Here is a 495,515-nt window from a genome sequence, read left to right as displayed (position 1 = left end):
TCACCTCACCCGGGAAACACAAGGGGTCAGGGAACTGTCTCCCTAGCCAAAGGAAGCCATGAGGGACTGTGCCATGAGGAACACTGCATTCCAGCCCAGATACTATGTTTTTCCCATAGTCTTCGCAATCTGCAGACCAGGAGATTCCCTTGGGTGCCTACACCACCAGGGCCCTGAGTTTCAAGCACAAAACTGGGCAGCCATTTGGATAGACACCAACCTAGCTGCAGGAGTTTTTTTTTTTTCTTCATATCCCAGTGTTGCCTGCAACATCAGTGAGACATAATTGTTCACTCCCCTGGAAAGGGGGCTGAAGCCAGGGAGTCAAGTTGTCTAGCTCAGCAGATCCCACCCCCCTGGAGCCCAGTAAGCTAAGATCCACTGGGTTGAAATTCTCGCCGCCAGCACAGCAGTGTACAGTTGACCTGGGACACTTGAGCTTGGCGGGGGGAGAAACGTCCATCATTATTGAGGCTTGAGTAGGCAGTTTTCCCCTCACAATGTAAGCAAAGTCACCAGGAAGTTCAAACTAGGCAGAGCCCAACATGCCTCCGGAAAGTCACTATAGCCAGACTGCCTCTCTAGATTCCTTCTCTCTGGGCAGGGCATCTCTAAAAGAAAGGCAGCAGTCCCAGTCAGGGGTTTATAGAAAAAACTCCCATCTCCCTGGGACAGAGCACGTGGGGGAAGGGGCAGCTATAGGCACAGCTTGAGCAGACTTAAACATTCTTGCCTGCCAGCTCTGAAGAGAGCACTGGATTTCCCAGCACAGTGCTCAAGCTCTGTTAAGGACAGACTGCCTCCTCAAGTGGATCCCTGAACACTGTGCCTCCTGACTTGGAGACAACTCCCAGCAGGAGTCGACACATACCCCATACAGGAAAGCTCTGGCTGGCATCTGTCAGGTGCCCCTCTGAGACGAAGCTTCCAGAGGAAGGAAGAGGCAACAATCTTTGCTGTTCTGCAGCCTCCGCTGGTGATACCCAGGCAAACAGGGTCTGGAGTGGGCCTCAGCAAACTCCAACAGACCTGCAGCTGAGGGTCCTGACTGTTAGAAGGAAAACTAACAAACAGAAAGGACACCCACACCAAAACCCCATCTGTACGTCACCATCATCAAAGACCGAAGGTAGATAAAACCACACAGATGGGGAGAAACCAAAACAGAAAAGCAGAAAAGCTGAAAACTCTAAAAATCAGAGTGCCTCTTCTCCTCCAAAGGAACACAGCTCCTCACCAGCAATGGAACAAAGCTGGACGGAGAATGATTTTGACGAGCTGAGAGAAGAAGGCTTCAGACGATCGGTAATAACAAACTTCTCTGAGCTAAAGGAGGATGCTCAAACCCATTGCAAAGAAGCTAAAACCCTGAAAAAAGATTAGAAGACTGGTTCACTAGAATAAACAGTGTAGAGAAGTCCTTAAATGACCTGATAGAGCTGAAAACCATGGCACGAGAACTATATGACTCATGCACAAACTTCGGTAGTTTATTCGATAAAGTGGAAGAAAGGGTATCAGTGCTTGAAGATCAAATGAATGAAATGAAGTGAAAAGAGAAGTTTAGAGAAAAAAAGAGTAAAAAGAAATGAACAAAGCCTCCAAGAAATATGGGACTATGTGAAAAGACCAGATCTATGTCTGATTGGTGTAGCTGAAAGTGACAGGGAGAGTGGAACCAAGTTGGAAAACATTCTTCAGGATATTATCCAGGAGAACTTCCCCAACCTAGAAAAGTAGGCCAACATTCAAATTGAGGAAATACAGAGAATGCCACAAAGATACTCCTCAAGAAGAGCAACTCCAAGACACATAATTGTGAGATTCACCAAAGTTGAAATGAAGGAAAAAATGCTAAGGGCAGCCAGAGGGAAAGGTTGGGTTACCCACAAAGGGAAGCCCATCAGACTAACAGTGGATCTCTTGGCAGAAACTCTACAAGCCAGAAGAGAGTGGGGGCCAATATTCAACATTCCTAAAGAAAAGAATTTTCAACCCAGAATTTCATATCCAGCCAAACTAAGCTTCATAAGTGAAGGAGAAATAAAATACTTTATAGACAAGCAAATGCTGAGACATTTTGTCACCACCAGACCTGCCTTACAAGAGCTCCTGAAGGAAGCACTAAACATAGAAAGGAACAACCGGTACCAGCAACTGCAAAAACATGCCAAATTGTAAAGATCATCGATGCTATGAAGAAACTGCATTAACTAATGAGCAAAATAACCAGCTAACATCATAATGATAGGATCAAATTCACACATAACAATATTAACCTTAAATGTAAATGAGCTAAATGCTCCAATTAAAAGACACAGGCTGGCAAATTGGATAAAGAGTCAAGACCCATTAGTGTGCTATATTCGGGAGACCCATCTCGTGTGCAGACACACACATAGGTTCAAAATAAAGGGATGGAGGAAGATCTACCAAGCAAATGGAAAATTAAAAAAAAAAAAGCAAGGGTTATAATCCTAGTCTCTGATAAAACAGACTTTAAACCAACAAAGATCAAAAGTGACAAAGCCATTATATAATAGTAAAGGGGTCAATTCAACAAGAAGAACTAACTATCCTAAATATATATTCACCCAATACTGGAGCACCCAGATTCATAAAGCCAGTCCTTAAAAACCTACAGAGACTTAGACTCACACATAATAATAATGGGAGACTTTAACACTCCACTGTCAGTATTAGATCAATGAGACAGAAGGTGAACAAAGATATCCAGGACTTGAACTCAGCTCTGCACCAAGCGGACATAATAGACATCTAGAGAACTCTCCACCCCAAATTAACAGAATATACATTCTTCTCATCACCACATCGCACTTATTCCAAAATTGACCACATAGTTGGATGTAAAGCACTCCTCAGCAAATGTAAAAGAACAGAAATTATAACAAACTGTCTCTCTGACCACAGTGCAATCAAACTAGAAATCAGGATTAAAAAACTAAAAACCACTCAACTACATGGAAAGTGAACACCCTGCTGTTCCTGAATGACTACTGGGTACATAACAGAATGAAGGCAGAAATAAAGATGTTCTTTGAAACCAATGAGAACAAAGATACAACATACCAGTATCTCTGGGACACATTTAAAGTAGTGTGTGGAGGGAAATTTATAGCACTAAATGCCCACAAGAGAAAACAAGAAAGATATAAAATTGACACCCTAACATCACAATTAAAAGAACTAGAGAAGCAAGAGCAAACACATTCAAAAGCTAGCAGAAGGCAAGAAATAACCAAGATCAGAGCAGAACTGAAGGAGATAGAGACACAAAAAAAAACCTTCAAAAATTAAGGAATCCAGGAGATGGTTTTTTGAAAAGAACAACAAAATTCATAGACTGCTAGTAAGACTAATACAAAAGAAAAGAGAGAAGAATCAAATAGATGCAATAAAAAATGATAGAGGGGATATCACCACCGATCCCACGGAAATACAAACTACCATCAGAGAATACTATAAACACTTCTATGCAAATAAACTAGAAAATCTAGAATAAGTGGATAAATTCCTGGACACAAAACCTTCCCAAGACTAAACCAAGAAGAAGTTGAATCCCTGAGTAGACCAATAACAGGCTCTGAAGTTGAGACAATAATTAATAGCCTACCAACCAAAAAGGGCCCAGGACCAGAGAGATTCACAGCTGACTTCTACCAGAGGTACAAAGAGGAGTTGGTACCATTCCTTCTGAAAATATTCCAATCAATAGAAAAAGAAGAAATCCTCCCTAACTAATTTTATGAGGCCAGCATCATCCTGATACCAAAGCCTGGCAGAGACACAACAACAACAAAAAAGAATCTTAGGCCTGTATCCCTGATGAACATCAATGCAAAAATCCTCAATAAAATACTGGCAAACTGAATCCAGCAGCACATCAAAAAGCTTATCCACCATGATCAAGTTGGCTTCATCCCTGGGATGCAAGACTGGTTCAACATAAGCAAATCAATAAATGTAATCCATCATATAAACAGAAGCAAAGACAAAAACCACATGATTATTTCAATAGATGCAGAAAAGGCCTTTGACAAAATTCAACAGCCCTTCATGCTAAAAACTCTCAATAACCTAGGTATTGATGGGACATATCTCAAAATAAAAAGAGCTATTTATGACAAACCCACAGCCAGTATCATACTGAATGGGCGAAAACTGGAAGCATTCCCTTTGAAAACTGGCACAAGACGGGGATGCCCTCTCTCACCACTCCTATTCAACATAGTGTTGGAAGTTCTGGCCAAGGCAATCAGGCAGGAGAAAGAAATAAAGGGTAATCAATTAGGAAAAGAGGAAGTCAAATTGTCCCTGTTTGCAGATGACATGATTGTATATTTAGAAAACCCCATTGTCTCAGTCTCAAATCTCCCTAAGCTGATAAGCAACTTCAGCAAAGCCTCAGGATACAAAATCAGTGTGCAAAAATCACAAGCATCCCTATACAACAATAACAGACAAACAGAGAGCCAAATTTTGAGTGAATTCCCATTCACAATTGCTACAAAGAGAATAAAATACCTAGGAATACAACTTACAAGGGATGTGAAGGACCTCTTCAAGGAGAACTACAAACCACTGCTCAACAAAATAAAAGAGGACACAAAAAATGGAAGAACAGTCCATGCTCATGGAAAGGAAGAATCAATATTGTGAAAATGGCCATACTGCCCAAGGTAATTTACAGATTCAATGCCATCCCCATCAAGCTACCAATGACTTTCTTCACAGAATTGGAAAAAAAACTACTTTAAAGCTCATATGGAACCAAAAAAGAGCCCACATTGCCAAGACAATCCTAAACAAAAAGAACAAAGCTGGAGGCATCACGCTACCTGACTTCAAACTATACTACAAGACTACAGTAACCAAAACAGCATGGTACTGGTACCAAAACAGAGATATAGACCAATGGAACAGAACAGAGCCCTCAGAAATATTACCACACATCTACAACCATCTGATCTTTGAGAAGCCTGACAAAAACAAGAAATGGGGAAAGGGTTCCCTATTTAATAAATGGTGCTGGGAAAACTGGCTAGCCATAGGTAGAAAGCTGAAATTGGATCCCTTCCTTACACCTTACACAAAAATTAATTCAAGATGAATTAAAGACTTAAATGTTAGACCTTAAACCATAAAAACCCTAGAAGAAAACCTAGGCAATACCATTCAGGACATAGGCATGGGCAAGGACTTCATAACTAAAACACCAAAAGCAATGGCAACAAAAGCCAAAATTGACAAATGGTATCTAATTAAACTAAAGAGCTTCTGCACAGCCAAAACAAACAAACAAACAAACAAACAAACAAACAAACAAAAAAAACTACCATCAGATTGAACAGGCAATCTACAGAATGGGAGAAAATTTTTACAATCTACCCATCTGACAAAGGGCTAATATCCATAATCTGCAAATAACTTAAACAAATTTACAAGAAAAAATCAAACAATCCCATCAAAAATTGGGCAAAGGATATGATGAACAGACACTTCTCAAAAGAAGACATTTATGTAGCCAACAGACACATGAAAAAATGCTCATCATCACTCGCCATCAGAGAAATGCAAATTAAAACCACAATGAGATACCATCTCATGCCAATTAGAATGATGGTCATTAAAAAGTCAGGAAACAACAGGTGCTGGAGAGGATGTTGAGAAATAGGAACACATTTACACGGTTGGTGGGAATGTAAAGTAGTTCAACCATTGTAGAGGACAGTGTGGCGATTCCTCAAGGATCTAGATCATGTGACCCAGCCATCCCATTACTGGATATATACCCAAAGGATTATAAATCATGCTGCTATAAAGACACATGCACACATATGTTTATTGTGGCACTATTCACAATAGAAAAGAATTGGAACCAACCAAAATATCCATCAGTGATAGACTGGATTAAGAAAATGTGGCACATATACACCATGGAATACTATGCAGCCATAAAAAAGGATGAGTTCCTGTCCTTTGTAGGGACATGGAGGCAGCTGGAAACTATCATTCTCAGCAAACTATCACAAGGACAGAAAACCAGACACTGCATGTTCTCACTCATAGGTGGGAACTGAACAATGACAACACTTGCACACAGGATAGGGAACATCACACACTGGGGCCTGTCATGGGGTGGGGAGAGTGGGGAGAGAGAGCATTAGGAGATATACCTAATGTAAATGATGAGTTAATGGGTGCAGCACACCAACATGGTGCATGTATACATATGTAACAAACCTGCACGTCGTGCACATGTACCTTAGAACTTAAAAGTATAATAATAATTTTTAAAAATCTTGAAAAAGGTTAGAGGAATTGCTAACTAGAATAATCAGTTTAGAGAACAACATAAATGACTAGACAGAGCTGAAAAACACAGCACGAGAACTTGTGAACCAGTATCAATGGCCGAATTGATCAAGTGGAAGAAAGGATATCAGAGATTGAAGATTAGTTTAAAGAAATAGTGAAGACAAGATTAGAGAAAAAAGAATGAAAAGGAAAGAACAAAGCTTCCAAGAAATATGGGATTATGTGAAAAGATCAAACCTACGTTTGATTGGTGTACTTGAAAGTGACAAGGAAAATGGAATCAAGTTGGAAAACATTCTTCAGGATGTTATCCGGGAGAACTTCCCTAACCTAGAAAGACAGGCCAACATTCAAATTCAGGAAATGCAGAGAACACCACAAAGATACGCCTTGAGAAGAGCAACTCCAAGACATATAATCATCAAATTCACCAAGGTTGAAATGAAGGAAAAAATGTTAAGGGCAGCCAGAGAGAAAGGTTGGGTTACCCACAAAGGGAAGCCCATCAGACTAACAGCAGATCTCTCTGCAGGAACCCTACAAGCCAGAAGAGAAGGGGGGCCAATGTTCAACATTCTTAAAGAAAAGAATTTTCAACCCAGAATTTCATATCCAGCCAAACTAAGCTTCATAAGTGAAGGAGAAATAAAATCCTTTACAGAAAAGCAAATGCTGAGAGATTTTGTCACCACCAGGCCTGCCTTACAAGAGCTCCTGAAGGAAGCACTAAATATGGAAAAGAAAAACTGGTACCAGCCTCTGCAAAAAGATATCAAATTGTATAGACCATCAAGACTATGAAGAAACTGCATCAACTAACGGGCAAAATAGCCAGCTAGCATCATAATGAGAGGACAAAATTCACACATAACTATATTAACCTTAAATGTAAATGGACTAAATGCTCCAATTAATAGACACAGACTAGCAAATTGGATGAAGAGGAAAGACCCATCAGTGTATGCAGGAGACACATCTCACATGCAAAGACACACATAGGCTCAAAATAAAGGGATGGAGGAAGATTTACCAAGCAAATGGAAAGCAAAAAAAGGAGGCATTGCAATCCTAGTCTCTGGTAAAACAGACTTTAAACCAACAAAGATCAAAAAAGACAAAGAAGGGCATTACATAATGGTAAAGCGATCAATGCAACAAGAAGAGCTAACTATCCTAAATATATATGCACCCAATACAGGAGCATCCAGATCCATATAGCAAGTTCTTAGAGACCTACAAAGAGACTTAGACTCCAACACAATAATAGTGGGTGACATTAACACTTCACTGTCAATATTACACAGGTCAACGAGACAGAAAATTAACACAGATGTTCAGGACTTGAACTCAGCTTTGGACCGAGTGGTCCTAATAGACATCTACAGAACTCTCCAACCCAAATCAACAGAATATACATTTTTCTCAGCACATCACACTCATTGTAAAACTGACCACATAACTGGAAGTAAAACACTGCTTAGCAAATGTAAAAGAACAGAAATCATAACAGTCTGTCAGACCACAGTGCAATCAAATTTGATCTCAGTATTAAGAAACTCACTCAAAACCGCACAACTACATGGAAACTGAACAATCTACTCCTGAATGACTACTGGGTAAATAATGAAATTAAGGCAGAAATAAACAATTTCTTTGAAACCAATGAGAACAAAGACACAATGTACCAGAATCTCTGGGACACAGCTAAAGCAGTGTGTAGAGTGAATTGATAGCATTAAATGCCCACACCAGAAAGCTAGAAAGACGTAAAATCAACATGTCAACATCACAATTAAAAGAACTAGAGAAACAAGAGCAAATAAATTCAAAAGCTAGCAGAAGACAAGAAATAACTAAGATCAGAGCAGGACTAAAGGAGATGCAGACACGAAAATCCCTTAAAAATATCAATGAATCCAAGAGCTGTTTCTTTGAAAAGATTAACAAGATAGATAGACCACTAGCCAGACTAAAAAAAAGGAAAAGAGAGAAGAATCAAATAGACACGATAAAAAATGATAAAGGGGATATCACCACGGATCCCACAGAAATACAAACTACCATCAGAGAATACTATAAACACCTCTACACAAATAAACTAGAAAATCTAGAAGAAATGGATAAATTCCTAGACACATCCACCCTCCCAATACTAAATAAGGAAGAAGTTGACTCCCTGAATAGACCAATAACAAGGTCTGAAATTGAGGCAGTAATTAATAGGCTACCAATCAAAAGAAGCCCAGGACCAGATGGATTCATAGCCAAATTCTACCAGAGGTACAAAGAAGAGCTGGTATAATTTCTTCTGAAACTATTTCAAACAATAGAAAAAGAGGGACTCCTCCCTAACTCATTTTATGAGGCCAGCATCATGCTGACACCAAAGCCTGGCAGAGACACAGCAAAAAAGAGAATTTTAGGACAGTATCGCTGATGAACATCGATGCAAAAATCCTCAATAAAATACTGGCAAACTGAATCCAGCAGCACATCATAAAGCTTATACACCACAATCAAGTTGGCTTCATTCCTGGGATGCAAGGCTGGTTCAACATACACAAATCAATAAATGTAATCCATCACACAACAGAACCAGTGACAAAAACCATATGATTATTTCAATAGATGCAGAAAAGGCCTTCTATAAAATTCAACACTCCTTCATGCTAAAAACTCTCAATAAACTAGATATTGATGCAACATATCTCAAAATAATAACAGTTATTTATGACAAACCCACAATCAATATCATCCTGAGTGGGCAAATGCTGGAAGCATTCCCATTGAAAAGAGGCACAAGATAAAGATGCTCTCTCTCACCACTCCTATTCAACATAGTATTGGAAGTTCTGGCCAGGGCAATAGGGCAAGAGAAAGAAATAAAGCGTATTCAGTTAGGAAAAGAGGAAGTCAAATAGTTTCTATTTGCAGATGACATAATTGTGTATTTAGAAAACCCCACCGTCTTAGCCCCAAATATCCTTAAGCTGATAAGCAACTTCAGCAAAGTCTCAGGATACAAAATCAATGTGCAAAAATCACAAGCATTCCTATACAGCAATAATAGACAAACAGAAAGCCAAATCATGAGTGAACTCCCATTCACAATTGCTACAAAGAGAATAGAATACCTAGGAATACAACTTACGAGGGATGTGAAGGACCTTTTCAAGGAGAACTACAAATCAGTGCTCAAGGAAATAAGAGAGGACACAAACAAATTGAAAAACCTTCCATGCTCATGGACAGGAAGAATCAACATCATGAAAATGGCGTTACTGCCCAAAGTAATTGTGGATTCAACGCAACCCCCTCCAGCTACCACTGACTTTCTTCACAGAATTAGAAAAAGCTACTTCAAATTTCATGCAGAATCAAAAAAGAGCTCTTATAGCCAATACAATCCTAAGCAAAAAGAACAAAGCTGGAGACATCATGCTACCTGACTTCAAACTAGACTGTGAGGCTATAGTAACCAAAACAGCATGGTACTGGTACCAAAATGGATATATAGACAAATGGAATAGACAGAGGCCTCAGAAATAACCCACATATCTACAACCATCTGATCTTTGACAATCTTGACAAAAACAAGCAATGGAGAAAGGATTCCCTATTTAATAAATGATGTTGGGAAAACTGGCTAGCCATATGCAGAAAACTGAAATTGGATCTCTTCCTTACACCTTATACAAAAATTAATTCAAGATGGATTAAAGACTTACAAGTAAGACCTGAAACCATAAAAACCCTACAAGAAAACCTAGGCAATACCATTCAGGACGTAGGCATGGGCAAAGACTTCATGAATAAAACACCAAAAGCAATGAATAAAAGCCAAAATTGACAAATGAGATCTAATTAAAGAGCTTCTGCACAGCAAAAGAAACTATCATCAAAGTGAATAGGCAACCTACAGAATGGGAGACAATTTTTGCAATCTATCCATCTGACAAAGGGCTAATATCCAGAATCTAGAAGGAACTTAAACAAATTTACAAGAAAAAAACAACCCCATCAAAAAGTGGGCAAAGGATATGAACAGATACTTTTCAAAAGAAGACATTTATGTGGTCAAGAAACACATGGAAAAAAGCTCATCATCAGTGGTCATTAGAGAAATGCAAATCAAAACCACAATGAGATATCATCTCACACCAGTTAGAATGGTGATGTTTAAAAAGTTAGAAAACAACAGATGTTGGAGAGGATTTGGAGAAATAGGAACACTTTTACACTGTTGCTGTGAGTGTAAATTACTTCAATCATTGTGGAAGACAGTGTGGCGATTCCTCAAGGATCTAGAACTAGAAGTCCCATATGATCCATATACATTACTGGGTATATACCCAAAGGATTATAAATCATTCTACTATAAAGACACATGCACATGTATGTTTATTGCAGGACTGTTCACAATAGCAAAGGCTTGGAGCCACCCAAATGCCCATCAATGATAGGCTGGATAAAGAAAATGTGGCACATATACCCCCATGGAATACTATGCAGCCATAAAAAAGGATGAGTTTGTGTCCTTTGCAGGGTCATGGATGAAGCTGAAAACCATCCTTCTCAGAAAGCCAACACTTGAACAGAAAACCAAACATGACATGTTGTCACTCATAAATGGGAGTTGAACATAAGAACACATGGACACAGGGAGGGGAACGTCACACACCGGGGCCTTTCAGGGGGTGGAGAGCTAGGGGAGGGATAGCATTAGGAGAAATACCTAATGTAGATAATGGGTTGATGGGTGCAGCAAACCACCGTGGCATGTGTATACCTATGTATACCTATGTAACAAACCTACACGTTCTATGGGTTGATGGGTGCAGCAAACCACCGTGGCATGTGTATACCTATGTATACCTATGTAACAAACCTACACGTTCTGCACATGTATCCCAGATCTTAAGGTACAATAATAATAAAAAAAGTTTCACTATTTTTCAATTTTTGTTACAGATGTAAGCAAGCCGGCTAATGTTAAATAGTTGTGATGTAAAACATTTTACCCATTCTCATAATAATACAAAGATCAAAGACCTTAAATTGGTAGTATCTTTTGGATCAGCACCATATATAAGCTGCTATGTTATTTGTAAAATGCATTTCTGTCACCTTATAACTTTAATAATTCTGTCAAGGATCCACTTGTATTGTCACTGTGAGAAAAGGTCATTAGATGCAAAATGCATCATAACTATGCCTTACTTATGTTGGCACCATTATATGTTGTTTTGATTTTTATAATAGTTTAATAGTTTATTATACAGTAATCTTTTTATTTTTTTATTTTTTTTTTTATTTTTTAGATGGAGTCTCACTCTGTCACCCAGGCTAGAGTGCAGTGGTGTGATCTTGACTCACTGCAACCTTCGCCTCCTGGCTCACGTGATTCTCCTGCCTGCCTCAGCCTCCCGAGTAGCTGGAATTACAGGCATGTCCACCACACCCGGCTAATTTTTGTATTTTTAGTAGAGATGGGGTTTCACATGTTGGCCAGGCTGGTCTTGAACTCCTGACCTCAATTGATCCATCCGCCTCACCCTCTCAAGGTGCTGGGATTATAGGTGTGAGCCACCACACCAGGCTATATAGTAATAATTCTAATATTGCTTTATTTTATCCTGATATTACAGTCCTAATACTGCTTCTTTATTTTTTTGGATGAATGAAAACACTGGTTTGAGAGTTCTGGCAGTTAGTAGAGGGTAAATACATTGAGAGACATTAACTGGAGAGATTTTAGGTATTAAATTAATAAGGAAATGGAAAAATTAAAGTCTTACTTTGCACAATGGGTAGTAAGTTTATGGAACTCATTGCCCTAAGTTAGATTTAATAGGTTAAAGAACACTTAGATAAATAGAGACTTTTGTTGATGCATAGCTAATATTAGAATTTGAAATAAAAGGATATACTCTCAAATAACTAGTGCTTCACAAAAGCAGAACAGAAGCTGCAGCTGGGGTAGTGAAGACCTTATGGTTGAAAGTGCCCAAGCATAGACCAAGTTTCACTGCTGGGGATGTTGTAAAGAAGTTACCAGTACTGCGTGATTTTTCAACTGCCTCCAAGGGTTCAAGTCTATGATTAGTGACCATTTTGTATGTTCATGGTTTCCTTGCCAAAGAGATGTAAGTGAGCTGGAAAAATATAACTATAAAACTTTATTCACCATCATGATATTTCCCATGGCATTGCTTCTGACTGACGAACTCACTTCGCTGCAAAGTAAGTGTAGCAGTGGGCCCAGGCTCATGGACTTCACTAGTCTTATCATGTTCTCCCCCATTCTGAAGCAGCTGGGCTGGTGGAACAGTGGAATGTCCTTCTGAAGACTCAGCTATAGCACCAGCTAGGTGGCAGTACATCAGAGGTCATGGGCAAGATTCTCTACAAGGTTGAATATCCTCTGAATCACTGTCCAGTATATGGTGTTGTTTATCCAATAACTAGGATTCATGAGTCCAGCAATCGAAGGTGGAAATAGGAGTGACTCCACTCACTATTACCCACAGGGACCCACTAACAAAATTTTCGCTTTCTGTTCTCATGACCTTGTGCTCTGATGGCCTAGGGGTCTCAGTTCCTCAGGGAAGAATCCTCCCACCAGGAGACACAAAAATGATTCCATTGAACTGGAAATTAATACTGCCACCTGGCCCCTTTGAGTTTCTCATGCTTCTGAATCAATAAGCAAAGAAGTGAGTTATAATACTATACTGGGTGAGGTGGCTGATCCTCGCTACAGAGGAGAAATTCAACTGCTACTCCACAATAGAGATGAGAAAGAACATGCTTGAATTTGAAGAGATCCCTTAGTGTGTCACCGAGTATTACCTTACCTTGTGATTATAATCACTGGAAAGCTACAACATCCCAATCCAGGAAGGAATACTAATGGCTCAGACTCTTCAGTAACGAAGATTTGGGTCTTTCTACCAGGTGAAGAACCATGACCAAATAAGGAAATTGCTGAAGGGAAAAGGAATATAGAACGGCTAGTGGAATAAGGTAGCTGTAAGTATCAGCTACAAGTGACCAGTTACAGAAAAAAGAGGATTGTAATTGTTATGAATAGTCCTCCTTATTTTAGTTAGAATGTGAATATGTTTTAAATATATTTATATTTGTATGTATTAAGAAAATATCTTTGATTTTCACTCTCTCTGATTCTTCTGTCATGTAACAGCAGATGTATTGACTTTATATCATAGGTAAGCATTGTTAACTTTCAATCATATTATTTCAGTTATAAGACATCAAGAAGAGTGAATTTCAAACACTTTGCCTCCTTTTCTGGGGAAGGGGTTAGTGCATTTTTGGTGGTATGCGGGATAGTTGTATCATGTTTGGTGAAATTATGACCCTGCTATTGCCTTTATTTTGAGGTTAAGTATGGCTTAAGGAGATGTGTACGGGTGATAAGTTCACAGGGGTGGATTTGTGATGATTAATTTTATGTGTCAATGTGACTGGGACATAGGGTGCCCAGATATCTGGTTAAACATTATTCTGGGTAAGTTTGTGAGGGTGTTTCTGAGTGAGATTAGCGTTTGAATTGCTAGACTGAGGAAAGCCGATGTCCAGTGTTTTTAGTCCTCATCCAATCTGTTGGAGGCCTGAATGGAACAAAAGGCAGGGTAAGAGAGAATTTGCTCTCTCTGCCTGACAGTTTGAATTGGGATATCAGTCTTCTCCTATCCTTGGACTGGGACTTATACCATTGGCACTTCTGATTTTCAGGCCTTTGGACTTGGACTAGAACTACACCACCAACTTTCTTCCACCACTTACATCATTAGTTCTTCTGGTCTTGGGCCTTCAGACTTGGACTGGAACTATACCACCAGCTTTCCTGGGTCTCTAGTTTACAGACCGTAGACCATGGCACTTCTCAGCCTCCATAGTCATGTGAACCAGTTCCTTTATATTCTGTCTCCGTGTGTGTGTGTGTGTGTGTGTGTGTGTGTGTGTGTGTGTGTGTGTGTAAGATATAGACATCTCTCCTATATATACATATATATGTATATATCTCCTATTAGCTCTATGTCTCTGGAGATCTCTGACTAATATAGTTGATCAATTCTTGCATCCATTCAGCAATAAACAATAAACATATAACATAGTAACATTCAGCAATAAACATAGTAACATTCAGCACTTTACTGAATGTTACTATGTGCCAAGTACTACCAAGATAGATGTGTGTTCTCCTCTACCTCTCTGTTTTCATTTCTCTTCCAGTGACTTCCTCTCAAGTTCCTGTCTCTGGGGAAATAGCTTTGGACTCAGATAGATCTTGGTTTTTATTTCTATATCACTACTTACTGGCTTTATAGCCTTGAAGTAGCTCCTTAGGTCCTTTGGGTCTCAATTACATCATCTGTATAATAGGAATAATAATAATAATAATAATAATAATAATAATAATAATAATACCATTTAGTGTTGCTGATGGGATTAAAAGGCGTGATGCTGGAAAATTGCTTAGCTCAATGCCTGGCGTGTGGGAGGCAGACAACAAATGTTAGTCTCTTACCTTTCTTCCCCTCCCCATAGAAAATTGAGACACTTCACCAGTCACCATCAGTTTCATTCAAAACTACCTACTTTTCCTGTATTACTGCCTTACATGTCCTGCCACTTTCAGAATTCAAATGATTTCCCATCTAAACATACAATCTTCATTCATGTGTTTGCTCACATATGGGCACGGACATATTCACATAGAGATATATATCCTGCTTAATGGCAACTCAAGTGGACAATAGTGAACTCAAACTTCAAAAAAAAATTCTGACAAGATGTTGGCAACACAAGACTACATTCTGTACACCATTTATTCAGTGATTCATCTTAAAAGGTGGAAAACCTGATCAGCCGTCAAACAATACACTAATTGGAATCTTTGTAGAATTACCCGCCTTTTAACAATGAGGTATGCAGAATGGCCAGGAATAAAAGAAGGGTCTGAAAAGTGTGTGAAAAGGGATAACAGATGGTACTTGAGTGAAACAGAATAGAAAATCTGAGTAAAGGAAGGAAAAAAACAGAAAAGGAGAGATTGAGCATGCAAAGCTAAAGAGCCCTGGGCGTTTTATCAAGGATAGTTAGTCCTTGGACTGGCTAGCTTCCAGCTTCACTAATTACTGTCTGATGGCTGAATCTGGTTGCTATTTTTATTTACCAAGTTGAGACATTTCCACTTTTGCCTTTGGAATGCCATTCTGGGTTGTGGTATCTAAGTGAATTCATGCCACACATTCAGTTGAAAGATACTACAAAAACAAAAAAAATAGCTGAGTGAAGTGGAAGCTAAAGAAAAAATCCACAGATATTTCAATGCTGCTTTTATTAATTCAAGCCAGCACTTGCCAGTGAAGTACAAACTAGAGACCTGGCACATGACCAAACTGCATACATCTGTAAAGTGCTTGGAAGCCCAGATGCCTATGGACTATGATGCCTGCTCTATTATTCCTGTCATTGGGGTAGGAATTAGACCATGGTAACCAGAATCTGTGTAGGTTAGGGATCCCCCTACACGTGAACTTAAGACAAATTTCAAAGTGGGGTGACTCCATGGATTCTTCCTTAATCTGAGTTTTATTTTGGGTGCCAATGGTCCTTGAAAATCTACAGGACATCAAAGTCAATCCAAACAAAAATCTAGAATTTCTACATGCTTAGCAGATTTCCAAGTGTCTCTGTCTCCCTCACAAGATTACAAACTTCCTATGCCTGGAACTAGACACATCTTAAAGTTTATTTTGTCTGATATAATACAGCCACTTCAGCTCTGTTATGGTTACTATTTGCATTGTGTATTTTTATTCCATCACTTTTCTTTCAGTCCACTTGCACCTTTCAAGCTAAAGTATTACTCTTTTAGAGGGCATGTAGATCAACTTTATTCTTTTATCAGTCTGAAGATCTCTGCTTTTTGATTTGAGTGTTTAGCCATTTACCTTTAATGTAATTATTGATATGATCAGAGTTATATTTGCCATATTACTGTTTGTTTTCTATATGTCTCCTGTGTCATGTGTTCCTCTGTTCCTTATTTACTGTCCATTTTTTTTTTTTTTTTTTTTTGCTAATGCTTGTAATGATGCCAGGTCTTTTGTTTCTGGCAAAAATTCTTTCTTTCTCTGGGATTATTAATAAAATAATACATTTGGTTTACATAATAAACAAGGCCAAATATGCTATCATTCTTGGTGATATTACCTTATCCATCTTTCCCCCTTCACTCTTTGCCCTTTGCCCCACCCCACTTATGCTTGAAGAAGTAGGTAAAGAAGTAATTATTCTCCATGCAGACTATAGAGAATTCTAGTGTGGCATATGTATATGTGTATAGTGGTTATTGGCTCAGAAGGAGAAGGAGGCGAGTAGGTAATTTTCTTCTTTATTGTCAACTTCAAAGGAAGGGAAAGTATTTGGTGACCATCACCCTTTTTTAATAGAGAAAAATTAAGAATTATATTATTATATTTTTTAGAAGTACAGAGTACTATATTCTTTATGATTTTTAGCATGTAATTTCTGGTACTGGTATAATGGCTATTTTAAAATTATTTCTTGTGGTTTTCAAATTATCTACATGTTAGAATATATCCCCCTTTTACCATAAATGTTTTCCTCATTTAAAATTAATATTCACATATTTTTAAGCAATTAAAATCATATCGCTCTTATAAAGAATAAATAGACATAATCTTCAGTCTTCTTAATTCATGATCACTTCTGTTTGATGAATATTACGTTTGACATCTGCCTATGAGGATCACATTATTTTTATAATCAAAGTAAATGAAGGTAAGAAAGTAAATGTTGTGCTATTCTCTGGATGTACAAATAATAAATCTTGATGTATACCATTTGTTTTCCAGTGAATATATCCAGATCTCCATTAGTAACTCCACCGTATTCTCTTCCTGGATCAGGGGTGAAGAGAGAGAAGAAGTACTTACTTTACAGTAAGGGAGAAAAGATAGGGCAGTGAAAATGTGCTCGTTAAAACTTAGGTGGACGACCTGACATATAACCTCTTCATAATTCAGTCTGTGTCTTCTGTAACAATAGTTCCTCGCTCACCCCACAGCATAGTTTAGAAAGAAATTTTAAATAAGATGGCCATGCGTTATTTTTACTAAAACTTCTTCCTGTATTTTCTTCTGACCCTAGTATGTTAAATAATTTTATATAATAAACTATAAATTGAATAAAGAAAATAACTATTTTTAAATTTCTTGATTTTTTAAAATCTCACCTATGTAGTATAATCTATGATTATACTGAAGACTATTTATTATTAAAATATCTCATTAGAAGAAGATATATAGTATTATAGATCCTGTGGTTTTTGTCTCAAGTTTGCAAATAAAACTATTCACATTGCTAAATCTTGTACAGGAAACACCACAGACAGACTTAATTTACTTTTTGCTTTTTCCTTTTTGAGCATTAAAGTAAAAACCTGCCAAAGCGTCAAAAAAAAAAAAAAAAAAGAAAAGAAAAAAAAAAGGTTGTAGCTTCAGAAGAAGTCATATTAATTTTGGAAAAAAAGAAAAAATATATATATATATATACAAATCACAGCAATCACATTCTTCTTTGAAAAAGTCATCTTTTTATTTAACATATAAGACAGGATGCTCATTTACCTTGACGTAAAATACACAGCTGATGCACCAGATAAGATAGAATTATACAAAAATACCAAAGCTCTGACCTTCAATCAGTGTACAGGATATGCCATACACAGGACATTCAGAATGCTTTTTTACTCTCTCAGCTGTTTCTAATTATATCAGATTAAATGACTGTATTAATAAAATAATACATGTGGTTTGCATAATAAACAAGGCCAAATATGCTATCATTCTTGGTGATATTACCTTACCCATCTTTCCCCCTTCACTCTTTGCTCTTTGCGCCCTGATTTCTTTACAAAATGGGTTTAAATGAAGCATATAATAAATTACTACAGTCAACAAAGGTTATGCTTCTTTGTTCTTGAATGCAATCGAAACATTTTCTTCTAATGAGTTTATCCAATTAATGTCTTATAGAAATGCACATTCCCTTAAGTTATTCATTTTAGTGAGGCAAATAAAAAATGAGCAATGAAATATAACTTTATGTTGGATCAGGCAGAACAGTTTACTGGAGTGACGGATGTTTCAGGGCAGTAGTTCTTGTATGCAATATTTTCTTTTGCTAATAAAATGAATATAATTCTTTACACTGTTCATTAACAATTTTACAGTCTTACAGTAGTAATACACAGTATACCATTCTCCTTACAGGCCAATTTTTCCTAATAAGGAATGTTGCATCCTGAGTAATGTCAGTCAGTACCAGAAATAAAACAGTAAATGTTGAGTTCTCTTGTATAAAATGGTTCTTGAGTGAAGAGGGTCTGAGATGTTGCTGCATTAAGTGATTGTTTTTACTTGAATCCAAAGTGTTTTAAACTCCACGAAATTAGTCTTGGTTAATCTACACATCAGAATATACTTTTGCTCTTATTTAATCAACTATTTATGCAAAGTACATGTGTTAGTATTGTGGGCAGGGTACATGGGGTCTGAGTGGGCTTATTTTGAGGAGTAAGGATGTAGACATAAAAGAGAAATAGTCATCATCTCCCACTCCCTCATCCCCATTTTTTTTTCCTGTCTCTCAAGGTGCAAAATGCTGCAGCAGCATGACAGAAAGATTGTCACCTGGCACTGGTGCTGAGGAAGCCCCATATCATCTCCACTGTGCTGCTGAGAAGAAAAGTCAACTGGAAGGCAGAAGGAAGAGAGATCCTACAAATTGGCTCTGGCTCCTACTGCCCAGTCTCATAGCATTGAAATTCTCCAACCTGTGGGAGGAGGAAAATGCTAGGGAGTCTTGTATAAAGTTCTAAATTCATTAGCTACTGGGGAAAGCTTTTGGTATACGTAAAGTAGAGAGAGAAAAAAAATACTGATCTCAAAGCAAGGAGTCCAAAGTTAGGAGTGATGAGTCACCCTTACATAGTTTTTGGTATGGTAAAATATCAACGAGAAGCATTCCTGGGTGCCTGATGGAAGGTGCAGATCCTGGGGCATAAGAATGCTGGTGGGTTCAAGGGTTGAGCATAGGCCCTTTATAATGGGAAAAGGATCCATTCCCATTAGTTAGGAACTGGACTTCCTGGGTACCAGCTGCTACAGGGGACAACAGGGCTGGGGCTTAAGAGACTCCAGACGCTACTTCACATTTTCTTCTAGGTTAATGGTTAAAGGCTGTTACTTTGAATTTCTAAATTTAAGATTTAATTTTAACCTGAAGATCAAAGATGCTGACTTGTTCATCAGATTACAATGTTACAGTTTAACCCTATTTTTCTTATTCTCCCTAAGAGTGTTGTACAACAGTGCTTCCACTTAAAAACAGCAGCTTTTAGCCTTTTGTAATGTGTATTGGGTTTCCTTTCACTACAGTTAACAGAATTAACACCTGGTGATGGTTTCAGAAATTCTGTGTGAAAATGGTGTAGAATCAGCAGTCTGATTGGAAGGACTCACCTTGAAACTGTTTGCATTTAAAAGCCTGCTATTTAGAATTAAACTGCACATTTTAGTTATAAATACAGCATCCACTTGAGGATTTTAAGGCCCTTCTTCTCATTTTTTAGATGATTTCCATGGGTGAGGCTGGAGATTGTTAGGTGCATTTGGAGGGCCATTGAAGAGCTAAATCCTGCTAGCTTCCCCAGGCAGTTGCTGATAGCATCCCATAACAGTTTGTAAATGTCTTACAGATGTTCCAGCTTAGACGTATATTCTGCTTTGCCCCTCCTCCATTATACTGTGTGAACCCTTTAGAACACCACTGCAGAACAAAACACTGAAATCCTGTGTAAATGATTGAGTCACTGAAGCTGGAACTCAGAGCAAATGCTTTATTAACAGATTTTTCTCCAGTAGTCTTGAAAATCTCCCCTGGGGGAGAAAACTGGCAAAAGGGGGCCTGAGAGTTGTTGGAAGAAATGAAGAGTACATAGGATGCTATTTTGAAAACCTGATTTGTCAGAAACCACTTTATTTGAACAATAATGTGACTGCACCTGGCACATGAGACAGGCTCTGGGCCTGTTTCTCAATTTTGTGAAAAGCAAGACGGTCAGTTCCCATGGAGTAGATTGTAGCGTGTTGGACAAGGACATTCCCCTGTGTGAAGGCACACTCCATGGAGCCAGCGGGGCCACCACTCACAGTGTGCAAGCTGTGGCCTTGGAGAGAACATGGGCAGGGCTTCCCCAGCCTCTACTATACCCCAGCTTTACTCCGTTGATTACAACAATGGCACTTTTTTCTTTTGGTGTAAATATTTCCATTTTCCAATTGAACCTAGACTTTGATTTTATAAAAGGAAAAGAGAACATCCATATATGTAAATATCTACATGTGAGTGTATGTATATATATGTATATATGCATTTATAGATAAAATTATTATGGCTGCAGAAGCATCAAATTTTGTAAAAATATCTCTTTACTACAAGCCTCTTTTCAAGCACACTTATGACACAGAAAATATTCAGAGATTAAATTGCCCATGAATCTAGTGCTCAGAGGAAAATAGTTTGACACATTGGACCAATGAAGTTGAAATTTGATCACAGAAGTTAAAAATATTTACAAAGTATCATCTGTTGTAATGTGTCTCACTGGACTCTGGATTCCTTGTGAAAATGAGACAATTTTTTTGTGGCTGCTGTGTAGGTCTGATTTTCACTGTGGATCACCCTTTGTATTTTCCTTCTTTCAACTCCTTCCTTCTCCTGCAAGTTCATAACACTTTATTAATATCAAAAGAAGGTTATAATTTTAGAAATCAAAATTAAAGAATGGGTGTTGTGTAGCATTGTCTACTGGACTTTATATAATCAGTACTTTTGGCATGATTTAAAATATGATCATACTGTGTGTCATTGGATATTTATATAGACACAATATGTTCTCTATCAGTCTCTATCTATCTGTCTATCTGTCTGTCTATCTATCTATCGAATCTATCTATTGTGTAATCTGTCTCAGTGGTGTGCTGAAGTCAGCTCACACTGGTTGGTAAGAGCTGGCAGATACATTTCCAAGAATTTTGTAAGCTGATTAGGTTCACTTTGGTAGTTTGAAAATGAAGACAGAATATTTAGACCATGGAAATTGGCAAATGATACAAATCAGAGACTTCCTTTCCTTCCTGTGTTGTTAAATAATTTACCAATATACCATTGTAGTTTGGTCAGAAAAGAGAGTGCATACATGGTTCAGTTTGCAATGGGAGCAATAATCAACTATTTAGAATACCAAAGTTAGAGAAAAAGAAAGTTTTTGGCAATTTAGCCAATAAGTTTATAAATAGTCTTAAATATCATTTTCTAATTAAATGTTTTAAAAGTACATGATAGAGTCTAGTATATTTCTTAATCATTAAATATGTTTTATAACATTTGTACAAAGCTATTTTGAAACATCTGTTGACTTTTTTTAATCAAATGCTCTGAACTTGTTTTTTAAATAATTGTAGAACTATAAGTTAAACCTAAATATTAATAAAAATGAAACTATATGAAAAGCAGATGACTCAAACTTGTCTTGCAGGTATAGCTTTTGTGTTTATTTTCTGTAAACTCTGTTTTTTGGTGTTATCGAGCTATTTTTGTATTCAATTTATATGTGTGTCTGCACATGCACACACACACATACACACAAACCTTAACAAATTTTAATATTAGAGAAACAGGAATTCTGGTTCATGAAATAATTTACTTAATAACCAGGAATGACTTATGTTAAAAATTGTGCCAGACTTGTAAGTATCTCTGATCTGGCCAACAGCTCTTCCTCTCTTTTCTAAAAACTTCAAAATGCCCTCATTTATATTTTTTACCTTTCAGTTAACAATTTAGTTTAAAAGTGCACACTCATGGTTCAGTAAATGGCTTTGTCTAGTAGTCACAAATGCTGAGTATGAATTTCAATGGATCCGTTAGCTTTACTACTAAGAACTTGCTGAGATCAGAGCAGGGCTTCTGGGCAGGCTGAACACTGGGGGTGTGCAACATGGTAACTCCGAATAAGAGAAACCCTGAGTTCTACTGTGCAAATAAAGAACAAGTGGAAGGTATGATTTCTGAACCTGGTGATAGCGAAAATGAAGGAAATTCCAAAAGCACGTATTTCCGAATAATGACAGGCTAGCAAGAGGACAGCAAACCTCTAAAAAGAGGTTTTCTTTCTTCCAGCTACTGATGGCTTTGGCATCCCACAGGCACATCCCTTTGACCTTCAGGATCTTAGATGCAGATGTGGAGAGTCAAGAGGTAGGCTGACTCTGAATCTTCAGCTAAATTCTTTGAAAATTAGTTTGAAAAAAATAAATTTATAACATTTAATTTCTTTGTGGATTTGGTCCTTTTTGAACAAAACAGACCCCAGGAGTTTCTGGATAAATACATGTTCTGGTCTTGTTACAGGTTCTGGTAAATCAGGTGGAGAAATGGAGTTTTTGCAGAAATGTCAGCAAACTTTACAGCAGTAGTTCACACATGCAGCTACTATACATTCATTCATTGCTATTTTCCTAAGAAATGGAGCAACCTAGGAGCTTATGCTACAGTAGATTCCAATGAACCATAATGACTACTTCAAGAACAAAGAAGCACATACAAAGGTGTGATATCTTTCTGTTGGTTTGAGTTTTCAAACCTGAAATTCTTTAAAATATATTTCTGGAATTTTATTTAAATATTGATGCACTGCACTTAAAAAGCCGTGACTTCTTGGTAAAATGTAATACTGAAATGGAATACTGTCTTTTCACAAAAATAAGAAATGTGGTTGGAAATTAAATACCTTTTAAAAAATTAAAAATAAACACAATCTCACAGCTTGGGGGTTTGAATGAACCATGTACCAAGAAGTTGAGACAACTTCTTTGGGTCACATACTGGAACGCTTAGCATTCAAAAGCTGCTCAGTAAAGATAATTTCAGCATTTCAGTGGCATCTTTCTCTGCTGTCATGTTTCATTCAGAAGCCATTTTATCATGTCCCCCACATATGGCTTTTCATGACAAATCACTGTGATTCCACACAAAACTGCTTTAAGTGTTTTTTCAGTATAAAAGAGTTTTGCATTTAGAGCTCAATATCAAAATTAAGTATCTCCTGTAAAAGCTTAATTTAACCCATTTAGTATACTTGTTTTCAAATGAGTCTATCCTGATTTTCCATCCTAGATAAAATTTCAGCTCAATTTCAGTACTTTCCAATCACCTTGGGGCGGGGAGGAAACTTTTTAGGTATAGAATCCAACACAAAGATGCTAAATGTATTCTTTGTGACTTAATTTTCAGTCCATATTGTATATGGATTCTACCAAGGGAACGTGTTCTCATTTGGATCGGGAGAAATGATCTTTTTCAGGTAATTATTTTCTTGGCATTTACAAGTGCTGACTGTCATGCTGAACATGGATGTCCAACAGGAATCAAGGGGAAAAGCTTAATTTATATTGTTTTGAAAATAGATGTTTCTATGATCATAACAATCTTCTTATGTATTCCTTAAATATTTTGGATGGTGATTTAATACATAAACATATTTGTACAGGATTTTTTAAAAACACATTGTAATTTTGCTTACTCAACAAAAATGAGTAATTATGTAAAATATTTTTTATCATTTTATAAATTATGTCTTTTTGGTATTGTTTTAGGATAATGCATGACTTGTCATTTTCCAAATAATGAATCCCTGATGGATTACATAGTTATATGACTATGTCATGAATTATACATTTCTTGTCACATATTTGAGGCAAACCTGAGGATAGATTATTGAATAATTGTTATTATTTTCTTTTGTAAAATATTTCATTTCTCCATTTTCTTTTTCAGTGGTCTTTTGAAGAATCCAATCTGTTGAGAAAGCACAAAACATAACACAATTAACTATTTTAATTTAGGTAATAAATATTAATCCTTTTGGACAGAATTAAATTTAATAATGTACTGGCAATGCTGGACACACAACTAATATAATTAAGACATTTTCTCATTGACCTATTAATATTCAATGTCAAAAAATGACATTTATTAAATTGCTGTTTCTTTTTTATTTTTTTCTATTTTTTTCTTTTGAGAAAGAGTCTCACTCTGTCCCCAGGCTGGAGTGCAGTGGGGTGATCTCTGCCCACTGCAACCTCCGCCTCCCGGATTCAAGTGATTCTCCTGCCTCAGCCTTCTGAGTAGCTGGGACTACAGGCATGTGCCACCATGCCCAGCTAATTTTTGTATTTTCAGTAGAGACGGGGTTTCACCATGTTGGCCAGGATGCTCTCCGTCTCTTGACCTCGTGATCTGCCCGCCTCGGCCTCCCAAAGTGCTGGGATTACAGGCTTGAGCCACCTTGCCAGGCCGCTGTTTCACTTTTAACATTTTCATTGGTTAAATATATCATGACCCCTAGTAAAATATAGTATACATATTGAACTAATTAAAAGTTTCTGGGAAAATATTTTGGGCGACAAACAAACTGAAATTAGCTAGCATTGTCTCAACTTTACCATCATTTTTTTTTTTTTCTTCAGGAATGTGGCAGAGAAATTTCCATCAAATGATCGATGACCGTAAGTTGAGGTCATTAGAGATGGTAGCGAATCTGACAGGTATATTATGGCTAGGGCGTTAGGGAGATTTCTGAGTTGTCTGTATTAACTTTAAATGCATCAGGATGTCTGCTTATATAGATTTGATATAAAAAGCCTCTTGAAATTCACTGTGTCATTTGGAAATAAAAAATGAAGTCGTTGGCCATAAGAAAAATTTCACATTGTGGTGAATGGTGAGCCATATTTCAGTACGCTTTGCAATTTGGGGCATCATAAAATGTTATAAGTGCTGCAATTGTTTACCATTCTATAGAATAACAAAACTAAGTATGGGGGATAGAAGGGATCTTTGCAATTATCTAAACTAAAATGCTTATTTTTAAAAAAAGAAAATTAAGAGTCATAGATAAGTGTTTTTTCAAATTTGTACATATTTTTTAAATTTGAGAGAGGGCTATAATAGATCGAGCAAAGGCAAGGAGTTAATTCTTTGAAAGTGTGGTACCTCTATATCATTTTAATCACAAAATTATGGCAAATTATGCCAGGGAACGATGTATTTATAAAATAATTATTAAGCAACTGAGGGCTGAGAGGGGATAAACCCTCAAAAATATGCACTTTTAGGTTGGAAAATTTTTATTCAGGGCTTATGTCTTCTATTATGCCATCATCTAGGTGGTGGTAGATGAACAAAAGGTGGTAACAGAACAAATACACATGAAAACAATAAGTTTGTCTTCCCCAAATGCCAGCTCTCCTACATGTCTCAGGTTTTTTTATATGAGCCAACTGTTAAAGTTCCAGATTCACAAACCATTAGGCTTCTCAACTGGTGCCTGCATGTCCTGAGTCAAAAATAAACACACAAGGCTTCACAAAAGCAGGTGATGGATTCTAAGACTTTTTCTCCTTTTCGCTCTGCTTTGCTTCTGATCTCTCACAGATCTTTTTGCTTTTTTACAACACTCCTTGGCTTCTACACATTAAATGTTCTATTTTGAAATAACTTTTGTTATCTAAGCATTCCACCCAACCTATTAACATGGGTTTTTAAGAGAAGTTGAGTGACGAAGAGTGGAGATTAGGAGAATATAGTTTATAGCTTCAAGGTGGACTGGGCCAATCCTAGCCCAAATCTGAAACAAACAGTTTGCTTTCAGCCCCAACACTTTCTTTGTAGCGCTGGCTTTTCTTTTTTTCTTCGTGTGTTTGTTTCATGATCCCTTGTTCAAAACCCTATGGCAAAGGGTCTGATGAAATAATCTCTGTCAAAAAAGTAGGTGCTTAATGAATATAACATGGAATAATTGCTGAATAAACAAATTCACACTAATGTATAAAAGACTAAAAAGTGGTGAGATACCAGTCCCCATCCACACCCCCCAGAACATGTATATTGGATGAAGAATAAACCTTTAGGATTAATAAATAAATCATCATTTGAGGAACTTCAGGCATCATCATGACGTCAAGTTAGGAGAGAGGAACGTTCTGAATGTCTCATGGTTCCTCGTGGGCTGAAGTCATTCTACTTTATTGGATATGTTGGCCTGGCTGGGCATCTCCCCCAGCATGTAGTACCATATTTCAGGACAAGTTTCTCCACCTATTTAAACCTACTTCCCCTACAAGATTCCTCCCATCAATCATGAAGTGTACTAAGCAGCTACTAATACTTTGTCAAGCTTTAATTTTTGTCATGTGTACGACGAAGACAAAGATAGAAAGACTGTGTCTTTTGAAACTGAATCTCTGCTCTAAGAGAAATTTTTGGCCTGTCTCTCACACAGAGACTCAGACTTTGGAGTCCAATGAACCTCCAAAGTGGTGGGATTCAGGAGAGGAAGGAAGAAGGGACAGTCCTGAGGTGTCTGATCCAGATCTAGTTAGTATAAAAAAGATGTCTGGCATAAGAGTAGCTCTTCTGAGCCTACTACAACTGAATTCATGCTTCAGGGAGCTTCCAAATGAACTTTAAAATAAGGGGAAGTAGGATTAGCCTTCTTGATATAATGGAACTACTGAAAGTCTGAATCCAACTAGGGACCCTCATTCCAAAACCAAAGACAGTATTATGTGTTTCAGAGAGTTCATGACCCTCTTGAACAAAACCCAACTCCTGGAGCTCCAGAGTGAAGAGCTCTGTTCTATAGCCTGCAGCAGTAGGATATGTTGGAAAAAGAAAGAGCTCTGTAGATCATTCCTTGAATCCAGTCATTTACTAGCAAGTAATCGTGGGAGAGTCACTTTACTTCCCTTTGCTTTAATGTCCTCAGGTGTAAAACGTAGTTAAAATACTTGGTCAAAAAGATTGTTGCAAGGACACCAGAGGGAATGGAAGCAAGAGAGAACACGGAGTGATAATAGTCAGTGGTTTTGGCACAGAATTCAGATCCTTACTCTGAATCTCACTATGTGTCTTTGGGAAATATACTTAAATTTTATGTTCCTCATTTACAAGAGGAGGTTCGTAAGACCTCATAAGGTTGATATGAGTATTAAGTGGGAATGCTTAAAGCAGAAGTGTTTAAAACAGTTCCCTGCACATAGTAAGCATTCAGTAAGAGCTAGTTTCTTCCCTTCTGCTTTGGAATCACAGTTCTGATTGTTGGGCCTCTCAATGAAGTGGTTGAACTATTTCTACTGGGTAAGAGCACAAAGTTTGTCAAATGACCTTCTTTTGGGTCTACAATAATAATAATAATAATAATAATAATAATAATAATAATAACCTAAGAAGCTGTCAGAATGTATCAACACATCATTATCTGGATGAAATAATGCGCTTATTTTTACATTTATGCTTTTTCAGACTACTGACTGAAAAACAGGTAACTGAAATTTCCTATTTGTTTGTCTGAAACAGAGGTACAAGGCCAGAAATAACCTATTCAAATATCAGCTCTGGTTTTCCTCTTCTCCTGTCAGTGGTGTCCTAAAACTATACAGGTAAGTGAAGTGCTCAGAATAGAAGACTATGCCGAAAAAAATCAACAGTAACACTCTCTATTAGAGGTGCATATAAATGAAGAAACCACTTCCTATATTTCAAGTACAACTTTGACACAAATAAGCCAGGCCTTGGGTACCACACTGTGGCAAAGCTAGGTATTACACAGAGAACACTGATCCCTTATAAAGTAGAAGGAAGAGCTGGACATGGATATAGTGGAGAATTTTGTTTGGGGAACTTTGCTGGAGAAAAGCCGTGGATTCTATTTACTGAAATAAATGCCACTGACCTACATCTGGCTTTGTTTGCCGTCTCCTCTAAGACTAAGCCCCTCAAAAGAGGAAGTGAGTCATAGGAGAGTAAGAAAGGATAGGAACGGTTGGTATTTCAGTGGGAGAGAAACTTGCTGTTTAAACTATTTGATTAAATAATTATGTTGCTCAGGTAATAGAATAACTAATATGTAGCCACAATCTATATTTTTAACATAAGTTAACTATTTAACAAAATAATAGGTAAAATATAGGGGGATATTATGCCAGAATAAATACCTATTTGATATTTAATTGAAAAAACGTTCAACTTTGTATGGGATGTTATTCTCTATTCAACTTATCCCAAAAGCTGTCATTTCAGTTCTGCTTAATGCGAAAAGTATACAGCTTCTAAGAGTTTTAAAAATCATGTCTATTTCAGCCTAAGAAAAATATCTACATAAATATCCAGAGTTACTTGACACAAAATAGGTGGTTACTGACTTTTACCATAGAATTTGAAATAGGAGTCTGTGAAACTTAAAGACCTCCCCTCCATCAGCTGATCCCACACCCTCCACTCAGGCACACAATTTATTACATAAAATGTGCCATGTCTATTTAAACATTAAAGAATTATTTGATATTTAAGACACATAGAGATGTGTGACTAAAACAAGGCTTACGTTAACCGTGAATCTACTGCTTATATATCCTTCAATTGGCATAGGAATTCATTTTTCTTTTTCTATAAAAGACAGTTTTCATTGTTCTCTATTTATAAAATAAATACATACTTATTATAAAATTTTAATTGTTACAGACATATGAAAGTCCCTTATCGTCTTAACTCTAGAAAGATACTTTTGTGATTTTTGAATATTTATAACCCCAAATAAGTTTGTTTTCCTTTGCAAAAATTGGTTCAAGTTGTATGCAGTGTTTGAAATACACATTTTTCTTTTTTCTTTCTCTTAGTCATCATTTCAACATTTGTTTCATTGCTGTGATAATACTATATTACATAGTCTGAATAGATCATAGCTTATTTCTCCAGTTTGCTGTTGATGATTGAAATAGAGAGTCAAAGGAATTTTGGTGTTTACCTTCCACAGTGCTAAAATGAGCAGCATTAACAGCAATAATCCAGCAAAAGCACTCAGCAGGATGACCCATAATGGCACTCTGCCTGGTAGCCCATCTTTGGATATTTGAATAGCAAGCTGAAAATTATTAAACAAGATTGTTAACATGATAAACACCTATTAGAACTCCTGGAACACTGAGTTCTTGCAGGCTACAACTCTCTACCAGTGCATTAATCTCATTACTATATACAGAGAAAACAGTAAGTTTACATTAGAAAATGCCCTTCATCTAGTCTAAATCTCTAACCATGTCAAATTTATTATTACCAAAAGGTATTTATAATCTTATCCTTCAGAAATGCATACATAAAGAGTTAAATGTCAATGAATTGGAATGCTCAAGGGGAGGAGTGAATTTCTGTTTAACTCAGGGAGAACCAAAGTATTACGTGTGTTAAAAATTAATTAGTAGACTACTGTATTATCACAACAGCATTAATTTACGTTGGAATGTCACAGTTTGTTGTCATAAAAACCTGAGAAAGTCTCCTTATTTTATTTCTAGCGTGCTTCATTTTTTGTTTATAAATTGAAAGTATAATGCATAAATCTCAAGTGTATGGATAAGTGAATATTTGCATATATATTCACTCCCAGTGTGCTCTTCGTTATACCGCAATGTCTCTTTTACTTGACTTATCACTGAGTCCACATCTATAAAGCAGGTTTTAACTGAAGCAAACCTGTAAAATGGACCGCTTTTAGTGTTCCAGCTACTCAAGCTCTCTCAAGGTGGCACTCAAACCTCAATGAAACCTATCTGCTCTGTGTTCCATCCCTGGGATACTTGAAAAAAGTTAATTTAGGGTAGATATCAATGGCTAGTAATAGTTTGAGCCCTGTACTTGCCTTTAACAGTAACACCTCAATTTCTTTACCCAGAGGGAAGATTAGGGGGAAAAAGAAACCAACAGGGAGAGATTAAATCACTCCAGGTAGGTGACAGAGCTGGCAAGAATGTAGACATATACAGCATCAGACCATTATGACAGTTTCTGAAAACAAAACAATACAAAAACAAAACAAAACAAAACACAGACAGGGTTTCACTATTTTGCCCAGGCTGATCTCAAACTCCTGGGCTAAAGTGATCCTTCCATCTCAGTTCCCCGAATAGGCTGGGATGACAGACATGAGCCACTATGCCCAGCAAGGCAGACTTTAAACATATGCAAAACCATTCCCTGAACTTACAGACATGGAAACTGGAATCTAGATAAGATCAGTGACTTTCCTCAGATCACACAATTACAAAATGATCACTTTTAGTAATTTTATCAATATAGATACATTTTTCCTTTAGGATGAATGCAGAACAAATATTTCCAGGGGAATTTTTAACTAATCTATAGGGGAAATAAAACTAATTATAAAATTTTAACACATATATTCAGGAATCAAAATCACTTTCCAATATAAACCATACTGAAACTTTTTAGGTTTTAGTGAAATGTTGGCTATTCCATGTAAGGAAAAACTTTGCATTTTGCATTGCTTATGCTAAACGCTCTTTATGACATAAGTAAACATTATATGCATGTATTTTACTTTTTCTTGAAAAGTGTATATTTATCAGAAGTCATTGATACTGGAATAATTTGAAATAAGCAATTTGAAAAGAACATCTGAAAGTTAGGGAGCTTCCAAATTGAATTTCATGATTTACATGGTGCTGTTTATCCACATGGGACATTTAAAGTCTCCCATGAGAAGGAAGGAGATCATGCTGAAGTGCCTGCATGTGTAACAAGTATTTATTTTATTTTATTTTTTTAGAGATGGGGTCTTACTCTGTCACCTTGGCTTATTAATTTATAAAAAAGGACACGAGTGAAAAACTCAAACCTTTCTATTTTTACTAAGGACTCAAGTCCGAATTTGTATTAGGAAATACCATCTCATTTTTGTTTCAAATTTCTCAATGAAGTTTGAAAGAAAACTTTAAAAAATGTACATGTTTTCCTGTACAGTATAAAGGCACTTTTTATAAAGAAGTTGTTTTTTGAGGCTGCTCTTCAGATGTCAGCTGCATCTTATAATGTCAGCTTTTAAGGAGGAAAATTACAACTGCATCATTTGTTATCAAAGTGAAAGTAAAAACATCCATTCACCGTGATAGTTATAAGTGATAAAGTCAAACATGGCACGTGAATTGTAAATATCATGATTTTCCCAGTTTCTTACAAGGAAGAATAAGACTAAAATCACACTTGAAGCTAATGAAGTATAATTTGAAGCAAATAGTGTCTGTCACTTACTGAGAGCAATACCAGTCACTGCTTAAGGGACTATCAACAATTATAAAACATTATGTCGCAAAATTCAGAGTGAAATGCATAATGTTTTCAAAACTCATTGTTGCACTTACCTCTCTTTTTTGATTGCTGCTACTTAAAACCAGTGATGTATTTTCACTCCGAAGTTCTCCCCTTATAGTAAGATTTAAGCTGGAAAAATATGACTGAAAAGCAAATAGGATTTATTCTTAATATATTATGCTCATCAAAATGACAGCCAGTCATGTTTGAGTAGGACATTTACAAAAGCTAAGATTTTTCTGAGAGATTAAAAATTCCAATTTTGCTAACTTCCAAATGGAACTGGTAGTATCAAATAATAACTGTGCACTCATCCTCCCTCGTTTGCCACTGAAAATCCTTACTTAGATCCTGGTTATGGAATGAAAAAAATTTTAAAAAATATTTTCTATTGATTTATCATTAGAAAAAACAAACCTCAAACTGCCTACCTTTAATGTAGCAAGACATGTAACAGCTACATTCTGGTGATGAAGTTCATCTAGGCACTTATTTAGGATTAAAAATGAAATTGATGATCTGGGGGACAAGATGGCTAACTAGACACAGCCATCTCTCCCACTAAGAGATCCCAAATTAACAAGTAGACAGTATAATTTGGGCAGATCTGATCTCTAGGGAGAAAACACTGAGAGTGTGTGGAGAGGCAACACAGATGCTAAGGCTGAAGAGAGAGAAGCTGGGAACCCTGCATAGGATACCTGAATGCTTGGGCTACTTCCTGGCTCCAAATGGCTCCTGGAGAAGGGGTGAGGGAGGGGACTGAGGGACAGCTCACTCTCGCCACAGACATCTGGGATCTAAGCTACAGGGTACCCAACATCTCCAATGGATGTGTGAGCTGACAGGTGGATTTTCCCAGGGAGTAGGTAGAGACAGAGCTTCAGCTAGCGTGGAGCCCAGGAGCTTTCGTGAGCAGAGCAGAGACATAGGTGATCATCCCCTCGGACTCCCCATCTCCTTCAGGGAGGCTCTAGCCCCAGGTGACCACAAGCCAGGAGAGAGCAGGCTTTCCCCATGGGACTAGGGCATGTCTGTTCCTCAGCCTCTTGCGTCTGCCAGACCCTCCTAGAGTCCCTGCCTAACTGCCCCACAGGAGCATGTACACAGAGCAGTCTCTGCTGCCCAGCCTGGGTGCTGCGCCCCACCTGAGTACTTTCCCTGTGACCTGGGAGCACTTTGGATCCTCCACAGCAACCAGAGTTTGACTCTGAGCTGCGGGGTGTCCTGGAGACCCAGAGATGGTATGTCCAGCTCAGAAGTACCAGGCTGAGATCTATGGCTGGCACTCAAGGGGGGAGCAGCCCCCATCTCAGACCACTGAGACAGGTAACACACATGGATTTGTGGGCCAGTGTGGGCCAGCACTGGGGCATGACTCCCTCCACAGGGCTGGTTCGGAAAAGGTGTCACCTATCTCCCTGCCATGGCCTCTGCCCGAGGGAGCCTGTGGCCCAGAACACCTAACAAAAGAAGCATGTGTGCAGTGCCAGTGATCGGAGGAGGCCTCTCCCCACCCAATGCAGAGCACACCTGCAAAAATGAGCAAATATATGAGTGGCAAGACTGAGTAAGAGCCTATCTACTGCCCATTACCCTTTAGTGCCCTCTACTGGATCACTGCCCAAACAACAACATCAAAAATTAGTTTGTTAATAAACACTCCTGTGAGCATTCACCCACAAATAAAGATCCTGTGCAGAGCCTTGGTCCTCTGAAAGCATCCAAAAACAAACCCAAATGACCAAACTCAACTTACACCATAGTTAAAGAACATCAGTCCTCCAATGACAGCATCAAAATCTCATATATCAATACTAACCCTGAATGTAAAAGGGTTAAACACCCCCGTAAAATACATAGAGTAGAAAGATGGATAAAAAGACAAGGCCCAACTGCATGCTGTCTTCAACTCATCTCACAAGTAACAACACTCACAGGCTCAAAGTAAGCGATGGAGAACAATCTACCATGCAAATGGCAAACAAAAATAGGTAAATTCCTGGAAACATGCAACCTCCCAAGATTGAAGCAGAAAGAACATGAAAATCTGAACAGACCAATAACAATTTCTGAAATTGAGTCAGGAATTAAAAAACATATTAACCAAGAAAATCCCTGGACCAGATAAAGTCACAGCTGAATTCTAACAGATGTACAAAGAAAAGCTGGTACCAAATTGAAACTATTCCAAAAAATTGGAGAGGAGAGGCTCCTCCCAAACTCATTCTATGAAGCCAGCATCCTCTTGATACCAAAATCTAGCAGATACAAAAACATAAAAAGAAAACATCAGGCTAATATCCCTGAAGAACAGAGACACATTTTTAACAAAATACTGGCAAACTGAATCCAGCAGCACATCAAAAAGTTAACACATCATGATCAAGTAGATTTTTTTCCTGGGATGTAAGGCTAGTTCAACACATGAAAATCAATAAATGTGATTCACCCCATAAACAGGATTAAATGCACAAACCATATGATCATCTCAATAGATGCAGAAAAAGCTTCTGATAAAATCCAATACCACTTCATGATAAAAACTTTCAACAGAGCTGGCAGGTGGATTTTCCCAGGGAGTAGGTAGAGACAGGCATCAAAGGAACATACTTCCAAATAATAAGAGTCATCTGTAACTAATCCTAGACAACATCCCCAGTAAGACAAGGATGCCCACTCTTACCAGTCCTATTCAACCTAGTACTCTAAGTCCTAGCCAGAGCAGTAAGGCAAGATAAAGAAATAGAAACATCAGAATAGGAATAGAAGAAGTCAAGCTATCTTTTTTCACTTGTAATATGGTCCTATACCTAGAAAACCCTTAAGAGTCTGCCAAAAAACTCCTAGAATTCACAAATGACTTTAGTAAAGTTTCAGAATATAAAAGAAGTGTACAAAAATTAGTAGCATTTCTATACACCAATAATGTTCAAGCTGAGAGTCAAATAAAGAACAACTCCATTTACAGAAACTACAAAAAAGCACTGAAATATCCAGGAATACAGCTAACCAAGCAGGTGAAAGATCTCTAAAAGGCGACCTACAAAACACTGCTGAAAGAAATCAGAGATGAGACAAATAAAAGAAAGAACTTTTCATTTAATATCATTAAATGGCCATACTGCCCAAGACAATTTATAGATTTAACATTATTGCTCTCAAAGTATCACAGAATTAGAAAAAAATATTCTGTAATTCATATGAATCTAAAAAAAGAGCTCAAGTAGCCAAAGTAATCGTAAGTAAAAAGAACAAAGCCAGACCCATCACACTGCCTGACTTCGAACCCTACTATAAGGCTACGGTAATCCAAACAGTGTGATACTGGTACAGAAGAGCCACGTGAGCCAGTGGAACAGAATAGAGAATTCAGAAATAAAGCCACATACCTACAGCCATCTGATCTTTGATAAAGCCAACAAAAGCAAGCAATGAGGAAAGGATTACCTAGTCAATAAATGGTGTTGGGATAACTGGCTAGCCATATGCAGAAGAATGAAACTGGACCCCTAACTTTCCCCATATACAAAAACTAACCAAGATAAATTAAATATTTAAATATAAGACCTTAAACTATAAAAATATTATAAGAAAACCTAGGAAATACCCTCCCTGACATTGGTCTTGGCAAATAATTTTTGGCTAAGTCTCTAAAAGCAATTGCAACAAAAACAAAAATGGGTAAGTAGGATGTAATTAAACTAAAGAGCTTCTGCACAACAAAGTAAACTATCAATAGAGTAAACAGAAAACCTACAGAATGGGAGAAAATATTTGAAAACTATGCATCTGACAAAGGTCTAATATCCAGAATAAGAAACTTGAACAAATCAGCAAGCAAAGAACCACATTAAATAATGGGCAAAGGGCATGAATAGACTCCTCAAAAGATGACACACGGGTGGCCAACAAACATATGAAAAAACTCTCATTATCACTAATCATTAGAGAAATGCAAATCAAAGTCAAAATGAGGCACCATCTCATTCCAGTCAGAATGGCTATTATTAAGAAGTCAAAAAATAACAGAAAATGGTGAGGCAGTGGAGGAAAGGAAAAGCTTATACACTGTTGGTAGGGATGTAAAATAGTTCAGCCAGTGGAAAGCAGTTTGGAGATTTCTCAAACAACTTAAAACAGAACTACCATTCAACCCAGCAATCCCATTACTGGGTGTATATACCCAAAAGAAACTGTTTACCAAAAAGACACAGGCAGTCATATCTTCATTGCAGTGCTATTCACAACAGCAAAGACATGGAATCAACATAAGTGCCCATCAACAGTGGCCTGGATAAAGAAAATATGTACATATACACCATGGAACACTCCACAGCCATAAAAAAGAACAAAATCATGTCCTTTGAAGCACGATACATGCAGATGGAGGCCATAATCCTAAGCAAATTCCACAGGAACAGAAAACCAAATACCACATGTTCTTACATAAAGTGAGAGTTAGGCCTTGGGTACTCATGGATATAAAGATGGGAAGAGTAGACACTGTGGACTACTTGAGGGAGCTGACAAAACTACCTACTGGGTATTATATCCACTACTTGAGCGATGGAATTTGTACCCTAAACCTCAATATCCTATAAATATATCCATGTAACAAACCCATGCGTGTATACTCTCTGTATCTAAAATTAAAGTTGAAATTTAAAAAATGAAATTGCCAATATTAACAGTTAATGACATAAAAATAGCAACTTACTATGATCAAATTCAAAAATGGCAATGCCATATGTTCAACTAAATACTTCTTGAGAAACAAATAATACAAAATACAATAAAAAGTTTTAAAGTAGCTTATTGTTAGACAGATTTGGCTTTATAAGGGGTTAAAAATGTCTTCATATATACCTATATATTATAAAATTACATACATAATAAAAGTCTCATAAAACACAGTAAGTCTATGGTATGTGTTAGCTCTTTCCCTTGTTCCTGGGGTCAAAGGTTGCCACTTTATTATACTCTGCACATTAATTGAGTTCCAAATTATTAAGATAAGTGCAAGCTTTGGTACTGGAAAGGTATTTATGTCTTAAGGTACAAAGAAAAAGGATAGGAGAGATTGAAAAAAGTGTATCTCTCCAGAAGGGACCTTGGTGATATCTTAGTTCTTAATAGACAGGGAAGATGAGGCACACATAGCTGGTTAAGTAGAGCTGGGGCTTGCTCACATCCTCTTAGACTTCCAGTCTCACAGTCTTTCCAACAGCAGCATAGTGCCTTGCATATTCTAAGTGGTAAATGAATATGTATTGATAATATTCAATCAGTGCATAGAACAATGTAGTTACTTACTTTTATAAAAGTTGGTTTCCACAAGATAAGTGAAACATTCACTTGGCTCACGTCAGAAGGAGTGAGATTACATGTGATGGTAGCAAATTTACATGGATTGCAGTCCTGTTTAAATGTCCAGAGATACATATCAGTGTTCTTGCCATTTTATCAAATATACTATATTTAAATACTTCAGATGGTTTTTCTAGATTGATATCAATTTTATTCATTTGGAAAGCAAAAGGTAAAAATAGCACTTGTCTTAATTTACCAGAATTGTGCCTTGTTTGAGATGGTCAGTTGATGTAGTCATTTTCTTTCCAGAGTCTATACTGAAAGGATCCTCAAAGATATGGGGTCTGCAGTTTGCATTCTAGAAATGAAAATATTACATTTACTAGACAATGCCAGATATCAGAGGAAAAAATGACTTGCAGCAGTAGTGTGAAGAATCTGTGAATGACAGCTGTTGCCATATATTAAAGATCCATCTTTGTAAGTGTGCAGTATGGAAAAGGTTGCTGTGCACCAGTCATACATACATACATATCCACCCCAAGATAATATGTATTGTTACCATGCTACTCTTGAATTGTAATGGACACTAGTGAGGTTGTTATGGAAAAGAAAGAATGCTAATAGAAGTTACTATTACATGATTAATACACTCATTAATTTATTACTTTAATCAAAGATAAGCTTATGAATTCTATACTACAGAGAGAGAAAAACATTTAAAATTCTACTGATAAAATCAAAAACAACTGCCAGACACGGTGGCTCACATCTGTAATCCTAGCACTTTGGGAGGCTGAGGCGGGTGGACCACCTGAGGTCAGGAGTTCGAGACCAGCCTGGCCAACATTGTGAGACCCCCATCTCTGCTAAAACACAAAAATTAGTTGGGTGTGGTGGTGAGCACCTGTAATCCCAGCTACTTGGGAGGCTGAGGCAGGAGAATAATTTGGACATGGGAGGCGGAGGTTGCAGTGAGCTAAGATGGTGCCACTGCACTCCAGGCTGGGTGACAGAGAGAGACTCTGTCTCAAAAAAAAAAAAAAAAAAAAAAAAAGAAGGAAACAAAAACAACAAAAATACTTGTTCAATATTATGGCTCATGAAACAATTGAAAAGAGAGGGACCTTCATCTGTACTTACGTATTCATCCAATAATACTTTTTTTTTTTTTTTTTTTTGAGACGGAGTCTCGCTCTGTCGCCCAGGCTGGAGTGCAGTGCCCGGATCTCAGCTCACTGCAAGCTCCACCTCCCGGGTTTACGCCATTCTCCTGCCTCAGCCTCCTGAGTAGCTGGGACTACAGGCGCCCGCCACCTCGCCCGGCTAGTTTTTTGTATTTTTTAGTAGAGACGGGGTTTCACCGTGTTAGCCAGGATGGTCTCGATCTCCTGACCTCGTGATCCGCCCGTCTCGGCCTCCCAAAGTGCTGGGATTACAGGCTTGAGCCACCACGCCCGGCCCAATCATACTTTTGATTCCCTACACACCAAGGATAAGACACTCAGTCTACATGGAAGACGTAAGCAGACAACCCGATAGATGTTAACATATTATGTTTAAATGCTATGTTTATAAGACAGCTGGTTCTAGACTTCACCTAGTAAACCTTTTGCTTCCCCAGTACTCTCTATACCCTTGATAAAAGTTAATAAGATTAAAGTTTTCTAAGCAGCACGAAAAGTACAATTTTTTTTTCTCTTCTAGATTTTCACAAACCTGCCTTTTTGGATTATAGGGAAATTCCAGAGGCTTATTTTTTCTTTGCCCTTAGGAAAACATTTAAGTGGTCACAAGCCAATTAGCACTGTTGCTATTTCTTGATTTCTGAGAATACTTTTAAAAATGCATGAAAAGACAGATTTTCAAATTCTGAAATCATGCACACATTAATTCAATACTTATGGTGATTTTTTTGTTTTAGACACTAAACCATAATGAACTATCATATAGTCTCATTCAATGCTAAAAATATAAAGGGGGTGCAATATTTCTATTATTTGGGATATGAGTAAATACAATTATACTATTTTGTTTGCAGCTGTGCATGCTTAGGCACAATTAAGAAGTCACTTTATAGAGTTGTTTGATTACCACAAACCAAGGAAAAGAGTAACAAACATTTCATAACAATGAATTATCTAAAATCTGCTCTAGTGGATTGAACAGTGGTCCCCAAAGATATGCCTAAATCCTCCTAGAACTAGTAAATGTGACTTTACTTGGAAATAGGGTCTTTGCAGATATAATTATATTAAGGAACTCCAGACGAGATCACTGGATTTAGGGTGGACCCTAAATCTAATGATGAGTGTGCAGAAACCCAAAGCGAGAAGGAGAACACACAGAAACACAGAGAAGGCCATGTGAAGACAGAGGCAGAGATAGGAGTTATGCTGCTGCGAGCCAAGGCATGCCTAGGGTTGCCAGCTGTCACCAGAAGCTAAGAAAACAGCATGAAAAAGAGTCTCTCTTGAGCCTTCAGAGGGAATTAACACTGTCAACACCTTGATTTTGGACTTCTGGACTCCAGAACTGTAAAAGGATAAATTTGTGTTGTGTTAAGTCACTTGATTTGTGATAATTTGTTACAGCAGTCCTAGGGAATAATACATCTATTAGTATTTGCTTTTAATTATCTCAATACCTCTCCATGTTACTTCGGTAAAACTCTTTATTACAAGTATCATGCCGAACAAAAGGCTTAAACATAAAGTGTAAAAGATAACAGTAATGACATAATTCCAAGGCACACATGACTTACATCAGAAGATGACAATCCAGTTGGGTACAGCACAGGATAACCATTCGATGTCATATTGGGGAATGAAATTGACAGCTTAAGTTCTGGCATTGGAAAAGATCCACTTTTTCTAATCTACAAGAAAAAAATGGAAATGTAATCTTTCTTCCTCTTTTAACAGAATTCTTTCTGTCTTATGTAGGACTTTGTTTTCTAGCTGATGAAGTAACTTGTGTAATATTTTGAATCCCCAAACGAATGTAGATCCTTTATGGTGCTGTACAGAGAATTGGCATAATTCAGCTAGCAAGAAAATACAGACACTTAACGATCAGTAGCTGTATATATCAGCTATAATCATATTGTTCCTCCATCCCCCATTTTCTTAATAGACCTAGGATTAATAGAAAAACAGAATTGGAAGTTTTTATCTGTTATTATGTTCTTGCCATGCTCATTCTTCTTCTTCTTTTTTTTTTTTAACATACCAATCTTTTTGAAACTGGAAAGAAGGGAGGACCATGGAACAATTTAGATTTTTGGTTGCCTTTACCCAGTTTGACATAATTCCCTAAACCCATAAATCATCTCTAATCCTGGCTAGGTGGGATGTGCCACCGCTATACAGGCAAACCAGACTCCCATCTGCTTCCCTTCCCAATTCTACCCCCAGCTAGGGCTACTGTGCCACTGGCTATTGATAATCTGGTTTTATGAGAGTCAGATTAATTGTATCCATTCGTTTTAATCCACTAACCTAGAATTTCCACTTAGCATCATGTTCTGCTACCAGTAGTGAGTATAGCTCAGAGGGAAAGGTGGGCAGGATGAAGTTCAACAGGAAACTGAACTCACTATCCAGAGGTCTTTGCCTGCTTAGAAGGTGCAACTGAACTGGGACAACCAGGTGCAGTGGTCCCCTTCCCACTGCTGACGCATAATCTGCAAGCCCGAAGCCTACGGCATCCCTGTGCAGCATCTTTGCCTGGGTAGGGAACCCCTTGATCTACATAGATAGATGCAAGGAAAGCCAGTGATCTACCCAACTGAGCCTTCCAGACTGACAGCTCCTCAGATCTGAAGCAATTTCCTGGGTTGGTAAAGATTAAATACATCCTTTAGTCCTGGAATTCCGGGGGTTCCTGACCAGCTGTGCCTAGACCTTTAAACATGCTCCCTAACTCGTATCTTCCTGATTTCCAGTCAAATTCTGTTTCCTGATATTCAGTCAGAAATCCTGTGTTCTGTAATTACCATTTTTTAATTAAAATATATTCCTTGTAGAAACATTGGAAAATACTGAAAATAAACAGAAAATAAAAGTTTCCTATACTTCAACTACCTTGGTAACATTTTAGTGTATGTTACCTGTCTTTACTATTTACATATATGCATATTTATAAAATTTGTATCACAATAAAATACAAAGTTTCATACCCTGTCTGTAAAATGTATTATGCTATGGCATTTTCCTTTAAATGTATAAGTTTATTGAGAATATGACTGTTCATAACAATCACAATATCAATATTGTTGACTATGTGCCACACACTGTGCTCATCTTCTTATACGCATTATTGCCTTTAACCCTGTTAACAACTCCAGAAAGCAGATCCTCTTATTATCTTTGTTTTATCTATGAGGTAAGAAGGTTGGAATGAAAATTAAGAACTTCTAAGATCACAAAGCTAGTAAATAGCAGCATTATGGTTTCTTACACCAAAATGTGCCTTCTAAAATATCACATAAAGTAGTTGGTGGGACTGTAAACTAGTTCAACCATTGTGGAAAACAGTGTGGCAATTCCTCAAGGATCTAGAACTAGAAACACCATTTGACCCAGCCATCCCATCACTGGGGATATACCCAAAGGATTATAAGTCATGCTGCTATAAAGACACATGCACACGTATGTTTATTGCGGCACTATTCACAATAGCAAAGACTTGGAATCAACCCAAATGTCCATCAGTGACAGACTGGATTAAGAAAATGTGACACATATACACCATGGAATACTATGCAGTCATAAAAAAGGATGAGTTCATGTCCTTTGTAGGGACGTGGATGCAGTTGGAAACCATCACTCTCAGCAAACTATCGCAAGAACAGAAAACCAAACACCGCATATTCTCACTCATAGGTGGGAATTAAACAATGAGATCACTTGGACACAGGAAGGGGAACATCACACACCGGGGTCTATTGTGGGGAGGGGGGAAAGGGGAGGGATAGCATTAGGAGATATACCTAATGTAAATGACGAGTTAATGGGTGCAGCACACCAACATGGCGCATGTATACATATGTAACAAACCTGCACCTTGTGCACATGTACCCTACGACTTAAAGTATAAAAAAAAAAAAAGAAAAAAATTACATAAAGTCTCTCCATTGAATGTATGATAATCTCTTCACTAAATATATGATAATTTATTTAAGTAATTTCATTGTGTTAAGTGTTTAGATTGTGCCCATATAGTTTTTAAACTATTATAAATAATATTGTTAAGAATATCCCTGAAATCTTTGTTTCTATCACCAAAAATTTCCTAGGGAAAATTCCTAGCAGTAAACTTACTGGGTTTCACCTTAAAAAAAGTTCTTTTAAAAAACTCCATTATTCCAATTCTAGAATTTACTTCAGCAAAATAATCAGAGATATACACAAAGTTTTGTGATCAGGAATATTCCTAGCAATGTAATTCATATCAACACTTTTATAAGAGAGAGTACCTATTTCAAATCTGGACCCTAATAAGTTACAATATATAAAGATCTACAACAAAGTCTTTTTGTTTTCTTTCTTTTTTTGCTGAATTTTCTAGTTCAGGGAAAGTGAATGGGGCTGGAGAAATCTGATAGCCTGATTTCCAAAAATCTATCCTAGAATCCAGTAGAGTGATTGGCATTTATGCTAATTTCCAGGGTATATCTTGCCGTAGGAATTCTAGCAAAGAATACAAATTTTAAAAAATGAAATTAATCTTGGGAGTATGTGTTTATTTATATTTTGTGAGAGAACATTTTTTTGCGGTTGGCAATTCCCAAAGGGATTGAGGCTATTTTCATTTATAATTTTGTTGCATTATACATATTTAAATCCATTATTTGAATTGTGTTCTCTTTTTTCCTTGAGTAATTTTACCTTGAGTCTGTGTCAGTAACTAGCCATTACCTAAAATAAAATTCCATGATTGTTTGCTATAGTGGTTAGGAAGAGTTTGTTATGAAGGATTTAAAAGGAAAAATAAATATAATAGAAAGCATCACTTAAGGAGGTGGTAGTACCAACATAAGTGATTGATAGTACAATGCATGTGAAAGGCAACAATAAGGAGAACATGATACATATTTATTTGTTGAGTAAAAAAATTTGCCAAGACAATTGTGATAACAAATTTCTGATATAGTCATAATTAATGAAAAGGTACTTTTTTCAGTCAAACTGGAAAAATAATGCAAGTAAAGTCTACAGGTTTATCGGTAGCATCTATCTAGTTCCATAGTTTATATTTTTTCTAGAAAGCCATTCTAATGGTACCTCATTTTGAGGAAATTAGAGACTTAGATCTCTAAATTGATTTGAAAATATAATTATCACAAATTTAAATATTCAGTGGAATTACAAAGAAAAATATAAATGGAAAATTATAATTATATATAATATGCTTATATTTGTATTTATGGAATTATAAAGAAAATATGCTGGAATATAGAGACTAAACATTGAAGGAACATGTTTTTATGCATCTGTTAATACTTTAATTTATATATTTACAAATAATTCCATTAGAATACTATTTTAGAGGTTATTCCTTACCAGGTAGAAGATATTAATTTCATTTCCAATGTCCTCCGTAGAATTAATAACTTCAGGGACTGTCTCATTGGCAGCAATTGAAATGTGGTATTCACTTGCAGAGCTTAAAAGAATTAATTAGAAGAAGAAAAATAAAACACAACAAAGTTTAACTTTTATTTGGCCTCATTATTTTCTTTCTCCATATCATGTAATTCCACAAAAATATTTGTAGGGATTTCAAATCACAGGGGAATTCATTTACCTTGAAAGTTAAAATTAAATCTTTGAGGAGAGTGAGAAGGATTATATAATTTAGTTCAATAGTCACTGATGCTTATTTGTCCCCAAAATGCTAGAATATGAGTTTTAAAAGTTAAAATTTCATTGTTAACAAGTGAAAAATTTCCATAAATTCACTTATACCATTTATACCTACTGAAAAATGAAGTTAAAATGTAATGCTGAATTATAAATAGATTTAAAATTTTTACCATTTCATAATTTAAAGTCCTATATTTACTGCTAAACTGAAAAGTTCAATCTTCTCCACACAGCTTCACCATGTTCTTTGGATGAACTTGGTACAGTAAAATAGCATGTTTTTAAGCAGCACTTCGGTCAAGGGAAGACAAAACTATTCTAAGTGTTTGCCAAAATTTGATTTTAAGTAAATGGAAAACTCTTGGGGAAAAGTCAGTGCATCAATAGAAGTGCATACAGAAAAATAGAAAACAGCCAACAGAATTTAAAGGCTGAGAAATATTAGCACAATCTATATGTATATCCTATAATCATGCCATTTTTGTAGTCTCCAGTTAGTACAGAGTGCCATAGATAATAAATTAAGCCAGAAGGAAGATATTGAATGTTCCCAATGCAAAAAAAGATAAATGTTTGAGACGATGCATGTTCTAATTACCCTGTTTAATTGCTATATATTACTTGCATCACAACACCTCCAAGCACCTTATAAGTATGTACAATAATTATGTGTCAATTTAAAACAGTTTTCAAATTAAAAGAAAGAAAGAAAAAAAGCATGTGAAATGGTTTAAACTAACACTTCCTGAATATATAACCTTGGGTAAATTAGCCTCTCCAAACCTCAAATTCTTCAACTGGAAAATGGAGATAGTAGTTGTATTTGAACCATAGCATTATCATGAGGATCAGATAAGACAGAACAGAAAAGCTCAATAAATGCTAGCCACCATTATTTAAAAATTAATAAAATGATAAGACTTTTAGAATAAACCAACTTGCCAATGATTCTTATACTTTATATATATATTGCACATGTTTATTTAGCAAAAGCTTGGAGTTCTGCTTAAGCAGGGAAAATTATAGAGAGAAAGTTTGTCAACATGGTTTGTGTTTGGATAGATAAGAAGTTCTTAAGAGAAAGAATGGTTTATGAATGGTGGAAGAAATAAACAGTTCTTATCAATGAGAAATGCTTTAATCTTGTGTGTCCAGACTGAGAAGACTGATCAGCTTCCACAGGATGAGAACAATGACCAAGAAATATGCTGGTGGCCGCTAAGAAAATATTGTGTTTTGTGAAGGATTTTTGGGTCTGCAACTTGCATTCAGGAGTTAATACTGGACAGCGAATGCAATCTGGTATCACTAACACCTAACATTTTGGGTTATGCATCAGGATGCATGAGAATTACCTGGAAGGCTTGTAGTTTCTGATTTGGTAGGTTTCAGGTGGGGCCAGAGAATTTGCCTAACAAGTTTCCAGGTGATGCTGATGCCCTTGGCCAGCCAGGGACTACACTTTCAGAACCACTGGGTTAATAGAAAGGTATCAACATAAAAATGTAGTTTTCTCTTACCTGTAAAACTGTAGTCCAACTTCATATTTTACCGGGATAGAAATGTTTACTACATTATCAGAAAGGGTTTCAGGAGGTTCTTCGCTGTCGCTAGAAAATACACAGCACATTCAGACAAACCATTAAAATCTTGACTATTTAGAGATATTTCTAAGTGTTTGAAAGAGAAGCTTGTCCTGGCAACTAAATAAAAGCACCTAAGAGTATAATTTTTAATTATTTTTTAAATTGGGGTGAAGAAGGACATCAGAAATGATTGGTATGGTTGAAAGTTCCCAAGTTGATTCTGATGTGCAACTACAGTTGACAATCACAGTGACTTATGTTTTTCAAAATTTTATGACAATAATGATGAGAATCCCTGGGTTTAATTGTTAAAATACAGAGATTACTGGGCTTCCCTTAGAAATGTGGATGTAGTGGTTCCAACTTGGGCCCCAGGAATTTCTGTTTTTAACCACATATCTACCCCCAGGTGATTCTTATTTATCACAGATGCGGACTTAGCAAAGATAAGTGATTAGGGTCACACAGCTGAGAGTAAATCTAAAATCTTTCATTTTCTTCTTTAATAGTCTTTCTATACTAAGTACTTGAGGATCATATTATTTGTTAAGCACTGATTTATTCCTTTGATTTTGGTTATCACTTTAATTATATATTATGTAAACACATGTATATATGTGTACACACACATATACATACTTCCTCGTATTAGAAAGCACATACAAATGATACAATGAGTAATGAACACTGGCTCCGGGGCTAGAGAATGGGATTGTTCTTGGACACTGATACATGTTGGTCAAATTACTTATCTGTCTTTGCCTTGGTTTCTTCATCTATAAGATGGGATATTAAATGAGTAATAAATGATGATTAAATGAGTAATAAGTATAAAGTGCTTCAGACTGTGCCTAGGACATAGGAAATATTCAGTGTTAGCTTTCATTATTACTATCACACATAACCCTCCACCAACTGACCAAGCACCTAACATACTGTCTCACAGAATGAGCATAAGAGTACTTTTTAATGACTCTGGTTATTCCCAAATGTGTAAAGTGGCTCAGAAGCAGCAGGACAGAGAAAGCAAGCATGCTGCCTTGGATTATAGCTATTTGTGTGACTCAGCTCTTAGCGTGAATGGTCCCCTCTTCTCTCACCCATTCCACACTGCAGCCTTCCTAAATCAGTCTCCATAAGCAGCAGCTCTGTACAGATGACTTCACCTCTCAGAAACTTTACTGGCTTTTCACGGTCTGTTCAATTCAGAAATAATACCTTGACTGACATTCAGTGCCTAGCGTAATATGATAGAATGCACACTTCCTGCTTATTTTCATTGCTACTTTATGTATTCTTTATATTTCAGCTAAAATTGATAACCTTTTTAATTAACCTGTATATTTTGCCTGAAATGCTCCACCTAGTGCTATTCACTGACCTCTCTGTGAAAGGCTGTCTACCCTTCAAGGTCTTTCTCAATTATAATTTCCTTGATAAAGCTTTCTTGGGTTCCCATTGCCAAGTAGATATTATTTCAGCTTCCAGTAATTTTCTGACACAGCTTTATATCTCTATAATGGATTGTTTTTATTCTATCCCAGGTTACAATAATTTTATACTAGTCTCAACCCCCTACTGCAATACTGACCCTATGTAAGTTTTATATTCCTTACAGTGACTAATTCAATATCAGCGACTGATTCAATATCTTGTGCATAATAGTTGTCAAATAAATGTTTGTTGAGTTGACTTAATGTACAGAATTAATTAATCCATTAATTCATTTCTCTAATTTATTCATTTAGTCTACATCTATGTAGTGATTATAATATGGCAGGCACAATGCTAGTCACTGTGAATAAAACAGTAAAAGACACCATCTCACTGGAGACAGGTCAGTGGATAAATACAATTAGAAGAAAGACCACTATTTCACTTTCCTTATTGGGCCTTTGCTGTTGTTATTCTGTGTGTTCTATGATACCTTTCAGAAGTTCTGACTGATGTGAATAAAGTATATTAAATTACAAAAGGATATCACAAAACTTTTAAGTCCATCTAATGATTCATTTGACCTCGATGGGCAGTCAGCGAAAGTTTTTAAATTATCAGTAAATTTTTTATGAATTTAAATGCAATTTGGCAGATATAAATGATATGCGATTATGGTATCTTCTATAGCTCATTGATTTAATCTAGTTAGATGAATCATTTCTATTAAATGAAAATTTCTTTATTTTACTAATTATTCATAAGGGTGTTTTTGTGAAGCAAAGTGGTTAATTGCCTTCCACTTCTACTGATCTCCTACAACCTGGAAGAAACTATCAGTGAGTTTATAGAGCAAAATATTCAAAATACACAGAAGCAGCAATATACATTCATATACTTATATTTATACACATGTAAACCCACCTTGTTGCATTTAAATAAATGGTCACATTTTCCATGAGATAGGATGTGTTAAACTGAAACAATATTTTGAAAGTTACCTATAAAATAAAAATATGTCTTTAGCAACAGATAAGAAATTGTTTACTTTGACTAAAATATTCAATTTTGATAAATGACATTACCTAAACTCAAATTATGAAGTTATTTGAGAAACATTGTCTTACAAAATGAAACCTTATTGTATTTCAAAAATAGAATAATATATAATATACATGTTCTTTTCAATGTGAATGTGTACCATGTTTTACATATTGCTATGATATGAATGTTTCCCCTCAAAATTCATGTGTTGAAACCAAAACACCAATGTGATGATATTAGGTGATGGGGCCTTTGGGCAGCTGATGAGATCATAAGGGCAGAGCCTGCATGAGTGGGATGAGTACCCTTGTAACAGGGGACTCAGAACGCTGCCTCCCTGCTTCTGCTATCTGAGGATGCATTGAAAAGACGTCTTCTATGAAGCATGAAATGGGCCCTCACCAGACACTGGATCTATCAGTGCATTTACCTTGGATTTCCCAGCTTCCAGAACTGTGAGAAATAAACTTCTGGTTTATGAGCTACTCAGTTTATAGTATTTAGTTATAGCAGCCTGAATAGACTATGAAATATGTTAAATAAAATGTATAGGAGGTCACTGGTTTGGACTGAGCTCTTGCTCTAGGCCCAACAGACTAAATAATGCTTAAGTTCCACACCATAAAGCCGAAATTGAATCACTTGTCTGAATTTTTGAGAGATGAGGAAAGTGAGAGATAATCACCAAATCCCCAGTCAAGCCAGCTTCAGACAGCATGATAAGAAAATCCCCTCTGCTTTCACTTTTACAAGGAAAATAACTTTGAAATGACCAATCAACTTTTCGTTCTGTTTCTGCTTTCTTTAGACCTTTTCTGTCTATAAAGCCAATGTCCTCTCCTCAGCTCTTCCATCACTCATTTTATTTTACAGAATAAAGTGTTGCCTGATTCTAGAACTGCAAATAAAAGTCAATTAATATTTGGAAACTAAATTCGTTCCACAGAAAAAGAAAGTAGATTAGTGGTTGCCTGGGGTTGGGAGAAAGGCTGTTGAGGAAAACCAGAGTGACTGCCAATGCATATGTGGTTTCTTTGTGGTGTGTGAAAATGTTCTAAACTCAAGTGTCAAAATGACTGCACAATTTATAATTTGGTGAATGTACTAAAATTCAATGAAATACGCACTTTGAATGAGTGAACTCTGTGCTACATGAATTATATCTCAATAAAGCAATTGTTTTCTAAAAAGAGAGAGAGGGAAGGAGAATTTCTGAATTAAGTTCTAAACCAATCTATTTGAAGCATTCTTTTTCTTGAAGGCCAGAGACACCTACCACCTAGGAGACTCCAATAACAGAATTTCCCAGCTCCATTTTATGAGATATGTTATCTAATATAAATTAGATATGTTACATAGTATAAACTTTAAATCTTGTCTTGGTGTTCGAGTTTGCCTGTGTGAGAAATGTTACAAGGTTGTTACAATATGTTTCTGTTATTTATAAATTGCCTGGTATAACATATTGTGTACCTTATACCTTGTACAAAATACCTTATACCAGGCAATTTATAAATAACAGAAATATTTTGCTCACAGTTCTGAGGGTTGGGAAGTCCAAGATCAAGGCACCAACAGATTCAGTGTCTGGAAACACCCAGTTCTCATAGATGGTACCTGCTATGTGTTCTCGCATGGTAGAAGGGGTTAGCAGTCTCCCTCAAGCCTCTCTTATGAGGGCACTAATCCCTCATGGGAGCTCCACCCTCTGGACCTAATGACCTCCTAAAGGCCTCATCTTTTACTACTATCACATTGAGGATTAAGTATTAACATATGAATTTTGTTGGGGCACAAACATTCTGACCATAGCATATTCTAATCTGTCACAATTTTGAACTGAACATTTTTCATTTGTATTATCCTAAACTACCATTGGAAGGATTTATATGTTTGTCTTTGCACATACTACTTTTCACATTCAATTTCCACATGTGTTTTATATAATCTGCTCACCATCTCTCCTTTTCTCAGGAAGGGATATCCAACTTTACATGTGATATTATGATTGGATTCACAGCTGTCTTTTTGGATAGCCTAGGAAGAGAAAGTAAACAGAATCAGAACAGACAAGCAGCTGAAATACTGAAACGTGTTCTTTCAGAATTTTCCCAGATATGTCTTGGTGACTGCCTTGCCAATACTGTTGTCTTGATTTAGCTGGAAGAGGCACCGAATTCTGGGACCAGCTGTTCTACACTCATGGAAATCCTAAAACACCACTTGTGGGTGCCTGAAAGACAAAGAATATCTCACAATCCTGCCTAAATCTTCAGTTTTAAAATGGGAGTACTAATAGCACCTCTCTCACAGGGTGATTGCGGTGGCTGCATAAAATAATTCACACACCCAAGACTGGCACAGAGCAGCCTTCATTGAATGTTAGTCATTGGAGGAATTTAGTGCAGTGGACAAGAGCATAGGCTCTGACCCGTGACCACCAGAATTTAAACCCTGACTGCACCACTGTTAGCTTTATCCTTGTTAAGATTCCTCACCTCTCTGGGACTGATTTTCTTTCAAGTGGTTTAGTCATATACTATATTTTGTCCAATGTAAAATGCCATTGAACATGAGATACGCCATTATTTTTACATACCCATAAGAAGGAAAAATAACACTGCCAGGTAAATAAACATGTTATCAATTGTAAAATGCAATTACAAGAATGTTAAAACATGAAAAAAAGGTTTTAGCTTTGCATCTCTGCGGTACAGTCATACCTACTTACAAAATAATTAATGAAAATTAAATAAGTGGAAATCCTTAGAACAGGGCCTAAAACATGATATGACTCAATAAATGGTTGCCATCATTATTACTGTTCTTATTGTTAATATTCACAGAAGAGATGCACTGTCAGATTTTTAGCTATGCCTCTCTGCCAGGCCATTAAATCAGCTGAGGAGGATATAGGCAATAGTTTTTAATAGAGAATAATTTTGTGGTAATATTTTCCCCAAGATTACTTTGTACATTTATATTTATAATTTTAATAATAATTATTATTTTTTGAGACAGAGTCTTGTTCTCTCTCTGTCGCCCAGGCTGGAGTGCAGTGGAGCGATCTTGGCTCACTGCAACCTCCGCCTCCCAGGTTCAAGTAATTCTCCTGCCTCAGCCTTCTGAGTAGCTGGGACTACAGGTGCATGCCACCATGCCTTGCTAATTTTTTGTATTTTTAGTAGAGAGGGGGTTTCACTGTGTTAGCCTGGATGGTCTCGATCTCCTGACTTCATGATCTGCCCGCCTCAGTCTCCCAAAGTGCTGGGTTTACAGGCATGAGCCACCGTGCCCAGCCTATAATTAATATTCTTAATTGAATCCAAAATATAGTAATATAGGACATTATTTTTAGGTTTGTCTTAGTCATCATGTCTCTAAGTGACATCCTAACAGATAGAGAGAAATGTCCGTGAAATCTGAGTTTACAGAAAGTAGACAATATGTATAATATTAATAAGTGCATTGTTTTTAAAATAAATTGTATGTAGTATTAATTAATATAAATATACACAAAATTTTAACTCAGTGGGATTCATTTGGAGATCAGAATTAAAAGCAAAGTTCAAATTTGGAAATGCTGATTACCTCTGATATAGCATCTTACACAGATTAATATAGTTTTTTGCCAACATAATAAAAGAAACTTCTGTTACGAATCAGGAAGACACAGTTATTTAATACAAGTATCTTGCCAAAGTAAGGACTTTGCATAGAAAGGGAGATATGGCATCTTGATTTTCCTGCAGGTAAAATTGTTTTGCTCAACACAGAGGGACCTCTCTGTACCTCTGTGAAACTGTTTTGGCTTTGATTGTTGTTGTTTTCCTTGACTCCGTTTCAGTTTCAGTGGTTTAAGGATTTTGTAAAACATACAGTTTTTATACATGAGCTATCCTTTCCTCATACGGAATCTAAGAAAAGACATACATATTTGAATAAATAAAAGTTTTTAAAGAAGCTTAATACTTTCACCATTGGTGAGGACTAATGTAAAAAGTTCCTTCTATTCTTTCAAAATCAATCTAATAAAAGTAATTATCTCAGTAGCATGAAAAGTAGGCTCGGTAAATAACTGTTAAGAGAATAAATAAATGAAAAACTTAAAGTTTACCTCAATTCCTGAAAAAACTAGATTTGGAGAATAATGCACTATTGTCCTGGTGTTGTAGGCACTGTCCTTTGTATTTTTGACTGTGAGGCTAACATTGAACTTATCATTCTGGGACCGGACAATTAGCAGGTCCTTTTCTGTGGTGGCGACATGCAGGCTGAGGTCCGAGATACATTTTTCCTTGTTTCCACAATCTTTGGCAAAAGGAATCTGAAATGATGACAGGAAAGAATTTTTCAAGATTTAGCTATGCATTATTGAAAATTACCCATCAGTTTGTGTAACAAAAATGGCATACAGCCAAAGTAAGTTAAGCAACTCATAAAGAAAATTTCCCTGCAAAAATCTTGAGGGATTTTATACTTATCCCTATAATTTAAAGGGGAGAAGAATAAACATTTACTTACGAATGTAAATTGTGTTAATCCTTTTAAGAATGCACAATTTTCATGGGTGCTTTGTCCTGGCTTTTGTCTGCCAGGGAAGGGCAGTTTTGAAATACAAAGTCAAGTACTGCAAGATCTAAATCTATTCAACTCTAATTATGAGATTTTTTCTCTTAAAATCAATCAAATACTTAGGAATGTCATAAAGTTCAGTTGAGAGGGTGGAAAACGGTCAAGCCACAAATCTAGAAGTTTCGCTTGATTTTTCTTCATTGACAGCCTCTCCACCACCACCATATGTAACTCACCAAGCCCTGTCCATTCTACTCCTCTTCTAAATATCTCTCCAATCCTTTCTTGCTTTTGCAGTCCCACCACCATCTCTCGCCCAAGCATTCTCATTTCCTCCCCGAATTAAAGTAATAGCTTCCCATTGGACTCTCACATCCACCTGTTTCCCTCCAACCACTCTTCACTCTGCTGCATCCTGTCCCGTGACTGAACCAAATAAAAACCTTCAAAACACCGCGCTGCTCTTTCAAAAGTTTAAAATTTGTGTAGTGGCACCAAGTCCCGAATGACATGGCCCCTGCCTTTACCTCCAGCCTCACCTCACATCCCCTCCTTTCTTGCTCTTTAGTGTCAGTCACACTAGCGAGTGTCGTTGTTTCCTTCATGCTCAGGACTTTCACACTTAGCATCCCCTCTGCTCCCGAACTCCCCTAAATAGGGTGGAAAACGCCCTATCCTTCAGGGCTCCACTGAAATGGTGCAACTTCAGGAGGGCTCTCCTGACTTCCCAGCCCAGGTGGAAGTTCCTGTAGAGCTCTGAAATCCTCCTCCATAGCATACGCTCTAATTACTACTTAATACCTGTTTCCAGCATTAGACGGTAAGTTCCAATGCCTAGTGTGTATAAGACAATCAATATATCTGGTAGGAAGGAAGAGAGAGTGGAAGAGAGGTGTATGGGGAAAAAGAATTCCCCATCCCTAATGTCTCCTCCACTGGAGCCACGCTAGTGACACCCTCCCTCTTCTCTCCCCTCACTCACTATCAGGGGTGGCACATGGACTCTAACTTTGGGAACAGGAACTAAGTGAACACAACTCATTCCCTTTCTCTCGTTTCTATTCTCAGAGCAGCTGTGTACCCACAGGAAGCACACATTTGGCTCTACTCCATCTGACAAGTTTTACAAGGTGGGCTCCATGAAGAAGGACAGAGATGGATCAGCACTGCTGATGATGTACGTGGTTATCCGTGGTCTAAGTCAATGCTTCAGTGTGAGGACTCTCTTTATACCTAAACCATACACTGCAATCCAGTGCTAATTAGAATAACAGGGGAGATTTCTTTCCATTGGTCCTAAATTCAAGTGAGGTGAAAATGAGTGTCATTTATTAGTTTTCTTAAACTCCAACAATAGGAAATTCGAAGGATTGGGAAAAGTCTAGAAAAGCCTAATTCTTTTTTAAAACATTTCAAATTGATTTAGGGTTATGTGTGCATGGGTTTCAAGATTTTCTTAATGTTACCAGGGCAAACGTGGAGATACGGCTGAGAAAGTTCATTATTTTCTTAAACAGCAGATTTTGTTTGTTATTTTGTTACACAGTAGAAAGTTCATTATTTTATTCATTATTTTGAGAAAGTTCATTATTTTGTTATGTAGTAGATAGCTGAGAAAGTGGATTTTTTTAAAGCAGTTTTTTTTTTTTTTTTTTTTTTCTGTTCTATTTATCTGTAGGTAAGCTTTCTGAAAAACAACTCCAGATGGCCTGGGAGCTTCAGGACCCTTTGCCAATTACTAGAGGAAGATAAAGCCATTGAGAAAATGGAGCAAACAAGAACCAGCAACCCCTTATTACCTTTAGATCATTAACATGTCATTATAGGGCTGAAGTCCCTGCCATAGAAGAAAATGGCCACAATTTCTTGAACATATGTTGTATAAGGAAGCATGTTTATGATCTGTACTTGTACATCTGGAGTTCCTCTCTGGACATGCTTACGTATACCTCCCTGCCCCACATCTAACTCCTTAAAATTCCCCAGGTTTTCACAGCTTGAGGAGAAGGAGGTCTTTAGAGCAAGAGCTCACACTTTTCCCATTCCTGACCAGGAATAAAACCTGCTTACCTTTTTTTTCTTTCTTCCAGTTGGTTGTTCTTTCTTTGTGACCAATGCAGAGTAGTGAAAAAACACAGTTTACTAGTGACACTAAAATATTCACAAGTTGGTATTTTGTATTTTAAAGAAATCTGACTTACGTATTCATGTACTGAGTTCGGTAGAGAATCATCAAGAACAGGCCCATTTTCTGGATCGGTAAGATTAAAGTCCAACGTTATTCTCACAGAGTCCTGAAAGTCATGCTTGTCCTAGAGAGTGAAACATACAATATATCATTGGTATCATATTTACCAGGTGTTCTGATCTTGTTATGTCTCCTTCTTCTGTCCCCAAGGGTCAGGCTTACTGCAACATTTTTGTGCATCTAATCTGACATAAGATTTCACCAGGCTTTTGCTTTCCTGGAGAGGGATTGGCATTCTGACAAGGAGCATAGGGAAATGTGGAAGTTTCAGAGTATGACCTGTTGACTCACTTCCAGCTCCTCAGAGGGCCTTGTTGTGTCAACATATGAGCTATCTACATCACAGTATAGTTTTTCTTGAGACCTCAAGCCAAAGATCATTATGTAATGCTTCTGGGAACATTTCCCACCTTCAGAAGGTCAAACATTCTATAAAATGAGTTACATTTCATTAATATAATATGTACCTAGAGCTATAAGTTTTTTTTTTTTTTTGAGACAGAGTCTCTCTCTGTTACTCAGGCTGGAGTACAGTGGCACAATCTCAGCTCACTGCGACCTCCACTTTCCAGGTTCGAGTGATTCTCCTGCCTCAGCCTCCCGAGTAGCTGGGATTACAGGCATGTGCCACCACACCCAGCTAATTTTTGTGTTTTTAGTATAGATGGAGTTTCACCATGTTGGCCAGGCTGGTCTCGAACTCCTGACCTCAGGTGATCCACTCACCTTGGCCTCCCAAAGTGCTGGGATTACAGGCGTGAGCCACTGCACCCAGCCAAGACTTTTATAATGTAAAATTATTTGGAAAGGATGTGAATATGATTAATATTATTAACATGCCACCAATAACAATAATCATTTGTAGTATTCAAAATTATGAGCTTTATATACATTATTGCAAATTACTTCAACAGTCCTCTAAGATGAGTAACTATTATTGTCCTTATTTTATGGATGAAAGACTGAGCCTCTAAGAGAACAAACAACTTTGCCAAAGTCTCTCAGAATGTGGAACATTTGGGATACAAATTGTACACTGGTTGACTCCAGAACAAATTTCAAAGCGCTTATTCCAAACTCCAAAACAATTTTGGAAATGTTGAAAATATTTCAGTCCTTTAAACACCAGTGCCTAGACAGAGCTTAGACACTGAATTTGTGGACAAACATAGATTGAGATGATTTTTAGCAGGTTGGAGGTAATGCCATATCTGGTTTCATACCCATTCAAATTTTATCCACATTCGAATTCCTAAGTGTTCAGTTCTGGTGAACTAAATAGGAGGGGAAACTCCAGTGTTATTTTATCAAATAATAGATTGATCTTGGTGCTGATAGAATAAGCTTCATGATAAGTATCATGAAGCATATCAACATGAAAATCACTGAGGAAGAACAAATGTGGCACAAAAGGATGCACATTTTCTGTCACTTCCCTGCCCCTAACTACAATTTTCAAAATACAGACTATGAATATATCAGTAATACAGAAATAAGTCAGAAGTGGGAAAACTGGCCTGGTTCCTTTAAAGCTCCAAGTTCACCATCAAGTCTCTAAGTCTTAATGTCAGTTACTAAAATCAGTTTCCTCATTACCTTCATGCTGCTTCTTAATTTTATCACTCTCATGTACATTTTAAGAAAATGTTTAGGAAACTCCTGCCTTCTGTTGGGAACATTCCCCATACACACAATGTCCCAACAAAACACATTTTAAATGGTTCATACTGGCTTACCAGCCATCTCTCAAGATCAATAGTTTGCTTTCCAAACCTCCCTCATCCACTAAAATTAAAACAAACAAACAAACAAACAAACAAACAAACAAAAAACCCGAAGTAGCACAAAGCCTACAGATGATAGAAAATACCAGATAATTTTCCCCTTTGCTCTAAAGTCAAACAGCGAAATATATAGTTACATGAATCCCAGAAAGCGTACAGCCCAGCAGTCTGTCCCCCAGAGCAGTCATTCACTTATCACCCACAACTGACAGACAAGGCCCACAGAAATTCAATGTTTTCAAGTTGAAGGAATAAATGAATGAATGAAAGAAATGAAGACACGAGTAAGGTTTCTTGCAAAAGAACACTGTGTCTTTTTCTGCCGTTCCATACTATATGGATGTCATAACGCAGACAGGGAAGACTAGAGATAGTTTTACAAATATTAGGAAATGAGAAAATTAGACTTGCGATTTTATGATAAAAATGAACAAACAAGATAAAATTTCCTTTATGACATCATAAGTCCATTTTGAAATAAAACAGTAAGAATTCGATTGACTTGAAATAAGACATCTCTACTATATTCTTGATTTGGAATAAGGCAGCTACGATATATGATTTACTTGCCAACATGTAGAAGGAGTGCTTAGTGCATTCTGATTTTCGAACTGTGATGTTCCTTTGAACTTTTCTCTCTTGAGTTCCAGAGAAAAAACTTCGTGATATTTGCCTTAGTGAATCTAGGGTGACACGGTACTGCAAATCTACAAAAATTTTAAAAAATAATTGATGGAAATGTTTATTTGAAGTGATTCTCATATTGTACAGATTATTAAATTAGCATTATAGAAAAATCTCTTCGGCAATAAATCGAAAAAGATTCTATTGTTCAGCATATCCACACTATAATAACAATAGTATTAGCAGTCATAAAGATAACTTTGAGGAACTCTATAGAACTGCTCTCTGAGTTCACTGTGCTTTCAGTGTTTAACTACATTTATTGTTTATAATTCTTATACACACACATATACACACATGCACACCTGCCTATCATCTAATTTCCAGACCACCACAGTAATTATTATATTTTCACTTAAAATATTCCTTTTAACTTTAGAAATGTTGGAACCCTGTTAGAATATTGATTATGCTATATTTCAATAGAGGCAAAAATATACATTAGTTACTTGTTTACAAATATAGAGATTTTAATCTATTTATATATAAAAGGACTATCTCAGCTTATGTTCAAGGAACTATTAAGGTTCAATAAAATAAGCACACCACAATAAAGAAACTAAGTGAAATCTTACACTTTATATTGAAGGCTACAATAATCCTTATTTGATCACTTAGTTACTTTGCAAAAATTAAGTAAGACTGAAATAAAGTTACATATAAAACGCAAAAGTCATTACTTTATATTCCTACACCTCATTGATCTTTCTAGTCAGGAGGCTATTTCAGAGCATATACATGCACATATGGAACAAATCAAGGAAAACAGATTTTAAGGATTAATGGTTTTTCTCATTCTGCTTATATTTGGTTACAGAGTAAATTTTTCTTCTGCAGTCAATGGCCTTTATAGCTTTGATTCGAGCATATTTCAACATCATTAAAAACCTGCCTTAGAAAGTGGAGAACAAAGGGAGGAAGAGGAAGTACAGGCTGACCTGATGCACCTGAGACCACACACACACAGCAAGTCTGACTCTCAGAAACTAGGGTCACCTCAATGGAGCAAAGGAGCTCAGAAATGTGGGAATGGCGAAGTATTCAGGTTCTCTGCAATACCGGTCTTTCCCAGGAGGGGGCAAGAGAAGGGAGAGAAGATTCTTCGCAGAAACCCACCGGAAGGAAAACTGGGTCCATTTGGGACCCAATTTCTAAACTCTACCTCTGAATCGGTGTTTTTTTTATTAAGCCTCTGATTGTACATAGTAAGTAGGAGAGCCAGACAGAAACTATGCAGTGTTGAGGGCGCTGCATACAAACATGTAATTTCTGCTCCAGAATTGACTGGGTTCCATAACCTATTCCTTTTGCAGCAGCATTTTTTTTCAAGGTTCTACATGTTCACTGGGGCAAATATGATGTGCAGCTCACCATGGTGGGGAAAATACAATATCCTACTGGATTTCATCATGCTGGAGCAAATACATTGTCCTCTACCCAAAAGTACTTGCTATAATTATTTTGCTTACCAGCTTCATAAATCGTGTCTTCTTTAGATTTTAATTTCACATCAAAACACACTGTAGCATTTATGCATACTGTTTCCTTTCCCTCCATATGGCAGTTTTTCTTTTGAATATTCACTTTATTTGGCTCAAAATTCATGGTCACTTTAACTACGGCCACATCTCGGGACCTCCAAACAAAAACAATGGGATTACTCACATATTTTTACATGTAATGAATGTTATCAACTTGGGTGTGCAAAGTGAGTGCATGGAAGGGGGTCTACTTCGTGTATAATACAGCACTCAGGACTCCATTTATTTAATTAATCATTGTGACAGAAGAGATTATATCTGATGTTCTAAGACATGCAGGTTATATTTGGAAACCATTTGGAGCTTTTGGTTCAAACGCCAAAGATCTAGTTTTGCCTGTGATGGAAAAGAGATGGAACCGAGTACCCAGGTGAAACCCCAGAATCAACTAAATTTGGGGGATTTACGAGTTTGTTCCCGATTTGAAAGAAGTCTAAAGGTCCCTGAGCAGCTCGTAGGCCCCTGCTGTCTCTCATCTGGACTGTAATATTGTCAGTCCTTGTGAGTTCAGCTCTTCCTCTATTTCTAGGAAGGAAAAGCAAAATAACATTTGAGGCAGTGTGCTAGACATGGATGTTATTTCATTTAATTCTTAAGATTAATTATAAGAAACATCATTTCTGTTTTATGTTTGATAACTGGGGCTCTGAAAGGTTAAATATTTTATGCCAGGTCAAAAGCTATTAAGAGGAAAAACCTGGGATTTTAAACTCAGTCGTTTTAACTCTAAAGCCCAGTGATGTCTACTAATCCAAAATGAGATCAGAGTAAGATCTTAGACATGGGGAATATATGGATCCTGAGGCCATTGTCTTAGATCCAAGCCAGAACAATTATTGCACATTTTTACCTGGTTTCTGCCTTGTGGCCACAGCTAGCCCCTTGTAACTACGTATCTTGTGAATAATGAAGTCACTACTTATGCTTTTGCTTTAAAAAATGGTGGTTTTCTTTTTTCTGTTAAAACAATGTACTCATAGAAAATATAAACATCATAGAAATGCATAAAGAAAACACAAATAACTTGTAATACTACCACTCAGCAATAATCACCATTAACATTTAGTACATTCGGTGGTTTTCTCTTTACAGAAGAAAATGTGCATATACATACACACATGCATACATATATATGTACAAAAGCACATCTTCATATGTATGCATACATATTTTTAAAACATTATATTACAATGAACAGCTTTCCAATATTTACATTTTTCTGAGAATATGATTTTTAATGGAAGTTATTATTTTTAATGGGAATAGACTATACCAGCATATGCACATACCATAATCTATGCATTCAGTCCCTTCTCATTGGATATTTAGCTTAATTTAAAAAAATGGTTTCTGAGTATAGTGGTAAATTTAACATTATTAAAAGATTGTATTACATACAGTACTGTGATGACATCTTCAATTGTAATTCTAGATTGTATCCTTACATTTTTAGGAAATTAAATCCTTGGTAAAAAGTAGGAACATTGGAATGCTTTTAAATACTTATTGATAAAGACCTTCTAATGAGTTTCAACCAGTTTACCCTTTCATCAGCAATGAAAGAACATGCCTAGTTTCCTGCTTAGTAATAAGGATTCTCCAGGCATGAAGCTATCTTGACCATTATCTACCCCACACATCCTCTCTGCCCCAGCCAGATCTTTCTTGGGAGTCAGTCCAGGTCTCTTGACAAGACCCTCACTATTTGCTTCCAAATGTTCTTCCTATTGCCTGTCACTTGTATGCACGCTCACTTCTTTTTAGGCATTGTGAATCTTAGTCTTTGTGTCCCAGTTTATTGGTTTGGTCCATTCTGCTGTCAATGGAGCCTGGACTATGCTAGGGAAATGACCATCATTTTGGCCCATCAATGCCTTGATTTGGGGCAGGAGAGGCCATAAAAAAGTTTGCAAAGCTTTGCAAGAAGGTTTTGAAACAAAACTGGAGCATAAAAACCCTGAAAACATATTTTTAATATGAGAATTAATAAAATAAATATTTGTGAGCTAAAGGGAGCATGATAAACTAATTCAGGATTAACAGTTCAAACAAAATTGAAATATATACATTGTTCCTGACACTGCTGACTTCTGGTTTTGAGCCTTGGTTTCTGGCAAGTCCTCCCCAAAGTCCCAGCCACTCGGCTGCCTAATATTGCCTTTTCTTAGGTATCACCCCTCAGTCTTCTTTCCCCTCTAAAGTTTTTTTTAACATAGTGATTATTGTATGTGCACAATTTACTGTACCATTCTAATTTGACCATTAGTTCTTAAGCATTATGTTAAATTACAGCAAGGTCATTTATTTTCACCTCTCTATCTTCATCTTTCTTTCACTGTTTACTACTCTTCTAGGTAAATTTTTGGGAAAAAGAGAATTGAGGTATGTTTCCACCTGAATTACAGTAAACCAATGCATTCATTTAGGAGAATCAACATGCGGACTTCTCATAAGGTCACTTGGAATAGACATTTTATTTATGAAACTCTTCTTTTATATGTCTTAATAAAATTTATTATATTTTTAAAAATTATCATGTGAGTTTCTCATTAAGTTGATTCTTGACTTCCTAGTAATTTTTTTTTTCAAACAGAACAGTTTTTGAAATAGGATATTTTAGCTGGTTAAAGCTATGGTTATTAACGTTATTGCTTACTAAATTATTATTTTATTCTTAATAAATAAAGCATTATGAATGTTTGTATCTGAAAGAACTGGGCAAATTGGGGGATGTGGGCATTTTAACAGCTGAGCAAAGATATTACTTAAGATGCCTCTAGGCTTGACAACAATATATACAGAGTCAGAGAGTGCTGCTCGATTATCTGTTTCTATGTATCAGGCCAATGAATAAAAAGTCGATTATCTCTAAAACCTTGTAAGCAACCCAATATTAGGGATGGTTTATTGTTTACATACATCCTCTGTAAGATCTTCTCTTCCCCATACCTCTCCTAAAACAGAATACCTATTTTAGTGTAAACCACATAATAGACACACCAAATTCAGAGTTCATTCTACTTGTTTCTTTCATATAGCTTCTTTGTTCTTAAGATATATTGACTCTTTCAGCTCACTCAGCTGAATAACTTGTACCTGCATAGTGGAACACAAAAGGAAATAGATACTTGGTATGACACGAGCTCCAATCACACTGGGAGCTCTGCAAGTTATGGGTGACCTAGTCTCAGATTAACAGGATGTTATTAAAATACTTACCAGAAGAGGGCAGCACCACCAAGGCCCCCAATAGTCACATCTGTCAGACCGTCACCATTTAAATCCATTTCTCCGTGGATAGACTGGCCAAAAAATTTCAGTGTCTCACCATCCCCACCTGATGGAATACGCTGTGAGAATCCAAAAAAAGAGTTTCATATGAGAAGAGTCTGTTCAAAACAGTTTCAAATAAATCTGAGAATTTAAATTGTTTAACAAAATCAGAATTAAAGCTCTTTTGGGAATCCGCCCAAGAGGTCCCTCACGTGGAGATAAGAGGAAAAATTCAGATGTTCCCAGAGGATATTGCTCTTTTTATACTACAGATAAAATCATTTCAAGGTCACTGACACCAGAGACAGAGGGAAAAATTATATAATGTCATTTTGTCTAATCCTCAAAGGAAAGAGTATGAGTAAGTGGTTCTGTGCTTTCTGCTTCCTAGCCAATCCCATCACACAGACATATTTAAAGGTACTGGAAATCTTGAAAACATATCATATTAGGAAAGCGGGGAGGGGAGTAGAAGATTGTTCTGGGGTCAATTTGGAGTTCACTGAACTTTGTGGCTGGGTATAAATAACACATCCCATCAAATACATTTTCCAATATGTAATCTCTACTGTCTTTCAAAAATTGTCCTAAAAGTTGAGGGCACAAGAGACTCAATTCCACTCACATGTATTCATAACGTTGAGATGGCACAAATGAATATGTCTTGAAGACTGATCTGTGCACATTACCATACATAGTATGTTTGATATCTGTACTTTCTGACTTAGCATTGGTTCAAGCTGAAGCTAATGTTTTAACAGAAGTCCATGGCAAGCAGACAGGACTTACAAACCCTCCCTAAACTTCAAGTCTTCTCAGATTCTTGTTTTCCACATAAAGAACATAAAATAAGAAGCCCACTAAGGCAAACCAAATGGAAACAGTTTTCATGCTTAAACAGGTTAGGCTCATTTGAAAGTTGTTTGTTGTTGTTGTTGTTGTTGTTTTTTAGATGGAGGCTCGCTCTGTCGCCCAGGCTGGAGTGCAGTGGTGCTACCTCAGTTCACTGCAACCTCCGCCTCCCAGGTTCAAGCAATTCTGCTTCAGCCTCCCAAGTAGCTGGGATTACAGGTGAGCACCACCACTCGCAGCTAATTTTTTGTCTTTTTGGTCTCTACCAAAAACGGGGTTTCACCATGTTGGCCAGGCTGGTCTCGAACTCCTGACCTTGTGATCTGCCCACCTCGGCCTCCCAAAGTGCTGGGATTACAGGCATGAGCCACTGCACCCAGCCATCCTCATTTTTTTTAAGCGAAGAATTCAGGAGATATCTGCCTCATTGGTTCTATGAGCTTGACTGTTTGATTCTGGATTATCCCATACATAAGCAGCATGTCTGGTTCTCATGGAAATGAGTAAGCACATCTTCACCTATTCCTTCAAAAAGCATTTTGCCAGTAATTAAACAAATCCAACTCTAATATTCTTTTTGTTGTTTTTGTTTAAAGTTGCATCTTGATTTATCACCATTTAGAAAACAAGTTGTTTATGACAATCTATTTCATCTGACAATGATTTAACTTTCCTTTTCTACTTCAAATGCTACCCCATTAAATTTACAGGATTGACACTGAAGGAATAAAGTGGAAGAATATAAGAAAGAACCTCTTCCTGTGTTTCCTAATTCCATCATGTCCCAGTCACTAATATTGCCTGTCTCTTGTTAAGTAAATAATGTCATAAAGATTTTCAACAGAAACAAATTATTTATCAAATGGCTACAAGTGCTCTTAGTGAAATAAGCCCTTTATTCTGTTCACTATTGTTGTTATGGTTTTATGAAAAATCACTCATGTTTGCATTACATGAATAGATTTTGAGAGCTCTGTTGACTACAGAACCAAAGAGAACACTCAAATAGAAAATGAAATAATTAATATGCTGATTTCTTTTCAAATTATGTAAGTTAGAAGGTAGTGAATTCTGTTTTATTTGTAAGTAGCTGTTCAATATCTAACTGACTATGATTACCTAAAAACAGACAATTACATTCAAACTCCTTTAAATTATTTTGTTTTTATAGTGCATTAAGCGCTTTTGTAACTTGTTATTTTTCTAGTGCAGGAAAAAAATACGCTTATGGATTAGAGCTGTTAACTGACAACAAAGTACAAACAAGAATAACAGAAGTTCCCTGCAGCTTAAACTTAATATTCAGATTTATTTTTTCTAAGGATTACTTGTGAGAAAATTATAAACCTTTAGAAATCCTAATTCACTTGAGGAAAACATATCAACTTAATGGATAAATATGAACTGAATGCAATTTTATTATAACAGCATAAACATTAAATATAAAATCAAGAATCTAATTTCCTTTATTGGTTAAGTCATATAATTATTTTTGCCTTATTCACAAAGCAGTGCCCTCTATTTAGAATGGGACACACTGAAGATGTTAAACAGCATTGTTACAAAGTATTCTTTTGTTTTTTACTGTTTCAAAAAGTCAAATCCTGGAGACATGGAAAATAACAACAGAAAGGAAATTAGATACATGTATAAAATATAAAGTAATTAATCTATAAGGAGCACTTAAACAGAATTAAATCTGGTTTCCCAATGAGGTCAGGAGGAAGAAATTAAATAACTCATGAAGTTAGACAGGTAATGCCTGGCATCGAACTGACTTATCACTGAAGGGTGGGAATCTGTAGGTTTCAACTCTTACTTGTGCATACTCTTTCCTTATAGTCTTGCCACTTCCATGATAAATGTACACAGCTCCCCCGTGATCATCTTCCAGCGGAGCTCCTATCACGATGTCATTAAATCCATCAAGATTGAGGTCTTTTACAGCAGCAATAGCAGTTCCAAAACGAGCCCCGCAAGGCTCATTTTTGTTTTCTTTTGTGCATGAATTGTGCTGCCGAGATGAACAGCACGTCTGCTTAGTAGGTTCCAGGCTCATTTGATATTCAAACCTTGTCTGGAAGAAAGATAAACAGGATATTTACAGATTTCCATCATTACAACAGCAGAGTAAAATTTTTAAAGTATACTAAATCAGTGCTATTAACAGCCATTTGTACATTAGTGGTAAGGGTGGTAAAATTTCTTTAAAATTGTGCCTATCTGAGAGCAAAGTTAGGGATTCCAAAGAGCAGATTGTAGAAGTGTGGGAGACATACTTTAATGGAATCTCTCTTTAATGCAACTGAGTGAGTATATAATTCAGAGCATCTTTTTCAGGCCAAATAATATTTAAATCCCCAGTTTGTACCACTATCCCTCCTTCACCCAATATTGTGCAAAGTGAAAATTTATTCTGCTTTGAAAGGAAACTTTCTCTAAAGCTGCCTAGAGTGGAAAAAAAAAAAAAAAAAAAATCCTAGACAGAAAGTACTAGCAAAGGTGATCAAGAATACACTTTCTTGGAAAAAGAACAAAACAGCCTGGGACAAAAAAAGTTGACAGGAGGAAGCCAAAAAATGATAGGAAGAAAGATATGTGATTTATTATTTAAAATAATCAATTTAGGAGAGAATGTACATATTTGGAAAAGCTAAATAAACCTAGCTTTGCTGTAAAGAGCAAAACACTCTTCTAATTAAGAAATCAAAAATTATTTAACTTAAAAAATGATGTCTAAAGTCAGGCATGGAAGACAAAATCTCACTCCAGCGCAGTGAAGTATTTCCTGGAAGTCTGCAGTGTCGCTGCCTTGAAACTCATGACTTCTCCCCCGCAACCCTATCCGATTTAACTGCTGAGGTTATTATCCACCTCCAAGCCAGAACTGATAAGCCTCCTAGCCTAAATAAGCCTTGTGGGTTTATTTAACAGTTTAGTGAGATTTACATTTACCTCCTTTATCCTATACAGTGTTAAACGTAATTCACATTTTCAAGCAGAAAATATCTAAGGGTTGGAGCTACTTTATTAGAATTATAAATGGTCATTTCAAAACTGAGGGGTTGGTTGAGTGAATAAATCCTGATAGCTTCTTTGCTCTGTTTTTTCAAAGTGAGTGAAAAATTAGAACCTATTATTCAAAAATGAAGAGAAGGAGGAGATTTTACTGGATTTCTACCAAATTCAGACACCATTACCTGATTGAGAGCATACACATACACTTTTCCTTGCTCCTCTTTCTCTGTTCCCATGTACATAGGGGCTCCGACTAGAAGAATGTCAGTATTAGAATCCTTGTCAATGTCAATTGTTGTTAAAATACTGCCAAAGTAGGAACCAATCTAGGACACAAAATGAAACAAAACTGCCCAATGAACATCAGAAATTCTCAAGGAAGCTGAAATCTACATTTGTTTTACTTCTAGCAATCTAGAGAGGAGCTAGTTGGCAAAGGAAATGAAAGATAGAAATTGATGCTCCCTGAAAGTTATTTATTGGCTCTTCCATGAGGATAAAGAATATTAGTCGGTTCCATCTTTGAGGATGAACAGCTGTTACAGATTTCATTGCTTGACAGTAACAAAATGAATTTCTTTAGATTTCACTCTAACCTCTCTTTTTTCTCCACAAATCAGAAAAGGTCAGTAATATTATAGTGATTTTTTAAGGAAATAAAATTAGATAAGCAGTAGAATGCATTCCGTAATGGTTGCATATATGTTTAAATACATTATAAGGAACTGAGTTGTCCTGGAATACTGGTGTGGCATATTTCACCTCATAGTCTTGGAAGATTGTCTTCTCAATTAAATGATTAAGTGTTATCCCAGCAGCTATGGGAAATAGAAAAATATGGAAGGATTGCAGGGGGATCATCCCTTGTAGCAATATGTTTTCTCATTTAAAGATAGTAATCTGTTTAGAGAAAAGCAGAACACTTACACTTCATTACCTAAATGCTTAAATAAGTTTTTCAAATATTATTCTATGTTTAATATTTGATGCTCTTAATAATTATCTTATTGTACATCTCCCTGTAGTGGCTTCTGTGATTTTACTCTTACACTCTTGCTTCTGCCCCCGTGGCATAGACCACTCTTTTCATATTTACTGGCTTCTTCCCCCACTCCCATTTTCTCAATTTTGGCCTCTTCTAAAGCTCAGATCTGTAGCTTTTTTCCATTCTCTTACCCTAGAGAATGGAAAAATGCTTAACCAATCCTTCTTAAGCATTTCTACTAAGGTGATTGCAAATATCATTCTGTCTTCCTTCTCAAGGCTTCAGTTCTACATTTCTAGACATTGCTCCTAGGTATGTGGGCAAAAGACACTGCCTTTTGAGTGCACTTTTCTCACAGGTTTTTGAGGGGCTTAAGGGGTCTTTTTAAAAGTTGAATTAATTATACACATAAATAAAATAGAAGATCTTGTAACACTGGGTTTTCCTTTCCACATGGCAATGGTCAACTAGAGCTCAGTGGAATTTTACAAGCTGCCCAGGGCCATGATTCCCACCACTTCCTGTATTTTTTCACCCAGCAGCTTTACTCATTGACTTTACCTATTTTGATTTTACTTTACTGGCACACGCAAATATCTGAATTTGTGCTTACTGTTACAAGGAACATGTCTAGAAGCCAAACATAATTGTTAAAAATACCTAAATTGCTTGAGGTGTTGACATTCTAATCATGGAGCCACCTTTCTTTCAGATTCCCAGGCTTGAATCTGAAACCATTCATGATTTAAATCATTCATGATACTCTCCTCAACTTTCATATGTAAATTTTCATAAAATTTGACACTTCCTGTCTTGTAGACAATTAATGGAGTGATAATGGATCTAAGATGTCATCTAAAATGCTTCATTTTACTATTGTCAATTTCTTCTTATTGATATCTGTCATGCCCCTTCCTTTTCCATTTTTACTGCTGATGTCTTATTTTACGTTCTTCTTACCTCCAGTTTGAGCTATAACAATAGCCTTACTCTAAGGCTATATTTTCGGAGTATAAATGTGGGCAAAGAGTTAATAAAACCCTTTCACCTGATACATGAGGATCTGACCTTTAGTTATTCTAACTCTGTTGCCCTGGGAATCTGCTGAGGCTGGGATTTCAACTTTACCACTAAGGCTAAGCTGTTGCTTTTACCCCGATGGGGTAAAAATAACCTCTTATTGGGATATTGTATTCAGGCTGTGTAGAACTATAAATGATTTATAAGTACCTGATGAAGATGATATAGTTTTGACTTCCTTGTAGCTAGCCTGCCCTTTGTAGAGACCCTGGAAGCTATGCCTATGGTGCTGTCATAAAAGACACTGCTCCTGCGGGGCATGGGGCTAGAAAGCCAGTGCAGTCTGTGGACATGACTAATGTGAGTATCCCTGCACCTCAGCTTTACTGCTGCAACTCGGACTCCTGCAGAACAGGAGGGCTGATGTGGCCCTGCCCCTCTAGTCTAGAGAGTTGGAATATTTAGTGAAGGCTAAGAAGAACTCCTCTCCCACCCTCTGTAAAAGGACTGTGGAATAAAGTTAATAAATCCTCCTTGTAGAACTGTTGAAAAATACAGAAAACTTTATTTAGGATCAAAAGTTCCCCGAGCTATCACAATTCAAAAATAACAACAACAAAAAGCATGGTTAGATCTTTCTTTCAGGTAATATGTGTGTGTGTGTGCGCGCGTGTGTGTAAATGTTTGCATATTTATGATGTTTCTTTCAGTTTATATATATACATATAAAAATGTTATTTCATGTGTAATTTCCCAAACTTCTTTTAATATTCAATACCACCTAATAAGAATTTTCCAATTTTAAATATTACAGCCAATTTCCCATTACCTCCAGGATAAAATCCAAGCTCTTAATTTGCCATTCAAAACCTCACATAATATGAGTCCATGTTATCTTTTTAACGTTCTCTTTCACTGCTCTTCTTACCTATCTATATTCTATCATCCCTTGTAGATTCAGCCCAAATTTCCTCTTCTAAGAAGGTTTTCTGCACCAATCCTAGCTTAAAGTAATCTCATCATATTCTGACTGTATTGTCTGGGCCACTGGTAATTTCATGCCCCTTAATGTTTTGGATCTCTTTTCTTGTGTATGTATTTGTATGTCTGTATCTACATCTATTATACATCTTTTTTTTTTTTTTTTTTCTGAGATGGGGTTCCACTCTTGTTGCCCAGGCTGGAGTGCAGTGGCACAATCTCGGCTCACGGCAACCTCCACCTCCTAGGTTCAAGCGATTCTCCTGCCTCAGCCTCCCTAGTAACTGGGATTACAGGCATGTGCCACCACGACTGGCTAATTTTGTATTTTTAGTAGAGTTTTTTTCTCCGTGTTGGTCAGGCTGTTTAGTAGAGTTTGGTTTCTCCATGTTGATCAGGCTGGTCTCAAACTCCTGACCTCAGGTAATCTGCCCGCCTCAGCCTCCCAAAGTGCTGGGATTATAGGTGTGAGCCACTGCGCCCAGCCTATTATACATCTTACCTCCACCCCTATCCAACATGAAGACAAAGATACAGACACTATACATCCTTCCAAAGAACCTAACACGGGGCCCTGTTCCCAGTTGTTACTGAATATGTGGATAATGCATTTTTAAAAGTTTAGGACAATAGACAGTAAACATACATAGAGTATGAATACATTAATTTAAATAAAACAATATTTTTCAAGTTTACCTGTTCTCCACTGAGTGTCTGGAGAATTTTGATGTTTCCATCTTCCATCCTGTAGATAATGACCTGGCCTGTATGATTGTACCGAGGCTGTCCAGCAATATAGAGCACATCTCCAGAAGAAGCAGTAGCAGAGTTTACAGTGTAACCTAATAAAAGAAAGATTCCAGATATACCACCTGGACCCTTAAAGTCTTCATGTAATAAATTAAAACTTTAAATGACCAAGAGAATCATTTTTATATGGTTATATTTTGAAAATAATATTTTTTCTTCAGTGCATGTAAGAATTTGTTCTGGTGGAGGCTTTTAATATGCTCTCTATCTACCAAAATTGCTTTCTCCGGAGAATCTATTTTCCCCCAATCTGAGTTTTTCATTATTTAAAATCACAAATGATACAATAATGATGACACACACACAAAAATTGCACATCCCCACCCCATTTTATAATAAATCGATATATATGTCTGAAAATGGGCAAGATGGCTGAATAGGAACAGCTCCAGTCTCCAACTCCCAGCGCGAGGGACACAGAAGACCGGTGATTTCTGCATTTTCAACTGAGGTACTGGGGACATCTCACTAGGGAGTGCCGGACAATCGGTGCTGGTCAGCTGCTGCAGCCTGACCAGCGAGAGCTGAAGCAGGGCGAGGCATCGCCTCACCTGGGAAGCGCAAGGGGGAAGGCAATCCCTTTTCCTAGCCAGGGGAACTGAGACACACAACACCTGGAAAATCGGGTAACTCCCACCCCAATACCGTGCTTTAAGCAACGGGCACACCAGAAGAATATATCCCTCACCTGGCCGGGAGGGTTCCACGCCCACGGAGCCTCCCTCATTGTTAACACAGCAGTCTGCGGCGATCTAACCGCGAGGCAGCAGCGAGGCTGGGGGAGGGGCGCCCGCCATTGCTGAGGCTTAAGTAGGTAAACAAAGCCACTGGGAAGCTCGAACTGGGTGGAGCTCACAGCAGCTCAGGGAAGCCTGCCTGTCTCTATAGACTCCACCTCTGGGGGCAGGGCTCAGCTAAAAAACAACAGGGGAAACAGCAGAGGCCTGAGCAGACGCGAAGGACTCTGTCTGACAGCTTTGAAGAGAGCAGTGGATCTCCCAACACGGAGGTTGAGATCTGAGAAGGGACAGACTGCCTGCTCAAGTGGGTCACTGACCCCTGAGTAGCCTAACTGGGAGACATCCCCCACTAGGGGCAGTCTGACACCCCACACCTCACAGGGTGGAGTACACCCCTGAGAGGAAGCTACCAAAGGAAGAATCAGACAGGTACACTCGCTGTTCAGCAATATTCTATCTTCTGCAACCTCTGCTGCTGATACCCAGGCAAACAGGGTCTGGAGTGGACCTCAAGCAATCTCCAACAGACCTATAGCTGAGGGTCCTGACTGTCAGAAGGAAAACTATCAAACAGGAAGGACACCTATACCAAAACCCCATCAGTACGTCACCATCATCAAAGACCAGAGACAGATAAAACCACAAAGATGGGGAAAAAGCAGGGTAGAAAAGCTGGAAATTCAAAAAATAAGAGTGCATCTCCCCCTGCAAAGGAGCGCAGCCCATCACCAGCAACGGATCAAAGCTGGTCAGAGAATGACTTCGACGAGATGAGAGAAGAAGCCTTCAGTCCATCAAACTTCTCAGAGCTAAAGGAGGAATTACGTACCCAGCGCAAAGAAACTAAAAATCTTGAAAAAAGAGTGGAAGAATTGACAGCTAGACTAATTAATGCAGAGAAGGTCATAAACGAAATGACAGAGATGAAAACCATGACACGAAAAATACGTGAAAAATGCACAAGCTTCAGTAACCGACTCGATCAACTGGAAGAAAGAGTATCAGCGATTGAGGATCAAATGAATGAAATGAAGTGAGAAGAGAAACCAAAAGAAAAAAGAAGAAAAAGAAATGAAGAAAGCCTGCAAGAAGTATGGGATTATGTAAAAAGACCAAATCTACGTCTGATTGGGTGCCTGAAAGTGAGGGGGAAAATGGAACCAAGTTGGAAAACACTCTTCAGGATATCATCCAGGAGAACTTCCCCAACCTAGTAGGGCAGGCCAACATTCAAATTCAGGAAATACAGAGAATGCCACAAAGATACTCCTCGAGAAGAGCAACTCCAAGACACATAATTGCCAGATTCACCAAAGTTGAAATGAAGGAAAAAATCTTAAGGGCAGCCAGAGAGAAAGGTCGGGTTACCCACAAAGGGAAGCCCATCAGACTAACAGCAGATCTCTCGGCAGAAACTCTACAAGCCAGAAGAGAGTGGGGGCCAATATTCAACGTTCTTAAAGAAAAGAATTTTCAACCCAGAATTTTATATCCAGCCAAACTAAGTTTCATAAGTGAGGGAGAAATAAAATCCTTTACAGATAAGCAAATGCTTAGAGATTTTGTCACCACCAGGCCTGCCTTACAAGAGACCCTGAAGGAAGCGCTAAACATGGAAAGGAACAACCGGTACCAGCCATTGCAAAAACATGCCAAAATGTAAAGACCATCGAGGCTAGGAAGAAACTGCATCAACTAACGAGCAAAATAACCTGTTAGTATCATAATGGCAGGATCAAGTTCACACATAACAATATTAACCTTAAATGTAAATGGATTAAATGCTCCAATTAAAAGACACAGACTGGCAAACTGGATAAAGAGTCAAGACCCATCAGTCTGCTGTATTCGGGAGACCCATCTCACATGCAGAGACATACATAGGCTCCAAATAAAGGGATGGAGGAAGATCTACCAAGCAAATGGAGAACAAAAAAAAAGCAGGGGTTGCAATTCTAGTCTCTGATAAAACAGACTTTAAACCATCAAAGATCAAAAGAGACAAAGAAGGCCATTACATAATGGTAAAGGGATCAATTCAACAGGAAGAGCTAACTATCCTAAATATATATGCACCCAATACAGGAGCACCCAGATTCATAAAGCAAGTCCTTAGAGACTTACAAAGAGACTTAGACTCCCGTACAATAATAATGGGAGACTTCAACACTCCACTGTCAACATTAGACAGATCAACGAGACAGAAAGTTAACAAGTATGTCCAGGAATTGAACTCATCTCTGCACCAAGTGGACCTAATAGACATCTATAGAACTCTCCACCCCAAATCAACAGAATATACATTCTTCTCAGCACCACATTGCACTTATTCCAAAATTGACCACATAATTGGAAGTAAAGCACTCCTCAGCAAATGTACAAGAACAGAAATTATAGCAAACTGTCTCTCAGACCACAGTGCAATCAAACTAGAACTCAGGACAAAGAAACTCACTCAAAACCGCTCAACTACATGGAAACTGAACAACCTGCTCCTGAATGACTACTGGGTACATAACGAAATGAAAGCAGAAATAAAGATGTTCTTTGAAACCAATGAGAACAAAGATACAACATACCAGAATCTCTGGGACACATTTAAAGCAGTGTGTAGAGGGAAATTTATAGCACTAAATGCCCACAAGAGAAAGCAGGCAAGATCTAAAATTGACACTCTAACATCACAATTAAAAGAACTAGAGAGGCAAGAGCAAACACATTCAAAAGCTAGCAGAAGGCATGAAATAACTAAGATCAGAGCAGAACTGAAGGAGATAGAGACACAAAAAACCCTCCAAAAAATCAATGAATCCAGGAGTTGGTTTTTTGAAAAGATCAACAAAATTGACAGGCCGCTAGCAAGACTAATAAAGAAGAAAAGAGAGAGGAATCAAATAGATGCAATAAAAAATGATAAAGGGGATATCACCACTGACCCCACAGAAATACAAACTACCATCAGAGAATACTATAAACACCTCTACGCAAATCAACTAGAAAATCTAGAAGAAATGGATAATTTCCTGGACACTTACACTCTCCCAAGACTAAACCAGGAAGAAGTTGAATCCCTGAATAGACCAATAGGAGACTCTGAAATTGAGGCAACAATTAATAGCCTACCCACCAAAAAAAGTCTAGGACCAGATGGATTCACAGCTGAATTCTACCAGAGGTACAAGGAGGAGCTGGTACCATTCCTTCTGAAACTATTCCAATCAATAGAAAAAGAGGGAATCCTCCCTAACTCATTTTATGAGGCCAACATCATCCTGATACCAAAGCCTGGCAGAGACACAACAAAAAAAGAGAATTTTAGACCAATATCCCTGATGAACATCGATGCAAAAATCCTCAATAAAATACTGGCAAACCAGATTCAGCAGCATATCAAAAAGCTTATCCACCATGATCAAGTGGGCTTCATCCCTGGGATGCAAGGCTGGTTCAACATTCGCAAATCAATAAACATAATCCAGCATATAAACAGAACCAAAGTCAAGAACCACATGATTATCTCAATAGATGCAGAAAAGGCGTTTGACAAAATTCAACAGCCCTTCATGCTAAAAACGCTCAATAAATTCGGTATTGATGGAACGTACCTCAAAATAATAAGAGCTATTTATGACAAACCCACAGCTAATATCATACTGAATGGGCAAAAACTGGAAAAATTCCCTTTGAAAACTGGTACAAGACAGGGATGCCCTCTCTCACCACTCCTATTCAACATAGTGTTGGAAGTTCTGGCTAGGGCAATCAGGCAAGAGAAAGAAATCAAGGGTATTCAGTTAGGAAAAGAAGAAGTCAAATTGTCCCTGTTTGCAGATGACATGATTGTATATTTAGAAAACCCCATTGTCTCAGCCCAAAATCTCCTTAAGCTGGTAAACAACTTCAGCAAAGTCTCAGGATACAAAATTAATGTGCAAAAATCACAAGCATTCTTATACACCAGTAACAGACAAGCAGAGAGCCAATTCAGGAATGAACTTCCATTCACAATTGCTTCAAAGAGAATAAAATACCTAGGAATCCAACTTACAAGGGATGTAAAGGACCTCTTCAAGGAGAACTACAAACCACTGCTCAGTGAAATCAAAGAGGACACAAACAAAGGGAAGAACATACCATGCTCATGGATAGGAAGAATCAATATCGTGAAAATGGCCATACTGCCCAAGGTTATTTATAGATTCAATGCCATCCCCATCAGGCTACCAATGAGTTTCTTCACAGAATTGGAAAAAACTGCTTTAAAGTTCATATGGAACCAAAAAAGAGCCCGCATTGCCAAGACAATCCTAAGTCAAAAGGACAAAGCTGGAGGCGACACGCTACCTGACTTCAAACTATACTACAAGGCTACAGTAACCAAAACAGCATGGTACTGGTACCAAAACAGAGATATAGACCAATGGAACAGAACAGAGTCCTCAGAAATAATACCACACATCTACAGCCATCTGATCTTTGACAAACCTGAGAGAAACAAGAAATGGGGAAAGGATTCCCTATTTAATAAATGGTGCTGGGAAAATTGGCTAGCCATAAGTAGAAAGCTGAAACTGGATCCTTTCCTTACTCCTTATACGAAGATTAATTCAAGATGGATTAGAGACTTAAATGTTAGACCTAATACCATAAAAACCCTAGAAGAAAATCTAGGTAGTACCATTCAGGACATAGGCATGGGCAAGGACTTCATGTCTAAAACACCAAAAGCAACGGCAGCAAAAGCCAAAATTGACAAATGGGATCTCATTAAACTAAAGAGCTTCTGCACAGCAAAAGAAACTACCATCAGAGTGAACAGGCAACCTACAGAATGGGAGAAAATTTTTGCAATCTACTCATCTGACAAAGGGCTAATATCCAGAATCTACAAAGAACTCAAAGAAATATACAAGAAAAAAACAACCCCATCAAAAAGTGGGGAAAGGATATGAACAGACATTTCTCAAAAGAAGACATTCATACAGCCAACAGACACATGAAAAAATGCTCATCATCACTCGCCATCAGAGAAATGCAAATCAAAACCACAATGAGATACCATCTCACACCAGTTAGAATGGTAATCATTAAAAAATCAGGAAACAACAGTTGTTGGAGAGGATGTGGAGAAATAGGAACACTTTTACACTGTTGGTGGGATTGTAAACTAGTTCAACCATTATGGAAAACAGTATGGCAATTCCTCAAGGATCTAGAACTAGATGTACCATATGACTCAGCCATCCCACTACTGGGTATATACCCAAAGGATTATAAATTATTCTACTACAAAGACACATGCACACGTATGTTTATTGCAGCACTATTCACAATAGCAAAGACTTGGAATCAACCCAAATGTCCATCTGTGACAGACTGGATTAAGAAAATGTGGCACATATACACCATGGAATACTATGCAGCCATAAAAAAGGATGAGTTTGCATCCTTTGTAGGGACATGGATGCAGCTGGAAACCATCATTCTTAGCAAACTATCACAAGAAGAGAAAACCAAACACCGCATGTTCTCACTCACAGGTGGGAACTGAACAATGAGATCACTTGGACTTGGGAAGGGGAACATCACACACTGGGGCCTATCATGGGGAGGGGGGAGGGGGGACAGATTGCATTTGGGAGTTATACATGATATAAATGATGAATTGATGGGTGCTGACGAGTTGATGGGTGCAGCACACCAACATGGCATAAATATACATATGTAACAAACCTGCACGTTATGCACATGTACCCTAGAACTTAAAGTATAATAAAAAAATTAAAAAATAAAAAGTAAAATGATAACAAATGCTAAAAAAGTTGCAGAGAAAAGGGAACACTTATACACTATTGGTGGAGTTTAAATTAGTTCAACCATTGTGGAAAACAGTATGGCAATTCCTCAAGGAGCTAAAAGCAGGACTACCATTTGCCCTATCAATCCCATTGCTGGGTATATACCCAGAGGCATATAAATCAGTCTGCTATGAAGACACATGCATGTGAATGTTCATTGCAGCACTATTCACAATAACAAAGACATGGAATCAACCTAAATGCCCAACAGTGTCACACAGGTAAAAGAAAATGTGGTACATATACACCATAAAATACTACACAGTCATGAAAAAGGACAAGATCATGTTTGTGGGGGGGGGGGGGTGGGGAGGTGGGGGTCGGGGGAACATAGATAGAACTAGGGACTATTAGCCTTAGCAACTAATCCAAACAGAAAAACACATATTGCATGCTCTCACTTATAAGTCGGAGATAAATGATGAGAACTCACGAATTCAAAGAAGGTAACATCAAGGGGTCTACTTGAGGGTGGAGAGTAGGAGGATGGAGAGGAGCAGAAAAGATAACTATTAGGTACTCTACTTAATACCTGTGTGATGAAATAATCTGTATAACAAACCCTGTGACATGAGTTTGCCTATGTAACAAATCTTCACATGTACCCCTGAATATAAAATAAGTTTTTAAAAATAACATTTTTTAAAAATAAAGTATATATATATATGAAATGTAAAAAAAAATAAAAATAAAAAATAAAAAAAATAAATAAATCGATATATGTGTCTGCACTACAGAATTTAATAATTTTTATATAATTGGATCAGAGAAAACGTAAATTTTTTCTGTGCTGCTAGTAGCTTTTTAAATTGTAATTTTAAATAATTGAAGATGATTTCTCTTGGTTAAAGCATAATGACATTACATTTATATACATAAGCATTTCCCGATAAAACACTAGAATTCAGGTGGTTTTAATATTTTTGGTATTATACTTAAGATTTCAAAGACACCTTGGCGCATTTAAATTTGTCCCACTTCTGGACTTTTTGACAGTAAATTTTAAGGAATAGATCACTGGATCAAGTTTTTAATGGTTCTTATAGTGTCTAGAAAATTGTTTCCAGAAAATTTGTACTACTTTGTTCTATGAACAGCCATATGAAAGACAATTTCATGATACTGTCCCAGGCTTTGTGTATCATCACTATTATTTACATTTGTGTACGTTTTAATAGGTGTTAAACATTGTCTAACAACAGTACCTTGCTGTGATTTTAATGTGACTTTATTCAACAGAGAGCTTGAATCGTTTTTCACATATCTGATCTTTCCTCTTTTTAATTGAGCTTCTATGCTCTTTAAAATTTTGAATTGTCTTTTTTCTACTTTTGATTTTATTTACATATATTTTATATTGAAGTTATTCCTGGGTCATTAATTTTGTTTCTTCAGTTTCTTCTGGAATACCTTCTTCTTCTGCACAACCTCCTCCTCTGGTTTAGAAAAATCTGTTCTATTTCAGTAAGCATCATCTCAGTGCGGTGGGTGCGACAGTAGGGGTGGAGGTCACATGTGGGTTAATCTGACCATGAGCCCTGCAAATAGAGCCAGTGCATCTTGTGTGCTTCACCCACCTAGATGTACACAATGATCAAGAGAATCTACATACAAACCTTTACGATCAGCACTGCTTTTCATATTTTTAAGCATGTGCAACAAACTTTCAGCACTCTTTTGGGGCCATAAACACTCTGTCCAGCTCCACTGTTTGGCTTCGGACACATCTACCAACTCCACCATTGCAATGATGGAACAGCACACACTGCTTCTGGAAAGTCACATCTTTCAGATACTTGCTGGCTTTTCAGATATACACACCCCTGATTGCCTGGGTATTTTCATGGATGTTCTTAAAGTGAACATGAAGATTTGAATCTCTTGATTTGCATAATTTTTTGGGTTGTTCTGGGTCAAGTGAATAGTAAACCATTTTAAGAGATCATCTCAGGCTGCTTACAGGAAGAGCATAAATTGTGTCTTTAAGATTATTTTTTGAGTGAAAAATCAGATTTGTTCTTTGTGTTTTGAGAACACAGCGACATCAACGAATAAAATTACCACATGCAGATTTTGATTTTATAAAAGGAACAACTCTTCTTTTTCTTTTTTTTTTTTTTTTTGAGACGGAGTCTCGCTCTGTCACCCAGGCTGGAGTGCAGTGGCCAGATCTCAGCTCACTGCAAGCTCTGCCTCCCGGGTTTACGCCATTCTCCTGCCTCAGCCTCCCGAGTAGCTGGGACTACAGGCGCCCGCCACCTCGCCCGGCTAGTTTTTTGTATTTTTTAGTAGAGATGGGGTTTCACCGTGTTAGCCAGGATAGTCTTGATCTCCTGACCTCGTGATCCGCCCGTCTCGGCCTCCCAAAGTGCTGGGATTACAGGCTTGAGCCACCGCGCCTGGCCAAGGAACAACTCTTCTAATAACCAGATTTCTTCAGTGCAGCAGAAGTAAGATTATTTTTCAAAATGCCACAGAATAGCACTTCTCACTGAGAAAAATATCATTTTCTAACTCACTTACCAAGTATTTTACTATAAAGTAAGTTTGATTTTCTTTCAAAAGTGTTAAAAAGGAAAAAAAGTTTTTATACAATACGTTTATTCTTACAAGTGTTAAAGGAACTCAGTTACTCACACATATCATCCTTTATGAATATTCCTCACATTCTCATTCCTTCATCTTTCTTTGAGGGTTTTTTTTTTATTATTATACATAATAGAATCTAAAATATTTTTTCAAACGTGTAATGTGTTATGTGTTTATATTACTAACAATATTGTTTTAAAATGAATCTTTCAGGCCATGTTTATACATACATAAAATGGAAAAGAAGAATGTGCAAAATGAAGGCCATTTTATTTCATGCCACTCTACTAAGAACTATAAAGAAGGGAGTAGAATGAGAGTGTCAGTACGTGTGTGTGTGTGTGTGTGTAATTTGCAGAGCTGTGAATGTAACTTGATAAAAGGCCTCTTTTAAAAATAAGTTGAAAATTATGTTTGAGGCTAGGAGTTGTGAGATTATTTACTTAACTCTCTTTGATGACTTATACTTCATAAATAAAAATAGTAGTTGAGATAATCTCAGGGACAGTTAGCATAGCTTCTAATTGAGGCTTGGGTGTCTAAAGACAAGAAAGAAGAAAAGAAAAAGAGAGCCAGAGCCAAGTAAAGCCTAAATTTGCTAGAAGGAAAATAATTATAAACATTGAAGCTTAACAGTGTTTCCTGAAAAAGAAAAGAATAAGATGGACGAAAAGGGCTGGGCGCGGTGGCTCACGCCTGTAATCCCAGAACTTTTGGAGGCCGAGGGTGGTGGATCATCTGAGGTCAGGAGTTCGAGAGCAGTCTGGGCAACATGACGAAAACCGGTCTCTACCAAAAATACAAAAACTTAGCCAGGGGATGGTGGCGGGTGCCTGTAATCCCAGTTACTCGGGAGGCTGAGGCAGGAGAATCACTTGAACGCAGGAGGTGGAGGTTGCAATGAGCAGAGATCGTGCCACTGCACACACTCCAGCCTGGGCAATAAGAGAGAAACTCTGACTCAAATTAAGAGAAAAAAAAAGAGGAAGAAAAGGCCAAAATGGGTGGCATAGCCCTTTGCATGAATTTGTGAAGAATGAATTCTGTCAGCTCTCATAATTCACTTCTGGGGTAAAGGGCCAGGATCTAGTGAGGTAATGGGAAACAGGTGTGATCTGTCTTGATGCCATGACATTGCCTCACATCTTTCCTTCTCCTTTGGGAGCTGTTGGCAGGAATAGAATTCAACAAACTGTGGGTGGAGGAGGCAGGGGAACATAATCCCAGCTGTATTCTCACCACCAAATCCACTTGCAATGCCTGTATTGGCATAAGGCAGTTTGGGTAATAGAAAGATAGGGGTACGATTATGTCATGAGACAGACTTTGACAGCTAACTGATCATTATTGATAAGCATAGGATTTTTCTAAAAGAGCCTCTGCCTCTCTGCTTCCTTCATAAGATTTTTCATAGTCCTACAACTTGCAATCCACACAGATTTACGAAAAAATACATTCAGTCTCTTCTCAATTTGTGACCCCCACAAAGAAACATTTTGAAAACTTCATTTCAGATTTAGAATATTATTTTGGGTGAAAAAAAAAAAAAACAAGGTATTTGTCCTGCCTTTTGGATGCTTTTCTATTTTGAAAGAAATCCTACATGTATTAGACTTTATGTTGGCAAAATGTCATATACCCTCACTTGTGAGTAAGCTAATGAAATAATTTCTGAAACAGAAAAGAAAACCTCAGCACACTGTAGAAAACATATCCAAAAATTTTCTTTTTGGACAGAGAGAAGTCATATATTATAAATACTGTGGTCAGAAATGATTCTTTTAATATTTTCTCACTTACAGTGGCATCTTTAATTTGAATTATCCAAGTCTGCTTTAAGCAACGTTTAACCAAAGCTTTTTGGGAATGACAAACATAGGATTTTTAAAAGTTTATTTATTTTAAAGGAATTTAATCACATATAATTAAGAATACCAAAAACCACAGTGCTGTCAATTAAAATATGTGGGCTTCCTAAGAGTGGCAACAATATCACACACATCTTTGTGGACTTCACACAGTGTCTTTAATTTTGTAAATACTCAATACTTACTAGTAATAGTACTAATGTCAGCTACTATTATTATTTTGTATTATGTACGAGTTTTCTATTGCTGCTGTAACAAATTACTAAAAACTTGGTGGCTTAAAGCATCATAACTTATTATCTTACAATTCTGTATATTAGAAGTCTGGCATAGAGCTTCCTGAACTAAACATCAGGATATTGGCAGGTCAGTGTTCCTTTTGGGAGCTTATCAAAGGGAATCCATTTTCTTGCCCTTTGTAGCACTGGAGCCATCCACAGTTTTTGGCTTGTGGCCCCCCTCCATCTTAAAGCCAACAACATTGCATCTCTCTGACCATTTTCCCATAGTTCTGTCTCCCTCTGTCCACATCCAGGAGAGGTTCTCTGATTTTTAGAATGCTTGATTATATCAGGTCCAGCCAGATATCTGAGGATAATCTTCCCATCTCGGGATCCTTAATTTCATCATATCTGAAAAGTCCCTTTTGCCATGCAAAGTAACCTATTCATGGGTCCAGGGATTAGCACATGGACATCTTTGGGGATCATTATTCTGCCTACCACAATACTAATAAAAGGAATGTTTATTATATAACATTACATAATAAAAAATACAAAATAACATTTACATAATAAAATAATAGATAACACCCATTGATTGTTAACTGTGTGTCAGGCACACTACTAAATATAGTCATTACTTAATCTAACAATCCAAATGATATATATGGTGTAATTATTTCCAGTTTAGAAATAATAAGATTGAGGCTTTCAGTGGGAAAGTAATTTCCCTAAAGCCGTAGCCAGGGGCAGAATCAGAAAACAAACTCTAGTCTCTATGACCTCATGGCTATCGCTAATTGTACATCTTGTACCACAACTGCTTCAAGTCTTTAGTAACAGCAGCTTTATAATTTTTATTTTTATGAGTGTACAATATTCATTAAGTAGATTTACTATTTACTTAACTATCTGCATATTTTGGGGCATTTAGGATAATGGCATTTCCCTCAATACCATAAATAATAATACAATGGAAATAACTGTTCACTTGGCATTCTTAAATATTGGATTTTTTTCCTTAGGTTAGGTCCACAGAAGTAAAATTTCTGTATAAATGTGGTATGAACATTTTTATAGCTCTGTAAACACACTGTCAAATGCCTTGCATAAGGAGTTTTACTAATTTATATGTCATCCGTTATATAGGAAGATAAATGTTCTATATTTATTCTATATAGAATACAAAGAAGTCTCAGGTTAAGCTGCTTCTTGATTCCAAGGTATTTCACGTAAACAGTCTCATAGAACTTAGGATGTAGCGAACTTTTAGAAGATATCTAATCTAATCCCCAGCCCTCTTTTTTTAGATATTCTGTGTCACAGCACATATCATACTGATAGTGATTGCTTGTTCCATTATTGTCTCTCACCCAAAAAAGTAAGATTTATGAATGTAGGAATTGACCTGCCTCATCTATCTTCTTATTCTCTATAAACTCAGTGTTTGGCACATTGCTGGTACTCAGTATTTGTGCAGTGCTTTCTTAATCAACCCAGAATCAGTTATTTCAATATCGTGACATGAACACTGACATAAGAATCAGGAAGTCTCAATTGTGGTTTCACACCTGTCATAGGCAGCTGGGACACAATTGTTCTATTTCTCAGTTTCTCAATTGGAAATTAAGACTACGTGCTCCACAGGATCTCTTTTAATGCTGAAATTTGAAATGAATTTTAAGCCTAACCCCTATATTTTATATCACAATCCTCCAAATACTTAAAAGACATGCAATGCACACTTTGTTTTCTAACTTTCAATTTCTTTAAGTTTTGGAGAGAGTAAGACTTGTAGCAAGGAATTGTTTCTGGAGCTGACTTCTCTATGTAATCTTTTACTGGCACATCCTAGTTTGTCCTTTTCTCCCTCTAGTATGTGATACTTAGAACAACAAGATACTCTAGCTGTCGGCTGACCAGAGTGGAATGTAATAGGATTTCTATGAGAAACAGAGTAGACTTTCATTCATGCAGTTCTACATGTCTTAAGAGATTTTAGCAGTCACAGTGTAGCTGCTGTTAACTGCTATATTTTTAGTCATCTAAAACTATAGTCCTTTTATTCTTCTTAAGTCCTGCTGCCCCTACAGCTTTAATAGGTGTCCTTAAATAAGGAGATGTATAAACACCGCAGTAAAGACCTGCCACCTTCCTGGTAAAATAGAAAACAACTGGGACAGAGAGAAAAAGACTTGGCTTTGGGACAGAAAGATCCCAGAGAGGAATGCTAACATGTGAAACTGAATGCTTCCAGGCCAAGGGATTCTTTTTCTTTATCACTGCATCCCCAGCACTAAGATCAATGCCTGGGGCAAAAGAGGAGCCCCCAAATATTTGTTGAGTGAGTAAGAGCTGGGAATCCATATCCTGATGGTCCTTTCTATTCTAGGTCCTCCCAATTGTTCACAGAGATCTTTGTTCAGTGATGGGAGAGTTCCCTGGCATCCCCTAGGCATTGCTCAGCTTGGTATAGATCCCAAATAAAATGGCACCAGACACATGCCTTCTCATTTCTGGCAAGACACTGGGAAACAAGATCATGTTACATCACTGGGTTTAAGTTCAATATTTGTCTGATTGTGAATGGAGCTATTAAAGAAGAAGTTACATGACAAAATACATTTTTCTTTTCCAAAATTAGGACCCATAGAGAGAAATTAATGATAGGAGACATTTAAGACAATATGCAAGTTTGGTTTTCAGGATATAGGAGAAGTTGAGGTTTCTTTTTCTACTCTCATTTCTGGTCCACAGGTTCAAAGCTCTTCTTGAAGTTAAAATTGATACCAGATACAGAGAAACTGAACATATCAGAAAGGGCACATATCATCTGAAACCATTACCTGCATTAGACAGCCCTACTAACAAACAATGTCTTCCATGTGTGTCATTTTGACTAACTAAAGCTGCTCAGAGGCCTAAAACTTTGCATGGGTTCTGAAAAATACTCGACTCATTGAAATAATCTTGCTATATGGTTGCAAGCCTATAGAAACATAAGCAAATAATGCTAAAGGTAAAAAATTGAAAAGTAAGACAACTCTTTTATAATTATATCCAAACCTTACCTAAATAAGAAGCAAGCGGTTCATTCTTTTTGGTAGACTCAACATTAAAGGTTGTGTTTCGAGGGATGATGATTTGACTAGCCTTCTGCATGACAACTGTTCCATTCCAATCATAGGCTCCTACTGCTCCAAGCATGACCCAGTCCTTACATGCAAACAGATAAGATAATTATATTTAATAAAAATAATAAGGGGAAACACTTAAACAGCATTAACAATGTGTATAGGTATACCATTCAAAGTGCTTCACATTTATTAGCTCATGATAACTCTATGGGCTAGATGCTATTGTTACCATACCTGTTTTACAGAAAAGGAAATCGAGGCACAAATAACTTGCCCAAGTTATACAGTAAAATTGCACATAAAAATGTCCATATTCTTTTGCAAGGACCATTATGCCTTTTCTTTCATTACCTGCAAATGACATATTTTTAAATCTCGCCTTTCTACTTTATTCTGGGTGCCAAGAATCGTAGGTCTTGAACATGGAATTGTAATAAGACCCTTGAATTCCTTGACACTGTGGAAAAATTTCCACATCTGTAGCAAATACGTTAAATTATTTCATTTAGACAGATACATAATTACAAGGCACAGCTCACACGATCTGATTCACAACTATTAATACAACACAATGAGCTGTGTGAGAGAACATGTTTTTCTAATAAGAAGCTTGTGAAACGACATTTTCCTGTTTGAATTAGCAAACATCATCATAGCCTGCATAAATGTTTAAGCTATGAACTGCACATTGTACTTACAGTATTGATGGCTAGATGTTGGTTTTGGGAAAGGAAGTCTTGCAAACATATATTTCATTTTCCACAAACTGGTCAACATACCTGTGAATAATGAGCACTGAAGCCAGTCTGAGACATTTCCATTTCAAATGAAGCTGCTGACTGGTCAGCTGTAGCTATAACATAGGAAAATATCACTGTAAATAAGTAAAAATGCCTTTTCATGCACTACTGACTTGCAGAATACTGATACCTGGTAGGGCTTGTGGTCTTACCAACCAGAACTTCTAACATTTTAGGGCATTTTCAGCCATACATTTCTCAACTCAAAATTTCTAGGTAGGCCTGGGTAGAAGACAGAGAAAGATAGTCAAAGGGCTCATGTCTCAAATTCTTGCTCATTAGCGGCCCTGTCCTTGCTGGAGGGGTTGAGACACCTTCATTCTTATACTGTAGCATGTTGTGGATCCTATGGTGCTTTGGGTCCACATGGTTCAAGTTGGATGTACTACAGGAGGAAATTCCTATCCAAATCCATGCCTTGGGAACACTGCCAAGAAATTACCTTTATATGTTACGGGACTGAAAAAAATTTCATTCACATGTTTGAGGAGGTTTCTCAGCTCCAACCGTTCCACCCATATTCAGGCCATAGATCCTGTCAGAGTTTCATTGAGTGATAAAGGGTTTAGGTATTTTAGTATGCATTTATTTGCTCTAATTACTGCTGGTAAGTGTCACTCACAGATCAGGAGGGGTCTTTGGACAGGGCTGCCCACATGTCTTTCAATCCTACATATTTAGAGGATCCTGTAGCCATTTTGAAGCTCTTTACTGAAAGGCAGAGATAACTCAGAGCATTTTAGGGCCGTCTGCTTCTCTCAAGTTATTCTCAAAATATTCACAAACCCAAAGCCACAATTTCCTGAGGGAGTTGATGGAATGTTGATTTATTTGCTTGCACTAGGGGTTACTGATTTATTTGGTCTTGCAGATAAGTTAAAAATAGCACTTAAGAAAGTCAGTCTGCCCTTTCGTTGAGGCAAGAGAATAACCAAATTTGTGAAGGTAACTATATTTGTTCGTTATTTACATGGATAAAATTGTGAACAAATACATCAGTAATTACCTTTGTAGGACTAGATTAAATAGGGCAATCAATAATTCCAATATATCATTTTAATCTCCTGTATGAATTGCCCTGTAATTTAAATGACTGAGATGTACTTTAACTTTAATTTAAACATGTATTTTCAGTCCACAATGCTTTCAGGGGTTCTCTCACTTATCTGCAAGATCAGTAAGAATGCAGCAACAAAAGCCTGCGTTATTTTCAGCACCTGCCCTGCTGTTATTCTGTCTACAGCTGAGAATAGACAGAAGGAAGCTATGTGAAGTTCTTCCTGCTGCAGTGGCATCATGATAATAGGCCACTATATTCTCCTGGGCTTCTTGTTGCAAACTCCTCCCTGGACTCTTCATGGGTGTTTGGGCCAGCCCCTCTAACCACTGTGCAGCCTCTGGTTAGAAATGTTGGCATTTTCTCCCAATGCTCAATGGGAAATGGAGACAGTAGATCATTTTCTGATGTACTAGGCAAGTTCTTGGCATACTTGCCTCAATAGATGGCACTGTCCTTGACAAACAGAAATTTCTTAATCACAGCTATTTGTCATCTTAAGATATATGCTGACAGGAAATGGAGATTTCCCAAGCAACAAGGAAATAAAGTAAAAATCTCATGAAAAAAATAAGAAACAATCTAGCCAAAACACTGCTTTTGGTGTAGTGTAGCAACAAAGATGATACAGAAGACATTTTTAATCTGCAAAGTTCCTTATAAAATGATGTAATATTTAAATATAGAGACTTCTTGGAGTGTTTGGGCTCTTCAACATGTCACCTTTAACCCATGGTGTAGTCAGATTAGAAACAATCTGAAATGTCATTTCAGATCATTGATTTCCCCCTCCCCCAGCTGATGTGGGCTTCATTTCTGCCAGTCTTAGATTACTTGCTTTTTAAGAGGAGATTTAGAAATGACACTGTATTCTGTTGAACTATTAAATGTAACTATGTAACTTTTCTTTTAAAATATTTTTACAGATTGTTTCTATCATATCTTAGCCCATGTTATTAAAAATAAAAGTACACAATGAGTTGGAAGACCTTATGTATTTTCCTTAAGGCCAGCCAAGTTCATAATCTGGTTTATTGGTAAATGACACCGGGATAGCTGTTGAGAGACCAAAGCCATTTAAAAATGACTTGTACACAGAGCACAAGACAGCTGAGTTCTTCAGAAGCAGCTGTAACTCCAGACTCATAAACAATTAGAGTGTTCTGTTTCTAAAGGCACAGGGGAAAGAGGCCAGGGGAAAAGGGAGGCAGAGAAATTCAGTCTGGCTGGGCGGTAGATTCCTATCACCTCTAAATCAAATGTTCTAAGTACGGATTGTGACCCAGTCGTGAAATCAACAGACTGACTATAACCAGCATTTTTTTTTCATTGAAAGAGATTAGGGTAGAATGGAAGAGATGAGAAGCCATCACAGTGCATCACATATAATAAGAACTATCTTGTGAAACTTTGCCTTATTTTTATATGTATATATTTATGTGCACTGGGTCAAAAGGCAACGTGTAGTTATTATTGTGAGTCACACTCAAAAAAAGTTTGAAAGCCATAACTCTAAATAATCTTCTTTCCTTTCTATACATTTTCATAGTCTCATTTTTCTGCATTTTCCCAGTCCCTTGATGCTCAATCAAAATGGTCCACTTTCTTCAGTTATGTCTCATTCCTATTTTGTCTTTCTGTTTCCTATTATCAAGCATATCAGGGAGACCAAGAAGGTGCTTTTAAATTTCTGCTTTTAAGATGCAGAAATAACAGTCTTTTAGTGTGTCCTCACAAGGACAGGATCAACTGGATTTGGATGTAGCCTAAGGGGAAAAGAACTCTCTGGTGGTTTCTCTCCCTAGTTGGAGAAAAGGCGCATGTTCCCTGAGACTAGAGATCACTAAAGAATGTGAAGAAAGAAGCTTTGCCAGTTTGCCTGACATAACAATTCTGAAGCTTTTTTTAGGAAAGATCTAGTTCCAAAGTAATTAGCTACTTGACATCCTCTACCTAAGGCAGAATGAGGAATGCCATAACTTGTTATCCTTAACAGCCAGTCACCATTGAAAAATCAAGGGAAAATCTGCAGAGAAGTAACACGATTTAGACAAATACAGTGAACCAATGTTTCATTGCCATGGATTTTAAGGCAGAGTTCCATGAAGACCTTTAAAATGGGCAAGGAGCAAAATACAGAGAAAATAAATGAACAAAGAAGTTATTGCGTAAGAGCACTCTTGTATGTAGCAGCTCAATATGAAATGAAGAAACAATTTTTTAAAAAACCAAAACCTGAGAGAGTACCCTCATTTTCTAAATCTATGTTACAGAAAAGGAATAAAGCACATGGAAACATTTTGTCCTGGAACATATACATTGACCATTGTCTTCATCGGCTGTCCCATCAGCACTGCCCTACCGTGCCCTTACAAAGAGAGCCTCTAGCAGACACAGTGTTCTGAGAAACAGCTGTCTCAATGACAGATTTATATAAAAGAGCATTGTTCCATGCTAGCTATTGTACACAGTAAAAAAATGTATTACTGATGTGTTAGGAATAAATACAAAAATCCCGTCACATTGATTTTGAACTGCAGAGAGAACATGCAGCAATAAGATAAACAGACATACCTTCCAGGGCAAATATTCTTTCTCCCAGAGTTTTAACAATGGTGACTAGAGCCAATTCATCAGAGACATTGAAGAAATGTTTTTCAGTGGGTTCGCTTGCAATTGATTTTATTTCCTCCACAAATTTTTCAGTGCTTAAATTTCCTCGGTTATAGCTGCCAAGAATCTAAGACACAACAGGAACAGCAAGAATATATTTTAAATTATATGTGTTAAATAAAGGATCTCAAGCATTTTGTCAGTAAACAACAGGGTAGAGTACCTTAGCATAATGGAATTTTTATGTACTTTCATATTTATGGAAGAGTGATTTTCAAAATTTGTAGACTCTCTAATATTAACTGTTATATAAACACCACAATTGGTGTAGAAAAATATAAAGGGCAATTGTGTATGTGTGTGAAAATTTCTCCTCTTGTACTCTGTATCCCTGTTACTAACAGCTGTATTTTTAAAATCTGACAGTTCAAAAGTAATGTTATATTCATAGTTTCTGAATGTCTTTGATATTATTCCAGCTAGTGATGTCATTATCTGCTGGCAAAGGCAATCAGCAAGTGAGTTGCCTGCTCTTGAATGAGCAATTCTTCCTGAAACTCTTACCAAGGCACAGTCCAGCACATATATATTTTAAACACATACTGGACTAAGTGGTGATCTAAATTGGCAATCTAGAAAATAAACAACTGAGATATTCTTGTTTGAAACCAAATGCTGGAGACGGGGACATTCTTTTTTATAGAGAGGAGAGAGAAGCAGGAGTTATATATGATAGTTAACTATAATTATTTAGCTGTCCAAGCAGATTTTCTCAAATATTTAGTTTTTTTTAGGTAACGTTTATTGCAATAAATTATATACAGTAAAATTCACCCTTTTTAGATGTATAATTCTATGAGTGTGACAAACCCAATATAGTTGTGTTACTGCCATATCATGTAGAATATTTCCATCACCCCAAAAAGTTCCCTCCTGCCCCTACAGTCAATCCCTTCCTCCCCTCGTCCACCCCTGGCAACCACCGATCAATTTTCTGTCCTTACAGCTTTGATTTTTCCAGATTGTCAGATTTAAGGAATCATATAGTATGTAGGCATTTGTGTCTGGCTTCTGTGACTTTGCACAATGCTTTTCAGAGTCATCTGTGTTGCTGCATGTAGCAGTAGCTGGGTCCTTTCTGTTGCAGAGTAGCATTCCATTGTATGGATGCACTACAATTTATTTAATGAGAACATTTGAGTTGTTTGCAGCTTCAAGATATTATGAATAAAGCTGCTGTAAATATTCACAAATAGGTCTTTGTAATAGACATATATTTCATTTTCTCTTGAGTAAAGAACTAGGAGTGAAAGTATTGGGTCATGTAATAAGTGAATGATTAACTTTATAAGAAATTGCCAAGTTGCTTTCCATAGTAATTGTCCCATTTTGCCATGGTACTATTCCCATCAGAAATGCATAAGAGATCCAGCTGCTTTGCATGCTTGTCAATACTTGTTATTGTCATTTGTTGTTGTTGTTGTTGTTCACTTGTTAGTTTTAGCAATTGTGTTGGTGTGTAGTGGTGTCTTATTTAATTTGCATTTCTCTAATGACTAATGATGTTGAGGCTCTTTCATACACTTCTTTGCTATAGTATTTCTTCTTTGGTGTAGTTAGTGTCTGTTCAAATCTTTTTCCCATTAAAAGAAAATGAGATGTTTATTTTCCCTTAATTGTGTTGTAAGAGTTCTGTATATAGTCTGGATGCAAGTCCTTTATGCGTTTTGCAGATGTTTTCTTCCTGCCTGTGGGTTGTCTTTTCATATTCTCAGCAGTGTCATCTGAAGAGTAGAAGTTTTACATTTTGATGAAGTCCAGCTAATTAGCTTTGTTAAGGTTTTTACTTTTTCTGCCTAAAAAAATTAATTTTTAATGTAAAAATTTCTTACTATGTTAAAACTTAGTTTTTGATATAAAAATGTTCAAGATAATGAAAACATTTTTAAAACAATATGTAAAATTTAACATGCAAAAAAGTTTAAAAATCCCCAATATGTAGATATGACCTAATTCTATTTTTTAAATCACATAACTACATGGGCATTAAAAAATGTGAAAAAATGTGTATCATAATTTCTTATTTTTTATTTCTGTATATTAGGACACTAAGTGTTTCCTTCTATTTGTTTCAATATATTTTTTAAAACCTTATAATAGAAAATCACTTTTGTAATAAATAAAAAATTAGTTTTTATCCTAACATTTGTAGTTGCAAGCGTTATCTGCAGATTATCACTTTGGATTTTATTTTTTTATATAAAATTTTAAAATTCTATAAATTTTTAACACTAAAAAAATTATATTATTATATTACTGTTATTTACAACAGTAGCTCAAACTGGACACGAGCAAAATATCTGTAAACAGTGGAGTACCAACCGTGGCCTATAAAATAGATAACAATAACAGAAAATGAACCCCCGCACACAAAATATCCCAAACAATGATTATGTTGAGTGACAAGCTAAACACATAGTACATACTATGCAGTTTTATTTATTTGAAATTCAAGAACTGACAAGCTAAGTGAGCTATAAGTGGTAAGTCACATCAGTGGTTACTACAGGGGGTGTATATTTAAAATGAAAACAAACAAACAAACAAACAAAAAAATGGCTGGGTATATATCCCAAAGAAAGGAAATCAGTATATTGAAGAAATATCTGCACTCCCATGTTTATTGCAGCACTGTTTACAATAGACAAGATATAAAATTAACCTTAAGTATGGATCAACGGATGAATGGATTTAAAAAAACATGGTATATCTTCAGAACAGCATATGATTTGTCCATTAAAAAGAATGAAACTTTGTCATTTGCAGCAAACATGGATGGAACTGAAGAACATTATATTAAGTGAAATAAGTCAAGCACTGAAAGACAAATATCATTACATTCTCACTCAAATGTGGGAGCTGAAAATGTGGATCTCATGGAGGTGGTGAAGAGAGTGGTGGTTACTAAAGGCTGGAAAGAGTAGGGGGGAGGAGCAGGGATGAAGAGGGGTTAGTTAATGGGTATAAAACCACAATTAGATGGAAGGAATAAGAGCTAGTGTTCAGAAGCACTGTAGGGCAACTACAGTAAACAATATTGTATTTTTCAAAATAGCTAGAGGGGAAGATTTGGAATATTCCCAACACAAAGAAATGATAAATGTCTAAGGTGATGGATATTCCAATTGCCCAGATTTGATCATTACCCACTGTATGCCTGTATCAATATATCACAGGTACCAGGTAAATATGTACAGCTACCATGTATCCATAAAAATTAAAAACAAATTTTAAAAAAGAAAGCACAGTAAACTTTCTGGGAGTGATTAAATTGCCCTATATCTTGATTAAGGTCTTATGTGGTTGCACACAATTGTCAAAACTCACCAAATCATTCACTTCGTGCACACTTTTCACACTGAAATCTTGCATTTCACTGTATTGTAAATATCACCTCAATTTTTAAAAACAGAGTGAACTATATGGATATGCAATATGGATGAATCTTAATATAGTATTAAGTTTTAAAAGTTCCAAAATATTATATACAGCATTACACCCCTTTTATAATGTTAAAAGCAATGAAATATTCTTAAAGTTTATTTTTTTGGATATGTATGGGTGCCTAAATATTATTTTGAAAAGTAGAGCAAGGGTTGAGGAATGTAGAAAGTGGAGTGATGGTTACCCAAGTGGAGGAAGGCAGGTGGTAAATGCGCTCACATGTAGTTATCAAAAAAGAGAGCTCGCTCTCGATTTGGGTGGTAGGTTCATGGATGCTTATAATATTATTAAAATAAATAAACAGATACAGTTTTAAACAGAGAAACAAATAAAGTGGGTCACACTTCAACAAATGATTACAATGTGGCCTGAACAAAGCAAGGATCAGGATTAATTCAAGGCTATGCTCCTGGAATCCGAAAAACAAAGGAAAGGCACTGAGCCCTTTGGTATTGCTTGATTTTTTTTTTTTTTTTTTTTTTTTTTTAAAGAATATCCAAATCCTCTAAGAAGCAGGAGAGCCTTGGCCTCCAGTGATCATTAAGGTACAGGGATTTTCTGACTTCACATTTCTTTTTCCAATAATAGCCTTGTCTGGCATCATTAACAATGAAGAGTTCCATGGTGCTGCCTTCAAAGTCCTGTTACAAAACAGACCTCAAACACCCTTCCGACCACGGTTCTGTACTGTGGCCTGGAAGGATAGTGGGCACAAGGGCAATGGGCTTGAGGGCTGCCCCCACCCCTTTCCTTCAGGTCCGAGGCTACCCCTACCCACCCGAGTAGCTCACCCCCACTGTACATCTACATGTAGTTTTTAAAAGTCAGATTTAGAGTGGTAAATTAAAAAACTGATATTTTGATTAAGAAGGATACAGATTTTTCACTTATAGAAAGTTAGAAAAGAACTAAAATTACTGTTTAAAGTGTTGCTGTTTATGATCTACAAAATATTTGTTTATTTGTATCATTAAAGGGATAGTGGGCTGGGTGTGGTGGCTCCCACCTGTAATCCCAGCACTTTGGGAGGTCAAGGCAGGTGGATCCCCTGAGGTCAGGAGTTCAAGACCAGACTGACCAGCATAGTGAAACCCCATCTATACTAAAAATACAAAAATTAGCCAAATGTGGTCGTGTGCACCTGTAGTCCCAGCTACTTGGGAGGCTGAGGCAGCAAGAGTTGCTTGATCCCGAGAGGTGGAGGTTGCAGTGAGCTGGGATCGTACCACTTCACTCCATCCTGGGAGACAGAGCGAGACTCCTCCGTTTAAAAAAAAAAAAATGGATAGTGGTTTAGAGCAATGACTGAAATACTATAATGTACACTCAATGTTAATGTGAGAAAGTGAGTCTTGCAGGCAGTGCAGTGGCTTTTGAATGTTCCTTACTAGAGAGAAGGCAGTGGTGGATTTATTCTCGATTCTTTTCTTTTGCTTCAGTAAGGCTCTCATCCTTTTCCCTGGGGAGTATCAGTGACTATCCCAGAGGAAATACCACATGTCTCCTCAGAGAACTTTACAACTCTGCCCCCGTCGTCTGGGACCCCCCAAGTCACTGGGTGCCCTTGCCTCTTTCTCAGCTCCCTCACCTACTGTTCCATGAAGTTACGGGAATAATGAGGTTGCAGGAGTAATGCACTAATGTCTGGGAAGAACTTCAAGCTGCTTTGAAGAAGCACACTGTTAAAGAAAACTAGAGCTGGTTCTGAAGTAATTGGCATACCATTTGGGCAACTTTTTTATTTTAGAACTTGTTCCCCAATAGAATGTCTACATTTTAGGTAGAAAGATCTACACCAGAAGCTTACAAATTGCATCAGAAAACAAAAATTCAATTCCTGTCTACTTATCCGAAAAGCAAGTGTCAAACATCAGAATTTATTAATATTTAAACAGAAATAACTGGCACTTTCCCACACTTTAGCTAAGTGATGGGGGAAGATAAGTAATGAAAAAGATAGTTGAAAATTGCTCAGAATGGGAAGGGAAGCCCAGTGGCCACTGCTCTTGTTATAACGAGCAAATCCTCTCTCTTATTTAAAAAGGCAAAGGCATTTTTCCCACCTTCCCACCCTCTTCCCTTCCTTTCCTCCTCCTCGTTTTCTCTTCTTTTTTTCAGTCCTCTTTTTCTCACCCTTCCTTCCTTCTTATGTTTTTGCTTCCTTCTTCCTCTTTTCGTCTTTCCTTATTTTCTTCCTTCCTCAGTTTCAATGATTGTTTGTTGAGTGTCTGTTTGGCCTGGCATTGTGCTGGGTACTAAGGACCCAGAGGGAGCAAGATCCAAGTCTGTCCTCACAGGGCTTACCTTCAAATGGAGACCTTTCTCTTTTCCAACCTGGTTTGTGTGACTTTCATAAAATGACCCCAAAATGCACACAGCTCTTCTCTACACCCAAGAGTTTGAAAACGTCTCTAGCAACACACTTACAGCTATGGAAAACCGTTGAATGTTTTCATCTTCACAGTCTTGAATGACCTTCTTCAGTCGATGATTGTCATGGGACTCTCCATCCGTCACAATAACCATGACTTTTTTAACTCCTCTTCGGGCACCCCGGGCTTCCGTGAATGCCTCCTTTCTGAAGTAATCACAAACAACAAAGAGGTTGACCAGACACCACTTTACAGTAGACAAAGTAAAAAACTAGACAAAAACACTGACTACTCTAGGTAGCCTGGTGCTTCCCTCCAAAATTAGCATCAGTGACCATCATTCAAGCTGGGAGGCTTGATGAGTCTTGTTTGTAAGAGTTTTCAATTTATTTCAGATGATGGAGAGGTCTCCATTTTGCTAATCACCACACATCCTATATATAAAAAGGCGCCAGTATTTTATTCTTTGGAAATTTCAAAGGGAGGGTGTGACTGAGGCATACATCAGGGTCAGAGAAGGCCAGATCTGTAAACACCCCCCTAGCTGCTCCTTTCTCTGTAAACACCCCTTCTCTCATTTGACAGGTCTCTTTTCTTCTGCTTCTAGCAGAAACTTTCGCTTGAGACTTCGTTTCCCTGACAGCTACTCTGACATTTGTAGAATGGTTGGGAAATCCTCTAATCTGGGGAGGAGAGATGAGAGAACAGAGTATTAGTGGGGCTATGAGGGCTTGAGAGTGTCCTGGGTATAGGGACATCTGCAGTCTTTCACATGGGAGTAAAAGACTGCAGATGCTGATGGTCTGGGTCCATGGAGTAGTTAGTTGGGTTTTAGGGGTCAAAAAGTGGTTGGCGAAGTTACAAAACATTTGGCCTTAACTATGTGTTAGGATACAGGCTGCTGAGAGCAGGGTGGGAGAAGACGGCATGGAGAGGAGGGGAAAATGCTATAACCTAACTGCAAAAACACCCGAATTTCAGGGAGGCCGAGGCGGGCAGATTACGAGGTCAGGAGATGGAGACTATCCCGGCTAACACGGTGAAACTCCCTGTCTACCAAAAATACAAAAAATTAGGCAGGCGTGGTGACGGGTGCCTATAGTCCCAGCTACTCCGGAAGCTGAGGCAGGAGAATGGCGTGAACCCGGGAGGTGGATCTTGCAGTGAGCTGAGATCGCGCCACTGCAATCCAGCCTGGGTGACAGTGTGAGACTCCGTCTCAAAAAACAAAAACAAACAAACAAACAAACAAAAAACAGAAAAAAACCGAATTTCGATTTAATTAAACAGTGTGTATGGAAAGAAACAGAAGACAGGGAAATGGAAAATTTTTGTCTTTTATGTATTCTATATAAATATATACACACACTTTTCCCCTCCCCCTTTATTTCCTTTTACTCAAACCTTTTCTCGTTGGAGTCTTGGGAGAGATGAGTATATTTTATTTAGGACTAAAGTAATGAAAGGACTTCATATATTTCTAGGATTCTGGTACAAAGTACAGCGATCATTGTACTGAATGGTCCATTTAGATATTTGGTTGTACAGACAAACTGCTGTCATTAGGGATAGATTTGCCAAGGAAAGTCCTGTCTTAAGCTAACATTCCAAAGAGTTTGCACAACAGATACACAGTAAATATACCATAATTGATATCTTTAAGCAGGAAGAGAGGATTCTGGTGAAGTAGGCAAAAGGATTCTATATGATTACTTTTCCCTTCAAAGGACTTAAAGCAAATATGACAAGATGTTGACAACTGTCAGTTCTGAGTGTCGGATATACAGGATATACAGTTGTACTAATTTTTTACTTTCTTTGAGTAACTATGTCTCTCTGCCCTCTATACTTGACAAAGACTCTCTCCTTGACCAAAAGTGAGTCAGGCTCCTTTATGTCTTCTTCTAGACTGGGCTCTGACCCTGGGCTGTGTTCTTTACCTACTTAGTCCAGTTTTACCAAGAATCTGGCTTAATCAATTTAGTGGAAATCCCTCATCCTTGTTATCCGATCACATTCCTCATTCCCCACCCTCTAAATCTTATTACCCTGTTCTGTGATATTATCTTTTAAAAGAATTGAATTTATAGGCAATTAGACTGAGACAGCTCCTGTGACTTATGTTCCTATGTAAGCAAACCAAAATCCAATTCAATGTAAACAGTAAAACAAAACTTAAACATTACCAATTAGAAACTGCCAACTAACTTCTAACTAGAGACTTTACCAATCAGAACCTGGCAAGTAACCTCTAACTAGGGACTTTCTACCAGATCATACCCAAATAAGTTAAATGCCTAGCTGTAGCCAATCAAGTCATTTCTTTAATTTGATTTTGCATTCAGCCCATAAAAGCCTATTGCTCACACTAGTAACATGGATCTTTCCGAGCCTCTTAGGGTTCTGAGTGCTGCCTGATTCATGAATCATTCTTTGCTCAAATAAACTCTGTCAAATTTAATTTGTCTAAAATTTTCCTTTAACAAATAATAAATATGTATTTGGTCTCTGCCTCTGGTTTCTGGTGCAGAACTCCTAAAACTCTTATAATTTCCTGAGCAATACTGGTGTGAGGAGCATCTTTTGTTCTAATATATGGCCTTTAACCTGGGTTTCTGACATAGATATTCTAATCTGTTGAATTTCCTGGGTGATAGGAATATCTTTTGTTCTAACGAGGTAACTCTTTGTGGGCTCCTAAATGGGAGTTGGTCACCAAAAGGACCAGGCCATGATCAGAAGCTTGAAATGTTCAGCCCCAGCTCTCATTCTCCAGGAGGAAGTGAGGGGCTAGAAACTCAGTTAATAATCAATCACGCCTATGATCAAGCCTCTGTAAAAATTTCTGAACTACGGGTTTCAGAAGTTTTCCAGGTTGCTGAACATGTGGAAGGAGGTACACCATGAGAGGGAATGGCAGCTCTGACCCCTTTCCCTTATAGCTTGCGCTACATATCTCTTGCTGTTCCTGAATTATATCCTTTTATAATAAACTAATAATAGTAAGTAAGATGCTTTACTGCGTTCTGTGACCACTTTAGCATATAATCAAACCCAAGTAGGGGGTCTAATTTGTAGCCACGTTGGACAAATTGTGGGTAACCTGGAAACCTTCTGGCTCTAAATTGGAGGGAATTCTTGAAGGACTGAGTCCTTAATCTGTGGGAGGTCTGCACAAACTCTAGTTGGTGTCAGAATTGAAGTGAATTCTGGAACACTCAGCTGATGTCAGATAACTGGTCAATGTGGAAAAAATCCACATATCTGGCATCAGAAGTGATATGTCAAGTGTTGAGAGCATAGAAAGAGAAAAACAGTTGTACTTTTCCTGCTATTTACCTACCTTCAGCAAGAATCCTGTTGAGCCAGTCTAGCAAGAATCCCCCAGCCGTGATGTTTCCTCCAATCCCTGCCCTGCTCCTTGACTGCAAATGCCCACTTGCCCTCACTGTAGTCAAAGCTGAGCTCAATCTCTCTTCCCTACTGCAATACTTTCATTGTAAAGGTCCCTCTTGAGTGATGTCTTCCTTACAATCTTTAACAAATATCATGAATAATTTTTAACATACTATACAAGTAGATTTTCTGTTTTTTTTTCTTTTTTCTTTTTTCTTTTTTTTTTTTTAAGGCAGAGTTTCACTCTTGTTGCCCAGGCTGGAGTGCAGTGGCGTGATCTTGGCTCACTGCAGCCTCCGCCTCCCGGGTTCAGGTGCTTCTCCTGCCTCAACCTCCTGAGTAGCTGGGATTACAGGCGCCCACTACCACGCCTGGTTATTTATTTATTTTTTTTTGTATTTTTAGTAGAGTCAGGGTTTCACCATGTTGGCCAGGCTGGTCTCGAACCCCTGACCTTAGGTGATGCAGCCACTTCGGCCTCCCAAAGTGCTGGGATTACAGGCATGAGCTACCACACCCAGACGATTTTCTGAATTTTTAATGTATACAAACAAAGGTGAAAACAGATGTTACACATTAGTCTTTAACAGATCTTTGTATTTGAATATCATTTAAGATTCAATCATTTTTGAAATTCAAATTCCTGAGATCACTAAAGCTTCCTAATGCTCCTAAATATCAAGGTTACAACTGAACTGAATGAACATCAGCTGAAGGAGATGATTAAGAAGCCTTTCATAAATAAAATGTGGCTGTTCTAAAATCAGGGCTGGCTTTACGTAATGGAAGATTAGCCATTGGCAGAACTCCTGAGTACACCATTTCTGTTTCAACTACATTCCTTAACAAATTGTCCTTGTCCTCAAAGTACCAGTATCCAGTGTCCTTTCTTGGCACTAAGCACTGACTTTCCTGCATTCTTTAAAACATTAAAATATACCAATAGTGTCCCTTTCTTTGAGACAGGAGAATCCAGGCCTTATGATTAAATCCTGTAAGTTTACTGACAAAAGTAAAAATCTGAGATAGGGAGAAGGGAACACACACACACACGAAAATTTGAACTGGGAGTTACTGAAAATGAAGGCAAATAATTCTAAAAATATTAAAAATATTGTTTGCAACTGGCTCTGCCTGAAAGGGATAAAAAACATTAAAATGTGCTTAAACATGAAAAAGTAATTAATGTAGGAGAAAAATACTTGGTACTGTCACTACTGACTTTTAATATTCAATCAATTCTGTGTCCCACAGCTATACCTTTGTGAAACACAGAGGCAAAAATCATATAGGGACATGGTATTTAGAGCAGTATTTATGCAGAAGCAAAAGCAACCAGAATATTTCTTCAGTTAGTTTTCAAAGATGAGTATTTATTCTTTGGAAAATGTACAGCTCCCTACAGGCTCAGAGGTTTCAAAGAACACTTTGACTTACTTCGAATGCACAATCACATTTAATCAATTATTGAAGGGAGTGCATTCAGTACACCTAAACATGTGCACTCTTTGTGTGTGCAAATTGGTGATCCAATAGTTAGGTAAATGTCAAATTACCTCCATCTGTTTGTGGTTATTTTCTCTTGGGCCCCATATAACTAGAACCACATGACTTTCTAACATTCATGAGGCAAAAGCTGCACATGAAATTTTAAAATTTTGAATCCCATTCTTCACAGGATCATTATTAACTTTTTTAACCTCCTTAAAACACTCATCTTAGCAGGCAGATGAAATGAGAGCATGGAAAATTAGCTTTCCACCTGAGGTGAGAGTTCAGAAGTTGAAGACATTTAGCAGAAGGATTCTTAACATTAGTCAAATTACTTATTACATTTCCTGTGATTTTTGTATTGTTTTGAATTTGTTCAGAAGTTTGCTAGTTTAATAAATGAGATAAGAGAACATACAGGAAATAAAGTGTTCTACATTTGTAAGAGAGGACAATTCAGTTGGTTCTTTTAAAATGAAACTCAACCACAGACTGAGTTATGTGTTCACCATAAAGAAAACTGCAGATGGAAGACAGGAAGGATTGTAAATTTGAGGGAATCTAAAGAAAGAAAAAAAGGAGAAAGAGAGCATTACAAATGATAAGATCCTTTCCATTTCTTTCAATCTTTGCACTAAAAATGATTTCAAATAGACAATATTTAATTTGGCCCCTTAAAACCTCTTATCTGATAGCTTCAATAACGGTAAATCAAGTACCGAAAATACATGGACAATCTAGAATATAAATATATATTGAGTAGAGGTAGACATATTTTTAATCAATTCTTTTAGATTAAGACTCCTAGAGGCTGAAAACAAAAAATAAATGAAACAAATATAACCTAATATTGTCTTAGTATCCAAGAATATGAAGTTATAGATGCAGTGATATTTTAAAATGGATTCTCTATCAATTAAACCCTTGTAAGAAGAAAAAGATAAGAAGGATGGTGAGATTGTGTTATAGAAACATCTGATCTTGTAACCATTATCTAATCTTCTGAATCTCATTTTAAACAAAATGGCTTTAAATATTGTCACATTAAACTTTCAATTGATATGCCAAAGGGCTAAGTCATGAGCAGTTATTTTTGCAGTCTTTTACTTTAGTTTATTTTTTTATCCATATACCTTGCTGTGTCTATTCCAAGAGCTGTCATAGTCTGGCGGCCACCTCTCTGGACTATTTTCTTTGCTGCAACAAGTACCTCTTCGGTGGAAGAATACTTATTGAGGTTGAACTCATGGGTCACGTTTTCTCCATACTGTACAATTCCAACCTGAAATACCAAGCCACTGTGAGTTATACATCAATACAAATTTCCTGTTCAGATTTCTTCAGTTTAAGCATGTGAATGAGATATAATACATTTTTGTGTTTCAGATGAGTTTGCAAACCTATCAGTACACAAATCCTTCTATTTTGACAGTAATAAGCATAGCCATTCTGTGACTGTTCATAGTCCAAAGAACAAAAGTAAACATGCTGTGATGCTGTTACTAAACTTCTCAAATGATTGGTTTATCTAATTCAACAGATTTTACAGTGACTCTGATAGGCCTTGGTATGTAAAATATGAAACACACTGATATGGTCTCTGCCTTCATGAAGCTTCTCTTAAGCTAGAGGGAGAGAGAGATTAAAAACGTGATCATTCAAATACATGAACAATTGCAAACTGTTGAAAGGACTGTATTGGAAAATCCCTAATCAGCAAATATAATCTAGAGGCCAGATTGAAAATGGGGGCCCAGGGAAGGCCTCTCAGAAGCTGAGACTGCAAGAGTGGGTGCTAGAATGGCAGAACGTCCATGCAGAGAAAACTGTATGTGAAGCAGACCAGGATGGGAAAGAGATAGATCTACCCTAAGAACGGAAAAAAAGACAGTGAGCCATGGCCAGGGCTGTGAGGAAAGAAGAGAGCACCATGAGGCTGGAGGAATAAGCAGGTTATGTACCCTGCAGAGTTACACACTTGAGCAGTGTGCTTTGTCTAGCCTAGCAGAAGCCTCATTTCTCCCAAATCAGCCTTTCCCAACTCCACCTTCTTTCCTTGTTGTCTTCCTTTCCTACCGCCTTCCTCCTTTCATTCCCTTTAGTGCACAGACTATACAAGGCAGGCAGCTAACTGCAGAGCCTTCTTGAAGTGAAATACAGGAGGGAAAGTGCCCTCAGATTCGATTTCCCTTGCTCCAAATTCTTCCTCTTCCCACTTGCCTCCTGGCCCCAGAAATGGCTATTTCTCCTACCCTTTTTCCACATCCCCCTTTAAAGGTTGATGTGAACCAATAAACTAATCTGCATGAAAAATTGTGGCTGAAGATGACTTTTTGTTTAACCATCCTATCTCAAAAACCAGACTCAGACAATTCTTTGCCCAAAGGAGGGTCTCTTTAATTCAGGAATTCCAGGTGCTTCATTATTTGGGTAGGGGAGGTAATTTTCAATAAGCCTGTCTTCTTTCCAAGGCAATTGCCTACTTTGCCGTTGGTGAAGTTGCCTCTATTACTTGCTTTAGAGCAAATCCTATCTCTGCGTCTAACCTTATTCTGAAGTAGCAAGAAGGCTCAGTAACTGGTTTCCAGCCTCATCTGCTGATATCGCTGACGTCAGAAAGTCTTAGTATTAATTTCATGTCTGATTTATACATACATTTTCACACTGGGTCTTTCGGAAACTAAAAGCATATTCTGATGTTTTTAGAAACAAATAAGAGAAGCCAAAATTTAAAGCAATTTTTATCATCTTTGAGTTACCCTCTAGAGTACACTGGTTATCTTGGAGCAATTATGTCCTTATGCTTAAATAAGAATACTATGATATATATTTAATGGTCTTTTAAAAACTTTTTTCTCTAATTATTTAAATTATAATAACAGAAATATGATCATGTTTTATAAGTGAGGAAACTGAGTTGAAAACACCCCATCCCTATAGTAAAGTGGTGGAAGGGGGTCTAGTCTAAGATGTGTATCCTTTATCCCAGGGTTCTTTCAATCACCCTATTTCCTCTCAGTAAAAAGGCATCTATCTAAAATCCTCCATTCTTTAGTCATCTCTGTTGTGGAAAGTCAGGAAACCCAAATGGAGGGACCTGCTGAAGCTATGACAGAAGAACATAAATTATGAAGATTTCATGGACATTTATTAGTTCCCCAAATTAATACTTTTGTAATTTCTTATGTCTGTCTTTACTACAATCTCTGAACATAAATTGTGAAAACTTCATGGACATTTATCACTTCCCCAATCAATATTCTTGTGATTCCCTATGCCTGTCTTTACTTTAATCTCTTAATCCCTTCATCTTCGTAAGCTGAGGCGGATGTATGTCGCCTCAGGACCCTGTGATGATTGCATTAACTGCACAAATTGTTCATAGAGCATGTGTGTTTGAACAACATGAAATCTGGGCACCTTGAAAAAAGAACAGGATAACAGTGATGTTCAGGGAACAAGGGAGATAACCATTAGGTCTAACTGCCTGGGAGCTGGGTGGAACAGAGTCATATTTCTCTTCTTACAAAGCAAATAGGAGAAATATCACTGAATTCTTTTTCTCAGCAAGGAACAGCCCTGAGAAAGAGAATGCATTCCTAGGGGGAGGACTCTGAAATGGCCGCTCTGGGAATGTCTGTCTTATATGGTTGTAGATAAGAGATGAAATAAGCCCTGGTCTCCCGTAGCGCCCCCAGGCCTATTAGGATGAGGAAATTTCTGTCTAGTAAATTTTAGTCAGACTGGTTGTCTGCTCTCAAACCCTGTCACCTGATAATATGTTATCAATGACAACGCATGCCCAGTGGGACATGAAACTTCATTAGCAATTTTAATTTCGCCCTAGTCCTGTGATCTCGCTCTGCCTCCATTTACCTTGTGATATTTTATTGCCTTGTGAAGCATGTGATCTCTGTGACCCACACCCTATTCATACGCTCCCTCCCTTTTGAAATCCATAATAAAAACTTGCTAGTTTTGTGGCTTGGGGGACATCACGGAACCTGCTGACACGTGATGTCTCCCCTGTACACCCAGCTTTAAAATTTGTTTCTTTTGTTCTCTTTCCCTTTATTTCTCAGACCAGCCAACACTTAGGGAGAATAGAAAAGAACCTACGTTGAAATATTGGGGGCTGGTTCCCATGATACACCTCAACCTGCTAGCTTCTGCTGAGTGCCACTGCCATTTCATGGCTACTAAATGAATTTGACTAACTAGCTAGTTAACTGAGATATGTTAGAGTATATGATGCAACAAACACACAAATACATATATCATATTTTGTAAAAATAATGGAACATATACATTCTCTCCTAAAGCTGCTTAGTTAGGTATAAAATTAATAAGAAATAACTAGACAATATATGTAATTGTAAGAAGAGGTTACATTATCAGCTGAATGAACGTGCACTCTGCTCAATCCATGTCCAGGTTAGCCTTGTTCTGTGAATTTATCTTTCACCCAGTATCCTTTACCACCTATTCTAAGAGAGCTACTATATTCGGAATAAAGGTGACCAGACGACCCTTTGGGAACAAGATAGGATCCAGCCAATTAATTACACAAAAATAGCAAAGTAGATAAAGACACATCAATGACTCCAATTCAGGATATTTTCTTGATTTTATAATAACATGTGAAGAACATTTTTATTACCCTCTGCATAAATTTAAAATTATTTTTTTCAATGACCCTAAAGCTTTTGATTAGTAATCCTTGGGGACACTGAATAATTATTAAGGGACATATCCATGGATATACATGTCTTTGTGTATATAAATATTAAGTGTAAATAAAAGCAAAATGGTTTTGTTACTTGGATAATCATTATGGCTAATTCTAGGTATCAAAGTGAACAAACACTGTTGGGGAAGTTAATTGCTCATCAATTAAGGACATCTCACAGAGTCTGCTTTGTTTTTATTACCCGGTGTTTTTATCTGATTAAGTAAGAGGCTCTACTTTGAAAATTTTCCCTCCTACTCCTGTGGTTTTTCTTGAAAATTTTAGCATCTACTTAATAATCTATCCGTCTAATATCTACTGATAATCTATTGAATACACTAGTATCTATTTCTTTGACCTCCCCAGCATCAGTAATGTTTCCTCTGGCCATCTTCTCCCAAGGTCTTATCCTTGGCCTTGTCATTTGGAAGGCCTTGTCAGCAGCTGAATTTCAATTTTAAATGTCCTTCTTTTTGACCATTAACTTTGGCTTATTTCACTAATTCCTTGACTACATCGAGACCTCCAACTCCAACTAATTCATTAATACTGCCGTTTTTTTGTACTTAGACTAGATTCCATGGTCCAATCACTATAATCATTTATTTGCAAACATTTAACTCCTTTAACCTTTTTTTCCTCCATTGACTCACTTGGCTAACTTCCAACTCTGGTTAAATCCAATTATCTCCTTCTCTGTATATGCTTCTGTGGCTTTGAATGCTGCTTAACGCAAGTCACACAACTTGTAACCTGGTCTCCTTTTAAAGGAATGACCATGAATCTCAAAGGAGGTTGCATATTTGAATGCCGCCAAACACTACTACTACTTTTTTACTAATGAGTGCACGTTGTTCCCATTTATAGGTTTTAATCTAATTGTCATAAACTGCCAACTCCTTGAGAAAAAGGGTTATCTCACTTACATGTGGGGATGAGCTCACATGAGAGGAGTTGAAGGGATGCCAACTTAACAAGACTGCTTTGTGCCACATGTGTGTTAATACTTTACATTTACAACACACTTTACATATCTTAAATAACCTACTATGAACTACTGAATTATCTGGAAAAATTATCTTCACATTAGGAATAGTAAAAAACTCAAAATGTTGATAAGTCAGAAATCAGTGCTTCAAATTTTACATCTCTATCATCCACCTATCCACCTCCAATATGTGCCTGGCTTCTAAAAGCTTATTCTTTGTAAATCTTAAAATATAAGATGAGTTATAACTGCCTATTCCCTTATCTGCTCTAGATACTTTGCTTCTAACAACTCTACCTGAGACTCTCTTCAGATGACTGCACTTGGGCTACTAGACTGCTTTACCCCAAAGACTGAAAGAACCAGGAGTGTCTGGGAGTCCCCTGCCCTCCCCAGCTCCCCATCACCCTGATCCACAGGTAATGCTGAGTGCAGGAAATGAGAAATCAGCCCCGTGACTCAAGTAGAAACTCTCCTTCCAGATCAAGCTGAGGCCTGGATTCCACTTGAAATTGCACTTTCCTTTTTCCTCTGTTGGTACATTGTTTTGCTTCCCTGATTCTTCGACTGCTTTCTGTTGGAAATGCTTCCTCACAAATAAATCACAATCATGTGAACCGTCCTCTCAAGGTTTGCTTCTGGGAGCTGGACCTAAGGCAGCTGTCAACTGTGTCCCTTCATTCCTACTCATGCAGGACAGGTGAGCCCCAAAATGGGTCTTAGCCCATAAGGGTTCTTAGTTTTGCTCAGGAAAGAATTCAAAGGCAAGGCGGAGGTGGAAGAAAACACCTTTATCTTGAAGCTGCAGCGTTACAGCTCTGGTGGAATTACAGTTCTGTGACTGCTCCTGCCAGACAGGGCTACCTCACAGGCAGAGAGGAGCAGCTCAGGGCAGTTTTGCAGTTATATTTATACTTAATTTTAATCGCATGTACATTAAGAGGTGGTGTATGGGCCGGGCACGGTGGCTCAAGCCTGTAATCCCAGCACTTTTGGAGGCCGAGACGGGCGGATCACAAGGTCAGGAGATTGAGACCATCCTGGCTAACACGGTGAAACCCCGTCTCTACTAAAAAATACAAAAAACTAGCCGGGTGTGGTGGCGGACGCCTATAGTCCCAGCTGCTCAGAAGGCTGAGGCAGGAGAATGGCGTAAACCCGGGAGGCGGAGCTTGCAGTGAGCTGAGATCCGGCCACTGCACTCCAGCCTGGGCCACAGAGCGAGACAAAAAAAAAAAAAAAAAAAAAAAAAAAAAGGAGGTGGTGTATGCAGAACTTTCTAGGGAAGGAGTAATAACTTTTGAGTCCTTGGGTCATTGCCATGGAATGGGACAGTAACTCCTGGTTATTGCCATGGCAATGGTAAACTAACATGGCACCCTGGTGGGCTTGTTTATGGAAAGCATCTTCTGCCTCATCCCTGTTTTAGCTAGTCCTCAATTTGGTCTGGTGTCAGAGCCCAACTCCAGAGTCAAGTCTTGCCTCCTACCTCATTACCTTAGCTCAGGCCAGACATCATTGCTTTGAAGTTGGACCATGGCAATGGTCAATCTCTTTGCTGCTGATTTCCCTCTCTTCATTTCCACTCTCTTCAAATCCTTCTACATATTCCTGACAGACTAATTATCCTGAAACTCTGCTTTCATCCTATAACATACTTGTTCAAAAACCTCCAATAACTCTCCATTGCCTGTATCAATGACTTTGAAATCTACTTTAAAAGATAGATTTTTATTCTAATATTTTTTAAAATAGATAAAACTTCAAGCTACTACTTGAAATACTAGGTCCATATGTTAAAATCCAGTTTTCTCCCCTTGACCTTCAGTCCCTCAATATTCCAATGCTAAATTCTCCATTCACCCTCATCTTCAGGACTCTCCAGCAAGAATTCCACTCCTACCAAATGCTCTTCTTTGTCCCTCCTACTAAGCTAATCCTGTAAGATTTAATTCAATTCCATCCTCTCTGCAAAACTTTTCTTACCTTGTTGCCAAGGTAGCCCATATTGAGCTTCCCCTTCTTGGAACTCTGAAACAAACTTGTCTGTGAGTATTACATTCTTCTCAACTGTTCGAGTGCACCCTTTATCTTCCCAAATACATCCTAACTTTATAGGGACAGGCAGGGGTTAAGAGTATGGACTATGTCATGGCTTTTGATATTCCCTTATCCTTCACTGCTGTTTTGCTTTGCTCACAGTTGACCCTAAGACATTCTTACTAGATGACTGTAACATTTTGCATAAGCAAATGGAAAACTGAGATAGCAGGGAAATAATGATAAGCGGGAAAAGAGAGATACAACAAAGTCTGGGAAATGTGAAGAGAGAGCAGTGGAAAAACTCAAGTCTTAGGGAAATGACATTCAATGTAGGTCTCTGGCTGATACTGGGGTGCTTGTTTTCCTAGGAACCAGACAGAGTCAGGTCTGCTGTGAATCTTTCCCAGAAAATGGTACCATTTATTAAAAGTAATGGCAAAACCGCAATTACTTTGGCACTAACCTAATATTAATTTTCATTACAGACAAAGAGTCAAATCACAAAACAAACAAATGTAATGTTATGCTGAATATTGGTGAGATTCAATTCAACAGAGATAGTTTCCATCTCACCTTAGCTTATAATTTAAGGCTAATAAAACAAGCATAATGTATATGTATGTAGCAGAATCAAATAAGCATGAGAATTAAACAGCAAGTTAAAAAGTAAGGCAAGTAATGAACATTGTAGGAAGGAAGAGGAGAGAAAATCACAAGCATATTTATTCTCTCCCACTGAAAATCATCAAGGAGGAAGGAGGACTCAGCTTCCTGAATCTGAAAGCCAGCTCAAAAATAGCCAAGAGATCATGAAAGTACTATGGAAGGAAACAAAGTAGCCTCAGCCTGGAAAATACGTCAGAGATGATAATTAAAGGAGTTTAAGTCATCCTAGAAATTGAGAGGAGAAAGGAAAAAAAAAAAAAAAAACAGTAACTGTAATATTTGACTTGAAATAGCCAATTACATTGGAATTATACAAAAGTCAGAGTGGAAGTTGGATAGAGGGCTGGTGACAACAAATAATGGAGGTGGAAATATTTTAGGCATTTTGATGAATGGAAATGGGTATGCAGGGATGACAGCTAAAAGGTGCAAGTGGGTTGAATGTGGACATTCTTTCCCAGAGATTGTAAAGAGCAGTTTATGGTATCAGTAAAAGAGTAGATGAATATAGAAACAACAGTCTCTTATAATATCAAGGGGGATAAGGAGTCACATGCGGAAGGAAAATTCCTTTTCAGAGACAACTGGAAAGGACACATTTACCTCCTGAGGAGATGTGTTTTAAACTTCTTGATTAAGTAAAACAAAATAAATGGATGGGTAGATAATTACAGTCCAAGGCCGAAGAGACCTAAAGGCTGATTCAGGCTATGGCATAAATCAGGTACACAATTGGCTATGGATTTTGTTACATGAACAAGAGGTTTGTAATATTTATTAGAACATTCCACTTAAATATGAGATTTACAATCATGTTTTCAGGTAAGTCCCCAAGCAAATATCCACTCACTTTTTTTTTTTCCCAGGTAATACTAGCATCCCTTTGTATGTTACTAAGTTTGATTTAAAAAATAATTTTATGGTCAAATAATCTTGGAAAACAATGAGTAAAATAAAGTATATATCTTTATAGCAGACTCCTCCCCATCTCTACCTTTCTCCTATCACTATGAAAACTGTCACAAATTGCAAATGGTGCAAAAGAGTAAGGTTTTCTCTTAGTCCTATCCCCACTTCTTCTATTTAGACTTATAAGCAAATTCTTTCAAAAGTTTTATTGGAGTCTTTAAAAACAGGTATTGTGGATTACTTATTGGAAGACCTGGTATATTTTATTCTTATTTAAAGTAATATTTTTTCTGAGGATCATGTTCAACACCTCAGACTGGGAAACATTGTTCTACAACAGTAAGAGTTACTTAATTGTGAAGATCAACTAATTGTTCTGTGTTTTAAATTCACCTTCATTATATTTATGACCTACCATCATGCATTGTAGCTGTTCCAATATATGATTTTACCTCATTTCTAAGTTGGAAGGTTTTGAGATCAGGAACAAGATTTCAGTGATTTTTTTTATTGCTCTTCACAGCTAGCAAAATACCTGATCGACCAGACACTTTATATTCACTCAGTTCTATAAAATTAATTATCCAAAGACTTCATTTCTTTCGTGGGTAGAGAAGAAAGCGGGAGAAAAGTGAGTGTGAGAACATGAAAGGAAGGACACTATCAGAAAACACTGAAAGGAGGGCCTTTTGGATTAGTCTCTTACGAAACTGAAAGTCATGTTTAAGACTTTAAGAAAGATCTTAAATGAAAAGAGTGTTTAAGAAAAAGAAGTGTCTAAAGTAGGCTATGGCTTGAATATGGTTTGTCCCCACCAAAACACCAAAACTCAGGTTGAGGCTTGGTCTCCGATGGAGTGGTGTTGGGAGGTGGTGCGTTTAAGAGGCAAAAAAAGAGTCAAGAGGGACTTTATCATGGGAGTGAGTTCTCACTCTTGTGGGACTGGATTAGTTACTGCAAGAGAGAAGGTTGTTATAAAGCATGGCTGCCTCTTGTGTTTGGTCTTTTTGCACATGGCTGCTTCCTTTCCTGTTTCTCCACCATGTTATGACACAAGCACAAGACCCTCACGAGAAGCTGAACAGCTGCAGCCACCCTACCTTGGCCCTCCCAGCCTCCAGAATCATGAGCTAAATAATCCACTTTTTTTTTTTTTTCTTCAAATTATCTAGTCTTGGGCATTTTGTGCAAAGTCAACTAGGATAAGTATATTTAGTCAAAGAGTTATGAAGGAATGGAGTTATTTATTCATTAATAATCATATTATTATCTTCTATATCTATCTTGTTAAGTCAGGGTTACACCAGCACCTAAATTTTAATGCCCAGCATAAGCTAAGTTTCTGGGATTTAATTCAATAACAATATTACAAAGTCAATGGTTTCTTTAGGGAAGTAATGACAAAGTGAAACAATGAGGTTTTTTTGTGTGTTTCTGTAAGATACACAATTGCTTAATATGAAAAGAGCTCAGGCTTTATTTCCGGCCAATGTATATTTTCTTTTATCAGACTATGCTACAAAGCCCTACCCTACAACATGCTTCCACTGTGACTAAGTCAGGGTATGAATGTAGTAATTATACAGGCTACAATCCCAGTTAACTGTTAGCAAAAACCATTCTGAAGCTACATTGGCAGAGGCCAAGTTTAACATTTTGTCATTATAAAGAGGGATATAAATGGGACTGATTTACAGGTAGATGATCATTTCCTAAGGAAACAAGTTTTCAGAAACATTATAAAGTTGATAAATAATAGATACAGGCTCTAGAAAAAGCGTGTCTTTATCTGGCCTCTTGCTTCATGGAAGGTGCTACAATGAAAGTGACCTAGGCTCAAAAATGCAAAGATAGGAGAGGTTAAGACAAAGTTAATTCACTGTGTTTGTGGAGAAGGGAGAGGGCTATAGGACAAATTAGGGCTGAGGGGAATGGGGCTAGATGGGTAAACACCTGCAAAGAAAAGACTGAAATACAATGTAAAGGGTTGTCCAGGGAAATCCCTCACAAGCAAGTACCTTCCAGCTCAGTGAATCAATCAGACTTCATGAAGCAGAGTAAGGGAAAGACGTCACTAAAACAATGATTTTATACATGAGAAGGTAAAAATTCAAAAACTGCCATTTTTTTCCAACATAAAAAAGGCTCACGTCATGTGCTAGTGTATTTATGTATTCTAAAACCCTAGACTATCTTCCATAAATGAAAAGATTAAGGCACAATTCTGTCGTCATGGAATTCATAGTCTACTGGGAGAGACAGATACAAAAAACAAAGAGCAAAGCTACAGAGTGATAAGAGCAGTAAGGAAATATGCTCTCACGGTTGCAGATGCTATGGGAACATAGGAGGTGAAGGCATTTTTCTCAAGAGCAGTGGGTAGGATAATCATAGAAAATTACAGAGAAAGTGATATTTGAAGTTCTCCTAGCATACAGTGCTTGAGACGGAGCAGGGAATCTCAGGAAAAGCAAATAAAAAGAGCACAACACTTCATGACCAAGGAAGGCAAGGGCCCAGGAATGGCTGAAGGGTAAGCTACTCAGGAGGCTGAGGCAGAATAGCGTGAACCTGGGAGGCAGAGGTTGCAGTGAGCCGAGATCATGAGCAAAACTCCATCTCCAAAAAAAAAGAACTGAGGTGAGTATAAGGGGAAGCAGGATGCATGAAAAGTGGCTGGGCCAGGTGGTCAGATGTCAGTTAGTGCACTAGAGAGCTTGGATATTATTTAGCAGGCAACAAGAGGAGTTGTTTGTTTGTTTGTCATTAGGAAAATGTTCTGAACTTACTTTGGAATGATTATTCTAGTGCCTGATGGCTGGAGGGGTAGGAGAATGGAGACTAGAGGCTAGTGAGAGAGAAGATTCACCCCATTCCCTACAGCACATTTGGAAACTGTAGCCAGACTGACAAAGGTATGGCTGCCTGGCTCCCTCAGGCTTCTTTTCAGACCTGAAAACAATGAATCAGGCCCCAGATTTAAGGCTTCTAGGCAAATGGCCATAAAATCAGCAGTAAAAAGAAAGATAAATAATATTCCTAAAATTTAATTAATTTTTCTCTTTCATTTTGCCTGGTTTAATGCTATGCTACACTTTTGATGTGAACAATCTAAACATTGTTCCATTAGTATATTTCACTTTTATATCAAGCTTCACAATTTACTGGTTTTATTTAGGGTAATGCACTCGTATTTGACATATTTATATTATCTTCATTTATTATTAAAAGCAATGTTATGTTTAGATATTGAGGATCAATAAGGCTTCCATAATGTTTTACCATCATATCTTTTATGGCAAGCTCAGAGTGCTTCAGGTTTGTTTTTATAGGTGTTTTTTAAAAGGCAAGTTTATAGCCTTTACTCTGTCTTGGGTAAAAAAATTGGGTGACAAAAATTCCTTGACTATGCTTGCAAAAGTCTTAATTGGGCCACACAGAAACAGAGAATGGATTTTGAGTAACTATTTCGAGTGAATGTATTTCCCTAATGCATACTGAATTGTCACATGGAAAACTTAATATAAGTTTCCTTCCTTCCTTCTTTCCTTCCTTCCTTCCTTCCTTCCTTCCTTCCTTCCTTCCTTCCTTCCTTCCTTCCTTCCTTCCTGCCTTCCTGCCTTCCTGCCTTCCTGCCTTCCTGCCTTCCTGCCTTCCCGCCTTCCCGCCTTCCCGCCTTCCCGCCTTCCCGCCTTCCCGCCTTCCCCCCTCCCTCCCTCCCTCCCTTTCTTCCTTCCCCCTTTCCTTTTCTTTTTTTCTATTTTTGTTTTTTGGAGGTAACAGTTACTTTGAGAAATGTTCCATATCTTTGACTCTGCCTTTTATTGCTTGCAATTACTAAATGACAAATCTATTACTGCAGAGAATAGGAATCATATTCAATCTATATCTATTGTACCAAATGTGTAACTAATCAATACAGCAAACAAAAATACAGGAGGTGTAATTAGAATACAACCTTTATTTGTGGCCCACCAGCCCTTCAAAATTTATTCAAAGTGAAGTATTTTCCTATCCCTAGATGGAAAGATAAATATCTTAAGATTTTTTTTAATTCTTAGTTTTAAAATGTCTGTTAATTTACAAAGTTATATATTTTAATTTAGCCTGTACCAAAAGAAACTGCTGTATTTGTAGGTTGGAAAGAAAAGATCAAATAGCAATACTTTCATGTGGTTCTGTCTAAAAACCAGCAAGGCGAAACATCAAAGCACATTTGTAGTTAAATCTTCTCTCTTACTTCTACTAAGGGCTTACATGAGGTGAGAAGCCTGTAGTTGAGACAGATACATGACTGACTTTTATTTGTTTTCCTACTTGTTTTCACTTAGATTGCTAACTGTGATTTCTGACCTTCCAGGGACAGAGGTAGGGAAGATAAATAAGGATAGAGAAATTATTACTGCATTGGTATTATCCTAAGATAAATCAGGTCTTAATAGGTATGTATAACTTTTTCAAGGGTTCTTTGGAGAACTCCCTTCACTGAGATGTCTCACCTACACCCCTGCCCTGAGTGAATGCATCCCACTACTTCAGTCCCTAAGAATTACAGAGATCTTGTGCGTTCTCTGCAGAGGCAGCCACTCACTTCCAGTAATCCCTATGGACAGGCCCTAACATGACCTCACGCTGGCTCTTCCTTTTGAGTACCCATGCCAATCCTGGGAAAACACATGCATTCTAATAATCTCTGGGGATGCAGGTTGACTCCAGTGCAGTGACCTCTGCTCTGACTTCCCTGTCAGCAGCTAGACATAACAGCTGCTGTCATGCTCTGACAATTCAGGCAGGAGTTAGGCATTAGTCAATCAACTACGTGTCCAAACTCCAGTATACACATACCAAGATGTGTATGACCCCACTGAAGTCTTTCTGAGTAGGCTCTTTCTACAGAGAAATCTTCTCTACAAATCTTATCAACTACATTAATAGTCTTTTAGAAATTTGGTATGGATGAGGAGTCTAAAAGTTCTCTGTCTGGCTCTTAGCTTTCTATCTTTTGCACCTTCCTCTGGGTAATCTTTCTCACAATTCATTTTTATATCTGTTCCTTTCAGAAATGGAGATAGAGAGAATCCATAAAGGGGAGAATAAATTCCAGAAGCTAATTTTGCCAATCATAGGGTGGAACTGAATGCTTTCATTAAAAGAAACAAATACAACTAAAAACAAACAAAAAAAAAATCAAACAGATTTAAATTATATTAGCAACAAATCAAGAAAAAGAATTGGTTGTCAAGCAAACAAACTGTTTTTGGAAAGAATTACTGTAAGACTACATGAAAAGATAAGCATGTTTTTCAGCACATATTTTCTTTGAAGAGAAAATGTCTTTCCAAATTTTCTATGACTAGATTTCTTTTCTGAATCCACTGAACAATGATCAAACTTTAAAAAGAGTTTACATGCATTATACTTAAAACCCTATTAAATGTGGTTTAGCAAAAGCAATGGCTTGATAAATATGTCCTTTCCGATCTCTTTATTTTAGAGAATTATTTATGAAAGTAGTCACTGATATAACACAAGCCAAAATAGAAAAGAAGATTAGAAAAGACTGAACACTAGAGAATCAAGTATAAAGTAATATACTTAAAATAATTTTAAAAATACCAGTTATAGAAAAAAGACTTATTAAATGTCCAATAATCAGAGAAAAATCCAAAACTGGACTCATTATGATACAAACATTTATTCAACAAGTGCTCGTTGAGGGCACTATGCTACAGTAAACCACTGGGCTGGCCACTGATGAAGATAGGAAGATGATGCAGCCTTTGCTCTTGAGGTCCCTATTATCTACAGTATGCAGCAAACACGGATAGACAGACAGACACATACACACACCCACCAATATAATAATTATGCCTTAGTCCAGTGTTTCTCAAACTTTAATCTGTTTAATAATCATATGGGGCCAGGCATAGTGGCTCAAACCTGTAATCCCAGCACTTTGGGAGGCTGAGGCAGGCTGATCATGAGGTCAGGAGTTCAAGACCAGCTTGGCCAACATGGCGAAACCCTGTCTCTACTAAAAATACAAAAAATAGCTGGGCATGGTGGCATATGCCTGTAATCCCAGCTACTCGGAAGGTTGAGGCACGAGAATCGCTTGAACCCGGGAGGTGGAGACTGCAGTGAGCCAAGATTGCACCATTGCACTCCAGCCTGGGTGGCAAGAGAAACTCCGTGTCAAACAAACAAACAAACAAAAAAGAATCATATAGGTTGCTTATGTATAATGCAGGCTCTATAGCCACACCCTCAGAGATTCTGATTTTGAACATTTGGGGTATAGTTCAAGCATCCCAGTGATTTGGAAGCAGAAATTCCATGAGCCATAATTGGAGAAACATTGCATTAGACAGAAGCACCATTAAGGCAGCAGCCTTGTCTGTCTTATTCCCCACTATTACCCAAGCTATAGCATAGAGCTTGGAACATAGTAAGCCCTTAGTATATACATCTGAATAAATGAATGAATGTATATGGTTAAGCTCCACAATCAACGATGCAAGCAAGATGTGACATACAAAAAAAAAAAAAAAAAAAAAAAAAAACAGAAATATAATCAGCTTCTCTCTTTAAAAAGCGGGTTTCCTTGGATGAAGTCAGAAGATACTATAAATGACACTGTGCTGAGTGCTTCATTCAGAAATATTCTTCTCTGTGGAATGAGGTTCTGAATCTGAGTAAATGTAACTGAACTCTTCTGTCTCAGGGTAAGTTCATTTTCCTCCCATTCAGTGGTAGCATCTGGACCCCAAGGACGCTCCTGCATGTGTCTGAATAGAGCCATTGTTCCCTCCAGGAAAGACATATAACTTCATGTTGCCCACCCTGGCAGGCTAGAATTCCTCTGGTGGACAAGAAGAATAGCTCCTCTTTTAGGACTCTCAACACAGAAATGTAAATTAATTATAGTTCTAACTGAAAAACATCAAAATTGTAGAAGAATAGGTTGAGCATATAAGCAATTGACTGTTATTTATTTCTTTACAAGATGGAGTCACTGGCATAGATCTCCACAGAAGCTGTGATTATTAGTCTAAAAGAACCATATGGATTTTCTTTCTAAAGTTGTGGACCGACTTCAAACATGTCACAGCTGCACTGATTTTCACAAATAGCTACGAATAGATTAATTTTTATAGTAATATAAATAAGTGAATTTAAAGGTAAAATAAAATATTTAGATGGCTATATAATACATTTTAAAAAATATTTCAAGAATGTTATTAACTTTGGAAGGAAAAAACTGGATAAGAAGATCAAATGGGATGGACAAAACAAAAAGAAGGAAAGAAAGCACATCATGGGCAAAAGTGGAGAAAGCAGAAACACAAGCCATTTCATTTCAGGTATGTTAGTGCAGGGAGCGAAGCATTGCCAAGCTTAGCATTGTTTCAGCCAAGAGGCTGCCTGAGGAAGGGTGACGACAGTCATCCTCTTGAGATGGAAAGGGATTGGAATCTACTATTTAGGGGCATTAGATGGTACGGGCTCTGAAGCTTCTCTAGAAGGAGAGCTCTCAGAAAGAAAAACAACAACAACAACAACAACAACAACAACAAATTCAACGACAATTAGAGAACTGTGTTCTCTGATCTGCCATCAGCGAGCAGGAAGACCTTAAACAAGTCAGTTAGCCTCCATGTCACCTTCATAAATTGAGGTTTGGGGTCAAATGACCTTTAAGGTTCTTTCCAGCTTTAATTTTATGACTCTATGCTATCTTATTGGCCAAGGAGAGATGGGATAGAGGAAGGGAGGAAAGGAGGAAGGGAGAGTGGTCCTCAGAAGGGAAAAAAGGAGGTCCATGCAGAACAGGTGCCGGAAGGAAGAGCAAGTCACATCCTGGAGTGGGTCTGTTAAGATGCAGACTGCCCTGAACCCTGTACAAGGAGGGCTAAAAGGCCCCCTACTATCCACTAGTAATTTCACTTGAGAAGGTCAATTGCAAATAAGTCACTTCTATGGAAAATTACATTTTGTGGTGTATAAAAGCCCATTTCATTTTTAATGATTTTACCCTGATTTCAAGAAGTTTTCTATTGTCCAGTAGGATGTATATAACCGTACCCTTCCCCTTGCTCTCTACAGAGACCTATTCAGTCTTGGAATGCAGTAATACATTTCACTATGAGGTCTGAGTTCAACTTGGAAATTTTCAACCACCATCCTTTTAGAAAATTATACATACATATATATTAAAACATAAAGAGAGACATAAATATACACAGACACATGAAGACACATGTATGTATATATATATGTGCACGTATTATGTTCCAAATTTGATGTAGGTGTGGCAAACATTAACGCACTCAGACTGCTTTTTCAGTGCCTCAGAAACTTCTTCCAAAGTAAAGCCCTCAGGAAAAAAAAAAAAAAAAAAAGATGATCACTGTACTGATTGCAGTTCTACAATCTTAAAGTCTTCTATGGTCTCCACAGCTTTCAAACCACACAATAACCTTTTAGGCTCTGATTCTAGGGCTAATTCCTGACCTGAGGCATCGATTTAATTTTGACATTTTATTTGCCTGTTACCATTATGTCTGCTCTGTATTTTAATATATATGCCCATATAAGTTTAAAAAACATTAAATCAGTCAAATGTATTTAATTAAAGGCAATTAAACTCAGTATCTAAAGTGGAAAAGCTATGTGAGAAGTTCCACTTCATTTAGTGGCAATAAAGGAGATGTGTTTAGAAATAGATATTAATTGGGGGAATAAATGAACAACTATTTGATTTTATGGAGAGATAGCCAGGGGCATTTGCTTTTAACTTAGGGAAAAGAAATTATTAATAGGGAGGACAACATACTTTAAGTAGTATCCTCTGGTCAGTTACTAACTTATTTATGTAATATGAGAAGAGAGATTATAATGGGATGTCAGATTGGTTTCTACAAACTCTGACACCCTGCTCTGATATTACCAAAAGTAGCTATATCCATTTTAAGTAAGAATTAAATTATGAGTTTATAGAAATCTATAAGAGTTATTTTCCAAGTGCATTACAAATGGCAGCTTTCATAATATTTTTTGTTTAGAAAATAACACAGCCTAGGTTGGGCACAGTGGCTCACGCCTTTAATACCAACACTTTGAGAGGCAGACATAGGTTGATCAACCAGAGGCTAGGAGTTTGATACCAGCCTGGCCAACATGATGAAACCCCATCTCTATTACAAAAATAAAAAATTAGCCAGGTGTGGTGGCACATGCCTGTTAACTCCAGCCTCTTGAGAGGCTGAGGAATATGAATTGCTTGAGCGTGGGAGGTGAAGGTTGCAGTGAGCCGAGACTGCACCACTGCACTCAAGCCTGGACAACAGAGTGAGACTCTGTCTTAAAAGAAAAAAATAGAAAATAACACAGCTTAAAGTAATGTCCTTTTTATCAGAAATAAGAACAGGAAAATGGATGTAAAATTCATTCTCAACTTTAGTTGTATTGATTAATTTGCTTTCAGAATAATTAGTTTTGTTAAAAATTTTTGCATTTTTATCTTTAGAACAACAGAAATCAAAACACAAAGTCACATACCTGTGTCTGTTTAGGACCAATATCCATTCTTTCAAGAAGGTCATTTAAAAAAGCTGTAACACTGTCCCATGGGTAAATACTGTTGGAACCATCTAACACTATGACTATGTCCAGTTGAGTGCTGCATTCTGCAATAAAAGGAGTCAATTGTGCAAATTTGGAATCTACTTTTTTCAGAGGCATATGAAGTGCTTTCATGGATGAAGGAAATTCATTTTAAAAGATGAACTGATGTTCTACAAAGTAGATACACTGCGTTAGCAATAAAAAAATAGTTTTAGAAAAAGTAAAGGTGATAAAAATATTAATTGCTTTCAATAACAATTGGTGTGGGGTCTGTATCAAGTAAAATTCATACCTACTGAGTTTTAATTAATATTGCATGAGAGTTATCTTTGCAAATTTTCTCAATATGAATTTTATATAACAGTTTTTATAAAACAGTTTTTGTGCATATCTCAAGTTAAGTTACTTCTTTCCTCAAAGAGACTCACTCTTTAAATATAAGCAGCATGAGAGCTTCATCTATGAAGTTTAAAAATGACTTTGTAAAGTTATTTACACTAATATCACTTGCAAAAATAGCAGTCAGATTTTGTTATATACTAGTAAAGCAAACATTTACCTAAATTGGCAATGCTGGTAGCTAAGAAAATACTTTAAGCTTTTTGGTATGCTCCTTTGTATACATATGTGTCATTCATTGCTTAGGCTTTTCAAACGTGCAAGAACATTGCATAAAATCTGTACCTCTTACAGGGGCAATGGAATTCACGACTTGAAATGTGGGGCTGACGTCAGAACAGATTCCAGTTGTGTAATGCAAATGTCCACATCTATAGGCATATAAGGGCCCACATGCCTTTAAAAAATTATTTTAAAATTAGAAATCATTAGACTGAAAATTATATAACAGATCTTACAAAGACGTAAAATGATAGCATATCTGTTGTCAATAAATATCATTATTCTTTCAGTTCTTACCAAAAATCCTCCATTTGGGTTGGTGACTAAAGTTGATCCAAATGTCATGTTCTCTTTTACTTCTGTGACATTGGGAATTGATGTATTAACTAAAAATAGAACAAAATTTTATGAAGGAGAAAAAGTTTCACCAAGTGAAATTAAGCATCTCTCATTAAGACATTCTATTTGTTTTGCTCATATCATAGCACATTCTTCTTTTGGTTCAACTAACTAGGCTTCCAAGTATTCTTAAGGAATATAACAAACAAGCTAAGGCTGAAGAGTTGGTCCATGTCCCAGAAACTATTTCAGATAGTTTTGCTGAACTGTGAAAGAATGCAGAGCTAGCAGGGCAATGAGAATGTGGGATTGATTTTCGCACGTTCTTGCTAATTAAAACAAAGTTTTAAGTCTCATAACACTGTAGATATAATGTAATCTCATAACTTGGTTATAAAAGACCAGTGATGAAACATGATTTTTGGTAAGAAAAGGGGAAATAGGTAGAAGATCAGAAAAGAAAACTCAAACACCAGTTTTTTGACCATGACTTCCAAAATCATGAGGACATCCATTGGGTGACAAAGGAAACTAGAGGAATATTAGAGCAGTGTCCAGGAAGTTTCAATAAAGGAAACACAGTAAAGAGACTACATTTGACATTCTGAAGGGAATGCTGGGTTCTGAAGCCTGAAGCATGCCAGCCTGACAATATTGGTAAGAAGTTCCACTTTCTCACACTAAAAAGAAAAAAAAGACTGGACAGGAAAAAAAGAGAACTTCTGAATCTTCTTAGTAGAGTGGAATATTAGAAAGAGGCAAAATTCAGGTTGAGAAAGATTTGTCTCACCGTTTGTTCCAGAAGTTGTTTGCACGTTAAGACTGTATATGGTTTAAAGTGGGGAATGGAAGCAGAGATTCTGGAATGGTCAGTTGGACTTCCTGATCTGAGCAATGGTCTTTGTCCAAGAGTTTAGTCTGGTTTGCTTTGAAAGCACCTGGAGCTGGGTGGTTATATGCATTGATCTTGAGTAATCTGTATTAGAGTTTTATATACAAAGCTTGACCCAGGAAAAGCATTCCTGGGACAATTAGGGACTACAGTGGAAACTTCCCTACTGTTCTTGATGTGGCTAAAATCTCTAGGCTAATTTTAAAACTATTCTAATTTCCAGTAAAGAAGGAGTAACTCCTATCAAAACAGCCCCTCTGAAAATCACAACTATAAATTCTCGAAAGAATAAAAAAAAATTACATGAAACAATCACCTGAAGGCACTAGAAAGGCGGCAGAAACTGGAGGGGAATCCATACTTGGAAGAAGATACTGGCACTAAATGAGTTTCCTGTTTTTGTGTTTTGTTTTGTTTTTGTCCCCCACCCCTAACCCACCCCCCACCTAGGGAAGGTCCTAGTCAGTGGCTAAAACTCAAATAGAACTCCTAGTCTTACTGTACTGAATAAAAAGAGAACAGAGATTAGGAGCAATGGCAGCAACTGCAAAGTGAGGAGGAGAGTAGTATATCTTCTAAAAACAGTCACAAAACAGCAGTTCTATAATATGCATATGTATTTTATCCAAATAACTAGATGACTTGCATAGTAAATTTACAGAGTATATTTCCAATAGCCCAGCTGAAATAAAACCTGAATAGAGATTTTAACTACTTATCATTGCAAGAAAGTCAATGCTTGGAAATTGAGTTGAGCCAAGTAAATTTCCTGCTAATAAGAAAAGTTAAGACTATTCACAGGCATATAACAGAATCTAGAATCTCCACACCTGTAATTTAAAAAAATAATACAGGTTATGATCCAAAATTACTACCCACAAGACAAGACAGGAAAATGTGACGCAGCCTCAAGGAAAAGTAATAAATGGAACGTGATGTTGAGATATTCCAGATGTTGGAATTATCAGGCAAGGATATTAAAGCAGCTGTTGTAAGTATGCTTATGCATGTAAAGAAAAAAAAGTTCATAACAACAAACAAATAGAAAATTGAAAAAAGGAGAACCGAAAAATACAATATCTGAAATAAACTTGTGGGACTATAAATCATTTCCGTAGTATGCAATATTGTATATAACATTGCCAGGGTTCTAATTTCTAGATAATTATAGTAGGAATTTTCCAGTCACGTTCCAACTATTTCTGTCAAATACATCTATTTCAATATAAATTTATCTTGTGCAATTCCATTTTTAAAATTAAATTTATCTATTACAATTCCTTTGATTCTATTTCCTCTTGAAAACCAGGCACTAAGTTAAATTTTGTGGAGGGAATGTGGTGGGCAGGTTTATTTGGAGAAGTTCTTTCACATTACCCGTGAATTAGAAAGAATCCTGAAAAATGCAGAGAGTTAAAAGTTATAAAATTAGTAAGATATTCAAATTTGTTTATGCTCCTTGATGACTTTCTAAAGCAAATTAAGGACAGAGGGAATCGAAATGGCATTCTCTGTGAATCTGCAAGATAAATGATTATAGAAAAATGATTATACATTATAAATGATTATATGAAAAATGATTATAGATTACTTCTAATATTTTCTTGAATTGATTTAAATCTGTTTCCTTTTCTTTCTTTTTTTTTTTTTTTTTTTTTTTGAGGTGGAGTTTTGCTCTTGTTCCTCAGGCTGGAGTGCAATGGTGCAATGTTGTCTCACCGCAACCTCTGCCTCCCAGGTTCAAGCAGTTCTCCTGCCTCAGCCTCCTGAGTGGCTGGGATTATAGGCATGTGCCACCACGCCCAGCTAATTTTGTATTTATAGTAGAGACGGGGTTTCTCCATGTTGGTCAGGCTGGTCTCGAACTCCTGACCTCAGGTGATCCGTCTGCCACGGCCTCCCAAAGTGCTGGGATTACAGGTGTGAGCCACTGCGCCCGGCCCAAAATCTGTTTTCAGTGAGAATACTGGGCATAATTTAAGATCAGATTTTTTTTTTTTTTTTTTTTTTTTGAGACAGGGTCTCACTCTGTTACCCAGGCTGGAGTGCAGTGGCACACTTACCATTCACTGCAGTCTCAAACTCCTGGGCTCAAGCGGTCCTCACACCTCATCCTCTTGAGTAGCTGGGACTACAGTAGTGCACCACCCCACCCAGCTATTTTTCTGTGTATTTTGTAGAGATGAGGTTTTGTCAGGTTGCCCGGGCTGGTCTCAAACTCCTGGGCTCAAATGATATGCCTGTCTTAACCTCTTAAAGTGTTGGGATTACAGACATGACCCACTGCACCTGGCCTAAAACCAGATTTTTTTATTTTACATACCTGGTAGATCCAACTTTACACAAGGTAATGATTCACCTCTCCCAACTGGACACTTATAGACATCTCCAGTTCTGTTTTTGGGTTGGCCAACTAAAGGAGAACCAATAAGCACCCTGAAAGTCAAATAAATCAGTAAAAATTTTGAACATTGAGAAACAGTTTATATGAGTTGTTTCAAGACTGATTTTAAGATAATTGACAATAACACTCATAATCAGATAATAATCATGCTATTAGTAATTTAATGTTATCTGAACTAAGCAGAGAGGCTACCTCTTGCATATTGATGTGGATTAAAAAGTATATATAGACACACACATACAGATACACATATACACACACGTATATGTGTGCATATACATATATATGTGTGTATATACATGTATGTGTGTACATGTAGGAGAGATATTTCAGAGATTGTTTCATTATTTTGTTTATTACTTTATCATATTTTTTACTGGGGCATTGAAATAATCAATAGTTATTGGCTAAGTCTGTTACTGTATTATCTTATAAAACACACGTAGAAGTATAAGTGACTTTTTCCGATGATAAACTGTTAATTTTATAGAGAAGTCAGGAAATATAAACATTGGATCATCATAAGATTTAATATTAGCATGTGCTAGTTTATAATTGCTTAGAAAATAAGGATAGTTTATGAGATCCAGGTTAAAATCAATTACTTTCCTTTTAAACAGAATTATAAAACCATTCTAATAGTAATTAATGGAAAAAATATATAATCACAACTGATTTTAGTTCCAACAAGTCATTTAAGTCAACCATGATATCTTCAGGAATCGAATGAATTGAAGTAAATAGTAAGATACTTAGGTGAATCCACTGTTGCTGACTTACTGCTGGCCAAGTAGCCATATCCAAAAACTCTGACTGCTAGCAACCAAAGGACTGTAATTACGTAATATGAGATTTTGTACTTGGGATTGTGTTAGATTACAATTTTATTTATTTTTTAATTAATTAATTACTTTTTTTTTTGAGAGGGAGTCTCGCTCTGTTGCCAGGCTGGAGTTCAGTGGCATGATCTCTGCTCACTACAACCTCCGCCTCCTGGGTTCAAGCGATTCTCCTGCCTCAGCCTCCCAAGTAGCTGGGACTACAGGTGCACACCACCACACCTGGCTATTTTTTGTATTTTTAGTAGAGACAGGGTTTCACCATGTTGGCCAGGATGGTCTCGGTCTCTTGACCACGTGATCCGCCCACCTTGGCCTCCTAAAGTACTGGGATTACAGGCGTGAGCCACCAGGCCAGCCAGGTTACAACTTTATTAATGACTTTAGTGAAGATATAGAAAGTATAAATATACTTATCAATCAGCACCATAAGACAGAGCAAGAAAAAAATGCTTATCAAGTTTATCAATATACATACTTGGGAATTCAGATGAATTTCAACATTCTGGAACAATAAATACAAATAAACTAAAGTTTACTTAGAACCTACATAAATAACCTACATAAATAACAACTGCATACTATTATTTATATCAGTGCAGGATGTGGGAACCCTCACTTAATGGGAGTTCATGTGAAAAAGGCGTGGAGGATTTAGATGACAGCACATAAACATGAGCAACAGCGTATTTTAGTGCCAAAAATGCTAATGTGACTTTAGTCTGCAGTGCTGGAAATAGATGCCCTGGTCAATCAAGCAGTGATAGCCCCCCCCCCCCCCCCCCCGTGTTCTGTGCTGGTCAGGCCATGTCTGAAATATCTAAATTAAGAGGGACATAGGCACAATGGAATGTATTTAGGAGACTATGACTCAGATAGTTAGGAGTCTGGTAAATTTATCAGACAAAAGATGCTGGGAAAGTTAGGGATGTTTGGCATGGAGAAAGAATGTCTGCAGAAAAACTGAGAAGTTGCACTGAGGTACAAATGGATTAGGCATACATTTTGAAAATTTAAAGATTTGAAAGTCTGTCATATTGAAAAGAAATGGGATTTATTTTGTGTAGGCGCTGTAGGCATACTAGTATTAATGAAAATAAGTTTAATAAAACAATTGTAAACATTAAGCTACTGAGACTCTAAAACATAGTTTTAATATAATGCCTTTGGTGAGCAATTTCTGATGTGTATAAAGAACTACAAAAATGTTCAAACCCCTTAATACATAATTTTTACTTCTGGGAAACTATCCTAAATAAAATGACCTAAAATAAGAGGGAAAAAGGTTAATGCACAAAGATAATGCTCATGGTATTACATATAATTATGAAAGAGTAAAAGAAATATGGTAAATAAAAACTAATTATTACAGGATCATTCTATAGCATATTGTACATTCATTGTATGGTAGGATGAAAAATTATTTATGATCAAACTCAGAGTGAAAATTTATCTAACTAAGTAAAAATCTGTGCCCTAATTTAAGCTGAAAGATACCAAATTATTATGTTCATTATACTACCACTGATAATAACAGCTAGGCTTTATTGAATTTATACCGTGTGTTAGGCCCTGTTCTAAGTGCTTTCTGTGTATTAAATAATTCAATTTTCTCCATGAAATATGGCATGAACTTTGGTGCCAGTCTATATGAGTTCAAATTATGGCTTTACCATTTACTTAGCTGTATGGCTTAGGACAAGTCAATTACCCTGTCTGTGATTTAGTTTTTTAATCTATAAAATGGAGATCATTTCAGAGGATCATCAAAAAAATAAATAAGTTAATGTATATAAAATGCTTAGAACAGTATTTGGGTTATAGTATGTGCTGTCTAAATGTTAGTTCTTTTTATTATTATTATTACATATTTATTTCAGATGATTAAGCAACTAACATGTATGTTAAAAGATTAATCAGGAATACATCAAGAATATAACAAATTACATTAATGAGGCTATGATTATTTTTCCTAATATTTTCAGTTTTAAAATGTGTAATGGAATAAATTAGTTTTATAGTTAAAAACAGTTTAGAGAAAAAAATGATCCTACAATTATAGAAAGTATTTAATTTGAGGCTAGAGTAATTAATATTCATTAACAACATTTTACATGCTGGGCATTTATGCCAGGTCTTGAGGATATAAAACGACATAAAAGTGTATAAAACACAACTTTTAGTTTGCTTATAACTTAGAGAGAGAAGCACAACTATACATGTACTATTGCAATACTGAATAGGTCTGAACTTGATGCAACTTCAGCAAAGTATTTGAAGTAAGAAGAACACCACTCCTTTGATAAATGCCAAGTAGCTCAGTATAGCTGCAGTAGAAGTTGAGTCTAGAGAGGTAAAACGAGTCCAGATCATGAATGTTCTCATAGTCAGCTTTAAGATCTTCGGCTTTATTCTATGTAGGGGGAAGTTGGGAACCACTGAAGCTATTAAAAAGGGGTATAACATGATCACCTTTTTGATTTACAAAGCTTATTTGCTTGAAGTGTCATGAGTAAATTGAAGAGGAACAAAATCAGAGTCAAAGGACAAGATACGAATTCCTAAAGTAATCCAGATGAGGATTTGAATTCAGGAAGTACAGAGGATGGAAGGACTAACTCTATAAATATTCAGGATATAAGCTGTCTTAGTTCTGGTTTCTCCAAACGTAGATCCAAGGCAAAAAACTTTGTTACAGCTAAGTTTTTTGGGGACAATTCCAAATATGCGTAAGTGTGGAGATGGGGAAAAGAACAGGGGGAAGGAAGAAAGGCCAAGAAAGGATGCACTGATAATGAGTTACTCCTGTAGGCAAGTGGACTCAGTCTTGCTGGGGAACATCTCAGAAACCATGTGGAACATGTATGAGCATGATATGAGCATTGTTGAGGCCCTAAAAGTAAATATTACCACCTCGAAATATAGTGAGAAGAGCATAAAATGCTGACATCTGAAGGTGAAATAACACTTAAGGTTTCAATGAACAAAGGAAGAAAACTAGGTAACAGCAATCAGAGAGGGAGCAAAAATCAGAAAACAGTGGTGTCACAGAAACCAAAGAAGGAAATAATATAAAGAATAGGAGGCAAGAATGAGAGGTATATGTTTGTGGCAAATTTCATTTCAAGTAACTTGGCTAAAAATGAGGGAGATGGGCAGTGTTAATAAATGTGGCTTTTATTTGGGGGGGCAATGACAAACCATCTTGAGGTGTGTCTAAATTTATCATGGAGGCAACCTGCATATGGCTAAATGATGGCAAGAAAGAACCAGTAACAAGAGAAACCCTGATTTCAGAGGAGAGGGAGTAGAATCTCTGAGCAGGTAGACAGGGTGGATCCAGAAAGAGAGGTTTGTCTTAAAAATGAAGAAGAGCGACCATTCCCTAGGCAGCACTCTGTGCGACCCAGTATTGAGCAGTTTGCAAGGGTGGTTGATGGTTTGGAATTGTGTACATTTTTGCAACATGACTTTGACTTTTATTATTTCATGAGGTAGAATCTGTTTTTCCACCCATTGAATCGAGGATTTGTTTTGATAAATAGAATACAGCACAAATGATACTATGACTTCTAAGGCTAGGCCTTAAAAGGCCTTTATAGATTCCATTTTACCTGTTTTTGAAATCTGAGAACATCATGATACGAAGAAGCCCAGTGTTGCTTAATAGAGGATAAGAGGCCACATGGAACAGAATCGGTGCTTTAGCTGACAGCAGGAACTTCCAGACATGTGAGGAAAGCCAGCTTGGACACTCCAGCCGCAGTTGAGGGACCAGATGATGAGCCCAGGCAATAGGGGAATGCCCATTCAATCCTCAGAAATCTTGAGAAATTATAGACCATTGCTGATTCAAGTCACTAAGTATTGGAATGATTTATTATGCAGCAATAGTTAACTGAAACAGGAAGTGAGGATTAAATTTTGACCTAGTAGCTTCTCTCTCTCTGTCTCTCTCTCTCTTTTTCTTCTTTGGAAAATAGTAGCTGCAGTCACCTAGTAAGATTTAGGGAAGAGGTAGAGGGGTGCTGGGCTTGCGGAGAGCAATGTAGATTTAAAATGATAAGGCATATGTAGATCTGTCAGGCAGCTCCTCTGGTCAAGATGAGGTGGGTTGCAGCTGGCCACGGATGTTTCGGAAAATGGTTTTAATAGTGGATGGGAGGTAGGCCCTCAAAGTCCTTTCCAATTCTAAGATTCCATCATCTGACTAAAACAAATACAAGTTTGTAGAGAAGAATTGACTCACTAGTTGGAAAACATGTAATATCAAGTGGGGAAAAATCTAGGATAACTGATGAAAATCAGTTATAAAACTGATAGCTTGTAGAGCATGCTAATAGGAGAGCTATTGTGGATTGTAAGGCAGAAAGAAAGGGAGATATGGATAGCTCAGGGAAAAGTGTGGAGACAGGAGAATGAAGATTGAAAACGGAAGATAATGAGAAAGTATGGGTGGCTAGAACTCAGGATAAAGCTTGCTTATACACAGGAACAGGGAGCTTGAGATTTGGCAAGAATTTAGCTTTGAAGGAAAAGATCTGGAGTTTATGTTTGACCTCTAGGGCAAGAGAAAGCACTTAGAGTATGGTGATAATTGGAAACTGACCTGATACAGCAATCTCAACCACAGCCTATTGCATATTGTGAGATAAGTGAAGACTGTGGAGTGAGCACTCAGAAAGTGGTAGAGTATAGGAGCCCAGGATTGAGACAGGGAATTTGGGAGTTGGGACCAACAGTAAAGACTAGGGTAGCAGATCATAGGACTGCTAATTTTCTGTATTTTCCTAGTATCTGTTTTCTCTGAAAACAAACATGAAACTTTTAATAACAAGCTTGAAAGTACATGTATCTTACAACTTTAATCCTAAGTAAGCCTCACTTTTCTCAAACTGCATCAAAATAACAAGATCCTAGAAAAGTATCAGCATAGGGTTTATAGAATTTCAGGAATCTCCAGCATTCTCAATCTATTATCTTGCTCAATTTTTTCTCACAACACTGATCCTATTCTAGCATTTGATGTAAACTACCTGTTTATTAACTTCATTATTTATTTTCTGTTCTCTATTCCCTAAAAGAATATAAGCTCCACAACGGTAGGGATTTGTTTCTCTATTTTGTTCACTAACACATCCTTAGTGCCCATACTAGTACCAAGCAAAAAATAGGCATTCAATAAATATCTATTGAATGAATGAATTAACGACTGTGTCAAGTACTTAAGAATCTGAATAAGGCAGACGAGGAAATTTACACTTATGTGACCAGCCAAGAGATCTGGATTGCAAAATCTTTTTTTCCATTTTAGAGGATATATATTCTGCATAAGTGGGATGCTATTCATGCCTTTGAGTGACACCAAAGGCATTTCTCCAGGTCAAAGAGCTAGAGAATCCTTATTGCTAGAGGTAGACAATTGACTGAAAAGTCAGAAGGCTGGTGTTCCATATCCTGATCCCGTGACATACTTGCTATATTAAACCTTTGAACATTCATTCTCTGTCTCAGTTTCCTGTCTAGAAAATACAGATGATAACAATGATATCCACCCAAACCCACAGGGTCAATGTGAAGGCCCAGGCACATTGTTTTATAAACTATGAGTATCATTATTCTAAAATTTAATGCAAGTTAGTTTTAACTTATTATATTTTATTTCTATTAGATCTTGCTTTTTATATGGCATTTTTGCAATGACCTGTATGCAGATTAACAGGATCAAAACATGTTATGGATATCATTACTGATTTCTGGAGAAACATCTGATCAACTCAAGGATCATCGAAGTGAGAGAAACGTATTTCTCCATGAATAAGCTATAATTATAATAATATTTAGTAAGCAGAAATATTTGCTATTCACAATAGTCATCTTGTTATTATGCCCATTATTACATTTATTTGAAGAGTAGCTGGTGTCTGATGTCTCTGCTTCATATTTATGTTTTATTCCCTGTAAAAGATAGTTTCTTGGAGAAGAGTGTCTTATATTTACATTATTTCATTAACATCCTTTTCACCTAACTTTACCTTGATGTCTAATACATAGATCAAGCCAAAGTCACTCTCAGAATGCCAAGCAAATTCTGCTCGCCTGTTTCTTTTTAAATAAATGGAATAAGCATTTTTTCGTCTGAGAGAATGAAACTTACACGGTGACCCCATCAACTGCAGTGATTTGCTCATAAAAGGTGGAGGGGTGGAAAAGAAGGGAGCCAAAGAAATGACAAGTTTGGTAATGAGGAAATTTCAACCTCAAAAGGCATAGAAGCAATGTAAAATAAGCATATTAAAATCTGTAACAGAAAATTGTGTAAACCCTTAAAATGTCTCTCCTCCCCAGTCTGGAATAGCTCACTCCATATCAGCCAGGATTCTTCTTTTCTTTTACAGTACAGACATATTGGGAATAGGGCATCAATCACATGAGTCCATTGGTACCCTGACCTGGCATAAAGCAGTGTCCTCTAGGGAAAAGGCATGAGGTCAAGATAAACATTGGGTTGAAGGTTGGCAAGGATGGATCCTGAAAATCTACTTTGCGTTCAGACAGGTCCAGCGAAATCACTGAAGCCCCCAAGAAAGGTTGCTTGAAGGGCAATTAAAAGGGTAGGCATACATGCTGGAAGGAATGAAGCAAAGCAGCAACAGATTAGAGTGGAAAGCCCCAAACAGACCTCTCACATTTTCCCATTCAGCTGAGACTTGGCCATGCTGATGTTTACCACTAAATCTGGAAATCTGGAAGGCTTGTGCTGTGCTGAGCATGTTTGAATTTCTTTTCCTCAAAGCAAAATTATGAAGGCAATTATGTTCTTTCTGAATTCTTCTGAACCACATTACAATTACTTGGATGCTCCAGCTCATGCTAAACATAATGAACAACGACTGATCTTAAACAGATGTATGATGTGTTCTGCTACTGAGAAAGCATGTGGCTTCCGAGCCAAAGATATAAATTATACTTCACAGCAAACTTCTGAACAGCAAAGAGGACATAAGGCTACCTTTTCTGTTAACTTATATTTCTTTCGTAAGAATTAAAGCTATGTTTTCAAATACACAGACTGTACTTGTCATGGGCCAACAAGTGCTCCTTCTATAGGTATACTATAGCCACAATGTAAGATGGGTCTGGATGAATTTTTTTTTTAATCTGAGGTTATGAAATTCAAAAGCATGAGCAGTAAATATGACTTATGAAGGTGCCTACCTCTAGAGATAATTAAATAACAAAATCCATGTTCCTCCAAATATGTCAATTATTCTGTGGTGCATTTCTTGAAGTAAGTCTGCAATGTATCTGATTTTATAAGCACTTACAGAACATCCAAACATGTTTCTACATTTATTTTGCACTACTGGATCCCAGATCTCTTTAGAACAATATGAAGCTACCATGCCATCTTTAAAAGTTTGGAAATTTAGGTATTTGTAATTTGCTTACTTTTAAATTCAATTGCCCACATCTTATTGGTTGCTCTGATTTTTCACAACTTTTCCCTAAAATCATTGTAAATAATAAATGTCAGCGTGAGATTTAGGTTTCTGATATCATCGACATTCAAATGCTTACAAACTCACACATATTAATATGTAAAGTCTGGTACCTACCACAAAAATAGGTTTTAACAACATTTACTTTTAAATATAGTTCTAATGAAGAAAAAGGCACAAGGCTGAGTGTAGAGATGAAATGTATTACAGCTCTGGTCCTAAGTAGTTTCATTTCCCTAGGAGAGCCACATTCAATTTTATTTTTTAAGGAGCTTTTTTTTTTTTTTTAATTGATGATAACAAAGTGTCAAACTAGATTTAGTTGTTCAGCCAACAAATAGTGATTGAGAGCATATTATGTATAAGGCCTCATGCTAGATGTGGGGTAGTGCCCAGGGTTACAAGTGGGCTGCAAAATCAGTCTTTGTTTTCTAGGCATTTCCACTAACACATTAACTTCTCCCTCTTACCTATATTCCAGTTTGAGGTTTCCCACTACCTAGAAATCACCTTGAACTCAAGCTATTTAAAAACAGACTTATCCACTTCCTGATAAGTCGATTTCCCTTTCTCTCTCAATGACAACCCACTTCCCAGTGAGCGAGCACAGAAATTTTGGAATCTATCTGACCTCTCCTACACCTTCACTGACCATTTCCAAACTTCCACCAAGACTTACTGATTCATCTTGATTTGTCTTGAATACATCTTTCTTTTTTTTCTGTTTGCCCCAATACAGCCTGAAGGCTCATCCTTTAAGTAGCAGATTATAGTTCTTGAGTGTCTATATATTTCCCAGTTTTCAAGCACCCCATTCTCCAGTCCAATTTATATGTAACTTCCCAAATGAAGTTTCATAAAACGACAACTTACGATGGCTTCTCAATGTCCTCATATTAGGTCCAAGCTCCTGTGTTTGTCTTTCAAGATCTGCCATCATCCTTTCCTCTTCTTTCATCTCAATATGAGGCCTGTTTACTTACCAACACACTCACTTATTCTCAAGTCTGGGCCCTTGCTCTTGTGGCTTCCCAAGCTTGGAGTGACATTTTTCTTCTCATATTGAAAGTTAAGTCATCTTTCAAGATTTAAGTCAAGAACCAAGAATCATCTCCTCCTGTTTTGAATTCCTGTTGAATTTATAGTCTATTCTGCACTGGTTGTTGGCACTATTCTCTATTCCTAAGCATTTCATGTATGTCGTTGATTAGGTTACAGCTTTTATATTTGCTTTATATGTAAACATTTCCCATGGAATTTAGCATAATGCCAGACACATAAAATGTATTACATAAATACTTGTTGATTGACTGACCCACATTTATGCTATGGCTATATAAAAAAACCTTAACCCACCAACAAACATTTTCAGAGACAATTCAACTCAGTTTTATGGGTAAGTCAAGATATAAGGCATAGTCCCTCATCTCTTATTAACATTACTTCACAAATGCATGTAGAATTCTGATGGTCAGTCCAGTCTAGATTCATTCAGACAGACCATTAGCAACATCCTTCTTGCAACCTTACTCTTACTATCCAATCTATGCACTCTTTTGTTCCTTTCCCGGTGTTGGCTGTCTTCCTTTTTCCTTATCCATACCTTAACCTTCTACAAAGGTAGAATGACCTTAGCAAGGACATTCCTCATTACATCAAGGCTTCATTCAGGCCTGGTTTCTCAATTTTCCACTGCTTTGACTTCTGGTGCCTTGAAAAGAGGGACTGTAGAATTTAGAGGGTGGAAATCTCACAATAGGATAGGTTCTTATAATGAGAAACAGTGACTGAAGAGATCAAATGGGGGCACTAAGGCTTCTAAAAAGAAATATGAACCCCTTTTCACTCTACTAAGGTTCATTCATATAATTAAGGACTTCTGACATCAGGTTTTTCTAAAATCACAAAGATAGGACTGATGAAAAAGAAAACATATAGGTTTTTCTCATATCAGAAACTGAAAATGAGAATTTCGTAAAATATTTTAGCAATATTTAACCATCTCTAAAGGGACACTTCATTTTAAGTAGGTGGTTTAAGTCTTAAAATTTGCTATTTACTATATTCCTCTTTAAAATTTGTGTAACTATTAGTAATTAGTGAAAATTAACTTTTATGTGTTTTTGTAAAGTTAAGATTTTGAAGAATAACATGTACTGCATTTCTGTTTATTATAGCTTATGCACAAGGTCTGGCCAGTTGGTCTACTCATCATTACTCTCCCAGAGGTACCTGAATTGAAGGTATAATTCCTAAAAGAATAAAGTTAGTGTCTCGAGGGAGAGTGGTACTCATTTAACCTTAAAAACTGGGGGGTGGGATGGGTGGAGAGTATAGGAGGGAGGGAAAGAGAACTTAAAAACTTAGCGTCTAGCATTAGGTTTGTTATCTGAGATATATGTAAGGAGAATAAAAGAGTGAAGTATCTCAACAAATTCTATTTTATACTTAGCATAAAATAATGTACTTAAAAAATGTGAGAACTCATTACTTTTTATAGTCTTTAGGGCATTATTATCAAATTAAGCAAGTCTAAAAGATAAAACAAAATGCAGAAAATCCACGTATTTTTATTAATGAAATAATTATAGTGATTCATAGATCCTTGTTATCCAAGTAGATATAATCTCTTTTTGCTTATTATTATAGCTACTAAAAATATAGGCTTGTTTAGTTTAAGTTATTAAACTAAAGTTTAACTAGCTACTGCTCTTTTTTTCTATAATGTCCAATTAAACAAAAATTGCATTTACTGAAAATTCTATTAAATATTAAGCAAAAGAGCTCTAATATTCAGTTTACATAATTTTCAAAAAGTTAGTTATACTTTAAAAATCATATCTATGGCCAGGAGCTGTGCCTGTAATCCCAGCACTTTGGGAGGCCGAGGCAGGTGGATCACAAGGTCAAAAATTCAAGACCAGCCTGACCAACGTGGTGAAACCCCATCTTTACTAGAAATACAAAAATTAGCTGGGCATGGTGGCGCGTGCCTGTAATCCCAGCTACTAGGAGGCTGAGGCAGGAGAATCACCTGAACCCAGGAGGCACTGGTTGCAGTGAGCTGAGATCACACCACTGTACTCCAGCCTGGGTGACAGAGCAAGGCTCCATCTGAAAATAATAATAATAACAATAATATCTACAATGAACTTAACCAATATTAAAGGGTTTGAAGGTAGATACAAGAAACCCTATAAAGTTCATTGTAAACATTAGACCAAGCTCAATAAATCAGTAAAGCCCAAACTCACGGAAGTGATATTAACCCTTTCAGAGCACCATCTCATTTGCCTCCAAATCCTTCCTACTGGATTTCAAACAGGTGCATTTAAGCTACTCTGAAATGAGAACAATTAAAGAATTCTTGCCAAAAGAACATAATTATGGAACAATAGCTTTTTTGGATACAGAACTTCCTTGAGGTCAATCTAGGCATCAACAAAAATCACTAATCCCTTCCTCCAATATTGCCAAGGAATTTTTTTTTTTTTTTTTTACTTTAGGTTAGCTTCCATTGCCAAACGACTAGATTGCATTTTCCACCATAAATAATTCATTCTGTTAAAGTTTTGTTCATAAAAGAAACTGTAATCAAATAACATTTCCCATTACCTTGTAAAATAAGTAAACAACAACAAAACCCATGGGCTTACCATTTTCCTTCTTCATTTTCATATTGTTGAACAGTATATCCAAACATATCTTCCACTGGGCCACTGAAAGTCATTGAATTTTTCACATCAACATTGAATGATACGCAGCAGTGTAGAACAACTTTAGGGGAAAAACAAAATCCAGTTACATAAAGTTAACTAAGATTCCGTCATGTTTTGAGTTATGGAAGGCATTGTTGAGGTTACCATCAAAAGCTGTTTCTATTAAAAAAAAATGAAACTCAAAGAATGAAAACTCAAGGAAGGTCCCCATTCTTAACTGTATTACTAACTGTAAATCAACATAGTGACTTTAAAGAACACAAATACTAACATTCAAAAAAATTCCATACTAATTTAATATCTGTACCATTCCTAGAGCTGAGGATTTCAGAATGTGTGGAAAAGAGCAGGCAGAAACTCAGATTCTTATATGACTAATACAGTTGCAGATAGTTTGCCAGCAGTGAGCCCTGCAGAAAACCATGGCCATCAGTGAACTCTGAACAGCTCATTTTCCCATTTCAACTATAGAGAATGCACATATAATCATGTAAAGCTTTATAAAAATAGATGTTCTCCTTGCTGCTTCCAAAGGAAAAGGCAAGCTGATGCTCTCCACCCAGAGATGGCTTCCCATGCAGGCCTGAGATTTGCTGTGTTTCCCTTCCTTAATCAAGTGTTGGATGGGAACTTACACTAATTCTCTGAAGCCTCCTTATAATATTGGTGTTAATAAATTCACCAGTTGTTATCCAGATTAAATCACATGATATATCTAAAGGGTCTACCCAATGCCTGGCACATACTACATATTTGATGAGGGTTAATTCTTTTTAATTTTCTCACAGTACAGGTTGTGGAAACTCTTAGTAAGTGAGACTGTCTCTTAAAGAAGTTCTAGAATCACCACCTCAAATGGATGGTGCCAAATTCCTGCTTTGGTTTTGGATTTTAAAGTATACTTATGAAGTTCCAAAATATTCTTCTCCTAAGTGTAACTAAGGATTCTTTCCAGGGGGCCACGATGGCTCATGCCTGTAATCCCAGCACTTTGAGAGGTGGGTGGATCACCTAAGGTCAGGAGTTTGAAGCTAGCCTGGCCAACAAGATGAAATTCTGTCTCTACTAAAAATACACAAAAATTAGCCAGGTGTGGTGGCGTACACCTGTAGTCCCAGCTAATCGGGAGGCTGAGGCAGGGGCACCGCTTGAACCTGGGAGACGGAGGTTGCAGTGAGCCAAGATTGTCCCACTGCACTCCAACCTGGGCAACAGAGAAAGACTGTCTCAAACAAAACAAACAAACAAACAAACAAAATTATTTCCAAAGAGCACTGTCTTATAAAATTATAGAGCCTCATCAGATATATTCAGAGGTGACTAAATTCAGTCTCCTTTGTTAAAACCACCATATAGCCACATAGATTCTGAAAAATTATCTTTTCTAGTCTTATAAATTGTGAGTGGATTAAATCACTCTAATATTTTAACCCTTGCTCACTATGAACTTTTTTCATAAATGTACTTTAAGTCCACACTACTCTAATTTATAATCTTTAAATTTTGGCGACAATAGTAACTGCTTTTTCCTTGAAGAATAAATTCATCAAAGAAACAAAAAAAGATACACCTGTGTATCTATCTGTAAAGTCTTTCTTGACCTCCCTACCTAGAAGTAATCTTTAAACTTCTAAAACCTCCTTTCTTACTTTTGAAGAAACCTCTCATGGAGATAATTACTGAATACTATATAGTTATCTGTGTGAGATTTTTCTCCCCAGATTGGAAAATTCCTAAAAAGCAATGACTCTCTTACTTACTTTTTTAAGTCCTTTATCAAAATCTCGCACAACTCCTTGTACACAGATGGGCAGTAACTTATTTTCAGACTGACAGATAACACGTTGAAGGAAGAAGTATGCCACCTCTAATTAAAGATGAACTGGCAACTATTTCATCTTAGTTCAAGAAGATTTTATGGAAATAGAAATTTTCAACTAAGATTTTTAAAGAGAGAAAGAGATGAGATTTGGCAGTGTAAAGAAAATGTGTACCCAGGATTTGAGAGGGTCTCTGCAAGTGTTAAGTCACAGGTCAGGACAAATATGGTTGCAAGATCATGAAGAGATTTGTCTAGCTGGCATGAAGGAAGCAGAAAATGAACGGGTGAATTGTATGGGTCCTTTTATGTACATTTCCTGTTCATTCTTCAAGGGTGATAGAGAACAGCTGGTTACCATCTTCTGCATAATAGTCTTTCATATATTTGAAGACAGTTTTAAATGCTGCTTACTTTCTAAACTAAATAGTCATGCACTGCATAATGTTTCAGTTAATGACAAATTGCATATACAATGGTGGTGTCATAAGATTATAATACAATAGCTTTAGTGTACCTTTTCTATGTTCAGATATGTTTAGACACACTAATATTTTACTTTTTTTTTTTTTTTTCTTTTTTAAGGCTGAGTCTCACTCTGTTGCGCAGGCTGGAGTGCAGTGGTGCAATCTCTGTTCACTGCAACCTCGTCTCCCGGCTTCAAGCTATTCTCATGCTTCAGCCTCCCAAGTAGCTGGGATTACAGGTGCCTGCCACCATGCTTGGCTAATTTTTTAAATATTTTTAGAAGAGACTGAGTTTTGCCATGTTGGCCAGGCTGGTCTCAAACTGCTGGCCTCAAGTGATCTACCTGCCTTGGCCTCCCAAAGTGATGGGATTACAGGTGTGAGTCACTGCGCCCGGCCATCATTGTTTCCGTGGCCTACAGTATACAGTATAGTAACCACCTGTAGAGGTCTGTAGCCTAGAAAACTTAGGTGATACACCGCCTAGATGTGTAGCTCTAAAATCTAGATTTGTGTAAATATATTCTATGATATTCGCACAATGATGAAATCACCTAAGGACGCAGTTTGCAGAACACATCGCCATCACTAGGTGATGCATGACTGTAGTAGATGCTCCTATTCTTTGCTCATAGGTTTTGTGTATTTATTTTTTGAACAATTTCAACAAAGTATTTTTTGATACAAGAAATGCATAAAATAATACTTCTGTAGCAGGGTTTCTCAACTTTGGTACTATTCACATATGGGTCAGAAAATTCTTGTTATCAGGGGCTATCCTATTCTATAGAGTGTTTAGCAGCATCCTTGGCCCCTACCCACATGAAGCCAATAGCACTTCATGAATTGTCATAATCAAAAATCTCCAGACACAGCCAAATTCCCATGAGGCCAAAACCGTCCCCAGTTGAAAACCACTCTTGAACAGATGAAGACCAGAACATCACCACCAATTATTTTGTTGAAGAAGATGACTGAAAACCAACCATGGCTCATAAACCAGCAGAATCTGCATTACCTGAAAGCTTGTGAATAATGCAGAACCTCAGGCCCTATCCAGATTCCCTGAATCACTACCTACGCTTCCACGAGATCCCCAGGGCAATCATGCCTATTAAGGTTTGAGAAGCACAGCTCTGTAATGTGGTATCTCTTTTTCATAATGTTAATACAGGTAACCTAAATAAAAAATACTCACTATGCTGTAGAGAAAAGGGGAAAAGGATACTCTTTAATCAGGGTCAATTTCACCCCCTTGAAGGATTTTTCTAGCATGTCATCATCTTTAGTACATTTTCTCCAAAAGCCATTTGTTGTACCCCTCCTCAACGTAAGACCAAGCAGTTTTGGTTTCCTTTTTGGGCCTGTTTGTTTATTCTACATGTTGTGTGGAATGCCCGGGGGTGTGTGCTGTACTTCTTTTTTCATTTCCTGTCCTTAGAGTTCTACAGGCAATTTGCCCAAAATGATTGTAAATCAAACTCTTTTATGTTTTCTGAGGCTCCAAAGAGCCTGAAGAACAGGAGATGACATAAACAAAATAGTTTACATCTAGTTCTTTTGATTTAAAGGAGTGAGTAAACAGTAAAAGCAGCCTTTCATAACTTTTAGTTCAATGTGCATTTTGTTATACTATACTATTCAGAACTTTATGTACCAGAAGTAAAGAAAAATTGTACTTATTCACAACCGAGCCTCTGCTTCCACCCCCAAAAAAGCAAAACACAGAGGTGGCTTCAGAGACAACATAGAAAAAATACAAAAAATAATGGGAAATAAACATAGATAAGACAGATGTCAAAAGTAAATTATGATTTCACATGTACCAGCAATTGAAAACCAGTATTTTTTCCCCTTGCAAATAATAACTATATTGTGTACTGACCAGGTGTTACTCTCATTTAATTTGCCAGCAACTCTATAATTAAATACCATTATTATCATCATTCTGCAAACAAGGAGAAGAAAGCTTGGGAAGGCAGACAAATGTACCCACATTTCCACAGGCTTCCAAGTCCAAAGTAGTAACCAATATTCATATTAATTCAATTTTTACATCTTAGGCCTAAAACTAGAAAGGGCTAGTGCAAAGTGATATGAGGCTGAGCTTAGAAGACAGCCACATATTAGTCCGCATAACTGCATCTCCTGAGAGGCAAATTTGGGGAGGAGACTTTTCTACAATAGCAATGGGCTGGAAAGGATTTGAGGAATGAGTGGAAAGGCTGGGTAAGGAGAGAAGTCCTGGCCACAGAGCTCCAGATCTAACTTCTTGAAAGACTTCAGCTACAACTTATAGGTCTAGGTAGAAAAGAAATGAAAAGACTTGCTCCCATTCAAATATGGTTATATATGTGATATATGTAAGTGTTAAAAACAAAAGGGAAAGATGAAATTGCTGGTATTGAAGGGTATCTCTTATAAAAATAAATTATGAGCAATTCCTTTAGTAACCAGGATGGAATTTGATATGTAAGAAAACTAAATGAGAAAGAGGGAGAAGCAACCTACATCTCTACAGTACTTTCTGCTTACAAACATTTTAAAATATAATAGCATAATAATAATAATAACCGTAATGATATTGAGCTATTCAATCATTTGTGGAGGTGAGGCAGGACAGCAGACATTCCCCTCTTTTTGTATATTAGGAAACTGAAGCTCAGATAGGTTGAGTGATTTGCCAAAAGCCAGCCTGCATTAATGGCAGAGGCAAGATTTCAACATTGATCTTATGAGGCCAAATCATAGGATTTCTGTAACTAGGGTGCTATTGAGTTGGTCTGATTAATAAAACTAAAAGTAAAAATAACAACCCAGCTCACAACAATCCTCAAAAGGCTCATGATGGCTCTTAATCATCTTGTAGCTCTGGAGTATTTGACAATAGGACTGGCAGAAAAAGGGTAAATGGAGGTGACAGAGGCTGTTGACAGATGGAAGGAAGCCACCCTCTTGTACGCATCCTTGAGTTCCAAGAAGTGTTACCGTAGCCTGATTAGTTGTTGGCTTCTTAATAAAGAAAGTCTGTCTTTGGACCAGGTGGGTCAGACTGAATCTCAATCTAGTAATATCCAGATGGGAATATTCAACAATGAATGCAATTCTGAATATTGCAAATTTCAAGCCAAGGAAAGAGGGTATCAAATAAATGATGACAAGGTAATGTATTAAAATGCTATTGCTTTATTTCAAACTTCCTACATATGTTTATCCTATTTAGAAATAGAAGAAATCGGCCGGGCGCGGTGGCTCAAGCCTGTAATCCCAGCACTTTGGGAGGCCGAGACGGGTGGATCACGAGGTCAGGAGATGGAGACCATCCTGGCTAACACGGTGAAACCCCGTCTCTACTAAAAAAAAATACAAAAACTAGCCGGGCGAGGTGGCGGGCGCCTGTAGTCCCAGCTACTCGGGAGGCTGAGGCAGGAGAATGGCGTAAACCCGGGAGGCGGAGCTTGCAGTGAGCTGAGATCCGGCCACTGCGCTCCAGCCTGGGCCGCGACAGAGCGAGACTCCGTCTCAAAAAAAAAAAAAAAAAGAAATAGAAGAAATCATAGAATTAACATTATTTTTATTATTTTTAACATAAATAATGAAATAATGACATAAGATTAAGACAAGACATAATCATAATTATGTTTTTATAGTGAATTAATGGTTTAGGGCAAATTCCTTGGTGATAAAGAAAGATAGTCATCCTTGGAGACATATGAACTAATCTTTTCATCTATATTATTTATTAAATCATTCATATATTCCACTACTCCACAAATATAACCAGGTGTTTACTCTGAATTGAATATATGGTAGGCCCTGGAAATACAGTCATAAAAAGATGGTGCTAGGCCAGGCACAGTGGCTCACACCTGAAATTCCAGCACTTTGGGAGGTCAAGTCAGGTGGATTACCTCAACTCAGGAGTTCAAGACCTGCCTGGCCAATATGGTGAAACCCCATCTCTACTAAAAATACAAAAATATTAGCTGGGCTTAGGGGTGCACACTTGTAGTCCCAGCTACTCAGGAGACTGAGGCAGGAGAATTGCTTGAACCTGGGAGGCAGAAGTTGCAGTAAGCCGAGATTGTGCCAATGCACTCCAGCCTGGGTGACAGAGTGAGACTTCATCTCAAAAAAAAAAAAAAAAAAAGATGATGCTTCCCTCTCCCCCAAAAAAGGCAAGTGATTTCACCTCTATGAACCTCAGTTTATCATATTTGAAATAAGCTTACAAATAACTTTCAGGTATTAATTGCTGCAAGAAATACAAATTATGCATTTAGCAAAAGAGAATGATCAAGAAATGAGCTAACTGATTTCATAGGTAGAATCCAAACAATCAATATACCATCTGGCAGTTGATTTTTCTTTCAAAAGAGGACTTTTCCCTCATTTTGATGACTGTATCTTGAAACACAATACAGGTATGTTACATCAGTAGGGATGAGACAGCAGATTATTAGACTCATTCTCATAGCAAATTTCCTGTTTCTGAACTTGGCTGCAATGACATATATAAAGAAAATCTAAGATGAAGGTGTCAGGTCTTCCAAGTGGAAGAGCTAGCCAGGGAGGAGGAGTGCAGATGACACCAGTCCATTCAGTTAGAACCCTTGGATTCTAATCTCAGTTGCTCAAAACATGATGCATATTTGTGATACCACCTAGGATCTGAGCCAGTAACAAGTTGGACCTTCTTTCATTCTAATGAAAATTTACTCCCCTCTAACCTATTTTAAGGGTTGCAAGTCTATTACAAAGACAGGGTGACCCTGCAGTGATTCTTTCTAGTATATTAATGTCCTACTAATGAATTCACAGACCTGAACCACCTGAGAATCAGACAGCATATCTAGAAAGTATGAGCTCTATAACGAAGAGCTGGAGAGGCCCCTCCCTTCCACAAGCCTGAGCCCTAGTACATTCTTGGTAGCTCTTACCTCTTGTGCCAAAGCCTCCTGGTGGAAAGAGTTAATTCACCCCATTCACATGGTATAAACTGCTAACTTCATATATTCTCACTATAACTAAAAGGTGATATATTAAGTATTTTCTATAACTCCAAATTTACTTTCAATCTCCTAAATTCAGGTGAAATATATTCCATTTTGAGGCATTACAGGAGGTTGGAAGAAAAACATTTTAGTAATAAGAGTTTGTGAAAGTTGGAAGCCCTTTTCCTTAATGTATAACAACTTTATAATATTAGTCTTATGGGTCAGAAATTTTAATCAGTTTTATTACTCTTAATAGGTTAAGTGAGTTTGATCCCAGTTTTGATGTATATGGTTGCTGTAAAAGATAACATTTGACTCAAAGTGTAACTGAATCCAAAAACTCTATAGTACTACATTCATTCTAGTTGGTTTGAAATCTAAAATGAGTATTTTTATAGCACTATAACCTTGAGAAGGAGGAGCCACAGACCTCTAGTGGTAAAGATACAAGGAACAAAGATAATTAAAATATGACAAATAGTTATAGGGCCTTGTCTGATGAGTACAGAATCAATACAACCATTTGGAAATGACATCGTAATCTCAAATACAGAAAATTCATATTTGATGTAAAAAATAATATATCCAACTCAGTGTCTCTTTCAAACAATTGGAACTTCCCAATACAATTAATGCAAGAAGAAAATCTGGCTCAATAAATCTTACCAAAGTTCTTTCATCAGAAATGATGTAATATGTCAGCAAGACACCTACCTCCATCAACAAGTTTAGAAAAGCAAATCCAAATAAACACCTCAGTATTCAAGCATTTTCCAAGTTTCATCCTGGGAAGCTGCTTTTTAACTTCATCTTGCCGTAGCAATCTAATTGTTTTGACTTTTAGTGCTAAAGTCCTGTGGCTCTCCAGTTATTACAAATGGTATTTGAACTTCAAAGTGAGTGTGTGTATATGTGTATATCTCTGTCTGGTGGAAAGGAAGCAGGGAAGTATAGTTTTTGATGTAAAGTAGCTGTTTAATACAAGTTTGTTAAATGGGACAGGATGGAATAAATCGAAAAAAATAAAGACTTTTAGTATAAAGGTCATTCTGGCTGTAAGAATTTGTCCCATTTTATAAGTGCTACCCAGAATAACTCCTAGAGTGTTTCGCAAACATCCTTTGTTAAAAAATCTTCCTTTAAAATTTTTCTACATAAGTTTGTTCTTTCGTGGAGTTTATTTTCCTTTGTAGTATCTACAGACATCTGCTCTTTCCCCATATCCTCCCACCACAAATAATTGCCTGCTTTGCCAGCTCCTCTCAGACCTACTCTTGATCTCTAAAATTCTTAAACAGTTTCAGAAACCAACCCCCTTCACCACATCAGCATCATCTTTCAGATCTATGTTTTACCAAATAAAAAGGCTGCAGAACTTCAGGGGTCCCTGGATCCCACTGTGGGAAACACAACTCGTGTGTTTGTGTAAGCCACATGAGCACAGAACTCTGTTCTCCAGCTGCCCTGGCATCCTGAATGCTGAACTCATTAATTTCTGTGACTGCACAGCATGGAGCACTGCATACGAAAAGGCGTACTACACTTCAAAACAAAACAAGGTGGCATCCTATTCACGTATTTACCCAGAAATGTGGCATTGTAAGCCTCCACATGTATAAGAATCTGAATAAAAGTGGTACTTTTATTAGTGGAATATTTTCCATGAATTTTATTCATTTACTTATAATTTTTTCTCAGTAAGATATTGCCAGTTATAAAGGTATTTTTGTTAGTATATACAGCAGGTAGTTTTGAGAGTCAGTAAAGCAAAGAGGTAGTATACACTGTAAAACAAATTTTTTTAAATTTACCCACTAGCTTTAACCAGCAATTGCAAATTCCAGGCACTAAGAGATTCCATTGTTGATTCTCCTATACTATTTAACAGGCTAATTTTTCTGGATGACTTGGATGTGAGCTTTTGAAGGCATACACATGTCCAAGCATGAGGGTGAAACAGGAGACAGTTACTACTTCACCTACTTTCCTTGCTTCACCTGGGGACAGTGAGTTATCTTCTCTTTTGTTTATTTATAAGTTTAATAATTCCAGTGGAAATTAGAGAACTGAAAATCATTTCCTTAACCTTGTATACTATTTCTGCTTTCCTGGCCCATGAAACTACCTGTTGTGCATACTAACAAAAATAACCATAGGACTGGCAATGTGTTGCCAGCTCGCATATCTTATTGAGAAGAAATTATATGCAAATTAATAAAATTCATTTGAAAGAACCTGCTAATAAAGTTACAACTTTTTATTCAGGTTATTTCTTTTAAGGCATCAATGGACAGAGTACATAGGATAGTTGGGTAAGACTTGACCCTGAGATTGAACCAATGACATCCTAAAAGTGTGCAAAAGACAGTACCCAGTTACCTAATGTTCAAATACTACAAGAAGAGCCAAAAGCTATTCTCCCTTTCCCTAATAGTACAATTTGGAGTTTGGAGCTAAACTTGTTTAGCGAAAACACATTTAGATGTAAATAAAAATAAAATAGAAACGAATGAAGAAGAATAACATTTTCAAATATACCTCAAAGTACTTAGATTATTGAAATTTAGGAGTCAAAGTATAAAGTTTTTTAGAAATATGATCATTCATATATCTTATGGTATCACCTATAACATATAACAGGAATTCTTCACTTAGTGAAATTCCAACATATGAAAAAAAATCTACTAAATTATGTTGTGACTTTGTTGTTGTTTTGAGGCAGAGTCTCACTCAGTCACCCAGCTTAGGATGCAATGGTGCAATCATGGCTCACTGCAGCCTCAGCCTCTCCAGCTCAAGCCATTCTTCCACCTCAGCCTCCCAAGTAGCTAAGACCACAGGCACAAGCCACCATGCCTGGTTAATTTTTGTATTTTTTGTATAGAAAAATACAAAAGTGCTCGTCATGTTGCTCAGACTAGTTTTGAACTCCTGGGCTCAAGTGATCTGCCTGTCTTGGCCTCCCGAAGTGCTGGAGTTACAGGCGTGAGTCACCACACCCTGACTCAATGTTGTGATTATTTAGATTGGAAAATAATTACTGGCATTTTTAAATCATCTACCACTTTATTTAAAAATGGAGCATGCCTAGACTTTTACAGATTAACTTTTATACAAGGTTTTCAGGACATATTCAAAACATAAAATGAGATCTACCTATGTTTTCTTTTCCTGTGAGCCTTAAAGAGGTGTTAGATTTAGTTTGCCTTCACCTCTCTTTTTTTAGTTGCCATATTTCTCAGAAACAGGAGGCAAAATATGTAGATTTATAACATTTCTTTTCTGATGGTGTTCAATTATCTAAATACTTTCTGGTTTAACACACAGTCAATCATTAACATTAATAAATTAAGGTTTTCATGAAGCTAACTAACAAAATGAAATACTCTGCACACTCTGACAGTGTACCTCAACCAAAACCAAAAACCTATTAAAAAAATTGTCCATCCTAGAGTCACCTGGTAGCTTTAACTAGCAATTCCATATTCCGAGATGCCATTGTTGATTTTCCTATGGTATGTAATAGGCTATTTTTCTCAGTGTCTCAATACTGCTTCTAATCATCCACTGCCACTTAAACTAAAATGATTCTGTATAATTTCTCTCCCTTCTTAGCTACTTCCCAGCTACTTATTATAGCAATTTTCCATTATATCATTCACTACCAAACATTTCCTTCATTCAGAAGTTTTCTGGTTCCTCTGCTTAACTAAAAACTTACCCATTTTATGAAGAGAAAATAAGTCAAACGAATGTAACTTGTTATTCACCTGAAAACACTTAGAAAAGAAATCAGAAAGTATTTTAAAGGACATTAAAGTTTGTTTATAAGAAAATAAGAAAAGTCTCAGTAGCCTGGATGTTGAAATATTTCAGATGCCAAGGGTCACTAGAATGCTGGTTTTTGTTTCAGAGGAAAGAGATAACTTTTTGATGCTTTCTTTTCTGTTTTGAGATAACTCTAAACTTTGTTTTCTTAGTTATAATTGCTGTTGCTAAGACCAGGATGATCTTCCAGCACTTAGAACATTAGTTGGGCAGTAACATCCTTGGATCCAAACTCTATTCCTATCTAGTAGCATCATCTTTTACATTCTTTCCATTAGTCTACAAGAGTATCTTGAAACTGAAATAAATACAGATGTTATAGTCAGTATCCCCAAGAACAAGCAGCCAATATTTCCCTTAAATGGAAGCATTCTGATACTTAGAATCGCAACACTAGTGACTAAGTATTTGTTATATATAAGGATCTTAAAATTCAGGGTAGAGGTTACGTCTGCATGGGGGAAGGGGAGGAAAAAAATAGGATCTAAAAGGAAATAAAAACATAGCTTTATCTTTACATGTTTTTAGAGGGAAATGCTGACTTTCCACTTCTGACATTTCCTTCCATGGGGTGAATGCTTCACCGGTTGTAATACTTAACAACCGGTTAAGGGCTATTTCTCAACCTGCCCTTCCTTCACACTTAACTGATTGGTGAGTCTGGAAGGAGACACTGTATGGGCAGCCCCGTCCTCTCTTTCTCATTTGCTTTTAGAAGTGAGCCTGCCTACGTTAAGAAAATGCTTTGCTTTGTTCTTCCAGTATCAGGCTCTCAGCTGGTGCTGGAGTGTAGACAGCCTTGTCCAGGGTTCAGTAGTGGGAATTTAATTCATCAGCCATGCTGATTCATCAGTCTGATTCTTTGTCATTTCCCAGTTGGTTCTGACCTCAAGTAAGGAAGAGGTTTGGTCTTTACTGGACTTTCTCAAAAATCCTAATAAAGTGTTATTTCTTGTGAAAAATAAACAATTACAGAAAAATGTTTAGATTTGCAAAGCTGGGTAGAGGGCACACTGCTTTTTGACACATTATTCCTCATAATTTTCTTGTGTGCTTGAAGTATTTCATGATAAAAATGCTTTTAAATTTTCCCAGTATAATTATCATTAGACATTTGAAGATGTAGTAACAGGATATTTCTCTAAGACTTTCTAATCGTATTAAAATTGTCCCCTATTTTCTTAACTAATTCAACAATGAAATCACAGTTGCCATCCTTGCTTCTTAGAGAAGCAAAAAGGCACAAAATAGAAGAGCTTGATTGAATGACCTTTATTATCTTTATCCATTTCCTATTCGCTAAAATCTTAATACTTTCAGCCACATTGAGAACAAGGAATGGGCCGGCAGCAGCAGATCTGGGAAGGTACGAGTAGGAAAAGGCGGAGATGTGCTAACTTCAGAGGTAGGCAAAGTGAACCCCCAAATGGCGGAAATCTGGCCAAGGTGATTTGTTATGGGAGCTGTCATCTCGCATTCATATTCTGGTTTACATCACTGAGACTCAATTTCCAAGGGGGGACACAAGAAAAGACAAAGATTTTGGAAATCAAATTGGCATTCTGATTAAAGTTCAATTTGCTTACACAAATGTACTGGCCAGAAAAGATATTGACTTGCTAGAATTTTCACTAGTTTCTCTTTCCATAATTTTGTCAGTACTTGTCTACAGTCCACTTTCTTATTTTATGTGCTAGCTCTATGCTATTTTGTCTGGTTGGACCATTGCCTCTTCAGAGATGTGCAAATAATCCTCACCATGGAACTGAAATTTTCTTTAAGAAAGAGATACATGTGCTGCTCCAGGAACTCATAATTCGTTACTCTGGGAGAAATTCAATAAATAGGGAAGTAAATTAAGTAACACTTACTGACTTTCTACTGGCCGTTTCTAGTTCATGAATATTAAGCATTCAGGGAAGATGCAAAATAAACAGGTCATCATCCAATTTAGGATTGGTCAGCATACAAGAGGTGGACTGAACATCTATTTCTAATGATATCAAGAAAATATAAAGATGGAAGAAAGAAATGCCAAAGAGTTCCTACAATTATCAGCAAAGTTCAACAGGATATAGAAAGATAAACGCAGATAAATGAGAATGTGCATTGGACAATTTTCCTTATGTATTGCAATTTTTGAAAGCTTTCTAACATCAATCATTTCTCACCATTCCATATATTCTTGCAACTCCTTGCTTTTAAGTTATGATTTGAATCTTGAAAAGGACAGAAATTAGAACAACCGAACCAATAACAACAACAACAACAGCAACATCTTATGATATCAATATAATCTAATAACTTATTTCCTCAGAAGCGTTTCTTATATCAAAATACACACACACATCTATAAATTCATCACCTGATAAATGCTGCCCCACTTTTTAAGCACCATTTTAGACCCATTAAAATGAGGGCTCATTTGACCTTTCCAGTCTCATTACTACTGTGGCTCAGAATGTCAAGTTATGGCCCCCTTTAATATGTGCAGTTCCCTGAAACATTTTGTATTCTCAACTGAACTTCTGCTAAAATTTTCCCTACTTCTGGAAATTCCTTTATTCAATTCTTAGCCTGGTGAACTCTCAACCATCTGTCAAAGGCTAACACAAGGTCACTCTCCCCAGCTTCCCCCATTGATAATCATTCTTCCTTTGTTTCTGCAGAATTTTTACACATTTATCCCATAGGATGTATTGCTTTCTATTAAAGGTAACTGGTTTACATGTACTAGTCTCCTGTTAGACTTGGAAGTCCTTCAGGTACTTAAAGATAAGAACTTATATTCTTATCCTCAATGCCTAGCACAATTTTTGGATGTAATTAAGAAGGCTTGTTAGCTCCTAATGTCCACTTTTTTCATTAGTAATAAAATCTTTACTTGGGGCAGCAGTACACACAGCTAGAAGACAACTTGTAGATATGCATAGCTGTATGACTAAATACTGGCCCCAAAAAAGTAAGCGGAAGTATTGTGTGGGATATTCCAGAAATCCCCTGTGTAGAACTGATTCAACTCAGAATGCCCTTGATGTCCTTCCATTTTCTCTTTTATCCTTCTTATACCTTTCTTCTTTGTCCTTCTCTCAATTATGAACTCTTACTTAACAGTTAGCGTTCACTCAAGAGTGAATTGTGTCCCCTGAGATTCATATGTTGCAGCCCTAACCCCTAAAGTGACAGCATTTGGAATAGGGCCTTTAGGGAGGTAATTAAGGTTAAATGAAATCACAGCCAGTGGGGCCCTAATCTGATAGGACCGTTGTCCTTATAATAAAAGAAAGAGATACCATTTTTCTCTCTCTTTCTCTCCTTCCTTCCTTTTTTTCCTTTCTTTCCTTTCTTTTCTCTCTTCCTTCCTTCCTTCCTTCCTTCCTTTCTTCCTTCCTTTCTCTCTTTCTCCTTCCTTCTTTCCTTCCTTCCTTCCTTCCTTCCTTCCTTCCTTCCTTCCTTCCTTCCTTCCTTCCTTCCTTCCTTCCTTCCTTCTCTCTCTCTGTCTCTCCCTCTTTCCCTCTCTCTCTCTCCCCATCTCTCTCTCTGTTTCTCTCTGTCTCTCTCCACCACCTACACAGAGATAAGGCCATGTGAGGATACAACAAGAAGGTGGTCATCTACAAGACAGGAAGGGAAGCCTCATCAAACACCAAGCTGAAAGCAACTTATTTTGGCCTTCTAGCTTCCAGAGCAGAGGGAGAATACATTTCTGTTGTATAAGCCACACAGTCTGTGGTATTCTGCTATGGCAACTAAGCAGAGTAAGACAGGCTTCAACTGCCCTCTTGGACTATGAAGTGAACTTGAATGGAAGTGATGTGTGCTAGGTGCTGGAGCAGAAAGATGAAAGTAACACAGGGTTATGCTGACGATAGAGCCACCACACCAGCAATGAACTGCCTTCACATGGATTGTCTTATTTGTTATTGTACATTGTTCTATATTGCTAAAGTACCCGATCTTCATAGATTCATTGGCAGATGATGTGTTTAATAAAATTTGTTGAATGAATGAATATATCATATGAATGTTCTTTTTCCATTAGGTGTCTTACTGAGTCTAATTATCTCATGTAAGTTTGCGATTCTACACTACCTCATCCAGCCACTGTTTTTCTTTTTTTCTTGTTCTTTGTATTTAATGACACAATTCCACAAAGTTAATATATCTCCCCCCTTTAAATGGTCACATCATAGTTAATTAAGTTTTATTTTAACTTAGATAAACATTTATCAGGACAACTTCAGCTTACTTAAAAAATATTACTCCTAAATAGACTCTTGCAACAAAATAATCTTGTTCTAAGCTATAACTTTATGATCACATAAAGAAAAAACTCAATACCAACAAAAATGGTCCAGGAAAAGTAACATTAGTTAACACTGAATAAGTTTTCAGAAAACTCTTAACTCTAGCAAGAGCAAGGTAGTAAAATCAGATGGAATAAATTAAGAGAAAGGTAAAATGTCTGGGATATGCATGTTCACTAGGAAACATTTTTCCAGAAAATATATTGTAATAATGTTTTATGGAACCCATAATACAATCATATAATATTATGAGGATTTCTTTTAAGACCTGTAGAGTTATAGAAAAAGCACATCTTACAAAACTGTGTGAACAATTAAGTTGCATTAGGCTTGGTTGTGCTCTTTATGAGGTAATAGTCAGTATACTAAGGGTTCCAGATAGTAGCGTTTCATAGTAAAAGTCTATTCTACTGTCTTTTCAAAGATGGTCTTTTAAATTGTAGTACACACAGGTAAAGGCCAATTTTAAAGCATGTTTCTTTTTTTTTTTGAGACAGTCTCGGTACGTCACTCAGGTTGGAGTGCAGTGGCACTATCTTGGCTCACTGCAGCCTCCACCTCCTGGGTTCAAGTGATCCTCCCACATCACCCTCCTGGGATTACAAGCATGCACCACCACGCCCAGATAATTTTTGAATTTTTAGTAGAGATGGGGTCTCACCATGTTGGCCAGGCTGGCCTTGAGCTCTTGACCTCAAATGATCTTCATACCTTGGCTTCCCAAAGTGCTGGGATTACAGGCATGAGTCATCATGCCCAGCCCAAACTCAAAGCTTTTGATGGCTTAACAAAATGAAATAAAAAAGTAACCAAAGAAAACCTACCAAAAAAAAAAAAAAAAAAAAAAAAAAACATCTTTTGAGAAATAGCACCAGAAAACACACACACACACACACACACACACACACACACACACACACACACAGATTTATATATTTCTACCAGAATCAAAAGAGTGTTTTCAGTACCTAAATAGTTTTCAGTATTTAAATCTGCTTCCAAGTTTCTAGTGATAGTGTTCATTCTTTATTCTAACATAGTGTATGTAATATTTGGTTATATAATTCTTGCAAGAGAGACGTATTTGACCATAGGTATAAGAAAATATTGAGATTAGAAGAACTTGCATAGAATTATTTATGACCTCTTCCTAATATGTGATTGTTTTAGCAATACATCATAGAATCTTATGGGTGGAAGGAATGAGATACCTCAGCTATCATTTAATTTGACCCTTCCATTTCATCAGAAGCCAACAACTACCATTTTTGGTATCTATTCTACTTCAACCAAAGATTTCTGAAGGTGCCGCAATGTTTTTAAGTGACTCTGCCACCCAGGCCACAACTGACAAGTCCAGGAATGAGTATCAGATCTGAATGAGTCATTAAGTTTCCTATGCTCTTGGCCACAGTTGATTAATTCTATGGGGACCAATCAGAGTACTGAACTCTCTAATCTCAGGTTCGCAGCCTGGAGTAGGCTCTTGTCTTGGTGGAGAGATCCATGGAATAGGAGACTCAAGAGCTCACATGGGTCTGATTCTCTCCAGGAAGCAGGGTTGTAGTGTGACCTAGTGAAATCAAGATGAGGGAAGGAGAGAGTTCTAAAATACAGAAGGGAACTGAGATTGGGTAGTCCAGTAATGAGCCCGCAGACAACTTTATTTCTCTACCACGGCTGGGGGAAGAATGAGGAGGAAGAATGAGGCAACAGAGCTAAGAAATCTAGATGGCTACAAAGACATGACTCATTGTTTTCTTCTTACTTTATTTTCCCCAAAAACCTCTTAAAATTTTTAAAAGGACAGAGAGTAAAAGAGAAAGACTGGGCTTACTCTGTATGTAGATAACAAATATGTTAATCAATGTATAGACATGACTATATTATGAATATGTTATATTCGTTCAACAGACATTAATAAAAGTCCACCATGTGAAAGAAAAGGTAGAACGCCTCTAAGGAATTAAAAGGTAAAAAAATAAAATATTGTCCCTGACCTCAAAGAATTTGTAGTTGCTTGTGAGATATATTTAAGGTATAATTAAATTAGCTAATCTGAAAGGTTAAAAAAGAAAAAAGAAAAAATTCTTAGGTGCTATAAGTGATGACTGTTATTGTGATGCCAATTTTATGAATCCTAAAAATTCTAGAGATTTTTTTTTCTTTTTTCTTTCGTATTTAATCAATGAAAAGGTCTACGCTATCTAAAAGTCATTAGAAACAGGTATCTTGAGACTTAGTTTGGGTAACACTCTGTGTATCATTTTAAAAAGTGCGACTTTCTGGTTGGGCGCAGTGGCTCACACCTGTAATCCCAGCACTTTGGGGTGCTGAGGTGGGCGGATCACTTGAGGTCAGGAGTTCGAGACCAGCCTGGCCAACGTGGCGAAACCTCATCTCTACTAAAAATACAAAAATTAGCCGGGGTGTGGTGGTGCACATCTGTAATCCCAGCTACTTGGGAGACTGAGGCATGAGAATCGCTAGAACCCGGGAGGCGGAGGTTGCAGTGAGCCAAGATTTCATTATTGCCCTCCAGTCTGGGCAACAGAGGAGACTCTGTCTCAGAGAAAAAAAAAAAAAAAAAGTGTGACCTCTTGTAGTTGATTAGACAGGTGATTCCTATATAAAAAACTTCCTAAAAGTCTCTATATTTCAAGTTGGAAACTCTCTGTGTTAAAAGAGAGTACTGTGTTAAAAGAACTACCAGAAAGTAAAATTATAGCAAGATGAAAACATGACGCAGGACTCACACTGACTTTCATGGCTAGGTCAGATTTAAAGTTGAAATCTTCCATTATGCACATAAAAATACGGGCAAGATGATGGTGATGTCATCAAAGAATAATTGCTGCTTTGTATCGGGATGGTCTTATTAGGAGGGCAGAGCTGAGGGAGGCCCCAGTTTGCCTTTCCACAAACTGACAGCCCTGCCTGGCGTTTAGATGGAAAATATGTTAGGGTGAGTGCTTCTGCTGTATGTCAGTTATTTCAAAGCCAAACCCTGTAACATATTTTTCCTTCATATCTTGAGTGCAACTACTATTCCACATTATGATCAAAGATCAGTAACACAATTTCCATCAACACTTTAGGAAATATTTGGCCTTTGACTAATTTAAAAGTATAAAAAGAGCTTTGTGAAAATTTTCAAAAATTGGACTTTCTTAATTTTTAACCTTTACCAACATGGAATAACTTTCTGGATGAACTGCAATCAACTTAAAAATGACTAAGTTATTTTTTTAAAAAAACGTGTCAAATAAAGCAAAAACAAAAAATTGTTTTAAGATATACCGTCTGGTAAAATGATTAGGATTTATTTAAAACATTCTTACAGTCCTACCTATGAAAACTTTCAAAGTTTATCTCATCATCTGTTTCTTAACAGATAATACTACCCAAAAAAGAAAAAAATAAGAGAAAAAAGAAAACAGACATGCTTCCAAAATAGCACTACAATCTAAAGAGTAGGCTTGTAAGCTTTTAGTCTTCTGAATAAGGCCATTGTCCAAAGTTTTAAATTCATGTGTTCTGATACTGATTGCTTGTCACAGAGCTACTGGCTTTTTGATGTTTAGGGACTAAAATAATTTTTAATCTATTGAATCAAATATCACTCTTGGAAAGAAAATATTACTTCATCATATATTTATTTAACTGATATATGAAATGAGACCTAACAAGGTTGATCATCAGCCACGTGTCACATGAAAATACAAAGGTGCTGAGGCTCAATGTTAAGTATAATATTCCTTTTATGACTTGAATCTGCAGCCAGTTGTTAACAAGTCCAAAAGTAAAGATCACAAAGTTCAAAATGACCAAATACCAATATTATTGATCACTTAAGGACAGAAACAAAAACAAAAAACCAGGAATGTGCCATGGGTAACAGTGTGAACACAAAAAAATATGCCTTCTGGAAATTTTAATAGAATTCTCTGTATTTGCCATGCTAAGAAATATGCTTTTTAATGTCTTGAAAGATATTCTCTACACACATGAGTATTGAACTGTTTTAATTAGCTTCCTATCAAAAAAATGAAAAAAACCCACAACAGATAAATATCCTTTGAAAGTCTTCTATATAAAAGTTCCCTTTCCATCTAACTGTGCTTTTTAAATAGTGAGATCATTTTTCAAAAATTAAGAATTTCTAACTTTTATGGTGGTGAGCATCCTGTGAATTTTTTTCCACCCTAACGTAAAGATATTTTGACTCAGAAATCTGATTACCACATTTTTCTAGTTTTCCTTTTCCTTTTTTTAAAATTTTTATTATCATTATTTCTTTTTTTTTGGTAAAGACAGGTTTCACCATGTTGACCAAACTGATCTTGAACTCCCGGCCTGAAGTGATCTAGCTGCCTTGGCCTCCCAAACTGCTGGGATTACAGGCATGAGCCACCACACCTGACCAGTAAAATTGCTTTCCATTATGTTTTTTTTAAATTAATTAATTAATTAATTAATTTATTTATTTATTTTTATTATACTTCAAGTTCTAGGGTACATGTCCATAACGTGCAGGTTTGTTACATATGTATACTTGTGCCATGTTGGTGTGCTGCACCCATCAACTCGTCAGCACCCATCCATTCATCATTTATATCATGTATAACTCCCCAATGCAATCCCTCCCCCCTCCCCCCTCGCCATGATAGGCCCCAGTGTGTGATGTTCCCCTTCCCAACTCCAAGTGATCTCATTGTTTAGTTCCCACCTATGAGTGAGAACATGCGGTGTTTGGTTTTCTATTCTTGTGATAGTTTGCTAAGAATGATGGTTTCCAGCTGCATCCATGTCCCTACAAAGGACGCAAACTCATCCTTTTTTATGGCTGCAGAGTATTCCATGGTGTATATGTGCCACATTTTCTTAATCCAGTCTGTCACTGATGGACATTTGGGTTGATTCCAAGTCTTTGCTATTGTGAATAGTGCCGCAATAAACATACGTGTGCATGTGTCTTTGTAGTAGAATAATTTATAATCCTTAGGGTATATACCCAGTAGTGGGATGGCTGGGTCATATGGCACATCCAGTTCTAGATCCTTGAGGAATTGCCGTACTGTTTTCCATAATGGTTGAACTAGTTTACAATCCCACCAACAGTGTAAAAGTGTTCCTATTTCTCCACATCCTCTCCAACAACTGTTGTTTCCTGATTTTTTGATGATTGCCGTTCTAACTGGTGTGAGATGGTATCTCATTGTGGTTTTGATTTGCATTTCTCTGATGGTGAGTGATGATGAGCATTTTTTCATGTGTCTGTTGGCTGTATGAATGTCTTCTTTTGAGAAATGTCTGTTCATATCCTTTGCCCACTTTTGGATGGGGTTGTTTGTTTTTTTCTTTTATATTTGTTTGAGTTCTTTGTAGATTCTGGATATTAGCCCTTTGTCAGATGAGTAGATTGCAAAAATGTTCTCCCATTCTGTAGGTTGCCTGTTCACTCTGATGGTAGTTTCTTTTGCTGTGCAGAAGCTCTTTAGTTTAATTAGATCCCATTTGTCAATTTTGGCTTTTGCTGCCGTTGCTTTTGGTGTTTTAGACATGAAGTCCTTACCCATGCCTATGTCCTGAATGGTACTACCTAGATTTTCTTCTAGGGTTTTTATGGTATTAGGTCTAACATTTAAGTCTCTAATCCATCTTGAAATAATCTTCGTATAAGGAGTAAGGAAAGGATCCAGTTACAGCTTTCTACTTATGGCTAGCCAATTTTCCCAGCACCATTTATTAAATAGGGAATCCTTTCCCCATTTCTTGTTTCTCTCAGGTTTGTCAAAGATCAGATGGCTGTAGATGTGTGGTATTATTTCTGAGGACTCTGTTCTGTTCCATTGGTCTATATCTCTGTTTTGGTACCAGTACCATGCTGTTTTGGTTACTGTAGTCTTGTAGTATAGTTTGAAGTCAGGTAGCGTGACGCCTCCAGCTTTGTGCTTTTGACTTAGGATTGTCTTGGCAGTGCGGGCTCTTTTTTGGTTCCATATGAACTTTAAAGCAGTTTTTTCCAATTATGTGAAGAAACTCATTGGTAGCTTGATGGGGATGGCATTGAATCTATAAATAACCTTGGGCAGTATGGCCATTTTCACGATATTGATTCTTCCTATCCATGAGCATGGTATGTTCTTCCATTTGTTTGTGTCCTCTTTTATTTCACTGAGCAGTGGTTTGTAGTTCTCCTTGAAGAGGTCCTTTACATCCCTTGTAAGCTGGATTCCTAGGTATTTTATTCTCTTTGAAGCAATTGTGAATGGAAGTTCATTCATGATTTGGCTCTCTGCTTGTCTGTTACTGGTGTGTAAGAATGCTTGTGATTTTTGCACATTAATTTTGTATCCTGAGACTTTGCTGAAGTTGCTTATCAGCTTAAGGAGATTCTGGGCTGAGACGATGGGGTTTTCTAAATATACAATCATGTCATCTGCAAACAGGGACAATTTGACTTCTTCTTTTCCTAACTGAATACCCTTGATTTCTTTCTCTTGCCTGATTGCCCTAGCCAGAACTTCCACCACTATGTTGAATAGGAGTGGTGAGAGAGGGCATCCCTGTCTTGTGCCAGTTTTCAAAGGGAATGCTTCCAGTTTTTGCCCATTCAGTATGATATTAGCTGTGGGTTTGTCATAAATAGCTCTTATTATTTTGAGGTACGTTCCATCAATACCGAATTTATTGAGCGTTTTTAGCATGAAGGGCTGTTGAATTTTGTCAAAAGCCTTTTCTGCATCTATTGAGATAATCATGTGGTTCTTGTCTGTGGTTCTGTTTATATGCTGGATTACGTTTACTGATTTGCGAATGTTGAACCAGCCTTGCATCCCAGGGATGAAGCCCACTTGATCATGGTGGATAAGCTTTCTGATATGCTGCCGAATCCGGTTTGCCAGTATTTTATTGAGGATTTTTGCATCGATGTTCATCAGGGATATTGGTCTAAAATTCTCTTTTTTTGTTGTGTCTCTGCCAGGCTTTGGTATCAGGATGATGTTGGCCTCATAAAATGAGTTAGGGAGGATTCTATTGATTGGAATAGTTTCAGAAGGAATGGTACCAGCTCCTCTTTGTACCTCTGGTAGAATTCAGCTGTGAATCCATCTGGTCCTGGACTTTTTTTGGTGGGTAGGCTATTAATTATTGCCTCAATTTCAGAGCCTGCTATTGGTCTATTCAGGGGTTCAACTTCTTCCTGGTTTAGTCTTGGGAGAGTGTAAGTGGGCAGGAAATTATCCATTTCTTCTAGGTTTTCTAGTTGATTTGCATAGAGATGTTTATAGTATTCTCTGATGGTAGTTTGTATTTCTGTGGGGTTGGTGGTGATATCCCCTTTATCATTTTTTATTGCATCTATTTGATTCCTCTCTCTTTTCTTCTTTATTAGTCTTGCTAGCGGTCTGTCAATTTTGTTGATCTTTTCAAAAAACCAACTCCTGGATTCATTGATTTTTTGGAGGGTTTTTTGTGTCTCTATCTCCTTCAGTTCTGCTCTGTTCTTAGTCATTTCTTGCCTTCTGCTAGCTTTTGAATGTGTTTGCTCTTGCTTCTCTAGTTCTTTTAATTGTGATGGTAGAGTGTCAATTTTAGATCTTTCCTGCTTTCTCTTGTGGGCATTTAGTGCTATAAATTTCCCTCTACACACTGCTTTAAATGTGTCCCAGAGATTCTGGTATGTTGTATCTTTGTTCTCATTGATTTCAAAGAACATCTTTATTTCTGCTTTCATTTCGTTATGTACCCAGTAGTCATTCAGGAGCAGGTTGTTCAGTTTCCAAGTAGTTGAGCGGTTTTGATTGAGTTCCTTAGTCCTGAGTTCTAGTTTGATTGCACTGTGGTCTGAGAGACAGTTTGGTATAATTTCTGTTCTTTTACATTTGCTGAGGAGTGCTTTACTTCCAATTATGTGGTCAATTTTGGAATAAGTGCGATGTGGTGCTGAGAAGAATGTATATTCTGTTGATTTGGTGTGGAGAGTTCTATAGATGTCTATTAGGTCCGCTTGGTGCAGAGACGAGTTCAATTCCTGGATATCCTTGTTAACTCTCTGTCTCGTTGATCTGTCTAATGTTGACAGTGGAGTGTTGAAGTCTCCCATTATTATTGTATGGGAGTCTAAGTCTCTTTGTAAGTCTCTAAGGACTTGCTTTATTGCTGAATTGTGTTCCCCCACACAAAAGATGTCTAATCCTAATTCCCAGTATGTGTAAATGTGACCTTATTTGGAAACAGGTTCTTTGCAGAAGTATTTAACTTAAGGATCTCTAGATGAGATCATCCTGATTTTTAGGTTGGGCCCAAAATTCAATGACTGGTTATCTTAGAAAGGAGAGGAATATTTGAGATACCTAGACACACAAACAGAAACATGAAGGAGAGAGAAGACGATGTGAAGACAAAGTTAGAGATTAGTATCAACTGTCAAGAAGCCATGGAATGCTAAGGATTGCCAGGAACCACCAGAAACTGGAAAAGGCAGGGAGTGATTCTCCCATAGAGCCTTCAGAGGGAGAATGGCTCTGCCAACAGAGCCATTGGTTTTGGACTTCTGGTCTCCAGAATTGTGAGAGAATAAATTTATATTGTTTTAAGCCACTAATGTTTGTACCAATTTGGTATAGCAGCTCTAGGAAACTAATAGGTTCAGGAAAGGAAACACATGACATTTTTGACAAATATATAAGTGCACAAATTACCACAAGGTGAACATATCCATGAAACCATCACCCAGACATAGAATATTTCCCATGCAACTAAAGTCCTCTTGGGTCTGATTTCTTTTAAAATAAGAAGCAACGACAAAAACGCAAGCAACCCAATTAAAAAATGAGTAAATAATATTAATAGAGATTTCTCCAAATAAGTTACACAAATGACCAAAAGCACATAAAAAGATGCTCAACAGCATTAATTATTAGGGAAAGATAAATTAAAACCCCAATGGGATACCACTTTACACACAGTAGAATGGCCATAATAAAAAAAATACAAAACAGAAAGTAAGTATTGACCAGGATGTGTAATAATTGGAACTCTCATACATTGTTGGTGGGAATGTAAAGTGGTAATGTTGCTATGGAAAATAGTTTGGCAGTACTTCAAAAAGTTACACTTAGAGTTGCCCTGCAAGTCAACAATTCTACTCCTAGATATATTACTCCCAAAGAATTGAAAACATATATTCACAGAAAACTTATTCACAATTTTTCACAGCAGTACTATTCACAATAGCCAAAAAGGTGGAAATGACTCAAATGTCCATCAACTGCTAAATAGATAAATGAAAAGTGGTATATCCATACAATAGAATATTATTCAGCTATAAAAAAGGAATGAAGTACAGGCACACCACAGAGATACTGCGGGTTTGGTTCCAGACCACTGCAATAAAGCAAGTGATGCAAATTTTTTGGTCTTCCAGTCCATATAAAAGTTGTGTTTAAACTACAATGTAATCTATTAAGTGCACAACACATTATTTCTACAAAAACAATATGCATACCTTAGTCTTAAAATAATTTATTGATTAAAAATGTTAATCATCTGAGCCTTCAGTGAGTCATAATCTTTTTGCAGGTGGAGGGTTTGCTTCGATGGTGATGGTTGCTGACTGGTCAGTGTGGTGGTTGCTGAAGGCTGGAGCGGCTCTGGAAATTTCTTAGAATAAAATAACAACGAAGTTTGCCACATCAATTGACTCTTCATTTTACGAAAGATTTCTCTGTAGCATGCAATTTTGCCCATGGTTGAATACCTAATGATTAATGCTGTTGAGCATCTTTTTTTTATCACACTTTACCCACAGTAAAACTTCTTTCAAAATTTGAGTCAGTCTTCAAATCCTGCCATTGCTTTATCATCTAAGTTTATGGAATATTCTAAATTCTTTGTTGTCATTTTAACAATGTTGACAGCATCTTCACCGGGAGTTAATTTCAGGAATTGATTTCATCTCAAGAAACCACTTTCTCTGTTCACTCATGAGAAACAACTCATCCACTAAAGTTTTATCATGAGATCACAATTCAGTCACATTTTCAGGATCTATTTCTAATTCCAGTTCTCTTGCTATTCCCACTGTATCTGCAATTACTATCTCCACTGAAGTCTTGAACTCCTTAAAGTCATCTGTGAGGGTTGGAAATAAATTTCTACTAAATTCCTATTAATGCTGATATTTTAACCTCCTCCCATAAACCAAAAAAAAAAAAAAAAAAAATGTTCCTAATGGCATCTATAATAATAAATCCTTTCCAGGAGGTTTGCAATTTGCTTTTCCCAGATCCATCAGAGGAATCACTGTCTATGACAGCTATAGTCTTATGAAATGTTAATTCTTAAATAATAAGACATGAAAGTGAAAATTACTTTTTGATACATGGGATGCAGAATTAACGTTGTATCAGAAGTCATTGAAACAACATTTATCCCTGTACATCTCCATTGGAGCTCTTGGGTGACTGGGCATATCACCAATAAGCAGTAATATTTTGAAACAAATCTCTTTTTCTGAGCAGTAAATCTCAACAGTGGGCTTAAAATGTGCAGTTAACCATGCTGTAAACAGATATGCTGCATTCCAGGTTTTGTTGTTCCATTTATAGAGCATAGGTAGATTTAGCATAGAGCTTAAGGGCCCTAGGATTTTTGAAATAAGCATTGGCTTTATCTTAAGGTTACCAGCTACATTAGCCCCTAAGGAGAGTTAGCCTGTCCTTTGAAGCTTTGAATCCAGACTGACTTCTCCTCTCTAGCTATGAAAGTCCTAGATGGCATCTTCTTCCACTAGAAGGCTGTTTCACTTACACTGAAAATCTGTTGCTCAGTGTAGCTACTTGTACCAATTATCTTAGCTAGATCTTCTGAATAACTTGCTGCAGCTTCTACATCAGCACTTGCTGCTTCACCTTGCACTTTTATGTTATGCAGATAGTTTATTTCCTTAAACCTCATGAACCAACTTCTGCTAGCTTCCAACTTTTCCTCTGCAGCTTCCACTCCTCTCTCAGTCTTCACAGAATTGAAGAGAAGTAGGATCTTGCTTTGGATTAGGCTTTGGCTTAAGGGACTATTGTGACTAGTTTGATCTTCCCAGACCACTCAGCTTTCCACATATCAGCAATAAGGCTGCTTTGCTTTCTTATCATTCATGTGTTCACTGGAGTAGCACTTAATTTTCTTCCAGAACTTTTCCTTTACATTCATGACTCAGCTAACTGGACCAAGAGGCCTAGCTTTGGCCTATCTTGGCTTTCAATATGCTTTCCTCACTAAGCACAGTCATTTCTAGCTTTTCATTTAAAGTGAGAGATGTGTGACTTCCTTTTACTTGAACACTTAGAAGCCACTGTAAGGTTATTTTAGACTAACTTCTTTTTTTTTTTTTTCTTTGACAGAGTCTCGCTCTGTCACCCAGGCTGGAGTGCAGTAGCATGATCTCAGCTTACTGCAACCTCTGACTCCCTGGTTCAAGCGATTCTCCTGCCTCAGCCTCCTGAGTAGCTGGCACCACCATGACCAGCTAATTTTTGCATTTTTAGTAGAGATGGGATTTCACCATGTTGAACAGAATGGTCTCGATTTCCTGACCTCGTGATCGGCCTGCATTGGCCTCCCAAAGTGCTGGGATTACGAGCATGAGCCACCATGCCCAGCCGATTTTAGACTAATTTCAATACTTTTGTGCCTCAGGCAATAGAGAGGCCCAAGAAAAGAGAGAGAGAGAAGGAAATGGCTGGTCAGTGGAGCTGTCAGAATACACACACTTATCAAATTTTTCATCTTATATAGGCACAGTTCCTGGCACCACTGATCACAAGGCCCCATAACAGATATGATAGTAAGGAAAAATTTTGAAATTGCGAGAATTACCAAAGTGTGACATAAAGACACGAAATGAGCACTCGCTGTTGTAAAAAACAGCACCGAGAGACTCGTTCACATGAAGAGTGGCCACAAACCTGCAATTTGTGAAAAACGCAGTATCTATGAAGCACAATAAAGTGAAGTGCAATAAAACAAGATGGGCCTATACTGATACATACTGCAACATGAATGAACCTTGAAAACATCACACTAAGTGAAAGAAACCAGACACAAAACACCATTTTATTATCTGATTTCATTTATATGAGATATTATTTAAAGCAGCATATTAATAGGAACAGAAAACAGATCTGCGTTTCCCAGGAGCAGAGGGAAGGGAGGAATGAATAAGAGTGATTAATTAACAGATAGAGAATTTTCATTGGATGTAGTAACAAAAGTTCTGAAACAGACAGTGGTTCTCAGTATTGTACAACCTTGTAAATGTACTTAATGCCACTGAATTATAATTTTAAAGCAGTTAAAATGATATATTTTCTTTTGTGTGTATTTTACTATAATAAAAATAAGAAGCAACTCAATTATCCACCTTAATCATACAATAATAGGCTTTGTTTAAAAATTAAACTTTTCATTTTGAGGTAATTATAGGTTTACATGCAGTTGTAACAAATAATATATAGAATTCTCATGTACTATTTATCCAGTTTGCTGTTTAAAGGATCTTCTGTCTTTATTTTTTCTATTTAAATAATGTAATAAAATTTAAAAGTAGCTTCTCTTTGGTGGCTAATAGAGGAGTGTGTAACTGGGCATTCTGCAGCTTGGGCTTCCTGCCTCTAGCATGGGGTAAAAGTACAATATGTTTTACCTGGTTACTTATCAGCCCATTGAGAGGGAACAATCTGGCTGGGCACAGTGGCTCATGCCTGTAATCCCAGCACTTTGGAAGGCCAAGGTGGGCGGATTATTTTAGGTCAGAAGTTCAATACCATCCCGAGCAACATGTGAAACCCCATCTCTCCTAAAAATACAAAAATTAGTGGGGCGTGGTGGCACATGCTTTTAATCCTAGCTACTTGGGAGGCTGAGGCAGGAGAATTGCTTGAACTCGGGAGGCAGAGGTCACCATAGGCTGGGATCATGACACTCCACTCCAGCCTGGGCAACAGAGCAAGACTCCATCTCAAAAAAAAAAAAAGAAAAAAGAGAGAACAATCTTCTCAGCTATTTTATCATTAATGGGAGACAAAAGGAAACAGAAATATAGACATTAAAATGTGGATGATTCATGTACATATTCATATGTACTTTCCATATTTAATTCCTTCGATAAGTGACTTGTAATTATTTTATTTAATGATTACTATACATATATGTGTGTGTGTGTGTGTGTGTGTGTGTGTGTGTGTATTTAAAGCTCATGAAACAAAGCATGATCAGGATTGAAGAAAATTAGGTCCCAGATCATTAAGTATGAGAACATAAAACAAATACAGTACTCTTAAAGTGAGGCCCATTTTCTTCAAGCTAGAGCTCTTTAAATATCTGACATACTATCACCAGAATGTGCTAAGATATTCTGTATACTTGTAAAATAAATTGGCACGTGTTGATAATACATTTAATTTCTTTGAAAGTTACCACAGACATACAAAAGCCAATTCTGTTTTCTAAGCATTTGGAGAGAAGTTAAAAAGAAATGCTGAAAGCACTTTCCCCCTCTTTTTCCTTGTTTTCTCTTAGTTTCTAATTCTTTCTTTTCCTTTGTCTGTGTTTTAGCACTCTCTGTACTGCTTTCTCAGTCTCCATTGGGATATTTAAAAGCCAACCACAGGCTAAACATTGACCAAGTAAATAAACGTTTAACTGGTGTGGGTTCTGCCTACAGCAGGATCATGTGACAAGATCTTAGGAGTTAGAGGACCTCCATTTTCCTAAGACAGGAAAAGGTTGAGGTGCCCAAGAGAATGAGATGGACTTATTGGACATAATCATCACCATTTAAAATGATTTGACTAGGTGCCATGGCTCACACCTGCAATCCCAGCACTTTGGGAGACCAAGGCGGGTGGATCACTTAAGGCCAGGAGTTCGAGACCAGCCTGGCCCACAGAGAAAAACCCTATCTCTACTAAAAAATACAAAAATCAACCGGGCATGGTGGTGCAAGCCTATAATCCCAGCTACTCGGGAGGCTGAGGCAGGAGAATTGCTTAAACCCGGGACGCAGAGGTTGCAGTGAGCCGAGATCACACCACTGCACTCCAGCCTGGGCAACAGAGCAAGACTGTCTAAAAAATAAAATAAAATAATTAAATACCTCATACAGATCTGGTGCTACCACTTTGGTAATTCCGTGGGTATCTCTCTCTGAGGCTTGTCTAAGATTCAGAAGGATGTCAGGAAAGTTGGGTCACCATTGAGAGACCTCACTCACCTTGAAGCTTGTTAGACCTGGTTCCTTGGAGCCTCTTTTGACGATGCAATACAAACTCAATGTATCCTTGAGGAATCTCAGAAGGCTATAGCTGGAAAAGTCCCTATTAGACCATCTAATGAGACAGTATCCTCAAATGATGAGAACATTGATGCCCAAGCAGTTGAAATATTTTGCCTAATATAGTGTGGCTAGTTTAAGTGACCAAGCCCAGAGCAGAAAACAATTTTCTTGCTCCGATTCAAGTTCCCAGTCCACTATCTCACACTAAGAAGCACATGAAAAGCAGTGATGAACCATCTTCATTATGTGTCCCTGGAGTGTAATTACCGATCATACAAAGCAGAAAGATTCGAAGCAACAGGCCTTCCGCAGCGCTTGCAGCTGTGTTTCCGCTGGGTGAGACAGTGTCAAGGGTAGAGGCTACAATATGAACTGGTGAGGGAGGAGAGCCAAGTGACAGACTTCCAGTCAGCAACAGGTTTGGGCCACTTGGCCAGGAGCCACCTAAGTGTCCCATATCCCTTATGCAGAGCAGCCAGAATACTCAGCTTCCAGTTCTTCTAGCAAACTAGCAATGCAGATGTCTCTATGAGTTTGAGATTGTCTAGCTCTGCCCAGTCCAAGCTGAAGTGTCCCTGAATCAATGGGAGGAAGAGGAGAGGCAACTGGCTGGATGAGGACTGAGTTTCATTTAGTTATCTTTGTATCCCCAGTGCCCTAAGTAAAATTGATGCTCAAATATGTTTATTTGAATAGAGTAACTAATTATATCCAGAATTTTGTCACCAATCTACCTTAGGCAAAACATTTGTCTCCTCTGAGCCTGGATTTCCAAGTTTATCAAGTAGAAATGTTAATAATGATCCTTGTAGTATTGTTCAAGGATTGACATAAAATTCTACATATGAACACCATTTGGGAACTCTAAAGCACTCTAGCATATAAAGGATAAAAGGTCAGGAAACGGCCTCCACATGGCAAATTCTCAAATAGGCCCATTGCCAATTTTGTTGTTGACATTCTTCCATTCATAAAATATATGCAATTTAAGTTGCAAGAAAACAGGCACTTCTACTATAATGTGATATATTCATTCCTAAAAGCAATCTTGTGTTTTCTACAAAATCACACATAAAAATCATAGAGCTTATAATAAAAACAGAGTTGGGGCAGTCAACTCAAGGTCCATACACCTTTTTAGCCAAAACACAAAGTCAAAACTACTCAAATAAAAATACTAGCATAATTTTAAAGGAATTTAGATTCCTAATAAATTCTATACTAAATAAAGGATTGCAATGGAATGAAGTAAGAAAATGTTAAGGCTGAATAGTTGTGGGGACAAGGTCAAAATGAACTAAGTTTGGGGCCAATTATATAAGCCATTCCAAGAAATCACATACAGCAAAACTAAGCAAAGAGGAAGAATCCAAGGAGAATGGAATTCCTTACAATACTGTATCAGTATATGCTTACTGTGTCCAGCTCTTAGTGTATTTGGCATTCAAGTGGTAGTATTGGTAGTATAAACATTAAGGTGCTGCAGAAAACTGAATTATAGTGACTTATGTATTTCAGTGACATCATTTTTTCATTTACCAATTCTGTATGAGCAAATTTCCTTATAGTAACATTCATTGGGAGGGAATATTCTTTTATTTTTTTTTATGAGTATCAGTGGGGCCATCTTCACACAGAATGGTGTGAGGAGAGCTGTCTAAAAACATTATTTTTTGACTAATGTAGGTTCCTGGACTTCGGAACAGATTTAACAGTTCAGACCATTGGACATAACTTTGAGAAACACTGACTCAAATTAAGCAGTCTAAAAATGCAAACAAAAGTCAGTCACAGTCATCCTTAATCTTCATGCTATTGATTGGTATCAAACTTTATTGAATCCAAGTCCTCGTATTTGCTGTTACATATAAACGTGTCTTTATCTATTAATCAACCAACATTTATTAAATAGATAAATCTGTGCTAGTTGTTGTCAGAATACATAATTGTTTCTTGCAATGACTGTAATGGCAGAAACACACACACACACACACACACACACACACACACTTAGAAAGTAGGCTATCAATACTGAAGAGTACATGAAACCTATCCATTTAATGATAGAGATATTAAGGACTAAATAGACGACAGTTTCATCTTTCCACTGGGCTAAAGAGCAGATGGTTTTAATCAAAACAGACAACCTTAAATTGGGAAAACTAGTAGAATATAGCAAATATCCTCCCAGCATATACTCTTGTTAAAGTCAATTTAAAAAAACTGAGATAATACTATAAATTTCTTATTCATCTTTACCTGATTGATTTCTAGTCTCAGAACAGAACTAAATGCTTCAAAAGTTTTTCTGTGGCAGTTAGGGCTCGCCAAGTATCACCAAATAATTATGTGCTTGTCTGTATGTCCCAGAATACCTGGCAGTAGTTGGAAGCCATGTGGGCTGGTTCTTGTCAATGAACAAGGATCAGAACTGAAAATGTATTACCTCCACCTCCAGCCAACGGAGTCAAGAGCAAGCGTGCCGTTTTCTATCTACAACTCTCTCCTTTGACTGTAATCATAGAGGCGTGTGTTCCCAAGGGCATAGTACAGGAGGGAGTGGGGTCATCTAACTCACACAGGAAGGAGACACATGAGCAAAATAAACCATTGAGGTATGAAGTCACTGACATTTTAGGGTCTCTTAAGCTAGGTAATAGTGTTTACCTTGTTATTAGTCTTGCATAAAGGTTCTGATTCCTAGATACTGTCAAAATGGAATAGAATTAAAATTTATAAAAATAGAATCTCAAAAAGGTGAGGAATTAGATACCTTTCTAATGTAAGTGTTGGTGCTGGATGCTTTGTCAAGGCACTGAGGATTAAGTTGGCTTGCTCTGTTGCTATGACATAAAAAGAAATTAGCATTCTCTACTGATTTATATTCTCTAATGGTCTAGACATTTCATTATTTGTAATCTCTTCCTGGAGAAAAAGAATCACCAAAAACTATTTCTAAAAGGCATTGTTTAAGGTGAATGTGGGAAATAGTTATAAAACCACTGAGGGCCAAGCCTAACTAATTCAATCCCTGCAGGAAGTTCCTTATAACACAATGACTCAGATGCTGTCAGGTAAGTGATACTTGAATATACTTCCCAGGAAATTCATAGAATATTCTTGTGCAACATAAGGAAATCCTGCCTTGGCCATTTCTGAAATGGGTCTGAATCAAATTTCAGTATTTGTCTATCACAGAAAAACAGTAAACCCTAATGTGCAAATAAGCATGGTTGTATGTTAGAACTTCAAAAAGTAATAGTGAAATGTAGGTCATTTACAATGTGAGTTACACACCAGCAACTCAACAGAATATAGTTAGAGAACCATATTATTTTTTTTTTTCAACTCAGCAAGCCTTGATTCTAAAGGAATAGATGTATGTACTACATTTGTGTTTATTCAATTGCTGAGTTGATCTAAGCATATACATTATTTTTCTCTTCAATTAGTTATCTTAATTATTCCCAGTTTGTAAGCATACTCTATATCATGCTCTAGGCCAGGGTTCAACAAACTATATCCTACAGGCCAAATCCTGCCCACTACCTGTTTATGTAAATAAAGTTTTATGGGAACACAGTCATATCCTATTATTTACTATTGTCTGTGGCCCTGAGACCTGCTTTTGCCGTACAATGACAGAGTCAAGTAGTCACTACAGAGCTTGTGTGGCCTGCAAAGGCTAAAAACTTTACTGTCTCTGAGTCTTCACCAAAAATAGGTTGTCTGCTCATGCTCTAAATTTCACTGAAGCAAACTTTAAAAATATGTATATTATAATTTGCTTATGCAAAGATACATATTTATAAATATGTTAGATCTTTATAAGTCTATACTGTCTTAGTTTCAATTCTTAAACTAATCAAAGGCAAGAAATAGGGTAAGATTCTGGTAGATGAAATAAATGTTATTCTGACTGCATTATTTTTAATCTTTGGTGCACTAAAGTACAATTGTGTAATTTTGCAGATTTCTAGCCTTTCCTTGGAATGATATTTGTCTTCTCAATCCATTTTAGTTTCTTTGGAAGGAAGATAATCTCTATATGGCCTGGGCATAAAAGCTTTGATAGTATCAATTCATTTTTACATTTCCTTAAAGAAGGAGTTTTAACAAAGCTTGTAACCAGATCGCTCCTAGGCTACAGAGTTAATATTTATTGAACATACATTCTGTGTGCCAATTACTTACAGAAAGACTTCATAATTTAATCTTTATCCCTACTTTATAAATGAGGCTTACAATGGCTTAGTAATGCTCAAGGTCACAAAATCACTTAGTTGTAGAACCCAGGACCTAGTTGTCTTGAAACGAAACCCAGGACACTTTCTACTCTACCTCTTGTGTTCAGCCCTTTTGTTATATTATACTTGACTGACTTTTACAAAAAGAAAGAAAAACAAATGTTGAAGAGATTAGCATCTTACTAGATTTAAGCCAGACTAAATGTTTAATGGAAAAAAATCCTCAAATATGATTTCTTAGTGGATAGCATTGAAAGCTTTTGAATGTGTCACGTTTGAATGGTTTTAAACTGTTCTAAATTGATTCCAAACTGACACAGTTTATCACCCCCAGTGTTTCCATCTCTTTTGCTTTTAGGGTGCCAATTCTGTCAAGGCAAAGGAATCCAGCTGCTAGGTGATACCACTTGAAAACATTACTGAGAAGAAAACCCCCACCTGCTGTAGCCAGTCATAATACAGACAGACTTTTATTATTTTCCCTGTGTTTCTGAATAAAAGTGAAAAGGCCTGGTGGGGAATATACTCACTACTCTCCAGAAATGCGGAGTGTTAGAAAAGTGCTTTGCTATCTCCCTGAGAAGGGATTCTGGGAGGAGGTGTGCCAGGCAATGGACCCTGAGACCTGCTCCAACCCTCTGAATATGTCCACAGTGGTCCTTCATTGGTAACCAGAACCCCAATCTCTAAGAGAGGTATGGCCAGAGTAGTTAATGGTGGACCTATTCAACACTCCTTCAGCCTGTGAGTGAGCTCTTAACAAAATGTCCATTCACTAGCCCCCCGCCTCCCTATCGCTCCCTAAGAATGAAAGTTTCTAGTGTGTTTATGTGGGTTGGGGGCAACATGAAGACTTCATGCCATGGCTGGGAACAATTGTTTTTAGATTAATAAACACTAACTTCATGGCTTAAACCGGTGACTCTGAGTGGCTAACATTGAACTATCTCTAAAACATCTTTAATTTTCAACTTTCTCATAAAGAAAGTCTTTATTTGAAAACAAGAATATTTGCTGTGTTTTTGCTGGCATATTGGTTTCCTTTCTGAATTTAAAATATGCTCAATGTGCATGGATATATATTAAGTCCCAAAAAGATTAAGTTTAAATTTAGCGTATAAAATAGGTAAAATGTTTTGAGCATTTACTCTGGACCAGGCATTATAAAAAGTGTTAATAATCTCAATCAATTAAAAAAACATAATAGGTTGTAACTTAGTTTGTAGGTGAGGAAAGTTCAGCAAGTGTTAGATATTGGACCCAGGTAGTGTAATTCCACAGCCTTTACCCTTAGCCACTGCTTACTACTGTCTCCCTGTTATATGTTACTCCTGTCATCAAGGAATTTGAGCTTTTTTTTTTTTTTTTGAGACGGAGTCTGGCTCTGTTGCCCAGGCTGGAGTGCAGTGGCCGGATCTCTGCTCACTGCAAGCTCCGCCTCCCGGGTTTATGCCATTCTCCTGCCTCAGCCTCCCAAGGAGTTTTTGTGACTTAGTTTCTATTTAGTTATACATTTTAAATTAAGCTTCTTTAATTTATTAAGATTATAAACTCAGTTGTAGTTACTTATTACTAATTTTATTTTCTAAGAGAATCTCACATTATCAAATTTCATCATAACCCCAAATACTATTACTGTAAGGATGTCTTACAATTAGGCATCTTCTTGAAGTAACATTATTTTAAGATATAAGAATCATCTGGAAAAGATGATTGCTAAGTAGACATTCATTTATATTCAAGGCTATTGTTGAAAGGCTTAGACCAGTGTTTTCCAAACACAGGGAAGGGGATCCCTATTCCATTTGTTGGAAGAATAGTGCCCTTTCCATTCTTCCAACAAAGGCTCCAGACCAATCCTGGGAAGGAATACATTCACCAGGCTCCTCCCAACATCTATTCAGGCAAAGATCTCTCCCGCCCAAGCCAGTCATGGCCAGAGGAGTATGAAAGTTGAATATCAGGATGTAGGGTTGCTAGATAGTCAATTACATTTGAATTTCAGATAAACAATAAGTAAACTTTTAGAAGAAGTATTTCCCATTCACTGTTTTGAATGTTTTATAATAAGTATGGTTCCTTTACCATTTTCCCCCATCCCCGGCTCCCAAAACCTGGCAACCCTAGGAAAGCAGGAGAGAAACACTTGCTTTATTTTTATATTTTTAACTTTGGCTCACCTCCAAATTTAGATTTTACTTTAGGAGAGTAAAAACCCTGGTGAATCTTGTTTTCTTGATTAAATATTTTTGGCCTACTCTGCTTAGCATTTGGTGCCCAGCAGGAAATCTGGATATATTTGCTAGCTGATTTTTCTCTTCCTCTTCCATACTTGAAGACTGACAGCTGCACTGGAAAACAATGTTTAGGCTAAAGACAAGTGTGTGTTGTCAGTGGGAAAGTACAACATCATCTTCCTCTTTCCTGACTTCCATCTCATTCCAGAACCAACTGTCAGCTAAGGAAAAGCACAGATAAGAGATGTAAGTGGCCTGAGGTGACCCCAGGAAGACCTGAGTCTGTAGAAACAGTTTCCTGTACTTCCATGATGCATCAGGGCTAATATCAAATTCGTTGCTGAGATTTTCCCAGGCTGAAAATTTAGAGACTGATAAACTTTTAATATTTAAATGAGCCATTTAAAATCTTCCAATAGGACTGATTCTTTTTTTTTTCTTTTTAATTTATTTTTATTATTTTTTTTAAATACTTCTCAGAATGTGCAGAGGACTAATTCTTTTCTGTGGGGGAATCAGATATTTGTTCAAATATCAGGGGCTCATGAGCAAACTGAAGCCAGGATTAAAGTAGTTTATTCAGAAAAAAGTCAGATAAAAGGAAAAATAATTTTGTATTACTCAACTTATTTATATGATTAGGTAATTTACAGGATTATGCTTTTTTCTAAGCAGCTATGAAGCCTGAAAGGGATGTAGTCTGTTTTCCTAACAAACTGGCATCTCTGATGAGGATCACTAAGTGTTAAAAACTCATTGAGGGCTGGCACAATTCTCATGCCTATAATTCCAGCACTTTGGGAGCCTGAGGCAGGTGGATCACCTGAGGTTAGAAGTTTGAGACTAGCCTGGCCAACATGGCGAAAACCCGCCTCTACTAAAAATACAAAAATTAGCTGGGCAAGGTGTTGCACGCCTGTGGTCCCAGCCACTTGGGAGGCTAAGGCACAAGAATCGCTTGAACCCAGGATGCTGAGGTTGCAGGGAGCCAAGATTGCGCCACTGCACTCAAGCCTGGGCAACAGAATGAGACTCCATCTCAAAAACAAACAAACAAACCGAAAAACAACTCATTATGAATTAAAGCCTGAGACTAAAGATAAGTGAAATCAGTCCTACAGAGCTACATAAAATAGTGATATGTCAACAGGCTCTGGAGTCCTGCCAGTCCAGACTCAGCAAGACCATTCATTGTTTCTTCCAGCAAGTGGCTGAGCCGAGATTTGAACAATGCCAGTCTGACTACAGGTACTAATAACAGCATAGTGTATCAGTTCCCCTAATACCAATGCAATGTCTGGCTTTGGCAAGATATTTGGTAAACATTAGTTCCCTTACTTCAACTCCTTTAAAATGGTTAGTGAATATTTTCTTTTGTTTTGGCTAACCAGATCCACACTCTTCCTGGTTGGGGAAGGTACATACGAGATGGGGATGAGAGGAGAAGATGTAGGCATATAAAATAGTCTCTTATCCTGCTTCCTGGTCCATAGAATGTGGGCATGTGACCTTTCAATAGTCAATCTGATGTGAACACTCAGAGATTATTCTCAGAAGCTCTGGCTGAGTCTCTCAGAAGCCCCAGTGTACTGGTGATGGTTGTCTGGGGGTGGCTGTTCCATGAGCCGCATTGCCTGACATAGGTGATTTCTATAGCAGGGTTCTGACTGTGCCTTCCTCTCTTTGTTCCTATCTGAGTCTCTTTACCTTCTTCCAGAAAATTTCTTCACCTCTTGTATTATAAGACTTGGTTCCTCTTGCTTGCAAGTAACTTATAAATAGTAAGATAATTGTAGTTTATGACTTACATATGGCTGAAACACCCAGGTATAGAAGGCTGAGCCATTAAGGAAGGAGATTCAAATCATAATTAACAGGTACCATAGGAACTAAGATGATTAAATGGAGGGAAGGACAATACCTAACATCTAACCTAATAGCTAATATTAATTCTACTTGACTGGAAGTTTAATGAGGGTCATAGCTGCTATAGAATCAGCCTCAGGGATGAGTTTCTGTGGTTTCCATAAGCAGAATCAAGACCTCCTAGCATTCTGTGTGCACTCAGTGGTATCCTTGAAGAGGTTACTATTCTTGGCATGAACATTACAATTGAAATGTGCTCTTCTGTACTCCTCTTCATTTGCGTGCATAACTCACAAAAGTGGGTACTTCACCAAATATAAAGAAATAAAAATATTATAAAGACAAAGAACCATCTGGGTAGCCTGCCTCATGCTGAGGGTAACTCTGGACTGAGTGGGTTCACTTGTTCTGGTTTGAACACAATCTCTGACAGAGAGCTTTGGTAGAGAGAGATTTATGTTGGGAACAGGCATGAGGCAGATCTTCTGTATCATATTTCCATGGCTGATCTGTTGCCTAAGTGGTATATGTGTCAAAAAAAAAAAAAGCAATAAGAAGGAACAAAATGAACTTAAACTCTTAGGAATTTTCAGGTATTTTGCTTACATCATATCATTTATTCCTTGCAACTCTGTGAGGGAAGTTTTATCAAATTTTTCCATTTAACAAATTGAAGCTCACGAAGCTAAATTTGGGGATCATAAAGGTAGTATGACTTGCCCAAGGTCACAGAGCTCACCTGTGGGAGATCCAAGATTTTCTAGTCCAGAGCTAATATCTTTACATACCGGATAAGTGAAAAACATTCAAAGGGTGCCCAGAACCAAGTACCATCTCCTCAGGTGATTCTAGCCAATTGTAATGTCTTCCTGTTCTCAGTGATATTAGCTTTTAATCTCTGTAACATGTGTGATTTTTGTGTCTTGTCTTACACAATTCTTGCACCTCAAAATGATCATAAGCTTTAAGAAGTGGGTGGGATCTGGGTTCTCTACCTTTCTGTAGGCCCCCTTCCATTGTATTTAGCAACACATATGCATGAAAATGGCATCAATAAACATTCACAAATTGATCAGTGTCGGTATTGTGAATTTATGATAGTAATTTTAAAATACATAAATGTATAGACAAATCCCACAGTGAGGCATTAAAGCTAAAGAAATACATTCCCCTCAACTTTTTAAAATTGCCTTTTCAGAATGTCTATGTCCATCTCTTTTCTTAACCAGACGGCTGATTGGTATTGTTGTCACAGGACACATTAAAGCCAATAGGCCAATCAGTGATGACACTCCTGGTTTAACCTGGCTGCAGATAAGAAGCACCTGGGGAGCTTTTAAAATGTACAGATGCCTGGACTCCTTTCCCAAATATTCTGACTTAGTTGGAGTAGGGCTCAGGCAACATTATGATTTTAAAACTCCGTAGGTGATTGGTGCTGCCTGGTTTGAGAAACCTCTGGCCAAATGGAAAGAGCATTCCAGTAAAAATGAAGACCTTTTTTTTTCTCACTGCCGGTTTCTTTGGGAGAGTGAGCAAAGTTGATAGGGGAGGAAAATAACAAGAAGAAAAGTGGCAGGACCCTGAAACTTGGCATGCCATTGGAATGTGGCAAACTATTAAAAACTATTTGTAAACCTCAAGATTTTCATGCACGTATTGACAAAGTGGTTTCAACAATTGTCCTCCCACCCCATGTTCAAGTTTAAAGGCTCCCAACAACTTTAAAAATAGGGGAGTGTTTGGCAAAGCATTCCAAATAAATGACCCTCAGCTCTGGAATCTGCTCCTTCTAGCAGACTGCTCTCCTTAGTAGTCAGCCAAACCCCAAATCTGGCAGCTTTTAAAATAGGGTGCAAAAAAGATTATTTTTAAACCTGAGAGTCACTGAAGATTTATTTCACTGGAAAGACATGATCGCAAACATAACAAGCAATTATTGTTACTGCACCAAGTAGAATCAGATATGTGCAAGAGAGATTATGAAATCAAGAGCCACCCTTCTTTGTTCATTCTGCAGATGAAGAAACCAACTCTCAAAAAGATGAAATGATTTTCTAAAGTCACACAACATAGTGGCAGGGCCTGGTCTCACGAATCACAGTCCAGTTCTCACACAATGACTTCTGAGAATGACATGGATGATTTCTTACTTGTATCATACTTGTTATTCACAAATGCAATGTTCTTGCAAATGTTAATATTATAATCTTTGTAACTGTAGCAAATAATCGTTGAATTATTTTGTAATTTTTAGTGTGCAACATCCTTTCCAAAGTCCTAAATTTCATACAAATGTGAAAGCTGGTTACACTACTTACTTGATCCTCACAATTAAAATTTCTAATTCATCCAGAACATATGTGAATCTGTATGAAATACAAATCTAAGAATTTTAAATTTACAATGAATCATTATAAAAAGGCCTTGACCTTCTCCAGATGTCCCACCTACTTATCCATTTCCTATTATATTTTACTCTGACCTAGGGAAAGTACAGGATCATCAGAGATAAAGGTGAAAATTATTCCCAGAAAGACAGGGAAAATTTGAACACTTATTAAGCTCTATTAAGTTTTAGACAAGGAGGTAGGCTCAGAGTGAGAAATTTACTGTGGTGATAACAAGCTCATTCTCTTGAAAATCTACTAGTGCATTTAATGAGGCAGATAGTGAATTTTGCATCAGTTCTTCGCACTTTCCCACATTCCACATGCTATCCCATTTCCTTCCAGTTCAGGCTGAGAACACGCTGACACACAAAGGGTCAGAGAACTATTCCCAGAGTTCATTCTTATTCCTAAAATTGATTGTGGTTTTTTCTCCCTTCTGCAGAAAATGTTCTTTCCTTCTACCACACCCAATCCACGTTCACCATTTAGTAAATGAACAACTTAAAAGATAAGTTATTATTGTTTGTTATAGGTGTTTTCCTGAGTTTTACAACCAAAGATAAAATGTTGAATAAGAAAATAAAAAAGACCCCAGTGGGTCTTTCTAGTGTCCAGCCCCAGGGCCTTCCTCAGGCCCCAGCTAGCTCCCTGTCACTTCTTTATTCCTGACTTCAGTCCCCAGGGGTCAGTTTCCCTTTCCCCGAGGTGGCTCCCACCAACCAGTCAATCCTGGACATTCTTTCTTCCAGGAATGGCTATGGAAAGGGACAGAATGTCTCAAACTCCCCTTTCACCATCCCCGTCTTTGCTGTCCTAAAAATGAAAGAAGCTTCCTTTTTTCGTTTAACCAGTCAGTGCTTAGTCATGTCAGAAATGCAGAGACAACATAAACATGGATATTCTTATACAAAGGTTCCACAATCTTGCAGAGTCCTTTCGGTCATGGTCCCTGGTCGGTATCTGATTCCACTTACACCTTTTCACTTATGAGGGTAGGAGGTAAGGGAATCTCCTTCTCCGTGATGTCTTCTCTCAGGTTTGTTGACTCCACAGTAAATATTTAACATTTAGAGAGATCAGATAATACAGAGACCACTATGTAGAAGAAAAATATTACCAAAGTAAAGTTGAGGCCAGGTGCAGTGGCTCACACCTGTAATCCCACTTGGGAGGCCAAGATGGGCAGATCACTTGAGGTCAGGAGTTTGAGACCAACCTGGTCAACATGGTGAAACCCTGTCTCTACTAAAAATATGACAATCAGCTGGGTGTGGTGGCATGTATCTGTAATCCCAGCTACTGGGGAGGGTGAGGCATGAGAATTGCTTGAACCTGGGAGGCAGAGGTTGCAGTGAGCCAAGACTGAGCTACTGCACTGCAGCCTGGGGGATAGAGCAAGACTCCTGTCTCAAAAAAAAAAAAAAAAAAAAAAAAGTAAAGTTGAGAGGTCTTAAAAGAGGAATGCTCTCAGGTCCTTTGCCTGATAACTCTAGAAACTAATGGAAGATCATTGTGGGCTTCTGGAACTTGCCAGTTTAAACTCTGGGAATACCTCCTCGCTAAAGTCAGGCTGAGTTAGGAGCCCTCTGAGCTCCCATGTTCCTGTGCCACATTGCACTGCTATTACTTCTGCTTTACCATTTGTTACCCATTGTAGACTGTGTATTTTTGCAAGGAAGGGACTGTGATCTTTCTTTACCTCCGATCACTGGGGGCTATCAGAGTCCCTGTCACATAGTAGGTACTTAGTGCATGATTTTCAGAATAATGAAATGGTTCTCAGAAGAAAGGCAGGAACAGTTCCCTATAGGGAAATATAAATACTCCTTCAAGGAATGAACAAGACTTCAAAACTAAGTTTGAGTCTCAGCGATGCTGCTCAGAGAAAAACTGCTTTGCCACAAGGTGATAATTTGATAAATAAGGAGGGTTTAAGGCATTTTTTTTTTTTTTTTTGAGACGGAGTCTCGCTCTATCGCCCAGGCTGGAGTGCAGTGGCCGGGTCTCAGCTCACTGCAAGCTCTGCCTCCCGGGTTTACGCCATTCTCCTGCCTCAGCCTCCCGAGTAGCTGGGACTACAGACGCCCGCCACCACGCCCGGCTAGTTTTTTGTTTTTAGTAGAGACGGGGTTTCACGGTGTTAGCCAGGATGGTCTCAATCTGCTGACCTCGTGATCCACCCGTCTCGGCCTCCCAAAGTGCTGGGATTACAGGCTTGAGCCACCGCGCCCGGCCTGGTTTAAGGCATTTTTTGAATCTTGCATTGTTCCTTGCTCCTCTACCCCAAATTACTCAATATGAATAGGTGACAAAAAATAGGTAACATTGGAACCAGATGTATCAAACAGGAATGTGGACCCTGTGAAAAACTCCTCTTGTGTTTGAGCAAGTTACCAATACATCTGTAACATGAAGTAACTAGGTCCGAAGATATATAAAGTTCCTTACAGCTTTAACCGCTTATGATTCTAAGTGATTCAGAGTGATGTACTGAAATGTATTTTAGGCTTCCTCTTCAAACTCATAAAAAAAAAAGAAAGAAAGAGAAGAAAAGAAAAGAAAAGAAAGAAAAGAAAAGAAAAGAAAAGAAAAGAAAGAAAAGAAAGAAAGGAAGAAAGAAAGAAAGAAAAGAAGAAAGAAAGAAGAAAAAGAAAGAAAGAAAGAAAGAAAGAAAGAAGAAAGAAAGAAAGAAAGAAAGAAGAAGGAAGGAAGAAGGAAGGAAGGAAGGAAGGAAGGAAGGAAGGAAGGAAGGAAGGAAGGAAGGAAAAAGAAGAGAAGAAGAAAGAAAGAAGAAAGAAAGAAAGAAGAAAGAAGAAAAAGAAGCCCGATCCCTCCCTCCTCCCTCCTCCTCCCTCCTTCTCCTCCCCCCCCCTCCCCGCCTCCCTCCCTCCTAAAGAAGAAAAGAAGAAAGAAAGAAAGAAAAAATGAATTATAGTCAACAACACACTTGGGGAGGAAAAATAAATTATAAATTATGATCATCAGATCAAATGAACTGAAACACAAGATTAAAATGTTTTCTATCCACAGAGCAATTTTTCATAATGGTGTCAAACAAAAAGTTCTAGTCAATGTTTACACTAGGACTTGATGAAAAATTCCAGACATAAAACTTCTGGTACGTAGTCTTGAACTCAGAAGGACCTCCTATCTCTGAATAAATTGTACAACTAAAACCTACTGGGATTTTTTTTCCTTAACAAAAATTCATCCTTCAACAATTATTTGAGTTTATTACTGAGACTATAAAGGCATAGTAAAACTGGTTATCTGGAAGTCATTCTAGGTATGACAGCTAAAGACTTTTTTAAGTACAACTATTTTTGGATGAAAATCATTTTGAAAGACATTACATGTATTTAACTTCTTTAACAGAATACACTGAATGTAATTTGATCGTTTCCTCAATGTGAACACCAGATACTGGTATTGTACTCAGTAACATCCTCAAGCCCCAACGAAAACTCTATAATACCCTAGGCTTTTTTCCTTTTGACAGTGTTTCAGGATCCACTCCCACTATCAGCTGTCACTTTTGACTGCTATCAATTCTGTTAACTTGGTCACTTGTAGTCATCTCCTGCTGCTATCTAATTTCTAGATTAAAGGCAGGGAAAACTGTCTTAATTCATCCTTGCATACCCAGGGGTAGCATAGTTCCAGCTACTTAAGGTGCATCATTAAAAAAAAGTTTGTTGAAATAGTGCATGACTTAATTGTAGGTTTAAAATTAAACAAACAAAAAAATCTTGCTGAAACTAGGTGTGAAATAACAATAAATGGATGATGGGTAATGCTTGAGGGGATTGCTTTAATACACAGATTTCCACATTTTCTCTGCTTTTTCTAATTCTCCACTATGATCCAGATAGATTACAGGACCATAGAATTGAGTTCCTGATTTTTCATGAGAGATGACAAAATAATAAAAACATAAAAAATGCATAAACTTTGGCTGATTATATAAAATTTAGTGTCATCAAATAATTTATTTTTATTTTTAGATACGTGTTTGCCTACTCCAAACTGAAAGCTGAGAAGAACTGGCATTCTTAGTTTTTTTTAGGGTGAAAGCTGAGGGAGCACCTCATCACACCCACTAGCTATGTTACTTTGGATAAATTATTTAACTTTCTTTAATTTCAATTTTTTGCATCAGAAAATAGTAAAGACGAAACCCTTCTAACACGGATCTTGAAAGACTAATGCATTTTAAAGCACTTAACATAATACCTGACACTTAATAAGCACACAGTTACTTTTGTTATAACAGGTTGTCCATTCCTGGAGTGGGGACAGTAGTACCAACCCTGGGCAAAGTCAGGCAATATGACTGCCAAAACATTTTGCTCTTGTATTTGCTACTTGGCAAATACTGCTCTTGCCTCAGTATCGAGTGTTTTGAAAACACATGTGGCACCCAAATAGAAATAAGCTTTAAATTCCTTAAATCTCTGACATTATAGAAAAAAGGCATTTCCATTGAACTAACATTCTAAAGAATGGGGTTTTAATGTAGGCAATTTTAGGAAATAAAGAAAGGAAATTTAAAAGAAGACTGATATCCAAGTCTTCACAATTTATCATAAATGTTATCATCCTTAACAAACAAAATCTGAAAATTTAAGACCTTCCCATATCAATGCCAATTATTATAGAGTTAAAATATTCATTGTATAAAGCAAACACTGCAGCCTCAAATTTGTACGCAACTATACTACTACACACAAAGGTGTTTGTCCTTACAGAAATTCATTCATTTCTCAATTTAAATTAAAACATTCATAATATTCCAATTAATCAGTGTTACTTATCTCAACACAATATAAAAACATGTTACCAAAAATAGAGATCTTAAATACCGCAAAATGCTATTTTACAGATTATTCTTAGAAATTTAGAAATAATACTGTAACATGTAGATGAGAATACAGATGGTGATATATATCACACACTTTTAAAGGACTAATTCTTACTATATAAAGAAAAACAATGAATGAGACTTTATCATCTCCACTGAAAAGGTATTTCCATTAACAAATACCTTCTCGCAATGTTTCTGAATGGTATTTTTAACCTAAATAAATATCTCTTTACTGAACTTGGTCAATTTTTTTATTTCTAAGTAAAGTTTACTACTTGATGACCATATTTAGTAACTTCTGATTGTTCTCCTTGTTAAATCCCAAACTACTCTTATAGATTTTATTTTCTAATATCTTTATTAGCTGCATTTTTGAATTCTAAATCTTTTCCTAAAAAGGCATAATTGATTCACAAAAATATTATAATTGCATCCTAGCTCCTTTATACATCATGTTGTTGACTCTGTAGTAACACTTTTACACTAAATTTCTAAATCAATTCATGAGAGATACATATACTACATTAAGAAAATCTTGAAGAGCACTTTTCTAAAACACTAAATCTCTTAGAGTATATAAACTGAATCACACCACAAAGTTTAAATATGCTGACATCAACTGTAAGAAAATTATTTTACTGAGCGTTTTACCAACTTTACCGGAATTAATAGTTCTTTTTTAAGTTGCTCGTCAGCTCTTCCCTTTAGTTGCACTCACTGCTGGAGAATTCATTTACTTAAACATGATATACCAGCAAAATTGTGGGCTGGTCAAAATCAATTTTTGAAACAAATTAGTTTCAAATCATTAAGAAAGATGTAAATCAAACTGCAAAATTGATGCCACAGTTCAGACTCTTGTGGTTCTTCAGGGAATAAAAGGGGAAGTGAAGCAAATGTCTGGTGAGACAAATCAGATACCAAGTTCAGATGGGGAGCACAAGGCTATGGGGTCCACTAGCAGTAACTGGTTTGGCCTGAATGAGATACAGCTTGCTAATTCCTGCACTATGGGAATCCTGGAAAAATCTTTTAGTAAATTTAACCACCACCATATAAAACATTTTTTTTTAAATTACCATTTTTAAAGTTACATTTTGTGTCATCTCTCCCACCACTCAAGAAATCTGAGATTTACCTTTGGATTCTACTTTTTTCCATAACTCTAAACAACAATCTGCAGTCATGTCCTTTTGATCCCGTCTCTTAATATTGCCTATTGACTTCTGGTCATTCCTATTGCAAGGAACATTATCGCTGCCCTTGATAAGGCCATTATTATTTTTCTCTCCTATCTTCTTAATATGCATTTGTTTAACCAGTCTTCCTGCCTCCAGTCTTACCTCCTCCAATCCATCCTTGAGGCTGCCGAAGAGTGATATTTGTGAAATGCAGTTTAGCATGCTGCTTAAATTTTGTAATTGTTTCTCCTAATGGTCAGACCCAAACTCCTCCTTGTGGCACAGAGGTTCTTAGGTGATTAGCACACTTCCCCTCCCCATATTCCCACTTAATTTCTCCATATTTCTTCTTCCCATTTTAGGTAAACTTACTGGTCCTTGCTCTATAAAGTTCCTCCTAAAAGTGACCCCTTTCAGCACTGTGTCCTTTTACACACTTTGTACAAGTTACTTATAACAGTGATTTGCTTACATGTTTGTCTTCCCCACATCTAGCCCAGTGACTGTTTCAAAAAAGGCACTAAAAAATAGATAAAAGTAAATATATTACTCTTAATGATTAGTGTAATATAAATATAGACACCCCATATCTAAGCTCTTGCTCTAAGAAAAAGGGTTCATCTCTCCTCAAGCCCTTAGAATCACTTTAGAAACTCTTCAACTTCTAATTCAACATATTCTGACACTAAACACAAATAGCAGTCTTAACTTGCTTGGAAAACCATATAATTTAAATGTACTATAACCCTTTCCCAAATAAGAGCTGCTATTATGGGGGATTAATGTACAGACCATTTCATATGTATACTTGGTTGTTTAGGAACACAGATAATTTCAGTTCCAGAATATATGAATTCCAGAATTAGTAACTTCTGTTAAAGATAAACGGCAGTTAAGAGAATTAGGGAAACTGAAAAAGGAAACTAAAGTTAGAGACAGAAACTAAGTAAAGATAAAGAAAAATGAGCTTTACAAAGCTACTCTAGTGGCACCTGGGAAGAGAAAGATCCAATCTGTTTCTAGGAGGGTAATCAAAGTGAAATCCAGGATCAACAATCTTGTCATTTTAACAAGGCATTTAACATACAAATGGGGGACCAGGAGTAGATAAGTGTCATTTGATATGTATCGTATCTATAGCAAAATGAAATAATGTGCAAGCTTCTCATTTACTGAGTTTAGTGGGCATAGCAAATCTTTGTTTGTAAGCACATGATAGGAAATAGAAATTTACAGTACATTAGAGAAGGTACATTGGAGTTATAGAGTTTTTATCACATATCCAATACTTAATGAGTAGTAGTTGGAATTAGACTACCGTCTATGCTTTCCAGAGACCATTATATCTTCTAGAAAAGTCAAAAATAATTATTTGAATTTTTAATTTGCTATCATTTTGTCATTTTCACCTATGATCTAGTAAGAATTGTATTCTTGATAACAGAAATGTAATTTCTTAAAAATGAGTTAAATTTTACTTAATTAAATAATTCATAGACATAAAAACAGAAATTTATAGAGGTTTTATAGTTGAGTATGGCCAGTTAACTCTTTTGAAAGACCTTAATACTCAAATCTTTTTCCTGACTGGGGACCCCTGCCAGATATTTACCAGCATAGGAAAAATAACCTAGTGCCTTTATCAGATTTTATTATGTACAGGAATCATCCAGAGATGTTGGTACAGGTAGCGTCTGTCTCAGTAGGTCTACAAAAGATCCCTGAATTCTAGTTTCTAACAAACTCTCAGGGATGCTGCTGTCTATGGACCATACTTTTGAATAGCAAGGCCTGAATCAGTAGCTCTCAGCCTTGATGCCTATTGGAATCATCTGGGTGGCTTTAAAAAAAAAACATTTCTAGGAATAAAACATTACTTAATTAGTCTCGGCTGCAACCTGGACACTGAGGGTTTTAAGAGCTCTCAAGTTGAGGTGAACAGGTAGCTAAACTTGAGAACCTATGGCCTAACATGTATTGGTTATACTTTTTAGGCCTCATTTCAGTACTGCATAGGTTATGAGAGTAAAAATGTCCAAAAATCTCCAAATCCTTACTGAAAATATAATTATCAATCAGGTTCCAACTTTAAGAATCTCAGTGGTTTCATTTTTACATTCTTATTAAATTATTTAGTAACATATTTAAACAGTATTTTAAAGATACTCATGGAATTATAATGAAATGACAATCTCAATTATTTTTAAATTAGGAGGTAGATTTATAAAAATATAAATATGTGAGTTTTAAAGTATGGGGAAGTGTCAGTTCCCTACAAGAAATAAAAAGGTTCAGACTAGTTAAGAAGCTTACAAAAAATCCCCAAGTCTTTCACACCAGGAGGAAGGCCCACAGACACAAGAAAGACAGGCAAAAGTTTACTTAGTATCACTACTTGAAATAGGCGTTGCTGATCCAGCAGTTAAAAACTGAATCATCACTATTACATCATTACTATTTTGCTAAATTGAGGTTTGAAAAGGTCAAGAAGCAATTCCATTACCGAGGCTCCTTCCTTAACTTTTAGAAATGTGCACCAAAAATACTTAATAAAAATAATATCTTAAACTCGGAGGTATTTGCACAATTCTATAATTACAGTAAATTGTACTGGAGTTTAAGTCAATGATAGTAAAGAGTACTGGAGTTTAAGTAAACTGCCACGTACTGGTCATGTGACTTAAACTTTGGAACAGGCTTCTTCACAACTAAAATAGTCCAATAAAAACGTGCAAACCCAAATTAATGCCACATACAAATATAAAACAGAATAAAGTATAACTTTCACAAGCAAAAAATAAATAATAATATGGTACGTTTTGTTGCAAAGAGCTAAAGTCCTGACTGGGAATGACTTCCAGCTTTGCCACTAATTAGCCACATAACAAGCAAATCACATACTTCCATCTCATTTTAAAAATAAAGATGCCTCAAGGAGATTATTTTGACAATCCCTAGCAGATCAAAGCTCTAAAAATCTAAAAATAACTGATTAAGTTACCCTCTAAATCAAATATGACTAATGCTAACAACAACAAAACCAAACCAAGAATTTCCTTTTAACATGATTGGTTCAACAAGCCTTTGAAGAAAAATATTTAAAACTTGTCTTCAAGTCTACTAATTGTACGGCAATCATTTAAAATAGTAAAACTATTTAAATCTAAAAAATATGTAGTGTGTGGAGGTGGGGAGAAAAGGGATCATTAAATGCAATGCAAGAACACCATGCAGAATTAAAATTTAAAAAAATGTAAACTGAGGATAAGTTAGCAAAAGCTTTTTCTAAGGAAAACTGTTTCAAAGCATGCAGTGTGAAATTTTACAATTTACCCCAAACAATATACTGTATAGCCATCGTTATTAAATACACACATTTTCTGTTTCCAAGTACTACAGATAACTCATAATTCCTATAAAAATTACCCAATTTAATAAAGATGGTAGTACGTGGAGATTATTTCCTTTTATTGTTTAAATACATGTCCTAGCAATCACAAAGTATCTAGTGTAGCCAAATACATAAGAAATCCCTGTATGAATCAAAAAGTGCCACTCTTGCAGCTTTCTGTCACAAGGAAGCTGAGAAATGTACTGTTAACAGTTTAGGAGACACAAGATTGTCTCAGTTTTAAGTTTTAATCATTAATCCTCTTCAGAACTGGAATCATCCTCTTGGTCAGAGAGTTCGGGAACAGGGAAGCGGAGAATGGCAGCTACCCCAGTCAACTGGCTGAGCTGTTCCCCAGAAACGTGAAGACTAGAGAATATCCTAACGGTGCCTGCATTCTCTTTCACACTGTCCACCAGCCTCACATACCGGCTCCGTGTGGCTACATCCTGATGCCTGAAGAGCTCATCGCTGATGAGCAATGTGTCAATTGCCATGGCTTCATTGGCCTTCTCCACCTGCTTGAGTCCATAGAAAGCTCGATCCGGTTCATGTTGTAACATTTTATAGAAGTCATCCAAGGCTTTGACTTCCCCAGCAGCTTTAGTGTCTGAAAGGCGGCTAGCTACAGTAGGGTCACAAAGGGCCTCTTTCAGGGAGTACTTGTGTCCGGAGGAGGCATGTACCTAGAATCACAATTATAAAAGTTAGGCAAAAGAATCTCTCAGAACACCCATTAATCAGCCCACAAAGGCTTAAAGCCAAAAGCGCTAATAAGGTTTCATATGTTTCAGCAAAGTTGACTCCACAAATTTGCTAGACATTTAATATTCTCTTTTTTTTTATTTCATTATCTCATGAAAATCCCAGGTAAGTAAAGACTTTCTCCTCTTATTTTTCCCAGTTCTAAAACTTTAGGAGTAGTTTATACCAATCCCTCTGCCCATTCTTAACTATCCCTGGGTAAGATTGTTTTACCTGAAGAAATTTGGACCGGTTTTCCAGGAGCAGTTTGTTGTCGGTCTTCACTGCTTGTTGAAACATGTAGTCGCAGAACTGCTCCCTCACAAATCCTGGGCTGGCCACCAGGATGCACTTTACAACATCAAAGTGTATGTGGCGCTGGATAGCCTGGACCACCTGTTCATAGAACCGCTCCAAGGCACGGTCATGCTGAGAGCAATTGCCTTTCCTTTTCCTAGGGATGTTCACCTCCACCTTGGCCCGAGTGAGGGTCATGCTGGGAGTGACTAAGCAGATATGGGCGAGGCCTTCCTGCATGACCACAGCCGCCACATCAGCGCTCCAGGCTGGGTCACAGGCCTGCTCGATGCGCTCCAGAACCACACTATCCCACTGTTTCTTGGCCAGGGTGAACTGGCGGTTGGGCTCCAGCTCGATGGTGTGGTAAGCTCCCATCTTGACATATTCATTCTCTTGGATGTTGGTCCCCTTAACCCGCAGCTGGCAGGCTTGAGAGTCGAAGTCGATGGCCTCCACGCAGAGAGTGAGGGTAGTGCGGACCCGATTGCTGCCCACGCTGCCCGTGGAGGACTCGGTCTGTACCTTGCGGATGGTGGAGGCGCGCAGGCTGTCGCCCACCTGCACGAGGTTGTAAGTGTGCCACATGTCCTCAGGCTCCTCGGGGACCAGGGTCACTTGGCCTGCATTATCCTTCTCGATGTTCTTCCTCACGAGCTTCATGACCAAGGAAGGGGCTCACTGACAGAACCACAGGAACCAAAGAGGTCCTCACCTCCGCCCCGGAGAGTGGATGGGAATGCAGGCCGGGAAGGGGGCGGGGCCCGGTTTCTATGCGCACTTGCCTGGCGGGAAGGAAATACTCTTGCTTCGACTCTTGCAGCCTAGGGGAGCACTTCCTCTATCTTCTCCTCTTTCAGTATGCGGGCGCGCTGCCCCTAACAGGCATGGGAAACACAGCAGCGAAACTCGTCCACTCCGCGGTTCCCGCTGGCAGCCCGGAGCAGCGGGCTGCCGTAATGAAGGCGCATGCGCAGCCCGCGTCCCGCGACCCGACGCACGTCTCACGTCCCCAAAGGGGAGGAGGGGCCGCAGTCCGCGCACGCGCAGGCGCACTAAGTTGTGAGGCGTTCCGGTAGAATGAACTCCCTAAAGAAGGCGCAGAGTGGTGGCAAGTCCTTTAGTTTAATGCCAAACTTGAACTTCCTAAGTTTTCTCTTCCATCCCTGTCTGTGAAGAATCCGGGGAGTGTCTGAGTGCAAATATTAGTTTTAATTGGCTGCAGTTGCCACTCTGCAACGCTTCCCTCTGGGTAACTTGAATTTCAAAACTTAGCAGTAAAAGTAGCTCTCAGAAGTGCAGATTTGGCCCCAAAGGCCCAAGCTATTCTCGTTTTTGCTCTTGCCTTATCCGCACTCGGACGCTACAAGCCTGTTGGAGCTGGTATTTAGACGCGGTTTCTGAGAACTACTGATCACGTTCCGTCTGGGCGCCCAGCAACGTGTCCAGCTGTTTTCTGCGCCTAGTTACCGTGTCTGCACGATCTCATTAACCCAGATGTTAAAGCGCTGGTCCCAAGAGAGAAGAAACTATGTGAAGAATTTACCCCTGGGTGGACCTCTCAGTTGCTTGACCTGATGTCCTGAGAAACCTAGGCTCCAAAGTTGGCAGCCTCAGCTTTCCGCAGTCCAGTAGCCTGTGAAATGTTTAGGGTGGGGGTTGGGTCGCAATAGCTTAGGGCCAGATCTTCACTGCCGCAGCTAAGCTAAAAGTCGAGGCTATGGGAAGTGGGGGAAAACAATTAACTATGACTGACCCTGATTGAATAGCTACATAATTTAAATACAATCCTTAAGTTACTTAGCATTCTTTATTAGGAAGTGGAAATGGAGAAGTGGGATTGCCTCTTTAAAAGACCCATGAATAGAAAAAACAAAGAAATCCAAAAGTTTCTTGAGATGGAGTGGAGCGCCGAAGAGTCCTGCACACATAGCTTCTCACTGTCTTTTCTGTTTTACTCTGTGTGGATTGGAAAGGGGAACTAACCAGCCTGAACAGATGAAACAGGGATGAAAGGAAGGAATCTGAGTTTGGCATAGGCTTGTGAAAGGAAAATAAATCTCGGATCCCCAAACTCATTAAGCCAAAGGGAAAAGTTAAGCTGGGAACTGGGTCACACAAAATTGCCTTGCCTCTTGGTTTTTGAATGAGATGGCTACCAGATGAAAAGCTACACACGTCGCTCATATTTTGCCCACAAGGAAATTCTCAGTGAGCGCCAAGATCTTTACCCTAAAGTGTTTATATTAAAATTTACCATGGGAATGTAAATGGATAGCTTCTGTTTTCAGCCTCTGCCCACCTGACACAAATGCATATCTGACTGTTCTCCTGCCCCATTTATCTATGTTATCTTATGTAAAAATGCAGATTCAGACTCACTATGCCAGACAGAGGCATGCATGATTATTTTCCCCCTGCCAACCTCTCACATGAAAACTGTATTTCTCAGTATCCCACCCTTTCCCCTTTAAATTTGGAGCCCTCAAAATCATCTTCCCAGAAAGGCATAGCCGGCGCGCGTCCTTAATTTTGGCAAATAAACGTCCTAAAATGATTGAGACTTGTCTCAACATTTTTCTCAACTGACAGGCTTCACAATTTAAATGTCAATTATCTTCCTAAGAGATTATCAGGTGACGGAAAGGTCCCCTCCAAGGGGAAAGTCCAAGTAAGAACCACTACTTATTAATATTTGTGGCCTCTTTTCTCTTTGTTTCTCGTTCTCTATGTCTCCCCTTACTTCCTCCTTCCTTCCCACCTTCCAATCATACTGAGTACCCTCAAGAAGTTCCTAATTCACATTGCCTTCTTCCAATTCCAAGAGAACCCAGCAACTTTTCACTAAGCAAAGAACTGATCACACTGAAGTGTGAAGGTGATTTGCCTATCCAAAGGACACTGTATTTTTTTTTTTTTTAAAGTATCTTGTTAACTTAAAATTCCTACCTAATTGGTAGGGCGAAAGTGTGCTTGGGTGTGTATGTGTGAGAGTGAGAGAGAGACAGAAGAAATAATTTTGAACTGGGGCTTTGAAGTGCTCCTCGATCATCTTTCTAAGTACAACTCATCTTTCCCATAGTCTGCCAAAGATTAAAAGCCACAGAATCACAGTGGTAAGCACACAGTAGGATCTTAACAAAAGGTTTTTATTGAAGAGCTATCACTTATTGAATGTTTATCAAGTTCTTTCCTATGCTCTAATTCTCCCCTGTGAGGTAAATATTTGTTATCCTAATTTTATAGAAGAAAATCAACCATGGGGAAGTTAAGAAATGTTTTCAAGATCACTAGCATTGACTAGCATTGAAATTCAGGCCTGCTTAACTCTATACCCTCTCTTTCCATTACCACCATCCTATATTATGAATGTTTGTAATCATGTTTGTCACTGCAAATTATGTGCTATTATCCACTGTCACTTCCCCTCAACTGTCACCCTTACCAGTTAAACAAAAACTCACAGCTTGGGAACCAACCTAGAGGGTTTGAAAGGCACTAGTCCCTTTCCTGCTCTTTTATCACTTCTTAAAATTATTATACTTTTGTCTTCTACATAGTTTTTTTTTTCCTTCTGTCAAGCCTAGGTCATCATTACACTCTTAGAGAAAGATCTAATATTCTACTTTAGAAAAAAAAAAAAAATATATATATATATATAGCTACATTAGAAACCTGTGAAAAACCCTTATTGACTCTTAAATCCATGGTTAAAAAAGTTTTATTTTAAGTTATGAGACAAACCACTTCAGGCCATTTTAAAAAATATCAATGTGCTTCCATAATTGAGCATACTATAAAATCTTTCATAGAATTACTGTTTTATGTGAAACATCTGCAATAGTTGGGAACTTTTTTTCCTTTTTTTTTTTTTTTTTTTTTTTTGTAATTTAAACCTGTAGTTGACTATTAGACGTTTTCACCCAGATTTTGTGTTATGGATTAGTATTTCTAGACCAATCATTATATTTTTATTTTGATTCATTTTGGATTCTCATTCCCTATGAATTAACGTCTACAATCCCTCGCTACAATCCCAAATTGCACTGGCCTTACAAATTTACTTCCCACTCTTCCCCTCAGGGCATCCTATATTCCACCTTGAAAGTAACCTTTGTTTCCTACATATGCTAGGAACTTTCTCATTTGCTACCTTAACTCATACTAACTTCTCTATTTAAAATGTCACTTCTTTTCTTTTTTTTTTTTTTTTTTTTTTTTTTTTTTTTTATTTTGTTTTTGCTATTTTAATTATCTTTTCTTTTTTTTTTTTTTTTTTTATTATTTTTTATTATACTTTAAGTTCTAGGGTACATGTGCATAACGTGCAGGTTTGTTACATATGTATACTTATGCCATGTTGGTGTGCTGCACCCATCAACTCGTCAGCACCCATCAATTCATCATTTATATCATGTATAACTCCCCAATGCAATCCCTCCCTCCTCCCCCCTCCCCCCTCCCCATGATAGACCCCAGTGTGTGATGTTCCCCTTCCCGAGTCCAAGTGATCTCATTGTTCAGTTCCCACCTATGAGTGAGAACATGCGGTGTTTGGTTTTCTCTTCTTGTGATAGTTTGCTAAGAATGATGGTTTCCAGCTGCATCCATGTCCCTACAAAGGACGCAAACTCATCCTTTTTTATGGCTGCATAGTATTCCATGGTGTATATGTGCCACATTTTCTTAATCCAGTCTGTCACAGATGGACATTTGGGTTGATTCCAAGTCTTTGCTATTGTGAATAGTGCCGCAATAAACATACGTGTACATGTGTCTTTGTAGTAGACTAATTTATAATCCTTTGGGTATATACCCAGTAGTGGGATGGCTGGGTCATATGGTACATCTAGTTCTAGATCCTTGAGGAATTGCCATACTCTTTTCCATAATGGTTGAACTAGTTTACAATCCCACCAACAGTGTAAAAGTGTTCCTATTTCTCCACATCCTCTCCAACACCTGTTGTTTCCTGACTTCTTAATGATTGCCATTCTAACTGGTGTGAGATGGTATCTCATTGTGGTTTTGATTTGCATTTCTCTGATGGCCAGTGATGATGAGCATTTTTTCATGTGTCTGTTGGCTGTATGAATATCTTCTTTTGAGAAATGTCTGTTCATATCCTTTCCCCACTTTTTGATGGGGTTGTTTGTTTTTTTCTCGTATATTTGTTTGAGTTCTTTGTAGATTCTGGATATTAGCCCTTTGTCAGATGAGTAGGTTGCAAAAATTTTCTCCCATTCTGTAGGTTGCCTGTTCACTCTGATCGTAGTTTCTTTTGCTGTGCAAAAGCTCTTTAGTTTAATTAGATCCCATTTGTCAATTATGGCTTTTGCTGCCGTTGCTTTTGGTGTTTTAGACATGAAGTCCTTGCCCATGCCTATGTCCTGAATGGTACTACCTAGATTTTCTTCTAGGGTTTTTATGGTATTAGGTCTAACATTTAAGTCTCTAATCCATCTTGAATTAATCTTCGTATAAGGGGTAAGGAAAGGATCCAGTTTCAGCTTTCTACTTATGGCTAGCCAATTTTCCCAGCACCATTTATTAAATAGGGAATCCTTTCCCCATTTCTTGTTTCTCTCAGGTTTGTCAAAGATCAGATGGCTGTAGATGTGCGGTATTATTTCTGAGGACTCTGTTCTGTTCCATTGGTCTATATCTCTGTTTTGGTACCAGTACCATGCTGTTTTGGTTACTGTAGCCTTGTAGTATAGTTTGAAGTCAGGTAGCGTGGCGCCTCCAGCTTTGTCCTTTTGACTTAGGATTGTCTTGGCAATGCGGGCTCTTTTTTGGTTCCATATGAACTTTAAAGCAGTTTTTTCCAATTCTGTGAAGAAACTCATTGGTAGCTTGATGGGGATGGCATTGAATCTATAAATAACCTTGGGGAGTATGGCCATTTTCACGATATTGATTCTTCCTATCCATGAGCATGGTATGTTCTTCCATTTGTTTGTGTCCTCTTTGATTTCACTGAGCAGTGGTTTGTAGTTCTCCTTGAAGAGGTCCTTTACATCCCTTGTAAGCTGGATTCCTAAGTATTTTATTCTCTTTGAAGCAATTGTGAATGGAAGTTCATTCCTGATTTGGCTCTCTGCTTGTCTGTTGCTGGTGTATAAGAATGCTTGTGATTTTTGCACATTAATTTTGTATCCTGAGACTTTGCTGAAGTTGCTTATCAGCTTAAGGAGATTTTGGGCTGAGATGATGGGGTTTTCTAAATATACAATCATGTCATCTGCAAACAGGGACAATTTGACTTCTTCTTTTCCTAACTGGATACCCTTGATTTCTTTCTCTTGCCTGATTGCCCTAGCCAGAACTTCCAACACTATGTTGAATAGGAGTGGTGAGAGAGGGCATCCCTGTCTTGTGCCAGTTTTCAAAGGGAATTTTTCCAGTTTTTGCCCATTCAGTATGATATTAGCTGTGGGTTTGTCATAAATAGCTCTTATTATTTTGAGGTACGTTCCATCAATACCGAATTTATTGAGCGTTTTTAGCATGAAGGGCTGTTGAATTTTGTCAAAAGCCTTTTCTGCATCTATTGAGACAATCATGTGGTTCTTGTCTTTGGTTCTGTTTATATGCTGGATTACGTTTATTGATTTGCGAATGTTGAACCAGCCTTGCATCCCAGGGATGAAGCCCACTTGATCATGGTGGATAAGCTTTTTGATGTGCTGCTGAATCCGGTTTGCCAGTATTTTATTTAGGATTTTTGCATCAATGTTCATCAGGGATATTGGTCTAAAATTCTCTTTTTTTGTTGTGTCTCTGCCAGGCTTTGGTATCAGGATGATGTTGGCCTCATAAAATGAGTTAGGGAGGATTCCCTCTTTTTCTATTGATTGGAATAGTTTCAGAAGGAATGGTACCAGCTCCTCCTTGTACCTCTGGTAGAATTCAGCTGTGAATCCATCTGGTCCTGGACTTTTTTTGGTGGGTAGGCTATTAATTGTTGCCTCAATTTCAGAGCCTGCTATTGGTCTATTCAGGGATTCAACTTCTTCCTGGTTTAGCCTTGGGAGAGTGTAAGTGTCCAGGAAATTATCCATTTCTTCTAGATTTTCTAGTTGATTTGCGTAGAGGCGTTTATAGTATTCTCTGATGGTAGTTTGTATTTCTGTGGGGTCAGTGGTGATATCCCCTTTATCATTTTTTATTGCATCTATTTGATTCCTCTCTCTTTTTTTCTTTATTAGCCTTGCTAGCGGTCTGTCAATTTTGTTGATCTTTTCAAAAAACCAACTCCTGGATTCATTGATTTTTTGGAGGGTTTTTTGTGTCTCTATCTCCTTCAGTTCTGCTCTGATCTTAGTTATTTCTTGCCTTCTGCTAGCTTTTGAATGTGATTGCTCTTGCCTCTCTAGTTCTTTTAATTGTGATGTTAGAGTGTCAATTTTAGATCTTTCCTGCTTTCTCTTGTGGGCATTTAGTGCTATAAATTTCCCTCTACACACTGCTTTAAATGTGTCCCAGAGATTCTGGTATGTTGTATCTTTGTTCTCATTGGTTTCAAAGAACATCTTTATTTCCGCTTTCATTTCGTTATGTACCCAGTAGTCATTCAGGAGCAGGTTGTTCAGTTTCCATGTAGTTGAGCGGTTTTGATTGAGTTTCTTAGTCCTGAGTTCTAGTTTGATTGCACTGTGGTCTGAGAGACAGTTTGTTATAATTTCTGTTCTTTTACATTTGCTGAGGAGTGCTTTACTTCCAATTATGTGGTCAATTTTGGAATAAGTGCGATGTGGTGCTGAGAAGAATGTATATTCTGTTGATTTGGGGTGGAGAGTTCTATAGATGTCTATTAGGTCCGCTTGGTGCAGAGATGAGTTCAATTCCTGGATATCCTTGTTAACTTTCTGTCTCGTTGATCTGTCTAATGTTGACAGCGGAGTGTTGAAGTCCCCCATTATTATTGTATGGGAGTCTAAGTCTCTTTGTAAGTCTCTAAGGACTTGCTTTATGAATCTGGGTGCTCCTGTATTGGGTGCATATATATTTAGGAGAGTTAGCTCTTCCTGTTGAATTGATCCCTTTACCATTATGTAATGGCCTTCTTTGTCTCTTTTGATCTTTGATGGTTTAAAGTCTGTTTTATCAGAGACTAGGATTGCAACCCCTGCTTTTTTTTGTTCTCCATTTGCTTGGTAGATCTTCCTCCATCCCTTTATTTTGAGCCTATGTATGTCTCTGCATGTGAGATGGGTCTCCTGAATACAGCAGACTGATGGGTCTTGACTCTTTATCCAGTTTGCCAGTCTGTGTCTTTTAATTGGAGCATTTAGTCCATTAACATTTAAGGTTAATATTGTTATGTGTGAACTTGATCCTGCCATTATGATATTAACTGGTGATTTTGCTCGTTAGTTGATGCAGTTTCTTCCTAGCCTCGATGGTCTTTACATTTTGCCAAGTTTTTGCGATGGCTGGTACCGGTTGTTCCTTTCCATGTTTAGGGCTTCCTTCAGGGTCTCTTGTAAGGCAGGCCTGGTGGTGACAAAATCTCTAAGCATTTGCTTATCTGTAAAGGATTTTATTTCTCCTTCACTTATGAAACTTAGTTTGGCTGGATATGAAATTCTGGGTTGAAAATTCTTTTCTTTAAGAACGTTGAATATTGGCCCCCACTCTCTTCTGGCTTGTAGAGTTTCTGCCGAGAGATCTGCTGTTAGTCTGATGGGCTTCCCTTTGTGGGTGACCCGACCTTTCTCTCTGGCTGCCCTTAAGATTTTTTCCTTCATTTCAACTTTGGTGAATCTGGCAATTATGTGTCTTGGAGTTGCTCTTCTCGAGGAGTATCTTTGTGGCGTTCTCTGTATTTCCTGAATTTGAATGTTGGCCTGCCCTACTAGGTTGGGGAAGTTCTCCTGGATGATATCCTGAAGAGTGTTTTCCAACTTGGTTCCATTTTCCCCCTCACTTTCAGGCACCCCAATCAGACGTAGATTTGGTCTTTTTACGTAATCCCATACTTCTTGCAGGCTTTGCTCATTTCTTTTTCTTCTTTTTTCTTTTGGTTTCTCTTCTCGCTTCATTTCATTCATTTGATCTTCAATCGCTGATACTCTTTCTTCCAGTTGATCGAGTCGGTTACTGAAGCTTGTGCATTTGTCACGTATTTCTCGTGTCATGGTTTTCATCTCTGTCATTTCGTTTATGATCTTCTCTGCATTAATGAGTCTAGCTGTCAATTCTTCCACTCTTTTTTCAAGGTTTTTAGTTTCTTTGCGCTGGGTACGTAATTCCTCCTTTAGCTCTGATAAGTTTGATGGACTGAAGCCTTCTTCTCTCCTCTCGTCCAAGTCATTCTCTGACCAGCTTTGATCCGTTGCTGGTGATGGGCTGCGCTCCTTTGCAGGGGGAGATGCGCTCTTATTTTTTGAATTTCCAGCTTTTCTGCCCTGCTTCTTCCCCATCTTTGTGGTTTTATCTGTCTCTGGTCTTTGATGGTGGTGACGAACTGATGGGGTTTTGGTATAGGTGTCCTTCCTGTTTGATAGTTTTCCTTCTGACAGTCAGAAGGCCTCTCTGTTGGTCTGTTGGAGATTGCTTGAGGTCCACTCCAGACCCTGTTTGCCTGGGTATCAGCAGCAGAGGTTGCCGAAGATAGAATATTGCTGAACAGCGAGTGTACCTGTCTGATTCTTCCTTTGGAAGTGTCCTCTCAGGGGTGTACTCCACCCTGTGAGGTGTGGGGTGTCAGACTGCCCCTGGTGGGGGATTTCTCCCAGCTAGGCTACTCAGGGGTCAGGGACACACCTGAGCAGGCAGTCTGTCCGTTCTCAGATCTCAACCTCTGCGTTGGGAGATCCGCGGCTCTCCCCAAAGCTGTCAGACAGAGTCGTTCGCGTCTGCACCGGCTCCCGCTACTTCCCCTGTTGGTCTTCAGCTGTGCGCTGTCCCCAGAGGTGGAGACTACAGAGACAGGCAGGCTTCCTTGAGCTGCTGTGAGCTCCACCCAGTTCGAGCTTCCCAGCGGCTTTGTTTACCTACTTAAGCCTCAGCAATGGCGGGCGCCCCTCCCCCAGCCTCGCTGCTGCCTTGCGGATAGATCGCGGCAGACTGCTGTGTTAGCAGTGAGGGAGGCTTCGTGGGCGTGGGACCCTCCCGGCCAGGTGTGGGATATATTCTCCTGGAATGCCTGTATGCTTACAGCGCAGTATTGGGGTGGGAGTTACCCGATTTTCCAGGTGTTGTGTGTCTCAGTTCCCCTGGCTAGGAAAACGGATCCCCTTCCCCCTTGCGCTTCCAGGTGAGGCGATGCCTCGCCCTGCTTCAGCTCTCGCTGGTCAAGCTGCAGCAGCTGACCAGCACCGATTGTCCGGCACTCCCTAGTGAGATGACCCCAGTACCTCAGTTGAAAATGCAGAAATCACCGGTCTTCTGTGTCGCTCGCGCTGGGAGTTGGAGACTGGAGTTGTTCCTATTCGGCCATCTTGCTCCGCCCCTAAAATGTCACTTCTTTTCATCCCTGCTTCCATTAATGCTGCCTATCTTTAAAGTCCAGTTTAAATGTTGTCTCAAACGTGAAACTGTAATCTTGAAACTATGTTAATTTAAACACATATCTTTTTTGTTGAACTCTGGAAGGATTCCTCTTTATACTCTTTTGTCTTCTGCAAGGTCCTTTGCGCATAGTAGGCACTCATATATTAATGATAAGCTAGGTGAGTCAAATGTAAAGTATGGCAGCTATTTTAACATTATTGCAGACATTTCCAGACATTTCTTAAGGCACTTATATTCTTATTGACTGTATTTCAGTTAATAATGGTAGTTTAGAAACTGCTGTAGTTATATATTTATTTTCATTTTTTTCCAAATAAGCAAAATATTGAGAAAAATACCAGTGCTTTTAGCTCTGTTGCTTTCAATACTAATTTTATACTTATTTATTGGCTATTTAAAATAGAAATCTTTATATCAGTAACTTTATATCAGTATAAATCTTTATATCAGTAACTTTAATTATACCTATTTTTCCTACAATTTATATTAATCTCTTCAGAAGGGGAAAAAAAGTAATGTTACCTCCAAAAGTTTTTAATTTGTTGCTCTTGAGACACTTCCAGTGTTTCAAAAAGAGAACTGGGCTAGAAGTCAAGCATCCTGGATTGTAGTTCTTACTCTTCAGTTGTTTTTACTGTAACTTTTGGCAGTACTCAGTCTCTTTGGAACCCAATTTATTTTACTGAAGAATTGAGGGAATTGAATTCAATAAACTTGTAACTAAAAATTATGCTGCAGTAATATTTTTTAAATGTTTAAACAGCACCTATAATCTCATCCTAACATATTTGTTTTCAATTTTGCATGCTATCTTTCAAATCTGATTTTTCTAAGACCCATTTCGGTGGTGGGAGACTGATTCGAAGTTTCATACTTATGGATCAAGAATTGACAGACCTCAAATATGGTCTTTCCTGGATAGATTCTACCAACTTGAAATAAGTCCCAGACCGCAATAAAGCTAATTATTTTCATTCTAAATTATAAATAAGATTATTTGTCCTGCTCTCTCATTTGACCATCCTTATGAGGTTCTAGGGATATTATGATACTTGATATTAATAAATTATAGAGCTCTAAAAATGCCTGACTTGAAGCTAGAAAACTGGATCAGACAAAACAAGGGACAAGAGCTCATTTTAACACGATCATGATTATTCAGCCTTGGAAAAATAACTGGTTTGGTAGAGGTGACTGATGGATAATCTTTGGGGTACATTAATTTATGTTATCACCCCCCTTTCAGGGAAACCGTAGGTCAGCTCTACTGAATGAAATGGTTCATGGACCTCATTGGTGAGTTGAATTACTATCTTTTCTATTATAATAATATGAAAGAAATGTTTTATATGACATGAAAGGGAATTATGGGCTCCTGAAAGATGGAAATTTTGTTTTAATACCCTCTGCTTAGCGTGTGACCCTTAAACAGGGCTGTATAAATTGTCTTGTTTTCATCTTGCATTTTATTTTGGAAGGCTTACTTTCCTGAAACACAAACCTAATCCTTTTGTTACTCCATATAAAGCACCTTGGGAATCTCTCCCACCATTGCTTCTTTCCATGTCTACTACCTCTTCCACCAGTAAAGGCAGAGACTTACTACGTTTAATCTGTCTTTGTGCTCCTGGAACACAGCATGACAAGTGGCACATACTCATATTTTTAGTATGGCAAAAATTAATGGTTATTAATTTGTCTTTAATTCAGAATTTTTAACTTGCCTATAACTGACATTCTAAAATTAGGAAATCACATTCTATTTTGTAATGTTACTAAAAATTTTAAAAGAAGGTTACTCTTAAGGTAAGTTTATATATAAACCTATTTCAATATTTGAGATAGCCATGCTTAGGTAAGAAAATGGTAATTTAAAATACATCTTCCCCAGGAAAATTTCTTAACATGTTTTAAAATAACACATAATGGCAATTAGTTTTACTATACATGGTTTGGAAAGTAAACTTTACAAAATAAGAAGCCAGAGCTCCAATTATGAATATCTAGTGATAAATGCACTTGTTTATTTAGAGAGAATGTGCAAACCACAGATTGTGCAAAGGTTCCCATGTGACCTCCACCAACAAAGCTAAGTGGATGACTGGGAGGATTACTTAGCTAATATAGACAAAAAGGTAAAAAATAAAAGAGAAAGTGTTTTTTGTTTTTTTTTGTTTGTTAGTTTTAAGGAACTTGTTCTCACTTACTATGTAAATTTCTCATGATGGAAAATGCTTACTTGCAGTTGTCACAAAATAATACAAAACCTCCTACCAAATAAAGAAAATCCTATCAACAGAAGTGTGTGTGTGTGTGTGTGTGTGTGTGTGTGTGTGTATTTCTATTTGCATGTATTCTTACACAGCATAAGATCATTTCACCAAAAATATTATAAGTAAAATGTATAACACAGGTATTTTTAAGGACTGGCCAGTAGCCATGTATTTCTAGACTTCAGTATTTGGTAAAATAAAAGTCAAATTAATAAAATAATTTTGAAAGTACATTTAATTTGTAATAAGGATATATGATTTATAACAAAATATATAAACCATCTTAACTATTGATGTTTTAAAGTGATTTAGGTGCTATATTTAAATGTAAGAATTTGCATTTATTTTAGGAGATCTCATATAATTCATACAAAAAGAGTATATGTATATCCACTCCTTTGCATATTTGAATTACAATGATTTTTCAATTCAGATCTCTTACTTGTCTTGTTAATAGGGATCTCCTGTTTGGATAAAACTGAATTTTTTTAACACATAAAGTGAATTCTTAACATCAACCAGCATGTGCATTTTAATTTCCTTTTAATATTTAGTTGACTTTTTTATATTCCTTTTAAATCATAGGAAAGTTTTGATGAAAATTAGTCTCCTTCCTATATACACAGCCCTGGAGCTTACCACCAACATGACAAAAGGTTAAGAGTTTGCCAAAACTAGAGTCGTTAATCCTGTGCAACTGGAACATTATTTGATCACTTTATTGTCACCTTTCTCCTGAAGCTCTCTTCTAAAGATAGAGCATTTGGAGGAAGCTCTGTTTTGGGGATCTGGTGACGCTGTTGGTGCCAGAGGAGCAATTATCCCCTAAATCAGATACAAACTTGGCACTTGAAGAGAACTTAGAGGAACAATGTTATATCTTTGTATCTAGATGGGGTTTCACATATTAGCCTCTTCGAAATCTTATGACACAATTTTTAAGTGTCCAAAGAAGTAGAAAATTACCATGTAGCTACACTGTGTATTATTGATCGTAATTTTCAGATGCACTTTTTTCCCAATTTCAACATCTCTGAAACTAGGAAGTATCTAACAATCTAGCAATTATAATTGGATTGGGAGTGGCTTGCCTTTCTTAGTGGTACATAAAATATGGTGCATCTTTCAATTGGTGGTGTCTTCCATTCCATTATTTATAAATTTGGGTATACAGAAATATTTCAGGTGGAGGTATAATAAAATCAGATGGAGGTATATAATAGAGGGACAATCTGATCCCTTGAGTATTTTATGAGTTTGTCAATAGCCAATTCTTTTGTGATTCATTCAATTAAAAGGTGTCTATTATTTCTAGGTGCTGTGGTTAAAGATCCTACCCTCACAGAGCATACAGCAAGCTGGAAAGACAGACAATTAGATAGTTAATTATAATACCATGGTGCGTTATATAATGGAAGCAAAGGTGCTGGGATACACATGTCCTAAGGTAGGGTTCAGTCTGCTTCAGGGTCTCTGGAAATGGCGTTTATTCAGGGATTGAGATCAGTAGCAGTGGGAGTAACTACTTATGCAAAGTCCCCAAGGAGACTTTAGAGTAGCTGGAAGAATAAAGGAGCTGAAAGAAGCTCAATAATCTTGAAGATAGAAATATATGCAGTCATTTGCATCTCTTGATACTCTACTGTACTTGCTTTGAGGGCGAATACAATTCTCCAGTCACAGACTGCTCTGAATAGGCAATCTATTCTGACTTTAGCACTGTGGCAACAGTTTCAAAATATCTTTCATCTCAGTTTCTTAACATGAATTTGAGTACACTATTTTGTATTTCATGCAACAAAAGAGTAGTGTAGGTAAAGAATAGCATTTTAGCCCCCAACTTTTCTAAATGTATTTTAAACATGAGCTACTTTATTCTACTAAGATATGTTAAGAGATGGGGAAATTCAGCAAGTTCTAAATCTAGTGGGAAGTTTATTAGGTTGGAAGTGGAGGAACACTTTAGAGGAGCATCCATCTACTAAAGTCAGAACATCAGTGATAAGCTGTAGCCCAAGAGTTCGTGCTTCAAAATATGTGGATAAGTGTTATGACAGGAGGGAAGAGAAATAGGTAAATTAGTGTAGCATATATATTTGTCTCATGGTTGCTCTCATTGCCTATTTACTAAACAAACAAAAATCCCACGAATTCATTGCTGCCTTTACAAACATCACAATGAGTAAGACAATTTTCACCATCTTCAGCAATTCCTGACAGTACATTGTCTGCCACTGGGAGTCATTCTTTGTTTTGAATGGGTGGCTGACTTCCTCCCCATATTCAGCCATCTCACATCTCCTCACTGGATTTCATTTTGAATAGGAACTCTTGCCTGTGAAAAAAGTCACAAAAGAAGACCCTTGCTTCTAGGCCAACCAAAATGTTTCTAGGGAAGACAGACATATAACTTAATTAGAGGTAATTCTATATTTATATTCTTAATAACGAGAGATAGTAGTCTTATTTGAGTTACACTTAATGCTGTACACCTAAAAATCATGGAAATAAAAGATCGATGTATCATTAATTAGGTCTTTATCTAAGTCTTTTAGACAATTATGTTTGGATTTCACATTTAGAGGAGTGAGCAAGAGAGAATGAACTTATCTTTAGGCAGCCTATATAGCATATTATTTTAGAGCATTTAATTTGAGGTCGGAGATATGAATTGAGTAGATGTGTCATTAGTTCTTCAACTTTGGAAAGGTGAAATTAACTTCTTAGTACTGTATTTTGATTTCTTCATCTCTAAAATCTGGATAAGAGTTATAAAGTTTTACTTTTTTTCTTTTCCTTTTTTCAGGGCTAATCAACTGAAGCAGAGGGAGTGAAAAAAGAACAAAGAAATCTGTGACTGGTTGTGATCAATTAGTAAACTTATTTTTTTAGATGAAAATGAAATAATACATGCAAAGCCCTTGCACAGTGCCTTGCACATAACACATTTCAGGGTTAAGTTGTGCTAGTTATTCTGTTATTGATTGTCTTGCCCTTTGTCCTCTGGAAGGTTGGATCTTGCCATTTGGGTATGGCCAATGGGAAGGCTAAGCAAGACATCAGAGGGTGGGAGGAAAGGAGGTATATTTATTTTCCTTACTCCTTCTCTGCTAGGCTTCAGTTTTGTCACTAGCTGCATTCCTTTTTATGACCACAACTCCAATCGAATGGCCACCCTCCCATAGCTAGAGTTCATAACGGACTAACACTGCCACCTCCTCAGGCCTAGGAATGGTCATGGTTTTTCTTCTCACTGTTGCTTCAGGTTCTTTTTTCCCACCATTGCTTGCGCTAAATGTTCCACCCTCTTTTCTTGTTCCTTTAAGGCCTCTCTAAACTGTCACTTTATGAAACTGTCTTCAGTTAAATCCTTTATATGTGGCATTAGTTTATGCTGAGACTTTGATGTACATAAAACAACAATACTTTGGACATAAGGAAGGACATTCTTTTTGATGAATCATTTTAGTAAATGTTGTAAGGAGCTAATATGAGATATTCTAAATCAAATGGGAAGTTTATTGGGATGCTGGTGGTTTGTTGTTCTGATGTAAATCCAGCTTTGAAGGCTGTAGAGTTTGTTTAGATGGCAGATGGTTGTAGGAAGGAAAGGCGGAGTTCTTTTCTTGATGCATAAACAAGAGCATATCTTCAGTGGCAAACTGAATATGAGGATTATGGAGAAAGTAAAGAAAGGTGATTGGCTATAATGGACAGTTTATGCTTAAGGGTTGTGGTAGGCAGAATAATGGTCTCCCAAAGATATCCATGACCTAATGCCTGGAATCTGTGAATATGTTATCTTAGATGGTAAAAGGGACTTGGAAGATGTAATTAAATTAAAGATCTTAAGATGATGAGATTATTCTGTTAGGCACATTGTAATTACAAAGGATCCTTAGGAAGGTAGTAGGGTCAGAGTCAGAGAAGGAGATATGATGATAAAGCAGAATCACGGGAAGAGCTGAAGATTCTACCCTGCTGAGTTGAAGATGGAGAAAGGGGCCACAGGCCAAGAATGCAGGTGGTGGCCAGAGGCTGATGAAAACAGGGAAACTAACTTTCCCCTAGAACCTCCAGAAGAAATACAGCCCCAGTGATATCTTGATTCTAGCCCAGTGAGATTTCTGACCTACAGAACTGTACAATAGTAAATTTATGTTGTTTTAAGGTGGTGATCTGTGGCAAGTTGTTACAACAGCAATAAGAAACTGACATAGGAGATCGAGAGAGGGTGTTGGATTAGGGCAGTCAGTTGAGAATTTTGGATATTATCTTAAAGGCAACAAAGAACCACCAAAGATTTTTGACTAAAAACAGATATAATGAAAATGATGTATTAGGAGGGTAGACTGGAAGTTGGGTTCAGATTGAAGACAGAAAGATAAGCTCTACAGTGGTGTGCATGGATAAGTATGGTGATTAGTACCCAGGTTACAAATGGACTCTGTTAATTGATAAGAAGTTTCCAAATCTAAAGAGATTGCTAAAGAAGAGCCTACAGAATATAATGACTGATGGGGAATCAGCAAAGGAAAGCAGTCCAATTTCAGATGCCTCATGTGTTGTGAAATGGGCATAAAACACACAAGGGTTCTAAATATTTTCTTTTAAGTCTCTTCCTGGATTCACCAATGTATATTTCACCAACATATATATGAAATTGTAACTTGTTAAACTTCTCTGTTACTTCAAGTTTCACTCTTGTCTTTTTAGAAGATATGCAAACCTCATTTCATCATTTCTACTGTAGAGACTGCTTATTTGGTAGAATGAAATAGGTACAACTTGAATAGTTTTTTGCACAAAAACAACAAAATATAATCTAAAAACAATTCAGTTGGAGAAGACTGATAGGTCAAGTATGTGTAAAGAGTAGTGGCAGTAGCTGGTAAGTTAAACTACTCACTGGCTATAATGCTGTTCAGCAGCATTTTGGATTTTTGGATTTTTTTGGATTATTTTGGATTATTGGACATTTCCTGAGTAGTGGGAAATATTTGGATGAAAAGCCAGTAGCTCATTGTTAACTCTCTTTACATCACCTCCCTTCTGAAAAAAGCTTTGCTTGCTGATAATCAACTTCTAAATGATCTTCATAAAAGTTAACAATGCTTGGACATCTAAGGCAGGTCTAAACTGGCTGGCTCTACCTTGTTTTTAATGGTAAAAATGCTAAATTAACTAGTACTAATAACCATGCCAGCAGTAAAAACACTGAACAATTTAATATCAATGATATGTTAAAGCCAGCTGTTAATTATCCCATTAATAAGGTGATTTTCTTTCATACAGAGATTCTATCGATACACTTTCCCCCCACCTCCTTCCATTTTTCACCATTTCAACTTCCCACCACCCCAATCAGTAACTGGTAAAAAAGATCTGACCATGAGTTAATTATTGGGAAAATCTTAGAAAATGCTATATTTCAACCTTTTTCTAAATTGGATACAACTTTGCATTTCCACTATGTTTTTAAGTCCCCTCCTTAAAAATACACATTTATGTACAAATAACAATAGTATATTTTGCATCTTAAAAGTAGACTGCACTGTGATATTGACAGAGAAAATGTTCACCATTCCTTTCTACGTTTCAAAATATCCCTCCTCTTGGGTGCTGACATAGAAAACATCATTTTGGAACAAGTGGCAGTTTCGCCTTGCATCCCGTGCCTTTTCTTGTTCTGCATGGGAAAAAGCCTGAATAGTAGACAGCAAGAAAATTCAATAATGTCCACTCTGGAACAACCCGAGGGTAGGAATTTTGCGTATGTATCAGGCGCCCAGTAAGCATCACCCTCCCATCCCATGCCATAAAAAAGGGTGGAAGGTAGGAAATATTCAGCAAAGTCCTAAAATACAATGTGTATTGTAAAAACAACTTTAATTTTAAAAGTCAATTCTACTTTGTAAGGTTTTCAGTGTTGCCTCACTCCTACTCCTAGGGTGAAGAACTTTGGAGAGACACCAAGACTAATTCACATCAAAACCGGAACGCGAAACTCCTGCTTGCCCCGTAGCCTGATCTGAGTACCTGGAGTGCCCGAAAGTGGAAGGGCACTCTCTCCTCCTATCTGGCTCATGGCTCTGAGGACCTGCCTCCCCTCCAAGCCCCAAGCCCGCGAGCAGGAGATGCTCAGAGAAAAGCGAGTTGCTCACCAGTGAGGAGCCAGCAGCAGGCGACAGCGACCCCTGGGCGGGCGCGGGGCCGAGGGGCCATGGCCGGAGCGGCCTCAGCGCCAGGGGGCCGCGCTGGTTCGCAGGGCAGGACCTGGCAGGACCCGGCGCGGGAGCTGCGCGCTCTGGCTGGGCCACTCAGCCGGCTGCCGCGGTTCCCAGTCCTCTGCCCCAGTGGCAGCGGCGCCCAGGAGCGGGAGAGGAGTGATTTCCTGTGTTTTCGTCCAATGCCTCTAAGTGCGCTCCACGCTTTTCATATCCCAGACGGATTGCCACATCGCCCGCCCCTGCGCGCTCTTGGTCTCTGAAATCTCACTGGCAGCTTCCCAGGCTCTGTCCGAGACATGGACAAATAAAGCCAGCTTCGCGGGTCCGTGTTTAGGCTAAAGTCCACGGGCTGTAGAAGCAAACCTTAAAGGGACATCTGCCTTTCATTGAGAGGGTGAAATCCCCTAAGGTGGTAGGAAGGCGGGTAAGGGCTGGACTTCGAGAGGGTGTCGCCAGCCAAGTGGCTCCGCCTTCACACCCCTTACTTCTCCCGGTCCGGGCAGGGAAGGAGCTTTGACAGTACCTGGGCGCCCTTAACGGGAGGCAGCTTTCCGAGGTCCATTACGCAGATGGATTAGGCCGTCTGTGAAAATGAGAAGATCTGAAATCCCCCCTTCCATCTCCTGCGGACACTTGAACTTCACCGTGAAGTCGTTTTGCACGAAAGGGGGCGTCCCCACCACCCCGACAGGCTCCACTGAGGGCTTTGCTTTCGCTTATTGGGAGCGGGGGGTGGGGGAAGGCTTTGCTTAGTTTATGGTAATTCGTGGTTAAAGGGTGGTTGCAGATAAGCTTTTCTTTGAGATAACTATGATAAAGGGAGAAAAGGAGAAGCAAGACCGAGGAAAAACAGAAAGAGGGAGAGAGAGAAGGGAAGAGAGGAAGAAAAGCAGCCTCTTTGGAAATGGAATGTGTGTGGGCTATTTTGTTTAAGTGAATTAGGATGTTTGTACGCTGGTAATTGAATCTAATAAAGAACTCGGGGCACTGCTTTATTTTTTTCTTGCTTGAAACTTTTACGAGTAAAAATGCATTGAGTCCAGAAGTGCTTAGGAAGTTGCAATGCTTCCCTTTCCTGGTGAGTTGAACAACCTCGCTGAGTCAAAAGTCATATTCATGCTAGCTTCAACCAATGCTTGCTATTTTCAAAATAGCTGTGTCTTAGCGGTTTGGAGAGTTTCAAAGAACAGAAAAGATGAGTGGATTTGTGTTTAGAGGAATCTGAGGGGAACAGTTCAATTCAATTCACTTCAATTCAACAACTAATTGAACATCTCTATCTAGCAGAACTAGGGCTAGGCAGGACAAGAGTGCCACCCAAAGGAGGGTTCGTTGAGCAGAACACAACACAGCACAGAACAGGTAACACGAGGGACAGGAAGGAAGAAACCCACAGGGATCACTGGATACGCTGGATCGCAGCAACTAAAAGCTGGAGAAGACAAAAGCTGAAGAAGTTTAAGGAGGGTCAAAAATGGGGTGGGCAGACCCAAGGAAGTTGAAGGCCATCAGATCTCAGTATGTTGACCCATTAGTCAAGAAATTCCTTTTCTATTATGTATCTGAACTGATTCACTATTTAGTGAATACATTAAAAATCCTATTCTCAGATGTTTTTAGTTTTTATAATGTCATTTCTCAGTTCTTTCTTCAAATGTACACAAATGAGTCTCTAGAAAAATTGCATTGTGTTGGGTCACAGTCCAATCCCATTGGACTTTACTTAAGTTCCTTTGTTTGTGTTCAATGCTCTCATATCCTGCCAAGGAATTCATTTCCTGTGTACATCTCATTTCCCTCTCCGTAGTATCAGTTATGTCTTATACCTCTCAGTATGACTCTCTTTGCTTTGAACAGTAACCAATAGATATTGATTAATGCATAGACATTTAAAAATCATAAGTACTTTCCCAACGATACTTCTCTAAATTACTTAGTTTTCAAAAATATGTAATAGTGTGTCTATATATACACAAACATATATGTATGTATGTGTATATACATATGTACAGCATATACATACATATGCAAATACATATATGACATTTTAGCACCTTGCAATATATTTCATTAGAAAAAACAAAAAGAAATTGTAAAATATCTTACTGAAATAAAGTAGAGTTAATATATAATATGTTCAAGGTTACAATCACTGGGAAATTTACCTTTCTTCTGGGGGCTAATACATAATTCAATTTTGATATTTTTATTTCCTTTAGGACTTACAAATTATTGGTGATAACCGTCACTAACAGTGATATTGTTACAATTAATTTTCACATGTTACAGATTTTATGTGTACATATTTAGATATTTATGAGTCTTTTTTATGTCTAGTCAATACAAATGTGGAGACTGAGAGATAACTATTGTTGGATAATTAGTTTTAGAATCAATGCTTATTTTCTGAACTTCAGTAAACCCAAATACAAATAAATATCAAGCCAGTTATTTTCTTAACCAATTTTAGTCTGACTGACAGAAAGACATGTCATTGAGTAAAGATTTAGAGAAACAAAAACTTGCCCAGAGGCACAAACTAGTTATTGATATGAGATACTTGATGACAAATGTTTCAGCTCTAGACTTTATACTACATACTTTTCTATTTTAAGTGAGACTTGATCAGCTCTCTTTTAGGATTTAGAAGCATGAGTAGGAGCATGAACCTTATTGTGAACTACATACACTTCTTATGAGAATCTAATGCCTGACGATCTGTCACTGTCTCCCATCATCCCCAGATGAAACTGTCTAGTTGCAGGAAAACAGGCTCAGGGCTCCCACTGATTCTACATTATGGTGAGTTGCATAAGTACTTCATTATATCTTATAATGTAAGTATAATAGGAATAAAGTGCACAATGAATGTAATGTGTTTGAATCGTCTTGAAACCATTCCCCTCACCCCTGGTCTGTGGAAAAAATGCCTTCCATGAAACCGGTATCTGTGCCAAAAAGGTTGGGGATGGCTGCGCTGAAAGATTAGAGACTGAACAGATTAAGAATTTGGAAAGTGGGTGTCTATGAAATGAGGCAAGAGTAATTGAGATTATTAACTAATAATCTCAAAAAGAAAAACATATACTTAAAGCCAGGGTATTCTTCTTGGAGTTAATCTAATATACTAAGTAAAGTAACTAGAGTGAGTAAGGTTCTGGAGTTACACTGCTTGACCTCAAGTCCTGGAACCACAATATAGTAGCTGTGTGATTTGGGAAATGTCATCAAGTTTATCTAGGCCTCAGTTTTCTCAAATGTAAAGTGGGAATGAAAATACTGTACTACCTCTGGTCTGAGGATTGCTGTGGGGATTAAATGAACTGAGCCTCTAAGCATTTAGCACAATGCCTGGATTAAAGTAAGTGCTCGGTTAGTATGAATCATTCTTCTCCGTAAATAGAAGAATTGGTATTAGACAGACCGTGGAAACAGGGCAGGCTCTGTGTGTGGTAGACCCTGTAGGAAGTGGTGAAATTTGACGGCCATCACAAGAGGAAACTTTAATGTCTGCCTAAAAATATCTCCATCAATACCTATTATTGTTTCTGGAATCCTTACTTTAAAAATATTTACCTTGGATTAGGGAATTATCTTGAAGATACTTCTGTAAAATGGGCATGCATGAAGACATCAAAACCCTTATAACATTCACATGAATTTGCTTTTCAAATTGGCTGGCCGTCAGAGGTTTTTTTTTTTTTTTTTTACAAGAGAAGAACATTCCACTAAGGTTGGGAATAGAAGAGGGTCTAGAACTCCGTGACTAATGTATGCCAGGGTTCTCTAGCAGTAAGATTATGGGTTCTCAAAGCCACAGGATAAATAAGGTACTCCCACCTGGGTAGTGGGGGTGGTGCTGATTTTACTCAAAAGTAAATAATTTAAAAATTGTTGTTTGCTAAAATAACAGACTTTTATAAGAAACATTTTTAAATTATGTTTTCTTTTTAAAAGTCAAGTATGAGATTTTAAATGCATTTTAAGGTAGCATCAAAGTGTAGTTTTACTCCAACCCCATCCCCTCCCCTCTCAGGTGTTGGGGTAGGTGGAAGTATATAGAACTGTTTCCGTTTTTACAAAGATTTTATGAAGATTTGAATTTTTAAGTTTTACTGTGTAAGCACTTAGGGGAATATACAGTGGGGCTAACTCACAAAGCTAACTCATATGGACAAGCTTAGTCTAGTTAAATAATTTTTAATTTCTGGCATATATTGGGCTCCAGGGCTGTGTTCTGCAGAGGCAAAAATGGATAGAACAGTCATTATTCCACTGCAAACCTGCTGTTCATTAATTTCTTTCACTTGTAACTAGAAGCAGAAAATAAGTAGTTTTGTCCTCAATTGTAACATTGGCATATTTCATTTTAAGCCTATTAAATTAAGCAGTCTAGTGAAATTATCCTAATAGTTGTTGTTGATATACCTTGAGAACTTATAACTGCTTCCTCTCTGACCAAAATAAAGTCACAGTGTTATGGAACTTAAACTTCACCATGAGCCAACCATTTGTTTTTTGTTATTACGTAATATTCCTGTGTGTTTTTTCACTTAAAATATAAAATAGGTGTTTCTCCCTCCCTATTTCCTGAACAAGCCTGTGCCAGAAACCTTGTCCAAAGACATTTGGGCAACTGGTATTTAAGAAAAAAAAACAAAAACTTGACTTCAGAATCCTGGTGAGGAACAGTTCTCAGCACTATAGGAAACTTCCTTGGATTTACTGGCAGACTTCAACATGAGTGACACACCAGGGCTGCAGCAGGGAAGGGTGGACCAGGGTGGTGCCCTGGCAGGAATGTTCAATTCGTGGCATTCTATGACTCAGAATAACAACCACTGATGAGCAGTAACATTTTAGCTGCGTTGCTGGGCCCCTTAATTTGAAATACGACTTAATTATATTTTAAGCTGTTATGCAATTCTAGGATCGCTTGGACAAGTTGATTTAATTATTTTCTTTTAACTAATTTGTAAAAAGTTAAATAAAGTAAGTGGGCTCTAAAATCCCAGAATTACAAGAAAAAATGATTAATTCGTATTTCAAACCAGGAAGACTGGCGTTTCTTGTGGTAGGACTGGGTCACTAAACACATGTGTGGGGAAGTACCCTTTGTCTTTAATACAAAATAAATGCATCAAGGGAAGGAAGTCTGTTATTTGGCTCTGAAATAATAACACTTACATAGCTTATTTTACAATAATGTGCCCATTTTTTATCTTCTCTCCTAGATCATGATCTATACAATGATAGACAATTGTTAATGTTTGTTCTCTGCAGCATCTGTGCTCATGTAATGCACTGAAACACTTACAAAGTTACTTCTATTCAGGAGGAAGTCTCTTAGATACTGGGGAATCAGAGATGTTGAAGTACTAGGACCTAACCTCAAGAATATTCACAGGCTACGTAGAGACAACATACATAGAATGATCCAATTGCATCTGATCCCTGTAATAGAGAATAAATAAAGTCAAGGCTTTCAAATAGATTATAGCACTGACATTTAACCTTGCAGGGAGTGGGCAGGGGATATTTTAGGTGGAGAAAAAGGTAATGGACATTCTATGCAGAGGTAACATGAAAATAGATGAAGAGACTGGAATAGAAGTTAAGAAAAGTGAGTGAAGCTGAGACCAGATTGGAAAGGATCTTAGAAAGATACCAGGGAATTTGGGCTTCTTATAAGCATAGAATATTTTCACAGTTCTTATTGACATACACAAACAAGTTTTTTATTCTGTTCTTTTTTTCTCTTATTTGGTTTCTGAAGTGGCTTGATTTTTATCACATTTTTGTAGTAGAGGGGATGAAATATATCATATGCAAGAAGTACACTGTGAAACTTTTATACAATGAAATTTAATGTAATGCCTTCTGTAAAGAAATTTATTATTATTTATTATAAATAAATAAAATTGTATGCATTACCAGAATAAAGCTGTAAAAGTGGACATTTGTCTCTCATGAGAGAGCATAAGCTAGAAAAATAATCCTTGGTAATTCTTTTAAAATTGGAAGAAGATAAAAATGAAGCAACTTGTAATGGTACCCAAAAAAGCTTTAAACACTTTTGTTGAACAACATGTAATAGATATTTAAACATTAGTAAATGTATGCTACCAATATTGGCCATTTTAAGTTTTTTAGGGGGAGGCAAAGTAAATTACTGGGATGGAGGGGCTGTTAAATCATTATCATCCAAGTCTTTGTTTTGTGGGCTGGGGACTGCTTTTAAAGCCCTGCATGGTTAGAGGAGACCTTGGGGCTCTTCATGAAAAATAGCCATGACTAGTTGATTGCTCGCCAGAAAAGAAAAGTGCAGGCAGCCAAGAGGATAGGGGCAGATTGTGAGTTAAAAACCACTGAAGACACCAGGGTAAAGCAAGAATGAAGAATCAAGTGCGAGTCTCAGATGAAGCACTCTAGAGAAATGTTTGGACCAGAAGGTTTGGCAAGTTCAAAATTAAGGCTGTAAATATTAGAATCTGCTCAGGTTTTTGTTTTTGTTTTGTTTTTTTCCTCCAATATGGGCCCAGATATGCCACAGAGCAAAAAGGGCAAGAGTTTTAAGAATCTACTGTGAAATTAGGGCTAAATATATCTCAACTATAAAAAGTAATAGGGTAGGTAATTGTAACATTAGCAAGGCTAATAGTAAAATGAGAATAATGTTAATTAAACAATTACATGATTATACAGAAGGGAAATATCTCAAGGTCATAAAAAGAAGAGGTATAACAAAGGAAACTTTTTAAGACTACATTTTTCTCTCAAGCTCCCAATATTAAGAGATAATTTAGTGTCCCCCCTCCTCTTTTTTCTTTTTTTTTTTTTTCTGGAATTGATTAAAAACAAAATTAACTCCTGCTGAGAAGAAAAGAAAAATGGAGGATTACATGGCCAAAGAGTTCGTTTTCTTTTCTCCAGGAGCTACAGAATGTTACTGAACACTTTGGGATGAAAAAGAGTCTCATAAAGGATATGAAAATGAAGAGAAATTGGTGGATCCTGTAATGGGGGATCTGGACCTAGAGTGACTGCAGAGAAGGGTGGAAAGAGCATCCAAACATGGCCCAATCCATACTTAAAGCAGCAGCATCATTTGGTAGCACCTAGTAGCTGTTCCGGTGCCCATTCAGTGCCTTGTTGCTACTCATGGGCCTATCAGTTGCTATTTGAAAAAGCAAAGTATATCATTTATTTTAAGACCAAGTAACCACCATCAGCCATGGCCAGCTGTTGTGTTGACTTGGCTGTTGCCTGAGTCAATCCACATCTGACCATCCCTGAAGATAACATAACTCTCAACAGTGTACAGCACTTAAAACACCTTAAGAGTGGGCGCTATACACCTGGAAAAGTGGTGGTGATGAAGAGAGGAAAGTAACTACTCCCTCCCAACCTACTTATGTTTGAAGGAGACTGACTGGAACCAGACTCAGTCTTCATTTGACTTGGGACGGAATGAAAGCATCTGTCATACATTTATAAAAAATACATTGGATTTAATTAGTCTAGGAATGATTATTAGTGCTTAGCAAAATTGGGCATTAAAGGATTTAGAAAAAAGTCCTGAAAAGTTACAAACAATGTGTATCTGGCATTTGACTACATCATAACTGCATATTTATATTAATGTTTTAGAAGATCATATAATTTATTTTTACTATGACCCATACCTCTCATAGAAAAATAAACCCAGGTCCAGGTGTGGTGTCTCACCCTGTAATCTAAGCACTTTGGGAGGTTGGGACTGGAGGATTGCTTGAACCAGGAATTTGATACCAGCCTAGGTGACATAGAGAGATCTCTACAAAAAAAAATTTTTTTAAAAGCTAGCCAGATGTGGTGGCATACACCTGTAGTCTTAGCTACTCAGGAGGCTGAGACCAGAGGTTGCTTGAACCCGGGGGTTGGAAGTTACAGTAAGCTATGATTGCACCAATGCCCTCTAGCCTGGGTGAGAGGGTGAGTCCCCATCGCTAAAAAACAAAAAAGAAAAAGTGAAACAAAAAAATAGTGTAAAATGTTTAAATATAAATTCAGTCTAGCCAGAGTAGCAATATTTAGATTTTCCTTATTATAGCCACAATACTTAGTTTTGAGATTGTTTTGTAGTTTATATCACCAGGAGTTAGGGGAAATGAATTAGAATTTTCTACTTTGTGTTAATCACAGTCAAGTCTTAGGAATGAAAATGATACTTTAATTTCATTAAAATATTTAATGAAAAACTTATCTTGTATGGATTGTATTAATAGGCATATTTGTGCAATATTAAAACAAACAAGAGGCTAGAAATATTTCTGGAATTGTGGAGGAAGAACCTCTAAACATTTTTTCCTTGATAAAAGCAATGAGAATATTGGCAAAAATGGTCAAAATCAACTTTTTCAGAACTCTGTAATTAACCAAAGACTTGCAGAAATTAACAAAGAAATCCAGAAAAACAGCGGTATCTTGAAAAACAGAAAAAAACTCTGTGACATTTTAATTTGTTGTATTTCCATTTTCCCTCACTTCCTAGCTCTGTGGTAGCTCTGAAGGGGAATGGCCTTAGAACCATGAAAATCAGCAGTCTAGTAGTCACTGGAGGTGATAGAGAATCGTAGTCTATGTAACAGCCATTGGAGTTGACAAAGCAGTCACTTTTGGAGCTACTGTAAAACCCTATCCTGAGAAAATTATTGCTATTTGACCTGTATGGCAGGCAATTTCTTGAAAAGCTCCATTCTCAAGATTTGTCTTTATTTGGACTGTCTTAGGGCTATCTCTATAAAAGCAGCTATATTTCAAGTAAAAAAAAAAAAAAAAAATCTGTGGCAATTATTTAATCCCACAGCAATCTGAGGCAGCAATACCAGTCAAGGTATTGGTGATCCAGTAATCTGAAAGATGTCCATAGGGAACTTTAGAAAGGTTCTACATGTTCCAGAAATCTCGAAGGACATGTACATGTGTGGGTCCATGCATATGGCCTGGAAAGACCTGAGATCCCAATCTCTCACCTCTGACTGACCTTAAGGCTTTGTGCCATCAGGAAGCGATAGCTAAGGTAGAGTTGTGAAATGCCCACTGGTGCATTGAAGATGTACTTGCAACACAGAGAGAGACAGCCCTTCAGCAAAGGCTAGGAGATTTATTGTTTCTTGAAGATACTAAAGAACATCTCTTTTTAATTATTAATTAACCATTAAGCTAATGAAGGAGAGACTTCAGTAGCCACAGAAAGACTTTATAGAATTAGTCCAAGAAAGTCACTAAATAAACACAAATCATCATTATCATTATCATCATCATCAGCAGCAGCAGCAGCAACGACAACAACAGCAGACAACAATAAAAATAAACTCTAGGGTGAATAATCTGATTTAGAGTTTCCATATGATAATATTTACAATTTCCAGTTCAACCAAAAAAATACTACAAAGAAATAGGAAAGTATAACCTAAACACAGTGGGGGGAAAAAAGCAGCAATGGAAACCATTTATTAGGAATCCCAAATGTTGGATTTGTTAGAAAAAACTTTGTCAGCTGTTGCAAACATGTTTAAAATAACTAAAAAAGTCTAATTAAATGTAGGAGAATCATGTCTCATCAAATATAAAATATCAATAAAGATATAGATGTTGTAAAAACTAGGAATTATGAAGTAGAAAAAGCACAGTAACTGAAATAATAAGTTCACTACATAAGCTCAACAACAGATTTGAACTGGCAGAAGAAAGAATCAATTAACTTGAAGATAGGTCAATTGAGATTATTCAGTCTGAAGAACAGAACACCAAAAAAATAAAAAAGAAAGAAAGAAAAGAAAAAAACAGAAAAAATAAACAGAGCCTCAGAGATGTGTGGAATACCATCAAGTATACCAACATATGCATGATGAGAGTTCCAGAAAAAGAGATTTTCAGAAGAAGAGGAGAATAAGAGTGGAAAAAGAGTATCTGAAGAAATAACGGCTGAAAGCTTTCCAAATCTGGTGAAAAATAATAATTACTTTCTGAAAGCTTAATGAGTTCCAACTAGGATAGAGCCAAAGAGATTCACACCTTGATTCAATAGTCAAACTGCCAAAAGCCAAAGAAAAAGGGAAGATTATGAAAGCAACAAAAGTATTCATCCTATGCAAGGAGTTTTCAGCTGACTTCTCCTCAGATATCATGAAGGTCAGAACAGAGTAGGATGTTATAATCAAATTGCTAAAAGTAAAAAGACTATTAACCATATCTACGAACACTATCTTTCAAAAGAGAAATTGAGACATTCTCTGATACAGAAATACTTAGAGAAATCATTGCTAGCAGAATTGTTCTTCAAGAAATGCTAAAGTCGTCGTTCATTTGAAGTGAAAGGACACTAGACAATAATTCAAATTCACATGAAGGAATGAAAAACTCTAGTAAAGGTAACTACATGTGTTACTGTGAAAGGCAGTAAAAATATTTTTTTGTTTATAACTTTTCTCGTATCACACTTAAAAGATAACTACATGGAGTAATAATCATAAAACTGTGTTGATGGGCTTATAATTAATAAGATATAATTTGAATGACAATAGCCTCACAAAAGAGGGGGAAGGAATGAAGTGTCTTGGAGCAAAGATTTGGATGCTATTAAAATTAATCCCAACTGGACTATTTTAGGTTAATATGTTAACTATAATCCCCAGGGCAACTAAGGAGAAAATAAAAACTGGGTAAAAGAAATAAGGGAATTACTATGGTACACTAAGAAATATAAATTTAACAAAATCAAAACAATAATAGAAGAATAGAGGAGTTTTCCTTAGACTATACACAAATATTAACTCAAAATGGATCACAAACCTAAATATAAGAGCTAAATCTATAAAACCACTTAATAGAAGCAGAGTATTAAATCCTCATGATCTTGGGTTAAGCAGTGGTTTCTTAGACACAACACCAACAGCACAACCTACATGATTGCAGAAAATATTTTCTAATCATAAATCTGAGAAGCGTCTAGTACCTAGAATATATAAAGAACTCTTATACCTCAACAATTAAAAATACTCCAACAGATAACCCAATTTAAAAATAAATAAATGCTATATATACACCTTTCTACAAAGAAGGGAGGAAACTGACCAACAAGCACATGAAAAGATACTCAACATCATTAATTACTGGGAAATTCAAATCAAAATCACAATGAGATACCACTTCACATCTACTATGGTGGCTATGAGACAGTAACAAGTGTTGACAAGGATGTTAAGAAATTAATACTCTCCTAGATTGCTGGTGAAATTGTAAACAGTGCAACTAGTTTAGAAAACAGTCAGTTCCTCAAAGGATTAAACATCAAGTTATCTTGTGACCCAGAAATTTCACTTTTAGGTTTATACCTAAGAGAATTGAAAACCTATATCCACACAAAAACTTCTACACCAATGTCAAAGTAGCATTATTTATAGTATTGAAGCAGTGGAAACAATCTAAAGGTTTATCAGCTAATGAATGGACAAGTAAAATGTGGCATACCCATATAACAGAATACTGTTCAGCTATAAAATGGAGTAAGTACTAATATATGGGTGAACCTTGACAACATTAGGCTAAGTGAAAAAAGCCAGACACAAGGGGCTACATTCTGTGTGATTCCACTTATGAAGTGCCCAGAATAGGCTAATCTATAAAGAAAAAAAGTAGATTTGTGGCTTTCAGGAGCTAGAGGGAAGGTGAAATTAGTAATGACTGTTAATATGTAAGAGGTTTCTTTTTTTAGGGTGAGGAAAACGTTCTAAAATTAAATAGCTGTGATAGGGGCACAACTCTGAATATACTAAAAAACACTGAATTATATAATTTAAAAGGGTTAATTTTATATTATATAATAAATATTTTATTAAAAATACACCCTGCAAATAAACTGTAGGTGACTGTAGGTGGTGGGTGAGGATCAAGAGGCCTAGTCTACATGAGTAGTAGTAAAATTAATGAAGTAGTAAAATTATTCCTTTTTAAACTTTTGGTAAAACTGATTAGCTCATGTGTCTACACTGGCATATCAGAAATAATCAGTGATTCACAATCACTGCCTATCATGCTTTTCAGTAGTGTGTAGAAATTTTACAGTAGAAGAGAATGATTGTAAATTTTAGTCTAAAATATTCTACAGTAATTTGGCTGCTATGCATGTAAATGTAGACAAATTAAAAGATCTTCTTTTTCAATTTTCAACTTGGTACATATAAAAATTCTAGAGAACAACAGGAAGTACTATACCAACAATGAATACAAAACAGAAAAAAACTAACTACTAGAGTTCTTTAAGATAAATAGCCTTTGATTATTTAAATGATAATAGTTCATTTACTATTTGGTTGAGGCACTGGTTCAATAATACCTACTAATTAGAACAAAGTACTACAGAATATAAAACTTTCCCAGAATATCTCCATTGATCACAAAAATTTTAAGGCACTTGCCTAAAGTAGACAAGAAACCAGAAAGTATAGAGTGTATTCAATGGGAACGAGTTCTAGATATGAATGAGAACGTGGCAAAGTGGGCCACATAGAGAAGCACCTTCTCCATTTGCTTTCAGCTCTGTGGTTGAATCAATGATGATAATAAGTATCCTAATGAATGAGGTGCCCCCAAACTGAAAACAGAAAGAAATACTGGAAGTAAAATCCCAAGAAGTAGGCAACTCCTAGTGGTCTGTAATTGTGTTAGTCCCTTTTTACACTGCTATAAAGATACTACCTGAGACTGGGTAATTTACAAATAAAAGGGCTTTAATTGACCCAAGGTTCTGCATGGCTGGAAGGGGCTCAGGAAACTTGCAGTCATGGGAGAAGGTGAAGGACAAGCAAGCACCTTTTTCACAACATGGCAGGCGAGAGAGAGAGTGAAGGGCAAACTGCCACTTTTAAAATCATCAGCTCTCATAAGAACTTCCTTACTATCACAAGAATACCATGGGGGAAACTGCCCCCATCATCCAATCACCTTCCACCAGTTCCTTCCCTCAACATATGGGGATTACAATTTGAGATGAGATTTGGGTGGAGACACAGAGCCAAACCATATTAATAATTAACTCTAGTTTCTTATATTAAGAATTATTCCAACCCTTATTTATTAAGCAATTAAATGGAATTCAGAGTTGACAAAATGAAGTGGAGAGACTTGAAGTGACATCATATTCCAGGAGAGGTCTGAAGATTTTCTTATAAGTGCAAAAATATACTTGGCTGTTCTTTATTGGATTATGTCTCCTACTTCATCTTTCCAGACCATCCCAGAAGATCTATAAGATTCCATCTGGGAAATCACCAGGAGATCTTGGAAGGAGAAGAAGGAAGATTGTTGGTTGGAATAAAAACAAGGTTGAATGCATTCCAGAAAGCAGGGTTCTCAAACTTGTGGACAACAATCTGCAGAAGGCAGCTTTAAAAAAACAACTAGAAGCAACATGCAGAAAAGTAAGATATGATGTGAGGGAACTCCTCAAGAAAAAAGACAACTGATACACAGCAGAAAAATCTTGAACCAGCTCTCCTGGTAAGATAGGGGGGTCGCTCTGTAGAGAACATTCCTTCAGGATCTGTGAGGAAGACCAGAAGGAACAAGCAGAAGACTCCTGGAAACAAATATGGTGGCAGTACCAGTGAAGCACTTCAGCCCCCTCAGTAGAAAAGAGCCCTGGGAGATCTCACTGTTGAAAGAGAGGAAGTATTTAAGAAGAGAATGAAAGTTAAAGTGAAGATTCCTGAAGAATTAAAATCATGGCTTATTGAGGACTAGGACTTCCTTACCAGGCAGAAGCAGCCATTTCAACTTACTGCTAAGAAAAAGGTAGGTACAATTCTGGAAGACAATGCAAACTGCAAGAAATCTCAGGGAACCATGGATAATAGGGAAAATGTGGTTAATAACATGGCAGGATTTAAACAATATTTCACTGTGATGTTGGGCACTCAGCTGCTCTACAAATTTAAGAGGTCTAAGTATGCTGAAATCCTCTTGGCTCACCCTGATGCACCCATGTCCCAGGTTTACGGAGTACCACACCTACTGAGATTATTGTAAGAATTAGAGAAATGTTGGCCTATACAACCCCTGATGAGAAGAGCCTTGCATTATTGTTGGGCTATTTGCATGATTTCCTAAAATATCTGGTAAATAATTCTGTATCTCTGTTTACTGCCAGTAATTACAAAGTGGCTTTTGCTTAGTACCACTGCAAAGCCCTGTGCAGGTCTACAGACCACTCATTCTTACCTGTCTGGTATCTGGAAACATTTTTTGTTCTTAGCCTTTTTCTTGTAAGATTGATGTTCTTTAAAATTATTAATGTATAACAGGGCTAATTGTTAATGTATAACAGGGCACAGTTTGTTTTCTGTGCTGTTTTAAACAGAAAATAAAATAAGTGTAAGCTCCTTTTGTCATTTGAAAGTTGCTACACAGTGTATACAGTAATTAGAACAAAGAAGAAACATTCAGTAGAACATTTTATTGCCTAGTCGACAACAATGCTTGAATGCTGGTGGTTCTATTTCTTTGATATTACACAATTTTCTAATATGTGTTAATGCTATGTGACAAAATGCCCTGATTCCAAGTGCCAAAGGTTCAACTTAATGTATATACCCCAAAACCCATGCATTTTTGCTTTTTTTTTTAAATGGTTGTTGAAGTAAAACAGCCCATCCTCTGCAAGTCCACCTATGTTGTTCCTTAGGCACTCTATCTTTGCTCAAATTATTGAAAGATGGTGGTTTGTTTCATAGCTTTTGTATTTGAGACTAATGAACATTCTAACATGATAAAGGCAATTATTATTGTGTAGCCATGGTTTTCTGAAAAAAGATATTTTAGAAATTATATTTAATATCTTAAATAAAATTTGTTTCTACATTTCAAAGCTAAAAAAAACCCCAATCAAGTCAGCAAATTAAAAGTCAGTTTGGTTGTGTCCTAACATTTAAAATACACACATGACTGTTAGTGTATACACACACACACACACATACCCCTCAGTACATAATCCCCACAACATGGCAATGGTCTATGCAGAAACACAAGATGAGGTTATTTTAAAATGCTCACCTATTTAGTATGAATCTTTGCAATATTTCACTCTTTTTCTTCCTTTAGTGATTTTATACTACAGGTTCATAGGCTTCTAAGTAATATTATCTTTCACTGTTGTTTGAAAAGATTTAATCTCTTTCCAAATTTAAGAAGTTACTAAGTTCTTAAGAAGTTATGAAGTTCATAAAGTCACAGAAAAAATAATTATTATATGCATGGAATTTTATAATTAATTTAGAATTTATTCCATTTATAGTTATATTTGAATTCAATATTCCCATTAGGAAGGCTAGGTAGATAGCCTAGTTTTAAGAAATTCAGAGCAACATAATAAATACAATTGCTATGACTGAAACCCAAATCTGGAAATTTTTTGTATGTATATATTTTAAAATCTGTGTACACACAATCTAGGAACATTTTAAAGATCATTTTTTAGATAATTTACACTATGCTGATATTTTAATTCTTGTCTGTTTGTAGTAAATATACACAAAATATCAAAATAAATCTCTAGGACACATCTGTTTCCTGTTCATTGTGCACATCATGTTATAAGCTTTTGGAATGAAAATTGACATTTGAAAACCTCAAGAAATGACAATAGCAGCAGCGATGATGTTTTTCAGCTCTCACTGCTAATGTGGGAACTGATCATTTATTTCAAAAGCTTTTATAAAATAAAGCAAACCTTGAATACATTCAGCTAGGAAATAAACCTTGAAATTATATGGCTACCAGTAACAGTAGAGTTTCAATAAATAACACAATGATTTTCTTAAAAATGCTAAACATTTCTTATATTATTTCCCAGGTTGTTTTTGTCAATTTTAAGATGATGTCAAAAGTTTATACCCATGTGTGTGCAACATATATACATATATTATTCTTTCTTTTAGGTAACGCAGAGGTTAAAGGACCAGAATGCATTCCTAAATAGGTGTACATTTTAAAATAATCTTACGAGCAGGTTGCCAACTTTTGATTTGGAATAAAGTTTGTTGAAGTTTGCCTTTAGATCTTAACTAGCTAAATTAAGAGAGCTTAAATTAAGAAATTAGGAAATCTAAATTAATTTAGACTTTTTTTAACACTTTAAAAGATCTAATTTAAGGACCTGAAATTTAGAATTCCTTAAATAAGGAAACATGCCTAACATTACCTTATTTGAAATGGAATCTTTAATATTTAAACACATATCAGACATCGAGGACTAAAAAATTATACTAAGGCAAAGAAGAAATTATCTCTATTTCCTTTCCTCTCTCTGCCTTCCCTTTCTCATTTCCTTCAAGGGAAAGTTTCTGCAGCCTTTGACTCTTTTTTTGTAGAAATCAAAGTTCCTAGGAATGAGGTCTCTCTGGTCACACAGATAAACATATGCATATATATACACACACATATATTTATACATATATACATATATATACACACACATATATATGCATGCATGCATATATGTATTTACCTCCCACTCTGTCAGCCATGTCCCAGAAGGTATTAAAAGTTACAACAGCAGGAGTTTGGGTAACATGAAATAAAGGAGATGTTTACTGAGGTGTAGACAGATCAGAGGAAACCAGCAAACCATCTTGAGTCACCAACTCTTTGCACCCCCAGACTTCAAGGTGCAAAGGAAGGAGTTAGCATTACCAGTGAGAACTGACTCTTGAAAGGGAGTGGATATCCAACAGAAGCTGTCCTTGTGAAAGGGGGCAGTCAGTGGTTTGAGATGGGGGAGGATAAAGTTGTGTGCAGGGTTAGAGGGAGCTAGGCAGGGCATAAGAAATGTTTGACATCTTTCTTTATCTGACCTCCAGTATCCTGCCAGTGGCTCCCACTGGCCTAAGCTTCCAGGGGGCAAGGGGATCCTATCCACAGGGATCAGTCCTCCTGCATCACAGAGCTGGGTGGAAAAGGGTCCAGAATGGATCTAGGGGGGCAGTGGCAGCAAATGGAAAACAACCAACCCCCATCCCCAGTGCTTCATTTTCTCAGTTTGGCTGCCTACTGACCAGGCAAACTAACCTCTCCCAGCTCTGACTGCGTGCTTACATAAGTGACCATTTCTTTATCTGGGGCTACAACATGAAAGCAGGCAAAGTCACCCTCTGTCCTGGCTTTCAAGCCCTAGACCCCATATTATGGATTCTGGTGCTTGGGGGTGTTTTCCAATAGGTCTCTCTAAAGTTAGGCTCCCCGTTTCCCAGAGTTAATTGACCAGGATGAGTCAAAGTCAGGACAGTAACTATCTTGAAGGAGAGATCCTGGGGGTTCTTATACAGAACTATGTATTGATTCACTTTCATGGAGACCAGTTAGTCTCCCAGAATGACCCTTAACTCAGGTGGGCCACAGTCCTCTCTAGTAACTTCGATTAGATAAGGACTTTGGTTATCATATTGGTTCATACCTCGCAGCTGGGAGAAACTCCCCAGAGGTACTAAGGTACTCTGTGCTCAAAATATCAGTGTATGTATTCCAGTTAGACAAGAATTCACCAGGCTAGAAAGGTCTTTGTCCAAAACTCCAAAATGTTGTGTTTCTATAAAATGAAAAATTTTTTATATCAAACTCAATATTTGATCTTGGTTAACACTAGAGGTTCAGAGCATATACACTCTTCAATGTATATATATGAAATAAACTTTTCTGTATTACTTTTGTGTATTGCTCTGTTTCTCATTTTAAGAAAGAAACTGTTTTGCTTCAAGATGCTGGAATAGTCCTTAAAAATGTGATCTGTTTGGTGTCATGTAAACATGGGCTAACATGAAGATAATTTAATATTACTAAACATTGTTAAAGAATCTGATTTTGCCCATGCTTTGAAGGTTATTAGACACATCTCTCTAAGATATTAGGGAAAAACTGTAGCTAACACATGGAAATTAGCTGCTGCTTTCCACTGAATGACACCATTGATCAAATGTACTGCTGGTAAGCAGAATTAAATTCTTCCAAAATATGGAGAAAATTTTGACTAGAAAATTTGTGATTGCTATTACTACAGTATGTCCTTCTGTAGTTTTAATCTTAGTCAAATATATAGTGATTTTTGTTTTTGTTTGTTTTTGTTTTTGAGATGGAATCTTGCTCTATACACCAGGCTGGAGGGCAGTAGCGTGGTCTCGGCTCACTGCAACCTCTGCCTCCTGGGTTCAAGCAATTCTCTTGCCTCAGTCTCTTGTGTAGCTGGGACTACAATAGCCCACCACCATGTCTGGCTAAGTTTTGTATTTTTAGTAGAGACAGGGTTTCGCCATGTTGGCCAGGCTGGATGATAAAATTAAAGAATTCAGTAAGAGAATGCTTAAAACATTCAAAACTTACAAAATAGAGGAAATAAGGGCATTAGAATGTTCTGCTTTAGAATGAGTGAATGAGCAGCCCTTGAGATTTTACTGCTTGATGGCTCAGAGTACTCAAAATTATCTTGTTTGTTAAAATGTATATTGAGAAAGATCACGAAATATCAGCTAAAATCTTGTCTTTAAATTCAGATTTTGACTGGATTGTTTACCAACCCAGTGATAAACAGTGAGGCTCTCTTTTAATTGCTGTGGTAGAGATAGGGGTGGGGACATGGAGACGAGGGTGGGGAATGTTAAGGAAGGGTGGGTTGCCTAGCCAGACAAGTCAAAGGAGGTAGCTGGAGATCAGCACAACCTAAAGGCACCACAACCTGCTGTGAGGGCACAAAGGAAGGGACAATAAGTATTTTTTTCTGAGTAGCTGAACAAAAGGGTTATGAAATGTTACCATGCAGGAATAGGACTCTGAAACTTGGAATTTTGTTTCAGTTGTGAAAACTCTAGGGTCAAGGGGGACACAAATAAAAGAGTGCATTTGTGTCACTGGAGAGAGGCTGATAAAAAGCTGAACTACCGGGACAGGGACACAGAGCAGGGAAGAGGGGTGGCACAGAGGCAGTCTTGTGCAGAGAGAGTCTGAAGTGGAAGAAGTTTGTTTAAATGCAGTTTGAAATTGTAATTTAAAACTTCTAAACATATATTCATATAATCAATAAACTTTTAAATTTGCTTATCACTAGGATCTACAATTTGTTATTCAGGAACCTGCATGCAGTCTTTAGAACAGTGGAGAGAATCAGGGAAGCATGTGCTTTAATTTTTTAACTAATTCACTAAACTAATAAATACTTACAGAGTACCTACTGTATGCACAGCATTATAAGACTGCCATAAGTTATCACTTAATATCAATTTTTCCTTTAATTTACTAAGATTTTTTTCATGGTAGGATGTGTCTGTTTTAGGTATTTTGTTATATATGCAAAAAGGAAACAATTGTCAATGTGTTTTATGAAGATAACTTTCCTAGAAAAAAAGCCATGACCTGCTGAAAAAGTTTTGGACTGCCACACTATGACATAAAAACTCAGCCTTGTAAACAAAGATTTCTGGAAGTTTGATATACAAGGGCCTCCACCCATTTTCCTGTCACACAGGATATAATGGCTTCTGTTATAATGTAGTGCGACACTAAATAACTGGAGATCACTGAGTGTGTTACTAATTATTTGGATCACTCAAAACAGCTACATTTACAAGAAATCAAATGACCTTTAGTAGATAGAATGTACTGATGTCAAATTTTTAAAAACCAAGACTATGTCATGAAACTTTTCAGGCGTAGAGATTAAAGTTTCATATATGCCAAGAAAAGTTTTGTTCTGAAAAACCCAAATTTATAGTTTAGGTTCATATCTAATAATTTTCTTTTTTTATATTATACTTTATGTTCTAGGGTACATGTGCACAACGTGCAGGTTCGTTACATATGTATACATGTGCCAAGTTGGTGTGCTGTACCCATTAACTTGTTGTTTACATTAGGTATATCTCTAATGCTATCCCTCCCCCCTCTGCCAACCCCAAAACAGGCCCCACTGTGTGATGTTCCCCTTCCTGTGTCCAAGTGTTCTCATTGTTCAATTCCCACCTATGAGTGAGAACATGCAGTGTCTGGTTTTCTGTTCTTGCAATAGTTTACTCAGAATGATGGTTTCCAATCGCATCCACGTCCCTTCAAAGGACAGGAACTCATCCTTTTTTATGACTGCATAGTATTCCATGGTGTATATGTGCCACATTTTCTTAATCCAGTCTTTCATTAATGGACATTTGGGTTGGTTCCAAGTCTTTGCTATTGTGAATAGTGCCACAGTAAGCATACGTGTGCATGTCTTTATGGCAGCATGATTTATAATCCTTTGGGTATATACCCAGTAATGGGATGGCTGGGTCAAATGGTATTTCTAGTTCTAGATCCTTGAGGAATTGCCACACTGTCTTCCACAACAGTTGAACTAGTTTACAGTCCCACCAACAGTGTAAAAGTGTTCCTATATCTCCACATCCCCTCCAGCACCTGTTGTTTCCTGACTTTTTAATGATCATTATTCTAACTGGTGTGAGATGGTATCCTATTGTGGTTTTGATTTGCATTTCTCTGATGGGTAGCATCAGAGAATGATGAGCATTTTTTCATGTGTCTGTTGGCTGCATAAATGTCTTCTTTTGAGAAGTGTCTGTTCATATCCTTTGCCCACTTTTTGATGGGATTGTGTGTTTTTTTCTTATAAATTTGTTTGAGTTCTTTGTAGGTTCTGGATATTAGCCCTTTGTCAGATGAGTAGATTGCAAAAATTTTCTCCCACTCTGTGGGTTACCTGTTCACTCTGATGGTAGTTTCTTTTGCTGTGCAGAAGCTCTTTAGTTTAATTAGATCCCATTTGTCAATTTTGGCTTTTGTTGCCATTGCTTTTGGTGTTTTAGACATGAAGTCCTTGCCCATGCCTATGTCCTGGATGCTATTGCCTAGATTTTCTTCTAGCGTTTTTATGGTTTTAGGTGTAACATTCAAGTCTCTAATCCATCTTGAATTAATTTTTGTATAAGGAGTAAGGAAGGGATCTAGTTTCAGCTTTCTACTTATGACTAGCCAGTTTTCCCAGCACCATTTATTAAATAGGGAATCCTTTCCTCATTTAGTGTTTTTGTCAGGTTTGTTGAAGATCAGATGGTTGTAGATGTATGATATTATTTCTGAGGGCTCTGTTCGGCTCCATTGGTCTATATCTCTGTTTTGGTACCAGTACCATGCTGTTTTGGTTACTGTAGCCTTGTAGTATAGTTTGAAGTCAGGTAGAGTGATGTCTCCAGCTTTGTTCTTTTGGCTTAGGATTGTCTTGGCAATGTGGGCTCTTTTTTGGTTCCATATGAACTTTAAAGTAGTTTTTTTCCAATTCTGTGAAGAAAGTCATTGGTAGCTTAATGGGGATGGCATTGAATCTATAAATTACCTTGGGCAGTATGGCCATTTTCACGATATTGATTCTTCCTATCCATGAGGATGGAATGTTCTTCCATTTGTTTGTGTCCTCTTTTATTTCGTTGAGCAGTGGTTTGTAGTTCTCCTTGAAGAGTTCCTTTACCTCCCTTGTAAGTTGGATTCCTAGGTATTTTATTATCTTTGAAGCAATTGTGAATGGGAGTTCACTCATGATTTGGATCTCTGTTTGTCTGTTATTGGTGTATAAGAATGCTTGTGAGTTTTGCACATTGATTTTGTATCCTGAGACTTTGCTGAAGTTGCTTATCAGCTTATGGAGATTTTGGGCTGAGACAATGGGGTTTTCTAAATAGACGATCATGTCATCTGCAAACAGGGACAATTTGACTTCCTCTTTTCCTAATTGAATACCCTTTATTTCTTTCTCTTCCCTGATTGCCCTAGCCAGAACTTCCACCACTATGTTAAATAGGAGTGGTGAGAGAGGGCATCCCTATCTTGCGCCAGTTTTCAAGGAGAATGCTTGAGTTTTTGCCCATTCAGTATGATATTGGTTGTGGGTTTGTCATAAATAGCTCTTATTATTTTGAGATATGTTCCATCAATACCGAATTTATTGAGAGTTTTTAGCATGAAGGGCTGTTGAATGTTGTCAAAGGCCTTTTCTGCATCTATTGATATAATCATGTGGTTTTTTTCTTTGGTTCTGTTTATATGCTGGATTATGTTTATTGATTTGCGTATGTTGAACCAGCCTTGCATCCCAGAAGTGAAGCCCACTTGTTCATGGTGGAAAAGCTTTTTGATGTGTTGCTAGATTCAGTTTGCCAGTATTTTATTGAGGATTTTTGCATCAATGTTCATCAGGGATATTGGTCTAAAATTCTCTTTTTTTGTTGTGTCTCTGCCAGACTTTGGTATCAGGATGATGTTGGCCTCATAAAATGAGTTAAGGAGGATTCCCTCTTTTTCTATTGATTGGAATAGTTTCAGAAGGAATGGTACCAGCTCCTCCTTGTACCTCTGTTAGAATTCGGCTGTGAATCCATGTGGTCCTGGGCTTTTTTTGGTTGGTAGGCTATTAATTATTGCCTCAATTTCAGAACCTGTTATTGGTCTACTCAGGGATTCAACTTCTTCCTGGTTTAGTCTTGGGAGAGTGTAAGTGTCCAGGAATTTATCCATTTCTTCTAGGTTTTCGAATTTATTTGCATAGAGATGTTTATAGTATTCTCTGATGGTAGTTTTCTTTCTGTGGGATCAGTGATGATATCCCGTTTATCATTTTTTATTTCGTCTATTTGATTCTTCTCTCTTTTCTTCTTTATTAGTCTTGCTAGTGGGCTATCAATTCTGTTGACATTTTCAAAAAACAAGCTCCTGGATTCATTGATTTTTTGGAGGTTTTTTGTATCTCTATCTTTTTCAGTTTTGCTCTGATCTTAGCTATTTCTTGCTTTCTGCTAGGTTTTGAATGTGTTTGCTCTTGCTTCTCTAGTTCTTTTAATTGTGATGTTAGGGTGTCAATTTTAGATCTTTCCAGCTTTCCCTTGTGGACATTTAGTCCTATAAATTTCCCTCTACACACTGCTTTAAATGCGTCCCAGAGATTCTGGTATGTTGTATCTTTGTTCTCATTGGTTTCAAAGAACATCTTTATTTCTGCCTTCATTTCGTTATGTACCCAGGAGTCATTCAGGAGCAGGTTGTTCAGTTTCCATGTAGTTGAGCAGTTTTGATTGAGTTTCTTAATCCTGTGTGCTAGTTTGATTGCACTGTGGTCTGAGAGACAGTTTGTTATAATTTCTGATCTTTTACATTTGCTGAGGAGTGCTTTACTTCCAACTATGTGGTCAATTTTGGAATAAGTGTGATGTGACACTGAGAAGAATGTATATTCTGTTGATTTTGGGTGGAGAGTTCTATAGATGTCTATTAGGTCCGCTTGGTGTAGAGGTGAGTTCAATTCCTGGATATCCTTGTTACTTTCTGCCTCGTTGATCTGTCTAATGTTGACAGTGGGTTGTTAATGTCTTCTATTATTATTGTGTGGGAGTATAAGTCTCTTTGTAAGTCTCTAAGGACTTGTTTTATGAATCTGGGTACTCCTGTATTGGGTGTATATATATTTAGGATAGTTAGCTCTTCTTGTTGAATTGATCCCTTTACCATTATGCCATTATGTAATGGTCTTCTTTGTCTCTTTTGATCTTTGTAGGCTTAAAGTCTATTTTATCAGAGACTAGGATTGCAACCCCTGCCTTTTATTGTTTTCTGTTTGCTTGGTAGATCTTCCTCCATCCCTTTATTTTGAGCCTGTGTGTGCATCTGCACATGAGTTGGGTCTCCTGAATACAGCACACTGATGAATCTTGACTTTTTATCCAATTTGCCAGTCTGTGTCTGTTAATTGGAGCATTTAGCCCATTTACATTTAAAGTTAATATTTTTATGTGTGAACTTGATCCTGTCATTATGATGTTAGCTGGTTATTTTGCTCATTAGTTGTTGCAGTTTCTTCCTAGCCTCAATGGTCTTTACATTTTGGCATGTTTTTGCAGTGCCTGGTACCAGTTGTTCCCTTCCATGTTTAGTGCTTCCTTCAGGGTCTCTTGTAGGGCAGGCCTGGTGGTGACAAAATCTCTAAGCATTTGCTTGTCTGTAAAGGATTTTATTTCTCCTTCACTGATGAAACTTAGTTTGGCTGGATATGAAATTCTGGGTTGAAAATTCTTTTCTTTAAGAATGTTGAACATTGGCCCCCCTCTCTTCTGTCTTGTAAAGTTTCTGCAGAGAGATACACTGTTAGTCTGATCGGCTTCCCTTTGTGGGTAACCCGAACTTTCTTTCTGGCTGCCCTTAACATTTTTTCTTCATTTCAGCTTTGGTGAATCTGACAATTATGTGTCTTGGAGTTGCTCTTCTGGAGGAGTATCTCTGTGGCGTTCTCTGTATTTCCTGAATTTGAATGTTGGCCTGCCTTGCTAGGTTGGGGAAGTTCTCCTGGGTGATATCCTGCAGAGTGTTTTCCAACTTCGTTCCATTCTCCCTGTCACTTTCAGGTACACCAATCAGACGTAGATTTGGTCTTTTCACATAGTCCCATATTTCTTGGAGGCTTTGTTCATTTCTTTCTACTATTTTTTCTCTGAACTTCTCTTCTTGCTTCATTTCATTCATTTGATCTTCAATCACTGATACCGTTTCTTCCAGATGATTGAGTTGGTTATTGAAGCTTGTGCATTTGTCATGTAGTTCTCGGGTCATGGTTTTCAGCTCCATTAGGTCATTTAAGGACTTCTCTACATTGGTTATTCTAGTTAGCCATTCGTCAAATCTTTTTTCAAGGTTTTTAGCTTCTTTGCGATGGGTTCGAGCTTCCTCCTTTAGCTCGGAGAAGTTTGAACATCTGAAGCCTTCTCTCAACTCATCAAAGTCATTCTCTATCCAGCTTTGGTCTGGTTCTGGCAAGGAGCTGCGTTCCTTTGGAGGGGGAGAGGTGCTCTGATTTTTAGAATTTTCAGCTTTTCTGCACTGCTTTTTCCCCATCTTTGTGGTTTTGTCTACCTTTGGTCTTTGATGATGGTGACGTACAGATGGGATTTTGGTGTGGATGTCCTTTCTGTTTGTTAGTTTTCCTTCTAACAGTCAGGACCCTCAGCTGCAGGTCTGTTGGAGTTTGCTTGAGGTTGACTCCAGACCCTGTTTACCTGGGTATCAGCAGTGGAGGCTGCAGAAGAGTGAATATTGCTGAACAGTAAATGTTGCTTCCTGATTGTTCCTCTGGAAGCTTCGTCTCAGAGGGGTACCCAGCCATGTGAGGTGTGAGGTGTCAGTCTGCTCCTAGTGGGGAGTGTCTCCCAGTTAGGCTATTTGGGAATCAGGGACCCACTTGAGCAGGCAGTCTGTCTGTTCTCAGATCTCAGACTCCAGGCTGGGAGAACCACTACTCTCTTCAAAGCTGTCAGACAGGGACATTTTAATCTGCAGAAGTTTCTGCTGCCTTTTGTTTGGCTATGCCCTGTCCCCAGAGGTGGAATCTACAGAGGCAGGCAGGCCTTCTTGAGCTGCGGTGGGCTCCACCTATTTCGAGCTTCCTGGCTGCTTTGTTTACCTACTCAAGCCTCAGCATTGGCGAGAGCCCCTCCCCAGCCTTGCTACCACCTTGCTGTTAGATCTCAGACTGCTGTGCTAGCAATGAGGGAGGCTCCGTGGGTGTGGTACCCTCTGAGCCAGGCGCGGGATATAATCTCCTGGTGTGCCGTTTGCCAAGACCCTTGGTAAAGCATAGTATTACGGTGGGAGTGACCCGATGTTCCAGGTGTCGTGTGTCACGGTTTCCCTTGGCTAGGAAAGGGAATTCCCTTCCCCCTTGTGCTTCCCAGGTGAGGTGATGCCTTGCCCTGCTTCAGCTCTTGCTTGGTGTGCTGCACCCACTGTCCAACACATCCCAGTGAGATGAAACTGGTGCCTGAGTTGGAAATGCAGAAATCACCCGTCTTCTGTGTCACTCACTCTGGGAGCCGGAGGGTGGACCTGTTCCTATTTGGCCATCATGGAACCACCACTCTGATAATTTTCTATAAGTCAGAATTAAGAGCTAAGATCCTGCCTTGCTTAATCCATGCCTTCTAATGTAACTTCTGCTAGAATGAACTGTCATTTAACAGAACTTTTTTTTTTTGCTGTGGTGACTTAGTGGGAATATTTTAACCCAGTAGCTTACCCAAATCACATTATATTGTCATTTTACTGAGCTTTAGTTTTGGAACCAAGATTTTACATGCTGTTGATGAATATATCTACTGCAGTCTGTGTTGTAACTGAGTTCTGGTTTTTGGGCCATCAGTTAATAAGAGAGATTAATTAATCACGTTTGTTCTTCTGTTGGCATTGACTAAGTCCACAAGAGTATGGCAGGACTGGGTAGAAATGAAGATTGTTTACCTAATGTGCAATATTTATTTAACACTATTCTGTTAGTTAAGTGACTGCTGGTCTCAGAGAAGAGGATTTGTACACAAAGTTATTCATTTAGTCTTCAGAATTTATTGGGCATCTACTATACCTGAAGCCATTCTTGGGTATTAAATAAGATCAACAAGTCCCTGCCTTAATGAAGTTAATTTTTCTTCTTGTTGGGAGGAGATAAACAATAAATAAATACATAAATACATAAATGGTTAAACATGTCACATAGAAATAATATTACACAAATAATTACAATAGAATAGTGGCCAGTTTCATTTGAATTGTCAGAGAAGACATGTATAAAAACACTTAGTATGCTTTTTGAATGAAAAGAAGTCGGCTTTGTGAAGATCACATAAGGATCATCTAAGTTTATCTGAAAAATAAAAATAGAAGTAAACTTAAACAAAATTGTTTAATGTCACAAATTTCCCCTTACTCCTCCTTAATGAATGTGTACACCTTTGTTCAAGAAGACTGGTGAATGTGTATAGATTTTGAGCAAAAGTAATGTTAGAAAAATAACTCCAGGAGCAAGTTGCACAGAAGACGAGTTATTTGTAGTGTAGAGGCAAATGTAAAGTAAAAATGAATCATGGCATGAATATGTGGAGGTTGTAAGAAGAAGAAGAATGTGAAAAAAACAGTGATTCCCTTTTATTTCTCATCTCTCTCTCCTCCAGACCTGAAGATGGAAAGTATTAACAGATGCGTCTTGAACAAATAGCATGTGCTATTTTTGTAGGGAGAGGAGGAAACTGTTAGGAGATTCAGGTCACTTTCACCCATAGTTAGTGTTATCATTTTATTTAGAATCTGGAATTGGGTTCTATCTTGTGAAAAGTAACTTTAAAGAATTAAATTGAGTATGTATATCTTACAGTTAAACATTCCTTAATCAACAAGAATAAGTGAGTAACAATCCAATTATATGCTTCCTGACTCTCCTTTCATAATGACAATGGATTTCTCTTTTCTTTTCTTTTCTTTTTATGAGTGAACTAGTATGAAAGTATCAGTTCCTCTTTCACACTGTGGTTTCTCTATCTTTCTCAGAAGTCTGAATGTGAAGCCTCCATTGGGCCGTGGCTTCTTAGGGCGCATTCTCCATCTCAGAGTCACTTATCAATAGCTCTTTACAATTGGAGGAAAAAACGCACAGCAATAAATTTGGTTGCTAACTGGAATGCTTAAAAGTTAACTATGAAAATCTATGAACCAACTGTTTTCCAATTCTAGTTTGTGGTACATAAGCTGAAATTACACACACAAAAAACAAAACAAACAAACAAAAAAGCAAAACAAAAAAAAACAGGTGAATTTGGCTCATGTCCAGAGTCAGCACTTTATAATCCAGAACACTTATACCAAGTGTCCAAGCAGAAAAACCATGCCTGGCCTTGAGAAATGGAGTGGAGAATTCATTAGTATTTTGAAAACTTGTGGATTTAATTTTAAATGTCTGTTTATGAGGATTGCCTGGAATCTAGCTTTCCCCAGAAGAAAGGGGAAAAGAAAGGCATTTCCTTTTTTTAAGCAGAAAAAACTCAAATCTTGCAAAACTCCATTTTAAAACACTAGGCTCCATCTGGTGTGAGGGGTAGTAAAGCATCTTTGTGAAGATTGAATGCATCATATTGTATTGTTCAAATTACCAATATTTTGCTAAGAAAATGTTTAATAGACTTTATTGTTCCTTTTGAGACAAAATAAATCCATGCTTAATAAAAGTACAAAAATTAGACAGTAAATAAAAATGAAAATAATGCATAGTCTTGCCATTAAGTGATAACCTCTATTAGTAACATTTATAGCCTTTAGAACTTTTTATATGCGAAAGCCAGGTACTGTGGCTCATGCCTGTAATCCTAGCTATTTGGGAGGCTAAGGGAGGAGGACCGCTTGAGCACAACAGATCGAGGTTGCAGTGAGTTATAATCATGCCACTGCACTCCAGCGTGGATGACAAGAGTGAGATCCCATCTCTAAAATAAAAAAAAAAAGTTAATGTTCTATACATATATGTGCAGTTATAAAAATGCAACCATATTATGTGTATTATGTTCTTGTAGTCTGTTTTTTATTATGTAATTTCACTATTAATCTGTTTTTAATTATGAGCATATGTTCATGCCATTGAATATACATTGACACCACCATTTTTAATTACAACATTTCATTACATAGATTTGCCATGTTATTTTCTGTTGACCACTGAAGTCATTCCCAATTTTTCTTATCATAAACAATGTTTTAATTGACATACTCATGTACCTAATTGGGTAAACAGAGTGCAACAAAAGCACGTGTGATGGACCCTTAGTCCAGTACAAAGAAGTTGGCAAAAGGTTCTCAGAAGTGGAAACCTCCAAGATGAGACCTCAAAGCTGAGATCTGAGAAGCCCATCTGTAAATGATGAAGAAAAGTAAACCGAACACCCTTTCTAAACCTAAGCTGAACAATCTTTGTTTATTCTTATTCTTTCTTTAATCATTAATTTAGTACAATATTTAAATGGTTTCATCATGTTCTCACTGACCCTCAGAATCCAGAAATAAATCTTTTACTCTTTTCTCTCTTTTTCTCCCTCTGTATCATATTAATAACAATGTAGTTATTTGCATAGGAACAATAAAACTTGTTCTCCTAATTTTCTGGCTATCATTGAATTAACTGATTATGCAACCAAATTATTTGAATCTTTAGAAGTGCCGTATTTAGAAACAGCCAGTCTCCTTTAGTCAGATATAAAAAGTCCATCAGTAACAAATAAAGGTTGTGCTTAGGTAGACATACGGAATCAATGACTACAAAGCCATAACAAGAAACTGGTCAGATTGCTTACAAAGGTCGACGTTACAGTTAATAAATTAATTCATAGCCCAGAAACCCTGCCTATTCGGCGGGATCTTTTTTTTTTTTTTTTTTTTTTTTGAGAAAGAGTCTTGCTCTGTCGCCCAGGCTGGAGTGCAGTGGCGCCATCTCGGCTCACTGCAAGCTCCGCCTCCCGAGTTCACGCCATTTTCCTGCCTCAGTCTCCCGAGTAGTTGGGACTACAGGCGCCTGCCACCATGCCTGGCTAATTTTTTTGTATTTTCAGTAGAGACGGGGTTTCACCGTGTTAGCCAGGATGGTCTGCATCTCCTGACCTCATGATCCTCCCGCCTCAGTCTCCCAAATTGCTGGGATTACAGGCGTGAGCCACAGCGCCTGGCCCGGGATCTTAAAAAAAGAAAACTTGACCAACATTTTCCCCATCTATACTCATTAGAATCTTAATCATACCATCTTCCCTATAGAACCTCAAAAGGTGATCATGGATTGATCATGAATCATGGATTAATGTGCCTTGAGTTTGGCCCAGTAGTTAGGAAATCCCAGGAATTGGCAAAGACCGGAAGAGAGAATAGTAAAGAAACATGCAAGATGAGACTCAAACATCATGATTTATGTGACAGACAGAAAAAAAAGTAAAGACTAAATCAAGACCCATATGAAAGATAAATTTCCACATTATAACACAGCTGTGGAGGGATCATGACATGAGTCAGAGAAAATACAAAGTGAGGGATTAGGATTCCTAGGTCACAAATAGTGATGTACCAACTGTGCTGGCTTTAAAATAATATTTCTGGCTGATCGCCGTGGCTCATGCCTATAATTTCAGCACTTTGGGAGGCCGAGGTGGGTGGATCAACTGAGATTAGGAGTTCGAGACCAGCCTGGCCAACATGGTGAAATCCCCCTCTACAAATATTAGCCTGGCCTAATGGTGAATGACTGTAATCCCAGCTGCTTGGGAGGCTGAGGCAGGAGAATTGCTTGAATCTGGGAGGTGGAAGTTGCAGTGAGCCAAGGTCATGCCATTGCACTCCAGCCTGGGCAACAAAGTGAGACTCTGCCTCAAAAAAAATAAAAAATAAAATAATAATAATAAATAAAATAATGTTTCTGCCAACAGTTCAGTCATTAATCAAATTGTAATGTGGGCAAAATTGTATTAATATTTGCTTACTTTAGATTGTGTAGAATTTTATAAACAGGTTTGTTTAGATCATAGGAAATTATTGGCATATGAAGCAATACTTTTGTCTGTTGCCTCTATTTTGTGTGGGGTAGGTGGGTGACATTGTATTGTGGAAAACAAACACTGTAGCATACAGGATATGGGTGCACAAAAGCTCAGGGTAAATAAGAGGAGCTAGAGGTTGTAAAGAAATATTCTATAGCAGGTCAACTCTGCCCACCTGACTTCCAGTGCAGACAGTCTGTCATTTTTAGCAATATTTTAAAGATCAAAATAATGAAGTAAGTATTTGCCAGAAAGAAAGCTGAGAAGTTTGCTCAAACTTTGAAAAATTAATTTTGCTTTTTTCAGATAGAGTACTGTGATGAAAGAGACTAAAGAAGCTTTCAACAGTTTATTCATGTTCCAAGAGACTATTAGTGTGCCTAGTGTCCAAATTCACCAGACAAGTTTTGCTGTGAGTTTTCCAAGCTAGGTTCATTTCATTACATGACAAAGGAAATGATCAACATTGTAAAGAATTTTTCTGCTTGTGACCATATCTTACCAGTTTATGCAGGAATTTCAAACAAAGTATGAAACATTTACTAGTTTTTGTGCTATCAGGCAGATAAGAGGTGAAAGAATTTAACTACATATTGATACCAAGGAATTTTTGGAGTTCAGAAAATCTGCAAGAACCAACTTGTAGGACCAACCCCTCAGGACTCATAGTATGATTCTTGTTTCTTACTGATGTGAGAAGAGAATGTCACAGATTAAACTTAAAATTAAGGGACAGATAAGCTAGACAAAAATAGCTCTGCTTTCTTTAAGGAAGTGAAATATTCAGATTCAAACTGAACTTGTGGATTGACTCAGTGTACATTTGTTTCCTTTTTCTGATATTCCCTGAATTCAGTAGAGATATAGATTGCCTAGATATACAGATATGTTGGTGTAAACAAAGGCCCAGTTATAGAGGAAGTTCTCAAGTTACAAGAAATCTGAAACACACTTTAAGTTTTGGCAGAGGCTCTTGGAAAATAAACACCAAGATTTTTTTTTTTTAGGTAATTACAGAAATGTGGTATATCTATAAGCCACAATATCCAAAGAAACTGATGAAATTGTGCTATGGTTTGAATGTGTTCCCCAAATTTCTTGTGTTGGAAACTTAATTCTCCAAATCTTATGTTGATGGTATTTGGAGATGGGGTCTTCGGGAGATAATTAGGACTAGGTAGGGTCATAGGGTGTGGCCCTCTGATAAGACTGGTAGCTTTATAAGAAGAGGAAGAGAGACTTGAGTTGGCCCGCTGTTGCCCTCTCCTCATGCGATGCCCTTCACCATGTTATGAGGCAGCAAGAAGGTCCTCACAAGATGCCAGTACCATGCTCTTAGACTTCTCAGCTGCCAGAACTGTGGCGACTACATTCCTTTACTTTATAAATTACCTAATTTGTGGTATTCAGTTATAGCAAAAGAAAATGAACTATGACAAACTGTAAGTGAACTTTTCTTAACAATGTGACATACTAATGCCATTTGGGAGATGAGTATATCAGTTTTGAAACTAATGATATACTCAGCTTATGGCCAAACACCTAGAAATTACCAACATAAATCAGAAAGTCATCTTTGGTGATGTTAACCTAGATTTAGAATTGGAGTGAATCCTGAAAAATATTCTTTACCAATTTTAGGAATAAAAGACTCAACCCACACTAGTGGATTTCTGGTTACATCATGTGACAGTTAATATTGAGTGTCAACTTGACAGGATTGAAGGATGCAAAGTATTGTGTCTGTGAGTGTCTTGCTAAAGGAGATTAACATTTGAGTCGGTGGTCTGGAAGAGGCAGATCCACCCTCAATCTGGGAGAGCACCATCTAATCAACTGCCAGCATGGCTAGAATAAAAGCAGGCAGAAGAAGGTGAAAGGGTCTGATTTGCTTAGTGTTCTGGTCTTCATCTTTCTCCTGTGCTGATTGCTTCCTGCTCTAGAACATCAGACCCCAAGTTCTTCGGCTTTTGGACTCTTGGACTTACACCAGTGGTTTGCCAGGGCCTCTCAGGCCAAAGGGCCAGAGACTAAAGGCTGCACTGTCGGCTTCCCTACTTTTGAAGTTTTGAGACTGGGACTGATTCACTACTGGCTTCCTCACTCCTCAACTTGTAGACGGCCTATCGTGGAACTTTACCTCATGATTGTATGAGTCAATTCTCCTTAATAAACTCCCTTTCCTATATACGTATATCCTATTTGTTCTGTCCCTCTAGAGAACCCTGACTGATAGACATGATCATTGTTGAAAATTACCTAGAACAAGAGGCCAGCTCAGTTAGGAGTCCCTCAGTATGGGCAGTTCCTTGAGATGTAAAAAAAAAAAAAGAAGTAAACTTTTAAAAAGTATAATTATATAATCTAATTTAGGCTAATATTTATATTCTGAAAGGGAATAATCACTTGGTCACAGAGGAAGCTTTAAAAAAAACATGAATTTCTCAGTAGTTCTTGTTTTGTTTTGTTTTGTTTTAAGAGACAAGGTTTCACTCTGTTGCCCAGGTTGGAGTAAGTCGTGCAATCTTAGCTCACTGCATCCTTGAACTCCTGGGCTCAAGTGATCCTCCTGCCTCAGCCTCCCAAAGTGCTGGGATTGCAGGCATGAGCCACTATGCCCAGCTAGCTTTTTTATGTACCACATAGTCTCATCTTATTTTCTGTTTTTGTCCTGTCTGATTGTCTCCTCTATTCTCATTATTATGTGAACAATCTCATTCAATTAAAATTGAAATTTTAAACATATAAAAATTAAAATCTTATAACATCAAAAATTCAAAACAGAGCAAGTCTGGTTGCCATAATAAAAAGCTAGGTCTCTCCCTGGCTTAGTGGGTTCAAATTGTAGTGCCCTTGAGCCAAGTGCCTGGCACCATGAATTACCACTTCTCTGCAAGGAACAACTTACAACTGTTTCATTGAACGTGTAGTTGTTGGGTGTTATTGTGTGTTTGTGTGATGGGTTGGTAGTGAGCAAGGAAGCTGCAGAGACATTAGGCATGGCATGTGTCTGCTATGAGTTAGGAGTACTAGTAATATTCTTCAGAAGAGAAAGCTAACAGGAAGCCCACAACTTTCAATTACTATATAGGAAGTGAGTTAATAATCATGACTATAAAACAGGAATCACAAACTCAAGTAAAGCCATGGGCTAATATATGGAAAAAAAAAAAACAACTGATTTTAGTTGTTTCTACACAGAAACATATTGTATGCATATTAAAACATAATAATATAATTAATTTCCACAAAATAAATGTGATTCTTCTCACCATATTCTTTAAATTCATTACCACCTTAGTTTATTTTTTCCCCAATTTTGATGGTGACATGAAGACACAAAAATATTCTACTTAAGATAAAAATGCTGATCAAATTAGTATTGACTGGAAACTAACATTTTCTGGTGAAAAGGACAGAGAGAACTGGGGTGAACAGGAAACTCTAGGCCTGTATAAAGGCCTAGTGGTTGCTACTTGATCCAATTGATTGTTGCCATTTAACAAATGGGCTTGTATTGCAATATCTTCCAGTGTTCACCACTGGTTTTCAGATTGGAGCTGTATTATCAGCTCTCCTAGATCTCCAGCTTGTTCACTGCAGATCTTAGAACTTCTCATCCTTTGCAACTGCATGAGCCAATTTTTCATAATCTCTCTGTCTCCATACATATATATACACACATATATTTATAATATCTATCTCTATATATGTATATATATGCTATTATATTTATAAAGTTATATATATATATAAAGTTATTCATGCTGTATCTCTGAGAACTCTAATACACATAGTGATTAGAAAAGTGGGCTTGTTGGGAGACTGAAAAGGAGTTGGCTTCCAGGGAAACTCAATTTAATGCACTGATTTTTGAGCAGATATTCCTCATATAATAAAGTAAATGGTGAGATCTTAAAAACAAACAAACAAACAAACAAAAAATCAAATTAAATCGAGAGATTTGAAATCAGGAAGAAATAGGTAAGCAGAAAAGCCAGCCATCTCCCTTTGGTATAAGTTGCTGCATCTGTGAAATTAAGGCCTAGACTAGATCAGATGTTTTCAAACTTGTCTCAACTTAGAGAACCTACAGTTAGAATTCTGTTTTCCAGATACTATACAGTTTTAGTGGAATGTCATGTAATCATTATTTTTAATTTTTTTAGACAAAGTAGGGAAAATTGCACTAGTAGAAAATGTAATTAGATGTAGGCAAAATAGAATTACAACCATTTGATCATATCTGTGATAAATCCAGCTGTTGCAATAAACATTTCTAGGATTTTCTATTTCTATCTGCTTGCTTCTTGTTTATTAATTTTTGATATCTCAAAATGCTCGTTAGTTGTATTAGTCCATTTTCATGCTGCTGATAAAGACATACTTGAGACTGGGTAATTTATAAAGAAAAAGAGGTTTAATGGACTCACAGTTCCATGTGGCTGGAGAGGCCTCATAATCGTGGAGGAAGGTGAAAAGTATGTCTGACATGCTGGCAGGCATGAGAGAATGAAGAGCCAAGTGAAAGGGGAAACCCCTTATAAAACCATCAGATCTCATGAGACTTATTCACTACCATGAGAACAATATGAGGGAAACTGCCCCCCACGATTCAATTATCTCCCACCTCATCTCTCCCACAACAAGTGGGAATTATGGGAGCTACAATTCAAGATAACATTTGGGTGGGGACACAGCCAAACCATATCACTTAGTTAAGTGATTGCAGTGCCAATACCTTAAGAGAAATTTATGAGAAAAAAAAATGAGAAAACTTTTTCTATTGGCTTTATGTTTTCTGAAAACTGGATAAAATATTGCGTTACTTTATTTTATGGTGGGAAACCTTGGTCTAGCTATTGTGGGAACATAGTTTGAGGCCCACTGGAGTAGTGTTGTAGTGTTTCCTATGGCCTCTTCCAGTTGTAGCATTCAACGTGTCTACATTTTTTAACTGTGGCCAAGCAAGATTCATGTCCTCTTAGTTGGAGAGAAATTCTCTTACAAACAAAATATAGCTGTGGGCTAATGTCTGTTGTTGAAATTGAGGAAAAAAACATTGGAGGACAAGTGCAATGGTTGAAATGCATGCAAACTTTGTCCTAACAACAAACTTTAGTGGTTTATCAAACTTCTTTTTCATCAAATTTCCACTCAGAAAGCTTTATTCGTCATTTTATTTATTTGTTTTAGTGTCTACTACCTATTAAGAAATTCTCTACCTGTTGTGGATAAAGCAATGAACTAAACAAAACAAAACAAAATCCCATCTTAATGAAGCTTATATTTTGGTGGAGAGAAATAGATAATCAATAAAATATTAAAAATAGTATTTTAGATAGTTAATAGTTTAATGGAGAAAAATGAAGCTGAACTAGAGAAAAGAGTGTATGTGAGGGGTGTGAATGGCAAATTTAAGACAGAGTAATCAGGAAAGGTCTCATTGCAAATATGATGTTTGAGCAAAGGTGGGAGGAAGGTCTGTCTTAGTTGTAGCTGTTGCAACTAATTTCCATGGACTGGGTTACTCTACAACAAACATTTATTTCTCATAGTTCTAGAGGTTGAAAATTTCAAGATCAAGGTACCAGTAGATCTCATTTCTGCTGAGGGCCCTCCTCCTGGCTTGCAGATGACCATCTTTTGGTTGAAACCTTACATAATGGAGAGCATAGAGAAAGAGATCCTGTGTCTCTGCCTTTTTTTTTTTTTTTTTTTTTTTTTAATAAGGGCACTAATTGTGTTATGAGGACCCTGCCCTCATGACCTAATCTAACCTTGTTACGTCCCAAAGGCCCAATCTCCAGGTACCATCACATTGAAAGTTAAGATTTCAACATATGAATTTGAGGGAGACAGAAACATTCAGTCTATAAGGTCTATGCTAGAATGTAGGGTAAGAAACTTATAGCAGAAGGTCCCTAAGGCAAGAGCATCCTTGGGAAGTTCAGGAGACCACTCTCTTTGGAATGGAGTGATTAAGGCAGACAGCGGTAGAAAGATGAGGTCAGATTATGTAGGGACTTAAAGGCCATTTAGATGATTTGGCTTTTATTCAGAGATGGAAGCTAGTAGAGAATTTGGGGTGGAAAGGTAGCATTAGTTGATACATTTTTAAAGAAATTTTACCATTATTATTATTATATTTGTACAGACATGGCCTTGCTATGTTGCCAAGGCTGGTCTCAAACACCTGCACTCAAGTGATCCTCCTGCTTCAGTCTCTCCAAATGTTGGGATTACAGGTGTGAGACACGAGGCTCTACCAGACACATTTTTTTAAAGCATCATTCTGTGCTCTTTCCAGATATCATACAGTTTTAGTGGAATTTTATGTAATCACTATTTTTGACTTTTCAAAGTAGGGAAAATTGCACAAGTAGAAAATATAATTAGATATAGGTAAAATATAATTAAAACCATTTGATCATGTCTGTGATTGTATTAGTCCATTTTCATACTGCTATGAAGAAATACCCAAGACTGGGTAATTTATAAAGAAAAAGAGGTTTCATGAACTCACAGTTGCACATGGCTGGGAGGCCTCACAATCATGGTGGAAGGCAAAGAAGGAGCAAAGTCACATCTTACATGATGGCATGCAAGAGCGCATGTACAGGGGAACTCCCCTTTTTTAAACCATCAGATCTTGTGAGACTTATTCACTATCACTAGAACAGCAAGGGAAAAACCTGCCCCCATGATTCAGTTACCTCCCACTGGGTTCCTCTCTTGCTACATGGGGATTATGGGAGCTACAATTCAAGATGAGATTTGGGTGGGGGCACAGCCAAATCATATCAGTGATAAATCCAACTGTTGCAATAAACGTTGCTGGGGTTTTCTATTTCTGCCTGCTTGCTTGGTGGAAATATATACCATATGTCCAATACTGTGCTGTGGTAAGGACTGACACAAAAAGAAATGAGAAGACAATTTCAGTATCCTGGTATGGAATGATAGTGTTCAGAACATAGTGAATGTGATGAGAAGTTGCTAGGTTCTGAATGTATTTTAAAGATCAAGTCAATAGTATTTGCTTGAAGAGATCAGATGTGGGGTGTGAGAGAGAGTTTTTGAGTGTGACTCCAAAGTCACCAAAGGTAAACTTTCTTATTTGCAAACATTTCTATGTAAATCTCAACATCTTGTGAAAGTATGTGATTATATTACACTCCTTGGAGTTCATTGTCAGTAGGCCATTGTTCCCTCTTCATTTCAGAGAATACTAAGATCAGAGCCAGGACTGGGACCCACATAAAGATTACCTACAGCCTGTTGGGTTACAAGGGGACTATCTACCCCTATGAGTTCACCATTCTTCTATCTTATGTGGTTCCATAAATTTCTCTCTGATTTTTGCTACCCTTGCATGTGATTGTCCATCCGGTGCACTGAGCTGATTAACACCAGTCCTTATACCAACTTGCATGCTCTGTCTCCCTGGATCCAGGGCCATCATCATACTTATCACCTGAGTCTTCACTTCAGTTGTTAACGATAGGATTTTATCTAGAGTAAGTTTACAAATACCTGGGGCATGAATGATGGTTGAAATTTGCTCTGTGAGGAATAAGTAGATAAAGCCCCAAGTGTTAAACAAATGTTAATTATTTATTATTATGGATGTATTCAAGGAATAATGTTGATTTAATCAAGGGTTTATTCCTGCTCTGTAGAGCTATACTGCCCATTGGAGCAGCCATTAGCCACATGAAGCTATTTAATTTAAAGATAATTAAATCTAAATAAGATTTAAAAATTCCTTAGTCCTAGCCATAGTTCTATTATTTAAGAGCCACACATGGCTAGTGGCTATGTATTGGACACTGCAGAATGAGGAACATTGACATCATTGCAGATAGTTCTATTGGAGAGTGCAGCTACTGATTATCGGTGAGAGGAAGTCAGAATTAGGGGGGTCACCATGCCATTCATATGAACAAGTTTTCACCATAGGTAAGTTGTCCTTCCTTATTTATGTGGAAATCTTTGGGAATTTCTTATGCCAATGACCATATGCTATGTATCCAGCGCTTTTATCATTATTATTATTTTATCATTATTACTGTTATGTTTATACAAACATGGCCTTTATCTTTATTCCTTAAAATATCTCTTAAAGGCAATATTATGTGCATATATGGGCATGGGAAATCAAGAGCCTCTCACCACACTGCCATGAGGTATTCTTGGCTTTGGCTTGGTACAGCTCATAGAATTACTCAAATGACCCCTGCCTGAACTTAAAAAAAAAATGTACATTTTAAAGAAAACAAATCCCACATGTTTTAGTATATTTATACTTGTTCTTCCAGCTTTTGGTTTTAAGAGGACTTGTGGTATCTGAAAAATCTTTGGGAATTTTCACATGAAGGTTTACATTAAATTTATTCTCCAAAAGAGGAAGTTAGGTTTGATCATTGGTAAAGTATCACAGAATCCCAAATGTTCTGTTTTGCCTTCCAAGCTCAGATTTGTCCATTTAGAGTGGGTGTCAAACTTGGCAGGAAATTTTCTTTCATTCATGGAGCTTAGACCATTAACAAATTCTTCTAAAAAGAGAAAGGACAGTGTTGAATAGTTTACAGTAAAAATGTTCAATTACTAATTATCATTTGTATGTACATTGCAAACTAGGGACCATACACACTGTTGAGGCATAATTTGAGCTAGGGAAGCCCACCACCAATTGTGACCTTGGTGATTATGCAGTGAGCAAGCAAAGCTACAGTTGAGAGCCATCAGACTTTAGGATAACATCTGATATCATCCAGAGCTTTGTGAAGTAGCCCCGCCAGACAGATCCCATGACCCTACTGCTCTGGCTATCATTGGTGGGTCTACAGTGGACCCAAAGTTGGCAAATACACTGTAAGGTATCCAGGCTTGTAGAGCTCACTCCTTATACTGGGTGGTGTTTGACCAGTAATACCAGTTCAAAACTAAATTACAAAATTTCTACTATATGTTGTGAACTCACCTTACATCAATTATTATGCAATCACTTTTTTTTTTTTTTTTTTTTGAGATGGAGTTTTGCTCTTGTTGTCCAGGCTGGAGTGCAATGGCATAATCTTAGCTAACCGCAACCTCCGCCTCCTGGGTTCAATTGATTCTCCTGCCTCAGCCTCCCGAGTAGCTGGAATTACAGGCATGCGCCACCAGGCCAGGCTAATTTTGTATTTTTAGTAGAGATGGGGTTTCTTCATGTTGGTCAGGCTGGTCTTGAACTCCTGACCTCAGGTTGTCCGCCTGCCTCCGCCTCCCAAAGTGCTGGGATTACAGGCATGAGCCACCTCAATTCAGTATACTCAAAATCGAGTATACTGAAGCTCAGTTTATTGGAGTCATGCCTACAAGCAAGGTCACATGGAATTTTTTTACTCTCATGTTTGCTTTCTTTTAATAGATTACACTTTACTTTTCTTCTTATATTTTAATTTAAGACCTATAGAAAATATTATTTGAGCTATAGAAGGAGATGTAGAAACTGAGACAAGGTCTATCTGAGTCATCATAATACGGGAACAAATGGTGCCTGTGGGCAAAACTGTATATGCAAACAGGAGAACTGGTGGAGTTTTAGTCATCCCTGAGGCCGGATTTGCATGTGTAGCTGTATCCTAAATGATATTACAGTCCTTCAATTCCTTGAATGATGTCTGGCCATCAGGCTGTTGAAAGTATTTCCTGTTCTTTATCCCCACACACCCCTTTGACAAATCCATTCACTGGGAAACATTACTGGTATGTGTTTAAATCTGAAATCTCCCATCCTTTTAATGAACATGCTATATTGAGTCATTATGAATTCTAACTTAAGTGTTTCAAGTTAAATTGTCTAACACACACACTCTGATTTACAATAAGCTCTGAATAAATGTTGGTTCTCTTCTATTTCCTTCTTTGTATTTCTTTTTACTTAAAAATATTAGTAAGTAAAAGTTTTGTGATTTTTATTCTAGTCCAGCACATGGTATTAGCTTCTTCCTTTAATTATAAATTCCGTTTCATAACAATTGCAAATTCCAGGGAGTGCATTTCAGGGAAGTTATTATAGTTCATTTGAGGATAAAATCATCGGCATTTGACCTCATGTCACCATTTGTAGCATGCTACAATGTCTCAGAAATATATTGTCTTGTCAAGGCCTTCTTACTTAATTAAATCTTCCTGTAAATTTATTGAAAGGCAAAGTAAGTAAATAGCAGCTATTAAAATGGTAATAATGATTTTATATTCAACAAAATCTTAGACATGAATATTGAAATAATCAACATCCTGTGAAAATGCAAAATAAGAACAATGTGTTTGATGAAGTGTCCTATTTCTCTTTTCATAACCAACCCGCAGCCTTGTATATCATATCCCATCTTCTGGGACTCCAGGAGGAACAATTCTATTACTGCCCTCACCAACCTGAGTCCTAAGCCCTATGGCCATTCAACCCAGCCAGAATTGAGAAATGGGGTCAAATTCATTTCTAAGCATTTATGTAGCATTTTTCTCATTGCATAGTACTGGCCTTAGAGCTGAGCAAGCAGGGACCCTATGCCTCAGAGAGCCATGTACTTTAAAATGCTTTCCTCAAAGTGTTCTATGTCCCCCTGCAGTGCCCGGAACCAGCTGGGGTCAGCAGTGTCATCAGGGAGGGCTCAAAGTACGGCTTCAGCTTTTTCTCTCCTCTGTAGCATTCTATATGACCCTCAATCACAGCATAGACAGGGACAGAATGTTACCCTAGCACCATGGAGGGTAGACTCCAGTACGGGAAATAAATGGCAGTTACTGTGAGAGTCTCAGGGTGGGAGCTCTATAGAAAGACCCATTTTGGCCCAATTCTCTCCACTGAAAAAATGGTTTTCCAAGAGAATGGGAGGAAATAACAGAGGTCTGTCTTAGTGTGATGGGAGTTATTGATTCAGTCTGACCTAGTGTTCCAAGGACAGACCCACACCCTGATGCATGGCTTTGAGGAAAAACTCAAGACCTCACCTCAAGCTGTGAACTCTGGGCAGGGAGAGCTTGAAAGCCCTGTTCCTTTAGGAAAAGGAATTCCCTTTTCCTAAAGAAACTCTGTGAAAATTCCACACCAGCACCCTATGGTAGCAACCATTGCAAAAACATCCAGTGTCAATCACAGCGCTCTAAGGCCAACTTCGAAGGTATCTTCACTGATGAAGACAGAAATTCACTCCCTTGAAGCTTGCTATCTTTTAAAAGAAACATCTAATTGTCACCCTGCCTGATCAGTCCAGTATTTCTCTAAGATCAACCAACCACTACTTTGTCCTTGAGAAAATTTGTATCTACCTGGAGAAAACTTGCTGATCAGGGATAATGGTTTATCTCAGCAAAATCTCTTCTACTTCATGGTTGATTTTTTTTCTTTTACTATCTACACTTGGATATGCACAATAAAATATAAAACTATCTAAAAAATGTATTGCTGTCCAGTGCAGTAATTCTGTCCTCTCTCAACTATGATAAGAACTGTCAGGGTTTACTTACCTGGTGAATAACCTTCCACCCCTGTCACTTCATTACTGTTGTTTGAAATTTCAATTTTATGTTTTTATTGAAGTTTAAATATTTTTTTTTATTTTTGTTTTTTGAGACAGAGTCTAACTCTTGTTGCCCAGGCTGGAGTGCAATGGTGCGATCTTGGCTCACCGCAATCTCCGACTCCTGGGTTCAAGCTATTCTCCTGCCTCAGCCTCCTGAGAAGCTGGGATTACAGGCATTCACCACCATGCCCATTTAATTTTATATTTTTAGTAGAGATAGGCTTTCTCCATATTGGTCAGACTGGTCTCAAACGCCCGACCTCAGGTGATCCGCCCACTGGGCCTCCCAGAGTGCTGGGATTATAGGCATGAGCCACCACAGCCTGCTGAAGTTTAAACATTATTTTAAACTTTAGAAATTATTTTTCATAGTCAATAGCTAATTAACATATTTTAACATTGTTTTATATTTCTTCTTCCAGATTCATTTGTCCACCAACTAAAACACATCTTAAATAAGAACTATGTGTGTGTGTGTGTGTGTGTGTGTGTGTGTGTGAATGTGAGCATAAGTGTATCTGTATGTGTGAGTGTGAGTGTGACCATGAGTGAGTGGATTATGTATGCATGTGTGTGTATGTAGATATGTGAAAATATCTAAAGATATTTTAGTCTTGAATTATTTTTAGGCTGGGTATAAAATTATGGGTTGGCATTTATTTTCTCTTGCCTACTTCAATGTTTTACCTATTTTATTCTGGCCTCTATTTTGCTAATAAATAATATCCTGTTAAATTTATTGTCATTATCCATAAGTAATCACTCTTTTTCCTCTGCTAACTTTTGGGATCATATCTTCATGATTTTTATAACGTGTTCTTACAGAGATTTATTTTTTATTTAGTAGCCTTGTTTCTTTGCATCCCTCTAAAGCTGAAAATTTAGTCCTTCTGTAATTGTAAAAACTTCTCAATAATCATTTCCTTAAAGGTTACATCCTCACTATTACTTTTTTTCTTCAAGAACTCCTATTTTATAAATGTTGCAGACTCTCAATCTAGTTTCTTAACAATATTTTCCTATTTATCTCTTTGTCTTTTCATGCTAGAATTCTTCAGTTCTGTGTTCCAGCTCATTAATTTATTCTTGGGCTTTGCTTTGTCAAGAAAATTTCTCATCTATTGCATTTTCAAATTCATTGACAATTTTTCTTCATTTCCAAAATTTCTAATTAGCATATCTATCTATCGTCTATCATTTCTGATCTTGCTGTGTTCATGTTTACTTTTGTTCAATAATTTTGTATTCTACTTAAATAGTTATATTTTCTATTATCTCTTTGGCATCCTTAACATTTTTAAATCTTTGCCAAACTCTTCTTCAAAATAAATATCATATAGAAAACTTCATTAGTTTGATTGTTGATTTTGTTGACTGTATTTTCTACATATGTTTTAGAATTTTTGTATGCTGGTTTATTTTGAATATTCTCTCTCTCTTTCTCTCTTGCTCTACACACACACACACACCCCCCCACACACACACAAACACCCCTTCCTCTGCCAGGTTCCCATGCGGCTCACCCTTCCTGGTCTAGGCATTTTGTGGTTGCCTCTGTACACTTTTAGTCTCCAATACAGGACTAGGTTTTATCATCACAGTTTGAAGTTATGGCCCTATGGAGCGGTCAGGAATATGAGAAATCTAGGCTGCAGCTTGAAGGCAACTTGACTCAGTTTTAGAGAATGAAACTGTGGTTGTTTTCCTCAGTGCCTCCTTGAACCCACAATTTCTATGTGCCCTTAGCTCTATTCAACTACATTTAATAACGTTTAATAGACATTACATTCTTGCTACTTCCTTTTGCAAGGGGAGGAATCTCACCAGATTTCAGCAGAAAGTGAAGCTCAAGTCTCCCCAATTATGAGAGGATTACTATTATTGACCTTTGAGCTACCGTTGCTTAGTGCTTTGCGACAACTACAAAACTGAGAAAACTGTGACTTCAGCTTTGATTCACCACTCTGTTTCTGTTCTGTTTCTCACCATGTAGATATTTGTCTTATATTTGAGCCCAGCTGTGGTGTGTGTGCGTGTGTGTGTGTCTGTGCATGCCATTCATTGCTGTGTTAGGAAGAAGGTTTTTTGAAGCATACATTCTCAGTATCCTGTTGGTCCAGAGGCCTCCTTCTCTTTTTTCAAGCTTCTTGAAAAAGTAGTCTATTTTCAGTATCTCCATTTCTTTCCCACCAATTAAGACTTCTACTTATAATCGGGGGTCTGCTTCCATCAATGTAACTTCTCTTGCCAAGTCAAAGAAGACATCCAATTTTTCTCCACATTTTCTCTTTCATTGTTAATATTACCCCCCCAACTTTCATCTTATTCTTATAATAAACTTCCCTTTTTTATATAACTTGGGTGATCTTCTGTTACTTGCAAACAAAAAAACCTAATGACCAGAGCATTAAAAACACTAGTCCTTTTAACATTTCAAGAAAAAATCTAGTTACGCTTCTCACTTGCATATAATGCTATAGTGACTCCCCATCACATACCTGTGAGACAAAAGCTGAAATTCCTTAGTATGACAGTTCTCATATTCTGCACACTCCTTCTTTCGCTCCCTATCACATTGCCTTCAAATCCCATCTTACACCTAGCACCAAGCACACATGCCTCCACCTCTGCACATACTGCCTCTACCCCTTGCCTGCAATGTCCTCCTCTTTTTGCCTTGTTCTCTTGAGAAACTCCTAACTCTTCCAACTAAGTTGGAATGCCTGAGCTAAGTCAGGTATCCTGATGTATTCCTTTAAGGATATGTTTCCTACATATAGTTGACAATGTTTAAGACATACTAGTTGAAAGACTTTTGTACACATTATCCTGGGGGTTGAGCATTTAATAGTGAGGAACGACAAACATGCTTCATGCCCAAATGAAACTAATTTATTAATGGAGGAGGTAGACATTAATCGGATAATCCATGGGTAAATGGAGGGATGCCCCTATGACCAGCTCTGTCATGATAGTCATAGTGCTATGCAATCCTATAATTAGAAAATGTGACCTTGTGGGGATGTTGTTGACATTCTTCAGAATCAAGCAGCCCCTTCTCCAGTGTTATGTGCATGATTCTGTTGTTATGATTACCAAAATGAATTTAAATTTATTTGTTTATATGTCTTTCTCTACCCCTAAACTGTGAGGTCCTTATTCATTCTGAACCTCTGTCTTGAGCAGAGTATCTGGCACATAGTGGGCATATATTGAAAATGATTGAGTTAAAGTATAACTGTAATCATAGATTGTACAGAATTTTACAGAGAATTTTTTATTCTCGTATTTACTTTCTCTGGAACAAGAAGTTCCGTGTCTAGTTGCTTTGCAAAAGAGTACCATTCTGTAATAATTATAAGCTTTTTCACATTCTTTCTTATAGGTCAGAGACTATTCTAGCAGTTGCTTGCTAGCTTTGAGGTTGGAAAATAGGGAACAGCATTCACTAACTTAATTATAAATTATTTGAAAGGTCAGAGGCACAAGAGCCCAAACTACACTACTGCCTTTCAGAGAATGGAAAGTGACAAACAACTGCTTGATGAAATAAATACTGTAATGAGGAGAGCAAAAATAGCCCAACAACTAGATCAAACATTTCTGAAATAAAGAAGAAACTGATATGGCAATGTTAAATCAGTCTTTTATGATTTTTTGATTTTGTGTATTTTTAAAGGTTATAACATAAAAATGACCAGAGTATGGATGATGCATAGTTATTAGTTCATTCCTTTATATGAAATTAAGTACATTAAAAACAGTCTTTACGAAACCAAAATTATTTCCATATATTCCCACCCCACCCTCCTCCTTTACTAAACTTGGCCAAAGATATAAATTGTGCTTTGGGTTTTGATTCATTCTTCCTCCTAGTGATCTTCTGTTGAATGCTTCTCTAGGCAGCTGCCTCACAAGACTCATAGCCTAGAGCTGGAACCCATAGCAGCCACAAGCCGGCTAACAGCATGCACGGTCCATTTTTACATGTCTCACACAAAGTCCTGGTCCTGGGATGTCCTGAGAGGTCTCTGTAACATTTAGAGATGGCCCAGAGATCCTCTGACCCTTTCTTATCCTGTGTATTTATTTTTACCTGGTGCTATGGTTTGAATGTTTTTGTTCTCTTCAAATTGCATGTTGAAACTTAATACCCAATGAAATAGTATAAAGAGGTGCAGCCTTTACGAAGTGATTGAATGGGATTTAGGTGCCCTCATTAAAGGGCTTGACAGAGAGAATTTGCCTCCTTTGTCCTTCCACCTTTTGCCATATGAGGACCCAGCATTCATCCATTCTGGAGGATGCAGCAACAAGGCACCGTCTTGGAAGTAGAGAGAGCAGCTGTCACCAGGCACTAAACTTGCTGGGCCCTTGATCTTGGACTTTTCAGCCTTCAAAACTGTGAAAACAAATTTCCATTAATTTATAAATTACCTAGTCTGTGATATTTTGTTATAGCAACACAAATGACTAAGACACTTGGACAGCTTAAGATCTGAATAAACTCCCAAAAAGGTATCTTAGAATAGTTGAAAGACTTTTGAGTTAGACAGACTTGGTTTGAATTATAGGTCTGTCACTTATTAGCCATTTTGACAAAGAGAAAATTTTTTTATGTCTTCATTTTTCTTTCTGCATAGAAGGAATTCATAAGGACCACATTGGATGCAACAGATATGAATGACCAGACACATATCAAGTATACATCAGGTATGTACAAACCTAAAGCTGAACATACACACACACACACACATATGTAATCATGCTATTGGGGAATCCCTCATCCCCACTTGGCAGCAGAAAAATTAAATTTCTTCTAATATGCAAACAGGCCATTTCAGTAACTCCATTTCAGTCACTCCATTTATAATCATTTACTCATAGGTAAATATTAAGTCAGATTCTGCTATTACCATTTTATTAGTTCATATTAATAATTCCTGGATCCTTCCTCCCTTTTATTAGGTTTGCCATTTTAAAATGGCAAAAACCACAATTACTTTTGCACCAGCCTAATAAATTCTGACTTAAAACTCCCAGAGAGCCTCAGATACACCATTGCCTTGCAAAAGGTTTAGTAAGAGAGGAGAGGAGAAGAGTGTGCTTTCTTGAGGGGTCTGAGGAGCATGTCTGTGAGAATGGGGATGCATGTGGGTTTTCTTCATTTCCTTTCTTTATGGGTCTGATTGCTGCAGCCCTCAAACCTTAGGAATTCATACTGGTCTGTCCTGTTGCTTTTTTTGATGGTCTTTGGGCACCCAGATAGGCATCATTGTAGCCACCTGGCTCAGGCTCCTATAGGGAATGGACTCACCCCATTCCTTTGCTCTCCCACCAAGGGAGCTCTACCTTACAACTTTCTCTCAGCTTTTGGGAAGCCCAGGTCTCCCCACAACGCCAATGTTTGGTCCATAAGAAATGGAGAAAGGAGACTACAATAACATCCTATCAAATATAATTCGGTATTTTCTGTGTTCCACAGACACTGTTCTGTAACACAATTCAACTTGCGAATGAGATATCCGTTTTTTCTGGTCTATAGACACCTCTGTGGTGGATCCTGTAGCTCATTATCCAGGTTCCCCTCAGGATGACAGAACTGATTCTCCCAGCTGCTAAAAATTTAGGTGGCTTATGGCCCTTAGCCGAGTTGCTCTCCAAAAATTACCTTCAACCCAAAGTTGCTCACTCATGAGTTTGGTGTGGACATATAAAGCCCCAGTCCCTTTCCCCTCAGCCATCCAGCTCTCCTGGGACTGGCCAAAGCCTATCTTGCACTGCACTGCAGCTCACCTCATCCTTACCTGCCTCCTCCATCATCACAGAGGTTAATCCGTGGGTGTTTACCAGTAAAATTCCTGCAGCAAATTTTCATCTCAGAGTCTGTTTCTGAGGAATCTTCCCTAAGAGAGGCCCAAACCATTGCCAAATTTTATGAGAAAATAGGGTAAAAGGCAACAGAGAAAAATGGGAAGGGACAGCACTTTGCAATCTATGGCTCCCTAAATTCTGTTTTCAAAAGCCCTCCGTACCTCTTTCTCAGTTTTTCTATAACTGTGTTGGCAAAAGCCAGTAAAGTTGTTTTGTCTTATTTGTCTCTTGATGCTGTTTGGCAGAGAGACAGATTCCTAGAATTGCTGTCATGTTAATTTTGAAGTTTAAGAATGAAATATCTTTTGTTCTTTGCTTGAGTTGAATGAATTGAATTAGCTGCTGTTTAATATGCACATCTACCCAAACCACTGGGTGCAGGGAAAGGGAGAGCCAGTAGCCCAGGGAAACTCAAAAGAGCAACCCTTGGTCATATTTCAAAGCATGTATGGGTGACACACATAGTGCCTGAATTCCATATATATTCCTTATATTATTTATACTAAGTGTGATATCCTCTTTCCTCCACATCTGGTCTTTGGGCAACCTGATAGGCATCATTGTAGCCACCTGGCTCAGGCTCATATAGGGACTTTTTTCAGTAACTCTTATGGAGGTCCTATGGAAAACATGACTTCTATTTTATTGTTTAAAATGTAGACAAATAACTATGATGCAGGAGCACAAAATGAACTGTTACTTCTTTTTTAAAAAATTGAGATATAATTCACATCATAATAAGTTCATAATGTTAAAGTACACAATCTGGTAGTTATTAGTATGTTCACTATATTGTGCTGTTATCTTTCTATCCAGTTCCAAACACTAATTTCCATTGTACTCTGAAAAGACCACTTATCCTTCAGCAGCCAGTCCTAATTTTCACCTTCTGTCATCTCTTTTGGCAACCACTAACCTATTTTCTTTCTTTATGGATTTTTCTATTTTGGAATGTTCATGTAAGTGATATTATACAATATGTGGCTTTTTGTGTCTGACTTCATTTGTTTAGCATAATGCTTTTAAGATTCCTCCATGGTGTAGCATGAAACAGTACTTTACTCCTTTTTTATGGCTGAATAATATTACTTTGTTTGGTTATACCACATCTTGTTTATCCATTCATCAGTTGATGGACATTTGGGTTGTTTCTCCTTTTTGGCTGTAGTGAGTAATGCTGCAATGGACATTTATGCACATGTTTCTCTGTGAAAATATGTTTTTAATTTTCTTGAGTACATACGTAAGAGTGGGACCCTGGATTAAATGGCAAATATGTGTTTAACGTTTGGAAAAACTGCCAGACTGTTTTCCAAAGTGTTTGTACAATTTTACATTTCTACAAGCGATGCATAAAGGCTCCAGTTCCCACATCCTCAGCAATGCTTGTTATTTTCTGTGTTGATCCTATCCTAGTGGGTGTGAAAGACTATATCATTGTGGTTTTGATTTGCATTTTCCTGATGACTAATAAAGATGAGTATCTTTTCATGTACTTATTGGTCACTTCTATATCTTCTTTGGAGAAATGTCTGTTGAAATGCTTTGCCCATTTTTAATTGGGTTATTTGTCTTTTTATAGTTGAGTTATAATAATTCTTTACCTATTGGAGATGCCAGATCCTTATCAGATATATGCTTTGCAAATATTTTCTTCCATCCTGAGAACAGTCTTTTAACATTATTGATAGTGTTCATTGCAGCACACAAGTTTCCAATCTTGATGAAGACAAATTTATCTACTTATCTTTGGTTTGGGGGCTTTTAATGTCATATCTAAGAAACTGCTAATCCAAGTTCATGCAGTTTTACAACTATGTATTGTTCTAAGAATTTTATAGTTTTAGCTGTTACATTTAGGTTTGTGATTCATTTTGAGTTAGTTTTTGTGTAAGTGGAAGTCCAGCTTCATTCTTTTGTATTGTGGATATCTACTTCTCCTGGCACTATTTGTTAGAAAGACTATTATTCTCTCATTGAGCTGTCTTGGAACTCTTGTTGAAAATTAACCTATCACAAATGTATGGGTTTATTTCTGGACACTCTATTGTATTCCATTGGTGTATATAATGTCCTTATGCCATGACCACACTCACTGTCTTCATTGTTGTAGCTTTGTAGCAAGTTTAGAAATCAGGAAACTTCTCAAAATTTCTCCACTTGTGTTTTTCTTTTCCGAGACTGATTTTTCTATTTACAATTTCTTGCCTTTCCATATGAATTTTAGGATCAGCTTGTTCATTTCTGAACAAGAAAGTAGCTGGAATTTTGATAGGAATTGCATTGATTTTGTAGATCACTTTGGGGCATATTGCCATCTTAGTGATATAAAGTCTTCTAATCCATTAACAAAGAATTATTTCTATTTTTTAGATTGTCTTTAGTTACTTTCAACAATGTTTTGTAGTTTCTCTTTTGCTATTTTCTCTTTACCATGGTTCACATGTCCAACTTCAGAACCTGCTGATGCCTGTTCTGGGAATGGTTGCTATCACCAGACCTGAGATCTAGAAGTAGTATTAGGAGAGGGGCAGGCATTGAGGGGTTGAACGAAAAAAAAAAAAAAAATGGTGAAAGAAAAAGGAAGTTCCTGGTAAAAGTCAGGAGATAGGAAAATGAATTTTATTTATAATCAAAAAGATTAAAGTCATTCATAAGCAATTCATGACAACATCCAGTGCTTTAAAGCAACTTTTTCTTTAATCAACAACCATCTTTTTTACAAAATCACTCTTGAGACTTAAATTTAATGATGAATGACACCTCCATTGTTCAAGTCATTTCTTAAACTTCTTGTATCAGAATTGCATTCAGAAATCCTGGCATGAACTTAGGAATGTTCTCATGTTTGTGGTATCTTTTAAAGGTCATTACAATTTTGTTAAAAGAAGTAAAGTATAATTTATTGAGGTTACTTTCTTAATGGTAGTTGGAAATTGGTATAGTAAAAATGTACTGAAATGGTAATTTGTGCTTAGTTCTAAGGTTATCTTTTCCTTTCCAGTTTCTAAAGAGTATCCAGGCCCTTTTGATTCTTTTGTCTTAGAGGAGCTTTTAGTTTGTTCTCTGACAGCAGAAGGAGGGGTAGTTTCACAGCACATATGTGGTGAATGGGTTTTGAGTATTTATAATCCCAGTCTTTGCAAAGATTCCTGTGCATATTTTTCCTATACAACATTTCTAAGATCTACATGTGCTTGTGGTCGGTATTAGTATTAGAGAATACTGTGAGAGAGCCCTCCAGAAATAACTAATATTGGTTGTCACATAAGCCCATGTTGGTAAGTATTTTGTTAGATTTAATTAAATTTAAAGAAAGCAAAGTAATGTGACACTTCTGGCCTGTTTAAGTACTCTGTAGGATGAGATTCACTCCTCGATCACTGGTTCTGATATAAATTCCAGGCTAGGAGCACTGCAACTATGTTGAACTATTGTGAAATAAACCTAACTTCTTTGGGGGGTGACTTTGAAGTGCAACATCCATTTGGATATAAGTTTTCATGGCATGGACTTAGAAATGTTCTCATGTTTGTGGCATCTTTTAAAGGTCATTCAAGTCACGTAAGTTTGTAATAACTTGATGTTCATGTGGGGTCAGAATTACATGCCGTTTAGACTGTGGTACAATTCGAGGGACATTGGAGACAAGGATCATACCTCTGTTAGGTCTGGTTTCCTGCTACTTGTAGTCACACAGGGGTTTTCTGGGGCACAAGGCATACAAATTATGATTCTGTCTTAGTTGCTTTTATTACTCAAGGGAAAAATTAACTTCAGATGCAATTTGATATTAAGTTCTTCAAATATCATGTTGATATGAAAATCATGAGTCTTATGGTTGGAGAGAAAAATCATTATTATGCCTCTTGAGGTTCTGGACTTTTAAATATACCTAATCTGCTCACACTGCATGCCACAGACATGCAAAGGATGATAGCAGGTTATAGCTTGAAATAAGGTATTTCCCCATAGCTCTCTGACTTGTGTGCTCAATCTGCAGTAGTTCTGTTTTCATCTCACTAAGTCTTCAGTTCTTTAGCTTTTTCATTTTGTCTTGTGTCTCAGCTGTAGGCTCTCTTTGATTTTGTGATCTGCAGTTAGATCCTCTGCTGCTGGACCTTCTTCCTTTCCCAATTCATTTGATTCAAATATTTTGCAATTTTTTTCCCCTGGCTTTTAGTGCTTTTTCCAGATAAGAGACACTTACTCTACTCGTTTTTGTTCCCAAGAACACACATCATTATCATCTTCTAGGCTGGACTCAGCCTAACAATCAGAATCAGACACATTCATTTATCCAATCATGCACCCTTTTGTATAGTCTGTCTATCTCTAAGTTACTAAAGAGAGAAAAGAAAGATTATTGTTTTAGAAAACCTAGACTAAATGATTTCTTCATTATAATGGATATCCACTCAAATTTATAGGTTGAAGTTCTAACCCCAGTACCTCAGAATGTGAGCTTATTTGGATATAACATCACTGAAGATGTAATTCATTATGATGAGGTCATAGTAGACTAGGTGTGATGGTTAATACTGAGTGTCAACTTGATTGGATTGAAGTATGCGAAGTATTGATTCTGGGTGTGTCTATGATGGTGTTGCCAAGGAGATTAACATTTGAGTCAGTGGGTTGAGAAAGGCAGACCCACCCTTAACCTGGGTGGGCATAAGCTAATCAGCTACTAGCATGGCTAGAATATAAAGCAGGTAGAAAAGTGTGAAAAGACGAGACTGGCCTAGCCTCCCAGCCTAAATCTATCTCCCGTATTGGACGCTTCCTGAAGAAACTTGGACTCCAGGTTCTTCAGTTTTGGGACTCGGACTGGCTCTCCTTGCTCTTCAGCTTGCAGATGGTCTATTGTGGGACCCTGTGACCATGTAAGTTAATACTTAATAAACTCCCCTATATATATATATATATATACACACACACATATTTATGTATACATATATATATGTGTGTGTGTGTATATATATATTATATTAGTTTTGTCCCTCTAGAGAACCCTAATACACTAGGGTAGGCATCTAATCCAATATGACTAGTGTCTCTACAAAAAGGGAAATTTAGACACATAAATGCACACATGCAGAATACCATGTGCACATCAAGGCAGAGATGGGGTGATGCATCTATAAGTCAAGGAATGCCACAGATTTCTGGCAAACCACTAAACACTGAGGGAGAGGCATGGAACAGATTCTTTCTCAGAGACCTCAGGAGGAACCAAACCTTCCAACAACTTGATCTTGGACTTTGATGTGGTTTGACTGTGTCTGCACCCAAATCTCATCTTGAATTGTATCTCCCATAATCCCCATGTATTGTGGAAGGGACCCAGTGGGAGGTAATTGAATCATGGGAGTGGGTTTCTCCTGTGCTGTTCTTGTAATAGTGCCTTTGCTCTTCCTTTGCCTTCTGCCATGATTGTGAGGCCTCCCCAGCCACGTGGAACTGTGAGTCTATTAAACCTATTTTTCTTGATAAATTACCAGTCTCAGGTATTTCTTCATAGCAGTTTGAAATTGGACTAACACAGACTTCAGACTTTCAGGGCAATACATTTCTGTTGTTTAAGTCAACCAGTGTGTTGTACTTTTTAAGGCAGACCTAGTAAACAATGCATGCTGTTAAGCATAAAATTTCTATTCCTAGTTAGACAGAAGACCACTTCTCTTTTTCAAAATTGTATTCTGAACTTGATTGATTATCACAGTCTCTATATTTTCTTGACCATCCAAATAAGTTGAGTGATGAAAACTTTATCATTTTTCTTTATTTTGAAATATCAACTATAATAATGTATATGAGATATGGACTACATATGAGATGTGGAACACCCTCAGTTCACAAACTCCACCCACTTCATACATAACGTGCTTAGCAAGCAAATTAAATTCACAGATATACCAGTTTGAACTTATTTTGTTCTCATTTTCCTTTATTAGTGGTTTGACCCTGACTTAACCTTGGTTTTGATTCCTTAACAAGGAATAAAATTTGGCCTAGCTCCCAGTTATATTTGGCCTTTTGCAAGTGGAGTCTTCCTTAGAACTTCCTTCCTCCCAATCCATGCCAATTGATTCATCAATCTTTTCTTAACTAACATTTCTGTAATCTCTGTGCATTTTCGTCAACTACTTCTAAGGCACCCATGTGAGCCAGTCACTGTGCTAACACTGAAAATATAGCAGTAAGAAAGGAAGAAACAGCCCTCTGACACTGGGTTGAGGTTTATAGAAGAGTCACAGTGCAACCTTTTGTGGCTTGAATTTTTGTGCTATCTTCTCTTTGCTACAAACTTCTATGATTACTTTAGTGATGAACCAGTTCAGGCTTGAGTATCTATCACTTACTTACAGACACAGAAGATCCTGAAATTCTGGGTATATAAAGCTAATGAAAAAAAGGATCAAAAATTTCTTCCAGGCTAATATCCCCACTACTCCAGCAACCTAAGCCACCCACTTCTCTTTTCAATTATTAAAAAAGCTTTTGTTTTTATACATGTACAGAGTTTAAGAAATCAGATAGAGATAAAAGCGCCCTGTTAGGAAGCAGTGGTCCCTTCTCCTACCCACTGTACCCAATGCTCCAGCCTTATGCCCCAGAGCAACCATTTTCATCTCTTCAACTTTTTCACCCTATTTCCTATATATTTGTAGATAATATTCCTGATATGTCTTCATATATCACGATTATGTGTGATTTACTAGCTTCCTTTGGTAGTCATTGAAAAATATTGCCCTTCCCAGCATTCCCTTCCCATCACCGCACCCCTACTTGTCTTCTCTTCAGCCTCCCAGCATAGCTGTACCACACATTCTCTTTAGACAGGCATGTTAGCATGGTTATGGTTACATAAATAACATCCATCGCTTTTCCAAGTTTATTTCTCAGACAACTTTTGGCTTTTCCTACAGTTAATCATTGCCTTTTTGAAAAGACCTCAGTTTACAATGCAGACTTTGAATAATCACTCTATTTTTAGCTAAGTTCCTTCCCAGGGCCTTGCTTATCCTGATCCCTAGTGGCCCTAAACCCTGAGACCCTCAAGGCTTCTGCAGAGGGAAATGACTCACTGTCTTTGGTGCCTTTCCCCTGTGGTGACTTCAGCAGTCACTTCCTTTGCTCTATTCAGTCAGTAACCAGTCCTGTATCTACTTTGCAATATCAATATCACTTTTTCTACATTATAATTTTAAAGTAATTTAATAAAGAAAAAGAAGTTAACGTGCATGTTCAGAGGCCCAAAATTCCTCTTAATAATAATGAATCTCTCTCTTCTGGACTCAAGACTAATAGATCTCTCTCACCAAGCCACCATGGAGGTAGACTCATTAAATCTCATGTGAAACATGTAATATAATATTCTACTCTTTGGGGCTTTTTTTTTTTTTTTTTCACCTTCTCTCTGCCTGTCTCTTCCTCTCTCTCAACTTTTTCCATTTTCTCAGTGGCCCTTAGATTGAGGGAAAGACATAAAATTGTATAATCTTCTCACTGGGAGAATATATACAAATTGTTGTGCTAGAAAATTAGAGAGGCATCTAGGTGGCAATAACTTCCCTTATCTCAGTTCATCCATGACAAATGAAGGATTTTCTGAGATGATAAAGCAGCACAAATTATACTAAAAGGAGAAAAGCTTTTCAAAACCAAGAGTCCTAAGGGATTAGTTCATCACCTCACTTCATTTTTACTGATAGCCTGAATTTACATGCCAATATATTTGGATAGTTAAATGAAATGCCTCCTTTAGTTCAGGTGTTATTAGACCAGAGAGATGAGGTCTAAATTGTGGCTTTTCAGCCAAATGTAAACTTTTTGGGTGAAAATTGATTCCTTCTGCAGTTATATTCCTGAACTACCTTATTTCTAATCTCATTAATTGCTTGGCATGTATATCACATATCAGGATTTTTGTTAAATAAATTAGCAGGAAGTACATACAGGAAAGTAATCTTATAATGGGTTAGTACTATCAAACAGTGTCACCATAAAGACCACTAAGATTCGTGCTCAGAGTATTTTGAAACATGTTGGCTTCAGTTCAAGAACAATCTCTTGTTGCTAGCATAGGGTTTGGCACATAGTACTTCAAAAATCCACCAAAGTATTTTACCCTCGGCACTGCCTTATCTAGCCCAGGCAGAGGCAATTTCCAATGATTGCACCCTAATTCCACCTTCCAGGAGAGCATGATTCAATCCTCTAGAAATTGCCCTGCCTCATGTATCTGCATGGAACAAAGAGGTCCATGATATCCATAGACATGTCTTCTATCATAAATGCACCACATCTAGGAGGAAAAGCCCCATTTTAAGATGCAATGTTGGGCACACTTTATATTTAGTGTACCACAGTATCCCAAATGTCTAGCACAGAGTTGACATGAAAAGTATTTGCTAACTGGCAGCATGTCTTTGCCATTTTAGAACTTACAGTCTAACTGGCAAAAGAAACCATATAACAAGAAGTTATAGTGAACTATGGTGATTACAGAGGGAGGTAAGGGCCTCACAGGGAGGCCCTTAACCCAGACCTGGGGAGTCAGGGAAGAGCTTCTGCAAAAAGTGGTGTCCAAGTGTGAACTGGAGGATGAATGGGGCTTAGCAGCCAGGAGTGACTGTGTGAGTAATGGAAGGAATATGGAGGGCAGGAGAGTGGTGCAGCAGAGAATGTCCCAGCAAGAAGGCATATCGTAAGATAAGGCTTGAAGAAGAGACAGAAATTGGAGAGGAAAGAAACTGACTATGACTGGAGAGTAGAATAAGTGGTGTGGCTAAAAATAAGGAAGAAGAGACAATAAGGGAGAACCATAAATCCGTACATAAGAGTTTAGACTTTATTCTAAGAACCATGAGTAACTATTGAAGGGTTTTAAACCAAGGAGTGACAGAATCTAGCATGTCAGCTGGCATGATGTTCTCACAGGGATTTGGATTCTTGATCTTCAGTGGAAAGGTTGAGGGGCAAACATTATCTTTTTCCTTGGCCACATTCCGAGGTATATTTTACATATTGGCAAAATGAAATCCATAACTCCTACCAAATAATTCCTTGGATCTGATCCCACCTACTCTTCATTACTTTTTAGATTCCATGTGAAATTTACACCTGGTGTTTATTAAGGTGCAATCCATTTCTTAAGACTCCTGAAAGGACATGCCAAATAAGTTGCTCAAGCCCAAAATGTTTACTTTCCAGCTGTCCGCAACAATTTGTGGATAACATTTCCTAATATTTGGGAGTTTCAGAATTTATTACAAAAAAACCTCATGCTGGATTAGGTTTGATACTTAAATTCAGATATGTAAATAATTTCAGTTAGGCAATATCCCAAATTGGTATCTATTCTTTTTCAGAATTATTAGAATTTTGTAGCAGGATATTTTGTTACACCAGTCAATTTGATGAAAGAAGCCACTGAAATCTGCTCTGGTAAAACTGAACACAGTGATATCATGAGAGACTTTGTTGGAGTGTCTCCCCACTCCTTCCCATCGAGCATATATTTCTAAGTGCTGGAACAGCATTACCTACCATTCTCCTAAATAAGAGCTGGCCGGCCATGTAGCTGTGTCAGGCGAGCTTCTATAGTGTTTCTTCTGAGCACTCTACAGAGGTGATTCTGTTTAGGTGCCCTCTGTTGCTCCTCTTTTATCCCTAGACCCTGGTGATAGAATCCAGTGATGAAAGAAGCACAGAAAAGACTTAGTAATCAGATGGACTTGGGTTTAAATCTTGATTTTTATCACTTTCCTAATATACTGCCTGAGGCATAATCTCTATTTTTTCAGCTTCATTGTCCTTATTTATAAAATTACAATGCAATATCCAATATACCAGATTGTCTTAAGGATGAAATGAGACACGATGAATCAAGTGTCTAGCACAAGGCCTGGCCAATTTAATGCTCAATAAGTGGCAGCTACTGTTACACCCATGAGGAAAATGTAAACTGTTGGCATTTTTCCATTACAAAAACTAAGTGTGGACTTTAAAATTAGCCAACACTCCAGGGTACAGGAACATATATAAATCAGGTGTAGCTTTTGCCCTAGGGAAAATCTCAAAAGACCGCTGCTTCCTGTCATCAAGGGGAAATGTCACATGGATTGAGGAAGCAATGGTCTGTGTGAGATTTGAGATATCATTTCATCGTATTGATTGTTAGTTTTCTTATCTGTAAAATTAATATTTAGGTTAAATGACTTCTAGGTACCTTCAGCTCCATATTTCTGAAGTGCCAGGGATGCATTATAACCATATTACAATTTTACTAAGGGCTAAGACCATCAAACATCTACGTTCAGCTAAGAATGCAGTTGTAGAGCCTTTGTGTTTGTGTGTATGTGTGTGTGTTTGTGTTGTGTTTGTGTGTGTGTTTGGTATCCACAGAGCATATAAAAAGATTCATAATATTTAAGGCTGATTATTTTGGGCTCTTCTGTTACCCCAACATTTCAACCATGATTACCACAGGGATTTCAACAAATGCTTACCCTTCTCTATCCATATTTATTATGACTTGACTTTGCCTCTCTGCTTAACAGTCTTATATAAATGTGCCATATTTTTTATGTGTATAAGTAATTCAAATGATTGATGTAATGTGTGTGTGTATTTGTGCACACATGTACACGTGAATAAGTATGTGTGCACTTGTGTGTGTGCAAAGGCCTGTGCATAGAGACAGACATCTCAACTTCAAGAGTTGACCTCAGTTAGAATAAAGTAATGTGATTTTGGGAGACTACAAAAGATCCTACCTGTTGTAAATTTATCTCCTACCAACTAAACACTGATTTTTCTTTTAATGCCAAGCAATGAGTATCTCTTGGAAATATTATCTAACCCCGTGGCTTCAACTACCATATTAGTAACTCCTCAAAGCTCTAGCCTTCCAGAGAAAGCCCTAGCCCAAAAACATATATTTCAAATGAAACGAATGTATTCTTCAGACTACTAAAAACGCCAGGTGACTGATTCCTTTTCTTCATTAATTCTGAGTGCAATTTGCTTTCTTATTGATATGAATGGTTTATCTTATGGGAAATAGCATCTTTATTTATACAATCACCTTGTGTTTTGACAGACAGCTACTGAAAAACCATGTTGGTGTGTGAAATAAGGGGAGTTGGCATTAGTGTTTTTGGCATGAACTACAGGTCAGGCTAGAAATTGTTGGGGAATAAAAAAGTATAAAATAAACAATATGTGCACATAGGAAAGTACTCACAATTAGAAAAGTTGGAAATGACCTGGGTTATTTTTGATGGCTAATACGTTTATCTAACACTTAATAGTTTAAAAACATATGAGGCTCTTGGCTATGATATATATATATTTTTTGAGACTGGGCCATATGTTCAAACAAGCTTGCTATTCCGATCAAATTGCCTGCAAAATTTGGTTTTAGAAAAACTCTCAAGTCAGTTGAATAATTAACTTTACCAGCGTTTTTACTAACTTGATATTTCTTTTCACTAATCAATAAATTTAAACAAACTGGTTTATGTATGAAGAAAAGCTAAACCTATTAATGTGTAGTACCCATCTTTTGAAGCTGAACTCTCAAAGTTTAATATCAACATTTTTCTCAGGATTACATAAATTTATTTTTCAATGCTAATTTCTTAGTAGATCTCTGCTTCTGTTACTTGTAGCTTCAATGGTCAGAAATTCATCTGAGAAACATAGACGCAGTGGCAGAGAAGAGAAAATCAAAAACTGGAACAGAAGCTATAAGGAAGGAAATGGGTTTTGTGTAGTGAGAGAGAGCATGAGAAAGTCTGTGGGTGGGAGTTAGTATGGAGGAGAATCTGAAAGCAGGTGATGGGGTTGGGCCAAGTCACAAGTCAGGATGCTTTTGTTTTTATTATTATTATTATTATTATTATTATTATTATTATTATACTTTAAGTTCTTGGGTACATGTGCATAACGTGCAGGTTTGTTACATATGTATACTTGTGCCATGTTGGTGTGCTGCACCCATCAACTCGTCAGCACCCATCAACTCGTCATTTACATCAGGTATAACTCCCAATGCAATCCCTCCCCCCTCCCCCCTCCCCATGATAGGCCCCGGTGTGTGATGTTCCCCTTCCCGAGTCCAAGTGATCTCATTGTTCAGTTCCCACCTATGAGTGAGAACATGCGGTGTTTGGTTTTCTGTTCTTGTGATAGTTTGCAAAGAATGATGGTTTCCAGCTGCATCCATGTCCCTACAAAAGACACAAACTCATCCTTTTTTATGGCTGCATAGTAAGACTAAAAGCTTGAACCAGAAAGGCCAGAGTAAAGGAGATGGAAAAGTCCCTGATGATCTAAACCAGGAGATTGTGGCTGAGTAAGAGAAACAAGAGAATAGGTGAAAACCAGAGGTCAATTCCAGGTCACAGTTAGAAAAATTACCAGGAGAGCAGCAGCAGACACATGTCCAAGAGATAAGAGAGCCTTGAAACCAAGGCACAGTCTATTCAGCGGAAAATCTCCTCTTGCAGAAGCAGGAAACAGATGATGTTATTTACAGAGCAAGAGCTTCCCAAGGCCTTGAACATTAAGGTCAATGCCAACCTCTACAAGTCATCATCCTAACAGAGCCCAAGAATGGGAGAAGGAGTAAGAAGGTTGCCCCAGAAATACTCAAAATTGGTCAGTCATTTCTAAGGCATGTATTGACTTTGTAATTATATTTTCCAAAGAAAAATTTGCCATCGCTGTCTTGACACTGTAATAAAGAGTCTGAAAATAGGAGAAAAGTATTTAATATTAGGACTATCTCAGAAAATCTAGGATAAACACTTGCTGCAGCTACTATGGATGGGACATAAGAAAAATGAAGAGTGATGTTAAGTAACATGCAAAATTATCATATAAATATAAACCTCAAATTCTCCCAAAAGTGATGAATGTGATCCACTGTTTCAATGACAACATAAGAAATGCATTAACACATCTGATATTAAACCAAGACTGAAATGTCTGGCTAGGCCATCATGGCCACAGCAAAACAAATGCCTAATTAGTCTAGTAATATTTTGTATATTATTTTATAGAAAATATCTGTCATTGAGCATTCAATACAGCATGGAGAGCTAACACAAAAACTGTAAGATCCCATAATTGAAAAAACAGAGCAGAGTGTAAAGAAAGTCATTTTTGGTCTCTAAAAAGGTAGATTAACCTGAAGCTAAATAATATACCTTAACAGTGCTGAAGGGAATAAAGTAACACACAGAGGCCCCTATTGAAAAGGGATTTTTAATTACAAGTTCCTTTTAAGTCAGTAAAGCAAGACTGTTATCTGGGGGTTTTGATCTGCGGTTGATAATGTACTGATACTCTCACAAACACAAATCCCTATAAACAGCCCACAGTGCTTCAGAAGACCTTACTAGAAAGTCAGGGGCATAAAACTGTAAGAAAATCTACAAAGATGAGTGTCATCAGAAATAAGTAAAGTTGAAACAGATGTAGGACTGTCCATTTTTTCTTTGGGATTTTAATTATTTGAAGGTAATCTTCTAAGATCCTATTTCTAGAAATTTTCATTCAAATCAAGCCAGTATATGGTACTGAAAACCTCATATGGTGACTTGAACGAGTAGCATATATTTTGCCCTTAACACGATGTACTTAAATATATACTTACATAGATTGTTTTCATAGCATCTTAAAACATAATCTGAAAATGGCTTTCAAAGCACACTATTCCTTTGAACCTTGGACAATAGTAGTCTGGTAAATTTCACAAAATATCTGGTTTTAGCAGGGAGAAGGCCTGCTAGTAGTTGCACAGGTTCCTGGGAAATACCTTACATTTTTCCCTTTATGCAAATATGGGAGCAACTAAACTTGTACTCACTGTGTTTTAGAGGGAGCAGACTAACATTCCTTAGGTTCACTAACACAACCTTCTCAGGGCAGCATAAGAATCGAGAGATTACTATAGCAACTTCGAATGCAGTGCTTCGTAAGGTGAGATTCAGGAGCCTCCTGTTCTAGGATCACCTTAGATACCAGTTAAAAATGCAGATTCCTGGGCCTCCTTCTAGATATGAAATAGCATCCCTGGCAAGGAGGGATGATGTGAATCAGAATGCTTAACAAGCTCCTCAAGTCATTCTAATCTCTAAACTAGAGAGGTTAGTGACTCTTGTAGTTCACTCTCTTGATAAAAATCTCAAAGGCATTGTATCATCTTGACTGTCATGATCTGGGAAGAGAAACAAACTTTTCCTATGAATCTTTATGACAATCTGAACCTGGAATCATTGCAGGCAACCAGCACAGTGTAATCTGAGATGCTTTCTGCAATGGAGTTTTGCAGTTTCAAGTTGAAGATTATTTTGCCATTTCATTGTCTGAGACTCTGTTTTCCTCTTTATAGTTTTTGCCATCTAATAGTGAGGAAAAGACTTAATGATGCCTTTTGTTTTTATTTTGTTATTTCTGTTATTTTATTTACCCTTTTATTTAGTACCTCTTTATAATTTTACTATTCATTAGGTCAAATGAGGACCAAATATATTTAAGTTTTAGTATTTTGTCTATGATACTTCTGTTTTAGCATTCCTTAATCTCCCCCTTGCTGTCTTTGATCCTTTCGAGACATTTTAAAAAATGTAAACCACAGTGCACTGATCAGTAACATTTGTCTCTCAATGTAGTAGAAATCTTTTACATCTTCCTCCAGGGTAGTTGTATTTTTTCTCCTTTTTAGCTGATTTTCTGGCTAGTGATTATGGAGAGACCCTGGCCTTTTATTCTGCTTCTTTTCATATTGGGAGATAAGGTAATTAAGAAGGACATCACTGCTCCAGATGGGTTTCAGCTCCTGCTTCCAACTTGCAAATGTTAAATTTTCTCACAATTTTTCTTCCTTCTCTCACATGACATCATAAAAGCACATCTTCATGGTTTTTGTGGCTCTCTCTAATAAAGAGGGGAGTATGCAGAAATCTCCTATATTCTACTTTTCTACTTTTCCTCGTATCCTTTTAATATTTTTATGATTTTAATGTTCATATACTCCAAAAATAATTCACTTTATTGTATTTCTTTAGAATTTTCAATGACTTAAGTTGATCAGAGAGAAGTAGGAGGGTAGGTTAAAAAAGAATTCTAGACCACCGGTTTTCAAGATACTTGGTAACATATACACCATTAAAGTAGTTAATAATTTTACAATCTAAACTCTACTTTCTATTATGAAAAGACATTTCCACGGCTGCGAATGGTGGCTCATGCCTGTAATCCCAGTACTTTGGGAGGCTGAGGCAGGCAGATTACTTAAGGCCAAGAGTTCAAGACCAGCCTGGCCAACATGGAAAACCCCATCCAGCCTGGGTAACAGAGTGAGACTCTGTCTCAAAAAAAAAAAAAAAAAAAGGAAAGAAAGGAGGAAGAAAGAAAAAGGCATTTCCTTGAGGAAATACACAATTACATTCTAAACATAATGCTTACATTTACCTTTATTGGGTACAGAAAACTACATTATCAGTGATAGAAGGAGGTAAATATAGAACAAATAATTAAGATTGAGAAAGATTCTCAAACTTCTCTGTATTCAATAGTTTCAAGTTTCCTCATAATGTCTTTCTTTCAGGTAGATCTGATTTCCGTCTTTTTCTTTCCCCCAATCATCTCATTCCCTCTATGAGTTCCCAGAGTATGGGTACTTAAGACTGCATGGTGGTAATACTGTTTTTAGAAAGAGCTGCTTTGAAGAGTTACATGGTATTTTAATGAGATCTATTTTCTTAGAAAATAAATTCAGACTTACCTCTCTATGACTGAATGATAGGGGAGCATCTATAAAGAATTAAAAAAAGACTACTCAGTTTGGTAATTCTGGGTTAGATAATACAATTCCTTTGTTTTTCCTGTGCCTGTGCCTTTTTTATTCAGCATCTTTGGATAATTTTACTATTTACTAGATTATTTGAATAAACATATTTAATATTTGTCTTAGTACCCTCTCTCTGACACACACACACACACCCACACCCCATTCAGGAATGTAGACTGCTTTAGGGTTCAAATGTTCATTTCTTTTATCCAATTCTATCATATTTTGGACACCTCCAACTAGTAAGGACAAGCCAACTATTTCAAAACCGCAGCTACTAGAGCAAGACAACAAAACCTTTTATTTCTTTCTTCCCCACTTTGGACTTGATAATGAATATAGCAGACAGTAGGAATGGTTTTGGGGAATACATGCTAAAGGTTACACATTCATATCACATTTCCGTTTTTCTTTTATTTGGCAAGCATTGACATGCCCTGGACTTCTCTTAGCTTTCACTTTTTCTGCATAAAGTTTTTTTGGTTTATTATTTTAATCTTAATTCTACCTCAATCCATCTTAATGGAAACGCCCCCAAAACAATGTTTTAGAAGAAAAACATTTAGCTTGAGGCTGGTGGAATCCCACTGAAACACCATACATTAAATTTTTATGGTTAAGAAGGGGCAGGCGTAGTCTTAGCACATGTTAGAACTTTCATATACTGTGAATTTTTTTCTCACAAATCCAAATAAATTGCCATTGCCATAGGTAAATAATAAGTAAGACTTAATTAGCCAACATATTCCATAGCATATTTTAGAAATACTATCACAAGGGTTATAATACATCAAGTTAATTCAGAGTGTATACTCTTCACTTCAGTAATTTTAATTTAAAAAATTTTAAGTTTTAACACCAAGAGTCTTCTACAGTAGATATATTTTGAGGTCTTTAAAAATTTAGAAAGAGCTGGGCATGGTGGCATGTGCCTGTGGTTTCAGATACTCAAGAGGCTGAGGCAGGAGGGTCACTTGAGCCAAGGAGTTTGAGGCCAGCCTGGGCAACATAAAAAGACTCTGTTAAAAAAAAAATCATAATGTGCAATGCTTGAGTAGTGGACACTGGAGGTCACAGAATACCTGGAAAGAGAACTGAATAAATACTAAACCTGATGTCTTATGATCAAATACAGAAGTCACACAATGGAGTAGTTAGTCTACACTTTCGCCCAAAGTTTATGCTCAGCATGCATTTTAAAAAGCTTTGCTTCTGGTTGAGCACACTGTTTTCTCATGTTAACAATTATTTTGGAAGTCTGATTGTGTTAGTCTGTTCTTACACAGCTATGAAGAAATACTCGAGACTGGGTAATTTATAAAGGAAAGAGGTTTAATTGACTCAGAGTTCCACATTGCTGGCAAGGCCTCGGGAAACTTACAATCGTGGCAGAAGGGAAAGGGGAAGCAGGTACCTTCTTCGCAGGGCAGCAGGATGGAGTGAGTGCAAGCAGGAAAAATCCCAATGCTTATAAAACCATCAGATCTTGTGAGACTCACTCACTCACTATCACAAGAACAGCATAGGGTAAAATGCTGCCATGATCCAATTATCTCCACGTAGTCCCACTCTTGACATGTGGAGATTATGGGGGTTATAATTTGAGGTGAGATTTGGGTGGGGACACAGAGCCAAACCATATTATTCCACCCTTGGCCCCTCCTAAATCTCATGTCCTTTCACATTTCAAAACAAATCATGCCTTCCCAACAGTCTCCCAAAGTCTTAACTCATTTTTTCATTAACTCAAAAGTCCACAGTCCAAAGTCTCATCTCAGACAAGCCTGGTCCATTCTGTCTGTGAGCCTGTAAAATCAAAAGCGAGTTAGTTACTTTCTAGATAAAATGGGGGTACAGGCATTAGGTAAATGCTTCCATTCCAAAAGGGAGGAATTGGCCAAAACAAAGGGGTCACAGGCTCCATGTAAATCCAAAATCTAACAGAGCAGTCATTAAAACTTAAAAGTTCCAAAATGACCTCCTTTGAATCCGTGTCTCACATCCGGGTTATGCTGATGTCAGAGGTGGACTCCCATGACCTTGGGCTGCTCTGCCTCTGTGGATTTGCAGGGTACAGTCCCCTCTCAGCTGCTTTCATGGGCTGGTATTGAGTGTTTGCAGCTTTTCCACATGCACTGTGCAAGGTGTCAGTGGATCTACCATTCTGGGAGAATGGTGGCCCTCTTCTCACAACTCCACTAGGCAGTGCCCCAGTGGGGGCTCTGTGTGGCGACTCTGACCCCACATTTCCTTTCTGTACTGCCTTAGCGGAGGTTCTCTATGAAGGCTCCACCCCTGCAGCAAACTTGTGCCTGTGGGACATCTAGGTGTTTCTATACATCCTTTGAAATCTAGATGGAGGTTCCCAAACCTCAGTTCTTGACTTCTGTGCACCCACAGGCTCAACACCACATGTACGCTGCCAAGACTTGGGGCTTGCACCCTCTGAAGTCACAACCCCAGCTATACCTTGGTCCCTTTTAACCTTGGCTAGAACTGAGGCAGATGGGACTCAGGGTACCATGTCCTAAGGCTGCCCATAGCAGGAGAGCCCTGGGCCTGGCCCATGAAACCATTTTTCCCTTCTAGTCCTCTGGGCCTGTGATTGGAGGGGCTGCTGCCATGAAGGTCTCTAACATGCCCTTCCTGGGGAGATATTTTCCCCATTGTCTTGGTGATTAACATTTGGTTCCTTGTTACTTATGCAAATTTTTGCAGCTGGCTTCAATTTCTCCCCAGAAAAGGGGTTTTTCTTTTCTATCTCATTGTCAGGCTACAAATTTTCCAAACTTTTATGCTCTGCTTTCTCTTGAATGCTTTGCCACTTAGAAATTTCTTCCATCAGATACCCTAAATCATCCCTCTCAAGTTCAAAGTTCCAAAGATCTCTAGGGCAGGGACAAAATGCTGCCAATCTCTTTGCTAAAGCATAGCAAGAATCACCTTTTCTCCAGTTCTCAGCAAGTTCCTCACTGCATCTGAGAAAACCTCAGCCTGGACTTCATTGTCCATATCACTGTAAGCGTTTTGCTCAAAGCCATTTAACAAGTCACTAGGAAATTCCAAACCTTCCTACATCTTCCTGTCTTCCTCTGAGCCCTCTATACTATCCCAACCTCTGTTACTCAGTTCCAAAGTTGCTTCCACATCTTCAGGTATCTTTACAGTGGCACTTCACTCCCAGTACCGATTTACTGTATCAGTACGTTCTCACACTGCTATAAAGAAATACCTGAGGCTGGGTAATTTATAAAGGAAAGAGATCTAATTGACTCACAGTTCCATATATATATAGATAGATAGATATATTTTTTTGAGATGGAGTCTTGTTCTGTCGCCCAGGCTGGAGTGTAGTGGTGTGATCTCGGCTCACTGCAAGCTCCGCCTCCAGGGTTCATGCCATTCTCCTGCCTCAGCCTCCTGAGTAGCTGGAACTACAGGTGCCCGCCACCACACCCGGTTAATTTTTTGTATTTTTAGTAGAGACGGGGTTTCACTGTGTTAGCCAGGATGGTCTTGATCTCCTGACCTCGTGATCCACCGCCTCAGTCTCCCAAAGTGCTGGGATTACAGGCGTCAGCCACCGCGCCTGGCCCACAGTTCCATATTGCTGAGGAGGCCTCAGGAAACTTACAATCATGGTGGAAGGCAAAGGAGAAGCAGGCACCTTCTTCACAAGGCAGCAGGACAGAGTGAGTGCAAGTAAAGGAAATGCCAGACACTTATAAAACCAAAAGATCTCGTGAGACTCATTTACCATCAGGAGAACAGCATGGGGAAGACTGCCTTCATGATCTGGTTACCTCCACCTGGTCCTGCCCTTGACATGTGGGGATTAGGGGGATTACAATTCAAGGTGAGATTTGAGTGGAGACACAGAGCTGAACCATATCACTTACCTACTTATATTAAATTCAGTTGTAATCTGTTTAGTTGTAACTCATTAAGAAAGCATTTGGAATTATTTAAGTCATGATACATTTTAAATTATGTAATTTAAGAAGAAAATACAACTGAACTGTACCTTAAACAGTAAGGGACTTTGCATTCACAGCCAGTTTCCAAGAAGCAGGAAATACTACACATTTATCTGTTTGCCTGGGTTTTATCATGTGGTAAATGAAAGGTAAATAACAGCTGTCACAGATGAGCAGGATTAACGCTAAAAAATTAGTGTCATATATGATAGTGCATGTGTGCATGCTCACTGTTAGACAAGTTGGTAAAATTGCAAGTTAACATATTAGGTTGAAGCACATGTAATTACCAATATTACTAGTCAAAAAAAGTAGAGTGTTTGGCTATTTCATTTGGTCGAAGCTTGGATCTTTCAGAACCAAAAAGAATCTCATAAATAATTCAATCCATGGGTTTTTTAAATGGGTTGAGTATGGGTCAACTTCAAGTAGACCAGGAGCCCTGATCTATGTATTCATTCAATTGATAGTTTTACAGAGCCTATGATGTTCCAAGTAATGCTCTAGTAGCTGGGGATATAGACAGGAAAAACAGAGTCCTTTGCCCTCATTCATATTTCATTTCAGTCGGAAGGCCTGACAATAAATATATACTAGGATGTCATCACTGAATTGAATGCAGTTTTATATCTTGTGCTCATTTATACATTTTTCTGGAGGGAGAGTTCATTGAATTCATGTAAATGGTTTATGATCACCAAAAATTAGAACCACTAACCTATCACACCCTGCTAATTTCAATGGGAAACCAAAGTACAGATACTGAGTGATTTGCCCATCACTGTGTAGTTCATTCATGGCTAATTTAGGATTGAAACCCATGTGTCCTGGTGCTCAGTCATTATCGCACATTGTAGGGGAGAGGATCTGTGATTTTTCCTTTCTTTTCTATATTTATTTTCTTTTTCATAATACCAGCATACTTTTGACACTCAAATTCATGTTGAGAGTTGGGAATCTGGTCAGACAGATCATAGTCCTAACTTCGTTATTACAGAGTATAAGCTTTGTGATTCTAGAAAATTGTTGGAAACTCTGAGCTGCAGGTGCCATGTCTGTAGATTGATGAGAGTAAATCGTAACTGACAGATTACTGTGAGGATTAAATGAGATTTCTTATACACACACTGTATATGTACACATACACATACGTATTATTTGGTATAATGCCTTCCACCTGATAAGCATGTGAGTCATTATTATTATAACCCTGTTCTTTGGTGCCAGGTCTCCAGGTTCTAAAAAATTCACTCCCTGTCTTTCACCAAACTGTGATTCAAATAGCAGCTTGGAGCTCTTGTTTAATTCTGGGAAGACCCAAGAGGCAGTAGTAACTAACTACCACAACATACAGACCTTAAATTCTGGAGCTTGCCTGCCTGGGTTCAAATTTTGGCTCTACTCTTTGTTCTTTTTATGTGTTGTCTGAATTTTTCATAATAAGCATGTGGTAGTTCTTCTATTAAAAAAAAAAGCTATTTCACTGTAAAAACAACAATGACAACAACATATGGATCTATTTGCTGGTGACTTGCCATTTCTGTTCCTTTGAAATTCATCCTGTCTTTGGAAGACTAGGATATGTGGCTCTCCCTGCCTTAAAGGGATCCTGATTGATCTTCTCTGGTGGCAAGAAAACTCAGCCTCCTCCTTCCTGCAGGATAAAGGAGTGGCTTGGAAAAGTGGTCAGATTGGAAGGCCCTGGAGGCCAGCTCCCTTTCCCACAGCTCTTCAGTGTCTGACTCAGGGGAAAACTGGCTCTGTTCTCTGGTGTCCTCTCTCCTTTGTCTCCACATATAGTGTGCCAGCGTTTTTCTCCAAAGAACAGACCATGTGAAGTCTGTGACCGAAGCTTCATTGATATGAAGGAGAAACAGTTGCCAGACCTATTCTGGCATTCAAAACTTTTTTTTACAGAAAACTTGCATGCCATTTTTAGAGAAAGTTATTGTATGCCAGAAATTAGGCAATTAGGGAAAGGCCAAATTCCTGGTGATATTTATCTTCCTATTCTGTTCTCTTCAGGGACTCTCTCTCTATCTCAGGATACTTTTTTTTATTTGTTCTAAGAATTATACTGTGTATGAAACTCTGTGCATGCACAAAGATAAATAATTTTCTTTTTTATTATTACAGATAGAGAAAAATTTGAAATCTTGCCAGTTTCATTTTCACAAAATTAAACTGAAGTAAATCACACATTTTGTAAATACTGTTAATTGATCTCGCTGATAGTATATGGAAAAACTTGGGTTGCACTTTTCCTAAACTAACTATAATTGCTTTGACAAAGATGAAAAATACTGCATAAGAAACATTTAATCTCTTGCCAGGATCTGGATAGCCTTATAAGGCTCTGAGATGGTGCACTGGAGAAGATATCAAAGAGATGAACAGCACAAGTGAGCAGGCAGTAAAAAGCTCGATGGTAGAGAGAACTCCAAGGACTTAAAAATATGTACTCAGACATAAGCTTATAATGCAAGTTATCTATATTGTTGAGCAAAATGGATATGTATGTTTTGTATTATGTAAGTCCTTTTGCATTTCAAAGAAGAGACACTCTCAGATTTCCTTAGATCTATTCCCCTCAAACTTTCCCACTGAAGTATCCCTGAATGAGAGAAGAGTAAGAATGGATACTTTTCAATGTGTCAAAGAATGAATCAACTTAAGAATGGTGGGTTTGGGATTTAGAAGAGACCAATATCACCATAAGATCAGACTCTAAGACCAGGGAAATATAAACTAGAAAGTATCTTGTCACTTTATTACATTAAGCAGACATGAAAGAAGGAAGATGGATGAGGTATATCTAGAGAAACCCCTACCCTAGTTTAAGAGGCCAAGTTACGTGTGTCTATGTTTGATATTAAGACATATATTAAAAATACAATTCATACCAGAAAAGTCATGGCATTCTCAATTTGAGAGCTGGGATGGACTTTGAGCAACCCTGATGTTCCATACACATAATTTCAATATTATACTTGAACAGAGGAGCTGAAGAGAGTTTTCCAACTGCATGGAAACGATGAATGGTAAAATAGGAATCATCACCCAGGTTCCTAAATGCTGGTGCAAAATTCCTCCAGTTTCCACTCCACTGCCCTCCCATGAGTCAAATGGTTTTAGTGTGGTCAGTGTCTTCTCTGTGGAAATGCAAGCATTTCACTTTTAAAAACATACAACTTTAAGTAATGTAAGCAATTTAAGTAATGGAGATGGCATTACTACAACCAACATGCCTATCAACAATTATTTAACTATCTCAGCCTTCAATTTGGAGAGGTCAATTCTTTAAGTGAAGGAATTATCCAGGTTCTAATTTAATGAAAATATGATAGTCCCAGAGAATATTCTTATATGGAATTTCTTTCAGCGGTCTAATTTTAAACAGCTGTAACTCGCTTGTTAAGTTATAGCCTATTCCACTTTTTGAAAAGTGTGGTATGTAGGACTTTTTTTTCTACACAGAAGTGGAACTTTCTGGAAAGTCTGAACATATTGCCCTACTTGACCTTACAGGCTAGCAGCTGCTTGGAGACACTGCTGGGCAGCTTGGGCCTTTTGTGCTCCACCTGCGTTCAGCTATTAGCGTTATACTGTGGTAAGCACTGATTCAAGGCCGAGGGACTGGCTGCCTTCCAGGACTCCATTGTTTATTACCCTTTCTTTTACTTAATGTTCTGTTTCTGTAATTATTGATGTTGTTGAATGTGATCGAGAGCACAAGTGCAGCACTTCTTGCAGGTCCACGTTGTACTGAAGGTTTAAGAATTCACAGCCTAATAGGGGAGTAGAGGAAGAAGAAGGTTAAGGAGTATTCATCGCCTTGACTCCAAAATGTGGTGAGAGAACGCTGCAAAATGCAGAAGCTTAAAACAGTGCAGCAACTCCTTGACTGTTCCACCGTGGTTTGTTTTATATACCACAGCATCCTGTATGAAGATGGATTCCCATATATCAGAGATGAGAAACAGGACATGGCTCACCTTGGGCTTATCAGACCGCATCTGACACATGAAACAACAGGAAGTCGTTGATAGCTGAGGTGAAACAGCAAGCAGTGACTGGTTTAGAAATGTCATAATACCAGACATTGACCTCACCCCCAACCTCATGTACTAGGTTCCAGAGTAAAAATAGAACAAGTATGTATCAAAAGCAAACACTTAAGTTTGGGATTTTCTCCTGCTCTCTTCTCTGGAACACCTCCCTTGTCTGATAGCACACAGTGTGTTCCAGCTCATCCAGTCAATCTGTCTAGGTGCACAACTAAACTTTTCTGCAGAGAAAGGGAACAATGGAGTACACTGTGGCCATGGTTTAATATAAGGAATGTATTACATTAAAAAATTTCTTGGCATAGGTTAAAGTACAAGTGAATTTTTTTCAGGTGTACTCTGTTATCGTTTACTTTAGGACTCTGACTCTTATGGTTTGTTTGTCTAGATAGAATCATGAGTCCTGAATCATTATTTATTCTTTCAAGTCTTTTTTTTTTTTTTTTTTTTTTTTTCTGAGACTGAGTCCCACTCTGTTGTCCAGGCTGGAGTGCAGTGGCATGATCTTGGCTCACTGAAACCTCTGCCTCCCAAGTTCAAGTGATTCTTCATGCCTCAGCCTCCTGAGTAGCTGGGACCACCACCTGTAGCACATATTTGTATTTTTAGTAGAGACGGGATTTCACCATGTTGACCAGGCTGGTCTCGAACTCCTGACCTCAGGTGATCCACCCACCTTGGCCTCCCAATGTGCTGGGATTACAGACATGAGCCACCATGCCCGGCCTCAAGTCTTTATTAAATGCTGTTCACTGGGTCAAGCACTCAGGATTGTGAGAAACTTGGTAATCATAACTCCTAGATATGAATCTTGTAGAGTAGCTATTGTATACAGCCTTCATCTGCTCTCTAAAACAGGCTTTCTCAACTAGTTCCATAAGAGAATTAGTCTGTACAGAAATGGTTTGAGTGACGATTTTCTCAATTTTTCCAAAAATGATAGATCGTGGGTGCCACTTCACATGCATAGAAGACTGAGTTAATTCATTGCTTAGAATGGATGCCTTAGGCCATTAGGGCCAATTGATCCTAGGTGATAAGGTTTTTCCAAAAGGAATAAAAACTCCAGCTACAACCTTGGTCAAAACTAGTAGGAGGAGACAACATTAATGATCAGGAGATTCACAACACTGTTCCTCCACCTCAGACAATTGGCTAGAAGAGAGAAAGGACAAATAAGTGTGTGCAGGTTCTTTAAAAAAATTAACCTCTAAGTGTTAAGCAAATTAGGGGAGTATTTCATGGGGGAAGATGCTGTTTGAAGGTGGGAGGTAATCAGGTAGCAAGGCATGCTGAATTCATCTGGGAAGGAAGAATATAAAGCATCTGAGAGTTACTGGGGATGAAAGAAAGATGAGGATCAGATATTATTAAGACTGCTGTGAATGCGTAATATACTAGAATCTGTCTAGATGTTTTTGAGAGATGCAAACAAATATTGGAATTCCCATTTTGCCTATATTTAAAGACAATATGTCTCTGGGCCTGGACCACATGGATTTTGGTTTTGGTAGGGTTATAATCCTATGAGCTCAGGGGAACCTGCTCACCAGCTTGCTGGGTGCCTGTGATGTGACACCAGCGTACTGGCCTTTATCCTTATAGGTTCCCTACTGCTTGTCTTTCGGACCCTCCATTTTGGGTCATCTCTTTATCTCTTTTTCCTGTCCTCAGTCAATTATTTAAATGGCTCTGTTGTTCACATTTGTATTTTTTTCCTTTACCCTCTCTATTCTATTTCCTTCTGATAAACCACTCCTATACCCTAAACACACACGTATATAAGCAAGATACTTTGTTCATGCTTCCATCTGAAGGATCACTAAGAAAACTTCTGCCTAGTCTCGTATAATGTTACTTTCGGGCATTCATGTTATGTAGGTTGATAATGAGGTCTATTCACTTACATTAAAATTTAAAAACAGTTCAGGCTGCATGTTTATATTTTAACACAGAATCCACTCTCATTCTATCTCTTTTCCTCTCCCTCCTGCCTATTACCAGCATCTCTCCTCCTAGTTTAACCCCACAACTTACAGTGATTTGGGTTAGGAGCAAGAGACTTCTCACACAGGAGAATGAAAATATGCCTATATGGAGATGCTATATAGGATTGAAATGTTTGTTTTTTCACTCAGCTACATCTTGTCTCCATCAGTGTGTTGTGTCTGGGACCCCCAGTCCTGACTTGTTCTGTGAATCAAAGAGAAAAGTGTTTCAATTCTGCGTTTTACTTTTGACTCTTAAGTGAAAAAGGACTAAGAGCTTAATTTTTAAAAATATTCACCTCTGGATTTCACCCAAGGTCTTCTGCTTACATTTAGTGGATATTTTTGTAAGGGAAAATGTAGGAGAAGAAGAAATATTGGGCCGGACGCGGTGGCTCACACCTGTAATCCCAGCACTTTTGGAGGCCAAGATAGGCAGATTACTTGAGGTCAGGAGTTCAAGATCAGCCTGGTCAACATGGTGAAACCCCGTCTCTATTAAAAATACAAAAATTAGCCAGGCATGGTGGCGGGCACCTATAATTTCAGCTACTTAGGAGGCTGAGGTAGGAGAATTGCTTGAACCTGGGAGGCAGAGGTTGCAGTAAGCCGAGATCACACCACTGCACTCTAGCCTGGGTGACGGGGCGAGACTCCATCTGAAAAAAAAAAAAAGGAGGAAGTAATATTCATCATTTCTAAATAAGTTCTCAAATATTTGTTAATTGTACAGTGGACCCAAGGCCTTGATGGAGGAGGAGAGAGTTGCTGTTCAGTATCAAGAAGAATTATTTTACTTTTAATCAAAAAATAATTTCTAATAAATTATAAAGTTGATATTATATTAAAATTATATTTTAATAAATAAAATACATTTGGGATAAAAGTCATTTTTATCAAAAAATTCTACTTTGTATTTATAGCTCATTAAAATAAATAAAACAAGGTCAGCTATTTATTTGAAGTAATCACTTTATTGTTATTCAAACTCTTGCAGATCCTTGCTTAGCTAAGCATCAAATGTAACATGCTTAACATATTAGCTAGAAGAACTTTATGAAAGGAAATGTTTAATAAAGATGAATTTTTAACATCAAAGATATACTGATTTCTCTATTAGATTAAGACAAGTTTTTGTTGTCCAGAATAAGTGAAAATACTACTACCCAGGTATTCCTGAGACATTTTGTTATTTATGAATACATGTGTGTGTGTTTTAACTGAACATAAGAATAAATGCATCTGTTAGGAAAGTAAGCGCTTTATCAAAAGGTATTTAAATTTATTCAAAAGTAGATCCTTGAACTTTGGTAATTTCTTTTTTTAGTTTTGCTCTTGTCACCCAGGCTGGAGTGCAATGGTGCGATCTCAGCTCACTGCAACCTCTGCCTCCTGAGTTCAAGCCATTCTTCTTCCTTAACCTCCCAAGTAGCTGGGATTACAGGCATGCATCACCACCCCCAGGAAGTAGAGACGGGGTTTCACCATGTTGTCAGGCTGGTCTCAAACTCCTGACCTCAGGTGATCCACCTGCCTTGGCCTCCCAAAGTGCTGGGATTACAGGAATGAGCCACCATGCCCAGCCAACTTTAATAATTTCAATCAAATTTTTGTCATTTAAAAAGAGGTTGATTATTTAAGCTTGGTTAGATTCATTTGCTTCATCCAGATGTCCTAGTCTTTTTACTACTTCTTTCCTAATGGCACCCTCATCTGCAATGCACGGAATTCTAAACCATCCTTTTCTTTTTCATCAGGAGTGGTCAGCAGTGAGTTGAACATATGTCTGTCTGAGGTATTCAGATTACACAGACTTCTGATGAAATTATACTTTGAGAATGCTCCTGTTGTATGCATGGTCACCAAATTCCAGGTTTCAGATTCAATTTACAGAAATCATAAAATGGAAAGAGCCTTACCTTGGCTTGTCTGAACATAAAGAGACCAGTATGTAGTATACTTCTCACACCAAAAAGATGGGTGACTGTTGAAAGCCAGTTTCTCCAGCAAGGAGGTTTATTGGGTAATGTATTCAGGATAGAAATATAGATAAAGTGAGGTAGGATGGAGGAAGAAGTTGGACTACCATGAGGTCTCAACAAAAGCTTCAGCCAATCCCCCATGGGTGCTCTGGAGTTGAAATGGCCCTGCAAGTTAGTTCTGACTTGGGAAAGGGGGACCATGTCTTTATATTCCTGCATCAACCACTTGTTGTATGTGTGTTGCCGCTGAGAAAGAGAAGCACATTTGGCAGGGTATGTCTCTTCAGTCAAGGGAAATCTTTGGACAGCATCTCAGTTTGCGGTGTCAGGAACTGGAGACATGAGTGCTTCAGTACTAAAGAATAATCTGGGTGATTCATCTTGGTCTACCACTTAAGCTGCTCAGATTGACTTGGTTCATAAAAATTCTGTGAATAGCTCCTTTGGGATTCTCGTTCATGCCTCTGCTATTGCAACTGATCTTGAAGGTCCAACTGATACTCACCTATTCCTTCCTCTACTCATCATTCTAGATTCTTTTCATCTTTGGCTTGCAACTCTTAGTCCAGGTTAACTGGTAGGATGACCAAGACTCTTGTTCTCAAGAGGCCTAAGCCACAGGTTGCCATGTTCTTTTTAGGAAATTGCTGATGCATTTTTTTTTTCCATTTACCATCAGAATTGCATAATGGTGGTGGGTGGGTGGTAGGAAAACCTCAACTGTATTAATGAATTGCTGAAGGCTTCAGTGAAGACAACTGTGAGAGTTATAAAGTCCAGGGGGACTCATTTGTAATGTGGCTGTCATAATTTTGTGAGTTTTATAAGCAGGAGCTTGACTTGGATCTCACAATGAATATTGGAGAAAAAAAATCTCTTCATTGCTTCCATCAGGGGGAGGGAAAAAGAGATGAATTTGAAATAGACTAGATATTTCTGTTTTTCTTAACAAGGCCTGTTCTTAGGAGAAACTATTTAGCCAGAGCCCAATCTGCTGAGATTTATCAGAGCCTAACTGACCGGGGTAAAAGGAAATACTCCAGCTCACTGCAGCCATCCTTCCCAAAAAGGAGGGGAAAAAACTGGGATGGACTAGTGAAGATTACTGAAAGACGCAGACCTAATCATAGAATTATAGAACACTTCTTCTCCCATCATGTCTTACTATAATCCTAAAACCTATTTACAGCAATTTCTTTTACTCAATACATAATGTCTGGCTATCAGTAAAAATTACAAGGCACACTAAAAGGCAAAAGTCACAACTTAAAAGATATCAAGCATCAGAACCAGACTCAGATATGGCAGAGATATTAGAATTATCAGACTAAAGATTAAAAAGAAACTGTGATTAATATACCAAGGACTCCAATATATAAAGCAAAAAGCATGCAAGAACAGATGGGCAATGTGAGCACAGATATAGAAAGTCCAAGAAAGAACCAAAAGGAAATGCTAAAGATAAAAATGCTCTAATGGGCTGGGCAGCATGGTGGCTCAAACCTGTAATCCTAGCACTTTGGGAGGCTGAGGTGGGCCTATCACCTGAGGTTGGGGGTTCGAGACCAGCCTGACCAACATGGAGAAACCCCATCTCTATTAAAAATACAAACTTAGCCAGGCATGGTCGTGCATGCCTGTAATCCTAGCTACTCAGGAGGCTGAGGCAGGAGAATTGCTTGAACCCAGGAGGCAGAGGTTTTGGTGAGCCGAGATCTTGCCATTGCACTCCAGCCTGGGCAACAAAAGCAAAAAAAAAAAACCTCTTGCTCAAAAAAAAAAAAAAAAAAAAAAAAAAAAGTACTGAAAAAAAAATTAAAGAAAAAAAGATCTTTGATGAGCTCATTAGAAGACGGAATACAATTCATGAAAGAATATTTAAGCTTGAGGATATCTCAGTAGAAACCTCCAAAACTCAAGAGCAGAGAGAAAAAAGATTGAAAACAATACAATACAAAATGAAACAATAAAGAGTATCCAAGAACTGTAACTACAAAGAGTGTAACATACACTTAATAGAAATACCACAAGGAGAAGAAAGTGAGAAAGGAACAAAAGAATTGCAGAAGAAATGTTTGAAACAATAATGACTAAGAATTTTTTCAAAATTAATGTTGGATACCACAACACAGATTCAGGAATCTCAGAGAACTCCGAGAAGAATAAATGTCAAAAAAAAGAACCCACTTACACCCAAGCATATGTGAGGCAATATTCATCATATATGCAAGGAGAAATAAATGAATCCACCATTATAGTTTGAGATTTCAACACCCATCAATGAGAAATGGACAGATACATCAGGAAGAAAATCAACAAGAAGACAGTAGGACTCAACAACACCATCAAGTAACAGGATATAATAGACATCTATAGACTAGTTCGTTCAACAACAACAGAAAACATTCTTCTCAAGCTCACATAAAGGTTCAACATGATAGGACATATCTGTGCCATAGAATACACCTCAACAAATTTAAAAAAAGTTTATACAATGTTTAATCTCAGACCACAATGGAATTAAACTAAAATTCAATAACAGAAAGGTAGCTGGCAAATTCCTAAATATGTGAAGATTAAATAACACACTTCTAAATAGCCTATGAATCAGGTCGAATGTAGTGGCTCACACCTGTAATTCCAGCACTTTGGGAAGCCAAGGCGAGTGCTCATCTGAGGTCAGGAGTTTGAGACCAGCCTGGCCAAACTGGTGAAACCTTGTCTTTGCTAAAAATACAAAAATTAGTTGGGTGTGGTGGCAGGTGCCTGTAATCCCAGCTACTTGGGAGTCTGAGGCAGGAGAATTGTTTGAACCCAGGAGGCAGAGATCACATGGGGCCAAGATCGAGCCACTGCATTCCAGCCTGAACAGCAGAGCAAGACTCCATCTCAAAATAAATAAATAAATAAATAGCCTATGAATCAAATAAGGAATCTCAGGAGAAATTTTAAAAATATGTTTTGAACTAAATAAAAATGAAAATACAACTTATCAAAATAAGTATATTGGGTAGCTGAGGCAGGCAAATCACTTGAGCCCAGTAGTTTGAGATTGACCCTAACAACATGGTTAAACCCTGTCTCTACAAAAATACAAAAGAAATTAGACAAGCATGGTGGTATGTGCCTGTAGTTCCAGCTACTCTGGGGGTTGAGGTTGCAGTGAGCTGTGATAGCGCTACTGCACTCTAGTCTGGGTGACAGAGGAAGAAAGAGAGAGAGAGAGAGAAAAAGAAAAGAGAATAAGAAAGAGAAAAAAAAAAAGAAATAGAAAGAAAAGAAGGAAAGAAAGAAAGAAAAAGAAAGAAAAAAGAAAGAAAGAATCTAAGCTTTCAACTTAGAAATTAGAAAAAGAAGAAATTATCTCCAAAGTAAAAGAAAAATAAATAGTAAAAATTATAGCAGAAATCAATGAAATCAGAAACAATGTAACAGAATCAATAGAAATAAAAGCTGACTATTCGAGAAGATAATAAAATCAAAAAGCCTCTAGTCTGGCAGAGTAAAAAAATAGGGAGAGAAACAAACTACTAACATCAAAAATGAAAGAGGGGACATCACTACAGATCCCATGTACATTAAAAAAAAAAAAAAAAAAGGAATACGAGGAGCAACTCTATGCCCATGCATTTAATAACCTAGATAAAGTAGACTAATTCCTTGAAAGATAATCTGCCAAAACTCACACAAGAAGGAATAGACAATCTTAATAGTGCTACAATTGTGAAATAAATTGAATCAATAGTTAAAACCTTCCAAACCAGAAGCATTAGACTCAGATGAATTCACTAATGAATTCTAGCAAATATATATATATATATATATTTTTAAATTGTACCAATTCTCTATAATCTCTTCCAAATGTTAGCGGCATAGGGAATATTTCTCAATATATTCTATGGGGCCAGCATTACCTTAATACCAAATCCATACAAAGACATTATAATAAAAGAAAAATACAGATCAATACTTCTCACAAACATTGATACAGAAATCTTTGATGAAATATTGACTAATGGAATCCAACAATGTATAAAAATAATTATATATCATGACCAAGTGTAATATATCCTAGATATGAATGACTGGTTTGACGTTCAAAAATCAATTAATGCTATCCATCACATCAACAGACTCAAGAAAAAAAAATCACATGATATATCAACAGATATAGGAACAAATTCCAACATCCATTCATGGTAAAAACTTTCCATAAACTTGGGAAGGAAGTAAACTTCCTCGACTTGATAAAACATATCTACCAAAACCTATAGTTAACAGTGTACATAATGGTGAGAAAGTAGAAATTTTCCTACTAAGATCTGGAACAAGACAAAGATACCACCTCTCACCACTCCTTTTAAAAACTAATCTGGAAGTCCTAACTAATGCAATAAGACAAGAAAATAAAACAAAAGGCATACTGATTGGGAAGAAAGAAATAAACTCTCTTTGTTCTCAGATAACATGATTATCTATGTAGAAAATCTTAAAGAATCAATAAAAAGGCTCCTGGAATTACTAAGTGATTATGGCAAGGTTGCAGGATATAAGGTTAATATACAAAAGTCATTCACTTTCTTCAGCAAAGAACAATTGAAATTTAGAATTAAAAACACAATAACATTTACATTAGTACCCCTCAAAAGAAATACTTAGGTATAAATCTAATGAAATATAGACAAGATCTATATGAGGAAAACTACAAAGCTCTGATGCACGACGTCAAGGAAACCTAAATAAAAAAATGGAGAGATATTCCATATTCATGAGTAGAAGAATCTAATGTTGTTAAGATGTCAGTTCTTCCTAGCTTGATCTGTAGATTCAGTTTAATCCCAATAAAAATACCACCAAATTACTTTGTGGATATTACTAATCTTATTCTTTTTTTTTTTTTTTTTGTCTTTGAGACAGAGTCTCACTCTGTCACCCAGGCTGGAGTGCAGTGCCATGATCTTGGCTCACTGTAGCCTCTGCCACCTGGGTTCAAGTGATTATCCTGCTTCAGCCTCCTGAGTAACTGGGATTACAGGCACCTGTTACCACTCCAGGCTAATTTCTGTATTTTTGGTAGAGATGGGGTTTCACCATATTAGCCAGGCTGGTCCCAAAGTGCTGGGATTACAAGCATGAGTCACCTTGCCTGGCCATTGCCAATCTTATTAGAAAGTTTATACAGAGAGACAAAAGACCCAGATGGACAACACAAAAGAGAAGAACAAAGTTGGAGAACTGGCTCTACCTGATTTTAAGACTTATAATAAAGTTACAGTAATTAAGGCAGTAATGTAGAAAAAAAATGCTTTTTTTTCCAATTTTTTTTTCCAAAAAGTAATGTAGAAAAAATTAAGAAAATGCAGAAAAACTCTACAACTAATAGTACTAGAGCCCGCATTGCCAAGACAATCCTAAGTCAAAAGGACAAAGCTGGAGGCGTCACGCTACCTGACTTCAAACTATACTACAAGGCTACAGTAAACAAAACAGCATGGTACTGGTACCAAAACAGAGATATAGACCAATGGAACAGAACAGAGTCCTCAGAAATAATATCACACATCTGCAGCCATCTGATCTTTGACAAACCTGAGAGAAACAAGAAATGGGGAAAGGATTCCCTATTTAATAAATGGTGCTGGGAAAATTGGCTAGCCATAAGTAGAAAGCTGAAACTGGATCCTTTCCTTACCCCTTATACGAAGATTAATTCAAGATGGATTAGAGACTTAAATGTTAGACCTAATACCATAAAAACCCTAGAAGAAAATCTAGGTAGTACCATTCAGGACATAGGCATGGGCAAGGACTTCATGTCTAAAACACCAAAAGCAACGGCAGCAAAAGCCAAAATTGACAAATGGGATCTAATTAAACTGAAGAGCTTTTGCACAGCAAAGGAAACTACCATCAGAGTGAACAGGCAACCTACAGAATGGGAGAAAATTTTTGCAACCTACTCATCTGACAAAGGGCTAATATCCAGAATCTACAAAGAACTCAAACAAATATACGAGAAAAAAACAAACAACCCCATCAAAAAGTGGGGAAAGGACATGAACAGACATTTCTCAAAAGAAGATATTCATACAGCCAACAGACACATGAAAAAATGCTCATCATCACTCGCCATCAGAGAAATGCAAATCAAAACCACAATGAGATACCATCTCACACCAGTTAGAATGGCAATCATTAAGAAGTCAGGAAACAACAGGTGTTGGAGAGGATGTGGAGAAATAGGAACACTTTTACACTGTTGGTGGGATTGTAAACTAGTTCAACCATTATGGAGGACAGTGTGGCAATTCCTCAAGGATCTAGAACTAGATGTACCATATGACCCAGCCATCCCACTACTGGGTATATACCCAAAGGATTATAAATTATTCTACTACAAAGACACATGTACACGTATGTTTATTGCGGCACTATTCACAATAGCAAAGACTTGGAATCAACCCAAATGTCCATCTGTGACAGACTGGATTAAGAAAATGTGGCACATATACACCATGGAATACTATGCAGCCATAAAAAAGGATGAGTTTGCGTCCTTTGTAGGGACATGGATGCAGCTGGAAACCATCATTCTTAGCAAACTATCACAAGAAGAGAAAACCAAACACCGCATGTTCTCACTCATAGGTGGGAACTGAACAATGACATCACTTGGACTCGGGAAGGGGAACATCACGCACTGGGGCCTATCATGGGGAGGGGGGAGGGGGGAGGAGGGAGGGATTGCATTGGGGAGTTATACATGATATAAATGATGAATTGATGGGTGCTGACGAGTTGATGGGTGCAGCACACCAACATGGCATAAGTATACATATGTAACAAACCTGCACGTTATGCGCATGTACCCTAGAGCTTAAAGTATAATAAAAAAAAAAAAAAAAAAAAAAGGCTAATCACTGAGAAAAAAAAAAAAAAGAACAATTGCACATCTACATGCAAAAAAGTAAATCTAGGCACAGACCTTATACCCTTTATAAAACTTAGCTCAAAATTAATCACATAACTAAATGTAAAATGCAGAACTGTAAAACTTCTAGAAGATAGAAGAAAACATAGAAGAAAAATTGAGATGACTTTCTAGACATGATACCAAAGACACATCTATGAAAGAAAGAAAGAATTGATAAACAAAACTTCATTAAAATAAAGAATTTCTGCTCTGTCAAAGACACTATCAAGAGAATGAAAGAAAGGCTTCAGATTGGGAGAAAATATTTGCAGAAGACATGTCTTATGAAGTACTGTTTTCCAAAATTTACAAAGAACCCTTAAAACTCAACAATAAGAAAACAACCACCTGATTAAAAAATTAAAAGACATCTTACCAAAGAAGACATATGGATGGCAAATAAGTATATAAAAAATGCTCCACATCATATTTCATCAGGTAAATACAAATTAAAACAACAGTGAGATTACACTTTACACCCATCAGAAGGCCAAAATAAAGAACACTGACAATACTAAATGCTGACTAGGATATGGACAAACAGGGAGTCTTAGTCATTTTTGGTAAATTCAAAATGATACAACTACTTTGGAAGATAGTTTGGCATTTTCTTACAAAAGTAAACATACTCTTACCATTATGATCCAACAATTGGCCTCCTTAGTATTTTTCAAATTGAAGACTTATGTTCACACAAAGATCTACATACAAATATTTGTAGCAGCTTTATACATAATTGCCAAAGCTTGGAATCAAGGTTTGGTATGTCCTTCAGTAGGCAAATGGATAAACTGTGGTATACCTAGACAATGGTGTATTATTCAGTACTAACAAGAAATGAGTTACTAAGACATGAACAGTACTAGGGAAAACTGAAATGCCCATTGCTAAGTAAAAGAAGTTAATCTTAAAAGGCAACATACTATATGATTCTAGCCATACGGCAGTGTGGAAAAGTCAAAACCTATATATAGACAATGAAAACATTGCTAGAATGATTGCCAGGGTTATCAGGCAGGGCGGGATGAATCGACAGAGCACAGAGGATTTTTAGAGCATTGAAACTACACTGATTATACTATAATGATAGATATATGTCATTACATGCTTGTCTAAACCCATAAAATGGACAACAATATTGAACCCTAATGTGAACTATGGTTTTTGAGTATTAAAACCATATTCTCAATATGGTTTACATTGACATATGGTTGCATATGTTGACATAGTTTCATTATTTGCAACAAATATATCATTCTGATGAGTGATATTAATACTAGGGGATGCAATGTATATATTGGGGAAGAAAATATATGGAAAATCTCCATATTTCGCTCTCGATTTTGCTGTGAACATAAAACTGTTCTAAAAATAAAGTCTTGAAAAATTGCACATGTGAGTACTAAGAGATTGTCGGGTGGGTCAGTTCAGTGACAAACCTTTCCTGCATTCATTGTTTAAGAGCAGCCCTTGATGATCTAGTATCCAATACCCCTGAAAGAAGGGTTACCCCTTTCCTTGCCTGCTGGTCTCTCAAAACCTTGGATTCAAGGTGAGCAGCGGGAAGCTGTAGCTTAAGATTTGATGGAACTCTTCCTACAAAGTCCATATTTATGAGAACAAGACGCACACATTCCCCAAAAGAATTGCTGGGAGTGATAGTGAGCAGAACTACTTCTACTGTGACTTTGAGGAATTTACGCAACTCTGGCATTTCACGTGCCACATCTCTATAAATTGAAGTCTTTAGTGTGGCTGATCAATCTCCAGCATTTGTTTCATTGCTAATAACCCATTATCCTAAGATCATTCGTATTTCAAAAACTTTGAACACATATGTAGGTCAACATCTAGAGGATTGAAACTTTTACTGTTTAAGGTGCATATTCCTTTGGTAATTAAGACCATTTTGAGGACTTGTATAATTTCTGACCTCATCAAAATAATGAGACTAAGATAAAATAAGTGCCAATGACATTACTACTTTTATCTTTTCAAATATACCTTGACAGGCTAAACAGTTTACTGTCATTGGAATTACTATAATCTAGACTGAAATCTGACTTTCCACTTCATCATTGATATTAACATTTAGTGTGACTTTGCTAAAGTAGGTCACATTATCTCTTCAGGTATTAGTTTTCTCATTTATGAAACAAGATACCACAGCCAAACATCTTTCCCTTCCCTCCCAAATAAAAGATTGTAGACATGTATGATTCATGTCTGAACTATTCATTACTGTCAAAGATATTTTCTTTCTTTTTTTAAATATAGTTTAAGATCTAGGGTACATGTGCACAACATGTAGGTTTGATACATAGGTATACATGTGCCATGGTGGTTTGCTGCACCCATCAACTCGTCATTTACATTAGGTATTTATCCTAATGCTATCCCTCCCCCAGCCCCCACCCCCCAACAGGCTCCTCCGTATGATGTTCCCCGTCCTTTGTCTAAGTGATCTCATTGTTCAATTCCTACCTATGAGTGAGAACATGCAATGTTTGGTTTTCTGTTCCTGTGTTAGTTTGCTGAGAATGATGGTTTCCAGCTTCATCCATGTACCTGCAAAGGACATGAGCTCATTCTTTTTATGGCTGCATAGTGTTTCATGGTGTAATGTGCCACACTTCTTAATCCAGTCTATCATTGATGGACATTTGGGTTGGTTCCAAGTTTTTGCTATTGTGAATAGTGCTGCAATAAACATATGTGTGTGTGTGTCTTTACAGTAGGATTACTTATAATCCTTTGGGTATATACCCAGTAATGGGATGGCTGGGTCCAATGGTATTTCTAATTCTAGATCCTTGAGGAATTGCCACACTCTCTTCCACAATGGTTCAAGTAATTTACACTCCCACCAGTAGTGTAAAAGTGTTCCTATTTCTCCACATTGTCTCAAGCATCTGTTGTTTCCTGACTTTTTTTTTTTTTTTTTTTTTTTCGAGACGGAGTCTCGCTCTGTCGCCCGGGCTGGAGTGCAGTGGCCGGATCTCAGCTCACTGCAAGCTCCGTCCGCCTCCCGGGTTTAGGCCATTCTCCTGCCTCAGCCTCCGGAGTAGCTGGGACTAGAGGCGCCCACCACCTCGCCCGGCTAGATTTTTGTATTTTTTTTAGTAGAGACGGGGTTTCACCGTGTTAGCCAGGATGGTCTCGATCTCCTGACCTCGTGATCCTCCCGTCTCGGCCTCCCAAAGTGCTGGGATTACAGGCTTGAGCCACCGCGCCCGGCCTGTTTCCTGACTTTTAAATGATCACCATTCTAACTGGCATGAGATGATATCTCATTGTGGTTTTGATTTGCATTTCTCTGATGACCAGTGATGATGAGCATTTTTTCATGTGTTTGTTGGCTGCATAAATGTCTTCTTTTGAGAAGTGTCTGTTCGTATCCTTTGCCCACTTTTTGATGGGGTTGTTTGTATTTTTCTTGTAAATTTGTTTGAGTTCTTTGTAGATTCTGAATATTAGCCCTTTGTCAGATGGGTAGGTGGCAAAAATTTTCTCCCATTCTGTAGGTTATTTTCTTAAGTGAGTTTGTAGCTTAGAGTTTTAAAGTCCAATAAGTTACCATTAAGTACTATATCAGTATGCATGCTTTTCAAATTGGGTAACAGAAACATGAGGTTTACAATAAAACAATATATTATTTAAAAACTCAAACTAGCATGAGAATAAAACTAGAAAATATGAAATGTCCTATTTGTTAAATAGTACGTATTAAATTCATAAATTGCAAATACCACAGGACTATGATTTACTTTTCCCCAGTAGAAAGGTCACCCACCCTTTACTTAGAAGAATGTGGTGTGAATTCTTAATATTTCTAAGCATTATGTATCATATATAGAAATATAACAAAGCTGATTATATTTAAGTACTCTTTGGTGTTAATTCCTCTGAACTTTTGAAGTACAGCTTTCACTTTGAAGTTTACAATGTTCAAGTCATCAGTTACAAAGCACAAAGAAGGCTATTATACAACAACCATGAGAAGACATTATTTCCTATATTGTATCGCTAGCCTTGTTTTTAACTATGTCTGTCTTCCATTAGCAGTGCCTAATATCCTTTTCAATTAGCAATTTGAATACGCTAATCTAAAATTGACTAATGTAAGTTTTACAATGTTAGATATGTATATATCAATATATATATTCATATTCATTTACATACACACATATATTTTTCTTGTATTTGGTAATGCTTTCCTATCATTGCATGTGGCAGTGGAGGGAGCTTTGGCTGGGATTTAGAGGACCTTGTTTATAGTTCAGATTTTATTATCTATCAGCTATGTGACTGAGTACTTTTCTTAACACATAGAATGCCCAAATATGCCCTTTATAAAGTAAGAAAGTTGATAGTGGTTCTTAATTACTCTCTTGGTTATTGGCCCTTTTATGAGCCCGATGAAAGCTATAAATTCTCTCTCCAGAAAAAAAAAAATTAGGAATATATATTTACACAAATTTTGCATGCCTTTGAGGAGGGTTATAGACTTCCTGAAGTACATATGGATCAAAGAGTAAGAATAACTGGACAGAAAAATTTTTTGAACTTTGTATTTCTATATGATAGAATTTCCCAAATCATTTCAGAACCATGAATAGCTATTCAATTATTTGTGCTAACTCAGACCTTCCCTTTTAGTGTCTTTAGATAATTTTAGGTTTGTTTTCTCCTGACACCAAACCTCTGGCCTGGCTTCTTATACAACAATCTAGTTGCTGGAGCATAGTGCATAGTGTGCCAAAAGAAAATTGTGTGTGAATCCAGCACGTCTCTTGATCGTTTGAGAAAATAGAGCATTGGCCCAAGTTTACCAAGAAGCTAGAAAACCCAGCTTCATAGCACCTTCCACAAAATAGATTTGGGGATTTTATGTGTCTACACACTTGTTCTGATCCAACAGCATGACATTGTTTCTAGAAATATCTATCCAAGACCACATAGTCTTTAAAGAGGTTAAAATATCAAATCCTGCATAGAGGAATTCCAGGGCATAGACCAGGTCATGACATTCTTTGAGTTTGGGGTCATGTCCTGTGAATCATAATTCAAAAGATCACTCAGAGTAATAAATTTGGCAGAAATAGGCAAAATAAAAATGGATCTGGAAAGTTTGCTGTATGAGTAATGGTCATAGGAACCAGGAATGTTTCATCAGAGGAAGAGAACTGTAGGTTGTTTTCAAATATCCCATAAACATGATAAAGATGGTGCAGTCATATTACTCTGGGCCCTGAAAGTCAGAACTAAGCCAGTGGCTAGATTTAATTCAGTATGAGGAAGGATGTTCTAATAGTACATACTATGCATATATGAGACAGACTTCCTTGTAAAGGGGAGGAAGTCAACTGCAAGAGATGAAGCAGAGGTTGCATACATGACTGCTTTATACAGGGAAATTATAAAAGGGATCCAGTTTATACATGGGAGTGAGCAGAGCAGTGGTTGGAGTGAGCAGAGCAGTGGTTGGTGTGAGCGGCCTAGATAAAATCTAAAAGACATTTGTTTTGTCTATGAAAATCTATGACTCTAGATTTATTTTTTGAAAAAGGGGGCATGGTTCTTGGGAAAGGTAGTTGCTGGAAAGAATATGGTCTTTTCTGAAGCTGTTAAGGGCACCAGGAAAGAGGTGTTCTGCCTGGTCACTGATCCCAGATTTTGTCAATCTGGCAGTTGAGGTTAAAGATAAGGCTGTCACTCACTGTGACTATTAGTAGATCACATAGTAGAATACTTGCATTACAGAATAAAAGATGCTATTGTAAATATAGCTTGGTCAATTACTGACACTGTCTTGACTGGAAATAAACAGAAGTATGTCATACATAAAATGTATATTTCATTTAATCTTCACTACTAGGGAGTCAGTGATAACATCCTCATTTCCATTTCAAAGGTGAAAAAACAGAGGTGTTGACAAGGTAACATAATAACTAGTAGTGGAGCTGGAACTTAAATTCAACAGGCTGAGTTTCTAGGTCATGCAGTTAATAATCGATCCTACCATACCACTTCCTCAAACAAATTTGTTCATGAAAGAGGTTCACCGTGTTATATACACTTTCTCAGGTTAAGGAATCGTATGGAATACAGACAACAATTTTCAGTATAAGATTATTTATGAGTCATTAAACAGTGTTTACTGAGCACTATTGGAGATGAGGAACTAATCTAGATGCTGGGGATTCAACAATGAACAATACTGACACAGAAATCTGTGTCCTGCTTATATTCTAGCTGGGCGATACAATAGAGAAAAGGAAGGACGTTTTTGTGTAGTCTGTTAGAGAACAACAAATATTATGAAGAAAAAATGAAATGCAACGGGAAAAGGGGTAAGGAAATACTGGAGGAGCATCTTTAAATGGGGATGGTAGGAGGCGTCCCATGGAAAGGAGATCTTCGAGAGGTGGAGGTCCTTTGATCCCAGTGAATTAGAATTTTCCATCTGCTCCACATGGACATTCTTGGAGAATCTTGGAGAAACCCTTAAGAGCAGTACACATTGCTACCTTACCTTATAATACATATTTAATGGTTCCCAAAGTCATGGATTATATAAAACTTGAAAATAAAAATGAGAAGTGCAATGCTCAGTCCTAGAATTATGTGTGGGTACGTGAGGCCAAGGTTCCCGGCTGTTTTCCAGCTAAACAGTGCGTGGGAAGGACAAGTGATCTTCTTCTGGACAGTCCAGTAGGAGGAAATGAACATTTCAGCCCAGCTCGTTGGTGTCTTCCAGGAAAACACCAGTGATCTCTTGAACAAATAGCATGCCTTGTTCTGAAGTTTGTTGTGAAGTGTACCCACAAGGAAGATCTGACAGCATGTCTAGTGTTTTACTAACTACCTCCATTAGTCATTGTTGCTGCTAGGTCAAGCAATGTGGGTTTTGTGGGAAACCTCTAAAGCTTTGAAGGAGCCGGTGCTTCTTTGTTCTTTTTCTTTACGTGTATGTGACTTTGGACCAGAAAATTTATTTCTGTCTCTTAAATATCTTTTTATTCCTTATCTGTTGAACAAAAGATGCAGGACCCATTGGACAGTAAGATCTCTTACCTAAATTGGTAAACTCTGAACTTCTTGAGGGTAGGAATTATGGCTTATTCATATTTGTATCTAACTCAGAAGCTGTAACCATGACTTGCATCTTGTAGTTGTGCAATACATGTCTGTTACAAGTTGAATAAATGTGATTCTTCTGTGTGGCTACTTTAGGAATAATGGATCCACAAAAAGGATACCATGGAAAGTATTCTCATATGTGCACGGTATGCATCCTTAGCCCAAGAAAGTATAAGCCCATCAACTACAACTTTTATTTTAAAATAGGCAAGAAAATCTAATATACCAGATCATCTTTCACTTAATTTGAGAGTAGAATAAAAATAAGTAACCAAATAGCAAGCAATAAAGGTTACTTCTATTATTGTTTTGATTCTTAGTATTCATTTTTACTTCAGAGAAAAAATTGTCCTTTATGTAATAGGCATAAATATTAGCAGAAAATTATATTTAGGGAGGAAGTTAACAACTGCAAACCCAAACCACAAAATGTTTGATGGGCTTTATAAATAAATCATTTTTTTCACCTCCCTTAGTAAGCCATTTGCTCCCATATTTTGCAGTTTTTCTTTTCTTAATGTGCAAAAGTTAGTAAATGTTGGAAACAAAAACGTGAAGTCTCACTTACGTTTTGCTTTTTAAAAGGGGAAAATGAGAATGGAAATTAAATTAAAAAGCAGTGGATCACCGTTTTGTCTGCCCTAGTTCCTCTGAAACTTCCTGTAATTTTTTTTTTTTTTTTTTCCCCCAAGTACTAAGTGAAGAGTTATGTCAGACACTCTGGAGAAAAATGTTACTACGACACTGAAATACTCAGGCAACAATTATCTGGTTGTATTTGTCATTTTAAGTAGAATCTGGCAGTAATTCATCTATATCTGCAACAAAAATGTGCATGTTTTGGGAAGAAGTGAGCTTTAAAAAAAATCGTATTTCCTTTTATCTCTGAAAGACTGAATGTTTTCAGCACTACAGCTAATAAAATTAGTTTGTGGCATTTCTCCACTTACAGAAATAGCCACTCTTACCTACTCTGACCAATCCTAAATATCTTTTCTGTGTCTGTTTATCTCCAGCATTAGGGTTAAGGTAGGAATATAGTAGACAAAAGTAATTTTATTTGATTTACTGCAAAATGAAGTCTCAGATGGAAAAAGTCTAAAAACAACAACAACAAAGAAATCTATGCTCAATAGTTTCAATTGTCCTTGGGAAAAAGTCAATTATCTACATATATTACATAACCTTTTTATGATCTGGCCCTGCTGACCTGTCAGGCTTGCTCCTTGATCTTCAATGACATTGAAGTGTTGACAGTTCTCTGAAACTCTTCCACCTTGCCTGACTCCTCCCTCTTTTTTACCTGATCAATTCGCATGCATTTTTCAGGCCTTAATGAGATGTCACAATCTCTGAACAACCTCCCCTGATTCCCCAAGCCTGGGGTAAACTTCATGTACCACCAAAGCATCCTGTAACCTCTGTCGTATCATATTAGAGTTATTCATAAGTTCTATGGTGGCAGAGGGTGTATCGTCTGTACTTCACCTAGCCACATTTAGCCCAGTACTTAGGATTCAGTAAGGCCAAAGCAAACACACATTGAGTAAAGAACAAAAACTTGAAGTGCAAACAACTCTAGTCACTGAATTGATAAACAGTGTCTCTTGCTGTACTATAAGCTCCATCAGTGCAGGAACTGTGTCTGTTTTTTCTGTTTTTCTCACTATTTTATCCTCTGTGTTTATCATGGTGCTTTACACATGGGGGCTACTCAGTAAAGAGGGGTTTAATGAGTGAATTAACTGACCATAGTTATATCAGTGTTTTTAGGATAAGTACTAGGACATAATAGTTATTTAAAATTTAATCCAAGTCACCTTGAGTCCGTTTTGAGATGATTGCCCAGGTGTGACAGACTGGTTATTTTGCTACAAACTTTCTTTTACATTTGATTTGTTACATGACTTCAGTTAGATCAGATTTTCTCAAGCTTGGGACTGATGACATATGGACTGGATGATGTTTTGGGGTGCATGTGTATTTATGTATGTTTGGGGGGTATAGGCTGTTGAGCAGCATCCCTCGCTTCTACTAATTAGATACCAATAACACATCCTTCATACCCAGCTGTGACAAATGGAAGTATCTCCAGACTTTATATGTATTTGAGAACTACAGAGGATGAATGTTTGTGCAGAGGGATTTGTTGAGCAATTCATATTTTTGTCAAGAGATAGCTTATTAGGTTAAGGATAGCAATTTTTGTTTTTAAGAGAAAAAAATATCTGTACAGCCTTATATGGTCAATACACCTGACAGCAATAACTTAAGCAAACCATGAGAATGACCCTGTATGGCAGATGCACCTGAATGAGTGTTTAGTGTTCTGAGCTAAGGAATCTGTGAGTAGCCAAGTTGGAGATTAATTCTTTACCAATTAGAAACATCTGAGCCCCTCTCCCCAGCCCCAGCCCATCCAGTGGAATGAGAGCCATGCAGGGGATTGAGGCTGTTTTTTTTTTTTTTTTGAGTTTAATGAATGTTGCCAGGTGGAGGTTGTTGGGGGAGAGTGCTCAGTGAAGGTGCTGTATAAACTGCATGCTTTTTTCAAGTGGTTGCAGTTCTCCTGTCCAGCGCTCTGCCACTGGACTGCCGCTGTATGTAAGTTTCAGGCTAGTAAAACCCCTGTGTCTCCTTTGTTGTTTCTGAGTCTCTTTTTTGGCCTCTTGAACCTGGTGCCATCCCTACTGAAGTTAATAGGGATCTGCCATAATAAGGTCTGGGCTGCCTATAAAAAGTAGAGCGTGTGCTATGATTGTGTAGTTGAGCCCAAAAGCAGAGTCAGGGGATAGGTGGGGGTGGATTCTGCAGCCTGAGCCACCCGCAGGTCACGTGCCCACAAATGCCAATGCCTTTATCTGGAGGAAGGGCATCCTTTCTTCAATGTCTCTTTCCCAGTGGAGATATCTGTTCTATTTCATGCCTTGAACACTAGCAGTGGCCTTGGTTAGAATTATTGTACTTTCTTATCATTTTGCCAAGTTTTTGTTGTTGTACCTTTATGATTGCTAATGGTGAAACCTGGTTCCACTCTTCCCTGGCCTCATTTCAAAGGAAACTTTATGACGTGGTATTTTCGATAGAATTAAATACATCTCTGACTAGCCAAATAAGAATAGAGATAAGTATACTTGGCTATGTGCTCCGTATCAGCTTGGGTCCCTTGGTCATAGATATGTAAGTTACATGATTTATTTTGAATAAGACTCAGATTTTTTAAATCTAAGCTAACCTCTTTTTATTGAATTAAGTTTATAGGTCAGGAAACCTTGATTGGCTTTCTGCGATGCAATCTTCTTAGCTTCTGACAGGACTTAGAGAATACAACTATGAAAACCCCTACAATTTGCTTTTGAAAAAAAATTCAGGTTCATTTGCTTTTGAGAAAGACTTGAGAACTATTTAGACCTTTACAGCATGAACACAAAGCTGAAAATAACACAAGGGAGGAAATCCTCATGAGGTTTCTGGTACTTCCTGCCATGGTCAGGCCATAAATAACATGAAGGAATCATGCCTTTGGTATTTGAGCACTTCCATGTTCAGTGGTAAAGACAACTGGAAGTGCAGAGGTGTGAGAAAAATGTAGAATTTCCATAATGAGCATGAACTGGAATTATGGCTTGCGATTTGTGTAAACTCTGGACTTTGCCATTAAGACCCAAATTTTGGTTCCACTGAGAACTTCTCCAGTCTTTGCTAGTTGCTCTGTCATGTTAATCGATGGAAACATAAATCATTTAATTGAAGCTTGTAATGCATGTACACAGACTGAAAGTTTCTCTGAAGTCTGTCTATCTCAAAAATATATGGCAGTACTGACCCTTTATAAGAATATTTAAAAAGTACTATTGATGTAACAAAAGGATGGTATTGATCTAGCAAAAGGATGTTATCGGTAGTAATTCCAAAAAAATACTCAACTAGATGCACCTACATATACCTAACAAAGCAATACCAAATGCCAGTGCTATTGCAGGTCTAAGAAAAATAACAAGGAAATAATTGTTCAGATTTATTCATTGATTTGTCTAACATAAGTTTAAGTTGACTCATTTCTGGCTACGATAATATTTTAACATTAGTCCCAGTTCCTGAGCCTAGGAAAGAATAGCAGGTCTTTGTGCCTTAATGAATATCATGCCTAGAGCTGACTACTAATGCAAATCTATTATTAGAGGTTGAAGTGAGCCAATTGATATGATCTTAGTGATCAAAAAATAGTTGTGAATTAGTGTCAAAAAATGTGTGTGTGTGACTTTAATATTTATGTCTGAACTTGTATCCAAGGCATTAATAGAAAGCTGTGAAAGATAACTGATACAGTCAATCTCTTTCCCTTCAAGCCCCCATCGTTTTCCTTACCAGATACTCTTCTTTCTCCTGAGTTTCTATCCTGTGAAAAGTCCTATTTAAGGGTACCCATTATAATTCTGCCCAAAGGATCGGCAGATAAGGCCTTATGCCCCTAATATTAGAGACACTGGACTCTAGGAAGCCTTTTCATAGAAGGCAAAGTGGTGAGTTTGGTGTTGTGAACCAGCAAATGACGAGTCAGGAGGTCGGCCTAGACCCCTATAAATCATATGGCAGAGGCCATCTCATGAGATGGGCCTTGCCCCTTGGAACTCTTTTTAAGTCAAATAACTAAATATTTGCATGCCTTCCCAAGTTACTTTTGTTAATTTTTAGATTTTTACAAAAGGAAAATCAACCAAAACAATATTAAAAATAACCACCGGCCTACTGGCCTACAAAAGTGATAATTGGTGGTATTTATATGGGAAAAAGAGACTCTACCCTTTATTCCTAACAGAAAGAAATTAATTTGCAAGCTCTATTCAAAAGCAAATACCTATTAAGGAGAGAAAAGCAAGAAGGTATCATATCACATGGCACATATTTTGCTTAGTTATGATATGCTTTTTTCTTTCTGTATCTGTCTAATTTTAGTGAAGAAACAATTTGGTGGTAGCTTGCTTTGAAATATGTCCTATAGCTTTTTGTTGTCTTCCAACTCCCCTTTTCTTCACGTAGTTTCACTCAGCATTTTATTTTCACTTAAACTGTCTTCTGGTCAACTATTCATCATTATTAACCTTGCTTTTCCAGAGTGACATTGTCCAGTATGATGCAACAGGTACCTCTGTGAATGTGTTGAATGACAGTTTCCAAAGCCTTTCTACATAGAGTATTAACCTATAATTACATGAGATCAACCGATTAAGATGGAAACAGACTTCAGATGTTCAAAATTATCATTGGTGTAGTCTTTTGATGATCAGTAGTTGAAAAAAAAAAAAAAAAAAACCCGAACCTCAGCCAATTGCAAATGTCGAGTAATAATTGTGGCAGAATACAAGCACCTGAATTCCGAGCACAAAGGTGTGTTGCCGATAGCATTATAAATGGCCATTCACTTCCTTACCTGTCGACCGTGTAGCATATAATCACAGTGTATGCTCCAGTTCTGAAGCAATCGCGACTTACCTGAAAAGTGTAGCTTTCTGACATTTATCAAGATAAAGGAATAACAAGCAATAATGAACATGAAAATATAAATTACATTTACTTTTAAGAATACTGTACATTTTTGCGTGTGATTAAATTAACATACTCAGAAGTATTTTTTTAAAACTCCCTTCCCCAGTATGTATTCTTTAATGTGTTTGCAAAATATAACACATGGTAATAATGTTAGAAGTTTGGCCACTTTAGCCCCTTACTTCACAGTCTGTCTCAGGCAGTTTGTGGAATGCCTTCTTTCACAGTTCCTCCACGACTTTCTCCTTGAGGGACCCAGTCATACACAGGGCAAAGGTGGGGAAGGAGGTTCCTTCTACCTTTAATTATTTGCCACATTGATTAACTTTGATGCCACAAATCCCTGTCATTAGGTAATCAGGAACAAGATACAATGATATTTTTAGAATAAAATACATTAATTCCATTTGAGTCACTTCTTTGGGTTAAGGTTATAAGAAGGCATTGTTAAAACACACATGTCTTACCCAGGTTGGATAAGTTGTTGACACATTTTAATCCATTATAAACATGGTTTGGGTATTTTTCTGATTGTTATCATGAAAAGCAGAAAAAAGGAACTAGAGAGACTTGAATAAAATTCAGTACATTTTGTTACAAGATGAGAAGTAGTAGGAAGAAGGGAAAAGCTGCATTGTGAAGTGAGATCCTTTGTGGGTTGTCTGCTAGAAAACTGGGGGCCCTGAACATCGAAAGCGTTCACACTGAGTTGTTGGGAGAGGGCAGTGGCATACTGAAGTCACAGCTTACGACTATGGTGTTTTTTGTAGAGCTGGCAGAGAAAGACAGGAAACTATTTTTACTCAACTAGCCAGTTTTAGCTGTGTTAATGGAAGAACTCTGTTTTTACTGTAATAATTAACAACAAAAATGACTTATATTATCTAACCTCTTAAAATTCATAAGACAGACTCAAAGCACCCTGAAGTGAATGTAGCCGTGACTGTGGAAGGTATTATTACACCCCATATTGGAGAATAAAATGAGGAATAGAGCAAGTTTAACAGTCCAAGTTTTATTAGCTAGGGGAAAAACATTGGCTTCTTATTTTTAAGGGTTCTTATTTATTAAATTTTAAATTATTGTCAAGTAAAGCAAGTAGGAAAAAAGGAAAAGTACAGAATCCCACTATGGAGCAGAAACTACTATTAATACATTAGTTGCATCTTTCTAGTTATTTGAAAAATATTTTTAATATTAAGTTTGCATTTGGTATACATTTTTGGCCATGAATTTTGATCTATTATTATAACTTCTTTTTCCCATTTAACAACAATTTTTTTGTGTGTATAAGAAGTTTTTTGTTTGTTTGTTTGTTTTGTTTTGTTTTAAATCTCTTGCTAGTCACACCATTGGTGAGAAATGAATCCAGGTTATGGGATGGCTGAATACACAGCACCCAACCTGGACAGATGAGATTGGTGGCAGTTTACTGGTATCCTAAACTCAGAGCCCAGGGCAGGAGGACACTGTGCCATGCAGGGCCACAGGAAGGTTACAATCAAGAACAGTATAGGTAATAGGAACTGTGGGAGATGGACTTTGTAGTATTAAGAGGGTAGGTGTCCCCTGGTTCCCACAGGAAGATTTCATTGGCTTGCTTGTTTGAATAATTTTCTGTGACTGCAGGAAACTGAAAAGTTACTCAGGCCTGAGCAGAAATAACACCCAGCCTCCTCCCATCTTGATAAAGAGATTTGATAAAGATAAAGAGATAGATAAAGAGGCTTGGATCTGGAACCTTACCACTGGAGGCAGAGTAGGGAGGGTGACTTGTGGTTATGACATTTGAAGCCTTCCTGATTTCACCAGACATCAAGGTAGATATAATATTGAACCTTAATTTTAGACTTTACACCATAGTTTTATGAAGATGTAATCTGTCAATAAATTGAATTTTTGCAGGCATTGATAACATAATATTATAATTCTTATCTTTGTGTAAAAAAATTTATATTGTTTTAATATTAATTAATATCTTCATATTTAATATTAGGGCCTCAAGAGAAAAATATTGTTAAAAGAAATGAATTGTTTTATCTCTTGATACATATTTTCAAATGACATTGAAACAAAATTTCTGACTTTTAAGTTGAAACCTTGTTACTATCCTATATTGCTTCTGTCAATGATTGTGACAATGAAATAATCTTAAACTACTTTTTCATTAAATCACTGTCCAAAAAGTTTATGTGACAGCTTACTTTGTGATTATATTGGAATATAAGTGCTTTGACTCACCAGGTTGGGGTTGGCAGAGTAAAAATTAAGGCCAAATTTTACTCAACAAGAATGACATTTTAGTGAAGCACTAGTACAATTCTTGAGAGAAAATAAATCAGAATTTTCAGTCAAATCTCAACATAAATACATGCCAAACCTTTTTTAAAATAAATTATTGTTTATCTGAAACTGATCTCTTCTTAAATATTAATAAATAATAGTTTTAATTTTTATTTATGTTTCCTTGGAATTATACATATTGAATTTCAAAAGGGAAGGAAAATATGTTCTTAAACTCCAAAATATGAATAGCTATATTGTATATTTAATACACACTTGAATGTTACTTAAATTATTGAATACCATATATGCAAAATACAATTTAAGGCTTAGCTTTGCCTATGGTAATAAAAACATCAAAAAACTTTAAAATCATCAGCAAAGTCATGTTAGCTCAGTAGAAATAAAGATTGAAAAAATATACAATGACATTTCTGTAATGAAAAAGTTAAGTTAAATTCTTGTGATTATACACAAATATTTGCTTTTATTTAGGTTAAATTATTTAAATATATAGAGTCTATGAGAAAAGGAAGTACATACATTAAAAATAGTACTTAGTCTACTCCCAGTGGAACTGAGTTATTTACATGGTTATATTTCAATAATAATAATCGTGTTAACATAATGTTTCCCATTCATTTTACTAATGCTAAGTTAAACCCAACTGATACTGATGAACACAGTACATTTAGTAAAAAGATTGAATTTAAGAATATTTTAAATTTAAAGCAACTTGGTTACTTTTAAGTAAAATGACTCTTCAGATATGATTGGGCTTTTAGTAACTTTAATTCTTGAGACAAAACTTTTGAAAAATACAAATAAATAAGTTAAATGTAGCAACAAATTTAAAAGTTACAGACTTCATATTTTATTCCCAGGGATGAAACTTCAGGCTCGTAGACCACGTTCTACTGATTCAGAATTGAATGTTAAAGGAAAAATAACAACTTAATATAATGGGTTGTCCAATAAATTATAGTATAGAACAACACATTAAAAGTTCTGTTATCTTAAAGTATGGGAATTGTTTTTCTCTGGGATTGTTTATGTTTGACTGTGGAGATCTTAAATCTGGGGTCTCTATCAGTAGAGGGAAACAGTTTTACACCCTTTTGGCATTCTTTATGGTTAAAGTATAAAACTTGATCCTCCAAATTATGTACTTGCATTGTTAGAAAATACTTTTGAATTATTTTAAAAATATACTCTACAACTTGTAAATAAGACTTGTGAACATGCTGCAAATGATTTTATTAAATGTCTATCATATTAAAGATCCATCCACTTTTATAATGGTACTTTTTACTTATCCGAAAAATTCACATGTACTAAACAGTTTATTCCCTCATGATGTTTGAAAAATGGCTTTTGCCCCTGTATTATGCATATGACAAATATAGATATAATATGGGTTTCAATATAATTATGTAATACATAAAATAATTTATCATAAGTGTAATAAATATGAAAGGCTTGTTATAGCATTTATTCCAAGTTTTATATTCAGTGAGACACATTAATATGTCCCCTCAAACTTCTTATGTTGAAGCCCTAGCTGCCAGTGTGTCTATATTTTGATATAGAGCCTTTAAAAATGTAATTCTGGTTAAATGAAGTCATGAAGATGACAATTGATATCATAGGATTAGAAGAAGACACCAGAGAGCTCCTTCTCCCTCCCTGTCATGTGAGCACACACCAAGAAGGCAGACATCTGTAAGCCAGGAAGGGCCCTCCTCAGAACCCGACCCTTCTCGCACTTGGATCTTGGACTTGCAGCCTCCAAAACTATAAGAAAATACATTTTTATAGTTTGAACTGCTCAGTCTATGGTATTTTATGATGGAAGCACAAACTGACTAAGATAATGCACATTAATTAGAAGTATTATAGGGTTTTTTTTTTTTTTTTTTCTTTTCAGAGATGGAGTCTTGCTCTGTTGCCCAGGCTGGAGTGCAGTGGCGCCATCTTGGCTTACTGCAAACTCCACCTCCCGGGTTCAAGTGATTCTCCTGCCTCAGCCTCCCAAGTAGCTGGGATTACAGGCATGCACTACCATGCCCAGCTAATTTTTTGTATTCTTACTAAAGATGGGGTTTCACCATGTTGATCAGGCTGGTCTCAAACTCTTGACCTCGTGAGCCACCTGTCTTGGCCTCCCCAAGTGCTAGGATTACAGGCATGAGCCACCACGCCCCACCCAAATTGTAGGTTTTTAATTCAGTGGTGTTCAGATTAATTGGGTCATTCTTTTAATCATTATAAATGATACACATAAGTTTTCATAGTCTTTTTTTCAACATGATTTGTCCTGTTAATGTCTTTCTGAGGCTTTAGGATAAAGTGTCACTCTTAGGAAAGTTACAGTTTATAGAAATTTGCTTATTTGTTGAACTCATACCACTGGCTAGGTCATAGCTATCGGGCAGTGATTGTTATAGAATATATCTGAAAATATTCTTTCTCAGACTCTTTAAAGCTTGCCTAACTTAAACACAGCTGAATGGTCCCATAACAAGTTTTATAATTCCATCATTATTATTATAGCCACAGTAACAGGTTCCCATACATATAAAACCAGGGAGTTAGCTATAGGCTGCTGTCCAGCCCATTTGTTAATGATACAATTGAAGATAAAAATGCCAGAGTGCAAAAACCACAGGATGTATGCAGCCACAGTGATGGGCCTTGTCTACTTGCTTTCTTGGAGTGAACACTTCTCAATTTTGAGCAGAATCTTGAGATGTTCCTCTACTGCCTCTTTTGTAGTAAAATTGTGGTTTCCAAAATGGGTCTCTTTGATGAGGCAACATGACGTACTGAGAGCCCTGTGGGCCAGAAATGTTCTCTTTACACTGCTAACAAGGTTCGTGTCCTTGGGTGAGGTGTATAGACTGTTTCGGCCTTAGTACCCTTATTCATAAGTAAACATATTGAATTTGATCAGTTATTTTCAAGCGAGTCTCCATGGGGATGGAGAGGATAGGGGTGGGCTTACTCTGTGAGACTCTGTTGTCTCTCATTCATTCTTCAAGCTTGGAGACACTGTTTTTATCCCTTATTGTGTCTTTAGCATAAAGGACTCTCTTATTTTGTTTAAGTTTTTCTCTGACTGGACTTGATGATATTGAATGTATTTTTTTATTTGTAAGCAATTATATGGTTTTATATTATGATCACAGCTTAACTGATTAGATGCCAACCTTCTCATCAATATTTATTTTAGCTGAAATATCATTGTCCAAACTAAAACAAATTATTGCATACTCTTTAGAGATTCTATTGTGTATCCAGCTCTGTGCTTTATTACTTAGTATTTGGGACTAAAATAAAATAGGTGGCATTTTCACTACATTCAACTATGCTGATGTAATGATTTCCCAACTGAAATTTTTTCTTTGACATCTTGGAATTTCCTGTTCAGAGATCTTTTACTGCTCCTCTCTACTGTCCACAATTCTGGCACCACAAAGACATCGAGACTATATTTAGCATTATGTACGTTAGGAGCCATACATTTTATAAAACTTCTGGGGACAACAAGTAAGCCTGGGTAGATTAATTCATCTCTGGTTCTTAAAAGTTATATTTTATAACTATTATCCAAAATTTCCCAAGAACAACTTAAATTGAACACTAGTGAAGATATATAACCCTGAAGAATTTAGAGAACATTGCCAGAACTAGGACCTAACTATTTGAGTGGCTCTCAGCTATCCAAAGGTATTACCTTAAAGATAGTCTGCTTTTAGCCTGTGTATATAGCATACATGCTTCAGTTCTCTAAAGGAAGAGAAAAAGATCAAAACAAAAAGGGCACAATTCAAAAGGTATTTAAGTTATTAATAGAATAGTTTAAACAGATTATTTAAAAACAGTTACCTGAAAGGTTAACCTCTCACTAACTTTATGAGAAAGAGAATTGAAGATGTGACTTTACAAGCCATGGTGGAAACTGAATTTTGCAGAAACAACAGTGGATACAGATACAGATAATTGTGATCTGAGGAAGGTTGCAAACTACATTAAGAAGCTGAGAAAACAGGAAAAGATGGCTAAATTAGAAATAAGAAGATTAATGGACCAAAATAGCATTAGGCAGGCTGATGATGTTGCTTTCTTTAAAATGGTGAATATGAGCTCATTGCTATCTAAATGTCAGTCACTCTGGCACCTCACAAATTTGTACCTGGCATCTCCTTGGTGAATGGGTGGGTTGGCAAAAAGAGGAAGGCACCAGGATTAAGTTAAACTGCCCCCAGGAGACTCTACTGTATATATGAAAAAGAGGCCATGTGTTACCTGTTACCGGGATTTTCCAGCCGTCATCAGGCTAGAATTGTGGGAAAAACGAGAAATGAAAAGAAGCAGAGCTGCTGCATAAAATGCGGCCAGGGTTGTGATATTAGGAGACATCCAAGAGGGACACAGTGGATCATGGCTTCCAGCTTATTCCAAAATCAATAACAGAGAAAGCAAAGTGTTTAGAATAGGGACTTACAGATTTAAAAAGGAAAAAGGAAGCCAGTTGAGGTTAGAGGAGTAAAGGATGATGCGAACCAGCACTGAGAAAGGACATGAAGGAAGGTAAAATGAAAAAAGAACCTGCAAATCTTCTTCAAGAACATTTTGCCTCATCAAGCAGTCCTAGATTTGTGTCTTTTAATATGTTCTGTCTGGTTATCTTTATCAAGTTTACTTTATTGCAGCCTTTCTGCTAGTTATTACATCCACCTCAGTGAATTAGGGCTGAGAAGTGTTCCACACGAAATATTCATTGGGTTTATAGCTTTAATCTTTAAAGTAAAAGCAGAAGTAAAAAACTGGAATAAAAAGAGTTTTAGCATCCATTTTATGTCTGTGAGAGCCTGGTGAAGGAGAAAGGTAGAGAAAGCTAACAGGGAGGAACGGCATGGAAAGATCTTGAAGGAAAGACCACTTTTAAAGGGCAAGCCTGAGGAAAAGTGGGGGGGGGGGGGGGTCGGGGGAAGTGAAAGAGACAAAAGAATCTGAAGAATTGAAAACTGTTAGGATGAAGCCAAGCTGTGACTTCAGCAATCCAGTGTGGGAAATTGCTGTTAAAGGAAATGGAGAGTTTCAAAGACTTTTGTCTGAGTTGGGGAGAGTAGTCCCTTGACTTCATTCCCCAGGCAGCATGGCAGTTATGAGAACCTGGCAAAGAAGGCCTCAAGAAAGGCAGGATTCACTTGAATTAGCAGGATAATTATAGTAGAGAAGATGCCTCCACGGTGTATCTGCTCTGTACCATGCACTCCACATAAGTTACTTAGTTTACTTCTCACAAACAGGCATCACTGACCCCATTTTACAAATAGGGAAACCAAGACTCAAAAAGTGAAGGGACTTGTCCAGGGTAATAATGTCAAGCAGAAAAACTGAGATACATCTCTCTTTAGAGCCCAGGCTGCTGCTCCCCACCTAACCTCCCAGTGGAATCTTCCACTATTGGACATGTAAAGCAATTGGCAGTGACCTCACCTTCCCCTCACACCACTCCCCTGCTGCCAGTTTTGAATTAGAAGCAAGTAAGTGCTCCAGAAAAAGGCACTCTAAGTGGGTTACGTAAAATGCAATAAGGAAGCTACAGCCTAGTGTCTATCTGTTCAAGAAGAAAGAAAATGCCAAGGCAAAAGTGAACTTTTTTCTGAGGTCATTTAAGCTTTGCCACAATGGGTTACTCCAAACAGTAGTTCTCAGCATTTTCAAACTTGGCTTCACATTGGAAACCCTGGGGAGCTTTAAAAAAAATCCTCATGCCTGGGTTCTACCCTAGAGATTCTGAATTTACTGGTCTGGGAATGTTTTCCTTTGGAAGTTTTCATTGGAACTCCCCCAGGTGGTTATAATATGTGGCAAATTCAAGAACCATTGCTCTACAAGTTGAATCTAATAACGAGGCATGTTCACTCCGGACTCCAAACAAATGACATTCATGTTTGCATCCCCCTGTTAGTTAGTCTAGTGTCTTATGTACAATAGATGCTTAATTATGCTGTGAATAATAGATGCTTGATAAATGTTTGCAGAATTAACTTGATGAACAGCAGAAGACTCGTGTGTGTATAGCTCTGGTCTTTTGTTATGTGGGTATCCCCTTAGTACCTTCGAATCTTCAATATTCGCAGGTAAGTTTTATGTGTTTTTCTAGTACAAATAAGCCTCAGCAGAGCTGGGTAGCTGTAACTTTCTGAATCAAGGGACATTTGTGTTCTTTCATCTGTTGCTAGTGTACTCCTTTTGTGTACAACCCTGATGCTAAAAACACTATGGGATTCCCCGAGACTCTTCCCTTCTCCCCTGCAGAAAGCACCACACCTCAGTCAAATATTGATTCCTTCAGGGAAGCTGACCTCTGGTGGCCAGATAGGCAGCACAGTGTGGTGTTAAGAGCATGGACCTGAAATAGAGACATCTTGAATTCAAACTTAAGCTCTGTTGTTTATTGCATACCTGTGTGCCTCAGTTTCCTCATTTGTACCATAACTTGAGAGGGGAATCATACCTACTTCACAGCAATGTGGTGAAGTTCAAATGAATTTGTGTATGTGAAGAACCTGGTACCTGGTTAGTGTCATAAAATTGTTTACTACTATTACAGGGAGAATGCTTTTATTAACATGAATTTCTGCTGTTGTCTATAAGCATCAGTAATTTAGAAGAGAAAAATTTTTAGCAGATGTTAACTACCTGGTAGAATTTATAGGAATATACTAAAGAGGTTTTCAGGTGTTGCTCAGAAGGGGCATGGGATGCAGTATGTGCAAAGCATGTCAGGTGAGAAATCTATAATTTGGAAAAGCGTCTAAGTTTAACTTCACAAAGACTTACTTGAATAGGAGAAAAGGATAATAAAAGTCAGGATGCTGAAAGGTAATGTAAGGGGATAGAAATTATTTATAAGTGATATTGAACTTTAAAAGTTATGCAACAAACCTTAATCTAAACAGAAGTTACCTCTTATTGGGGTCCTATGTTAGAAATCAGAATGAAACCATGCAAAGCTAATGTCTCACTTTATTTGGACTCTCTAGGAGAAAATACATCAAATGATAGAATTTGAGGGTGGAGGATAGTTTATTTTGGGTTTCCAAGTGTGATTTTTCTGGATTTCAAAACAACTGCCTTGATATTTATTTTTTTTCTCCTGGGAAAGAAGGGAAAAAGCCCTCTACTGCATTCCCACTGTCTAGAATATTAGCTGTTACAATTCCTATTGGCTGACCTCATGAAAGAGGACATTGCCTTTGACCAGCTCAGCTTTTACTCCCCCTTTCTCACTTAGACGTTACTGTACAATACACTGACTATTGGATCAGTCTTTGAGAAGCATTGTAACGTGACCTGCACAAAGGGACAAGTAATTCTATACTATTTTCTTCCAAGCTCAAATTGGCACAGATAAAATTCCCTTGCATTAATTTATAATTATAGCTTGTGCCTTTCTGGAAAATGCCTCATCTGTGCTTGGCTAAAAAAAAAAAAAAAATCAATCTGCTCTTTTTCCAAAAAAGCAGAGATAATTTAACCTGTCATTTTTCATGCAATTAGTGTATTGGCTACTTTACAAGAACCAAACAAGTCTAAGAAAATCAGTCATTGTAGTTAGTGTTCGTGAGTGATAACTTTGTGCTTCGGAGAGCTTAGAGCATGATTGAGGGCTTAGGAAAGAAAACCAAAGGTTTTTCTTTGTTAAAGGAACAAATGGATAACTTCTCTCTGCACCCCTAACTGACTTAAAATCTCTAATTGTTTTCACCTGTGTGTTTTTGTAACCCACACTCACGATTCAGCTGTGTTCTTCTGAATGTGAAAAGGAAGACCTGACACAAAAGTATACAAAATATCACTACCTTAGATTCTCCCTGTGTCTCAGTCCCCTGAATCACTGAGGGATGATTAGATTTGAGATGGCTTGAAATATGTTGACTGAGACACTACTGTGGAATTAGCAGACGTGGAAAAAAAGAAATAGATCTGCAGAAAAACATACAATTCTGAATTAGCAAGCAGCTTAGAAATATTTATTCAGTGCTTACTAATCACAAACAGAAGCTATATGTAACTGGAGTGGAAACTTTGCACATTTCCAGCAAGTGGACAGGATTTAACTTAGTGACCCCAGTCTGCAGAGGGCACCTGACCTCAATATTTAATCATGGCTTACTAGACATGACAATGAAATTCTAAGTATTAAAAGAGGTACAACCACAAAATGAAAAGAGCTTACTCACCTGTGTGAAAGCTGAGAAAATTCTTCCAGCTCATAGCTCAGGGAAGAAAGGTGTTTTGTCACATGCATTTTGAAAAGGGTACTATATTTGGGAGACCCCCAAATTCTGAAGCTTCTGGCTTTACATGAATGTCTGTGGTCACACTTAGTTTCAGGAAAAGTTAACACAACTGAAATGTATGTTATAAAGTCTGTGTTTTACCAGAAGTTTTGAAAGACTTCTGCTAAAGGAGACTTCATACAGGAATACCTAAAAGATCTTCTTCAGTATTTTTTTTCTTTTCCATCGACAAGCAAGGATGGCCGATTATCTCCAATCCTGGGCCATGGCATTAGATATGACTCCTCAGAAGCTTAGGACCTCAGCACCTTTCTTTTTGTCTAAATCCCTGAAACCCTTTAATACTTTTCTCTTGTCCTAGCATTGCTCAGACAACAGACTCCAGCTGAGCAGAACAAGAAGGACATTTAAGCATAACCTCTATAAGAAAGTTTATAGCAGACCACCCAGAGCTCAGAGCAGCCTGCCCCTACATTTTTCCTGAGAAATATAGGAAGATTTATAGGACTAGACATTCAGCTTATAAATAGGAAACTCACTTTGGGAATTCCCTTGAGAGAAGCCAGGAATGTATTTGTCAGCCAACATAGAAGCACTTTAGTGATTGCCTTGGAATACCTCAAGAACAGTAAAAGTTAACCCTGAGGAAAAGAACTCTTGTTAGTCTCGTAAAATCCTTTCTCCCCTGTAGAAGTATCCCTAGCAGGACCTTGGGACTGATTGTGGGTGTGATCACTTCCCCAGATGTAACAGCTCCTTCACTGAAAGGAAATGTGAGACCTCAGGTCCTTGGGAATGCTAATTATCCTAAAATCAGGTTGCTGGGTGTGCCCCCTTCCCTGGGAGGCAGTTTTGAAATTGGCAAGGCATTTTGTTTGTCTTAGTGACAGGAGGTGTGGTACAGACACAAATTCTTTGCTACTTTTTCCACTGAAAGGTGAGGCCAACCTGGGGCAAAGGGTCATGCTTGTAATCCCAGCACTTTGGGAGGCCGGGAAGAGGGAGGATCACTAGAGCCCAGGAATTGGAGACCAGCCTGGGCAATGTAGTGAAACCTTATCTCTACTAAAAACACAAAAAATTAACCAGCATGTGTCTATTGTCCCAGCTACTCGGGAGGCTGAGGTGGGAAGTGCATCTGAACCCAGGAAATTGAGGCTGCAGTGAGCCATGATCATGCCATGCCATGGCACTCCACCTTGGGCAAAAAAAAAAAAAAAAAAAAGAAAAGAAAAGTGAGGCCTATTTCTCTCCCTTGAATCTGGGTAGGGCTTACAAGTGCTTGACAGAACTGGTGTTGTACTAGTTTCAGGGCCCAGGCCTTATGAGGCTAGTGGCTTTCCCTTCTTCTCTCTTGGAGCACTCACTTGGGGAGCCCTGATTCGACATACACGGAGTCTGATGAGACCAGTGGGAAGACTCTGAGAATGTACGGGAAGAGAGGTCCAAAGGAGCTCAATTTCTGGTTGTCCTTGCCAAGGTTATAGGTATGTGAAGGAATCACTAACATTTGGGGTTAGTTTGTTATCCAGCAAAGATAACGTACCCACATATTGGTACTCAACACCTGGTGATACTCTAAGGAAAACCTAAAATTCATGGATGATTGGTTTTAGGACAAGACAGTGAGTAGAGACTGGAAAGGCCTCAAGAAGGCTATTTGTTAAAATGGAAGGGACTTTAGGAGGCTGTTGATGAGGGATTCGAGGACAGCGGAGAAAATGTTATTGGAAGCTGAAGAAAGATGGCTGTTGTGATGGTAAGGGAGGAGACTACCCCCCATATCATCTTATGCCCAATTTCTGCCTCCAAAGACAGAAGAAGTAAAAACTAAAAGACAGAAATGAAATCCACAGGCAGGGAGCCCAGTGCCACACCCTGGGCCTGGTAGTTAAAGATCAACCCCTGACCTAATCCGTTATGTTATCTATAGATTACAGACATTGTACAGAAATGCATTGTGAAAATCCCTATCCTGTTTTGTTCTGATCTAATTACCAGTACATGCAGCCCCCAGTCACATACCCTCTGCTTGCTCAATCAATCACGACCCCCTCACATGCACTCCCTTAGAGTTGTGAGCCCTTAAAAGGGACAGAAATTGCTCATTTGGGGAGCGCAGCTCTTGAGACAGGAGTCTTGCCAATGCTCCCGGCTGAATAAACCCCTTCCTTCTTTAACTCAGTGTCTGAGGAGTTTTGTCTGCAGCTCGTCTTGCTACATGTCTTGGTTCCCTGACCAGGAAGCAAGGTGATTGGCCGATGGCCGAGGCAGCTCCTTAGGTGGCTTGTTGAGGCAGCTCCTTAGGTGGCTTAAGTCTGCAGTGTAGAATATCCCTTTGGGGGGACACTGACCAGCCCCAGTGACGTGGATCCTGAGAGTGCTCCCGGGTAGGCATTTGCCCCGGTGGGATGTCTCACCAGAGCAGTGTGTGGCAGGCCCCCATGGAGGATCAACTCAGTGGCTGAACACTGGGAAGGAACTGGTACTTGGAGTTCGCACATCTAAAACTTGGTAAGACTAGTCTTGAGAACTTGCCCACTCCATTTGAGTGGAAGCGTGGACTGATCACCCACAGTGTGCCTTTATTGGCATTTTGGTTTGGTTTTGGTTTTGGTTTTGACTTGGTTTGAATTGCTTGACAGGACCGGTCTTGGGAACTTGCCCACTCCATTTGAGTGGAAATGTGGCCTGATCACCCATGACTTGCCTTTATCGGCACTTTGGTTTTGGTTTTGATTTGGTTTGAACTGTTTGACAGGACTGATCTTGGGAACTTACCTACTCTATTTGAGTGGAAGCAAGGCCTGATCACCCATGGTGTGCCTATACTGACACTTTGGTTTTTGTTTTTGACTTGACTTGGATTTCTTGATACTTGGGTTTTGATTTTGACCTGGCTTAGATGTCTTGATACTCTGATTTTGGTTTTGATTCTGGTTTGGCATAAACTGTAAAAGTGTGTGTGTGTCCTTTTAACCCCTTCTTTGTTTTGTGGTGTGCTTGTGGTGTGAGTGTGGTGTTTTGTCTCGAGGAAACATGGGTCAGGCACAAAGTAAGCCCACCCCACTAGGAACTATGTTGAAAAATTTCACAAAGGGATTTAAAGAAGACTATGGAGTCACCATGACACCAGGAAAACTTAGAACTTTGTTTGAGATAGACTAGCCAGCATTAGAGGTGGGTTGGCCATCAGAAGGAAGCCTGGACAGGTCCCTTGTCTTGAAGACATAGGGTAGCCTGTAACCCAGGGTACCCAGATCAGTTCCCATATATAGATTATTGGTTACAATTGGTTTTGGAACCCCACAGTGGTTAAGAGGACAGGCAGCAGCAGTACTAGTAGCAAAGGGAGAGTTAGTGAAGGAAGGTCCTTGCTCCACCCGCCAAGGGAAGTCAGAAACAAAAGTCCTGTCTGACCCAACACCAGAAGAATCATGGAAGGAATTGGTACCAGCAATACCCCCTCCTTATCAGGAGGAAGGGCTCCCCACCCCTGAACCCACATCACCTCCACCTCCGCCAGATGACCACACCTCTAGACCACCCAGAGTAGACAAGAGAGGAAGTGAAGGCATGGGAAAAACTCCTCCCTTGGCAGTTCCCTTATGGCCCAAAGACTGGAATCCAAATGCCCCTGAGAGAGCAGCCATATACTGGGGTAGATGAGGATGGGACACATGGTGGAAAGGCGTACCTTTGTGTATCGACCTTTCACCTCTGCTGACCTCCTCAACTGGAAAAATAATACTCCATCTTACACTGAAAAGCCTCAAGCCTTAATTGGCTTGCTCCAAACTATTATACAGACTCATAATCCTACTGGGGCTGATTGCCACCAGCTGCTCATGTACCTCTTTAATACAGATGAAAGGAAAAGGGTGCTCCAGGCAGCAACTAAGTGGCTAGAGGAGCACGTCCCAGTTGATTACCAAAACCCTCAAGAATATATAAGAATTTAACTGCCAAGAACAGACCCCCCAATGGTACCCAAACAGGGACCAGACATGGACAGGCTAACACAGTACCTTGCGTCATTAATAGAAAGCCTAAAGAAAGGGTCTCAAAAGGCTACAAATGTAAATAAGGTCTCTGAGGTCATCCAAGGAAAAGAGGAGATTCTAGTGCAATTCTATGAAAGACTGTTTGAGGCTTACCGTATGTACACTCCTTTTGATTCAGATAGCCCTGAAAATCAGCACATGATTAACATGGCCTTAGTCAAAGCGCAGAAGATATCAGGAGAAAATTGCAGAAACAGGCTGGGTTTGTGGGTATGAATACCTCACAGTTACTGGAAATAGCCAATCAAGTGTTAGTGAATAGAGATGCAGCAAGCCACAGAGAAAGCCGTAAGGAAGGCGAACGCCAGGCTAGGTGAAACGCTAACTTACTGCCCACGGCCATTAAGGGAATTCCCCCAAAAGGAGAGGTAAAGGGGAGGTTCAGGGAAGAATGTCCAATCTAATCACCCACACTTGCAATGTAACCAATGTGCCTATTGTAAGGAAATAGGACGTTGGAAACATAAGTGTCCCCAACTGAAGGAAAAGCAAGGTGGTTCGAATAAAAGACCTCAGATAAAGACGAGGGGTCTTTGTTCAATCTGGCTGAAGGGCTATTGGACTGAAGGGACTGGGCTCAAGTGCCCCCAAGGAGCCCATGGTCAGGATTACAATTGGGGGCAAGGACTTTAAGTTTTTGGTTGATACTGGTGCTGAACATTCAGTAGTGACCACCCCGGTCGCCCCCTTATCCAAGAAAACCATTGATATAATCAGAACAACAGGAGTTTCCACTAAGCAGACTTTCTGTCTACCACGGACCTGCTTAGTGGGGGGACATGAGATAGTTCACCAGTTCTTGTACATGCCTAGCTGTCCCTTGCCCTTGCTGGGAGGAGACTTGCTTAGCAAGCTGAGAACCACCATCTCCTTTACAAAACAGGGCTCTTTACAGCTAAAGTTACCCAGAACAGGAGTTATCATGGCCCTTATGGTCCCTCGGGAAGAAGAATGGAGACTTTTTTAACCATGCGAGGCCAAGAGATAAAACCAACTCTAGCTAAGCAATGGTCCTGAGTATGGGCAGAGGATAATCCTCTGGGGCTGGCAGTCAACCAAGCCCCCATACTCATAGAAGTTAAACCTGGAGCCCAACCAATTAGAGAAAAGCAGTATCCAGTTCCCAGAGAAGCTCTCAAAGGAATCCAGGTTCATCTCAGGTGCTTGAAAGCCTATGGAATTATAGTTCCTTGCCAGTCTCCATGGAAACCCACCCTCCTGTCTGTCCCTAAGTCAGGGACCAAGGACTACTGACCAGTACAGGACTTGCACTTGGTCAACCAAGCTACAGTGACTCTACACCCAATAGTTCCTAACCCTGACACATTGTTAGGGCTGCTGCTGGCTGATGACAGCTGGTTTACCTGTCTGGACTTAAAAGATGCCTTCTTTAGCATCAGAATAACTCCTGAGAGCCAGAAGCTGTTTACCTTTCAGTGGGAAGATCCGGAGTCAGGTGTCACTACTCAGTACACTTGGACGCAGCTTCCCCAAGGGTTCAAGGACTCCCCTACTATCTTCGGGGAGGCCCTGGCTCAAGACCTGCAAAAGTTTCCTGCCAAAGACCTAGGCTGTGTCTTGCTTCTGTAGGTGGACGACCTTCTGCTGGGATACTCCACAGCAGTCAGATGCGTAAAATGGACTGATGCCCTGCTTCAGCACCTGGAGGACTGTGGTTATAAGGTGTCCAAGAAGAAAACTCAGATCTGCAGACAGCAGGTACCGTACCTGGGATTCACCATTCAGAAAGGGGAGCTCAGTCTGGGGTCAGAAAGAAAGCAGGTCATCTGCAGCCTACCAGAACCTAAAATCAGAAGGCAAGTAAGAGAATTCCTAGGAGCTATGGGGTTTTGCAGATTATGGATTCCAAACTTTGCAGTACTAGCCAAACCTTTGTACAGGGTTGCAAAGGGGGGTGACCGGGAGTCTTTTGAATGGGGGCATCTACAACAGCAAGCCTTTTGTAAGTTAAAGGAAAAACTTATGTTGGCCCCAGCCCCAGGACTACCAGATTTGACAAAGCTCTTTACACTCTATGTGTCGGAAAGAGAAAAAATGGCAGTTGGAGTTTTAACCCAGACTTTGGGGCCCTGGCCAAGGCCAGTGGCCTATCTCTCAAAACAAAGATGGGGTTTCCAAAGGCTGGCCACCATGTCTAAGGGACCTAGCAGCAACAGCCCTGTTAGCACAAGAAGCAGATAAACTAACCCTTGGGCAAAACCTGAATATAAAGGTCCCCCATGCCGTGGTAACTTTGATGAGTACCAAAGGACATCATTGGCTAACAAATGCTAGATTAACCAAGTACCAAAGCTTGCTATATGAAAATCCCCATATGATTATTGGAGTCTGTAACACCCTATATCCCACCACCCTGCTCCCAGTATCAGAGAGCCCGGTTGAGTATAACTGTGTAGAGGTGTTGGACTCAGTCTATTCTAGCAGACCTGACCTTCGGGACCAGTCATGGGCATCAGTAGACTGGGAGTTATATGTGGATGGCAGCAGCTTCATTAACCCACAAGGAGAAAGATGTGCAGGATATGCAGTGGTAACTTTGGATGCTGTCATGGAAGCCAAACCATTGCCACAGGGCACTTCAGCCCAGAAGGCTGAGCTCATTGCTTTAACTCAGGCTCTAGAAGTCAGTGAAGGTAAGACTGTAAAAGTCTACACTGACTCTTGATATGCCTTTCTAACCCTCCAAGTGCATGGAACATTATATAAGGAAAAGGGTCTGTTAACTCTGGGGAAAGGACATAAAATATCAACAAGAAATTCTACAATTATTAGAGGCAGTGTGGAAACCTCAGAAGGTGGCAGTCATGCACTGCAGGGGACACCAGCAAGCCTCCACCTCAGTGAACTTAGGAAACTCTCGAGCTGATTCAGAAGCTCGAAAAGCAGCATCTACCCCTTACTGGGCATCGATAGTAGCCCCGTTACTCCCTCAAACACCTGACCTGATACCTACCTATTCTAAGAAAGAAAAAGACTTCTTCCAAGCAGAAGGGGGGCAAGTAATAAAAGGAGGATGGATCAGACTGCCAGATGGGAGGGTAGCTGTGCCACAGTTGCTGGGAGCCACAATGGTATTGGTCGTGCGCGAAACCACTCATTTAAGTCCAGAGTCACTTGAAAAATTGTTAGGCTGGTACTTCTACGTCTCACACTTGACAGCACTTGCCAAAGCAGTAGCACAACGGTGCATTACTTGCCAACAGCACAATGTGAGGTAAGGCCCTACTGTTCCACCTGGCATACAAGCTTATGAGCGGCTCCTTTTGAGGATCTTCAGGTGGATTTCACAGAAATGTCAAAATGTGGAGGTAACAAGTATTTGCTGGTTCTTGTGTGTACTTACTCTGGGTGGGTGGAAGCTTATCCAACACAAACTGAAGAGGCCTATGAGGTAACCCATGTGCTTCTCCGAGATCTTATATTCCTAGGTTTTGACTGCCCTTATGAATCAGCTCAGATAATGGGCTGGCATTTGTGACTGACTTGGTACAGAAGACAGCAAAGGCATTAGAAATCACTTGGAAGCTACATGCCGCCTACCGACCTCAGAGTTCTGGAAAGGTGGAACAAATGAGTCAGACTGTCAAAAATAGTTTAGGAGAAGTATATCAGGAAACGGGATTAAAGTGGAGACAGGCCCTTCCTACAGTATTTTTTAAAATTAGATACACTCCTTCTAAGAAAACAGGATACTCCCCTCATGAAATACTGTATTATAGGCCTCCTCCTATACTACGGGAGCTTCCAGGCACTCCCCAAGAGTTAGGTGAAATTGAATTACAGCGACAGCTATGGGCTTTAGGAAAAATTACACAGACAGTCTCATTGGGTAAATGAGAGGTGTCCCATCAACTTATTCTCCCCAGTTCACCCTTTCTCTCCAGGTGATCGCATGTGGATCAAGGACTGGAACGTAACCCCTTTGTGGCCATGGTAGAAAGGACCTCAGACCGTCATCCTGACCACCTCCATGGCTGTAGAGGTAGGAGGAATCCCAGCCTGGATCCACCGCAGCAGTGTGAAACCTGCAGCCAATGAAACCTGGGAGGCAAAACCGAGCCCGGACAACTCCTGCAAAGTGACTCTGAGGAAGACGACAAGCCCTGCTCCAGTCACACCCGGAAGCTGACTGTTCTACACATGGCCAAAGCATGAGGAGAATCATCGTGGAACTCATTTTCCTTATAATTTGGACTTGTATAGTAAAAACTTTCACTGTTTTTCCCCACATGGAAGACTGCTCTCAGTGTGTACATCCGGTTACCGAGGTAGGGCAATGAGTTACAACAATCTTTCTGTTCTATAGTTACTATAAATGCCTAGGAACTTTGAAAGGCAACATGTTTATATAATGACACTCAGTACAAGGTATGTAGCCCAGGAAACGACCAAACAGATGTGTGTTATGACCCCTCTGAGCCTCCCATGTCCACAGTTTTTGAAATAAGATTAAGGACTGAAGACTGGTGAGGACTCATAAATGATACAAGTAAAGTATTAGCCAGAACAGAAGAAAAAGGGGTGCCCAAATGCATAATCTTGAAAGTTGATGCCTGTGCTGTCATTAATAGCAATAAGTTAGGGAGGGGGTGTGGCTCTTTTAGTTGGGAAAAAGGCTATATGACTGAAAATAAGTACAGTTGTCATGAATTAGGATTGTGTGGAAATGAATGTGGATACTAGTCTTGTGTCATTTGGGCCGCTTGGATAAAAAATGAAAAGGATCCAGTCCCCCTTCAACAAGGAAAAAATGGCCCTTCCTGTACTAAGGGGCAATGTATCCCCTTAGAGCTAGTAATAATCAGTCCCCTTGATCCTCACTGGAAAAAAGCAGAACATGTGACCTTAGGAATCGATAGGGCCAGACTGGATCCTCGAGTACATATCTTGGTTCAAGGAGAAGTTTACAAACAATCTCCTGAGCTAGTGTTTCAGACTTTCAATGATGAACTAAATGTACCAGTACCAGAAATTCCAGGAAAAACAAGAAATTTGTTTTTGCAATTAGCCAAGCATGTAGCCCAGTCTCTCAGTGTCATTTCATGTTATGTATGTGGAGGAACTGTAATGGGAGGTCAGTGGCAATGGGAAGCCTGATTATTAGTACCTACAGATGCAGTTCCTGATGAATTCCTGGCTCAAAAGAATCACCCTGATAATTTCTGGGTCCTAAAAGCCTCAATTATTGGACAATATTGCATAGGTAAAGAAGGAAAAGAATTCACTTGTAGGATGACTTAGTTGTCTGAGACAGAAACTGTATAATGGTACCACGAAAACAGTCACTTGGTGGAGTTCAAATCAAACAGAGATGAATCTATTTAGCAAATTCTCAAAGTTGCAAAGTGTGTGGCCCCAGCTGGAGTCCCACCAGGACTGGACAGCCCCCACTGGATTATACCGGATATGTGGGCATAGAGCTTACACCAAATTACCTGATCAGTGGGCAGATAGTTTTGTTATTGGCACTATTAAACCATCTTTCTTCTTACTGCCCATAAAAATAGGTGAACGCCTGGGTTTACCTGTCTATTCTTCCCATGAAAAGAGAAGTATAGCTATAGGAAATTGGAAAGATGATGAATGGTCCCCCAAGAGAATCATACAATATTATAGGCCTGCTACTTGGGCACAAGACGGCTTGTGGTGATACCAGACCCCTGTTTACATGATCAACTGAATCATACAGTTACAAGCTGTCTTAGAAATAATCACTAATAAAACTGGCAGAGCCTTGACTATTCTGGCCCGGCAAGAAACTCAGATGAGAAATGCTATCTATCAAAATAGATTGGCTCTCAACTACTTGCCAGCAGCTGAAGGAGGGGTCTGTGGGAAATTTAACTTTACTAATTGCTGTCTACAAATAGATGATCAAGGGCAAGTAGTTGAAGAAATAGTTAGAGATATAACAAAACTGGCACATGTGCCCGTGCCAGTGTGGCATGGATTTGATCCTGGGGCCATGTTTGGAAAATGGTTCCCAGTGCTAGGAAGATTTAAAACTTGATCTGTCTTGCAAGAAGACATGGGTAGTGAAAATGAAAGTGAGAACTCCCACTAATAAAATGAATGAGAGTCTGAGAAGGAAGGAATAAGGGAGGAGACCACCCCTCATATTGTCTTATGCCCAATTTCTGCCTCCAAAGAAAGAAGTAAAAACTAAAAGGCAGAAATGAAATCCATAGGCAGATAGCCCAGCACTGTATCCTGGACCTGGTAGTTAAAGATCGACCCCGACTTAATCAGTTGTATCATCTATAGATTACAGACATTGTATAGAAATGCACTGTGAAAATCCCTATTCTGTTTTGTGCCGATCTAATTACCGGTGCATGCAGCCCCCCAGTCACGTACCCCCTGCTTGCTCAATCAATCACAACCCCCTCACATCCACCCCCTTAGAGTTGTGAGCCTTTAAAAGGGACAAGAATTGCTCTTTCCAGGATCTCAGCTCTTGAGACAGGAGTCTTGCCAATGCCCCTGGCCAAATAAACCCCTTCCTTCTTTAACTCGGTGTCTGAGAAGTTTTGTCTGTGGCTCGTCCTGCTACAATGGTAGTGGCAGAAAATTTAGTGAAGCTGTTGTTTGCAGTCATGGCAAATAAAAATTGTGTCTAATAAACTGGTGGATCACATAAAGTGTTGATGTGGGAAGTCAAAAGTGCCTATTGTTTATTTTAGCTGCATATGAAAGATAAGGAAAAGAGCCATATGAGATACATAGAACTGTTAAAACTTTGAGGGGAATTTAAAGGATTATGTAGAGGATTCAGGACTTAGTCAGTTGTTTTTTAAGAAAGGTTATTTATCATCCTAGTCTCTTCCAACAAATATTATCAAAGTAAGAAATGGTTTTCAGGCACTGATTTAATCTACGGCCTCTGAGGCCTTAACGGGAAGTACTTACAGCTAAGTACTACTGGCAGGTTCAGCTGTGCACTTTTCCTGTCTTACACATGGCCCTCTTTTGGCTATGTCTTCACGTGGTGGAGGTGGAGGTGAGACAGAGAATGAGATCTCTCTCATGTCTCTTCTTATAAAGGTGCTAGTGGCATGATGAGGGATTCACTCTCATAACCTCATTGTCTACCAAAGGCCCATTTCCAAGGACATATCACTTTAGGGTTAGGGCTTCAACATCTTAATTTCATAGGGGACACAATTCAGTCCATAGTACACTGGCATCCATGTGTTCAATGGATTTCAGAATTGCTATGAACCAGTCACTTCAGGGTACCTTCTATTCTCTCCTTTCAGATTAGTAATATCTTGACGTTATCTTACCTCTGTCCCAACATCATATGATGGGTGTGGGTGATGGGCAGATTTCACATAGAGAGGAATAGTACTCAGAAAGCTGTACTTGAGAAACTTATCTAAGGAGCTTCCTCTGCACCTGGACATGATGGAGACAAGATTTTAGACTTGAGGAGTGGGGATTTTAGAAGGGGTAGTTAATTAATGTTGCATATGGGAAAAATGTGAATAATTTCTGGTGAGAGGGTAGATTGTGGTAGATTAAAGATGTGTGCAATTTTTTTCTGCTATTTCCATGAAGAGGTGGGATCTACTTCTTCTCCTCTTGAATCTTGCCAGCATCTTTGATGCAGGTTCTGGCTTAGGATGTAGGAGACTGATAGTTTCCATGTCCTCTCTCTTAGAACACTTGTGTTTGGTTAGAAAGCTAACCACCCTGGCATTTAGGGAGTGGTGCCAGGGATGGTAGACTTCCTACAACAATGGGGGAGTCCTGCAAAATTGAGAATGGTTTTCTCATCCTCCAAATGAACCATAAAGCATTCATGTATGTGAAAAACATTCATTAAAATTTTCTATGTGAGGGTTCTTAATTGTGGCCTTCAGACCATCAGCATAGCATCAACTGATAACTTATTTTACACGCAGATTTTTGGGCTCTGCTCCAGATGTACTGAATCAAAAACTCATGGGTGAGGCCAACCAAGCAATCGGTGTTTTATCAAGCTCCTTGTTGCACACTAACATTTGAGAACCACTGATTTATGCTAAGAAATAAAATTTTATAGTGTGCACCCAATTTCCCAAGAATCCTAATGCTGTACAAGTTCAGGGAAGATTGTACAATACCTTGTTGAGGTCTTTACCAGGAAAGGCTAATAATTTTAGATAATTATGCAGTTCATGGTAATAGACTGTATCGCCATGTTGCCCAGACTGGTCCCAAACTCCTGAGCTCAGGCAAAGTGCTAGGATTACAGGCATAAGGCACCACGCCTGACCAATAATGTATATTTTCTATAAAAATTAAGTTTGTAAGAGTTTTGTTCAAATATCTTTATCTTTATTATTTAAAAGAATGTATCCATTGGTTTCTCAGAGAGGCCTATTCAAATCTCCAATTATTGTAAGTTTGCTTATTTATTTGCACTCTTTTTTTTCATTCAGCATTTTAAGGCTAAATTGTAGAAGGCTTACAAACTAATGATTGCTTAATGTCCTTGGTGCGTTCTTCCTTTTAGCTTAATGAAATGTTCCTCTTTCTTTATTAATAATTTTAATCTTAAATTCCATTTTTTTCTATTAATATTTCCATACCAGCATTATTTTGGCAAATATCTATTTTGTCAATCTTTTTTGCATACATTTGTTTTCAACTTCCTTGTATAATGCTTCTTTTAGTGTGTCATTTCTCATCCAAGCTAGAACTCTTGAGAGTAAAAAGAAGAGTATTGATAATTATGCTAGGATAATAGATGAAATCTAGAAATCCAGGTCACTGGGAAATGTGACCATCATAAGTAGCATATCACTGGATTGTTTTTGTAATCAGATGTGATATTCTATCTTTTAAAGTAGATAATACATTAATATTCTTTGTAGTTACTGACATATTTAGATATTTGTTGCAGCTTAATTTGCATTTTTAATACATTTTGTTGAATAGCTTAATTGTATGATGCTTCTCCTTCTTCTCCATTTTTATTTTATTCCTCTTCTTGCTTCTTTTTCATTGACATCATTTTCTTTATTCTGTATTTTTTTTCCTGTTTTCTACTGGATTAGAGGTTATTAATTTCACAAAACATTTTAAATACTAGTTTATCTTAAATTTGAACTTGTGTGTTTGACTGAAGGGTGTTTGAAATTATTCAGCGTCTTTACTCCTCCCCTATATATTCAGGTAATATAAACATCTTACAACTATTTAAGTCTGATTTGTCTTATATTACTATTGTCTAATATTTTAATTCCAACTTATTTTAACATTACCTCCTTGTTTCATCATTAACATATTTTAAAGTCAATACTTATTTATATTTACCAACACGCTTGAAAATACATTTATTTCTTACATTCTTCTCTTTTAGTTTCATTTCTTGTTGAAACACTTCTTTTAGTATTTCTTTTAATAAAGGCCTACCAAACCATAACACTTTATCTATGTATATTTGAAAACGTCTGGATTCTATTTTATAAAGCTACAGCTATTACTTCCATTTTATAAGTGAGGAATCTGAGTTGCAGATTTGATAAATAAATTTCTCAGAGATGGAAACTGTTAAAAGTGACCAACAGTGAATGCCCAAGACAATGGAATAATATAATTTGAAGGGTAAAAATCTCCTTCTCTAAAATTCTATTCTTAGCTGACATTTATTGATGTAAAATATGATGTCTAATTATCTTGCCTCCTTTGATAATGAGTCTCTTCTTTCTGGTAAGCTTAAAGATTCTTCTATAACATTCTGCAGGAGTGTTTAGATGAGTCTAGGTATGAATTTGCTTCTCTTACTCTGCTGGTGACTTGGTGCTCTCCTTTACACTGAGATTCTTGTTCTTCACATCTCTCTGAACAATGAGAGTCTTTCTCTAATTCTGTCTGCTTTCTCTTTTCATAGCTCTTCCTTGTGGGCCACTGGACCTTTCCATCTCATCCTTCCTGTCTCTATATTTACCTTTGTCAATTTGTACTGAATTCTGGGAAGTGTACAGAATTCCTTCAATTTGTCCTTCAATTTATCCATTTATATTTTCTTTGTGTCTTGTGTTTTTTCCACTGATTTTTTTTCTTTAAATTTTATAAATCTGTGCAGGAAAGGGTTAACTTGCAGGTGTGAGTTGCTCAAACCTAACACCTTCAGAAAGGACCTGTCTTCAGAACCTGCTCTTGGACAGCTCCTTGGAGATGAACTCTGAATCTTTGCAATATTCTGCCTGATCGCTTTTGTGTGCTTGAGGCAAGGGACACAGTTTGATCATATAGTTTATGCTAACACTGTGGTTTATGTCAAGCACCCGTTTTTGCTCTGCAGGACTGGAGTCTGAGTAGCTAAGGTGCTTATGTGACTACATGCCTACATCACTGACCCCCAATAAACACCTTGGGCACAAGACTCAGGTGAGCTTTCATGACTGACAACACCTCACATATGTCATTACACATTATTGTTGGCATAATTAAACAGGTTTGTGTAACTCCACTGGGAAAAGATACATAGAAATGTGTGTCTGGTACCTCCTGGACTTCACCCCATGTGCCTTTTTCTCTTACTGCTTTTATTCTGTATTCTTTTGCTGTATTAAACTCTAACCAAAAGTATAGTGGATTTTCTGAGTCCTGTAAATACTTCAAGTAAATCACCAAGGCTGAGGATGCTCTTGGGGACCCATGACACACGTATGTATTTCTCTTTTCTAAACGTTCATTTTTAACCAATTTCTAGTCTATTTTCACCTTTTCTTATTACTATAGACATCTTATTGTTTCTCTATTTTATTCCTTTCTTTCTTACAATATTCTAAATTTATTTAGAGCTTCTCTCTGATTAACAAGAATACTTTTTGTCCTTTGTGTACAAAATTTTCCTCTTGTTGAGTCTACTGTTTCTCTCCCATGGTTACCCTGTATTCAGCCATTTGGTAGCAGCTACAACTTCAGCTCGTGTTGACCCATGAGTACTAGTACTCAGGGCTAAAGAATGGATTAAATTTGCTTACAGTAGACCTTCATGAGTTTCTCTGGTTCCAGGCTAGTTTTCATAATAAATTTTTGCTTGGTGTGAATTAGATTTTAAACTCACACAGAGAATAGGATTAGGCACCTGATATATTTTGTTAAATCCTTTTCCCTTTCTTACTGCTCTGAATTTTGGTAAGTATTCTTACTATTTTGCCAGGCTAGTGGGTAGCATTTTTTTTCTAAAAGTTTTTTAAAACTTTGTTTCGTGGGTTTAGTGAAAGATGGGAAAGAGTGTGTAAGAGCATGTCACCTCCTCCCATGCTTAAGTAGACTGTTCTGTTGTTAAAGGTACTAAAATAACTCTGTTATAAGCCATTTTTCTCCTAGGTCCAATTGTCCTGAACACCAGGGGACATTTAATTGTATTAGGAGTCCAGTATTTTTTAAAATCAATTTTTGTGATTTGCTTTACATTTTTCTATACTATCTGAGTGACATTTTATTTTAGTGTCAATTTTTCTCTCTTTAAATTATCTGTTTAAAAGTTAATGTGGGGGCGGAGCAAGATGGCCGAATAGGAACAGCTCCAGTCTCCAACTCCCAGCGCGAGCGACACAGAAGACCGGTGATTTCTGCATTTTCAACTGAGGTACTGGGGTCATCTCACTAGGGAGTGCCGGACAGTCGGTGCTGGTCAGTTGCTGCAGCCTGACCAGCGAGGGGTGAAGCAGGGCGAGGCATCGCCTCTCCTGGGAAGTGCAAGGGGGAAGGGAATCCCTTTTCCTAGCCAGGGGAACTGAGACACACAACACCTGGAAAATCGGGTAACTCCCACCCCAATACCGCGCTTTAAGCAAATGGCCACACCAGAAGAATATATCCCTCACCTGGCTGGGAGGGTCCCACGCCCATGGAGCCTCCCTCATTGTTAACACAGCAGTCTGTGGCGATCTATCCGCAAGGCAGCAGAGAGGCTGGGGGAGGGGTGCCCGCCATTGCTGAGGCTTAAGTAGGTAAACAAAGCTGCTGGGAAGCTCGAACTGGGTGGAGCTCACAGCAGCTCAAGGAAACCTGCCTGTCTCTGTAGACTCCACCTCTGGGGGCAGGGCTCAGCTAAAAAAACAACAGGGGAAACAGCAGAGGCCTGAGCAGACGCAAATGACTCTGTCTGACAGCTTTGAAGAGAGCAGTGGATCTCCCAACACGGAGGTTGAGATCTGAGAATGGACAGACTGCCTGCTCAAGTGGGTCACTGACCCCTGAGTAGCCTAACTGGGAGACATCCCCCACTAGGGGCAGTCTGACACCCCACACCTCACAGGGTGGAGTACACCCCTGAGAGGAAGCTTCCGAAGTAAGAATCAGACAGGTACACTCGCTGTTCAGCAATATTCTATCTTCTGCAACCTCTGCTGCTGATACCCAGGCAAACAGGGTCTGGAGTAGACCTCAAGCAACCTCCAACAGACCTACAGCTGAGGGTCCTGACTGTCAGAAGGAAAACTATCAAACAGGAAGGACACCTATACCAAAACCCCATCAGTACGTCACCATCATCAAAGACAAGAGACAGATAAAACCACAAAAATGGGGAAAAAGCAGGGTAGAAAAGCTGGAAATTCAAAAAATAAGAGTGCATCTCCCCCTGCAAAGGAGCGCAGCCCATCGCCAGCAATGGATCAAAGCTGGTCAGAGAATGACTTTGACGAGATGAGAGAAGAAGGCTTCAGTCCATCAAACTTCTCAGAGCTAAAGGAGGAATTATGTACCCAGCGCAAAGAAACTAAAAATCTTGAAAAAAGAGTGGAAGAATTGACAGCTAGACTAATTAATGCAGAGAAGGTCATAAACGAAATGACAGAGATGAAAACCATGACACGAGAAATACGTGACAAATGCACAAGCTTCAGTAACCGACTCGATCAACTGGAAGAAAGAGTATCAGCGATTGAGGATCAAATGAATGAAATGAAGCGAGAAGAGAAACCAAAAGAAAAAAGAAGAAAAGAAATGAACAAAGCCTACAAGAAGTATGGGATTATGTAAAAAGACCAAATCTACCTCTGATTGGGGTGCCTGAAAGTGAGGGGGAAAATGGAACCAAGTTGGAAAACACTCTTCAGGATATCATCCAGGAGAACTTCCCCAACCTAGTAGGGCAGGCCAACATTCAAATTCAGGAAATACAGAGAACACCACAAAGATACTCCTCCAGAAGAGCAACTCCAAGACACATAATTGCCAGATTCACCAAAGTTGAAATGAAGGAAAAAATCTTAAGGGCAGCCAGAGAGAAAGGTCGGGTTACCCACAAAGGGAAGCCCATCAGACTAACTGCAGATCTCTCGGCAGAAACTCTACAAGCCAGAAGAGAGTGGGGGCCAATATTCAACGTTCTTAAAGAAAAGAATTTTAAACCCAGAATTTCATATCCAGCCAAACTAAGTTTCATCAGTGAAGGAGAAATAAAATCCTTTACAGATAAGCAAATGCTTAGAGATTTTGTCACCACCTAGGCCTGCCTTATAAGAGACCCTGAAGGAAGTCCCTAAACATGGAAAGGAACAACCGGTACCAGCCATTGCAAAAACATGCCAAAATGTAAAGACCATCGAGGCTAGGAAGAAACTGCATCAACTAATGAGCAAAATAACCAGTTAATATCATAATGGCAGGATCAAGTTCACACATAACAATATTAACCTTAAATGTTAATGGACTAAATGCTCCAATTAAAAGACACAGACTGGCAAACTGGATAAAGAGTCAAGACCCATCAGTCTGCTGTATTCAGGAGACCCATCTCACATGCAGAGACATACATAGGCTCAAAATAAAGGGATGGAGGAAGATCTACCAAGCAAATGGAGAACAAAAAAAAAGCAGGGGTTGCAATCCTAGTCTCTGATAAAACAGACTTTAAACCATCAAAGATCAAAAGAGACAAAGAAGGCCATTACATAATGGTAAAGGGATCAATTCAACAGGAAGAGCTAAGTATCCTAAATATATATGCACCCAATACAGTAGCACCCAGATTCATAAAGCAAGTCCTTAGAGACTTACAAAGAGACTTAGATTCCCATACAATAATAATGGGAGACTTCAACACTCCACTGTCAACATTAGACAGATCAATGAGACAGAAAGTTAACAAGGATATCCAGGAATTGAACTCATCTCTGCACCAAGCGGACCTAATAGACATCCATAGAACTCTCCACCCCAAATCAACAGAATATACATTCTTCTCAGCACCACATCTCACTTATTCCAAAATTGACCACATAATTGGAAGTAAAGCACTCCTCAGCAAATGTAAAAGAACAGAAATTATACCAAACTGTCTCTCAGACCACAGTGCAATCAAACTAGAACTCAGGACTAAGAAACTCAATCAAAACCACTCAACTACATGGAAACTGAACAACCTGTTCCTGAATGACTACTGGGTACCTAATGAAATGAAGACAGAAATAAAGATGTTCTTTGAAACCAATGAGAACAAAGATACAACATACCAGAATCCCTGGGACACATTTAAAGCAATGTGTAGAGGGAAATTTATAGCACTAAATGCCCACAAGAGAAAGCAGGAAAGATCTAAAATTGACACTCTAACATCACAATTAAAAGAACTAGAGAGGCAAGAGCAAACACATTCAAAAGCTAGCAGAAGGCAAGAAATAACTAAGATCAGAGCCGAACTGAAGGAGATAGAGACACAAAATCCCTCCAAAAAATCAATGAATCCAGGAGTTGGTTTTTTGAAAAGATCAACAAAATTGACAGACCGCTAGCAAGACTAATAAAGAAGAAAAGGTAGAGGAATCAAATAGATGCAATAAAAAATGATAAAGGGGATATCACCACCGACCTCACAGAAATACAAACTACCATCAGAGAATACTATAAACACCTCTACGAAAATCAGCTAGAAAATCTAGAAGAAATGGATAATTTCCTGGACACTTACACTCTCCCAAGACTAAACCAGGAAGAAGTTGAATCCCTGAATAGACCAATAGCAGGCTCTGAAATTGAGGCAACAATTAATAGCCTACCCACCAAAAAAAGTCCAGGACCAGATGGATTCACAGCTGAATTCTACCAGAGGTACAAGGAGGAGCTGGTACCATTCCTTCTGAAACTATTCCAATCAATAGAAAAAGAGGGAATCCTCCCTAACTCATTTTATGAGGCCAACATCATCCTGATACCAAAGTCTGGCAGAGACACAACAAAAAAAGAGAATTTTAGACCAATATCCCTGATGAACATCGATGCAAAAATCCTCAATAAAATACTGGCAAACTGGATTCAGCAGCACATCAAAAAGCTTATCCACCATGATCAAGTGGGCTTCATCTCTGGGATGCAAGGCTGGTTCAACATTCGCAAATCAATAAACATAATCCAGCATATAAACAGAACCAAAGTCAAGAACCACATGATTATCTCGATAGATGCAGAGGAGGCTTTTGACAAAATTCAACAGCCTTTCATGCTAAAAACGCTCAATAAATTCGGTATTGATGGAACGTACCTCAAAATAATAAGAGCTATTTATGACAAACCCACAGCTAATATCATACTGAATGGGCAAAAACTGGAAAAATTCCCTTTGAAAACTGGCACAAGACAGGGATGCCCTCTCTCACCACTCCTATTCAACATAGTGTTGGAAGTTCTGGCTAGGGCAATCAGGCAAGAGAAAGAAATCAAGGGTATTCAGTTAGGAAAAGAAGAAGTCAAATTCTCCCTGTTTGCAGATGACATGATTGTATATTTAGAAAACCCCATCGTCTCAGCCCAAAATCTTAAGCTGATAAGCAACTTCAGCAAAGTCTCAGGATACAAAATTAATGTGCAAAAATCACAAGCATTCTTATACACCAGTAACAGACAAGCAGAGAGCCAAATCAGGAATGAACTTCCATTCACAATTGCTTCAAAGAGAATAAAATACCTAGGAATCCAACTTACAAGGGATGTAAAGGACCTCTTCAAGGAAAACTACAAACCACTGCTCAGTGAAATCAAAGAGGACACAAACAAATAGAAGAACATACCATGCTCATGGATAGGAAGAATCAATATCGTGAAAATGGCCATACTGCCCAAGGTTATTTATAGATTCAATGCCATCCCCATGAAGCTACCAATGGGTTTCTTCACAGAATTGTAAAAAACTGCTTTAAAGTTCATATGGAACCAAAAAAGAGCCCACATTGCCAAGACAATCCTAAGTCAAAAGGACAAAGCTGGAAGCGTCACGCTACCTGACTTCAAACTATACTACAAGGCTACAGTAACCAAAACAGCATGGTACTGGTACCAAAACAGAGATATAGACCAATGGAACAGAACAGAGTCCACAGAAATAATACCACACATCTACAGCCATCTGATCTTTGACAAACCTGAGAGAAACAAGAAAAGCGGAAAGCATTCCCTATTTAATAAATGGTGTTGGGAAAATTGGCTAGCCATAAGTAGAAAGCTGAAACTGGATCCTTTCCTTACTCTTATATGAAAATTAATTCAAGATGGATTAGAGACTTAAATGTTAGACCTAATACCATAAAAACCCTAGAAGAAAATCTAGGTAGTACCATTCAGGACATAGGCATGGGCAAGGACTTCATGTCTAAAACACCAAAAGCAATGGCAACAAAAGCAAAAATAGAGAAATGGGATCTAATTAAACTAAAGAGCTTCTGCACAGCAAAAGAAACTACCATCAGAATGAACAGGCAACCTACAGAATGGGAGAAAATTTTTGCAATCTACTCATCTGACAAAGGGCTAATATCCAGAATCTACAAAGAACTCAAACAAATATACAAGAACAAAACAAACAACCCCATCAAAACGTGGGCAAAGGATATGAACAGACATTTCTCAAAAGAAGACATTCATACAGCCAACAGACACATGAAAAAATGCTCATCATCACTCGCCATCAGAGAAATGCAAATCAAAACCACAATGAGTTACCAGCTCACAACAGTTAGAATGGCAATCATTAAAAAGTCAGGAAACAACAGGTGTTGGAGAGGATGTGGAGAAATAGGAACACTTTTACACTGTTGGTGGGATTGTAAACTATTTCAACCATTATGGAAAACAGTATGGCGATTCCTCAAGGATCTAGAACTAGATGTACCCTATGACCCAGCCATCCCACTACTGGGTATATACCCAAAGGATTATAAATTATTCTACTACAAAGACACATGAACACGTATGTTTATTGCGGCACTATTCACAATAGCAAAGACTTGGAATCAACCCAAATGTCCATCTGTGACAGACTGGATTAAGAAAATGTGGCACATATACACCATGGAATACTATGCAGCCATAAAAAAGGATGAGTTTGCGTCCTTTGTAGGGACATGGATGCAGCTGGAAACCATCATTCTTAGCAAACTATCACAAGAAGAGAAAACCAAACACCGCATGTTCTCACTCATAGGTGGGAACTGAACAATGAGATCACTTGGACTCGGGAAGGGGAACATCATACACTGGGGCCTATCATGCGGGGGGGGGAGGGATTGCATTGGGGAGTTATACATGATATAAATGATGAATTGATGGGTGCTGACGAGTTGATGGGTGCAGCATACCAACATGGCACAGATATACATATGTAACAAACCTGCACGTTATGCACATGTACCCTAGAACTTAAAGTATAATTAAAAAAAAAAAAATGTTATGTGTGTGTGTGTGTGTGTGTGTGTGCAGTTTGTAGAATTTGGAAAGCCAAAGTTTTCAAGATTACACTAATATATTATTTTTGGTGGTCCCACTCTGAATGTCATTTTGTTTATCTTAGTTTCTTCTAAACCCAGGGCCAAATCTTATTTTTATAAGAATTTTTTTTATTTGTAGTTCGGTTAGGTATATAAAAAGAGCACTGTGTACTGGCTTCCCAAGAATTTGTATGTCTAATCCCTCAAGAATGTGAATAGTTAATTACAAATGTGGTCAAAGATCAGAAGTATGGAAGTGATAGGCTATCATAAAAATGAAAGAATATTAGTTGAAAAAAGAATGCAGAAATTAACAAAATGTTTAATAATTTCTTTACATCAGTTACTGTGGGAGATGACTGAAGGGTGAACAGAGAGACAATAGATTGCCCAGGAAAAGCTATCAAACATTCTTATAGAGCAAGTAAGCAAGATTGATTACGGAGTCAGAATGTCTGAACATCGCAAAGACTCTAGGGAATGGCACAGCTTCAGATTTTTAACTTAAGTGATCAAACAACAGAAGCAAAACTTTAGAGATAAAACTGCAGTTTCATGAAGAAGAAAAATACAGATCAAAAGAATGGATGTTTATTTTTGCTAACATGTAGGAAGCAGAATACTATTTAGATTCGCATTTAGTATGGGAAATAGCTATATTTTAGAATATTTTTCTATAAACACACCATTTTTCCAGTTCTTTTAGCCTTTTTATGGGATATAGCAGTTGTCTTATTACCTCTCATTTTGACATGCAAAAATAAAGGAAGGAATACTAACAAGATACCAATAATCTTACGATGTTACCCTGATGTGTTTATTTTTCTACTTGAAAGGGTGGATGTCAGTTCCAAGTTTGTGCATGTGGCATGTGTGTGTATCTGGAGTGTGTGTGTGTGGAAGAATCTTTAAAAAAGACGTAACTGATATCTTGTCTAGTTTATGAAATGCTATGCCTTATTATCTCACTAAGCCCAATAGTTTTGTTGACTAGGTCTTTAAAAATAAACGTGGTATGAAATTAATAGGACTATAAGGGACAAGGGAGATGCTAACTTTAAAAAATGAAAAGTTAAAAAAAAAAAAAAAGAATAAGCATGTGAATCCTTCACCAGCAACCAAGGTATCCAGGTTCTCTCATCAAAATTGACTAGAAGGCTGTTGTGACTCATGGAGAGAAGGAAGGACAGTGTGGTGTGGCTGCCCACTTGAGAGCCACATGGGGAAGGGGAATCCCCTGCTCCCAGCCAAGGAAGGCAATGAGTGAGCCTGCTACCCAGCCAGGGAAGCTGTGCTTTTTCCACGGAACTGTGCAACCCATGGATCGGAAGATCCCACTCGCGAACCCACACCACCTGGGCCTAGCATCCCAACTCTGGAATGCACAGACTCTGAGAGCCTCTCAGCTGGAATCTGCTGAAGCCCACTGAATTCCCAAGGTGAGGGGCGGCCAGCACCCAGCTGTGGCTGCTTGCTGTCTAAGCCATTTGAGCTCCTTGGGGGAGAGGCAACAGCCAGCACTGGGACTGGCAACTGCCTAACATGCTAAGCCCCTGGGTGGGGGAAGGGTGGTGCCCATTTCTATAGCTCCAGGTTGTACTTTTTCCTTGCTGGAGCCAGGGAGGCTGGATAGCTTGGGTCCTAAGACTTGTCCCCACAGCCCAACACACTGGCTGTGGCAGTATTCAGCCAGAGTGCCCCTTCAGTTCTAAACCTGACCCATCCTTCCTCATTGGGCAGGGCTTCCTTGCAGGATCTCCAATAACTCCAGCCAGAGTCTCAGGGACAGAATTTGGATTTCTCTGGGCCTGAACCCCTAGAGGGAGTGGTGGCCACAGTCTCTGTGGACCAGCAGGCTTAGCCTCTCCTCCTAGTAGTTCTGAGGACTCTGGGAAGCCCAGATGAGTGGGTTTCCCCCCAGCGAAACACACTCGCTCCACCAAGGGACAAAGTACTTCGTTAAATGGGTTCTGCTCCCCGTGCGACCAAACTGGGTGAGACACTCCAATAGCGGTTGCCAGGCACCTTATACAGGAGCAATCCTACAGGCATCAGATTGGTGTCCCTCAAGGTTAGAGGTCCCAGAAGAAGGAGCAGGCACCCATCTTTGTTGTTTTCGAGACTCCTTGAGTGATATCTCTAGGCACTGGAGTGAATCAGATGAGTAAGTCCTGAAGGGAACCCCCAGCAAACTGCAGCAGCCCTACAGAAGAGGGACCTACTGCAGCAGCCCTACAGAAGAGGGACTTGACTATTGAAAGAAAAACAAACAAGCAGAAAGCAACAACAGTATCAACCACAACAGCAAAAAAGGCCCCCACAAAAACCCCATCCAAGGGTCAGCAGCCTCAAAGACCAAACTAGACAAACTCATGAAGATGAGAAAGAATCAACAAAAAAATGCTGAAAACCCAAAAGGCCAGAGTGCCTCTTCTCCTCCAAATGATCACAATATCTCTTCATCAAGGGCACAGAACCGGACGGAGGATCAGATGGATGAACTGACAGAAGTAGGCTTCAGAAGATGGGTAATAACAAACTAAAGTGAGCTAAAAGAGCATGTTCTAACTCAGTGCAAAGAAGCTAAGAAACTTGACAAAAAATTAGAGGAATTGCTAACTAGAATAACCAGTTTAGGGAGGAACATAAATGACCTGATGGAGTTGAAAAACACAACTTGAGAACTTTGTGAAGAATACACAAGTATCAACAGCTGAATCAACCAAGTGGAAGAAAAGATATCAGAGTTTGAAGACCATCTTACTGAAATAAGATATGCAGACAAGAATGGAGAAAAAGGAATGAAAAGGAGTGAACAAAGCCTCCAAGTAATATGGGACTTCATAAAAAGACTGAACCTGTGATTGACGGAAGTATCAGAAGGATACTGGAGTATCAGACTGAACCTGTGAAGGACTGTGATGGGGACAAAGGAAACAAGCTGGAAAACACACTTCAGAATATTATCCAGGAGAACCTCACCAACCTAGCAAGATAGGCCAACATGAAAATTCAGGAAATACAGAGAATAGCATTAAAATACTCCATGAGAAGATCAACCCCAGGACATATAATCATCAGATTCTCCAAGGTTAAAATTAAGGAAAAATTGTTACAGGCAACCAGAGAGAAAGGCCAGGTCACCTACAAAGGAAAGCCCATCAGACTAACAGCAGACCTCTCAGGAGAAACTCTACAAGCCAGAAGAGACTGGGGGCCAACATTCAACATTCTTAAAGAAAAGAATTTTCAACTCAGAATTTCCTATCCAGCCAAACTAAGCTTCATAAGTGAAGGTGAAATAAAACACTTTCCAGACAAGCAAGTTCTGAGGGATTTCATCACCACCAGGCCTGCCCTGCAAGAGCTCCTGAAAGAAGCACTACATACGAAAAGGAAAATCTGGTAACAGCCACTGCAAAAACACACCAAAATATAAAGACCAATGACACTATGAAGAAACTGCATCAACTAGTGTGCAAAATAACCAAATAGCATAATGATGACAGGATCAAATTCACACATAACAATACTAACCTTAAATGTAAATGGGCTAAATGCCCCAATTAAAAGACTGTCAAATTGGGTAAGAAGTCAAAACCCATTGGTTTGCTGTATTTAGGAGACCCATCTTACACAGGCCCAAAATAAAGGGATGGAGGAATATTTACCAAGCAAATTGAAAGGAAAAAAAAAAAAAAAAAAAAAAAAAAGCAGGGATTGCAATCCTAGTCTCCAACGAAACAGACTTTAAACCAACAAAGGTAAAAAAAGACAAAGAAAGGCATTACATAATGATAAAGGGAACAATTAAACAGGAAGAGCTAAGTATTCTAAATATATATGCACCCAATACAGGAGCACCCAGATTCATAATACAAGTTTTTGGACACCTACAAAGAAACTTAGATTCCCACACAATAATAGTGGGAGACTTTAACACCCCACTGTCAGTATTAGACAGATCAGTGAGACAGAAAATTAAGAAGGATATTCAGGACTTGAACTCAGCTACGGATCAAGTGGAACTAGTAGATGTCTACAGAGCTCTCCATCCCAAATCAACGGAATATACATTCTTCTCAATGCCACATGGCACTTATTGTAAAAGTCACCACATAATTGGAAGTAAAACACTCCTAAGCAAATGCAAAAGAACGGAAATCATAACAGTCTCTCAGAAAACAGTGCAATCGAATTAGAACTTGGGACTAAGAAATTCAGTCAAAACCACACAATTTCATGGAAATTGAATAATATGCTCCTGAATGACTCCTGGGTACATAATAAAATTAAGGCAGAAATCAAGAAGTTCTTTGAAACCAATGAGAACAAAGAGATAACATACCATAATCTCTGGGAAATGGCTAAAGTAGTGTTAAGAGGGAAATTTGTAGCACTAAATGCCCATATCAGAAAGCTACAAAGATCTCAAATCAACATGCTAACATCCCAATTAAAAGAAGTAGAGAAGCAAGAGCAAAATAATCCACAAGCTAGCAGAAGACAAGAAATAACTAAGATCAGAGAAGAATTGAAGGAGGCAAAGACACGAAAAACTCTCCAAAACATCAATGAATGCAGGAGGTTTTTTTTTTTTTTTTTTTTTTTAAGTTAACAAAATAGCTAGACTGCTCGCTAGACTAATAAAGAATAGAGAGACAAGAATCAAGTAGACAAAATAAAAAATGATGTCAGTGGATATCACCACCGACCCCACAGAAATACAAACTACTATCAGAGAATACTATAATCACCACTATGCAAATAAACTAGAAAATCTAGAAGAAATAGATAAATCCCTGGACCCATACACCCTCCCAAGACTAAACCAAGAAGAAGTCAAATCCCTTACTAGACCAATAACAAGCTCTGAAATTGAGGCAGTAATTAATAGCCTACTAACCAAAAAAAAAGCCCATGATCAGACAGATTCACAGGTGAATTCTACCAAAAATACAAAGAGGAGCTGGTACCATTCCTTCTGAAAGTATTCCAAACAATTGAAAAGGAGGGATTCTTCACTTACTCATTTTATGAAGCCAGCATCATCCAGATACCAAAACTGAGAAGAAACACAACAAAAAAGAAAACTTCAGGCCAGTACCCCTGATGAATATTGATGCAATAAATACTGCTCAATAAAATACTGGCAAACTGAATCCAGCAGCACATCAAAAAGCCTATCCACCAAGATCAAGTTGGCTTCATCCCTGAGATGCAAGGCTGGTTCAACATACAGAAATCAATAAATGTAATCCATCACATAAACAGAACCAAAGACAAAAACCACATGATTATCTCAATAGATGCAGAAAAGGCCTTTGATAAAATTCAACATCGCTTCATGTTAAAAACTCTCATTAAACTAGGTATTGATAGAACATATCCCAAAATAATAAGAGCTATTTATGACAAACCCACAGCCAATATCATACTGAACGGGCAAAAGCTGAAAGCATTCCCTTTGAAAACTGGTACAAGAAAAGGATGCCTTGTCTCACCACTCCTCTTTAACATAGTCTTGTAAATTCTGGCCAGGACAATCAGTCAAGAGAAAGAAATAAAGTGTATTCAAATAGGAAGAGAGGAAGTCAAGTTGTTTCTGTTTGCTGATGACATGATTTTATATTTAGAAAATGCCATCATCTCAGCCCCAAAACTTCTTGAACTGAAAAGCAACTTCAGTAAAGTCTCAGAATACAAAATCAATGTGCAAAAATTACCAGCATTCCTTTACACCAACAATCGGCAAACAGAGAGTCGAATCATCCCATTCACAATGCTACAAAGAGAATAAAATACCTAGGAAGACAGCTAACAAGGGATATGAAGGACCTCTTCAAGGAGAACTACAAATCACTGCTCAAGAACACAAGAAAGGACACAAATAAATGGAAAAAAATTCCATGTTCATGGATAGAAGAATCAATATCTCAAAAATGGCCATACTGCCCAAAGTAATTTATAGATTCGATGTCTTTACCATCAAACTACCATGGACTTTCTTAGGAGAATTAGAAAAAACTACTTTAAATTTCATATGGAATCAAAGAAGATCTTATATAGGCAAGACAATCCTAAGCAAAAAGAACAAAGCTGGATGCAGCATGCTACGTGATTTCAAACTATACTACAACGCTGCAGTAACCAAAACAGCATGGTACTGGTAACAAAACAAACATATAGACCGAGGGAGCAGAACAGAAACCTCGGACATAACACCACACACCTACAACCATCTGATCTTCAACAAACCTGACAAAAACAAGCAATGGGGAGAGGATCTGCTACTCAGTCAATGGTGCTGGGAAAACTGGCTAGCCATATGCAGAAAACAGAAACTGGACCCCTTCCTTATACCTTATACAAACAATTAATTCAAGATGGATTAAAGACTTAAACGTAAAGCCCAAAACCATAAGCAACCTAGAAGAAAATCTAGGACATTCAGGACATAGGCATGGGCAAAGACTTCATGACAAAAATGCCAAAAGTGATTGCAACAAAAGTCAAAATTGACAAATGGGATCTAATTAAACTAATGAGCTTCTGCACAGCCAAAGAAACTATCATCAGAGTGGACAGGCAACCTACTGAACAGGAGAAAATTTTGCAAGCTACCCATCTGACACAGGTTTAATATCCAGAATTTATAAGGAAGTTAAACAAATTTACAAGAAAAAAAAACCCATCAAAAATTGGGCAAAGGATATGAACAGGCATGTCTCAAAAGAAAACATTTACATGCCCAACAAACATACGGAAAAAAGTTCAACATCACTGATCATCAGAGAAGTGCAAATTAAAACCACAATGATATACCATCTCACGCCAGTCAGAATGGCGATTATTAAAAAGTCAGGAAATAATAGATGCTGGCAAGACTGTGGAGAAATAGCAACACTTTTACACTGTTGGTGGGAGTGTAAATTAGTTCAACTATTGTGGAAGACAGCATGGTGATTCCTCAAGAATCTAGAACCAGAAATACCATTTGACCTAGCAATCCCATTACTGGGTATATACTCAAAGAATTATAAATCATTCTACTATAAAGACACATGCACGTATATGTTTACTGCAGCACTATTTACAATAGCAAAGCAATGGAACCAACCCAAATGCCCATCAATGATAGACTGGATAAAGAAAATGTGGTACATATACACCATAGAATACTATGAAGCCATAAAAAGCAATGAGACTATGTCTTCTGCAGGAACATGGATGAAGCTGGAAATCATCATCCTTAGCAAACTAACACAGGAACACAAAACAGAAAACCAAACACCGCATGTTCTCACTCATAAGTGGGAGTTGAAGATTGAGAACACAAGGACACAGACAGGGGAACAACACATGCCAGGGCCTGTTAATGGGTGGGGGTTGAGGGGAGGGAACTTAGAGGATGGGTCAATAGGTGCAGCAAACCACCATGGCACACATACACCTATGTAACAAACCTGCACTTTCTGCGCATGTATCCCATTTTTTGTTTTTTTGAAGAAATGAAAAAGTCCCTATAATCAATCTCTCTTGCTGTGTTTCTCTATATATATCTGTCACCTTCTTTTATTACCCTAAATCTTTCCCTCAATATTTTCCCCACATTGACCAACATCTAGATTTTGTTTCTATCTGTCCTGCCGTTTTCATATTAACAGATTTCCAAGTTCCTATCCTCTCTCATATTCTGCAATTTACATGAGTCCTTCATAAGACTCTTACCGGCTCCTAATTTAACTGTGTAGCTCCAGGAGGTTTTATCTTATTCTGTTCATATCTCCCTCTGTTTATAGTATTGCAGACAATCTAACTGAACTTTGACTTTTGTGCTTACTCACATATGCACATCCAGTAGTAGAGTCTCTAATTTCTGTAATTTCCATAAGGGTCCCTTCACCCCTGGCAGAAATTTCTTTGATATAAAATTGTGTTAAAAATAATAGAAGATATCTAAGTGGATCACATGGATCTACACATGTGATAAAATTGCATTGAACTAAATACACATACACAAATGAGTGCATGTAAAACTAAGGTGTATTGATTGTATCAGTGTAAAACTGCTGGTTGGAAATTTTACAGTGTTGGGGAGACTGAGTAAATGTTCAGTGGAATTTCTGACTGATTTTTCTTATAATTGTATATGAGTCTACAATTATTTCAAAATATTTTTTTTAAAAAAAGACATGGTGGAAACACAATTGAGTGTTTTGAGCTTCACTTTGTATCTTTTACTGAGTTAGCAATCTCAGACAAGATCACAGATAATTATCTAGCACTTTCACCTGACCATCCCTTACCCCAACCAGTTTTCTAGGACAGAAAATTAAATGTTATAGGCATCAGGATCCTTCAATTAAGGCCATTTCTAAATCTAAATTATTTTTCTGTCAACAGTCATTCACTGTCAGTCAATAAATAGTTGTCGAGCACCTATTGTAAATTACGCACTCTTATAGGCACTGGAGTTACAAACAATGTATTTGCTCCTGGCTTTAATGAATGTATTTTCTGAATAAAAAGCATTTGTGGTATGCTAAGATCAACTGGATTTATAATTTCAATTTGTTAATATTTGCAGGCTGCTTTATCGATACTTTCTTATTTTATGCTATGATGCATTGAAGTGAACTCTGATCCCTTCAAACAGAATCATTGCTTTCAGATGAAGAAACCTCAAGATTAAATATAAACTTCAAAATCTACAAAGATTTTAGAAGGTGAAGAAACATGGAAAGATCTCTGGTGATGGAGCCAGCATTGCTGAACCATGAAAAGTCTTACACATGAAGAGGCCTGTGAAAACAAGGTGACTAACCTCATCAAATGGAGTGGAGATGTTGTGGCAAAGCTGCCTGGGTAAACCACAACTTACAAGAGATAGAATTTCACTAAGTTCTTAAGAGGTTACAGACTCTATTTCTATCCTTAAATATACTCATTATTTTATCCCTGGATATACTCAATTATAGTTAAAACTTAAATTGAATAAAAGATGATGCAAATGATTCTATTTTATTTCAGGAGTGTGCCCAGGGGAATAACAAGGAAGAAAAATGTCAGAAGAATTAGTTTCTCTCTAATTGAACAAATGTATTTATATTTCCTTGTTGATAGACATAGATCCTGAATGAGAAACTGAAACTTAAGAAGTTACAGTTAAGACTCCACTTGTGACAATGACTACCAATGCTCTTTGGTATATTAAGTTTTCCTATTCAACACAGGAAATTGAGTTGGAATTTGTTTTGCAGTTTTTTTTTTTTTCAGCCTCTGTTTTGTAGAGTATTTTTTCCTATGATCAAGAAGACTGATCTGTAGAAACACAATGATAACATTACTAACTTGGCCAGTCATTGGCTCATTAAAAATGTTTGTATGCTTGAATGGGCAAGAAATTACATTTGAAAGTTACAAAAAAAAAAAAAAAAAAAGACTAGGTGTGAGATTAGAGGTGACTTTTAACTTTCATGTTCTTCATCTTCCATTCTTGCCTCAAAAAGACTGCAGGTTCCTTCTTCACATTCAATGTGTCTCATGGGTCAGAGAATCTGTGTGGTCACAATCTAACTAGCACAGCCACTGCTCTTTGACTCCTTAAATGCTCTTATCCTTCCACTCAGTCATCTGTTTGGCCCCATTTCCTTCATATTCCATGCAGAATTACATGTGCAATTAGGGTTTTGTTTTCATTATTACTGTTATTATTATAATAGCTATTTGCCAATTCTATTGATTACTCTTTCCATTTGTTTTTCAATAAAACTCTCTCTATAGACCAACAACAATGCCTCAGTCTTTTAATCTACCAAAAAAAAAAAAAAAAAAAAAAAAAAAAAAAAAAAACAACCAAAAAACCTCAACTCCATCAGCAATTGGATCAATAATACTAGGAATTCACAATTTTCAGTCTCAGTGATTTCCCCCAACATTAAACTCCTTTTTATTTTGATTGTCCATTACTTCATAACTTTTGAAATACTCTTTCGATTAGTCTAATGTAATTTGGCCAAGATTGTGACTTTCAAGACTGAAATTTTTTGAAATACGGACATGGGGAGTCCCCACAGTTTGCTAGACTACATCTTGGAGGGTGCTTGGAAAGCAGAAATGGTGGGAAATAGTTTTATTTTCTGTTTGCAAAAGCCACTTTGCAACTTGTGGTTATCCTATTCTATCACCAAGCTCCTGCCCATATTTACAGTGGGCTTTGAAGAACCAGCTGCTGAAAGTGATAAATCAGCAGCTGAAAATGATGAATGCGAGACTGATTGGAACTCAAAGTGAAATATAGGTGCTTGTCAGCAATGTTAGATTGGTAACTAGAGGTGGCAAAGAGTGGTGACTATTGGCAAAATGTATGAATATATGTATTATAGTAGCAATTACACTTGCTTATTTGAATGTTTTTGAAGTCCTCTTATTTATAGAACATTCTGTTTTTTTATTTTGAGGAGCACTGCTAACAATAAATCAGAACCAACATTTATTGAGTGTTGATTATTATATCCCAAGTCCAGTACTAGACTGTGGAGCATTAAGCTATGAAATGCCTAGTTGTGATTTCCAAGCACCACTTATGGCAAATTATGATCTGCTTTTTATATTAGTGCACTATCTCTAGATGTAACAGGTATTCTGGATTTTAAAACCTATTTATAATGTTTGTTTCTAATGTGGTTTATGCTTACTCAAATGGAATATTTTTCAGCTTTCTGAATAGTACTTACACACCTGTTGTTCATGTATCTTTCCATTTTGATTTTGATATATTCAAGTTGCCAATGTTCCCTGGTTACTAGTCCATGTAATGGTCTGTTCATTTGTATGTAAACATTTATATGAGATGGAAAAGTTGAAGTAATTTAAATTTAGTCCATTATGTTATTCCAGTGTGAATTGTGTGTTACTACACAATTTCAACGCAAGATTATTCATTGGTTTACCTTCTGCCTTTTTATGGCTTCCAGGCATGTTTAATATCTGTGATTAACTGAATTTTTCAGGTTAACATCTGCATTTAATCACAAGTTATTACCCATTTCCTAGACTGGTCAGTGTAACATTTCAATCACTCCTTCCTTCTTTCTCCACCCATATAGTAAAAGATTCAAAATCAGTTATACTTTCTCTCTTTCACAGCCATCGAGCTGCACTTAAATAATATTCAAGAAAGTTATATTTCTTTTGAAGTGGTCATAGGAAGCATATGCTTAGTGTATATAAACAGAAAGAAAGTTGATGCACTGATTTGGTTGATTTACAGAGCTCTTATATCTATATATAAACATTTTGCCTCAGAGAGAAATGAAAGGCTCTATTGGACTCCAAAAGCCATGTAGCTCCTGTGTAACAGCACTGAGATTCAAAGAGCAAGGCTTTGAATTTCACAGTCCTCTGTTTTTTTTTTTTTTTTTTTTTTTTTCAGTCTAGCTCAACAAACTTCTGAGAGGTCCCTGTTTTAGCTTCAACACTCCTTGTCTCATTTTCCAAACTCTTTAATTTTTCAAAGTCATTTGATCATGGAGAATAAAACCTTAAGGATTAGCTATACTTCCATCTTTTTTCCTACTAAACAAAATCATTCAAACCAATTCTTCCATTTTCTCTGAGTTATCCATAAGCCTATCATAAATGACTCAATTTAAGAAGGAAAAATAATATGAAATCAGAAGAACTAAATGTGTGGTAATGTCTCGCCACTATATTTTTGGCAAACCTTGACCTAATTCAGGTCAAAGTTAGCATTTCTTCCCAAAATGAGTATTTTGTTGGTGTGGGTGGAAGGGGGGTAGGAATAAGCAGCTATGTTGGGCTTTTAATTCATTGAGAACTAAGATGTGAGCAATATTCTCTATGTTTTCTTCAAGTATGGGGCATACAGGACTATGACTAAAAATTATGAAGAGAATCTAATACATTAAAGTTAATTAGATATTCTAATCAAATATATCTTATGACTAAGTTGTTCTGATACATTTAGTGATCACTATGATTATTGTTCTAGGACGTTTTTAGGCACAATATATGTAAATGCTCACATAATTATTGCAATTAATTTCCCCTTATGTGTAGTCAAATAAAACTTTTATTATTTTCCTTAATTCATTTAAAAGCAACAGAAATCATTCTGTGGCCACTAGATGCAAGACCTTAATTGCCCTGAAGTCAGAAGTGGCATCTTGTTCATAATTTTGTCACCAATGTCAAATGCATTGATTGATGATTAGTAGGTATTTAAAGTTCATACAAAAATGAATAATATATGGAGACTGCAAGAAAGAATATTTAAAATTTCCCTTTCTAGGTTCTCAATTTGTAAAATCATATTTAATGAGGCATTTCTTTATATCAGTTCAATATTCATCATTTTCATTCCCACATGGAAATGTAAGAAAGCAAAAAAGGGTCTAGACTAAATTCTTTGTATCACTACTCTGTTTTTCACCCCAGCTTCCATCTTCCATGACTTAGATGTTCTAACTGGTTCAATGAACTATTCTCTGTCTTTCAAGGTTCAAGTGGCTACTAATGCTCTTTGGAAAGAATATCAGCATTCACTATGGGAGGGGGCAGGAGTGCCTCAGGGGATCTTGGAGTGCTAGTGGGGATTAATTTTGCATTGAGGCCATCTGAAGTCTTGAAGCACAGGAAGGATGGGGAATTGCAGCTGGGAATTACTATGATTTGGTGAAGGAATAGGATATGACCTGTGGGTTACATGGGTGTGAGACACCAAAGCATAGTTCTCCAGAGGCAGAATCTAAGTCCTTGAAGTCGAAGTCTGTGTGTCCCAGAAGCAAGAAACCTTCAGGGCAGAAAAAGCCAATGATGGTTCTTTCTGGCTGTGACCATTTGTCACTTGAAACCAGTTAAACCAGGTTCATATGCACTGTTGAACTTAGGGCAAGATTTCTGTGTCCATGAAATTGTTCTTTTTTCATTCACTACTTCCCAATGAGTCCAAATACAGCCTCAGAATGTTTGTTAACATAGGACTTCAGGAGGCGGCAAATACCAACAAAGTCAGGTTAAGGTTTTAGAAATCAAACCAATTCTTGTCCTAGTAATAAAGCTATTTCAGGGGGAATGGGGATCACTTCTTGGTCCTACTTTGACTTCCTCCTTGCCTTTCCCCAATAAAAATTCCCGTATCTAATGTCCCTACTGATGTGTGATATTATCTTTGTCAGACAACACAACCATCCCTTCAACAATCAGAAGACATAGATTGATGCTTACACAGCCTTTCCAGCTTTCTTTTTAGTTGTTCCCTCTTCACATACTTTCTCTGTTGTCCCCTCATGCCCATGCTTCCTCTAGGAAACTTACCAGAAAAGAACTCCTCTGCAAACTGTTACCCACACAATCTGCCTTCTGAGCTTTCTGGATCGATTAAAGTGTGGTCTAGGCCTGTAGCATCCACGTATTAACCTCCGACTTTCTTTTCAATTAATAGCAATAGGGCTTCTAACCCCTCAGTATTCCACTGCTGCAGCTGCTCTTTCCCTTTATTGAGGACTAACAGTGGTCCAGGAATAACAATGAAATACAGACATATTACCGTTTAATCACTTAAGAAACAACTCCAGGAGATAAATGCTAATAATTGGCTCTAAAGAGATTAAGTAATTTGTAGAAGGACACACTTAGGGTAAGTGAAAGAGTGAGGAATTAATTCTGATCTAATCCTAACTCATTAACTGCCTTGACAGACCACCTTCATGTTGAGTTTTATTTCAGGTCTTTATATTCCTCAATCCAATACTGTCTAAAGGAACTTTCTGCCAAAATAAATTTGTTCTATAGCTGCACTATTTTTATACACAACCCACTTGCCTCGTCTGGGTATTAAGCACTTACAATGTGGCTAACGCAACTGAGGAAATACATTTTAAATTTATTCTGATTTAAATTGAAACAGGCACACATAGCCATTGGCTACTGTATTGGACCACATATCTTCAATACCTCAGCATCCTTAGATCTTGTCAACAGCACCTTCATGCTGACACTTTGCCCTTGGTTGAATGTTCACGATCTCATGATTGTTTTCCTGTTTTCTCCTCCTTTTCTGGCATTCTTTTCTTCCTCCAGTTTCTTACATATAAGTTGTTCCCAGGTTTCTTTTGTACATTTCCTACATTTTATTCCTGGGCATTAACACTCATTCCGATGTCTTTAAATATCTTTGTATGAAAGGCCAAGATCTTTTCCTGACAAAAAAACAGAGGTAATGTTCTTTCCAAAGCTCTTCTTCATATTTTCCCTGTTTCTCTTAATGGCACGGCGATTCTTTCAGTTCCTCAGATTCACAACTCCTAATTCTTCTTGTGTGCATATGCCTTTTGTTTGGCTCTGTGAAATCTTTTGCCAAGTTTCAAGGATCCTGTCCTCCAAATGTCCCATGTGTGTTCCTATCTCTTTGCTTTCCCAGCTGCAACCCCATTTTTTTATGTTTTCCCCCGAGAGAAACCAATTTAATGCTTCTATTCTCAGCATTTCACAGCATGCAGGACTCAAATGTATACAACAGAAGAAAAAAACCCACAATTTTTTGAAGAGCCTTTAATATTTTGATGTCTATTGATCTTAGAACTTTAAATCTCAACAACAAAGAAGTATTGCGGATCTCCATAACTTATACAGAATTATCTGAATTCTATAAACTTTTCTGAACAGAACGATTACATGTCAAGAATCCGGGAAGCCTAGAAGATGTCTTAACAGTTTTGAGGTTTTATTAAAGCCACTTTTTAAAATTATATTAAACGAATGCTCTCTGAGAATCAAAGACTTTTGTTTATTTGTTTGTTTTTTGTTTTGAGATGGAGTCTTTCTCTGTCGCCCAGGCTGGCAGCCTCCACTTCCCTTTTGCAGATTCGGAAACAGAGCCTGGGGAAGGTCACATGACTTGCCCATCACTTGATCAGCTTGGGGCCAGCTGGGGCCACACGGGGTCTCCGGGCTGCAAGTCCTTTCCAATCCTGTCCCTGCTGCCCTCTGTGACAGTTTCTGCCGATTCAGCATCAACAGTTTGTCCCGCAGCTGCCGTGCACACAAACCTCAGCCATCAGATGTTCCCTGAAGCACAGAGTCCCGTTCTCAGAAGCCAACCAAGTTGCCCTTCTGGGCAGTGCTCTCTCACTTCGCGGCCAGGACATGGGCTGTGACTCTCCTCCTTCCTGTGGAGCATCTTCAGCTGATCCACGTTGTGCACGGTGCTGCTTGTGACATAAGAGTCTTGGCACATGTGAGGTAGGTAGGGTCAACACTCCCACCAGCCCTCCAAGCCTGGGAGGCACTCCTCCTCGACTAGGCAGACAAGTATTTGGGCTGTCTCTGCAGTCCTGCAGGAGCAATCCGCTTCCTTCAGAGGGTCTGTGGATTCTCTGGGCTTTCCTGGTATATTCCTGCAGCAGTTCTGGAGCAAAAGTTCATAATGCAAGTGAGTCTCCAATCTAGTCTTGCCTCCTATCCGCCATTTTTCCCTCGGGAGCTCTCCAACCCCATCCATTTCTAAGATTCAAATATCAAGTCCTTTGGAATAGTTTGAATAACTATAATAATTAAATAATTAAATATAGAATAACTATTAACAATTAATAATTATGATTAATTATAATAATTATTTAAATAGCCTCTCTGTTCCCAGCCTTCACTGATTCTGTTTATCCTAACTACTGCTCTCAAATTAACCATGTTGAAGCTTAGCTCTGAATATTTATTCTCATGCTGTGAAACTTTGAGGGCTCCTGATTAATTCCAGCTAAAGCCCATGTACTTCAGTCCAGATTTGGGCTTCATGACTCTCATTTCACATCTCTACCCGAATTCCTCTCTCTCCATGAAAACTTTCTAGACCTTTTGATTGAAAACAGGAAACAAAAACAAAAACAAAACAAAACAAACAAAAAAACACTCTCTCTGATTTCCCACAGCAGAGTCACTTTCTATCTTGCTATATATTCTTATTTATAAACGTGCTATTAGCTCATGAAGAGGGGAACACTGTTTTATTTGCATTTGTATTCCATACAATACTTAGAATAATGGCATATACCTTGTTAAACTCATATAATCTTATTCAGTTCTTGACTATTTTTTAATTTAAGTAGTTTTAGTGTTTCCTACATACCACCCATCTCTAAGTATTGGGAATACACAGGGGAAACAAACACATTTCTCTGTTATATGGATTTCAAGGCCTATCAGGAAAGACATTCTGGAAATTATTTTAAAATACAGTGTATGCTTGAATATTAAATTGTGTTCTGGGTACAGTCTGGCACAAAGGAAAGAGTAATGAAATCTGAGTGGATGACTTAAGGACAATTTTGTAGAGTAAGAAATCCTGGGAAATCTGGATCTTAAAGTACTCAAAGAAAGTTTATCCAGGAGTATAAAAATGATGAAATCCTAAAGAGTCTGAAGAATTTCAGCAGGGGCCTTGAGGTGTGAAACAGCATGACACATGGAAAGCTACATGTAATTCTGAGTGTCTAGAACACAACGTGAACAATACATAAAGAAGGAAGGGTAGTGGTAAGGTAATGGTTTAGACCTGAAGCCTTAACTGTAAGCATATGTGGAGGACTTTATATACTATCTTAAGTAATTTTGGTTTTCTCCTATAGGGAAGCCATTAAAAGTTTTAAGTAGGAAGAGTAACTTTTCTAGATGTGCTTTACTGAAAGTCCTCTTTGGTAGGAGAATGGAAAGATTCAAAATGGGAAGCAGCAGAGGTAACTTAAAATTTTGATGGAATACAATAGGCAGAGAGATATTGTCTTAATGCAGTGGCAAGGAAGAGGAGGAGAAAGAACCCAAGGAATGAATGACTGGTAAGTGGGTGGTAATGGAGTCAATGAAGAAAATATACAATGCAGATAAAATACTTTGGCAGGAAAAGATGTACTCATCCATTCCTTAAAGCTTTGAACTGGCTGAACTTGTGGAGCCTCTAGACCTTCCAGGTATCCATGAGGCAGCTAAACATAGAAATATGATTGCAGGAGGGCAGTCTGTGATGGAGCTATAATTTGGGGTTCATCAAATTTTAGATTAAAATACAAACATGGCTTTGGGAAAAGGATGCAAGGAGAAGCTGGCCTAAAGTCTTTCTGTGATGTGATTTGTCATTGTGTGTGTGTGTGTGTTGAAAAGAAAAATATCTGTGCTTAAAGGAAACTAATTTCATATTGTTTTCTCTACATAATATAGAAAAAGATTGTCTTCCTTCAAAACTCTTCCTTCCTTTTTTATATAGCTTAGAGCAAGAAAGATGAAATTAGTTTCCTTCAAGTATGAATATTTTTCTTGTCAACACACACACACATACACACACACACACATACACAGCATTTTAAAGAGACCATAATATCTGTTTTTCTTTTCTAATTACTAGTTGAAATGAAAGATAATTTGTGTTAGTGTCTGAGGAATAATGTATTTAAAATACAATGAGAGGAGACATTTTTGATAAAAGTAGAACACGATCTTTTGGTTCCTTACTTCCATTCATGATTATGTAAAAACAGGTAATAACCTCAAAATTTTTGTTATATATTGTTTAGGAGATCAAGTCTTTCTGGAGACAGGAATCAAAATAAAGATGCTCATAGTCTTTCCAGGACTTATTTACTGAGTTTTTGTTTCTAATGTAGAGAAAAAACATATTGACTCATCCTTGAAAATGTTTTCAAAAATCCTTAAACTGAGAAAATATTTTGCATAGTATCCCATCATATCATACACTTCATATACTTAAGCCCCCAATTGTGGTACTGACTTTTCATTCTTATAAAGTTTAGTACCTTCACTTTTGTTGATATCAATTCAAGGCTAATTTACTTCATTTTATTCTTATTTTACTTCACTTCATAATTGCAACATAATCTTATGAGCTATTTGGCTTCTCCTGAGAGTGACTCTATTACCTAAGGGGCATGTGCACTCTCCCAACTTCGTCTATCTTTTCCTTTTCTTCTTTTGTATGAAATCTGGGGGAACATTTAGCTCAAATATTCTTAGAGAACATTTTATTACTTCAGGAGTTAATTAAAAACAAACAAACAATGCAATATTCTCTTCCTTTTTAATGTCAGTTCTGTAATTCACCTACAAATTTTACAGCAACACTTATTGCCAATAATAAAGGCTAGAAATTATTAGCAAACACACGTTTACATACATTATTTTTATCTCTGATAACTTAAAAGGGATTTTTATATTAATGGCCATCATTATATTAGTAATACACTCACTTTGCTGTGTAATTTATAAATTTCTATATATTGATATTTCTTTATCATTGACTATTTGTTGAGACACAGGATAACCAACGATGCATAAATTTGAGTTTCACTTTGAGTTCTGGGAAAAAGGAAGCAGAATATTTTGTTCAGAAGGGTCATTGGCCCTGGAATTCTTCCTCTTGATTAGTTGCCAGAGGCTGGGCTGCTGATCTCAGAGTCACAGAGGAAGACCCATCTGTTTTCTCAGGCTTCTCTTCTTAGGGAGAGATGTGAAGGAAGCTCTGTGAAATCTCCAGGGACTGGCTGAAATTCTTGAGACAAGTTTATAGTTTAGCTCTGTGAAGAATCATCCATGACTATTAAGATGAAACATTTTATTCTGCTCAAATATTCTTAGAGAACATTTTATTACTTCAGGAGTTAATTAAAAACGAACAATGCAATATTCTCTTCCTTTTTAATGTCAGTTCTATAATTCACCTACAAATTTTACAGCAACACTTATTGCCAATAATAAAGGCTAGAAATTATTAACAAACACACGTTTACATACATTATTTTTATCTCTGATAACTTAAAAGGGATTTTTATATTAATGGCTATCATTATATTAGTAATATACTCACTTTGCTGTGTAATTTATAAATTTCTATATATTGATATTTCTTTATCATTGACTATTAATAAAATAATACATTCAGGCATTTTAAAAAATATTTTTTAAACAATGAAATTTATCTAATTGTATTTTATCCTGTACCACATCATAATCATGTTTCTATAATTTGCTCTTATCAGTTTTTTAATTTTTTTTTAAGATGGAGTTCGCTCTTGTTGCCCAGGCTGGAGTGCAATGTCACTATGTCAGCTCACTGTAACCTCCACCTCCCGGCTTCAAGCAATTCTCCTGCCTCAACCTCCCGAATAGTTGGGATTACATGCACCCGCCACCACGCCTGGCTAATTTTTGTATTTTTAGTAGAGACGGGGTTTTGCCATGTTGGTCAGGCTGGTCACAAATTCCTGAACTTAGGTGACCCATCTGCCATGGTCTCCCATCTTATCAGTTTTTAGAATCCATGACCTCACCAGTTGAAACTCAAATTAAGTTATCCTGCTATCTTGTGGTTGCAACTTTAAATAGCAAATGTTGTAACTTAGCTGTTGAGATAGAACAACAACAAAAAAAATCAGATCCCTGAGAGAGACCTAAAGTACCCTGAGAGAACACTTGCTCTTAATCAAGATTTCGATAGTGAGTGATCAAATCGCTTTCCCTCAGTGCCCATGTAGACACTGGGAAGAAGGTAGTCACACTGAAAGGCCACTAGAGATAGATTTGGAGCCAGAGAGTAGCTCAGCAGTAATGATTAAAATTATCCCTTAGTGGTCCCAAAGACTTAAAGCTCCTACTAATTTTTTTTCAAGAAAGTCAGACTCTGACAAATTGGGCCAAATGATTTTCTAATAGAAAATTAATTCACTGCAGATTTACTACATTTCCTTTTCTTTTTCTGACTCAATCCACGGTTAGAGTCAAACTCTCAAGGAACTAGCCTTACAAGGATGATGGAACTCCAGTCTGGTATCTATTTTCCAATGCAGCTTTTAAATTTTGGGTTGCAGCAGTGATTCCTGTTAGAAAGAGAGAAATGTACAAATTTCAGTGTTTCCAGAGGTCTGCACTTTTGCTAGTTCCCTTGTCCTCATTCCCAATCTCAGTGAGACCATTCTTGGGGTAGCTTCCATATTCAGTCTGAGAAGACAAGGAGGACTTATCTTCACACCTCTGCTCTTCTCCAGTGACAGTGCCTTGTAAGAGCCTATGGGGCCACATCATGTTGCTAATACAAATTCTTAAAGCAGTGAAATTCCCATTTTGTGGAGTAAGGATTGGCTCCTATTTATAGTCTTCATTTTCACCCTAAACCCCTAAATCCAAAAACTATGTATAGGAAATCTCATTTTATAGAAACTCTGAAGAAAGTCCCAGTAGTTAATAAATAACTTTTAATTACACAGTGTTAACTGCAGAGTGAGTACTAGAACAAAGTCTTTCTGAGTTAAACTGAACGTCTTTAATGTCTTAGATACCTTGTGTTTGTTCTATGTTGTTTATGCCTCATCTTTAATTATTAAACCTTTATTCACTAAATCCCACTGTAATGTAATCAGTGAATAGATGCACATCTGCTCAGTTCTACCACCACCGTTTAAAAATATTTTTTCCTTTACAAAGCCCTGTATTTCCTCTGACTGATGCTGAAAGTATTAATGGTGGCCAAGAGGCTTCTGTCACTTAACGAGTAGCAGGTGTGGTTAGAATAACTTATCATTTATCACTTCCTCACCCAGAATATTGTTCTAGGCTTGTAAGACATTCATGCACTTCTCCATCAATGGCCTCTTTATTTCTAAACGAGTGTTTTTGTGTCTGAAATGAACATTACACTTCACACTAAACCTTGACATTCGCTACCTCAGAGACTATCTTCACCTACTGGGGACAGTGATGGAGGTCAGCTAGAGCAAACTCTACTCTAATGTTTCCCAGATTCAGTGATTATTTGAGGTCATGGGGTAAGGTAGTTGGTGGAAAGGAGGGGGTAAGGAGGAAAGAGATGACTATATTTTGATATAGCTTTTATTTCTGGTCTTGATTGTGTGATTGGAAATCCTTCTCACAGTTTGACCACTCCAGATGAATTGGAGCTGATCCATTTGAATTGCTTTGGTTGATGTTCTGCTGTGAAATTAATGAGAAAAATACCTTTTTTGATGCATGATAGTTTTTCTTAAGGCTGAATCCAAATGACGGCCATCTTAAAGATTCATTACATTGGTGGAACATGAATTCTTTGAGAGTAAAGACATTTTAGATTTTGCTGCTTACCTTCCTGGAATTAATCTCACTCAATCCTCAGAGCTTCCTGGATTCACGTTTGATTGAGTTCCTTTCATTTCTTCAGACTTTCTCAGGCCTCTGTTCTTCTGTCAGGATTGGTAGAAATATTTGCAACTGCCACAGACATAAATTTCCTGATTTCAGTGTTAAAAGCATCTTGATATCATTCTGAATCAATGTAATCTTACTGTATGAAGGAAAGCTAAGTCTTGTGGCAAGCATTTTCCTTAGTCTTGGTGGGCTTATTGGTCCTTAACAGTGTCTAGATTCATTTGCTTTTCCTTTGCTATGCCACTTGTCCATGGATAAACAACCAGACCTACATAGACGGGTGTTGGATCTTGGGTTTTCTCTTCAGAAACTGCATAAAAGTTGCCAGATATTTTTAAAAATGAGTTAACTGAAGGATGGGAGATTAAAAGTTTAACATATTTTTAAAATAAAATTGTTATCAATCTTTATCAGGAACTATTATAATGCAATGCTATATGTATTTATAATTATAGTTTAAATATTTATATGAATCTGTACACTTTTTTAAAATTTATTTTTGTTATACTTCAAGTTCTAGGGTACATGTGCATAACGTGCAGGTTTGTTACATATATATACTTGTGCCATGTTGGTGTGCTGTACCCATCAACTCGTCAGCACCCACCAATTCATCATTTATATCATGTATAACTCCCTAATGCAATCCCTCCCCCCTCCCCCCTCCCCATGATAGGCCCCAGTGTGTGATGTTCCCCTTCTCGAGTCCAAGTGATGTCATTGTTCAGTTCCCACCTCTGAGTGAGAACATGCGGTGTTTGGTTTTCTCTTCTTGTGATAGTTTGCTAAGAATGATGGTTTCCAGCTGCATCCATGTCCCTACAAAGGACACAAACTCATCCTTTTTTATGGCTGCATAGTATTCCATGGTGTATATGTGCCACATTTTCTTAATCCAGTCTGTCACAGATGGACATTTGGGTTGATTCCAAGTCTTTGCTATTGTGAATAGTGCCGCAATAAACATACGTGTGCATGTGTCTTTGTAGTAGAATAATTTATAATCCTTTGGGTATATACCCAGTAGTGGGATGGCTGGGTCATATGGTACATCTAGTTCTAGATCCTTGAGGAATTGCCATACTGTTTTCCATAATGGTTGAACTAGTTTACAATCCCACCAACAGTGTAAAAGTGTTCCTATTTCTCCACATCCTCTCCAACACCTGTTGTTTCCTGATTTTTTAATGATTGCCATTCTAACTGGTGTGAGATGGTATCTCATTGTGGTTTTGATTTGCATTTCTCTGATGGCGAGTGATGATGAGCATCTTTTCATGTGTCTGTTGGCTGTATGAATGTCTTCTTTTGAGAAATGTCTGTTCATATCCTTTGCCCACGTTTTGATGGGGTTGTTTGTTTTGTTCTTGTATATTTGTTTGAGTTCTTTGTAGATTCTGGATATTAGCCCTTTGTCAGATGAGTAGATTGCAAAAATTTTCTCCCATTCTGTAGGTTGCCTGTTCACTCTGATGGTAGTTTCTTTTGCTGTGCAGATGCTCAGTGAAATAAAAGAGGACACAAACAAATGGAAGAACATACCATGCTCATGGATAGGAATAATCAATATTGTGAAAATGGCTATACTGCCCAAGGTTATTTATAGATTCAATGCCATCCCCATCAAGCTACTAATGAGTTTCTTCACAGAATTGGAAAAAACTGCTTTAAAGTTCATATGGAACCAAAAAAGAGCCCGCATTGCCAAGACAATCCTAAGTCAAAAGGACAAAGCTGGAGGCATCATGCTACCTGACTTCAAACTATACTACAAGGCTACAGTAACCAAAACAGCATGGTACTGGTACCAAAACAGAGCTATAGACCAATGGAACAGAACAGAGTCCTCAGAAATAATACCACACATCTACAGCCATCTGATCTTTGACAAACCTGAGAGAAACAAGAAAAGGGGAAAGGACTCCCTATTTAATAAATGGTGCTGGGAAAATTGGCTAGCCATAAGTAGAAAGCTGAAACTGGATCCTTTCCTTACTCCTTATACGAAGATTAATTCAAGATGGATTAGAGACTTAAATGTTAGACCTAATACCATAAAAACCCTAGAAGAAAATCTAGGTAGTACCATTCAGGACATAGGCATGGGCAAGGACTTCATGTCTAAAATACCAAAAGCAACAGCAGCAAAAGCCAAAATTGACAAATGGGATCTAATTAAACTAAAGAGCTTCTGTACACATTTTTTACAGCTAAAATCATTTTAGACTTTAGCATTTGTATGCTCTCTGGGTGGAAGAACCCTTGAGAATGAAGTTCAAAGTTTACTCACTATGTATTCTTGGGATTAGTCCAGTAAACATCGTTTTCTGGAAGTAAGCTAAGTTTTTATAGCCAAGGTGGTGTTATATGAAGGAAACGGGAATTCGGCTGCAGTTTTGATTTTGTGAACACCTCAGGAGAGCTTTCAAATATGTAAGAGTTGATTGGACTAGTATCTCCTGTATTTTGTTCTGACTATTTTAGTTCAACTTTCTAATTATTACATACATATCTAACTTATATTTAAGAAGGAAGATGTCTGTAGAAACTATTTGATATCTAGGTAGTTATAAGCCCACTTAAGCCTTCTTTTCCTGAAAGCAGGAAGACACCGTTTGCCAAATGTAAACAAAACTGAGCACCACAGACCGGTTGCTTCTGTAACTAGGAACCCACAACTTCAAACGTTGCAAATTTAGCATTACATAGCTAGGGTGAAAAGAATTTGGTAAACATTTTACATTATTTGAAGGAACATGTATTGATTAAATCTAATATTCAGTATTTGTTACCTTATCTTCTGGTTACCTTTCAGCAAGAATCTACAAAGCATTTTAAGCTTTGAGGTTTCTAGCATTTTTTCCTTAATTTGAACAGACAATAAATCTCCTATTTAAAAGTTTCAGAAATTTAACACATTATACACTAATATTGATGGTCTTCTTTCTTTACTTTAAGAATATAATCCAGGATTATCTGCAACCAAATGGGACAGCAATAAACTGATCCAGTCTATTAGAAATAGAGTAGAAATCATTTAATCCAAGTAGAAGAGAAAGAAGTCCCACCCATATTTTGGGGGTTCTGATATTTTTTTTTTTTACTTGGATCAGATGAAAAAAGTTGAAATGTCAAAATCTAATTAAGGAGTTTTATGAGGAGAGAAACTTATTCAATGACTCCCTTCTTCTCAAAGGGAACAGTAAGATAGCAAATGTAATGTGGTGTAGAGATGCTAATTCCTTAAGGAAGTTTATACTCCAAGCAGATGAGAACAATCTCTCTTCCTTTAAGTATTCATTTCACCAATGGCTGTTCTCAGGTTGGGGTCCTAAGAGAGAATGATGGACCCTAGATACGATGGCTAGATCACCTTCTTGAAATTGACTCAGTAAATATCATGTTTTTTCTAGGGGGTAAAATACGAAGAATAGTGGAACTGGTTTGTCCCGGAAGAGGGGACACACCTACATGAGTTTGAGCTTTGTAGAAAGGAAGTCTGCAGCAATGTCTCAGCATGTCCTTTTATAAGAATCTTTCCCAGTTGGCACCCTTTCTATTAATGATCTCTTCCCACCGTTAGAGAACACAGAGAAGTTAGTCAGAATCCAGCCAAGTAGGCCATGTCCTATTAACCCAGACAATGAAGGTTTACCAATGAATGAAACTACAAATATTAATAAATATTTCAGAATAAAATGGAGGTGAAAAGCTTTACAGTAGGAATGAAAAGACTCAGGTTTATCACTAACTTCTTGTTTGCTTTTGATGTGCTTCCCTTTTATAATGAATTATCTCAATGATGTGATGCTCCTGAAAACCAGACTAGTAGAAATCTCCATGGTAGATATCAGAATGCAGTTTATCCAAATGCAGAACATGTCCTGTTCCTGTCAATTAGGGAGAAAATAAATTATTTCCTAAAGTCTTTATATTTATTTTGAGAGGCACAAATCATAGTTTTGTAATCCCTGAGAAGCCACCGATAACAGATATTTTGAATAAAAGCAGAGTATCAGCCCCAGCAAAAACAAGATGCCAGACAAATTGAATTTTTATAAAATTTATGCTTTCTCCATTTGTTTTCACTTTGCTGCTAGGTAATTCAGACACTATCTTCTCCTTCAAATTATCTTTAGCAAAGGTCCAACTAATCTTCACTTATGTGTTAACTGTGGAGGGATTTTACCTTGCACAAAAATAATCTGCTTTTCAATAAGGACCTCCTGACAGTCAAAGCATTCCAGCTTTAAAGTGAAATGAATGAATGCTGGCAATTCAGGGTCTCCAAAGAGAAAGAGTGATAATTCTGAGGGCACTTTTGTGTTCTTTGAATGAAGATCCTGTGAATGGCCCCATATTCCATTGAGGCCATTCCGGTCCTATGTGTGCGGTGAAATAACTTCCTGCCTTGCCTCCGATCTGCCCCAAGCACTGTCAGCATTACAAGGCTGGGTGTGTAGAGTTTATATTTCTACTTGGAAGGGCCTTGAAAGATCCCTTAAGAGAGCTATTACAGTCTTTTGTACATCTCATTCTTCTTGCAGAGTCTAGAGGGAATTAGGAATTGGGGAGCATTCTGTCTCTCCCCTAAGGGTGATTAAGAATCAAGTTTCTTGAGGATGTAAAGCTATAACCTTCTTAATGGATAGAAACTTTATAAATCTAATCCTGACTGCTGTCGTATATTACTTCCAAAGCTTTTTTGTTTTGTTTTGTTTTGTTTTTGAGATAGAGTCTCACTCTGTTGCCCAGACTGGAGTGCAGTGGTGCCATCTCAGCTCACTGCAACCTCCGCCTCCCGGGTTCAAGCAATTCTCCTGCCTCAGCCTCCCAGGTAGCTGGGATTACAGGCATGTGCCACAATGCTTGACTTGTCTTTTTTTTTTTTTTTTTTTTTTTTGTATTTTTAGTGGAGTCGGGGTTTCCCTATGTTGGCCAGGCTGGTCTTGAACTCCTGACCTCAAGTGATCCGCCAGCCTCGGCCTCCCACACTGCTGGGATTACAGGCATAAACCTCTGTGCCAGGCCTGTTTCCAAAGTTTTCTATGGGTATCCTGTTATTTTAGAGAACTTGACTCTAGATGGAACTTTTGGATTTGATTCTGTTTGCTTTTGTATCTGTTTTATTCAATTGCTATTGTTAGTGGAAGGAGTTAATGACATAATTTGTGAGGAAGAAAGCCTGGTGGAATTTTAACAATAGCAAGAAACAGTGGTGTGCTAATTTGGTCATTCTACATATCCCAGCTTGGTATCTCAATTTTAACAGTAGCTCATGTGCTAAGTCATGCATACAGATGTTAAAGATACTACCTCAGGAGATTTTTCAGGCTGCGAAGACTATTATACCTAGTGTAGTTTGTTACTGAGATGCTCACACCCTCTAGGGAGCAGCTAATTTGTGCAGCACACATGATCTTTTGCTTGTTGTCCAAGACTAGTAGAATACACACGATTTCTAAGGCAAGCTTTTAACTCACAGTGCTAGTTTCTGGATATAACTTAAGATATTTAAGAAGTCATAAAATGACAATTTTTGCTATTACATGAAAAATTTTTATCTCATATATAGTATGAAGAGTTGGACATTCAGTTATGCATTTGAAATATGCAAGAATGAAGGCCACTTTAAAAAATTGGGTCTATTTTTAAAATACAAAAACAAACTAATAATCTTAGTATGGTATATAGTATTGCATATGTTTGAAAATGGAATCATATTTTGCTGAGCTGGAAATTGCCCTGATGTTCAAAGTGTTTTTGTATAAAAAGATTAAACAATATTGAGATTCATTTTTAAAAATAATTTTAAAACTCTCATTAGGGTATACTTTTCTAGCACTAGGTTGACTTAAAAACCAAATCTTAGCTTGTGAGAATTAGGGTGTGATCATATAATTCTTGCTCTTTTTCTTTCAGTAAGAACATAGAATCCTATTGATTCCTTTATTAACTTAAATATTTATTTTATGTTATTCAAACTAATAAAATGTGAGAAGTATGGATTCCTAATAATGATACAAAGATAGGTCAGAAAGCGCCATCCTTCCGGCTTGTATCAGCTTATAGAAGAATGTTCTCGTCAGTTTCTGCACATCCGTTGTATATTAAGGCGCGGGCAAAGGCTAAGGTAGCAGTTGCTTCCTACTCCTTGCACAAAATAGGATCTGCACATTATCAACAGGATGGAAATAACCAAACAGCAGTGATTATGAATGACTTTATCTGACCAATCTTATCTTTTCCAAGCTTAAGCAAGCTTTAAAAAATGGAAATCCTTATTAAGGCTTTGCTCCTTGCCATGATCTAAGGCAGAGCCCTCCAAAACAGTAACCTATAATTGGGGTCTATGAAATGGAGGACTTCCCACAATAAAGTAATTCTGCTTCCTGAATCTGTTGGGAAGTCTTTAGAGTAAATCTAACAAATGTTCACAAGGAACAGTTCCAGAAAATGTTACTTTCTCTTTAAAAGAGATGTGACTGTAATGAGTCTCTCTGTCTCTCTCTCTCTCTCTCTCTGTCTCTCTTTCTCTCTGTCTCTCTGTCTCTCTCTCTCTCTTTCTCTCATCTCTTACTGGTTTGCTAGAATTAGATGATACAGTAAAATGAGCTCCATGGCATGGAGGTTGGATTACTTATTTTTGTAAAATTAATTTGTTAATAATGTATACTTCTAGTCATGGAATTTCCTACTATGTTCTTTTTGGAACTTTTGTCGTTAGTCTGAAGACCTACTGTACCTGTTCTTTCTTCCGGATATTTTTCAGTGACCTTTGACTAATCAAAACTAGCATTTTGGCCTGATCTAGCATTACGTAATAAAAATGAAACCATTCTCCCCCCAGTAAGAGAGCAGTTGTAACTCTATATCCAATCGCCAAAAATAAATAATACCATTTATTTCTATAGAGAGAACTTGAAAATAGTAACACTTATAGTTTTAAATTAGAGGTCCACATAAAATAGTATAACACAAAATGACATGGAATATTTTAGCACAATGGTGGAAACCAAGAGATCTGAGCACTATTAGAGTAAATGACTAGTCAATGACTATAAGCCTTTCAACAATGAGGACTTCAGTTATTCTTACCTGTGAAGTTAAAAAATGGGATTATAGATGTACTGAATTATTTTTATATTATAAAATTGCATAATTTAATGTGAAATTTAAGTGGCACATCCCTTTTTGTGCTGTTCTGAGTACTAAATAAGATAGTATATGGAGAGTCCCAATGTGGCGTCTGGGACTCAGGAAGAATGGATAAATGGCAGTGATGTTCCCGATGATTTTGTGAATTACGTTTTCACTTAAAACATGTTACTTTAGCAATAACCACAAGATGGCAGTATACAACTTCATAGTTAAGTTTTCTCCTATATGCTGCGGAAAGAACTGGGTGTATTGTTGTTTCAGCGACTTCCAAGTGGAACAAATGAAATAGTTTTCTCACTTGAAAGGAGAGCAGTTTTAAGATTTTATGTATACATATACGCACACATCAGTTTCCAAGCTGCTGAAGATTACATACCTTGATATATTTTTCACCTAACCACATGTCTTCTGAAAAACTCTGAATACATTTTGGTCCTCTTCTATGTGGACTGATGCTTCTTGGATAGTGGATTCTCCTTCAGCCTTCATGTCTATCTATGAGGATAAAAGAGAGAAATAAATTATAGTTCAAATTTTGTACTTTGGCTGGTGAATCCTGGGCATAATTTGAGTACTATGTGACACAGCCTCAAAAATGAGGTGATTTTTTAAAATAACAATTTTATTTTTTAATGAAATGAAGGCTAGCTATCTAGAAAACATAATCTTAAAGAGTCATGAAAAAGGAAATCTGTTTAAAAGATTAAAGCCATTTGAAATCTATAAATGAGCATTGAGTAGGGGAAAATGTGTTTTCCTGTGGTGGTGCACATTGCACATACTTTATTCCAGTACGATTAGCAGTGGAAGTGTCAGTTCTTACTAAGAAGAGTTGGAACTCACACATTCATCATCACCGTGTTCTTTAAATTGATTTTTTTTTTCCTATGGTGGATTTCTTTGTGTTTGAAGGGTCCAGTTTGGTTCAGAAGGAAACATTTGACAGTGAAATATGTAGGAGCCACATGTATATATTATAATTATTTGGCCAACATATGACATCAGTTAAGTTATACAGAAACTCAAAATTAAAATTCTGATTCTTTCAAATGAAAAATGATCTCAATTTTTATTTCCTGTGAAAGGTTATTTGTATAAATTGACCTGTATAGCACCAAAATAGTAAGATGTCTTACAATTAAGTTTGCTCATAGAAAACATTAAAGAAAACGATTTTTATTAAAATAAAGATATACATTTATGCACATTTTTTAAAAGCACTGCAAAAAAATAAAGGTTTGTAAACGAAAGAACTCTGGACTGATGCTTGCCCATATTGAGAACATAGAAACACCATTGATACATTTCTTCACATTTATAAAATTACACAAAAGTTATATACAATGAATGGAGAATAAAACAATACCTCTGTTGGAGTATTCCAAGAGTATATAGGAATACAGTGTATATTTTATCTATAGCTCCTCATTGCCCTCTTTTAATGAAGGTAAATGATAGACATTAATTATTCTAAGTTGGAAGATGAATTAACTTAGAAAAATAAAAATTGTTTCAAAACTCTGTTAAATTGTTTTGATGCAACTAACTTACTTCTTCCTCCTTTCCCTCCCTCTTTCCCTCCCTCCCTCCCTCCCTCCCTCCCTCCCTCCCTCCCTCCCTCCCTCCTTCCTTCCTTCCTTCCTTCCTTCCTTCCTTCCTTCCTTCCTTCCTTCCTTCCTTCCTTCCTTCCTTCTTGCCTGCCTGCCTGCCTTTCTTCTTTCTAAATCAGCTAGCATCATAAGAATTCTGAGAGCTTTCAAAATCTTTAGCTTAGCTCTAATACTAGCTCAACTATAATTATTGTAATTAAAAAAAAAAAAAAAGAAAAAAAGAAAAAGGCAAAGCCACAGATTGAACTGTTGGTAAAAAGAGCAGCTTGGATGGGGACGTTTAGATGGGAAGAGAGTGGTAGTGGTCACCATCGAAGTGGGTCAAGAAATCTTATCTGATTCTCTGGTAGTATAAAAATGTAATTGGTGATACACTTCAGTAATGCCTTATTTGATATGATAAAGTATTTTGATTTAATTTGATTAAAGTCACTTTAACTCAGCATCCACTACGTAGAGGGCTATTCCCTCCAAAAATATATTTTTTCTTCTCGTACTTGGCTGAAGTATAGTGAATAGATTCCCGGATAAAGAGCCTGGCATTTTGAGTTACTGTTCTGGCATTTACAAAGCCACTTGCTCTTTGCTAAAGTCTTCAGTTTTTCATCTGTACAACAAACATCTTTTGCTAGATAATCTCTGATGTCATGGTCAGGGCTCATGTTCTAGATCACCTAGACCAGTTTATTTTCAAGACTTTGTTCTACATAATTTTAAGGTTTCCTCAGAAACATATAGGGGCTGCCTTTGCAGAAATGGGTAAATATACTCCTGGCCAAGTTTCAGCCAGAGCAACCTCACTCATGTGGATAAGAAATAAGCTTTTATTTGAAGAAGTTCTCTACCTTAAAATGGTTGAGGGCCACTGATCTGGTCTGGATTTTCCTCTCCCCTTATTTTATAGAGGAAAGACAAAGATCCAAACAGATTAAGTGGTGAGTTTAGGTCACATGGTGTAAGTAGAACTCCACTCACAACCCAGGTCCTGACCTCCAGGTTACAGCCCTGCACCTCCACTACCCTTCCCTGTGCTTTGTTTCTGGTAGAGTTAGGCTGCTACCTCTCTACATTTCAAGCATGAATCTCCCACTTCTTCAAGGGGTAGTTCAGCCTATTGAAGAATAATATCTTCTTTTCTCTCTTGGCACCAGTATGATGGAAAACAGAAACTTACTCATTCTTCTCCACTCTGTTTTAATGTACTTAGTAACAAATGGCTTCAACAAATTCTGCTAGCTAATTGTTGTTATAAAGAATGGTTCAAAATAATATGTTTCAAAACCAAATTGCTATTTTCAGCACATGTCACCCAATATGTAATAGCTTAAGACAATCCAACTCCATTCAGCAGATCCAATATTATACATAGAGTACATTTTTGCAAACTAGAAGAGAGCACAGTGGGAAGTTACATGACTCAAAGTAAGACTTGAATGGATGCTTTATTATGTCCATGTTCTAAAGCATAGAACTCCTAGGTCTTGATTGCATATTTGTCAGTGTGTTGGAGCAGACCCAGAGATGAGATCTGAGGAAATTCTTTGCTCTTTGCTCTGCCAATACGGGTTTATTGACCCACCTCTGTGTGCAGGTGTGCTGACCATTAATTCAGCAACAAGCCTTGATTAGGCAATTTAATTACTACAAGAAACTTACTCAGCTGATTGTCAAAGAATATGGATTTGCCCTTAATCAGTAGTTCAGAATATTTGCACTGCAAGTTCTAGCCAGAGGACACAATTTTGAATTCTTTGCCGTTCAATTCCTATCAAAATCTTGCTTTTGAGAAATTATAATCAAGGAGGATTGACTCAGACTACAAAAGTCATTGAATGCATTTTAAAATCTTTGTATTACACCATCAGAATGTTGCACACTTACACCATGTAGCCTCTTCTAAAATTGATTTAAATCAATTGTATTGCGCATGTGACATTAACTTGTATGGAATAAACAAAGGAACCCTACTTAAAGTTCTTAAAGGGGTATCACTAAGGAAGTGGGTTATTACATCTCGTAGTATGATTTTAATGAAAATTTATGGAAGAAGTTCTTTTCAGATATCTAGTATCAAGAAAGATATCTGTACCTAAGTTTAAAAAGAATTCTTATGAATACCATGAATGTTTTTACTGGTTTTATTTCATTCTTTGTTTTGATTGCTAGGAAGCACTGAGTTGAATCTGCAGCCCACCTCTATCATATATATCAGTAGGTGCATTTATAAAATGCATTTTTAAAAAAATTGCTAAATTTTTTGTTTCCCCTTCATATGTTTTACCTTATTATTTGTATTATGAGAAGAAGTCATAGATTTATTTCTTCTCCAGAATAATAAATACATATGAGCATAAATAATAAAATCTTGAGGGTTAGGATAATAAGTATAGGCACCTGAGTATTAATCTGGGTGTCTGTCTGTGCTATCTCTTGTCCTAGTCATTACCAAGACATACTACCTCTCAATCTCTATTTGTTTCTCTTTTTCCATACTTCTAGTTCTACTTCTACTGGCAGTATAGCTGCAATTAAAGAGAGAATTGATTGTGTTCTCTTGTGGTCGGTGAGAATAAATGTTAGCAGATCCCAAGAATCATGTCAAAGGTATATATGACAAAGGGAAAAAATGTTAAATCGATGCCTAGAAAGAAGGTAAACGAAGAGGAGAGGACCTGGGAAACTGTAAGACTGGATACTTCCTTGGGGAGGTGGTAGGAAGGAAACCTTGAAACTATTTCCCTTAAGAGGCAGATATGAAATTTAAAGGGCAAATTAGTTATCTGGGTGATGAGCATTGCACACCTCTGCTCTGTTTCCACTTGTAGTCACAAATAAATAATCTCAATGTTAATTATAGGAATGCATTGTTGTGTGTGTGGAATTTGAGGGGATGGGTTTCATTTCTGGGGCCATAGGGGCAGCAGAGAGGGAGAATTCAAAGTCATGGGAGCTCAGATGACCAGGTTAGTTTCTGATACTGAGAAACTATCATTCTCAGGTAGTGACTTAAGCTTCCCAAAGTCAAGAAATTGTGTAGGAAGGAAGAAGATTCTAGTCAAATTTTCTTAAATCTCTGAATGACAAACGACCATACTGATATTTGTTAGAATAGAGTAATCACACAATTTATTATCCATACCGGGATACTTTTGAGGGTGTAGAGGGTGTTATTAATAAATATGCTGTAACAGCAGGTGTATATCTGTATTGTCTCAGACAAAATGGGACAAATGTCTACTCCACCTATAACACTTAATCGTGTTTCGTTATATTGCACAATGACTTGAAATGCACTTTTAGGAAATACCTATTTGCAATGAGTATTTACAAATAATCTTGAATGTACACACTTAAATATTCAACCTGAGCTCAAGCTCACCCATGACGTATTTTCCAGTTTCCCCCACTCTTTGCTCTCCTTTTTGACCATAGACCAAGCCATCTAGATTGACTTCTCTTTCTCTTTGATCCCATGGACCCATTCCATGTCTGAATTCTCAGTACTGGCCTAAGCTATATCACATAGTAGTTTTATCAGTATTCTTCACTAAACCTTATTACTCATGGTTTATACTCCTATAACATATCATAATCCCTGACACATAAAGTATATCTAGTAATTGTTTATTAATTGAATGAATGAGTTGAAATATCCTTTATAGTCAATGCCACACATCTTTTTAATTCATCATCTCTTATGCCAACATGCTCTGAAGCAGCAGGCTGAGTTTTATACACTTGTACCATGAAACATACCGGCGCTTGGGTTAGACTACTAGTTTGAAGGCAGGAGAGGAGCTGAGAGTAATGGATAAGAATTGCTGTCAGTCAATTCCTGGGAGCATTTGAGCCTAAGTGTTGATCTTTGTGATGCCAACTTTTCTCTCAATACCTGCAGGGAATGCATTTCAACTTTCAGAGAATGACTGACTTTTGTTGGATTTTCTGATCTTATTAAACATGCTTTCTTCTAATGCACTGCCAACAAACCACAGATTTCTAAACATTTTGAGATCTATGATTTTTCATATTTTGAAAGGCTGTGCACTGACAAAGCTATGTTGTGGGAGGTGTGAGATCTGACATAATAGACTGCAAGAGCTCTCTGAAGGGAGCATTAAAATCTGCCTCCTACAATAAATTTGTATTCCATTTAGAATGGGTCTGATTTTTTTCCCCTGTGACACTAAAGATTGAGAAGATGTACATAATTTATTATTATCTGCTTTTTAGGAGGTGTAATGCTAAATTAATGTATGTTTGAAATGTGTTCTGTTTCTTCCAACTTTTGAAAGTTAATCATTGCTCTTTCAAAATTGATTAACTTCAGCAATAATGAGGAAAATGATATTACATATTTATCAGGTAGATGCAACTCAGAAAAGTGAAAAGATACTTTTCCCGAGGTTATGTTTGTTGACATGTAAGATAGTCTGACTTAATTCTTTCTTGGTCCTTTTCCATTTTACAGACCTTAAATGACTTCTGGATTTGATGTGCTGCCATGTTATCATTACCTTTCATCTCTTCAACATCTTTCTTCTTCAAAAACATTACGTACAGCAACTATAATAGGCATCTGTTGTTGCCCTTATTGCCTGGCATCTAATTCCCCTCTTATCCAAAACTGTTGTTCAATTTTGTTTTGGGACACCAAATCTCTCCTGATGTGTTCTGAATAGTCTCTACCCTACTTTTAGTTACAGACTTGAGTCATCATCAACTAAACCCAGCCAACAATCCCATTCTTCTAGCTATTCCAAACTTTAATCAGAGTCAATGAGACACAAGATGTTTACTGATGTTTCTAGAACATGGATGTTTTCTCTCTTCTCATGGTTGATATGGTGTGAGCATGCAATATTTGGAACTGTAGTAACCATTGGTTATTACCAGGTCTATTCCCAACCCAGAACTGTTGGTAGGCCCCTTTGGAGAGCTTGAGGACACAGCAAATACTATTGATAGAAAAGCAAAGGGACAGAGAAGAATGGAGTTTTTGTGACCACTTTCAAGCCACTGGATGAAGCCTCTCCTGGATTCAGATCTGCCTCTGGATTTGCAGAAAATCAGCCAAGTATATATTTCCTTTAGAAGTTTCAAGCTAATTTGAGTGGAGATTTCTATTCCTTACAACTGAAAACATTAACCAAAAAACACTTGATATGTACGGATTTCTGAATGAATCAGAAATGTTTTGATTTATCACAGTTTTCAGATTAGAAAAGTGATAGTTAGGGAAGAGTGGAAATTGGGGTAGGAAGTTAGAATTGACTTGTAGGGAGTGGGACATTTGATAACAGAAGGAGAATTGATTGCATCACCATTTTGGGGAATGGGTAGGAGTTACCACTTCTAAACAGACAGTCTTTCCTACCAAAGATCCTTGAACTGAGAAGAGGTATCTTTCATGACTATAGTGGGTAGTGGAAACATTGGTTATAGAATGTCTGTAAGATCTAATATTGATTATGACTTGTTGAAAAGATGTGATATACAGTTTATATTGAGTGTACTGCTTTATAATTTCCAACTCAAATGAAATTTTTTTTGGAATATTTTCTGAAAAAGCATAAGTAACATAATATTTGCTATGTTAAATGTTAACTGTTGTAATTTTTTTGGCATTATCTCAATCATGTACAGTATCTACTTCTTTAATCTACCTAATTATTCATTCTCTTTTTTCCATTTATTTTATATTCTTATACTATATTTTTCATTTTATTTTATTTATTTTAATTTATTAAACAATAGTGTCCTTGGATTGCAACCACAGGAGTTACCTAGTATTACTACTAGTACCAATCATTAAGAAATTTCACTCTCTATAGAGCCCATGATCTTTTCGCTTTCTGAGAAACATGTTTTCACTAGTTTCTATAGCTTATAGACCCTAAATATGAAAACATAAATCACCAAAAACATACATGGCCTTAGACTTATCTTTCATAAACAATCCAAAGAGATTTAGAAATTATAGAGATCTTTCACATGGGTATAAATTAGTTCTACTTTAAAAATTATACTGGTAATAAATTAGATAGGATCTCTAGAACACAGTTTTTCTAGGGAATCAACTCAAATGTAGTAAGGAATTGCCAAGGAAGTATAAAATGAGAATGGCCAATTTTCCAACCAGATAATACAGTTTTTTTTTTTTTAATCTAACAGACACAAAGTAGTCATTTTGTTATTTTTAAACAAATTCTTATGAAATAAAAATTAAGTGATAGTTCTGCTATATTTGACTCTTTTCCTAGCATAGAGTTTCACCTTAAATTTTGGTTTAATATCTGGACCACTTTTATTTATATGAAAACATTTTCTTTTGAAAATAATTTCAACATTTTGACTTTATCATCCTAATGCTTTTTCTAGGTAGTAAAGTAATTGAGGGGGAGAGGGTAATGTGTGAAACAAGTTACTGTTATTTCTTCTTTTTCTCTATTTCATATACTTCCTCTATTTAACAAGATACTTTGCCTTCCTGTGGCTCAGGGTCCCTATATATAAACTGTTCTTTATGATATTATCCACCTTATTGGTTTGTTGTGAGGATGAAATGAGTATGTATATTTGCAACACTTAAAAATCCTTAGAACAGTATTCATGGTTTATGGGTTTCTATACATTCTACAAGCGAGTCACCAACTGCCTTTTTTTTTTTTTTAGACTCTCTTTTCACGAATATTTGGGTAGAGAATAGCCTTAAAATATAGAGATAGTGTCTCCCTCTGGAAGAGATGGCAGGTTTACATATCATCCAGTATAATTAAAATAATATGTTATTCAGAGTGAAGATCAAACTGGTTCATTAACTTCCCATGATAAAATATCATTATAAAAAATCATTCCTATGCAAAAGGCTTTTGTTCTCCTGTAATACAACCCACTCTGTGTGCAGGCTGACTTGTCCCTCTTTGTGTCACCCTGTGAGAACTGATGTTCAGGGAACTGGTGAAAATGCTGATGTTCTGGGTACTCTCATTGCTGTGGGTGAGCAATACTTTTGTCTCTGATCCAGGAAACTTGTGTTTTCTTCAGTTCTTGATACTGTAACAGGGTAACTTTTTAGCTTGAAGTAGAGTAAAAGCTCAAACTCTTCACAGTTCCTAACAAAGTGTGTGGCACATAGCAAGTGCTGAATGCGTTATTTATTGTTGTCATTATTATCATCATCATTCTTTTCACAAAATTGAATTCTTTGACTAAGAGGGAACTATTAAAATATATTGCAAGTACTTCTGTTTATAATGGAGACTAGGCACCAATTCCTGGTGCAAATCCAACTGCACACAGAAATACAAAGCTTACAATAATGCACAATGCTAACCAATTAGCAAAATCTATTATTTACACATTCAAAATCAATGTAAAAAATAAAAGCAAAAATCAGATTCCTCAGAAACAAGAAACAGTAGCAAGACAGGACTATATGCATTATAGTTACAGGCATAAATTTTAACTAACTTATTAAAAGACAACCCAGATAGAGTTCAAAACAAAAATAATTCATAATGTGTATGGGAACATATCCAATAGAGAATAGCAAAATGTAAATAATGAGTATAAATTATAAAACAAAAAGAAAAATAATGTAGGGCAATCAGACACAATTTTAAACAATGTAGAAATCAATGTATAAACATTATATATTAAAATAGGCATATGTTTTATGAACACTGCTATAAAATGAATGTTTGTGTCTCCCCTAAATGTATATGCTGGAGCTTTGATTCACAGTGGGATAGCATTTGGAGGTGAGACCTTTGGGAGGTGATTAGATAATGGGGGTAGAGCATTCATGAAGTAATCAGTGCCTATATAAGAAAAGTGAGAGAAATGGCCTCTCCCTCTCTATCACTTAAAGGAATAGCAAGAAGGCGCCTATCAGTAAACCAGGAAGAAGGCCCTTACCAGACACCAAATATGCTAACATCTTGATTTTGAGTTTCACAGCATCCAGAACTGTGAGCAAAAAAAAAAAAAAAAAAAAAAAAAAAAAAAAAAAAAAATTGCTGTTTAAACCACCCAGGCTATAGTATTTTGTTATAATATCCTGAGCAGAGTAAGACAATCCCATTGTATAATAAAAAATATGTATTAATTTAGTCACTTATTCACTCAACAAATAAAGAATATGTGAAAATCAGTTGGGAGGCCATTGCTCTCAGTCAGTTGACAGATGTTGGCAAGTTAGTGATGCCAATGGAGAATGATGAATAGATTTGGCATATATTTATTTAACAAAGTGAAATCAACGTGTAAGTCGGTAGAAGGTTTATGGACAAGGGCCAAAAATGATTTCAAGGTTTTATAATCAATTAATTGATACTGATGTTGTTCTTTGAGTTAGGAAACACTTGGAGAATATGCTAGGTTAGAAAAATAACAAATTTTCTAATAACAAAATATGTAGTGCAAAAATAGGAAAATACAATCAGGAGAAAAAATAACAATTTTTTACCACTTTACAAAGTGATTTAAGAAAATGACTTAAGATTTGGTCAAAGATTTATTTACTATAATATTCATTTGTCCATTGTTTATAAGTGAAAATTTCAAAATGATGTAAGTGACCAAGATAGAGGAATGGATAAATAAATTTTGTTATGTAAGTGTGATACAGTATGTGACCTTTAAAAGTCATGTTTTTAATAAATAATGGATTAGATAATGTTATGATATAATGTTAAGTGTAATACAAAGCAGTATACACAATCAAAATATGGCATTTCAACAGATATATAAATGTAATATTTTATGTCCTTAGAAAAAGGATTAAAAATAACAAAAATTATTCAAAATAAGCAAATATTTCAAGATAGTACAGAAATTATATTTTTGAGGTGAGATTTCTGTCTTAGCCAGTTTGAACTGCTATAATAACAATATTGTAGACTGGGTAGCTTAAACAACAGAAATTTGTCTTTCCCAGTTTGGAGCCTGAAAAATCAGGATCAAGGTGTTTGTAGATTGGATTCCTGCTGAAGGCTCTATTATGGTATGCACATCTTCTTGATGTAACCTCACATAGTGGGGACAGAAAAATAGCTCTAGCCTGTTTTTTCTTATGGTGGCTCCAACCTCATGACCTCACTGAAACCGAATTATCTCCCAAAGACCTTACCTCTGAACATCATCCTATTGGAGAGTAGAGTTTCTACATATACATTTTTTCATGGAGGGCACAAACATACAGTCCATAACTGTTGCCTTTTTTTTCGTGTTTTTATACACATTTTACACCTTTCTTTTTTTTTTTTTTTCTGTAAGCTCCAGCTACCTTTTAAATATGGAAAATGTAGTGGTGTTTCTAATAGCAACAAAATTAGTAAGAGCCTAAATTTCCTTCATCCAATGGCAAATAGGTAACTAATAGTATGGAGCAGTCATACTAGAGAATATCACTCAGTTGTTAAGAAGCATAGAAAGATCCCAAGACATGCTTGTTTAAAAATCAACAGGTATCATGTTACCTCTGAGAGAGGCCCATCCAGAAGGCTTGCTCTTAATGCTCAAATTGTGGACTCGTTGACTTAAAATTACTCTTTTAAGTGTATGAATCCACAATTAGTATCCAAGCCACAACTAAGCAGCAGAGAGAATGCACCAGAGATTGAGCATATCAATAAATGAGTCAGTTTCCAATTTCTTAGTAAAGAAAAAGGTGATATTGATGAAGGATAAGAGCTAGGGTCCCAGAGATCCACCCAGTGACTCCATAAGCAACCCTTGCTGATGGAAGTGTTATATACTTCCATCCTCTTTCTTACGTTGTTGTGGGATGTGATCTACTTTCAGTGCACCAAGTCCAGCAACAATTTATACAATCTTATTTATCTGGGGACAAAGTCATATATAAATATGAAGCAAAAATACATACTCAACTATTCACAGTTATTGCCTCTAGAAGGAATGTATGGGGAATTTAATCTTTTTCTTTGCATACTTTTATATTGTAATTTTTTCAAAACTCATCCCTCAATTGGGTAATAAAGAAAAAAGTGTACTTGTTGCTATCTCTAGACAATGATTATGTAGGTCTTCTTTGCTTTAGTATGCAAGTGAATAAAATTACAGCTTGGTTAACAACTCAAATATAAAACAGAATAATAGTTAGTCAAGGAAACTGCCAAACGAGTTTGTCAGCTTGGCCTCCAACAGCTTGAAAAAGGCAACTATTCAGTACTACAGCCAATTTAGGATGTTTTATTGGCCACATGGCCAAGGTACATTGGCCAGCTCCTTAACAGTTCTTTACTAGCTCCTTAATCTGTTTTTTTTTTTTTTTTTAATTTTATTTTTATGAATGAGTCTTTGTTCATGACCTTCAAGAAAGGATGTTTTAGCCAGAAAGATCAGTGGAGTGTGTCAGGCATCAGGAATTCAGATATGTATAATAAGCAGCCTCTGCCCTCAGGGAGCTTGCTACCCAGCAGGGAAGGCAGGCCATTATAGGCACTATCAGTACAGGGTCCAGCGCTAGTCTCTGGGGTCAGACCTGGGTTAGTGCTACTGTGTGATCTAGGGATAAAGACCTAACCTCAGTTCTGCTCAGCTCCTCACCTATAATGGAGGGCAATCATGACATCTACTTCTTTAGGTTACTGTATGGAGAGAGAGAGAAAACATATGTAAGGTTACTATTTAAATACATTATTTTGATGCCTAGTGACAAAAGCTATAATAGAGGTCAGCAACAACGATGTTTGTAGTAGCCCCATTAGGTAGCCCATTGAGAATTCTTACATATAATAGATAACTTTTGTATCCTTGGTTCTTAGTATGGGCACATGAATCCATTAGCAGGATTTCTGCCTCTCAGGAGAGGTCTGACAAACTGTCCTGGGTATTCAAAATTGTCCCTTTACTATAAGTGTTAATCTCCTGTGTTCATAGAAAAACAGACTCACAAGCAATGAAGAGATCCCAGTCTGGGTTCTGATGTTGACTGGATGGGGTGGGATGGGGAGATACATATTCCTTTCTGCTGTAGGCTTTTTTTTTTTTTTTTTTTTTTTTTTTTTTTTGATCCACTGTAGACTTTTATGAAAGTGGCTTGGTGCCCAGCAAACAGAAAGCTAGATCTGGTTTGTAATGCGTCCAAAGTGCAGACCAGCCCACTACACAAAGCTGTCCCCTCTGGTTTTGCTCTTGCTCTGTGTTCAATGTTGCTTGTTTCAGAATGGCTGCCAGGTGTCTTCTCTTCCACTGAACTGAGAGTTCCCAGTGAGTCAGGCTACTCCACACTGCAGCTGGAGACTGTCACAAAGGAGACTGGAGGTGGCCCAGCAAACTCGATTTCCCTATCATATGAGCAGGGGAAAAATACACTGAGATGTCTCAAAGGGATTGGAACTTACAATAAAGGTGGTCCTCTTGACCCCTGCAAGCCCTTTAAGTGGTGGTAAAATTGTTTTCCTGATGTTAATTGTTATGACTCTTGCAGTTTTTAAAAACATCATTTGCTTTTAATGATGCAAGAAAGCACTAAATGATTTAAGGGTAGAGCTTATGCAAAACCACTTGTTCTGCTCAACTAACTCATGGGTTCTAAATGCCTCATGAGCGTCCTTTTAAATCCCTATTATGATAAATGAGACCAAATGGCATGTTTTGCTGTACTGTCTAAATTGGTCACATTTTTCTACATATTGCCTGACTCTTCTAATATTATAAAATCAGCTAGGAGATAAATTATATAAACCAGCACTCGTGCTCTAGATCTTAGCCTCCTGTGGTGGATAACATGCCTCACAGGAAATACAGGAAGCAAACAGTTAGATTTGGGACAAATCCTTCTGTCTTCACTGTGATGACTCATTTTCCTTCTCTGTATTGTTTGATTTTTATGCTCATCATAGACAAGGATCCTCTGGGTCCCAAAATACTTCAGAGCCACAAATAAAGTGAGCATCTGAGAGGTCTAGAGCAGGGAGGAAAAGAGATGTGAAAATCAAGTAGCACAAGTCCCAGGACTCTTCGTAAAGAGAGTTCCAAGTTCCTCAAGTCATATTTTAGGAAAGAAGTCATGTTTTATGCCAAAGATCAAGAGGCAGATGTAAGGGAATGGACAGCAGACCGGAATTCAGGAGATCAGATCTGAGTTCCAGCTTTCGCGAGCTGGCTGTAGAAATTTACCTGAGTCCCTTGATCTGTAGCATATTCAAATATTCTCAACTATAGAATATGAGACAGAGAGTTGCTTTTAGAGAACACTTCCAGCTCCAATGTTCTTTTTTTTTTTTCTTAAGTTTTCATCCCTACGATAACTCATTATGTATAGGTAAATATCCCTATATTTTAAAAGAATCCAAAATCTGAAATACTTCTGACTCCAAGCATTTCACATAAGGAATATTCAGCCTTTAGCTATTTATTTTTTTGCTTTGCATAACTTACCCCACCCTTTTATTCTTCTTTCTTAGGTAAGTTAATAGATTTACCTACCTAAGGTAAAATTAAAATTTTGCTACTTTCAAATTTTGCTGGCCTAAGACTCTGTCTATCTCAATGAGAATGAGCAAAGGCACCTGTCATAGGCCCATATTGCTAAACTCACATGATCTTGTACCACAAGTTTTTTTTTAATTTTTTTTATTTATTTTTTATTTTTTATTATACTTTAAGTTCTAGGGTACATGTGCATAACGTGCAGGTTTGTTACATATGTATACTTGTGCCATGTTGGTGTGCTGCACCCATCAACTCGTCAGCACCCATCAATTCATCATTTATATCATGTATAACTCCCCAACGCAATCCCTCCCCCTTCCCCCCTCCCCATGATAGGCCCCAGTGTGTGATGTTTCCCTTCCCGAGTCCAAGTGATCTCATTGTTCAGTTCCCACCTATGAGTGAGAACGTGCGGTGTTTGGTTTTCTGTTCTTGCAATAGTTTGCTGAGAATGATGGTTTCCAGCTGCATCCATGTCCCTACAAAGGACACAAACTCATCCTTTTTTATGGCTGCATAGTATTCCATGGTGTATATGTGCCACATTTTCTTAATCCAGCCTGTCACAGATGGACATTTGGGTTGATTCCAAGTCTTTGCTATTGTGAATAGTGCCGCAATAAACATACGTGTGCATGTGTCTTTGTAGTAGAATAATTTATAATCCTTTGGGTATATACCCAGTAGTGGGATGGCTGGGTCATAGGGTACATCTAGTTCTAGATCCTTGAGGAATTGCCATACTGTTTTCCATAATGGTTGAACTAGTTTACAATCCCACCAACAGTGTAAAAGTGTTCCTATTTCTCCACATCCTCTCCAACACCTGTTGTTTCCTGATTTTTTAATGATTGCCATTCTAACTGATGTGAGATGGTATCTCATTGTGGTTTTGATTTGCATTTCTCTGATGGTGAGTGATGATGAGTATTTTTTCATGTGTCTGTTGGCTGTATGAATGTCTTCTTTTGAGAAATGTCTGTTCATATCCTTTGCCAACTTTTTGATGGGGTTGTTTGTTTTTTTCTTGTATATTTGTTTGAGTTCTTTGTAGATTCTGGATATTAGCCCTTTGTCAGATGAGTAGATTGCAAAAATTTTCTCCCATTCTGTAGGTTGCCTGTTCACTCTGATGGTAGTTTATTTTGCTGTGCAGGAGCTCTTTAGTTTAATTAGATCCCATTTGCCAATTTTGGCTTTTGCTGCCGTTGCTTTTGGTGTTTTAGACATGAAGTCCTTGCCCATGCCTATGTCCTGAATGGTACTACCTAGATTTTCTTCTAGGATTTTTATGGTATTAGGTCTAACATTTAAGTCTCTAATCCATCTTGAATTAATCTTCGTATAAGGAGTAAGGAAAGGATCCAGTTTCAGCTTTCTACTTATGGCTAGCCAATTTTCCCAGCACCATTTATTAAATAGGGAATCCTTTCCCCATTTCTTGTTTCTCTCAGGTTTGTCAAAGATCAGATGGCTGTAGATGTGTGGTATTATTTCTGAGGACTCTGTTCTGTTCCATTGGTCTATAGCTCTGTTTTGGTACCAGTACCATGCTGTTTTGGTTACTGTAGCCTTGTAGTATAGTTTGAAGTCAGGTAGCGTGACGCCTCCAGCTTTGTCCTTTTGACTTAGGATTGTCTTGGCAATGCGGGCTCTTTTTTGATTCCATATGAACTTTAAAGCAGTTTTTTCCAATTCTGTGAAGAAAGTCATTGGTAGCTTGATGGGGATGGCATTGAATCTATAAATAACCTTGGGCAGTATGGCCATTTTCACGATATTGATTCTTCCTATCCATGAGCATGGTATGTTCTTCCATTTGTTTGTGTCCTCTTTTATTTCACTGGGCAGTGGTTTGTAGTTCTCCTTGAAGAGGTCCTTGACATCCCTTGTAAGTTGGATTCCTAGGTATTTTATTCTCTTTGAAGCAATTGTGAATGGAAGTTCATTCCTGATTTGGCTCTCTGTTTGTCTGTTACTGGTGTATAAGAATGCTTGTAATTTTTGCACATTAATTTTGTATCCTGAGACTTTGCTGAAGTTGCTTATCAGCTTAAGGAGATTTTGGGCTGAGACAATGGGGTTTTCTAAATATACAGTCATGTCATCTGCAAACAGGGAGAATTTGACTTCTTCTTTTCCTAACTGAATACCCTTGATTTCTTTCTCTTGCCTGATTGCCCTAGCCAGAACTTCCAACACTATGTGGAATAGGAGTGGTGAGAGAGGGCAGCCCTGTCTTGTGCCAGTTTTCAAAGGGAATTTTTCCAGTTTTTGCCGATTCAGTATGATATTGGATGTGGGTTTGTCATAAATAGCTCTTATTATTTTGAGGTACGTTCCATCAATACCGAATTTATTGAGCGTTTTTAGCATGAAGGGCTGTTGAATTTTGTCAAAAGCCTTTTCTGCATCTATTGAGATAATCATGTGGTTCTTGTCTTTGGTTCTGTTTACATGCTGCATTACATTTATTGATTTGCAGATGTTGAACCAGCCTTGCATCCCAGGGATGAAGCCCACTTGATCATGGTGGATAAGCTTTTTGATGTGCTGCTGAATCCGGTTTGCCAGTATTTTATTGAGAATTTTTGCATCGATGTTCATCAGGGATATTGGTCTAAAATTCTCTTTTTTTGTTGTGTCTCTGCCAGGCGTTGGTATCAGGATGATGTTGGCCTCATAAAATGAGTTAGGGAGGATTCCCTCTTTTTCTATTGATTGGAATAGTTTCAGAAGGAATGGTACCAGCTCCTCCTTGTACCTCTGGTAGAATTCAGCTGTGAATCCATCTGGTCCTGGACTTTTTTTGGTGGGTAGGCTATTAATTATTGCCTCAATTTCAGAACCTGCTATTGGTCTATTCAGGGATTCAACTTCTTCCTGGTTTAGTCTTGGGAGAATGTAAGTGTCCAGGAAATTATCAATTTCTTCTAGATTTTCTAGTTGATTTGTGTAGAGGTGTTTATAGTATTATCTGATGGTAGTTTGTATTTCTGTGGGGTCAGTGGTGGTATCCCCTTTATCATTTTTTATTGCGTCTATTTGATTCCTCTCTCTTTTCTTCTTTATTAGTCTTGCTAGCGGTCTGTCAATTTTGTTGATCTTTTCAAAAAACCAACTCCTGGATTCATTGATTTTTTGGAGGGTTTTTTGTGTCTCTATCTCCTTCAGTTCTGCTCTGATCTTAGTTATTTCTTGCCTTCTGCTAGCTTTTGAATGTGTTTGCTCTTGCTTCTCTAGTTCTTTTAATTGTGATGTTAGAGTGTCAATTTTAGATCTTTCCTGCTTTCTCTTGTGGGCATTTAGTGCTATAAATTTCCCTCTACACACTGCTTTAAATGTGTCCCAGAGATTCTGGTATGTTGTCTCTTTGTTCTCATTGGTTTCAAAGAACATCTTTATTTCTGCTTTCATTTCGTTATGTACCCAGTAGTCATTCAGGAGCAGGTTGTTCAGTTTCCATGTAGTTGAGCGGTTTTGATTGAGTTTCTTAGTCCTGAGTTCTAGTTTGATTGCACTGTGGTCTGAGAGACAGTTTGTTATAATTTCTGTTCTTGTACATTTGCTGAGGAGTGCTTTACTTCCAATTATGTGGTGAATTTTGGAATAAGTGTGATGTATTGCTGAGAAGAATGTATATTCTGTTGATTTGGGGTGGAGAGTTCTAGAGATGTCTATTAGGTCTGCTTGGTGCAGAGATGAGTTCAATTCCTGGATATCCTTGTTAACTTTCTGTCTCGTTGATCTGTCTAATGTTGACAGTGGAGTGTTGAAGTCTCCCATTATTATTGTATGGGAGTCTAAGTCTCTTTATAAGTCTCTAAGGACTTGCTTTATGAATCTGGGTGCTCCTGTATTGGGTGCATGTATGTTTAGGATAGTTAGCTCTTCCTGCTGAATTGATCCCTTTACCATTATGTAATGGCCTTCTTTGTCTCTTGTGTTCTTTGATGGTTTAAAGTCTGTTTTATCAGAGACTAGGATTGCAACCCCTGCTTTTTTTTTGTTCTCCATTTGCTTGGTAGATCTTCCTCCATCCCTTTATTTTGAGCCTATGTATGTCTCTGCATGTGAGCTGGATCTCCTGAATACAGCAGACTGATGGGTCTTGACTCTTTATCCAGTTTGCCAGTCTGTGTCTTTTAATTGGAGCATTTAGTCCATTAACATTTAAGGTTAATATTGTTATGTGTGAACTTGATCCTGCCATTATGATATTAACTGGTTATTTTGCTCGTTAGTTGATGCAGTTTCTTCCTAGCCTCGATGGTCTTTACATTTTGGCATGTTTTTGCAATGGCTGGTACCAGTTGTTCCTTTCCATGTTTAGGACTTCCTTCAGGGTCTCTTGTAAGGCAGGCCTAGTGGTGACAAAATCTCTAAGCATTTGCTTATCTGTAAAGGATTTTATTTCTCCTTCACTTATGAAACTTAGTTTGGCTGGATATGAAATTCTGGGTTTAAAATTCTTTTCTCTAAGAACGTTGAATATTGGCCCCCACTCTCTTCTGGCTTGTAGAGTTTCTGCCAAGACATCTGCTGTTAGTCTGATGGGATTCCCTTTGTGGGTAACCCGACCTTTCTCTCTGGGTGCCCTTAAGATTTTTTCCTTCATTTCAACGTTGGTGAATCTGGCAATTATATGTCTTGGAGTTACTCTTCTGGAGGAGTATCTTTGTGGCGTTCTCTGTATTTCCTGAATTTGAATGTTGGCCTGCCCTACTAGGTTGGGGAAGTTCTCCTGGATGATATCCTGAAGAGTGTTTTCCAACTTGGTTCCATTTTCCCCCTCACTTTCAGGCACCCCAATCAGACGTAGATTTGGTCTTTTTACATAATCCCATGCTTCTTGCAGGCTTTGTTCATTTCTTTTCCTTCTTTTTTCTTTTGGTTTCTCTTCTCACTTCATTTCATTCATTTGAGCCTCAATCGCTGATACTCTTTCTTCCAGTTGATCGAGTCGGTTACTCAAGCTTGTGCATTTGTCATGTATTTCTTGTGTCATGGTTTTCATCTCTGTCATTTCGTTTATGACCTTCTCTGCATTAATTAGTCTAGCTGTCAATTCTTCCACTCTTTTTTCAAGATTTTTAGTTTCTTTGCACTGGGTACGTAATTCCTCCTTTAGCTCTGAGAAGTTTGATGGACTGAAGCCTTCTTCTCTCATCTCGTCAAAGTCATTCTCTGACCAGCTTTGATCCGTTGCTGGTGATGGGCTGCGCTCCTTTGCAGGGGGAAATGCGTTCTAATTTTTTGAATTTCCAGTGTTTCTACTCTGCTTTTTCCCCATCTTTGTGGTTTTATCTGTCTCTGGTCTTTGATGATGGTGATGTACTGATGGGGTTTTGGTATAGGTGTCCTTCCTGTTTGATAGTTTTCCTTCTGACAGTCAGGACCCTCAGCTGTAGGTCTGTTCGAGATTGCCTGAGGTCCACTCCAGACCCTGTTTGCCTGGGTATCAGCAGCAGAGGTTGCAGAAGATAGAATATTGCTGAACAGCGAGTGTACCTGTCTGATTCTTCCTTTGGAAGCTTCCTCTCAGGGGTGTACTCCACCCTGTGAGGTGTGGGGTGTCAGACTGCCCCTAGTGGGGGATGTCTCCCAGTTAGGCTACTCAGGGGTCAGGGACCCACTTGAGCAGGCAGTCTGTCCATTCTCAGATCTCAACCTCCGTGTTGGGAGATCCACTGCTCTCTTCAAAGTTGTCAGACAGAGTCGTTCGCATCTGCACAGGCCTCTGCTGCTTCCCCTGTTGTTTTTTAGCTGTACCCTGTCCCCAGAGGTGGAGTCTACAGAGACAGGCAGGTTTCCTTGAGCTGCTGTGAGCTCCACCCAGTTCGAGCTTCCCAGTGGCTTTGTTTACCTACTTAAGCCGCAGCAATGGCGGGCGCCCCTCCCCCAGCCTCACTGCTGCCTTGCGGATAGATCGCCACAGACTGCTGTGTTAGCAATGAGGGAGGCTCCGTGGGCGTGGGACCCTCCCAGCAAGGTGTGGGATATATTCTCCTGGTGTGCCCGTTTGCTTAAAGCGCAGTATTGGGGTGGGAGTCACCCGATTTTCCAGGTGTTGTGTGTCTCAGTTCCCCTGGCTAGGAAAAGGGATTCCCTTCCCCCTTGCACTTCCCAGGTGAGGCGATGCCTCGCCCTGCTTCAGCTCTCGCTGGTCTGGCTGCAGCAGCTGACCAGCACCGATTGTCCGGCACTCCCTAGTGAGATGACCCCAGTACCTCAGTTGAAAATGCAGAAATCACTGGTCTTCTGTGTTGCTTGCGCTGGGAGTTGGAGACTGGAGGTGTTCCTATTCGGCCATCTTGCTCCGCCCTGTACCACAAGTTTTAAGAATAGATTATCCACAATATCATCAGAACTGAAAGGATAGCTCCACATACTAATAGAGAAAATGTGAAAAAAAAAAAATAGTCTGTATATTGTTTCTGTGATTCCTTACTGTACACTCTGGGTTTTCACAGGATGGAAGCAAGACATTTAAGTTCCGTAGCCTCATTTTCTTTTTCTGAACCGCAGATCAAAGCTCCTGAACCTCCTTGGTAATGCACATGAATGTGCCTTGCAGGTTAGAAACCCCCACACAGATGAAAGACTTTGATCAATGAATTTATTTCATAGCATTTCGCCTTTTGGGTTTCTCTTTTTAACTCTTTTTCCTTTTTTTTTTTTTTTTTTCAGACAGAGTCTCACTCTGTCGCCCAGGCTGAAGTGCAGTGGCGCGATCTCGGCTCACTGAAAGCTCCGCCTCCAGGATTCAGGCCATTCTCCTGTCTCAGCCTTTCCTAGTAGCTGGGACTACAGGTGCCTGCCACCGAGCCAGGCTAATTTTTTTGTATTTTTAGTAGAGACGGGGTTTCACCGTGTTAGCCCGGGTGGTCTCGATCTCCTGACTTTGTGATCCGTCCACCTCAGCCTCCCAGAGTGCTGAGATTACAGGCGTGAGCCACCACACCTGTCTTTTCCCTCATTTTTTATCTTCCATGTTAAAGGAATGGCAATTACAGCTTGGAGCTTTTACCTTCTTTCAAGAAAATTTTAGAGATAAAAAATAGAAAAGTGCCACAATGAACATACATGTACATGTGTCTTTATAGTAGAATGATTTATAATCCTCTGGGTATATACCCAGTAATGCGATTGCTAGATCAAATGGTATTTCTGGTTCTAGATCCTTGAGGAATTGCCACACTGTCTTCCACAATCATTGATCTAATTTGCACTCCCACCAATAGTGTAAGAGCGTTCCTATTTCTCCACATCTTCTCCAGCATCTGTGGTTTCCTGACTTTTTAATGATCACCATTCTAATTGACATGAGATGGTATCTCATTGTGGTTTTGATTTGCATTTCTCTAATGACCAGTGATGATGAGCTTTTTTTATTCATATGTTTGTTGGCTGCATAAAGGTCTTCTTTTGAAAAGTGTCTGTTCATATCCTTCACCTACTTTTTAATGGGGTTGTTTGTTTTATTCTTGTAAATTTGTTTAAGTTCTTTGTAGATTCTGGATATTAGCCCTTTGTCAGATGGATGGATTGCAAAAGTTTTCTCACCACTGTAGGTTGCCTGTTCATTCTTGTAACCAACCCAAATGCCCATCAATGATAGACTGGATAAAGAAAATGTGGCACATATACACCACGGAATACTATGCAGCCATAAAAAAGGATGAGTTCATGTCCTTTGTGGGGACATAGATGAAGCTGGAAACCATCATTCTCAACAAACCAACACAAGAACAGAAGACCAAACACCACATGTTCTCATTCATAAGTGGGAGGTGAACAATGAGGACGCATGGATATCACACACTGGGTGGGGGTTGGGGACTAGGAAAGGCATAGCATTAGGAGAAATACCTAATGTAGATGATGTAGATGACGGGTTGATGGGTGCAGCAAACCACCATGGCATTGTATACCTATGTAACAAACCGGCGTGTTCTGCACACATATCCCAGAACTTAAAGTATAATTTTAAAAAGAAAGAAAATTATCCTTTATAGGCATAAGCTACCTCAAAGTGCCTTTGCTCATTCTCATTGAGATAGACAGAGCCTTAGGCCAGCAAAATTTGAAAGTAGCAAATTTTTAATTTTACCTTAGGTAGGTAAATCTATTAACTAAGAAAGAAGAATAAAAGGGTGGGGTAAGTTATGCAAAGCAAGAAAATAAATAGCTAAAGGCTGAATATTCCTTATGTGAAACGCTTGGAGTCAGAAGTATTTCAGATTTTGGGATTCTTTTAAAATTTAGGGATATTTACCTATACATAATGAGTTATCATAGGGATGAGAACTTAAGAAAAAAAATAGAGAACATTGGAGCTGGAAGGGTTCTTTAAAAGCAACTCTCTAAGTCTCATATCCTATAGTTGAGAATATTTGAATATGCTACAGATCAAGGGACTCAGGTAAATTTCTACAGCCAGCTCGCAAAAACTGGAACTCAGATCTGGTTTCCTGAATTCCGGTCTGCTGTCCATTCCCTTACATCTGCCTCTTGATCTTTGGCATAAAACATGACTTCTTTCCTAAAATATGACTTGAGGAACTTGGAACTCTCTTTAGGAAGAGTCCTGGGACTTGTGCTACTTGATTTCCACATCTTTTTTCCTCCCTGCTCTAGTGGGTGCTTATACATACTTGTGGAATTGGTTAGGTCAGCAGCAGGAAAAAAACTTGTGAGTAGAGTAGGCGGGGGAAGTGTGTCTGAGGTTAGACTGGGCAGCAGAATCTCATGGACTCCAAGGTGCACTTGGGTTGCCAAAACTATTCATCCCAAAAGCCTAGTCAGAATGCAATTAGTTGCCTTCCCTTTCTCCTCAATTTTTGCTCTAAAAACTCCTTTGTTACTTATAATGTTGACATTGTTGAATGAAATCACTGCTACATTTACTGACCTCCTATTATGGGCCAGGTGCTCTTCTGGGTACTTCATGTGCACAATCTCATTTCTCTCTCACTGCTGCACTCCATGGTAAATATAATAATGCCCTGTTATGGGTTAAATTGTGTCCCTCGAAAATTCATATGCTGAGGTCCTAATCCCTAGTACCTCAGAATTTGACCCTATTTTGAAATAGGGTCATTGTAGATATTACTGGTTAAGATGAGGTCATTAGACATCCCTAATTCAATGCAATATGAATGATGTCCTTATAAAATGGGAAAATTTAGAGACAGAATCATGCACACAGGGAGAAATCCCTGTCTTCATGCCAGGGCTTCATGCCAAGGAATGAAGACAGGGATCTATGCCAAGGAATGCAAAGGTTCCCAGCAAGTCATCAGAAGCCAGGAGAAAAGCATGGAATCAACTTTCTTCTCATGGTTTTAGTTCTAAGGGAACCAAACTTATGATATCTTGATCTTGGGGTTCTGGCCTCCAGAACTTTGAGGCAATACATTTCTGTTGTTTAAGCCAGATAAATTTCTCTTTAAACTTGTAATACTCTGTTATGGAAGCCCTAGAAAACTGATACACCACTTTTTGCAGATAATAAAACTGAGTCTCAGATTAAATAATCAGTCATCCTAATGATAATTAATAAGAAATAGGTCTAGCTTTAAAACCTTGATTTGTTTAAATGTCACATTGTCTCCCAGTGCCCTCATAAAAGACCTTCTTGCTTCCTAACAGTGGTTAAGAGCATAAACTCAGCAGCCACAATGCCTAGTTTTGAATCCTAGCTCTCAGCATTCATTGGCAGGTTTGACTTAAACTGTCTGTGATTCAATTTACTTTGTAAAACGAGCATGTTAATGTTATCCATTTCATAGGTTTGTTGATAAGATTAAATGTGTTAACATTCATACCATGCTTAAAGCTCGTTCTGGTCAATAATGACTGCCCTTTAATGACTGGCAATTATTACCTCATCGCTTCACGTAGGTATAATAGAGATGCTATTTTTGCAAGTAAGCCTAAATTTTATCATTTTCTTTATATAACTCTTCTTCTGGAGTTTTCCATGTGAGTAGACTTATCTTGCAAGGCAGAAGAGTGTTGCAAACCAAGTTTATTGTTTTTACTTTAACACGTTTCTTGAGTTATAATTTATATACCACAAAATTCAGGCATTAAAAGTGTACAAATTAATTGGCTTTTAGTGTTTCCAAGAGTTGTGCAACCATCACCAAACTAAGACAAGTTTTGGTGAAGAGAGATTTTATAATTTTTTTTTTTTACTTCCATGTACTACATCAATAGTAGACTTAATGTACTAGATCAAAGTATTTTACCTAAGTGATGTCCATACAGGATGAGGAAAGTCATTAATACCTCTGTAGTAGGCAGAATGTCTCCTCCTTTCAAATGCAAATATGTTATAGACCTTAAAATAGAGAGGTTATCCTGGATTATGGAGGTGGGCCCCATTGCATCACAGGAGTCCTTAAAAGTAGAGAACTACTTTCAGCTAGAGGCAGAAGAGGAAGACAGAGAAATATGGCAGAAGGGGAAGGGATTCAAAGTGTAAGAGGGACTCACACTCTGTTCTTGCTGGAGGGAGGCCATATGGAAGGCATGAGAAGGATTGCATGCGGTTTACAGAAGCAAATACTCATCCCTGAAAGACAGCCAGCAAGGAAATGGGGATCTTGGCTCTACCATGTCAAGAAACTGCATTTGTCCAATGACCTGAAAGAACTTGCAGGTAATTTTTCCCTACAGCCTCTGGAAAGAATACAGCACAGTGACACCTTGATTCAGGCCTTGTAAGACTAAGCAGATGGTCCAGTTGCTTCAGACTTCTGACCTAGGGAATGGTGAGATGTGTGTTTTCTAAGCTGCTCTGTTTGTGGTAATTGTTATAGGAGCAATAGAAAACTCATATGCCCTGATTTATGGAAGAAAAAAAAATTGACAGAGGCTCCAATATTTGCTCCTCTCACCCTTCCAAATCCTCAGAGGTTGAAGATTGTAGAAAGGGCCATGTATTGGAAAAGTGAGGGAGCCACTGGGCAAAGGGAAGGTTTGTGGAAGGAGGTATCGCACAGATTATTCTCAAACTACCTGGGTGCCAGTGCATCACCTTCATGACAGAGCTGCTTGCTTAGGCAAGAAAAGTCCTTGAAGTTGAGATTTCCTGGCCAAATTTGGTTTCAGTGTGGCATAGGTGAGATCGGTAGTCACAGAAGGCCCTGCAGCTAGGTTGAAGGAACTGCTGAAAACTAAGGTGGGGCACACAGGCATAGGGAAACCTTTGGAACTCCGATCAAGTACAGCAGAGATTATGAACTATCACACTTGTGAATGATATGATTTGGATCTGTGTCCCTACCCAAATCTCATGTCAAATTGTAATCCTTGATGTTGGAGGTGCGCCCTGGTGGGAGGTGATTGGATCATGGGGGTTGATATGATTTAGCTGTGTCCCCACCCAAATCTTACCTTGAATTGTAATAATCCCCATGTGTCAAGGGCAGAGCCAGGTGGGGATAATTGAATCATGGGTGCAGGTTCCCCCATACTATTCTCATGGTAGTGAATAAGTCTCATGAGAATTGATGGTTTTATAAATGAGAGTTCCATTGCACAAGCTCTCTTGCCTGCCTCTATGTAAGACGTGACTTTGCTCCTCCTTTCTTTTCTGTCATGATTGTGAGGCCTCCCCAGCCAGGTAGAACTGTGAGTCAATTAAGCCTCTTTCCTTTGTAAATTACCCAGTCTGCGGAAAGTGTTTATTAGCAATGTGAGAACAGACTAATATAGGGGTGGTACTTCATGAATCGTTTAGTAGCATCCCCTCAGTGCTTTTCTCATGATAGTGAGTGAGTTATTGTGAAATCTGGTTGTTTAAAAGTGTGTAGCACCTCCCCTCTTGCATTCTTCCTCTTAAGCTGGCCATGTGAAGTGCCTCACTTCCCCTTTGCTTTCTGCCATGATTGTAAGTTTTCTGAGGTCTTCCCAGAAGCAGAAGCCTCTATGCTTCCTATAAAGCCTGCAGAACCATGAGCCGATTAAACCTCTTTTCTTTATAAATTACCCAGTCTCAGGTATTCTTGCATTCATGGAAGAATGCCTGAATACTGTGGAATTCAGATATAAATGTAAATAAGGTGGAGGAAGGGCATCATCTTGGCTATAAGAGGCTCAAAGGACAGCACCCTTAGATAGAGACTAGCTCATTCTCTGCACTGTGAGATTGTGGAAAACACACACCTCTTCCCCTGTGGCACAAATATTCAGATGACATTTTGGAGAGGAGCTAGGGAGATGGAGAGAAGTCTGAGAAGAAACATTATTTTTCTAAGAAAAAGCATGATCATCCTAAAGGAACCATTGAAATGATTAAAGCACAATGAAGTTTAAAACGTGATGAAGGATGAGGAGCCAAGGTGGCTGACTAGATGCATCCAGGAAGAGCTTCTCCCACTGAGAGAACAGACCATCAAGACCGGCACACTATGAACAGATCTTCAGAGGGAAGGTGTTGAGAATGGACAGAGAGAGGACACAAACCTTGGCTGATGGAGGAGGAAGCTGGGAACCCTGCATGGGGTTACCAAGCACAAAGACTCATTTCTGGCTCCAAGCAGCTCCTAGCAAAGGGGCAAGTTAAATAGGCATGAACTGGCTCACTCTTATAACAAACCTCTGGAATCCTAGGTGCAGGAGACCCTACAAACCCATGGACATTTGAGCTGGTAGAGAGTGCTGCTTGGAGAGTTTCCAGAGACAGGAATCCAGCTTGTGTGGAGCTCAGAGGGTTTCACACTGCATCGGCTGCAAAGGAGCACAAGCAGGGATGCCCAAGGCTCTCCATACTCCTGTAGGTGACTTTGGCTTTCGTTCATTCTCTAACCTGGACAGAACAGGGCTATCTTGCCCATGGAATGGTGACAGTCTGATCTGAGTGTCCCCTGTCTGCCAGCTTCTCCCAGGGTCCTTGTCTGGCTGCATCTGCTTACAGTACAGCTTTGCATGTGAAAACAGGGAGTATCCCAGTGGCCATGGCTATAGCTCTTTCACTGACAGACCACAGCTAACTGTCAGAGAGTTTTCGCAGATGTGTTCCTGCCAGCACCCACTCACCTACAGCCTCCCCCAACCACTGTTGTAGTGTGCACTTGCCCATCGCCTCACCCCACCACTTTGCCAGTGTGTGTACATGTATGGACCTCACCATGGCTCCACCCCCACCTGTGCACATTTGCCCAGAACCTTACCCCATCACTTTGCCAGTGTGTGTACATGCATGGACTTCACCATTGCCCCCTCCTCAACCATTGCATGCATACACATGTACCCTACTCCCAGTCATTGCTGACATGCAGGTATGGACTTAGCTGTACTATTGCTCCTCTTTCCCTGGTGAGCACACATGAGCATGAAACTCACTACCATTGCCCCCACACAAAACTTTTGCTTGCACCCTGCATCAGAGTGTTGTTGTCAGTGGACTGAGAATACCTTGGTCCCTACAGGACCAGAGAACAAAGCCATGGACCTGTTCCCAGTCTCCAGGGTAAGAGCACACAGCCTAGGAGTGATGAGCTGAGTCTTAGCCACCTGAGATCATCCAGAAATGAAGCCAGTCAACCAAACCCAACTTATATCATGGTCAAACCATCAAGGGCATCAGAGAATTTAAAAACAAACAGCTCCTTCCAAAGAACAGCAACTTAAAGATTAAAGAAACATCGGCCCACACAGATGAGAAAGAATCTGTGCAAGAACTGCAACTCTAAAAGACAGAGTGTGTTTTTTTACCTCCAAAAGACCATACTAAGCCTCCAAAAATGGTCCTTTACTGATAAAATGGCTGAAATGAGGAATATAGAATTAAGAATCAGGATGGCAGTGAAGATCACCAAGATTTAGGAGAACAGTGAAACCCAATCCGAGGAAATTTGCAATCCAGTAAAATGATTCATGACCTGAAAGATGAAATAGCAATTTTCAGAAACAGCTAAACTGTTCTGGTAGAGCCAAAAAGCTCACTACAAAATTTCATGTCATGTGCTGTGGCTCACAGCTGTAATCCTAGCACTTTGGGAAGCTGAGGTGGGAGGATGGAAAGATTATTTGAGCCCAGGAGTTCAAAACCAGCTTGGAAAACATGGTGAAAATGCATCTTTATAAAATGTACAAAAATTAGCCAAGCATGGTGGCATGAACCTGTAGTCCCAGCTACTCAGGAGGCTGAAGTGGGAAGATCACTTGAGCCTGGAAGGTCAAGGTTGCGGTGAGCACCATGGCACTCCAGCCTGGGTGACAGGGCAAGACCCTGTCTCAAGGAAAAAAAAGAACCTTATAATATAATCTGAAGTATTGACAGCAGAATAGATCAAGCTGAGGAAAGAATCTCAGAGCTCTAAGAGACAAGTTCTTTGAATTAACTCAGTCAGAAAAAAAAGAAAAAATATTTTAAAAAAACGAATGAAATCTCTGAACAATATGAGATTATGTAAAGAGATCAAACTTATAACTCATTGGATCCATTGGCATCCCTGAAGGAAAGTGGGAGAGAGAGAGCAAACAACTTGGAAAACATATTTGAGGGTATTCTTCACAAAAATGTCCCCAACCTTGCTAGATAGGTCAACATGCAAATTCAGGAAACTCAGAATCCCTGTGAGATATAACACAAGGCAATCATCCAGAAAGTACATAGTTATCAGATTCTCCATGGTCAACACAAAAGAAAAACTATTAAAGGCAGCTAGAGAGAAGGAGCAAGTAACCTACAAAGGGAACCCCATCATGCTAATAGTAGATATTTCAGCACAAACACTACACGCCAGGAGAGACTGAGGACCTATATACTGCACCCTGAAAAGAAAAAAAAAAAAAGAAATTCCAATCAAAAATTTCATATCTAGCCAAACTAAGCTTCATAAGCAAAGGAGAAATAATTTTTTTTTTCAGACAAGCAAATGCTAAGGGAATTTTTTTAACCGCCATATCTACCTTATACGTGGTCGTTAAGGTTGTACTAAACATGGGAACAAAAGACCAGTACCAGCCACCACAAAAACGCACTTAAGAACATAGACCATTGACACAATAAAGCAACTATACAATCAAATCTACATAACAACCAGCTAACAACACAATGACAGGATCAGAGTCACACATATAAATATTAATCTTGAATGTACATGGGCTAAATGCCCCACTTTAAAAGGCATAGTGTTGCAAATTGGATAAAGAAGCAAGACCAAAATGTATGGTATCTTTACGAGACCTAGCTCATGTGCAGTGACACCAACAGGCTCAAAGTAAAGTGATGTAGAAGACCTATTAAAAAAAATAAAAATAAAAAAAATAAAGCAGGTGGTGCTATCTTATTTCAGACAAAACAGACTTTAACCCTTTTCCTATCTGCACTGAGAACACATGCTGGTGGCACTTGTGGCTTCAGTGTTTACCCGGAGTAATTTTGTTATGAAATAACTTACTTGTATTATTATTTCACATCACTCTAGTATATCAACTTTGGAAACAAGAGACATCATTCTATTTATAGCATTCTGTTTGTAGCAGCGGTATTTCCCGTTTATAAAATATAGTAATTCTTGATCACTGAAAATGTCAAATCTTAGAAAATATAGCATTTCTACGTGTGATGTAAATATTGTTCTTGAACAGTGGTTGGCCCAAGATTTATTGGATGAATCTTATTTTTTTGGAAAAAGACAATTCTGTTGTAAGTTCTGTTTAGAAATAACTCCAAGAACAGTTTTATATTTTATTTTCACATTGAAAATCAATCAGATTTGCTTCAGCCTCAAAGAGCATGTTTACGTAAAATTAAATAAGTACTGACAGCCAGCTGCACCTTTTTTTTTTTTTTTTTTTTTTTTTTTTTTTTTCTCTAAACAACAGTCAAAAAGGACATGGGCATTATATCATGATGTTCAATTCAACAAGAAGACTTAACTATTCTAAACATATTTGCATCCAACACTGGAGCACCCAGATTCATAAAACAAGCTCTTAGAGACTTATAAAGAGATTTAGATAACCACACAATGATAGTGACAGACTTCAACATCCCAATGATAGTATTAGATAGATTATCCAAGCAGAAAAGTAACAAAGATATTTGGGATCTTAACTTGACACTTGACCAAATGGACCTAACAGACATGTATGAGACACTCCACCCAACAACAACAGAATATACATTCTTCTCATGTGCATATGACACATACTCTAAAATCAACCACATGCTTGGCCATAAAGCAATTCTCAATAAATTGAAAAAAAAAATAAAAACCAAAATTATATCAACCACAGTCTCAGGTTAACAGCACAATAAAAATAGAAATCAATACCAAGAAGATCTCTCAAAACCAACCATACAATTACATGGATATTAGACTATCTAGTCTTGAATGGCTTTGGATAAACAATGAAATTAAGGAAGAAATCAAGAAACTCTTTGAGGCTAATGAAAGATACAAAATACCAATGACTGACACACAACTAAAGCAATGTAATTAACACAAGGAAAGATTATAATGCTAAATGTACACATCAAAAAGTTAGAAAGATCTCAAAGTAACATCACACCTAGAGGAGCTAGAAAAACAAGAGCAAAGCAGCCCAAAGCTAGCAGAAGACAGCAAATAACCAAAATCAGAACGAATTAAATAGAGATGTCAAAAACCATACAAAACAGCGGCCAGGCAGTGGCTCATCCCTGTCATCCCAGCACTTTGGGAGGCCGAGGCGGGCAAATCAACTGAGATCGGGGGTTCAAGAACAGCCTGACTAACACGGAGAAACCGTGTCTGTACTAAAAATACAAAACTTACCCAGGCATGGTGGCACATGCCTGTAATCCCAGGTACTCGGGAAGCTGAGGTAGGAGAACTGTTTGAACTTGGGAGGCAGAGGTTATGTTGAGCTGAGATTGCGCCATTGCACTCTAACCCAGGCAACAAGAGTGAAACTCCGTTTCAAACAAACACACAAACAAACAAAAAAACCATGCAAAAGAGCAATGAAACTAAAGGTTAATTGTTTGAAAGGATAAATAAGATTCATAGACCACTACTAGACTAATAAAAAAGAGAGAAGATCCAAATAAACACAATAAGAAATGACACAGAGAACACTACCACTGATCCCAAAGAAATTAAAATAAAAGCAATCTTGTGAGACTATTACAGACACCTCTGTGCATGCAAACTAGAAAACCTAGGAGAAATGGACAAATCCCTGGAAATGTACACCCTCTCAAGATTGAATCAAGAAGAAATAGAAACCTTGGTTCTAAAATTAATGAGTTCTGAAATTTAATCAGTAATAAAAAGCTTAGCAACCAGAAAAAATCCTGGACCCTAGACCAGACAGATTCACAGCTGAATTCTACCAAATATATAAAGAGCTGGTACCAATCCTTCTGAAACTATTCCAAAATATTGAAGAAGGAGGACTCCTTCCTAATTTATTCTATGAGGCCAGCATCATTCTAATATCATAACTTGGCAGAGACAAACAAAAATCTCTAGGCCAATATACCTGATTAACATAGATGCAAAAATCCTCAAGAAAATACTAGCAAACCAAATCCAGCAGCACATCAAAATGCTAATCCATCATGATCACATAGGCTTTATTTCTGGGATGCAAGTTTCATTCAACATAGGCAAATCAATAAATGTGATTCATTACATAAACAGCTAAGAACAGAAGAACAGAAATTACATGATCATATAAACAGATGCAAAAAAGGCTTTCAATAAACTTCCACATTTTTCATGTTGAAAATCCTTAGCAAACTGGGTATCAAAGGAACATATCTCCAAATAATAAGATCTAACTATGACAAACCCACAGCCAGCATTATACTGAATGGACAAAAGCTGAAAGAACTCTCCTTGAGAACAAGGAAAAGATAAGGATGCCCACTCTCAACACTCCTATCCAACATAGTTCTGGAAGTCCTAACCAGAGAAATCATGCAGGAAAGAGAAATAAAATACCAGGCACTCAAATGGGAAGACAGGAAGAGAGGAAGTCAAACTATCTCTGTTTGCAGATAATATGATCCTATACCTAGGAAGCCGAATAGTCCCTGCCCCAATGCTCTTAGATCTGATAACTATCTTAAACAAAGTTTCAGGATACAAAATCACTGTACAAAAATCAGTAACGTTTTTATACCCCAACAACGTCTAAACTGAGAGGCAAATCAAGAACACAATCCTATTCTCAATAGCCACGAAAAATGAAATAAAATAAAATAAAATAAAATGAAATACCTACGAATACAGCTAACCTGGGAGGTGAAAGATATCTACAATGGAAATCACAAAACACTGTTGAAAGACATCAGAGACTACACAAACAAATGGAAAAACATTCCATGTTCATGGATAGGAAGTAGGAATGTTTTTAAAATGGCCATACTGCCCAAAATGATTTACAGATTCAATGCTATTTCTATCAAACTACCCATGACATTCTTCACAGAATTAGAAAAAACTATTCCACAATTCATATGGAACCAATAAAAAGCCTGAATAACTAAAGAAATCCTAAGCAAGAAGAACAAAGCTGGAGGCATTACACTACTCGACTTCAAAGTATACTACAAGGCTACAGGAACCAAAACAGTGTGGTACTGGTACAAAACCAGACACATAGACCAATGTAACAGTTCTGGAACCCAGACATGAAGCTGCACTTCTACAACTATCTGATCTGTGACAAAGTTGAAAATAACAAACAATGGGGAAATGTGTCTTTAGTCAATAAATTGTGCTGTGATAACTGATTAGCAATATGTAGAAGGTTAAAACTGGAGCCTTTCCTTTTACCATTTACAAAAATCAACTCAAGAGGGATTAAAGACTTAAATGTAAAGCCTGAAACTATAAAAAACTCTAGAAGAAAACCTAAGAGATACCATTCTGGAAATAGGCCCTGGCAAAGATTTCCTGATGAACACTCCAAAAGCAACTGTAACAAAAACAAAAATTTATAAGTGAGACCTAATTAAACCAAAGAGCCTCTGCACATCAAAAGAAACTATCAGCAGTATAAACAGACAACCTACAGAATGGGAGAAAATATTCACAAGGTATGCATCAAAGGTCTAATATCCAGAATCTGTAAGGAATTTAAACAAATGAACAAACAAAAAGCAAGCCACCCCATTAAAAACTGAGCAAAGGATGTGAACCAATACTTCTTAAAGATATACATTCAGCCAATAAGCATATGAAAAAGTGCTCAACTTCACTAATCATTAGAGAAATGCAAATCAAAATCACAATGAGATACCATCTCATACCAGTAAGAATGACTAAAAAAAAAAATAACAGATGCTGGCAGGGTTTCTAAGTAAAGAGAACACTTGTAAATTGGTTAGAATGTAAACTAGTTCATTAGTTCATTGTGGAAAGCCATTTGGAGATTTCTCAAAGAGCTAAAAACAGAACTCCATCTGCCCCAGAAATCTCATTATTGGGTATATACCCAAAGGAACATAAATCATTCTACCAGAAAGACACATGCATGCATACATTCCTCATGGCACTTCTCTCAATAGCAAAGACACGGAATCAACCTAGATGCCCACCAATAGTGGATTTGATAAAGAAAATATGGCACATACACACCATGGAATACTATGCAGTCATTAAAAAGAACAAAACCATGTCCTTTGCAGCAGCATGGATGGAGGTGGACACCATTATCCTAAGCAAATTAACACAAGATCAGAAAACCAAATGTCACAGGTTCTTATTTACAAGTGGGAGCTAAACAGTGAGTACACATGGACACAAAGAAGGGAACAATAGACACCAGAGTCTACTTGAGGGTGGAGGGTGGAAGAGGGTGAGGATTATAAAAAAACCTATATATTGAGTACTATGTTTAATACCTGGTTGATGAAATAATTTGTGAGCCAAAACCAGTGACGTGCAATTTACCCATGCAGCAAACCTGCACATGTACCCCCTGCACCTAACATAGAAGTTGGAAGAAAAAAAATTAAAAAGAAACAAGATGATGAAAAGTTAATTGTTTTACTTCTGCTGTGCATTTAATAAAGAAGTTAAGATAATTTTATTTTCTCAAGTTTTATGAATTACATTTTTATTGTGTTTCAGTATAAATCTTTATATTTCATAACAGAGGCAGCTTTTAGAGGTCAGTGCTCTAACCTCATAACTGTATTTCTTATGTCCTGAAAAGTTCCTAGATTTCAGAGTAAATAGCAAAGATATTTCAGTAGAGATAACTAGTCTATCTCTGCTAATTGTTTACTGAAAAGTTGAAAGAATTGTACAATGAAAATCCATTTACCCACAACCTGTATTCTGCAATTAAGGTATATATGCAAATATATACACACACATCATCCCTCTGGCCATACAACAATCCATCTTATTTTTTGATGTTTTTAAAAATTGCAGATTTCATCTCCAAGGAGTTCCACACACTAGAGTTTGATCTTTGTTTACTTAAAAAGAATACTAAGGCTGAATATATATTTTGTATTTGGAGTTTGACACATGAAGTAATTAAAATTAGCATAGTAATTACTTGACCAATGGATGGCTATTGGAAACAGCTGATACTTGATTCAGGAATTTGCAGACCAAGATGCAATTTTTGATTTCCATGACAAATAGTGGTCATCTTTATAATCTCTCTCATCAGCAAAGTTTGTTTAGAATTAATAGGAAAGAAAGTCAGATACTTTCCAGGAGAAGTCTCAAGGTGAAGGCTGACTCTAACGGAAACTCTCTAGATTGTGATGAACCATATAGCTTTACCAGCAAAGGTTAAAGGGATATTGATAAAGTCAGAGACTATTTCAATGGTTTAAAAACTCTCAATTTTTTGACCTAAGTTGCTATCAGGTTATAAAACTAATATTCTCTCCATCGGTTGAAGAACAGGCTACCCAATCAGTAAAGTAGTATATTTAGACATCATACAAGTTGTCTTACTTCATCATACAAGTTGTCTGTGCAAGCAAATTTTGTGATTCTAACTGTTGCTGCTGTCTGGAAAGCTATATAACATATACAATGTTTGTACCATATTACATATCTATTAATGTTCACATAAAAGGAGAGGAAATACATTGCTTTGATGATATCTTGGTAAGTTCTTAAAACACTGATTATAATAGCATCCAGTTATCCCAACGTGTTGCATATTTATTGTTTCTCCCTCCTTCCCCCGTTTTATTTTTCTCATGTGGGAGAGGGGAATGAGCTTCATTTTGAGTTATGATTTTAGGTTTGGTTTCATTTGTCTTCTGTCCTGAAATGGAAAAATCTCAAAAGCAGCTGAGGGATTTGAAGAAGTATGAAAAGCCTGCTAATAAGCAGTATTTAGCTAAGGAACAGATGAAAATTGATTTAATTTGCTTTTCTTCTGTGAGATTTTATCCTTGGTCAGCTTGAGGTATTGCATTACAAACAGATCAGTCGATCCCACCTGATCTTTCAAGTCTGCAAAAACCTAAATGGGCTCTTATATAGAAGATGCCCCAAAGACATGATCTTCATCTTCTACAAAATGGAAGAAGATAGCTAATCTCAAATTCATACAAAGGTAAGTATATATCGCAAAATGTATTTCCAAAGCAGTTTAGAGATCTTTCTACAGTTGTGACAGTCTTGCACAAAAAATGGGAAAAGCTCAGCTTAGAGAGGAAGCACTATAAGAAAGGAGTGAGATTGAGGGGAAAAAAAGGGCTTCTATGTTTATTTTGTGATTGTTTTATAAGTTTCTGTGTTATTAAAATGTGTTACAACTTGCAGGTATTATTTTTTAAGTATCTAAATCCAATAAAGGTTTATGAATGTAAAAAAAAAAAAAAAAAAAAGAAAAAGAAAGCAAGAAAAACTGAGTGCTTACTGTTCACCACACCTGCATTGTCCTTTCTGGAGCACTATTGAGGTCTTCGTTCTAGAATTCTAGAGTTACGCAGTTCCTGGCACCTAGTAAATCCACAATTCAATCTCTAGTGAATAGAGCAAAGGCTCACAATCAAGGTTTTTTCTGCCTCTAGAAGCCTACGTTTCAAAAGACCTATTTTTTTTCTCCACAGAAAATGCCTGCCAACCAATACAAACATACTTTTGTTTAGAGGAAGTCTAAGGATATGCTGCACCATAAGTTGCAAATTCCAATTCTTCTAGAGGACAGTTTTGTGTTGTAAGTGCCTGAAACAGGCCTGGTATAGGAAAAACAGCACAGGCATAAGCACTGATTTGTAACCCCAGCTCAGGGAAATAAGGGGGAATGGTGGGGCCTGTGGCAAAATGGAAACCCCATGCCCTACCTCAAGTGGGCCAGCAATTTAACACCAGTTGTTTAATGCCTTGTGGGCACAAATGATTAGTGCTGCAGAGTTTCTGATTTTTCAAGAGAAGCTGGACATTTAGATTTGGTATGAGATTATTAATTTTAGAAGTGTGACAGACTATCAGCATTTGTGATCTCTGTTTCACAGAGGCCCTTGCTTCAATTTGGTGACATAGTGTGTGTTACAGCATTAGGTGTCAACATACAATCACTAACGTCTACTACTTTCTAGAGGTAGCAGATTTCTATTGCAATAAATTTTCTTTTTGTAATATTAGGCTCTCTCTAATGATTATAACTGTACCTTTTTAGCAGATGAATTTAAGACCTGTGCTGGCTTATTTGGATGGTGGAAGCTAAATTCCCAATAGTTTGAGCTCACACAGCAGGTTAGTGTTTTTCTTGGGATGGAAAGCCAGGTCTTTCTCCGGTTCAATGTAATACCCGGAAAAACATGGTGCCTATAAAAAGAAAAACTATTTCTCACAAAACTCCAAGAACTGTATGTTAGAGCAACTTTTATTGTCCTAAAAGTTCTACAGGGTCGGCAATATTATATATTTTAAACTTGAATTAAAATAATGCTAACTGCATTTTGGGGAAAATGTGATATTATCCCACTGCAATGTTCACGGGGAAAAAGCAGTAAAATTACTAGTGAGAATTACTGGACAGAAGGCAGGACAGTTCTAGGAAAACATTAGAAAGATTCAGATCCAGCCAGGTGTAGTGACTCACGCCTGTAATTCCAGCACTTTGGGAGGCTGAAACGGGTGGATCATGAGGTCAGGAGTTCGAGACCAACCTGGCCAACATAGTGAAACCCTGTTTCTACTAAAAATACAAACATTAGCTGGGTGTATGGTGGGTGCCTGCAATCCCAGCTAGTCAGGAGGCTGAGGCAGGAGAATCATTTGAACCTAGGAGGTGGAGGCTGAAGTGAGCCTAGATTGCACCACTGCACTCCAGCCTGGGTGACAGAGCGAGATTCCATCTCATAAAACAAACAAACAAAAAGCAAAGCAAAGGAAAGAAAAGAAAAGAAAAAGGAAAGAAAGAAAAGAAAAGGTCAGATCCTTTTTTGGAGCCTCCTGGTTGGCTCCCAGGTTTATGGGGTCCGCAATTCCTCATGGCATTCCATAAGGGCTTCTTGGGTAGGATGTTGCTTTCTGGACAGTTGAATATACAAGACAGGGTGGTTTCCCCTGACAACACAGGGCAAACAGGATGTATATACTTGCTATGAAATATGTGGTCCATGGTGAGCCACAGGCTGAGGTGGTAGACGGAATAGAAAGTCATAGGTGAGTGAAGCTCAGTGTCCAGTCCTCTGCCATGATTTAGACAGGACAGTAAAGGAGGTGGTAGAACACCCAGAGTGAATAGGACCTGTTTAGCTTCAGGCAGAAAGCGACACTTGGGGGCTGAGAAGGCAGGTGGTCATTTTTCCAGATGACCACATAAGAGGAGTTCATAGGCAGGAATTCAGTAGAAAAGGAAGAGCCAAACCAGATCATTCTGGGATTGAAGTGCCTCTGAACCTATATGTAGAGGGGTCAGAGCACTCCATTCAGAGACCAATATGGGGAAATAAGGTGAACTTAAACTGAATGTGTAGTTCTGGAAAGTATTGGTATTGGCTTCCATTGGCCAATACCTGAAAGTTACTGTCATAGGTTGAACTGTGTTTCTCAAAGAGATATGTCCTATTCCTAAGCCTGGTTTCTGTGAATATGACCTTATTTGGAAATAGTCTTTGTAGGTGTAATTAAGTTAAGGATTTTGAGACAAGACCATTCTGGATTTAGGGTGGACACTAAATCTAACGACCGGTGTCTCTATAAGAGAGAGGGAAGAAGATTTGAGACACAGAGATGCAGAGGCACAGAGGCCACATGAAGAAAGAGGCAGAGATTGAAATCACACATGAGGCTCCAAGCCAGGTAACACCAAGAGCTGTAGACAGCCACCAGAAGCTAGGAGAGAAGCATGGAACAGATTCTCCCTCAAATTTCAAGAGGAACTACCCTGCTGACACCTTGATTTCGAATTTCCAGCCTCCAGAACTATTGCAGAATACATTTCTGTTGTTGTAGGCCATGTAGTTTGTGGTACTTTGTTATGGTGGCCTGAGGAAATAGATACGGTTACCCATGCCACCTGATCTCTGACATGAACATTCTCTAGCTTTTACTTTTCAGCTAATGTGAAATGAGTATTTGTTTTAATCGCTTTTAATTGTTTTTACTCTTTTATTTATAGTAAAATCTCTCTCTTTTTTGCTCTAGAAATGAATTATAAATGAAAAAGTGTTATGATTATAATACTTTAAAAAATCAGTGTCTGGAGTTGGTCATTAACTAAGAAGCATAAAAAGTTAAAAGAACCTTGTGGGTATTACGCTAAGCGATGTAAGCCAGGCACAGAAAGACAAACGGCCCATGAGCTCACTCATCTGTGGATTCTAGAAGAGTTGATTTCACAGGTTACCAGAGGCTGGGGAGGTAGAGAGTAGGAGGGATGGAGAAAGTTTGGCAGTGAGTACAAAGTTACTGTTAAACGGGAAGAATAAGTTCTGGTATTCTATTTCACGGTAGGGTAACTATAACTAATACCAGTGCTGTGTATATTTCAAAATAACTATAAGAGAAAATTTTGACTGTTATCACCTGTATTAGTTCATTCTCACACTGCTATAAAAACTACCTGAGACTGGGTAATTTATGAAGAAAAGAGGTTTAATTGACTCACAGTTCCACAGGCTGCACAACAAGCGTGGCTGGGAGGCCTCAAGAAACTTACGGTCATGGCTGAAGGGGAAGTAAGAACACCTTCACCTGTCGGAGCAGGACAAAGAGAGAGAAGGGGGAAATGCTATACACCTTCAAATCTCACAAGTGAGATCTTGTGAGAACTCACTCACTGTCACAACAGCAAAGGGGAAATCCACCATTATGATCCAGTCACCTCCCAAAAGTTCCCTCCCCCAACACTGGGGGTTACAATTCAACATGAGACCTGGGTGGAGACACAGATGCAAACCACATCATACCCTGATATGATCATTATACAATGTATAGATGCACTGAAACAGCACAATGCCCCATAAATATGTACAATTATGTGTCAATTATAAGTAAATTGAATTATTTATTAAGTATAAATTAAAGTTAATAAAAACCATATATCAATTATGCTTTAAAAATTAAATCTCCGTTCTAGAATTGATTCCAGTATTCATTCAAACATTTGTTTCTATTAATTTATTAATTAATCCTTCAATCTATTTTAATCCATCATATATTTACCAAATGTTTACCCTCTGCTAGACATTCTTCTTCTAACTACTTATAAATACATGATGAACAAGAAAGACAAGATGTCTGCTCTCTTCGCATATATATTTTGGTGATGCAGACAGGGAATAAAAATTAATCAAACAAATGCATAATTATGGAGCATAATAAATGTTATGGCTGACGTCTCAATTTATTTTCCTGTAGTTCCTGGTGTTAATACATTTAATTCTTAATTATAAAGGTCACTGCTTGCTATATAGAATGAAAGGAGAGTTCATGTTGAAAACTCAGCTGTTTAAATACTGTTATTGACAGGACCTCTTTTGGATTCCATCTTTATCATGGCTCTTTATATCCGTATTCGAGGTTTGAATTCACACTTAACAGAGAATCAAAGCTACTTAATTCACAGCACAGCATTGTTGTTGTCACTTGATACATAATTGAAAATAAATAACCTCAGTGGCAGCCCCAAAGTTTAGATGTCAGTAAGCTCAATATCTTTTAACCTCTAATGCTAGGGAACTAGCTGAAAAATTCTTGTTAAAGCTAGAGTATCAAAAAAGTTTGGGAGTGAAAATGTGTGTTTGTATCTACACACACACACACACACACACACACACACACAAAATCAGAGTTTATTATTTTCCTTGTTTGTTTATCTATTTATTTATTTTTGCTTGCCATGTATGGAGTAGCTAAATGATTACTGTAACTCACAATGGAGACAAACTTCACTTTCGTTAGAGGTTACAGTGTGACAGATACCATAATATCAAAGTGTTCTGAGACAAGACTGCCTTCTCACCCAGTGTTCGAATATGCAGTTCATAAAAGAGGATGGAGAGGAATTCTCTTCCATAACTCATGTACTCTTAGTGAAATCAAGGATTGTTTAAAAGGGGACTAGATGGAGGATTTTGTGAGAAAGGAAATTGGTAAATTATTTTCTAGAGATGCATTTTATTCGCAACTCCCCATCATTCTTATTTAACATACTTGCTATACTTCATTACTCAAATAATTCTTGTAGATAAAGTTCTTAGACTTAAATCATTGTTAATTAATTTTCATGAGTTTTTTTTTGTTGTTGTTGTTACCTTCAATTAGAGCAAAGTTCTTTGAGAAATATCATAATCTCAAATGTGGTAAACCCATCCCAAACATAACTTTCAATAAAGCATTTTAATATTCTGGCAATATAAATTTCTAATGAGTCACAAAATATATGCCAATGTGTAGAACATTTATAATAAATCTGTTTCTTTTTTCCCAAAATTTATTTATTTATTTTTTAAAATTTTACTTTAAGTTCTGGGATACACGTGCAGAACATACAGGGTTGTTACATAGGTATATGTGTGCCATGGCGGTTTGCTGTACCCATCAACCCATCATCTAGGTTTTAAGTTCTGCATGCATTAGTTATTTGTCCTAATGCTCTCCCTCTCCTCAACCCCGACCTCCCACAGGCCCTGGTGTGTGTTGTTCCCCTCCCTGTGTCCATGTGTTTTCACTGTTCAACTCCCATGTATGAGAGAGAACATGTGGTGTTTGGTTTTCTGTTCCTTTTAGTTTTCTGAGGATGATGGCATCCAGCTTCATCTATGTCTCTGCAAAGCATATCGTCTCATTCCTTTTTATGGCTGCATAGTATTCCATGGCGTATATGTACCACATTTTCTTTATCCAATCTGTTTCTTTAGTATTGCTATTTACAAGGACAGAAAAACCCCTGTGAAAAATAAATTGCCAGTTAATGAAGTAGTATCTGTTATTTTCCCTACCTGTGGGGCTCTATTCCTTTTGCACGCATCAGACACATCAGTTTAAGAGGTGGTTCTCTTATTTAGGGCATGCCAGTTATTTTCATTTGCTGACATATTTGTAAATCTTTAATTTTTACTCATGTGAGTTTTGTTCCTTGTGTGAGTCTACAGGAGTTGTCTTAACTTGTTCTGTAAAAAATTAGTTATTCTTAAAAACATTTTTCTTCTTTGTTTTAGTAAAGTAAATTCTTGACAAAATTCAGATCATGAAATGAGAATGGTATATTTGACTTCAAGTATTTTAACTGGTGGACTCCTCCATGTACATGAAACTGTAAATGTCCTCTCCCCATCTAAGCAGTGTTGGAGAACCCCCAACCACAGCCTCTCTCACTAGGATTATGATCATCATGATAAAGGAATTGTATGATTGCACTTTAAAGTTGGTGTAAAACATGGGCTTGATAATACTCCCTGGAATAATTTGTTTCTATTTCTAGATTTTCTAATGTATTGTTGGTAGAATTGGTTACAGGAGTGTGATATTAAATATGAGTCATCTAGAAATGAAACAAATATGTAGAAACAAAAGCATGCAATCCTCATTTATTTTAAAGAATATTTTATATTAATGACTTTAATTCATCATTAAACTTGAATGATGGGGAGTGGAGTGCTGCAATTTAGCTGCTTTCCTGTAGAAAAATGCCAATTCCTATAGGAAGTGCCACCTAAAGAAGCTTTTCAATTTAGGTCCAGAGAACACATTTATAAGTTATGTCATATTTACCTAATTAATATAACTTATTATGATAATTCAAAGAGAACCAGTTTAAAATGAACTATCTTAATAAACTGAGAGGCACATTTAATAAAAGCAGTTAAAAAGTTCATTAATCTTGATTTTATAAGGAATTATTTCTATGTTTTAGAGAAAATGATTCATCTGTAAAGGCTTCTTGAAGCTTTTGCACAATTGGTAAAGAGACACTGATAAGAATAACACAAAGCTATTTGTTTTTATTATAGTTGAAGGGAAAATTTGGGGCATGCTTACGGAATAATTTTGCAGATTTAGCTTGCTTCAAATTCAGGAGTTCAGCATATGCATTTTGAAAGCTAGAATTCATTATTGTGCTATCACTGATCTGGCAAGCTTTCAAAAATAAAATATGCTAAAAACACTTTAAAATTCTTCTCTCTGGCTCTAAGTAGATTATGATATCTGCCTGAAGATTCTTGGTGCCCTAAAATAAATACTGATTCTTGTCTTATATATGTGTATCTTACATTGTATCTTTAGATTTTTTAATTTAAAATATTTTCTTTTTGAATCTTTTTGTGATTTGAAAATTTGCTATTAAACAATTTTTTAGACAATTTCGGTTAACATGTTACATATACCTCATGTTGAAAATAGTGTAGTGAAAATGGCATGGTTTTATTTTTCTTGCTACATGATAATAACTGCATCAAATAGTGTTAAAACTGTAGATTTGTCTTAATTAAACCATGATTAATGGTTTACTTAATTAAACTTACTTAAATGTGAGCTATAAGCTGTAAATCATTTTTCTTTATTTACATTAGAGATCAATATTCACTGGCTTCGTTTCCTTTCTCCATTCTGTTATTAATACAGTATTCTCCAAGTTGTTCAAATTTACAATTACACTTTGTCTAACTGTACTCTCATTTTCATAGCAGCCATGTTGCTCTTAGCACTATCTTGAATTTGGTAGGGCTACATCTATAGCTATTTATCTTTGCTTCTTCTGCTGCATTTGGTGCCAAGTTTTATATGTAGTTGGCAATATAATTCAATGAGAGAAGATTAATGCTTGCTTAATTTCATGCCTTTGGGAACTGAACTATGAGTATTATTCAGATCTTCACCATTGGCTTGATTAGTAACTATTTTAACTGTGGCCTAGCATATAAAATTCTTTCTTTAATCTATTCAAAGGAAAAGATTTAGTGGACACTTCTTATGAGTCAGGAACTATATGAGGTGCTAAGGATAGAGTAGTAAGCAAAAATGTATGATAATTGCTCTGAAGAAGCTGGAAATCTTACAGTAAAACATAGGTACAGTGAGTTCCAATAGTAGGAGAAGATAATTTTTTTAAAAAACTTATGTGCCCGGCACTCTACTAAGCACTCTTCATAACATTATTTTATTTCACTCTTAAACTTCTTAGTTACATTCATGTATTTCAAAATAATTTGTAGTCCATTTTGGGCTAGAAACTATTTTCTATAGTGTTATCAAAAATGAAACATAAAAAAGCCTAGGGAGTGATTGTAAGGTAAGTTTGTCTTTATTCCTAATAGAAGGATTGAGGAAGGTGTTCCTGAGGAGGTCGTGTACCAGCAGAAGTGAGGGAGTGACCCTTGGGTAGATTTGGAGGTAGAGCATTGCCAAAAAAAAAAAAAAAAAAAAAAAAAAGAACAGCAAGTGCTACAAAACTAAAATGGAAGTGAGTTTAGCTTCCTCAAGAAATAGAGAGGACATGTGAAGATGTGAAGCTCCAGATGATCACTGGGGACAGGATTTGAGTTAAGGGAAGAAAGGGTGTGAGATTGTCGATCATAAACAAGAAGTTAGGATTATTTTATTAATCTGTTCTCATGTTGCTAATAAAGACACACCCGAGACTGGGTAATTTACAAAGAAAAGAAGTTTAATTGACTCACAGTTCCACGTGACTGAGGAGGCCCCACAATCATGGCAGAAGGCAAATGAAGAGCAAAGTTATGTCTTATATGGCGGCAGGCAAGAGAGCATGTGCAGGGGAACTCCCCTTTATAAAACCATCAGATCTGGTAAGACTTATTCACTATGAGGAGAACAGTATGGGGGAAACTTATCCCATGATTCAGTTATCTCCACCTGGCCCCGCCGTTGACATGTGGGAATTATTACAATTCAAGGTGAGATTTGAGTGGAGACACAGCCAGTTATGTCCTAAATAGGACATAGGATAGAAAGTCTTTGAAGAAGTTTGAGCTGGCTCGTGTTGAGATCTCATTTATGTTTTCAAATGCCTCCTGTGGCTCCTCTGAGGTGACGCCCCTTTTGAGGACACCACATATGCCTTAGCTTGTTCAGATCTATATTTTTTCACCTCATTATTTATTCTTTTCTTACCCTTATTTCCCTTAAAATGCAGAGATGTATGAATATAACCATAAACCAAAAATGATTCTTTGATTTTATGTGGTATCCATTTAACTATCTTAGAAGAAGGAATTCTGTTTTGTTTTGAAAGGTCTCTAGATAAGAAATAAAACAATTATCTGCCAGTCTCATGCCAAAGACAGATTTTTGTTTTTATATATCAAGACACTTTTATGTATCAAGGATCTCTGATTCCAAATGGTACTTATGTCATTATTCATGACAATCAATTGGAAACTGACTCTTTGCTTGTCTAGGGAAACCAGACTCTTCTTTTTTAGTCACCATGACTTTTCAGATTTACTCCTGCCTCATGGCAGAAATAATCAGCCAGAGCAGAATCTGAAAGCCCAACATTTGTCCAGAAATTTTCAGAGAAGAAGCTAGTGTATTCTCATTGAGAATAATTGAAGAGAACGTAGAAAAACAACAAGAACAACAAGAAACAATAACGATTTAAGAGGAAGTGAAATAAGGGGTCTCTATGAGTGCAGCCAGAAAGTGGAAGACAGCAGAGCCCAAGAGGAGGGCAAAATGTGAGAGGAAGCCAGATAAATGTGACCACAAGAACTTGAAAGAAATGTATAGTTTAAGGAGGACTTTTCTCCTAAAAAGATGAAAGTCAGAATCATGGAACATTTCATGCTTGATAATGGGTCACACTAAGGTCATGAACAGAAAGAAAAGATTTCTGACACAAGATATCCTTATAAATTGCAAGGAACTAGGTACTCAATAAATAAATGTGCAAGGAAATCATGATAAAACTGGTCAGAATATTTGCAAATGTAAAACTGAGATTTCAAGCAGGTTTTATTCATAAATGGAGATAGTTATCACTAATTACACTTCAATTTTTATACTTTATCTATTTTGAGCATTCATGTTTTACCCTGTATCCTTGAAAGGTGGATTTTATATCCTATTTTGCAATATAAAATATCTTCATTTGTTTAATGTGTTCTTATCTCTTTGAATCATATAAGCTCTGATTCAATTAGGTAGATGGTGACTCCTGGGTTTCCTTCAGATTTATGGAGACCTATTTATCATTTTTAAAACAAATCAGATAAGGAAAAGTCTGCTCAATGAAACATAGTAATTTATCATTTTCTGGAGAGGGAAATTTGTTTGCTATTTTATTACTCCTGTGAATCCAAATTATCTTACAGGTGTTTTAAAGATCTGTCTAGATCTGATAAGTCCTTTCTATTTGGAGTAAGTTGGTTCTATCCTCCCAGAGAGAATAACTGCACCATATGCTGTGACTCCTCAGAGAGATCAGTCAACCCTGGGCATATGAACATGAAATACAATGGGCTGTTGAATTGAGAGGAAGTAGGAGTGTCTTCAGAAGCAGACAGCTTTCAAATAAGCAGCTGATTATTAGTTATTATTTTCGACCTTTGGGCTAATCACAAAGGAGGCTATTAGCAGGTAATGGATTAAATAAGGTGACTCATATTCATATAATTTCTTTAATATGAAGGAGGAAAAATAGCCTGTGGTAGATCAACCGTTGTCAAATCTTTATATAGCACATGAAATGCTCTTGAAAGGGTCTCAGGGCCGTAAACTTTCTTTTGATTAACGGTGAGAGACTCACAATTGCTTTTCTCTTAATTGGAAGCATACTCTTAGATTTGCAAATGAAAATTCAGAGATGAAAAGAGGTGGCTGCTAAAGAAACTAACACTTTTGAAGGATAAATGATTTGTCTGAAGTCGTACAACTAGTTAGTATGACTCTGGCATGAAAATCTGGGTCTTCTGAAATGTATTCTGTGATTCTAATCTATTCTAATGATTCTAATGATGGATGGTTGATCTTTTTTTTTTTCCTTTCATTCTTGCCTTAGCATACGTATCATCATTTGTATCCTTGCTGTGCCACTAAGAAAGTTAGCTCTCAGCGTTATATGAAAAGAATAATAGCAAGTGCCAGAGGAAAGATGGATAAGGATATCAAAGAGGTCTTCAGATGCTATTACATACCTTAACAGAATGAAACAGTGTGGTAGATCCACATTAGTAAAAAAACACACAACAATTATGTTTATCCTTTTGCCTTTCAGACAGATGAGTATCTCCTCTTCCAATATTTAAAATGAACAGTACATAGAAACAATTGATAGGTAGTTGTTGGCAAGTGCTCAGGACACTTAAAAATCTTCTGTGTTCATTTTTTCAGGGTTCTAAATGGTCACGCATAGGAATTGATTCTTCTAAATTAATTCTGTCCCTTATTTATTTTAACATTTATTTCCAGATATTGGTATTACAGTTGCCTGCCTGTTTCCTGACTATAACTATGTTATTGGAGACCCCCTTCAGAAAGCTAAGCTAAGTCGTCATGGCACATCTGGGGAAGGTATGAATGAGGACAATACTAGAACACCCCAAAGTTACTTAAAGAAGCCAGGATAGTAGAAGCTTGAGGGATTTTGCCCAGAACATAGCATGTGCTCTGTGTTTAGCCCCAGAGCTAATTATTGGATGGACACCCCCGACTGTGAGCAATTTTTGTTCCTTGAGGCCTGCTGACTGGCTTTGGTTCTGTCATTGATTTGAACATAATCTGTGTGTTGCATCTTTATTGGATTGCCATGATTCATTTAAAAGGAAATGTTTTTGATCCTTGCTGACTGGCTTTCACGATGGGATGGGGTAGGTGAGGGGTTGGTGAGCAGCCTGAAAAAGAAAACACTTTCAATATTGCTCTCGCGTTTACGACTGGAAGGGAGAACAGCTAAAACACATTAGTCCTTTTGCTATTCAGAGGTTTGACTGCGTTAGCTAGGGGGCCTGGATACATGATCCATTTTCTGTTTCCTGTCCAGCATCTATTTGATGCGATATGCTCCATGTCTCTTTTCATTAACTGAGACCTATATGATGTCAATTGAGAAAAACAGTAGCTGATGTTACAAAATACTTGCAGTGGCATAACAAAGATCTGTTATAAAGGCCTTTTACTTTGTTCCATTGTATATTTTACTATTGTGTTTTATGCCTGCAGCTTGGCTATATTGAAAGAAAATATTTCAGCTGGGCCCTGCTGGTTTTTTTTTTAAACTTGGTTTTGAAATACTAGATAACAGTGAACTCAATCTATGGCAAACTCGTGACATTAACAAATGTGGGACAAATAACTTCACTGAGGCACATGACAGCGATGCAAACATTTTACTTGAAACCAAACCGATGAACAGAGACATAATCTGCTCTAAGAGTAAGTGAGGTTAGGTTTAACTTTAGTGTCACAGATAAAGCAACTTTAATGACTGGAAATTATATCCTGCAACATAATGCGAGCTGCCATCATATCAGAGGACCCCCCAGCAGGTTTGATTCCAAAATGGGAAAGGTGACACCATGTGCTTAAGCAAAGAGAAGAAATATGGTGATTTACTGTTACTCATGTTAAAATGTATATGGAGTTCAGAGTCAAAAAACTCATCCTCTTCCACCTTTCTAGTGTATCTCAAGACCAGATAATATGTCATTCCACAATCCCTCGAACAATTCGAGATGAAGTTTAGTGCTCTACTGCTACCTCATATTATTGTGAGAGAGAATATGAAAATCTAATAATGTAGCAGTAATCTCCACAATGTGAAACAATGCCAACAAAACAAAATTGGAAGCTGGAAAATGGTTTAAAGAAAGTTATAGTGATGAAAACAAAAAGATCCCAGCTCTAAGGAAATACGTTAATTGAAAGAACTCTGATTTGTGTTTTCTTTGTAATTATATTTTAATTATGAAATTAATTAGTAAGTATTATAAATGGAATGTGAATGCCTAATCCATGTACAACCATGGCATACATGAAGAAAATAGGTATTAAAGGAGTTCCACACACTAAATTTATGTTAGAAATACAGGGAGTTTTAAAACAACATAATAAGCAATTACTTATACAGTTGGCATCACCACTTGATAATAAGAATATATTTTAAATTAGCAATATTAATTTAGCCTTACTAGTGTTTCTATTTTCTCACTTTTTGGAGCAGTGCCAAAAGTCTTTCTAAAAGACAATTTTTTTTTCAAGAAAAATCTGAACTTTCCTTAACATTGGAAAGAAGAATAAACGCCTGATGAACTGTAGTCAGGATACTAAGAACACCGGTTTTGTGACTGCTCAACAGCTGCTTCCAAATGATACAATTCATTTGATATCCCTTCAGGGGAGGGTGGATTAATCCCCTCTTAGTGTCTGAACTACAGATCATAGTGTTTAAATATGTAGATCTATTATTAGCAAAAACTATGCATGAAACTTTAAACATCATTTGAAGGGGTTAAATTTATTGGCACCTGCTTCAAGGATTAGGTCATTGGTACAGTCATTCCAAAGTCTACATTACTTGTAAAACTGGCCCATGAATGAAGATTTTAGTTATCTTGTTTCTATGGAAACCAGCAGTAATTGACACTGATTACTGAACTCAGGGAAAGTGGAATCTGAAAGTACATTATAAAGAAGGCATCTCTATAAACTATAAAGGTAAATTAGCTGCCAGAAATAACCATTTTATGTTTGGTTTATTATCCGTGTAAAGTAACTTTCTATACATAAAACCCAGTTTATGTGCAACAAGGTACTAAAAGGCTACTTTCACTTTTCCCAGATAATGTATCTATTAAGGTGTGAGTCTGGGTGTCTGTTTTTATGAGTAAATATGGTGCCAAACTGATACTTTTAAAAAATGTCAGATACCAATAATGGTCTACAATTTCAGAGTCCAGGCATACAGCATCAGTCTGACTACTCTTCTGTGTACACATTTGAAACTTATTACTTGAGGCTAAATATTAAACAGGATACTCTCCTGAGTGCATCTACTGGCAGCAGTATGATCGAATGTAGACTGTCTTCACTAATGCATCTTGTCTGTGAGTATGGTGAGGCGAAAAAACTGAAATCACCAGAAAATGAGCTTTCAACCAGTGCATTTAAGGTTAAGCACATTTAAATTTAAACAATCTTAATAAATAATGTATTTTAGTTTTCTAAATAGGGAAGAAATGAAAGGGACAGGACTAGAGGTTTTTAACAATCATGTTTCTAAACCTTTCCTAAAAAATGATTTATTTATATTATTTACATGTTTTTCTTAATTATTTATGTCACTATGTATAGCATACATGATTTCTGAATAACAAATCTTATACTTGAAAATAGGCCCTGAAACTTTAAGGCTTCTCAGAGTTTTGTGGTAGGAAATTCTACATGGTTGCCTGTTAAAACTCAAGGCTTTAAAGCAGGGTTCATTAACTATGTTCTAGATGGACACAGTGGCCTCCTGGTTGTCCATGAAGCCCTAAAACTGTGTGCATATTTTGTGTGTGTGTAGTAAATTTGTCTAGAATTAGGGTTTAAACATTTCAGCAATTCCTCGAGACTTGTGTGACCAATATGTAAAACATACGGTTACAGCAATTTTTAAAGAATGGCCCATGAAACTCTGGGAGTCTTTAAGACCCTTCTTGGTAGTCCACATTTGAAAACTATTCATATAACAACACTAAGACATTGCTTGCCTTTCAATTAATGGTGGGTTAAACTAATGGGCCATTAGCACACAACAAAACAGTGGCATGAAATTATACTACAATCAGTGTATTTTCCATTGCCATGCACTAACAGCTTTAAAAACTTCAATTTCAACATACACATGATACAGTATAGCATTATTAATTTTATTGTACCTTGACCATTTAGTAGGTATGTTTTTAGTATTCTGAATGGTAAAGTGTGAAGTATGCATAAAATACTTGTGCTACATATTACGAAGTGGAAGAAGCCAAACTGAAAAGGCTACTACATATTGTATGATTTTAATTACATGACATTCTAGAAGAGGCAAACTATAGAAACAATAAAAAGATCACTTGTTGTCAGAGGTTAGGAAGGAGAGAGAGCTTATATGCACAGCTCAGAGGATTTTTAGGATACTGAAACTATTCTGTATGATATTATAATTTTATATACATGCCATTATACAATTGTTCAAATCCATAGAATACACAGCACCAAGATTATGCCAGAATGCAAACTATGGACTTGATGATAATGATATGTGAAAATAGATTCATCAGTCATAGCAAATATACCACGCTGACGTGAAATTTTGATAGCTGGGGAAACTGTGTGTGGGGACAGGGAGCACATGGAAACTATGTATTATACTTTCATCTCAATTTTGTTGTGAACCTAAAACTGCTCTGAAAAATAAAGTCTATTTAAAAAATCACCTATAGGTAAAATTATCACACAAAATTAAGATGGAACAAATAATCTTAATGTAACAGAGTAGAAAAAGTTCATTGATACAGCTGTAGATTTTGCATTGTGACTACTCTTTAGGAAACTACCACTTAGTTTTCTAAAACTAGGTAGTTTTGCTGAACTATTTAGTAGTTTTGCTGAACTTCTAAAATGTATATCCACATTTTCTGAAAAATACGTTAAAATACTCCTCTCTTTTCCAATTACAAATCTGTTTGAGGTCTGATTTTCTTCATTTATTTCCATCAAAACAACATATTGCAATGGACTAGATGTAGATGCAGGTATGAGAATATTAAGACATGTTAAGGGAATTTGAAAAATAAAAAATGAAAAAATAAACAACAGTGCCATTCTTCTCATTGTTTTAAAAAAGTGTTTATTTTTCTTAAAACTGTTATTTGGGTTACCTGTAAAGTGTTATTGTCATTTCAAAATGAAATAATGTGTAAATATTTTTAAATGTCACAGTTTTAATTTTGAATGTCTCAGTCTTAATTTTAAATAAAAATATATAAACCAAAGATCTTCAGAGTTCTCAAAAATTTTATTAAGAGTGTAAAAGTGTCTCCAGACTAAACACATTTGGGAACCCTGAAACTCCAGTAAAGTAATGCTTCATCTTGTTTAGTCAAAGTTTGTACCTTATTAATTCAACTTAAAACATTTATCTTCCTAATTGCTCATTCTCTTCAATGATTTGGCATTCTACAAATTTAATAATTAATATAAGTTAGCTCAGTTTAGTGAAACTAACCAATCTTTTACATACTTGTTTCCCAAGCTGCCTGGAACAAGATCTGCCCACTTGCACAGCTGTTTATTTGGCTAACTTGTTTTACCAAGAGGATATGTGTTACTCTTCAAATTATGAGATTCAAGGTTAGTGCTTTTGGAAAAGTAAACATCATTTTTATTTTTCCAGGTGAATACTGTACCTTCTCAATAGCGTACAGAGACTCTAAGCATATTATGAAAATAAATAAGTATTAATATAAATTCAATTGACTAGTTTATATTGTGGAACAAAATACATAAGGAGACAAAATTATTCAGTTTATACAAAACGAAAACAAAATGCAAACACGTGACTAAAATGCCAATCAATAGCCAGTGTTAATATGTATGCCTCAGTCAAACCTGAGACAAATTTTTAGACAAAAGACATCATACATGCTACAAAATCATAACGAAACATCTTATATATTTTTCTAGACACCTTGATTTAACTTAATCACTTCATACTTAAGGGGACATTAACACTAATGTGAAAATAATGTATTTAAGATATTTATTGTCTGAAATCTTCCATTGTTAATGAAACACAGAGGAACAAAAGGCCAAGCTGGAAGTCTGTGTTCACCTTTCTTCCTCAAAGATCCTAAGTGCTTTATAGCTTTCTCATTTTCCTGCCACCCTTCCTCCCTCTTTTCCCTTTCCCCCTTTCCTCCCTCTGTCCCTTCCTTCTTTTCTTCTTTTTTTCTTGCTTTGCTTTTTCTCCATAATTTTGACATTACATGAATTGTGCCTACCAAATTCTTAACAAAACCAAATTTCAGTTCAAAAGGGATTAAACGCTATTTAGTAATCAATCGAATCATTTTACATGGTCATTTAAAGTTGGTGTAGAGAATCTTTCCATTTTCATGACTTTTGTGATTTCATTTTAGCTTAGAGGACAAGCTACTCTGCATATTATTTTTATTTTTGTGAGATTCTCTATTCGCATATTCTGAAACAAATTATTTATAAATATTGAATCAAACTTGATACATTGTAAGTAATAAGATGGAACTAAAATGTATCCCAGGCCAACACCATTATTTTACAGATGAGGAAACTGATGGCATGTGACTTACCCAGGACCACAGAGCTAATAAATATGAGCAGAATGTTTAGAACACTCAGGCTGAAATCTGTTTATCATTTTTATTATAGATAGTAATTATCAGAGTGGTTGTAGAAAGTATTCAGCATATATTGAAAAATATTGTTAGTAAATGAAAATTTTAATTTAATTATTAAGCAAGTCATAGATATAAACCAAGCCTATCAAACTATGGGAGAGCTACAGTGCATGACTTTTCTTCAAACGTGGAGAGATAAGACTTTCTGGGCACTGCAAATGGTGGATCAAAGTGGTGCTGGGCAATTGTGAGAAGCATTTTTAAGTAAGACTCCAAGCAGAAATAGCTGCTTCCCATTGAAAGAGCTTGAACTTCCTTAGGCTCACCACTTACCACTATGGCAAGTATTGGGAGGTAGATTCTCCAGCCCTAAAACATCTTCTAGGAGCAGAGATGTAGAGAGAGTGCCTGCATTGTGGTACAGTGCTGCATGGGCAGAACCACCATCTTAACATTTTGGAAGGCAGCAGCATCTTCCTAAAAGGCAGTTTAAAACGTCTTAATACTTAGTTACTGTGCCTTTAGTCAATGCATAAGCAATAATTAGAACTTAAAAATCAGAGTCTGAAGAAAAAAGTGGGCATCCTTATTATGCAGCCAGAATTTGTGGGACAATAACAGTATTGGAATCACGGAAGATTCCAGAGGCATCACTCCAGACACCATTTCTGGGGCCAATCTTTAACGATTTCATCACCAATCCCTTAATGAAGAAGAAATGAAAAATCATAGTAAGAATTAACTGTGTATTTTTCATATTTGCTGCACAAAAATATATTAAAATGTAAAATATCTTTGTAAAAATGAGTTTAGAAATTATCAATAGATCTTTATACTGTTTTCAGAACAAATTCCTCCAGTCATTGAGGTACATATTCAGGTATTGGGATCAGTGGATTTTGCCTGAACATTTGAATCAGGATTCTGGTACTTACAATGGGTAAGGTTTGATAGCATCTGCTCCTTTCCCATTCTCAATCATTGGCCCAAGTTCTGTTTACATCTACCCTTCTGTAAAGAATGCCACTTGTTTCGTATTGCTTCTGTGAAGCTCTGCTCTTTCAGTGTTAATTATCCCAGGACTCATTGTTTTGATAATTTCACTCTTCATCAAAATATCATATATCACAAGCATGCAGAAAACAGCTTTTCAGATGGCAAAATAATGCCTCGATGAGATCTTAGCAGAAGCTATTTGCAACGGTTCCAGAACTTCCTTATACATAACAAAGCATTATTTTCAAGATTTAATTTTGTCATTGCTTTTTGTTTTCTGTAAAGACTGCTTGATACAAAAGGTCAAGGTATCAGCAAAACATAGACAGATTTTTGCTGAATGACATAAACCTGTCAAAATGCTGAGCTTTGATGTTCCATTAAGTGATCGATGTAGATTACTAACTTTTGGCTAAATGCTACTCAACCAAATAAGGTCAATACCTGTTAGTTCATTGATGGAATAATTAATCAATCAATACAGGATGCTTGAAGTCAGGGAGAATTATTGCCAGGCTTGTATCTCCGGCTTTGGTCACAGAAATTATTTAAAAACATCCTTGCAACATTAACCCGCTCTGTGCAAGGTTTATTTTAGCGTTACAAACACAGAAGAAGGAAAGAAAAAAATTCCAGTGAGTAGCACTTCTTGTAACCTTGAGCTCCCCAGAAGGAAAAGCTTCTAACAAGCTGAGTGCATCATCATTAGTTCTTCCTTTCACATCATCGCACTCTGCTTGTAAAATAATTACATACAATTTTTCTATTTTACAGTTGGACCACATGACTCCCTGTTCTTTTGCACAGCAATTCACCCCTCCCCCCAGATTGCCTAGTTGAAGGCTGGAACTGCTCACCTTTAAACATCTCAGCCAGAGGCTTTTATGGTAGCTGGTTACAATATTTCCTAAGAGTTGCAAAATAATCCATCTGGTTCACAGAAAAATTCTCTCTCCTCACTATTTCCTATTTCCAATGCAACCAAAATTTTTCTTCTTAGAAATGCAGAAGGCAAGGATTCTTTGTATTTTCAAAGCTGCATATATTGTCATTTATTTGAACTCGTGAGTTTAGGACAATTCATAACACTTTGCTAGAGGTTACCACTGGTTCTCATTACTTACTGGTTCTAATTCTGTGAGATAAAAGCATCTTTTCTATATAATTTTATAAATCACTGTTACTTTTTTGCAGAACTAACGACAATACTTTTATTCATTTTAACAAATAATTATCACAAGTGTAGAATGACCCAGGCATAGTAATGATATTTACTCTCAAGGAGTTTAGACATACAACCAACACTTTGGTGCATTCCTGCTTTCACACCACTTGTATATCTCTCACTCCATTTAATCTTTCCACATCCATGTGAAGTAGGGAGCAGAAGGATTATTATTGCAAGGTATCCATTAGGAGAAACTATATCTAATAAGATTTACTTCTTGCTAACGTCAATTATTTAGCAAATAGCCTGGGTCTTTAGGAAACTAGTGTGGAAGTATTGGCAATTACTACTTAGATGATATAAACAATACCCCCAATATGACATAGCATGAGGATCTCTACCAGTGATAAAATTCCTTTGTGTGAATGGGATTTCTTCATGTAAAAACACAAAAAATAGAGATAAAATTAGAAAAAAATTAAGTTAAAATATGACTGCACATCCTAAACAACCACACTCAGCTGAGCTTTGCCTAGACAAGCCTTGCACACATGTGCCTGAACTTGCATCCACTTCCACACATCCCAGATTGTCCTCATAAATATGTGAGTGAAAACAAATGCCCTCCCTGCAAATGAGATGACAGCGTCAACTTCAAAGTTGAGATAGGAGTGGGAATTGTGTTTCTTAGAGCCTCTAGTAGCCTAGTAGAAAAGTGACCTCAGGACATGCCTTGAACCTGGTTGGGACATGTAAGGACACAAGTGTGCATGTTTTTCTCAGGACAGTTGGTGTGATATATGGAAGTGGATCTTCTGCCCTCAGCATCACTTTTCTGGGAGGTCTGGAATTCCACCTCCATGCCTGCCCACATGCGTTCAAATGAGCTAGTGTGTCACTGTTTTGTGATTGGTGAACTCTGAGATGTGATGCTTCATTGCAATGCATAATCTGAACACTCATATTTTGGGTTGGGTTGCCTTCAAAGTCGATCTTGACTCTTTGTTACTTCTCTCTCTCTTAGGTAGGGTCTATCTTCCCTCCTCATGAATCAGGGTTTCTCTGTGTTGATGCTGCCACGTAAATCTGTGTAGTTTTCTGACCCAGACCTTAAAATAAGGGCAACTTCCCTGGCAGACCTTGAAGCAGTCCCTCTGGGAGCCCTAGAACAACAGGTAAAATGTCTGACTACTCTGAGACCATCATATTGGAAAGGCCAAAAGTAGACTTTTTAGTTGACATTGCCAGCCCTCAAGCCATCCCTGCCCAGTCATCAGGCATGCAAGTAAAACCATGTTGAAACCTATAGACCAGTCAATTCACCAGCCGACTACAGTACCAACTGGTCTCAGTCAACACAGAAGAGAAGAGTCAACCAGTGGGGTCCTGCTTGAATTTTGCATTTACAAAATTGTGAACAAAATAAAATGATTATTGTTTTAAGCCACTATGTTTTGGAGTAATTTGTTACAAAGTGATAGGTAACTTGAATAGGAGGTAAACACAGAAAGCACTAGTAGGGAAGTGGAGAAATGTGACAGAAAAGAGAAGGAAGTCAATATAAACCATTAATAGGCCAGGCATGGTGGCTCATGTCTGTAATTCCAGCACTTTGGGAGGCCGAGGCGAGTGGATCACACGAGGTCAGGAGTTCAAGACCAACCTGGCCAACATGGCGAAATCCTGTCTTTATTAAACATACAAAAATTAGGCATGGTAGTAGGTGCCTGTAACCCCAGCTACTTGGGAGACTGAGGCAGGAGAATTGCTTGACAGGAAGCAGAGGTTGCAGTCAGTCGAGATTATGCCACTGCACTCCAGCTTGGGGGCGACAGAACGAGATTCCGTCAAAAATAAAAATTCATTAACAAACAAGTTATCATCGTGGATAACTGAGCCTCAATCCCCCAGAGACCTCTGAGGCCATGTGGAATGGAGCTCAGGGTGGAAGGCTGTTTCTAGTACTAAGACTGGACACTTGCAGCTTGCTCTGCTTGCAGGCCTAATATGTCCTGAGGCTCCAGACAGAGTTCAATGTGTGCAATAAGAAGTTGAGAGTGTGCACATAAAGGTGAGTGCCATGTGAAGTGGGCTAGACTGACAAATGTCTAATACATGTATTCGCCCCATGTAGGGTTTACACAAGCAGTTTTAGGGAAGGTATACTATTGTCACTCCTTGGCCCAGACTTTTCTGCCAGACATATTAGTGACTGCAAACCTGTATTGATATAGTTTACATATTTATACCCACCCAAATATCAGGTTGAATTGTAATCTCTAGTAGAGGAGGTGGGGCCTGGTGGGAGGTGTTTGGATCACTAGGGCAGGTCCTTCATGAATGGCTTAGGTCATCCCTTTGGTGATAAGTGAGCTGTCACTCTGAGTTCACATGAGATCTGGTGGCTTAAACGTGTGTGGCACCTTCTCCACCACTCTCCCTCGCTTCTGCTTTCACCATGTGATGGGTCTGCTGCCCCTTCACCTTCTGCCGTGATTGTAAGTTTCCTGAGGCCTCCCTAGAAGCTGAGCAGATGCCAGCACCATGCTTCCTCTATAGCCTGAAGAACCATAAGCCAAATAAACTTCTTTTCTTTATAAATTACCCCGTATCAGGTGTTTTTCATAGTCATATAAGAACAGCCTGATACGTGTGTGTTCTGCTTTTATTTCCCACACCCAGTGACTTAATTACTCAAAGCCCAACTCAAACAGCATGTATCCCTAGGTGCCTTCATTGGTCCATTTGAAGCAAAAGTCATGCCTCCTGTGCGGATACATTCCATGACAGTTTAAGATCTGGATCTATAGCACTGAACGTCTTATCGTATTTTGGTAGAGTTTAGTGTGAGTCTTTTAATCTCCTGACCTCTTCCACTCTTTTGAACTCCAGGAGTGAAAGGGACTGATTGATCAAGTCTTGTAGCTCTTTCTTACTTGCCATACTTGCACCTAATCCACTGCTTGATAGATGACACACAGATGATGCTCAGCACTTGTTTATTGTATTATAGTGGATTGAAATAAATGTTTCAGTTACCACATGCCTTTTCAAAAGGACTTAGATCTTATTAAAAATAAGGCAGTAAATTTTCTACATAACCTAACTTAAACATGTTTCCAATAAAAATCCGCTGCATTGAGTGGGTCATATTTATTTGACAGATATATTCTAGTGAACTAGATGCACAGTTAACAACAACAATAAAAACAAATATTCTCTAAGGTTCTTGGTGTACTGCCAACTCTAATAAGGTCTTCAGTAAAATAATAATGATTGAAACATTGCCGGGGAACTTAGGGCCAGGAAAATGTGCTCAAGGTCTCTGGTTGGGGTGCTACTTTTAAGTATTTATTTTTTTGAGACGGAGTTTCACTCTTGCTGCCCAGGCTGGAGTGCAATGGGGCAATCTTGGCTCACTGCAACCTCCGCCTCCTGGGTTCAAGTGATTCTACTGCCTCAGCCTCCCCAGTAGCTGAGATTACAGGCATGCACCACCATACCTGGTTAATTTTGTATTTTTTTTGGTAGAGATGGATTTCTCCATGTTGATCAGGCTGGTCTCAAACTCCTGACCTCTGTGATCCACCTGCCTTGGCCTCCCAAAGTGCTGAGATTACAACCTTGAGTCATTGTGCCCAGACTTTGGGGTGTTATTTTTAGCTCATACCTAAATAATTTTCAATTATTACTCTAGGTAATATATGCAGCATGAAACTGCTATTTGAAAAACCATATATAAAAATATTTCATTGTACCCCATGAACAGACAAAATTATTGTCAATTAAGTATAAAGAAAACAGACTATTAGTGTACTCAAGAGTTTATGAATTCCTATGTAAAAGAAAAAAAATCCTACAATACAAACATACCTATAACAATTTCTCACCTTTTAATATGTTAATAAGGCCCTTGTTACTGGGTAATTCCTGAAACCTGGAACAAGTCAGCAAAGCCAAGAAGGAGCCTTGTGGCCATGCTGTTGAAAGTATCTTGGCCACAAACAGGCCTTCCGGTCCTCAGTCCTCCCAGTTGGACAGTTCAAAACTAACATGGGCCATCTGAAGGCAAATCCATTTATTAATTTTTGTTAATATATTTACTTTAAAATGGAATATAATTAAAAGATAAAATAAGTTTTCTTTATCCCCCTATTCACTTAACAGCCCGAGATGCAAAGTTCCAGGAGGCAGCAATGCATCTCAGGTCCTGCTGATTTGTCTCTTTTCATTCTGCAGCCTCCTTCTCCAAGCTTCTTACCTCATCATTTTTTTACCCTTATGCCATTGCTCGTACTGACTCCTTTTCCAGATTTCTTTTTTCATTTTACCCACTGATTCTTGTTCCTTTGTAAAGATTCTCGTCAGGCACCATCTTGTGCAGAAATCCTGACAATGTTAGATGATACGTCTCAATGCTTTCATAATATACTGTATATGACTTTGTGTTTACTACATTTTTACAGCTTTTTTTTATGGCATAATTTACATTCTGTGAAATTTACTCATTGTCAGTGTACAATTCAGTGATTTTTAGTAAACTGCAGAGTTGTACAAATATCACCAGAACCCAGTTTAGAACACTTCCATCACTCCAAAAAGTTCCTTTGCCCCATTTTCTAGCAGTTTTTGATCCCATATCTAGCCCCAGTATGATCTGTTTCTGTCTCTATAGATTTAACTTCTTGCTGCATTTCATGTATGAGGAATCATACCATATGAAGTCTTTCCATCTGTCTTCTTTCACTTAGCATTATTTGATGTTTATTTATATTGTAGGATGTATCAATACTTTGTTCCTTTTGTTGCTATATAGTATCCCCTTGTAGGAATCTACCACATTTTTTTGATCTCTTCACAAATTGATGAACATCTGTTTCCACTTTGGGGTTATTAAGAATAGTGCTATTGTGAACATTCACATCTGAATGTATGCTTTTATGTCTTGTGGATGGATATCTCAGAGTGGAATTTCCAGGTTGTATGGTAAGTTTGTGTTTAACTTTTTGAGAAACTCTTTTGCTAAGAGGCAGTAACATTTTACGTTCTCACCAGCAATGCATGAAGGTTCTAGTTTCTTTGCATCTTTGACAACATTTGTTATTGTCTGTCTTTTTAGTGTAACGATCCTAGTGGATATGAAGAGGTATCTCATTGTGGTTTAGGTATGCATTTCCCTAATTACTAATGTTGAACATTATTTTTGCATTCTTATTAGGCATTTTTCAGGGAAATGTCTGTCTGTATCTTTTGTGAATTTTTAAATTGAGCTTTTTTTTTTTTGTCTTCTTCTTATTGGACTGCAAGCATCCTTTACATATTCTGAATATAAGGTATTTGTCAGATATTTGATATAAAATAGTTCTCCCAGTATGTGGATTATCTTTTCATTTTCTTCATGGTGTCTGTTGAAGCACCAAAATTTTAATCACATTGTTTTACAACATTGTTTTTGTAAGTCAGTCTTTACTAAAATCTTTGAGGGCAGAGTTGCACGCATTTATTGATATGCTAGACTATTCACACAATTACTGAGAAACTGCTTGGGAGAAGCACCATTCTAAATTCTTTGAATAGATTAACTCTTTTAATCCTTACAAGAACTCTGTAATGTAGGTACTGTTAAGACCGGAGTTCAGCAAAGTAAGTTCCTTCCAAGCTCACACAGAAGACGTAGCAAGACTAGGATTCAGCATCATGTGGTATGACCCTGGAGCTCAGGCCCTTGATCTGAGTATGACTCTGCCCCTAATTAGTGTATTTCCATGGGAATCACTAGAATTGAAGCACGCAAATATGTACTTTCTTGCTAATTTACTAATTTTTAAATAGTGTCATACACTTATCAGACTCAAGGAAAAAACAACGCAGTTTAAGTCTTTTGAGAATGAGGACCAGAAATTAAGTTATCACTAAATTCAGTAAGAAGAACAATTACAGAGATCTATATGGTCACCAGAATTTAAGCTTTTTGATCATTTTCACTTTCACAGAAATTATGAAAATGTTGAAAATCACGTGAAATGTCTCAAAATCTTTCTTTTGGAGAGCAATAATTGCAGGGCATTGGACTTGCCTCAATGTCTCAGATTCCTCTTGAAGTGATAGTAACTTATTCCGTAGTATGATTATGAGGAATAAGTAACAGTTGTTATTAAATACATTATGTTTTATAAATATCAGCTGTAAAATTTGATTAACTGTACTTTATTATCAGTTAAGTATTAAATGAAGTATTTACATAGAGGGCTTTTTCTAGTGTCTGGGAGCTAGTTGAGTGCTCAAAAAAGTAGCCGTAATAATTTTTGCGCTTTTTATCAGCCACGTCTTGCTTCCTTTATGTTCTGCTTTTGAGTTTTCTGATTTAATAAGCATGATCTTGTTATGAATTTACTCAAATATGTTTACTTTTGGCAAATACCCTTACAAAACCTGAGGGAGGCAGTCCTCTCAGGTAGCCCGGTTTAAATAGATTGGAGCCTTAGGAAAGTTTATGAAATAAAAACGTTGACACTCTAAATCAGCTTCCTATTCCATAGTATTGCCAATGTGTTACCTAAATGAAATACTAACATTTAGTATAAGTAGGTTTTTAAGTAAAAGCAGCCATTCAGCTCTAAATATCTGAAGTGATAAAATTATGTGAAAGTAAATGCAAATATTTTACTCAGTTAATTCATAAAGGCATGTTATATTGAACATTTTAATGAAAATTCAAAATGAATAACTCAGAATTAAAAAAATTATAGCACATACAAGATTTCACAATATTTATTGGTTTGTTATTTTCCTATTCAGACCTTCATCATTCACCAATTTTTTAAAGCAGTGTTAAGACATTTCAGAAATGCAACTATATTCAATTTGCTTTGATTTAAAACACAAAGAAACATACAAAATAAGCCTATCATTGTGAAGAGGTAAGGAAAAGACATTTTTAAACACTGAAAATCAAATGTCAATGCTGGTAAGTGTGGGAACAGCTAATGTCAAGTTGCCACACTGGGAATCGTACCCCATAAGTCCCAGAAATTCATGAGAGTAGAGAGCAGTAAACAGCACAAGTGCTATTATAATATCATAGTGGAAAATTAACTATCTTTTTGCTGTCTGAGGCTGCTGTAAGTATGTAAACCTTTGAACATAGTGACAGTTTTAAGCCTTTTAAGGAAATCAGAATTGATAGTAAAATAGCTAATGGCCAGAAATCACTTCCCACACCCTTGGCCTCTGCCTTTCACCTTCCTATTAGGCTAACCCTTGGCGCATTCTCAGAAAGAGGTAGAGCATATTCCACACAGCCTGGGATGAAGTGGCAGGCATTTGGAAACCCTTGAAGAAAGTGATAGGCTTGTGTTCTGCTTTCACCCTGCCATTGACCACAAACAGACAAGCTCCTCATCCAAGTTTGGCACTTGCCCGGATAAGGGACCTGTAATGCGATTCGGTATGACAAATATCACTCCATCTGCATTCTCTTTTTCATAAAGAAAAGGCTTCCTCTAATGCTATTCAGTATGACAAATATCACTCTCCATTCTGCATTCTCTTTTTCATAAAGGAAAGGCTTCCTCTCTCTTATAAAAATGTGTTAGAACATTTAAAATCCTGATCATTTGTGTGACTGTTAAATGTTGGTATAAAAATGCATTAAATGATTTCATTGACATATTGCAGAGAATAAGCAGGTATCTTTGAAACTTTCTAAAATCTTGTTTTTGAATTAAAGATATGCTTTACACTTTATATAGATTCAATGGATTCATATTTTAATATTTGTGTAGCCTGGTCAAATAAATTGCACAGACAGCTGGAAATGACTTTGATAGACTTCACCCATTCCTGAGTGGAATGTATTCAATTAAAAGTTTGATTTGTAGACTGTTTTGTAAAACCGACTATTTTATCAGAAGAGACAAAATTGGGGTGCAAGCCCCCAATATAAATTGCTTAACATAGCAGTTTATTTCTTATTCGTACGAAGTCTGGTACCAGTCCATGGCTTTTCAGAGCAATTATGTACTCATGCTTAATATTCCTCCCACTCTGCCCAAGCGGCTAACCTGTCACAAGTGTCCTGGACCACACTGCCTCTATAGCTGATGCTTCACAAGAGTCACCTAGGTGGTCTTGCCTCTGCTCTTCTATGCTTTGGCCAGGAATTCATGTCACTTCTTCACACATCCCATTGCCCAGACCTAGTCTTGTGACTTTGCTTAACTGCAAGTGTTCGAAAATTGACTGCAAAGGGAGAACTGTGTTTTGATGAAAACATGTAATATTTACTACCACAAGTTTAAATCCTAGTCTTTCTTTAGCCATGGCAGAGAACTGGAACAAAATCTGTGCTGGAATGAAAGATAAGATGATTATTTAAAATCATTTATCTTTTGGTGGAAATACTATTTTTGAGAAGAAAGTTTTATTAACTGTAAATTACCACAGTGGGGTCATTTATTTCAAGTTGCAGGGCTGGTGGCTATAGTTGTGTTCAAAAGGGTTGATCCCAAGAGCACTGCAAATAAATCACCAGCATGTTTATCTCCACCACAGAGTGGGCTTCTCAAAGAAATCAAACACCAATGGTTCATTCTCAATGTGTCTCAATCTGTCTAAGTTCCTCTGGACTGAAAGGATGAGAAGTGATGCTTAAAAAGAGAATCAATGATGTATCACTTTTAAAATTTTTTGTATTTTTAGTTGCATTATATATTGTGGAAATGCATGGGATACTTTGATACATGTATACAGCATGTAATGATCAAGTCAGGGTAATTGGGACATCCATTAACTCAAACATTTACCTGTTCTTTGTGTTGAGAACATTACAATCTTCTCTTCTAGCTCTTTTGAAATATACCATAAATTACTGTTAATCATAATTTCCCTACTGTACTATTCAATACTAGAACTTACTCATAATTACTTTGTGATTTTCTTGTTAAAAATAGTAGGAGTCAGCAGGGTGCAGTGGCTCACGCCTGTAATCTGAGCACTTTGGGAGGCCAAGGCGGGCAGATCAGGAGGTCAGGAGATGGAGACCAGCCCGGCCAACATGGTGAAACCCCATCTCTACTAAAAATACAAAACATTAGCCTGGCGTGGTAGCGGGCGTCTCTAGTCGCAGCTACTCAGGAGACTGAGGCAGGAGAATCGCTTGAACCCGGGAGGCAGAGATTGCAGTGAACCGAGATCGCACCATTGCACTCCAGGCTGACAACAGAATAAGACGCTGTCTAAAAAATAAAAATAATATTAAAAAGAAGTAGGACTCATGAGATTCATCTAATTTTCTAAAATTACTTTTGAAAGCCATTTCATAACAGAGCATTTTATGAGCATACTGATTTGACCAGGGAAAGTTGGATAATCCAACCAATATCAGGAAAATAGATTTAAAATTTTAGTATTTGCCTATATGCATTATTTTCCGAGTAGCAACATAAATGTTAAAAAAACAGGATCTGGATGTCTTCTCCCACAAAATATTAGTTCATCATTGTCTAGAAAACATATTTGGTTTATGATAGCTTGGCATTTTTTTTTTTTATTTACCTGTTGCTGTCTCGTCTAAATTTATATATACCTAGATAGAAGTTTCTATTTTATGTGAAGTTATCATTTTTTTCTAATCTATTGTTTCTCTGCTCCTTTTAATTTTAAAGATATTTGGGTAAGATAATAATGTTATTCAGAAATAGGTCATGTCCACAAATAGATCATGTCTACAGACAATTTTATAATGAAATATTGTGTTAATATTGACATGAGAGAAAAAATGTCATACCTAAATGTTTTGTGGATTTAGCCATAAGTCTACAAGGTGCCTTGGTATATAAACTTCCTTGGGACTTACACAAAGTTTTGAAACCTATAAAAAACTATTATCTGTAAAAGGTAAGAAGTCAAATTAAAATGTAAAGAAATAAAAGTTCAATAACATGTCTATGAACGCTATGGTAATGACCTAACTTTAGTATTCAAAGACACTTCATTAACCTTGGAAATTTTATAGTTGGATTTAAAATTTTATTTTTGCAAGAATTTCTTACTCTGTAGGACAATGGCTAAAAATTATAGTTCAAGGAAAATTAAATGAGCTTTATGCTAAATAATTTCAAACTAAAGTTTCTGTCAAATACTTGTGCAATAAAAAATTATATGCATCACAGAGTGTGATATATTTTGATACATAGTGTGTAATCTGAACTTCCATCTTGAGAAAATAGGCAAAGAAGAGAAAAATTAAACTCAGAAAAGAAAGAAGGAAATATAAAAGCTCAGAGTGAAAATCAGTAAAATAGATGACAGATAAATGAAAGAAAAAACCTGATACCAGCAGCATAATAAAAAATTGTACACTATGGTCAAGAAGGATTTATCCCAGGAATTCAAAGTTGATTTAAAATACAAAAATCAATTTATGTAATGCATTGTATTAGTAGAATACAGAACATAACCTATGTGATTATCTCAATAACTGCAGGAAATATCCACATCCAACAAACTCCAAAACCCGTTAATGAAAATTGTCTCACACTAGTTTCTTATGGGAGCTTCCCAAACCTGATAAAAGGCAGCAAATTGGGAAGATAACAAAGATGTCCACTATCGCAATATGCATTTAAAATTGTATTGAATTCATTGGAAGTGCATTTCAAAACTACAATGGGATACCAACTTACATCCATTAGGATGGCTAATATTATTATTCTTTTATAATAATAAAAAAGAAGAAATAATAAGCATTAGTAAGGATGTGAATAAGTTGGAACACTTGTGCACTCTTGGTGAGACTGTAAAATAGTATAGCCGCTGTAGGAAACAGGATGATTTCTCAAAAATTAAAAAATATTATATTATTAATCAGTTCCACTCTTAAGCATATATCCAAAATAATTGAAAATAGGGCCTTGAAGAGATATGTATATACCTATATGCATGCCATTATTCATAATTGCTAAAAAGTGGAAGCAACTCAAGTGTCCATAGATACATGAATGGGTAAGCAAAATAAAGTATATACATGCAATGGAATATCATTCAGTCTTAAACAGGAAGAAAATTCTAACATATGCTAAAACATAGATCAATCTAGAGGACATTATGTTAAACAAGACAGCCATAAAAATACATATATTGTATAATTCTATTTATATGAGGTACTTAGGGTAGTCAAAATCATAGAGAAGGACAGTAGAATGGTGGTTGCAGGGGCTGAAGGGAGGGGGAACTGGAAAGTGAGTGTTTAATGGTGTAGTTTCAGTATTACAAGATGAAGAGTTATGGAGATGGATGGTACTGATGATTGTGCAACATTATGAATGTATTTAATGCCACTGGACTGCACATTTAAAATAGTTAAAATAATAAATTTTATGTTATATGTATTTTAACATAATAAAAAATACGGGGGAAACTGTATTGGATTTTATAGTCAATTCAGTCCAGCAAAAAAAATTACTTTCATAATCTAAATTTTCAGATTGTTCATTGCTTAGCACATGGATTTACAACTCATTTTTGTATATGAATCCTGTATCTTGAAAACTTGTTGAATTTGTTTGTTCTCATAGGTTTGTGTAGATTCCTTAGACTTTTTCTATACATAAGATCATGTCATCTGTAAATACAGATAGCTTTACTTTTTATTTTCTAATCTGGATGTTTTTTAAATTTTATCTTCTCGCCCCATTACTTTAGTAGTTTAGAATCTCCAGTACAATGCTGTAGAAGTGATTGAGAGCAGACATTCTTGTCTTATTCCTGAACTCAGGGGAAATACATTGTCTTTCTAGGAATCTTGCTAGGAATTTGTCTATTTCATCTAGGTTATCTAATTTGTTGCCATGTAGTTGTTCATAGCATTCCCTTATAATCCTGTTTATTTCTATAAGATGAGTAATGATGTCCATTATTTATTTCCTAATTTTATCAATGTGAGTCTTCTCCCATTTTTTTCTTGATTAGTCTGACTAAAGACCTGTCAAATTTATTGGTCTTTTTAAAGATTAATCTTTGGTTTCATTGATATTCTTTACTGTTTTTCTAGTCTCTATTTCATTACTTTCATTCCAACTTTTATTATTTTCTTATATCTACTTTGTTTTTAACTGGTTCTTCTTTTTGTAGTTTCTTAAGTTGAAAGTTTAGGTTTTATGTCTATTAATTTGAGATTTTTCTTGTTTTGTGATCTAGGTGTTTATAGCCTCAAGACCTCTCTACCCACTGATTTAAGCTGCAACCCAATAGTTTTGGTGTGTTGTGTTTATATTTTCATTTATCTCAAATTATTTTACTTCTTGTGTGATTTATTCTTTGACCCATTAGTTACTTATAAGTGTGTTTTAAAATTTTTACATTATTTGTGAATTTCTCCAGTTTTCTGCTATTGTTAATTTTTAATTTCATTCGTGGTGGTTGAAGAAGATACTTTGTATAATTTCAATTCTTTAAAATGTACTGAAACTTGTTTTAAGGCCCAGCAAATAAACTATCCTGGAGAATATTTCATGTGTATTTGAGAAGAATGTGCCTTCTGCTTTTTTCAGGTGAAATTTTTCTGTCAATATCTGTTATTAGTTAGTTTATGTTTTTCTTCAACTCTTCTATTTCCTTGTAGTCTTCTGCCTAGTGATTCTATATACTAGTTGAAAGCAGGGTATGAGAATCTTCCTATCATTGAATTTTATATGTCTCCCTTCAAATACGTTATTATTTGCTTTTTGTATTTTGGGGCTATTTGTTACATACATACACATTTATAATTATTGTGTTTTCCTGAAATATTGACCCTCTTATCACCGTAATGTATCATTCTTTGGGTTTAGCCATTTTTTTTTTTTTGGCTAAGTATATTTTGTATGATATTTTTAGAGCCATTCTGACTCTCTTGGCATTTTATAGTGAATCTCTTTCCACTTTTTATGTTCACACTATTTGTGTTTTTAAATTTAAAAGGAGGGTTGTTTGTGGCATATAGGTGGGTCACCTTTTAAAATCCATTTTGCCAATCTGCCTTTTTATTTGAGTGTGTAATCTATTTACATTTAATCTAATTACTGATAAAGTCAGATTTACATTTCTTTTTTTATTAAATAAGCATTTTCTATTGTATCATTTTAGTTCCTTTACTTTTTACTTTTAGTTCCTTTACTTTATCCTTTATTTTGCGATATTTTCTCTGTGGTTGCCTTGAAGATTACAATTACCATATTGGTTTAAAATAAGCTATTTTGTTTTAATAGAACATTCATGCCAATATTATACCAAAAGTTTGTGCCAATATAGCTTTGTTTTTCCCCTTTTTCTTTCTGCTATTGTTATACAAATTATATTTTTATATAATACATCATTTTATAATTATTTCTTTATATAGCTTGTTTTTAGTCAAACAGGAGAAGAAAAGAGTTACAAACAAAAACACATTTATGTGTCTTGTGTTTACTTACATGGTTGCTTTACTGTCGCTCTTCATTTCTTCATGTAAATATGAGTTCTACCTATTGACTTTTCATGTCAGTCTAAAGGATAGCTTATAATGCTTTTTATATTAGGATGAGTCTATTAGCAAATAATTCCTTTCTTTTTATTATTATCATTATTTTTAATCTGGGTATGTTTCAATTTATCCTTTATTTTTAAGGAATAGTTTTTCTGGATATTTAATTCTTGGTTGACACTCTTTTTCTTTCAGCACTTTGAATATGCCCCATTGCTGTCTGGCCTCCATGGTCCCTGATAAGTCAACTGTTAATCTTATTGGGGATCATTTACATATGATGAGTTGCTGATCTTTTGCTGATTTCAAGATTCTTTGTCTCTGACTTTCATCAGTTTGACTATAGTGCATTTTGACGTAGTCTTTTTTAGTTTATTCAAGTTGAAGCTTGTTGAGCTTCTCTGATGTGTTTATTAATGGTTTTCATCATATATAAAGTTTTAAAAGGATATTTTAAGCTAATATATAATATACAATATATTATATTATGCATAATATATTATATACATTTTTATAATGTATATATTACATATTATATACATATTATATACTATGTATATAATATATAATATATAATGACATAGTATAATATATTATATAATAACATGTTATTATATATTATATATTTTTTGTGTATTTTTATATATATATATAGTTTTTTTCTCTCCTTTCTTTTGGAACTCTTTTTATGTCTATACTGGTATGCTTAATTGTGTCCCACAGGCCTTATTTTTCTATTTTTTCCCCGTTTTTCAGACTCGGTAATATCATTTCACTCATCGTCAAGTTTGTTGATTTTTATTTTCTTCTGCCATCTCAAATCTACAAATGGGAACATTTAGTGAGTTCTTCATTTTCTTTCAAATCCAGTATTCCTATTTAAAAAACAAACCTTATTTGTCTCTATATTAATATCCTCTGCTTTAGCTTTCACTTTTTGCTTGAACAAATACTTACAATCACCAGAGGTAAGAGATTAGGGCTTGATCAGGTTTTTCTTGAGCAGCCTTGCACATGAGCATGGCCTTCCAGGTCCTCAGGGATTTGTTAGAGCTTATCAAAACTCCCTATGGATTTCTTATTCTCCAGATTATCTTTTTAGGGTTTTTGGCCAGTCTGCTGTTTAACTGGTATTACTGCCCTAGCAGAAGCGATATTAAATAATTGCCACTGATCATTTTGAACAAATTACCTGGCCATAAACTTTTTTATTAAATGCACTCTAAGTCAGGGAGAATAAAAACATTCCAAAAAAATGGAACTTTCCAAGTGGCTGCCAGACAGGTCAAATAAGGACAATTTTCTGGGTATGGAGTTTCTAGGGGACCTCTAAATTCATTCTCTCCTCTGCAGTGGCTGCTAGATGGCTCATTTTCAAGGCCACTATGAAGCTGGTGAGTAGAAAATGGTAATGCAGTAAGTTGAAATGCCACAGGCTTATAGTTTATACTGAAATACAGTTATTTTTCCTGAAAAACACTCCTAAGATTGCTACAAACTGTTGACAAATTTCCAATTTAGAAAAGGTTGATTTTGGCAAATTTTCATTGCTCTCATTGGATTTCTGAGGTCCTTACTTCACCATTTTGAAAGTGCTTATTTTATTTTTAAGTGCTCTGGATTCATAATTATTCCATTTATTAATGGATTTCATTTCATCTTGAATACATTCTTCATAGAACCCTCTGACTTAGCTTTCAAAGGTTGTTTTACAGCACCATTATTTCATACGGATATTACTTTTCATTGCATTCTCACTGTTGTTCTTTAATGCTTTCCTCTCCTAGATTACTTTTTGTGTGTCTTGGTGTTTCCTTTCTTCAAAATATACCTGGAGATCATTTTTCTGAGTTCTTACCTGCTCAAGCATGCCTTTATAGTTTTATTAAACTTGGTTAATAACTTATCTCTTAAAGTATAAGATTTTTGATTCAAAGTCCTTGGGTGAAAATTATCATTTGAGATAATACAATGAGTTTACTCTGAAAGTAAACATGCACACACCTTTCCAAACATAGAACTGATATGCATGTGTATGTGTGTCTATATATATATATATATAGTAGTGTATACAATAACAAAATCCAAACAAAGCTGTACATTTCAATAGATAGGGCAGAAACTCAGAAAAGGTGGCAATGGCCCAGAGGTGGTAAATTCAGCATTGGAAAATGAAGGACGTGTAAATACCCTAGAGAAGATATTGAACATTAGCTATATTCACTGCTCGAAGTCTTTGGCTGAATCAGAGCTCTCAGTCTTATGAGAAAAGACTTAAAGAATAAGCTTGAGCATTTATAGGGCTTCAGTTAATATGGCTGCTTAGTTGCTGCCTGGACTGCCAGGAGGAGATGGAGAGAGCCTCTCAACAAGAAGCTAGAGTAAGCCAACTGCAGTATGATTTGAAAAACTCAGTATTCCCCCAGGAATAGTAATCATGACCATTAATATAAGATGCTCTTCTGATGAAGACCCTTGGGAAGTGTGTGGAAACCATAAAACCCTGCTATTCTCTGGAGAGAGAAAAAATCATAATGTTGAAGAAAAGCTTTAAGACTAAACTATCACAGTAAATGAGAAAATGATATGCAAGCCAACAAACTCGGTCACTAAAATAATAGTTGCTTAGAAAAAGCAAGTCATGGGGCAAGCTAAAAAATTAATAAAAGATTTCAAGTAGTTGGAACTGGAGTTCTGCAGGACCAGACCGCCAGTTGCAGGGCCTAGAGGCAGTGGTGATAGTGGCAATGGTGGTTGTGGTCTCCTGATGGAGCAGCCAGGCCCAAATCATGCTGTGCTGGTTCACCACCGTGATCCTGTTGGCTGCCTTACCAGGGCTGGGAATGAATGTTGCTATACTGGGACCTACATTTCAATATTTTGCCACAAATTTGAACCAAAATATTAGTCATCTTCCTTCATTTTTTGTGGATCCTTTGAATATTTGAGTGGCTCTGTGATTGGTGGAGTTCTTTTTGACATCATGTATTTTTTTTTTTTTTAGTTTTGAGAGTGTCAGTGTTGGCTACCACAGTTGATCTTTTTCTTGTTTATTTTTTTCAAGACAGCTCTATTACTGATTGTCATGATGTCTATCTTTGGTACTTCAATTGGCATTCTGGATACAGGTGGTGATGTCTCTATCCTGGATCTTTGAAGAACATAGGATCTTCACATATGTAGGTATTACACTACTGTTTTGCCTTGGGTGCCTTTTTGGCACCACTGCTAGCTAAACTGGCATTGGGTATGAGAGTGTCTGAAAACCACGCAGTCTGACTTTCACCATCCTGCACTGACGCTGACTCAGAATCTCTGGAGGACCTGATGATACGAGTTTGCTGAGTTTGCTGTGGTCTTATGCTCTGAACAGTACTTATATTTTGTAGGTCCTATCTTTGTTTTTGCTCTGTTTTTAAAGACAAGCTCAAGGTGAGGAAAAGCAAAAGCATCTGCTCAGATATCTCAAAGAACTAAATATCACAATGCTGTTTTCTGTCTCCTTTTCCTGTTCTTCATTTCTTATGTTGGAGCTGAGGTGACATACAGCTCTTACGTTTTCTCATGTGCAGCCATTCATGCTGTTGTGAAATAAAGTGAGGTTACTGGGTTGAACACCATCTTCTGGGGGACCTTTATGTCCTTCAGGGGATTGGTAATGTTTTTGCTACATTTTTATAGCCTGGAACCATGATCGTGTCAAGCAAGATTGGCAGCCTGGCTTCATCTTTATATCTTGTGCTTTTTGGCAAGAGCCTAGTTTGTCTTTGCATAGCAACTCCAGTGTATGGGGCGCTGATGGAGACTACATTCTCCAGTGGTCCTTCTTGGGTTGCACAGTACATGACCATGCATGAGACATTTGCAACATTTTTTTTCTGTAATCAGTGCTGTCCTAGAAGAAATGACTACTTCTGTAGAAATTGGATTTTTTCAAAGAAAATACCTTGATTTGCTTGTAGTGCTGTATACATCTCTTTGGGGGTATTGATAGCCACCTGTGTTTTATTTCCTGGGATGCATGAATTAGCCACTTCACCTCTTAATCACCAGAGAAAAGTAAACAGAAAGAGTGAGGTCCAGATACTTTTGCTCTCCAGCTCTGGGCTAAATGACTATGAGGAAGAGAAATGAAGAGGAAGATGCAGAAAAATGGAATGAAATCCATTTTGAACTTACTGAAATGAATGATAAAATGAAACATTCTATATTAGATACATCGAGAGATATTTTGACAGAGTCCACAGCTGAAGTCTCTAACTAATCCCTCTGAAACGAGTTGGTGTTTGAGTCCTCTTCGGTTTAATACTGGCAACTCCCCTGTGAGGCACTTGTCAGAAACCAGGATAACAGGGACTAACACTTAGAGAAGACGGATTACTCATTGACATCTTTGAATAATCACCATTTCTAATGAGGCCATTCAGAGGAGAGCATTAGCAGATTTCCACTATGCTTTGGGGATCAAAATTTCTAGATCCAATGATAGCAAAAGCCAAAAAATTGTAAAATGTTCTGTAATTCCCAGAGTCTTCCATAAATAACCAAATGGTGTCATACATGCACAATAGGATCTTGTTATTAGGCTACTGTTTGGCATGTGGCTGATTAGGAAATATTTTATGGTCTTCATCTCAGAGCATGCAAAGAAGGCATTTGTTTTTGAGAAGCTGGGTATTATTCTCATAGAATGAGACCATGTAAGAGTTGAACTGATTTGTTGAACAAATTGCCAGGTGTCAATTTGTGCTACTTGTGCTATGTGATCTCTACACAATGTCTCCCCTTCTCCTTCCACCATTAGCAGAAGCAGCCTGAAGCTCTCCAGAGGCAGATACTGACACCATGCTTGCACAGCCTGCAGAACTAAGAGCCAAATAAACCTCTTTTCTTTATAAAGTACGAAGCCTCAGGTATTTCTTTACAGCAATGTAAAGACTAAGATGGCCCATAAATAATCTTAGATTTTTAACTCCATGCAGTTTAGACTGTCCCTACCTCAATCTTTTCTACTCTTCCTGCAACACAAACTTTGGAAGTTTACATTCCAGAGTCAAGCACAGGAACTCAGGAATTGTGGTTCAGGGGCACAAGGCATTGCTGAAGGCTCTGGTGCTTTACTGAAAACAAAATAATTAAGTGAAAGTCTATGTACTAAAACCATCTTCTTCCCTTAGCCCCAAAACAAAAGCATCCAGTTGCATATGTCTGCCAGTCAAATGCTGGTGTTGAGAAGGCAGCCTTCAGCATAAGGGATATTCAGTTCTATGCCATCTGCCTTTGCTCTCAGGAACTAAGATTTTGTCTATGTTTGAAATGTGAAATTTTACTGTATCCTTGAAATTGTGAAATTTTAGATTTGTATTCATTAGTCTTCATCCATATTGCAAATAACTAGATTTCTTCAGTCAAAAAACTCATTTCTATTTTCAGATCTGGAAAATTATAAGCCACTATTCTTTTTCTAATAATGTTTCTTTACTATTTTCTAAAATCTCTTCTGGAAATCCTGGTTATCTACTCAATTCTCCCTGTTGCTTTATTTTTTTTAATTTTCCATTTGATAAATTATAGATTTGCATGCTATTACAACAGAATAATACAGACAAGACCAATGGAACCTCTACCGAGTAATTCCAATGGTAACATCATGCAAAACTATAGTACAATAACACAACCAGGATATTGACATTGAAAGAGTCCAGATATAAAACTCTTCTATCATCAAAAAGACCCCTCCTGTTGCCTTTGTATAGCCATGATGACCTCCCTTCCCCCTACCTTAAACCACCCCTCTCCTTAACCCCTGGTAACCATTAATCTATTCTTCATTTCTATTATTCTGTCATTTCAAGAATGTTTAAAAACTGGATTTGCACAACATGTAACGTGTTGGGACAGTCTTTGTTCACTCAGCAGAATTCCCAAGTTGTTGTGTGTATAACAGTTAATTCCCTTTTATGCTGAGTAATATTGCATGGTATGGATGAATCACCATTTGTATAACTGTTTACCAATTCAAGGCAGCTTAACGTTTTCCAGTTTTTGACTGTGAATGAAGTTGTGTACAGGTTTCTGTGACAATAAAGTTTACATGTATCTGGGATAAACCCTGAAAAGTGCAGTTACTGAGCTATATGTATGTTGCATGTTCAGTTTTATAAGAAACTGAAAAATAGTTCTGCAGAATGGCTGCAACACTACTCACTTTCGTAACAAATGGAAATGATCCACTTTCTCTTCATCCACACAGTCATTTGATTATCACTATTTTCGGTTTTATTCAGTTTGATAGGTGTCAGTGATATCTCATGTGGTTTAAATTTTCATTTTTCTAGTATCTTTTGATGGTGACTAGATCTTTTCATGTGCTTATTTGCCATCCTTATATTCTCTTTTGTAAAGTGTCTATATATGTATTTTATTCATATTCTAATGGATTGTTTTACTGTTGAATTTTGAGAATTTTAAATGTATTTTCATGCTAATGATTTACAAATATTTTCTTCTTGTCATCCTCATTAGTCTTTTGTAAAGAAAAATCCTCTAATTTTAATGATATATAAACTATCAACTTTTTCTTTTACAGACTGTGCTTTTATCAAGCAGCCCCAAGCTCTAGATCCTGAACATTTTCCCCTTTTTTTCCTTAAAAAGTTTTGTAGCTTTTTGTTCCACATATAAGTCCATGCTCTATTGTGAGTTAATTTTTGTGTAAAATGGGAAATTTAGGGTAAGGTTCATTATTTTGGTCTATGGATATCCAAATGTTCCATCACTAATTGTAGAAAAAGCTTATTTTTCTCAATTTTTTTTTTCATTTTACCTTTGTTAAAAATCAGTTGGGCATATATGTATGAGTTTGGGTGCTCTCTTTTTTTTCCCCATTGATCTATGTGTCTAACCATCTGCCAAAGCTAACACCATGCTATATCATTTAATGTAGGATTATTTAATTATCTATAATAATTAATTATTATTTAATGCTAAGATTTAAAGTAGGGTAGAGTGATTCCTCCCAATTTTTTCTTTGTCCAGCTATTATGGGATCTGTGTCTTTCCACATAAATTGTGGAATAAACGTGTCTATGTCTACGCAAAATATTCCTAGAATTTTTATAGGAATTGCATTAACCCTATTGATCAACTTGGGGAGAATTGGCATCTTTATTGTTTTAAATCTTCCCATCCATAAAATAGTGTGTTTCCAGATTTCTTTAAATTTTCTTTGATTTCTTTCAGAATCAATTTGTAATTTTCAACACAGAGATTCTATACATGTTTTATTGAATATATACATAAGTATATTTATTTTTCTTTAAGTGATTGTAGATAATACTGCGTTTATTTTTGGTTCCAACATCTTCATTAAAGGGTATATTAATGTGATTGACTTTGTATATGTTGATCTTATTTTCTGTGGCCTTGCTGAATATATGCGATCTAGAAGTTTTGGATTTTAGCTTTCTTGGGATTTTTCTTGTAGAATATCAAGAAATATGCAAATACAATTTTATTTCTTCTGTTCCAATCTGTATGTTTTTCATTTTTCTTGCTTAATTACAATATCTAGAATTTTCATTCTTATGTTGCCTAAGACTGGTGAGAGTGGGTACCCTTGCCTGTTCCTGATCTTACAGGGAAATCATTCAGCCTATTAAGTACGATGTTAAGCTGAGTGTGGTGGCTTGTTCCTGTAATTCCACCTACTTGGGAGGTTGAGGTGGGAGGACTGCTTGAGCCCAGGAATTCAAGGCTGATGTGAGCTATTGTTTCACTGTGCTTTGGCCTGGATGACAGAATGATACCCTATCTCTGAAAAGAAAAGAAATTAAGGCATGATCTTAAATTTAGATATTTTTGTAGATGTTCTTTTATCAGGTTAGAGCAGTTCTTTCTATTGTGAACTTTCTAAGAGATTTTACAATGAGCAGGTGTTAGATTTTGTCATTACTTTCTCTCTGTCAATTGACATGATCATAAGTTTTTTTAGCGTGTTGATATGATAGAAAGTATTGGTTGATTTACAAATATTAAATTAGCTTACTTAGCTGGAATAAATCTCATTTGGTCATTGGGTATAATGTTATTTATACATTGTGAAATTCAATTTTCTAATAAAGTGTTGAGAATTTTTGCATTTGACACTGAAATATGTTGGAATAAGTATTAAAGGGTTTTTATTTTCAAGAAATTGGTCCATTTATTCTAAGTTGTTGAATTTGTGAGGATAAAGTTATTGGTAATATTCCCATTTTTCCTTCTGGAAAGGAATCTATAGTGATATATTTTGTCTCATTTCTAATATTGATGATTTGTATTTTATCTCTTTTTCTTTCAGCCTTGCTAGTAGTTTATCAATTTTAGTGGTTTTAGTGACTAACCAGCTTTTTATCGATTTTCTTTGTTATTTTCCTGTTTTAAAATTCATTGATTTATATTATTATCTTTATTCTTTTCAACTTATTTGGTTCCATTGGCTCTTATTTTTATCATCTCTAGGTAGAAACTTAGTAAGTTTTTTTCTTATTTTCTAATGTATTTTTATACATTTTTAATATTTCAAAAATGTATTTTTCTCCCTATGCTTTATGTGGTTAATTATGCATTAACTTTTCTAGTTATTCATTCTTTATTCACCTACATCCAATCTAGAGAGTCTCTTTCACTTGTTTATATTATTTAAAATGCTATGTTTTTCATCTTTAGGATTCCAAATTGATTACTTTCAAATGCATAAAACTTATTTAATATCTACTTGTTTGTTTTCATACTTTCTGTACATAATCCGCTCCATCTTCAAGGGGGAATTTGTTGTAGGATGTGCAGTGAGCTGACCCTCTCTGCCTGCAGGTATCTTTAGGATTTGGTGTTCTTCCTGGAAAGCTTGTAACCGATGGGTAGACAACATGGGGCGTCTATTGTTCAAACATTTCTGATCATAGCAGGACTCCTATACAGGCAATTTTACAATAGAGTTTCCTATTAGGTTTGCTGAGACATAATACCAGCTATACCTCAGTTTAAGACACTTTCTATCCAGTCCTTCCTCCTGCCCCCTCCTCTCTCATAGACTTGTATCTGAAGGTTTGCACTGATTACTATTGCTTACTCTCTCCGTTATCTTACACAAGAATTACCCCTCAATAAGTCACTTTAACTCCTAATGCATGATTTCCCCGGGTACCCAACTCACACACTAAACTGAATTATTTTACAACCTTTTTTTGGTAAAACATTATTTTATAGATGCATATGTAAAAAAAAAAAAAATGTCAATTAAACTTTGTCACAATGTTAAATGGTCACTGATTGCAAGACATGTCCTGATTTCAAAGACGTTAAAACAGTGGTGGGGGGGAAGTGTAACTTAGGATCAATAAAATGCAGTACTTAAAAAGTATGTATTCTTCAGATAGTTATTCAAATAAAGTATTAAATATTAAGTATAATCAATTCGCATGTATTCATAATCAGTAGCTCATTAGTACTTTTTTTTCTTTTTTTTTTTCTTTTTGAGACGGAGTCTCGCTCTGTTGCCCAGGCTAGAGTGCAGCGGCGCGATCTTGGCTCACTGAAAGCTCCACGACCCGGGTTCACGCCATTCTCCTGCTTCAGCCTCTGGATTAGCTGGAACTGCAGGCGCCCTCTACCATGCTCAGCTAATTTTTTGTATTTTTACTAGAGATGGGGTTTCACCGTGTTAGTTAGGATGGCATCGATCTTCTGACCTCGATCTGCTCGCCTCGGCCTCTCAAAGTGCTGGGATTACAGGCTTGAGCCACCGCATGGGGCCAATCATTGGCACATTCTTAATGCTATTTAACATTTCTGTTTCACTTCTCATTTGGAATGAAGAACAGGCTGGTACTTGTATTAATTTTTAGCAGACATCTTGCACAAACTTTAGAACTTACGGATTCCCAATTTGGAAATCATCTCATTTTCATTTCTAGAATCACGGGTCAGGAGGTGAGATAAATGAGGCCTATGTTAATGACTGAGTGCAGAATCCAAAGGCAGAGTCAAAGCTTAAAGCCAGGCCTCTTGGACCCTGCTCTGTGTTCTCAAGTAGCACAGTAATTTTCCTGCTAGCAAGAGAGGAAGAGCACCTAACCTAGCCCTCCTTGAAACAATTCTTTAATGAACTGTCATCACTGATGGCCAACAAACAATTTTGACTCCATATTTGTTAACTTAAAATACGGGTATTTTCAAGGTCAGTCCAAGGTAGAACCTATTTATGGAAAAGTCTTCTGCCAAGTGTGTTCCCTAATGTTCCCTTTATTTTTATGTTCCTTCTAAGTAGAAGGGGAATAACTTTATCCATTATTCAGAAATATAAAAACTTTCTAGTTTGCTAATTAAAAAGATAATTTTATTTTTCATTTTGGTAAGATTAGGAGATGGAGAGTGAAGCAGGCTCATACCGTCAAACCTCCATCATGAATCAGAAATTTAAAAAAAATAATAATTTTTCAAATCCTATTCATTCTTGAGGAGATAGCTCAGACGACATCTCTATCAAGTGTTGCCTGATCTTCCCACACCGAATTAGCATTGCTATTGCTGTTGCTGCACAACTTAGTTGCATTCTGTTACTTGTCACCTGGTCTAGTAACTTGTCTCTATGTATCTTTCTTGCTGACTCACTTGAGAGCTTTTGGAAGGTATAGACTATATTGTATTCATTACTAAATACTCAATGTTTAATACCATACCTAGTGTAAGATTTATGAAATGAGTCCATGACAAAAGAATAGCCAAAATCCTGCATCTTAAACTTCTGCCTCACCTAGGCAAGGCACATATAAATCATTTGTTTGTTTTCTAGGTATTTTGTGTACCTTTTGAAAGCTATTTATTGTATGAATATCTGCAAAGCTACTTATTTCATTTATAGCAGAGTGCACTGTGTGCATGTGTATGTGTGTGTGTGGTTTTATCTGTAAAACATCTATAATATGAAAAGCTAAACTTCTATTTGGACAGAGTATCTGTGGTATCATTACTGATTCACAATAACCACTAAGCTTTTTAAAGCACATTTCAGCAAAGTTATAGTGCAACATTAAAATACATGATTTTGTGATTTGGCAAGTCACTCTGAGAAACTTTCCTTATTTATGAACACCTTTTATAGACTTAAATCTATTTCATGTGTGTTTATTAATATTTTTCATTAAACACAATTAAAATTCTAAATATGATTCAATGTGCAATAAATGTAAAATGGTTCCATCCCTTTGCTCAGAAATGTTAATCTCAACTCTAAATGCTATTGTTGCACTTGGTGCATGTGCACCTATTACCTAAACTCTGAATAATCCAGTTAAAAGAGCTTCTTGTAGATAATTTAGCTTGGAAATTTTTTTGTTTTCTTAATGATCATACAAAGTCTTTATAACATACTTGTTCCAATTTTTATTTATATGGTATATGAAATCACTATCCCCAATCTATAATTCAATAGTATATTTAAAGTAAGTGAGTTTAGATCAATGGATCATCTAACTTATGATTACGTTAGTGAACAAAATTAAAACTTCTATTCACAAACACTAGAATACATTCTGCAAATAATGTAGGTATTCCAAACAACTTCAGCTTTCAAAATCATGCATACACCAGAACTTTCCCTTCTAAAGGACTTAGTAGACCTTCTAAGGCTTTCTAAATTATATAGCATTTGATACAAATTTGAGTGATCCTTCAATCCAAGAGTTGTAGACAATCAAAATGTCTATTGAATGGCAGATGATATAATGATTCTTTTACCACCAACTCCTAGGAACTGTTGGAGAAAGGTTATGATAAAAATCATGGCTTGGGCATATGATCTGAGAGGATAGTTAATGCTTCAATCAGAGTCCAAATCAAAATCCAATGACTCTTTATTTACAGGACCTATCTAGGAAGACTGGTTAATATTATAAGTCATGGCCTGGCAATGATTATTGCATATTTTTCAGTAGAGGTTTTTGAGTTTGTTTTCTTTTTAAATTGTCATGTTTCTCCTGACTTCCATCCCATCTACAAATAATCTGAAATCTTAGATTTGGTGCCTTTGCAGTCTCACATGTGTTTGCTAAGCTCTTTTCTAATCTGTAGAAATAAACCATAACTATTCAGGGTCTTTATCTTTCACATCCATTGATCACTTCCTTCATTTCTAAACACACCATGGAAAGTATGAAAATAGATACAATTTTGTGTTCTTCTAGTCACTAGGTAACTACTGTTTCACCCACACTTTTCTAGATTGGTTCAGTTTTAGGTAGTTAGTGAATGTGAATGTCTAATGGCTACTGATTTTAAGGAAGAATGGAGAAGAATTCAGAGGGATTTCTTTTTTTTCTCTTTCATATTCGTGAGATGTACATTTGGCATATAGTCACCTGGATTCTGGCCCTCAGTTTGAGTAACATTACAGGAGGACTTCAGGGCCCAATCTGTTAGGAAACGTTATTTGAAAATGGATGGAAGTTCACTCTGCCTCCTCAGCTGCTTCAAAAGCACAATTGTGCATTTTTCCCCATCATCCACCTATCAAAATGCTATTCATTCTTCAAACCCTGGCTCAGATATCACCTCTGTGTCACCTTCATGGAAATAAAGGTAGTTAATTAGTCCCTGCGCTCTACTGTTATTAAATTTAAAGAAAATTTCTGCTTCATAAAAAGTCAAAAAGAGCTGAGAAAATCTTGAAGAATAATAACAAAGCTTCAGTTCCTATACCTTACACCACTAGACAACACAATCTTTTGTAAAGTTATAGTGATTAAGACAGTATAGTATTGATGTAAGGTCAGACAAATAGACAAATGTAATAAATTTGGAATTGAGAAACATACATTCACAAAACCGGGCACCTGATTTATAATAAAGGTGACATTTCAGGGAAAGGATAGCATTTTCAAAAAATGGTATTTGTTCAATCGAATATTTACATTAACTAAATCAATCTTGATCTTAAACCATGTTAAAAAAATTATTCCTAACTAAATATAATTTTTTTAAACTAGGCTTTTAGAAGAAAATTAAAATATCTTTATGACCTTTGGGTTAAACAAATGTTTATTAAATAAGACTTAAAGAGTGCTAACCAAACATTTGATAAATTGGACGAAATAAAACTAAGAATTTCTTAGTTAATAATTAATTCATTAAAAGACGTCATTAAGAGAGTGAAAGAGCAAATCACCCTGTTGAAAGATTTCTCTAAAGTATATATTTGACAGAGGACTCATATTCAATACACAATATAAATAACTTCTGGAAATCAACAGGAATAAGACCAGAAAAGAACATAGAAAACACCATGGACAAAAGATCTGAATATGTACTCATAAAAGAAGCTAACTAAATGACCAGTTGACATATTAAAATTGTTCAACATCATTAATCATCTGGAAAATGCAAATTAAAATGTCAATTAACATGCTACTATATTCCAGAATGCTTAAAATGAAAATGATCAGTGAAAACAAGTGTTGTTGATGATGTTAAGTTATTGGAACTCTGATAAACTACTGATGGAATTGTAAATTTATATAAACTCTTTTAAAAAATATTTGGCATCATCTATTAGAGATAAACATATGTGGACTTGTTACAAATCTCTTTTTACCTATATATCCAACAAAAATACATAAGATGTTCACCAAAAGATACAAACAAGAATTATCATAGTATTATAACTCATAATGACCCCAAACTTGAAACAACTCAATTTCCATCTATAGTAAAATGCATAAATAAACTATGGTGCATTCATTTAATGAAATACTATACAGCCTTGTAGTAATTCAGAGACTGACTGAATTGTAACTACTTACAACAACATGAGGAATCTTAAAAGCAGAATGTTAGAAGTTATACACATAGACTATATGCTTTCATATATAAGAAGTGCTGATTATATGATGATGTTCACTTTTGAAGACTCACTAAGCTGTACCCATAAGTTTTGCATTTAATTATATGTAATTTAGAAAATAGTACTCAAAAATACCTGCTATTAAACATTACACACCTGTCTCTACCCATAGACTGCAAGGTCTTTAAAACTAGGCCAGAGTTGGGTATGCCCAAGGTTCTCAATAAATACGTATTCCAATTAAATTAAAAGCATTGTTGGGGAGTCCCAGGCAATATGGCCAAATAGGAACAGCTCTGATCTGCAACTCCCAGTGAGACCAATTCAGAAGGTGAGTGATTTCTGCATTTCCAACTGAGGTACCCAGTTTATCCCATTGAGACTGTCTAGACAGTGGGTGCAGCCCACGGAGGGTGAGCAGAAGTATGGTGGGCGTTGCCTCACCTGGGAAGCACAAGTGATTGGTGAACTGCTTCCTCTAGCCAAGGGAAGCCATGAGGGACTGTGCTGTGAGGGATGGTGCTATCTGTCCCAGATATTACGTTTTTCCCACAGTCTTTGCAACCCACAGACCAGGAGATTCTCTTGGGTGCCTACACCACAAGGGCCCTGGGTTTCAAGCACAAAACTGGGCAGCTGTTTGGACAGACACCGAGCTAGCTGCAGGAGTTATTTTCATACCACAGTGGCACCTGGAATGCCAGCGAGATGGAACTATTCACTTTTCTGGAAAGGGGGCTGAAGACAGGGAGCCAGGTGATCTTGCTCAGTCGATCCCACCCCCACAGAGTCCAGCAAACTAAGATCCACTGGCGTAAAATTCTCACTGCCAGCACAGCAGTCTGAAGTCGACCTGGGACACTCAAGCTTGGCTGGGGGAGGGGTGTCTGCCTTACTGAGACTTGAGTAGGTGGTTTTCCCTTCACAGTATAAACAAAGCCACTAGGAAGACTGGGCTAGGCAGAACCCACCACAGCTTGGCAAAGCCGCTGTAGCCAGGCTGCCTCTCTAGATTCCTCCTTTCTGGGCAGGGCATCTCTTAAAGAAAGGCAGCAGCTCCAGTTAAGGAATTATAGATAAAACTCCTGTCTCCCTGGGACAGACCACCTGGGGGAAGGGGTGGCTATGGGTGCAGCTTCAGCAGACTTAAACATTCCTGCTTGACAGCTCTGAAGAAAGCAGTGGATCTCCCAGCACAGTGCTAGAGCTCTGCTAAGGGACAGACTGCCTCCTCAAGTGGGTCCCTGACCCCTGATCCTCCTGACAGGGAGACACCTCTCAGCAGGGGTTGACAGACGCCTCACACAAGAGAGCTCCAACTGGCATCTGGCAGGTGCCTGCCCCTCTGGGATGAAGCTTCCAGAGGAAGGAGAAGGCAGCAATCTTTGCTCTTCTCCACTGGTGATACCAGGCAAACAGGGTCTGGAGTGTATCCCCGGCAAACTCCAGCAGACCTGCAGAAGAAGGGCCTGAATGTTAGAAGGAAAACTAACAAACAGAAAGCAATAACATCAACATTAAAAAAGAAAAAAGAAAGGACAACCAAGCAAAAACCCCATCTGAATGTCACCAACAGCAAAGACCAAAGGTAGATAAATCCACAAAGATGAGGAAAAACCAGTGCAAAAAGGCTGAAAATGCCAAAAATCAGAATGCCTCTTCTCCTCCAAAGGATCACAACTCCTTGCCAACAAGGAAACAAAACTGGATGGAGAATAAGTTTGACAAACTGACAGAAGTAGGCTTCAGAAGGTGGGTAATAACAAACTCCTCTGAGATAAAGGAGCATGCTCTAACCCAATGCAAGGAAGCCTTGAACCTTGATAAAACATTGGATGAATTGCTAACTAGAATAACTAGTTTAGAAAAGAACATAAATGACCTGCTGGAGCTGAAAAACACAGCATGTGAACTCCGTGAAGCATACACAAGTATCAATAGTCAAATCAATCAAGAGGAAGAAAGGATATCAAAGATTGAAGATTAGCTTAATGAAATAAAGCATGAAGACAAGATTGGAGAAAAAAGAATAAAAGGGAATGAACAAACCCTCCAAGAAATATGGGACTATGTGAAAAGACCAAACCTACGTTTAATTGGTGTACCTGAAAGTGATGGGGAGAATGGAACCAAGTTGGAAAACACTCTTCGGTACATTATCTAGGAGAACTTCCCCAACCTAGCAAGATAGGCCAACATTCAAATTCAGGAAATGCAGAGAACACCACGAAGATATTCCTCAAGAAGAGGAACCCCAAGATACATAATCATCAGATTCACCAAGGTTGAAATGAAGGAAAAAATGTTAAGGGAAGCCAGAGAGAAAGGTCGGGCTAACCACAAATGGAAACCCATCAAACTAACAGGGAATCTCTCTGCAGAAACCTTACAAGACAGAAGAGAGTGGGGACCAATACTCAAAATTCTTAAGAATTTTCAACCCAGAATTTCATATCCAGCCAAGCTAAGCTTCATAAGTGAAGGAGAAATAAAATCTTTACAGACAAGCAAATGCTGAGGGATTTTGTCAACACCAGGCCTGTCTTACAAGAGCTCATGAAGGAAGCACTAAATATGGAAAGGAAAAAACCAGTACCAGCCACTGGAAAAACATACCAAATTGTAAAGACCACTGACACTATGAAGAAACTGCATCAACTAATGGGCAAAATAATCAGCTAGCATCATACTGACAGAATCAAATTCACACATAACAATATTAACCTTAAATGTAAAGGGACTAAGTGTCTCAATTAAAAGACACAAGCTGACATATTGGATAAAGAGTCAAGACCCATCGGTGTGCTGTATTCAGGAGACCCATCTCATGTGCAAAGACACACATATGCTCAAAATAAAGGGATGGAGGAGTATTTACCAAACAAACAGAAAGCAAAAAGAAAGAGCAGGGGTTGCAAACCTAGTCTCTGATAAAATAGACTTTAAAAAAACAAAGATAAAAAAAGACAAAGAAGGGCATTACAAAATGGTAAAGGGATCAATGCAACAAGAAGAGCTAACAATCCTAAATATATATAAATATATATACTCAGATTCATAAAGCAAGTTCTTAGAGACCTACAAAGAGACTTAGACTCCCACACAACAATAGTGGGAGACTTTAACACTCCACTGTCAATATTAGAGAGATTAGCAAGATAGAAAATTACAAGGATATTCAGGACTTGAACTCTGCTCTGGATCAGGCAGAACTAATAGATATCTATAGAACTCTCCACCCCAAAGCAACAGAATGTACATTCTTCTCAACACCACATAGCACTTATTCTAAAACTGACCACATAATTGGAAGTAAAACATTCCTCAGCAAATACAAAATAATGGAAATCATAACAGTCAGACCACAGTGCAATCAAATTAGAACTCAGTATTAAGAAACTCACTCAAAACTGTACAACTACCTAGAAACTGGGCAACCTGTTCCTGAATGACTACTAGGTAAATAACGACATTAAGGAAAAAATAAATAAGTTATTTGAAACCAATGAGAACAAAGACACAACATACCAGAATCTTTGGGACACAGCTAAAGCAGTGTTTACAGGGAAATTTATAGCACTAAATGCCCACAGAAGAAAGTGGGAAAGATCTAAAATTAACACCCTAACATCACAATTAAAAGAAGTAGAGAAAGAAGAGCAAACAAATCCAAAAGCTAGCAGAAGACAAGAAACAACTAAGATTAGAGCAAAACTGAAGGAGATACAGACACGAAAAAAACCTTCAAAAGATCAATGAATTCAGGAGCTGATTTTTTGAAAAGATTAACAAAATAGATAGACCACTAGCCAGACCAATAAAGAAGAAAAGAAAGAAGAACTAAATAAAAATAATAAAAAATGATAAAGGGGAGATCACCACTGATCTCACAGAAGTACAAACTACCATCAGAGAATACTACAAACACCTCTATGCAAATAAACTAGAATATCTAGAAGAAATGGATAAATTCCTGGACACATACACCTTCTCAAGATTGAACCAGAAAGAAGTCATATCCCTGAATAGACCAATAACAAGTTCTGAAATTGAGGCAGTAATTAATAGCCTACCAACCAAAAACAGCCCAGGACCAGATGGATTCACAGCCAAATTCTACCAGAGGTACAAAGACGAACTGGTACCATTTCTTCTGAAACTATTTGAAACAATAGAAAAAGAGGGACTCCTCCCTAACACATTTTATGAGGCCAGCATCATCCTGATAACAAAACCTGGCAGAGACACAACAACAACAACAACAACAACAACAAAAAAAAAAAAAAAAAAAAAAAAAAAAAAAGAAAAAAAAGAAAGAAAGAAAGAAAGAAAAAGAAAATTTCAGGCCAATATTCCTAATGAAAATTGATGCAAAAATCCTCAATAAAATACTGGAAACTAAATCGAGTAGCACATTAAAAAGCTTATGCACTCGATCAAACTAAATCGAGTAGCACATTAAAAAGCTTATGCACCCCAGCTTCACCCCTGGGATGCAAGGCTGGTTCAACATATGCAAATCAATATATGTAATCCATCACATAAACAGAACCAATGACAAAAACAACATGATTATCTCAATAGATGCAGAAAAGGCCTTTGATAAAATTCAACACCCCTTCATGCTAAAAACACTCAATAAGCTAGGCATTGATGGAATGTACCTCAAAATAACAAGAGCTATTTACGACAAACCAACAGCTAATATCATACTGAATGTGCAAAAGCTGGAAGGATTACCTTTGAAAACTGGCCCAAGATAAGGATGTCCTCTCTCACCACTCCTATTCAACATAGTATTGGAAGTTCTAGCCAGGGCAATTAGACAAGAGAAAGAAAGAAAGTGTATTCAGATAGGAAGAGAGGAAGTTGAATTGTCTCTGTTTGCAGATGACATGATTGTATGTTTAGAAAATCCCATCATCTCAGTCCAAAATCTCCTTAAGCTGAGAAGCAATTTCAGCAAAGTCTCAGGATACAAAATCAATGTGCAAAACCCATAAGCATACCTATACACCAATAATAGACAGACAGAGAGCCAAATCACGAGTGAACTCCCATTCACAATTGTTACCAAGAGAATAAAATACCTAGGAATACAATTGACAAGGGATGTGAAGGACCTCTTCAAAGAGAACTACAAACCACTGCTTGAGGAAATAAGAGAGGACACAAACAAATGGAAAAACATTCCATGCTCATGGATAGGAAGAATCAATATAGTGAAAATGGCCTATACTGCCCAAAATAATTTATAGACCTAATGCTATTCCCATCAAGCTACAATTGAGTTTCATCACAGAATTGGAAAAAGCTACGTTAAATTTTATATGGAACCAAAAAAGAGCCCATATAGCCAAGACAATCCTAAGTAAGAAGAACAAAGCTAGAAGCATCACACTACCTGACTTCAAACTATGCTACAAGGCTACAGTAACCAAAACAGCATGGTACTGGGACCAAAACAAATATATAGATCAATGGAACAGAACAGAGGTCTTAGAAATAACAGCACACATCTACAACCAACTGATCTTTGACAAACCTGGCAAAAATAAACAATGGGGAAAGGATTCCCTATTTAATAAATGGTGTTGGGAAAACTGGCTAGCCATATGCAGAAAACTGAAACTGATTCCCTTTCTTACACCTTCTACAAAAAATAACTCAAGATGAATTAAAGACTTAAATGTAAGACCTAAAAACTATAAAAACCCTAGAAGAAAACCTAGGCAATACCATTCAGAACATAGGCATGGGCAAATACTTAATGACTAAAGCACCAAAGGCAATGGCAACAAAAGCCAGAATTGACAAATTAATTAAACTGAAGAGCTTCTGTGCAGCAAAAGAAACTATGAGCAGAGTGAACAGGCAACCTACAGAAAGGGAGAAAATGTTTGCAATCTATCCATCTGACAAAGGGCTAATATCCAGAATCTAGAAGGTACTTACACAAATTTACAAGAAAAAAACAAACAACCCCATCAAAAAGTGGGCAAAGGATATGAACAGACACTTTTCAAAAGAAGACATTTATGTATCCAACAAACATATGATAAAAAGCTCATTATCACTGGTCATTAGATAAATGCAAATCAAAACCACTATGAGATACCATCTCACGCCAGTTACAATGGCTAGCATTAAAAGGTCAGGAAACAACACATGCCAGAGAGGATGTGAAGAAATAGGAAAGCTTTTACGCCATTGGTGGGAGCATAAATGAGTTCAACCAATGTGGAAGACAGTGTGGCAATTCCTCAAGGATCCAGAACTAAAAATATCATTTGTCCCAACCATCCCATTACTGGGCATATACCCAAAGGATTATAAATCATTCTACTATAAAGACACTTGCACACGTATGCTTATTGCGGTACTATTCACAGTAGCAAAGACTTGGAACCAACCCAAATGCCCATCAATGTTACACTGGATAAAGAAAATGTGGCACTTATACACCATGGAATACTATGCAGCCATACAAAAGAATGAGTTCATGTCATTTGCAGGGGCATGGATGAAGCTGGAAACCATCATTCTCAGCAAACATGCAGGAACAGACAATCAAACATCATATTTTCTCATTCATAAGTGGGAGTTGAAAAATAAGAATATGAGGGCACAGGGAGGGGAATATCACACACTGGGGCCTGTTGGGGGGTAGTGGTCAAGGGGACAGATAGCACTAGGAGAAATACCTCATGTAGGTGACCGGTTGATGGGTACAGCAAATCACCATGGCACATGTATACCTGTAAAAGAAACCTGCACGTTCTGCACATGTATCCCAGAACTTAGAGTATAGTAAATAAAAGCATTGTTGACTGCTCAGTTGGCATCATTGCATAAATTCAAGTTAGTGAAAAGAGAATAGTTCTTCATTCTGTGATGAATAAATCAGTCAGGCCATCTCACAACTTTATAGAGCTTAAAATTGTTATCAAATTCCCCTTTCTCAGCATTTATGAATGTAAGGGTTCTTCAATCTGTCTTTATATAGGTAAATTGACCAAAATCTAGCACTAAACTAATAGATAAGTTCAAGGCACAAACAGCTCACATTCAATGACAAGTAGCTGATTGATTATTATTTGATGATTAGGACAATTTTACCTCAAAAAATGTTTCATGAAAGCATACTATTGTCATAAGGAAGCAATTTATGCTATGAAGAAATCATAGGCCACATGATTGTTCTAGGATACATTATCAGCAATTGTATTAAATGTATTTCACATTAAATAGTTAAAAATTATTATTTATTGGTGTTTTTCTTCCCAATAGTTAATAATAGGCTATTTATCACCATTAATAAATGGTTCATTTTTTATTTACTAAAATTAGTCAATGATTAGTTAAGAACTAGTAATTAATAGTGATGAATTGTTATTTGATGATAAGTAAGTTTTTTGCAGACAAAAATGAAACCTTTATGAAGATATGCCACATGAAAAAAATTGATATATCGCAAATCTCAAAGATTATACAAATTTCTGATAAAAAATTATTAGCAATTACATTAAATGCATTTCACATCAAGAAGCTAAGTAGTATGATTACTTGTCTTTTCATATGCTAATTATTTTCCAGTGAGAAGTGTCACTTGGTTAGTCATAGAAGAGGGCTATTTATAAAAAGATAACTTTGATAAGTAGAGTGAAGACACATGGCACATAGTAGAGTCATATGGACCCCTTTGAAGCTGGCTTTTCAGGCCAGAGTTGTCATTAACCCTAGTTAACCCATCCAAATTACCAAGAAATCAGGGGACAGATCTGGGCTCATGAAACCTTATAATATTCCTCCTAGTGCTTGGGCCATGAACAGGATTGTGGAACGGGAAAGTATTTTCTATCTCTAAGTAACCGAGGCTGGTAGAGTTTACTCCTAAGTGGTGTTCTAATTTCAAGAATCTTCATGGGCAAAGCCATGTTCAATGGTTTGGCAAGTCAATATCTACCACTGTGGCAGTGGGCACTACCTACCTTGCACTCTTGAACATCATGTCATCCTAGGAACAACCTCCATGTAGATAGAAAACAGAAGAGTACATCAAGAAAATGGTGCTGTCCAATATTCAGTCATTTGTAACCCATACCTCCCTTTGGGTCTTCACACAGTTCTAGGTGAAAACGCCTGACCCTGCTTCCTCCAAGAAGCACCGTACATCTCAACCAAGATCACTGCTCCATTTTTTACTCCCCTCTACCTTGCTATTTTCCCCTGTTCAGTTCCATTTTCTAGAATATATGACTTCCCAGAGTAGATTGTCTAACAAAGAAAGAGAGGAGTTGCCTTCAAATCTTAAGGGTGCCATAGTAACTGATTTGTACTCAAGAGCCTTAGATTTCTCCAGTGGGATCATTCACTGTTTGAAACCCCAAACAAGGCCATTCTCAATGAATACATACACATGAAATCATAGCACAGGTTCTTTAGTTCTTTACCTCCCAAGCAGACTTTTTCATGTACTACTTTTAAAAAGAAAAAATAGATTCTTCACATCTGCCAACACAACTGAAAATATTTAGGGATATTTACTTGTAATCTTTTGTTATTGTATTTCCCTTTATGTTTGCCCTCAGTTAAGAAGGCTCTTGGATCCCATATGAGTAGTATATGGGTGATTAATGTGTGAGTGTGTTGGGTAGGACACCATAGCTAGTCCACGAGCCTCCCTCCTCACCGTCCCTCTTTAACTTTGGCTTTCAAAGCCAAATGCCTTAGGAAAACTGAGAGGGTTTGTATAGGAGGTGAAAGAAAGGAGGTGAATAGGTGTAGAGAGTATTTTGGAGAAGCTTTCCAAGAAATGGAGGAGATGAAAGCTTTAACTCACACTAGACTGAGATTATCCTGGTCTATGAGCTGTGACAGACCATTGGAGAGGATATAGATTGTAAATCCTGAAAGTGTAGGAGAATCAGCTTTGTCTCTTGGCAGCTTAGTGAGTAGATAGCAGAACTTCAGGAAAATGGCTGTCTTGGCAAGGATGTCTGTGTTCTCACTGTGGCATGAAAGTGTTAAAACCTGTTGACTTTACTGTGGCCATATTAATGGAGACAGAGGGTGTTTCAGCAGAAACTTGGAGGATGGACTAATATGCAAAGGATCCTCTCGCACATAGATGCCTTAATACTGACAAAGATTCTAGAACCCAGACAGGACTCTGAGGAGGAGTGATGATGTATAAGTCTTTGGAGTCAGAAATTAATTAAGTTATAGAAAATAATTTGTTGTTTCTTAATCAAGAATTAGCTTGGTTTCTACATGATAGACACCTGGACCCTCTACCAGCCCTCAGAGATCTTCTTATTCTGGACCAGCTGCGGAGTTTGCCAGTGTTCTTAAAACTGGCCATTTGGGTAGTTATACAACTTCCCTTAAAATATGAATGTGTGGAATGAGAGACATCAATCAGGTATTCTACGAACATAGCAGTTTCTAGACCCAAAGAAAATCACACCCAATTCTCTCAACTAATTGCTGAGATTTCCTGTGACAACCTTGCTGTTTGCCTAACCAGGATACTCCCACTCACAACAATAGTTTCTACTACTTTACCTAAACATCCATCACCACTGTTATGTAACTGTGAGGACTGAATTTTGCTTCAGGTAACAGAATACACTAACAACAATAACTTAGACCATACAAACATTTAATTATTGTAAATAACAAGAGGTATGATAGTAGAGGATGGTTGTAGCAGCTCAATGATGTTACATGCTCAGTGATGTTTCTGTCTTTTCACTTTTTCCTACTCAGTGGATCAGCAATGTCCCTGCTCATGACCACAATGGTAGCCAGAATTCTAAGCCGTGTCTTATCTAAACCTCCCACAGCAGCATATTAGGTAGAAAACAGGACAGGAAGGCGAAAACAGAAAAAGGAACATTTTCTTTATCACTGCTATTCTGTCTACCAGCCAACTTTTTTTTACAGCTTAATGACCCATAATTGGGTTATGTACACACCCTTTGCACAAATCCTTGGGCAAAATGTAATATTCATGACTACTAAATAGGATTTATTCCTTGGGGCCAATTACATCATCACACAAATGACACTGGGGCTCTCCTAGCAAGAAAGAATAGAATAATGCTTTTTGAGTAGTGACAAAGAGTTCCTACCAGATGCTGTGGCCAGTAATTATTTGGACAAAATACATTCTGTATAATAGGGCTGCCAGGTTATCTTGCTCGGCATTGAGCAGCATAAAGAATGCCGGGCAGACAGAGCTGGCATATATGACTCTTTCCCTGACCTATGGACACCATTAGGCCATGCTAGGACCAGGAGGGCTGCTGCTTTAATAGCTTCAGATAGTGGACTGCACGATCTGTTTTTACTTCTTTTACTTCTTTACTTCTTTTCTACAGCTACTGTACTCCTGTACTCCACGTGTTATCACCTGTCTTTCAAAACATTCATTCTTCCCATCAAAACTCTGCCTTCCACCATGAGCCCCTATTACCAATCTGATGTCCCAAGATGGGAAACCCAAGTTCTCATAGAAAAGGAGCCAAATTTTGGCAGGTTCTTGTATGTATTGGGTGAGAGATTTGGGGTTTATAATATCAAATTCTGTTTCTGCCCTTTACATAGTTCCCTTTGCATCCTGATATTTTCTCTGGCACCATGCACAAGAAATGGTAAGTGACATCCTTGTCTCACCCCATCCCTAGCCTGCTTCTGGTGCTCTGTGCCTGTCTGCATTTTTCCCTCCACGCAAGTAGTCTAGTAAAGAATAGGAACTGCCAGTCACTCTGTGCCAAGTCAAAATTGAATTTTTATGCCAAGTTTTGAGAGAGAAGGGTGTTGTGGGTTTCACTTGCCAATGGCAATAGAAATTGATTGCAGGCAGCAGCCAATAACTGGGGGAAAAAAAAAAAAAAAAAAAAAAAAAAAAAAAAAAAAAAAAAAAAAAAAAACCTCCACTAAGTAGCTATAACATTGAGGAATGCTGAAATGCTGATCACCTGTGGACTTTTCAGCTCTGCTGGAAGTAGCAGGATCAGCAGGACATATATATATATATATATATTTAATTAAGGGATCTTCTATATACTTATATCTCTTCTGCTATATTTCATGTTCCGTCTTTAGTTTACAAAGTATGAAGCAGTAAAATTTGCTTTACTGTCACTCTAAGAACTTGGAATTACTTCATAGAAATTATACCTGCTAACATATACAACTTGTACTTAAACTAGTGTACCTTTTTCAGAGCTCCAATAGCCACAGTAATCATTGTTTCTTCCTTAAATTTTTCACCATAGTCATTTGCCCATTGATGCATGTATTTGTATTTTAAAGTACTCCAATCACTGTCCTCACTTTAGATTGAGTTTTCAGGATGTGATCCTTCCGTTGCTACATGAATCAGAACATGCTGGTTATATGCAAAGATAATATGAGTGGTACAAATACAAAGTTTAGTTTTGCTGTCAGCATAGCTCCTCTGTAATTGCTAATTTCTCTTGACAATTATGTTATTGATACGTTATTGACATCAAGGAGGAGTTTCAATCCTAACTCTAAAGTGTCGTTCATATGTTTCTGTATATCTTTCTTCATTTAGATATTCCACTCCCCCAACATAGCAAATTATAATCAAATGGACAGCAGAAATAACTAGACTAAATTTAGAATAAAGCAATGCACAACACACACACAATCATATTAGAAATAGATAATAAAAACAAATTCAGATTTTCCTTATTTCTCATTTTTGCCATTATTTGTTTAAACATTGTACAATATATCTTGACATCAGCAAATGTAGTCTGGAGAATCCTACAAGCACTGCATGAATATTTATTATAGCAGTAAATTTAAATAGCAATCAACAACAAAAAAGTAATAAATAAGAGTGTTGTGAATTCTGTACAATTTGTTAATTCACTTCACAGAACTTTTTTACTGTTTTTAATGCAGTGTGAAATTTACTGCCACAGTGGAATTGCTAGAGCCTTATAGAAAACAACATATATGCATAGCTAAAGACTTTTATCTAATAAAGTAATTTGGAATTTTCATTAGATTCTGGCTTCTGTGGGAGCAAATGTATGCAGTGAGGTCATTCTGTCTAGACAAAGTCTATTTAATTTTCTTACCCCAAATCAAACAAATTAGTTATCTATAGATCTAGGCTAATTCTACAACATCCAATATGGTCCCTCGCACCTGGGTATTTTGACTCCTACAATGAGATCACACAGCTTTATTTATACCTCATTGCCCAGATGACCTTCCAGTCCAACTTCTAGTTTTTGCAGAAATTTTATTTACTTTTAATAATATAATCTTTGCCAATCAGTTGATAATTTTTGTTTGACAGCTGTGAAGTATTATACTACTTTCGAAAAATAACAATAACTGAATTGAAATATATGTATGAGTTTTTAAATAGATGAAGGTTTTAGTGGTGGCAAATATTTATAATTATTAATATTCATTTGGTTAACTAGTGTTTTGATGTAGGCATCTAAGTGTAGTAGAATAATAGTAAGTTGGGTTGCAAAATATTGCCTAAAAGGGAATGAAGATTACTGATCATAATATTTCATAAATTATATAAATCTTGTATTGATTTAATTTACTCACATAAAGTTATATATAAAAATATACTAGTCTCTGCTAGCATATGGAATTTTTAGTCCTAGCTCTTAGCGTGTTTTATTGAGGGCAAGATTTTTGGAATTTTCTGTTTATATGGAAAAATTACAGCAAAGCTTTTGTCCATACACAAAACTGCAGTCAGTAATTTGTCCTCCACTATGGAAGAGTTTAATTCTGTGGATAAGATTTTCTTAAGTTCCATTTCTTAATATGCTGAAAAACTAAGTTTTTCTGAAACAAAAAAATAGCTATTTTTCAATGATGCAGATTTTGGCCACGTTTGTCTTGCCTGAAGTCCACTTGACTGCTTTGTTTGTTGCTGCTTTGAGCTCTGATTGTTGTTGGTATTTCTTAATATTCTGAAAGCCTGGGCTATTTCTGACTAAAATTACAATGTGTAGTCATTAATTTCATCAGATTTTTAAGGTACATCCTTCTAAAAGGGCTTGTACTGCTGAGGAATATAATCAGGTTTCCACATTCTTATGACTTTTAACATACACTGTATTTGGTTGTTTTTTGTGCATCTCAGCAAAAGCATATACATATATTTAATTTTATTGATCTTACTTTGTTCTGTTTGGCGCTGGATATAATTTACAGTTGTTATGATTGAAGTTTAATATGTTAGGTCATGCATTTTTGTTGGTGTTAGTTTTTCCGATTGGGGAAGGAAAGGGTGATCAACGGTAGGATCAATTACACTTTGTTTGAATTTATCTATTCTTTAAAGACTCTATAGCCTCATTCAATATTAGAACACTATATTTGGATGATAGTAATGTCATTAGCAAGTTTCAACATTATTGTTAAAATGGGGATAAATATAATAAAAATTAAAATATACTCAGAAAATTCCAAAAATCTTGCCTTCAATAAAGCACATTAAGAGCTATGACCAAAATTTCATATGTTAACAGAGATTAGTATATTTTCGTCTATAATTTTATGTAAATAGATTAAATCAGTAAAAAGATATATATAATTTATGAAATCTTATAATCAGTAATCTTCATTCCTTTTTAGGTATTACTTTTATAATCCAACTGACTGTTATTCTATGATATTTAGACGCCTATATCAAAACACTTGCTAACCATATAAATATTAAAAATTATAACTATTTGCCACCATTAAAACATTCATCTACTTAAAACTCATATTCTTTTTAATCATGGTAGGTTAAAAGGTTTCCTAATTTTTTTTGGTAATTAAATTGATTATTATTTTTATACTTCGAATTTGTACTTATGTAATTATGACAATTTATAAGGCTACATAAACCCAAAATATTGATTATAAGATTACTGTTTTAGTTTGTGGGGTAATCATCTAAGATGGATTTGTATATTCAAATGAATTATACTGTTATTTAGTAAGATGTTAAATAATATTTTGCTAAATAACATTTCAAATTTTGCTTCCATTAAATTAAAATAAATATTCCTTTTTTTTGGTAACAGGGCATTCGATAATTCAGTGCTAGCCCTTTGTTTTCTAAGCAGCGTGATAGCGGTAAGACACAGACAATAGTAGAATGCATGGAATCAAAAGTGGTATTGTTCACTTATCTATTCCAAAAGAGGGCAGCAAAACTCTGTTTTATATAATCTTCTGCCATGTGCAGACGCCTTCTGGTCAGTGGTTATTTTTGCATGACTCATTCCTGTTTTAAAATCAAATATTGTTTTCCTCTACTCAAAATACAGATTAAAAATAAATAACAAAACACATTTATTGTGAAAAATATTTAGAAGAACATAAAAATAAAACATAATCTTACCTGAAGCATGTAATTTATCCAAAGAAGAAAATTCTGCTAATTGTCATGATTTTCTTTGTCTCGCTCTTATCAAATTCAATTAAAACTGGAATCAAATTGTTTTAGCCTTCATTTATTCTATGTTCTTGTCATTACATAGTCACTGAAAAAATGTTTATCTAATTTTACATAAAGCATCAACACTATATTTCTGTTATAAAATTATTGCTGATTTTTAAAGAAAAATTATAATTTTAAACAGAATTTTGGCATCAAAAAATGAGGAAAGCTTTTGACTGAGAAATCAAATGTGATTTCAGTAAAATTTTAGGTGTGTGTGTAAGTGACTGGTCTAATGATGTTAACTTGAAATATGTTTCCGTTTATCTTTATTTTGTTGAGTTTCTCCTTAAAGAAACATTGAACCCTGCACTCACACTAAATGAAGCATCAGAAGATTGGGCTTCAAAAATTTATTCCTTTCTTACATACACTTTATTAAGCTTCAACTTTTTATGCTTCAGCTCTGTGTAAAGTTGTCCTTTCTTTTTTTTTTTTTTAATAAAATGGGTAATCTTAAAAATATTGAGCATGCAATTAGATAGCTTTCAAATCTTGGAATTGAAACTAATGAGAAGTAGGAGAATGAGGGCTGCAAAATGTCTGAAAAAGTCAATTATCTTTAGGTTTCTGAAAAACAACATGAATTTATAGTCATTGGCTAGTACTTTCAAGAGGAATGAAGGAAAATAAATAGGGAAAAGAGAGCATATTGTGCTAAAGTAGACTATCTTCATGACCATGTCATCCTTTGTAGCTGTCCATGATAATTGATATGGTTTGGCTGTGTACCCACCCAAATCTCAACTTGAATTATATCTCCCAGAATTCCCATGTGTTGTGGGAGGGGCCCAGCAGGAGGTAATGGAATCATGGAGGCTGGTCTTTCCTGTGCTATTCTCGTGATAGTGAATAAGTCTCATGAGATCTGATCGGTTTATCAGGGATTTCTGCTTTTGCTTCTTCCTCATTTTCTCTTGTCACTGCCATCTAAGAAGTGCCTTTTACCTCCTGCCACGATTCTGAGGCGTCCCCAGCCATGTGGAACTATAAGTCCAATTAAACTTGTTTTTCTTCCCAGTCCCAGGTATGTCTTTATCAGCAGTGTGAAAACAAATTAATACAATATGGTAATGAAATGCCAAATTTCTCACACATTAACTTTATCTATTTTGATTTAATTTTTTATTTGGTACATTTACAACTTTTAGAACCATCTTATCTTTCATAAGTAACTACATCCTATACTTTTTACTTCTTAATGGAAAAAGCAATTCATAGACAACTTCATACACTACGTATTGCATGTAAAATGATATCATGGTATGTAGCACACTATAAATGCTCTTTATTATTATTGTTATTTTATAACTATCATCTTTTCTTATCTCAGCACAGAAACTCACTTTCATAAGTCATCCTGCAGAATGTTTCTTGACAAGTATGTGTTACTTCAATGGGAGACAATGGGATAGGATTACCATGAGCTAGCAGGTGTGTTTGCACAGCCCAATGAATACATATTTATAGACAACATTTATTGAGCATGTATTATGTGACAGGCACAATGCTAAGTATGTTATGTGTATTATAACACTTAATCCACCCAGGAGGAAACTGAGGTTTAATAGTAGAGTGATTTCTTGTTGTGAGGGAAAAATATTAATCTGCTTAACTTTTACGTGAAAAAGAACTAGTTCAAGGCAAACAGTGGAGTTAAGAGTTCCCTAGTCTCATCTTTCTATTCTGGCCTGGGTTTTTACTCCACTTGAAGTGCTCAATGCCTTCTTATTTTTTCTCATTTTTTTCTTACAGCTTTCAACCTATGTTCTTAGGAAAAGATCAGAGTTTAGCCCTCTACTCTTTAATATAATTTTAAGTTATTATGTTACTTTTCCAATACTCTGCATTTTAAGACATCTAGTATTGTGGATTGAAAGTTTTGTTATAAGTTAAGGGGCATTCTGATATGAATCAATAGATGGGAGAAATATTTGGTGGTTTGGGAAGGGTTGTGGTGGCAGCAAGGTGCTCTTTCAGTATTTTCTAGTCACAACATATGTACAATCACCCTTAAGACAATAGATAATTGCAGTCCACACAATCGGGCCTAGTAGCCTAGGCTTTAGTACATGCTTAATAAATTGTTGAATGTGTAAAAAAATACATACCAAACATTTTACACATATTGACTAATTTAATTCACACGATAATCCTGTGAAGTAAATATTGTTCTTATTTTCATTTTACAGCTGGGAAACCTAAAGCCAAGAGGAGTTAGGAGGTTGCCTAAGGATGGTAGAGGGAATATTACAAATCTTGGCATTCTGGCTCTGCAGTCTAATGCTCTTCACTTCTGTTCTCTGTTTCTCACTTTCTGTCTCTCTTTTGCAGAGTTTCATCCATCCTTGGTACTCTTCACATCTTAGTCTCTACTTTCTATGTAAAGGATATCATTTTATTCCTTGGTCACTACTACTGATTAAAAGGCATAAATTTAAATTTCCGTACCAACTTGCTATTGTATTTTCAAGCATCTACCAATATCACATGGGTCTCCCAAAACTCTTCAACCCCAGCAAGTCCCAAACTGAATTTATTATCTTCCCTGCCAAACTATAATCTTCTTCTTTTTCATCATCCACTAACCTATTAAATATTTTTGAAACTTAGGGTTGCATGTGACTCTTAATTCTCCCTAACAACCTACATCTGTTGAATTGCCAAATCTATCCTTTTAAGGTCTTTAAACCTGTCTTTTTTCCTCTCCTTCTCTACTGCTAAAATCATAATTCAAACCTTCATCTTGTATCACCTCGATTATCACACGACTCTTTTAATTGCTGTCACTGACACTCTCTTTTCCCACTAATTCTTTCCCAGAGTCTGTCACCATTGTTATCCGAAAAGTTATACTCTCATAACTTTACCTGCTTTAAAACAAGCCATCAGCATCATGCCATTACCCACAAGATAAACTTCCTTTTGTGACATCTAAGACCTTCCACAGAAGTGAGGGGTTCCTTTGTCAGCATCGTCTTCTGCCTCTTCTCCTGCATGTCCTAGCCTCCAGCCCAACACGGTTTCACACTTCTCTTGGCGTGCTCCTCTTTCACATCCCTGGACCCTTGTTCACTCTCTTTCTTGCCTTTCCTGCCTTTGGTTTGCTCTTGTACTCCTGGAAAATTAGTTTATTTTTCTAGCCCTGCTAAAATTCCATGGATTCTTTTCCTAACACCTTCAGGAATAATTACTGACATTCCATTGCATTTGAAGTTTTCATTATTGAATTTTTATTTTGAGATGTTTGATGAAAACAAAAATAGCTAACATATAAGAAATGAAGAAGAATTATAATTGAATTGTGATTCCATCAAACACCTGTTGAACTAGATTATGAAAATTCTGTTGAAGCTACCTGGATGCACTTCCTCACTGACACCATCTGCCTCCCATCAAGTTTAATCACTATGTTGAGTTTGGTGTTTATATTTCTTTTGCACTTTAAAATAGTATAACTAGGAATGTGTGCGTCTTTAAAAATATAACACATACACTTTTTAGTTTCATTTAAATCCTATCATATTGTATATTGTCTACTGCAGTTTCTTTTGCTTACTCAATACTGTATGTCTAAGATTCTTTGTGGTATTGCCTGTGGGCTGAGGGTAATTCATTTTCACAGTTGTATTATATTTCATTTTAAAATATGTCATGTGTATTTGTGTTTTTTTTCTTTTTCTTTTTGATATGGAGTCTTGCTCTATAACCCAGGCTGGAGTGCAATGGCACAACGCAACCTCCACATCCTGGGTTCAAGGGATTCTCTTGCCTCAACCTCCTGAGTAGCTGGGACTGCAGATGCCCACCACCATGCCCTGCTGATTTTTGTATTTTTAGTATAGATGAGGTTTCACCAGATTGGGCAGGCTGGTCTCGAACTCCTGACCTTGTGATCTGCCCACCTCGGTCTCCCAAAGTGCCTGGATTACAGGTGTGAGCCACCGCACCAGTCCTATTTGTATATTTTCTTAAAGGTAAATGCTTGAGTTCCTTTCAGTTTTTGAATATTATGTTATGAGCACTGTTGAGCATTCCAGAAGTGAACATGTGCAAGAATTAGTTTAAGGCATATATCTAGTGGTGGAATTGCTATATATAAGATTACATGCCTATTCAACTTCAGAAGAAAAAGACAATTTTTTTCCAAAATGGATCTGTCAGTCTCCACTCTCATCAACAGTGTATATTTCCTCATTGTGGGAAATTTACATGCTGGTATCCCCAAAATAAGCAATGATTCCTCAAAGTGAGACACTATATCTCATTTTCCCTATTGTTAGCTGAAATCCTTAGACCAGAGCTTGGTGCCTAGTATGTACACAGCAAATGTTAAATGATTACATATACAATAGTTTAAGCACCATTAAAAAAATCAAGGAAATAGAGATGAAAGCTAAGGACAAGTGAGGAATTTTTTTATTACTCAATTTAGGCATGATTTTAATTTAGCCCAAGATGTTTTACTTTTTCTTCCCCCATGAAATGGTACTAAAACCAATGAGCCAGGACTAAAAATTAAATTTGTCTTTTCAGGAGAACTGCTATTTAGTATCTGCTATTTTACATGGAAAAATTCATTAGTGTTGTGAATATTTTATAATATTTGTTGATATACTATTTTGGTTCTAGAAACATTTTGTATTCATACTACTTGTGTTTCACACACACACAAATCCTGTTAGGTTTTATGGAACTTTTTATGTAAAAGTGTGCTTTAAAAAATGTTCTTTTATTCTGTTTCTTAGTCTTTTTAGTAAAGAATATAACATAGGTTAAAAAGAGGAAGTCCTCAGCATTTATAAAGCCTTACTTTCCACAAGTGCACTTATATAATAATATTAGAATAATATTTGCCCTACACTCCCTGTGAATTGAGAGATTTGATGAGATTGCTCTTTCGACCCATTTGGCTGATGAGAAAATGGAGTCATGAGTCAATAATCAGCTTTGTTCATGATGTGGCACTTCTGACTTAGGTCTGGTACTCTATTAATATCAGTCACTGAAAAAGAAGATATTTTATTTTTTTCTAGATTAATATTTTACTGGGTAGCCCACCATCACCGCTTTATTGAACGTATCATCTGTACACAATTACATGATATTTTAAGATGTTGGTTTTCAGCTGATTTTGTCTATCTAAAAGTGTTCTGTGGCTTTTCCTTATATATAGGTTACAGTTACCTTTTTCTTAAGATATTTTGAATTCTTAAACAGTAATAGATATTTTATTTTCTGCCTATTTATCTTACTATTTAGTGCCTAACACTATTTACAGTACGCATACCCTCCAAAACATAGTTTAGTGACAAACAGAAGTTGGGAATTTTTCATAAATTGGGAAGAGACTTTAAATCTAGGTTTCTGTAAGACTAAACCACCAGCCATTTTATGGCAACCAGTGCTCCAGGAGAGTCCCCAGATAGTTCTAAGTGTAAAAGAAAAGAGATCAGCTTATTTCACTAAATTGCACTATGCCTTGTAAAATTTTATTTTTTGAGACACTCAATGCTTTTCATTTTCACTTAAAATTATTTCTGATTAATATTTAAATAAATGTAAACACTAGTTTTTACTAAGGCTAATTGTGAAATTGAGTACTCCTCACATAGGGAGTTTTTAATTTTTCAGAGGCATTTTGTCAGCAGTTTTTGTGCTATTTAAGAGATCAGTGCTTAATGGGATTAAGTTGGATAATCAAATAACGAACTGAGATCTGGGTACATGGTTTGATGCCTGTGGAGTACTTCTTTGATGAATACAAATGAAAAGTGTCTTGTGGTTTGGGGTAGAAGTCACCATGCCACTATGCATGGTGTTTCTGCAAAGTCAGCACCTTGGCATGAAATTGAGACTCGGATGGAGGAGTGGACTAATACGAGAAGAAGAAACCTGGCAAGGTTTCACTTTAGTGGAGTGGAAAATGCTGTGTGATATTGTGAGCTGATCAATGTTGGATTTGGAAATTTTGAAGAAAACCACCTAATGCAGACATTCATGGTTTAAATCAGTTTTTAGTTCCTTAACAGTCTGTATCCTGAACTAATTCTTTGATCAATAATTTGCATAGCCCCTTGCTTTACTTTTGTTCTAGATCTGGCCAATTTTTCCTTTCAAAATGATAGGAATATGCTGTCTATGTTTATAGTGTCATGTTCTATTTTGTCCTAAGAGTTCTTTTTTAATGTTTATTTTTTCCAAAAATAGTTATTTGCCTACTCACTGTTTCTTCTTTTTAATGAAAAACATAATGTAGCTTTAAAATAATTTATATTGGGAAGAAAAATGTTCATCTATTATCACATCACACTATTATTATATGTGCTTATATACTGTAGATGTGTATGTAGAATAGATATAATAGTTGTATACAGAATGTGTTTATGAATTTTTTTCACTGAACTTTATATTAAGCTTATTTTCTCATGACTTAATATTTAATAAAATCCAAAATATCCCACTGAGTGAAATGTTTAATAGTTTAATCATTATTTCTAGCCATTTGGTTTTATCCTTCCCTGATACTTTGTGTTCTTTAAATTCATAGTATCCAAAGATGTGGTTATTTATTAGAATTATCTCACAAGCTTGCCTTAGGAAATATGTTGACAAAGACAAAGGCTTTCTTAGAAGTGTTCCACCTCTTTGTAAAATACTGTCATTTCTATCCAGCTCTCTCTTTTCTAATCACCGCCTATACAATTACTAATGTTTATGTATGTGGTGTTCCTAGGAGAGAAAAAGGCAAATGGCAAATCATTAGTTTTCAGAAGTATTAATTTAAAGTACAAACTTTACAGAAAAGTTTAAGAGATGGTTTTGTAATGAATTCTGTATATTGCATAATCATGGCAGCTAAATTGTTCTATTACCCAGAAAATCAGCTTATGCGAGCAACCTTACTCTCTCTATTCAAGTACAGTCAGAGCCGTGGTTCTTGTCTCCCATTCAGAGAATGTATAAAGCTTCACCTTCAAAATAGGCTGAAGCCAATTTATAATACTTTGACTCTTCTTGTGAGTTCTTCATATTCTTACCACACACTATTTTTACATGTCACACTAGATTCTAGCTTACATATGCAATATAGTATGGAAAGTTATCTTTGTAGGAAAAGAAAACTATGTATAAGAAATACAACTTAAAATGACTATTTTATTTTGCTCCTGGGCATTCACAACAGATACAATTTTATGGAGAATCAATTTATAATGTTTCATTAAGCATTTCAATAGTTTAGATAATTATTCATTCAATATAAAAATTGTTCCAGAAATATGAGTTGACCAGTCCATATACACTTTTCAGTCCATATACATTTTTACTAACCACAATGTTAACATGATAAATTTTTCATACATTTTGTGTTTTGAAATAGATTTTTCTTAAGTGGAAAGAGACAAATTGAATCTCTATTGTGTGTAACATCATGCTTCAATCTCTGTCTAATATACCTGGTTTATGTCTGCTTTAAAAGCAAGTAATTGGGCACAAATTATTTCTTAATCAAACACAGTATTATGAATTAATTTCCAAATAGTCACAATTTTTGTTGATCATTTTTGCTGATTTTACGCTTTGAAATTGACTTTTTTTTAATTTTAATTTTTATTTATTTATTTATTTTTTTGAGATGAAACCCTGCTCTGTCGCCCATGCTAGAGTGCAGTGGTGTGCTCTTGGCTCACTGCGATCTCTGTCTCTGGGTTGAAGTGATCCTCCCACCTCAGTCTCCCAAGTAGCTGGGACTATAGGTGAGCACTACGACGCCCAGCTGATTTTTGTATTTTTAGTAGATACTGGATTTCACTATGTTGGCCAGGCTGGTCTCCAACCCCGACCTCAAGTGATCTGCCCACCTCCGCCTCCCAAAGTGCTGAGATTAAAAGCATGAGCCACTACGACCAGCCAAAATTGCCTATTTTGATTTTATTTTACATATATGAATATTTTTGGTGGTTTTATTTGAGTGGGAAATTTTGCCAAATAAATAGCAGGCTGGAATGCAGTAGTGCCATCTCAGCTCACTGCAAGCTCCGCCTCCTGGGTTCACCTCCGGAGTAGCTGGACTACAGGGGCCCGCCACAACGCCCGGCTACTTTTTTTTTTTTTTTTTTTTCTTTTGTATTTATAGTAGAGATGGGGTTTCACCGTGATAGCCAGGATGGTCTCGATCTCCTGCACTCGTGATCCACCCGCCTCGGCCTCCCAAAGTGTTGGGATTACAGGCGTTTGAGCCACCGCACCCGGCCTCTCTCTCTCTTAATCCCTCTCTTTCTTTTCTCCCTGTATTCTTATATCATCCTACTCTTTGATTTGCTGGCTGTTAGACTGGTGTAGTCAGATATTTCACAAAGTATCAGGATTGTGAGAAGCTTAGAAGAAAGCAGGTGTGGCAAATTTACGTTGTGCCTCAGAGCTGTATTTTGAGGTATACATTATTAATATTAAGGGCAATAATGTAAACTAGGGCTACATTTCACAGATAAACCCTTTCATCCAGGATATGGCCGCAGAGAACAGATAAAAATATACATATATTTTCTTATATTGTTTTATCCACACAATTCTATCGTTATGCTAATAGATGCCAGAAGAATAGAACAAAGAAAAAAGGTACATGATAGGTTTGAGAAATTAAGGATCCTGGCAAATTCTTTGTCACTACTCCCACTGTTAGGTGAGTCTTAAATATCCACCCACTTGAATCTGGGCTGGACCTCTACTACTTTGTGAATAAAATATGTTAGGAATGATGCTGTACATGCTGTGAATATATAATTTTAAAAGACAAGAAACTTCAGTTTTCTGCTTCTTGAAACCTAGCTGCTGTACTGTGAGAAAGCCCAATCAGCAATGAGGAGGGGCTCATCTAGAGGATGACTGGGAGTCCTTGCCCACAGCTCTTGTTAAGCTCCCAACATACAGACAAATCAACTTTCTAGGCATATGAGTGAATCATCTTGGAAATTCACCCTCCAGCCTCAACTGAGTGGCCTCAGCAGATGCCATACACAGCAGAGATGAGCTGTCCCTTCCACGTCCTCCTCACATTGCAAAATTATGAGAAAATAAATGATCATGTTATTTCAGCCACTGTGGTTTCGGATGCCTCATTACGCAAGAAGAAAAAACTGAATCCGTGGGATCTAATACTATAGAAGTCAGATAATTTGGCCTTTTAAAAAAGCCATGTTAGGAATATTTGCTTTGATTCAAAGTACAAAGGGAAACCTTGGCAGTGCCAGAGGATCTTATTTGCATTTTAAAAAGATTGTTGTGACTGTTCTGTTTTAAGTGGATTGGAAATGTCATAGTGAAAGAGTAAGAGAGGATCTATGGAGATCAGTTATGAAGCTATTATAGTTGTCTGGTGAAAGTTGATACAGGTTTCAGTGCAGAAAGTGAATATAGTAAAAATAGAACGAAGTGGATGGGTTTGGCAGATATGTCTGTATTGAAAGTGAAGGGATTGATGGCAATGCCACTTTGATAATGTTGATAATACAGAGATATCTTGCTCCTCTCTTAGTCATTTTATAGTCTTTCATTTAATCTGATTTGCCCAGTTATTTATTTGAGAATAAACTGTCAATGACTCTAAGCAGCTGGGTGGATCAGAGAAGATTTCTATATTCTCTGACAAAATTTGTACCAATACAGAGTTCATTGTATCTCAGTCTAAATCTGCCTTTCCTGTGGAGTATGAGAGGAGAAGGAAGGAGGAGGAAATGTGTGCTATTCTGGCAGAGGAAAGCCATAACCCAATTTGGTCCATGACGCATATTGGTTGGTTTAGTGAATGCTGCTTGTAATCACAACTCATATAAATATATAGGATGTGTATTTTGGAGATTAGATAGGAAGTTTTTCCAGCAATCCAAATATGAGTTTGTATTTGAAAGAGTGAAATTTCAGGTGAAAGAGATGAAGCAAATTCTGAATAAACCCAGAGAGAGTACATAATTGCCAACTGTTACTCCAGATGTTTCTTGGAATTATTTGGTCATTTACTTGAGAAATCTATATACCTATTCAAACATTTATTGAGTATTCTATTTGCAAGGAATTGTGTTTCTCATTGTATGTGTGTGTGTGTGTCTGTGTGTGTAGCCTTGACTACAATGATTCTTCATGACGTTCATATATTTACAATCTGGTGAAAGAGATACAATATTTGAATTTAACAATTTGAATAACAGCATAGTAAAGCAAGATATGTTAACAAACAGTTCAAAAATTCTAACACTTAGATTCATTTCTAGTCTGAATTTTCTCCTCAAAAGAAACTTTAAACATTATTGTTGATAATCACTTAATATTTTTAAATTTCTACCAGATCAACATCTTTGATATTTTGAAACAAATCCTGAAAAATGCTATTTGCTCTGAATCTAGTTAATCTCTTGCTTAGTGAAAAGAGTCATGGGCCAAAACACCTGAGTGTTAAATCACTTGCTATGTCGCTAACTGATTTTGAGACATTAGGGAAGTCATAATCTCCCTATGCCTCTGTTTTTTGTTTGTTTGTTTCTTTAATCCTATAACTACCTGGCTTAGTTATCAATCAAGATTATAGAGTAGATTAAAAGAGATGGCAGTAAATGTGAAGTACATTCAAAGGCAAAAGCTCCAAATAATTATGTTTAAAATAAATCACTTGTATTTATTTTTAAAAAGGATGTCATAAAGTATCTTATATATAACATATAATGTATGTATATGTATTTGTTCAGGTAACAGTGAGTAGAAACAGATGTGAGTGCTTTTTACTTCTATGTATGAGACAGTGCTTTACTAAACAACCCCCCTTTTCATTTGGGTTAATGTTTAGGACAGAAGAAACAAATAATCAGGATTGGAATACATAGAATAGGTAAAGAGTTGGACAAGACTAGAAGAGCTTTCTGCCTGTGTGCCTTCTTACTAATGCCGTTGATGAGAACAAAAACTTATAAATATGAGGAAAATTTCTGGTTATTCAATTAACTTGGTGGAGTAATGGAAGAAATTAACAGTCTTGCTGCCTAGCCTAAGAAATTGCAAGCCAATAGCCAGGCATCAAAGAATCTGCAGTTTGGGCATGGGTAAGCTAGAACAAGCTGCTGCTAGAGACTTACAAACTTTCTTTTTTCAAACTCCTCTCTGAAAGTTTCTGACTAAGCCACATGGTGGATTAGCTAAGGTAGATGTTACCTTTCTTTTTTTCTTTTCAACATACAGGAGAAGGGTTTTCAGCATGGTGTGATTTGTACTTCTTTGGTCATATTTGGGAATTTCTAGATTCCCTGTTGGAGTGTTTATATTCATGCGAGCTTTGATTGAACCATGGGATAATAGTTTTCAAACTATTTCATTTTACTTTACAAATGAATTGATGCCAATTTCATTTGGTACAATAGATCTCAGAATTTCAAAGTGAGCACTTGTTGTTTTCCATATGTATTGTATTCCAAGTTTTTACATTAAAAACTAACAAAGTATACGAAGTGTCAGTTACGTAAGATGAATAAGTTCTGTATTAAAAGAGATTCCCATCTCTAATTTACAGCATGATGACTATTGTTACCAATACCATACTGAAGCAGGAAATTTTCCCTGACCCCTTTGCAGGTGGGAACGAGTACACGGGCTCTAGAACTAGCTGACCACTTCTGAGCTGGCAGGGTGGACTCTACTCTCTGGGTCCCACTGTGTTCCACCGGTCTCAGTAGGAGGAGTGCACGTGAGTGGGTGCAGGAGCTGAGTTGAGTGCTTTTGGCCACTGCAGGAGGAAAACTCTGCGTGGGTCCTGTGGCAGCATCTAGCGGGGGAGTATCTGTGACACCTGAAGCCCCAGAAGGCATGTTTACAATACTCTTTTAGCTTTGCTGTCCCTGGCTTAAGTGTTAAACAGCTCAGTGAGCCATCTGCCTTTTTGCATGAGGCAGTTGCTCTCCACCAATGAGGGCAGAGGGTCAGTGTGACAGCCTTTAGCATCTACACCTGTGGCACCCGAGCTCTTGTTTGGTGTCCAGAAAAAACAGGTTGCATGAATGAATTGAAGGGTGGTGAAGGAAGAGGATTTTATTGCTGATGAAAGTGGCTCCTGGCAGGATGAGGAGCTGGAAAGGGGATGGAGCAGGAAGGTGATCTTCCCATGAAGTCTGGCAGTCCCCAGCAGGACTCCTCTTTGAATCTGTGCCTCTGAAGTCAAGCTGCTTTTCTCCAATGTCAAACCGTAGTCTCCAATGTCCTGCTGCTTCTTTTCTTCTCCCCTTTGCAAGTGGTTCCTGGGGGTTTTATAGGCACAGGATGGGGTATGGGCTGGACCATGAGTAGTTTTGAAAAAGGAAATGTTTGAGCAGGAAAACAGAAATGCATGTTCTCACTTGCATGGCCCATCTCACTGGGCCATGGCTCCAGGATTGATGGTGGGACCCTCAGTGGGACCCACCCTCTTCTTCCCAGAATTTCCCTGGTACTGACACTATCAATATTATATACTTGGAATTTACTAAGAAAGTAGGTGTTAGTTATTCTCACCACACACACACATACACACACACGCATGGCCCTAAACAGTAACTATGTGAGGTGATGACATGTTAATTTACTTAATTGTGGTAATAATTTTACAGCATATACATGTATCAAAACATCACATTGTACACTGCAAATATATACAATTTTTGTCAAGTGTACCTCAATAAAGCTGAAATAAAATAAAACAGCTTAAAAAGACTATCACGTAGTCACATTATGATGGGAAATATGTTATTTCACGTTACACTTTTTTTTTTTTTTTTTGCATCTAATATATTTTTGCATGAGCAGCATACTGTTTTTACTTCGCTCAAGTCTCAGTAGGCCCACCTGGGCTTTGCCATATCTGATAGGAGCAACATGATTTTCACTTTATATGATACATCTGTAATAGCTAAATATACCATTAAGTAATGGGAACTATTCCCTTTTCTTCTCCTAACATACTTTTTACAGAGTTCTACAGTTTACTAGTGTTCTTAGCAAGTGGGATTGGCAGCTCTTGCTACCTAATTGGGCTACAGTTTTCATGTGACACATAGAAGAGGTTATTTCTCATGTAAAAAATGACCCTGCAGCTAAATAACAGGAATTTAACCATCAAGACTGGGGACATGAAATTATGTGTTTTCCTACAACAGTCGATGACACCGTTAGTACTTGAAGTAGAAAAAAGAAATAATACTCTTTGCAGACCTTAAGTTGGTAGAGAAAGAGCAAGATATATTAATCTCTGAAAAACATTACTTTTCCTTCTGCTAATCAGGAGTAAAAGTCTCATGTTTGTAGCTCACAAATTCTGCTGAAACAGCTGGACAATATCTATCTGATGACAGAACAACAATCAGCTGGAAATACTTGCAGGCTATTTAGGCACTCTAATAAGTTTAAACCAAATATTTATCTCAGCTGCAAGGAAGGAAACAAATGGTTATCATCTGGTAATGTTTTCTATCAAAATATTCTTTTTTTTTTCAACTATAAGAATACAAGTATTAGGTTTTTCTGAAAAAATATTTTATTTGAAAAGTACCTGTCATTTTAGATTCTTTCTTGAATAATCTTTTTATGAAGATATTGCAGTGGCTCCACCATAGGGGTATATATTTTTTTGCAGCTGTTCCTATTATCTTAAATAGTACAAATTTGGGAAATTTTTACTGTTGAGAAATGGCTATTCAAATTTGTAAATTTAACCTGTGACCTCAGAACTTTAATTCTAAGTTTGCTGGCTAATATAATTAAGTGGGTAGATTTGTTCTAATCATCTGATCAACCTAAACTATTGTAGACAATATTAATATCAGGTTTTGTTTAAAGTCAACATTTCAAATCTAAAATCAGGTCACAGGCAGCAAAGTGACTTGCCTTATATGGAGTAAAACTTAAAATTCTTATCTCTGATTCACTGTAATAGAATTTCAGCATCTTTTTAATTTCTTGTTTTAAAATTTGCTTGTATTTTTACATTCCTTTCCTTTTACTGAACAGATTCACAGTAGATCATTGTTAACCTCTTATTAACAATATTTATTCCCACTTGGTGTCTAGATCTGATGTGTTATAGACTTTGAGTAGAGATTGTTCAGAGAATAAACAAGTTTTTCTCAATCTGGTTTTTAAAAGTAGCTCATTAGGAATACCCACCTATGCAATACTTTCTCTAAGATATTAATTATTTTGACTAGTATAAGACTCTCATTATCTAGTCAACCGGCATGAATCACTGAGAAATAAGTATATTAGAACATTTAGCCATTATTGACCTGAAGAAATTTTAAAATAGCATGTAAGAGGTTGTTGCCATCATATCCTCTTATGAATTCCAAATATTCATTTCTCTTTATATATGTCCTTGGATTTCAATTTAGAGAAAGAATTTACTGATGATAATTTGTTCCCCTTCCTTATCTGATTAAAAAAACAATTCTGATGCACTGTTTCATGAATGCCTGTGTGTGTATATATATACATATATATGCATATATATATACACATATACATATATATATATGTATATGTGTATATATATATGTAAGTTACAGTATATACTGTGAACAACAAATGGAATGGAAGCATTGTCTCCATTAGTTATTATTGTCACCCAAGTAATTTGCTAAAATGTAAGTTTTTATTAAAAGAGAGCTAAAATTTCTCATCTGCTAACCAGGTTAAAAGAAGACCCAACTCTCTGCAGACATGTTTTTAGTTTAGTAATATTAAAAGATAAATTATTAGTCAGTTAGTAATCAAAAGACTCATTTCACCTCTGGCTGTGTTGTTCTAAGTTAGATTTATTTATTTCCACAAGAATACAATAATTCAAGGGAAGATAACAGTACAGATATTACATTTACCTGGAGAATTGTGCAAAAATACCCATGCTTGCACCCCACCCCAGAACAATGGATTCAAAATCTCTGGGGAGAAGTTCTAGAAATGAATAGTTTTCCATAGTTCCCGAGGCTATTCTAATGGTCAGCCAAGTCTGAAAAGGATTTCATTAGGCAGCCTCTTTGAGTTTTCCCTTGCTTAATTTCAATCGTTTTTTCATGTCTTATCAGATATGTTTCTTCTCTGGCCTAGAATATATTGCCTTTTTCTTGTCTAAATAATTGCAGATTATGTACACCAGAGAAATAAAAAAGAAAAAAAAATTGCAGAAAGACCCATCACCTTCTTGAAGCCAGACTCTTCTCAAACTTTAAATCAGAAAATCTTATGCAACTAAGAATATAAATATTTGATTTTGATGTAAATTTATTTTGCCTTCAGACCATAGAGTTCCTGATTCCACCCAGTTCTTAAAACAAGAGCAACAAAACAAACAAAAGCAAAGATGAAAACTTAACCAATAAGTAGGAACTTATAAAATATTTGCTACCTGATTAATTTCTACCACTTGAAATTTCTCCTCTTTATGGAAATTCTTCTTTTATTTTTCACAGTGAGCAACCATCCTAGTGTGCTGAGGACTGAGGGGTTTCCTAGAAAGTAGACTTTCAGTTCTAAAGCGAGCAAAGTCTCAAGCAGACTGCTACAGTTGTTCACTCCACTTCCATTACTTTGATTTAAATTTCCTGACCCCAGCTCCTTGAACAAAGGAAAGCCTAATTGAGAGGTTTCCTCTTAATCCATGTAAATTTCAGAAATTCTAAACGTGGAAAAACTATTCTTCCAACTGAAAAAAGGAGCATTTTAGGATTTAATGCTTCGGAAAAGTAAAACGAGAAGGTTGAGCTAGGTGTCTAAACTTTCTCTCAGCTGATATATTGTGTTCTTGAAAAGAAAAAGAAAAACGCTACTTTATACATCATTTGAGACTTTATAGCATTTTAGAATTTGATAACAATCTATCCAGACCATGATTATATACCCTAATTAATTGATTAAATTAATTCAATTCAATAAATACTGGGCACCACTGGAGATACAGAAGTCATTCAGGTATAGTTCTTGCCCTCAGAAGTTCACAGTTTGGGAGACCATCCACCTTAGCCAGGGACTCTTGGTAGGAGACAAGGGACACGCTCTTAGCAGGTATAAATTATTCAAAGTAGTTGCTAGACTGGTCTTTGTGGTCCCCACATCACCCAATTCTTCAAACAAACACAATTCTTTATCTGTTTGTTTAAATTTTAAGGAGTCTAGACAGGTTACTTTGGCAACCATTTGAAATAAGTTTGCTGACAGGGACTTTGCTGTTCCCATAACAAGAAAACATTGCCAGGTGACCTGTTGTTATCTTTTGCTGATATCTGTTATATGATCATATCAGGTGTTTAAGAAACCGGTGCAAAAAAAGAAGGAAATTTCTTCAAGGCATATTTTGGTAAAATAGCCGAGGAAGAAATGAAAAAGAGGTGCAAGCTTTCCATTTTGGATTGTAAGCTGTTCAAAATTTTCAGATGACAGGAGCTTCAAATATAAATCCTCTCCTTACCAGGTATGATAAATTCAGTATGCTATTGAACTTCCCTAAACCTGTTTTTCATTTGTGAAATTGCAGTGGTCATTCTACCTCTTTTATGGAGTTGGAAAGATTAAATGCAATAACTCATGGAAAGGATTTAGCATGATTCCTAGTACATAGTTAAAACATGACAAATGTGTGCACGCACTAGTTTAATTGTGAATCCTCTGCACCTTCCTTTAGTGTGTCCTGGGGATTACCAAGCCCTTTTGCTCTTAACAGATATCAAATAATTAGACATGATCTAAAATTTTCTATATTTCCACAGTCTTTTGTAATTTATGTGCATACAAAAATTTATATGTGTATGTATATTTAAGTACTTGAAATTTAAGCTTCATTTTTTAATACCATTATAAATAAGCTTGGCAGTAGTAAGGAGTACATGTAAATGCAATGGAAGGCAACTTGGTCTTTCTGTAAAGACAGAGAAAGCCAGGTGCACAGGAAAGTTCCTGGATCCCAAAAGCAGACATGGACTGGCTGCTGTCCAACAAACAGGAAGCAAGGATGCTGAAGGGGTGAATGGTAGCTAGTGAATCAATGCTGGTGATGTTGGTGTTCTAAATTGGGGATTCTACCACCATAATCTCCATAATTATACCATCTTCTGCCTTTTCCATAGAACATGGTACCTATGGCCTCATTCCTTGGATTATCAGGAATTGGAATTAACAATGCTTAAGTTGTCTTATTTTTAAGATGCCCTCCATAAAAACCAGCACAAACATTACCTTTTAGTTTTCTAGCTATCAGGTTTTAGCAGGGTGTTATTTTTGGTAGCAAAAGGCCTTTGACATTTCTTAAGAATTGCCCTCTTTTGTTGCATCAGCCTCAGGTCACTGGAGAAGAATAGAGGCTTTGAGGTTGACAAAGATGAAGAGGTGATTTGTGGGCCATTGCATCAAAAAACGGAACAGGTGTATGTGAGAGAAGCATCCTTCAGCCTGATACTCTGCACAGATACTTCTTTCTTTCAAGGAGCGCAGAATGTTCATGAAGCATAAAAAGCTTTCAATCTGTTCCTGACATAGAAAAAATAGCTCATCCTAAAATAAGAGTTTCCCCTAACTGCCCAGTTTCTCCATCTAGAGTGAAGTGGATGAATAATTGAATTTAAAAGAACATAGAAGTTGGAAAAGATGAAAAACAACTTTGTTGTGCCATTTGAAACTCCAAAACAGATAGCTTGTTGTTTTGGGATTTTTTGTTTGTTTTGTTGTTATGAAATGAAAATATGGTTGGTTTGTTCTTTTAAATATATTCTGATGAGAATTTTGTGTTTTGAGAGCTGAACAAAATCAGAGTTTTAGAAAATCCTTAGCTTACTAAAACTCGGGGATGCACATCGCTTCATGTTATTAAATGAATGTCTGCAGCCTCAAATAAAGCAAAAGAGCAGATGGATTATCTGAGAATAGAGACAATTCCTTTTACTTTCATGAACTAATATTGATAAGTGCTCCACCATAGGAACTGATTTTCTATTAAAATGTTCTGATTTTCTCTACGGTGAGTTTCACATTTTATATAATACAACAAACTGACTACTTATATACATTCATTAATAGAGAATTTTCTTACTCAGTGTGTCCTGTTTGGCTTTTACCCTAGCTGTGTGGTTTCTGTTTGTTTTTCTATCCCCAAAGACTCTTTCTTACCCAATTGTGACATTTGTCTTCATATAATTTTATCCTCAATTTGGCTGATTTGTCACTAGAGATCTTTAACAGAACTAAATTACTGTGTCTTCTCCTCATCTTTCAGGAGACTATGTTAAATGCTCTCATCTTGAGCTGCCTAGGTTAAAAAAAAAAAAAAAAAAAAAAAAAAAAAAAAAAAAAAAAAAAAAACTTACCTTGGCATCTGGTTATGTATTTTTCTCTTTCATTAGAATATAATATGATGCTGCAGTATGTCAAGTTTCTCTATAATACAAATATGTATTTTTAACACTGTACTTCTAGGTTTCGGGATCTTGAGTTTCACAGTGGACAAGAACAATTGTACTAACCTCTCCTTTATCTGTAAACAGTGATTTATTAAGCCTCTAAGAGAATTAAGAACAAATCAGAAGCTGGGATGTGGAGATGTCAGAGATAAAAACTACAGTATTATTTGGAAAGACTAAAGGGCACCTAGAAAACTACCATTCAATATCAACTGAATCTCCTTAAATTGTGTTCGCAAGTTAAAGTTTATATTTTCACAGCATATGCATTGGTAAGAGTTTCAAATAGGAAAATTGGGTGAATCATTTTCTTTGAGCAAAATCTATACCACATCAAGGGAATGAGTTTTATGTCACCAAGTTTCTTCTTTTTATTATAAGTTTTAAGTATAAAATCAGTTTTCAGTGATGTGCTCAGGTTATGCAGCTTTTCAGAATATTTTTTTTTTCCCAAGGGGTCATCTCATTTGGGGCATAACTGCAGACTTCACTTAGGTGTAATTTCATTCCTTCTTCTTTTACAAAGTCACAGGTTAAATTCAACATGACAGTGTGAGTGATATGCTTGCTAAATTTGCACTAACATATGCAAATTTAGGGAGGAATTATTTATCAGGGAGTAATATGTTTAAATTCTTTAATAAAGGAAAGTCTAATAAGCATAAAGAAGAGCTGTGTATGAAATGGGTGACAGATCGGATCATTTGCTAAAGGAAATCACCTCATGTAAAATTTCTAGTGCCACAGAAAATATTATGCATGTAGAACTTACCTTCTTGATTCTGATAGTAGGAATACAGTACAGCAAAGACCTCTTTGGCCTTCCAGTCAAATTTCTGTATTGTGATTAAAGAGGAGGAGGCATCCAACCCAAATGGGTAGGATTGTTGCCCTTTTGCTCTACCTCCCTGATTCAAATTGTACATGTCTTTCAATGACAAAAGTCAGAAAGACTTTCCCATGGGACCAATGGGCTCTGTGTTTGATCTAAGCTGACTCCCCCTGTCTGTAAGAAAGGTTTACCAAGTTAATGCTTATCTATTGCTCAAATGTCTTTTTGTATTTCCTTTCCTGAAGATTCAGATCCACTGTTTTACATCTTTCTTGGTCCTTGAATAGGAAGACAATTGTCTAAGAGGCTAAGTCACTCCAGCAAAACCATTTTGTATGAAGCTGATGATTGTAAGCTTATGCTTCCTAGCACCTTACAGTTTGTAAAGAGCTTCTACATATATCAGTTTGCACTGGAGAGTAAAAAAAAGTTCTCGGTCTCTTTCTCTTTCTCTCTCTCTCCATATGTATTATATATATGATCATATATATTATATATGTTATATATTCATATACATAATATGATATATATTATATATATTATATATGTTATATATTCATATACATAATATGATATATATTATATATATTCTTCCTTTCAGATCATTGTGCCTATTCATTTTTACTGTGAATAAAGATTGAAGTGTTTCCTTTCTTTTATTATTTTTATTTTTTAATTTGTATTTTTTTAAATTTTAATAGATTTTTGAAAAACAGGTGGTAGTTGATTACATGAATAAGTTCTTTAGTGGTGATTTCTAAGCGTACGGTGCCCCCATCACCTGAGCAGTGTACACTGTATCCAATGTGTAGTCTTTTATCCCTCACTCCCCTTTCTCCCAAGTCCCCAAAGTTCAATGTCTCATTCATATGCCTTTGGGTCCTCATAACTTAACTCCCACGTATGAGTGAGAACATACAATGTTTGGTTTTCCATTCCTGAATTATGAAGCGTTTCCTTTCTTTTGATGATGTTTAGTCATGATTTTGTCTGGTTTGTTTTATTCTGGTTTCTCTATTTACTTCACATGCCAGTAGACAGGTCTTCAGTTTTAAATTAAAAAAGGAGGAGAACATGGGCCAGTTTATTTCTATATATATAATTATGTGTTTTATATGTATTGTTTGTGCTGCATTATCTCTTGGTGTAGCATCTATCCGAGCCTCTGGAGGTCACTGATTCCTCTGCATAGTTCTGTCACCTGAGGCTTGAGCCAAGCAAAATGATGTCAATTCTTTTTCTTCTTTTTCTTTTTCTTTTTTTAATGTATTGATGAATTCATGCAAATTCAAATTGTTGATTTTCTAATGTGAACTTTCCATTATGATTTTGAATTTGCATTATAAAGCCACCAAATGAACATTTGTAAACAGGCTTCCAATAATGGTGATTTTCATAATGAAAGTTTCATTTGAGTTCCAAGTTGTTTGACTAATTTGATACTTGCTCAGAATACTTGCCTATTTATTCTATATTCTATAATTTTTATAAGAACCAGTTATATAGTTTCATCTTAAAAACACAATTGCTTTTTAGGGGCCAACATCTTTGTTTAATAAAATAAAGGCATTGAGGTAGATTTTTCCTCTATCTCAAATATTAATATTAATTCAGCTAAACCAGAAAACCTACAATGTGTTTCATTCATGAAATTAAATGTGTTGCTTTTGTAGTGCTCTCACAAGATTTTTAAATGTCAGTAACTCCAAAATAAGGGTAGTTTGCTCTGTCTGATACTATGACTATAGTATAAGCACAGTGTTTCAGCACCTTGTAATACTCTGATAGAATATTTCGAGGGAAACTCCTTTTTTTTTTCCCTCAAAGCCCTGGAATTACAGGCATGAGCCACACACCCAGCTGGGAAACTCTTTTTAAATGCAGCTATCTCTTCTACTAAGTCTATGAGCTTTTTGAGGGTAAAGATATTGTCTTATTTACTTATTATTCCTTAGAGTCCTGTATTAGTAAATATTGTGGTCTAGGAACAACAAAGATTCTAAAGGAATAAGAAGTAAGTAAGCTTAATTTGGAAAAAAATAATGAACAAATTTTTCTTTTTGAAACCACTCTACTGTAAGATTATTTGGATAACTTTTTCTTTACATATGTTTTGTGACGTTTTATTCTTCCTTTCTCCAGTTACAAGATAGTGGACTTGAGCACAGGTAAATAAAATAATGGGATGCTACAATCCTAACTTAAAGTGCTTGGGTTCTGGTCAGTCTTCTGAGAAGTTCATTTTCCACAGAGGGTGACTAATATGGTTTGGCTGTGACCCCACCCAAATCTCATCTTGAATTGTAGCTCCCATAATTCCCACATGCTATGGAAGGAACTCCATGGGAGACAATTGAATCATGGGGGCAGTTTCCCTCTTACTGTTCTCGTGATGTGATGGCTTTATAAGGGGAAAACCCTTTCACTTAGCTCTCATTCTCTGCTTGTCTGCCACCATGTAAGATGTGCCTTTTGCTTTTCACCATGATTGTGAGGCCCCCCACAGCCACATGGAACTGTGAGTCCATTATACCTCTTTTCTTTATAAATTATGCAGTATCAGGTATGTCTTTATCAGCAGCATGAAAACCAATTAATACAGTAAATTGGTACTAGTAGAGTGGGGTGCTTCTATAAAGATATCCATACATGTGGAAGTGACTTTTAAACTGGGTAACAGGCAGAGGTTGGAACAGTTTGGAGGGCTCAGAAGAAGACAGGAGAATGTGGGGAAGTTTGGAACTTCCTAGAGACTTACTGAATGGCTTTGACCAAAATGCTGATAATGATATGGACAATGAAATCATCCAAGCTGAGGTTGTCTCAGATGGAGATGAAGAACTTTTGGGAACCAGAATAAAGCTGACTCATGCCATGTTTTAGCAAAGAGACTGGCAACACTTTGCTCCTGCCCTAGAGATTTGTGGAACTTTGAACTTGAGGGAGATGAGTTAGGGTATCTGGAGAAAGAAATTTCTAAGCAGCAAAGCATTCAAGAGGTGACTTGGGTGCTGCTAAAAGCATTCAGTTATAAAAGGGAAACAGCATAAAAGTTCAGAAAACTAGCAGCCTGATGATATCATAGAAAAGAAGAACCCATTTTCTGAGGAGAAATTCAAGCTGGCTGCAGAAATTTGCATAAGTAACAAGGAACCAAGTGTTAATCGCCAAGACAATGGGGGAAATGTCTCCAGGGCATGTCAGAGACATTTGTGGCAGCTTCTCCCATCACAGACCCAGAGGCCAAGGAAGAAAAAGTGGTTTTCTGGGAAAGGCCCAGGGCCCTCCTGCTGTGTGCGGCCTTCCAGCCACTCCAGTCATGGCTAAAAGGGGCTAATAGAGCTCAGACTGTGGCTTCAGAGAGTGCGAACCCCAAGCCTTGGCAGCTTCCACATGGCGTTGAGACTGCAGGTGAACAGAAGTCAAGAACTGAGGTTTGGGAACCCCTGCCTAGATTTCAGAGGATGTACAGAAACACCTGGATGTCCAGGCAGAAGTTTGCTGCAGAGGTGCAGCCATCATGGAGAACCTCTACTATGGCAGTGCAGAAGGGAAATGTGGGGCTGAAGCCCCCACACAGAGTCTCCACTGGATCACTGCCTAGTGGAGCCATGAGAAGAGGGTCACTATCCTCCACACCTCAGAATGGTAGATACACCAACTACTTGCACCATGTGTCTGGAAAAGCCTCAGACACTCAACACCAGCCCATCAAGCAGCTGGAGGGAGGCTATACCCTGCAAATCCACAGGAGCAAAGCTGCCCAAGATCATGGGAACCCACCTCTTGTATCAGTATTGGGGGAACCCGCCCCAATATTTCAACGTAGGTTCTTTCAATTTTCCATAAGTGTCAGCCAGATAAGCCCATGCCTCTAATCCACTTGTTTCTTTGTTCTGGCATAATAAGCATTGCATGGAAGTTTCAAGAACAGGAACGTGAGATGGAGTCAGCATAGAAGTGACAGGTAAAGTATGTGTAGATAAGGGAAACTAAGGTTGAGGAGGTCAGACTGGTATGAGATCACGAGAAAGGGGCATTGTAGGAGGGCCTTCAGAATTACAGGTAAATTGTAGTTTGGTCCTGGAGCCATTAGATGGCTCCAGATGCAAAGGCTGCAAAGGTTTGAAGAGGGAAGAGTTAGCATAGATATGGTCCCGGGCTGTCGGGGCTGTGGGAGCTACAAGTACCAGCTCTTTGTGAAAAGAAATAAAATCATTTGGGGGTTACGTTAAGCCAAAGTCATTGGGGTTAGATATTGAATCCTCAATATCATCAGGTGGGGGAGGAGTAGGCAAAGGGAGAGGCTGAGCAGATAATGAAGGCCGAGTGGGAGAGGAAAGCTGAGGAAGAGATAGAGGATCACCAGATTCAGAAAATTGTGGTAATTGCAGGGGGTCGCAGGATTGGTATGTCATTAGGACTGCATGTACTAAGGCTCAATCACCCTAAACAGTGATGGGAACATAATTTCCTGTCGGGACCAGTTCCCAGAATTTTGCACCAACACCATCCCATAATTCCACATCTAATGTTCCCTTTTCAGACACCAAGGACAGTGTTCTTCCACCACCCTGAATAGGGTGACCATATTTTTCATAGGTACCCAAATTCCCCCCTGTTTTAGCAGGAGTTTAATATAGCAGAGATAAGCATAATGTTGAGACTCCACATGATCCATAATTACCCTGGACAATACACAGACAACTCACCAATCATTAGGAAGCTGAATAAGTGTTTCTGTGAACTGGACCGATGAACGTCTCTATGCACGTACCAAAGGGAATTGGGTTCCCACATGTACTTAGGAAAAGGAAAACTAAACCACGTTGGTGCACCAGATATTGGGGGAACCTGCCCCCAATATTTCAAATTAGGTTCTTTCTATTTTCCGTAAGTGTTGACAGGCTGAGAAATAAAGAGAGACAGTACAAAGAGAGAAATTTTAGAGCTGGGCTGCTGAGGGTGACATTACATATCGGTAGGACCATGATGCCTGCCTGAGTCTCAGGCCAGCAAGTTTTTATTAAGGGTTTCAAAAAGGGAGGGAGTGTAAGAACACGGAGTAGGTACAAGGATCACATGATTCAAAGGGCAAAAAGCAGAACTACTATTAAGGGTCTAACAAAGATCACATGCTTCTGAGGGAACAAGACAAAGGGAAAAAGCAGAACCACTGATAAGGGTCTATGTTCAGCAGTGCATGTATTGTCTTGATAAACATATTAAACAACAGAAAACAGGGTTCAAGAGCAGAGAACCAGTCTGAACACAAATTTACCAGGATGAAGTTTTTCCCTACCCTAGTAAGCCTGAGGGTACTTCAGAAGACCAGGGTATGTCTCAGTCCTTATCTCAACTGTATAAGACAGGCTTTCCCAGAGCAGATGTTTATAGACCTCCCCCTAGGAATGCATTCCTTCCCCAGGGTATTAATATTAATATTCCTTGCTAGGGAAAGAATTTAGTGTTATCTCTCCTACTTGCATGTCCATTTATAGACTCTCTGCAAGAAGAAAAACATGGTTCTTTTTGCCTGACCCTGCAGGCAGTCAGATGTTATGGTTATCTTCCCTTGCTCCCTAAGAATCACTGTTATTCTTTTCTTTTTCAAGGTACACTGATTTCATATTACTCAAACACACATGTTTTACAATCAATTTGTACAGTTAACACAATTATCACAGTGGTCCTGAGGTGACGTATATCCTCAGCTTATGAAGATAACAGGATTAAGAGATTAAAGTAAAGACAGGCATAAGAAATTATAAAAGTATTATTTGGGAACTGATAAATGTTCACGAAATCTTCACAATTTATGTTCCTCTGCCTCGACTCCAGCCAGTCCCTCCATTCAGGGTCCCTGACTTCCCACGACATATCAGTGTGACCTGTATATGAGACATGGAGTAAAAGGAGATTATTTTGGAGCTTTAAGATTTGACTGCCCTGCTGGATTTCAGACTTTCATGGGGCCTTTAGCCTCTTTGTTTTGGCCCATTTCTCCCATTTGGAGCAGTTTATTTATTCAATGTACTTCCACTGTATCTAGTAAGTAACTAACTTGCTTTTGATTTTACAGGTTCATAGGCAGAAGGGACTTACCATGTCTCAGATATGACTTTGAAGTGTGGACTTTGGGTTAATGCTGAAATGAGTTAAGACTTTTGGGATTGTTGGGAAGGAATGTTTGGTTTTGAAATGTGAGGACTTGAAATTGAGGACGAGCCTGAGGTGGAACGATATGGTTTGACTGTGTCCCCACCCAAATCTCATCTTGAATTGTAGCTTCCATAGTTCCTTTGTGTTGTGGGAGGGACTGGGTGAAAGATAATTGAATCATGGGGGTGGTTTTTTCCATACTGTTCTTGTAGTAGTGAATAAGTCTCATGAGATCTGATGGTTTTATAATGGGAAACCCTTTTCACTTGACTCTTATTCTGTATTTGTCTACCACCATGTGAGATGTGTCTTTCAACTTCAGCCATGATTATGAGCACTCCCTGGGCATGTGAAACTGAGTCCATCACACCTCTTTTTCTTTATAAATTACTCAGTCTCAGGTATGTCTTTATTGGCAGCATGAAAACGGACTAATACAGTGACACTTCCTATAATTATGATTTCATAAATTACATAGGCAGAATTGGAACATTTATTACCTATCTGTGTTCTTTCCTTTATAATTTGACTTATAACCATTACTTTACATATACTCAGCTGGGGGTGCAATCAGGGAGGAGGAAAGAAAACATATTCTTAGTTCAGTTACAAGTCACTTTTGGAAGTAAAGTGAAATGACCTTCAGATTTAGATGAGTTTTAGAACACAAAATTGGGTCAAGAATATTTGTTTGTCAAAGAGCAATTTCTTTGTAAGATATAGTTCAGGGTGTAATTCAACCAGAGAGTAACTGGGCTGCATATTTGTAACCTTAAGTGGATTCTTCAGTTAGTATATAATCTTTCAAGGAAAATTTGGAAGATCTCCTACTTCTAGTCACCAACAATGGGATTAAACTACAACCAATCAAACCCCATTACCACACCTGATTAAAAAATATTTTGATGTGAAGTGAGAATGCTGTTGAGAAAAGATAAGACAGCTAGGGTTTGCATGTTTAATATCTACTCATCTATGTTTCACATAGTCAGACTAAGACACACAAGGTTATCTAGAATTTTAAAGTTTAAAAAACACATCCAGGATATATTTATTGCCATCCTTCTGTACGAAGGAAATAATACTTTTTTATTATAAAGAAGACAGAACATAATTCTTCAGAATATCTTATGATAATCCAAGACAGTATGAAACACTCTGATCTTTAAGAGGTGGCACTTGTGTAATGAGAGTATATGTATTTGTTTTGCTTGTATGAAAAACATAGATATTTTGAGGTCTTTTTACATAGTTACTTTTGTTCTGTAAATGGCACCCTGAAATATAGTGGAGAATTTCCAAATTTTAGTTTTCTTGTCAAAAGTGACACTGTGTTTATACAATAGAGTACCATACAGAGCAAAGAGCAAACTACTTCTATTTTTTAATAACTGATATTAAAAATCCTCAGGAAAGCTTTATAAAAGAAATGAATTTTATTTCATCAATCAAAGGTATTTTAGCTTTTCTGGCTTAGCTGATAAGATTAACATTTGAGATAGAGGAAAAATCTGCCTCAATGCCTTTATTTCATTAAACAAGGGTTGACAACATAGAATCCATCCTACAAATAGAAGAGGCTGCCTTTGGTTTCAGTGATACAATATTGGATTTCAGTGTCATTATTTTCTCAGCTTTTATGTACGAGTTAAGCCAAGCAAAATTGCTACTGGAAATTAGGCCTATTTTGACAGTGAACATATACTAGAGTGAAACAAAGCCCTTATCTTTCAATCCACAATAAGGGATCAGGCAAGCAGTAAGGGGTTGTTGTATCTCTTACATACTGATGTCTTCTGTCCATAAAAGTTTAGTATTTAATTTACTAATATTACCCATTGGCACTCATTTACTTTAAAAATAACCCACATTATACTTTTGGAAGAAAATTTTCAAATCTATCTGTGGTATCTAGAAATAAGTAGCTGACTGAAATAATTATTCTTGACATTTTTGAGTAGTTATGACTTTAGTAAGCTTATGGATTCAGTTCATTATTTATCATTACTTTTAGTAAAGTTTAACACAAACTAAAAGACAGACACAGTGAATGTGGGTATCCTGTTTAGCCAAGGGCTGGGCTGACAGTGGGTAAAAGAGAGAAAGCTGTACAGGGAATGGTTTGTACTCCCAGAGTTTGTTGTAACAAAGGAAACATGAAATTTTCTGTGGATCATAATTAGGCAATGAGAACACAGACAGGTACTTGAGCCCTGGCAGAGTTATAGGTCCCAAACAGGGAGTGGCTTGTAGGCTAGACGTTTAAATTCAGGAGCTGAGGGGAGAAACTAAATCACTTTCTAGAGAAGAAATCTCCAGTTAAGAGCTCTTTACTAATGAGTGCACTCCTGAAGAGTGAATAATTTCCCCTATGCACAGAAGATTCACTGCTGGATGCCCAGGCAGAACCCAGTGGCACTGTCAACTAAGACTTTTCTTGTTCTTACCTCTCCTTCCCCAGTGACAATTCTTTTGGTACAAAGTGTTGGTCTGGGTAGAGGGAAAAATGACACCAAGATACAGGACAAGGTAGAATAGACAAGAATCTAATCACACTTCCTTTTCCATGACAGGTTTTGAATCAAGAGCCATGATTTCATGTTATACAAAACTGTACATTCTTCAATTAATGAAAATGAAGAGCTTATTGACTAAATATTATTGAAGAAATTCGTTATCTGTGAGAGGATGAAAAATTTGGGACCTATCCCAGATTTCAAGCAAGCAGTAGAGGAGAACTAACTTGACAGCATGTTGAAACATGCATTGGAGAAAAAGTGTAAAGTCTTTGGAGACTGCACTCTAGGGAGTGCAATTTTTTGGTGGAGTAGTTACATTTACAGAGGATTTTACAATGTACAAAACTTTACATGAACATTTACAATTTGTATTCTTTTGTGTTTCTTACAGTCACTTGTAAGGTAAATAGGTCAGGGTTTGCCCAATGTCCCGTCAATTCTAAATAGTAAAGGGAAGAGGAGTTCTGGCTCCTAGGCAATCTCTCTTTCCCTAGGCAATCTCTCTTCAGTTCAGTTAGCTGTTTCTTCTGACTATTTCTTCTGACTACCTGTCTTAATTTTCTCCATGCTGTTATTCTTTCATGATATGCTTACTACATTTGATCTAAGACTTAGTATGGTGTGTGGTACGTAACAGGAGCTCAATGAGTATGTGTTGAATGAATAACTGGATGAATGAATAAATAAATGAGTAGATAAGTGAATGTGTTGATTTGTGTTCAAGACACTTGAGTCTGAGTTGGTGGTCACATTTAGCACGCTTAGCAGGATTGCACTAACATACCTGATACACGCTTTCTTTCTGAAGATGGTAATTTGGATCATTTTGTCTCTTTTATTTTATGATTTGACAAGCATTGACTTTTTTGAGTACTATTTTTTGCTTTGTTTGAGGATGCTTATTTCATTTTGAGAAACTAATATCTTGTAAGAATGGGTACATTGGGAATTACAAAGTGATCTGCAGTTTCATTTTCCTTATGATTTAGTTTAAGAAATCTGCTAAATAGGAAAATTGAAAAGAAACCCTTATGGTTTTACATGATACATGAACCACACCCCTCTATTTCATAAACTACTCTTAAACATGCTATCTTCATAATTAGTTTCTTTATTATCAGACATTAAGAAAAGTTTGAAAGGCTCAAAAATCTTCCCTGGTATTTTTCATTTTCTACAACAGTAGGCCCACAGTGATCTAGGTGATGACATTTATGAGTCCTGTATGTAGTTTTCAATTTCCCTAAGAGATATTTGCATTTTTTCAACTTAGTTTATACACTTTTCCTGCTCAATGTGTTGGTATAAATATTGATCTAATTCTCATTATGTTTTCACTTTGGACTTGTCATTCTGTGCTGAATTGGAATTTTCAATCTTAATGCCATACATGAATATTTGTGTGGATTGTTGGATTGCAAAAAGGAGCTGGAAAAGAAACTATCATCAGAGCTAACCGACAACCTACAATGGGAGAAAATTTTTGCAACCTATCCATCTAACAAAGGTCTAATATCAAGGGTCTACGTCTACAAGGAAATTAAACAAACTACAGGAAAAACAAATAACCCCATTAAAAAGTGTGCAAAGGACATGAATAGACACTTCTCAAAAGAAGACATTTATGCAGCCAACAAACATGAAAAAAGGATCAACATCACTGGTCATTAGGGAAATGCAAATCAAAACCACAATGAGATACCATCTCATACCAGTCAGAATGGCCATTATTAAAAAGTCATGAAACAACAGATGCTGGCAAGGCTGTGGAGAAATAGAAACACTTTTACACTGTTAGTGGGAATGTAAATTAGTTCAACCATTGTGGAAGACAGTGTGGTGATTCCTAAAAGACCTAGAACCAGAAATACGTTTTGACCCAGCAATTCCATTACTGGGTGTATACCCAAAGGGATATAAATCACTCTATTATTATTATTATTATTATTATTTAAGATGGAGTCTCACTCTGTCCCCAGGCCAGAGTGCAGTGGCATGATATAGGCTCACTGTGATCTCCACCTCCCAGGATTAAGCGATTCTCTTGCCTCAGCTTCCTGAGTAGCTGGGACTACAGGCACACGCCACCATGCCCAGCATTTTTTTTTTTTTTTTTTTTTTTTTTTTGTATTTTTAGTAGAGATGGGGTTTCACCATGTTGGTCAGGATGGTCTCGATCTCTTGACCTCATGATCTGCCCAACTTGGCCCCCCAAAGTGCTGGGATTTACAGATGTGAGCCACTGCACCTGGCCATAAATCATTCTATTAAAAAGATACATGCACACCTATGTTCATTGCAGCACTGTTCACAATAGCAATAACATGGAATCAACCCAAATGCCCATTAGTGAAAGACTGGATAAAGAAAATATGGTACATATATACCATGGAATAATATGCAGCCATAAAAAGGAATAAGGTCATGACCTTTGCAGGGACAGATGGAACTGGAAGCCATTATCCCCAGCAAACTAACACCAGAACAGAAAACCAAATACCACATGTTCTCACATCTAAGTGGGAGCTGAACAATGAGAATACATGGACACAGGGAAGGGAACAAAATACACTGGGGCCTATCAGTAGCAGGGAGTAGGGAGGGAGAGGATCAGGAAAAATAGTTAATTCACGTTGGGCTTAATACTTAGGTGATGGGTTGATAGGTGCAGCAAACCACCATGGCACATGTTTACCTATGTAACAAAGCTGCACATCCTGCACACGTACTCTGGAACTTAAAATAAAATAAAAATAAAAGAATAAAGGAGCTGGGTTGTTGGATTAAAACAGTTGTTGGATTCAAAAGAAGACAGGCAGGACTGTCTATGCACGTGGTAAATGCTGCTAGGGAAACAACTCCTTAGTAGACATTTTTAGTGGCAGTTGAATATGAATCAAGGTAGTTTTCATAAAGAAATAGTACCACTAGAATGCATGTGTAGTTTTTTTTTATATAAATGCAGAATGATATCATGTGGACTATGCACTTGAACAATAACTTTTAGCAATGCAATCGTATCAAGTCTGCAGTTAAAAGGATTGCTTATGTTTCCATTTTCATATATACTAAAAGGGTTTATGCACTCAGTGACTTTTCCCACAATAACTAGATGACCCTTATCTTATACTCATTATTTAAATAATTAATGAGTTTAGATACTTAACAAGTAAGCATTGATTCATTGTGGAATAGGAGAAAAAGAATGTAGGTAGATTTAGTTTTAATTCTTATTAAACTACAAAATTTGGAGTGAATTACTATCAGTAAGCATCATTCTTCTAATGATAATAATATTTATGTTGTATGTGTAAAATATTAGGTTAAAAATGATTATATCAGGTAATTCAAATTTACTATGCCCATAATAGAATTGAGTATCCCTGATGGGTGCTTGCCAAAATCAGAGGTGATTTTTTAAACAATAAGGTAGAACTTTTAGGATACAAAGAGATCTAGAGACCAGCGAAAAATATTTATTCTGCTCCTATTTTTTTATTATACACTCAAAACAATATTATACAACACCGAGGTGTTAACTCACTGGTTTTATCCTTCTCGTTATACATTCTTGTGGATAGTAATTCTCTCAGGAGTTTAAATAAAGAGACTTGACTTCCCATTTTTGAGGATGGGCATGTTACAGAGTTTTCCCCGTCACCAGTTCATTTTGAAGAGCCTGCAGAGGACTTTTTACCAGTTGACCACTTCCCGTAGGGCAGAAGCGACTGATCTTTAGGCTAGTTTAATGGGCTAGTCTTTCACTGTTCTGAAGTTGTTTTTGAAAAGCATTTTCTTACAGGCAATTTCCTTTGGTAGCAAGGTGAATTTCAAGGAAGGGACACAGAGATTTGAGTTGAGAAGAATTTACAAACATAATTTGATATTTCTACATTTTTAATTCCCCAAGAGCAGGATACATTATTAAAATATGATGAAATTAAGGAGCATTTCACACTACAGGGAGTCAGCCAGGTTATCATCTTTCCCCCAAATATTGTTATGCTCAAAGTTTTTTGGTGTAATCATTGTTTTACAGTCCCTCAGGCTGAAAACTTCAGGGCTATCCTTAACTTTTTGAGACCCTACGTCTACATCTAATTGGTTGCCAACTTATGCTGCTTTAAATCCCTGTACTAGCATTTATTGGCTATATGAAAGATAAAAATCACTACCATCAGGTCATGCATGTAATAAAATGGACAGTTAAATCATCCTCAGAAAGTGGTATAAATGGCATTGGTCTATAATGTTATAAATGTGCAAAGATTATAGAAATCTTACTTCAACCACATGAACTCTTTGTTTTAAAATATTCTACATAGGTATCAGCCTGTGGTCTCCACATAAAAATGGTAGATAAAGCTTGTGTTCAATGCTTTATAGAGAATAAAGGGAAGTGAAGTAGAATAGGAGAAAAAGCAAATAAAAGATAGTGCTTGTAAACTGGCTAGCATCCTGACATTAGAAAGACTTGCTCCTAGGTCACAGGGTATGTCTTTACAGAGTCTTTGCAGGATCCTTGAAACCTTGAATAGTTTCTCTTCTTGTATTTTGTCTCTCATTGAGCAATGTTAACTCTCCTGTGTCTATAGATTATGTTGTCCAGCCCTCTCAATCACTCCCAGGCAGCTGCGATGAAGCTCAGAACAGGACTTGCCAGGCACTGGAATTGCTACAGTTCCCATTAAGGTGGGTGAGAAGGAGGCTGTGACAAAGTATGACTCTTGCCCATAGCTAATAGTATTAGGATATGAAGCAATACAGGGAAAGACCTGGGTTCCTCAGTGCCAAGGGAATTAGGAGGGGCGTGAACTGTGTTTGCTACAATATCAATTCAGGATTATATTACTTTTGACATGTTTGTGATCCAGTAAACTGAATTTTGCCAACACAACAGTCTGTATCATCATTGCTCATTAAATGCCAGAGAAGCAGGAAGAGAAGCAATTAGGGATGTTGATTCCTAAGTATAACAAATGAAATAATTATGTTAGAGGCAGACAAAGGAAATGGAAATCAGGTGAGTAGCTCACTATTTACTGTACAGTATGGAAACACATTCTGAATGCTAGTTACCGGTTTTTACAGGAGAATCATTTAAGCAGAAGATAAACATTAACATGATACTTCACCACATTTAAAGACATCATTGTTGGGCTGGGCACAGTGTTTCACGCCTGTAAACACTGTTTCACAGTGTTTCACCTTTGGGAGGCCAAGGTGAGCAGACTGCTTGAACTCAGGAGTTCAAAATCTGGGCAACATGGCGAAACCCTGTCTCTACTTAAAATACAAAAATTAGTTCTACCTGGTGGCATGTGCCTGTAGTCCCAGCTACTCAGGAGGCTGAGGTGGGAGAATTGCTTGAATCAGGGAGGCAGCGGTTGCAGTGAGCCAAGATCATGACACTGGACTCCAGCCCGGGAAACAGCGAGATCCTGTCTCAAAAAACAAAACAAAACAAAACAAAACAAAACAAAACAAACAAACAAAAAAACCCAGATATCACAAGACATCATTGTTAGGACAATGAAAATGTTTAAATGTTAATAAAATCCTCTGCAAAAATGTAGTCAAAAGCTTCATAAGGAAGATAATCTGAAAGCTCAACAAAGAGAACTTCAGTGATTCAATGCTTTCTTCCATTTTGATCAACCCAGTGAAAATCAAGATGTATTATTTTATGTTTTTAATGCTGTTCTATGCCATTTAATAGCAGAAACTTAAGTCTGGAACCACCTGTTGGATGTTTGAAACTTATGTTTTCCCTACAATTAATAAAACAATATTCAGGAGACTTAGTAACTCAGCTCACAAAATAACAGAAACGAATCAATTTTAGAATAAATATAAAATGAAACCATTTTTTTCTGGGATTGACTATTGTACAGAATCATTGCGAATTTGGTTCGTAAATATTAATTGGTCTGTCACTGTATATATATGTATACATATATCATTTCCTCATTTGCATGTATATATGCAAAGACAAGATGAATTAATACAGAGTAGCTGCTTAGCTTTTAAAATATTGTACAAATGGAAAACTAAAAACCATTCAAACTAGATCAATTGCACACAAGGTATAAAATAACCTACATTTATTTGACAGCTACTATGTGTAAAATAATGAAGTAGGCTTCAAACCCAAAAATGAAAGTCATAAATTAGTATGACTTTCATCAAAATACTTAAGGAAATTTTTTAAAAACCTGAAGTAGACTTGTCTAAATTGGAAAAAGGATTCTAATATCTAAAATATATATGTGTTGAATGCCACTAAATTTTTCAATAAAATGTGGTGGATTTTATATAAAATAATATGGCATATTTTTATATAAAGAGAAAGAATACTCATTTTAGTATTTTAAAGCTACATTTATAAACTCATTATTCACCTATTGCTAACAATTGTAGCAGGGATATATTTCTGGTATTGTGTTTAGTAGTATACCAGTACAATTTTCCACATGGTTTTGTGGTGTAGGTCTTCCTTTGTGAACTGTACTTGTTAAGAGTGTCATTGGAGAGTGCAAACAAACCTTCCAAAATCACAAATACATGGGACAAGGTCAACATACATTTTTGGTGAGATTATATCAATTCACATTCATGAATAGGAAAAACAACGAAATGGTGAAATGAAGTTACAATTAGAGGAGCTGAACTTGGTCAGGCTCCTAGGCAGAACTTGTTTGTCTTCCCAGTCAACCTTGGTTACTAAGCAAATTTCCTCATATTTCTGAAAATTTCTCACCTCACATCATTGTTTATCCTGAAATTCCACTTGTTTTTTGCTCATCCAAACTGTATTTATTGAATGCCTAAGATATGACAGACACTCTACTAAGAGCTACAAAAGATAATAAAATGACTACCACGTGCACCTCTGACGTCCAGAGATTTAACTTTCAGTGGGGAGGAAGGTACATGTTAATTCTTGGGCAAAGTTCAGGACCATTCCTCATTTATATAGTAGTATAAATTAGTTTCATAGTTGCTTTCCTCATAGCTCAAAATCCTGCTATTGTTTGTGATTAATATTATGGCCTACTTTTCCATCTAAATTATAAATGTTTCCAGCTAAGGGACTAAATCAGAGATGTCAATTCACAGTTCCAACCCTCAGCCTTTTCTAAGCAGACTGGGTAGACTCTGTCCTACCCAGAGTCCCACTCTCTAAGGCAGAGCCTTTTATATACCACTGCATACAAACGTATGCATTGCTTCCTGCCAAAATAATTTCTTTATTGTCAAAGGAAAACAGGAAATACGTATTTCATTACTAGTGTAATGTGCAAGAATTCTTCCATGTTGTATTTGCACCAGTTGGTGAATCTCTATTCTAATTTCATTAGTGAAATCCAGAGTATCTCAGTTGTTCTCAAGAAACTGGTTCTGAAATCTATGAAGGTTGTAATTCAAATTGCAAGAAAATTTATGGCAATGACAGAATAATTTGTGACAAGCTAACTAATCAAAGTGACAATTTCTTTTCCTTTTTCTCTATTCTGATCTCATGTCCATTCACTGAGGAAGTATCTGAAACACAGAATATCAGCAGTTTATTTGTTAATAACAAACAGAAACCTTTAGTATTCGATCGACTAAGACTTGACGAGGAAATTCAGACACTAACTGGAGACCCATGTTAATGAGTTATAGAGGTTGACTTGATATGTCGAGTATGTCATCTGACTTGTTTTTAGTAATAGCTGAAGCTGATCAACTAGTAAACACCACATAGATATTTGCATATGTGGCAATTACTATACAAATTTAAAATTTTCAATTGTTTATTTTAAACAGTTCAGGTAGATGGATTTCTATTTATAATAGATTAACATTAAAATGGCATTAGTGACAACTAATCTTTTTTTTTTTTTTTTTAGATAGGCTATCACTATTGTCCAGGCTGGTCCCAAACTCCTGAGTTCAAGCAATGAAACAGCTTCAGCATTTTGAGTAGTCGGTGCTATAGGTGTGCACCACTGAGCCCAGCTTCAGCTAATGTTTTTGAGAGATTGTTAATTACCAATATAACGAAATGTTTATTGATAGTGTCTCACTTACTACTCACAACACTGAAAGGACAGTACAATATTCCTTTTATTTTACAGATTAGAAATCTGAGGTTTAAATAATTCAAATAAATTCCCCAATGCCACATCCTAAGTGACAAAACCAAGAAGTAGACTCAAGATATCAGTATTTAGAGTATGAATTGAACTTTGTAATTTGGAAAAAAATAAAACTCACAGAAAAGTTATAAAGGTAATGCAACTATCTCCCATAGATATTTCACCTAAATTCTCTAATTATTAAAATTTTGTCACACTTATATCATTATCTCTTTCTTCACACACGTGGACACACACACACACACAGACATCAGTGGTATTTAATTTAATTGTTGAACCATTTGATAGCAAGTCACAGAAATTATGTCCCTTTACTCTTAAATATTTTACTAGGTATTTTCTAAGAAAGACATTTTCTTTTCTCTGTTTTAAGTTCCAAAATCAAGTTTGTAGTTATTTTTTAAAATTGTGGCAAAAATATACAACATGAAATTTATCCTCAAAACAACCTTTTAAGTGCACAGTATAGTATTGTAAACCGTAAATAAAATGAACTACAAATGATCTTTAAACTCTTCCATCTTGCATAACTGAAACTGTATACCCAACACCTCTCCTCTTCCTAGCACTCAGAGACCACCATTCTACTTGCTGTTTCTATGAGTTCAAATATTTTAGATACCCCACGTAAATTGAATCATATAGTTTATCCATCTGTGGTTGACTTATTTCACTTAGCACAGTGTCCTCAGGGTAGTTCTATGTTGTAGTATGTAAAATAATTTCCTTCTTTTTAATAGATGAGTAATATTCTATTGTGTTTATATACCACATTTTCTTTATCCATTCATCCATCAATGAACATTTAGTTTGTTCCCACCTCTTGTGTATTGAGAATAACACTGCAATGAAGATGGAAGTTCAAATATCCCTTTGAGATCCTAATTTTAATTATTTTAGATAAATACTCAAAAATAAAATTGCTGCATCACATGGTAGCTCTATTTTTAATTGTTGGAAGAAACTCTAAACTGATTTCCATAGCATCTGCACCATTTTATATTCCCATCAGCATTGCATAAGAGTTCTAATTTCTCCACATCCTTGCCAACACATGTTTATTTCTAGCTTTTTGTTTGTTTGTTTGTTTTGAGACAGGGTCCCACTCTATTACCCAGGTTGGAATGCAGTGACATGATCTTGGCTCACTGCAACCTCTGCCTCCTGGCCTCAAGTGATCCTCCCACCTCAGCCTCCTGAGTAGCTGGGACTACAGGTGCATGATATCATACCCAGCTAATTTTTGTATTTTTTGTAGACAGGGTTTTGCCATGTTTCCCAGGCTGGGCTTAAATTTCTGGGCTCAAGAGATTCACCCTCCTCCTCCCAAAGTGCTGAGATTACAGGTGTGAGGCACCATGCCTAGCCTTCTATTTTTGTTTTTGTTTTTAATTTAAATAATATCTATTGTAACATGCATGAGATGGTGATATATTGTAGTTCTGATTTGTATTGCTTATGTGATTATCTTAAGCACCTTTTCATACACATTTTGGGCACTTTTAAAACTTTTTTTTGAGAAACATCTATTCAAGTACTTTGCCCGTTTTTACTTTTTTTTTTTTTAACTATGAGTTCCTTGAATGTATTGAATACTATTAATTTTTTTAATAGATGATTTTATAACCATTTTCTCTCACTCTCTAAGTTGCCCTTTCCATCGGTTGATTTCTTTTCTTTTTCT

The 495,515-nt window shown here is 37.2% G+C and overlaps 2 protein-coding genes, 1 long non-coding RNA gene and 1 pseudogene across 5 annotated transcripts; 2 read left to right on the top strand and 2 right to left on the bottom strand.

The window, feature by feature from the left end:
• Nucleotides 1-17,969: 17,969 nt before the first annotated feature.
• Nucleotides 17,970-346,491, bottom strand: ITGA1 (integrin subunit alpha 1). 3 transcript variants are annotated; one of them, XM_010386058.2, is made up of 29 exons: nucleotides 204,565-205,303; nucleotides 134,565-134,685; nucleotides 122,487-122,599; nucleotides 119,230-119,318; nucleotides 118,996-119,107; nucleotides 118,246-118,373; nucleotides 100,483-100,631; nucleotides 94,518-94,668; nucleotides 88,548-88,713; nucleotides 84,896-84,969; nucleotides 84,051-84,195; nucleotides 69,590-69,735; nucleotides 66,090-66,233; nucleotides 64,709-64,966; nucleotides 61,984-62,114; nucleotides 58,693-58,859; nucleotides 57,110-57,246; nucleotides 54,709-54,819; nucleotides 52,050-52,259; nucleotides 49,889-49,969; nucleotides 47,813-47,889; nucleotides 45,389-45,478; nucleotides 43,566-43,668; nucleotides 39,764-39,877; nucleotides 37,256-37,357; nucleotides 37,003-37,107; nucleotides 31,737-31,829; nucleotides 29,327-29,443; nucleotides 17,970-24,318 (listed from the first exon to the last, which is right to left on the bottom strand). In XM_010386058.2, exons 1-29 carry the CDS (start codon nucleotides 204,623-204,625, stop codon nucleotides 24,274-24,276), a joined length of 3,540 nt encoding a protein of 1,179 aa, XP_010384360.1. In that variant the 5' UTR covers nucleotides 204,626-205,303; the 3' UTR covers nucleotides 17,970-24,273. The 3 variants fall into 3 exon arrangements, with proteins under 3 accessions (XP_010384360.1, XP_030782903.1, XP_030782902.1); XM_030927043.1 differs by lacking the exon at nucleotides 204,565-205,303 and adding an exon at nucleotides 346,437-346,491 and having other exon boundaries at nucleotides 20,283-24,318; XM_030927042.1 differs by having other exon boundaries at nucleotides 20,283-24,318; nucleotides 205,154-205,303.
• Nucleotides 184,048-189,196, bottom strand: PELO (pelota mRNA surveillance and ribosome rescue factor). Its single transcript, XM_010386057.2, has 2 exons — nucleotides 185,544-189,196; nucleotides 184,048-185,251 (listed from the first exon to the last, which is right to left on the bottom strand). Exons 1-2 carry the CDS (start codon nucleotides 186,267-186,269, stop codon nucleotides 184,820-184,822), a joined length of 1,158 nt encoding a protein of 385 aa, XP_010384359.1. The 5' UTR covers nucleotides 186,270-189,196; the 3' UTR covers nucleotides 184,048-184,819.
• LOC115896437 lies at nucleotides 197,375-201,949 on the top strand. The gene is made up of 3 exons (XR_004056314.1): nucleotides 197,375-197,423; nucleotides 199,716-199,847; nucleotides 201,207-201,949. It is a non-coding gene; the product is annotated as an uncharacterized LOC115896437 (long non-coding RNA).
• LOC104680211 lies at nucleotides 218,003-218,972 on the top strand (annotated as a pseudogene).
• Nucleotides 346,492-495,515: the final 149,024 nt, after the last annotated feature.

The sequence above is a fragment of the Rhinopithecus roxellana genome, chromosome 3, assembly GCF_007565055.1.
Source record: "Rhinopithecus roxellana isolate Shanxi Qingling chromosome 3, ASM756505v1, whole genome shotgun sequence".
Classification (NCBI taxonomy): domain Eukaryota; kingdom Metazoa; phylum Chordata; class Mammalia; order Primates; family Cercopithecidae; genus Rhinopithecus; species Rhinopithecus roxellana.
The sequence above is the reverse complement of the archived record's forward strand: the minus strand, read 5'-3'. Positions and strand labels throughout refer to the sequence as shown.

Excerpts from the sequence above, each read along its gene's own strand:
- PELO (XM_010386057.2), bottom strand. The coding sequence starts at position 186,269 with ATGAAGCTCGTGAGGAAGAACATCGAGAAGGATAATGCAGGCCAAGTG. Across the intron at positions 185,252-185,543 it reads ACCGGTCCAAATTTCTTCAG|GTACATGCCTCCTCCGGACA; the intron begins GTAAAACAATCT and ends TTGTGATTCTAG.
- ITGA1 (XM_010386058.2), bottom strand. The coding sequence starts at position 204,625 with ATGGCCCCTCGGCCCCGCGCCCGCCCAGGGGTCGCTGTCGCCTGCTGC. Across the intron at positions 119,319-122,486 it reads TGTAAAGTTGGATCTACCAG|TTAATACATCAATTCCCAAT; the intron begins GTATGTAAAATA and ends TTCTATTTTTAG. Across the intron at positions 84,196-84,895 it reads TCAGTGCTCATTATTCACAG|GACTGGGTCATGCTTGGAGC; the intron begins GTATGTTGACCA and ends TTTGCATGTAAG.